Raw genomic sequence first — 557419 nt, 5'->3', positions numbered from 1 at the left:
CATCCATCCTTCCTCTCCCCTGTCACCATCTTCGAGATGCTGATTATTGAGGGGGAGGGAGTCCTCTGCGACCAGCGGCCGTTGTCATCGGCACGATGATAGTATCGGCGGCATTGCCGCTCGGACACGTACCGAGGGAAGATGCATTGCGACAGTCGCGGAAGCCCGATGACGATGCCGAGCTTCGCCGCGAGGACGTCTTTCTCTCCCTTCATGCTCGAGCCTAACTCACTTCCTTTCTCTTTCCGCTTCCTGCTTCCAGAGCATGACGCTCTCGCAGAAGAAGAAGACGGCACTTCACGACCTCTCCTCCTCCAGCATGGCTTTTACCAGTGCCGAGAGGGAGAGGTCCTCTCCCATCATTGCGACCAGAGCACCACGCTCGGCGTCTCACGCCGGATACTGTTCAAGAGTGTGTTGCGCGGTGTCTCGGACGGCAGTGCAGTGGTGACACTGCGCAGTCGGCTCCTTTTGGATCCGGCATAGGTATTCACCGAAGCAGCCTTGCCTATGTCATCCGGAATGATAATCCTCCATATTCCCTATCATTTGAGCAGACAGGGAAGGATGACCTGTACCACCCAGTCATTGGCAAGCTCTGGGTCCGCGTTCTCGCCGGCGTCAAACCCGGAGACTTGCTCTTTCTCTCATGGCATTTACGACGCACGGGGAAGAGAGGTCCGCGTTCTCCCGCGCACAAAACGCACGGATTCACCGATATGTCTCGGCGAGCCCGTAAGTACGGCAGCAAGTCCGCGAGTAAATCGGCAGTTCAAAGTAAGCTCCACCGGCCATCCAATGTGAAGCTCAGATACATGAGCGTCCTTGGATGGAGATAGTCCCACCCCGATCTGTGCCGGAGGGGATGCACCCTGAACCATGTTATGCAGAAACATGTTTCTCAACTCAGTCTTTTGAGGCGTCACCTCCAATCCCAGTCCTCTAATGGAAGCGACTACGTATTTCACAGCTATGTTAGCAGTATGGCAGTATGGCAGTCGTAACCCCTCAGTCATGCCACCCGGTGAGTATGAAGATGTTGTTTGCATAGCAGACGACATGATACTCTGACAAGAGGACAGTGCATAGAATAGCGTCATAGGCGATACCCCACAGCAGGAGGCCCTCTGCAAGACATCACATGACATTTCACTTCTACACTGAAGTCCGTCCTTATAACTCTAGCTATCTGTGTTGGAAGTAATTCTCGATAATAGCAATCAAGTAGAGGGACAAGTTCTGATAGGCGAGTGCCATCTGATCCCAAGGGAGGGTGTTGAAGGCGTTGATGATGACACCGCCACTCCTCCCTCTTCGTCACCACGAGCTCTGCAAGCGCCCGCAACTTCCGAATGGCATCGACGGTGGAGCGTTCTTCGCGGAATCTGTATTGCCTCGGTATGTCGGATCCCTTCCGGCATAGATGCTAGACGTCAAGCAATAATGAGTTCGAGCATCTTATCCACATCATTCAGCATATCGACCTGCGGTAAGCAGAAGGGCTCTTCGCTGGTCGACCCCCCCTTACGTAGGAGAATTACATTGGCCCTTTGCTGGGGGGAACTTTCCAAGCTGAGGTAGAAGATAAATAACCGCTTCAGGTAACCATTCAGCTCGCTAAATGCCAAAGCCCATTGGGCCCAGGGGCTTTCGGTTTAGCCCTGAGTTTTCGGTCATAGGTCATCTTGATCTCGGACCCTCAGTTCTTCGCACCAAACGGCGGGGGGGGGGGGAGGGGCTCGTATAGCTGCACTCTATTTCCTCTTGCGGAGAAGACCCAATGAGAAATAATAATGAAATCGATGTTGAATCGATGTCGATTGACATCGATTTCATTGTCATTTCTCACTGGGTCTTCCCCGCAAGGGGAAATCCTTGTCCAGTTCCTTGTCCAAGTCTCGCCAATAGCGTGCCTTCTTGATGACTACTCTCAAGACCCTCCGCACTGAGAGATTCCTGTATCGCCATCAAGACATTCTCTTCTTCGTGTCTCTAGATCGCGTAAGGCGCCGCCAATCTACTTTCACCACCAGCTTACGCAGGTCAGTAATCCAGTATTACCAGATAATAACTACAGACAATTTTTGAAAACGTAACTCCTTCTAATATTAGAAGATATTCCATTACAAATACGCAATCAAATTTGGTTCATGCATGATGAAGTTCCAGCACATTTTAACCGCACTTGAGAATTCCTGAATAATAATTACATCTATAGATGGATTGTTAGAGGAGGACCCATTGCTTAGACTGCACGTTCTCCTGATTTAAATCCTTTGGATTTTTATTCCTGGGGACATCTTAAGACTCTTGTGTATGATACTCCTGTTACTACTGTGGAAATACTTCGAAATCATATTATCGCTGCGTGTGAAAAAATATAAAATACTCCGAGAATTTTTGAATGTCTTCGACAATCCATATGATGTCGATGCATGTCGATGCGAAGCATGCATCGAAAGAAATCATTTCCAGCAATTTCTGTAATATAAATATAAGTATAAAATAAAAATATATACAAGTATAAAATAAAATATAGATATAAATATAAAATAAAATATAGATAAAAGTATAAAATAAAGAAATGTTTATAATTTGAAAAGGAAGCGTTTTCGAATATTTACTAGGTGGGATGAAAAGTAACTTCCCTGGGAATGAAAAAAATTTTTTTCTTATGCAGAATCTCGCCCAAAATATGGCGTGTTCGCTCAGTACTAATCTTTGTAGCATCTGCTAGCTCGCGCACCTTCACTTTCCGGTCAGCCAACACCATTTCATGTATTTTTTTGACATTTTCCTCGGTAACCGCATCGGAGGGCCTGCCGCTGCGGACTTCATCGGTAGTGGAGTTGCGGCCACCACGAAACTCTCGAAACCAATATTTGACGGTGTAATCTGACGGAGTATTAGCCACATAATATTTATCCAACTTTTCTTTTGTTTCCTTCGCCGTTTTGCCTCTCAAAAAATAATGTTTTATGAGAGAACGAAAATCGTTTTCGCAAACACGTCAACAACAATCAGCTCTCAAAACAAAACTAAGGGCAGTATCGCACTGCCACTTGGCATGTCTGCCTAAATATGAACGGACTACAAGGCACCATAAACTTTTTTGCAGTAGTGGCGCATTCTGGCGGTCAAGGAGGTTACCTTTCACCCCATCATATGACTTTTTTCCATCTTTACAATAAGTGGAATATACTCTTAAAGTTTGGCCAACTATTTCTGAAACACCCTAATTATATATTAGATATAATTATATATAAAATATCAACTTTTTATATAATTATAAGAATTATATACAGGGTAGGTCGTTTTAATCTTTCCCTGTTAATAACACGAAAAGGAAGCATTTTTCTAAAAAACCACAAAAGAGAAAAGTTATGATTTTAAGAGGGGAGGAAGTTAGTGATCTTAAATTTAACCTTAAAATTCAAAGTTATTTGAAGATGAATTTTGAAATTTCATGTGGAACCCTTTCTTTTATTGCATATTCTTGTAGCATACCTGGAGAACTTTCTAAAAGACTATAATAAAATATTTTTTCATGAAATACTTTTTGAGTTATAAGGCTTGAAAGTTACGGTATTGCCGTATATTTACATAAAAATGAATTTTCAGTGCAAAAATGACAATAAAAAAAACGATCTCCTATGACCTTGATCTTAACAAATGTTATCCCGGACATTATCCTAAACAACATTCAAGAGATTTTAGTCGTCAGTCGGATACCTTGCGTAATGCTAATATGTCGACGGTGCTGTAACTTTCAAGCATTATAACCCGAAAAGTATTTTATGAAAAATATTTTATTATAGTGTTTTGGAAAGCTCTCGCCATGTGCTACAAGAATATGCAATGAAAAAGAAAGAGTTCCATATGAAATTTCAAAATTACACAACTTTCCTCTTTTGTTTTTTTAGAAAAATGCTTTCTTTTCGCATTATCAACGTAGAAAGATTAAAATAGCCTGTATAATAATATACGAAACATTTTTTTCCCAGAAGATCATGGCAACGGATTGCTTTGAAACCTCTTATTCTTTGTTTAAACGTAAATAAAATATTTGAAATTAGAAAAATTAGAAAAATACATCTCCGACGGACACAAATGCATAAGCATATAATTTGAGTACAAGATCCGTATAACGCTAACTATCTCATCCTGATGTTAACTTTAAAAAAAAATTAAATTAAAAGTTAATATTTATCGATAAAATATAACTAAGTAAAGTTAAAAAGTTAAGAGCCAAAAATGTAACTAAATGAAGTTAAAATTAATTTATTTTTTAACTTTTAATTATTCAATGTTGAAAGTAATATTTTCATCAATTCTGTAAATCTCTTATGCCTTTAATATTATAATAATTTAAAGTTATATGTATATCAGAGAGAAATCTGAGATCAGCCATTCTTATCTGACCTTTTTTGTGTTTGAAAGTCCCAAGTATACTAGCAATATCGACATAGTTCTTATAATATGATGTGGACTATATATTATATAATTTTCCAACCTTTTTTGACTAATTGCCTCCTTTCTAAATTTTTTTTGTTCAGTGCCCTCTTTGCGAATAAATTGGTAAATCAGGTAACCGGTAAACTATCTCTAAATAAATAAACAAAAGAAAAATTACACAGAACAAACAAAGAAAAAATATTACTCACACTGCGGTGTGTTCCGCGCGCAACATGAAATCATGCATGAATATCCACAATCTATTAAGGTGTCATTTCATGCGACTCTAAAACGCTTAATGTTTGTTTTGTTCGTGTTCATTCTGTTACGTCCAAACTCTTGGAAATTTGATCAAGGAGACAATGAGGGAGAATGGAGAGGGTAGACGAACGGAAGGATGATTAGACTCAATCTCACAGGTATACGCAGAGGCAAACACCTGTGAGTCGTACGCACCTTTTCGATCTCGGAATATGGGTCAACGTCCGAAGGAACGCTGTGACACCTGTTCCGATGGACAGTGAGAACGTCGGTCCTACTTTTTGGCTCAAGGAATTTAATCCTTCTGACCGGGACTGGACCTCGTGCGATCTCAAGTATTAGAGGGAAGTGAATGCGAGAAGTAATTTCAATAAAAGACAGGGAAATATACTAAGTTACATTTATAATAAAAAGAAGGAATAATAAAAAAATTTTTACACATAATAAACTTCTCTCTTTTTTTTTACATAAGAATATACTTAATACATTATATATATATATGCGTGCGTGCGTGCGTGCGTGTGTGTGTGTGTGGCACGCGCGCACGCGTGCGAGGAGAGGAAAGGATTAATGGGTATGGGAGGCGAGGAAAATGTTGCAGGACCACATCGGGATGAGGTGCTTGTAAAGAACGATGTAAGGGGTGGGGTTTCCTGGAATGTAAACTGTGATTCTATCCCCTTCGTTGGAGGAGGACGAATATAACCTGAATAACTGATCCCAGTCGATTGGCTCGGGATTCGCTTGAAAAGGAGGGGTTGGGAGCTGATCCAAGGGAGGAGGGAGAGGAAATTCTTCTTCGAGAGAAAGAGGGAGAGGGAATCGTTCCTCGAGAGGAGGAGGCGAATAATTTAGGATTTCCCGAATAGCAGGATCAATAACAGGAGGAGAGGTGAGATCTAAGGGTTGTGTCGGTTCTAATGTTGCTGAGTAGGAGACCTTGCCAAATTGGTCGTCGGTCGGTTGTAGCGGTGTGATTATGGGTTGGCCAAGGGAATAGTTCCGCCTACTCCTCCGGACATAAGGAGTTCGTCCGCGTTTTTTAATGGTACTAGTACGCACTATGAATATATGTTAAAATAACATATGTGTAAGTTTCGTCGGAAATGCGCATAAATGTATATAGATGTGTTTCCATGCGGGGAGATAAGGGGATGAACCGGAAGGAATGGCGACTTACTGTTAGCTGGCTGTCCACAAGATATCGGATAGGTTTCGATAGGTGACTGAGGAGGTCCGTCGTCCGCGGAGAGCGTCAGAAGGGCAGTCACAGTGGCGTATGCCTGATAATTCCAGTTGCCCACAATTTCGAACTTATATGAAACCGCGAACTGGGGTGATTATCGCGAGTTTGAGTAATTTCCGCACTGCCCGCGACAATAATTTAATTCGTGAACTGCACTGACGTGAACCAGGTGGTTTAGAATTCCGTACTGACGCTCTGCGCTTTCGCGGGACCTCTATTTATACCCCGAAAAAAGGACATTGTGCCCTTTATCTAGGATGCAAAAATTATTTGCAATGTCACGTGAGATTTATGATTTTTATAGCATCCTATCATTGTTAATCTAAAGTACATCGTTAGAAGAGTTTCGAGAAGAAAAGAAGTGATTTACGTTTTTCTTTAAAGAGCCAAGATTGCTCCAGACGGATGACGAATTCTGTTATTCTCGCGGAAAATATGGCTAGATAAATAGATGGTTACCGTACACAACTAGTTTTGCGTGCAGGGCAACCATTGTCAGTCGCGAGTCTGATCTTAACGCTACTGTGGGAAGTTATCCCATGCGTTTTATGATTTTTTAAGCGCGACGTGACACCTGTTTTCCTAAGATGAAATTGTTGGTCAGTCTCGGACGACAAAGCTTAGATTTTTACTATTGCGTGACTTCGGTGCATTTATAATGTCTTTTGCAATCTTGTCTCTTTTCAGGCCTGCATTAAGGTTGTTATTCCTTCCGGGTTGATTGGCATTTATGAGTTTTCGCGGAGCCTGTCCGGTTCCTCTTTTCAGTTCTGTCAGATCGTTATCAGAAGACTCCGCTCGAGTCTCGCAGACCCCAACCATAGTCGCGACGTGGAGCCGAAGGAAAGAATCGTGGCGTATGTAGGACGTAACAACTCTATGTAATTTTATCTATGGTTGACGCTAAAAAGTTCGTTTCTATCCAACTTTCCAGCGTTGGCGGGCAATTCTTATAATATAAAATTTATTTTGTGCATTTTTAATTGAAAAATTTTACTTATTAAAGTTTCAACATGCAAAGCAAAGAAAGTGAGGTAAATTAATAAACATGAGATAATACTTCGAATATTTGTCTAATAATATAATATGAGAATATATTATGTGAAATTTTTTTTTTAATTTACACATTCTGTCATCTATGCATGATGTTTATAATTAAATATATTGAACTTTAAATTCAAAAATAAATAACACACAGTGATATACACGGCAGAAATCTATTGTCTCCTTGCTACAGATCACAAAGATTAGGTTTGATTTCTTGACTTTAGAAAACGAACGCTTCGCGCACAGCGTCGCATGAAAAAGCATCTTTAATGAATCTGACAAAATATGCACAGATGCATTTACTCCGATCATCCCGTACAAAAAACATTAACTGAAAAAAATGGCACATAATAAAAAAAAACAAACCTTACATATCATACAACTTAAATCAATATGTATGGTTGATTGACATATTTGATTGATATATTCTTATAAAAGGCATAACTGTAATATTTATATAATTAAATGAATGTTCAAGTGTTTGTTTAGGAAATATTAGGATTAAATTTAAATAGAGGATTATTAATAAATAGGGGATTAAATTTCTCTGGCATGTTCTTTTGCCCACTTCCTCAACGCTCCCTTACTGTCCTTACGATTAGCAACGCTCTCTTAGATCTCCTCAGCGCCCACGAAGAGGGTGATAACACTCATGTTAGGAATCTATGATGTATTACATTATCACTGCTGATCATAATGTCGAGAATTGATATCGAGTGAGTTACATTAGCAAATTGTGGATATAAAGATAATATGCACATATATATATGATTTTATATATGGTGTACACTTATATATATTAATTTCTCTTTTACTACAGCTTGAGTATTGACTTAACATTGGCATTAACAGAGTGAGTAAAAAAATCTCGAACCGATGAAATATTTCATCGTAAACAAAGTATTTTTGGGAAAAATGATTCAGACAAAAGTTGTAGGGTTTAAAAAGATTTATTTACAGATCACATCTGTTTAACTTTGAGTGACGTCGCCAAGGTCAGTTTCACATCGATTTTTTTTAAACGCTTAAATTGAACTGTATGGGATACCTTATTTTTTATTCCAGAGTCTAATAGTTATAATATCAAGAGCTTTTCAAAACACTATAATAATACATTTTTATCAAATATTTTTCGAATTGTAAAGGTAAGAACTCATGGGCGCATTATTTGATGCGCGTCATTGGGAAAATAACTAGATTATAAGAGCTAGATTGAGAAAAAATGTCAAGCGCTCCACTGGTGCCGGGACTTGATCCGAGGCCTCGAACTTGTCCATATTCCTAATTGATCGTCTCGCCACGAAGCCACACAGCTCGATAGGAGGAATTGTCTTCTTCATATAGCAACATCTTACAATAGTAACTTCTAGCACTATCGCGTTTGACGCGTTTACAGTTGAATTTATCCAACTTCAAATGGTATCATCACATTTGGCAACGTTTAGTCTTGTTTGATGCTGAAATTGAACTGTATTGGCCCAATAATGTTTCCATTTCTATTTAAATATCAAACATAACTAAACACTGCCGAACATGATGACACTATTTGAAATTGGATAAATTAAGATAGTTGCACAGGGGTGGCCTGTGAGAAGGGGAAGAGGGGCAATCGCCTGAAGCGCCAGCGCATTCGGGGGGGGGGAGGGAGGATTACTGTTCAAAAATTGCTACAGATCGCAATTTTTGAACAGTAATTTTTATTTTTCTACAGTAATTTTTATTTCCCCACTGTGCATCGGTATTTGAGAATGAGTTGATAAGTGAAATGGATATTAGTGAAGTAGTGCAGCAACTTTCTAAGGTTTTATAATTAATATTTGTCTTACCCCTCATTTTCTTTGGTTTAGGAGATTTATCTAATATATTATATTTATCTAATTCTAGTTTCTAATCTTTATCTAATCTAGTTATCTAATCTTTTAGTTTTTGAGCGAAAAGAAGAGCTAAACTGAGTAAGAAACGTAGTTAAAAAGAACTGATTATTAACTTGGAGTTTGGTCGAATCAGTATTCAGTCAGAAATAGTTCCTCGAAAAGACGTCGTTTCGACATCGTTATAATGGAAAAGTTGTCGATTTGAAACTTGCATCGAAATTTCAACATTTTCGAGTGATAAAAAATTACGTATGTAAAAAGTGCAATAAAAGTTTGATACATTTTCAATATTTTTAGTAAATATGTGATACGTAATCTTATATTTTCAATATTTTCATTCAAAGGTCAAATCGACATTTTTTTCGATTTCATTTCGACAATTGCAATATCGCTCTAATCATAAAAGCTTTCTCAAAATTTTTCAGAATTTATAAATAATTTTATAATAATCTTTTAGAAAATTGTGGAATTTTTTTTATACAAATCGAAACATTTTTTACAATTATCAATAAAGTCTACATCTTTTCTTCTAGTAATTTTTTGTATCTTATTTTATTGTTCTACTCCTGCTGAATAACATTACTTTTATTTGTACTTTGTAGTTTATTTAATATAATCTTATTACGTCTTTTTTGTATTGAGGTGTTGGAAACGCGCCCTCAGTACCGTTGACATAGAGGGCGAGACGCGTGTTACCGGCCGAGGAGTGACTTTAAGGAAGATGCCGGAAGTAGCCGCGTGTGAACGGAAGAAGACGAGATCGGATCGCGGGGAGAGAGAGTGTCCGCCATTATATTTTTTTCCCGCTTTTTATAGCCGTTCGACTCTTTTACTGCCATTGTTACTACGTTTAATCCGAGCCGTGTGCTCTCAATGTTCTGTAATAAAGTAGCGTGTTCGTGTAAAATAAGAAGAAGTGTCTAATATTATTGAGAACCTTACGATCCCGAAACCGCGGCTGCAACATTCTGGCGACCGTGACAGGACTGAGTAATTTCGTTGTAGCCGTTTCATAGCAAGCAGAGATCGTAAGAAAGTAATCCATAGACATGGAACAAGTAAAGTTAACGCTAAAAATAACACGATCCGCCTTTACGAGAGTGTACACTTCCTTCCGGACTGAGCAGTCGAAGGAATCGCCGGACATAACCTCATTGCAAGTCAGCTTCGCATTGCTACGAGAAAAAACAAGTGAGCTTAGTGAGCTAAATCAGAAGCTGCAGACCTTGATGATCGAAGCTGGAGAGTCTGAAGAAACTATTGGAAGAGAGGCACAACACGCAGATGAGTATGCCACGAAATACCATCAAGCAAAGGTCGGGCTAACCTGTCTTTTAGAGCGGAAGAATGAACTCGAAACGCCGACACCGGCTCCGTTACAACGGACTACCACGACAACACAGGAAAGTATACGCGCATTGAAATTGCCGAAAATTGAATTGAGAAAGTTTGGCGGTGATATCAAAGATTGGCTTCCGTTTTGGAGTACTTTTAAGAAAATTCATGAAGACGCGTCGCTGTCGAGGGAAGATAAATTCCAATATTTGGTACAGTCTATGGTAAAAGACTCGCGCGCGTTTGAAGTAGTGAATAGTTTTCCACTAACGGCCGGTAATTATGAGAAAGCCATACACAGCCTTGAGTCTCGATTCGGCAAAAAAGACTTATTGATTGAATATTATGTATGCGAACTTTTAAAGTTAGTCTTAAGTAAGAATAAAAACATGTCGCTCGCAATCACTTATGATAAATTAGAGACACATATACGAGCACTTGAAACTTTAGGCGTGACAACCGAAATGTGCGCAGCAATGTTGCTTCCTTTAGTAGAATCCTCACTGCCTGAAGAGATTTTACGTACATGGCAACGAACAAGGATTCAATTAATTCCTCATTCTGACGCGTCTGTTACTGTTGTAATTACTACTGCAAAAGATCGTCTTATTAGTCTAATGACTTTTCTAGGAAGAGAAGTCGAGAACGAGGAACATATTCAAATGGCAAAAACATGCTTCGAGAGCAACGATTTCCAGATGACAAAGGACAAAAATAAAAGGAAATCAAAGAGTGAACGAGATCCAGAGATAGCGACAGCATCTAGCTTACTATCGGCGAAAGAAGCAAAGCCACAGCAATGTATATTTTGTGGAGCTAATCATGACAGCTTGAGTTGTGAAACGGCCAGAAGTATGGATTTAGAGAAGAGAATCCAAGCTGTAAAAGACAAGCAGGGCTGTTTCAATTGTCTAAAAATAGGGCACAGCTATAAAAGATGCCGTAACAAAATAAAATGCCCTTGGTGCAGCAAAGGACATTGCCTGCTGATGTGTAGAAACCTGTCGAGCAAGAATGAGACCAAGCAAGCGGATGAGAAGAAACCGAAAGAACCAGCTTTTCACGAGGGAAACAGTTGTCTCGCTAATGTCTCTTCGAATACAAAAATGTTTCTGCCTACACTAAAAGTCAAGATGCGAGGTCCAAAAGGCTTGGTGAATGTTCGTGCCATCATAGATACTGGCTCGCATAGATCTTATGTTTTGGAAAAAGTAGCCCGAGAGCTTGGATACGAGACTGAGAGCGAACAGACGATGGTACACTTGTTGTTTGGAGGAACTAAAACCAAATCTCAGAGACACAAAACTTGTCGGATCTACATCGGCAACTTAGATGGAACATATAAATGCGACTTCGTAGCTTTGCAACAAAACATTATCTGCCAGGACGCCCCTTGTAATATCGATGATACTTGGATGGATGTACTTGAGAAAAAAAACATACGCTTGAGCGACACCGGTGAACGTCAAGAATCCATTTCACTATTGATTGGAGCTGATGTTGCTGGCAAAATATTCACAGGGAAAGTCCTACAGATAAATCAAGGAATAACAGCTTTAGAAACTAAGCTTGGATGGACAATCTTGGGTAGGAATATAGACGATGACAGTGGCACTGATACTACGTTGACGATTATGTCGATGTTCACTCAAGAAGCCAACATATCAGATTTATGGAGACTCGATGTCTTGGGCATCACGGATCCTATTGAGAGTGTTACTAAAGAGGCACGTCAAGCTGAAATAAAGACCTCATTTCAAGAGACAACGAAAATCGACAACGAAGGTCGATACGAAGTTCTTCTGCCATGGAAAGAGAATCATCCATCTCTACGAGATAATCGAGACGTAGCCGAGAAGAGACTAAAAGGCGTTACAAAGAGGTTGCAACAAGAAGATTTATTCGACGACTACCAGGCCGTCTTTGATAATTGGCTCGAAGAAGCGATTATTGAAAGGGTACCTGTACTTGAAGTCGACCAAGAGAGCTACTATCTTCCACACAGACCTGTAGTCAAGAAAGAAGGAACTACGAAGATACGCCCTGTTTTCGATGCGTCAGCAAAAGTCAAGGAATCGCCTTCGCTTAACCAATGCTTGGAGACTGGACCCAATCTCATAGAGTTTATTCCAGCATTGCTACATCGATTTCGAGAGAGGAAGATAGGAGTAACAGCTGATATCGCGAAAGCCTTCTTACAAATCAGCGTCTCTCCGTCGGATAGAGATGTTTTGAGATTCCTATGGTGGAACGTTGACGGAGAAATAGAGATTTATCGACATCGTCGAGTTGTTTTCGGATTAACAAGCAGCCCATTCCTTTTAGGGGCGGCGATTGAATTGCATATTAATAGAGCCTTAAACCCTACCATTTTGCCATATAAGAAAGCAGTTTATGAGAAACTGGCAAAATCCTTTTATGTCGATGACTGTGTTACTAGTGTCAATTCTTATTCTGATTTTGAAGTTTTCAGGAGAGAAGCCTGTTCCCTTTTGACTCAAGCCAGATTTGATTTAAGAGATTGGAAATACACTGGCAAGGACCCTGAGAGTCAATCAACGGTGCTTGGACTTATATGGGACACCAAGAGAGATATTTTAATGTTACCGGAATTTCCTGCACTGACGATCACGGAGAAAATAACGAAGAGAGTCATTTTGTCACAAGTACAGAAAGTTTATGACCCTCTCGGATTCGTCTGTCCCGTATTGTTAAAACCAAAATTACTATTGCAAGATCTGTGGAATAAAAACGTGGATTGGGACACGGAAATAAACGACGACATTAAACATGAATTTCTTAAATGGGTTCAACAGCTGGGTCTTCTACGCATATTGAAGTTTCCACGATGGATTTTTGGAGAGGAGAGGGGTTCCGACTCACTGTCCTTTCATGTTTTTGTCGACGCCAGTAAAGACGCATACGCGGCGGCAATCTTCGTACGAGTTGAGTCAAGCACAGGAGTCGAGATACATCTCGTAGAAGCGAAATCTAGAGTAGCACCCAAAGAGAAGAAGACCATACCTCGCCTTGAATTACTAGCAGCCTCCATTAGAGCTAGGATGATGCGATCTTTCATAAAGGCTATGGATTATCAAGATATCAAGACTTATTTCTGGAGCGACTCGATGACCATTCTAACATGGATTCGACAAACAAGACAATGGGCAGTCTTTGTATGGAATCGTGTTCTGGAAATAAGGAGCCTTACGGATATTAAATCTTGGAGATATGTCCCCGGAGTGATGAACCCAGCAGATTTACCCTCACGAGGTTGTGATGCTAAGAAATTCCTTGAACTGAAATGGTGGGAGGGACCGGAATGGTTGAAACTACCTCCCAAAGAGTGGCCCAAGGAGGAGGGAGAAATTGACGAGAACATAGTTAACTTAGAGTTACGCAAGACTCCCGGACGATGCAAAGAGAGAATATTCCCTGAGACTACTATTGAAGAAATCGCTATGCTAACCTCCGTAGAACAAGAGAGTGAAGAGACAGTCCCCTGGTATTTGCAGAGATTTTCGATGTATTCCAAAATTCTGTGTACTATCGCGTGGATATTAAGATTTGTGAATAATTGTCGAAGAATTCAAGTAAACAAAACTCAAGAGTTAACTGCCAAAGAAATAACTAAAGCAGAATTGTGTCTCTGTAGACTGGCACAGAAAGAATCATTCCTGGGAAGTAACGATTCACGATTACGAAGCTTAAATGTTTTCGAGGAGAATGGACTAATACGCACAAAGACAATGATCTCCAATCGTCAAGACACTTTTTCTTTCAGATGTCCTGTGGTGTTGGACTCAGCTCATTTATTGACGTTAAAGATCATCTTTCATATTCATCTGAAACTTAATCATGCTGGTATTGACATTGTGATGAATAGTTTACGCGAAAAGTTTTGGGTCCTACAATGTCGTCGTACGGTACGCTCAGTTATAAAAAAATGCGTCGTTTGTCGTCGGTATGCATCGAAGACAATGAAAGCACCACCTGGATTGTTACCTGAAGACAGAGTAAGAGATGCCGCAGCGTTTGAAGTGATAGGTATCGATTACGCTGGACCACTCTTTTTGAGCGGTGGACAAAAGGCATACATCTGTTTGTTTACTTGTGCAGTCTACCGTGCAGTCCACTTGGAGTTGGTTACATCTCTATCAACAGAAGAATTTCTGGAGGCCTTCAGAAGATTTATTGCACGTCGAGGAAGACCTACTATAGTATATAGCGACAATGGGAAAAATTTTGTAGGGGCCAGGAATCTACTACAGAAGATTAATTGGCGGAAAGTTTCCCAATATTGTGCACTCAATGAGATAACATGGCATTTTAATCCACCTTCAGCCGCCTGGTGGGGAGGATGGTGGGAGCGACTTATCCGCCTCCTTAAGGATCTATTGAAGAGGACATTAAAGAGAACTTCGTTGAGCTACGAAGAAATGAACACAATTTTATGCGATTGCGAGGCTACTATGAATTCAAGACCCCTTACCTACTTGACAGAGGAAAATACTGAAATCACAGCGCTGACTCCAGCGATGTTCATCAGTGACATTCGAGAAAATGGCGTTCCTGACTTGGATCAAATTTACAAGTCCCACTTTGCAAAGAGGATACGCTATCGTCAAAGATTAAAAGAAGAGTTCAGAAAACGTTTCCGTATACAGTACTTGGGCCAGTTATCTAGACGAACTAAACCCAGCAATAGTTCCGCGTCCGTGGCTGTCGGGGACGTCGTGCTTATTGAAAACAATTTACAAAAGCGATTAGACTGGCCGCTCGCCGTCATTAGAGAAGTCTATCCCGGAAAAGATGGTTACGTGCGGGTGGTAAAACTGAAAACGAGCAAAGGTGAACTGGTTCGACCCATTCAAAAACTAATTCCCTTGGAAGTTGAACACTCCAGTCCTGAAGCTGATAACTTTATCGAGTCTACCACTACGACGTCAGAGACTACTAAGGGAAAAGCAGCTAATACCCTCGAAGAGTCTGTAGCTGTCCCTAAAGAGGAACCGAAATCGTTGGAAGAAACGAGCTTAAAGACCCGAAGGGGTCGTATCATCAAGAAACCGGATCGGTTCAAATATTAGAAAATGTTTGTCATTTTATTTTCGTTTTCATTTTTTTTTAGATAGTTTGAGTTGCTCCTACCAAGAAGTCACAACTCAAGGTGGGAGAGATGTTGGAAACGCGCCCTCAGTACCGTTGACATAGAGGGCGAGACGCGTGTTACCGGCCGAGGAGTGACTTTAAGGAAGATGCCGGAAGTAGCCGCGTGTGAACGGAAGAAGACGAGATCGGATCGCGGGGAGAGAGAGTGTCCGCCATTATATTTTTTTCCCGCTTTTTATAGCCGTTTGACTCTTTTACTGCCATTGTTACTACGTTTAATCCGAGCCGTGTGCTCTCAATGTTCTGTAATAAAGTAGCGTGTTCGTGTAAAATAAGAAGAAGTGTCTAATATTATTGAGAACCTTACGATCCCGAAACCGCGGCTGCAACAGAGGAATTTCAGGAAATAATGTCTCTTAAAAAAATTAACACAATGTCATGGTTTATTTCAAGCTAATTAAATTAACTTAAAATTAATACAACGTTGAAACATCTGTTCAATTATATTAATTTTAAGTTAATTTAATTATAGCTCGAAATAAGCCATGACATTGTGTTAATTTTTTTAAGAAAATATACTAGCATTTTTACTTCATTTTTAATAATGTCTCTTACTATAAATGCTGACAATTTATTAGCTGTCTCTTACCATAAATGAGCACGAAATCAAGGAAAAATATCATCGATTTTAATTGTAGCTAGACTAATTCTAGCTCGAAACGATTTTGATTTTTAAATTAATGAAATTTAAATGGTCTATCATACAAGTTTTCAATATCGTTTGGAAGTATAAAAATACTACTAGTGTCACTGCTACTGCAGTAGTATTAGTATTACTGATATGCAATATGTGTCAATGCTATGCCAGTAGTGTTACTACTATAGTAACGACATATGACGTAACATAGAACTACTTCCAGTAATTATATTTGATATAAAAAATTTATTAGAGTAAAAAATATATATATAAATATATATATATATATATATATATAATATTAAGTGTAGTAAAAAGAAATCCATTATTTTTCCAATAGATGGCTTTAGTAATCTGTATCACGCGTAGATGAGATACAGATTATTAAAGCCATCTATTGGAAAAATAATGGATTTCTTTTTACTACACCTAATATATCATTAAAGCAATTAGTATTATTTCTAATAAAAATAATATTTTACAGTATTATTAAAAACAAGTTATTATCATAGTTGTCATCATTTGTACATTACTATTATATTTAACATCAATTATATTTTTTTTATGTGTTCCGCCTCTTTCACAACATCTTTGAACAGATATATTACAACTATACATCCATTAGTATCATAGGTGTTTTGATGATTCTTCGAAAGAATAGTTCTTATACGGTCACAGAAATGAAGGATGGTAAGTGGAGATTCAGATTTGGATGGGTGACCGCGCATGGGTGCATCATAATTAAATTAGTTCTCGAATTCATAAAATAAATTTTTTTTTATTATAATTTTGTCGTGTATCCTCTGAAATATGATGCTAATCAATAATACTTATTTTCACAATAAAAACAATAAAAATAAATTTCAATGAAACTTTAATGAAATTTTCTCCACCATTATTATACTATTAGTGACACTAGTAGTATATTTTTATGCTAATTAGACCAATTCATTTTTATTTCCAACTCAAAAATTAATCAAAATTGGAACTACAAATCCATCGAAATCAATAGAAATTTCGAAAACTTTCGACTTTTATTTTTGACATCGAAACGATATCTTTTCGAGAAATTATTTCTGACTGAGTAAATCGAATACGCTAATAGTCGGTTCTGGGGATCAATTCTGTACCTTGAAATGAGGTGAAAATTATAAAAGTGAGCGAATTTACTAGAATACTGATTACTTCATTGGTCAACACCTGAAAATATTTAATTAATTATAAACATGTTCCCGTACCTTATTCGATGCCACTCTTCATATTTTACATTTTTTAAATCAAAAGCTTCTCGAAATATTGCACGCTTTTTTTTTATTTTGCAGATATTTACTGTCATTTACCACTGCTTACTGTTCGTTCGGTTCAACATCAACGAGTTGTGACAAATTGTATTTTGCGCCGGAAGTGCGTCATCTCACGTAAAATTTTTAATCAATAGTAACGAATTGCTGCCACAACGTGCTGCGTATGAAAAGCATCTTTAAGAGTCTTTAGTTTTAGCAAAATCACACGAAAGAGAAAAGAATATGTGTCTCTTCCTATCCTTGATAGTAAATCGTGATAAGTCTTTTTAATCTTGAACATTAGTACTTAACTAATTACTATTAATTATTAGAAGATTATTAAAAATAATTGCAAAATGATTGAGTGTACAATCCCATTTTGCACTAATTCTACAGCTAAAGGCTACATAATGAAAATATTTCCAAGAGATGCTAAACGTCATACAGCAACAAATGTTGAAAAAAATTGGACAACAAAAATGCATATCTCTGCAAGGTTAAGTAACATATTTGTACAGCATCATTATAAGAAAATTAATAAAATATATTGTGTTTTATTAAAAATAATTATTATAAACTATTTTCTTTTATTAATTTTCTTACTTTATATACTTACTTTATATACGGTAATCATATGTTTTTTTATTTTACAGGCAGTATTGTATTTCAGTTAGCTATTCAGTTAGCTCCTTTGAAATTATTTGTTTTCTCGAAACTTAATTTTTACCATTACATATATATTACGCAAGAAATAATAATAACTTTAAAATGCTTAATCTTGTTTAGTTTGATTTTAATAATATTATAAATATATATAATTTGAATGGGCGATATTTGTATCGAAACACTAAAAATCGATTATACAAGGTGCGTCCCAAAATTTTCCGAACTTTTGAAATAAAACAACAACGGTTTACTTTTTTTTTCAAATTCAAATTGTTTATTCAAAGTAGTCCCCGTCGGACTCAATACAACGTTTGGCACGATCTAAAAGCATTTCAAATGAGTGTTTTATGTCGTTCAAAGGCACGTCCTTCAGAATAGTGGTACAAGCCCTTTGGATGTCTTCTACGTCCACATACCGCTTTCCTTTCATGGACAAATGCATTTTGCCGAATAGGTAGAAGTCACAAGGTGCCATATCAGGCGAATACGGGGAATGGTTGATTGTTAAAATGTGATTTTTAGTCAAAAAATCAGTGACAAGTGTCGAACGGTGAGATGGCGCATTATCGTGTAACAAGCGCCAACTTCCTCCTTCGCGATATTCTAGCCGAATACGACGAATGCGGTGCACCAAACGCTTCAAAACGCTTACATAGAATACAGCATTAACTGTTTGGCCTGCTGGAACGAATTCTTTGTGCACAATACCCTTGGAATCATAAAAACTTCGATGGAATTTTCGTTAATTGTCGATTTTGGGCGACCTGTATGTGCGTCGTCATTTATGTCCTCACGACCGTTCTTGAATCGCGTATACCACTCATAAACACTGGCACGGGCTACACAATTATCACCATAAACTTGTTTCATCAAATTATGGGTTTCGGTAAATGTTTTACCAAGTTTAAAACAAAACTTAATATTGGCTCTTTGTTCGAAGTTCATTCTCGTACCGATGTATACAACATACTGACACTTGAGACGCCATAACTTCGTTTCCACTGAACCAAATGTCATGAAATTTTTACTGGAAGTCAGCTAGGGATGTACCTTTCAAACGCGCAATCGAACACACGGATGGCGCCACCCGACCTATCCCTATTGAAAAAGTTCGGAAAATTTTGGGACGCACCTTGTATATTGATTCAAAGTAGACCTTGTTAAAAAAAGAAGCGTTTTTTTAATAAAAATATCGGTTTAAAATAGCTCCATTTTGGCTGGAAAAATTAATTTTTCGCAAAATAGGTTAGTTTGTAAATTAGCGTATTGATATGTGCATTGTCCATTCTTACAATACAGACATTCGAACATAAGCGGGAATTGCTGAAAAATGGCGAACCAATGAAAATTGGCAGTAGAGCGATTCTCATTAGAGGATCTCTAAAACCTTGTGTACACGATGCTAGAAATTGGTCTAAATTCTTGGATATAATTCTTGTACAGAATTTTTTTATCTTAAATGATTCTAAAATATCGATTTAAACAAATCACTGATCAACTATTCTTGTTACAATCGGCAGTGATTGATTTTTTACGGCTTTATATTTATTGAAGGTCCTTATACTAGTTATTGTCACAATTTTCTAACCTTTAAATAAATATTTATTTTAATAGAAGCGTAGTAAATTATTGATTTACGTAAAAGAATTTGTATAACGTGTAATATTTCTTCATTTACAGAAAGCAAGGTATAATAGAATATAAATTTCCAACGACTGTTCTAGTGGATTCTAGTGGATCATCTTTCTAGTAGATCTTTCTAGTGAATCATATTATATAATAATTACCGCCCGATACAGTCAAAAAAGCTGAATCTCAATGTCTAATAATATTTATGCCGTTATTTTCAGATATAAATGCAATCATGAACTTCAATCATATCTTTAGCATGAACTGATAAATGTAAATTTACATATAAATATCATTAGGTAGCGAGATCCAGTTTAGATCTTATCAAGCAGTGACTAAAATATAATTATTTAGTTTTTTATTTTTTAGATACATTTGATTATTATTAATTTTAATTATTAGGTGTTGGAATTAATTCGTAGCGTTTTTTAATGAAAGAATGTTATTTATTTCACATGAGCATTAAAAAATACATTAATGAAAGTACTTCCCATCACTTGTAAAACGCTACGAATTAATTCCAACACCTAATATTATTATACATCGTAAAAACAAATATGATTATAAATTTAACAAGTATAAAAGGAAGAGCATAAGAAATCACATCACAAGTTGTAGTTTGTGATATTTAATTATTATTACATTAATTAAAACATTAAACATTTCGGCCACAATCTGGCCATCTTCAGTAAATTCATAATATTCTTAAGACGCAGAGTTACATCTAGTTGACATTAAATTCAACCGTCGTATGTTGTAATTATATAAACGTGTTCATTTCTATGAGAAGATGCTTCGTACAATAATGTTACAACGCCAAAAGTCATATCACGAAAAGTGTAGAACGAGAATTTCCAGATTCTAATTTAAAACAAATTTGTATATCATTAATGTTTTCTAATCAGAATATAAAAGAATAAAATCGTTATCTGTTTTACAGCAAAAAAATAACGATGAATCTCAAGTACATTCTTTGCACTGATAGAAATCTGTCGTGACATTGTGTGTTATTATTAGTCATATCGTATATTTTACCACTATTTATATATATATATATATGAGTCAATAGTTTGGAAAGTTCTAGAATTATTTATTAAATGAGAGAGAGATCTTTCTTAAGAAGAGGAAGATAAACATCAGGCAAACCTTCCGTATCACTTTGCTTATTGATACCACTTATTTGGCCTTTTATATGTATCATTTTAGAAATTCTTCTTTTCATTAATGATTGTTCTGTATCTATAATTCTTATGTTATCCCAATCCAATTCATGCATCTCATTCAAACGGTGACGTGAAACCATTGATATCTCGGAAGTTTTCTTATGTCAGCCTTATGTTCTTTTATATGAGTTTTTATGTTGGCCAAACTAAAAGGAAATTAAAAACTCTTAACTCTCAAACAGGCTTAACTCTCAAACTCGGGCTTGCCCCCCCAAATAATTCAGACTCTCAAACAAGATTGATCATCATTCGGTGTTGACCCTGAGATTGGTCCTCAAGCGATATTAACTTCCAAACAATGAAATAGACGCTCAAATCCCTTACGAAAAAAACCCTCAATTTATTGTGTTAACTCTCAAATTTAGATGTTTACCACCAAAGTTGAGTGTTGACATTGGGTATCATTTAAGCGTTGAGCATCAATGTTGGGTGTCAGTTGGGTGTGACCATTAAATTCGGTGAATAATTTGTATACATACTATACACTGAATTTGATGGTAACACCCGATCGCGGTTTACTCATGACACTAAGTAGATGAGTGTAAATCTTAAATGGTTTAATAACCTTTGAGTGATTTTTAAAATTGAATGTAAGTGTCACTTGAATGTTAATTTTTCTGATTGAGAATTAACGAATGAATGTTGAAAATAGATGATTGAAATTGACAAACTTTATCTAGGCTGTGTTCGGAAATATCATCATGCCCCCATATATCGTTTTATTCTTGTTGTCCAATATGAAACAAGAATAATATAAAACAGGAGCATTCAGATAATGTTTCCAAACATAGCCTAGATAAAGTTTGTCAAAAAGATGTTTCACACAGTCCTAAAGATGTTGAAGTCCTATTGAGATATATCACAGTTATAATATATACTAACATTCAGTATTCTTGGATCATCGAAGCAGCTATTCCCATACGATTGGTCAAGCTCCATTGAATGACATGATATTGGATGGATGATCGTTTAGAAAAAAAAGGAAATTAATTCTCAAATGAGAGAGAAAGAGAGAGAGAGAGAGAGAGAGAGAGAGCGTTTTTTTAAATTATAATTTTGTCGTGTGTATTTCGGAAAATGCAAATTAATAATATTATTTTAGGAATAAAATAGATTTAATTAATTTTATATAATAAAGCCATTTATTTTGGTTTTTTTTTGGGTGTTAACCTTTAATTGGATATAACTTCAGTTGACGGTCAGAAATTATCCCAAATTTGAACATTCTTTTTGAGTGTTTAACATTCAAAATGGAGGGTATTTTTTCATAAGGGATGAAGCGTATCCAGCAAATGAGAATGCGTATTTTAAATAGCGAATACTTTTTTTGGATTTAATTAGACTCAATTGGATTGAAAAACTGCATTTCCTATTCAAAATTTTGAATTGAACAGTATTCACAATGCACAGAAAAAGCTAATATTATTTTTAGATTGAAAGGCATAGAGATATGCTCTTTGCAATTCCTACAAATAAATAAAATGCATTCAGGATTGAAAAGCATTCATTTTAACATTCGTGAATCAATATTTCTGAAAATTTGAATCCATTTCAATCCATTTTCGTTTGCTGGGTACGGCTACTGCAAACGTGAAGGTAATCCAAACCAAACCTCAAAAACTTCGTATTACATTGCGTTTGTGTATCAATCTCATGCTAATGGGAGCTACATAAATCTGAAGAGATAGATGAAAAGACATGATACACACTTTTTGATATCCCCTCATATAGATTAGCTTTATCCTATCACGCATGAGATTAATCACAAACGAAGTGTGAGCATCTATTATTCTTGAAGTTTGGACTACTTTTACATTTAGTATATATAGTACGCTTTATTTAGACGTCGATTCTGTTTAGTCAATATCGTTTGATCGATCAGTTCCTGTTTCAGAGTCTGCAAATATAAAAAACAAATTTAATATTAATGATAAATATTATATTAGGTGTTGGAATTAATTCGTAGCGTTTTACAAGTGATGGGAAGTACTTTCATTAATATATTTTTTAATGCTCATGTGAAATAAATAACATTCTTTCATTAAAAACGCTACGAATTAATTCCAACACCTAATAATTTCCATTATAATATTTATTTTAATAAATATATTAAAGTATTAATAAGTATTAAATGAAACATACATATTTTATTGATTTTAAAATTACATATGGTTTGCAAATAATCTAATATATACATATATAGTTAGAACATAAGTTAAAACATAAGTAGAACATATTAGTTATTAGGACATATTATAGAACATATTAGTTAGAACATAAGTTTATACATAGTTAAACAACATAACTGATAAAGAAAATTAAGGGTCGATAGGAGAGACTCGTGGAGACCTTTAGTCGAAGATGAACTTTTTTATAAATTACGATTAATATTAAAAATACTGGATGGATCGCGTTTTAATTATGATATTCGTAATCAGAAAAAGCTCCTGAAGATTCGTACAGAGCTATTTTTTTGTAAAAAAAGGCATAATAAAAATTTGTTCTGATATCTCACTCGATGTGTATAATGCAATTAAGGGGTATATAATTTTATTTTTAAAAATTTTCAAGAATCAATTTGCAAAATCCGACTTTGTACGAGTCTTCCTAGTAATATAAAAAAGAAATCCTAACAGGTTTCATAAAGAAATATTATTTTCTCGAGAAGAAAAATGAGCATAACCTGGGTCACCAGAACTGCACGTTCTGCTACAGCTGATTGTTAATCATAAAGGGAAATTCTTTACATTGAGTTGAACAAAGAAAGATAATAGGTTTCCTTGTCTTTCTTGATGCATTGACAACGATCGTCTTCGGCATGCCAAGAGTAGCCGAGATCGAATTAGACAGCATAAGACAACCTGTTGAAAAAATCTTCTTTGATTTGTCGCGCTTGGTGAAGAAACGACCGAAGACCGAAAATGCTTCCTCAGTGATCTCGGTCGCTCGGTGTATATCAATATAAGGACATTCGAGATAACATATTAGGTGTAGTAAAAAGAAATCCATTATTTTCCAATAGATGGCTTTAGTAATTTGTATCTCGTCTACGCGTGATACAGATTACTAAAGCCATCTATTGGAAAAATAATGGATTTCTTTTTACTACACCTAATATAAGTTTTAATAAATTTTAGTAATCATATACTTTTTCCATTAAGGGGATGCTGGAGTGTTTTATCATTAAATTTTAAAAACGCCTTTCTCGTAACTGTGTTTATGGATTGAAAAATCCTTTTCCACAATTAAAGTATCGACAACAACGCAAATCGCCAGCTACATTTGAATACGAAAAACGAAAGAAAATTAAAGACGTACAGTTTTGTTATCAGTTTCTGTAATCAACACATCACAATATGTGTTGCATATAAGAGTTTCAGATCTTGCACGTTCATGAAAAGTAGCTGGCGTATTGCGGAAAATCTAAACGAACAATCCCATGCTTTTAGAAACGCGGTAGGAGTTTTAGTATAGTAAGAGAAAGGTGCATCCGAAAATTTCGTTTGTATATTACGAGTGAAATGGACGTGAAGTCATGAAACTAAGCAGTATTTTAGTTCCGCCAGCGGAATTTTATTCCGACAGCGGCGCTGTCATGAAAAGTGCGTCGCTGAACCATAGAAATAATCTGAATTATCGACCTACTCAGGCCCATATCAATAAACGTGCCCTGGTCAAAGTTTTTTCTTTTGAGAGGAAAAATAATAAAATAAATATGATATTAGTTATTTCAATTTTGTTGAAATAATTTCTTCCTAAACAAGAAACATACCATATTATTTACATATGAATACAAATGAAGATAATTATTTTAATTACACTGTTCTGTCTTTTACATACATTTTATTTAGTAAATTATTGATGCATATATATAAAATAACACATATGTATATATATAAATATATGTATATGTATATGTATATGTATATGTATATGTATATGTATGCACGCATACATACGCACACGCGTGTGTATGTATGCTATTATATATATATATATACACACGTGTGTGTGTGTGTGTGTGTGTGTGTGTGTGTGTGTGTGTAATAGCATACATACACACGCGTGTGCGTATGATGCGTGCACGCGCGCGCGCGCGCGCGCGTGTGTGTGCGTGTATGTGTGTGTGTACATATATACAATACATGTCTAAACTTTATTTACTGAATTATTTACACATGCATATATCAAGATTCGGAACGCAATGTGTGTTTTGGTTCAGCTTCCATTCTGCTCGTATGTCGGAACGACAAGCGGCGATCTCGTAGCAGACGTAGCATATAAATGAAATTTTCGAATACTCATTGCTCTTATAATAAAGCTCGTAACTCGTTTCTGCAAGCATAATATTGTTCTTTGAGGTTTTTTGTAAATCGCCAGCTACTTATGCAACGTCTGAAATTATTGTATACAGCACATTTTTGACTCGACTCGGATGTCGAAATGTCGACTTAGTAAGAAGCGTTCCTCTTATCGCGCACAAGCGAAGTATCGCTATTTAATTACAGAAATGGATTGAATCATTGTATAAACCAGCAATATATTATCAGTTGGAAACGCTATAATAATAATATATTTTTATATATATATAAATATATATCAGGATCGTTGTTTAGAAAAGGAATCATGCGTCCTTGATGCCAGAATCGGTAGAAATCATATTCTTGAATTGCAGAACGAATTATTGAAACAGAAGTACGACAGAGTGAGACAGAACAAAAACAAAAAAGGATAGAAACTCCGATTGTAATCGGTGAGACTTCGCACGTCGAGCTGGGCTTGTCGAACGAAACAGCGAATCTATCCTTCAGAGTCTCTCTCTCTCTCTGTCTCTTTCTCTCTCTCCCCCCCCCCTCCCCACTCCCCCCCCTCTATATATATATATATATATGGTCGCTTATTTCTAAATGCTTTCTGGAAAATTTCGGCCGCTCAATGTGTATAATTAAGAGGAGAAGGAACATTATAGATAACATATAAGTTTTAATAAATTATGCTAATCTTATATCCCTCCAATTTATATATAATAGCAAAAATAATTTCAAAACACGATAATTTACGAGATATTGATATTTCTATCTAAATTGATTTTCCATGAGCGGTATATCATGTTCATAGAAATGATTTGCAAGATCTCGGCGTGGTCTCACGCGTAAGATGTGAGATCTGAATGTTAGAAATCTCATGATCAATTCCTTTTTTCTTTTTTCATAATTTTTTTTTTTTTAAATAAGTGACATTGTTAACAAACATATATTACAGGCTAAATATATTTTTATTTTTAATTATTGAAATTATATATGTATTTCTAAAAGTTTTAATTTACCTTTAGAAAAAATCCAAAAAAAAATTTTATACATATTTCTGTAATAATGTTACGTCGATCAGTACTTTCTGTGAAATGTTTTTTTTATAATTATTATCCGAATGAAAATTCTGATAATCAATCAAATCACAAAAGTGCGATTAATATAATATAATTATAAGGATGATTAATATAATTATAAGGATGAGGTCAATATAATTTTATAATTAACAAATCAAAAAGCCTTTATATGTGCCTTTATATGCAATAAAAAACAAATAATGTTTTATTTATCTATTAAAGTGATTCGGTATTCTTCCTATAGTTATTGGAATACATGTTAAATTTTGGATCGACTTTTGAAGCATCGCCTTCTTTCCCCCCGCCGCCGCCGCTCAATGCTCGACGGCTGAGCTGCACCGGATCGGGCACGGATGTGTATCTCAGGAGCGTTGCACTAAGAAATATGCTCCGTACCTTATAGCAAATTATTAATCCTTTACTTTCCTTAGTCTTCTGTGATGTCTTCTTTATTCAATGTGCCTTCTTTATTCGCATATTGAATAAAGAGGACATCACGGAGTTATTGAAGTTGAGTCATTTCAGTTTAAAATTACGCATTTCGTTCTGTATCGACTCTTATTAGTCTTAAATTGATATTATCAGTATTCTATATTAAAAGATATTACATTTTGTGGCACATAAGCGTGGTCAGTAGCTCTTTGAAAGAAAACCGAATGTATCAATGTAATGTATAAAAATAATAAAGTAAATATTTTAAAAGTATTATACATAATATTTAGTAAAATGTATATACTTATTAATGTTCAATCACTATTATTAAAAAAATAATAATTATGTAGGAAGGAAAATATTTTTATGATAATTTTCATGCTAAAATGTTGTCATGATAATTTTCATGTTGGAAGGTATGATAGCAGCATATTTCATATACTGTGACGCTCTCGAGATGCACGTCCGCGCGCGATCCAGCCGTCGATTGTTGAGCGGTTATAAAGGAAAAATAGGCAGCACTTCAGAAATTGGCTCGAAATGTGTAACTAGTTCTGAGCACACTGAAGTACACATATAATTTCTATAATTTTATAAAAATATATTTGGAGTAATATGTTCATTAATAACGTTATTTGTTTAAAAAAAAAATTAAGAAAAAAAGGAAAAAACAGGATTGAACATAAGATCCCCAACATTCTGATCTCGCATCTAACGCTCGAGACCACGTTGAGTTTTTTGCAGACCGCCTCTATGAACGTGGTACATAAAATACGGAAAATCCTAAACTATATCTCATTAACTATCACGTTTTGAAATCATTTTTGCTATTATATATTAATGAGAAAGGTATATGATTAACTCTTTCACTTATAATATCGTATGAGACTCGTGATAAAGAAATCAGGCCAAACATAAGTATCATTGATGAGAGCCGTGATACGTCTATCGGACCAAACATAAACAATATGTCCCAGGCTGTTAATTATGGCACGCGCCATCGTAACTTAAATCGTAGGGCAAAGGATTAATATAATTTAATAAAAATTATGTATTGTCTAGAATGTCTCTTTCCTCCTTATGATACATGCCAAGCGGCCGAGATCGTCGAGAAAATATTTTCGATCGCTAGAAACAAGCGACCACAGAGAGAAGGACAGAGACAGACTCATTGTTTTGCTAGACGAGCCCAATTCGGCGTGTCCGCGTGGAGATTCACCGATTACAATCGGAGCTTCTATCCGTTTGTTTTTTCTCTGTCTCGCTCTATCGAAATAACAGAAATTAAAAGAATTTTAAATCACGAACACGGTTGCCAGTTCTCCGTTTTTTTTTTAACAGACTTCGGCTTCTTGGACTAATATTCAATACTCCAGCAGATGTGAAAATCTCCAATTTTTGTCGTCTGCTGGAGTATTAAATATTAGTCCAAGTAACCGAAGTCTGACAAAAAAAAACGGAGAGCTGGCAACCGTGTTTGTGAATTAAAATTCTTTCATTTTCTTTTTATTAAATTATATTAATCATATATCTTTCTCATTAACGTAGCAAAAATGCAAATGCAAAAATGATTTCAAAACATAAACATTGATGAGATATACAATAGTTTAAGACTTTCCGTGCGCTATATGTACCGTGTTTGTCGAAATGATCCGCAAGAACTCAGCGTGGTCTCGGGCGTTGGGTGCAAGATCAGAATATTGAAGATCTTATGTTCGATCCTGCTTTTTCATTTTTTCATAATTTTTTTTTTAATAAATAACGTTATTAATAAACCTATTACTCCAAATATACTTTTTATAAAATTACAGAAATTATATACGTGTACTTCAATGTGCTCGAAATTAGTTGCGCATTTCGGGCCGATTTCTGAAATGTTGCCTATTTTTCCTTCACAACCGCTTGACGCTTGACAGCCGCTCACGCGCGGACGTGAATCTCAAGAACGTCACAGTATAAGGAACAGTATGCTGCGACCATACCTTCCAGCAAATTATCATGAAAATAAAATAAAATAAAATAAAATATTTTCCTTCCTACATAATATTATATTTTCTTAATAATGGTGATTGAACATTACAATAACTTAATGCATTTTACTGAATGTAATGTATTTTTAAAATGTTACTTTATTATTTTTATGATACATTCAGTTTCAAAGGGCTACTGATCATTTTTGCGCCACAGAATGTAATATAGAATTTTAGTTTACCGCGTCATATATCTGGCCATCTATTTGTATTTTTTTTTTAGTGGAATAAACCTGGAGAATGCACTTAAATAATGTATCAATAATAGAACTTCAAAGATAATAGAGAGTTTTTACAATAACGTAGATTTAGATACGATGAATGCCTTTTCTTAATTAGTCGCTAAGGAGAAGATAATGTGATCATGATATCGATTATGTATCTTTTTTCTTAGAGTGAAAAATAAAAATTTTTTGTATGTATGTATATATATATATATATACATATGTATTGGGTCATCTAAAAAGTATCCGCGGTTTTTTGCCACTAGATGTGTTGACCATCAACACCATCTAGTGACAAAAAACCGTGGATACTTTTTAGATGACCCAATATATCGTTTTGCGTGACGCTGTATGTGTCAGAAAACAACTTCGTTATACGAGTCAATCAGTTGTAACCAGTATTGACCCGCGTTCACAGGATCGTTGCCGCGCAACAGAACTGTCAATTCAGTGCAGTGTTTTACACACAACCATATATGTGTGTGTGTGTGTGTGTGTGTGTGTGTGTGTGTGTGTGTGTGTGTGTGTGTGTGTATTTATATAGTGTTTTGTGTCCACAAAATAGAAAAAAATGTAGTAGCAGAATATTGTCTGCCTTTGGTAAGAGAAGGTTATGGGTGCTTTCTAACAAGTGATTCAGTATAATACAGTATCTCATTCTTGTATTGGCGAACAAGATTGTAATGATGCACCGTGTCACACTGTGTCTCTTGTTGGAAGACACTCTAGAAGGTCAAAATTGCTTATTGTGATGTGTGTTTCTTGTTGGAAGGCACCCTATAAAGCCAGCATGGAAAAGGTTAGCATCTTTATGTCATTCGTGAAAATATCACTTTTATTTATCATACAAGTGATATAGTTATAACAATAATTTGTGCTTTGTTTAATTAGATCCAATGTCAGAGGCGTTCATCGTGGGCTGACTATTTTTAATTTACTGCCAGAAGCGTTAATCGTGCTTTGGCTAGTTATAGACAAATGTCAGAGGCGTTCATCGTGGGCTGACTATTTTTAATTTACTGTCAGAGGCGTTAATCGTGAGCTGGCTAGCTATAACAAAATGCCACAGCCGTAAATCGTGCTTTGGCTAGTTATAGACAAATGTCAGAGGCGTTTATCGTGGGCTGACTATTTTTAATTTACTGTCAGAGACGTTAATCGTGAGCTGGCTAGCTATAACAAAATGCTACAGCTGTAAATCGTGCTTTGGCTAATTATAAACAAATGTCAGAGACGTTCATCATGGGCTGACTATTTTTAATTTATTGTCAGAGGCGTTAATCGTGAGCTGGCTAGCTATAACAAAATGCCACAGCCATAAATCATGCTTTGGCTAGTTATAGATAAATGTCAGAGGCCTTCATCGTGGACTGACTATTTTTAATTTACTGGCAGAGGCATTCAATTATCAAATTTGGTGAAATATAATTACGGAATCAACTTGTAGAATTTTGCGTCTGCAATTAAAAAAATGTGAATAGCATTGTCATGATGGAATCAAAAGCTGATTGCTTGACATGATGAAAACATAGAAACTAATGAAGAAAAAAAAAGACTGAATATCAGTAAACAGCTTCTTTGAAACCTTATAACTTTTGTCTGAAACGTTTTTTCTAAAAACGTTATGTAATGGCCTTATAGCACAAGAATGGCCGTAATTCATAGAAGAGAACGTGAATCATAGGTCAACATATTATATTTTGGCGTACTATGCATGCCGATACAAGTATAATTCACATTTCTTTACGATTATAGTTATAGTCACCTTTATGTTCAGCTTCTAAATCCGGGGTCTTTTTGGACACCCTATATAATATATACGTTATACATATATATAACATACATTATACAGTCAATAGTCACATGCATAATTTTCGTACGATGCTGTACGTTTATGAAATGTATATAAGTATATCATATTCAAAGCAAAATGTTTTAGCAAATGTATACACTTATAAGTCAATGTGTACGTTGACTAACAGCAAGTTACAATAAGTATATTTTTACTAAATACAAATTCTGACTGTGACTTAGATATATCTTTTGGATCTTTGGAACCATGTATTTGAAATACATGTATATACGTATAATGTAATAGCACTTTTTCCTTTATTCTCAATACCATTTTAACTTAGGATGTAACATGTATTGTCAGTACGTAAATACATTGCACATACATATGTAGTTATTTCATCTCTTTTTATTATGTTTAATGGGCCTTTTACAATTATAAGCCATAAATCAGCCATAAATAAGAAGTCAGAAAAATTGATCAATTTTTAGCTTCTGACTTCTTATTTGTAACTAATGGCTTATTGTAGAAGGCCTATAAAAGAGAGATAGAAGTTGTATCATACTTAGCTCATACTTAGCTTTTTATGCAGATATAATATAGACACATTAATGAATAATAGAATTATATTTTATGTGCATTATGATGTACTCACATTACAAAACATAAAATATATTTCTAATTCATATTCACGTGTGTAGCTACTTCATCTCTTTTTGTTACGTATAACAAAAAGGTGTATTGATCTTCTTTTTTCTACATTGAAAAAATAAAAAGAGATATGTTTTTTTATGGTCAAATATACAGATATTAATGATATATGCTTTTATATTTCCAATATCAGAATATATATACAACTAACATAAATTAAAGCTAACGAGAATCAAACGCAGATGATCAGACGTAACATCTTAAAAAGATAATCAAATTACGAATTCTCTGATAAATTCTCATTTTATGTGTACAGATATACTCATTTTATATATATATATATATATATATATATATATATATATATATATATATATATGGATATTCATGAAAAAGAATTACATTATGTATGTGCAATGTCGTATTCATTTATTGATATTATATTATTATTACCTAAAATGACATTGGACGTAAGGAAAAAGTGCTACTACGGCTTCGTATCGATATAGCTATTAAACAAACAAGATACAAAAAGAGCATAAAGAACCACACCACAGGTTATAATTTGTGATATTTACTTATTATTATATAAATTAAAACATTAAACGTTTCGGCCACAATCTGGCCATCTTCAGTAATACAATAGTCTTCATAAACCGCAAAAATACATTTAGTTGAAATTAAATTCAACAGTCCATTATTGTAATAAAAATGACATGTTCTTTTTAGTGTGCAGATACTTCGTACAAAATGTTATAACGCCCATAGTCATATCAAGAAGTGTAGAACAAGAATTTCCAGATTCTAATTAAATTTAAATTTATATGTCATTAATTTCTCCTATTCGAATATAAAGAATTATAATCGTTACCTGTTTTACAGCCAAAAAACTGAGCGAAGAATATCAAATGACACTCTCACACAATAAGACTTTCTTCGTGACATTATGTGTTGTTGTTTGTTATATCGCGTATTATACCACTATTTATACGCCTGAGTCAAACAAATTAGAAATTTCTAGAGTTATTATTGAACAGAAAAAGAAATCTTACTTAAGAAAAGGAAAATAAATATCTGGCAGACTTTCCGTGTCACTTTGTTTATTGATACCTCTTATTTGTCTTTTTATGTGTATCATTTCGGAAATTCTTCTTTTTATTAAAGATTGTTCCTTGTCTAAAACTTTTATGTTTTCCCAATCTAACTCATGCATCTCGTTCAAACGGTGACGTGAAACCACTGAAATTTCGGAAGGTGATTTTCTTAAATCCGCTTTATGTTCTTTTATCCGAGTCTTTAATTTTCTTTTTGTTTGGCCTACATACGACGAATCACAATTTAAACAATCGATTTTGTAAACAACTCCACATTGGTCATCCCTGGACAAGGGATCTTTCCCCGTCTTAATAAATGCATTCATTTTATTCATGGGTTTGTACGCTATTTTAAAATCATGAACATGTGAGAGTTTTTTAAACTTTTCCGACACTTTGCTCAAATACGGCACCACAAGAATTTTCTTTGAATTAATATTAGAATCAATTTCTTTATTACATTTTTTACTTCTATTTTGTAATGTCTTAATTCTATTATTTATTGTTGCAAATATAAACTTTAAGGGATAACCGTTATTTAAAAGAATGCGAATTAGTTCCGTGATGTTTTTTTCCTGAAATTTAGGATGGGACAAAAATAGAATTCTGTCCAGTTGCCCAATAATAACTCCCCTTTTGTGTGTTAACGGATGATTGGAATAATAATTTAAATACCTCCCAGAATTGGTAGGTTTTTTGTACATATCAAAGATGATGTTTCCTTCTTGTTCAATTAATTTAACATCTAGGAAATTTATGCCATTTTTATCGCCACGGTCAACGGTGAATTTAAGCCTTTCGTGATATGAATTAAATAATTCTAAAATTTCCTCAACCTTTTCCTCATGTACCGCTAATACGATGTCATCCACGTAACGAAAGTAAAACGATGCCTTAATGTTATTCTTGGTAATAATTTCGTGTTCTAAATCTTGTAAAACAATATTTGCCAGTATCGGAGACAAAGGAGAACCCATGGGCAAGCCAAAAATTTGTTTAAAAATTTTTTTGTCAAAGATGAAAAATGTGGAATCAATAATGATTGTGATTGCCCTGATGAACTCTTGCAGAGGAATCGAAGTCTTGCATCCAATAAGTTCCCATCTACGCTCAATACTTTTTATAACTAATTCAGTCGGAATGTTCGTGTACATAGAGACTACATCAAAGGATACAATACTGAAATGAGCAAAGTGTCGGAAAAGTTTAAAAAACTCTCACATGTTCATGATTTTAAAATAGCGTACAAACCCATGAATAAAATGAATGCATTTATTAAGACGGGGAAAGATCCCTTGTCCAGGGATGACCAATGTGGAGTTGTTTACAAAATCGATTGTTTAAATTGTGATTCGTCGTATGTAGGCCAAACAAAAAGAAAATTAAAGACTCGGATAAAAGAACATAAAGCGGATTTAAGAAAATCACCTTCCGAAATTTCAGTGGTTTCACGTCACCGTTTGAACGAGATGCATGAGTTAGATTGGGAAAACATAAAAGTTTTAGACAAGGAACAATCTTTAATAAAAAGAAGAATTTCCGAAATGATACACATAAAAAGACAAATAAGAGGTATCAATAAACAAAGTGACACGGAAAGTCTGCCAGATATTTATTTTCCTTTTCTTAAGTAAGATTTCTTTTTCTGTTCAATAATAACTCTAGAAATTTCTAATTTGTTTGACTCAGGCGTATAAATAGTGGTATAATACGCGATATAACAAACAACAACACATAATGTCACGAAGAAAGTCTTATTGTGTGAGAGTGTCATTTGATATTCTTCGCTCAGTTTTTTGGCTGTAAAACAGGTAACGATTATAATTCTTTATATTCGAATAGGAGAAATTAATGACATATAAATTTAAATTTAATTAGAATCTGGAAATTCTTGTTCTACACTTCTTGATATGACTATGGGCGTTATAACATTTTGTACGAAGCATCTGCACACTAAAAAGAACATGTCATTTTTATTACAATAATGGACTGTTGAATTTAATTTCAACTAAATGTATTTTTGCGGTTTATGAAGACTATTGTATTACTGAAGATGGCCAGATTGTGGCCGAAACGTTTAATGTTTTAATTTATATAATAATAAGTAAATATCACAAATTATAACCTGTGGTGTGGTTCTTTATGCTCTTTTTGTATCTTGTTTGTTAAATTGATAACCACGTGAAAAAAATTTTTTAACTTATAGCTATTAAAGTTAAAAACTGTACTTTATGTATATTATAGATTTTTAATACTGATGATATATATTGGAACACGGCCTACACTGCATGTGTACATAATACAACTGTATTTTTAAGGTCCGATTCTACAAATATAAGATTAACTTCAATTTTGTTTATTTTTTTCTCAATTCTAAAATTGGAAAATTTTCCAAAATAAATCTTAATTTGTTTCCAAAATAAATCTTACATTTGTGTGTATAACCGACCCTAATACACGTCCCTGTTAAGATGGTAATGTAGGAAACAGAATAAAAATATTGATAATTAATCGATCGAATTTCCTACATGATCATATTAACTCAGAGGGCGTAAGCATCTTACATTGGAAATGAAAACTTGTAATATCGACCTTGATTAACTTCAGCCTTCGCTCCAGCATCCCCTTAATGTATAATAGCAAAAATGATTTCAAAACGCAATAGTTTATGAGATATTAATTATTTACGATTTTTTAGGAGAATTATATATTGCGTTTATAAGCACAGTCTGTAAAAATTTTATGTGGTCGTGTGCGTAAGATGCGAGATCAGTATGCTGGAAATTTCATATTTCTGATCCTACGTTTTTTTTCCTTTTTTTCACATATTTTTTTCTGAACAGTTATTAATAAACATATTAGGGCGAGCATATTTTTATATAATGATTGAATTTATTCGTGTATTTTTAAAAGTTTTAAACCAACAACCAAAATATAGTCAACTGTTAGAAAGAATATAAATAAAATTACTAAAACCATATCAGTGATTGGACACAAAATAAATTAATTAATTTATTAAATCTTCATTATGTGTCAGTGAGTAGTAAAAAGTTCAAATCGGACCTACACTTTGTTGAAAAGCGAGAAAAATTGGAATCATGAGTTAAAGTATTTATAATTACGTTATATGAAGTTAGATTATATGAAACTACTTTATTTTATCTCAACTACTTATTTTATCTCAACTACTTTATTTTATCTCTTTCCCGGCATGCTATTTTTGTTTTATAGCTAATAAACAGAAGATGGAATAACAGAAATAACGATAATGTCTTTCTGACCGCATTCGTCAATTTCAATTTCTATTTAAAAGTTGCTTTGTTTGTGAAAATAATTTCAATAATTGAAAACAAATTTCAATAATTTCAGTATCAGAAAAGTGGCTTTTTATCTCAACACATAAATAAAAGCACGTGTAGCGAGATAAAAAGCTAATATTTTACAATGAAAGCACAGCTTTCAAAACTAAATTAAACATTGAATTAATTAATCAACATTTGGGTATGTAATGTATGAAGAGAAATTATTGTTAAATTAGTAAATTATTAAAATAGGTTTTAATTAAAAATTTTTTTTATGCACAAAGATCCGGTTGCACCAATGTTACTTTAAACGAAACTTAAAACTCTCTCTATCTCGTTTTAAAACCGAAAAGAGATAGGAATAAAAGAAAATTTTAAAATTAACGTTGGTGCAACTGGAAGTAAAGAGTTTATTTAATCTTAAAATGTTATTACTTTATATAATATATTTATTTATATTTTTATATCAAAATTAAGAAGAAAACCATAGGAGAAAGAGAGACTAATTCTATTATTATTTTAATATTAATATTTATTTTAAAAGTTTATTCGACTAGTCCAGCCAGTACGAAGTATTTATAAAATATTAAATAAATATTTGGTGCTGTCGGAGAGAGTAAAGTTAATTAATTTTTACGTTTTCAATTCGTTATTTGTTACAAAATTAGTCATTGAAGAAAACACTTTTTATATTGCGCTTTCATTTATAAATTTCTAAAAAAGTGTTAGCGTATAATGGTCTCTCTTTAATTTTACTAATATAACTGTGTAAAATACAATAAATTATTATTACTATTATACATATACTGATTATGTAACATGTAGATTTGTAATTTCTTAAATGACTAATTGTAACAATTAATGTTTCTGTCTGGTAATCTGTCTGGTAAAAATTTTAATGCGACTAAAAAATTAATAATTCGATAATCATGTTAATTATACAAATTTTTTTACGATGTTTTATTAATTTTGTATATATACAAAATCATTAAGTTTTTTTGTAAAGATAAATAAAGAATATTTAAATTATCAATATTTTAATATAATATATTTTAAGATATTAATATTTTAATATATTCGGAATAGATCATGGCCATGAAAAAGTAATTTATTTGCTGTAGAAGGATCTGAAACGTTTATTTATTCTTTTAAAATGAACATTTAGTACTCTATAATTATAATTTCCTTTAAAGCTCGATTATATGCTATCGTATTTAATTGCTTGAAAATATTAATATTAGATCATATTGCTACTATTAATTTATTATAAGAAACATTAATTTGTTCATAGAATATTTTTTTTGTACATATGTACTTACAATGTATGCGTAGTTATAAAATAACATTTACATATACGCAAACATGTGCATGTACAAAAATTCACAATTTGCTGTGGCGCTTGTTAGCCTTGTTCCATATTATTTTCTGTTACAAAAGGCCAGAAAGGATTTTCATACCAAATCTTGAGTAGATACATGGTGTGACACAGTATATCATTACATTCTTGTTATTTGACAAGAATAACATAATCACTGTCTTCCACTGTGTCACTTATAGCAAGACACACGACGCTTTATTGTATACAATAAAAATCAAGACTAGAATTATTATATTGAAAAAAAACGAGCATTCCATCTGATGAATTTATTTTCATTGTAAAATTTGTATTCTCTCTCTCTCTCTATCTCTCTCTCTCTCTCTCTCTCTCTCTCTCTCTCTCTCTCTCTCTCTCTCTCTCTCTCTTCTACTTATTTTACTACTAAAACACTAAAATCCGATTGCATCAACGTTACTTTAACTTTAAGCGAGACTTAAAGCTCTATCTGTCTCGTTTTAAAGCGAAAGAGAGATAAAGAAAGTTTTAAGCCTTGCTTAAAGTCAAAGTAACATTGGTGCAACTAGGTCTAAGAGCTTTAAATTTGGTATTACTCTGACACAAGCAGTTTTACTGTTTGATCTATTTGAATATAATCTTTTCATAAAATCTGTTATTAAATTAAATTTTCTTAATTAATTTATTTTTTATATGTATACATAGATGTACTTCAGGACATTCAATTTTGGTTAAAGTACATCAATCATTTGACTTTATATAACGTAATTGTAAAAACTTTAACTCATGATTCCATTTTTTTTTGCATTTGAACAAAGGAATAATTTTAGTTTGAATTTTTTACTACTCACTGACACAATGAAGATTTAATTTATTTATAATATTTATAAATAAATTAAATCTTATATAAATACAACCATATAAAAAGATAGAGATATATTATCTGAAGTTGGCAGTTCTGAAGCCAGAACTTCAAGGTCCTACCATATGAAGTCTCCAAAATCAAATCGGACTTGGCCTGTCGATCATTAAGCTTAATTTTCTTTATCAAATAATTTCTTAGAGTTATTTAATGCACGGCGGATATTCTTATATTTATCAGTGACAGGTCTTTTGAAAATATAATATTTTCAGCATTTTCTTTTGGAAATTCATCAAGACATAATCTATATTGAAAACATGCAATTGCATTTAAGACACGTAATTTAAAGTGAATTGTTTATAATAAAAGAGCTTCTCCTATATAATAATGCTTTTAAGTTTATTATCTTTTATTGCCTACCTATTATGATCTTGAATAGATGTTTTGCGTTGTTCGGTTCCTTTAATTTTTTTTCCAGTTCGAGAGCAGTGCATCAATTCGTCGCATATAATGCATCCAGCGATCCACAAGTCATAGTATCAATTCTTAAGTCATTAATGTTTTTCAAGATATTAATTTCTATTAGAACTGTTAAACGACTCGATAAAAATTTTTCATACACAAATTACAGGGTGCGTCACCAAAATCCGGACAAATCGAACAATTTCTTTAAACAAAATGTTTTTAATGAAAAATTAAATATTACAAAAAACCCTTTTACATGGCACTTGGGGGACCTTTATAGAGCACAATTATTCGATATATTCCCCATTAGCTTGAATGACGGCCTTTATTCTCGCTTTGAAGCGTTCGCACGTTGTAATGTAGCGCTGTCCATGCCGACGAATACTGCCTCAATAGCGGTTCTTAATGACATCACATTGGGATGCGGAGACTGGTTTGTAACTCTTTCAACTACGCTCCATACGTAATAGTCCAAGGAATTTAAATTTGGACTGCTAGAGGCCAGAATGGGAGCCGAGGCGAACAACTCGGCTTGTCCTGGCAGGCTTAGAGAGCATCTGTCGTATCTTTAATGTGTACAATTTGTATTCGAAGATCCTCCTTGGCAATTCGACGCATTGTTGGCTCGCTTACACCAACAATCGATGCTAATTTTCGCAACAATTGCCCTGGGTCATCCGAAATCAGCGCTTAATCCCTTTCAATGACTGAGGGAGTCTTCGCGGTGCGTCCTTTCAAATGATTCTTCCTCGCTGGCATACTGGACATACAACCTTCGTTGGACTGTTCTAAAGTCGTATATTTTGCTACATCATAAACATCATAAACGTTAATCTCGAGTATCCAAAAAACCGAATTATTTCCGTTACTAAGCGCCCAGCGCGAAGACCTTCAATGATCGCGGCTCTTCGATTATACTCTGTACTTGGTTTCAACATCGCCATTTTGAGAATATGACTGTTTACTAGAAGCATCAGGCTTTCTCGAACGTCAACAACAACCTCTGGCGGAGGCACAATATAGCGGAAAATTTAAAATGAAATTTGAATTTTGGTAATGCACCCTGTATATATATATATATATATATATATATATATATATATATATATATACAGTAAGTCAAGTAAGATCATGGTCGGCCTTACTCAACTTCTTCTTCTTCTTGTTCAATATTAATTGGCCCTTGCCGCGGAGTAGCAGCAATTCCGACCAGAGTGAACCTAGTAGCTGAAACAAGTAACCAGGCAAGGGCGCCGCCTGGGAGAGGAGAGAAACAAAGTTCTCCACCCCTCCCTTAAAACAAAGACATGTTCATGGAAGTCAGATACTGAGGTTTAAAGATTTGAGATATGCAGTAATTAGACGACACAAGGTAGGAAGGAGGATTATTAATCATACAATGAATTAAGGGGATGAAGCGGGAAGTGTTTTTTTTAGATAATCACGAAATTTAGTCGATTTATGAATACAAAGTTTGCAATAAAAGAGAATATGATTAATATCCTGATTAGGGTCACCACAGGGACATGCAGGCGAATTGACAATATTTTTACGATGCAGGCTGTATGCTAGATTATAATGGTTAGATCTAATTCTGGAGATGGTCTCCTTTCTTTTAAGATTCTTATGATAGAACCAAGGCTTAGCTGAGTTACTTCTATGAAAATCATCATATAGCTGCCTTTTAAATGTTGCGCAATGATCTAAGTATGCTTGAAATTTAATGTTGAGGGATTGTTTGGAGATCATAAAAAAGTCTTGAAATAGTATTTTTAATTTAGGCCGGTGTCCACTAAGGGACACCTTTGCCTCGTTGGCAAGATAGTCTACAGTCTCGTTACCAATTATACCTTTATGACCAGGAGTCCAAATAAAATTAATTTTGAAACCATATTACGTTAAAAAGGACAGACGATCCTTAATATCTAATATAATATGGTTTGCATTTCTAGAATTGTAAGACAATATAGCCTGAAGAGCACTTAAAGAGTTAGAACAGATGGAAGCTTCGTCACAACATCGATCTTCGATAAGATTAATCGCCTGAAGGATAGCCCAAGACTCGGCTGAGAAAATTGAAGTCTCCGGGGGAAGCTTGAACTTGAGTGTAACGTTAAGATCTGGTGAATAGATTGCGGAGCCCACGCGATCCTCGCTAACGGATTTAGAATCATTGGTGTAAATAATGGGACCGCGATTGTGACGTATGTGGTTATAGTTTCTAGGAATCGGGCTTGGTGTATTCGCTTTCTTAGGAACATTGGTGAGGGAACTGTCAAATTGATGGATATAAGTATAGCTTTTATAACTGTGTTTATAAGCATGTTGGATCTGTGGATGATTTTAAGTGAGTATTTCTGCATTACATAGTACTTGAACGCAGGTACAGTAGCTAGGGCCCGCTGTCTTCTTGAGGGAGAGTATGCAACCTGTTCCAAGCTTTCAAAGCTGTGCAGCACTGGGGAGTTCTTCCTGGAGAAAGTCTTATAGATGAACTTCGAGGTCATATAGCCAAATCTAATGTTAAGAGAGGCTTCCTTTGCCATAATGACGCTGATAGGTGTAGATAGTCGGTATCCGAGAGCAAGACGCAGGTTTCGGTTGACTAACCTTTCCAATTGTAAAAATTAAGTCTTATTGCCCTTGAGCTTGAACACTTGACATCCGTATAGAGCGAAATGCAGCTCTATAAAGGGTAAGAAGTAGATTTGGATGAGCTCTATAAAGGGTAAGAAGTAGGTTTGGATGAGATCCCCATTTAGTGCCTGCGAGAACTGCTAGTATTTTTGTAAGATTGCGTCCCTTATTGACCAGGATCTTTAGGTGCTCTTTGCCGCTCAACTTGGGGTCGAGAGTGAAGCCCAGAAAGATGGCAGATTGTACTCTAGGAATTTCTACATTCCGAATATGTAGTTTAATGTCCGGATGTGATTGTCTCTTCCTTGTAAAGAGCATCCATTGGGTTTTTGAGGGGGAAACTTCCAAGCCCCTGTTTCTCAAGTAAATGTATATTGTTTAGTGAAAATTGAACCGACGATCTAGCATCTTCAGCGTCTCGATCTTTAGCGTTTTGATTTGAGAAGATAACGACGTCGTCCGCATATTGTAAGAGAAGGGTGTCTTCATGTAGACATTATTAATATCCGCACAGAGGTTGAAGAGCAAAGGGCTAAGGACCCTTGAGGAGGACCCTTTCAAAGCGATGTACGGACCTTTAAGCACGCCATCACAAATGAACGTAATTTGTCTGTTAGAAAGAAGATTACTTATGAATTTAATGATTTTGGGCGGGATCCCAAAATGTTGTAAATCTTTAATTAATATAGAAGGAATCATGTTGTCGAACGCTCCCTCGATGTCCAAAAATGCACATAGTAAGGGCATTATTAATAAAGGCGCCCTGAATATAATTTGTCAGAGCAACAAAATTGTCAGAGCAGGCACACTGGGAGCAGAAGCTTGTTTGGTTAAGCGGCAATATGGCATTGGATTCAATAAACCACCTCAACCTCAGATAGATAATTTTTTCCATAATCTTTAAGAGGTACGAGAGAAGAGAAATCGGTCCGACACCTTTTCCATTTGGTTTAGGGATAAGAACGACCATTGACTTATTCCATTTCGCAGGGAAAATTCCTTGACAAAAAAGATTGTTATAAATTTGTAATAGCACAGAAAGACTATCCGGTGTTAAGTTCTTAATTATGTAGTCAATCTGGTCGGCCCTTCAAGCTGATCTAGTTTTGACTGAATCAATAGCTAGGAATAACTCCTTCATAGTAAAAGGATTGTCCAAGAATTTAGCGCTTTCGCACTGTGTGGAGGTATCTTTAAAAAGGTTACACTGTGAGACGGTATCTCGAGGACTACAAGAGGGAGGACACATTTTATTAATCGCATTTTCCTGTGCAGTTGATAGCGACTGGCCAGATGACATAACGGAACGGAATACAGGGTTGGCCATATTCGACGGAAAGATCTGGCAAACACTGTAACTTTTGACAGAGATGTTAGATCGAGTAACGACGTTTCCCATGATTGAAAAAAAAAACATCTTTCCGTCGAATATGGCCAACCCTGTAAATGACTAAACGTCGGTTTTTAAAAGCTTTGACCAACCTTCAAATTTTAGCAGACGGAGCGTTAAAACTGTTGCATAGTTCTTTTCATTTTCTTCTCTTGGTTCTTCTGAGGACGCCCCTACATATCGAAGCAGTGCGCTTATAAGCATTATAGTTCTCTGAGCTTGATTGACGGTTCCAGAATCTCTTTGCCTCGTGTCTGGCGTCAACCGGCCTGGCATTCTTCAGTCTATCAAGGGGGGGGGGACGTTTCTCAACCATCGGTTTTGATTTCGGAGTACGTGATCCAGGAGGGAACAAAGTTCAAGATGCCTTTGATCTCTTTTACAAAATTATCATATTAAGAGGTAGTATCGTCTGTCGTTACTAAAATAGAGACAAAGTCAATACAAGTTAACTTGTGAATAAAGACCTTCATTTGAAGAGAATTAAACTTAATTTTATACTTAAATGTAGTTCTTAGGCAAGGGAGAATATTCAGGTTAATAACGATCTTCAAGGAAGTTTAAAAGATATCTGCCAAGGGAATCAGTAATCGAACAGTCCCAAGCTATGTTGTGCAAGTTGAAGTCGCCTAGGAGGACAGCATGGGATTGATTCGCAATATAATCAAGCAGGCCCTCAATAACCGTAAAAGGAGTTCGTGACGACGGATGTCGTGACGACGGATCTGTATATGTAATAATGACAAAGGAAGGACCTTGAGTGTAAAGCTTGATACTGATGAGCTCGATTGAGTAATGGCCCAGGTGAGTGATCAAGAAGATCATAGCGGAATGACCACTTTTTAATAGCAATAGTTACCCTGCGTTGACCGAGGCAGCGAATATCACCTCTAATAAAGTTAAAAATGTTAGAGTGTAAATAAATATTCTCGGTGACCATAGTCTCTTGGAGGCACCAGAGGTCGTATGTGTAATTATTAGCTCGAAATTCCGGAAGCTTCCCCTAAATCCTTACAATTCTAACTAGCAATAGAGATAGGTTTGTTAGAAGACATGAGTAATATTAGTATTAAAGTGAAATGTGAGATAGAGTAAAGTAACAGAAAAATTAGTAATAGTTGTAAGCGCGATCGTCAGAAAAAGCGAGGAGTATCAGCTTGATAACTATCATAATAAATGCGCGAGTCGTCATATTCAGTCGGCTACCGGTAGAAGCGAGGAGGGTGCGATTCTATGTATGAACTTATATGATCTAAGAATTGTTTAAGAATCATGGAAAGCATGGCCATATCTATGTGTCCAGTAGGAAGTCTATCATGTTCATGAAAGTAGTTATCACGTGAGTAATTGGCTCGATCATGATTAAGGAGAACATCGTCTCTCGATATGTTGAGAGATATGCCGTTAGGAGATATTAGATATTCCTTCCTAGCTTCTTCTAATGATGTGGAATTATTATTAGCATTGTTAGTATTGCGAGGGGAAGTGGCACAGGTATTGGAAAGGTCCTGCTTGTGTTTATCGTTGTTCCGCAGTAAAGATGGGAGAGGGGATATTAGACGGGAAGCACCCGTTCCCTGACGCAGGGATCGTGGATGTTCGGGTGAAGTACGAGGAGTAGAATTCTTAGCAGAAACTTTGGCGTACGATTAGAGGTATCTGCATTTTCAAGGGGGGAGAATTTATTATAACTGACGAACGAGTGAGGGGTGTTATCATTCTTTGGCGGAAGTAAAGGGAAATTATAATAATCATCATCTGCAAAGTGAACGCTACGCGTACTACCTAAGTCAGCACTGGATCTAAAGGTAGATCGAGAGTCCGTAGACGATAACCTATCCTAGCATCAAGAAAGATATTTTCGGTGGCTGCGATCGTCTGTACTTCTTTCTGTTTGATAAAAAGAGGGCAACTTGTCGATGTAGTGATATAGTCTCCAATTGATACATTTGGGAGGGGGAGGTTTTGCCTCTCACACGTCTCGTCTTCTTTGGGAACATCCTTACCACACAGCCTGCATCTCGGACGACTCTTACAAAACTTCCGAATGTGGCCAACTCTGAAGCAAGAAAAGCATGTTTTAACTCTAGGGACAAAAAGGACTTCGTAAGAATCATAGAAAAGAAATTGTCTAGGGAGAATCTGCCCAGCAAATTTAAGGTTAACTGAAGTGAAAGGGGTGTATTCGACACCGCTTTTCTTAACGACACGTCTGTTAAGTCTTTTAATTTCGATTACATAACAAGAAGATTTAAGATTTAATTTTAGTTCTTGATCCGTTACAGAAGTCGGAATGCCTCTTATTATACCTGAGCGCATTATCTTAAAAGTAGGAATAAAAATTGAGTATCCTGCCTTGATGAGGTCAGAGTTAGTCACAAGGTTATTGGCTGTTTCATAAGTGCGCATTTCAACCGAAATTTTACCACGCGAGACCTTTTTCATAGATACTATGTACAACCTATGTACAACGAGTGCACAACCTTAGCGACTTGTCTCTTCATTAAAACTTCGAACGCGTTTTTGGTTATGCAATCGCTGCTCACCTGCATATGGACAATAAAAGGTGCGCGATCAGTCGGACCACCTGTTGTCAGAGAGGTTGTGAGAAACCTGTTGAGCATGTGCCACACTGTCAGATAGAGGGACAAAGACAGAGACAGAAGTAGCTTTGTCCGGGCTCAGGCCCGGTCGTTACGGCGTTTGGCATATTCGTGTTGCTCAAGTACCAAGTTCTCGATTGGCTCTTTTGGCCGCGCGATCAATTGTAACGTCCATCTGCTCACGCGTATCGTTCGTTGCCCTAGCAAGTATTTCTTTAGCGAAGGCATCAAAATGTTCGACCGAAACACTAGTGAGGGTGACGCCGTTTGCAGAAACCAGGGGAGCGGGAGAGGGAGATCCACCCCGCCACGGGACCGCCTCCCATGGAAGGCGCACTCTCATAGTTTTTCAAAATACCGCTAAAAGTATAGGCAAGGAGAGTTAGGCGCAAATAGAAAGAAGATATAGTGAGAATGCGAGTCAAATAATGACTCAAAAAGACACAGGTCACTCTGAAAAGAGCGGATGATGCAACACACGACGCGACACTAAACGCAGACACGTCCGCACCGGTCAAAAACACGCGCCAAACTCCACAAGCCTTATTCAAAGCTAATAAAAGATATCGTCCTAAATCTATCATGAATCCATAGAGGGCACCTTTATCCTTGATGCACTATCAAGGAAGATTCAGTTGTCATTGAACTTTCTTAAGAGAATCACATTAAGCACCATGAGTATCAAATACGCGTCACACTATGAAGCTGTGTTCCTCTGCACTCACCCAAAAATATCACAATTAGCAGTTGCTAAATATATGAAAAAAAAAACGAAATCATTCGTATAGAAGTGGGTGCAGCGATATAATGTGGCAAAAAATGTCGATGATTTACCGTGGAACGTACAGAACGTAGCTCGAAAGTACAAAGTAGATGGACAAAAAAGACGATAAAAAAATAGTGAATCTGTTTTCGCGGAATCCTGGCTTAACACTGCGTCAAGGACAAGCAAAATTGAAGCAGAAAAGATATATCGTACGAAACTATTCGAACTTATCTCAAGGCTAATAACATGAAATGGTGCAACACTGATTAACCACGCTCTTACTTGACTTACTGTATACTATTATATATATATGTGTGTGTGTGTGTGTGTGTGTGTGTGTGTGTATAAACATATACATAAACATGTAAATATTCATAAACATATACATATATCCAATTATATATGAAATATATTTATAAATGTCCATACATGCTCCTTTTTTTTTTGTAAAATTACTTTTTAGTGTAACAAAATAAACAATAATAATAATAAAAAGACACGAAGAATAATTAAAAAGACAATTTTCGCATTAAAATTTTTATTTTAGAAGAAATCAAGTTTGTCAAATGTAAAAAAATATATAATTACATTTATAATTACATGTATAATTATGTAAGAATAATATTTTTTATATTTCTCTAAACTTAATTTTTTCTAAAACAAACAACACGAAAATTGTTCCTTTAAATTTTTTTTGGAGCTCTCTATGCGCTTCAGCCGCCGTTTTCTTCGAATGAAAGAAGAAAATCAATACTTCCCGCATATGACGATTATTTGGCACAAAATCAGACATTTTCACACAACCAAAAGAATATGACGTAAAAACAAAATCACTAATGTTTCAAAGCGGTTTGTTTACCATATGTCTAAGCTTGGTTCATGACGTTTAGGTTATGTCAGAATCGACCAGCACTTACTGCTGGAGCTATCTGTTGACAAACAGCGGGAACTTAGTTGCGCATCTAATATATATATATTAGGTGTTGGAATTAATTCGTAGCGTTTTTTTAATGAAAGAATGTTATTTATTTCACATGAGCATTAAAAAATACATTAATGAAAGTACTTCCCATCACTTTCTACTACTTTTGACCATCTTTCGGGCAGTGAATGAATACCGCGTCGGAAGAACTGTTCATCTTTAGATGAAATCCAGGAATCGAACCATTTTGTACAATCTTCGTAAGATGTGAACTTCTGCTCACACAAGCTATGAGCTAATGATCGAAACAAGTGGTAGTCGCTAGGTGCAATATCAGGAGAATACGGCGGGTGCGGTAGCACTTCCCATTTAAGTGTTTCCAGGTATGTTTTTACCGGTTTTGCAACGTGTGGGCGAGCATTGTCGTGCAGCAAGATGACTTTATCGTGTCTTTCGAAGTATTCCGACCGTTTTTGCTTCAATGCACGGCTCAAGCGCATCAGTTGCCGTCGGTAGAGATCTCCAGTAACGGTTTCATGCGGTTTTAGCAGTTCGTAGTATATGACACCCTTCTGATCCCACCAGAGCAGGAGCTTTGAGCCATGGATATTGGGCTTTGCCACTGATGTTGATGGTTCGCCGGGCTTAACCCATGACTTTCTGCGCTTTGGATTGTCATAATGGATCCACTTTCGTCACCGGTAACAATCCGATGCAAAAAACCTTTTCTTTTCTGCCGTTGAAGCAGCAGTTCGCACGTGAGAAAACGTCTCTCAATATCCCTTGGTTTCAATTCATATGGGACCCAATGTCCTTCCTTCTGGATCATGCCCAAACTTTTAAGACGTTTTCCTATTGTTGAGAAGTCAACTTCCAATGACGTAGATAATTCTTTAAGTGTTTGACATGAGTTTTCATTGAGCAGTGCCTGCAAATCGTTATCTTCAAATTTTTTCGGCTGACCAGGTCGCTCCTTGTCATCCAAGTCGAAATCACCAGCTTTAAAACGTGCAAACCACTTCCTACACGTTTGCTCAGCCAGAGCATGTTCACTATACACATCCACTAAAATACGATGAGCTTCAGCTGCACTTTTGTTCATATTAAAGTAATGAAGCAAAACTCCCCGCAAAAACACTTTATCTGGCACAAATTTTGACATATTCAATGAATTATACAGTATTGTTATGATTTCAAGAAAGGTTATGTACGGCAAATGACGTCCTATGATAGATGTTTACAATGTATACAGAACTATAGGTAACAACGAAATAGTGTACTGCTTGTGCCATCTCTTGTAAAACGCTACGAATTAATTCCAACACCTAATATATATATATATATATATATATATATATATATACAGGGTTGGCCATATTCGACGGAAAGATCTGGCAACACTGTAACTTTTGACAGAGATGTTAGATCGAGTAACGACGTTTCCCATGATTGAAAAAAAAAAACATCTTTCCGTCGAATATGGCCAACCCTGTATATATATATATATATATATATATATATATATATATATATATATATATATATATATATATATATATATATATATATATACACATAAAATGAGGATTTATCAGAGGATTCGTAATTTGATTATTTTTTTTAAGATGTTACGTCTGATCATCTGCATTTGACTATCGTTAACTTTGATTTATGTTTGTTGTATATTCTGATATTGAAAATATAAAAGTATATATCACTAATATTTGATCATAAAAAAACATATCTCTTTTTATTAAAAGTAGAAAAAAGAGGGCAACAGTACACCTTTTTGTTATACGTAACAAAAAGAGATGAAGTAGCTACACACGTATGTGAATTAGAAATATATTTTATAATGTGTGTACACATAATGCACATAAAATATAATTCTAATATTCTGTGTTCACTAATAGACTGTGTTTATATTATATCTGCATGAAAAGCTAAGTATGAGTAACTTCTATCTCTTTTTATTATGGGCCTTCTACAATAACACATTAGTTACAAATCAGAAGTCAGAAGCTAAAAATTGATCAATCACAGCCAATTTTTAGCGTTTGACTTCTTATTTATGGCTGATTTATGGCTTATAATTGTAAAAGGCCCATTAAACATAATAAAAAGAGATGGAATAGTTACATATGTATGTGCAATGTATTTACGTACTGACAATACATGTTACATCCTAAGTTAAAATGACATTGGGAATAAAGGAAAAAGTGCTATTACATTACACGTGTATACATGTATTTCAAATACATGGTTGCATCCGAAAATATATCTAAGTCACAGTCACAGTGTTCATTTAGTAAAAATATACTTATTGCAACTTGCTGTTAACCAACGTACATTGACCTGTAAGTGTATATATTTGCTAAAACACTTTGAATATGATATACTTACATACATTTCATAAACGTACAGCATCGTACAAAAATTATGCATGTGACTATTGACTGTGTAATGTATGTTGTATATATATATGTATACATATGTATATATATACATATATATATGTATAACATATATATTATATAGGGTGTCCAAAAAGACTCCGGATTTAGGAGCTGAAAAAATCTAGTAGAAGGAGAAGGGTCCGTTCCTTCTCTCTCTCACCCATTGCGTTCTCTCTTTAACTTATTGTCTTCTTTCTCCTACTCATTGTAGGATGCAGTTTTTTTCTCTTCCACCGTTGCAGTCCTATACTTATTACTTGTGCTCTCTCTTCCTCCCGTTGCGCTCTCTCCCACGTTGTCTTTTCTTCTTGCACGTGATTTAATTAAATAGATATGCTGTTTACGATTTTTAATGATACGATTTAGAAAATAATTATGATATTATTTTTATGAATTTGTAATAATATAACCTAGTAACGTCAATTATGATAATACTTTTTTTTAAATAATGTAGTACAAAAAATAATCAAGCGCGCTTTCTTATCGACTAATTCAATACTTATTGAATCGTATTACTGAACAGTTGTTAATTAATTCTTAACTATAGGGAAAGGGAAAAGAAATTAAAATATATTTAAAAAAATTCATGCTTTATTTTAAATTTGATACTTTTCTTTTTGGCGTTGCGATCATCAATCGTATATTTTAAATACATTTTGTAACGCACAATTCTTAACATGTTTTACACATAGCATAGTATTAATAACATTTAGATTATGTAAAGAATCTATATCTTCATAATCAGCATCCAAGCATCTCAATGGTCAAGTTGCTGTTATTGAGTATATCGGCTAGTCATTCGTGTTTTTTACGTCCTTTAACATATACAAGAACTTTATTGTCATCACTCTTTTCCGCACCAATTACAGCCATTGTAATCAGGCGTTTCGCCATACTATACGGGATCATCCCGTCTTCCCATTGCAATCCATGGTGATAAGCAGGAAGCGCATAATAATCAGTCAGGAAGCGCAATACCTTTTTGACTTTGTCAAGAAATTTCATGACATGGGACACGTAAAAATATAATGAGAAAGAATGGCTCCTTTTCTCAACATCGCCACTTCCTTCACGACAAATTTCTTTCCAACGATAAATCCTTGCAGATTCACAAACGTTGGTATAGTCGATGAACGACTTTTTGAGATTGTGCTCGATCTCAAATAATCTTGATTTTTATCTGAAAAGAGAAGGAGGGTATTTTTTTCAACAATGATAATTTACGTAATCTTGCGTATTACATTGGACATTAGGCTATATTCGATCACGCAGTCGTGTATGAGACAATAGACTGTAGTATTCGCGTAGTACATTTTCCATGAATTCAAATTCTAATTGCACATCCACGATACCGCTTGATGGATTCGTTTTGTCGCAAGCAGTCAATGATAACCGTAAAGAAAGATTTTTCATGTTCAATAATATTTCACGATAATATTTTTCCGAGGAATTTGGTAATAAGACGTACGAAAACGTACGTACATATCATATAAGACAACAGTTTTGTATTTGTCAAAATCTAGATTCAGATCATCGTATGGAAAAAATTTAGATAAATTTCATGTTGATTAATTTACAATGATCGAAGTAAGTTTTAGTTGCTTTCATGATGTTTTTTTTTTAGCAACTTGCAGAGCAAAGAGAATATATCTAGATTTCTCCAGCTGAGTCGCAGTCTTGATAGTCCACGAATGCTTTGTCGTGTTTTGCAATAAGGGATAGTCATACAAATCCCACGAACGGAAACTCATACTTAGTCATCGTAGATGAAGTAAAGTACAAAGGTACACCTGATACAAATTAATTTTTAAAAGAATTGCCGACGATACTATTTATACAGAGAATGATAAAGCATATAAAAGTATACTGTTGGCAATTAATATAATTATAGGCGCAGTCAAAAAGCGGATAATTCAATAGCGAGTAGCCAAGGGTACAAATATAAGAATATAATACCTTGGTGTCAAGTAAAATACAACATTGGAAACGGGTATGCTATGCACCAAGAAACTAAACAACAAGTTAGGTAAAACAGTAGGAAAAGGTGTAATATCATACACCATGATCCTAAATGATAATAAAATCGATTATGTTCATTGGGAATAATTACATTTCTAACAAGCTAATAGATCATCTTCGATTGCTTGAGGATTGTTCTTGCGTCAGGCAGGTCACAACGCCTACGATAACGAAATATTGTCTTTTATCTAGGAGTTTTGTGAAGCTTTATTATAAATTGAAACGAGATTCACATTTTAGTTAACATCAAAATGCCGATGAACAAACTTGAACTTTGCGTAAGAACTTTGTGATATTTTACGCATTATACAGCAATAATAATAACATAATGTAACATGTCTGAGAAGAAAAGTCTCGAAAAATGGCGACTGGTGAAAGAACTGTACGCTCCGATGAGACAAAATTTTCCAGGCAGACGTGTCATAGTTTATAGATATGATGATCTGTGGCAGACTGATGTGATCGAGATGCGCCCTTAAACACGATTCAACAAAAGTTACCACTACACAGTGCGACAAATATGTTCCCGGATAGGGCCTGAAAATCATAATTGAAACAACAATATCCATATTTTTTGGTTTTATTATTCAAAATATTCTCCTCTGGCTTCAATACACTTGTTACAGCGATTCAATAGTGATTCAAATGCATGTTCTAGCTCAGTTTGCGGAATTGCCTCTAGTGCCCGTGTAGAAGCTGATTGGATGGTCGGAATGTCATCAAAAAAGCGTCCTTTCAATTTCAATTTCAATTTTGGGAATAATGAGAAGTCGCAGGGGGCCAAATCAGGTGAATACGGTGGATGGTTTAACATAGAGACACGATTTCGAGCCAAACAATGAAGTGTGACTCGGTGCATTATCATGCAACAAAGATCAATTTTCTGGATCACGATATTCGGGGCGAATACGATGAATTCTGCTCATCAATCGCTTTAAAACTTCGAGATAATGTGCACCAGTAATTGTTTGGCCAGTTGGAACAAACTCTTTGTGGATAATACCTTTGCTATCAAAGAATGTGATGAGCATTGTCTTGATTTTTGATGGAACTTTTCGTACTTTTTTTGCTTGTGATGAATTTTTTGACTTCCATTCCGCATTTTGACGCTTAGTTTCTGAATCATATTGAAAGCACTATGTTTCATCACCCGTAACAATTGATTTTAGGAAGTTTGGATTATTTTCTGCGGCTGCAACGATGTCTCTGGAATAATTGATTCTCGCTGATTTTTGTGTGTGGAACAAACCTTCGCACAAACCTTCGTTTTACCCAAATCTTCATGTAATATGGTCGAATCGTTTCTCTACTGATATTTAAAGCCTCCGCCATCATTTTTAATGATGCATTGCGATCGTTTGCAACAAAATCATGTACTTTTTCGATCATTTCGGGTGTTCGAACCAAAATTGGTCGTCCTGATTTTTTGTCATCTTCAAGGATCTCTCTGCCTTCCAAAAAACGCTTATGCTACTCAAAAACAGCTGTACGACCTAAACATTGACTGCTACTTGTTGCATCGATCGAAATGTTTCTGATGCACTTTTACCAAGTTTTGCGTTAAATTTAATCACTGCTCTTTGTTCCATATTAAAATTTCTACCTCGACCAAAATCTTGTTTAACATGAACTGTCATATCTTCGTTATATGTCAACCAAAATGAATGAAACTTTGACAGATGATAGCAAAATGTTCAACCTTTAAAATGCATGTTTGAAAGCACAGATGTGACCATTGGTTGCTGAGATGTGGTTCGTGTCCGGGAACATATTTGTTGCATTGTGTACATTCTCATCGTTATCGATGTGTTGAGTAAGCACGCATGAGTCGTACCACTGAAAACCAAGAGTGGAAATGAGATGGCTATAGCGATCGCAAAGATAATTCGAGACGATAAAAGATGTCTGAAATTTGCAAACCGGGAAAAGAATTTTACAACGCAAAAACTCCTGAAAAAACATACGTAAATCATTATTCAGCATATTCCATAATGAAGGCATCTGTCGTTGAACAGTTTCAATCGTAACGTTGAAAAATGATATGTGGAAACAATTTACGCACAGTGGAAATTACAAATGGATCGACTTGTTTCCGCGTCTAGTGTCGGAATACGACGCGCGAAAGCATATCGAGCATGCGGCTCATCCGATGACTCCCACGAACGCTGACAAACTCTTAAACACGGTTTAGCGTAAAGACCATCACACTCCCGTGATTCAAAGTGAGTGACTCGGTACGTGTGACCAAATTCAAGACGATCTTTGAGAAAGGTTACACGCCAAATTAGACCACAGAGGTATTTAGAATTGTCAAAGTACAGAAAATTAATCTCGTGACGTATCTTCTGGAAAATTACCGCGGAAAACCGGTCATTGGAGGATTCTATGAGTATGAGCTGCATCGCGTCGCTAATCTCACGTATATCTAATTGAAAAGATATTGTCTAATAAAAAAGGAAACAAGATTTACATGAAATGGCTTGGATTTAATAATTTACACAATTCTTGGATACACAAGGATGTGTTATAAAAAATAAATTATTACAAAATTTATTACAAGTTGTATAATTCTTTTTTTCCCACATAAATATATTAAATATATTAGGTGTTGGAATTAATTCGTAGCGTTTTTTAATGAAAGAATGTTATTTATTTCACATGAGCATTAAAAAATACATTAATGAAAGTACTTCCCATCACTTGTAAAACGCTACGAATTAATTCCAACACCTAATAAATATATTATATTATACATATTATACATGATTATTATACATGCAGTATACATGTCCATACGTCGATATACACATATGTACATACATACGTATATACGAGGTCTGTTCAAAAAGTACCGCGAATTTTGAATTTCCGCGGGTTACGTATATTCGATTTTCGATTTTTTTGTGGCGTTATGTTGGTACTCATGTCTCTCACTTATGCCGACAAGTTCGGCCATTTTGAATGTTCAGTTAATTTTTGACAGCTGCTTTGCTTGCACGTGTTTTGGCTCGTCTTCGATTTTTGCCTATTCAAAAAATGGATCAAAGAATCTGTATCAAATTTTGTGTGAAAACAAATGTGCTCCAGAGGGTCATAACTGGTGACGAATCATGGGTTTATGGTTATGACGTGGAAACCAAAGCTCAATCATCCCAATGGAAGCTGCCGCACGAGCCAAGACCGAAAAAAGCGCGCCAAATTCGGTCGAATGTGAAGGTTTTGCTTACAGTTTTCTTCGATTGCAAGGGCGTGGTGCATCATGAGTTCTTGCCACAGGGTAGAACGGTCAATAAGGAATATTACCTGCAAGTTATGCGCAATTTGCGCGAAGCAATCCGCCAGAAACGCCCGGATTTGTGGAAGAACAAAAATTGGCTTTTGCACCATGATAACGCCCCTGCTCACACATCGTTGCTTGTGCGCGAATTTTTGGCCAAAAACAACACACTAATGATGCCGCAGTCACCGTATTCCCCAGATCTGGCCCCCTTTGACTTTTTCTTGTTCCCGAAACTGAAGAGGCCCATGAAAGGACGACGCTACGCTACGATTGAGGAGATAAAGACGGCATCGAAGGAGGAGTTGAATAAGATCACAAAAAATGATTTTTTGAAGTGCTTCGAGGATTGGAAAAAACGTTGGTACAAGTGTATAATATCTGATGGGGATTACTTTGAAGGGGATAATATAGATATTCATGAATAAATAAATAATTTTTGAAAAAACACAAAATTCGCGATAGTTTTTGAACAGACCTCGTACGTGCATGCGTACAAACATATATATATATATACATATATATATACATATGTACATACGTATATACGTACATACTATACTAGACATAATATTCATATTAAACATATTAAATATATTATACTGGGTCCGGCAAAATGATCTCCCACATTTTACACCGCCACTGTCCCCGAACCACTGAAGAGAGGGGGAGCTTAGCGTAGTCGGTTGGTAGCTCACGCCTTGCCATTTCAGTTGTCGTCATGAATTGGACGGGCGAGAACATTCGGATGTGTGGTTTCAACAGGATGGAGCTACGGCTCATATGGCAAGAAGGACAATGGACGTTTTAAGGGAAATGTTTCCAGGACGCGTAATCTCGTTTCGTGGAGACGTTGGGTGACCTGCGCGTTCACCCGATCTTGCCCCATGCGACTTTTTCCTTTGGGGCTACCTGAAAGCGAAGGTTTTTCAACACCACCCCCGAACCATTGACGAATTGAAAACAGCAATACGCCAAGAAATTACAGGAATATCGCCTCAAATTATTGCTCGAGTGATGGAAACTTTTAGAAATCAGCTTCGAATGTGTATCGAAAAAAATGGTCGCCACTTGGACTCTGTAATTTTCAAAACTCAATAAAAACAAATGGCATAGCATAAATTTTCAGTTAATAAAAATAAAATCTAAATAGCATTTACAATGGCGTTTTTATTAAAGATTAAAATGTGGGAGATCATTTTGTCTGACCCTGTACATCATTATACAAATATATTTTATTAAAAAAATACATAAATACGAAAAAAAAAAAGAAACGTAAATGCGCAAGGTGTACATTTTTGCTCTAAGCCCGACAAATCATAATCAGTCATGATCGCGCCATTGTTTTCGTCTTTCAGCAAACTTTTTTATTTACTAGCGAAATTTTTTTATTTACTAGCGGTATGTCGTAAGCATTGTCGATCGCGTAATCGCTCATATCGAATCTATTGATATCGCGTTTCATAATATCGTATATATCGTCGCATTTGATAAATGTATATTAAAAAATATATTCTTTTCATATAAAATTATTTTATCTCTAGTATCTTCTTCTTCATATCTTGGTAGTAGTATTGAATTAGTCGAAGAAAGCGCACTTGATCATTTTTTGTACTACATTATTTAAAAAAAAGTATTATCATAATTGACGTTACTAGGTTATATTATTACAAATTCATAAAAATAATATAATTATTTTCTAAATCGTATCATTAAAAATCGTATCATTAAATAGCATATCCATTTAATTAAATCACGTGCAAGAAGAAAAGACAACATGGGAGAGAGCGCAACGGGAGAAAGAGAGTGCAAGTAACGAGTATAGGACTGCAACAGGTAGAAGAGAGAGAACTGCAGCTTACAATGGATAGGAGAAAGAAGACAAGAGGTTAAAGAGAGAACGCAACGGGTGAGAGAGAGAAAGAACGAATCCTTCCCTCTCTATCATAGACCTCGGTGACGCGCTTCCCCCTTCCCAACATCTGTGAGGCACTTTTCCCTCCCTGACTTCCTCACACAACTCATACACATCATATATGTGTACACTAATACATAGTAAGTTAGAACCCGCCTAGCTATCCTATTATAAAATTTATAAACTTTTTAAATCTCTTTCTTTAATATTGTTATTATCATTGCTGTCATTGCTGTCCGATTTCAATTTATTTCCGTTGAGTTATATACATATAGTTATACGTAATTCTTTCGCTCTTAAATTTTCATTTCCTTTTTAAATTCTTTTTGTTGCGAGAAGCAGCCTGATACTGTATCAGGCTACTCGCTCTGATGAAGTGGACTACAAAGTTCACGAAACGTTGGCATTCCAAGAATGGATCTGAACACGGAGGGAACCCGCAAAAAACATAATCTTTATATAGGAAGTATTCGTGGAAGTATCAAAAATATATATATAATATTTCATTTTACATCACAAATTAGTATTATAGTTTCGATATTGTATAGATAACATGGAACGTTTCGACTATACTAAGTATTTCTCAAATTGAACAAAATTTTAAAATTAATACAAAATATTTAAATATTGAATGAACTCTAAGAACAAAATTATAAAGCATATATTCATGTCACAATAAATATTGTATAAATATTGTATATATATCGTCAATAGATATTAAAAAATTACCAAGTGAATGTCGTAAGAAAAATCATACAAATCATCTAAAGACAATCGTCAAGACTATTTCATCGTTGGACAACAAGAAAGCAGGGTTAATTAATAAATGTGTTGTCAAAAGTTGATTTAAATATGTTGCAATATGTATAAAAGATAAAATTAATTATATGTATGATAAAAATATATTAGGTGTACAAATAAGTTTCCGCCGTTTTTTTATAAAAAATTAAGCATTTATTGATGTGAAATTGCTTATTGAGTCGCTTTTAATGTAAGTGCAAATTCTTTTTGCGTTTGGCACGAATCTTCATTCAATAATGTTTCCAATTCCGCGTCTTCGTACACTTTCGGCCTTCCGCTACGTTCTTTGTCTTCGATGTCAAATTCACCGTTCTTAAATTTTTGAAACCATTCATGACAACTTGTCTCACTTAAGGCAGCCTCACCATATGCTTCTACAAGCAATCGATGAGCCTCAGCTGCAGATTTCTTCAAATTAAAGAAATAAATCAAAAGTTCCCGCAAATGACGCTTATTCGGCTCAAAACTCGGCATTTTCGTACAAAAAAAATATATGATGCTGATACAAAATCGCTAGTATTTCAAGATTATATTATTGACAGATGTCCAACTTTACGATATAATGTTTTACATCAGACAATTTTAACCATAGCTTGCTAATGGCGCCGTCTTTTGTCAAACGGCGGAAATTTATTTGTACACCTATGATTATATTATTATATATATATATATATATATATATATATATATATATATATATACACACACACACACATACACACCCTATACACTCATAATAATAAATTAATATAAAATAAATAAAATGTAATGTTCGTGTAATAGATATAAAAAATATTTATAAAAAATTATACATTTATATTATTATAATAATAATTATTATAGTTATATAATAATAATAATTACAGTTTTGTAATGTTTCTGGAATATTACATGCATATTACTGACACATTGCAGGCATTGTTAATTTACATTTCTGTAATATCTCTGCAATGTTACATTGTAATCTGCAACATTACAGCAATATTGCTTCAATCTTCTATGCTGTATGGGCTATCGCAAAAGTGCCGCAATCATCTACTCAAATTTATTCTCGAATATCTATTCTTGATTGTAATCAGAAGCAAACTTCATTAACTGTTGAAAGTTGGTCACGTTCAGCAAACTCAACTGTTGCGGAGCGAATTCGTGAGCGCTCGCAGCTATTGATGTATTCTTCTGGGATCTGCTCCGCAACAGTTGAATCTATTGAATGCGACCATGTACCTATGAAAAGCGACTTGTTGGATTTTATTAAAAAGACATATTGAAGGACTTCTTATTCCAAGTAATGGCAACTTTAATTCTCTGTAAAAAATTATTATTCTTTGAAAAAAGTGAGAATGTATTTAATGAAAAATTAAAACCTAGATGGTCTTAATCTTAATTAATCAAGTTAAATTCTATCAAATTAAAAAATAAAACACAAATGGTACTGTTTCTTATTATTTATACAAACTTACCTTTTTAAAATTTTGTAAAAAAAGCTCATACTTTTCATGAAGAATCATTTGGGCCGATTTCATCAACGCCAATTACTTATTAATTGTGTTTGTATTATATACAAAAAGCCGATGTCATCAATTCGATTAAGCCGAATGTTAATCGGTGATTAACTGTCAACCATAAATGGTCAATTCTACTAAACAATAAACACAAACACAATTAGTTAGTTCCACGGCCAATTAAGTAATCGTATCGGGCCATTTTCAATGTTAATAATAAATTAAAAAATATTACCAGTAACTACGCAAGATGTTCACAAATTAAAATATAAAAAGTGGATGTTGTACTCGCATGTTGGCAAGAGGAATTACGACATTTTTAAATTTATTATTTAACATTAAAAATAGGCTCGATAGGAGTCAAAACATCTGTACAAAATTTGGATTTTTGATAAAAATAATTTTACTCACATAACTAAAGTGGTTCATAGCTCTATATTATATTATTTAAGAAAATTTTTATCAGTTAACAGAACATTAAATTTCTATAAAATGTCACTTTATTGTGCAATACGCAAGCGGAAGCCAATCAAAACTCGTGGAAAGACAGAAGCAGACAAGCGAAATGTATCGCCTACTACTACTACTATTACTGCGAGTTTCAATTGGCTTTCGCTTTTCCGCTTTCCACTTTTCCGTTAAGATTAAACTCAGGGGCCCTATTCTTGAACAAATATCGCATCCAAAAATAGCAATTCCGTATACAATTGACCAATTATAATTGAGAAACTGTCATTTTCGTATGCGAAAATTATTTATATGTGCTCCCAAGAATAAAACCTCAGGGTGCGCTCCTAAGGGATGCGAAACTGCGGAACGTTCATGATTGGTCGTGGTTCCGCCGATTTCGTCATTTTTTGTTGTGCAAATTTATTGGCTGCAGCACAGCTTTTGCATAACGCATAATGCATAGCACATAAGGGAATCAACCAATCGAAATTCTTCTTTTCCATGGAATAGGAAGAAAAGAAAGATTCTGATTCGCTTCTGATGCACTATGCATTATGCGTCATGCAAAATGTGGCCTTATTTCTTTGGCAGATTCCACCGATGCTTTCGTTTACACGCACCGGCAGGAATGGTGTCCCTCAAAAAACAGAATTTTTCAATGATACGAAGCAAAATCCTGTTTTCTGATTGGTTGCAGTGCGTCGTACAACACACGTCGGATCCAATCAATTGATCCGAAGGAATTCATTTTCCTATGTCTTATTGAGTGGAACTTGCGAATGTAGAATCAATGCAAGCTATTCAGGTAGATCTAAACTAAATAAAGTAGAGGAATGAAAATTTTACTGCAGTGTATTCTTGCATCGTAATATTTCGGTGTGACTAACTTCTTAACCTGAATAGTCATCGATTTCAATGACTAATCATGGTTCATGAGGCAGAACATTTTTTTTTGTCAAACTTTTACTTATTTTTATGCGAAAACGCATCGATGTGCTCACAGTTTCTTAACGATCTCGATATTATTTGGATAACCTAGATATTTAATTACGCGAAAATACATCGACTAAAAGTATTTTTATCAATATTTGATTTGAGATAACCAGAAAACTCAATATTATATTAGGTGTAGTAAAAAGAAATCCATTATTTTTCTAATAGATGGTTTTAGTAATCTGTATCTCGTCTATGCGTGATACAGATTACTAAAGCCATCTATTGGAAAAATAATGGATTTCTTTTTATTACACCTAATATAATATTGAGTTTTTCGGTTATCTCAAATCAATAATATATAATATAGTTTTAGCCACACTCGCACTTATTCAACTCCCTCCGCAATTGCGTGACCGTATAATAACAATAACGTTAATAACTTCAACTTATAATTTCTGCAGAGTATAGAATGTGCAAAATATGCAGAACCGTCGCAGCGCTAGCAATGCTCGCTGACCATGTGTGATATGACCATGCAATGCGCCACATTTTGCTTCCAACAATTCCAAAAGAACATTACCTCCACTCCGTAGCGGCGATGACATTTCTTAATTTTTTCTTAATAAAAGTTTCAGATTCGTATTTTCCATCGCAATATCTTCGCTCGTAGAGCACGTAAAGAAAAAATAAAAACACTTTCATCCGAGCGGTTGCAAATTGAGCACAGCTTAGAACTTGATCGGTTCAGCCCTTATTGAGATCTCGATTTGGCGTAATTCGCCGGCTTGCGTAAAGTAGCCACGGTAGTGTCGCTGCACGATCTCCAGATAAGAAACATCTGTGTAAATATCTGAGCAAGAAAAATTTCTGTCTTTTTTTGTTAAACACTTTTTGTCAAGTACACTACATGTAGCTACACATGTACGTGCAATATACTAGCTTGATCAAAAAGTTTCCGGAATTCATTCAGAAAATTCAAAATACAAGTTTATTCATCAAAAGTGATATTGTCCCCTTCAAAGTACTCTCCAGCGACTGCAACGCACTTATGCCAGCGCTTGATCCAGCTCTCGAAACATTTCTGGAATTCTATTATTGGTATAGCCATCAGAGCCGTCTTCGATTTTTCCATTACCTCCTTTCGGCTGTTAAAACGCGTTCCCCGCAGTGGTTTTTTGACTCGATCAAACAGAAAAAAATCGCAGGGAGCCATATCGGATGAATTCGATGGCTGTTGGATGGTATTCGTTTTGTTCTTGACCAAAAATTCACGGATAATGATGGCACTGTGCGACGGTGCGTTATCATGGTGCAAAATCCACGAGTTGTTTACCCACAAATCCTTTTTTTTTTGGCGAATTGCTTCATGCAAACGTCTCATAACGCCCAAATAATACTCCTTATTAACTGTCTGACCTTCTGACAAAAATTCGTGATGTACAATACCGTTGTAATCCATGAAAACCGTGAGCATCGCTTTCTTTTACGACTGAAAACAACGTGGTTTTTTTGGTCTTGGCTCATTTGGAGCTCTCCATTCACTCGTCTGATGTCTGAATTGCGTGTCATACTCATAAATCCACGTCTCGTCTCCAGTAATGATGCGTTTGATGAATGTTGGGTCGGATTCAGTCTTAGAAATCATGTCTTTGGCGATGTCAACGCGGTCCCTTTTTTGCATGAAATTCAGTTCCTTCGGGACCAACTTTGCAGCAACACGGCGCAAACCCAAATCATTAACTACAATGTCCTGAACGGATCCATAAGCAATGTTTAAGTCCTCTGCCAGCTCTCTGATAGTTAATTTGCGGTTATTGGCCAACATTTCTCTCACTTTATTGATGTTTTCATCGGTTTTCGATGTCGACGGCCTGCCACTGCGTTCGTTATCCTCGACGGATTCACGACCACTTCTGAAGCGTTTATGTCACTCGTAAACGGTTGTTTTCTTTAGAACATCACTGCCGAAACAGTTTCCCAACATTTCCAAGGTTTTCGCACCATTGAATCCATTTTTAACGCAAAATTTAATACAAACTCGTTGTTGCAAATTCAACTCCATTTTTAAAACTGTAAAAAATCGAAAACACGCGCAGAGGTAGATGTACTCAAGACGGCGTAATTTTTACAAATGTCAAGCTATGGCGATAAAATTTGATGGAAATGTCAATGATAGATGTGGCAACCTAGCCAAAAAAAAGAACTCAAATCAGCTGACTCAGAGCATCACCTGGTGGTCTCTTCCGGAAACTTTTTGATCAAGCTGGTATGTGTCTATGTATTGAAAATGTATGTTACGTCCTGATAATGAAATTTTACGTAGGGAAAGATTACATTTACTATTACATTTACTGATGTATACCGTTAATAATGAAAATCCATAGTTTACGTTATGTATATTAGATTTTCGATACTGGCAGTACCCATCAAACGAGAATGGATTAAAATGAATTGAAATGGATTCAGATTTTCAGAAATATTGATTCACAAATGTTAAAATGAATGCTTTTCAATCCTGAATGCATTTTTATTCATTTATAGAAATTGCATAGAGCATATCTCTATGCCTTTCAATCTAAAAATAATATTAGCTTTTTCTATGCAGTGAATACTGTTCAAAATTTTGAATAAAAAATGCAGTTTTTCAATTCAATTGCATCCAATTGAATCTAATTGAATCCAATCGAATCCAATTAAATCCAAAAAAATATTCTCTATTTAAAATACGCATTTGAATAAAAAAAAATTTCAATTCATTTTAATCCATTCTCGTTTACTGGGAAGTTACAATAACAAATTAGACGAAAGAAAAAGTGTTATTTCGTTACACATGTACATACATGTATTTCAAATAAATGTTTCTCTATATCAGCCTGATTTCATCCATTGCTGGATATCGGCTTCTCCCAACTTTTTCCATTCTAGATGGTCTTTGAAAGGAGTATGGCATTGGGTGCATTCAGAACGACAACTGTTCACTGGGTGCTCAGTGAATGATCTTTTGAATGCACCTATTAAAATGCCACGCTTCCCAGCAAACGAAAATGGATTGAAATGAATTGGAAATTTTTAATCCGTTCGAATCCGTATTTTAAATCCATAAAAATGAATTGGATTCTATATAAAAAATTTATATACATAAAAGTTTAAATAAATTAAAGTAATAATTACATGAAAATTTATAGTTATATCTTAAAACTTTTATACAAAAAATATACGCTAGTGTACGAGAATGCACCGCGCGAAAAGATTCGAGTGAGAGACCGGCACACGGCTGGTATGATACACGACAGTAAAGAGAACTCTGGTTCTTTATAATTTAACAAAAGAATTTTCTTTAATATGCACAGTTACAAAGTCAGAAAATATAATTAATTAAATATTAGATTAACAGAATATTGAATGCGGTCACCTTTACCAAATTGTATTTGGAATCGCGGTGATGGAAAATCTCGGCAATTTTCTCGGCACTTCTCGAAAAGATTCGTTTTATAGCGGTTTTCATTAAGCGGTTGGCACGGCGATTTTACGAAGCGATATAGTAGCGAGACTATGACTCTAAGAACTTTTAGACTCTAAGAACTCTAAGAACTTTTAGAAGTAAGAAGGAGGACGGCGAGATCGAAACATTTATTGCTTTCGGTCTGGGCTTTCTTCTTGGGAAAAATCCAATAAAATTGTGCCACAATCGTAATTATTGCGTGGCATTAGGTGTACAAAATTGATTGGCGCTTTGGATTCTTTTCTAACGACGTTCAACGTAACAGTCATGCGCGACAGAAAATCCGTGCGTGGGATTGGTGACAGCGCGTGACGTATTCGTCAGAGCGCGGCGCTCGCGTGCGCGAATTGAATTGTTCTAGAACTTTCGATTGTCCGTTACCAGTGCCTGTTTGCGTGTAACGAATTGTTTTTTTAAAAAGAACAAAGAACGCCAAATCGATGATTTTAACGAGGATTAAGATCATGCTCGAGATGAAATCACGAGCTCAATTTATGTGTGCGTTCAATGACAATTAATGTCGGTCGACTGAAAGAATTCTTGCTTTTCTTTCGAATTACCGATCTCAAACAGCTAGCTTTACAATACAAGATACGTATTAATATAAAATATACATAAAAGCAATTAATTTATTAATTAAAAATAAGGGATTTACATATATAACATTTATTGTACATATTTACGTAGTTCTTTTTATGTTCCTTTTAATTATTAAATGAAGTAGAATTCATGATATATTTTTACGATACCACTTTTTGTTAACTCAGTTGAATTAAAATGAAAACTTTCTAATTCTGAATAAAATAGCATTCATGATGCATTTTTAAATGAAACAATGGATTTTCTATTCACAATTTTGAATAGTATTTTGAGAAAATAGGCCATTAAAAGAAAAACTTTATTTATTCAATTGGATTAAAAAACTGCATTTCCTATTTAGAATTTTGAATTTAACAGTATTCACAATGTACAGAAATGGCTGATATTATTTTTAGATTCAACTGGATTGAAAAACTACATTTCCTATTCAAAATTTTTAATTAAGCAGTATTTACAATGCACAAAAATGGTCGATATTATTTTTAGATTTAATTTGATTGAAAAACTGCATTTCCTATTCAAAATTTGTAATTAAGCAGTATTTACAATGCACAGAAATGGCCGATATTATTTTAGATTTAATTGGGTTGAAAAAAAAACTGCATTTCCTTCAGAATTTTAAATTAAGCAGTATTCATGATGCGCACAAAATATTATAATATTATTTTTAAATTGAAAAGCATAGAAGTATACTCCATGCCATTCCTACAAATGAATAGAAATGCATTCAAGATTGAAAAGGATTCATTTTAATATTCATGAATCCGTATTTTTGAAAATCTGAATTCATTTTAATCCATTTCAATCCATTCTCATTTGCTGGGTTGCCATGCATGTTAGCGAATATACATATATCCACTGATATAAGGGACCTACATTTTTTTACGCCGAATCCGAACAGCAAAGGCTGCGTTCAGCAGAAAAAGCAGCTTTGCAATTGTAAAATTCTCTAATATGATTGGTCTTGACCTTAGTCCTCATTGGATCTAAATGTATAAACCAATCATATTCAAAAATTTTACAATTGCAAAACTACTTTATCTGCTAAACATAGCCAAAGATACTCTCGAAAGTTTGCCATTGCTTTCCGAGAGGTGATAAAATTTGATGTTGTAGGTGGATTTGAATCCTGAATTTTGGCAGAGAGCAGTCACGTTACGCTCTGCATTACGATTACCAATATTATACATGTTTACATCCGAAAATATATTTATGTCAGAGTATTAACTTAGTAAAAAATACACTTATTGTAGCCTGTTGTAGTAAACATTGACTAATAAGTGTGTACATTTACTAAAATATTAATTAACACTTTGACTGTGATATATACACACACATAATAAACATACAGCGTCGTATGAAAATTATGCGTATAACTAATAGCCATATAATGTATGCTGTGTATATGTGTATGTATAACACATATGTACGAGGGCAAATCAATAAGTATCCATGTTTCAAGACAGGCGACGTTGCTGATGCAAATTGGCATTATCATCGTGTACTATCATCTTTCAAACAACGCCATACAACATTTCAGAGTGATTCATGCAATAGTCTTGATTTGACAGCAATTCATAGTGAGCGTGTTTGATATTTTCCGATACAATGGAAAAAGAGCAATATCGATTCGTTTCTTATTTTTGGATGTAAAAACGAGGAAATAAAAACAAAGTTGGATGCCTTTTATGGGAACTCTTCACCATCTATGACAACCATCAGATATTGATTCAATAAATTTAAACGTGATCGTTTGTCTGTTTTTGATGAGGAGCGCCCAGGCCGCCCGGCAGACGTAGTTACTGAGGAAATCGTTGAAAAAATCCACGACATGATTCTCGTTGATCGCCGAACGAAAGTACATGAAGTAGCAGAGACCGTAGGCGTGTCGTATGGAACAACATTCAATATTTTGCATGATAACTTGGGAATGAAAAAGCTGTCGGCCCGATGAGTGCCTCGATCAGGACAATGCACCGACTTACTCCTCTGCAGTCGCCACAGCCAAATTGGTCGAATTGCGTTACGAATTGCTGCCGCATCCATCGTACTCTCCGGATTCAGCTCCCTGTGATTTCTTCTGGTTTCCAAATTTGAAAAAATGGCTCGGTGGAAAGAAATTCACATCGAATGAGGAGGTCATCGCCGAAACAGAGGCCTATTTTGCAGAGTTCGACAAAATTCGTATTTTTCTGAGGGGTTAAAAAAATGGCAGAAAAGTGTGTCCTTCTAAAAGGGGATTACGTTGAAAAATATTATAAAAAAAATTTTTGTGAAAAGCTTGCGTCTTCATTAGTAACACTTATTGATTTGCCCTCGTATATCACAAACTATAGAAATTAAAGCCTGACACGGTCTAACTGGATCTTAAATGCTTATATGAATTAAATTCTTGCGTGAAAGTAGTATAATAGTAACGGTTCTAACCCAGGTCCTCTGAGGGGTACTCGTAGGCGCGGGGAAGGGAGGGGAGGCGCGGGAAGTCCCGGCGCTATTGATGTTTACTGATATGATGATACATACCGCCATATTGTGATGTCACGTATTGTTGGGACCGCCGCCACCCCACACCCCGCCGCAGGCGCCAGCGCCGCCGCCGCGGACCCTGTGTCCATCCTAAAGTTTCGAGCTGTCGCAGCGGATCCCGCGTCTATCCCAAAAATGCGTTGCGGTATTATAACGTGGACTTTTGTCTGGGAGATCGGTGGCACATCATCGATGTATCGACTGCTACACAAAGCGCCATCAATGAGGGGTAGATGATGAAATCATACTGCATTCTCACAGTTCTTTCTTTCAAGGTCAGAAGCGTCGATAATGATATTTATCTAGGAAGAGCTGTGAGATCGGGTGACACGTCGCGATGCATTAAAAGAGAGACACCGATAACGATATTTTTTTATAAGAAGAAATCGGTGACACGTCGCCGATGCTGCAACCCAATAAGGAGGATAGATAAAGGGACAAAGAAGTCGCAAATAGAATATATAATGGATCATAAACGCGCGGAATCTCATTTGGCGTTTTTAAAGATTACCGAATCGCAATAAGTGTAATGCGAAAAGTATGGCTGACGTCATGCAGACATTGAGGACATGAATGGTGTAAATGCAGACAAGTTATTTGAAGCAATGGCAATAGAATTTAAGGACATAATAGACGATGTAGAGTTCGAGAATATCGGTAACATTGAGGACAGAGTTGATGTAGCAGAATATATTAGAAATGTGGATGAGGAACAGTTCGCGAATATTAGAGATGAAGTGTTTGATGAAGTGGAAGTAGACTTTGAGAATATAATGGATCAAGAGTCGTCCGACGAAGAAATGCTATCCGACGATAGTGGACGTGCTAGTGATATGAGCGAGTATGACATAGATCGCGTAGAAAAATTCGTGTCGTCTCCAGAAATTCGTACACTGAATGCTCGTACTAAGCACTGTGTGATCCACAATTATTATACAACGGGTAGTTCTTTAACCGTATGCACATCATGCATGATTCGTATAGCTGACATTAATGATGGAGGAATGTATCATGTCAGGATGCATGAGACCGGTTCTTTCGGTAGGCTAGACGGCAGGTCGTGCACGAATTGCAGACTACCTTTGTACATTATATTCTTGTGCAGCATGTGCCCACTTTGCATACATTAAAAAAAACATGGAAAACCACGAGCGAGTGGAACGCGAACTGCTGGAACAGTGCGGCCAGGTCGCTACTCTGATGGAGTGTTTCTCGTGGCTGCAACGATGCAACGAATGCATCGAGCAGCTCGAAGAGCTTTGTCGTGCCAAGCGTCAGCGCCTCACCATTAGATATAGACAATCCGCGCGACTCGCGGGTACAAAGTTGGAATTGGAGCGACGTTTCATACACATTGATGGCGAGTATGCGAGTGGCGAATACGCGAGTGGCAACGAACGATCTCTTGTCTGGCGAGAGATCGACGCGTTTGAGAGTCGTATATTGACAAGTGCAGTGATAAACTCTAATTACATCAAGCCGTGGCGGTTTTTAGAAGACGCTGACGATATAGTGCTCGAGCGAGTGCAAGACGCTGTAGAAAAACACGGCAGTGTAAAAGTGAATACCGTATTCAATGGCGAGTTTGCGACGAAAGATAAACGTGCTAATAAGAGCATAATTACAAAGAACAGCGAGATATATCGTTGCACCGATATGCGCGAGTGGTACGAGCGACACGTCGTCGAGCCTATCCTAGCATCGCTCGAAGAATTCCAGGAACAGCGGGTGAGCATTGTCGCGAATCCTCAATTTGGTAGTGAATGTGAATAAGCATAATCCAATGCACGCGGGATGTCACATTGAAGTGTCGCGAGAAATAGCGACGAAACGAGCGATGACCAATGTTTATTCGACGGACAATGCATGTTTCGCGTGGTTGGTGATCGCCGCTCTGTACTCCGCAGAAAGACATGTAAATAGGGAATCATCATACCCGCATTACACTGCAGTAGTAAATTTCGCGGGAATCGAATTTCCAATGACATTAAAAGACATTCCGAAATTCGAACGGTTGAACGCGGTGTCAGCGTCGAAAATAGATAAGTCTTTCTTCTGCCGCTCACCAATGACAAGAAGGAGAAGCATGTCAATCTCCTGTACCTACAACATTCACGCAACGACAACATTAGACACTTTGCATGGATAAAAATCTATCTCGCCTTTAAGATCACAAATTACTGGGAACGAGAACAGAAAATATTTTTATGATCGGTAAGTATATTAAAAACAGTAAAAAGAAATAGAAAAAATGATTTCTTTATTATTTGCAGATGCCTTCATTATTTCAATTTGTGCGAAAAATTGCAGTCGCACGAAGTGGACTGCCAGAAGATCAACAACTGCGCCATCCGACTACCGAGCGAGGACGACAAATGGCTCGAATTCGACAACTATAACAATCGAACGAGAACGAGTGCTGTTCATCGTCTACGCCGATCTGGAATGCATCTTACACAAGACGAAATCCGACAAGGAAGACGCGTCGTACGCGTATCAAGAGCATGACGCGTTTAGCATAGGCTACTACGTGCGATGTACGATGACGCGTTATCGTCGTATCACTTCCGTCGCGATGGAGATTGTATAGCGTGATTCGCGCGACAACTCAACGATTTGGCGCATCGCATGAAAAATATCGTATCCACTAAAGTGCCCTTGGACGTTATCTAAACAGCAATGGGAGGCATACCGTAGCGCGACGCGTTGTCACATCTGCGAGAAATCATTCGCACCTGACGACATGCGGGTCCGTGATCATTGTCATCTTACCGGTAGATACCGTGATCCAGCGCATTCGAATTGTAATTTAAATTATAAAAATTCGTTTTATATTCCAATCATATTTCACAATTTATCAGGCTACGACGCGCATTTTATAATTAAGGAAATTGCTACCGCGTACAATGGACATGTAGATATACTACCGATAAAGAAAAATATATTTCATTCACTAAACATGTCGATAGCACCAAAGACAAAAATGAAAAAAATTTTCAGAAAAATTGCGTAAAATTAAAATTCATTGATTCTTTCAAATTTTTAAATGTAAAATTACCTTGATAAATTAGCGTCGTATCTCGATAAAGATAAATTAAAAATTGTACGTTCCGAATTTCCAACAGATTTTATCAGATGAAGAATTTGAATTACTCACACGAAAAGGTGTCTTTCCGTACAAATACATTGATTGCGTCGAAAAATTACAGGACACACGCTTATCACCGCGCGAATTATTTTTCAGTTCGTTGACAGGCGATACAATATCCGAGAGCGATTACGCTCACGCCGTGAACATCTGAAAGCGATTCTTCATCCGAACACTCGGCGAGTGATCTGTACTTGAAAACTGATGTCTTGTTATTAGCAGACATTTTCGAAAATTTCCGCTATAATTGCATCGCGAGTTACTATCTCGATCCCGTGCACTATTATACATTGCTAGGTTTCACGTGAGACGCCATGCTAAAATATACACGCGTAAGATTCGAGTTGCTCACCGACATTGATATGGTCATGTTCATCGCAGTATACGCGGCGATCAGTCAATGCTCCGGCAGATACGCGCAGGCTAATAACAAGTACATGTGTTCGTTCGATCCATCGAAACCGTCATCGTACTTGATGTACTACGATGTGAATAATCTGTACGGATGGACGATGTGTATACCGAATTTCGGTGGGTCGAAGTCGCTGCGAACTTTGACGTGAGTACGATCGCTCCGGATTCACCTACCGGTTATATTCTCGAGGTCGATCTCGAATATCCGCAGCATCTACACGACCGACACACTGACCTACCTTTCTACCTAACGCGCGATAAACCGGCTGGCAAGCGCGAAGATAAACTTCTAGCGACATTGTACGATAAGTAGCGTTACGTCATCCATTACCGCAACTTACAGCAATGTACTCGTCACGGTCTTCGCGTAATAAAGATCCATTGAGTGCTACAATTCACTCAATCTCCATGGCTCTGCGATTACATTGAACTCAATACACAATTTAGAACGCTCGCGAAAAACGATTTCGAAAAAAATATCTATAAATTAATGAACAACGCGGTATGTTAAGACCATGGAGAATGTGCGCAACCACGTTGATGTAAAATTAATAACAAAATGGGACGGACGGTACGGCGCGGAGGCAATGATCACGAAACCAAATTTTCACAGCAGCAGCGTTTTTGCGGAAAATTTGATCGCCGTCAAAATGCGCAAACTCGAGGTGAAGTTCAACAAGCCGATTTATGTGGGTATGTGCATACTTGATATATCGAAAGTCTGTTTGTACGAATTTCACTACGAGTACATGTCACCGATGTATCGCGACAAATACAAGATCATGTACACCAACACGGATAGTCTCATTTACTATATAGAATGCGACGAGACTATGAAATGCGATATCGCTAGATTCGACACGAGCGATTATCCGGCAGACAACGTATACGGTATGCCTCTCGCGAACAAAAAAGTATTCGGCCTGATGAAGGATGAGAACAACGGTGTATTAATGACCAAATTTGTTGGACTTAGAGCGAAGATGTATGCGGTGAGAGTGGATGGCAAGAAGGACATTAAAAAGGCGTAAAGAATAACATTGTAGCGCGAACGATAACGTTCGACGATTACACGCGGTGTTTGAACGAAGAGATTGAAATGACTCGCCGTCAATCGTGTATACGATCTAAATTACACGATATCTGAATCGAAAATCGCTCTGAGTCCATACAACGACAAACGATATGTTGTACTGGACTCGACGTGGTTACCATGGGGGCATTGGCGGATATCTTTGTAATACAATATATGTATTATATGAACGAAGATGATGATGATGAGAGTAATAAAAAAAAACGTTTATATACTTACATTTATATATTTTTATATGAGAAAAAAATACACGAAAAATTTTATCAAATGACATTGTTTTTGTGCATGAATTGTGCGATCACATGAATTGGCGCGATTACGTATTTGTACGAGGGTAGGTTGAAAAGTAATGCCTCCACCTCAACAAAATCTTCTAGAATGGATAAAAAATTACCAAAAAATTACAGTAGGTAGAAAAATCTTTATTTAAAAACATCCCATGATTATTTCTCGACATAGTCGCCATTAACATTAATACATTTATGTAACCGATGTATCCATTTGTCCATCCCGTCAACGAAAAATTGGGGCTCTTTATTCCGACACCAAGCATTCACAAATTCTTGAACTTCATTGTCCGAGTCGAAATGATGTCCCTTAAGGTCATCTTTTAGTAGTGGAAATTAGTCAAAATTTAGTAGTGGAAAGTAGTCAAAATTTCCTTGCACAAGTCTCTTCTTCTTCATTTCGTCTGTGAGCATCCTTGGGACCCATCTCGCGCAAATCTTTCGATACTCGAGCTCATTACTGATAATATGATTCACTCTTTCTTTAGAAATACCCACGATACGAGCAATTTTATGCTGCGTAATCCTTTTTTTTTCATGAATCGTCAATCTTTTGGACATTGCCATCTGTCACCGCAGTTTTCGGACGACCAGATCTCGATAAATCAGAAATTTTAAGCGAACCACTATTAACTTTTTTCGCATTCACAACCCATCTTCGAACATTGCTAATATCAATCGTTTCGTCACCGTAAACATTTTTTAAACGAGCATAAATCTCTTTAGGTTCGCACCCTTCTGCGACGAGGAACTCGATAACTGCGCGTTGCTTTAACCTAACCTCCATACTGCTTTTCGTTTCCATGATAATAAAATATGAACGCGTGCTCGTACCAACACGGAACTTGACATACTGATTCTAGATAGATGTCACAACGAGACGCAACGAACTATACCGGTTTCCCCCACCTCCTTTTTTTTTTAAAGCATTGGAGGCATTACTTTTCAACCTACCCTCGTACTTGTTACTCAATAATCGGTTCTGTGAATGATGCTTGTGTTTGTGCGCATTCGTCGCCAGCATGCTCTTGTACTTGTTCATATCGTCTTCCGTGTAAAGGAGATCATCGGGAATTCTCTTGAAAATTAACTCGTAAAGACCGGGTGAACGTATGTTCCGGCGTATCGTACGCCGTCGATAATTATGTTATCCGCATCATCCACGTCGAAACGTTTATTGCCAAACATCAATCCATCCTTATGTAGGTAAACACCGTATACATAATCTATACCACTCTTCTGTTTATCTCGCGCTCCCCTCAGGATAGCCTCAACGTACTTTTGATCCAGCAGACCCAAGCCGGCTTACAACGCCTCTCGACCTTCTGACGTTTGTAACCGATTTTGAACCTTTGTTGCTAGCGAATCGTCCGTCGTTTCGAAAACGTTATCCAATGATTCTATCGTTGGTACGATCATACGCGGAGTGAAGGTACAGGGTATACTGTACACGATCGTGCGATCGATCATCGAATTTATCCAGAGTCGCGGAACGCTCGAACGTCTTACTCGCTTTCTCTCCCTCTTTCTCCTCCTCCTTCTCCTTCTCCTCTTCTTCTTCCTTCCTCTTAGAGGCTGACGCTCCATCATCATCGCGCAATCGCGCACCGGGGTTGTAAACGATCTGTCGCAGCGGTTTGATAATAGCTTAAAATGTCTGTTCAATGCCATGTCCTCCTCGATTCTATCGATTTTCAGAGCGCGATGTTTCTTGCGGATCGACTCGCTCGTCTTCTCGATCTCCCTCGCGATTTTTTCACGCTCGCGTACATCAGCCATGTTCGTCTCTGGCGAAGTATCGACAACGACTAGTCATGCTACAGTATCGCGAACTCGTTAAATCCCTTTCTGTATCTCCCGTCTTTAAGCACACTTGTCTATTACTAAAAATCCATATTTTTTTTGCCAACAGTCACGACACAACGCGCAAAATTCGTCGTAGAACATGTCGGTGTTCACATGATCATTGTAAACGTGTTTTAAGTTGATACAATCCTGCATTTGAACAGGATCAGCAGATTCGCATTATCGCGTATCAGATGTTTAGGTATCCTCGCGTACGTCTGACAGAGATAGAACCAGTCAACATTCGCGTGGCGACTCATCGAAAAGTATTCTCTCACCGCATCCTGCTTGTCGCATGCCATGTCATCAAAGATAAAAATAGAATTTGGGCGCGCCTCGTTCGGTGGAACGACGTCGCTGTTGTTGGAAAACGTCAACACAATCTTTGCTGTACATATTAACGTATCGAGATCAACTGATCACTTCACAAATGCAAAGTCATTAAATCCTTTTCTGTATCATTATCGCCCATCGATAAGCGAACCGTGCGGACTTTCTATCAGGCTTATCAATTCTTGCCGCAATTTGACAGTCCGCAGACGACAGCACGTATAGATGCCAATAGCAAGTCGCAATGCTTTCGCGTCTTTTTATTGGTTTGCATTTTGTCCTCAAGATTCGTCACTTTGCTTGCCCGTGATTAGCACACGAACCACCTATTTTCTCTTTCCACAAAAAACGATATTGCGAGCAGATCTATTTATAGAGCTGTGTAGAGTAAAATCGATCAGTAATTCAAATGTTTTTCGTCGTGTCGGATAGTCTGCACAGTTTAATCTTAAAAGAACTGGAATACATACCAAAAATTATACTGCTGCGAGAGTTTGAAAATTGCATAGATCTGTTGTGGGATAGATTACCTGAACATATACGAGCAGATTCAGAGGTACGACGATACCGTCGGTGCCTGAAGCATTACAATTTACCGAGTCATTAAACGCATATCCACGGTCCGGCGCCTTTGATAAAGAATTGCAGCGAATGTCGTCGAGAGGCTTATTAAATCGTGCGATAAACGCACTTCCTTTCGAACTACATATTCCAGAATATCAGTTTTACAGTCCGGGAATGCGATTGAAGAAGCGATTGGCTTGAGGTGATCAAGGAATTAATTCATTAGATGCTACGTGTCACGAGCACGACAGCGTATTCGCATAGCAACGATCTCGCTGAACAACACGCGGCTGACAATATACTCGCCGAGAAAGCGCGGAAACGCATTACCGCGAGTAATTCCACTCTCAGAGAGAGAAAGAGCAGCCACAGCAGTTTGGACAGCTATGAAGGCCAAAAAGAAGATTGATATAGGTTTGAAAATAATTGGTATAGATTTGAAAAAGAAGATCAAGCGGATACTTCCGACAGCGAAACGCGGTGTCCTGCCATTTCTACCGCTACTCGGCATTCTCGGGTCATTGGTCCGTGGCGCGGCGGGAGTCGCCATGGCAGTAAACAATAACAAAGCGGCTTAACTGGAAGAACTGCAACGTCATAATCGTACCATGGAAGGCCGCAGCATTTATCTCACTGCCTATATATGCGGAAGGTATCGCGCATAGAAAAAAAAAACCATCAATTAAAAATGCCAAGGGTTGTAACTACCGATGTGCAATTGCAACAAATCGTATTGCTTGCAAATCGTATTCCATATTTTAGAGGCATCTTTATGCGTACATTATCGATCGAAGAAATACGTCAAAACGAGAGCAATATCATAAATTTGGATAATGCCGAGGAACTTGGTACGCATTGGGTAGCGTATGTACTTTGAAAGTTTCAGCAAGCTTCGACCGCCGAAGAAATTTGAATGGTATCTGGCAAACACTGTAATCGAGTACAATCGCATGCCTCATCAACGTTACAGTCAGACCAATTGCGGGCTACTTTGTCTATAGTTTCTACACGAAAGTTTATTCAGTTATTTCATGTATTACATGGGCTGAAAAGTCCCGGGATTTTTCAATAGGTGATGCCACTAGAAAATGAACATGATTCATTTCAAGAGATTCATCTGTCACTAGTTTATATATGAAGTTTCATGACATTTCGTTCATTCGTTTACAAGCTACAGTCGTTTAAGTGGCGTTACTTTCACCTTCGTAAAAAAAATGGAAAAACAGGAATATCGCATCTTGATCAAACATTGTTTTTTGATGGGAAAAACTTCTGAACAATCATTGAAATGGTTGCAGAAATGTTATCCCACATCTGCTCCTTCGAGAACAACAGTTTATCGATGGTTTAGTGAATTTAAAATGGGTCGTACAAGCACCGAAGACGCACCTCGCTCTGGAAGGCCAAAAGAGGCTACGAATGCGGAAATCGCAAAGCAAGTGCATCGAATCGTTTTGAGTGATCGTAAAATGAAGTTGCGCGAGTTAACTGAGGCCGTGGGCATCTCAAAAGAACGGGCGGGATACATTTTGCACGATGTTTTGGAGATGAAAAAGCTATCGGCACGATGGGTGCCGCGTTTGCTGACCATCGATCAAAAACAGCAGCGCGTTGATGATTCAACGATCGGTTTGGCGTTGTTGTAGCGTAATCGAGGACTTTTTTCGACGTTTTGTGATGATGGATGAAACATGGGTCCATTACCATACGCCTGAGTCCAATAGGCAGTCTGCAGAGTGGCTGAAAAGCCACGAAAGCCGACCAAAGCGGCCAAAAGACCAACGCTCGGCCGGGAAGGTTATGGTTTTCCGTTTTTTGGGATGCGCATGGCATAATCTTCATCGATTACCTGCAGAAGGGAAGAACAATTACGGGAGAGTATTATGCAGTGCTATTGGACAAACTGAACGACGAAATAAAGAAAAAAACGGCCCCATATGGCGAAGAAAAAAGTTCTGTACCATCACGATAACGCACCGTCACACACGTCCTTGAAAGCGATGGTCAAATTGGACCAATTACGATTCGAATTGATTGCTCACCCACCGTATTCTCCAGACTTGGCTCCCAGCAACTATTATCTGTTCACAAACCTCAAGCGGTGGATCCAGGGAAAGAGATTCACATCGAATGAGGAAGTCATCGCGGAAACCGAGGCGTATTTCGAAGGCTTGGATGTTTCGTACTACAGAAAGGACATCGAAATGTTGGAAAATCGCTATACCAAGTGTATCGCCCTCGAAGGCAACTATGTTGAGGAATAAATATAACTTTGCACAAGAAACGCTTGTTTTCATTAAAAATCCCGGGACTTTTCAGCCCATGTAGTATTGTTTCAGCCCTTATTATATGCGATTATTCATGCAGAAATAAAAATTTTTATTCTGTCGAATTATATTATTATTTTAGAGATTGCGATAATATAGTCGCGCGCGATGGTATCACGCGTAATAACGCGCGCGTAATACGATGTTGCGAAGAAGAAACGAATGATTAGATACAGAGATATTTTTTATTCTAGATATTTATGCCATACTTACTATTTATACTTACCGTATTTCCTTCACAGCTTCCTAATAATTCCTGTTTCGAATCATTTTCACAATTGATTAGACCTAAAGATCTTAAGTCTATCGCAGTAACATTATGATACGGTTGCGCGTGATGTGACATAATGCCACTGTGGTTAGAAGGAGAGATGGGAAAATAAATATTATATATATATATATATATATATATATAGATTAACACATATAAAAAATAAGAGCATAAAAAACCACAGCACAAGTTATAGTTTATGATATTTAATTATTATTACATTCATTAAAACATTAAACGTTTCGGCCACAATCTGGCCATCTTCAGTAATTCAATAATATTCTTAAAACGCAGAGTTACATCTAGTTGACATTAAATTCAACAGTCGAGAGTTGTAATTAAATAAACATGTTCTTTTGTATGTGAAGATGCTTCATGCAGTAATGTTACACGGTCAATTGTCATATCAAGAAAAGTGTAGAACAAGAATTTCCTGATTCTAAATGAAATTATATATATTAAAATCTTCTAGTCAGAATATAAAGAAAAAGAATCATTACCTGTTTTACAGCAAAAAAACCAAACGATGAATCTCGAATATTTCTTTTACACAGTTAGAATTTTGTCGTGACATTATGTGTTGTTATTTGTCCTATCATATATTTTACCACTGTTTATATATCTGAGTCAAAATTTTTAGAAAGTTCTAGAATTGTTTATTAACAGAAAGAGACATCCTTTTTTAGAAGAGGAAAATAAACCTCAGGCAAACCTTCCGTGTCACTTTGCTTATTGATACCACTTGATTGTTTTTTTATATGTATCATTTCCGAAATTCTTCTTTTCGCTAAAGATTGTTCTCTATCTAAAATTCTTATATTATCCCAATCTAATTCATGCATCTCATTCATACGGTGACGTGAGACCACAGAAATTTCGGAAGAAGGTTTTCTTATATCAGCCTTATGTTCTTTAATCCGAGTTTTTAATTTCCTTTTGGTTTGGCCAACATAAGAAGATTCACAGTTTAAGCAATTAATTTTATAAACTACTCCGCATTGGTCATCCTTAGGCAAAGCATCCTTTCCTGTCTTAATAAATGTATTCAATTTATTCATTGGTTTATAAGCTATATTAAAACCGTACATATGAGAAAGTTTTTTAAATTTTTCCGAAACTTTGCCCAAATATGGTAACGTGAAAAATTTTTTAGAAGTAACATTAGAGTCACATTCATTATTAATTTCTTTAAGATTTTTATCTAAATTAGTTCTGTTTTCCAACGTTTTAATTCTATTATTTATTGTAGAAAATATAAACTTTAAAGGATAACCATTACTCAGAAACGTGTGAATTAATTCAGAGATGTTTTTTTCATGAAATATAGGATGGGATAAGAATAGAATTCTATCAAATTGCTCAATAATAACTCCCCTTTTATGTTCTAACGGATGATTCGAAAAATAATTCAGATATCTCCCAGAATTGGTGGGTTTTTTATAAATATCGAAGATGATATTTCCTTCCTGTCTCATTAATTTAACATCTAGGAAATGTATGCCGTTATCATCGCCAAAGTCCACAGTAAATTTAAGCCTTTCGTGATATGAGTTAAACAATTCTAGAACTCCTTCAATTTTTTCTTTGTGTATAGCTAATAAAATATCGTTCACATAACGAAAATAAAACGATAAATTAATGTTATTCTTGGTAATGATTTCTTGTTCAAAATCTTGTAAAACAATGTTCGCCAGTATGGGGGACAAAGGAGAACCCATTGGCATGCCAAAAATCTGTTTAAATATTTTATTATCAAAACTAAAAAATGTAGAATTAATTATAATCATAATAGCTTTGATAAATTCATGTAAAGGAATCGAAGTCTTATTCTCCATAAGATTCCACCTGCGTTCAATGCTTTTTGATACTAATTCGGTCGGAATATTCGTGTACATGGAGACCACGTCAAATGATATAATACTAAAATTTGTATCAATTGCTTTTCCATTGAGTTTATTTACTAAATCAAAGCTGTTTTTAACGAAACTGAAATTTTTTATATTATTATTATCAATGATTTCCTTTAAGAAAGTCGCCAGTGGATAAAAAGCACTATTAATACAACTGACAATCAATCTCAAAGGGTGACCTTCTTTGTGAATTTTTGGCAAACCGTAAGATCTCGGAAGTTCGCCGTCCGAAACGTACACTTTTCTATATAAATTAGAATCAATGTACCCCTTATTTTTCCAATTTTTTAATAATTTACCAATTTCAACAGTTATTTTCTTCGTGGGATCTTTTTTGATTGACTCGTATGTAGTATGATCCTTAAGAATTTCATACATTTTTTCTTTATAGCTATCACGACTCATAATTACGGTGGTATTCCCTTTATCAGCTCTAGTAATCAAAATATCAGGATTCTCTGAGATGAATCGCTTAACCTCTCTTACACCTTCGTATAAAATTGAATTTTCACACGATTTACTATTACAATTCTTAATAGCTTTAAGAATTTGGACAGTTTCATTCCTAACATTTTTTCGCGTTTCATCATCAGCCCTGAAAAGATTATATTCCACGTGTTTGATGAACTCACGTGTGATACCATCCTTACTAACCACGTTATTAGGCAAATTAAACTGTTGACCTAATTGTAGTAAGGCTAAGGCTTTATCTGAAACTTTAGCATTGCTCAGATTTATCAGCCATTGTTTATTAATATTACTTATATCGAAATTGCTATTAAAACTTTCAGGAGTGATATTAATCTTGTATGATGAATGAATTTTGTCAGGATTCATGATTTTATTAGAAACTATATTCAATTTTAAAGGTGCACAAGAAGTATCACAATTCATCTCAGAGGTCACACATTTCGTAATATTATAATTAATACGTTTTATATTCGCAATTTCTTGGCGAATGTATTTAGCCCGCAAATTAGAGATTTTTTTACCGATTCTAACTTGTTCCTTTTGCCACATAATGTCAAAGTTAAATTCCTGTCTTCGAAAGAAAGAATAAGATATATTATTCGGTAGAATTTTTTCAATTTTTCTGCACATGTTGAATAATTCCGATTTTGTTTGCCCAAGATGTTTATAGGCGTCTTGTAATTCTACTCTTAAATATTTAAAAATAAAATTATATTTAAGTTTATCAATTCTTTCTTTCGAAGAATGGAATAGCTTATTACTATCATTTCGTGTAAATTTATACATATGAATGGGAACTAGACGTTCCTTTATACATGTTTTTAAGAATTGAATTTGTATTCTTGTATAAATATTAGCTCTATGAATTTTTACACATTTCTTCAGAAGCAAAAAGTTTGGATCACACGTATGTTTGCTTCTGAAGAAATGTGTAAAAATTCATAGAGCTAATATTTATACAAGAATACAAATTCAATTCTTAAAAACATGTATAAAGGAACGTCTAGTTCCCATTCATATGTATAAATTTACACGAAATGATAGTAATAAGCTATTCCATTCTTCGAAAGAAAGAATTGATAAACTTAAATATAATTTTATTTTTAAATATTTAAGAGTAGAATTACAAGACGCCTATAAACATCTTGGGCAAACAAAATCGGAATTATTCAACATGTGCAGAAAAATTGAAAAAATTCTACCGAATAATATATCTTATTCTTTCTTTCGAAGACAGGAATTTAACTTTGACATTATGTGGCAAAAGGAACAAGTTAGAATCGGTAAAAAAATCTCTAATTTGCGGGCTAAATACATTCGCCAAGAAATTGCGAATATAAAACGTATTAATTATAATATTACGAAATGTGTGACCTCTGAGATGAATTGTGATACTTCTTGTGCACCTTTAAAATTGAATATAGTTTCTAATAAAATCATGAATCCTGACAAAATTCATTCATCATACAAGATTAATATCACTCCTGAAAGTTTTAATAGCAATTTCGATATAAGTAATATTAATAAACAATGGCTGATAAATCTGAGCAATGCTAAAGTTTCAGATAAAGCCTTAGCCTTACTACAATTAGGTCAACAGTTTAATTTGCCTAATAACGTGGTTAGTAAGGATGGTATCACACGTGAGTTCATCAAACACGTGGAATATAATCTTTTCAGGGCTGATGATGAAACGCGAAAAAATGTTAGGAATGAAACTGTCCAAATTCTTAAAGCTATTAAGAATTGTAATAGTAAATCGTGTGAAAATTCAATTTTATACGAAGGTGTAAGAGAGGTTAAGCGATTCATCTCAGAGAATCCTGATATTTTGATTACTAGAGCTGATAAAGGGAATACCACCGTAATTATGAGTCGTGATAGCTATAAAGAAAAAATGTATGAAATTCTTAAGGATCATACTACATACGAGTCAATCAAAAAAGATCCCACGAAGAAAATAACTGTTGAAATTGGTAAATTATTAAAAAATTGGAAAAATAAGGGGTACATTGATTCTAATTTATATAAAAAATTGTACGTTTCGGACGGCGAACTTCCGAGATCTTACGGTTTGCCAAAAATTCACAAAGAAGGTCACCCTTTGAGATTGATTGTCAGTTGTATTAATAGTGCTTTTTATCCACTGGCGACTTTCTTAAAGGAAATCATTGATAATAATAATATAAAAAATTTCAGTTTCGTTAAAAACAGCTTTGATTTAGTAAATAAACTCAATGGAAAAGCAATTGATACAAATTTTAGTATTATATCATTTGACGTGGTCTCCATGTACACGAATATTCCGACCGAATTAGTATCAAAAAGCATTGAACGCAGGTGGAATCTTATGGAGAATAAGACTTCGATTCCTTTACATGAATTTATCAAAGCTATTATGATTATAATTAATTCTACATTTTTTAGTTTTGATAATAAAATATTTAAACAGATTTTTGGCATGCCAATGGGTTCTCCTTTGTCCCCCATACTGGCGAACATTGTTTTACAAGATTTTGAACAAGAAATCATTACCAAGAATAACATTAATTTATCGTTTTATTTTCGTTATGTGGACGATATTTTATTAGCTATACACAAAGAAAAAATTGAAGGAGTTCTAGAATTGTTTAACTCATATCACGAAAGGTTTAAATTTACTGTGGACTTTGGCGATGATAACGGCATACATTTCCTAGATGTTAAATTAATGAGACAGGAAGGAAATATCATCTCCGATATTTATAAAAAACCCACCAATTCTGGGAGATATCTGAATTATTTTTCGAATCATCCGTTAGAACATAAAAGGGGAGTTATTATTGGGCAATTTGATAGAATTCTATTCTTATCCCATCCTATATTTCATGAAAAAAACATCTCTGAATTAATTCACACGTTTCTGAGTAATGGTTATCCTTTAAAGTTTATATTTTCTACAATAAATAATAGAATTAAAACGTTGGAAAACAGAACTAATTTAGATAAAAATCTTAAAGAAATTAATAATGAATGTGACTCTAATGTTACTTCTAAAAAATTTTTCACGTTACCATATTTGGGCAAAGTTTCGGAAAAATTTAAAAAACTTTCTCATATGTACGGTTTTAATATAGCTTATAAACCAATGAATAAATTGAATACATTTATTAAGACAGGAAAGGATGCTTTGCCTAAGGATGACCAATGCGGAGTAGTTTATAAAATTAATTGCTTAAACTGTGAATCTTCTTATGTTGGCCAAACCAAAAGGAAATTAAAAACTCGGATTAAAGAACATAAGGCTGATATAAGAAAACCTTCTTCCGAAATTTCTGTGGTCTCACGTCACCGTATGAATGAGATGCATGAATTAGATTGGGATAATATAAGAATTTTAGATAGAGAACAATCTTTAGCGAAAAGAAGAATTTCGGAAATGATACATATAAAAAAACAATCAAGTGGTATCAATAAGCAAAGTGACACGGAAGGTTTGCCTGAGGTTTATTTTCCTCTTCTAAAAAAGGATGTCTCTTTCTGTTAATAAACAATTCTAGAACTTTCTAAAAATTTTGACTCAGATATATAAACAGTGGTAAAATATATGATAGGACAAATAACAACACATAATGTCACGACAAAATTCTAACTGTGTAAAAGAAATATTCGAGATTCATCGTTTGGTTTTTTTTGCTGTAAAACAGGTAATGATTCTTTTTCTTTATATTCTGACTAGAAGATTTTAATATATATAATTTCATTTAGAATCAGGAAATTCTTGTTCTACACTTTTCTTGATATGACAATTGACCGTGTAACATTACTGCATGAAGCATCTTCACATACAAAAGAACATGTTTATTTAATTACAACTCTCGACTGTTGAATTTAATGTCAACTAGATGTAACTCTGCGTTTTAAGAATATTATTGAATTACTGAAGATGGCCAGATTGTGGCCGAAACGTTTAATGTTTTAATGAATGTAATAATAATTAAATATCACAAACTATAACTTGTGCTGTGGTTTTTTATGCTCTTATTTTTTATATGTGTTAATATTAGAACCACGTTAGTTTTAAAATATATATAGATTAATTTACCTTAATATTTATTCTCGTGGCATTATGTCACATCGCGCGCAACCATATCATAATGTTACTACGATAGACTTAAGATCTTTAAGTCTAATCAATTGTGAAAATGATTCTAACCAGGAATTATTAGGAAGCTATAAAGCAAATACGATAAATATATATATATATATATATATATATATATATATATATATATGTATACATACATATATATATATATATATATGTATATACATACATATATATATACAAGTATATATTAGGTGTTGGAATTAATTCGTAGCGTTTTACAAGTGATGGGAAGTACTTTCATTAATGTATTTTTTAATGCTCATGTGAAATAAATAACATTCTTTCATTAAAAACGCTACGAATTAATTCCAACACCTAATATATAAGAGTATGTATATGTATATGTATATTTATTTTAATTTTTATCTGTATACATATATATATATATATATTGGATTGGAAGTAATTGCGTTTTTTTAACTCAAAGTTGCATGTACAATATCTTCATCAATAATGAATGAAATTTAAATTTAAAAAAAGATTTTAAAATTTGAAATCTCTACTTTTAAAAACTTATCATATTTTTTAAGTTTATATAAATTTGATAATTTTTACAAAAACTACGAGCTGAAAAATACGAAAAATTTTCTTCTCACTTCGTGAGTTTGTAACGTACTTAAAACAAATTTAAGAAAATTTTCGACCTATCGTGAAAGCTTGATACTTTTACTATAAAATCGTTTTTTTTTAATTTCTACGATTTTTGGTTACTGAATTATCGTGGATTAAATAAAAGGATCATTTTGACTTTAATTGCTCATAACTCCATTAAAAATTGTCGTATCGCAATTTAAAAAAGAGATTCTTAAAACTAAAACTTTACTTTATCAAGATATATTTATATTGGTTGATAAGAAAGTAATTGCAGTTTTGACTGATAGATGACTTTTAAAAAAACGCAAATATTTTCTTGCCAACCCAATATATGTACATGTATATATTATTGTATTTTTTCATCTATATATATATATATATATATATATATAAATTTTTATAATAATTTACGATGTTCGCTGTCGCTATCTCACAAAAGCGATATCATCATCGGGATCTTCATCCAGATTCCTTCTCCTTTTGAAGCTATTGTTAATATCGTTTATATTCCCCTCCAATCTGTGCGTCCTCTCCATTAAATCATCGAATAATCGGTTCATTCTAGTGATGATGTCAGCGGTGCTAAGTCTGGAAAAGAATAAAAATATAAAATTAACGTACTTATAGCGAGGCATGCGAAGTAACATCTCGGAACTGTTCTTATCGTTTAAAATAACTTTAGAAAATTAGCACCATATATATATATATATATATATATATATATATATATATATATATTTATATATTAATTTTTTTCTCCTCTCAAAATAAAGAATAAAAGCAAATTACTGAAATGAAACAAAATTTGATAATCAAGACGTGAAAAATTATATATGTAAATCCTATTAATATAATAATTACTTACGTTTCTCTTATCAACTCATCATCATCGCCAATATCCAACTCAATTCTTAACCCATCAGATTATTCGACGGTTCCGTCTGCTGTCTAGTACACCCTCATTAAAATTAGTCGTTTTCTCCGTCAACAAACATGCTTGCATTGTATCACCCCACTCAACAAAATTATTGATGTTGGCATCTTCATTATAAAAATCTTGCACAGATTAATAGACTGATCGATAGGTCAATCGACAAACAGACTGACAGACTGATTGACCGTGGGGGCTGAGCGAGAATTTATATAGTAAAGATGTTCATGGAACATGATACCATTCCGAGAAAAGAACAATGCCTTGATCAAAATTTACATTTCAGCCGAAAATTATATCACGCGATCGAACGATCTCATGAATAAATTTCAGCATTTTTATCAGTTATAATTAAATCAATGCGTTGTATCAGCAGATAAAAGTACAACGCTCCGGGCAAAAGTTTATACCTTAGCTGAAAAATATATCACGTGTTCGAACGATTCCATGAATAAACTACAGCATTTATCAGATACAATTAGATCATCAATTATTAGATTGCCATAATCAATATACCAGTGGCAAAAAATATACTGCCTCCAATAAAAACGTATGCTTCAACAAAAATATACGAAAAGACGTCGAAAGATTCCATCTCAGTCGCAGTCTTGCAGTACTTCGCATTAAAGTGCAATTAAATATGTATATATATCTATTGAATAGCTATCGGACTAATATTTACCAGCTATCAGACTGATATTGAACAGCTATCGGATTGATTTTTAACAGCTATAAATAGCTATCAGACTGATATCAGACTGTTATTAGTCCATTTTCAACTCCATCTGCTCTCTCTCTCTCTCTCTCTCTCTCTCTCTCTATATATATATATATATATATATATATATGCGAGGGTAAATAAATATCCGTGTTTCAAGACAGGCGACGTTGCTGATGCAAGTTGGCATTACCATCGTGTACTATCATCTTTCAAACGACGCCATACAAAATTTTAGAATGATTCATGCAATAGTGATTTGACAGCAATTCGTAATGAGCGTATTTGATTCTCGATAAGAGAAAAAAACCAATATCAATTCGTGATTCGTTTCTTATTTTTGGATGGAAAAACGTGCGAAGAAATAAAAACGAAGTTGGGTACCCTCTATGGGAACTCTTCACCATCTATGACAACTGTCAGATATTGATTCAACGAATTCAAACGTGGTCGTTCGTCTGTTTTTAATGAGGAGCGCCCAAGCCGCCCGGCAGACGTGGTTACTGACGAAATCGTTGAAAAAGTCTACGACATGATTCTCGCTAATCGCCGAACGAAAGTGCAGGAAGTAGCAGAGGCCGTAGGCGTGTCATACAGAACGGCATTCAATATTTTGCATGATAACTTGGAAATGCTGTCGGCCCGATGAGTGCCGCGATCAGGACAATGCACCGGCTCACTCCTCCGCAGTCGCCAAATTGGTCGAATTGTGCTACGAATTGTTGCCGCATCCACCGAACTCTCCGGATTTAGCTCCTTGTGACTTCTTCTTATTTCCAAACTTGAAAAAATGGCTCGGTAGAAAGAAATTCACGTCGAATGAGGAGGTCCTCACCGAAGAGGCTTGTTTGTCAGAATTCGACAAATCGTATTTTTCTGAGGAGTTAAAAAAATGGCAGAAGCATTGGGAAAAGTGTATCCTTCTAAAAGGAGATTACATTAAAAAATAAAAAAAATTTTTGTGAAAAACTTGCGTCTTCATTACTAACATAAGTACTTATTAATTTGGCCTCGTATATATATATATATATATATATATATATATATATACATATATATATATTTATTCACATGTCTACTGGTAGGGTAGCGGAAATAAAAACATATTAATGCGAGATAACATACATTTTATTTAAAAATCTTACAATTCTTCCTGGCGTCGCAACCACCAGTTAAATATTTTAAGTACATTTTGCAAAGCACTATTCTTTGCATGTTTTTCACATCGTATAGTATTACAATCCAGATTAGATAAAGATTCCATGTCTTCGTAAACTGCATCCAAGGTCTCGATGCGTTCTCGCTCATCGTCTAGAAGCAAGTTCTACAGTCACGTTTGTTCCTCATGTTCCTTGACGTACATGATAGCATTATCTTCAAATACCGCAGCCAGGCGTGATCAGGCGTTTCACCTCGCTGTACGGGATCATTCCGTCCTCCCATCACAATCCATGGTGATAAGTATTCAACCAGCAAACGCAAGATCTGTCAGATCTTATCGAAAATTTCCATGGACTCGTAAAAATATAATGTGTGAGAACGGTCCCCTGTTTCAGCAACACTACTTTTTAACGATAAATTTCTTGTTAACGAATCCTTGCAGATCCACAAACGTTGATATGACCATGACGAGAAATTCTTCAAGACTGTGTTACATCCCGGTTTTTCTCTCCCTTTTAAAGTTTTAAATACCTGCTGACCTTGCAATTTACATAAACTTACGAACTATGAACTCGATTACGTCCACAGTGGTGCTCTTGACGGATTCATTTTGTCGCGAGCAATCAATGACTGCAAAAGGCCCTTTCTCAATAAACGAGAGCAGCGTTTCGAAACAGTTGATTACATAATATGCTTTACGAAAACGTTCGCACATATCAAACAGGATGGCGTATTTCTTTTTGCCAAAATTCAGATTTAGATCGTCGTACAGATAAAATTGTGAATTTAGATATACCTTCACATTACTCAAATTACAATCGTCGAACACGCTAACATCTCGTGACATGACATTCTTTCGACCGGTCTGCAGAACAAAGATGATATATCGCGGCTTCTCAAGTTGAGTCGCCGTTTTGACAGTGAATGCTTGGTCGTATTCTGTGACACAGGATATTCGTATAGATTCCACGAGCGAAAATTCATGCTCAGATCACAACCGCTTTCCAATGTTCGCAGCATTGATAATTTATTGATCTCGTTTAACGCAACGTGAAGCATCCGCCACTGCACTTTGAATAATTCAATCTCAGGCTCCGTCACAGGATTTCCCACCAAGCAATTGTAATCGTTACACGATCATATCAAAATCAATTCATGGCAAGAGTTGATGATCACACGTTTATAATCCTCGCAAAAGCTCAAAATTTCTAATGAATTTTTTTGTCCGCGACACTATCTCCAGATGTTTTCAGATTGCAGCGCTCGCTGATCATATACATCACTAGCGCTCCTTGCGTAAAGAATGTCAGAAGGACACGAAAGGAATGTGTGAAATGCGATCGATGATGACGACGTATCTTAATCTGAAAAAGTTGAAATTTTGCGTCGCAATATCTCCACTTGGGTACGTAGAGAAAAAATAAAAATACTTATATTTCGAGCGGTTGCAATCGATTGAGCACATTTAGAACTTGATAGATTTAGTTTCCCTTATTGAGTTTCCGATAAGCTCGATCTGACGCAACTTGCCGATTCGCGTAAAGGAGGCATGTACGTGTCTCGCGCCATAGCTTAGTGCTTTCTTTTTCTTCTTTTTGATTAATGGCTCCCGCCTCCCGAAATAATAAACGGAGGTCAATACGGCCAGAATCACGTCCTAATGAGATATATAAAAGCAAAAAATGATGCAAAAATGATACAATGCCCGCGAAAATGGCGAAGCCCGCATGGACACCGGGCGCCTGCGTCTACAGCGTCGTCACGCCACACGGACGCGCATTAGGACGAACGAAGTCCCAAAATCACGGGACAGCTGCGAGAGGTTCAATGCTCAGTCAAAGTCGGCAATACTTTCAAAAATATGTAAACTTGTAACACTCGAGCTGAAACGCGTTCCCCACGGTCGAATGGTTCTTCGGAACTCATAGTCGAGTTAACGCCGAGACTACCAGTGTCTCCAGATACCGCGTTCATAAACTTCATTCGCAAGAATTCAGCGTAGTCAAATGCAAGATCAGAATGTTAGAGATCCACAATCAATTCTATATTTCTCTTTTTGTTCATAATTTCTTTTCTGAAATAAGTAACAGTTATGAATAAACATATAATTAAATATATAATTATTGAAATTATACGTGGACTTTTAAAAGTTTTAAACCAACAACTGTACGAAAAATATCGAATCAGTTTATTCAATTGACAAATAAGAAAAGAAAAAATTTCTGAATAAAAATTCTGATAATGAAAAATTCTGAAAGTGGAATAATCAGACAGTCGACATATCTAAAAAAATTTATTACAAACTTATTACAAACAAATAATACAAGTGCACATTACTTATATTTATATTTTGTTACTTTATATTTTGATGTCGCAATTTATTTCAAAATTAAAAAAAAAACAATTTTTTATCAAATATCATCGCGGACTCCTCGGTATCTTTAGGTTGAATAAATTAATAATCCAATGAGTGAATAAGAACATATGGTATTTATTACATTCTGAAAAATAAGAAAATTGTTAAAAGTGACATACGCCACATTTAATCAAATTTTATTTTGTTTTAAATAACATGTTAATATACAAATCTCTATATATATATATGGATATATATATATGTATATATAAGGATGTTTCAGACCACCTGTCCACTCTTTTTATCTCCACAGGATAAGATCTAATCAAAAATATGTTCAGACCAAAGTTGTGGGATTTAAATCTATTTATTTATAATTTGACCTTGGATGCCAAAGTCAGATCAAGGTCAAATTGATTTTTTTTAATGAAATACCCTATTTTTTATTCTAGAATCTAATAACCAATGTTAAGAGCTTTCCAAAACCCTATAATAAAGTATCTTTTGATTAAGTAAATCTCAAGTTATGAAGATTAAAAGTTACAGTACTGCCGATATTAACATTACCCAGGTGTATTGCGTGGAGATTGCGATCGGATTTACATCTTTTGTGTGTGTGTGTGTGTGTGTGTGTGTGTGTGTGTGTGTCCAGCGGCAGTTTCCGAGACTTTTTTCAAATTGTATTTGCAGATTTTAGGATATTTGGCATTTTTCAGAACTGTCCTGCGGCCAAAAATTTTATGTCCTGCGGCAGGTTCCTGGAATCTGCCATATGAATACAATGGCAGATTCCAGATCTGAACATTTAAATGTACATTCAAATGTATATACATTTGGTTGTACAAACTCGGAATGTGCCATACGCATATATTATGGCAGATTTCGGATCTGTACATCGAAATGTACATATAATACAATCGGTCACTAAAAAGTTTTAACACTTTTTCTTCGATGAATTTTGCAACCATTTTATGATTCGTCACGCTGATTGGATTAATCAGCGCGACGAATAATAAAACGGTTACAAAACTGTTGAACCCAACCATTTACTCGGTGAGCAATCGGAATTCCGAAATGCATCGAAGAAAAAATTACAACTTAAATTATACTAAAATTACATTTTAGTGACCGGTTAAATGTACATTTCGATGTACAGACCTGAAATCTGCCATAATACATTTGTATGGCAGATTCCAGAACATTTTGGAATTTTTTATACGCATATATATCTTGAGATATATACGGATAATGTCTAATAGCAAATTTTTACTCTGGAGGTTTTGCTAACGGCACATTGTAGGATTTTTTAATGGGATCCTTCACCCGGAGTCCTAATATACCACTAATATACCACTTATTTGCTATATGCATATTTTATAGCAAATTTCGGATCTGTACATTCAAATGTATATACATTGGGTTGCACAGATTCGGAATTTGCCATACGCATATATTTCGTACCTGTACATTGAAATGTACATACAACCAGTCACCAAAAGGTTTGTAACAATTTTTGTTCGATGGCAAGAAAATATTTTTACGTTCGGTTTGTCTGTTTCCCAGTAAGACATCGCATAAAAAACAACTTACAATCCTCGACTATGTACTATTACTCGACATCATATACTGGCTACTGTTTACCCTAAGACAATCAGTACGTTTTTTTTCTTTTTGTTATAAGAAAAAGAAAAATTTTGATTAATTGATTCTTTTATGTACTGTGCATTATATGTTATGTAAAAGTGTGTGCTATGATTAATAAGCTTATGGTTCATATTTATACTACGTTTACTAGACCCGATTATCAACGAAATTATACTATTGATATGTTAAAACCTATAATATAAGAAGTATTAAGAATAGCAATAAATATTAAGATTTCAACTTATCTGATACTACTTTACTGGAATACACGATTTCCAATGTAAGTTGAAATCTTGATATTTATTCCTGCTTCTAATATTGTGCACAGGTCTTTATAACTCATTAGAATAGGTGCATTCACTACGACGACCGCTCATTGAGAGCTCAGTAAGTTCTTGTATTGCTCGGCTTGGTTTTATATTTTTAGATGTAACGGAATATGCCAATCACGTGCAAGAGCTTATTCCGCGCTCAGTGAGTGATCATTGTAGTAAATGCACTGCATATATATATATATATATATATATATATATATATACATTCATCTAAATGTATATACATTTGGTGTTGAACAGATGCGAAATCTGCCATACGCATATATTATGGCAGATTTCGGATCTGTATATTCAAATGTATATACATTGGATTGTACAAACTCGGAATCTGCCATTCGTATATATTATGGTAGATTTCGGATCTATACATCGAAATGTACATACAACTGATCACTAAAAGGTTTTAACCCTTTTTCTTTGATGAATTTTGCAATCGTTTTATGATTCGTCAACAGATTTTACTTTATTGATTAATCCAATCATCGGAACGAATAATGAAACGGTCGCAAGACTGTTAAGTCTGTTGAACGCAATCATTTACTCGGTGAGTAACTGGAATTCCGAAATACATCGAAGAAAAACTATTATTATCTTTTAGTGACCGGTTGTATGTACATTTAGATGTACAGACCCGAAATCTGCCATAATATATGCGTATGGCAGATTTCGAGTCTGTACAATACCAAATGTACATTATTTGAATAAATGTATGTACATTATAATGTAGTTATAATGCACTCTGCGCACAATATTAGGAACAGGAATAAATATCGAGATTTCGATCTATATTAGAAACCATGTATTCCGAAGTAACTGGTATCAGATAAGTTGAAATCTTAATATTAATACTAATACTTCTTATATTGTGTATAGGCCTTAACATATCAATAGTATAACTTCGACAAAAATCAGGTCATGTAAACGAAGTGTAAGTACCATGAGTTTAAGTCGTAGCACAAACTTTCACCTAACATGTAATGCATAATGTATAAAAGAATCAATTGATCAAAATTTTTCTTTTCTTTATATAACTGAAGGAAAAAAGAATACTAATTGTAGGTAAACAATAGCCAATATGTTGTCACTAATATGATTGTGGACTGTAAATTGTTCTTTATTCGATGTCTTACTAGAAAACCGACAAATCCAAAGTGAAAATATTTTCTCACTTCTTGCTCAAAAATTGCTGATATAATTTTCGTGGAATGCTGATAACTTCTCGCATCGCGATTGGTATCTTCGATCGGTTCCGTCGTTTGGGTCTAATTGGAATACAACGAATCATAATAACAATCTTGTTGCGATCTTGTTGTCGATCGGCTGATGGATCAGCTGCTTGATACCAAGGACACATCGGTAGACGTGATGTTACTTTAGACAAAGCAATGCAAAGCTTATAACGCGGCTTTTAAACTTCGAAATATCGAGTTGTTGGAAATATATAAACTTATCTTACAATTGTTTATAAAATTTAAATCAACGGATAATTCCTTTTATTAATTTCATTGTTCTTTCCATATCAAAACTATTTTCGCATTTTAATGAAATATTTTTATTCTTTTTTCTTCTAAAGGAAATTCTAATTCTGCAGTTTTCAGAATTTTCACAGCGCTGTAAGTTCCAGGTCAGCATATTTTTCCAGATTATCGTCTAAAACATTTAATAAACAGCACATTTTCCAGGATACAGACTAGAATAATAGCTTTCAGGACAAAACATTTTTCAGGATACTGACAAGAACGGCAGCTTCCAAGACAGTACAAAATCTTTCCAGGACATCTTCGGCAAGAATGATTGTTTCAGGTGCATTTCGTTATTCACATATAATGCAGTACTTAAACCACTTGACTGTATATACAAAATGTTTTGTAATGGAATAGTAATTATTAATTCAAGATCCTTATGATTAGTATAAAACTTTATTATTCAAAGATGTCAGAACTGTCTGAAAAAAGAGGTTATATTAAATTAAATGTTATAACGTTGGTATCTTGATATTAGCCTCTCAAAATTGTCTCATGTGTTTATCCCATAGACCTAGTACAGATAGAGCATTGCCATATGTCAGACAAGGATATCGATCTCTGGCGCGAGTGAGAAGGAAGGAACACAATTGGATCCTTCGTTCTCTCTCTAACAGAAAAAAGTGGAGAGAAGGTGCATCGTGCACAATCATGCATTTGCTTCATAAACATAGAAAGTAGACATGATCATGATTCACTCTCCACTTTCTTCTGTTAGAGAGAGAGAATGAAAAATCCAATTGTGTTGCCTCCTTCTCGAATGTGACTGCCGTCTCGCGCTATATGCTCGGTCTATTTTTTGTGACTTATAATATCCTATATTTTTATCCACCAGATAATATCTTACATGGATGAAATTTCTCCTTTTTTAGAATTTTATTAACTGACATAGGATGTCGTGTTGTTGTGCAACTTTGTGAATTGAATTACGCGAATCTTCGATAAAAGACTGTAGAACATTCAATCTTTTATCAGGATTTGTCGCTATTGCTGGTCTACCTTGTCTATTACGGTCTTTTACAAAACCCATTTCTTCAAAACATTGTACAGTACGAATAACAATTTAGACATATCATTGTCCTCATTCCTAAAAGTTTGATTAAAAGGTTCTGTTACATGTGCGTAAGACCTCCTACGATCACCCCATCCTCGCATCATTAAAAGGAATATACGCTCCTGTTCAGTAAACATTATAAAATATTTTAAATAAATACTTCATAAATGAAGATAACTATGTGGCGATAAGCAATCTCAGAACGGAGTATCACGAAAAAATATATCTTCTCAATCACAGATAACAGAAAGAGTGAACTTGACAGAAGAGATCTCCAGCTTTGAAAGGGAAGGAGGGAGAAGGGATGGAAAAGGAAAGGGTAGGAGAGAGGAGGAGATAGAGATACAGATATCGCGGGCACATAACTCAACATAACTCATAAATCCAGTCGGGCAATTTCTACGTAATATCTTAGATAATGCTAATGCCGGCGGTTCCGTAACTTTCAATTCTCATAACTTGAAAAGTACTGATTAAAAATAGGATTAAAAATATAGTGTTTTGGAAAGCTCCCAACCTCAGATATTAAATTCTAAAATCAAAAATAGGGTGTTTCGTTTAAAAAAATCAATTTGACTTAACCTTGGTAGCGCCATCCAAGGTCAAATTGATGAAATCAGTCAATAGATCATTTTCAACCTTACAACTTTTGTCAATAGATCATTTTCAATCCTAAAACATTTTTCTCAAAACTGATTACTTTTCAAGATATTTAAGGAGTCCAGGACTTTTTCTACACCCTGTATATATACTTATATAAATATCAACGTCTATTGTCTAGCTTAAATCTGTATATCAATTCTATTATGTCGCATATTAATTAACGGAATTTTCCTTGTCCAAATTCGAACGGTTACCATTATTTCCTAATACCGGCTCATCTTTGTCGACAACTTGGCCGGTATCGGTATCGGTTGTCTTGATATGGCCATCTGCTATCCTTGGTTGTTTCGCTCTCTCTCCGCCGCCCGAAAATTTTTTTCCGTCGTAATTTTAATAGATAGGTTGGCTCTATTTTCCATGTTCGTCTGTAAATGTGTAACAATTAAAATAATTATTTCTCTTAACTCAAATTTATTTGGGCGGTTGCAAGATCGTGGCGTATTTCTACGTCGGACACGAAATTTCATTAAGTCCTGTCGCAGCGAGTTGCTTTACGGTTACGTTCTCCGAAGATCAGGTTTCACAAAGTTACATCGCGGCATGTTGTTTCGCCATCGTGACATATGGACACGAAATTTCGTAAATTTTCGATCGCGGCGAATTACTTCACCCTCGTGACCTCCAGACACGAATTTCGTTAAGTCCGTTCGTGGCGTGTTGCTTTGCGATTACGTCTTCCGAGGGTGAGATTTCACAAAGTTAGAACGCAATATTTTTGGTCGTCGTTCCCTTCGGACATGAAATTTCACTAAGTCCGATCCCGGCGTGTTGCTTCGTCGTCGTGACGGTCCTGAAATTATGAGGTAGGTCGCGGCGTATTGCTTCGCTGTCGTGATTTCTGGGCACGAAATTTTGCTAACTCCTCTCGCAGGGTATTAGTTTACCGTCGTGACCTCCGGATATGAAATTTCGCTAAGTCCGCTTATGGCGTGTTGCTTCGCCGTCGTTCCCTCCGGACACGAAATTTCGCTAATAGCGTATTTCACTGGCTGCACTGGTGCGCACTCGCCGCGGGCAATGTGTTTTTCTAGACATTTTAGTGCACAAAAAAACAGTGTGCGCTGTTTTACTAGGACTCCTAATGCCAAATTTTTTCACGTTAGTGCAAGAATTCGACACGAGCTACGAGTGGCTACGAGATCAGTGCAATATGGCGGGAAGTAAAGAATTTCAAAGTTCAATTTGAGTTTGAACTATTTGAATTGTTGTCTTCGTCATCATCTAATATCAGTGATGATGATAAATGTTTTAAAACTCCACGTAAAACTCGCAATATGGAAAACTTTATTGAATTGGTGCATGTGTATACAGATAAAGAGGTTATACACACTTTTTATTATTATTAATACATTTATTTTTATTTATTATTATTATTATTAATATTATTAATAGTGTTTATTATACAAAACAGATTTATTGTACATATATTCATATATGTGTATTATTGTTACAGTTTAAAAGTCATTTTCGTATTTCTAGAAATACAGTCTATAAAATAATTGATATTTATGTTGATTCACAATTCTGTCGGTCTGATAGAACTATCTAATTCGGTCTGATCGAACTCATGGAGATAGTGAACCTACCTCCGCTAAATTGGACATTTTGTCATTTTTATGCTATATTTCAGGTCTACTTGGTGCTACAAATACTTTGAACCGTTTGATTGATCAATCGAAAGAAAGAATTTTACTAATTGACCAATCAAAAAATGCTTCGAAGCATTCGTAGCATTAAATAGACCGTAGCCTCATACGTACATCAAAAGCTGTCATAAAACATTTATGCAAATAGTGATTTATCACTCTGTTTTGCTGAATAAAGTTTGTTTAAGAAATGTCTCTCAGAGATTTGGAGTATGCCCTCCTGTAACTGCGTTGAGAGCATAACTGAACGTAATGAATTTTTTAATTAACTTGATTCCGAATGTAATCAAATTTGGTGAAAAGAAACACACTGCAAATGAGTTCTTCGAAGTATGTTAATTTAAATATTACATTTAGAGTTTATGTTGAATAAATCAAATTTCTATTGATGTATTTATTTTTGCTTTCTTTTTGTTAATACATTATAAAAGTAAATGTAACATTTAGTTCTATAAAGTACTAGATGGGGTGAAAAGTAACCTCCTTGACCGCCAGAATGCGCCACTACTGCAAAAAAGTTTATGGTGCCTTGTAGTCCGTTCATATTTAGGCAGACATGCCAAGTGGCAGTGCGATACTGCCCTTAGTTTTGTTTTGAGAGCTGATTGTTGTTAACGTGTTTGCGAAAACGATTTTCGTTCTCTCATAAAACATTATTTTTTGAGAGGCAAAACGGCGAAGGAAACAAAAGAAAAGTTGGATAAATATTATGTGGCTAATACTCCGTCAGATTACACCGTCAAATATTGGTTTCGAGAGTTTCGTGGTGACCGCAACTCCACTACCGATGAAGTCCGCAGCGGCAGGCCCTCCGATGCGGTATTACCGAGGAAAATGTCAAAAAAATACATGAAATGGTGTTGGCTGACCGGAAAGTGAAGGTGCGCGAGCTAGCAGATGCTACAAAGATTAGTACTGAGCGAACACGCCATATTTTGGGCGAGATTCTGCATAAGAAAAAAATTTTTTTCATTCCCAAGGAGGTTACTTTTCACCCCACCTAGTATATATAATTTTAAGATTACAGGTTTTCCTCAGGTACTTGGCTGCATTGATTGTACATCGATCAAAGTACGTATTCCACAACATAAAATTAAATCGACCTATGTAAACAGGCACGATATTCCATCAATAACACTACAAGGTATATGCGATATCCGCAAAAGATTCGTCGATGTTTTTACTGGTATAGCGAAAATCCACGTGTCCTGAAGTTATCAGATATTAATGAAAATTTACCAGAAATATGCGAACAAGGAAAATTTCATATATTGGGAGATTCTATATTCCATAAGGGAATGATTAATAATTCCTTTTAGAGATTACAAAAATCTATCTGATAAGCAATGAAAATTCTATAAACGATTTTGTGCAACTTAAGTAAAGATAGAGAATGCATTCGGGCTTTTAAAAGCTCGTTTTTGACAACTAATCTAAATAGATCTACATACTATTAATAAAATATCAAAATTTATTATATCCTGCTATGTCTTACATAATTTATGCATAGACAACAACGATGATTTTGATATTAATATCGATATAGAAAACAATGAAGATTATAATAATGAAGACACAGATGAAAAAGTTTTATTAGGGGAAATAAAAAGAAACCAATTGATGAACGTATTTTTTCGGTGAAATGAAAAGTATAATGTGTATGAAATTATCAAACATTTATTTGCTCTGTGGTAAATAAGTACATATTAAATTTTTTAAGAAAAAACAAAATTCTTCTTATAACATATTTTTTTTATAACATACGTATTGATTACTTTTCAACATATATCCCTTATTTATTTCATAAACATGTAATCTTTTAATACTTTCTTGTAACTTCCTCGCAATGTTTGATTGTTAATTGTAATTTAAAATTATATAATACAGTGTTGATTGAGGAGGGATCGCGACGCAGGGAATACTTGAACTGTTCCTTGTCGAATCAAGCACGAGGAAGATGAACGTGCCGGTGGTAGAAGCACCATCTGTGGTCGGCGATAGCGTATCGTTAAAGCGATTTCCCAATACTTCCCTTCGATACGCGATCGAACCAAAAGAGATACTATTACTCATGTTTCGCCGAGGCCGATCAGACTCCGGCACTTGTCGTGCTTAAATCTCGGTAAACCTTTCGTTAGGACGTCTGCAGCCATTTCTTCCGTTGAGACGTGACGCAGCTGAAAGGATTCGTTATTTATAGTTTCACGAACAAAATGGTATGTCGATATGCTTTGTTCTAGCGTGAAAGACCGGATTCTCAGCTAGTTTCAGTGCTCCTTGATTGTCACTGAAAACGATGACCTCTGGCGGGTCCTCTGAATTGAGAAATTTCAGTAGTCCTTTTAAATGAATGGCCTCTTTAAAGGCTTCGGTGAGAGTCATATATTCGGCTTCTGTCGAGGATAAAGCCACTGTCCTTTGCTTCCTCGATTCCCAGAATACAGCACCTCCGTTGTATTAGGTGTTGGAATTAATTCGTAGCGTTTTACAAGTGATGGGAAGTACTTTCATTAATGTATTTTTTAATGGTCATGTGAAATAAATAACATTCTTTCATTTAAAAACGCTACGAATTAATTCCAACACCTAATACATGAATATGTATCCGATGTACGACCGTCTGTCTGTGAGGCAGTTTCCCCAGTCAGAATCCGAGAAACCGATGACTGAGTTTCCGCCATATCCGTAGGTAATCCCGATGTCCGGTGTCCCTCTCAAGTAACGCAAAACGCGTTTTGCAGCGGTCCAGTGTTCTTGTCTGTAGTTGGTTAGGAACTGGCTCAGAAAACTCACGGCATGTGCAATATCGGGCCTCGTTGCAGTGGCCAAATACATCAAAGCACCCACCAATTCACGGTAGGGCAACTCGGCATACTTCTTCTCCATGGCGCCCTCAGGGCGGGTCAGTTTAACCCCAATGTCCATAGGCGTTGACACAGATTTCGTGTCGGCCATCCCGAATTTTTTCAGAACGTCTAAGATGTAACCCTTCTGGCGAATCGAGATACCTCCGTTATCTCGATTGAACTCCAGTCCTATGCAGTACCCAATCTCACCTTGATCCTTGATGTCGAACTTCTGAGCAAAGAATTGTTTGAGGTTACGGATCTCCTTGATGCTGTCGGAGGCGATCACGATGTCGTCGACATATACGGCAATTAAAAGTGTGATTCCCCCTCGATTTACTCGGAATATGCAAGGATCGGCTTCGGTAGGAATGCCTCCTCCTTGATGCGTACTCCTTGATGGCTTCATTAATTTTATTGTTCCAGCTTCGTGCAGCTTGGCGCAGGCCGTAAAGGGATTTCCTTAGGCGGCACACCATGTCGCCAGTCCTGATCTGGTCTAGCATCTTCTTGACCTTATCCTCGATTCCTCTTGATACCATGCCAGATTGAGCCACTCGCTGCATGGTTTCTTCCAGAAATTCCGGTAGCTCCTTGAAGATTTCTTCGTCAATGTCTCCATTCAAATAGGCCGTCGTCACATCGATCTGATGCATCGACATCTGATGTTTCGCCGCCACCGCGGTTAGAGCACGAATCGAGCTCAAACGTGCTACTGACGCAAACGTTTCGTGAAAGTCCACTTCTGGCTTTTGTATCCGCATCAGAGCAATCCATGGCCTGACGTATGGGGATCTCCACCGAGAAGGCGTGTTCCATTTCTTCGCTGGCGATGCGAGCTTCATGATACCTTTTGGGGGGTCTTCCCCTCAGTCCAGTGCACACTATGATAGGCCTGCCTCGGCCCCTTTTTGCCTGCGAGTCTCTCTGTGCAACGACGTCCCGCTCATTCGCCGCCGATTGCCTGTCTTCGAAGTTTTCCTCTGTCTCGTCTTCTGGTACGGTTTCGTTAATTATTGGTGGGGGGGGGGGTTAGCTCGATGTCCACTTCATGTGGCCCGTCTATTGGATCGTCGGCCTGCTTTTCACTGAACGTTCCCGGCACAGATTCAATACGGGTAGAATCTTTTGCGTTATTCTCCATGAATCTGACATCTCTGGATATCACGACTTTCTTTTCCTCCGGTAGCCAAACTCTGTAGGCTCTTGACGTATCAGAGTAACCGATGAATACTCCTTTCGTAGATCGAGGCTCGAGCTTCCCCTTGCCGGGTGTCCTATCCAGGACATAGACTTCGCATCCGAAGTCTCTGAGATGGCTGACGTTCGGTGTGCGTCCTCTCCATTTTTCGTACGGTGTCCTCCCCTTCAGACTACGTGTGGGGCACCGATTTCGCAAATAGTTTGCCGTGGCGATGGCCTCGTCCCAAAATGATGTGGCTAATCCAGATTGCGTCAGAAGGCACCTTGCCATCTCCACTAACGTGCGATTTTTCCTTTCCACCGTTCCATTCTGTTCCGGGTTGTAGGGTGCAGTGAGTCGCCGCTGAATTCCGTTCACTTTCAGAAATTCATAGAATATAAATTCATAGTATTCACGTATTCCAGACCGTTATCCGTTTGAAGATATTTTATCTTCTTTCCAGTAGAATTTTCTGCGAAGGCCTTGAATTCTACGAAGCAATTGAATACGTCGTTCTTCCTTTTGATCATCCTCACGTGACACCACTTCGAATTGTCGTCTATGAAGGTCACGAAGTACCGGGCCCCGCCGTTCGTTTCCACGCGCATGGGCCTGCAAACGTCTGAATGAATGAGCTCCAACAATTCCGTTTTTCTATTTGAGTTCTTCGGGAAAGGAAGCCTAGTCATTTTTGCTCGGGTGCAGATTTCACATTCGAGCGGTCCATGGAATTTATCCAAGCGCAGTCCTCGCACTCTATTCTCGCGATCGCACTTCACTAAGTCTTTCAGATTCAGGTGTCCTAGGCGCCGATGCCATTTCACGATCTCAGAATCCGTTGATGTTCCGGTTTGGATCTTGCGGTGCAAAGTCAGTCTACACTCCGGTCGCGCATTTCCCTCGAGATAATAAAGTCCGTCGATACGTTTTGCGATGAATTTCGCATTTCCGCTGCGGTTCGCTACAGTCGCGCCTTCGGTGTCCCTCGGGAAACTTCGGACGCTGTCGCCGAGTGGCCCCGCTTGCGGCGGTCTGCACTCTCCGTCCTCAGCGATCGCTCGGGAAACTTCGCCTTCGGTTGTCTCCGCGAGTCTTCGGCGCGTCTCGTGCGCTTCGTCCGTTTCGGGCAGCAATGGCTTCGTCGCGAGCGTCGCAAAGAATCCTATATCTTTGGCCGTTTTGGCTAATTGTTTGTCTCGATGCCAGCAGTCGGCCGCCTTGTGTCCAGTTTTTCCGCCACTGGGACATTTAAGCTTAGACTTTTCCTTGTCCACCTCGTTTTTCGGTGCGGCCTTCTTTTTGTTCTTCCAATTTTTGTTTGCGTAAGGCTTGACCGCCATGGCGTTTTGCACAAGAGCGTTGTTGTCCTTTTTTCGAGCGTCGCTTTCTTCAATTATTTTAATTCGTAGTGCTTCCGGTGCAGGTAATTCATCGCGCGACTCGATGGCACATCGGAAGTTTTCATATTGCGATGGTAGGCTGTATAATAATAAAATCGCGAGCACATCGGGATTTATGATCACTTCCATTTCAGTTTATCCACTGCGTCGAAGAATGTGCGAATGTGTTCGCGCACGTCTTCCCCGTCCGCCATTTTTTGTAATGCGAGGCGTTTCAGCAGCGTTGCCTTTCGGGCGGGACCTTTGGATTGATATATCCCTTCCAATCTCCAACCAAATTTCTCGAGATGATGTGCAGCCTTTGATCTGCTTCAATTCGCTCGGGTGAATTGAAAGGATGAGATCCGACATCGCCTTGCTATCGTTGTCGTCCCATTCCGCACGAGCTTGGGCAGATATCCCGTCGTCGTCGGCAACTAGTTCCGTTTTCACGTTCGTTCCATTCACATACTTCCATGCGTTGTTTTTCACCAATATTGCTTGCATCTGCATTTTCCAGGTGTAGTTGTCTTTATTGAGCGTTTCAATGCGGCTCATAGCGGACACGTTCATCGTGAGTGTCGTTTTCTTTTATGCACTTGATCACCGAGAACCTCTCTCGCTTTGTCATTTTAACACGAACACTTATCGCGAATCTTTGCCTGGGCCCATAACCTGTTGAGGAGGGATCGCGACGTAGGGAATACTTGAACTGTTCCTTGTCGAATCAAGCACGCGGAAGATGAACGTGCCGGTGGTAGAAGCATCTGTGGTCGGCGATAGCGTATCGTTAAAGCGATTTCCCAATATATAGTAAGTTAACTTTCTATACTAGTTTGTACTTAATAGTCTAAGCAATTACATCAATTTTTCGAATAAAAAAAATAAAGTATAACACAAAAAAAAATAAAATATATACATACGAATGCACTAATATTAAAACAAAGACATATAAGTATTAAAGATACAAAATTATAAGAGATTAATATTAAAAACAAAGAATTACAATTACATATCACATCCAATATTTTAGTCAACATGTAGGAACTTTCAATATTAACATATGATTAAATTTTAATCTAAATAATGACAAATTCAGTTGGAAGCACTAGTGCATACTAGTGCATATTTCGAATTATAAAATACATATATTATCTAATAGTAGAATAAAATGTATTAAGTATTTTAGGATTTAATCGATTTCTATGTTTATGTATAAACATATCTTTACATTATTTTGTCTACGACGGTTTTAATGTACACCAGTGCGCATTAAATGCGTCCTATGGAATTCGCTAACATTTGTTCTTTCTTTGGTTCTTCCAATACTGTTTGTATTTTTGCATTATTTTACTTTATTTCTCGCTATTCTTGTTGTTTGGCGAACAATTCCCGTATTAGAATTAACTTTTCTTAGTGACGCCTTTCTTTTGCCGCTTCTTTCTTTTCCCAGTATTCCATTCTTTTATCAACAGAACTTGATTTCGACTTTTTTTGTCTTTGGCAATGAGCTTTCAGTAGAATGAGTAAGCACTATCATTACGGATTTCTTCCAACATTCTTGTATTCAGTTTAGGATATTTAACGCTCCTCCCACTTCGCAACTCCTCGGGCTCAATATCATCCCAATGAGCAATTTTATTTAATTCTTTGAATGGTATAGTCTGTCTAGAGCTGCCTGATTTAGAGTTGTTCTCAACTGTTTTTTTGGGGGGGAGGGATAGTTTTATACCGATTTTCAACTTGAAAAGGAGTTTTTGATACCAATATGTTCAACATCGTCATCATATATTTTGAAATTAGCGCCCACATCAATTTTTTAAATTTTTTCATGGGACCAATATTCCACATATATGTTTTGTATTTGTAAAAAAAAAACGATATTGCTAAATTGCTTCAATAATCTGAAAATCATATTGTTTAATGATTAATATACAATAGTCTACATTATAGCACTAGTAAATCTATTAATAGGTATTACAATTAATGTAAAAACCTTGTAAAGTGTTAAAGATAAAAATCTTTTTTGTTATACTTTTTATATATTTATTTATTATATATATTTAATTTAATATATTTATACGTATTCTATTATACCTATTAGATTTATTTTATTTGCTAATAATATAATTATATTTATTAAAATATCTCATTCTTTATTTCGTATCATATTAATTTTTTGCTAGAATATAACGAAGTATTTATAAGTTCTTATAGTACATTGTGCTGGTATAGTGCTATGAATAGTCGTAAATGCTTTATCAAAATATATTTACCGATATTCTTTTCTTTTTTTATTGTATTCCTGCGAGTGATTCATTCTGATCGTACTCCTGTTCGAAGGATTAAAACATGGTAGTGCTTCATTTTCTTTATTAAACTCTGATAGCTGATCTTGACTGCTGCAATTATCACTGTGGATATTCGCGTGGAATATCAACTGTTCTCTGTAATACAAAATATATTGACATTCTTATGCAGTCATATACAGTAAGTCAAATAAGAATGTGGTCGACCAGTGTGGTGTTGCATCATTTCATGTTATTAGCCTTGAGATAGATTTCGTACGATATATCTAAACCTTTCTGCTTCAATTTTTCTCGTCTTTGACGCAGTGTTAAGCCAGGAAACCGCGAAAACAGATTCACTATTTTTTTATCGTCTTTTTTGTCCACTTTGCATATCGAGCCACGTTCCGGTAAAACATCGACATTTTTTGCCACATTATCGCACCCACTTCTGTACGAATGATTTTGACTTTTTCATATATTTAGCAGCCACTAATTGTGATATTTTTAAGTAAGTGCATAGGAACATAGCTTCATAGCTGATGCGTATTTGATACTCATGGCGCTTAATGTGATTCTCTTAAGAAAGTTTAATGAATCTTCCTTGATAGTGCATCAAGGACAAAGGCCTTCTATGGATTCGTGATAAATTTAGGGCGATATTTTTTATTAGCTTTGAATAAGGTCGACCACGACCTTACTTGACATACTGTATATCTTTCTTTAATTTTTTTTTCTGTTGTATACAGCAAAAAAAACTGACGTATTTAAACTTTGTAGAATTCTAATTCTTTAAAAGAGTGATAAGAGAGAGAGAGAGAGAGAGAGAGAGAGAGAGAGAGAGAGAGAGAGAGAAAGAGAGAGAAAAGGATTGCAAATTAATTAACAGATATGTAAGAAACTGAAAAGATTCCGTTCACTTTAAAGAAAGCTTATTCATTTTTTAAAAATAAATTTATAAAATAAAATAATAATTATTGTGTAAAATAAACTTTGCTCTTAAGTTCTTAATATGCTGAAAACCAGAAGATAGATTGTTATACTATAAATGCATCTTACATAATTCAAAATTCTACTTACTCATCTTCAAGTATTCGAGATATTTTTTGAATTTTCTGATTTTGGCTTCCACTTAGGACAAACATTCCATTTTTAATCAGAAGTTTCATATATGCTGTAGATATCATTGTCTGAAATTAATTCGCATAGGAATCAGCTAATGTTCTTTTATATATATTTTTGAAATAAACTGTGTTTTATACTAAACTTAATTTCTGCGGCTTATATTTATTAGATGACGCTGGTTGTAAGTGTAATTTACTTTGACATCTGAAGCTGACTACATTTTAGAGGTTAGACATTTGTCAATAAAATTCAGTGCAAAAAGATTTAAGCGAACAGTATCATTTTCTTTATCATTAAACATGGAACGATAAGTTATTTTTTCGACATGTGCTGCTTCATTATTTGATTTGAAAAAAAACTGCAGCTGCAACTCATAAATTGCTTGTCGAAGCTTATGACAATTTGCTTTATCAGAAAGAATATGCCAAGAATGATTTCAATGATTTAAGAGTGGTGATTATGATGTGAATGATAAATAACGCTCAAATCAGCCAAAAAAGTTTGAAGACACCGAATTGCAAGCATTAATAAAAGAAAACCCAGCTCAAATTCTTTCCAAAAATTGTCGGCAGCATTAAATGTTACTCCGATGGATGTTTTCAAATGTCTACAATGGGAAAGATTCAAAAGGATGGAAAATGATTATCACACGAATTAATCGAAAATGCCATTGCAAATCGCTTAAACATTTCTATTTCTCTGCTCGCCAATCAGAAAAAACAAAGTTTTTTGTAGCGCATTGTGACTGGCAATGAAAAGTGGATCTATTTTAATAATTCCAAATGCAAAAAGTTATGGGTGACTAATCATCAACATCTACATCAAAGCGAAATATCCATGGTCACAAAGCAATCTTCTGCATTTAGTGGGATATACAAGGCATCATTTACTACGAGCTACTCAAACTGAATGAAAGTATCATGGGAGTAGTATAACAATGACGATCTTTCTGGGTCACAGATACAGTCATCTGAGCTGCCACCAGGCGGCGCTAGCGTCGCAGTTGAGAGGAGGGGAGGGGCTAAGCAAGGGGGATTACGTAACAAGGTGAGGCGAGGGGGATGACGTTACAAAACGTGACGTCTCTAGGCGAGAAGGATTATGTAACAGGGTGAAGAAGGGGGATGACGTAACAGAATGTGATGTCACTAGACGAGAGGGATGACGTCACAGAACGGAGGGGGAGGTGGATGACGTCACAAAAGGTGATGTCGCTAGGAAAAGAGATGACGTCACAGTAGTTAACGTCGCGGGGATGGCGGTGTGGGGGACGAAGATGTCCTGGGTGCGGGAAATTACGTAGCCGGAAATTACGTAGCGGAGGTAGTCGTCCGCATCGCAGTAAAGACGTGGCGCGGGATGAATGACCGCCGAGCGTAGTCTGCCGACCCCCGCCGCCGCCTGCGGACGCGGTCCGTCCAGTGATGCGAATTCCGGGCCGCTTGCAGCACGCGATTAGCGCCACCGTTCGGCAGCCTGGCGCAACCGGTAGCAATGCAAGCATGTCCCGTGTCCGTGTGACTTCGTTAGTTAGAAGCGTGCCGACTATTATCGTTCTGTCCTTTTTGCACTACGTTCTTATTGCTTGCCTTGTCGGCACACTGAGAACGAGAGAGAACATTGTTTCACTCAAGCGAGCGTCGAGCAACCGAAATATGCTTTCTCGGCCTCTCGGCTCTCGACGTCAGGCGTGTATCAGGAGACATGGAGGCATGGGAACATTCTAAATAACATAAGTTTTAATAAATTGTAATAAATTGTAATATACCCCTCCCAGAATATTATAAATCGTGTCAAAACGCAATAATTGACAGGAGATTAATTGTTTATGATTTTCCATTCGTATTATGTACTACGGTCATAAATTCGATCCGCAAGAAATTGGAGTGGTCGAGCGCGTAAGTTGTGAGATCGGAAATAAGTACTATAATTAGTAGTAAACATATGTATTAGATCAAGTATATTTTCATATAATTTTTGAAATTATTGCTCGTATGTGTAATTTTGAAGCAATAGTTGTAGGGAAAACCCGATTCGCTTTTCAATAGGCAAATAAAAAATTATTTTAAAATTACACAACATATGAAGGCTTTCAATTGTACACTACAAAATTATATTGGTATCACCTTTATTTATATTATTAATAATCTCGTTTTCAAAATTTTGTTCATTAACAGAATTTTAAATGCGGATGTGATGGTTAGAAAGAAACATTTTATACAAAATATTGATCGACACAAAGCGTATTTGTCATAAACGCAACATCATTAAACATGTTTTTTTTAACAATAGAAGTCAAAACGTGGTTAAACTTAAACAATGTGATTGAAAAGACATACACCACGAGCGCAAGATGTTAGTAGCGAAATATTTATATTTTAATAGATTACCATAGAATAAAAACAATACAATAAAATAGACCTCATATATCAGGCTATCTTCAGTATTACAAAATTAATGTGTGTTATAACTTTCATACATGTTGAAAACACCTAATTTCGAATAAATTTTATTCACGTTATAATAATGAGATAAAATATTTTTCACGCTCAATTACAATTATATTTTCGAAGAGCTTGACGCTCAGATTATAAATTTTTTTAGTCCATAAAATCATGTCAAATACTCCAGATGTCAATTGTCGTTTTTTTGTCACAACAGTTAGTCGAACTTATTGAAACACATAATTTCCAGATTCTATTAAATGTGAAATTTATTGATAATATTAATAGCGCTTCAATTAAAAAAATTAATATAACTGTGATATATATATATATATATAAATTATAATACCTGTGTTAACAATAAGTTCAGTTATGGAATCCAAGATTTGGAAAACTATATTGAACTGCTCAAGAGTCGAAAACAAAATATCTAACTCTAATCATGAAAGACGGTTTATATACAATTTTGTTTATTTATGAAGATTATTTCTGACGTTAGTCTCTTTTGAAAGAATGATTCTATATCTAATATCTGAATATCATCCCAATTAAATTTATGACAATATTCAAATTGATGTTGTGAGACCACATTGTGAGCGCTATTTAATTTTTTAATGTTAGTTTTATGTTTATTTATTCCAGCTTTAACTTTCCTTTTAGTTTGGTCCACGTAAGAGAGATGTTTTTTTTATATGAATCTTTCATCGATTAAATCGAACACCATACATGTCGAATCATTATTTTTCCTACAATTTTTGATTTTAAGGTACACGAATAATTGCACTTATTATATATAAATATAACAAGAAAATATATTGACCTTATACAGATGATTAATTAAACTACTTGTATCACGAAAATATATTAAGAGGAAAAAAGGAAAAAAGGGATTTTCGCGTGAGACTACCAGCGTACTGTCCGCGCATTTTATTTACTCAGCCACATCGATTAAATGAGTTTGACGTTTACTAGTGCAATATAGAATCCACACGATGAACGCTCTCGTGTTTTCGTATTCTTAAGAATCTCGAGTTTTCGATGCAACGTACGATATTATTATCATAATAATCACTCTCCTTCTCTACTTTCCTATACATTTTAAACATTAATCGGAATAAAGTGAGATGTATTAGATATTATTATAGTGCATACTTCTACGAATTACGCAACATTCAAATTTGTGAATGTGAAAGTATCCACTCTCGGCCAATATGTACGTCTTTTAATTTAAGATGTTATGTTATAATGAAATTAATTGTGACACTTTTAATTATACCATAACTTATAAAGTAAATTATTTTAAAAATATTGTAGTTTCATCTTATTTATTTTAAATAACGTACATATTGTTGCTCAACGGAAACCACGAGAAGGTGGTGGTCTCTTCCATCAGGAGGGAAATGTAAAAAATTGTCATTAAAAATAAATATAAAATTTATAAATAAATTGCGGTGTTGCGCGCGCGCGCGCGCGCGCGCGTGTGTGTGTGTGTGTGTGTGTGTGTGTGTGTGTGTGGAAGCAAAAACGAAACATTTTTTTAGCAACAATATGTACGTTATTTAAATAAGATGAAACTACAATATTTTTAAAATAATTTACTTTATAAGTTATGGTATAATTAAAAGTGTTACAATTAATTTCATTATAACATAACATCTTAAATTAAAAGACGTACATATTGGCTGAGAGTGGATACTTTCACATTCACAAATTTGAATGTTGCGTAATTCGTAGAAGTATGCACTATAATAATATCTAATACATCTCACTTTATTCCGATTAATGTTTAAAATGTATAGGAAAGTAGAGAAGGAGAGTAATTATTTTGATAATAATATCGCACGTTGCATCGAAAACTCGAGATTCTTAAGAATACGAAAACACGAGAGCGTTCATCGTGTGGATTCTATATTGCACTAGTAAACGTCAAACTCATTTAATCGATGTGGCTAAGTAAATAAAATGCGCGGACAGTACGCTGGTAGTCTCACGCGAAAATCCCTTTTTTCCTTTTTTCCTCTTAATATATTTTCGTGATACAAGTAGTTTAATTAATCATCTGTATAAGGTCAATATATTTTCTTGTTATATTTATATATAATAAGTGCAATTATTCGTGTACCTTAAAATCAAAAATTGTAGGAAAAATAATGATTCGACATGTATGGTGTTCGATTTAATCGATGAAAGATTCATATAAAAAAAACATCTCTCTTACGTGGACCAAACTAAAAGGAAAGTTAAAGCTGGAATAAATAAACATAAAACTAACATTAAAAAATTAAATAGCGCTCACAATGTGGTCTCACAACATCAATTTGAATATTGTCATAAATTTAATTGGGATGATATTCAGATATTAGATATAGAATCATTCTTTCAAAAGAGACTAACGTCAGAAATAATCTTCATAAATAAACAAAATTGTATATAAACCGTCTTTCATGATTAGAGTTAGATATTTTGTTTTCGACTCTTGAGCAGTTCAATATAGTTTTCCAAATCTTGGATTCCATAACTGAACTTATTGTTAACACAGGTATTATAATTTATATATATATATATATATATCACAGTTATATTAATTTTTTTAATTGAAGCGCTATTAATATTATCAATAAATTTCATATTTAATAGAATCTGGAAATTATGTGTTTCAATAAGTTCGACTAACTGTTGTGACAAAAAAACGACAATTGACATCTGGAGTATTTGACATGATTTTATGGACTAAAAAAATTTATAATCTGAGCGTCAAGCTCTTCGAAAATATAATTGTAATTGAGCGTGAAAAATATTTTATCTCATTATTATAACGTGAATAAAATTTATTCGAAATTAGGTGTTTTCAACATGTATGAAAGTTATAACACACATTAATTTTGTAATACTGAAGATAGCCTGATATATGAGGTCTATTTTATTGTATTGTTTTTATTCTATGGTAATCTATTAAAATATAAATATTTCGCTACTAACATCTTGCGCTCGTGGTGTATGTCTTTTCAATCACATTGTTTAAGTTTAACCACGTTTTGACTTCTATTGTTAAAAAAAACATGTTTAATGATGTTGCGTTTATGACAAATACGCTTTGTGTCGATCAATATTTTGTATAAAATGTTTCTTTCTAACCATCACATCCGCATTTAAAATTCTGTTAATGAACAAAATTTTGAAAACGAGATTATTAATAATATAAATAAAGGTGATACCAATATAATTTTGTAGTGTACAATTGAAAGCCTTCATATGTTGTGTAATTTTAAAATAATTTTTTATTTGCCTATTGAAAAGCGAATCGGGTTTTCCCTACAACTATTGCTTCAAAATTACACATACGAGCAATAATTTCAAAAATTATATGAAAATATACTTGATCTAATACATATGTTTACTACTAATTATAGTACTTATTTCCGATCTCACAACTTACGCGCTCGACCACTCCAATTTCTTGCGGATCGAATTTATGACCGTAGTACATAATACGAATGGAAAATCATAAACAATTAATCTCCTGTCAATTATCGCGTTTTGACACGATTTATAATATTCTGGGAGGGGTATATTACAATTTATTACAATTTATTAAAACTTATGTTATTTAGAATGTTCCCATGCCTCCATGTCTCCTGATACACGCCTGACGTCGAGAGCCGAGAGGCCGAGAAAGCATATTTCGGTTGCTCGACGCTCGCTTGAGTGAAACAATGTTCTCTCTCGTTCTCAGTGTGCCGACAAGGCAAGCAATAAGAACGTAGTGCAAAAAGGACAGAGCGATAATAGTCGGCACGCTTCTAACTAACGAAGTCACACGGACACGGGACATGCTTGCATTGCTACCGGTTGCGCCAGGCTGCCGAACGGTGGCGCTAATCGCGTGCTGCAAGCGGCCCGGAATTCGCATCACTGGGTCCGTCGCCGGTCCCCATCGCACATACTATACATGTACAGGGTTGGCCATATTCGACGGAAAGATCTGGCAACACTGTAACTTTTGACAGAGATGTTAGATCGAGTTACGACGTAGCGCGTTTGAAGCGTCAGTCGAAGGAAATTTTTGCCATGGAGCAGTACACGCCACGCGAACGCTCTCAGATTGTTGAAATTTACATTCAACAAAACAAGTCAACTATTAAAACTCAACGTGCATGGAGAAAAATAAATAAAGTGAAAAGTGCGCCTTCCGCGAACACATTGTATCGTTTGTATGAAAGATTTTCAACTGGTGAGGCACTTATTAATCCCAAGCGTCCAACTAAAATGCGACCAAGGCGATCGGATGATAATATCGCACTCGTACAGGCCAGTGTTCAGAGGTCTCCAACAACATCTCAAACACGTCGATCTGAGCAGTTGGGCATAAAACGAACCACTTTACGTCGCATATTGCATTATGATTTGCATTTGTTCCCATACAAAATTCAACTGACGCAAAAAACTGTTACCTGTCGTTCACCAGATTTAACGGCTCCAGACTTCTTTTTGTGGGGCTATTTGAAATCAAAGGTTTATGTCAACAAGCCAAGGACCCTAGACGAACTTAAGGCCAACATCCGACAGGAAATAGCCGCCATATCGGCCGAAACATTGGTCAAAACGATGGAAAACGCTGCAAAATGGGCACTACTCGCCATGCAGGCTCAAGGCGATCATTTAAGAGATATCATATTCAAAAAATGATGTACATAAATATCCTTGGACCTTATTAAATGATTTTTAAAATGAACAGCAAAAAATGTGTTTTTTTCCCATGATTGAAAAAAAAAACATCTTTCCGTCGAATATGGCCAACCCTGTATACTTATCATCTCTCAAGTGTCGCCATCTTTTTCTTACGTAATCTCTCCCTCAGCGTTTATGCGATTATTCATGCAGAAATATTTTTTATTCTGTCGAATTATGTTATTATTTTAAAGAGCGCGATGATACGGTTGCTCGCGATGGTATCGCACGTGATGACGCGCACGTAATATGATGCCGCGAAGAAGGAACGAATGATTACAGACACAGAGATATTTTTATTTTAGATATTTATATATGCCATATTTACTATTTATACTTATCGTATTTCCTTCATTTCTGATACGGATAGCTTCCTAATCATTCCTGATACGGATCATTTTCATAATTGATTAGACCTAAAGATCAAAAATCTTAAATCTATCGCAGTAACATTATACGAGCGATGTAACATAATGCCGGTTAAAAGGAGGGATGGGAGAAAATGAATAAATATTAAGATAAGTTAATATATATATATATATATATATATATATATATATGTGTATATGAATATGTATTTTTTTTCTATATATATTTATGTACATATATCTTAATATTTATCTATCTATCTATCTATGTATATATATATATATATATGTGTGTGTGTGTGTGCTGGGACAGTTTTCAGTTATTTTGCTTTATATCGGGTGTCTTTTAGTTTGAATTTTTATTTTAATTTTATTTGAGGCTATATTAATTTTCTAAGGTTGTAGGATCAATATGTTTAGTCTTGGTTTTCATGTGAGTTATTAAAATTGATTATAGAACAATTATTTGAGATTGTTTATATACTGAAGTTTTGAAAATAAATAATTGTTGAATAGATTTCTTTACGTAGTAATTTTTAATATATTGAATTCTTTTAAATTTTTTCGATTTTAGTTTTTTGCCATTATCTTCTTGCAATTATCTATTTGAAATTTGAAGAAAATATTTTAAACGGAATTTTATCATAGAGATGTATTCATTGGTTTAGTCAAATCAAATGGGTGGAGATATTCCTAATTGTTTATAATAATGTACATTAATAATTATTATTCCAATATTTGTTATTTTGAATATGATAACTTTTAGGTAGTTGTGGGAGTTTGTTTATACTGATTTTAGGGATCTGATCTCGTAACTGTAAGTTTTATTACATTTTACAATGTTTATAGTAATATTATATTATATTTTTTTTATAGAATTCTGAGTTTACTAAATATTTGACGCGATTTCTTAAAGCTAAGTAGACATACGATTTTCAAGCTGGTGCACTCTGATGAACATAACATTACGTTGACAACATAATGTCGCTATAATAAATGGAATATTGCCATGATTACGAAAATATATAACTAATTAATGTAACACAAGATCTACAATAATACAATAGTTATACTTCTATTATTTTTATTTTCTTTTCCTCAAATCGAAGGAAGCTAAGTAACAATAAATGAAACAAGAAAAAAGAGAACAAGTTAATAAATGTATCCTTTAACGCATTGCATAACAATGTTAAAGACTAAAATATAATAATTTCTAAATATTGAACGTTAACCCAATGATATTGCTCACAGAAATGTATTATACCAACATATAAATTTATATAATACCCTTTTTCTATAACAATACATTTCTATAATCTTGAGAGATCTAAGTGAATAAATAATTACCAAGTAATAATAAAATAATCAAATATATTCATCAAATATATTCATTGAATCTTTTTCTCTTAAGGAATCAACATAGACGACACAAAGGAGGCGTTCTTATCTCTAAGGGGAAGTAATTATCCCGAAGGAATTTGTAACATAATCTAATCGCAAGCTTATAGAAGCCTCTTTCGAAAATCAAAATTTAGAATCTCTCAAACTTTATGAAAATGAATTTCACTTTTTTTATTGCAGTTGCGACAACAATTGAAAATTTACCATAGTTATAATTATTCTTAGTATATACGTATATATTATACATCTCCTGTTTAAACTTTATATTATATATATATATATATATATATATATATATATTGGGTGTAGGAAAAAGTTCGTGGCGTTTTTCCCATTAGATGACATTAAATGCTTGGCACTCGGTAACTATTAATCGCATCGACAACACTAGATGTGCGTTTAAAAAGTGACATTTCAACCTTTGTTTTGAGCCGAAAAAGATTGAAATGAAGTAGATCAAAAATTTTTTTATTTAAAAAATGGAAATAAATAAGGAAAAAATTCGCTACATTTTGCAGTATTACTACGATAAAGGCAAGAACGCTGCACAGACTTGTGAAAAAATTTGTGCTATTTACGGTGAAGATACTCTATCAAAATCAACAGCACGGAAATGGTTCGTTCGTTTTACTGGAAATTGTAAAAGATGAACTTCGCTCCGGTCAACCAATCATTGAAAAGTTCGATGAAATCATGGAAAAAGTCGAGCATGATAAGCATGTGAGCACTGTGGAAATTGCCAGGGAACTAGTCATCGACCACAAAACAGTTTTAAATCATTTACACAAAGTTGGATACAAAAAGAAGCTCGATGTTTGGGTTCCTCACGAGTTAAATGTTAAGAACATGATGGACCGAATTAATCTTTGCGATACGCAACTGAAACGGAATGAAATTGAGCCATTTCTGAAGAGAATGATAACTGGTGATGAAAAATGGATCACATACGGACAATCGAACTCGCAAAAGATTGTGGATAAAGGAAGGAGAGAAGGCATAAGCAATCGCAAAATCTGGATTGACGACGAAGAAGGTGATGTGTGTGATGGGATTGAAAGGGAATCGTTCACTATGAGCTGTTATCGTCCAATCAAATAATTAATTCCGAACTCTAATAATTAATTCTGAACAATTGGAGAGAATACAACAAGCAATTGAGAGGAAGCGGCCAGAATTAATCAATAAGAGGGGCGTCTTCCATCACGACAACGCTCGACTATACACATCTTTGATAACTCGACAAAAATTGCGAGAGCTTGGCTGGAAAGTATTAATGCATCCACCGTATAGTCCTGACATAGCATTAGACTATCATTTGTTTAGATCTCTGCAGAACTCTCTTAATGGTGTAAAGCTGGCTTCATTAGAGGCCTGTGAAAATCATTTGAAGCAGTTTTTCGACCAGAAACCACAGAAGTTCTATCGCGATGGGATTATGGCTCTGCTCCCAAAATGGTAAAATATTATTGAAAATAATGGAGCATATTTAGTTTAAATAAATTGATTTTAATACTCTAAGAAAAACATTTGAATTTTACTAAAAAATCGCCACGAACTTTTTCCCATATCCAATATATATACATATATCCCGTTTAAATACTTTATACACAGTTTAATTCTAATGTTCTAGCTTACTACAGTTTAATCTGTATAACACCTAAATATATTATTACTCTAATAAACAACGAAACTATTACCTAGCGGTGAATTAAGCGTGAATGGAAAAGCACATATATTCTAATTTAAGTAACGGATCTAATTTACCGCTTTACAAATTAAAGAAAGAAATTAGAAGGACAAAATATCAAAATCTAAAGTTGCAGAATAATTATTTTATTGTTCATATAGAAGAATAGACGCTCGATTAACTATCGCAGTACTTTCTTTGTCTTATCCGAGATTCGAAGACGGTAATTCGTCGTCGCGAAGCACAGTTATCTTCGAGCACTCGTCACGTTAAGACGTCCTATTCCACTGTCTCAGCAGCGTGGGCATTTTTTAATGCATCGATGACCTCTGTCATTACGAAAGTCCACGATGCACGCTACGCAATATCCTTCGCGAGAACCGGCGGCGGCTTTTATATTTAATATAGGATTATAATGTTGCGAGCCCTCGTAATATATTATATTTAAATGACACGTGGGTTCGCAACCTAGGAAGTAATGCGCAGTCGTACATCGAATTCTTGCCTCGACCAAAAGTACGAAAATTATATATCATAATTGCAATATTTTCGAAAGCAAGAATCCGTTGGAATTGCTCGATTTCGCGAATTTCACAATCTTCCTTGGAAATCATGATACCAGCGGATTTCGTTAATTCTTCGGCCAACTTACGCTGTAAGTGAAGAACGCTGGATTCCCATCTTTCTTGCAGTTCCCACCGCAGTTGCCCATGCTCTTGATATACACGTGCCACTACGAGTGAATGGGGAAAACACAAATTGTCTGTGTTATTTATTTGCAAAATCGAGTGTTTGGCTACATCTTCGCGAGTTAATCAATTAGATTGACGCCCACGACCAGCAAGTATTGAGACTTTGAAAACACGTAATGTAAAATTTTCTGCGATATTGAATCCTCCAGCACTTTGCGCCAGCGAACTTACGAGTTGCCATATGTTCTGTGAGTTAAGTCGCGTGCTAGACGAAACGATAGACCAGCCGGACCACGCGCTAAATCCTCTGGCTCGAACGATAATCCTACGTAATCATTCGGTTCGCACGAATGTAGTGCATACGTCCGAATTTCACGGAACGCGCTTTCTATCCAACGAACGATATCAGTACCTTCGGGTAGCGGACGTATCGTGAAAGTTGCCTCCCTCCCTAGTATCACAAAATTCCTAAATCGACGCGAGTTTTCCGATCTTAACTCAATAAAAGAGAAGTTATTTCTAATCTCCTGCTGATGATGGCCGGTGATTATTTTCCTCCTGATGATGATGTATCTGTTGCCGTTGCTGCTGCTGCCGATGTTCATCGTCGATGGAGTCCTCGAAATTTTGCGAGAATTCTTCTTCCAAGGGAGCGTTTTCTTCCCTTGCGATGTCGCGATGTAGAACCGCGGAGGTAGGATGATCGGCACCACCGCCAGTTTGTACTGTAAAATAAAATTAAACAAACTTTATTAATCTGATAACATCACTATATATACAATATTAAGTCAGAAACTTATACTACTAGTCGTAACATTACAACATGGCAAGACATCTGTTTACATGATCGTACGTGAGAGGATACTGTTTTTTCTTTTTTGTAAATTTTAATATTCCAACGACATAAGCAGAACAGGGGAGTACGAAATATCTGATAAAAATATCTACTTAAATATCTCGAGCAACAAACAAATTTAAAGCAAAAAATAAAAATATTATCACCTTCATTTTCAAGAGGTGCGTAATATGTGTTTTCTTCTTCTTCCTCTATTACCTCCTGAGTTACTTTTACCTCGTCACATATTTCCTCCTCCTTCTCCTCATCATCACCGTTATCATCAATGCTATCCTCAACATTTGCTTTGTTCTGCTCCTCATTATCAACAGCATTATCATCGGCATCATTATTATCATCATCGTCGACATCATCATTGACATTGTTATCATCAATGTTCTCATTATCCTCCTCCTCTCCCCTTCCTCCTCCTCCTCCTTCTCTTCTTCCTCTTCCTCCTCCTCCTTTTCCTTCTCCTCCTCCTCCTCCTCCTCCTCCTCTCCAGACTTCACATTTTCTTCCAGCGTTAGTTCCTCCCGCTCTTGTTCGATTTCCTGCGCTAAAAAGTAATTTTTGTCACTATTATTATTTTTGAACTCTGTATAAAACTAACTCTCTATAACTTATTTAACTCTCGACTAACTTATTTTTTTTAAAAACTTACACGTTATGGAAATGGTGAAATCTGGAGAGACCAATATTCGAATCGAATCAGACGAACTCAAATCGCCATTCCTATCATTGTTGTCATCATCATCATCTAAAATAAAATTAATTTTGTTCTTTATCGCATTATATCTATATTATATGAACTAGATTTCTCGGTTATTTGTAAAATACTTACCAATTACGATGATAGGAACGTCACGCGGAGATGGAACATTATTTTTCGGTTCAATTCGTGCTCTTCCTAAAAAAAATAAAATATTTTAATAATCGAAATTTCTATAAACGTTTAGTTAATATTTATTTCCTAAAACTTACTCACTAATACTCCCTCCTCTTCTTCTCTCACAGGGTGACGTCGCTTTAAATTAAGTCGTCCTACTGGACGCTCCCTGTGATGCGGTATCGCTCGTCCTATAATACAATCGGTTTTATGAAATAAATATTATAATTTAATTACAAAGTAAAACTTTTAATGTTAATATGTGTTCAATTTTATTTTAGAAATTATTACTGCTTACCTCTTAGTCCAGTGCGTTGCTTTAAGTTAGCTATTGACCTCCTACGTCATCCTCCTCATACCAAAACACTCGCGTATTTCTAGACGAGCGATTATATTTTTTAATCTCTCATCACCACCGCAATGCCCCAGTTTGTGTGCATAATGCACTAATGTGCTGGAGCATTCACGAAATATTTCCGAAAATGGAATTTTTTCGCCATTATTTGACAATTTTTCAGATAATCAGCGGCAACTAATTTTTTATTTTAGTTGCTAGCAACGATGAAAAAATTGGTGAATAACTCGCGAAGTTCCATTTTTTAAATATAGAATTAAAAACGACTCACAAATAGTCAACATAAATCAATTTCTACAAAGTCTGAATGCGGGACTAAACTGTATGTACTTTGATCAGTGCATGCTATTTATGTTCGTAAAGACATTCATAAAATTTTTCTCCCCGAAAAGAATCGCTAAAAGTTTCTAGTCCCTTCATCGGCCGATAGGTTTTAACAATTTTAGTAATTGGTTGCTTCCTTTACTAGAAATGATTTTCTTGTAAAATTTAGAAAAGTAGGAGACGACAAAAACTTTCTAGTTATGACCAACCCCATATCTGATCTAGCTCCGTCTCTCCCCCATAAAAATTATCTCGAAAAGCATCGCTCGCTTCGTATTTATCCTAATAAATAATCTTTAGCTCTCGTTTTCATTATTATCCGGAAAGTTTTTGTCACACTATAAAATTTTTATTGTTATGGTAAATCTCACGTTTTAAATTTTTTCTTCTGTTTTTTTTTGTATCTTCTTACTTGAAAGGATTCTCATGCAATATTAATCTACGACTGATAAATAATAAATTTTTCAACAAAAGAAGAAATACATTTTTAATAGAAATTCCTATATCTCGCTTGATCAACAATATTACTTGATTTTTGTTAGTTTTTTCTCTTCTTCAGGATTTGCCTTATCATGAGGAAAAAATCATGGCGATCATTGAACATAATTCCCTTCGTTTAAAACTTTCCTCATGTTTATTAATTTAACTAATATTTAATAAAACAAACAAAAATAGGACTATGAGCCAAAAATTATTGTATAAAATAAAACATGATATAGAATATAAAAAAAAACAATAAAAAAACTAGAAATCTTTTAAGTTAAAAATTTAATATAGGAAAGTGTTTCGATCGCGATCGGATCATTTTCAAAATATTAAAAACATACATAATCATTACAGTCGGAAAAAACAAAAACATAATAAATTATCTATTCCGCTCTCTAAAACACACGTTAGTAACATGAAAACGAATATCTTAATGTTCACAATTGTAATGTATAAGGAAAAAAGAGCGTACGCATGATAATAGCTACTACATTGAAATGCTTATAATGTCAATTTTAGTAAAAAGAATGAATGTCCTTTGATTAAAAGTGAACGGAGAACGCAAATATGAATCTGATCCTGTAGAAAAATTATAATATAAGTGAAATTATAGTATAAGATTGAATTGATTAATATGATTGAATATAAATTATAATATAACTAAAATATAGTGCTAGATAACAATAAAAAAAAACCAGATAAACAATTAAAGACTAGCAATGTAATACAATGCAATGTAATATATGAGATGATACATAGCAAAATTAATGAAGGTTAAGATTGCAAAAAGAGAGAGAGAGTATATCTATATATTAACTGAACTTTATAATATAGTAACAGCTAAAAATAATATCTTTAATATAACATACCTTAAATCAAAAATTAAAAATAAAAAGAGATTCAGATACAAATAGTACATTAAAAATAGACAATGCGAAAAGAAATAAAACAATATCTTGTCTCCTCGGTGTTCTAAGACATGATGGAATCACAAAATTGACATTTAGAGAAGGAAGGAGAAGATTTGTTGGTTGGAAAGTGAAAGGAGGAAAGTAAGAGGAGATAGAAATGTAGATGAAAGCATGGAAGAAAAAATAAAGACTAAAAGGAATTAAGAAGAAGAAAGAGATTGACTATATTTAATTTTTGTATTCTATAAATTTCCATATACTGCACGTTATTTTTTTGGGAGTATACACAAACAGTCAGAAATAATTTCTCGAAAAGACATCGTTTCGTTGTCGAAAATAAAAGTCGAAAGTTTTCGAAATTTCTATTGATTTCGACGGATTTTTGGATCCAATTTTGATTAATTTTCGAGATTGTTGGGTTATGGGAAGGGTTTCGAGTACACTGTAGTATACGATAGATAATCAGATTTTTACTTGTGCGCTTTTCATTACATGAAGCCTCTTTTTTGGTAAGTATGTCGTGTGTGAGAGAACGAACGAACGAACGAACGCTTGCCTGAAAACAAGCAAGTAAGGCCATCTCTTGGCACATCAAAAACTCTCTAGAGTTGGAGCTTTGACAAACAAATTAAATAGATAGGCCTGAGGTACAAAAAAATAAAGAGATGAACTTATCACAAAGACAGTTATTGAAGAAATTGAATCCAATGAAAAAGATCAAAAGAAAAAACGATTAACATAAAAGGTTGAATTGCATTCTCCAAATAAAGAAATAAAATCTTGAATTGATCTAGTCAGCATAAAAATATACTACTAGTGTCACTAATGCAATAAGTAAATTCAACGTAGTGTCACTAATAGCACAATAGTAGTGGAGAAAATTTTATTAAAGTTTCATTGAAATTTTATTGTGAAAATAAGTATTATTGATTAGCATTATATTTCAGAAGATACACGACAAAATTATAACAAAAAAAAATTTATTTTATGAATTCGAGAACTAATTTTATGATGCAGCCATGCACTCACCCGAATCCTTCACCATGCTTTATTTCTGTGATCGCACCGGAATTGCTCCTTCGAAGAACTATAAACACCTATAATGCTAATGGATGTATTGTAACATATTTATTCAAAGATGTTGTGAAAGAGGCGGAACACATAAAAAAAAAATATAATTAATGTTAAATATAGTAGTAATATACATGATGACACCTACGATAATAACTTGTTTCTAATAATACTATAAAATTATTATATTTATTAGTTGAAATAATACTAATTGCTCTAATGATATATATGTGTATGTATATATATATATATATGTATATATATTGTATATCTTTTTATATATTATATTTTGTATATATTATATATCTTTATATATATATATAAATAAATTATTTATATATATATATATATATATATAAATTATGCATTTCGCGGGTTTCCTCCGTGTCCAGATCCATTCTTGGAATGCCAACGTTTCGTGAACCTTGCAGTCCACTTCATCAGGGCGAAGAGCAGCATGATACTGAACTGTTCCTCCGGGTCGTTCCTTTTTATATTATGCTACTTGTTGGAATGGGGAAAAGAAGAGAATTGGAAGGGGAAGGTAGGGGAATCGGTCAGTCTTCAATTACCGAGAGAATGATTTTCTATATTTTATTTATGTTGTAGCCATTATCTCTATTCAGATTGTTAGGGTGTTTTTGTATCTTTATGGCTTCTCATTATACTTTCTCATTATACTTTCTTGGAAAGTATAATGTTGGCTATTGTGGTCGTTTTATCAAATAGTATTTGATGTCCTGTTCGATGTTGTGTTCTGATAATGCTGATTGCATGACATGTTTTAGACATCACATTGGTATTCCTTTATCCATAGGTTGATCATTCTCCCAGTTTCTGCAATGTATACTTGCCCGCAGAAACAAGGTATTTTGTATACTCCTGCGGAGCTGAATAAAGGTCTCTGATTTTTAGGATTTCTTAGGATTTATCTTATCTTTTTGGGTGCTTTGAAAATAATTTGGATATTGTGTTTGTTTAATATCCTTCGATCTGTTATTCCTTTGACATATAGGAGAATGGATATCCTTTCGTCTGATTGTGTGTCAGATACCGTTGTCTTGTTTGCATGTTATTGATTGTTTTGATTATGTCTTTTTTGTCATGTTTTTCTGTAAGGCTAATTTTAAGTGATTGAGTTCTGTCTGTAGATGTTCTTTGTCAGAGATGGTGGAAGCTCTATGTACAAGTGAATTGATTGCAGACTGTTTTTGTACTAAGTTGTGGTGCTACTCGGCATGTATGTATCTATCTGTGTGTATTGATTTTCTATATACTTGATGGCCTAAGATATCGTCAGCTTTCTTAGAGACAAGAACATCTAGGAAGGGGAGTTTTCCGTTTTCCTCTATATCTATAGTGAAGTTTGGATGTTAAGGAAAATAAGGAATTTACGGAATTCGGCTCTGTCTCTATATCACGAATGTGTCGTCTATATAACGGAACCAACTTCTGGTTTTTTGAATGTTTTTCTGAGAATCTCTTCCTCAAAATGCTCCATGAAGATGTTGACGATTACAGGAGAAATAGGAGAGCCCATTGTCGCTCCTGAAGTTTGTTCATAAAATTAGTTGTTATAGGGGAGAAGTAAGTGGTTATTAAGCAGTGCTCTATTAGCAGGATGAGATCGGAGGGGACTTCATGTGAGGCCTTTATTATGTTTAATATGTCTTTTATTGGGACTGTGTGAAAAGGGATTCTATGTCGAAACTTACAAGCAGGCTGCTCCTCGCTCTGATGAAGTAGACTGCAAGGTTCACGAAACGTTGGCATTTCCAAAAATCTTGGAATGGATTTGGACACGGAGAAAACTCGCGAAACGCATAATCTTTATATAGAAAACATCCGTGGAAATCTCAAGAATATATGTATATGTGTGTGTGTGTGTGTGTGTGTGTGTGTGTGTGTGTGATGTGTGATGTGTGATGTGTGTGTGTGTGTGTGTGTGTGTGTGTGTGTGTGTGATGTATGTGTGTGTGTGTGTGTGTGTATTTTTTACTCTAATAAATTTTTTATATCAAATATTATAATACAATTACTGGAAGTAATTCTATGTTACGTCATATGTCATCATATACTACTACAGTAGTAACATTACTGGCTCAGCATTGACACTATTGCAGTATTAATATTACTGCAGTAACAATGACACTAGTAGTATTTTTATACTTCCAAATGATATTGGAAACTTGTATGATAGACCGACATTTAAATTTCATTAATTTAAAAATTTAGATCATTTCGATATCGATTCGAGCTAGAATTAGTCTAGCTAGAATTAGATAGAAACGATGATATTTTTCCTTGATTTCATGCTTATTTATGGTAAGAGACATTATTCCTTAAAATTCTTCAATACAAAAGTAACGTAATAAAGTTTTATTAAATAAACTACGAAGTACAAATAAAAGTAATGTTATTCAGCAGGAGTAGAACAATAAAATAAGATACAAAGAATTACTAGAAGAAAAAGTGTAGACTTTATCGACAGTTGTAAAAAATATTCCGATTTGTATAAAAAAATTCCACAATTTTCTAAAAAGTTATAAAATTATTTATAAATTCTGAAAAATTTTGAGAGAGCTTTTATGATTAGAGCGATATTGCAATTGTCGAAATGAAATCGAAAAAAATGTCGATTCGATCTTTGAATGAAAATATTCAAAATATAAGACGTATCACATATTACGTATCACATATTTATACCAAAAATATTAAAAATATATCGAACTCTCATTGCACTCTCTACATACGTTTTTTATCATTCGAAAATGTTGAAATTTCGAGTTGAAGTTTCGAATCGACAACTTTTCCATCGTAACGACATTGAAACGACGTCTTTTCGAGGAACTATTTCTGACTAGGAAGTTTCAGAAAAATGGAAAATGAATAAATTTTTTTGCATTACCATTTCCCAACTCAATTTAACATTTTTTTTCGTCTCTTGTACCTCTGTCTCTTTAAACATTAATGAATTTTTTAAAAAAGCAATAAATCCAATCGTAAATTTACTTTAAATCGAAGATGCTTCATAAATTTCTTCTTGTTTTTTTGAAAAAAACTCAATAGTTAATGTATTAATTCTTATTCGTTAGAAACTACCCACGAGGTAAACCAATTCTTTTTTCCTCATGGTTTATTGCGAAAAAATTTTCATTTTGAAAAATTTCTTCCACTGTTATAAAAAAAGCAGGAGAGGAGTCGTAAAACGTTTCTTTTCGTTTTTGTTCGTTCCTGTTCTTGTTTTATCTCATTCCTCTGCCCTCCTGACTTCTGTGGGATATAGATTATTTTAAATTTTTAAGAAAAATTTAGAGAAAATTTATGTTTTTTTTTTCATCTGCGCGCGCAAAATAATTTTATTACGTAGCGTCGGAGAAGGAGGCTATGTCATCGATACTATCGAAAATCCGTTTCATTCCGAGTCTCATCGTCCGCAGCTTCAGCTTCACGAGCAAACAAGTATTGTGTTTCTTGTGTTTTTGATTGCCATCTTGGTTCGTTTAAATTTAGTGGCGGCGTAAGAACAATGGTCAGTCTAAAAAACAATAATAATTCGGACATGGGAATGTAGGGAAAACCGGAGCTAATAGACTCATTTTTTAGTTTCGAATTTTTACAGACAAAATTAAGAGACTCGAAAAAATGAATTCTACACAGTTCTACACAACTTCCAGTTACTACAATATATACATTTGACTACATAATAATATTTTCATAATGAAGGGAAACTGATAACTAATATGAAAAAAATGCATTTTTCTAATGTATTCTATCTGATTCAATTAACTCCGGGACCAGGGGTACTCACGAGCTCGCCTTGTGCGTGCGTTCAACTAAGATTATTAAAATAAAAATTATTAAAATAAAAATTAATGTATTTTAAGATACATCTTTGACTATTAATAAAACTTTTATAAAAATATATTTTAAACACAAACATTCACTTCGCAGGGCAAAACAATACTTCTTTTTGCAAAATTTATTCATTTCGTGCAAAAACACGTCGAATAACCCTAGTTTTCGAGATTGGACATGAGAGAACTAAACTTATAACATTTACCACTGAGGAAAATCTCTTTAAAGGAATAAAATTTTGAGTACTATAAGAGTAGTATAATAGTGGCGGTTCTAACCCAGGTCCTCTGAGGAGGGCGCGGGGCGCGGGGATACTCATAGGCGCGGGGGAGTAGGCACGGGGAAGGGAGGGGAAGCGCGGGGAAGGGAGGGGAAGCGCGAGAAGTCCCGGCGCTATCGGTGTTTACTGATATGATGAGTCCCAGCGCTATCAGTTTATTGATATGATGATACGTATCGCCATGTTGTGATGTTACGTATTATTGGGACCGCCGCCACCCAACATCCCATCGCCGCAGACGCTGCCGCCACCGCCGCCACTCCACACCCCGCCGCAGGCATCAGTGCCACCACCGCCGCGTGGACCTCGCGTCCACCCTAAAATGCGTTTCGAACTGTCGAAAAAAAAATGCGTTGCGCCACCACCCAAACACCCATCCCAACACCCTAAAAAATGCGTCCATTATAACGTGGACTTTTGTCTAGAAGATCGGTGGCACATTATCGATGTATTGGCTGCTATACAAAGCGCCTTCAATGAGGGATAGATGATGAAATCATACTGCATTCTTACAGTTCTTTCTTTCAAGAAAGTCAGAAACGTTGATAATGATATTTATCTAGGAAGAACCGTGAGATCGGTGACACGTCGTCGATGCTGCAACTCAATAGGGAGGGTAGACAAAGGGATAAAGAAGTCGCAAATAGAATATATAATGGGTCATAAGCGCGCGGCATCTCAGTTGACGTTTTTAAAAATTACCGAATCGCAATAAGTGTAATGCGAAAAGTATGGCTGATATACAGACGTTGAGGACATGGATGATGTAAATGCAGACAAGTTATTTGAAGCATTAGAATTTGAGGACATAATGGACGATGTAGAGTTCGAGAATATCGGTAACATTGAGGAGAGAATCGACGTAGCAGAATATATTAGAAATGTGGATAAGGAACAGTTCGCGAATATTAGAGACGAAGTGTTTGATAAACTTTGAAAATATAATGAACCAAGAGTCGTCTGACGAAGAAATACTATCCGACGATAGTGGATGTGCTAGTGATATGAGCGAGTATGAAATGGATCGCATAGAAAAATTCGTGTCGTCTCCAGAAATTCGTACATTGAATGCCCGTACTAAGCATTGTGTGATCCACAATTATTATACAACGGATGGTTCTTTAACCGTATGCACATCATGCATGATTCGTATAGCTGACATTAACGATGGAGGAATGTATCACGTCAGGGTGCATGAGATCGGTTCTTTCGGTAGGCTAGACGGCAGGTCGTGCACAAATTGCAGACTACCTTTATACATTATATTCTCGTGCAGCATATATCCACTTTGCACACATTAAAAAAAACCACGAGCGAGTGGAACGTGAATTGCTGGAACAGTGCGACCAGGTCGCTACTTTGACATGTTTCTCAGTGTTTTTCATGGCAACAGTGCGACGAATACATCAAGCAGCTCGAAGAGCTGCCAAGTGTTTGTCGTGCCAAGGTCAGCGCCTCACCATTGGATACAGACAATCCGTGGTGGCGAGGATCGCGCGACTCGCGGGTGCAAAGTTAGAATTGGAGTGACGTTTCGTGCACATTGGTGGCGAGTACGCGAGTGGCAACGAAATCTCTTATCTGGTGAGAGATTGATGTCGCGTTTGAGAGCCGTATATTGACAGGTGCGGTGATAAACTCTAATCACATCGAGCCGCGACGGTTTTTAGAAGACGCTGGCGATGTAGTGCTCAAGCGAGTGCGAGACGCTGTAGAAAGACACGGCAGTCTAAAAGTGAACACCGCGTTCAATGGCGAGTTTGCGACGAAGGATAAACGTATTAATAAGAGCATAATTACAAAGAACAGCGAGATATATCGTTGCACCGATATGCGCGAGTGGTACGAGCGACACGTCGTCGAGCCTATCCTAGCATCGCTCGAAGAATTCCAGGAACGCGACAGCGGGTGGGCATTGTCGCGAATCCTCAATTTGATAGTGAATGTGAATAAGCATAATCCAATGCACGCGGAATGTCACATCGAAGTGCCATGAGAAATAGCGACGAAACGAGCGGTGGTCAGTGTTTATTCGACGGACAATGCATGTTTCGCGTGGTCAGTGGTCGCCGCTCTGTACCCCGCAGAAAGACATGTAAATCGGGAATCATCATACCCGCATTACACCGCAGTATTAAATCTCGCGGGTATTGAATTTCCAATGACATTAAAAGACATTCCGAAATTCGAACGGTTGAACGCGGTATCGATCAACGTCTACAGCATCGAAAATAGACAGGTCTTTCCTCTGCGGCTCACCAATGACAAGAAGGAGAAGCATGTCAATCTCCTGTACCTACAACATTCACGCAACGACAACATTAGACACTTTGCGTGGATAAAAAATCTATCCCGCCTTATAAGATCACAAATTACTAGGAACGAGAGCAGGAAATATATTTGTGATCGGTAAGTATAATAAAAAAATAGTCAATAAAAAAACAGTAAAAAAGAAATAGAAAAAATTTCTTTATTATTTGTAGGTGCCTTCATTACTTCAGTTCGTGCGAAAAATTGCAGTTGCACGAAGTGGACTGCCAGAAGATCAACAACTGCGCCATCCGACTGCCGAGCGAGGACGACAGATGGCTCGAATTCAACAACTATAACAATCGAGAACGGGTATCGTTCATCGTCTACGCCGATCTGGAATGTGTCTTACGCAAGATGAAATCCGACAAAGAAGACATGTCGTCGTACGCGTATCAACATGACGCGTTTAGCATAGGCTACTGCGATGTGCGTACGATGACGCGTTATCGTCGTATCACTTCCGTCGCGATGAAGACTGTATAGCGTGGTTCGCACAATTCAACGATTTGGCGCATCGCGTGAAAAATATCGTATCCACCAAAGTGGCCATGGAAACGTTATCTAAACAGCAATGGGAGGCATACCGTAGCGCGACGCGTTGTCAATCTGCGAGAAACCGTTCGCGCCGGACGACATGCGGGTTCGCGATCATTGTCATCTCACCGATAGATATCGTGGTCCAGCGCATTCGAATTGTAATTTAAATTATAAAAATTCGTTTTATATTCCAGTCGTATTTCACAATTTATCAGGCTACGACGCGCATTTTATAATTAAAGAATTGCTACCGCCTATGATGGATATGTAGATATACTACCGATAACTAAAGAAAAATATATTTCATTCACTAAACATGTCGATAGTACCAAAGACACAAATGAAAAGAATTTTCAGAAAAATTGCATAAAATTAGGATTTATTGATTCTTTCAAATTTTTAAATGCAAGCCTTGATAAATTGGCGTCGTATCTCGACAAAGATAAATTAAAAATTGTACGTTCCGAATTTTCAACATTATCAAATGAAGAATTTGAATTACTCACACGAAAAGGTGTCTTTCCGTACGAGTACATTGATTGCGTCGAAAAGTTGCAGGACACGCGCTTACCACCGCGCGAATTATTTTTCGTTGACAGGCGATACAATATCCGCGATTACGCTCACGCCGCGAACATCTGGAAGCGATTCTTCATTCGAACGCTCGGCGAGTACAGTGATCTGTACTTGAAAACTGATGTCTTGTTATTAGCATTTTCGAAAATTTCCGCAATAGTTGCATCGCGAGTTACTGTCTCGATCCCGCGCATTATTATACATTGCCAGGTTTCACGTGGGACGCCATGCTGAAATATACACGCATAAGATTCGAGTTGCTCACCGACATTGATATGGTCATGTTTATCGAGCGCGGTATACGCGGCGGCCTCAGTTAATGCTCCGGCAGATACGCGCAGGCTAATAACAAGTACATGTATTCGTTCGATCCATCGAAACCGTCGTCGTACTTGATCTACTACGATGTGAATAATCTGTACGGATGGGCGATGTGTCAACCTTTACCATACACCGAATTTCGGCGGTCGAAGACGCTGCGAACTTTGAGCGCAATCGCTCCGGATTTACCTACCGGTTATATTCTCGAAGTCGATCTCGAATATCCGCAGCATCTACACGACCGACACACTGACCTACCTTCCTGTCCAATGCGCGATAAACCGCCTGGCAAGCGCGAAGATAAACTTCTAGCGACATTGTACGATAAGCAGCGTTACGTCATCCATTATCGCAACCTGCAGCAATGTACACGATCTTCGCGTAATAAAGATCCATCGAGTGCTACAATTCGCTCAATCTCCATGGCTCTGCAATTACATTGAACTCAATACACAATTTAGAATGTTCGCGAAAAACGATTTTGAAAAAAATTTGTATAAGCTAATGAACAACGCAGTATTCGGTAAGACCATGGAGAATGTGCGCAATCACGTTGATGTAAAATTAATAACAAAATGGGACGGACGGTACGGCGCGGAGGCAATGATCGCGAAACCGAATTTTCACAGCCACAACGTCTTTGCGGAAAATTTGATTGCCGTCCAAATGCGCAAACTCGAGATGAAATTCAACAAGCCGATTTACGTGGGTATGTGCATACTTGACATATCGAAAGTCTGTTTGTACGAATTTCATCACGAGTACATGTCACCGATGTATCGCAACAAATGCAAGATCATGTACACCGACACGGATAGTCTCATTTACTATATAGAATGCGACAATGTTTACAAAACTATGAAACGCGATATCGCTAGATTCGACACGAGCGATTATCCGGCAGACAACGTGTACGATATGCCTCTCACGAACAAAAAAGTACTCGGCCTGATGAAGGATGAGAACAATGGTGTATTAATGACCGAATTTGTTGGACTTAGAGCGATGATGTACGCGGTGAGAGTGGATGGCAAGAAGGACATTAAAAAGGCGAAAGGCGTAAAGAATAACATCGTAGCGCGAACGATAACGTTCGACGATTACACGCGGTGTTTGAACGAAGAGATTGAAATGACTTGCCGTCAATCGTGTATATGATCTAAATTACACGAGGTGTACACGATATCCGAATCGAAAATCGCTCTGAGTCCATACGACGACAAACGATACGTCGTACCGGACTCGACGGAGACGTTACCATGGGGACATTGGCGGATACCTTTGTAATACAATGTATGTATTGTGTATATTATATAATATGTATTATGCTATTATGTATTACTATTGTATTTTACACTTTTTTTTACATAAATACAAGTATTATCTTTTTTTACATTTATACAAGTATTATTTTTTTTTATGTATTACGATTATTGTACTTTCATATAATACATATCACATGTTTTTAACATTTATATATGTATTATATACTAGTATTCTAATTTACTTTACTTACTTACTTTATGTGTCTCATTTTTTGTATACTCCAAATCGAAGATGATGATGAATGAGAAGTAATAAAAAACATTTATATTGATATATTTTATATACTTATATTGATATATTTTTATATGTAGAAAAAAATACACGAAAAAATTTTATCAAATGATTTGTGTATCCAATTATTTTTGTGTATCCATGAATTGTGCGATCTATCGAATCCCAACCACTTGACGTACACCTTGTCTCCCTTCCTGCGCAGTACTTTCTCCACGAGATACACGTCCGGATGAGTAGCGCGATGCAACTCGTGCTCATAGAACGCACCAGCGACGGATTTTCCGCGATAGTCTTCGAGTAGATAGGTTACAGGATTGGTACGCTGTACCTTAACGATCGTAAACACCTCGATGGTCCAATTTGACGTGTAACCCTTCTCAAAAATCGTCTTGTACTTGCTCACGCGTACCGAATCGCCCACTTTGAATTTTGCTGGACCAGCGATTTTTATCACGCTGTACACCGTGTCCAAGAATCTTTCGGCGATCGCGGGAGTTACGTTGGCGGGTCGTATGCCGATAGTGCGATTGCGCGCGTTGTAATCTGATACGAGGCGCGGCAGCTCGTCGATCCACTTGTAATTGCTGTTGAGTGTAAACATCTTCCACATGTCGCTTTTGAGCGTACGATTGAACCGCTCGATGCTTTCAACGTCGAATACGTGGAATAGTGATTAACGTTGTGTTTTTTCAAGATTTTCTGCACATCGACGTTGTAAAACTCCTTCCTCATATCCATTTGTAAATTTTTAGGACATCTTCCACTTGCTCGAATTATCTCAACAATAGCATCAGCCGTCTCGCTTCCACCCTTGCTCTTGAGCGATACGGCCCACGCGTACATGCTCAACACATCGATGACGGTGAGGATGTAGTGGTAGCCTCTGTTGAAGCTCGAGTACGGACGCATCTCGACGATATCAGCCTGCCATAAATCATCGTATCCTCGAACTATGACGCGTCTTCGTGGAAAATTTCTTCTCGCCGGAGCATGCAATTTCTCGACGAGTCGACATCTCTCGGAGCTAATTTTTCTCTTTTCGCTTGATTTCTTTTTCATGATTCGACGTGTAATACAAAGGACAAAAGTATTTTTTTTCTCGCTGACGCCACTCGACTGACTCATTTCGTCGATACGCGATTTAATTTATAATAAGACCAGCTTCGCGAAGTTCTTCGATAATCGACAGCATCTCGTTGTCGTGAGCGTTGTTGCCCGCTCGGTGCGAAGCGTCGAGCAATCATAGACGATCCACCAGCTCGTTGGAATCGTCCCAGTGCATGTAATCGATCGCGTTGTCATTTAATGTCATTGCGTGAGGTAATCCCTTTCCAGATTTCTTCTTCTGTTTCTGGGTGTGATCGACATCAACGGCGCGATTACGTATTTGTATTTGTATCCCTTGTTGCTCAATAATCGGTCCTGTGAATGATGCTTGTGTTTGTGCGCTTTTGTCGCCAGCAGCATGCTCTTGTACTTATTCATATCGTCTTCCGTGTAAAGGAGATCGTCGGGAATTCTCTTGAAAATTAACTCGTAAAGACCGGGTGAACCGGCATAATTATCGTACGCCGTCGATAATTATGTTGTCAGCATCATCCACGTCGAAACGCTTATTGCCAAACATCAATCCATCCTTTTGTAGGTAAACGCCGTATACATAATCTATACCACTCTTCTGTTTATCTCGCGCTCCCCTCAGGACAGCCTCGACGTACTTTTGACCCAGCGGACCCAAGCCGGCTTGCAACGCCTCTCGACCTTCCGACGTTTGCAACTGATTTTGAATCTTTGTTGCTAGCGAGTCGTCCGTCGTTTGGAAAACGTTATCCAACGATTCTATAGTCGGTACGATCATTGTACGCGGAGTGGAGGTTATCGGTTGTACACGATCGTGCGATCGATCATCGGATTTATCCGGAATCGCGGAACGCTCGAACGTCTCACTCTCTTTCTCTCCCTCCTTCTTCTCCTTCTCCTCTTCTTCTTCCTTCCTCTCGCGCTTGGAGGCAGACGCTGCGCCATCGTCGCGCGACTGTCTCTTTATCGCGTGCACTTTATCGGAGCTGTCAACGTCAATTTGTCGCAGCGGTTTGATAATAGGCTTAAAATGTCTGTCCAATGCCATGTCTTCCTCGATTCTACCGGTTTTCAGAGTGTGATGTTTCTTGCGGATCGACTCGCTCGTCTTCTCGATCTCTCTCGCGATTTTTTCACGCTCGCGCACATCAACCATGTTCGTCTCTGGCGAAGTATCAACAACGACTAGTCACGTTACAGTATTGCGAACTTGTTAAATCTCTTTCTGTATCTCCCGTCTTTAAGCGCACTATCCTTGTATTACTAAAAATCCATATTTTTTTTGCCAACAGTCGCGGCACAACGTGCAAAATTCGTTGTAGGACATGTCGGTGTTTACGTGATCATTATAAACGTGTTTCAAGTTGGTACAATCCTGTTTGAACAGGATCAGCAGGTTCGCATTGTCGCGTATCAGATGTTTAGGTATCCTCGCGTACGTCTGACAAAGATAGAAGCAGTCAATGTTCGCGTGGCGATCCATCGAAAAGTATTCTCTCACCGCATCCTGCTTGTCGCATGCCACGTCATCAAAGATAAAAATAGAATTTGAGCGCGCCTCGTTCGGTGGAATGATGTCGCTATTGTTGGAAATCGTAAAGTAGCCGATTTCATCGATAGATGTAAATAAATTTTCGAGGTATCGATACTTTGGCTGTTGCAGTGATTTCGAGTAGACGTATACGTTCTCGAAACGTACGCCATTTGGACTCTCAAGCAAACTTATGAGAACGTTGGTTTTACCACAATTCGACGGGCCGCAAATGATCGCGCGTATAGTACTCGGCAGCATTTCGCCGTGCTTCTCCGCACTGCCTCCCATCATTTGTAATTTCACGTCATAGTTTGTGACACGTATCATCAGCGGTTGCAGCACGAATTTCATGCTCACTCTAAAGACTACGCGCTCTCGAACGATTATTTAAAGGCGCCCGAATCCGCGCAGTAGCAAAATGTATCTCGCGCTGTGTCATCCTTCCGATATTCGAGATTTGAGCGCCGAGCAGTGACAATATATACCGAAGGTCGTACTCTTACGCGTGTACGGTGAATACATCGAACACCGGAATACATGAAGGCAGATTCAGAGGTTCGAACTTATCGTCGCTGCGACGAACACTACAATCAGCCGTGGCAGCGGACGCATATCGACGGCCCCACCGAAGATAAAGGATTGTAGCGAATGTCGGCGTCGCGCAACAGTCTGCTAAATCGAGCGATAAACGCGCTTCCTTTCGAGTACATATTCCGGGTTACCAGTTTTGCGGTCCGGGCACTCGACTTACGAAACGATTAACCAAAGGTGACGCAGGCATAAATCCGCTGGATGCGGCGTGCCGAGAACACGACATTGCGTATTCTCGAAGCAACGATCTCACCGATAGACACACGGCGGATAAGGTACTCGCCGATAAAGCGCTAGGACGCGTCGTCGCGAGATTCGGCTTTGAGCGAGAGAGCCGCCGCAGCTGCCGTCTGGGCAGCGATGAAAGCCAAGACCAAGATCGGCATGGGCATGAAACCGAAGAAGAAGACGATGAAGAAAAAGGTGACAAAAAAAGGATATTTCCGACGGCGAAACGAGACGGTGCGTTACCGTTTCTATCAATGTTGGGTGCACTTGGGTCCTTGATCGGCGGAGCAGCCAGCGTGGCGAAAGCGGTAAACGATAGCAAAACCGCGCGACATCAGCTCGAAGAGCTGCAACGTCACGATCGCGCGATGGAACAAGGTCGCGGACTGTATCTCGCTCCGTACAAATATGGACGTGGATTGTATCTCGGTCCATACAAACATGGACAGGGCGTAGCTGCAAAGAAAAAAAAAACGTCAAAAAGACGATAAAAATGCCGTCTGGCGCAATTACCAATGTACAATTGAACGAGCTCGCGAGACGTATGCGTGTACCATACTTTAGAGGCGTTTTCATGCGTAACCGACGAGCGGTGTGCGCCGGAACGAAAGCGGTATCGTGAATCTGGACGATGCGACGGGGCCTGGTACTCACTGAGTAGCGTACGCGAAGAGGAACAATCGCGTCGTGTATTTTGACAATCTTCGACCGCCTAAGGAACTGGTGCGATATTTCGAGAACAGTGCTACGACGATAGAGTACAATCGCACGTCCTATCAGACATACGATCAAAGTTTCTGCGGACAGATGTGTCTGCGGTTTCTACAAACGGTAGACGAGCGTGAATTTAAAAAGCTCGACGAGGTGCTGTGAAATCTTAGTATTAGTCGAACGCTTTTTTCCGTCATGTCGTTGACGCTTACGCTGAGCGGAAAGAGCACCGTCCTCGCGGCGAATTATTTCCCCGCCATAGATTTGAGTGACGGAGATTACGAGCTCGGTTTGGCGATTTTTGAGACTTATCACACGATACCGAACGTGAACGAATCGAACAACAAATTTTATTTCACCAAAGACGACGCGGAAATTACAATTCCCGAGGGTTCGTACGAAGTGCGAGATATAAATGAATTTCTGAAAAGTGCGATTTTACGAAAACGTCCGCACCGCGACGCACTTGAAACCGTTGATGTAGTGCGTAGTGACAATAACAATAACACTGATGATGATGATGATGATGATGATAATGATGAGGGTGGAGAATATCCAATTACGCTTCGCGCAAACTACAACACGATGAAATGTGAGATTAGATGTGCGTACAGAATAAACTTTGACAAGTCCAACAGCATTGGATCATTGCTGGGATTCTCGTCGAAGCGTATACTGCAGCCACGAAGGTGGCACGAATTGGACGTGTCGATCAACATAATGAATGTAAACGTTATCCGCGTAGAGTGTAACGTGACCGCGGGTGCATACAGCAACGGCAAAAGCGCGCACACGATACATGAATTTTCGCCGAGCGTGGCGCCAGGATATAAAAAATAGGAGAGGCCGACGCAAATCATTTACCTGCCGATCATCGCACGGAGCATTACAGATCTAACGATACGCATCGTCGATCAGAACGAACGATTGCTCGATTTTCGAGGAGAAGAGATCACCGTTAGATTGCACGTACGATGGCGACGGTTATAACGTCAGCGTGAGATGCTCGTACAGAACGGAACGGAGCGTACGCAGAGAGATAACGCATCCTTTACAAGGTCGGTGACGCCAGCTCGACAACACTCGCTCATCCAGCTGCATCAGGAAGAAGAAGAAACTCAGCGCGACGAACGTTGCATTTTTAAAGTCTTTGGGATTCGCGGTGCGCAACATTTGAGATGACTGATCTTAAACATTAAAGACAAGCCGATCTTCGACGATCGCATTGTCAAGATTGAGACTCACACGTTCAGTCCGTTCGCCAACACCACAGGTGTACAGCGACGAAATAAGAATACCCATACAGCAACAGGATCTGTACACACTGCCGTAAGAAAGCTTTCTATATGTCGAGGGAAAATTAACGAAGAACAAAGTGGTCCAGGGTGCTCATGTGGCATTGGGAAATAATTGCGTCGCGTTCATATTCGATGAGATTCGATATGAACTCAATGGTGTGGAGATTGACCGTAATAGAAATGTGGGTATAACTAGCATGCTCAAAAACTAGCAGTGTCATCCGACAGAAGCGTGATTCTACGGAATGCTGGCTGGGATGCGCAGACTACTGCAGCCGGATATTTTAATTTCTGTGTACCGTTCTACTTACTGCTGGGATTTTGCGAAGATTACAAACGCGTGGTGATCAACGCTCGTCACGAATTGATTTTAATACGAGCGTGCAACGACAACAATTGTCTGATGGGAGATCCGGCGATAGAGCCAACGCTCGAATTATTCAAAGTACAGTGGCGAATGCCGCATGTGTTATTGAGCGAGATAAATAAGCTGTCGATGCTGCGCGCTTTGGAGAGCGGACGATATCTGAGCATGGCTTTTCGCTCGTGGGATTTGTATGAATTTCCGCTCTTGCAGAGCACAACTAAGCATTCGTGGGCCATCAAGACGGCTACTCAGCTCGAGAAGCCGCGCTACGTTATTTTCGCTATGCAAACAGGTCGAAAAAATGTCATGTCCGAGGATGTAAGTCGATTCGACGACTGCAAATTAACCAATGCGAAACTTTACCTGAATTCGGAATGTTATCCGTACGATGATTTGAATCTGGATTTTGACAAAAACAGATGTGCGATTCTGTACGACTTGTACGCGCGTTTCTGCAAGGGCTACTACGGATACAAGATATCTCGAGCCGAGTCTCACCTTTACAACTTTTACGTAATGGTCCATTCGTGATCATCGATTGCTCTCGACAGAACGAATCAGTCAAGAGTGACACCGTGGACATGCGATTAGACTTTGAATGTAAAGAGAATGTACCCGCAAATACAACAGCCTATTCTCTCATCATACACGATCGCGAAGTTCAGTATAATCCATTGACCAATGTTGTGCGCAAAATCAACCTAAGATGCACCTCTAACATGATATAAGATCTACGATACGTCGCAATCGACCGCAGTCTTCTCGACAACATGCTCATGCCAACGTTCGTGGATCTGCAAGGATTCATCGTTAACAAGAAATTTATCGTGAAGGAAGTGGCGGTGCTAAAACAGGGGATCGTTCTCACACATTACATATTTACGAATTCCGTGCCATGGAAATTTTTGACAAGATCCGACAGGTCTTGCGCTTCCTGGTTGACTGCTTATCACCATGGATTGCGATGGGAGGACGGGATGGTCCCGTACAACGAGGCGAAACGTCTGATCAGCTGTATTTGAAGATGATGCTATCGTGTACGTTAAGGGACGCGAAAAACGAACGTGGCTATGGAACTTGCTTTTGGACGATGAACGAGAACGCATGTGCATCGAGACCTTGGATGTAGTTTACAGAAGACCTGGAATCTTTAACCAAGCTGGATGTTGCTAATACTATGCGATGTGGACAACATGTTCAGAATTGCGCGTTACGAAATGTATTGAAAATATATAACTGGTGGTTGCAAAAGAATTTTTTAAATAAAAATACGTTAACGTATTTATTATGTATTTCTTTTTTTCTCTTCTTTTGTAATACATGTACACGTATGAATGAACGTATATGTATGAATGTACAAGGTGCGTCCCAAAATTTTCCGAACTTTTTCAATAGGGATAGGTCGGGTGGCGCCATCCGTGTGTTCGATTGCGCGTTTGAAAGGTACATCCCTAGCTGACTTCCAGTAAAAATTTCATGACATTTGGTTCAGTGGAAACGAAGTTATGGCGTCTCAAGTGTCAGTATGTTGTATACATCGGTACGAGAATGAACTTCAAACAAAGAGCCAATATTAAGTTTTGTTTTAAACTTGGTAAAACATTTACCGAAATCCATAATTTGATGAAACAAGTTTATAGTGATAATTGTGTAGCCCGTGCCAGTGTTTATGAGTGGTATACGCGATTCAAGAACGGTCGTGAGGACATAAATGACGACGCACATACAGGTCGCCCAAAATCGACAATTAACGAAAATTCCATCGAAGTTGTGCGTAATTTCATCAAGCATGAGCCAAAATCTTCAGTGAGATACATGGAAATGGAATTGAACATCCCCAAATCAACGATTTATCGCATTTTGACCGAACATTTGGGCCTACAAAAAGTCTGTGCACGATTTGTTCCACACAAGTTGACTGACGACCAAAAAATGCATCGAATTCAACATTCAAAGGACATTATTAAGGAAGCAAAAAAGGACCAAAACTTCCTTTATAGCATTGTTACTGGTGACGAGACGTGGTGTTTTCAATACGATCCAGAAACCAAGCGTCAAAGCGCGGAATGGAAGGCGCGAAACGACCCAAAACCCAAAAAATCGCGTTTAGAGAAGTCAAAAGTGAAGACAATGCTCATTTGTTTTTATGATTCCAAGGGTATTGTGCACAAAGAATTCGTTCCAGCAGGTCAAACAGTTAATGCTGTATTCTATGTAAGCGTTTTGAAGCGTTTGGTGCACCGCATTCGTCGTATTCGGCCAGAATATCGCGAAGGAGGAAGTTGGCGCTTGTTACACGATAATGCGCCATCTCACCGTTCGACACTTGTCACTGATTTTTTGACTAAAAATCACATTTTAACAATCAACCATTCCCCGTATTCGCCTGATATGGCACCTTGTGACTTCTACCTATTCGGCAAAATGCATTTGTCCATGAAAGGAAAGCGGTATGTGGACGTAGAAGACATCCAAAGGGCTTGTACCACTATTCTGAAGGACGTGCCTTTGAACGACATAAAACACTCATTTGAAATGCTTTTAGATCGTGCCAAACGTTGTATTGAGTCCGACGGGGACTACTTTGAATAAACAATTTGAATTTGAAAAAAAAAGTAAACCGTTGTTGTTTTATTTCAAAAGTTGGGAAAATTTTGGGACGCACCTTGTATGTATCCAAAAACGCTTCTGTTAAACGTGTCGCGACATGTCCGATCTGACAGTACATCTGATAGTACATATAATGTACATAGGCAGTATATTAGATTTTTTTCATTCAATCATAAGCTTCAGTTACGAGCGTTAAGGCATGGATCGAATAAAAGAATATATACATCGAAAATCAATCGAGCGAAAGGGGTACTGTCCATTGTCGCCAAGTCCGCCAAGTCCCGCCTTCGAAGGAAAAAGCGAGATATTGAGAATATCCTGGAGAAAAGGCGTCAAAGTCGCCAACGTGCTCATCACCAACGTCATCGATGCCATCGAAATATAAATCATAAAGTATAAGCATTGATAAACTCGCAAACAAAAAATAAAAAAAATAAAAACACGTAGAAAGACTCGATAAAACATGTTGCGACAGGCAATTCTTAGAAAAAGAGGGGAGAGAATTATCTCCCTCTTCGATTCTAGAAGTTTTATATATATCACAATTTACGCGGGTGCAATTAGTCTTGCGATACTCGCTTGTACGAACGGTTGAAAAAAAAATAAAAATGTACTTCGCTGAAGACAGCAACACATCGTATGAAACGAAGAACTGCAATAACATGTAAATTTTAACATTCTATACACAAAAGAAACGTTTTTAACATTATGTATATACACAGCATGGAGCATCGCAAGATGCGTTTATTGGATAGACGTTACGATCTGATGACTACGGGCTATAAATTTTTGGAAATTGGAATCAACGTTGGTCCACCGAGTTACGTGGAGATCGCCCTGGGAGATCATCGCGGACATGAACTGCTGCTGTCTCTCGAAACGTGGAAAGGTTTCTACGAGCAGCGATGAATGTTTACAAGATGCTGCGAAACGAATATAAGAACAATTTTATAAGTGTTGGACCGTTAACCGTCAGCGTTTGCATGCTGAACGATGCTACGCTCGTACGTCTCAATTCTTCGTCCGTACGCATGATGATGACCGAAACGACGTTACGACGTATGTTTGAGTTTGACGAATGTATCGATGTAACGTTCGAACGATTAACCCGACTCGTCGATACGGTTGATGTCAAGTATACGCGATTTTCCAACATCGCGTCCAAAAACGCTATACGCGATAGTGATATCTTTAACAAACATCAACTCGTCGATTGCGAGCTATTGACTTTAGTTTTTAATACGTAAAAAAGAAATGATGTAATAATATGCGAATAAAAAAATTTTTTTTGTTCATATCATTAGATATGTACTTTCTTTACTTCCCATCCGTCTATCCATCCCATCCCATCCCATTCATTCATCCTATATATCTCGACGCGCTATAGCGATAACTTTTCGTGACGGCACTTTTGATCTAAAGTGTTTTATATACAACTGCCCCCCACCCCCTATAGATCCTAGGCAGGCTCGCTTCTCAACAGCGAAGATCGATTCTCAACGTCAGTCTTTGTCCTGCTTTGTCCGCGTGCAAGACGTGTTAAGACGTGAGTGATATTTTTTTTTCCCCAACGTGCAACAATATTCTACCATTTAGCGTTAATGATAGAATATTGTTGCACATTTTCTGCTATAACATGTAAAAAGAACAAAAAGTTGAGGAAACTGCCTCTTCCTCCTCCTCCTCCTTCTATTTCTTAGAGGAGATTCATGATAATATCATAATTGATCTCACTCGATTACGCGTAGATGAATTAGGACTGTTCTATCGCCTCATCGAGATTGCCGATGAGACGGACGATCTCAAGCATGTGAGCATTAATGGAATTGTCTCATCTACAATTTCGATGATGGTTTGGAGGAAGAGGAAGAGGAATAAGAATTCAGCGGAAGATGAGGAGGAGGAGGAAGAGGAGGAGGAAGAAGAGGAGGAAGAAGAGGAGGAAAAGGCGGTGGAGGAAGAAGAGAAGGAGGAGAAGACGGTGGAGAAGAGAAAGAGGAAGAGGACTAAGAATTCAGCGGAGGATGAGGAGGAGGAGGACGGAAAGGGAGAGGGTGTGAAGAAGGTAAGAATATTTTTTTTATTATATAGTTTTTTTTCTTTTTTCTTTAATATTTCTTGTTTGCGTTATTATTACGCATTTAGGGAGTGGATTCCGCAGTAGCTGTCTGAAAACACATTTTTTTTTTAAGGATAGACGCGAGGTCTACGGTGGTGGGGCCCGAAAACGCACTTTAGGATGGACGCGGGGTCTGCGGCGGCGGCGGAGGCGCTGGCGCCTACGGCGGGGTGTGGAGTGACGACGATGACGCCGACGCTGATAGAATTGCGTTCAACCATCTCATCGACAATCTCGATGAGGCTGTGGAGGAGGACGGAAAGGGAGAGGGTGTGGAGAAAGTAAGAATATTTTTTTATTATATAGATTTTTTTTTCTTTTTTTGTTTAATATTTCTTGTTCGCGTTATAATATTACCACGCATTTAGGGAGTGGACTCCGCAGTGACTGTCTGAAACGCATTTTTTGGGATAGACGCGAGGTCTGCGGTGATGGCCCGAAACGCACTTTAGGATGGACGCGGGGTCTGCGGCGGCGGCGGTCCCAATAATACGTAACACCACAACATGGCGATACGTATCAGTAAACACCGATAGCGCCGGGACTTCCCGCGCCTCCCCTCCCTTCCCCGCGTCTACCAGTACTCCCCGCGCCTACTCCCCCGTGCCTATGAGTATCCCCGCGCCCCGTGCCCCCCTCAGAGGACCTGGGTTTGAACCGCCACTATTATATTACTTATAAGAGTCGTCTAAATGAATACAGTTCCATGCTATGATTAGGTTACTATCCTCACCATTCATTTTTTAAAAACAATATACACATAAACAAAAAAAATCTGTTGGACTTTATTAAGTAAGAACTATACTTACTAAGTAGAAATCAAATATCTCAGACAATCATATACGATTGTAAAACAAAAACTTTAAGAATAAAAATATTTACTTAGGTGTATGATTTTTTAAAATTGTTGCAAAACTTCTATCATGGATGTATTTGTAACAAGATGTTACAGCAGACTTTTAGCGGCAGTCGCTGCTGCGTGCTCAGACACGTTTACGCGTGTCTCGCGTGTTTTGTTTTTAATGTAGCCTCGATTATTCTACTTACCCCACCCTATATTCAACTGTCTCCTCTATTCCATCCCTGATTCTTTCAAGATACGTAATGACGACGACGAGAGAAGAAACGCTCGATTTTTTATATTGCAATAACGTATATTACAATTCTTAACAATTCTCATACGAAGACGTACATAGTACACACAGACAGCGAGTGAAAAAAAGCCTTTTTCGGTGTTTTTTATTTTTTTTCTACTGATATTAATAGATTGATTTTAATGTTCCACGTCTCATTTTGTAGGTATTTCGAATACCTATAAACTTATAATATTGCATTGTCTAAATAATAAGAAATAAACGAAAGAATATTAATATGAACCTATATAATTTAATCTGAAAACGCATCTTCTATATGTTTGAATAAAACAGATATTATAGAAAAATTATCGTACTCAATCGTTGGCAATATAATGTGTCACTTAGATCACTGCATTATCTAATTTAATAAGAAATAAACGAAAAGATGTTATATAAACTTATACAATTTAATCCAAAAATGTTCCTATATGTTTGAATACAGACAGATGTTATAAAAAAATTATTGTATCCTATCGTTGACAATATAAAATGACATTCTTCAGATCATTGAACAATTATTATGCAGATTTCAGCATACATAATAAAGCTGTACAGTTAACATATCGTTTTATATCTTATCATATTAGGTGTACAAATAAGTTTCCGCCGTTTTTAATCAAAAATTAAGCATATTGTGAAAGAACGATACATAATGTTTTATTGAAAGTATTGTCCATCTGCTAGCCACTACTTTTTGCGTTTGGCATGAATCTTCATTCAATAATGCTTCCAATTCCGCGTCTTCGTACACTTTAGGCCTTCCGCTACGTTCTTTGTCTTCGACATCAAATTCGCCGTTCTTAAATTTTTGAAACCATTCACGACAACTTCTCTCACTTAAGCAGCCTCACCACATGCTTCTATAATACAAGCAATCGATGAGCCTCAGCTGCAGATTTCTTCAAATTAAAGAAGTAAATCAAAAGTTCCCGCAAATGACGCTTATTCGACTCAAAACTCATTTTCGCACAAAAAAAATATATGATGCTGATACAAAATCGCTAGTATTTCAAGATTATGTTGACAGATGTCCAACCTTACGATACAATGTTTTACATCAGACAATTTTAACCATAGCTTGCTAGTGGCGCCGTCTTTTGTCAAACGGCGGAAACTTATTTGTACACCTAATAGTTAAACGATAAAATAGGTAACTTGTATATACAAGCTTCTTTATCACATTCTTTAATTTAATATAAAATAAGTGACAGGATGATTTATGCGAATCTATACAATTTAATCTGAAAATGTCCCTATATATATATGTTTAAATAGGTAGATGTTGTAAAAAAATTATTCCACCGTTGTTATATAATTAATTATTCATTTAAGTCATTGAGTAATTAATTATTTAATAAACTAAATGTCACATTACGTTACCACCTATAGAATACGATAATTTTTCCATAAAATCTATCTTATTTTAACATATAGGGACATTCTGTTTTAATTTGTATAGTTTCTTATCTAAACATTATATCGTTTTTATTATATAGCTTAAATATCGTTTTTAATCGTAAATTTCAGATTACTTACCTGCTATATTAAATAAATTTTCTGCATTTGTCTATCGTCATATAGCTTACCGTTTTGAGTCTATTTCTATCTGGTCATGTTATATTAAAATTAAGGAAACCACAGTAAAAGTTTGAAAAAATCGAAAAAATTTTTTTTCGCTTATAAGGTGCTTTAGGGTCTTAAGAATAACATACCAAAAGATGGAGTGCCGCAAAAAGTTCGGAATACCCAAATTTTCCATTCTGCGGCAACGCCTCTCAGGTACCTACTATATACGCACAAATCACTAATGTCTGATATAGTTCATGAAGCAATTAAGCCAGTTTACGAACAACTCACTACGGATGATCTTCTCACTCGCTGCATCGGGGGTTTTACTCAAAACAGCAATGAAAGCTTCAATTCGACAGTGTGGGCGATGGCTCCGAAAACTATGAATTCCGGCAAAATAATCATCGACATTGCTACGAACATCGCTTCGTGTGTTTTTAATGACGGATTAATATCAATTTTACATATAATCCAGGTCATGGGCATAAAAATTGGTCCAAAAAGTCACGAACTATGGACTTGGATGAGAAACGCATACAGAAAGCGGAACGATCTTTGAGTGAGGGCGCAAAACAGGCTCGCATCGATCTGAAAACAATTCAAAAGGCCAAACAAGAGCAGGAGATAGATGAAGAAGGCCAATTGTATGGCGCAGGCATCGCAGATTAGAGATATATAAAAATATTATATGATTTTACAATACTTAAAACTTTAAACGCGTTTTTCTCGAAATCACTTTTTTTAAACTGGGCGGACACATAACTCGAATAAATCTTTACCGATCGGTTTCAAATTTTGACAGTATATTCAGAATACCTTTCTCTATGGAAGTGCGTAGAGTTTTTTTTATATTACATGTTTTTTTTTTATCAACAATTTTATGGCGTTTTTTTTTGTTAAATTTGCAAGTTTTCCTTAAAACGTGCACCATTTTGCGAAAAATTAATATATCGAAAAAATCCTACGTACTTCTATAGCTATTGATATATAAAACCTAAAAAACTGTCATTTTTTGTTCCAGGTCAAAAATTAAGGACTCTAGATGTCCGCCCATGGTCCCTCCTTCAAAAATAGGCGCCATCGGACAAGTGCGGCACAGCCGCCATTTTGTACCAAAAATGTATGAAAAAATTCTTATTTGTACTTCATTCATAATATTATAATGCTTATTTTACAAATTTTTGATTAATCATTTCATTGAGCCAAAAAAAATTCCCGAAAATATACTTACTTTTTCATGCTCTACTGTGGTTTCCCATCTTAATAATATGCTATCATGTTTTTGAATCGTAAATTTCAGATAACTCGTTTAAAGTACATATTTTCTTTATTTCTGTATCGTTTTTATTATACAACTTAAATGTCGGTTTTAATCAGTTATTTTAGTCGTGTGTTTTATCAAAATTAATAATATTCTATCATATCTTTAATTGTAAATTTCAGATTCTAAAATTTACAAAGCAAAAACATGAAAGAATATTATTAATTTTGATAGAACATAGTCCCTGTATGAGATGGATAGAAATCATAGATAGAAATTGATTGAAAACGATATCTGACGAAAATAATACAGAAATATAGAAACTTTATCAAATATTTTAGATAAAGTATTTTCATAAAACGTGATCAGATAGAAATTGTTTAAAAATGATAATTAAGCTATATGATGAAAATGATAGAAAAATATAGAAAATTTATATCAGGCAAATGATCTAAAATTTTAGATTACGATAAAAACGATACTTAAGGTATATGATAAACGTGATACAATATGTTTATAAGAATGTATGTAACTTAATCCAGAAATGTCTCTATAATAACATTGTCTCTACTATCACATGCTAAAATTCTCAGACAAGCATGCGATTATAGCTCAACGTTAGAATGCTAGATTATCATCCCGTAGGTTTTAAATTCGAATCCCATCGATTCCAATATGCGTTTTCAAAAATGGTAAATTTCCGATACATAATTGTAATTAATAAAAAAAATTGCATATAAAAATATAAATATATGACGAAAAGAATAGAGAAATATAAAAAGTCTATCAGATATTTCAGGTAAGTAATCTGATATTTACGAACCAAAAACACGATTCAATCAGATAGAGATTTTTCCTATCTGATTCTATCGGATTTTTTAAGCAGGGTAATGTGAGAAGGAGCTCGCTTTCTCGTTTACTCTTAGCGCGCCGCAGACAAAACCATGGACATGGGCTCGTGCTGGTATGTGTGTTACAGCACCACGATAAATAGTCAAACTTATAGGCGTGGAAATGGGATGTTTTGATGACAAAATTTATGTTGCGTGCTATTTCGTTATTATTTGCTTAATTGTGAAAATGTGACTTGTTTCATTATCAAAGTCGTAATTATCAATGAAAACTAAAGTTATCTTCAAACTTTATATGTAAAAGGGTATATTTTACTTCGTTTCAACAGCTGTCGGACCGTGTGTTTCTGTCCGAATATAGGCTCACTTTGCATGCCTTTTACGACCATTTACTGACTGTCAAGGGAGGAAAAGACAGATTTCATCGATTTTTATAAATGTTTTAAAGCGATCTCGTCATTTCGTTTCTTCCAAATTGTCTTTATTTAAAAATAGCAACATAAATTAACGTCATTCCTCGCTTCTGACGTCACGATTCCAAAATAGCGCCGCGACCAGTCAGAAGTCTTAAAAGAAAATTATCGACTATAACTGCACACGTTATAATCCAATTAAGTATATAGTGAATAATTTTCGCATAGAGTAAAAAGCTGGTTCAACGACTCTGATTCACCCTGTAGAGACGCACGCACGCACGCACGCACGCACGCACGCACACATATATATATATATACTGAAAATTTCAAAAATGATTGGTCAAATTTTAAAAGCATATTCCAGTCATTGTAGGGATGGAAAAAAATATAAACATGGTTTCGAAAACGCTTTCATTCTAAGTTATTATCATTTTTTATTTTATATTGTGTTATATTGTGTATAATACTCCTGTTTCTACTGTGGAAGTACTCTGAAATCGTATTATTGCTGCATGTAAAAAAATACAAAATACTCTGTGAATTTTTGAACGTCTTCGACAATCCATGCGACGTCGATGCGAAGCATGCATCGATGCGGAAGGATCATTCATTTCCAGCAATTTCTATAATGAAAATATTGATTAAAAGTATAAGAAAAAATAGATACAAGTATAAAATAAAATATAAATATAAGTATAAAAAAAATATAGATATAAATATAAAATAAAATATAAGTATAAAATAAAAAAATGTTTATAATTTGGAAAGGAAAAGTTTTCTAACCCATATATATATGACTTTGTTTATCCTTATGATGAGTAGAATATGCTCTTAAAGTTTAGAACTATATTTGAAACACCTTGTATATAACGTAGACATTTAAAGCTCGGCGCAATCATGTTAATTTTGCTAAAAACTATTACTATGCAGAATATGTACAATTATAATCTCTTGGGATGGGAGGGGAGAAGAAGAGGAAGAGGCTTCATGTAAATAAATTATTTAGAATGGAAGAATCTTTTTTGGAATTTGGAAAACTATAATCATATTTGTAAGTTATCATATTTTCAACAACTTTATCAATCATAGATAAATTACAGTTAAGCAGTGTTCGCATAGCAAGAAATTTTTATTAGAAATTTATAATCCTGTTATAATTGAAAAATTGCGTATTTATAATAAAATATTCAAAATTAAAGAAAAATAAAAATATTAACTTTTATATGATTAATTTTTTTTATTCGATCTAATTATTACCTATTAATATTTCAATATAAAAATGGACATATATTTTTCACAAATTTTGGAGCAATATTAAGAAAGTATTTTTACGAAAAATATTTCCAATATTTATATTATAAAGTCATTAAGAATAGAAGATATTACAAAGAGAACTTTTCAATCAATCCTTATATATCCTTTGTGAATCTAAACTAAACCGCGGCAGCATCGTCCATGTTTCGCAATAGCGCAGCCGCTTTCACGACATCACCACCACACTGGTTCAGTATCACTTTGCAATCCTCGAGACCGACAAAACTATTTTCCTTTTTCAATAATCCTTGAAGCCGCTCCAATTTAATTGCAGCTAGAACGTCCCATTCCGTGACATTCAATGCAGCAATGCAGGATTCTGGGGTTGACTGTTCATGCAACACCTTCAGCATGATTCGTACTTCATCAGATTGTTCTCCGTTTCGAGGTCCGCGAGTTCTTCGTGTATTTGGCCCATCACAAGCAAATTCTAATAAATCTTCGCAAGAAACATGGTCCGATTGTCGTAACAAATCACTCACGATGTCACAACTCGATGTTTTTTCGTTGGATAAACAGTATGCTTTTGGAATAGTAGTCAAATGAAAATTGTTGTTTGAGCCAATAGGTACCAAAGGTTCCTCACAATGAAAAGTTTTGTATTTGGAAGGGATTTCTTCTACATTTGTTTGTGAAGAATAATTTAGTGGTATCTGCTGTATTGTTGTAGATGGAATTTGAACTCTGATCGAGGAATTCATCTTGTTCCAGTCTTCTGATCTACAAGAACTAATTGTCATTGGATTCTGGCTTAGATCTCTTTCCGTGTTTTCTTGTACTTTAGATGCAAAGCTTTTTAAAGAGCATTTTGGTTCGGCGTTAATTTTCCTGCGTAACTTATCGGTCATTGTTGATGAATTATTCGATTGTTTCTCATTGTTTGTTTCCGAAACATTTTGACGTATATCTGGCATATCGTCGCAGTCGATTAAGTTATCCGAAAACTCCAGCAAATCCTCCGAGATCACGCTAAATCGTCGAAGTCGGCATTCTTCGATAGGTAATGAATCCAGTGCAGCTAGCTCCGAATCTATGCGTTGTTCGAATTCCTCTGGACTGAAAATTTTAAATATATATATTACAAAGTGCATCTAATTATTCACAAAGAGCTCGATGCAAGTAGAGCGAACTAAATTGACAAAGAAATCCATGGAAATGTTCCTTCCTGATTTTGATGAGCATTAAATGTTATTTTCTAGACAAAAATGAGGAACACATTTTTTTGTAAGGGTCCAATCGCATATTTAAGGGTACAATGTCACCTCTTTAAAAAAAAACGGTTTTTTTCATTTGAAGCGCATATCGTCGAAACTGTAAAGAATCACGATGCTTGATTTCTTGAATGATGTATACATACACGTAGTTATATCTACTCTGATGCATGCTAGAATACATTCATGCATTGAGCAGTGCATACTGACACGCATGATTTCTGTACATGATTTTTATACATGATTTCGTGCTTGTTTCCTTGCGTACACCAATCGAAAGATTGAAAATGATCACGCAGATAATAATCGAGCAGATGATCGAGAAGATGATCGACAGCATCTTCAGAAACAATTGTGCTAATTTCGTAGTTATCTACCAAATGTCAAATTTCGAGTTTGAAAATATCATGGAATAAAGACCAAATAATAGTATAAAGATTATGCGTTTCACGGGTTTCCTCCGTGTCCAGATCCATTCTTGGTATCAGGCTGCTCCTCGCCCTAATGGAGTGGACTGAAGATTCACGAAACGTTGACATTCTAAAAATGGATCTGGACACGGAGGAAACTCGCAAAACACATAATCTTTATATAGAAAGCCCATGGAAGTCTTAAAAATATTATCAAATAACAATATTAATGGAAACGTATAAAAGTGAAATTATATGCTATTAAAAATCCAAATTATATAAACATTTATGCAACGGAGCTCTAAAATGATTAAATAAGGAAATACAAAAAATATGTCCAAACACAAACATTAAGGATTATGTAAATAAATTATATTCCTTAAGAAATAGTTTCAATACCGAAAATAAAAAAAAAAGAATCCATGAAAGTCGAAAGCGGGACAGATGACGTAAATATTCTATTCTTAATTTAATCTTTTATAATTTCACTTTCGCACATTCTAATCTAATCTTACCCTTTCTATTTTAAATTTATAATTCAAAATATAATTTTTAGTATTTTGAGATGCTCACATTTTTAGAAGAACATTTTCTGTTTCACAAAAAAATATCTCCACAAGAATAAGTGGAAGCAAGAATACAAATCAAGTAATATAACAATCAGGCAAAATATTAACGTAAATATTAACATATTCAATGGTATAAGCTTCATGTTTATTCTTTATCATTCGTTTTAGAATGATGACTGTGTTTCAAGCATTTTGCTGGATAACACTTCAGAAATGATAAGTGAAAATATAGATGATGAAATTCTTGAAGATGTATTGACAAATCAGAATTCACAGAAATCTCTAAACGAAAATACACAATGGGAAAAAATGGAATCACAGTCTCAAAATTCGTCTGACAAATTTCCAGCCAAAACTTCATCGTTGTTATGGAATTTTGTCTCCAATACGAATTCCTCGAAATGTCGAAGGACTTTAATTGAAAATGATTGCTCTATTGAAAAAATAGTTCCGTCTTTAAATATAAGTCCGTAATTCTCTTATCTTCAGTGAAGGAACACAAAAAGGTTCCGATTGACTTGAACATGGAGTTTGTAGCGTCAATAATAAAACAAATTAAAAATAAAAAAGAATGAGACAAACAAATAACAGATACCATTTTAATGGCAGTATCAAGAAAAACATAATGTTTAAAATTAGAGAAGAAAAATGTGTTATTATTACATTTGTGAATATAATGCAGGCAAGGATAAGAGTGGAATGCGAGAGTGAAATTATAAAAGATTAAATTAAGAATAGAATATTTATATCATTTGTCTCGTTTCCGCTTTTCTTGAATTCCTTTCTTTTTTATTTTCGGTATTGAAACTATTTCTTAAGGAATACAATTTAATTATATTTTCCTCCATTTATTTATACATAATTTCTATGTTTAGATGTACTTTTTGTACTTCATTATTTATTCGTTTTAGAGCTTTGCGTAAACGCTTATTATGATAATTTAGATTTTAACAGTATAATGTAGCTTCGTTTTTATAAGCTTCTATTAGTTTTTTGTTTGTATCTTTATTCCATGATATTTTCTAACTTGAAATCTGACGTTTGATAGATAACTACGAAATTAGCACAATTGTTTCTATTCTGAAGATGCTGTCGATCGTCCAATTACGTAATCATTTTCAATTTTTTGATTGGTGCATGCAAAGAAATAAGCACGAATCATGCATAAAAATCATGTATAGAAATCATGCATATATACAGTATACACCGCTCAAAACATGAACATATTCTAGCATGCATCAGAGCAGGCATGATCGCATGCATGCTTATCATTCAAAAAATCGAACATGTGATTTCATCTTACGAAAAATCATTTTAGGAAAAAAAAGTTTTAAATGCTTAAAAAAACTAAATGATTTGAAAAGTACTTTATAGTAATAATTTCAAAAAACCTGTGTAAATAGAAAAATTTAGAAAAATATTTAGAAAAAATAAATATTGAAAAATTATTTAAATTATAATTATTATGGACTCTTAAAACCTTTCAATTTTTATTTCAAACATTTTTCTATTTTTTATAGTTTCGATGATATTTCTCTTGAAAAACAATGACCGATTTTCTTCAAAGGGATATTGCACTCACTAAAAATACGATTATAAAATACCATTATAAATACATCCATTATAATACGGACCATTATAAAAAAATTACGTGTCCTTTATTTTCATCATTCAAAGTTTATCAATATCAGACATTTCCTTGGATTTTGTTGTATGTCGAAAAAGTTATTACATAATGATTGTAAAAATGCATCATTACATAATATATTGCATTTAATTATATACTTGATGTAAATGTTTTATACAATATTAATCATCATATCATAAATATATATATTTAATATATACATTTAAACACATTACATCATATATAATAAATTTTATAATTACGTTAATGTAAACATTTTCATTCTTATAAATATTATAAATGTCATAAATAATTGTAAAATGTTTCAAAATTTTTAAACAATTAATTTTTACATATTGTGATAATTATTATATTAGGTGTAGTAAAAAGAAATTCATTATTTTTCCAATAGATGGCTTTAGTAATCCGTATCACGCGTAGACGCGTATTTGTGTGAGATTTATTTTGTCTATCTTACTTACTTATTTATTCTACTCTTTACTTTTGTTAATATGGTCGACACAATGTTCTGAATAAAGTCTTTATATATAATCTTGGTCTTCAGAATAATTTATAGAGCCTTAACAACTATATAATAAAATATTTTTTCATTGAATACTTTACAAATTATGGAGCTTGAAAATTAACAAGTCAACGCAATTCGACTCCATGATAATTTATCTGAACGTAAAATTTTCTGCTTTTTTCATTTCTGGAATCAAAAATAGAGGTTTCCATTTAAAATAATATCAGTTATAACAATTGCTTAGCGGATGATTAACATTAACATAGTCAAACGGAGCGTTTCCCATGTTGATTTATTAACTTTCAAGCCCCATAACTTGTAAAGTATTCAATGAAAAAATATTTTATTATATTAAGACTCTATAAATTACTCTGGAGACCAAGATTATATATAAAAACTTTATTCAGAACATTATGTCGACCAATGAAAAAATATTTTATTATAGTATTTTGAAAAGGCCTTGATGTTAGCTATATGAAATAAAAAATTATGATTTCAGTTTAAAAAATTTTAGGTAACTTTGACTTTAAGAACGTCTTCTCTAGATCAAAGTCATCACTTTTTTCCCCCTAGTAATTGAACAATTTTTGTTTAAAACATTTTTTTTATATTTTTTGAGATATTTCACTTAAAATGACTCACTCTGTACATATATATAATATAAGCAGGTTATGTGAAACTATTATACTGTTTTGATATTTACATATTATAATAAACAAACTTTTTAAAATTTTTAACCATCATACATCTGAAGATGGCTTAATCTTGTAGCCGAAACATGTTACGTGAATATTTATAAATTATGAAGCTTGTAATTTTTTTTCTTAACATTATAAGAAGAACGACCGTGTATGAATAAATCGAATAAAGTAAAGAACGTAAAACGCGATCAAAGTTAGATGTTACGAATATATTTAATCAATTTTTTGTTTATGATTGCGCGCCGATAATTATCGGACTTTCAACACAATCATTATGAAACATTTTAATAACTCCCTCTAAATAAAACCCCTAAACGGAAAGAAACTTATTGCGAAAAATATTATCTCAGCCAGAATTCGAACTTGGGACCTCTCAACTTGCCGGGAAGAGTGTCTTAGCCACTGAGGCTTCGGAAATATTCCTCGCAATAATCGATATGTATAGAGAGATTAAGCCGCGTTATTTAGGCCGTGTGTATAAACATTATAAGAAGAAGGTTCGAACCCTTGAGGTAATATTTTTCGCAATAAGTTTTTTTCCGTTTTTTAGGAGTTTTATATATTTCATACTCATCAGATTTAACCTCTAGTGATTTTTTGTGCCTGAATCTGAAGAAATGGCTCACTGGAAAAAGATACACTTCAAATACGGAAGTCATCACTGAGACAAACGCTTATTTTGAAAGGTTAGATAAATTGTATTATATTGAAAGTCCAAAGAAGTTGGAATATCGTTAAGTGTACTAACTTACAAGGGGACTATGTCAAAAAAAAAATTTGCCACAAATCATGTTTTCTTTGTCAGGCCGAGAACTTTTCGAACTACCCTCATACATGTAACTCTCTAATTATTTATTCTAAATTTTATACTTTTATTCGATTCTTATTGCTCTGTTAATCTAACAATTCTATTTAATAACAAGAGTCCTGTATTTACTTAATAAACAGTAACATAATTGCATTTGTTGCGTATATACATGTTGATATTAAATTGCTGTATAATTTTATTACAGAGAATTATATAGTTCTAATCTTGCAGCGTCACGAAGCTTTACGCTAGTCAAACTATCGAGTCAGGATCGTCCAACTCCCCTCTTAAAAAATGTTGAGCAGACGTGGCGCCTCTATAGACTGGAAACCCAGAAATGGAATTACTATGTCTGAGTCGATAACAATAAATGATTCTGATCTTACAAGAGGAGTGACCATCATTCAATGAAACTTGCAGAATTATAATGTTGCTCTGAATAAAAATCACCCCCTCCCTCCCATTTGGGCGTAGACGATTTACCGTTTCCGAAATATTTCAATATTGAAGTTGATAACGGCATTTATTAGAACATTCATACTCGAGTATTTGTAGCGTAGTGGATATACAATACCTCCTCGTACAGCACAAAATTTGCAGCAATATTGCTGCAAAATCTCTACAATTTTTGTGCAATATTGCACATTTTTTAAATTTAATTTAGAAGAATTATTAATATCTCAGACTGATTGTGTTGACGAAAATTTAAATCCGTTGCTATCCCCATCCTAATATTAAGTTGCTTAATAAAATAAAAAATATTTCACTGTACTATTTGTAAAATCTATCTTTGAGAGCTTTACGCCTATTGCTCTTGGCATACATCTTAAAACAGTATTCACCATACCTAACACTAATTTTATACACAGGGAGAAGGACCGATTAGATCATTTATCAAAACAAGATGTAGTTTATAAAATTGAATGTGAGGCTAGTAATGTTGGTCAGACAAAAAGGAGATTACAAACTAGAATAAATGGACATCGATCTGATGTTAACAAGAGAACAGGATCTCCATCAGTAATTTCTGACCATTGTACTAGTTTCAATCATGAATTAAAATGGGAAGAAGTCTAAATTTTAGACAACAAGCCTTACTACAAAAAAAGAATTATTTCTGAAATGATCCACATTAAAAAGTAAAAATATGATTTGAATAGACAGACGGATACGCTGCTTAACGTATATCTATACCCTTTTACAATCTCTTTCTACATCGTTGAATTTCCCTTCCTAGCATCCTTCCTATGTCATTTCTATTACCACTTCCCTTGTTAAATGATAGGATCGTTTTCAACTATCGAATGTTCTAATATCTCAAAGTTCGACAGTATTAAGATCTGTTTTATATTGCTGAATTTTATAATTACTTGTAGTACTCAATTTTTTCAATTTTTTGGACGATCTAACATTAATCAGCAGGTATTTACTATTTATTTTTTGTTGTAGCTTTTAATAATCGGCGTTCAATTTCTATAATGTAAAATATAATCGTATAATGACACATTATATTTTTTGGTATCATTAATTGCAATATAATGTTAATAGTAATAATAATAATTATGTTATATATTGTAATAATATTGTTGTAAAAGGAACATGAAGCATGTATACATCCATTTTACTGATTTCACTGTATCAACCCATTATAAATTTGAAAAGAAGTTCACGGTATAATAGACCTCATACGATTATGTAATTTCTGGAATCGACTAATATTAAGTTCCAATGTGAAGCTGCTTGAATTCAGACCGTATCTTGCCATTATTCTTCTTGCCAACATGCGCTTTTAACATTTTAATTTTTCAACATTTTGCGTAGTTGCACCAATAACATTTTTAAATTTATTTTTTAACATTAAAAATGACTCGATAGGGGTTGAAACGTCTGTACGAATTTTTAGATTGTTTATAATAATATTGTTACTCACATAATATCCAGAGTGGTTCTTAGCCTCATTTTACATTGTTCAATTGAAATAAATTGATTTAATATAAAAATATCCAAATGTTTCGGCGCGCAATCATATCTTAAATAAATTGATTCACAACAAAGAATATGTATATATATATATATATATATATATATATATATATATATACATATATATATATATATATATACAGGGTGGCATGAATATAAACGCGCGGGCAGCGAGGAACGGGGCTTATCGTCGCGAGCCTCTAAGCTCGAATGGCGTGGCGCGCCTGCTAGGCCATCTCCACTTCTCGCGGCCTGCGTGCCGTGCGCTCGGTGGGCTGTACCTTCGACAATAGTAGGTCAGGTGGACGCGCGTATTCGGCTATCTTTAAACGTTAATATCTCGTTAGTTATTGCGAGCATTGTAAAATGATAGATGATTTTTCTACTCAGTTTAGTCCACTTTACCTCGGGACGAGTGGAGCCGTATATTCATGCCACCCTGTATATATATTGTATATATGAGTATATATTCGAAACATCTAAATTTTGACTGTTCATTGGCGTTCTCTATCACATTTATGTATTCATATACACAGTCGTTCTTAATCTTAAAAATAAATAGTTTAACTCCGGTATATATGCCGCTGGGTGGTCCTTCTTTTCTGTCAATTGATTTTTCTTTTTAGGGCATCACCTAAACTTATTCCTAACTAAGTCAATATACGCATGGTGTTAATAAGAAATATAAATATTTTGTATAATTTTTAAGACAAAATTGTAATAAACTCGATGCTGTGAACACTTTGCACAAAATTGATAAAAATTCTATTATAAAATGTGAACTATAATATTATAATAATCTATGGTTTAGATTATATTGTACATACATGCTGCATTAAAAATAAATAAATGCATTATAAATAAATTTATATTAAAAATATATTCCTTTGAAAAATTATCTTTTCCCTAAAATTATCTTTTCATCATTCCTTTATCTTCGTGATATTATTACTTAATAATATTACTCAATAATAAGAAATCGCATTCGGCTGAGAGAGAGAGAGAGAGAGAGAGAGAGAGAGAGAGAGAAAGATTAACTTATACCGTCAAAATATTATTAAAATTGCTCATAGAGTGTGAATTAGTAATGTATGCCTCTGATGAATTGTATACACTGTAAATTGTAAACATTTTCCTTTTTAAAGTAAGAAATGAATTAATGTTTATAAAAAAAAATTTATAATACAATACTTAAATATATTACTCAATTTTTAAAACTATTTTCAATCTTCTTTTTTTTGCCTGCCTTCAGCGGTTTAAAATTATATATAATATTATAAGAAGGCGCGCGGTTATTCCTCCAAATAAGTTAATCAAATTTTATTTATATATATATATATACATATATATATATTAGGTGTTGGAATTAATTCGTAGCGTTTTTTAATGAAAGAATGTTATTTATTTCACATGAGCATTAAAAAATACATTAATGAAAGTACTTCCCATCACTTGTAAAACGCTACGAATTAATTCCAACACCTAATATATATATATATTAGATGTAGTAAAAAGAAATCCATTATTTTTCCAATAGATGGCTTTACTAATCTGTATCTCGTGTTCGCGATCTGCACATTCCTGTTTTCTTCTTATCGCGAAACGAGTCATTCCCTTTCTCTATATTTAAGAATGAATAATATGATAGCTGTTCAGCAATAGTAGTAATATGTAGTTCAATAAGAGAGCTATTCAATAATAATTTATAATGGTTTGGAACGTTTGTAATTAGGAACGCTTAGCTATTTGTACTCCATTACTAAAAATATTATAATTAATTGCTAAATTAAAATCATTACTAAGTCATATTATTTAAAAAAATTATAAAACAAATACCATATCCATTTAATAAAATCCCGTGAAAAAAGAAAAGAGAACGTGGGAGTTGGAGCGCAATGGATATGAGAAAGAGAGAGCGCGAATATTATGATAAGTATAGGACTACAACAAGTAGGAAAGAGAGTACAATGGATTAGAAAGAGAACGCAATAGGTAAGAGACGGAAGGAACAAAACTTCCCTTCCCCCTTTAAAACGAACCTTGGTGACACGTTTCTCTTAGCATCTCTGGATGCACTTTCCCCTCCCTGACCCTTCACACACACATACATACTGGATATACGTATACGCACTAACACATAGTGGTCTAGAATCGATGTAGTTTACCTATTACAATTTCGTCAAACCAACATTTATTTCTCAAAAAATCCTTAGACTATCGCCGCACTTCGTCAGCAACAGTTAATCATCAAATCTGTTGCTACTCTCTTTGTCAGCGTCAAGTTTTTAAATCAATAAATTCAGTTTTAATTTAAAAATGCTAATAAAAATCTCAAAGGTCATATCAACCAATCAATAATAAAAAATTAATTCACCTTTGATGAATATTTCCTTTGTTTAACTTCAAGTACCTCACAAATATTTTCCAATTTGTGTTAAGTTTGGACTGCGCAGAGTTGATCCGGAACAGAAAATTTTCAATTCAAGGACTCTTGATTTAAAGATTCTTTCAAAAACTTGGCACTTGACTAATTAAGTTTGTTCCTTCCGATACAAAGATCTGACACGACTAATTGTTCACTCCTTTTATTTTAGTGATAACAATCCCCCGCGCAGATTTCTTATTATCCCCCCTCCTACTACTAGGAATACTACTTAGGCTACGTAAAAAATAGGAGAAATGGGAGAAGATTCTTATCTATGTGAAATCAAATCTAAAGTCAATATTATTGTGTCTGTCCATGCCAACACCACCATTATCTCCCGATAAAAATAAGTTATTAGGCTATTAGGCTATTTATTATAGTAGTTAGGCTATTAAGCCTAATTATTGACTTCTCTTGTTTTTTTTTTAATTTCAGATCTAGTTATAAATTGTAAATTTATGTTATTAATTTGGAAAAGAATTACTTAAAGAAATATCGTCACATAACACCTTCCCCCTTAAGTCATGCGTGATACATTTTGTTACCACGTATGAACAAATATAAATGTTGTAATTATATTAAAAACGTTCGACTACTTGTAATTTTTTATCTCCAAAGTCGAATAACTGTTCTTCGCTCTCTAAAAATTCTTCTATACAAACTTTACATCTATAAGCTGGCTTTAAGTATAACAAGTATTTATCGTATCTATAACATTGTAACTTATATTTTAGCCAATATTGATCTAATATCCAAATCGTATTCCACGTTAGTTTTGATTCATAAAAGCCTTGACCGAGTTGACCGAACTCGAAATAACAATCGATTCATTCTCTCTTATGAAGATATTCTTTCTATCCAAAGATTACAGTAACATTATTATACATTACAAACTCCGCATTATTTCCTTGTGTTTATATTGTACTCAATATGTGTATTTCTTAAAATTTTATATCAACAATTACACAAATGCATTTTAAGCTTATAATAAAATTTATATTCGATTAATTAAAAATCTGGACTGCGAATCCCTCTTTTCTCGTAAGAACTTCTTTTGCCCCGTTTTTTCGGTGAGCTATGTCCAAGAAAAAAATCACAATTTTAACTGTTATTAACGTGTTTTTCAATACATATCTGTTCAATATGAATCCTTTCTTTAAATTTGACTACTGTTTTAATTTTGACGTTGTCAACCGGCAGAAATTTTTATAGTAAATATAAAATATAGGGGAGCACTCTTTTTGATGTCCTTGACATATGTGGTCAAGATCATGATTCCGGTGATTTTCAAAAGATTTTAGGTCGCGATCGTCCTTTGTAAAAAATTATTAACAAAAAAATTTCAAAAATAATATATTATTTCTATATACGGTCTGTTCAAAAAGTATCGCGAATTTTGAATTTCCGCGGGTTACGTATATTCGATTTTCGATTTTTTTTGTGGCGTTATGTTGGTACTCATGTCTCTCACTTATGCTGACAAGTTCGGCCATTTTGAATGTTCAGTTAATTTTTGACAGCTGCTTTGCTTGCACGTATTTTGGCTCGTCTTCGATTTTTGCCTATTCCAAAAAATGGATCAAAGAATCTGTATCAAATTTTGTGTGAAAAACAAAATTAAGTGCGCGGACGCATTCCGAATGTTGACTGTGGCATATGATGAAACTACCTTGGACCGAAGCAACGTTTATCGGTGGTACAAAATGTTCTCAGAGGGCCGAGAAGATGTGAACGACGAAGAGCGTGCCGGATGCCCGAGCATGTCAACAACAGACGAAAACATTGATGAAGTGAAGAAAATAGTATTGGCCAATCGTCGAATCACCGTTAGAGAAGTTGTTGAGGACCTAAATATCGATTGGCTCATGCCATTCGATTTTTACCAATGATTTGGGCATGTGACGGGTCGCCGCGAAATTCGTACCAAAATTGCTCAATTTCAACCAAAAACAGCATCGCATTAACATTGCTTGTGCGCAAATTTTTGGCCAAAAACAACACACTAATGATGCCGCAGCCACCGTATTCCCCAGATCTGGCCCCCTGTGACTTTTTCTTATTCCCGAAACTGAAGAGGCCCATGAAAGGACGACGCTACGCTACGATTGAGGAGATAAAGACGGCATCGAAGGAGGAGCTGAACAAGATCACAAAAAATGATTTTTTGAAGTGCTTCGAGGATTGGAAAAAACGTTGGCACAAGTGTATAATATCTGATGGGAATTACTTTGAAGGGGACAAAATAGATATTCATGAATAAATAAATAATTTTTGAAAAAACACAAAATTCGCGATAGTTTTTGAACAGACCTCGTATATATTAATAACATAGTTTTACAAGACTTAGAACAAGAAATTATTACTGCTAATATATTATCTCGTCTTTTTATTTCCGTTATGTGAATGACATTGTGTTAGCGGTGCATAAAGACAAGATTGAGAAAGTTCTGGAATTGTTAAACTTATATCATGAAAGGCTTAGACTTTGGTGATGAAAACGACATAAATTTTTTAGACGTAAAATTGACAAGAAGGAAGAATCATCTTCGATATTTACAAAAAACCTACTAATTCTGGGAGATACTTAAATTATTTTTCGAATCCGTTAGTACATAAAAGGGGCGTAATCATCGAGCAATTAGATAGAATTTTGCTTTTATCCTATCCAAAATTTCATGAAAAAAAAACATCTCTGATTTAATTCACATTCTTTTAATGAATGGTTATCCTCTTAAATTCATATTTTCAACAAAAAATAGAATAAAAATCTTGGAAAGTAAAACTAATTTAGATCAAAATCGTGAAGCCAATAATAACGAATGTGATTCTAATTCTAATTCAAAGAAAAAGTTTTTCACGATATCATATTTAAGCAAAGTATCTGAAAAATTTAAAAAACTTTCACATATACATGGCTTTAATATAGCTTACAAATCATGAATAAAATGAATACATTTATAAAAACTGGAAAAGATCCTTTGCTTAAGGATAATCATCGTGGAGTTTACAAAATAAATTGTTTAAATTGTGAATCTTCTTATGTTGGCCAAATAAAAAGGAAATTAAAAACTCGTATAAAAGAACATAAGGCTGACATAAGAAAATCCACTTCCGAGATGTCAGTAGTTTCACATCACCAGTTGAATGAGATCCATGAATTGGATTGGGATAACATAAGAATTTTAGATACAGAACAATCATTAATGAAAAGAAGAATTTCTGAAATGATATACATTAAAGGCCAAATAAGATCAATAAGCAAAGTGACACTGAAGGTTTGCCTGATGTTTATCTGCCTCTTCTTAAGAAAGATCTCTCTTACACTTAATAAATAATTCTAGAACTTTCTTTTGACTCATATATATAAATAGTGGTAAAGTATATGACATGACAAATAATAACACACAATGTCACGATTAATTTCCATCTGTGCAAAGGATGTATTTGAGATTCATCATTATATTTTTTTGTTGTAAAACAGGTAACAGATTCTATTCTTACACATCGATTAGAAGATGTTAATGATAGGTTAATTTGTTAAATTAGAATCTGGAAATTCTCGTTCTACACTTTTCGTGATATGACAATTGGCGGTGTAACATTAATGTACGAAGCACCTTCACATATGAAAGAACACGTTTATATACAATTATATCATACGACGGTTGAATTTAATATCAGCTATATGTAGCTCTGCGTTTTAAGAATATTGTGAATTTACTGAGGATGGCTAGATTGTGACCGAAACGTCTAAGTTTTAATTAATGTAATGATAATTAAATATCACAAACTATTAGGTGTTGGAATTAATTCGTAGCGTTTTTTAATGAAAGAATGTTATTTATTTCACATGAGCATTAAAAAATACATTAATGAAAGTACTTCCCATCACTTGTAAAACGCTACGAATTAATTCCAACACCTAATATAATTTGTGCGGTATTTTTTTATGCTCTTCTTTTCATACGTTTTATATTATTTCTGTTATACAATATTAAATACTATTCTACATAGGTTTCGACTTTCCACGTGAAGAGATTCTCACCTTCCTTCCCCCCCCCCACCCCCCCGCTTAAGGAGCACACGACTTCCATAATTGTATTGTTGCATGTGAATTTCAACGTTGTCCTGTTTAGAATCATCTAACTTTTGATACATTAATTAGCAACTTTGATTGTTAATAACTTTTTTTTAACAAAGGATGTGTGTGCGCGCGCGCGCGCGCGCGTGTGTGTGTGTGTGTTTTGTGTTTGTGATCGCGGGCTAAAACTTTTGAAAATTACTCGGGGTCATCTAGACCACATATGTCAAGATCAAGGTCATCGGAAAGTGCTCTCCTATATTACATATTTACCATTTTTTTCAAATTTTCGTATTATGCCACATAAAAGTATCAGTTTTTAATTTAAAAATACATTTTGTTCTAATATATACAAACTGGAAGGAGCTACGAGCCAAGTTGAATGTTTTGTTATAACATATATTTCAATACGTAAACTATAATATAAAGACGAACGTTTCAACCTCTGTCAAGTCATTATCCATGTTCAAATTTCAATCAGTACGGTGCATTAATATACAGAGTAAGTCTAATAAAAAGTCCACCACGTTTTTCTCGAAAATGGTTAGATAAAGGAAAAACTATCATAATCTAATATCTTATCATAATTGTATGATAAGTAGGAAAACATACTTTGATAACCTTGAATAACCTTAAATGTCCTTAGATTTCTTACTACAAATAAAACAATTTTTTTGGGAAGGAGTCTTTTATTCGTTCCATTGATGGTGTTCAATGAACTAAATAATTTTGTATTCAGAATATCTATTCGAAAATTCAACTATTGTCGGAATATAAATCAATATAAGTCAGACAAAATGTTTGAAACAAATTTTTTTATTATTGCAATAAATGTTCAAAATGTTCGCCATGTTGATCTAGACATGCCTGTAGTTTTCTTGAAAAGTTTACTTGCGACTGACCATTTAACTATTCTTCTCCATGATTAACACACTCCTCAAGAATGGTATCTATTGGATTTTATTTTTTCCATCATAAGAAATAGAATAAAATCACTTTCCTACACAGAAAATTTAGAAAGAAATTCAGAGCAAAATAATCAGAATGTATTAGAATCTACCATAGAAGAAAGGTTTTTTGTAGTTCCATATTTAAATAACATCTCAGAAAAATTTAAAACTGTAGCCAAAAAATTTAACATGAAGATTGCGCATAAACCAATGAATACGCTTAATATTAGGGATACAAATAAGTTCGTGCGGTTTTGAAAGAGATGGCGTAACTACTGTTTCATTCCACCGTTCCGTATTTCTAAGTATGCGTTGGATAGCTGTCATTAGTAGGTATTAAGTTCAGTATGTGTCATTTGTTCGAATTGTAAACAACAATATTTTTACTTCGTCAAATATGTCGAACTTTGTACCAAATAAAGTGTTTTTGCGGGGAGTTTTACTGCATTACTTCAATATGAAGAAAAGTGCTGCCGAAAGTCATCGTATTTTAGTGGAAGTTTATGGTGACCATGCTCTGAGCGAACGTGTCAGAAGTGGTTTGCACGGTTAAGAGTGGTGACTTTGACTTGGAAGACCAAGAGCGTGCCGGATGTCCAAGAAAGTTTGAAGCAGAATTAGAGGCATTACTCGATGAAGATCCATGTCAAACGCAAGAAGAGCTTGCATTATCATTGGAAGTGACTCTGATTACATTGTAACCGGTTTTTCACAATAAAGCCCCAAATTTCGAGAAAAAACCGCACGAACTTATTTGTACCCCTAATAATTTTATTAAAACAAAGAAAAACCGTTCGAAAAAAGAAGATCATGCCGATCATGCCGAAGAAAATCAATTGCTTAGCCTGCGAAGCCTCATATGTCGAGCAAACAAAAAGAAAATTGAATACGCGGATAAAAAAGCATAAGACATACATAAAATAACCAATGCTTTATCGGTCGTGTCTCAATACTGGCTAGATAATGAACATCATCTGGAATAACGTTAATATTTTCGACTCAGAACCTTCTTACTATAGAAGAATGATTTCCGAGATTTACATATTTATTAAAAAACAGAAATTAAGATTAAATAAATAAAATGACGGACCACTTTCCTATATTTACCGATTATTTAAGAATACTCCCTTCTCAACTAAAATAATTTTAATCTCCATTAAGTTCCCTTCCTCGTTCCATGATAGGTATATATATTTGGACACACTGAAAGTCATCCACAGATAAAACATTATTTTTACAAACAAAAATAATTCTGTCTCGTGTAATCGTTTATCTCACATAGAGAAGGACAATCTCAATATTAATAAAAAATAATTTAAGGATCGTTATAACAAACATAGATACGTTCATAAAATATAGATACATAAAAAAGAAAAGGTTTTGCTATTTTCAAATTTGGATTCTTTACTCTTATTAGAATCTGGAAATCAGATGTTTCTCACAAAATTTCAATATAAAAATTTCTCATTAAGACGAATGGGAAATCATAGTCTCGTTATCTCAAACAATGTCTTAAGATGCTAATATGATTCTCTGATTGGTTCATGCACTAACTTAAGAATCTTGAGAATAATAAAAAAAATATCTAATCAATATTTTATTCATAATTTTTTATTCGATATTTTTATATTGAGCAGCAAAAAATATCGAATATTTGATATTATCGAATAATGATAAATATCCCTAATATGGAGCTGCCTCGAGTAATAAAGTCTGTGGCTGTCATTCACTCGAATCGCTTCAATTACTGCATTGTATTATAATTTCATATAATGCTCGCCCTCTTGTCACAACCTTGTCGCCGTTTCGTTTTGTGCGTAATTGTGAATTAATTAGATTGCCAACTTATAGGATAAGTAGCAGTTTCGAATCGACTCTCTCTCTCTCTCTCTCTCTCTCTCTCTCTCTCTCTCTCTCTCTTTCTCTCTCCTTCTCCCTCTCCCTCTCTCCCTCTCCCTCCCCCTCCTCTCTCTGCTTCGACAGAACCACTTAGGTCATCGGATAATTCCATATAAAGCAATGAAAATCATTTATACAAGGATTCATAAAGAGGTCTCGACATACTGTATTATTTGTTCGATTGGCGAATTTATAACGATTCCTGTAATGATTATATGTCGCGTTATTAGCGTTCTTTTGTGTTACGCCTACGCAATGATTGCTGATACCAGCGAGCTCATATTATATCAGAAATATCGAAACGAATCATCGTTTGTTGTCGTGTATGAAATAATATAAATATTTCGACATAGGTAATCCTTCGTCTAGCATTAAATATATCTATCTTCTATCATTAATTGATGTATGATTCTAACATTTTCTCTCTCTCGTCTTCCGATTTATTCCCGCTTCGAATAACCTACCATTTCTGCTCATTTCGAGGCTGAACAGTTGGCTATCGTCCATCGCAATTGAGAAGTGTTGAGAATAATTACTGAAATAATTAATAGAAATACTGTTGATTGTATGCCGTTAGTCCCACTATATGTATATCACGTGTTCTTGTTTAATATTATATCTGTTACCTGACAGATGGCGTGAGCACCCTTCTCGTACTAACCTAACCTTTTGTTTTATTATTGTTCGCACGCGCCAGAAACCAAGCTCTGTATTTTTCATCTTATTCAGCAATAAAAATCCCAATAGGTTATGGGCCCAGGAGTGTGAACGGCTATAATAATAAAAAAAGGAGAGTGATAGTGTGTGCAAGGAAGACAGAGGTCCAAGTAACATCGCTTGAATCTGCAAGGATGGAAATAAACTTGAAGTCTGTTACGCAACTGAACTCAAGCAGTTACGTTCGTTGGCGTTTTAAAATTCAGGCTCATCTCGAAGCAAACGATGTGTTTGATGTGGCTGATGGATCGAGAGAGCAACCAACGGATGCCACACTGGCTGATTGGAAAAAGAAGGACGCCTTGGCGAGGTCTTTGTTAAGTAAATCTCTCGATGATGCACATTTTAATTTGGTGGTCGCCTGTAAATCATCCGCTGATATGTGGAAGACTCTCGTGGGACATTATGACGAGGTTTCAAACACGACGAAGCTAGCTGCATTGGAAGCATACAACGACTATCACTGGAAAGACGATATGACTGTGACGTCGTATATTTCAGGGCTTATGTTCATTGAAAATAAGCTCAAGGCGCAAAAATTAAACATCGAAAAGGAAATGATTATTACAAAAATTGTTCGTGGTCTATCGCAAAAGTTTGATAACTTCAAGCAAGTATGTCCTACGAAGGACATTACGGTGGAACAATTACAAGCAAAATTGTTAGATGTCGAACGTGACGTTAACGTGACGTCATCCGGAAATCATGGTGTAGCGTTATCTGGTCAGAAAGATCAGAAAGATCGAGAAGTTTTCAAAGGTAAGAAGAAAGCAGGCTGGAAAAAGGACCGAAAGAAGCTACAATGTCACAACTGCAAAGGTTTTGGACATTTTGCTCGTGGCTGCCCATCCGAGAAGAAAGACACGAACTCAGAAGGACGTTCGTCTAGCAATCGTGTGGCAATGCCAGCAAAACAACAATTAAGAGATATTGATGAGTGGATCGGTGATTCAGGTGCGTACAGCCATATTACTCGTAATAGTGATTGGTTTGTAGAATCAAAGGCATTGGATCCTCCGGAAGAAGTGAAAATAGGGGATGGCAGGATTCTAATGGCGGCTATTGGCAAAATAAATGTAACAGTCCATAACGGTAAAGAGTGGGTGCCGAGATGTCTCAAGGATGTAAGGTTAGTTCCTGATTTTGGACCATTCAATCTTTTTTCTATTGTAGCCACGACTGATCTTGGTTATGAAGCACTTTTTAGTAAGTCAGAGGTTGTTGTAAAGAATTCAAAAGGCGAGGTGATTGTCCGTGGTATTAAAAAAAGGACACTCGACGTATCGAATGCTGATCAAAGTCGAGAAACCAGCTAAGGTTTGCACGGCTCAAAAGGAGATCTCCGCATCATGGGAAACTTGGCACCGTCGACTTGGACATGTAGGAAAAAACAAGGTCAAAGCTCTATTAGAATCTAAAGGATATTGTGCAACTGGAAAAGAAGATTTCTTCTGCGAAGCCTGTATTTTTGGAAAAATGACCAAAGGACCATACAAGGAAATCGTTAATAAAGATTTCAAGCCAGGTGCAAAAATTCACTGCGACCTTAGTGGGAAGGTTTCAATTGAATCGGCAGGTGGTTGCAAATATTTTGCTGTTTTTGTTGACGAGAGCTCAGGATACAAGAAAATTGTCATGCTGAAAAAGAAGGAACTTGTCGAAGAATTCAAGAAAATGATTCAGGAAGTCAAGGAAGAGACGGGTCATCCAATTGAGATTTTGCGGACTGATCAAGGCACTGAATTCATTGGTATCATCATTTCAAGATCTTCTGAAGGAACATAAAATCAAGCATGAGATGAGTGTTGAGTATACACCACAGTCGAACGGTATGGCCGAAGGTGCCATTCGATCTCTTACAGAAAAGGCTCGATCTCTACTTGCAGATGCAAACTTGCCAAAGTTTATGTGGGCAGAGTGTGTCTCGACTGCTTGTTATCTGTCCAATCTCGTCGCCACTCGTGATCTAAAGAAGACATCGTATGAACTCTGGCAAGGAGCCGTCCATTGAACATCTGCGTGCATTCGGTTATGATGTTTTTGTGCACATCCCAAAACCGAAGCGAAATAAGTTCGACAAGAAAGCTCGAAAAGGTCAGCTGATAGGTTACGGACCGAGTACGAAGCTGTATCGAGTTTACTTTCAGGATCTTCAAGATGTTCGCATTGCACGTGATGTAAAATTCAATGAAGGAAAGCAAAATTCTTTCTATGTAGAAGACGAGATAAAATCATTATCCAATGACGAAACTTATGAAGTCAAAGAAAATGATTCTACTGAAATTGTAAATGAGATCGTTAAAGTATCTACTCATCCGAAGTCAACAAATGTACGCAAACCCAGTGGACCTTTAACCATGAAGCTCCGAAGTCGTAGCATCATCAGTGAGGATGTTCTTGACGAGAAGCAACAAGGAGGGCATGAAGTCCTGATGGCATTAAACATGGAAGAACCCAAGACAGCAAGAGAGGCTCTTGAGGGTAAGGACTCCACCGGATGGCAAATGGCTATGCAAGATGAACTCGATTCCTTCGCGAAAAATGATGTGGTTGAGACATGTGTCTTGCCATCAGGAAAGAATGTTATTGACACAGGCTGGGTATTGAAGATCAAACGATATCCAAATGGTGAAATCAACAAGCTAAAGGCTAGAATTGTTTGCCGTGGATACAGTCAAAAACGCGGGATTGATTTTACCGAGACATTCGCACCTGTAGTTCGTATGGATTCAATTAGAATTTTGTTAGCTATTGCAGCTCATGAGAAGCTGGTGATCAAGCAATGCGATGTCAAGTCGGCATTTCTCTACGGAGACATCGAGGAAGAAATTTATGTGCGACCTCCTGATGCAGTAGACATTGATGATGGAAAAGTTTGGAAATTAAAAAAATCGCTCTATGATCTGAAGCAGTCACCTCGGAATTGGAACAAGAAATTTAATAAGCTTGTCACAACTTTCGGTTCGATTCGTTCTATAGCTGATCCTTGCATATATTATGGAAATGGTCAGAAGGGGCGTTTGTTGTTGGCAATATATGTAGACGACATCCTCATTGCTGGACAACCAGAAAACATTGTGACTGAATTGTTAGATTTCATGAGGGCTGCGTTCGAGATAAAGATCGAAGAGCCAACCTGTTTCTTAGGTTTGGAACTAAATGTTGACCGAAGATCAGGACGTATTCGCGTAAATCAACAGGGATATATTCGTAATATGCTCGCCCGTTTTGGCATGGAAAATTGTAACAAAGCCCATACTCCGGGAGAAGTTCAAATTAGGAAACATCAACTAACGAATGATGAAACATTTGGAGTTCCATTCCCTTATCGATAGGCTATTGGATGTTTACTATATGCAGCGACGCATACGAGACCAGATATCTCATTTCAGGTTAATCATGCTGCTCGCGCTGTTGAAGCACCAACACCGTATAACGTGAAGGAAGTGAAAAGAATTTTCCGTTACTTAAAAGGCACAATGTCAGTAGGAATTCAGTTTGGTGAAGGTAAAAACGAAGTTGTTGGATATTGTGATTCAGACTATGCTAGATGTCCGGACACTGCTAAAAGTACTTATGGACATGTGTTCGTATTAAACGGTGGACCAATATCCTGGGAATCACGGAAGAGCACGATTGTCGCTGACTCCACAACTGTTGCTGAATTGCAGGCTGCTTATGAAGCATCGAAACAAGCCATATGGATTAAAGATCTCATGAAAGAACTCATGACGTCTTCTGAGAAACCAATAATAATCTATTGCGACAATGAAGCGGCTATTAAGCTGTCAAAATCCGAGGAAATAAAGAAGAAAACCAAGCACGTCAATGTTCGCTTTAATTTTCTACGACAGACTGTTGGAGACAACAACGTGGAAGTTAAATATACATATTGCGGGCACAGAGAACCCAGCGGACATGCTAACGAAGCCTCTACCCCATGCAAAGCTGCTCCATTGCTGTAACCTTCTTTTTATCGAGTGAGACTACGTCAAGAGGGGGTGTTGATTGTATGCCGTTAGTCCCACTATATGTATATCACGTGTTCTTGTTTAATATTATATCTGTTACCTGACAGATAGCGTGAGCACCCTTCTCGTAACCTAACCTTTTATTTTATTATTGCTCGCACGCGCCAGAAACCAAGCTCTGTATTTTTCATCTTATTCAGCAATAAAAATCCCAATAAATACAGAAGAGTCACGCTCACTGGTGCCTAGTGCTCAACTTGAGTTAAAGAAATTCCACGACAATTTGGCGCGTATTTTCCGATTTTCAGAGTATAAGGTAAGATGACTGGTTACAGAAACGCTAATAGTAAAAAACGCGACGAAATTGTGTCATCAGTCGCGACTACGGTCATAATCACGAAAACAAAATTATAAAATGTGTTCTGGAACTAAAAGTTGCTACTTTTTCGTGGTGTTAACGAAAGTGCGAAAAAAACTGCTACCGGTGCGTCATAAAAATTTTCAAAATTGTTTCTTTGTATCTTTGATATTATTTTTCTCAAAATTGACATCATAATAGAGAGAGTTTGCAATACCGTTTATCCAGATGACATTAAAATCAAGTTAATTTCTTTTTAATAACTAATGCAGAAAAGAATAATATGACTTTAGCGTTCATCGTATCTGGATTCATGTTATTGCAAAAACCCCATATTTGAAAAATAAATTCAGCATCTAATTAATCGCAGGCAATTAATATAAAAAGGAACATACAAAAATAATAAAAATAAAGACAAAAATTTATTTTTTTTTTAGGAAAAGTAAATATTAGGATTTAAAAAAAATTCCGTAAGTCAACAACAATTAAATAAAAAAGTAAAAAACGGGCAATTTGGAATCAGTTGTAAGAGAGTGTTGTGGTTGAATAATTAACAGACCTTAACGTCTAAAAAAATTATATTTCTTTTCACGCATATTTCGGTATGTTCTAACTATTTTCAGCGTAAAAAACAAATAAATTGTAATTTCATTGCATTAATTGCTACGTAGATTCCAGTGGTCAATTTCCAATTATACAAATAAATATTTTCCCATAACTAATTGGTACGCTTGATGATCTCATGGGATTAAAACGTCAGGAACAGCAGGTAGACAAATAAATTTCATATCCTAGAGAAAAATTACAATTCAGATAAAAAATTGATAAAATAATGTGTATACAATTTGAAAATGTTAAAATCACATTCAGTCACGATTCGTAACTACCCGTTTTTACTTTTTTATCTCTATTTTTGCTATACTGTTATTGCTTTATTGTTGCGCATGCGCTAAAAACCTGTCTCATCTAACAACACTGCCCTAGAGGGGGGGGGAGGCAAGGGCAGATCCAGAGAGTTATTCTGGGGGAAAAGGGGCGGTATGATGAAATGTAAATTATTTATTATTGATGTTATTTTTAATATTTTTTAATTATTATATTTTTATTACTTTATTGATTTATTATATTTACTATTATTATTACTACTAGTACTATTACTATTGAATTGGAGAAAAAATTTTGCGGAATTCTGTTAATTCAAAATTATGTATGGAATATATTTGTTGCAAAATTTTCAACTATCTAACGTAAAAGATTAAAGTTTTTCTTAAAAGTTCATTTTAAAAAATGTTCCTTTAGGGAATGCTTTTTCGACGACTGTTTGTTACTAAGTTATACGCAGGTTAAATAAAAGAGCATTCTGATTTTGATTGTTCATAACTCCGTTAAAAATCATTGTACCGTAATTAATAAAACAGATTCTTAAAGCTGAAAACGTCTATCAAGTGTAATTGCCAATTAAAAAAATAGAATATATGTATATTTCAGCTAAAAATGTGATATTATAATACTTTTTCTTTTTCCGTTGCGCAGTAGTTTTATAAGAATCATAAATCATATTTTTAGCTCAACTTTATATATATTTTATTATATATATATTTTATATCGAAAAAATTACCATATTATTTAATAGACCAACGTTTCAGTTTTAAGAATCTGTTTCTTATAATTGCAGTACGATGATTTTTAATAGAATTATGAGCAATCAAAATTAGAATGCTCCTTAATTCACGAATAACTCAAGAACAAAAAATCGTAGAAACATTTTTAAAAAACAATTTTGTAAGGAAAACTTCAAACTGTAACGATATAGAATCTATATCGTGAAAATTTTAGAGCTTGAAATCTTTCGATTGAATACTTCGAATGGTTACTATTGCATATTTTTGAATTTATGTGAGTTCTGTAATTTTTATATATAGAAAACTACCAGCTAAAAAAAGGAAAATTTTTCTTAAATTTAAATTTTGATCATTGTTAACGAAGATATTGTACATATATATAATTTTGAGCTAACAAAATACCGCAGAACTTTTCCTTCAATCCAATATCATGATCAAATATAAATTATACACGTCTGGTATTTAGCATATTATTAGACAGATATATTTTATACACTGCTTAAAAAAATTATGGCATAGAAAAATTGTAAACAAAAATTAGCCACTAACTATAATTTTGCGAAAAATTATCGTGGCATAATGTTTCTTAATTAAAGCATAAAATCTCTACTTTAAAATATTGTGGCCACCTTTTAAATTTAATACATCCCTATCACTGTAACTCTAAATATAAGGGTGTGTTCGTCGTAGTGAAAATTGCATAATGACGGAATACACGGTGTTGCAGCCGCGGTTTCGGGATCGTAAGGTTCTCAATAATATTAGACACTTCTTCTTATTTTTACATGAATACGCTACTTTATTATAAAACAGTGAGAGCATACAACTCGGATTAAACGTAGTAACAATGGCAGTAAAAAGAGGCGAACGGCTATAATGGCGGGAAATATATAATGGCGGGCACTCTCTCTGCTCGCGATCCGATCTCATCTTCTTCCGTTCACACGCGGCTACTTCCGGCATCTTCCTCAAAGTCACTCCTCGGCCGGTAACACGCGTCTCGCCCTCTATGTCAACGATACTGAGGGCGCGTTTCCAACATACGGATTTTGTAAAATTTTTTGGAGGAATGCGATGTTTTTTTTACAAAATTACAACACTTTAATGTCATTCCGGATTTGTACTAGATAATGGGTCATAGATTAAGAGATTTGTCAAGATAACTTGCCAATCTCAGAGACTTATAAGCTCTAGTAGGCAACACACGTTACTGAAATTTACACACAGAAACACAATGTCTACATATACACGGAAACACAATGTGCAAAATCTATCCAGCAACTTTGTCGTGATACATATCTGGTAATGCAGGTAATGTCGATAATATATATAAAAAATGCAAGGATAACTTTAAAGTGCAATAACTTTGTGAAAAATCGCAGCAATTCGTTTTTTTTTAATTAAAGGGGAAAGTTCGAATTTTACGCCTGCAAATGGCACTTCTCCAAAAAATTTTACAAAGTCCGTGTATTCCGTCAAACTTTGCAATTCTCAATATGACAAATATACTCTCATATTTTGAGAGTTAAATGGCAGGAGTGCATTAAAATTTGGCCATAGCATCTTAAAGTAGAGATTTGAAGCTTTAATTAAAAAAAAAACCATTATCTTACGACAATTTTTTGCAAAGTTATCGTTAGTCAAAGTAGACCAATTTTTGCCCACGATTGTTCTATGCCATAATTTTTTTTAGCAGTGTATATACATTAAAGAATATCATGATTAAAACTTTCTATATTTGAAATAACAATAATAAATAAATTTTTTTTCTCGCTGGCTCTCATTAGAGCCTTGAAATTTATTTATTATTATTATTTTATGCACATTAACATAATATGAAATGTTATTTAAAAACAAATTTTGTTATATAATAAATTCTAACTTTCTGTTTGGCCAACTCTGGAGGAGGGGGACCGTCCCTTCTGCCCTCCCCCCCTTTAGATCCGCCACTGAGGGGGATGAGTGGACCTCACTTTGCATGAAAAGTCATACTTCCCTAGTCCATCCCATATTTTCTCCCCCTCCCCCCCCCTACCTAGAATCATCCGATTTTCCATGCGGGGAAATAATTACGAACTATGATTGTTACCAAATAACTTTTTAATAAATAACGAGCGTCGGCTGAAACCTGTTGGAGGTCACATCGTGATCTTCATAACATATATCAAGATCGAGATCATCGAAGGAGTATCCCTTAAAGTGAACATTCACCAAAAATTCAAATGAGGATGGGCAATAAATATCATATAGAAGATTATAATCTTCAATAGTTCATATTGCATATTATGTCTCCATGCTTAAAATATTAAATATATTAAATTTAAACACAATGTATTAGGTTCCAACGAATAAAATTCAAACAATCAAATTATAAAAAGGTAAAGAAGACACGCTTGATATTCATGCTGCACAATTATATTTTTATAATAGAATAACAATTATGCAAACACACATATAACAGATGATTCGACCTTTTGATATCAGGTTTACTTCAGTGTGATAAAAATATGTTCAAGGATATCATTTTAAACTGCTATTACTATTAACATACACTCACAAGGAGAGGCGACGCTCTGCTTTTCACCGATTTTGATCAAATTTGCAGTAATGTTAGAGGAGCCTATCAAATAAAGCCGTTCTCGCTAATGAACCTTAGAAGTCGAATAATGAGCATTTAAAAATATATCAAAAAATCCGAAAGCAGTCTAGTGTCTCGGAAAGTATGCATTTTTTAGAAAAATATTTTAGACAAAAATGGTAGGGTTTAAGGGGGTATAACACCTTTTACGGCCAAAATCGATCTCATTTTCAAGATTTTTTTTTACATACAAAGAAGTGCGCAATTCAAAACCGGGTCTTTGGGTTTTTTTATTTACATATTAAAGACACTGAACATATTTTTTGTTTTTGAAAAATCATCATGGTTTATAAAATAAACGCCGTCAAAAGAGGCCGCTAGCGTCGCGTATGTCTTGCTGGTGTACACGATTGTGGTTGACTGGAGTGACCTAAAGCAAAAATACAAATTGGTTCTTAATCTGTGATAGTTTGGCTAAGGTAGTACCGGTGGATTTTAAAAAATATCAATTTTTGAGAAAATGGCGCGACTTTGAAAAAAAAAATCGAATTTTCGCCTAAAAATCTGACATAAAATCGATTGCTAAAAAAAATCTAGTGATTTAATTAAGTTAAGAACTTGCATAATTTCCAATACACTTTTTAGGCCATCGTTGAAATTGCAAACAGCAATATTTGCAGCAATATCAACGATCGCCTTGCTGCTGTGGACCCCTTTCGGCGCTATAGACCACAGCATAGAGTTGAAGCTCTCGTTGTTATTTTGAGTATACCCGCCAAGGCAGCGGGATAATAAATCGTCAGAACTTAATTCTTCGTAGATAGGCTTGACTGCTTTGAAAACTTCATCCTGAAATACTTGACAAACACAAGAGAAAGGCAGCGAGCTCGGTGAGCGGCCCGAGGCCCTCTCCCCGCGCTAGAGGTAACACACAAGCATAGCTGTTTTCGACGTAAAATAAATTCAAGATCGCTTAGGCGTTAATGGGATCATATTCTAGACATCTTAAAGTATCATTTAAGCCAATAAAAAATTTTTTTTATTTTTTGAAGCCGCAAAGGTGTTATACCCCCTTAAGGCTCTTGACTACTCAGCCAAGAACTCTTGACGATGGCGACACAGAATAAGATGGCGGTCTGGCGAAATGATAGCCACAGCACGAGCCCATATCCGTGTGCTCGCCTACGGCACGCTAAGAGTGAACGAGACAGCGAGCTCCTTCTCACACTAATCATTTGTTTCAAGCGACCGAAAATGCTTTCTCGGCAATCTCGGCCGCTCGGCGGCCCTAGGTATCAATAAGGGACGGGGGGCATTCTAAATAACATATAATTTAATATAAATTGTAGTAGTGTACTCCTCCCATTAATCCAGAATATTATAAATCATGTTAAAATGCAACAGATATTTCAGATTACGAGATATTTAATTGTTTACGATTTTTCATCATTATATAGTATACCTCTTCTTCATAAACTCGAGTAGTAAGAATAATTCAATAGAAATAAAATTTTACCGGAAAAAAATTATAACCAGCATTTCTCTTCACGAAAGTCTCGAAAGGCCAGAAAAAAATGCGTATATTCGAGACTCGAGATTTGTGAAGAAAATATGCGAAAAAAAATCAAATAGTTGCAAAAAGCACGTTTTTCGCTTATAAAACGAAAAATATTGATTGTATGGAAAAAAAATAAAAAATGTAGGTATTCGAAATATCTACAAAATAAGATATGGAATATTAAAATCTATCTATATAAGTTCAATAAAAAAAAATTAAAAAACATAGAAAAAGGCCTTTTTTCATTCGCTCTGTGTTCATTGAGATTTAAATGCAAAGCTTTGAAATTCTCGTAAAATGTAGCCTTCGTAATGACGAACAAATCTAGCCCTGAACAAGCCTGAAAATGTTCACTAATTTTTGCCAAAAGCCATTTGTTCACTAAAAGCCTGTCTGCGGAAACTAATTTCTTCATCTTTGAGCAGTCGCACAGCAATTTATAGGGACTTTACTTCTTCAAGAGTTGCACTATCACGTACGCTTAATAAAAGGATTTTTTGCAGTTAAACTATTATAAAATTTTAAAAAGTGGATATCTCTATTTTCATAAAAAATGAAAATAATTTCGTTAATATGCATCATATCAAATAGCCGTGTGAAGCATTCGAAATTTGACACTTTTTTATGAATTTAAAAAAAAAGATTACCTTCCGATTATTAGGAGCCGAGATAACAATTTTTTTTCAAAAAATCACTGTGGTTCTAAGTTTTAAGATTAAGAGTTCCATCTAGCACCAATTTGTCAAGGAAGAATTAAATTTGCTGTTAAAAAAATCTCGAATTGTAACTATGAAATTTTTAATTTAGAAAATTCTTTTTTCCTTGAATTTTTATTTTTTTTTGTTTATTATTAAAAAAATCACGTTTGAGTATGGAACGCATGTCTGATTAAGAAATTTAAATCACATGAGCTATGTTTCTTTATTTAATATGCTGTAAAAAGTGTCCAATTGGACAATTAAATGTACTGATAATTCAGACATGCGTTCGTTTTGACATACTCAAATGTGATTTTTTGATAATAAACCGAAAAAATAAAAATTCAAGAAACAAAAAACTAAAAATTTCATGATTACAGAAATTATTTTATGAAACATTTGGTTAAGTTATTTGTTTATATCTCGTCGAGTTACTCCAGATAAAAAAAAATCAGATTTCCATGTCAATTATTGCTAAGAAAATATAAATTTAGCAAATTTTTACACACGAAATCAAATATGCGCGAATCGCCGAGCGAACCAATCTTCTCCACTCGACTGCGCGTCGGCTTCCCTCTAGGGTTATTTTGTTTAAAACTTTTTTTTTAAACAAATGTTTAAAACATGTTTTAAACATCAGATTAAATTAAACATGCTTTTTTTTAAACAATTTAAAAAAAATGTTTAAAACGTTATTCTTTTTAAATGTGTTTTTAATACTATTTAGTAGAGGAGAAGGTGATACTCCAGTTACATTTTACACGGTAACTTGGTTTACTTGGTTATTAATGAATATTTAAATTTAAAACTTGATTACATTCATTAAAATGTTGTTGAATCGATTCTGAACTCAAAATTACTTATTAAATATTTATTACTTAGGATTTATTAATAAAAATATGACAACATTGCATAATGACGAATCGAAGAGAAACATGGATGATAATGTGACCTTCCATAAAAATAATCTTAAAAAGTTAGTTTTGTTTTTAGAAAACAGTTTGGTTATAAAATTAACAAAAAAATAAAGCAAAATATACGCATGTATACAAATGTATATACATGCACATATATACATATAACTTTATGTATACTGGGTATTTGGAAAATGATAAATCTTTCGCAGAGGGGCAGAATGAATTAAACTGAGGAGAAAATTTCCTGTATCATTTAGCTATCTTCGCAATAATTAACAAGATATTAATTGATAAAATTTACCGAAAATAGTTTTTTAATAATTTTTTACTCGAATACTTTACAAAAAAATTGCAAGAGACAATTGTTAATTTTTTTTTCATAAAGCTCTAAGAATTTTTTAAGAATTTTTTAATATCGTATTTTCTTATATTGAGAAAATGTACAGGGTGGGCCATCTATTGGTACGTTTTTGAATTTCGTCGTATGGCAACACCGAACGAGCTACAGACCCGAAATTTTGACAGTTTATTAGTCATACCGTCCGCGGCACGAAACAACATGTTTTCTCTTGAAGAGCGTTTTGAAATTTTAAAAACTTATTTTCAAAGTCAGTGCTGTGTCGCCGAAACTGTAGGAATTTTGAAAAGAAATATGGGTCGTGATAGAGCACCCACCGAAGGAGCTATACGCAAATTGGTGAGGAAAGTTCGTGAGAAAGGGATGTTAGTGGATGACATTATATTACGACTGTTTTGAGTGAAATTGGCGCCGAGGTAGTCCAAAATGTCATTAATAATTGGGGTGACCGAATGGCATACTGTAAGGCCAGTAGAGGGAGCCACATGAACGAAATCGTTTTTCATTCTTGACGCGGATACTTTTAGCTTCACAACAAAAAAAAAATTAATAAAAAATATCAATGTATGCTCATTTGATCGCATTTTTAAAAACGTACCAATAGATGGCCCACCCTGTAGTACTAAAAAGTTGATAAAAAATTCTGAAAAAATTCGTAGAATTCTATAAGAAGAAAATAAACAATTTTTTTCTTTTTCAGTTTTTCTGTAAAGTTGATAGCATTTGAGTAAAATTGTTGAAGGCCAATTTTCGTCAATTTTTAGCAATTAATATCTTGTTAACTATTAGGAAAATTACAAAATACTAGAGTACTTTTCTTCTTAGTTTACTCCATTCTGCCTCTATGTGAAAGATTTATCATTATTTTCCAAACACCCAGTATATAAACAGCTTGGCAGTCTATAAAAATCTATAGTAACGTAAATTAATATTAGAACTACAATTAGTTCAAGGAATAATTATTTTGAAATAAAAATCTCAAAAGAAGCCGTGAGTAATCAATCCGCATAAAGGACCACATTAGCAAAATGCCATGCTATTGTTTAAATTTGCATAACTTAAAATATATATAGTCAAATAAAATGTTAAATAGCAAACAACACATTCAAATATACATATATTTATGTATAATACGCTCAAATTTAAGAGAAATAAGGAAGTAGATATAATTAAATGTTAAAATGTACCTCAGAAACATTTCAAAATACAATAAAATACTTGAAAGTGAAAATGCGTTTTAATAAAATATAATAAATATATAATATTTAAAAAATGGTTTTTTTTTGTTTTAAACGCGATTTTTTCTGAAGCTGTTTAAAATATATATAAAACATTAAAAACAAATTTTAAACAAAAAAAACTGAATGTTTTATTTTTTTTGTTGAAACACGTTTTTTTATCAACCCTGCTTCCCTCATTCCGTCCGACGCACTGCCTCGCTTGCGTTTTTCAACTTTCTAATAATTTTAAATAAACTTTTTCGGTAGCAAAATATCAAGAATTTTTCAACAGCAAAAATTTAATTTCAATCGTTCATTCATTTTCGGTTGCTTGAAACAAACTACTAGTGGGAGAAGGGGCTTGCTGTCTCATTCACTCTCAGCGCGCAGCAGGCGAGCACACGGACATGGGTTCGTGTTTGTTTGTATGTTACAACGCCGCATCACGATAAATGATCGAACTTATAGGCGTGGAAAAGTGACGTTTTGACGGCGAAATTTATGTTACGTGCCATTTCGTTATTATTTGCCTAATTGTGAAAATGTGACTTGTCTTGTACTTAGGAAAGTCGTAATTATCGATGAAAATTAAAGTTATCTTGGAATTTTGTATCTAAAAGCTATATTTTACTTGTTTCAACACGAACCGTGTATTTCTGCTCGAATATAGGCTTTACGTGCCTTTTATGGCCATTTACTGACTGTTAAGGGAGGAAAGGACAGTTTTTATCGATTTTTATAAGTGTTTTAAAGTGATCTCGTTATTTCGTTTCATCCAAATTGTCTTTATTTAAAAATGATACGCAGCATAAATTATCATGTCATTTCTCGCTTATGACGTCACGATTCCATGGCCGCTGTGACTAGTCAGGAGCCTTAATTAGATGTATTTATTGGCTTTATTGGTTTGACCTTGGGAGGCATCGTCAACTTTGATTTAACCTTGGCGATGCCATTCAACGTCAAATCAATAAAACCAGTAAACACACCTTATTAAACCCTACCATTTTTTGTCTAAAACATCTCTTTCAAAAATGCATACTTTCCGAGATATTAAATTGTTTTCAGATTTTTATATTTTTAAATATTTATTACAAGGCTTCTAAGGCTCATTAACGGGAACGGCCTTACAGGTGTTCATTTGATAGGCTCTTCTGCAAGTTTGATCAAAATCGGTAAAGAGGAGAGTGTAGCCTTTCCTGGTAAGTTCTTCACAAAGGATTATGGATTAATTCAATTTGACATTTGTAAATGTGCGAAGCGTAAAAATCTCATTATAATTTCAATCTTAAGAAGAATTTGAAATGTAAAATAGTTGCGTTAAGTTTTATTATATTGAAGTGGAATTGATGTGAAAAGCTCGAAACATCTGTTGTATGTATGTTTGCATAATTATTATTCCATTATAAACACAAATATTGTACAGCATGAACATCAGCGTGGCTTCTTTGTCTTTTTATAATTTGATTGTGTGAATATTAAACTAATTCTTTTTTCATTTAATGTTTTTTAAATAAAAATAAAAACTTAGTAATTCGTGGAGAATCTTACCTATTAACAGAAGCTTCTGAAAGATAGTTGTCCTGTAGCAAAGTCTCACCAATTGCCGTATCAAAATTCTGTAACATGAAATGTCCGTCCACTTGATCTTCTACGGATGGCATGGTTATTGCCATCTTGGCTAGCGTTCTTGTGACACCACCTCCAGGTATGATCAAAGGATGCTTCCTTTGATGTCGTGGTAAACTAGATTTGGGCTGAAGTGTCTTTGAACGATCTCTAGGCGGCAGAGGAATTGGGTTCTCATCGATGTTACTCTGATTCTGATTATTCTCTATTTCCATAGAGTGATGTCTTTCAAGAATGCGTGATTGAGGCAGAGATAAAATTGCATGAGGCGAGGGAGGTGCTCGGACTTTGGGCAAAGTCATCGCGCCGCTATGGTGCATCTCGAAATGGAAGGCATGCTCACTAGATATGTCTTCTGATTGCGATAACACTGGGTAGCCCAGAGTGGCATGTTTGTTCCCACGAATTCTAGGCCTTACTATAGATAATCCGGAACGTAACATGCGTAACGGATTCGTATCTCCAGCACTTTCCAATGTTGGCGTCTCCACCAAACTGTTGTACACTTCCTTAGCTTCTTCCGACAGGGTGGCCTGAATATGTGTGGGAAGGGATACAAGGATAGAAGAAACAGAAATTAAACAAAAATAAGAAAACAGAAATTATAAATATGGAATTATAAATTTCGCTCTTTTTTTTTACTTTTGCATTTGTATTCTTTCTATGTTTTTCTATTTCCTTCTCCTTTTTCATTGTACATATAAATGTGCATGTTGATACGCATATATACACGCATGTTATTTTTGATATTGTACCAGAATTATCTTAAATAACTACTAACAAACAACAGAAATATCTGACTAAATACTAATTGTCGTATTCCGTGTACTGAAAAATTTTATGTGTCTTTTCATATTAATAAATATAATTTATTTCAGAATTCCCAAAACTTTTACATTACTAACTACACGTTTTAAATTTAATTTTGTATAAAAAAAATTATTTTTCGAAAAAAAGAAACATGTTTGCTAATTAAAGATGAATTATTATATTATTTTCAAATTTTAAAAACATTAAAATATAATAAAATTGTCTGAAAATAAAAAATAAAATAAATATATAAACACGCACGCACGCACGCACGCACGCACGCACATACACAGAGTGTGAGTTTGATAAAAAGTCCGCCACGTTTTTCTCGAAAAAGGTTAGATATAGGAGGAAGATATCTATTATCAAAATTATAGAATAAGTGGGGGGGGGGGACATACTTTGATGACTTTGAGTAACCTTAAATGTTCTTGGTTTTCATACTATCAATAAAAATTTTTTTTTAATAGAAAGGATATTTTTTACTCGTTCGATCGATAGTGCCCAATGAGCTAAATAATTTTACATTATTCTTTTAAAAGTTTAATTATTGTCAGGATATAAACCTCAAAAGTAGCCAGACGCTATGTTGATCTGAACATGCCTGTAGTCTTCATGAAAAGTTTGCTTGGACTTCTTCTAACTCTTGAATCGTTATTTTGCAAAAAATATTTTCTTTCTTTTATGTTTTCCGAAGTGATCGTTTTTCGAAGTGATAGAATATGTAAAGTAAACTAACTCCTTCACTCTTTCTCAAAGGTAATAGTCCAAACATTTTAAATCGAGTGGAATATACAAAGGGAATAACACAAGATTATCTCTACTAATCCATTTGTTTGAAAACATCCTGTTGAGTTCTCGCCTGGTATTTACAGCGAAGTGGGATGCACCACCTAACTAAAGTCAAATTCGAGCCCTATCTATCAGCGGAATATCTTCCACTAAATTTGGAAAACCTTTCTAAAAAAACGAACAAATTTTTCGGTTGTTAGAGATTTCTAAAAAAAGAATGGTCCAGTTAACTGAACGCCAATAATTCCTGCCCAAACATTAATACTCTACGTTGTTGACAGTTCACAGTTCTCATCCAGTGGGTGACTTCGCTCCAATAATGCAATTGATGCGTATTAATGATTTCATACTCTTAAATATTGCTTTATCTGTCACAATAGAAAAAAGTTAGGATCTTCTTGTAATTTATTTTGAACTCACGTACAGAACTGGATACTCATGCTAAAATTATTCTGCGAAAGTTCATGGAGTATCGATACAAGATATGGATGGAACTTATTTTTCCTGAGTATACGTGACACTGAGAATTGGCTAACATGTATTTCTATCGCGAACAATATCTCTTGTAGACACATGGATTTGTAATAATTGCAGCTAATATGTCAATAGACACATTTTCATTTGTAACACCAATATTTTGCTTTTGTTATCTTGACCTTAACAATTCCAATAGTACTTGATTCGTCAAACGTGTAAAAACTCCTCTTACACGAAATGACGACGGTTTGGAAAGCGTACAGCATACAAATCAGCCGCTTGCATAGCATTTTGTAAATACATTCATTGTAAATCATTAACATATCAAAAACTTCTTCATTAGAATATAACATTTTTTAAGAAACTTTACTCACAAAGTACTTGAATCTGTGTATTTGTCAATTCCAACTCAAATCTTAATAATAGAACGAAAATTTTTGAATAACTACAATGCAAGAACTCAATGTTTCCAAATTAATGGATCGGTAGAAATGATTTTGTATTATTCACCTTCTTTTACGATTCAAAAGTTAGAAACTTTCCAAAAAGACTGCAGGCATGTCTCAATCATCATATTTTAAAGTCTCACTTATTTTGACTTATATAATGTTAAATTTTCGAAAAGATATTCTAATACAAAATTATTCAGCTCATTAAGCATTATCGATAGAATAGAGTAAAAAAGACCGCTTCTCATTAAGAAAAAAATATTTTTATTGATAGTAAGAAAATTAAGGATATTTAAGGTTACTCAAGATCATCAAAGTACGTCCCCCTACTTATCCTACAATTTTGATAATAGGTGTCTTTCTCTAACCATTTTCAAGAAAAACGTGATGCACTTTTTTATCAGACTCACCTTATATACTATATATATATATATATATATATATATATATATATATATATATATACCGATAGAGTCCCGTAATTCACCCGATGCTGCCGTGGGCAGGTAGAGCAGACTAAACTGAGTCGAAAGGTCTCCTACATTTTGCAATTTGCAATAGTTAACAAGATTACTAAAAATTGAATATTGATCTTCAATAATTTATTCTAAAATATTATCAACTTTATAGAAAAACTGTAAAGGACAAAAATTGTATATTTTCTTCTCATAAAATTCTGAAAATTTTTTCTTTTAAAAAAAGGAAATTCTGAAAACTTATTAAAAAAGGAGCCACAGCATGAAACCACAACACTGGATGTTGTTTGTGAAATTTAATTATTCATTACATTAATCAAAAATCTTTAGACGTTTCGGCCACAATCTGGCCATCTTCAATAAAATTACAAATATTAGTAAAACGCAGAATTTACATATATCTGACATTGAATTCAGCCGTCATATAATATATGTATAAACGTGTTTTTTCATGTTAAGATGCATCGTACAACAATGTTACAGAGTCAATTATCATATTGCAAATATATAGAACAAGAATTTCCAATTTCTAATTTAAAATTAAATTATCATTAATAACTTCTAGTCAATTTTATGAGGATTGAATCATTACCTGTTTTACAGACAAAATGATGAATCTTAAGCACTTCTTTCACGCAGATGGAAATTTATCGTGACATTGTGTAATGTTATTCGTTATATCGTATGTGTTACCGCTATTTATACATATGTCAAAAGTTTAGATTGTTCTAGAATTATTTATTAAGTGTGAGAGAGATCGTTCTTTGGAAAAGGCAGATAAACATCAGGCAAACTTTCAGTGTTATTTTGCTTATTAATACTACTTATTTGGTTTTTTATGTATATCATTTCAGAAATTCTTCTTTTAAATAATGATTGTTCCATATTTAAACTTCTAATATTATCTCAATCCAATTCATGCCTCTCATTCAATTGGGGGCGTGAAACCACTGACATCTCAGAGGTGGATCTTCTTATATCAACCTTATGTTCTTTGATTCGAGTTTTTAATTTCCTTTTTGTTTGACCAACATAAGAAGAATCATAATCTAGACAATTTATCTTATAAATCACACAATTGTCCTCTTTATACAAACGATCTTTTCCAGTTTTAATAAATCTATTCAGTTTGTTTATAGGTTTGTTGTAAGTAATATTAAAGCTCTGACTATGTGATAATTTTTTAAATTTTTCCGATACTTTACTTAAATATGATATTATAAAAAACTTTTTCTTTAAATTGGAATTAGAATCGTTTTCATTATTATTACACTATTTTCTAAATTAATTCTATTTTCTAAAGTTTTTAATTCTGTTTTTTATTGTTGAAAAAAATGAATTCAAGAGGATAGCCATTCATTAACAGAGTATAAACTAAATCAGAAATGTTTTTTTCTTGAAATTTTGGATGGGATAAAAACATTTGAATAATAATTCAAATATCTCCCTGAATTAGTAGTATTTTTATAAATATTGAAGATAATTCTTCCTTCTTGTCTCATTAGTTTAACAGTTAAAAAATTAATGCCATTTTCGCCAAAGTCAACTGTAAACTTTAGGTTTTCATGATACGAATTAAATAATTCCAGAATATTCTTAACCTTGTCTTTATGCACAGACAATACAATGTCATCAACATAACAGAAATAAAAAGATGAAACAATATTATTAGTTGTAATAATTTTTTGTTCTAAATCTTATATTAGGTGTTGGAATTAATTCGTAGCGTTTTTAATGAAAGAATGTTATTTATTTCACATGAGCATTAAAAAATACATTAATGAAAGTACTTCCCATCACTTGTAAAACGCTACGAATTAATTCCAACACCTAATAGAACAATGTTCGCTAATGTAGAGGACAATGGAGAACACATTGGCATGCCAAAAATCTGTTTAAATATTTTTTTGTCAAATTTAAAAAATGTAGAGAATGGCTATCCTATTGAATTCATTTTTTCAACAATAAAAAACAGAATTAAAACTTTAGAAAATAGAACTAATTTAGATAAAAATAGTGAGTGTCATAATAATGAAAACGATTCTAATTCCAATTTAAAGAAAAAGTTTTTTATAATACCATACCATTTAAGTAAAGTATCGGAAAAATTTTAAAAATTATCACATAGTCAGGGCTTTAATATTGCTTACAACAAACCTATAAACAAACTGAATAGATTTATTAAAACTGGAAAAGATCGTTTGTATAAAGAGGACCATTATGGAGTGATTTATAAGATAAATTGTCTAGATTATGATTCTTCTTATGTTGTCCAAACAAAAAGGAAATTAAAAACTCGAATCAAAGAACATAAGGTTGATATAAAAAGATCCACCTCTGAGATGTCAGTGCCCCCATTTCACGCCCCCAATTGAATGAGATGCACGAATTGGATTGAGATAATATTAGAAGTTTAGATACGGAACAATCATTATTTAAAAGAAGAATTTCTGAAATGATATACATAAAAAGTCAAATAAGTAGTATTAATAAGCAAAGTGACACTGAAAATTTGCCTGATGTTTATCTGCCTTTTCCAAAGAACGATCTCTCTCACACTTAATAAATAATTCTAGAACAATCTAAACTTTGACATATATATAAATAGCGGTACAAACACATACGATATAACGAATAACATTACACAATGTCACGATAAATTTCCATCTGCGTGAAAGAAGTGCTTAAGATTCATCATTTTGTCTGTAAAACAGACAATGATTCAATCCTCATAAAATTGATTAGAAGTTATTAATGATAGTTCAATTTTTAAATTAGAATTTGGAAATTCTTGTTCTCTACATAACTTGCAACATGATAATTAGCGCTGTAACATTGTTGTATGATGCACCTTAACAAGATGAAACAACACGTTTATACATACTTATATTATATGACGGCTGAATTTAATGTCAGATATATATGTAAATTCTGCGTTTTACTAATATTTGTGATTTTACTGAAGATGGCGAGATTGTGGCCGAACGTCTAAAGATTTTTTATTAATATAATGAATAATTAAATTTCATAAACAAGTGCTGTGGTTTCACGCTCCTTTTTTTATGTTTGATTTATAAACTACGTTCGTTAGAATTATTTATTTTTTCAAAATTTTTTCAGAATTTTTTAATATCGTATTTTTATATTTTGGTAAAAATAAGAAAATGCAGTACTTAAAAATTAATAAAAAATTCTGAAAAAATTCTTAGAGTTTTATAAGAAAAAAATAAACAATTTTTGTCTGTTGCGATTATTTTATAAAGTTGATAATATTTGAGAAAAAGACCAATTATTAAAGACCAATATTCGGCAATTTTTAGTAATTAATATCTTGTTAACTATTGCGAAAATTGCAAAATGGTAGAGGACTTTTCGACTCAGTTCGCTCTACGAACGTTATCGGATGAATTACAGGGACAACCCTGTACGCGCGCGCGCGCGTGCGCGTGTTCGTGCGCATGAGCGCGCGCGTGCGCGTATGTGTGTACAGGATTGTCTCGTAATTCATATATACAGGGTGGTCCATTTAAATCGAATATCTTGAATATTTCGTTTATTTTTGATAATACGAAAAAATGTTTCAAATGAAAGTGGAATGGTGTCGAGAGGGTATGAGTAACGAGTTCATTTTGTGTTCGGATCCATTAATTGCTTTGTTTGAAGAGCACAAAGGCATTCCGCAAATGGTAGCAGACAGGCTACAAAGATGAGCATTGTTTTTAAGTGATTTTCGATATAAATTTGAGCATATTAAAGGCGCAAGTAATAGAGGAGCGAATGGCTTATCTAGGCTGCCTAGGATAGATAAAGTTGAAGAAGCGGAAGTGGAAGATTATTTTCATTTTATAAGCAAAACGTACACCCATAGACGCAGCACAGATTAGAAAAAAGTTAAGAAAAGACAAGACATTAAGTAAAGTATATTTGCAAGGGATGGATGGCCGAAAGAAACTAATAAGAATGTAAAAGAATTTGCGAATAAGGTGGATGAAATTAGCATTTGAAAATGAACTCCTTATGTGGAGATATAGGGTTATTGTGCCGTTTAAATTTAGAAAAGCTCTATTAGAAGAGATATACGGAGCTCATTTAGGAATAGCTAAAATGAAAGCAGTAGCAAGATAATATTTTTGATGGCCTAGAATTGATAAAGAAATAGAAAGTTAGTGTTAAGGATTGCGAAGTTTGTAGAATGCTTGTGATCAGTAATCCCCGTAAGTTACCGTTATTTAAGTTCCCAGAAACGGAATTTCCATTCGATAGAATTCGTATTAACTTTTTAAAAGTAAAACGTATTTAATTATTGCGTTTTACTACTAAGTGGCTGAAAATATTTGAAATGTTTAGCATGAATGTAGAAGAGACTATTTAAAGGCTAAAAGAGCGTTTCATTCGTTTTGGTCTTCCGTGAATGATATTTTCGGATAATGGTAGACAATTTGTGTCGGAGGAATTCATTAATTTTTGTAAGAACAATGGAATTAACCATAGAACGTCAACTCCTTATCATCCAGCCCACTAGTTTGGCGGAGAATGCGGTAGGGAATTTTAAGCATAGGCTATTAAAAGCGTTAGCGGATAAGCGAAATGCATCAATGAGTACAACCACATTAATTAATAGATATCTAGCATCGAATAGGAATGCAAATGTAGGAGAAAATCCAGCTAAATTAATATTAGGTCGCGAAATGAGAACTAGATTGAGTTTGTTGATCAGATCGGAAAGAGAGAAGGCTAGAGAGAAGCAGGTGAAATATTTTAAAGAAAATAAAGAAACTGAGTTTAAGTTAGGAGATTTGGTATATGTGAAAGATTATAAAAAGAGATCCGGGTTCGACTCCCGGCCGAGGCAATATTTTTTCGCAATAAGTTTATTGCAGTTTTTTAAGATTAATTTGGGGAATTTTGAGGGGATTATTACATTTCAGATTAATTGCGTTAATGTCGACAACCATATCGACACGTAATTATTATTTCTGAAATTAATTAATTCGTTTGAATAATATATATATTAGTTCAACATCTTAATACTTAGACCGTAGTGGCGCTTCGGATTGTAATATTATGAAAGATTATAAGTGTCCAGCGAAGCCAACATGGCATAAGGCGATTATTAAGGATAAGTTGAACGTTAGAACGTATATAACGTAGAATGTATTTATATAAAACGTGGATGAGGAAGGATTAGTATGGAAAAGACATACAAATTGTTAAGTTGAGAAAATTTTATAGTGAGGAAGAGACTTATTTGAAATGAAAGAACAAAACAAAGAAAAAAAATTTGAAAGAGTTAGAAATTGTTAAAGAACACGGAAGTGAAGGTAAGCGAGATGTAGCTCAGGAAGAAGAAAAGGCTGAGATTAGCGTTATTAATGTTAAACCTAAAAGAAGGATTAAACCGGTCGAGAAATTTAATTTATAGCTTAAGATAAAGGCATTAATCTAAGTATTTTTTAAGGCATTAATTTAAGTATTTTTTAATTTTGTTGAGAAGGATATGTGATATCGCTAGTTATTCTAGTAATTTAGTTATGTTAGGTGGCGCCATATTAATATGATTTGTATTAATTTTTTCTCTCTAGGTAAGAACCCTTCAAGGTTTTCCGTTATTTCTGGATTATTGTATTCCTTCATACGCTCTTGTATTGCTAAATATTATAATTAATAAATATACATACAGGATGGACCATCTATTGGTACGTTTTTGAATTTCGTCGTATGGCAACACCGAACGAGCTACAGACCCGAAATTTTGACAGTTTATTAGTCATACCGTCCGCGACACGAAACAACATGTTTTCTCTTGAAGAGCGTTTTGAAATTTTAAAAACTTATTTTCAAAGTCAGTGCTGTGTCGCCGAAACTGTACGAATTTTGAAAAGAAATATGGGTCGTGATAGAGCACCCATCGAAGGAGCTATACGCAAATTGGTGAGGAAAGTTCGTGAGAAAGGGATGTTAGTGGATGACAGAAGTGGTCCCAGAGCTCGGACAGTGCGCACACCCGAGAATATTGAGGCTGTGGCCCAAAGTGTGAGACAGAATCCGACGACTTCAACTCGACGCCGATCGCAGCAACTGAGCATTAGTCGCACCAGCCTGAGGAGAATACTGCACAAAGACCTCGGATTATTCGCCTACAAGATCCAGATGACTCAGGAGTGGAAAGCAAATGACCATCCGCTTCGATATCAGTTTGCTGTGTGGGCTATAAACCAGCTCAATAATGACGTCGATTTTGGTCGAAAAATCATCTTTTCGGACGAAGCTCATTTCCATCTCGGCGGATATGTGAACAAGCAAAATTGCCGGATTTGGGGCTCGGAACAGCCACACACAATCGTAGAGAGACCAATGCATCCTCCAAGAGTCACAGTTTGGTGTGGATTTTGGAGTGGTGGCATAATTGGCCCATTTTTCTTCGAAAATGATGCTGGAAACGCCGTTACCGTCAATGGCGAACGCTACAGAGCCATGTTGACCAACTTTTTATGGCCTCAAATCGACACTATGAATGTGGACGACCTTTGGTTTCAACAAGATGGCGCCACATGCCATACAAGCCGACTTACCATCGACCTTCTGCGCACCAAGTTCAACAACCGCATAATCAGCCGTTCAGGAGATGTCAATTGGCCTGCGCGTAGCTGCGATTTGACACCGCTGGACTTTTTCCTGTGGGGTGCCGTTAAAGACCGATGTTATGCGGATAATCCAGAGACAATTCCAGCTTTGAAAAACAATATTACGACTGTTTTGAGTGAAATTGGCGCCGAGGTAGTCCAAAATGTCATTAATAATTGGGGTGACCGAATGGCATACTGTAAGGCCAGTAGAGGGAGCCACATGAACGAAATCGTTTTTCATTCTTGACGCGGATACTTTTAGCTTCACAACAAAAAAAAAATTAATAAAAAATATCAATGTATGCTCATTTGATCGCATTTTTAAAAACGTACCAATAGATGGCCCACCCTGTATATTCATCGTTAATTTATCATCTTTATCTTAAATTCCACCGGATCATTTCACATTCGAACTAAAAACACTCAAGCCAGATTCATCGATACGGTCGATGTCAAATAACGTAATTTTCCAATATCGCATCCGAGAACATTATACGCGATAGCGACATCTTTAATAAGCATCAGCTCATTGCAAGCTATTAGCTTTAGTTTTTAATACGTATGAAAAAAATAATCTATAATAAAATGTGAATAAACATTTTTTTCTTCACATCACTATACATGTACTTTCTCCATTCGTTTAATCCTATGCCTCAGCGCGTTATCGTACTCTGTTTAAGTAAACAGCAACTGACGCTTTTCTTACCATATCGCGAATCACGTATATACGTATGTATATACGCATGTACGCGTACGTACTTATCTGCGTAAGAAAAAAAGAGCGTATAATAAGTGAAAGTGAACACGCGCGCGGACTTCCAGTAATTCAAGATTAAAATTGATCTTTCATTTTATTATGTGCACTACTTGGCAACGTCGCAATTGTATCAAAATTACATTTATGATGTCATAACATGTTAAATTTTTGTGTGCAAGAAGAAAAAGAAGGGAGATAGGAGAAGCCGAGAGAAAGATGGCGATGCATAAAAGGAAAAGAGATAGTAAGTATACGAGGTAGTGCGGAGGCCGTATGGGAGAGGGGGGGGGGAAGCAGTCCGCGATGGCGACTGTAAAGCTCAAGACCTCCTCCCCGAAGGGAACATGATACATGTCGTCACAACATGGTGGCATATATTAATGATATCGTTGTTTGTATAAACATTTATGTAAACACCGTTACCATTGACTCTGAGACCTTTCCCAACGAATATCCTCTGCGCCCCGTCCCCCCGCGCAATAAATGATTTAGAAAAAAAATCCGCCCTATAATACTACTAAAATTATATAAACATTTTTTTCCAAAGTCTGTATTACGAATTTATAGCATGGCAGACTATTCATGAAGAAATTTCTTACATATTAGAATTACAATAAATGATAATATTCAAGATCTTTGAAAAAAAAATTTATTCTTATGAAAAAATAAAATTTGTGAAATTTAGACACTTGCTTATGTAGATTGTGTCTTTCTCTTTCCATCTATAGACAGAAATAATAGTATTGAATTTGTTTTCATATTTTCTATGATCTTATAAAAAGAAAATCGTGGTTCTATTTAAAAAACTTAAAAATATTTTAAATTTTTATTAAACAGAAAAAATTTAGATGTTTTCTTAATCACGAATTGTAACTTGCATAAAATATGAACAAATTAATGCTTTGCTTTTTTACCAATCTTAACATTAGAATATCAATTTAGAATATTTATCGGTTTCTTTGTGGCTCTTAAATGCTGATTAGGGATATGCTGATTAGCGATTCGGATCGATTTTTTGAAAAATCGATCATTTTGACTTAAAAATCGATTTTTTAAATCTTCTTGTTTTGATTAAATTTGCAGATCGATTTTTTAGAAAAATCGAATTTATTACAAGCACCTAATCATTGTATCATTTATAATTAATTGTCCTTATTCTTTTTAAAGACGAGTCATGATTTACAAATTTGTTTTGCGAATTCCGAGACAGAAGCGCAATGTCAGCATTGTGCAGTATGTCGCGCAAGCGCGCAATCGCGCTCGCTGCTATGTTATTTTGCCTTTATATACATGATCCATATCATCTAGTTGAATAATTTGAATATGATCTTGCTGCTGCTCGCCGTGCGTTGCCGTTATCTGATTGTGAGTTATCAATTCGTTTTTGTTAACGGTACGCTTTCTGCATCCTCTTTATTAAAGAATATTGTATGTGTTCCGCTATAAGCTTTGTAATTAAAATGTTCTAATAATAAATTTGTATAACTTTGTTCGTATATTTATTTAATAATCCCAAATTTAATCCCATTCTCGCAAGCGATGGGTTTATCTGGTTTAGTTTGGATGGAAGGTTAGATCGAAAGATTAATTTTTTGAAAATCGATTCTTTATCGCTCGATTTTTTCATGAATCGGTCTTCGCAGTTATGATTCAGACCGATCTAAAAAAATCGATCTTTTTGATTGAATTGCACATCCCTAATGCTGATAGGATAACTCCAGTATATACGTTGCTATCGAAAACATAATTTATTAAGTATTAAAAATTATGCGTTTCGCGGGTTTCCTTCGTGTCAAATCCATTCTTGGAATTCCAACGTTTCGTGAACCTTGCAATCCACTTCATCAGGACGAGGAACAGCCTGATACTGAGCTGTTCCTCCGGGTTGTTCCTTTTTATATTACGCTACTTGTTGGAGTAGTAAGGGGAAAAGAAGAGAATTATGGAGGGGAGGGTGGGGAAAATGGTCAGTCTTCAATAATCAAGAAGAATGGTTTTTCATATTTTATTTATGTTGTAGCCATTATCTCTATTTAGATTGTTTTAGGGTGTTTTTGTATCTCTATGGCTTCTCTATACTTTCTTGGAAAGTATGATGTAATGTTGGCTATTGTGGTCCCATAAAATATTTAAACTCCACATGCTCCTATCCACATTGCGGCATGATATCTGGCAAACTCTAGATCGTATTACATACGAACAAGCCACAAAGACCCACATACAATCCTCTGAAAGACAGAAACAGAAATACATAAACCTTGTCCCTCACAAAAATCCTCCCTTAACGTCAAGAACCTATCCAACAAAGACCTGTCTCAAGACACTATATCTGCGTTTGCCAAAGGCCCTAACTTCGCAGTGGCACCTAAAAAGATTCCAAAGGAAGAGATTATCAGCTAAATAGAGTCAACTATCTACTGACTCCATCAGAACAAACAGATAATATCCACAGACAGGTAACCAATATCCTTTCTAAAGCCAAACTCCCTCCAAACATCACTAGACAAGAGCGTTTGGCCCTCCAAGACCTGAACAGGGACACAGATATCATCGTGCTTCCAACCGACAAAGGCAACACGACAGTAGTCATAAACACATCAGATTGTAAGAAAAAGATAAAGAATCTTCTTTCGGACAAAACATATAAAAAGCTTGACAAAGATCCAACTAATACAATCGCGCAGAACATCAAGATCCTGGTGGAAAAAAACAACATTCCCAGTAAAATCAAATCAACATTAAAACCTACAAATCCTCTCCCATCAAGACTATACGGACTACCAAAAGTACACAAACCAAACATCCCCCTCAGACCGATTGTTAGCGCCATACTTCCCGACGTACAACTTATCCCGCTTCCTAGCAAAAACACTACAACCCCTCACTGGAAAATCCGAATCACACATAACTAACTCAACGGATTTCATACAAAACATCCAAAAAAATCCGACTACGTTCCACAGACCTGCTTGTAAGTTTCGACGTAGAATCCCTTTTCACACAAGTCCCAATAAAAGACATATTAAACATAATAAAGGCCTCATGAAGTCCCCTCCGACCTCATCCCGCTAATAGAGCACTGCTTCACAACCACTTACTTCTCCTATGACAATCAATTTTATGAACAAACTTTAGGAGCAGCAATGGGCTCTCCTATTTCTCCTGTAATCGCCAACATTTTCATGGAGCATTTTGAGAAAGAGATTCTCAAAAAAACATTCAAAAAATTAGAAGTTTGATTCCGTTATGTAGACGATACATTCGTGATATAAGGAGACACGGTAGAGCCGAACTCCGTAAATTCCTAATTTTCCTCAACAATCAACATCCAAATATCCACTATAGACATAAAGGAAAACGGAAAACTCCCTTTCCTAGATATTCTTGTTTCTAAGAAAGCTGACGGTACTTTAGGCCATGAAGTATAGAAAATCAGCACACACAGATAGATACTTACATGCCGAGTCGCACCACTATCCAGTACAAAAACAGTCTGCAATCAATTCACTTATACATAGAGCTTTTACCATCTCTGACAAAGAACATCTACAGACAGAATCACTTAAAATTAGCCTTACAGAAAAACACAAAAAAGATATAATCAAAACAATCAATAAACATACAAAAAAAAGAACGGTCTCTGACACACAATCAGACGAAAGAATCCTATTCATTCTCCCATATGTCAAAGGAACAATAGATCGGATTGGCAGAATATTAAACAAATACAATATCCGAACTATCTTCAAACCATCTAAAAAGATAGGACAAATCCTAAGAAATCCTAAAGATCAAAGACTTTCACTCAGCTCCGCAGGAGTATACAAAATACTTTGTTCCTGCGGGCAAGTATATATTGGAGAAATTGGAAGAATGGTCAACCTACGGATAAAGGAACACCAATGTGATGTCAGACTAAAACACGTCATGCAATCAGCATTATCAGAACACAACATCGAAACAGGACATCAAATACTGTTTGACAAAACAATCACAATAGTTAACATTACGTCATACTTTCCAAGAAAGTATAGAGAAGCCATAGAGATATAAAAATACCCTAACAATCTAAATAGATATAATGGCTACAACATAAATAAAATATGAAAAACCATTCTCCCGGTTGAAGACTGACCGATTCTCTCACCTTCCCCGCCCCTCCCCCACCCCACAATTTTCTTCTTTTCCCCTTACCACTCCAACATGTAGCATAATATAAAAAGGAACGATCCGGAAGAACAGATCAGTATCAGGCTGCTCCTCGCCCTGATGAAGTGGACTATAAGATTCACGAAACGTTGGGATTCCAAGAATGGATCTGGACACGAAGGAAATCCACGAAACGCATAATCTTTATATAGAAAGCACCCGTGGAAGTTTCAGGAATATTTATTAAATATTATTTATTATATTTAAAATAAACGAATAAACTATTCAGTAAGAACTTTGTACTGTGTACTATTATGAAAAAAATATTAAAAATCGAAAATTTTTCGTATTAAAAAATGAATTTTTTTAAATCCTTGCATTTTTGTTGTATATCCTATAGGGGTAGCATATATGGCTACTCATAGGGGGAAAGAGGGTATGTATCGCACATGAAAAATTTACAAATAACGCATATAAATAAAATGTGAAATGACACAATAACTTATGAAGTTTATAAAGTTTTATTAAGGAATAAGAATGATAAATATGTATATAAAGTAATAAATAATAATTACAATTTTCCCATATGTATTATAATTGTTATGACATGAGGTATATATTTCATGTAATGCATTTATTGTATTTAGTGCATTGAATTCAATCTGCGCACTTTGGGCATAAATCCCGTCTGTTAAAAATGCAATATATCCCAAACAGATGGGCAACAAACTAAACAAAGAATATAAAAGCAAAATACTTGTATACAACATTACTTTACTATTCCTCTACACTCATGTATTACGAAATAATCACTAAATCTTTTGCACATCCTACAGTAATCATTTTATGTAGATTATAATTTATGATGGCGCTACTTAACATAGTGACAAATTGATTTAACTCACAATTTCATTAATATTATTATAATAGTAAGAAACTGAAATCATAACAATAATATAATATAAAGGCATATAATAGAGTAGTTTCGGGAAAATTACCCCCACTCCTTCTATTTTTTTGTGCGGCGTAAATCCCAGCACAATGTGTTTGTCGGAGTTACCTTATGTACCTTTTCAAACACTATTTGAATTAATGGAGCGGACAATATAACTTCTATAGACAGTTGTGTATATGATGGTCTCTGATAAAAAGCATATTCGGCACTGCATTCTTCTTCGCGATATCTTTTTCACGAAGTTACTTGTATCAATTTTTACAAGTCACATGAATCATTGCACCTTCACCAAGAACACAAAAACCATTTGAATGGCTTCAGCAGCTTCCTTTTTCAGCTCAAACGTAGAAAAAATGCAATGTCTCTACTAATCCATATGTTTTAAAAACGTAGATTAGCACTTAAATACCACAAAAAGATTGTATAAGTATTCTAATTTAAAATGATTTTCAAGATCGGCGACAAAAGCAAGGAATTAATTTGTATACCTAATATCCATATAGCACAGAACGTTGAAAGAATGTTGCTGAAATGTTGCAATGTTAAATGTTGAATCTATATTGAATCAATGTTTATCAATATTGATTCTTGTACATTAATTGTTAATATTGCTGCAACAATATTTGAAACAATATTGAACAAATTGAACCACAAATTGAATCTTTATCGATTTTTCCATATCGATTATTAATATTGCTACAACTTTGGAACAATATTGAATAAGTTATATATCAGAATCTATTTTATTTTGTAAAAAATGAACAAAAATAGAATGAATTTTAAGCACGATCGTACATGTGAGGATCCTGGCGGAGGTAATATTTTTCGCAATAAATTTCTTATTTTCTTCCTTTCTAATTTAATTTAGGGGAGATTATTAGTTTCAGAATGATTGTGTTGAAACCGAATGTTATCGGTTCGCAATTATATCTGGAATAAATTGATTTAATAAAAGAATATATAATGTATTAATGTAACATCCAACATTTGACCGATCTTGGCGTTCTTTATAATATTTAAAAATAGAATGTCATGTAAATAGAAAACTTATTTCTAAACATATGTATACGCGGAAATATCCGCGTACGGAATGCTCGTGCATAGTAGTAGTATTGTTTGTGTGTGACCGGTCTGATGCGCAATGTCGACTTGTCTTTCTACATAGCTATATCACAATTATACATTCACTAACATACAGTGTTCGTGGATCATTAAAGTAGCAATTCACGTAATTGCAGAGATTCAGAATCGTTGGATGGAATACAAGATTAGATGGGTGACTGCTTAGGAAAATAAAGAAATTAATACTCAAATAAGGGGAAAAGCGTTTTTTTTTTCAATTATGATTTTGTTGTTTGTATTTCGAAATATGATGTTCATCAATAATACTTATTTTAATAATGACACTGAATTAATTATTATGAAAATTTATACGAAAACATTTGTATTCCCAGGGGAATAAATAAAGTCTACATTGAATTAATATTGAATCAATATTGAATTGTAACGTCTCACAAACATTGCAATTCAACGGACATTAGACGTTCTTGCAACGTCTTTTTAACGTTGAATCTACATTTCGGAATGTTGCAATGTTCGCAATACGGCAATTCAACGTTTCTGAGACATTGATTCAACGTTAGTGTGCTGTATGGAATAGATAAGTTTATCTAAAATCTTTTTTCTCAGATTATTACAAATGCCTCTAAAATCGATTACAATAAACGGTCTATACAGTGTTATTCTTTTTGAATTTATAAAATGCAAAATAAAACAATAAAAGATAATTTTTCTTCTGAACAAAAATCTGCTATATCTAATCAAAAAAAGATTTGAAAAAGCTGTACTAAATTTTTATATATTTACGAAAGGTAGTTTACAAAGGCCTCTTGATTCTGAAAATTAATATAAATGTAAGCGAACATCTGTATAGTTCACAACTTACTGATTCTGGAAATTAACAGAGTAGAGAGTTGGGTAAATTAACTTTTTTTTAAACTAAATAAGTTAAAGTTAACAACCTTGAAAATTTAACTTAGTTAAGATACAATTAATTTATAATGAAATTATTGAATTAAAAGTTAAGTTAATAAAAAAAAATAATTAAAAAATTAAAAATTAAATTTGTTTTTTTATTTTTTTAATTCATGATTCCAGTCTTACAAATAGCGAAAATGACAAATATACAGGGTGCGTCACCAAAATCTGGACAAATTTCAATTCAAATTTTCCGCTATACTGCGCCAGAGATTGTTATTGGCGTTCAAGAAAGCCTGATGCTTCTAGTAAACAGTCATATTCTCAAAATGGCCGTGATGTTGAAACCAAGTGCGGAGTATAATCGAAGAGCCGCGATCATCGAAGACCTTCGCGCCGGGCGCTCAGCAACGGAAATAATTCGGTTCTTTGGATACCCGAGATCCACTGTTTATGACGTTGTGGCAAAATATACGGCTTTAGAACAGTCCAACGAAGGTTCCAGTATGCCAGCGAGGAAGAGTCACTCGAAAGAACGCACCGCGAGGATCCCTGCAGTCGTTGAAAGGGCTCAAACGCTGATTTCGGATGACCCAAGGCAATCGTTGCGAAAATTAGCATCGATTGTTGGTGTAAGCGAGCCAACAATGTCGAATTGCCGAGGAGGACCTTTGATACAAATCGTACACATTAAAGAGGCTCTCTGAGGCTGCCACGACAAGGAATTGTTCGATTTGTCCGGATTTTGGTGACGCACCCTGTATACTTCATTTAGAAAATACTCTATATTTTATTTATATGTTTGTTTATATATACTGTTTAATGTATAAGATTTGACTATGAATACTAGCCTGTGGTATGACTAAAGCTTCAAATATTAGGTGTTGGAATTAATTCGTAGCGTTTTTATGAAAGAATGTTATTTATTTCACATGAGCATTAAAAAATACATTAATGAAAGTACTTCCCATCACTTGTAAAACGCTACGAATTAATTCCAACACCTAATACAATACGAGGGAGTAACGATAATAATAAGGAATAATAAATTTCCACCTAAAGAAACCAAATACATCGAAATACACGGTTTCTGACAGATTGAAATCTGGGAGTCAATTGTGTAATTTGAAATGTGAAAATTACAAAAGTGAGCAAATTCATTAGAATATTTATAATTTCATTGGTCAACCTAGTAAATTTGCTCACTTTTGCAATTTTCACCTTATTTTAAATTATCGCTATTGCGTTATGTCTGAGACTTAACTTTAAAGAATTAAATAAAAAATTAATAGTTACAGATAAAATGTAACTAAATAAAGTTAAAAAGTTAAGAATCTAAAATGTAACTAAATTAAGTTAAAATTAATTAACTTTTTAACTTTTTAACTTAACTTTTATCTTTTTAACTTAACACTACCCAACCCTGGAGATTAATACAAATGCAACCGAATATCCGTATACTTTCCTCTATCTTCCTTATTTTTTATTTTCTCTTGCAATGTTTTCATTACATATTATTTCGTATAGTTGTTATTTGAGCATCAATTTATGATGTTCGTGCGCACAATGTTTTTATGTACATGTGTAGTAATTCAACAGTAAGAAGATAAAAAACTAGGAAATATAGAAAGAAAAAAAAATTGAAACTTGTACGGAAGTTTGATTACATATTATCTTAAAGATTATAAATATCGTTCAATATACCATAATCACTTTTCCCTAACCTTTTTCTAGTAGCAAATTCTCATTGTCAGATTATTAATTTTGTAATAATAAAATTTTTGCACTAAAAATTCATTTTTAAATAAAAATGAAAATAAGAGGAACAATGACCTTGATCTCGACAAATGTTATTCAAGACATGATTCTAAACAACATTCAAAAAGTTTTAGCCGTCGGTCAGACACCTTGCGTAATGCTAATGCGACGATACTGTAACATTTGAACCTTATAATTGAGAAGTACTTAATGACAAAATATTTTATTATACAATAATATTTTGGAAAGCTCTCGAGATAAACTACAAGATTGAGAATCTTTAAGCTACAAGAATATGCAATGAAAAATAGGGATTTAAGAAAAATTGAAGGTGACCTTTAAATTTAACTTTCAAACGACTATCAAACCAACGGTACTCTCTTATGTCCTCCTCTATACAACTTTCGTCTGAAACATTTTTTTCTAAGATTAAAAATAAAAAAGTTATTTGGTATGGAACATTAAAATGGGAACACCCTGTATAATTACATCTAATGATTTATATATAATTATAGATAAGCAATTTTTTTTTAATTTTTCCAAACTTGCTTTTTTTTAAAGAAACAATGCAAAAATTATCCTTTTAATTTTTGTTTTCTCTTATTATTATTATTATTTTTCTTACACTAAACAGCAACTTTACAAAAGAAAGAAGAATTTAAAATATATGGATACATTTCATATATTATAATTATACGAATATGAAAAATTTTTTCACGAGTATATATCTATATAAAGGTATCTGATAATTAACGATAAAAAAACTTTCGCAGAGGCAGAATGGATTAAACTAAGAAAAAAAGTCTATTGCATTTTTTGCATGAGTTATTATAATAATTTATCAGAATAACCAAATTCGCTCGGCCTACCGCTAAAATGCAAGCGTGCGACGAGATAAGACCGCTCAGATAAGGCGCGCATTCGCCGTCACTAGGCACGTTAATGTTAATATCGTTTTTAAACAACGTGCTTAGCGACAAAGAATATGTCTCTTTGGGCATGCGACACACTTGCATTTGGCGGTAGGTTGGACGAATTTGAAAATTTTTATAAATTAATAATTCGTCAATTAATGCGAAAAATGCAAAATGGTACAGGATTTTTCTACTCAATTTAATCCATTCTGCCCCTATGCGAGAGTTTTATCATTAATTATCAACCCTATATATATTACTTAAATTATTACTATAATTATATTACTTTAATTAAATATATCACTTAAATATAAAAAGTAGCATGCATTCGTAATATAACACTCACTAATTACTTTACGACATTTGTTTAGATTCGACATACAAAAAAGATTTCATCTAGATTCAGGTTAAATTAAATTTCAGGATTGAAACTAAATTTGCTTTTGAAATTTTAGGATTGAAACTAAATTTGCTTTTAAGAAGCAGAAGAAGGAGGAAATATCAACATGTCGGTTGTGAATTCGGGATACTCGGAGCTTGTGTCTGAATCAAAATCAGAATTACTAGTAAATGTCAAGTTAGAGCTCGGTACATTTTCTGACCAAGAAAGAAAATTATTCTTGGAAGAGAATGGTGGTGATAGCGAGTTCAATAAACTCGTCGATGGCGGCGGTGACTTTCCGCAATGCTCAACCGCAGATAATCCTTTGACAGAATCAGGATTTAAAAATGAGATTCTATTTTTGAAGTTCAAGCATAAACTATGCGGAACTTTCTTGTGCCTACGTTTATAACGCAAATGGCTTCTGATATTTGCCTCTGAATGCGAAATCGAGTCCGAGTCATCACTAGAATCATTTCTAGGATGAAAAGATCTACGTTTATTTTTTATTGAAAGTTTTTTACTCTCCGATAAGGATGTTCTATACTGGTAAACGGCGGCATCAGAAAATTTCTCTGCAAGCATATCCAATTTCGATAATTCCTTTTTAGCAGGATCGTCCTGATATAATTTTGGCGATTCCAAAATGTGTTGATGTAAAGTTGGACTTGTTGGCGGGTTTGATTTTTTAATCAAGTTTAATTTTGCGTTAATCGATGATTGATTTTGTAATGGAATATTCAAGTCCAAAAGCTTAGGTTTTTGAATCGGTATATTTAAGCTTTGCAGAGATGTTTGAGATGGCGCAGATAAATCCAGATTCCTTATGTTGGAGACCAATAACTTTGGCAAAGCTGTTTCTAAATTTTTCGAATTTTGCGTAATATTCTTGCCCAATTGTACCATGTTCTGTGTCAATTTACTGAAACCTAAGTTTAAACTATGAGCTTTTTTAGAATCTAAATAATTTTTTACACTTTCAAAACCAGAAATTTTACGTTGATATTTTTCAGCTAAAATCTTACTATTAAGTTCTACCTGATTAGCTTCGGCATCAGATTTCCGCCTAAGACGCTGAAAATTTGCTCGCAAACTTTCAGAGCTGCTATATATGGAAGATTCTTTCTTCTCTATTTCAGTAATAAATATAGGATTGTTAAATATTATATACGGAAAGCCTTCGTGATCGTTCTGGTTTTGTTCAAACTTGCGAAAACTTTGTATATTTATTTTTATCATCTCTTTATTACTCCTCGAACTATCCGAACCACTCGTCTTCATGTTAGTCTTAATATTGTCTGATAAACCAAAGACAGTGTTCATGTCTTGATTGGATTTCCTGGGCATAAAAGACATTTTAGCGGCTCTAGATTTCGACATGTTAATTTTCTTGGTAAAATTTGTGATGTTTACTTTTGTGGTGTCAGAAATTTTCGGTCGTATATCAAGATCTAAGTTAGTCTTGTCCCTTGCTACATCAAACTTGTCCGGTTTATTACAAGGAGATACAAAGTTTGTCATTTTTTCTTTCAAAATATCAACATTTTCATCATACCGCGATTCAAAAGGCATAATATTACAATCGTTCAGTCCACAATTATTTAATTTATTTTGTAATGCTTGATTAGACTTAACACTGACCGACAAATTTTGTTCTTGAATATTCGAAGAATAAGTCAATTTAGGTTGTTCCAAACTATTAATTTTAACATATTTGTCCAATTTCTTTTCCCTGAAATATATCCTCTCGCTGTTTGCGCTGGTGCATTCGAGAGTAGTTTCATCATTACAATATTTCGGCTGTTCAAAACGTTCAACATAACTGGTAGATACTCTTTTCATCTCGCGTGAAAAACCGTACTTCAAATCTTCCATATTGAATTTTTTATCGTGCTGATGATGGACATTAATTTTTTTGTCTACATCAGAGACGCCTTCGCATTTGAGGTGATTCCTTCTATTTCCGTTCTCCCAAAATTTAGTTGAATTTGTTAAATTCTGCTTCGTTGCAACATTATCCAACATATGTTCATTCAAATCAATATTCATGTACGAAGCCCAGACACTTGACTTTGTCAATAGCTCTCGCGATTTCGCAAAACAAAATTCTGCAGATGCCTTGTCCCATAGAGGAAGTTTTAAAGTTGATGGAGCACCAAGGGATTCTATACTAGATACCGTAGATGAAAGGGATTGCAGGCTTGAATATAACCACTTTATGCAACAATGAAAATTTGATGAGAATAGCATGCAAGGAAATGAGTGAAATCAATGATAATTTTGATGGCAATTTTGATACATTTTGATATAAATCAAGCATAGTACATGCAAGTGTATCGCGTAAAGCAAAATACATAACATATACATATAAATTTTACAATTTATAAAAATGTTAGAGTTTACATTTTTTTATCGTCAAATAAATAAAATTTTATTCATGATTTAATTAAAAATTTAATGTCAAATTATAAATAAAAACGATACAAAAATAAACAATAAATAATGAGAGGAAAGGGTCAGAGAAAAATTAATATTAATTAGTTGATGATGTGAGTGAATAAGCATTAGATTAAAAAACTTAAGATATAATACCGTACAACAAAAATAATTTTTTTTCTTCACACATAGAAAACTCAAAATTGTCCGCAAAATTAGAGATAAAATATAATACAGGCGTAAAATGTAATACATCATATCATTCTGCGATATCAAATCATTTACGTTTCTTATTCATATTTGAAATTTTATACATATTTGAACAAGTAATTTCGGTGCAAGATGAAATTTTGCGATTGTCTGAAAATCATATATTTTATATATAGTATAAAATTAGTCACTAAATGAGAAAATGATAAAATTAAAGCAATTGAAGCAAAGCAAATTGGTGAAAATTGATCAAAATTTTCAGCCTTTTTATAAAAGCATTTCATATCACATTTCCCTTGAAGTTAGTTTCGTATCTCATATAAAAATATACTACTAGTGTCACTAATGCAATAAGTAAATTCAACAAGTAATGTCACTCGTAGTGTAATAGTGGTGGAGAAAATTTCATTAAAATTTCACTAAAGTTTTATTATGAAAATAAATATTATTGAGCATTATATTTTAGAGGACACGACAGAATTATAATAAAAAAAAGTTTCCTTTATGAATTCGAGAACTAATTTCATGATGTTCCAATGCGGTCACCTATCTGAATCCTCCATAGTTTGATTGGTCCAACTATGTTTGATTTCTGCGATTGTACAGAAAGTACTCTTCGAAGAATTATGGACTTATAATGCTAATGGATGTATAATTGTAATATATCTGGTTAAAGATGTTGTGAAAGAGACGGAACACGTATAGACAAAATAATTAATGTTAAATATAATTGTAATGTAGGGGAGACCAGGGTCAGTTGAATATAGGGATAAGTAGAATAATCGAGGCTACATTAAAAACAAAACACGCAAGACATGTGTAAACGTGTCTGAGCACGTAGCAACGACTGCCACTAAGTCTGCTGTAACATTCTTGTTACGAACACATTTATGATAGAAGTTATGCCACAATTTTAAAAAATCGTACATCTAAATAAATATTTTTATCCTTAAGTTTTTATTTTACTATCGTATATGATTGTCTGAGATATTTGATTTCTACTTAGATAGTAAGTATAGTTCTTACTTAATAAAGTCCAACAGATTTTTTTTTATTTATGTGTCTCTATTCATATATTGTTTTTAAAAAATGAACGGATATAGTAGACTAAGCACAGCATGGAACTGTATGACTCATTTAGTGACGACTCTTATAATACTTACTTAAAATTTTATTCTTTTAAAGAGATTTTCCTCAGTGGATAAATGTTATAAGTTTAGTTCCCTCATGTCCAATCTCGAAAACTAGGCTTATTCGACGTGTTTTTGCACGAAATGAACAAATTTTGCAAAAAGAAATATATTTGTCCTGCGAAGCGAATGTTTGTGTTTAAAATATATTTTAAAAAAGTTTTATTAATATGTAGCCAACCAAAGCTGTAGCTTAAAATACATTAATTTATTTTAATAATCTTAGTCGAATTACCTCGATCCCGGGGCTAGTTGAATCAGATGGAATGCATTAGAAAAATGCATTTTTTTCATATTAGTTATTAATTTCCCCTTATTATTAAAATATTATTAGGTAGTCAAATGTATGTAGTAACTGGTGTAGAATTTCATTTTTTCGATAAGTCTCTTAATTTTGTCTGTAAAAATTCGAAACTGAAAAATGAGTATTAGGCTCGGTCTCCCCTGCAAATAATGATACCTATAATAATAACTTGTTTTTAATAATACTGTAAAATATTATTTCTACTAACTGAAATAATACTAACTGTATTCTAATGATACATATGTATTTTTTATTTAAATAAATTTTTTATACCAAATATTACAATTACTGAAAATAGTTCATGTCATGTCATATGTCGTCATATACTATTATAGCAGTAACGCTACTGGCTCAACAGTGATACTATTGTATATCAATAGTGATTGAATATCTAACTATTGAATATCAGTAATACTACTGAAGTGACACTAGTATATTTTTATACGGGATAATTTGTTTTTTTGTACATTTAATTAACAAATTTTTTAACTTTAAAATAATTTAACTTTAATAACTTTAAATTTACCTTTATTTTGTTAGAAAAACGAATAATAAATATTGCTTTTAGATAAAGTCATGCAGAATAAATATTTTGATTAATATTCACAAAGAAAATAAGAATCACAGATTCATTAAAATCATCATAGAAAGATTGAAAGAAAGAGAAATTTGTACAATTAATGTGCATTTTTTCGATTAATATGCATTTTTTCATCTACTCCATTACTCATTTTGGTCTACTCCAATTGTTTTATTTTGATCGTTTTCTCATTCAGCGATCAATTTCACATAGAAATACGTAATTTTCAAACAATCGCAAAATTTTATCTTATGCCGCAGACGAAATGACCTCCTCTAAACTTCAAACATACGCAAATGATTTGATATGATCATACGAAACGCATACTGATAGATTTCATCTCTATTTTCATGGACAATTTAATTTTTTCATGTGTGAAAAATACTGTCGCATGATAATCAATCGATCTCGAAGTATATATAGGCTGAGACACATGAAATAAAATGTCGAAATACATCCATTGCTCTTAAATAAGAAAATCAATATCGAATATATTTCATCAATAAATCGAATATATTCATCAATGAATTGTTTCATCAATTCAAAAACTATTCATATTCAACCTAAATAAATAAGCATTATATCTAATAATGAATAGGTTCTTGATCAAATTCGATGTATACCAATGTAATGCATTCATTCAAGGCGAATATAAATAGTTTTTGAATTGATGAAGTATATTCATTATTTGCATTTCTATTCCGACATCCCAATTACTCTTATACATAAAATATCACAATAATTAAATTAAAGTTACATGGTTTATGGAGGAAAATTTCGATCTCTTACTTCAAAAGATACAATCAAGAAATGTGATTTTCGAATTATTATCATAAATGAATTAACTTCATAAAAAAATCAAAAAGTTTTTATATAAAAAGTTATAAAACAAAAATATCAAAATGACATTTAAGAAAATGTGAAAAACTATTTTTGACTTGACAGGAAATTATTGATTAATCAAATAATATCAATAAAAAAAATACATCCCAATCAGCAGATAATGCTTTCTAAATGTTTGTTAAACATTTTTCTTATTAATTTTACATTTTTCACGATTCGTTTTCAAAATTCATTAATTTAATGTTTATTAAATGTTTATTTTACATTATAATTTTTTATTTAAAATAAATGATTGAAAAAACATGTTTTAAACATTTATTTAATGTTTATGAAATGTTTATTTTACATTAATTATTCGTTTAAAATAAAGATTTTTAAAAAATTTTTAAACGTTTGTTTAACGTTTATAAAATGTTCATTTTATATTATTTATGCATTTAAAATGTGAGAAAAAAACATTTATTTTATATTAATTATTTGAAATAATAATTTTAAAAAACATTTATTTAATGTATATTAAATGTTTTTTTAAAATGTTGTTTATTTGTAAATTTTTACAAGAACGAAGGACTCTTAATTTAAAAAAACAATATCGTGAGTATAGAGGGTACATAAGAGTCAAATATAACGAATTATTTTAAAACATAAAAACTTAAACGAAAAGTATATATAATTTAATACCAGGGAATGAAAGTAACTCAATGGAAGTTCTTGTAATAAAGTTACAGTTACAAATTACTTTTTTGGTAACTTTATTATTAATTGCGTTATTTTTTTTTTCTTTGATAACTGTAACGGTAACAAAGTTACTTTTTTTTTGGTAACAAATTTTACCAATTACTTTTATCGTTACTTTGCATGATTGGATACGATACGATACAAGCCACTGCAAAAAAATTTTGTAAATTTACACATTTACATAATATAAAATAGATTACATAAACGTAAAATAGATTACATGATTAATCCTGTAAATATAAAAAAATCTTGCAATTTTACAGAAATTATGTAATTCCATAAAAATTATCTGCTTTTATTGTATAAATATATCTTATTTTATATTGAAAATTATGTAAATAGGAGGACATTTTGAATATTTTCTAGAATTATCCAAATTTTAGTAATATTACGTAATATAACAGAAATATTTTGCGTATTGTTATTAAATGTATAATAATATATAGAGCGAAATGTATTGTCATATTATTATTCCTGTACACATACATATACATTATAATTGTACTTCCACAATCTGCTTAGTTACAAATCAAGAAATTATTTTTATTTGCATATTGCAAATTTACAAACGTGGACGTTTACAAGTATTATAGTGGGTCTCAAAATTATCCAGTATAATAGTTATAATTTTAAACAACAATTTTTTACAATGCAGAGCGCTGAGACTAGAGAAACTCCTAGACTCATCCGCTATGATCGTCGATTTAAAAAAAATAACAGAAAAGTAACGAAAAAGTTACTTTTCAAGTAACGATAACTAGTAACGGTAACTTGTTACTTTTCCTACTTGGTTACTTTTAAAAAGTAACTTTCCATTCCCTGTATAATACTTTATAATTAATTAAAAATTGTATTTATATGTTACATGTTTCGGTCTCACGATTGAGCCTTCTTCAGATATGCGAGTCTATATACGACTTGCATACTTGAAGAAGGATCAATCGTAAGACCGAAACATGCAATATATATATATTAATATGTAATTTTATATATATATATATATATATATAATTGTATATATAATTTTATATATATATATATATATAATTTTTAATTAGTTATAGAGTATTATATTATATATACTTTTTGTTTGAGTTTTTATGTTTTAAAATATTTCGTTATATATGACTCTTATGTGTCCTGTATACTCTCGATATTGTTTATTTGTAATTTTAAGTTTCATTCATTTTCAAAAATATGTAATAATATTCTTTAAACATTTGTATAACGTTTATTAAATGTTTGTTTTTCGTTATTTATTTAGATATGATTAAAAACATTTTTTTAAACATTTATCTGACATTTATTATAAATATGTAAAAACTGCTATTACATATTTTCTAAAACTTGAATTAATTAAAAACGCGTCAGAATAATAAAATAATCACGGAAGAGAGTTAACACAATATAATAGCGTATAATATTAAGTATATGGATAATAAGAACTGTATGCATCGATAAATATAGGTAACGTGACGAATAAAATGAAACTCATAATCCTGAGGTTCGAGGAAGGAAGCCAGCTTGAACGGACACGTTGACAATTCAAAACCCGATCTAACTCTAATGACCCGTGTCTCCTTGGCAACCACTTATCAATCCTTCTCGCTCGTGATTCAGCGCGCAGAGAATCGAAATAGCGAATATAACACTGCTTCCCCTTTCCTTTGGATTGTCGTCCCAATAATCATAACTTCAAAGGCCAACCAACATTTCCAGACGGCTTTACGTTCTACTCTGCGCACAGATTACCGAGCCCCTGTCTCATGATCAACGCCTATGGGAGCTTTCCGGGCTCCTTTTGACTGCTTCACTAGAGTTCTCTGGACTCCTCTTGACTCTTCACTTGAAGTTTTGAGACCTTACTTCTTTTTTTTTCGGACAGGGCAGGGAGGGGAAAATTTAGCTTTTACCGCGATACCTCTGCCCTCAGTTCCCGCCTCGACATTTGTTCTCCGTCCCACGGGAAAACCACAGCTTAAAAACCGCGGGCGAGCGGGCTTCTTAAAAAAAACATCTTTCCCAAAGTTGTTTTCTTTTTTTCATTTATTTTTCTTTTAAACCAGTCCCAACCGTTCCTCTATTGCTGCCAGAATCGCAGAATACCCCCCTCTCTCCCCTTCCCACTCTTTTCCCCTCTCCCCTCTCTCCACTATATGCGAACAAGCTCGAATCTTACATCAGTACTGAACTCTGTAACTGAAAAAGAATAAACGCAGTAATTGGTTTCTACATAAATAGCTTATCTAATTCTTAAATATTTTGAACAATTTTTTTATTACGGGCTCCGAAAGACCTAATCTTTCTTCTAATTGTCTCTCTGCATAAGGAGCCAATCTATCGGCATGAATCACCTTTCTCCTATGCCTAGGAGATATCCCTTAGATATCCTACGAATATCGAAGACTACGTCACTCAGCTTGTCGATTATTGTGAAAGGTCCTTCCCAGTTACTCTGTAGCTTTCCTAGGATTCCTATCCTTTTTCCTATGAAGATTAAAATGCCAAACTTTCTGTCCTTCACAAAACTGTACTTATTTAGCCTTCTGATCGTACCAGACCTTCATGCGTTCAGATCTAATTTTCATCTGATCACGAACTTGACAAAGTTTCTCCCTCAATTTTCCAATATACTCCCTTACCTTTTTCCTCTATCTCCAGCGGATTTCTTTTTAACAAATCTACGGGTAACCTGAGGTCTTAATTGAAACATACCACCAGGGAACACACCGGCTGTCTCGAAGACTTATACTCCAATAAAAGACTCCATTGAGACGCCATTGAGATTCAACGATCCCAATTTTGTTAATTTTCGAAAACGAACTTCGCTAAATAGCCATAATCATCTGGTGCTGGCGCTTTATCTGTCCGTCGAAGATGCAGGGCCATTGTTCTCGTCTTCTTTTTCCAAGCGCCAACTACACAAATATTCTAGTTCAAAATTCCTCCCCTAATCAGTATAAGTCTCCAAAGGAACGCTATACCTTGAAATAACTTGACAAGAGTTTCACTGACTTAGCTCTTATATTTTTAAGTGGGAAAGTTTTCACCCATTTGCTAAAACAATCTACGATGACAAGCAAATATTTATTTCCTAAAAAAGAAAAGGACCCAGTACATCCATTTCTATTCTCTCGAATGGGGACCCAGTGTTAGAAATCTGAAGGGAAGAGATTTCTCCTTCCTTGAAGGCTCCTTCTTCGCAAATCTTGCAAGATCTTTCATCAATTTTCTATATTCTGTTTGCAGTGACTCAGTAAAATTTCTTTCAAATCTTCTCCAAAGTTTTATTTACCCCGAAATGTCCGCCAAAAAGAGAGTCATAAGCTTCTTCTAGAATTGTCTTGCATATTTTCGAAGTACATTAATTATAGAATATTTTCCTTCAAATTAAGAACTTCTCATTTCTTATACAAAACACCGTTCTTTAAGAGAGCATCCCAATAAGATCAATAAATTCGACAAGCAGTGTCTTGAGCGGCTATCTCTTCCCGGAGCAGGCGCACTTTCACTTCTTTGCCATGATGACCAAAATGGTTTCCCCTCTGATCCCTACGCCGTTCTCATTTTGAATGTTTCTAACTTCCACTTTGGCATAATAATTACAACCTATTACCTTACATTCCCTTCTGGATAATCCATCCGCATTTTTATGAATCAATCTTTTCAGGAGCGGCGCTCTGTATGTGGAATGGTGGCGGACTTTACACACGTGAATTTGACATGTGTGGAATTTCCACACATGTCGAGCTACAGCTAACCTAAATTTTTAACGAGTAAAAGTTTTACGAGCCGCTCAAAATTCACCATTTCTGCAATTCATGAAGATGTACTTTAATTCATTGGATTATTTTTATTGACGATATCTCAATAAATAATTCTGCGCGTTCTGATTGGTTTTTGGTGCCTGGTGAAATTCTTTTTTCTTCTAAGCGACCAATCAAATGTGGCAACTAACAAAGACCCATTGACCATATTTGATATGAGCCGGACAAATGTATACGTACATATGTGAATTCTAACTTGCTCGATGTGTACATACCACACAATAACACAATGGATAAGTTTCTTACTGCGAAGCTTAGAAGGCCCAAAAGAAGCATAGAAGAAGAGCAACAAAACGACGACGACCGTTAAATCACATAAATTACATTTACAATCTCGTGTGGGAAGAGATACCGAAAACAACTTCCACTTCTTCATCAACATTAGATCAAAATATTTAAAAAAGTCAGCAACGAAATAGTGAGATTATTTGTATTTTTCAAAATATAAATTTTGAAGATATTTGTTCCATGAGAGAAAGTTCCATGAGAGAAATTTTTTAGATATATATCAATATATAATCGAGTTTCGAAATAGTATAAAATAAAATATATATATAAATTAAAAATATTTTGAAGTATAATTTTAAATAAATGTTTTACATAAAATTTTGAAACTATATATACTTTATATGTGCATTTTATATTTACGAAGCGTTTATTCTCACTTAAGATTTACACGAGACATTTCATTGAAATTTGCATAATTTTTTAAGATTTTCAAAGTGTAATGGTTCCAAATTATTTTTAACATCAATCTTCCTATATCTGACTAAAACTTCAATCAAATAAAGCGTTTTTTTTCCGTTTGTGTTGAAGTAAGTGAAAAATAATTAATATAGATAAAAAGAAGAAATACTCAAAATTTTCAAAATGCTTTTATTAAAAACGAATTTAATACTTGGAAAAACGCCTCTATGAGATTGAAGAATCACGACAATAATGAATTTCATAAAGAATCTGTAGTAGCATTAGTCTTAATTAGTACTCGTACTATAAAACAATAGTTATTTGTAATTTAAAATTATACTGTATTAAACTGTTTCAGATGGTGCATGAGAGTGAAATAATTGAAAACTCTCCGATTGAGTAATAATTATTTGGCTGCGCTAGAATATTTTGATCAAACAACATCGAACAAAGAAGTTGATACCAGTACATCAACAAAAACAAGGAGATTTTTACTTTATATGGAATTATAAAAAAACGAGCATCATTGAGCACATAAGCAATCAAAAAAGATTGCCGGAGAGTAACTTTTGCAGAATCTTTTCCATCAACCGTTCGGAAGTCGAAGAGGCGTTGCACAGTCCAAACGGCATTTTGAATTGCCAAAGCTCTTTGGGAATGAAGAAAGCCATCTTTTCTCTATCCTCTGGGATTTTGATCTGCCAGTATCCGCTTTAAGTCTATCGTGGAGGAATTGCCTGATAATTGTTCGATGATATCATCTATCCATGGAAGTGGATAGGAATCCTTTTTCGTGACTGTATTCAATTTCCTGTAATCTATGCAAAATCTTAGGGTCCCATTTTTTTTCTTTACCAGAACCGCTGGAGAAATTCATGGGCTTTACGATTCTTCAATTACTCCCTGTTCCTTCATATCCTCTATAATTCTATCAACCTCCTCCCACATTTTATATAAGAGATCCGTCGCGGCATCTGCTTTATAGTAGAATCTTAAAATTAAATTAATATCGTGCTCAACACTTTCACAGTTTCCAGCCATAATCCCAATAGCGAAAATATCTTCGAACTTCGCCAGAAGATCGGCGAAAAATTTTTTCCTGTACCTTATCTAAATTCTCCGCAAGAAGTTCTCCAAGAATATCAGGAGTTTTTTCGATGTCTATTTTTCCCGGGGCTTTTTCCCAAGAAATCCTGAATTCAAGAACATCCCGAAACTATTTCCCTACTCACTCCTTGGGAGCCGAACACAGATTCGAAAACGTTTTCTAAGTTCTGTTTACAAGAAATCTGTCCCTAATATAGAATTCTCTATAATTTCTGCCACAAACATAGGAAGTTCTGTAGAGCATTTCCCTAGTTCCATTTTAGCGAGAATCTAAATTTGATCGGGACCCTCTCCCCAGTGAGGCACCTCAAATTATAGTTCCCTACTTTTAATCTTTTCTCGTTCTAAGACAAATCTCTTACTTAGAATCGAAACGTCGAAGTCCGTATCGATTTTAAAAGGACAAACCTTATTATCTACCGTACCGAAATAATAAAAATAATTCGAATTATTTTCGATTCTATTTATTTTTAACTCTTTACAATTCTTTCTAATTGAGGCCTTTTTCTTTCTAATTAAACTCGTCCCGCTAAGCTCAACTAACTTGAATTTTCCTTCTTTCCTGGACACTCATAACGGAAGTGCCCCACTTTCCCGCACAGCCAGCACTTCTGTGAATTTACTTTAAAATAGCTTTGTTTTTTCCTTTTCTTCTCATCTCTTTTCCTCCTTTTTCCCTTCCTTCCCTCTTTCTCTCTCCTTAAAACGTCCCGCGAACCGATTACTTTTTCCTTCTTTCCTATGGCTCTTTCTCTGGATAAGTTTTATAGTTTTTGCCCTTTCTATTACCAATCGCAACTAAGTAATTCCTTCGAGTTGCAACGTTCTCTTTACAAAGCTGTCCGACGCCGAAACAAACTGCGCGGTAGGCGATTTTGTTCCGAATCGCGTATATACACTCCGGATATGCCAAACGTGATAGCCTCTCTATTTCAGTACCGAGAGTGGCGATCTTCCCCAATTTTTTGTTTCCGATTCGTAAATTGAGAATATGCCATTTGTGACAAATAACCCTGAAACGCAACTCTAATTTATCTTTTAACTCCGCGTACTCTAAATTGTCTATATCCTGCACGCATTCCAGGATGGCGTCTGCTTTTCCCCTCAAACAAGTAGCCAACGCGTTCGTCTTTGACGTTTCGCTCCAACAATTTGCTCGTGCAATTAATTCTAATTAAGAGGAGGAACTCGCGCAACGGCATCCCCCCTCCCCCCCGTCAAACGTATCAAGCTTTAATTTATAACCAAGTTCATTACGAGAACACGTTTCCACATACGCAAAGTTCTATCGTGTTCCATCACGCTCACCACTACCGAAATTTACCGGGACATTATTACTAAAGAAACTTAGTTGAATGTTTTGTTGGCTCCGACAATTTCCTTCGAAGCTGTGCCATCTCCTCGTCTTATCACCGCAACATCGCTAACAGCTCCGCTTCTCGTGATCGCTGCTCTTCCCGAAGCTGTTATATCTCCGACAACGCCGCTTGCAAGGCTGTCGTTTCCGGTGTCTGCTTCGGTGATTCTAGTCGTACGGCTCAGAGGGTCATTTCGGATATTCTTTTCGGACCTTCCAACTGCACTGACATTCCCATCCTTTTGGAGTCCATTTTTTGGAGCTCTTTTTCTTGTCATAAGCGCGAACAAAGCATTCCCGTCCAGATTCTCCGGATCGGACGAGCCTCCAAAATATTACACTCGCCGTGCGTTATCTGCTATACACAACCGAATCACCAGCCCGAGTGAACGTGCATGCTCGAATCACGGAAATAATAACACGTAAATTATAAAAAGGCACTAGACTCTTTATTAACATTCGCACAGAGGCAATGGCATATAAATAACAGCAAGTAATGTTTCTGAAGGAAGCGAGCTAGAACGGATGCGTTGACAGTTCAAAACCTGATCCAACTTTAACGGTCCACGTTTCCTTGACAACCGCCTGTCAATTCTTTTCGTTCGTGATACGATTCAGCGCGCAAAGAATCGAAGCAGCGCGAATATAACAATATAATTAAAAATTAGAATTAATTAAAATTAGTTGTCTAAGATTTAAGCACAGTTGATAAAAAAAATTAATTTAAAAAAAGATTCTACATTGTAACTTTTTTCTAAATCTATTCAAATAATTTTAACATTGAAAAAAGTTTTTTAACGTTAAAAAAAATGTTTCTTACATTACAATAAAATTTTTTTTAATTAAAAAAAGGAGACTTAACATTATTTTTAACATTTTTAAAAACATTGTCTTCTGATTGGGATGTTGAATAAGTAACGATAAAACTTTCGCATAGAGATAGAGTGGACTAAACTGAATCGAAAAGAATCTTATCTCTCTATCATTATGTCTCCATCATTTTACAATTTTCATAATAATTAATAAGATATTAATTACTAAAAATCGCCGAATATTGATTTTCAATAATTTTTTACTCAAGTACTATCAATTTTACAGAAAAACAGCAAGTGACAAAAATTATTTATTTTCTTCTCATAGAGTTCTGAGAATTTTTTTAGAATTTTTTAGTACCGCATTTTCTCATCTTGGTAAAAATTATTTGACAATAAGAAAATATGTATTAAAAAGTTGACAAAAAATTCTGAAAAAATTCTCAAAAACTATGAGAAAAAAATAAACAATTTTTGTTTCTTGCTGCTTTTCTATAAAGTTGATAGTACTTGAATGAAATATTAAAAATTGATATTCGATGATTTTTATTTGTTAACTATTGCGAAAATTGAAAAATGATAGAGGACTTTTCGACTTATTAGTTAGTTTAGTCCGCTTTACCTCTATGCAAGAGTTTTATTATTATAGTTATTTATCAAACACCCTGTATGTTTTTGACAGCATAAAATTAAATCAAATTAACGAGAATGTTTTAAAGATGTAAAAACAATTAGAAATTAATATTTTGTTACATACCAATAAAATCCCCTTATTCTTTATAGAATAATATATTCGTCATAGGTATACAATTTATACTTTACTTTATCTTATCGCTAGATTTCTCTATTTTATCCTTATTTCGAAACTGGAAATTCCGTTTCTCTTTTATATTCAGTTTCTTTATTTAAACATTCAAACTCTAACAGATAGATCACGTTATGTACTTTTATGCGTCATAAAAATTATCTATAGAATATTCTAAAAAGAATGTCTAAGAATATCACACGATCTTTCTCAAAGAAGCCCTCCTATAAAATAACAAATATAAAAGCGTATTATACATTAACATTAATAATAACGTATATTATATTAGCGTTTAACGATTAAGTAATTAGCAGTAAAATAGAAACCTTCCTGAATGCGAGAACGAATATCTTTTTCTTTTTTTTTCCCTTTTTCTTTTTCTAATAAAGTTAAATTAATCTTAAATATATGAATGTAGTGAATTCGCCTCGCATAAAGGATATTAAGGAAAACCAAATTTTTATAACAAATTGTTAAAATTCAACTATTACTTATTAAGAATAAACTTGTAGAGTGGGGAGTAGGGCTTACGCGGAGCCTTGCTGCCTTATCTCAAAGAAAGCGCGAGTATAGGTTCTACCAAATTTTGGGAAGTGTCGATTGGTTCTGAAAGGACACTCCCATACTCATTTTCAGTATATAAAGGGAGCTGTCGAAGACAGAAACACACACTTATTCGCAAACTCTTAAACTTACCCTCAAACTCTTAAACTCACTCTCAGACTCAGACTCTTAGACTTAGACTTAGACTTAGACTCACTTTCAGACTCGCACTGCTTCGATCAATCAGCCAGTCAGTCAGTTACAGTCAAGGTGAGAACTATCCTCGCGCTTCATCAGAACCTCGTTTTCGCATTTATCTTTTTTTTAATAAACGATAATATCAAATCGAATCTATCGACGGAACATCTAAATCTCTAATCTCTAATTCTTCATACAAATATACACATATATATGAATATCTGAGGAGTTGCGACTGTCGCTGCCAATAGCGTGGCCCCCGTTGTCGGCACTTCCTCGGACCAAAGGCGGACGAAGATAAAAGGAAAAGAGATTGAAGTTCCAAGTTAAATCGGCCCTTATTTCGAATCAAGATCCTTTCCCCTATTTCCAAAAACTTGCGCAATTGCTAGACCAAGACAAACCGGTAGACTCACCCCGCGAACCTGTCTATACTCTAAATAAATTGGAGGTCAACCTCACGTTTCCTAGTTACAAAACCATTCCAAAACACGATCCACGTAGATTCGCCTATAAACTTCGCGATCTTTTTGGCACCGGATTCAAGGTTACCCTTCCTTTAAATTATCCATACTTCCCAGTGAATTGCATCCTTAACTACACAACTTAATCTCCGGTCCCCGAGTAAATTGTTTAAATACATTGACTCAAAAACGGAAAAAAAATCTCAATAACAACATTGAGACGTAATAATTTATAAAAGTCATCCAGAAAAAATCTAATTTTCCTGAGCTATATATTTATGTAATAAATTAAAAAAAAAATACGAACATGGTTCTAAAAACCAGATTATCGAGCCGAAACTCGAATCAAACTTATTTAGCCATAAGTATTTTGATTATTTTTCATTGTTTTTTACCGAGCCGCATAACAAACGTTTACCGAAATGCTCGCGACTCGAGTTTTGACTTCGGTTCGAGTTTCGGCTTGACAATCTGGACATTTAGAACTATGCACTAGATGTTCGTGTTTTTTTTAAATTTATTACTATTTTTTAATTTATATTTATGAATATATAGCTCAAAAAAATTAGATTCTTGGAGGCAAAATTGCCAAAAAATTTGTTTGCAGAAAGTTGTTCGAAGTGACGTATTATACAACATACTAAAAATTCTGACTGTCAACGGACTTAGAAAACTTTCCAGCTTCAAAAAACTGATAAAAAATGCGATTTTTCAAAAATATCTCAGAAAATATTCATTTTATTGAAATAAAGATCATTATCGAAAAAAAAGTTGATAAAATTACGAATAATTTTTTGAACCTTAGTATGTCATTTAACAGATAGAAGGACTCTTCAAATAAAAATTAAATAATTTATTTATTAAATGACAATAAGTAAAGGGCAAAGTAAGAGTCAAACACATTGAAAATTTAATACAATTAGATAGAATAAAATATAAATAAAGAAAAATAAAAATAAAGGAAACAGTCTAAATTCAAATATAAAACATATAATTAATTAGAAAATTAAACAGCAGGAAAATTAAACAACCATAAATATTACAAATTTCGGCTACTGGATTGAGTCCTCTTCAGACATTAACTTATCGCAAAGATCAATGTACAAAATTATTTATCGAAAATACACGCATATTCCTTATAATACCAGCTCAAGTAAGTCTTGAGAGGTCTCTCATGTAGAGCTCGATATTGTTCGCATATGATTGAACAGTCAAATGTGTTCAATGTTTCTTGAAAAAAGATCTAATCAATAAAATAAATAAGATAAAAAAATTCTTCTTACGAAATATTAAAACATTAAATAAAGTAAACATAACGAAATTCTAATAACTTTATCACCTGTAATTGCAGACCTGATAATGAGGAGATTGGAGACGGTATCCTTGATGTCATTAAATGTGTGGACATTCTATTTTTTTATAGATATGTGGATGACGTTTGATTTATACTACAGTCTCTCCCTCAAAAATTGATATTCTTCTACAATACGTTTTAATTCATTTCATTCACGTCTTCAATTTACTATGGAAATAAGGGGAGAAAAATTGAATTTTTTGAATACTACAATATTTATTAGTAATAATCGGTTTGTTTTTGATTGGTATCGTAAGTCTACTTTTTCAGAGAGATTTTTAAATTTCCACTCAAATCATCCAATTGCACAAAAGAAAAGCACAACCTTCTTTAACTGACAGAGCTTTTTTACTTTCTTTAGTTGACAGAGCTTTTTTACTTTCTGACTTAACATTTCACAAAAAATTTAACATTTATTATTAATATTTTATTAAATAATGATTACCCATTGACTTTTATTTTTGACAATTAATCAACGTATAAAAAAATTTATTTAAAAATAAACGTATAGTACATAAAGATTTGGTTGACAATGTCTGTACAAATGAATCTACATCTTGGCTTACGATACCATTTATTTCTTTTCACACAGAGAAATTTCAACAAAAACGACATCAGAGTATTATTTCATAGTCCTAATAAAATGGGTAAATATATAAAAGTACAAAAGGATATTTGTCCCTATATATTTAAGAGCAATGTAATTTATAAGATTTCGTGTAATAATTGTGCGTCGTACGTTGGACAGACAACGGGTAGACAATTGAAAACCAGAATTACAGAACACACACATCGTAATCATATTAGACATAACCGTTCTGTCATAACTGAACATAGGTTGCAGTATGATCATGATTTCCAATAGGACAATGTCAAAATTTGAAATTTTGGAAGAGCCTTGCTATAAAAAACGTTTAATTTCTGAGATGCTTGTAACGATGCGCCCCCGAGAAACCGCATCGTTCCCAGCCGAATATCAATCGGATGCCGCTGTATGATATACCTATATGCGATGCGGGCGCCCGAATAACTTTAAAAAATCGCAAACATCGTTTCGCAGATTCCGCGAGCATGACCGAACGCTACCGAGCGTTACTCACGACAGATTTCGTGTTAGATGTACTATCATACTACATGGGCTGAAAAGTCCCGGGATTTTTAATGAAAACAAGCGTTTTTTGCAAAGTTATATTTATTCCTCAACATAGTTGCCTTCGAGGGCGATACACTTGGTATAGCGATTTTCCAACATTTCGATGCCCTTTCTGTAGTACGAAACGTCCAAGCCTTCGAAATACGCCTCGGTTTCCGCGATGACTTCCTCATTCGATGAATCTCTTTCCCTGGAGCCACCGCTTGAGGTTTGGGAACAGATAATAGTTGCTGGGGGCCAAGTCTGGAGAATACGATGGGTGAGCAACCAATTCGAATCGTAATTGGTCCAATTTGACCATCGCTTTCAAGAACGGTGCGTTATCGTGATGGTACAGAACTTTTTTCTTCGCCATATGGGGCCGTTTTTTTCTTTATTTCGTCGTTCAGTTTGTCCAATAACGCTGCATAATATTCTCCCGTAATTGTTCTTCCCTTCTGCAGGTAATCGATGAAGATTATGCCATGCGCATCCCAAAAAACGGAGACCATAACCTTCCCGGCCGAGCGTTGGTCTTTTGGCCGCTTTGGTCGGCTTTCGTGGCTTTTCAGTCACTCTGCAGACTGCCTATTGGACTCAGGCGTATGGTAATGGACTCACGTTTCATCCATCGTCACAAAACGTCGAAAAAAGTCCGCTCGATTACGCTGCAACAACGCCAAACCGATCGTTGAATCATCAACGCGCTGCTGTTTTTGGTCGATGGTCAGCAAACGCGGCACCCATCGTGCCGATAGCTTTTTCATCTCCAAAATATCGTGCAAAATGTATCCCGCCCGTTCTTTTGAGATGCCCACGGCCTCAGTTAACTCGTGCAACTTCACTTTACGATCACTCAAAACGATTCGATGCACTTGCTTTGCGATTTCCGCATTCGTAGCCTCTTTTGGCCTTCCAGAGCGAGGTGCGTCTTCGATGCTTGTACGACCCATTTTAAATTCACTAAACCACCGATAAACTGTTGTTCTCGAAGGAGCAGATGTGGGATAACATTTCTGCAACCATTTCAATGATTGTTCAGAAGTTTTTCCCATCAAAAAACAATGTTTGATCAAGATGCGATATTCCTGTTTTTCCATTTTTTTTACGAAGGTGAAAGTAACGCCACTTAAACGACTATAGCTTGTAAACGAATGAACGAAATGTCATGAAATTTCATACATAAACTAGTGACAGATGAATCTCTCGAAATGAATCATGTTCATTTTCTAGTGGCACCACCTATCGAAAAATCCCGGGACTTTTCAGCCCATGTAGTACATGTAGGAGTACTGCTCAGCGAGAATATATGAACCGAATCGAGCTTCGCCGAATCCATGGTGCTGCCAAAAATCGGTCATATAAAAGGCCGATTTTTACAGAGAGACTTTTTGCTCCGATTCCTATCCAACGACCAGATCCTATCGACTCGAAAGCAATCCCGATCCGCTACGAGCAGTTTCCTGCTGCGAGATTTCGGCCGACATTGCGTTCAGAGGGGTGAAGCAGACTTCGCCTCTGCTGGACGTTCTTAGCACTTTTGGAAGCCGATTCTCGCTGTATTCGCCGAATAGACGCGACAAGACGGTAAGGAGTACTCTGCCTCCGTTAGGCGTTCCCAATAGTCAAAAGGCCTATCCGAAATCTTATACCCGACGCGATCGAAACGTACGGTTCTCGCGGAAGGAGAGGCAGCCACGGACATGATTGATGGTTAAGCTGGCCCAGATTAATGTTAATCGGTCGAGATCCTCGCAGAACCTAATCGCTAGGGTTTGCGAGGAGTTTGAACTGGGGCTAGTCGCGATATCGGAGCCGAATCGCGTTCCTTGCGACGATCGATGGTTGGCCTCCACGGACATTCCTCCCTTGGTCGCTGTCACTTGGCAGTGGAATCGCTCGGGGATGCCGTGCTCTCCCCGTTGGAGAGACACGCGGCGGTGGACTGGGGGGATATGATCGTAATATCATGCTACTTTCCTTCCACTCTCAGTGACGCGGAATTCCTGCGCGATTTACGCGAGTTGGAAGTGAGGATGCGGGAAGCGAGTGGACGCCCGATTATTGTACTGGGTGATTTTAATGCCCCCGCTTGGGATCCTGGACAGCCGAATAGAAGCGGAAAACTTTTGTTGGAATGACTGTGTCTCCTAGACCTACAAATTCTTAATGTGTTTCGGAACCGACATGCGTGCATCCGCGCGGTGTGTCGTGCGTCGAGCCTTACGCTGACGTCGTTCTCTGCGTCCAGGAGGATCACCTCTTGGCGCGTGGGATCGGAGGTGGAGTTACTCTCAGATCACAAATACATAATGTTTGAAGTGCTTCTTTGGCTGGGCCCGCTACCGGAAGAACTGCCCTTAAGGCCTTTCCCAGGTGGGTTGCCGGAAAGATCAATCGGGACCTCATGGAGCGGCGATTTTTTTTGGCATGGAGCGGCATTCCGGATGACGCTGTCTTGGGAGCTGAATGGACCGAATACTCCGTGATATCTCGGACGTTTCCATGCCCAGAAGAGGGTTGCTTAGGAGACCCACCATCTATGGTGGAATCAAGAAATCGCTGATCTTCGCCGTATCTGCAATTTGTGCAGACGACGTGCGTGTGCGAGGAGGAGAGTCTCTAGAAAATCCCTGCGAGAGCTTTGGGAAGCCTTACGAGAGGCTAGACGCAATCTCAGGAAGGCGATTATTCGCTCCAAAGCTAAATTGTGGGCCGAGTTGGTGAGCGACCTTGACAGGGACTCTTGGGGAATGCCCTATCGGGTCGTTCTCAAGAAATTGCGTGCGGGCGGCGCCTCGATCGTGGAGATGTTTCCCCCTGAGACCGTGGGAGATATAGTCGGGACTCTCTTCCCGACGGATCGTTCACCATTGGGCACTGAGGTGCCATTTGTTTGGCAGGACGATCTCGCGGTTACGGTTGAGGAGATTCTGGAGGCTGGACTCAGGATCAAGTCCGGGAAAGCTCCTGGCCCGGATGGTGTCGCGGGTTTTATAATCAAACACACAATGAAGTATCTTGCTCCGTCGTGGGCTGGATGCTTCACCGGTTGTCTCAGGGAGGGGGGACACTTCCCGCGTGATTGGAGGGGGGCCAGACTGGTTCTCATTAGGAAGCCGGGTAAACCGGACCTTTCCTCGTCCTCGTACAGGCCTATTTGTCTGCTAAGCAAGGCGGGGAAACTTTTCGAGAGGGTGATGGTCCGCAGACTGCATGCCTTTTTAGATGCATCGGGGGGTATCGCGGATGGCCAGTTTGGCTTCCGCCAACATCGCTCCACGATCGATGCGATATGGAGTCTGAGGGAGCGCGTAGATGACGGCCTACGGGATGGTGGCTGTGTCTTTGGATATAGCGTTCAACTTCCTTCCGTGGTCGATTATCAGGGATGCCTCGGAGGAGAAGGGGTACCGGAGTACCTTAGACGCGTCATTGATAGTTACCTGTCAGGCCGCGATCTGTCGTACGTCGACAAGAGGGATCGACTGACGCGTGCGCCAATCTCGTGCGGGGTTCCACAGGGTTCGGTGTTGAGACCGACCCTGTGGAACATCGGATACAATTCGATCTTGAGACTCCGGTTGCCGGTGGGATGTTCGATGATGTGCTATGCGGACGACACTCTACTGGTGGCACGTGCCAATACGTTTGAGGAAGCGCGTATTAGAGCGGAGGTGGGGACCACCTTCTTGATCCGCTCTATAGAGCGTCTTGGGCTGAGGGTCTCGGTTGCCAAGACTGAGGCCGTGGCCTTTTCGGAGGGGGAGACGCCGATAGACACTACTATCCGGGTCGGGGGGGGGGGGCGGTGGTTCCGATTGAGTCCGCCGTGAAATACCTGGATTTGACTCTGGATTCGCGGTGTACCTTCCGGGACCACTTCCGCCTTCTCCTGCCCAAAGCCTGGGGAATGGCGATGGCTTTGGCGCGTCTGACTGCCAACATCGGCGGTCCTGGCGAGCGACGGCGGCGGTTGTATGCGACGGTGGTAATGTCGGTCGTCCTGTACGGTGCGCCGATTTGGGCGCAGACTGTGGCGACCGAGGGATCCTGAGGGATGTGCGTAGGCTGCAGCGGCAGCTCGCCCTCAGGATCATTCGTGGGTATCGAACTATCTCTCACGATGCGGCGGCAATACTCTCAGGGATGGTTCCCTTTGATTTAATGGCGAATAGGCTAAGGAAGTCTTACCTTCGTCGGCGAGAAATCGTGACCCGGGACGGAGTCATTGCGCCTCGGGTGAGCCTGATAATAAGCGAAATTGAGCGTCGCCGCTCTGTCTCGAGGTGACAGGAGTGCCTCATGGAGTTGCCTGCGAGCGATCCCGGTGCAATTGTGCGGAGCGCCTTCGTGGAGGACCTGGGGGCATGGGTGGGGAGGGCGCATGGTGCCCTCACTTACCGCGTAACCCAGGTATTGACGGGGCACGGGGTTTTCAAGTCCTATCTATTTAAGATAGGACGGCGGGACTCACCGATCTGCCTCTTTTGCAGAGCGGCGGTAGACACGGCGACCCACACTCTTTTGTTCTGTCCAGCCTGGGCGGAGCAGAGGAGTGGGTTATGTAGGGGAGGGTTATGCTGTAGGGGTAGTATGTAGGGGTCGAAAGGACCTTCCGGCCGATGGGGGCTATCGTGCGTTCTCGCGAAATATGGTCCGCTTTTGCAGAATTTTGCGAGGTTGTTGTACGGCGGAAGGAGGAGGATGAGCGGGCTCGTGAGCGTGGACTTGATCCACGTTGGGGTGCGCTGGTCTCTCCTCCGAATCTGCATAGCTCTGATGATGAGCCGTAGTGGCTCAACGCCGCTTGCACGTTTGTGCATGCGATGTACATATATTCATGTAATTAAATAATTATGTATGTATATAGATGCGTTTCGAGCGATTAAGTGTAATTTTTTTTATTTAGGTTAAAGTTTTGTACATATTTGGTGTGATTCGACACCTAACTCTGTACACTTGCGGAAAGGCTTGCACTGCGCTGTCGTTATTATTATAATACTGTATGGCGATAGAGGGCCTATTAGCTCTGTAGATTGGGGGGGGGGGATACCCTGAAGATATGCAAGTATGCGGTTCCGGGGTACCCTTCTTTTGTCTGTGCGGTAGTACGCAAAAGGGGGGAGTTTTTAATCGGTAGGCGGCCGCTCCGGTGTATCCTTCGCGATCACGGGGCGGTCGAATCCGGCACACCCAATGGTGCGGACCTGGGCATCTTCCCTCCCCGATGGATGTCCCTTCGGGGTCCCCCTCGGGTGAGGACTAGCGAAGATTTTCTCCTCCCTCGTAAAACAAAAAAAAAACAAAAAAAAATTTTTAACAGTGAATGTAAAAATAACTAAGAACAAAACGTGGATCCCTAAAATCAAACCCCAGGCATTCCTGCTACGGGCTGTACAACCAATAGTTTCCGAGATACAATTTAAAAAATGTTTCTTATTATTTTTTACCAAAACTTTTTTTTAAAGTTTTATGTAAATAGCTCAAATTCAACTACTCCTATGTAAAAAGTATATATTATCAAATCAAAAGGTTTTTAAATTCTTTATAAAATCGTTTTTTATTGAACGTCATACGATGAATAATTACCGAGATAAAAATAACTATTCTCAAATTGTAATACGTTTTAATGAATAACTTGCTTGTGATTTATCGCACATAAAAAATGTACATAAATAATCGTATAGCTTATAAAATTAGCTTAAAAAATTAGCTAGAAAATGGTTTTAAACATCATGTAATTAATATTTTCCGAGCGTTTCAAAGATATTATGAAACCCTCAATTTATGTTAAAGTGAGTTTATCCAGTGTTGGAACGTATCTAGATAAAAGTATTTAGATACAATATCTAGATACAGTATCTAAATACTTTAGCTGTACCTGAATGCATTATCTAGATCCTTATAGGCAGAGATACCTGTATCCATCTAGTTATTTTTTGATATAGTATCTTTTAAGTTTCAGATATATAGATATAAAGTATTTATACATAAATACTATCGCCATTAATGGCTCCTGCAGAGACAGGACATAGCAACGCTTGCCGCGCGGCGAAGGTTGGCGCGATAGCCAATCAATGTCTCGTCAATCAATTGTCGATAATGTCAGCGTTCTTCGATTACTTCCGGGCCCTATCTATGAGGATGAAAATTTGCCCAGGGTTGACGGTCTTTAATAGTATCTCGTCGGTACCTAAAGAGACTATGCCACGTAATCAGTTTGCCATTCTATTCCTACGAAACTCTTAAATGATAACACTGATCGCGAGTGGTGCGAAGCTCGAGTGACGTGAGCCGCGAAGCACGACAATTCTCTGTTTGATAACAATTGCAGTTTGCGACGATCAGTTACGATTTTGCGAATAATGGTTATCCTAGACCTTTACTTTTACTTATATTGTGTGTTAAGACAATTCATTTTTTTTTTTTTGCGTATTTAAACTTATCAGTCCAAGTTAATTAGTAATACAGATATAAACGAATAAATACAAAATGTCCTCAAATTATGATGTAAATACTAATGTCATTGCTATCGTCGATGACGTCGCTGATGACTTTCCATTAATTTGTAATGGAAAATTTTTTACACTCGTACAAAACAAGAGCCACAAGAAAGATTCTATTAGATTCTAAAGATATTAACAATACAACTGAAGCGAGTAAAGTCGTTGCAAAATGCATGTTATACCCTAAACATACATTGATAAGTGGCTCAAAAACATCAACTGGCAATTTTCATAAGCATTAAAAGGTAAGGTATTGATATATTTAAATATTTAATTATGGATGCGTTCCACTTTCAAGCAATTCTACATGTGCTCTTTGTTTTCTGTTTCTTGCCTTTTTCCTTTTTTGCGATCGTTTTCGATCGACAATTGCATTTCTTACTACGTGTTTTTTTGTTTTTTTCGAAATTCGTTAAAGCTTATTCTACAATGTGCTTTTCGTTTCTTGTTTCTTGCTTTTTACTATTGGGAGTACAATTTAGTTAGGTCCGTTTTCCAAAAGATGGCTCCGGCTGTTGTGAATGGTTCATAGTAACAGCTGATTTTGACGTTTTCAGAGAGGTTAGACATCTGCTAATAATATTTAGTTTATATCGCTTTAAGTTTCATACAAAAACTTTGATTTTTACTGTGTTTGAAATGTCGAAATTTGTGTTAACCAAGCAGCATTTGCGAGAGATTCTAATTTTCTGCTTTAATTGGAAGAAAAGTGCAGCTGAAGCTCATCGAATGCTTGTCGAAGTTTATGGTGACACTGCTCCAACTGATAAATCATGTAGGGAATGGTTTCGATGTTTCGAGGATGGAGATTTCAGCGTTAAAGACAAGCCTCGCTCTGGACAGCCAAAAAATTCGAAGACAAAGAATTAGAGGCATTACTCGAAGAAGATCAGAGTCAAACACAAGAGGAGCTTGCAGAATCATTGGGAGTAACTCAACAAGCCGTTTCTGCACGATTGAGAGCCATGGGAATAATTCAAAAACAAGGAAATTGGATGCCTTATGAGCTGAAACCGATAGACGTTGAAAGGCGATTTTTCAGTTGCGAACAGCTCAGCTTCAAAGAAAACAAAGAAAAGGTTTTTTGCATCGGATTGTGACTGGAGATGAAAAGTAGATATTCTACGACAATCCCAAAAAGAAAAAATATTACGCTAAGCTCGGTCAATCGTTGCCATCGACCTCAACATCAACACCAAAGCCGAACATTCATGATTCGAAGATCATGCTCTGTATCTGGTGGGACCAAAAGGGTGTTGTTTACTATGAGCTGCTGAAACCTGGCGATTCCATTACGGGCGATCGGTATCGGCTACAATTGATTCGTTTGAACCGTGCATTGCGAGAAAAACGGAATACGAGCAAAGATATGACAAAGTTATTTTTCTTCATGACAACGCTCGGCCTCATGTCGTAAAAGTCGTAAAAAAATATTTGGGAACGCTCAAATGGGATGTTTTATCGCACTCGCCATATTCTCCGGACATTGCTCCTTCTGATTATTGGTTGTTCCGAAGGATGCAGCACGTTACCGGTTGACTTCTTTCGCAGAAATCGAAAATTGGCTCCAAAATTAGATCGCCTCCAAAGACGAGTCATTTTTTCGAGATGGAATTCGAAAATTGCCTGAGAAATGGGAAAAAGTAGTAGCCATTACTTTAATTAATCTGTTCATTCATTTTGTTTTGAAATAAATGCATTTTTGAACATAAAAAAACGGACCGAACTAATTTGTACTTCCAATATTTTTTGTATCTTGTCTTTTTGCTTCTTATCTCGTTTTTCGTTTTCTGTTGCTCAAGATAAACGTTAACGAATTTCAGAAGAAATAGAAAATACATATCAAGAAATATAATTCTTGTCGATAAAACGATCACAAAACAGAAAAAAGCAAAGGTAAAAAGCAAGAAACAGGAAACAAAGAGCATATTATAGAACAATCGTAACTTTTATCTTGAGTAACAGGAAACGAAAAACAGGATAAGAAGCAAAAACAAGGTAAAAAATGGTAAAAAATGATAAAAAGAGCAAAAAACAAGAAACAAAAAGAAGATTAGCTTTTAACGTTCGCAATGCTCGCAAACGTCATTTCATCCTTGTTGTCATTAAATGTTAAACAAGAATAAAAATAATGCTTGCGAGCGTTACGAACATTAAGTAAAATATACACATAACTATTAAATTACATAACTGAAAAAATAGGTAACTTAATCCTAATTTGTTGCTTACTTAATATATTAATAAACGCAAAAAATTATCAAAATTGTCTCTAAAGCATTGGCCTCTAAAGCATGAGAGATTGATTTAAAAATTATAATTCAATTTATTTTATATTGTGTACAAACATGCAAACATTTCGATTTACTTCATCAGTGCTCAGTACAAATATTAATTAATTCCATCTTATTATAACAAATATTCAGACTAGAAATTAATTCCCTGTTGCAATGATAACATAAATTCACTCTAAAATTTAAATTTTGATCTTTCGCTTTGAACTACGCAAATTTTGTTCTGACAAAAGTCATATACAATTCTGAGCTTATTTATTGATAAATTATTTATTATAAATTTTTAGTCTGAATTTTGTTATAATAAGCAGAATTAATATCTGTATTGAGCTGGAAACTCAGTAAATCGAAACGTTTGTATTGTGCACATTGTACAATATGAAATAAATTGGACTGAATTTTTAAATCAATCTTTAATACTCGTTATAGATAACGATTTTGATTATTTTTGCGTTGCACATTCATGAATCAAATTGTCAATTAATCCTAATAAACTATAGGAATAATTAGTAATACCTGACATATCTGATTGTAATAGTGATTTAAAGTATTATGTAAAGATTAGAGTAATGGATCTTTAATACGATTAATATGATTTTTTATTATGTTAGAGGAAACATCCTGAGGCAGCTGCACAGTATAACACATTAAAATTGAGAAAGATCCCATGCCAAAAAGTATCTTTGAAACGTAGCAACTCAACTGATAGACATGCTGGTTCTTCCAAAGTACTTGTAACACCATTTGAAAAATGTAAAAGATATAGCAAACTCCCAACTAGTGTGGTATGTAATTTTTATTTGTACTTCAATATTTTAGAAATGGATTTTAATTTTTAGAACTAAAATTTTAGAACTAAGATCTGCTTTGACCGAATATAGGAATTCTCTTATGTAAACAATATTAAGGCTCCTGAGTCGCTGCGATCTGCGGTAATACTGAATCGTGACATCAAAAGCGAGAAACAATATCAATTTTTATTACGTGTCATTTGTAAATAATGATAATCTGGATAAAACTGGAAATGATCACTTTAAAACACTTGTAAAAATGAAAGCTATCCTTATCTGACTTGGTAGTCAATAAAGTTATAAAACTAATAAAAAAGGCATATGAAGTTCATTTACTCAACGTGTATGCATAGCCTATTTTCACTTTATGTGCATTTTATAACTATTTGTGCTGCCATGGCAGGTAAGGATAGCTTTCGTCTATTTTTACGTGTTTTTAAGTGTTTTAACCTCGCAAACACAATAGGTGTAGTAAGACTTAAAAAATTAATAGTAATAAGCCTTAAGCAATCACGGTCGAATGTAAGAAGAATAATCGATTATGATTGGTCTCAAATCCTTGAGACTTACTACTCTATTGCGTTTACAGAATAAAACGATCTCATCATTTCATTTTATCTAAATTATCTTTATTTACAAATGACACGTAACAAAAATTGACGTGTCATTCTGATATTATTCAATATGGCTGCGGAGACCGAGAGGTCAACCATTATTAAAAAATGTACAGTGATTGCTAATTATGGCAATACAACACTTTATTGCTAGTATTGCTATTGTATTGTTAGTATTGTTTTCATATTGCCAGTAATGCTGCTTATTCCTAATATTTTTATTTTATTGTCAGTATTGCCAGAATTTCCAGTATTAAATAGGTATTTCTAATGTATTCTCAAACAACACAGTCTAAAATTGTGCCATAAGGCGTCTTTAAATCGTTTTTTAGATGCAAAAAATGTCTTATGACTCCATGATCCGATTTTAGATACCCGATTTTGTTATCTGGGTTATTTCTTTTTTTCTATTTTTTTTATTATTGTTAATAGTGTCAGTATAATTTAAAAAACACGTTTTTGAAAGTATACTTACTTTGTTTATTTAAGAACTATATTCCAATAATAAGTTACTAAAAATTGAAAATTAGTAAAAATCATCAATGAATTTAATTGAAGGAACAAAATAAATTTATTATTTTTTTTAAAATTAGAAAACAAGGAACATAAAAAACCACAGCACAGGTTGTCGGTTGTGATAATCAAACTTACATCAATGAAAAAAATTTTTTAAGCGTTTATCAATACAACATATCAATCAATAAATAATTAAACGTTTCGGCCACAATCTGGCCATCTTCAGTAATTAAAAATCTTCTTAAGACGCAAATTTACATTTAGTTGAGTTAAATACAACAGTCGGTTGTTAAAATAAAATAAAAGTGTTTTTATTTGTGTGAAAATGCATCGTACGGTAATCTTACAACGCCAGTTTTCATATCCGGACAATGTAGAACAAGAATTTCCAGATTCTAATCAGAACAAAATTGTATATCGTTAATCTCTTATACTCGAAACATAAAGCATAGACGCGTTACCTGTTTTACAGCCAAAAAACTAAGCGGTGAATCTCAAATATCACTTTCGCACACTTAAAATTTAATCGTGATATTGTGTGTTGTTACTAGTCATAACATGTATTTTACCACTATTTATATACTGAGTCAAAACTCTCGAAAGTTCCAGAACAATTATTGAAAGAAAAGGAGAACCTACCTAAGAAAAGGAAGATAAATATCAGGCAAATCTTCCGTGTCACTTTGCTTATTGATACCTCTTGTTTGTTTTTTTTATATGTATCATTTCCGAAATTCTTCTTTTAATCAAAGATTGTTCTGTTCTAAAATTTCTATATTCTTCCAATCCAAGTCATGCATTCCGCTAAGACGATGACGCGAAACAACAGAGATCTCAGAAGACGGTTTCCTTACATCCGCTTTATGTTCCCTTATCCAAGTTTTTAACTTTCGTTTTTTTTTTGGCCCACGTATGATGATCCGCAGTTTTGACAGTTTATTTTGTAGACTAATCCGCTTTTTTCATACTTGGAAAGAGAATCTTTTCCCGTCTTAATAAATTTGTTCATTGTATTCATAGGTTTATAGGCTATATTAAACCCATGAATATGTGAAAGTTTTTTGAACTTTTCAGATACACCACCAAGATATGGTATCGTGAAAAATTTTTTTAAAACAAGATTCGAATTGTTTTCTACACGTTTCTCTTCCAAGTTAATTTTATTCGCTAATGTTTTAATTCTGTTGTTTATGGTGGAGAAAACAAATTTCAACGGATAACCGTTACACAAGAATACATTAATTAGTTCAACAATGTTTTTTTCATGGAATTTAGGATGAGACAAAAATATAATTCTATCAAGTTGACCGATGATAACACCTCTTTTATGTATTAATGGATGATTTGAAAAAAAGTTTAAATATCTTCCCGAATTAGTAGGTTTTTTATAGATATCAAAGATTTTCTTTCTTTCTTGTTTCATTAATTTGACGTCTAAGAAATTTATACCATTTTCGTCACCATAATCAACATAAATTTTAGTCTTTCGTGATAAGTGTTGAACAATTTCAGAAATTCATCAACGCTCTCTTTATGCGCGGCTAATAAGATGTCATCCACATAACGAAAATAAAAAGATAAAACAATATTATTCTTGGTAATAATTTCTTCTTCCAAATCTTGTAAAACCATATTAGCGAGTATCGGAGACAAAGGAGAACCCATTGGCAAGCCGAAAATCTGTTTAAATATTTTATTGTCAAACGCGAAAAATGTGGAGTCAATTATGATCGTAACCGCTTTGATAAATTCGTGCAAAGGAATTGAAGTCACATTACCAATGTCATTCCACCTATCAATTCAATACTTCTTATAATTCAGTCGGAATATTCGTGTGCATGGAAACAACATCGAAGGATACAATACTAAAATCCATGTCCATAGCTTTGCCATTAAGTTTATACACTAAGTCTAAGCTGTTCTTTACATAGCCAAAATTATTAACCATATTCTTCTCCAATATGGTTTTTAGAAAGGTCGCTAAAGGATAAAAAGCGCTGTTAATGCAACTAGCAATTATTTTTAGAGGGTGACCTTCCTTATGAATTTTTGGCAGTCCATATATCCTGGGAAGTTCGCCGTCAGAAACGTACAATTTTTTATATACATTTGAATCAATATAACCTTTGCTTTTCCAATATTTCAATGAATTTCCGATTTCTGCGGTAATTTTATTTGTAGGATCTTTTTTTATTAAAATGTATGTGGAATGATCATTAAGAATGTCATACATTTTTTCCTTATAACTATCACGGCTCAAAACCACAGTGGTATTGCTTTTATCAGCTCTAGTGATTAAGATATCTGTATTGTCTGAGATCAGTCTCTTCACCTCCGCTACACCTTCACTCAAGACAGTGTTTTCAAACGATTTGATGTTACATTTATTAATAGATTTTAAAATCTGAACCGTTTCATTTCTAATATTTTTGCTTGTGTCATCATCAGCTTTGAAAAGGTTACATTCCACATATTTGATAAACTCACATGTAACCACCTCCTTATTCACCAAATTGTTAGATAAATTAAATTGCTGACCTAGCTGTAATACTATAATGGCTTTATCAGAGATGTTAAAATTGCTTAAATTTATTAGCCAATGTTCGTTAATGTTACGTATATCAAACGACTCGTTAAATATATCCGGAGTGATGTTAATATTGTAACCTGAATAAATTTTATTCAAATTCGTAACCTTAGTCAAAACTATATTAAATTTTGAAGGCGGAACGGAAGCAACAACATCCACCTCAGACTCCACCTTTCGTGAAATGTTGTAATTAATGCTGTTAATTTTTAAAATTTCTTGTCTAGTATGTTTGGCCCGCAAATTCGAGATTTTTTTGGCAATTCTAATCTGTTCTTTTTTCCACAAAATGTTGAAATTAATCTCCTGTCTTCGAAAGAATGAAAACGCTATGTTATGAAGTAAATTATTTTCAATTCTTCTGCACATACTGAGTAATTCAAATTTAGTTTGACCTAGATGTTGTCTTAAATTGCTTCTGAAGAAATGCGTGCGAACTTACAGAGCGAATTTATATACTAGATTACAAATACAATTTCTTAAATCGTGCATAAAAGAACAATTAATTCCTATTCATATGTATAAGCTTATATGTAAAGATAACAACAAATTATTTCGGTTTTCGAGTGAAAGAATTGACAGAATTAAACACATATTTATATTTAAATATTTACGTGTAGAACTACAAGACGCCTACAAACATCTATTAACATCACTCCGGATATATTTAACGAGTCGTTTGATATACGTAACATTAACGAACATTGGCTAATAAATTTAAGCAATTTTAACATCTCTGATAAAGCCATTATAGTATTACAACTAGGTCAGCAATTTAATTTATCTAACAATTTGGTGAATAAGGAGGTGATTACATGTGAGTTTATCAAATATGTGGAATGTAACCTTTTCAAAGCTGATGATGACACAAGCAAAAATATTAGAAATGAAACGGTTCAGATTTTAAAATCTATTAATAAATGTAACATCAAATCGTTTGAAAACACTGTCTTGAGTGAAGGTGTAGCGGAGGTGAAGAGACTGATCTCAGACAATACAGATATCTTAATCACTAGAGCTGATAAAAGCAATACCACTGTGGTTTTGAGCCGTGATAGTTATAAGGAAAAAATGTATGACATTCTTAATGATCATTCCACATACATTTTAATAAAAAAAGATCCTACAAATAAAATTACCGCAGAAATCGGAAATTCATTGAAATATTGGAAAAGCAAAGGTTATATTGATTCAAATGTATATAAAAAATTGTATGTTTCTGACGGCGAACTTCCCAGGATATATGGACTGCCAAAAATTCATAAGGAAGGTCACCCTCTAAAAATAATTGCTAGTTGCATTAACAGCGCTTTTTATCCTTTAGCGACCTTTCTAAAAACCATATTGGAGAAGAATATGATTAATAATTTTGGCTATGTAAAGAACAGCTTAGACTTAGTGTATAAACTTAATGGCAAAGCTATGGACATGGATTTTAGTATTGTATCCTTCGATGTTGTTTCCATGCACACGAATATTCCGACTGAATTATAAGAAGTATTGAATTGATAGGTGGAATGACATTGGTAATGTGACTTCAATTCCTTTGCACGAATTTATCAAAGCGGTTACGATCATAATTGACTCCACATTTTTCGCGTTTGACAATAAAATATTTAAACAGATTTTCGGCTTGCCAATGGGTTCTCCTTTGTCTCCGATACTCGCTAATATGGTTTTACAAGATTTGGAAGAAGAAATTATTACCAAGAATAATATTGTTTTATCTTTTTATTTTCGTTATGTGGATGACATCTTATTAGCCGCGCATAAAGAGAGTGTTGATGAATTTCTGGAATTGTTCAACACTTATCACGAAAGACTAAAATTTACTGTTGATTATGGTGACGAAAATGGTATAAATTTCTTAGACGCCAAATTAATGAAACAAGAAAGAAAGAAAATCTTTGATATCTATAAAAAACCTACTAATTCGGGAAGATATTTAAACTTTTTTTCAAATCATCCATTAATACATAAAAGAGGTGTTATCATCGGTCAACTTGATAGAATTATATTTTTGTCTCATCCTAAATTCCATGAAAAAAACATTGTTGAACTAATTAATGTATTCTTGTGTAACGGTTATCCGTTGAAATTTGTTTTCTCCACCATAAACAACAGAATTAAAACATTAGCGAATAAAATTAACTTGGAAGAGAAACGTGTAGAAAACAATTCGAATCTTGTTTTAAAAAAATTTTTCACGATACCATATCTTGGTGGTGTATCTGAAAAGTTCAAAAAACTTTCACATATTCATGGGTTTAATATAGCCTATAAACCTATGAATACAATGAACAAATTTATTAAGACGGGAAAAGATTCTCTTTCCAAGTATGAAAAAAGCGGATTAGTCTACAAAATAAACTGTCAAAACTGCGGATCATCATACGTGGGCCAAAAAAAACAAAAGTTAAAAACTCGGATAAGGGAACATAAAGCGGATGTAAGGAAACCGTCTTCTGAGATCTCTGTTGTTTCGCGTCATCGTCTTAGCAGAATGCATGACTTGGATTGGAAGAATATAGAAATTTTAGACACAGAACAATCTTTGATTAAAAGAAGAATTTCGGAAATGATACATATAAAAAAAAACAAACAAGAGGTATCAATAAGCAAAGTGACACGGAAGGTTTGCCTGATATTTATCTTCCTTTTCTTAGGTAGATTCTCCTTTTCTTTCAATAATTGTTCTGGAACTTTCGAGAGTTTTGACTCGGTATATAAATAGTGGTAAAATACATGTTATGACTAGTAACAACACACAATATCACGATTAAATTTTAAGTGTGCGAAAGTGATATTTGAGATTCACCGCTTAGTTTTTTGGCTGTAAAACAGGTAACGCGTCTATGCTTTATGTTTCGAGTATAAGAGATTAACGATATACAATTTTGTTCTGATTAGAATCTGGAAATTCTTGTTCTACATTGTCCGGATATGAAAACTGGCGTTGTAAGATTACCGTACGATGCATTTTCACACAAATAAAAACACTTTTATTTTATTTTAACCGACTGTTGTATTTAACTCAACTAAATGTAAATTTGCGTCTTAAGAAGATTTTTAATTACTGAAGATGGCCAGATTGTGGCCGAAACGTTTAATTGTTTATTGATTGATATGTTGTATTGATAAACGCTTAAAAAATTTTTTTCATTGATGTAAGTTTGATTATCACAACCGACAACCTGTGCTGTGGTTTTTTATGTTCCTTCTTTTCTAATTTTTAAAATTATAACCACTTTTATTTAAGATATATATTATTTTTTTATTTTACATAATTCGAGACGTAATAGACAGTGATTCCCTTAGTGGTTGATTCTTCGGCAGAGACTACTCAAGAGTCTTAAACAAAGTGTCTTTAGAATTGTAAATGTGATTATATAACAAATATGATATAAATGTTTATACGGAGCAAGCGCTGGATCTTAATTGCTTAAATAATTTTATTTTTTGCAATAATTTTATTTACTGATTTTATTGTAATATGTTATATTTACCAACATTATTAAAATCTTTTAATAAAGATGCTTACGAGCAAATTATTAAAATGCTAGGTAATTTAATTTGTGATTTTACTATTCAGTTATGTTTCAAGATCGAAAAATCAATTCGGCGCGCAGTTTAAATGATTACATAGGTAGTATATAAATTTCACATAGAATTATTTAAGCAACTAAGATCTTGTTTGTCCGATATAGACATTTATCTTATTTAATTTGATTTATTCTCATTGTTCTAAAATATATATTGTATATAGGTATACTCTCTAAATCTCTTGAACGAAAGTAGCAAATTTTCATTCTTTTAAAGTAAGATTTCATTGTTTAGGAGTGAGATTCACTCTAAAGAAGTGGAATCTTACTCCTTTTTTTGGAGTGAGGCTTCGTTTCTTGAAGTAACTTTCACTCCAACAAAGTAAAATCTTACTGCAAAAGAATGAAATCTCACTTCTAAAGACTCTTTAAGAGTGAGATTTCATTCTTTTGCAGTAAGATTTCACGAGTGAAAATATTTTCATTTGTTTTCAGGATTGGCTCAATTTTCAGTCTTTTGCGAGATTCCACTCCAAAAGATTTAGAGAGTAATATTAATTTGATTATTAATATACAGAAAAATAGAAATGACAAATATTTGTATAAAGTATTGTTTATTGCAGATTAACGAATTAATTTGTAACTACACAGTGGAAGAAATGCTGCCAATTTCTACGGTAGAAAATCAATCATTCCAGAATATTATTTCTGATTTGTTTGGAGAAATTCACCGTGTCGTCAAACACTTAAATTGAAGCGTCAAACGCTTTAATTGACAAGCAAAAAGAGGAATACATAGAATCTTTTAAAAATAAACTTCGAACAATTCGTTATGTGTGCACTACGGCTGACATTTGGAGCACTAACAATAAAAATTACATGGGAGTAACTTGTCACTATTTGGATGAGCAAAAAGACATTCAACGATTCTAGCAAACAAAAATTCTAGTAAACAAATGAAATATTGTCACACACATTTGCAAATTGTTAAAACTCTGTCAGAGCTTTGTACAACATTAAACTGGAACAAATTGTAGGAAGTGTCATTGACAATGCAAAAAATTTTGGAAAATCTTTTCAAGTATATATGCTGTATCCGAAAACAATAATGACGAGTTAGATTTTTTAAATGATGAAAATATTTCACTTGACGTACATGATATTTCTAATTTTTCAAATATTACAGAAGATTTGAACTTCCAAGCTGAAGATGACGATATAACGCTTCCACATCATTACCGATGTGCTTCACATACTTTAAATCTAATAGCAACTAAAGATTCAGAAAAAGCATTGCAAAATACTGCTTACAAAAGAATGTATCATGTAACACTTGCCAAACTTACTGCCTTGTGGAATTTCACTCATCGTTCTACTTTAGCTTCCGATGAAATAAAAGCCATTTGCAATATGAAACTAATTGCCTTGCCCCACAAAGTGGAATTCGTTCTATGATAATATTAACAGAGTGCTATTATTAAGAAATCATCTATCAGTAATTTGCGAGAAACTCCAGAAACCTAAAAGCATTGAAATCGAGTTTCTAATTGAATATGTCACCGTAATAGGACTGATCGCAAAGTCTTTAGATTTTCTACAAAGTGAAGACATTTGCTATTTATATATAGGCTACATAATTCCTACCTTACTTCAAATTAAAAAAAACTTTAAATTCACTAAGTCATCTAATTTAATGTATACCGCTCAAAAATGCTATTCTTGGTATACATACAAAATAGTATACATACAAGATATAAGAATATTTTGAACTTGAACAACAAACCCTACATTTTGGCAATGATTTTACATCCAAAATTTAAATTGAGATGGCTGAATAGTAGCGATAAATACAACTTAGTAAACTTTATTTTTATGCGAATGTGAAAAGTTGGATAGGAAGTAAACACAAATGAGGAGAAAAACTTTTCAACGAATGATGATGAAAATTTCTGTCATGATTTCATCAAGAATTCCAATACAAATAATTCAATAGAAAAGCAAAACGTTATACAAATGGAATATTTACGCTACTTTGAAGATAAAAACAAGACTGTTGAATCGTTACTAAATTATAATTTAATTCAAAAAGTATTTAGACAGTATAATACTATTCTGCTGTCTTCAACACCCATTGAAAGGCTGTTCAGTGCAGGTAGCCAAATTTTAACTCCAAGAAGAAACTGATTATCCGACACAATATTTGAAACTTTATTAATGTTAAAAAAACAGAAATAGCGATGTACAACATTACAAAGTTATGTTTTGTAATCTCCATGTTTTTTGAAGATATTAGAGAGATCTCTATGTCTTTTTAATACGTTTGAGACATTTTTTTATATACATATTAAGATAAACAAATAAAGATAAAATGTGATATTTAATTTACATTGCTTATTACTCTCTCCTGTTTTCCCCCTCAATTTTCCTTTTTTTTTTGGTTGAAAGTACCTAAGAAGTATCTAAATTTTCAGATACTTTTTATTTATATCTATCTAGGTATTTATATTTATCTAGGTATAATTGTGAAAAAATGTATCTATACTTATAATAATATCTAAATACTTTTCCCATACAATACCTATATCTATATTTAGATACCTTTCAAACGATATCTGTTCCAATACTGAGTTTATCAATACAGGTACGCAATTGAAATGGACAAAATAATATTTGTATTTTTTTCAAAATTTATATGTATTTATATACGATCCTAGTTGTGTATCACTTTCCCAAATTTATCTTTGGAAAAACAGCTTCGAGAAATGTTATTTTTTTCAACATTTTCTAAAAAAACGTGTTCATCATTATTTTTTTTTTATAATAAATATCAGTTTTAACTGGGATTTAATTTAATAAGAAATAAGATATATCACACAAATTGAAGCTTAAAAAAATTTTCTATAAAATGCTTTTCCTTCTTCTCTATCCGTTAATTTTTGTGTAAGAGATAATTTGAAGGAAGAGTTTTCTGCAATGACTTTTTGACTAAAAATTATAATTCATAACTTGTACTCAAACGTTATATTTGGAAAAATGTTATGATAACGATACTTTCTGACCACTTAATAGATAATATTTCCTTGAATTTGGTGTTTATTATATTCATATTTTGGTGTTTATATTCATATTTTTAGAATCAATAGTTTCGAAGATATAACTACGACAAATATGGTTTCATTCAGACCGCTAACTCTGATAGTGACTGGCTGGTGCTGCAGAAGCTAACAAGTAAATCTATCCAAGTATTACACTGCGATTTTAATAAGCTTTGAATATGTTGTAGTCAAACACGTATTTTTTTTTTACGTGCGGCCGTTAAGAGTGTCTCGAAATGCCTCTCGCCTCCTCGATTTTTGAAAATTTTCAAATTTGTCTTATAGCAAAACTTTATTATAGCATGTTTAACAAATACAACCATGTATGATAAAGTTATTTTGCGAAGACGCATTTTTCAGAAATAAGCCAAATACACCTTCATATCGCCATTCGCGTACCCCATCCGTGTTGGCTGCATAGCGCCTATTGCTATGCTTATTTTCTTTTTTATAAATATATTCTAAATGTTATGATTCTTGCTTCTTATACATATATTTTTCTAATATTAAATTTTTTAACATTTTTAAGTTTTATTAACTATAACATTTTTTTAATATTATTATATACATATTATTATATTTTATAACCTTTTGTGGGTTTAATTTTATCACTATTGACAATTTGTATAATAATCTGAAAAAACGTCCAGAATTTTTGAAATCAAAGAAATGCTGCATGCATTTTGATTTTGTGCACCAAGCACATCTAAAAGTTGCTATATCATGATGAGAGTCACAAATAGACTCACAATATAAAAAAAAAACTTTAATAATTTTTTTCAACAGATTCCGCAGGAATCGTCAAAATATTTACTTCTTTTCCATATTTACCAATGGGGCTAAATGTGGGACGAAAATAAATATTTTAACTTCTGTTGGAACGATCGATATGGTTCAACCATTGGACGTTTAGGCATAGAAGAATTTTTTAAAACATTTTTTAGATATAATTATATTATATAATTATAATATAAATTATAATTATAATATAAATTTACATTTAAGAAATAATATTTTAAAAATTCAATCGTTTATTCATAATAAATTTTCATCTCCCAGATTTGTAAATCTTTTTAGTTATGCGTGGTATAAAAATAGTAACATTGAAGACAAACTAATGCGAGACATCTGTAAATTTTTGTTTTGAAAATTGTGTGTCCGTAATTCCTATTACGACATAGCAATTTTTAGATGTGCTTGATGCACAAAATGCATACAGTAGGGCAGACCGGGGCTAGTAGACTCATTTTTTAGTTTTGAATTTTTTCAAATGAAATTAAGAGACTTATCGATAAAATGAATTCTACATCAGTTACTACATACATTTAACTATCTAATATTTTAAAAAAGGAAAACTCACATGAAAAAAAATGCATTTTTCTAATGCATTTCACCTGAGTCAACTGAGACCGGGATAAGATGACTAATGGTATGGGTAATTTGACTAATAAAGTTAAAGACGAATGAAATTAAAATAAAGATTAATACATTTTAAGCTACATCTTTGACTACATATTAATAAAACTTTTATAAAAATATATTTTAAACACAAATTTGTGCTTTGCAAGGCAGAATAATGCTTCTTTTTGCTAAATTCGTTTCTCGCAAAAACACATCGAATGAGTTTTATCGAGATTGGACGTGAAAAAACTATTATAACATTTACCATTGAAGTAAATCTCTTTAAGGGAATGCAATATTGAATAGGTACTATAAGAGTCATCACTAGATGAGTCATACGTATAGTCCCGTGCTATGTGATTAACCTACTATCCCCCCATCCGTTAATTTTTTTAAACATTAACAATAAACGATAACAAAGATAAACAAAAAAAATCTATTGGACTTTATTAAATATGAACTACGCTTACTATCTAAATAAAAATCAAATACCTTAGATAATCATATACGATTATAAAACAAAAACTTTAAGAATAAAAATATAATACTTACGAGTACATTTTCTTAAATTGCGTAATTTCCATCGTAGATGTATTTGCAACGAGATGTTACAGCAGACTAAGCAGCAGTCGCTGCTGACAAATTTACGCGTGTCTCGCGTCTTTTGTTTTTAACGTAGCCTCGATTATTTTACTTACCCCTATAATCTATTAACCCTGATCTCCCCTATTTCATTGACCCCCAAAAATTCTCGTCCTCCATTATTGTACAAATTTTCACAATGAAAAATTCAATAAAATTAAACTGACAAAAGGTTATAAAAAAATATAATAAAATTAAAAAATGTTATTTAATATATAAATAACATTATTTTATATTATTTAAATGTATATTTAATAAAATTTGAAAACATTAAAAGAATTAATGTTAGGAAAATATATGTATAAAAAGCAAGAATAGAACATAACATTTAGAATATATTTATATAAAACATTTTTAAAAAGCAAGCAATAAGCGCCATTCAACGGATGTAGCACATAAAACGCTATGAGCGATATATTTAGCTTATTTCTGAAAAATGCGTCTTCACAAAATAACTTTATCATATACGGTTGTATTTGTTAAATATGCTATAATAAAGTTTTGCTATAAAATATATTTTAAAATTTTCAAAATCGAGGGAGCAAGAGGTTTAAAAAAGACATTTTCGAAAAATCTGAGTGAATGTTATAAAGTACATTAAAAATCATAAAACTTATATTTGAGACATTTTTTAAATATTTTACCGCTCCAATCGTATTAGCTCAGAAAGATAAAAATCGATTTTGTTTAAAAAGATGTTTCACCCCTTAAGGGGTAAGGGGCCGTAAGGACATGTACAGAAAAATACGTATCTCTTACTTTGATCTAGACTACTACTATTCAAACCTTATTAAAATCGGAATGTAACATTTGGATAGGTTAATATCACTACTTACCTGGATAGGTAGTACTTGTAAGTAGTGATATATATTTCTTTTTTGATTCTCCCATACCTTAATCATGAAAATGTAAACATAACTCTTAGGACACAATCCAAAGATATGTGCATACACAACGGATATTTCTAACCTGACATTTTCTTTTGCTTATCTCGGGTTGTAATGTATTAATTTTAATTAGTTTTTTTAAAACTAATTTTCAAACTAATCGTTTGAAGATTGAACAAGAATTTTTGTGCAAGAAGGTAAAAAAAATCGCAGTACAAAAGATATTTTGCAATAAGTAAAAAAGTATCGAATAAAAACATGCAACTTTCAATATTGTTCTATTGTATACAAGGTGATCATTAAAATCCGGACAAATTTCAATTTAAATTTTCCGCTATATTGTGCCTCCGCCAAAGGTTGTTGGCGTCTGAGGAAGTCTGATGCTTCTAGTAAATAAACAGTCATATTCTCAAAATGGCTGCGATGTTGAAACCAAGTGCGGAGTATAATCGAAGAGCCGCGATCATCGAAGGCCTTCGCTCAGCAACGAAATACTTCGGAAATAATTCGGTTTTTTGGATATCCAAGATCAATCATTTAAGACAAAATCATACGACTTTAGAACAGATCAGCGAAGGTTCCAGTATGCCAGCGAGGAAGAGTCACTCGAAAGAACGCACCGCGAGGAAGTCGCCTCACAGTCATTGAAAGGGTTCAAGCGCTGATTTCGGATGACTCAGGGCAATCGTTGCGAAAATTAGCATCGATTGTTGGTGTAAGCGAGCCAATAATGCATCGAATTGCCGAAGAGAATCTTCGATACAAATCGTACATATTAAAGATACGACAGATGCTCTTTGAAGCTGGCAGGACAAGCCGAGTTGCTCGCCTCAGTTCCCATTCTGGCTTCCCAACAGTTCAGATTTAAATCCCTTGGACTACTACGTATGGAGCGTAGTTGACTTTCATGAACAAGTCTCAGCGTCCCAATGTGACGTCATTAAGGATCGCTATTGAGGCAGCATTCGTCAGCATGGATAGTGCTACATTACAGCGTGCGTGCGAACGCTTCAGACTGAGAATAGAGTCATTCAAGCTAATGAGAGATACATCGAATAATTGTGCTCTACAGGGATTTTTCAAGTGAGATGTAAAAGAATTTTTTGTAATATTTAATTTTTCATTAAAAACATTTTATTTAAAAAATATTAATTGTTCAATTTGTCCGGATTTTGGTGATGCACCCTGTATATACTATAACCCTGTATATAAGGATTAAAATTGTTAGGGTCAAATACAACGTAAAAAATTCAAAACGGTCTTTGATCCAAAATAATCCATTTGTAATACTTATTAAGAAAGTTTTTCTATAAAGGCTCGTCTACACGACAAGGCATAAAAACGCGACGCAAACATAGGCACAAGCTCAAGCGTAGATGCAAGAAGTCTGTGTCATGCTCTTCTACATGTGAACACGCGAAGCAAGCGCGTACGAACGTTTAAATATTGAAGTCGTGATACAAATAGATGATGAAAAATAAACTGCTGCGATTTTTTATATCTACTAGCAGTATTAGCAGTAGTGTAAACATAAATTTAGTAGCTAATATGGAACCTGATAAGAAAATAAATATATATATTTCATATTCTGTTCATATGTTGTTCTCTATTGATTCATTATTACTTTCGTCACAATTATCAGGAGATAATAGTGCCATTGTAATAATTTTCTTTATCCATGTTTTCAATGATCCAAACCGTGTAACTAACTAGATTAAGATTAAAATTTCGACAAGTAAATCTATTTTTCGTGACTCGCCGAATTTAATGAAACATGGTATATTTGTAGAGCAGACGAAAATAATAGACATGTATTTTTTTATATCGCCAACAGTGCAGATTTTAGGATACAAACTATCCTTATAGTGATAAGCACAAGTACTTAATTTTTAGCATTTTAACTCACTCTGTTACAGCTACTTCTAAATTTTAAAGATAAGAAACTTTTATTTCCTGAAAGAAAATCCAGTATAAAAAATATAGAATATAAAATGGCAGACAAAATATGGCGACCTGCTGAAAGAGATACATCTTATCTCATTCTTTGCCGATTCCAGGAATAATCAGTGAGAAGATGGCAAGAATTCCCATTTCTTTTTTTGTTTTTATTTATTATTATTGGGAGTACAAATTAGTTCGGTCCGTTTTTTTGTGTTCAAAAATGCATTTATTTCAAAACAAAATGAATGAACACATTAATTAAAGTATTGGCTATTACTTTTTACCATCTCTCAGGCAATTTTCGAATTCCATCTCGAAAAAATGACTCGTCTTTGGAGGCGATCCAATTTTGGAGCCAATTTTCGATTTCTGCGAAAGAAGTCAACCGGTGACGTGTTGCATCCTTCGGAACAATCAATAATCAGAAGGAGCAATGTCCGGAGAATATGACGGGTGCAATAAAACATCCCATTTGAGCGTTTCCAAATATTTTTTTACGACTTTTGCGACATGAGGCCGAGCGTTGTCATGAAGAAAAATAACTTTATCATGTCTTTGCTCGTATTCCGGCCGTTTTTCTTGCAATGCACAGCTCAAACAAATCAATTGTAGCCGATCACCCATAATGAAATTGTCAGGTTTCAGCAGCTCATAGTAAACAACACTCTTTTGGTCCAACAGATACAGAGCATGATCTTCGAACCATGAATGTTCAGCTTTGATGTTGATGTTGAGGTCGATGGCAACGATTGACTGGGCTTAGCGTAGTATTTTTTTTTTAGGGTTGTAGAATATCCACTTCTCATCTCCAGTCACAATCCGATGCAAAAAATCTTTTCTTTGTTGTCTTTGAATTAGCTGTTTGCAAGTGAAAAATCGCCTTTCAACGTCTCTCGGTTTCAGTTCATAAGACACCCAATTTTCTTGTTTTTGAATTATTCCCATGGCTCTCAATCGTGCAGAAATGGCTTGTTGAGTTACTCCCAATGATTCTGCAAGCTCCTCTTGCGTTTGACTTTGATCTTCTTCGAGTAATGCCTCTAATTCTTTGTCTTCGAATTTTTTTGGCTGTCCAGAGCGAGGCTTGTCTTCAACGCTGAAATCTCCATCCTTGAAACGTCGAAATCATTCCCCATGATTTATCAGTTGGAGCAGTATCACCATAAACTTCGACAAGCATTCGATGGGCTTCAGCTGCACTTTTCTTCCAATTAAAGCAGAAAATTATAACCTCCCGCAAATGCTGCTTGGTTAACACAAAATTCAACATTTCAAATATAGTAAAAATCAAGGTTTTTATATGAAACTCAAAGCGATATAAACTGAATATTATTAGCAGATGTCTAACCTCTCTGAAAACGCCAAAATCAACTATCACTATGAACCATTTGTGGCGTTGCGAGCGTTAGTTGCGGCGCTGCGAACGTTAGCTGCGGCGCTGCGCGCGTCCGTCGCGACGCTGATACGGTCGTTCTTTCCATGATTCTTCCCATTCTCTTTCCGGCGTCATGGCGTGCCGCGTGCAGACCTCGTGTAAGTCTCTGCGATAGTCAATAAGTTAGAACTCGGACGTTAAAGCTCCGAATTACTTTGTGTATTCCGCGAGGCCGATACCGATCATTATTCATGTCCGCGATAATTATTAGCGTCGTCAGATAAATTCTTAGAGTGTATTTTCATAGTTCTAGTATTGTAACTCCGCGACACGATGCCGGTATCCGAGCCGACCTTACACGCGCAATCACGTCTCTACCTTCTAATCAACATTTGTATTCAGTATTTAGTTAATTAGGCATTAAGTGTGTATTAAAACGCCTCATGGCATAAAATCAGAAGCAGTGCGTAGCGCTCATTCTCAACCTAACTTTTTCCCGCCATACGTCCTTCGCCGTGGTTGGTAACCACCGGCGCCATATTGCGTAGCACGCGATCCAATAGCCACAAACTGGTGACCCCGACGTGATCGCGCGGTGTTTTTGCTGTTGTTTGCGCGTGTGTGACTTCGTGTGTTCGACCTTACGCGCGCATCTAAATAAACCGCCGACATGCCTGGTGGCTCTAGCGATTCCCCGGCGTGCAATCCGGACGGCGGCGCACCATCGCGTATTATCGAGATACCCGCGCTTTCACGAGTCGGTATTAGGTCCATACCGTTCTGGAAAAAAAAACCAGATCTTTAGTTCGTGCAAATGGAAGCTCAATTCCTCACCGCAGGCATAACGGTAGACGACACGCGGTATAATTACGTAATACAATGTCTCGACGACGATTCCTTGACCGAAGCTAGTGATATCATACTTAATCCGCCCGCGATGGACAGATACGCCGTGCTAAAAGACAGGTTATTGAGAAGCTTCGCGGACAGCGCCGATAAAAAATTGCGCAAATTGTTAAACGAAGTCGACCTAGGCGACCGTCGCCCGTCTCAATTGCTCCGCCGCATGCGGGATCTCGCGCAAAATGGCGCATCGGAAGAAGTATTGAAATCGTTGTGGCTGCAGCGCTTGCCGCAACAGGTACAGGCGATATTAGCGTCCAGCAAGCACGAGCTGGAGGAACCAGCGCAATTAGCGGACCGAATCACGGACGTGCTTAGCCCCAGCGCCATGGCCGTCGCAACGGTTGCGCCGACGAACAGTAACACTAAAGACGCACAAATATCCGCGCTTACTGAACAAGTAACTAAACTAGTAGCTCATTTATCGCGCGACAGGTCGCGGCCCTCACATAATTCGCGTCGTAGAAGCCGCTCCAAGTCCCAGCCCACGAGCAAGCCGTGCTGGTATCACCAACGCTTCGGCGGCAGAGCGCTCAAATGTACGCAACCGTGCAGCTGGAAGCCGACGTCAACGGAGAAGGAAAACTAACAGCCGAACTATCCCCGACGGCAGGAAGTTCGGCGGCGGTGAACCGTTTAATGGTGCGTGACCGTGTCACCGGCACCAATTTCCTGGTAGACACGGGCGCCGACGTCTCGACCGTACCCGCCTCAAGGCGCGACCTTGCGCACTTAGATAAGCAGGTACTCTACGCTGCGAATGGTACGATCATCTCGACGTACGGGCAGAAGCTACTCCGGCTTGACCTCGGATTCCGCCGAGTGTTCCAGTGGCCCTTCATCATCGCAGAAGTGGACACCTGCATAATCGGCTCGGACTTCCTGGCGCGCTACAATTTGCTGCCTGACATCCGGCATAAGAGGCTTATCGATGGCGACACGCTCTTCAAGATTAACGCACAGCTCGTCTATAAGACAGTACCAAAGCTGACAGCCTTCGCCGACGACTGCCCTTTTAAAGAATTACTAAGAGAGTTTCCAGAGATCACTCGAACATCGGGTACGCACAAGCCAGCCGCACATGCGGTAGAACACGTCATCGAAACAAAAGGGCCCCCGGTGTCAAGCAAAGCCAGACGACTCTGCCCGGAGAAATTTAAGGCAGCCAAGCAAGAGTTCGAATATATGATTCAACAGGGCTTATGCAGGCCTTCCAAGAGCCCTTGGGCCAGCCCACTGCACCTGGTCAAGAAGAAGAATAGCGATTGGCGTCCGTGCGGGGATTACCGCAAGCTCAACGAGGTAACCGTCCCGGACCGTTACTCAATTCCGTTTCTTCAAGACAGCACACACTTTCTTCATGGTAAAACAGTTTTTTCCACGATCGATCTAGTACGCGCATATCAGCAGATTCCAGTTCGCGAATCGGATATTCCGAAAACTGCCATCATCACATTCGGGCTTTTCGAATTTCCGTATATGACCTTCGGACTTCGTAACGCAGCTCAAACCTTTCAACGATTCATGGATCGAGTAACCATAGGACTCGATTTTTGCTTTACTTATATTGACGATATTCTAATCGCTTCGCAAAACGAAACTCAGCACAAAGAGCACCTAAGGATTCTGTTCGGTAGACTGCAACAGCATGGAATAGCGATCAACCCGAATAAATGCGTGTTCAGGCAGAAGAGTGTCAACTTCCTTGGACATATGATCAGCGCCAAAGGCATCAAGCCCTTGCCCGAAAAGGTTCAAGCAATTGTTGATTTCCAGGAACCAACCACTGAAAAAGGACTTCGACGATTCCTGGGAATGCTCAATTTTTACAACCGGTTTTTAAAGGATATCGCAAGTATACAGGCGCCATTGTTAAAAGTAATTTCTGGGTGTAAACGCAACAACAATGCGAAAATCGAGTGGACTCCTGAGCTCAAGCAATCCTTTCGACGAGTCAAGGAACATCTTGCTCAAGCCACCTCGCTCGCATTTCCGGACAGCAATGCAACACTCTCGTTGCAAACAGACGCCTCAGATAAAGCAATCGGCGCAGTATTGCAACAGCACAGCAACGGATTTCTCCAACCTACTCAGCTTTTTTTCAAGGAAACTCACGCCTACACAAACTAAGTATAGTGCATACGATAGAGAACTATTAGCTATCTATGCGGCTATCAAACATTTTCGATATATGTTAGAGGGACGAAATTTTCACGTTATCACGGATCATAAACCTCTCATTTACGCATTCAAGAAGAAGTCAGATCAAATGTCGCCAAGACAAACTCGTCATCTACTCTTCATTTCAGAATTCACAACTGATGTACGTCACGTTTCAGGCGCCGATAACATCGTAGCAGATGCATTATCTCGCGCCGACACTATCGTGATGCCAACTAGTCTCGATATGCAGGAGATTGCAGAAGCTCAAGCCTCGGATGATGAATTGCAGCAATTGAAGCAGTCCACATCAACGTCTTTGAAGCTCAAAAAGTTTACCTTATCGGAAACAGCATCCAGCATTTACTGCGACACTTCAGAACAAGAGATCAGACCTTACATTCCTGGACCACTACGAAGGCGAGTTTTCGACATGGTGCATCAAATGTCGCATCCAAGCGGCAGAGCAACTCACCGGCAAATTGCACAAAAATTTGTGTGGCCTTCCATGTCTAAGGACATTAAAGAGTGGGCCCGCACTTGTCTAGCATGCCAACAATCCAAAATTCATCGTCATAACCACACCACACCCTCCAAAATATCAATACCAGATTCTCGTTTCGAGCATGTACATATCGACATCGTCGGTCCTCTACCTCCATCCAAAAGTTTCAGGTATTTATTAACAATGATTGACCGATTTACTCGTTGGCCGGAAGCTATTCCATTACAGGATTGTACAGCAAACACGGTAGCAAAGATGTTTTTTACTCACTGGGTAGCCAGATTCGGAGCTCCACGCTTGATCACGACCGATCAAGGCTCGCAATTTGAAGCGCAGCTGTTCGACACATTAACTAAGCTCATTGGCTCTAAACGTTGTCGGACAACTGCATACCACCCGGAGTCTAATGGCATCATCGAGCGATGGCATCGCTCTCTAAAAATAGCATTAATGTGTCACGGCGAAACTCAATGGACTGACACACTGCCAATAGTATTACTAGGATTGAGAACTTGTCTCAAAGAAGATCTAGGCGCTTCGGTAGCGGAATTAGTGTACGGCACTACGCTCAAGGTACCAGGCGAATTTTTCTCCTCTGAAGAGATGCCGAGCGACCCACGAATCTTCGTCGAAGATTTCCGCGTAATTATGCAAAAGTTGCGGCCTAGACCAACTTCTCATCACATTAGACCTAAGCTATTTTTCCACAAAGAATTATATAATTGCTCGCACGTTTTCTGCAGAGTTGAAGGCAACAGACGTCTTCTGGATCAACCATATACCGGACCGCATAAAGTACTAGAGCGCATCTCGGACCAAGTCTTCGCCATTGAAATCGACGGCAAACCCATCAATGTCACGGTCGACAGACTTAAGCCCGCGTATGTACTAATCCAAGACTCGGAAACTCTTCCGTCCACTGCATCTTCGTCTTCAACTGACATTCCAGTGCAAGGTGAACCAAAGACATATCCTAGTCCAGCAGCAAAGCGAAAGACTGTTAGATTTAAGATGTAATTCGCGCAACATTACGCTAAGCAAACCAATATGTACAACTTTTGTTTGTTTCATCTATTCTTATGTTTGTTATTCCCATTCTAGCGATATCTTAGCCAGTATTTCTTTCTTTAACGTTTACACTAGGATGGGAGTACTGTGGCGTTGCGAGCGTTAGTTGCGGCGCTGCGAACGTTAGCTGCGGCGCTGCGCGCGTCCGTCGCGACGCTGATACGGTCGTTCTTTCCATGACTCTTCCCATTCTCTCTCCGGCGTCATGACGTGCCGCGTGCAGACCTCGTGTAAGTCTCTGCGATAGTCAGTAAGTTAGAACTCGGACGTTAAAGCTCCGAATTACTTTGTGTATTCCGCGAGGCCGATACCGATCATTATTCATGTCCGCGATAATTATTAGCGTCGTCAGATAAATTCTTAGAGTGTATTTTCATAGTTCTAGTATTGTAACTCCGCGACACGATGCCGGTATCCGAGCCGACCTTACACGCGCAATCACGTCTCTACCTTCTAATCAACATTTGTATTCAGTATTTAGTTAATTAGGCATTAAGTGTGTATTAAAACGCCTCATGGCATAAAATCAGAAGCAGTGCGTAGCGCTCATTCTCAACCTAATTTTTTCCCGCCATACGTCCTTCGCCGTGGTTGGTAACCACCGGCGCCATATTGCGTAGCACGCGATCCAATAGCCACACATTCACAACAGCCGGAGCCATCTTTTGGAAAACGGACCGAACTAATTTGTACTCCCAATATTTAAAAAAATTTTTTTATTTTTATAATTTTTTTTATATTTTTCCATTTTCTGTTTACAGTTACGCCAACAATTTTTCCATTTTTTGTTGTTAGTTATTCCTGAGTTCGGCAAAAAACGAGATAAGATTGTTTCTTTTTTAGCAGGTCGCCATTGGATCTGCCATTTTAAATTCATTTTTTACACTGGATTTGCTTTCAGAAAACATGAAAGCCTCTTATCAACTTTAAAATAGAATGAGATAAAATACAAAAAATTAAGTATTTTTTTTTTACGATTTATTTTAAGTATTTGTGCTTATTATTATAAGGATAATTTGCACCCTTAAACCTGCACCATTGCTGACATAAAAAAATATGTGTCTATTATTTTCATCTGCTCTATAAATGTACCAAGTTTCATTAAATTCAGTGAGTCATGATAGATTTACTTGTGAGATCGCGTCAATCGTAGTTAATTCTCCCTACTACGCCACTCTCCCACCGTGACTGTGTAGTTACTCGCCACAACTTCATGGTGGAAGGGATAACATGGGTACTGAATCTTTCCTTATTTAACATACACAGTATCAATTTCACGACGCGGTATTCATAGTCGATTGTTACATTTAAGACGGTCTTAAGTACAATCTTAAGATGTCCTAAATCAATCCGAGGACTGTTTTAGCATTCTTAAAACATTATTTAAAACAGTTTTAAAATAAAAACGGACTATGAATACCGTCCCATTTAGCGTTTCACGGTTGGTAGCTCGATTCCCACGAACGTCCATAGACAGAGAGGGCGAAGATTTAGAGAGATACTTGCAAACCGAGCACACCATGTTATCCCTTTTACTATGACAATGCGGAGAATCATGAGGACGCTACAACTCGAATCGGTCGGTGGTTAATCCAGGCTTTATAAATAACCATGATAAAACCAGCGAAAACAGCTTATAACGTGGGTGCAGGCATTGGAAATAAAATTAATTTATTTCCACTGCGTCGTTATGCCACGTCGCTACGACCAGGAACAATTTTCTGCACCTGCATCTGCGCTCTTATACAGTGTAACGTCATGTAAATGAGCCTTAACGTACAATCAAATAACTATGACCATGATTCATATTTAGCAGTAATTCATAGTGATTTGATCATAAAACTTAAATTTTTTTGTACAATATATTGTTCGAATATTGTGCTATAAATTCTATGATACATAATTTTTTACCAAATACAAAAAAGTGATAATTCTAAATATAAAACAGTAAAATATTTTTTTGCGTGACAATAATTATTTTCATTATTAAAAAAAAATATTATTAATTATTATTGAGGTCATTATATTGTTGCAGCCTCAACTACAACTAGCATTTAAAATAGCATTTAATCATGTAATAATCCAAATTGCGTTAATATTTCGGAATATCGACCCAATTCAAATAATGTAAAAAAATGCTTAATTCGCGATTGTGAATGAGTACGTTTTAGTAGAACAGTTGCGACAACCACGCATGAATTCCATATGGTATCGCATAATTACAAGAGATTCCCAAATGCGATCGGTCAGTACCGATCGCACTTAACAATGGAAGCAGGGAAAGCCCAATTAAACTGATCAGCTCAGCATCTTAAAATAAGATATATACCCATTTCTTGGACCGAGAAAGAGGGAAGTCAAGTAAACGCGGATACAATATGTCGCGTATGTTTAGTCGTAATCAAAAAGTACCACTTTATAAGTGGGAATGGCCGTGCACGATATCTCTCGGTAATATCACACCCGAGCCGGAATAAAGTCGTTGACCGTACGATAAATTGATCAACAAGCAAATTGTGTATTATTAATAAGTAAACGTTTGTAAAAAAAACTATTGATTCTGAGATTCTTCTAACCTCATGCCCTGAATCCTCATTACTATCTCTACGGAGGGGTATAACAATACGTATAATAAGAATTTATAATTTACTTGTTTATATCATCAAAATACATTACTAGACGCGAATAATGTACAAATAAACAAGAAACACACAATATTATTTTTTTTAAACTATTTCACGCAAATAAACTTTTCTTGAACGTATCTCTCAAAAAATATTGGTCGTACAAAGATAAATAAAAAGCGACTTTGTAGAGAATTTAATAATCTTCAATTTTTTAAGACTCATTTTTGTAAAAGTAGTCAAATCTGAAATATTTACGAAAAAAAATTCAAATTTTCAAAATGATTAATGTTACGTCCTACCGACGACTCGATTCTTTTCTTCGGCTCCACGTCATGACTATGGTTGGCGTCTGCGAGACTCGAGCGGAGCCTTCTGATAACGGTCTGACAGAACTGAAAAGAGGGACAGGCTCCGCGAAAACTCGTAAACGCCAATCAACCCGGGAGGAATAACAACCTTAATACAGGCCCGAAAAGAGACAAGATTGCAAAAAACATTATAAATACACCGAAGTCACGCAATAGTAAAAATCTAAGCTTTGTCGTCCGAGACGGACCAACAATTTCATCTTAAGAAAACAGGCGCCACGTCGCGCTTAAAAAATCATAAAACGCATAACTTCTCACGATAGCATTATCTAAGATCAGACTCGCGACAATGGTTGCCCTGCACGCAAAACTAGTTGTGCACGGTAACCATCTGTTTACCTAGCCATATTTTCCGTGAGAATAACAGAATTCGTCATCCGTCTGGAGCAATCTTGGCTCTTTAAAGAAAAACGTAAATCACTTTTCTTCTCGAAACTCCTCTAACGATGTACTTTAGATTAACAACGATAGGACTATAAAAATCTCGCGTGACATTGCAACTAACTTTTGCATCCTAGACAAAGAGCACCTTTTTTATAAATAGAGATCCCGCGGAACCGCAGAGTGTCAGTACAAAACTCGAAACCACCCGATTCACGTTAATAAAATTCGCGATCTAAACTATTGCCGAGTGCGGAAATCTCATCAGAACGCAATAATCACGCCACTTCGCGGTTTCATACGAGTGTGAAATTGTGGACAAATCATCACCGGAATCATCAGCCATACGCCACTGCGACTGCCCTTCTGACGCTCTTCGCGGACAACCTCGGTCACATACCAATCGAAAGCTACCCGAGATCTCCTGGACAGTCAGCTAACCAGTAAGTCGCCATTCTTTCCGATTCATCCCTTCGTCTCCCAGCATGAAAACACATTTATATACTTATGCGCGTTCCGACGAAACATACACATATTTTATTTTAACCCTTCGGATCGTAATGCGTCCTAGTACATCCATTAAAAAACGGGAACGAACTCCTTACGTCCAGAGGAGTAGCCGAAACCGTTCCCGTGGCCATCCCACAACTGACCGACGATCAATTTTACGAGGTCTCCTACTCACCAATATTAGAACAGACACAACTCTTAGACCTCACCTCTCCTCCTGTCATCGATCCTGCTATCCGGGAAATCCTAAATTATTCCCCTCCTCCTCTCGAGGAACGATTCCCTCCCCCTCCTCCTCTCGAGGAACGATTCCCTCCCCCTCCTCCTCTCGAGAGACGATTCCGTCTCCCTCCTTTTCTCGAAAAAGGATTTCCTCTCCCTCCTTTCTTGGATCAGTTCCCAACTCCTCCTTCTCAATCGAATCCCGAGCCGATTGATTGGGATCGGCTATTTAGACTATATTCGTCCCCCTCCACTGAAGAATAATCACAGTTTATATCCCAGAAAATCTCACCCCTTACACCATCCTTTACAAGCACACCCCAATGTGCTTCTGCACCACTTTCCTCGCCTCCATATATCCCATAACCCTTTCTTCTTTTCCCACACACACACACACACACACACACACACACACACACACACAGCGCGCGCGCGCACACACACCACCATACGTATTGAAATATGTATATGCAATTTTTTATTCTTATGTAAAAAAAAGGGGTTTATTACGTATAAAAATTTTTAATATTCTTTTTATTATTAATAAATGTAAATTAATATATTTCCTAGCTGACATTTATTGAAATCATCTCTCGCATTCACTTCCTTTTAAACACCTGAGATCGCACGAGGTCCAGTCCAGATCGAAAGAATTAAGTTCCTACCCAAAAAGTAGGACCGATATTCGCACTGTCCCTCGGAACAGGTGTCATAGCATCCCTTCGGGACGTTGATCCATATTCCGGGACCGAAAAGGTGTGTGCAATTTACAGGTATTCGCCTCTGTACATATGAGATTGAGTATAGCCGTCCTTCCATACCCTTTCCATTCTCCCTCACTGTCTTCACCGAATTCTTAAGGGTTTAGACGTAACAGACCAAATGAATTTTTGGAGACTCGTCCGGGATTCAAGTGCGATCTTAAGAGACGGGAATGAATACGAGAAATTCTGGCAATAAATCCAAAGTAGAAAGCTTTTATAAAACTGCTATAGAAAATTTGAATAAGTCAAAGTCGAGTACACAAAACACATTACACACCTCCCCTCAAATCCTCCGAATTTGAATCTGAAGCGGCAGGTTTCTCTTTGAATGAATCATAGATCTCAGATAATTCTAAAACTCTTGTGTTTGACGATTCCGCCGACTCAAAGGACATTATCATTCAACCCGCGCGTGAATTCAGTGGTATCATGTCTGAAAGTAAACGTAGAACAATTGTAACTATCAAGGGAACCTGACGAAACCATGACGCATCAAAATTTATTTGCTACCTTAAAATACACTATCGAAGCCATACCCTTTTTCAACGGCAAAAACATCCCTTTAAACTATTTTATCGAAGGATACGAGGAAGCAAAATGTTACCGGATGAAGCTGAATCGCAATTTACAAAAATCATAAAGACAAGAATGTGGGTGAAGCGCGCCGCACTATACAAGATCAGGACTTTAACAGTGTGACACAATTAACCAAATATTTAAAACAAGTTTATGGCGCTTCAAAAAATATATATCAACTGCAAGATGAGTTAGGCCGTATTTATCAACAGAATGAGGAAGACGTAATCACATACGCGAATCGGATAAAGATTTTAGGAAAACAAATAATGGAAGCTCATAAAATTGCGAGAAATGCCCTTTCCAATCAAAATATTAAAACATCTTTAGAAAAAGACATATGTAAGACATATGTTTTATTAGAAGATTGAAACCAGAAATTGAGCAAAGAATAACAAGGAATTTAAGCGTTCAAGAAACGGTAACCGACGCGTTACGAATAGAAAGAGAACTTCATTCGATGACAGATTTGCGACAGAATCAAGAAGGTACATCGAGTAAAGCGCTGAATACGAATAAATTACGAGAAACCTGTCAGATTTGTTATAAAGAAGAACATTTATAGTTTCAAAACTGTAGAAAATTAACCAATTTTGGAACAGAGATTTTAATATGTCAAATGCAAGAAACGCGAACACAGCGCTAACAAATGTCGACTTCGCGATCCTCAAGCACGACAATCCGTTAACATTTTACAGGGAAATAATATTATTTATCAAATATATTTGTTAGCGCGTTGACTATCTATGTTATCAATTCATCGATCTAAGCGCTCCATGCCCGCGCGTGTTAGTTGATAAGTCCCATCATGATAAGGCCCGTTACCGAGAGAAGGAGTTGCCTCGTGTACACGGGCATTGGCGCGACGGTAGCGAGTGTGGTGACGCTGGGTCACTTCCATGCGAGACAACAATCCGTGCAGAAGTCCGCGATTGCCATTAAATATAAAGCCAGAAAAGTGCATTGTGCAAAAGTATCGAGTCAATTATCCATACCACATACATAACATTTTTGGTCCTTCGAGCCGGATTCTAAAGCAACGTCAGAACGTCAACATTCGAAAGGCATCATGCACCGTAATTCCGACCAAATTATCGAGTCACTAAGGAGACGATTTCAAAAATGGCGGATCTTCATCGAGTACTTCACCGAGGCTACATCAAGGCGAGAATAACGAGACTGCGAACGCGAGTGACGCAAGCCAACGGCATTGGCGGGGAACAAGCGGAAGCAAGGCTGGAGAAACTGGAAGACACATACAATGATTTTGAGTCCATACAACAGCAATTACTAGAAAAAGAGGACGAATTCAACGACGCACTAGAACAAGAATGTTTCGAAGAAAGGTATTTTGAGGTAAAATTTTTGTTAAAACGATGCATGAAGCTATCGTCGGCGTCGGACGCTATACCGCGAGAAACAGACGCGGTCATTCGGTTGTTGCAACAGCAAACCGAGCTCATGGAACAAATACATCGCGATGCTCAGCACGAAGGCGCGGATGCCATGACATCGCGTAATAACAAGACGTTGTCGGCCATTATTGCGCGACAAACCGACATACTTGACCGCGTGGCAAACAATGCAGGCACGATTAACGCAGATACTAGAGTAAAGTTGCCTACCATCAAACTATCGAGGTTTGAAAATCGAGGATTGGAAAGCTTTTTGTGACAGCTTTCGATCAATCATACATGTCAGACCGCAACTGTCTGATATCGAAAAGTTTCAATATTTAGTTTCGCCAATCTCAGGGGACGCCGCTAAAATTATTGAGTCAATTGAGCTAATGGGTCAAAATTATTCGACGGCTTGGGAATTACTGCTAAGTAGATATGATAATCCTAGGTCGCTCAAGAAAAAACATATTAAATGTTTGTTCACAATGTCCGTAGCAAAAGAGTCAGCGAAGGCTCTTCGCGAGTTAATCGATTATACTTCCACGCACGTTAAAGATTTTAGGATTACCTACCGAGTCTTGGGATGATCTGATCATGCACATGATGGAAGACAAATTCGATGTGAAAACTCTTCGAGCATGGGAAGAGGAAACAAAATCTAGCGAAACAGTGACGTTAAACGACATACTGGAATTTTTAAAAAATAGAAGCCTCATTTTAGAGCGTATCGAGTCACGATCGAATGACACAACAATGTTTTAGATCAGGGCGCCAAAAATTGTCGAATAATAACAATAGTCAGAACAAATCTTCTATAATCTCAGTCAGTGATAAGCCAGGTCATTCGGCTAATAATTGCTGGAAAAAACAGAATGAGCAATATAACGCAGTTAATAAAATAAAACTTGTCTGTCAAATCTGTAACAATTTTGGGCATAATGCTAAAAATTATCGATAAGATAGGACAAAACGCCGCATCTTCAGACTCATTATTCTGCTTATAAAGGGCAAGGGCATCTCCTCGAAATTTGTGAATTACGAATTGCAAGCAATAACCGAAAAAAGATAAACGAACAGGAAAACTCCGACGACTCCTCGAAAACGAGTGTGACAGGAGTTCGAACGAGTCTCACACCCGTCGACATCGAAAAAGGGCCATTAGGCAAAACGCGTTAGAAATACGTCCCGTAACTGTGAACCTCGACAAGCATAGTCGCATGCCTACCATTCAGGTAAACTTTCGCGAGTCAACACCACCCATAGCTTTTATGTTAGATACCGATTCCGGGCCAAACATAATCAAGGAAAATTTTGTACCTAAGGACAGTATTGTTAATTATACAATATATTCTAAAATTAAATGGATATATTCGCATAAACGAATATCCCGTTTATACGCTGGAAGAAATAAATTTATCCCTCTTTGGAGAAAAGATTACATTTCATATTGTATCAGGTATTTTTTCAATCTTACAATCCGGAATATTAGGAAACGATTTCTTCAAACAGATTTCCTCGAAAATTGACTACGCGAAGGAATATTTAGATGTATCAGGAATTAATATACCTTTCTTTTCACCAAAAACCATCATCGCACCACCACGATCAGAATTTTTATTTTATGTGAGAATAGGAAATCTGAAGATAAAAATAGGATATGTACCGAAATTAAAAATAGTACATGAAATTTATCTAAGAGATACAATAGTAGAAAACGTTTCTGGAAAAGCATATTTAAACGTCATAAGCACTTTAGACGAAAAAGTTGAGGTACAAGTACCAATCTTGTGCCTCAAACCCCTGACTGAATTATTCGACAACGATAGTTCAAGCATTGAAATGTGTGGTAATCAAAACGAAATTGCAAATGCACAAAATTGTCTAACCCATCCAAGGGATATCTAAATCCATTTCGAAGACTTTAATAACGATGCCAGTTCAAATAATGACGGAATTACGAACGGAGACGTAGTCGATCGACAAGAGTAACAGAAAAACAAATGAAAGTTTTGAGGTATTTGATGAGAATAAATTAATGAGAGGAATTGAAAAATCAAGAAAAAATTCTATTTCAAATATTCATCGAGAGGGAAATATTTCTACATCTCCTCTGAACCCGAAATCCTTGGAGAGGGAAGTTATCAAACCTCTCCTGAAAATTTAAATAATTCAAAAAATCTTGGAGAGGGAAGTTACCAAACCTCTTCTAAAAATTTAAATGGTTCAAAAAATTTTGGAGAGGGAAGTTACCAAATCTCTCCTGAAAATTTAAATAATTCAGAAAATTTTGGAAAGGGAAGTTACCAAACCTCTTCTGAAGAATTAAATAATTCTGGAATTGCAGAGGAAAGTTTCCATACTTCCCTGTTAAATTCTATTCTTGTCGATTGCAAGGAAGTAAATAACCAAATCTCGCTATGCAATGCGACTCAATTCTGTCAAAGAGAACCAAAGGAAAAGACTCCACTCTAGAAAAAATTAAATTACCAAGGATTGGAACTCCCGCAAAAAATGATAATCAAAATGATTCCTCTCATATTACTATCGATGAACTTCTAGAAAGAATGCAATCATGTAATCCTTATATAAATGTTCGTAATTCGAAGGGAAATATACCATCTTCAAAAATTCTGGCATCTACACAAAATTAATCTCAAGAAATGATAGACAAATTCATGCGCAAACGTAAGTCAAAACACAAGGAACTGAACAGGAACGTCGAAACGAACCTATGAAAAATATTCCACGCGAATGCTTAGTTGTATAGGAAAAGATCAGAAAGGATAGACTCACAGAAATTATAGAACTATTACGTTTGGAGTATTTAAGTTTCCAGGAAAAAACAAGTGTAATGAAACTTATAACTGACAGCCAGGACAGATTTCACATCCCTAGAGAGAAGTTGTCAGTAACGAATATATTACAATACCAAATATCTACAACGGATGATCGACCTATAAATACGCGACAATACAGATTCCCGCAAATTCATAAAGAAGAAATAAATAAACAGGTAGAAGAACTGTTAGAAAGAGGCATCGTAAAACCTTCTCAGTCACCGTATAGTACGCCTATAATTCTCAAAAAAGAAGACACAAAAGGAAATAAACGATGGAGAATGGTATTAGATTTCCGAGCTTTAAACGAAAAAACTGTCGGGGACACATATCCGTTACCTAACATTATCGACATTTTGAATCAATTAGGCGGAGTGCAATATTTCTCGGTATGCGACTTAGAATCTGGATTTCATCAAATAAAGATGGATCCTGCTGACAGTCATAAAACTGCGTTTACAACTCCTTTCGGTCATTATGAATTTAACCGAATGCCTTTCGGATTAAAGAATGCACCTGTTACCTTTCAATGATTAATGTTTAGCCATAGCTTGCGGCTCTGCTGACTCTTCTGTCTCCTTTCGTGTAAGAGATGTTGAATTCGTACCCTCTTCAGGTGGATAATCGTCTAGTAATAAGTCTTCAAATGGTTCGTCATCAGTCAAATATAATTTAAAATCCTCGTCCTCTTCATCCTCTGATTCCTCTAGCATTTTAGAAATCGTTTCTGCATCTTTTGGATCATTAAGGTTCAAAGGCTTGTGGTGATTAATTATATTGCAGTTCGCTTCTTCAAGGTCTATCGGATTTCCGTGATAATGCATCGGCATTTACGTTAATTTTATCGACTTTATATACCACATCGTAATCGTATTCAAAATCAAGAAAAAGAAGAATTTGAAGAAGGATATAAAGAAAGACATAAAATTCAGAAATTAAAAAGAAAAACAGGGCCTATTATTGTTAATGATCAAATAATCAAAAACAATATTCTCGATTTTCGCGAGCTATTATTTTTGCGAAAGAATAACGTTGTATATTTTGTCGATACCAATGGGAGACCGTTGGACTCAGGTTCATAAAAAAAACTATTTGAAAGAAATAAGATCCCTCGCTTAGGAGATCTCGCTCTAGGTATAATAAAGCCAAAGTCATAAAATACAAAAAACACTACCATTTAGCCTTGCCTATCAGCGAAGGGCAATGCGAGGGATCGACGATGACCCTCACCCAGATTTCTGTCGTAATAAAAGATTTACGGTTTGTCACTGAAAAATTAAAATTAAAGACTGTTAGCATTGCTAAAACCGATTATTATATATAAGTTAACAACATGCCATGGGACAATATCAAAACATTGCAATTAGTTTTTGTAGATTTAACAATCAAATTAATTATATGCAATAGTTAAATACCCGCCTAAAGATCTTCGATCTACGATAATCGGAGAAATGCATTGTTTACCTACGGGAGGACACCGAGGTGTCACAAAGACAACAGAATAAAACATAAATACCATTGGGAAAATCTAAAGTCAATGTTCAATGTTCGATGATACATACAACAATGTTTACAATATCAGTTAAAAAAAAACTAGTTCGAGTAAAAACCAAACAACCTATGATAATCACCGATACACCAGGATCGTCTTTTGACAAAGTAGCCATGGACATCATAGGCTCTTTACCTAAAAAATAATATGTCTTAACTTTGCAAGACCAATTAACTAAATTTTGCATGGGAATACCCTTATCGGATCAGAGACAATAGCAGAAGCCTTTATCGACAGATTTATTTGCGTATTAGGAACGTCTAAAGCTATATTAACCGATCAAGGGAGAAATTTTATCAGTGAATTAATGAAAAAAATAGCAAAAATATTCAGAATATGTAAATTCTGTACAACTGCATTTCACTCTCAGTCAAATGGATCCCTAGAACGATCACACCACGCATTAGCAGAATACTTGAAACAATACGCAAACGAGCAGAAATAATGGGACAGATGGATCGACTTAGCCATGTTTAATTACAACACTAGCGTCCATGAGGCTACGAAACATACTCTATACAAATTAGTGTTCAGTAAAATAGCAAGAATATCGTCAAATAAATTCTTAAACCCTAAAGACAAATTAGCTAATTACAATAATTACCTAATAAATTTAGTTACACAACTCCATGCAATCCAAACAAATGCTTGTGAAAACGTCATAGAAGCTAAAGTTAAATCAAAAAAACATTACGACAAGAAAATTAATCCACAGAAATTCAAGCCTGGAGATCATGTATTTTTATTAAAGAGATCAAAACCTGGAAAATTTAAAGTATACAGGACATCATGAAGTCTTGGAAATTTTAAACAAAAATAATATTAAAATTAAGATAAAGAAAAATAGTCACATTGTTCATCCTAACCGCTTGCGAATTTCTCACATTAAATCAGTTCATAATAATTAAACAAATCAAATCAACATTTCAGATGATGGATTGTTGCATCAAAGGAGAAACCGTCATAATTATATTAATAATGTGGACTCAAAGAACTTACGAAATAATAGGATACGACTGTGGCTCCGCAGCAGCGAATTTAACTACATTATCATTATTAAACGTTGAAGAATGTGATATTCCCCCACAGAATGTAAACTCTAGCAAAATCTATATACAAGTATTCAACTCAACGACTTTAAATCTGTGAAAGTAATACAATGTAAAATCGAAATAGATCGTACAGTAAAAAGATGCGGAATGTTTTCTCATACGATGAATGTATATAACGTAAATACATAGCCAATGTATCTCGAGATGTATGTCGATGCATGCATACCTACGGAAGCTTCGAAATAGCCGGAACTCACATAATAGGTCTGCTATCTAATCAGACTGCATTACGTCCAATAATTTTGGCCGGGCATGTTGACAATAATGGCGCATGTACCGGCAGTGCTTATTCTGAGCCTTATGAAAATTGAGGAAATGTCATTGTATTAGGCAGCCTCAAAATTACTTTACAAGATTACATCGCTGACATTCGGATAAACACAAACCGTGTACACTTCAGGTCAGGAGTAACCTATGAACTGAGTTCCACTCATTGCACTGACATAGAGGGAGGGGATACCTTTGAGATCTCGTACCTGTCAATCATTGCAGAGGTTCCGATCATGGCGTACTATACAATGGATACGCTAATTAAATACTTGATGAGCGATCTCAAACGGTCTACTCAATAACCACGACCAATATGATTCTCTCTTTAACTAGCACTGGAACATATACCTCTGGACATACACTTACCAGAACCGAACAACCGAAATTAATAATTTTCGAAACGATGTTTGGTGCTGAAGTTTTTAAAAGTTCTGGCTTTATAGCAGTAAACATCGATATCTTCACATACGTAAATTCAAAATTCGTATACGTAGAAAGACACGTTCGCACTCAAATTAATCAATTATACAGAAATATATCTTGAAAATTAACGTGGTTCTAATATTAAAACATATAAAAAATAAGAGCATAAAAAACCACAGCACAAGTTCTAGTTTGTGATATTTAATTGTTATTACATTAATTAAAACATTAAACGTTTCGGCCACAATCTGGCCATCTTCAGTAATTCAATAATATTTTTAAAACGCAGAGTTACATCTAGTTGACATTAAATTCAACAGTCGAGAGTTGTAATTAAATAAACATGTTCTTTTATATGTGAAGATGCTTCATACAGTAATGTTACAACGCCAGTTGTCATATCAAGAAAAGTGTAGAACAAGAATTTCCAGATTCTGTTTTACAGCAAAAAACTAAACGATGAATCTCAAGTAATTCTTTTATTTTAATAAAATAACAACACATAATGTCACGAAAAAATTCTAATTGTGTAAAAGAATTACTAGCCGCTAGATTGCCTGACGTTTTCACGTATCATTTTATGAAGGAACCTGGATATGTGACACTTTTGGCTGAAGAAGTAATAAAATGAAACATATTTTCTGACTCCGCAAACGCATGTATTAACACGTCACGGAACTCAGATTACTGTAATTCTTTTGCATCTGTTTTTTGGGAAACTCATGATATAAAATTATGCTTAAATCGGTGGAGACATTACCACCTACCATTATGAAGCCTTCAACTAAACCGTCATGGAAATACATCAGTCCAGGAGCACTAACGACCAGTGGAATATATTCACAAAACGATCTAGAAGAACTCAAGGATCACATAATGTTCCCCGCGGAGCGACCTGCAATCCCATGGCAAGAGGTATATTAGGGCGCTTAACCTTAATACTAAAAATATATTTTTTTTAAAATTCTATCACGGAAAGAATTGATCGTAAAATCTTAACAAAAAAAAACAAAATTATTCGTAATTTTATCAACTTTCTTTTTGATAATAACCTTTATTTTGATAAAATGAATACTTTCTGAGATATTTTTAAAAAACTGCACTTTTGAAGCTGAAAAATTTTCCAAGTCCGCTAGCGGTCAGGACTTTTAATATGTTATATATGTCATTTTGAATAATTTCTTTCAAACAAATCTTTTATAGTAATTTTGCCTCCACAACGCAAGAAAGAATTTAATTTTCCTGGACTAATATAACATATACATAAATATACATATATACATATATACATATATACATATATATATATATATATATATATATATATATATATATATATATATAATATATATATATATAAGGTAGGATTGAGTATTATGAGCACTGTAGGTAACATGAGCATCCTTTATATTTCTGTAATGATTGGTACTAGTAGTGCCAACTATTGTAAAAAGATGCATCTGTCTTTGCAACACTCCAATATGCTGCAAAGTTTGATCTAAATTTATATACTTCGAAAATTTATCGTATTAAATAAATAGATACGTAATTTTTTTATTTCTTACGTTTTTTCCTCTAACTTCTATAGATCTCCAATCTACATTGAGATAAAATATTTTATTCTGCATGTTAATATTTATAAAATAAACAATATTGAGCCATTCTAACTTCATAAAGTCTCGAGATCATTATTGATTTATTAGACACGGGAGTTTTTCGGATAGGTGGTCGTATATTATGAGCATCTCCATTATTTCTTATCATACATTGAAAAAAGAGTTTGGCGAGAGATCAATCGCTATGGCAATCAGTGAACATTTCTTTAGAAATATATATATTGCAACAGTACAGTAATAAAATAGATAAGCAGTAAGTAGCAATGGTAGCAATACATAGTAGTACATAGCAATACATTAACAACACTTAGCAATATTGTGGTATTACATAGGATAACAATATTAATAATAGCAATAAAATATATTGTATTGCCATAATTAGCAATCTCTGCAATGTACATTAGTAAGAGGGCAAGTCAATAAGTTTTTAGAAAAACATAGTAAATACATTTTTTTGATCGATTTATTTTTATTTCTCAACATAATCTCCTTTCAGCTCGATACAACGATTCTTCAACTTATTCATCCAAATAATATGATTTGTCTAACCCTTCAAAATAAGTCTCTGTTTCGGCGATGAGCTGCTCTCTGATGGTGAATCTCTTTCCTCCGAACCATTTCTTCAGGTTTGAAAACAGGAAATAGTCGCAGGAGGCTAAATCTGGCGAATATGCTGGATGGGAAAGCAATTTGTTGAATTTAGTCATCGGTGCCGGACACGTGTGAACCCATACATTGTCTTGATGGAAGAGCACTTTTTTCTTCGCCAAATAGAGACATTTTTTCTTTAAAATATTGTTGAAACGGTCCAATAAGGCTGCGTAGTAATCGCCATTGATCGTTTACTTCGACGGAAGATAATCGATATGAATTATACCGCATCCCAAAAAACTGTGGTCATCATCTTTCCGGCTGACTTCACAGTCTTCGCCTTCTTCGGAGCTGGTTCACTCAGTGAAGTCCATTGTTTTGACTGTTCCTTCATCTCGGGTGTGAAGTAATGGATCCATGTTTCATCCACAGTAATGAATCGACGCAGAAATTCATCTGGATTACATTGAAACATCTCCAAATATTGTTTTGAAATCGTCACACGGTCGCGCTTATGGATCACAGTGAGTAAACGCGGCATCCATCCTGCCGATAGCTTTTTCATATCCAATTGTTCGTACAAAATTGAAATCATTGTGCCATGTGATATGCCTGTAGCCTCAACAAGCTCGCGCACTTTCACTCGTCGATCATTCAAAACAATATCGTGAACTTTATCGATGATTTCTGGCGTAGCAGCATCAATTGGACGTCCCGAACGAGGTGCATCACATGTGTGGATGTACGACCACGTTTAAATTCATTCACCCAATTGTATGCAGTCACAAACGCTAGTGCAGATGTGCTATGAACATTATCCAACTGAGCTTTGATTTCTTTCGGAGTTAAACCTTTCATATGTAAATGTTTGATCACTGCACAAAACTCGTTTTTTTCCATTTTGCAAAAAATACAAAGGTTGTTCGCTTTAATCATCTACAGAAATGAAACCGATGAATTCCGCTCAAAATTTGACAGTAATCAGCTGAAAGATGCTACTTGTCAAAAAGTAATGTGACATGACACTGCGAGTGCCCTCTGACAGATTTTCTAAGAATTTATTGACTTACCCTTGTATCATTAGTGTATATTTTTTTAGTAGTGATTGACTCCCTTAGAGTTTGGTAATAGCTATTAAATATATGGTAAAATAATGCCAATCAAATGTGTTAATATAACCAAAAATAATGTTACTTTTACAAATATTTAATAAACATTACCAAACTGTTACTATTTGGTAATACTTACTAAATATTTGTAAATGTAACATTATTTTTTGATTATATTGAACACACATTTGATTGGCATTTGTTCTAATAAAATTTTTCATATATGTATATATTTCAATGTTTCATTTCTGCATATTTTGTTACAAAAATTTCCTGTGCTCATATTACTCCTAAGGATGCTAATATTACCCAGAGGGTATATGACCACTGGAAGGGTAATAAGAAAATAAGCACCATTTCAATGTTTATCTTAAAATAATCAATTACAATACTAAGATACATAAAACCTCAACAAATCTATCAAATAGTATATGCATAAGATCTTTTATTCTTCAATGTACTAGATATATCAAAATGTTTCCAAGGTGCTCATAATATCCGATCCTATCCTATGTACGTACAGAGTAAATCAGAGTTGTCGAACTTTTTACCCTTTAAGAAAATAATTCACTGCACATATTATAATTCAATGAGGTATGAAGTCGATAATTTTCTCATAAAAAGTTAGTTCAACAACTTTTTATGAGAAAATTATCGACTTCATACCTCATTGAATTATGTTTGTGTGTGTGTGTGTGTGTGTGTGTGTGTGTGTGTGTGTGTGTGTGTGTGTGTGTGTGCGCGTGTACATGTACTATTAATTATGCGCTGTAATTTTATTTTGTCAAACCGAACTAATAGCCAAGATGTCCCATTTTAATATTGACACTGAAATATTTCGAAAATTATAAAAGATACAAAAAAATTTTTCCGACAAAAGTTATAAAATTTAAAAAGATATGTTTACTGATAATATCTTTGACATTGAATGGCGTTGCTAAGGTCAGGACGAGATAAGGTCAAGACGAACATATCTCTTAACATATCTCATAAATCTCGATAACTTCAAAACAGCTGATCCAAAGTGACTTAAAGTATAATGTTTTGGGAAAGTCTCAGGAAGGACTATAATAATAAAACTAAAATAAGAAGTTCCATTTAAAAAATTCAAAGTCACCTCGTCCTAACTTTGGCAACGCCACCCAATGTCAAATGAATATGTCATCAGTAACTAGATCAGTAAACAAATCTTTTTAAAATCTTACAATCTTTGTCTGAAATATTTTTCCATATTTTTTATAAATTTCGAGATATTTCGGTGTCAAAGTTAAAATGGGAACCACTTGTATAATCTTGCAGTATCTATAAATGGTTTGATTATTAAAACAATTTTTTGCAGGATTTTGTGTATTGAAATATAAAAAAAGTACAATAATATGTGCACATAACGTGTCATACTGCTTTAATATTTAGTTCTAAGAGCAAAAGAAGTATTATTTTTTTAATACTCCACGATTTGGGAAAAGAACTTATCAATTCATATCAAATAATAAAGCTAAATAAAAAGCTTGTATAAGACTTTCTAAATGATTTAGAAATTTCTTCCTTTTCTAATTACTTTTGTTGTAAAATTTTCGTTTCTTAGCTTTTTGTTTAATATTTTAAAATTACCAAATAATTTTGCAAAATTTGCAATAATAATAAAAAATTATAATAAATATATACAAGTATTTTGACATCGCTAGTATGAAATAAATGAGAATATGTAATGAAAATATCTTTTTAATGTTTGTGCTTTCTTTTCTTGCAAGTATGTATGAATTTAATGTGCTGTGATTAAATAAAAATTGTTTTATGTACCTGTATATCAGGTATACTGGCAGCTTCTTCGGAAAAGTGTCGTCTGTCCGGCTTAGGGCTGTGTTGATGTGGCAACTTAAAAGAGAATTTCCTACGTCTTGAAGGACTGGCAGGAGTACGAGGAGACTCCGGAGGATGTTCAAGATCTGTCATGGAACGTGCTGTCAATTCTTGTGCCATAGCAATAGCTGAGTAGAGAGTTTTCTGATCGGCAGCTGAGATAGGCTTCACCTAGACAAGACAAACATTTACCATCTTCGTAAATTAACATTTCAATGTGATTATTCAGTCTTTTATTACATTTTCTTACAAATATTAACTATATAACACAAGTTTATTATATTGTTATGCCCATGGCGACACCCGTGATGTGTCGTGATATGAAGATCGCGTCGAGCAGCAACAAAGACAAGAGAAATTCGCGGCATCACTGCGACAGCGTGGAGATCACGCAGCAACAACGGAGACAGGAGGAATTTGTGACAACATTACGGCGGCGAGACGCAGAGGTTCAGCTGCGGGAGAAATTGCGTGAGATCTCTATGACTCAAACGCAGCTAAGTCTCTCCAATAACATTATGAAATAACTTGTATTCACCTGTAACGAAAATGCTTTTGCCGCAAGTGTTGCCGATCGTGCTGCTTCTGCCGCGAGTGCTACAAATCGTGATTGATTCGATCGTGTTTAATTGTATCGAATGTATCGATTCCCCCGTGAGTGTTGCCAAAATGCTGCGTTTCGAATCTGTCGCGAGAACGTCAAATTATTAACGTTTTATTAATTCTGCTACAAGTATGGCCAATATATTCGATTTAATCTCACTAAATTCGGTCGGGAATGCCGCTAATCTTTTTACGAGTATAAAATTAAAATACCGGATACATTTGACGGGAGCACACCTTTGCGGGAATTCTTTGCACAATTTGACTTAATTGCTTATGCGTTGGGAAGGAAGAATAAAAACTGCTGTTTTGGTATCATGTCTAAGAGAAAAAGCGCGCGTAATACTGAAAAGCATACAGAATCTAGAGAATTTGGATTTCGCGGAATTGAAAATTAAAATTATGTTTTGGAGAAGCTCAATCGCTACAAAATTATTTCAATTTGCGAACAGAAAACAAAAATTCGGAGAAAATGTAGCTTCTTCAGCTCGGATATTAAAAGGCTGACATAATCAAGCATCGCAACGCCAAGTGCATAAAAATATATTATAAAACGGGTCGCTTGATGGATCATTTGACCGCTTGATGTGTGAATGTCATTATATGTTCGTACTATTGCCAAATTCGTGACGCTACTACTAGATTTATTTGGAGTTTTGACATCAATGAACTTTAGATTAAAATTACTCAGAAACTAAAATCGCAATCAAAAATCTAAAAATATTATTATTATATAATGTCACCGATATCTTTCAATTGCAATCATTCCGAATAAAATTGGTGCAACCAATATCGAAATCTAGAGATAGTGTCCTGAAAAGGAATCATTTCAACTTTTCAAATTTTTTCAGTCGTACGTATGACACATACATACAGGGTTGGCCATATTCGACGGAAAGATGTTTTTTTTTTCAATCATGGGAAACGTCGTTACTCGATCTAACATCTCTGTCAAAAGTTACAGTGTTGCCCAGATCTTTCCGTCGAATATGGCCAACCCTGTATAAAGCGTTTTATCTATTAAGCTGCTGTTCACAATGCCTTCATACAATTTTAATTTTAATACAAAGTTAAAATAAAATCAGCAATGAAAGTGAACCTTAATGTGCATACGAGTATAAATGTACATGAAACACATAAACAGGGAGAGGGCGAGAGAGAGCGAGAGGGGGGGGAAAGTGAGAAAGAGAGAAGGAGGAAGAAAAGCATTTATTATCTCTCTGAGACAAGTCCCCTCAAGCGCTAAGATCAATACAAAATAGAATCAATTGAGTATACATCAAAAAACATCTCAATATTAAAAAAACAATATAAATAAAATTAATAAGTAAAACTATATAAGTAAAATATGATACAAGCATATTCTATAAAAATAAGAGTTTGCGTGAGTGAAAAGCACACATGCAAAAAAACTGAGATATCTAATTGACATTCATAATATTAAAATACAGATAAACATATAGAAAGATGAAATATCTTAAGGAATACGCATTTTTATCAAAAACCAAGCACTTATAAGCAAATATTATTATGACTTAGTGAGCAGATGCGCACAGAATTTCTGCCTAAAAATATAAATCGAGCGTATATCTTATGGGAGATTATTCCACCAATTAGCTGCAGTAGAATAAAAAAACTTTTTATAAAATTCTGTACGACACTGCGGCAGTATCAGCAAATTACCAGGCAATCTGATTTGTCTGCACGATACCTCGGTACAGAACACGAAATTGGAGAGGAATGACCGAGGCCGCTCAATCTTAAGAATATTGAACAACAGATAAAATACTGCCTTCTAGCGTTAATCTGCAACCAGCGTGCACGCATAAGGTGTGGTCATCCCACTTCATCCTATAGACGAACTTAAGGCATGCATTTGATCCTTCTCAGCTTGATATCCTGTTCCAAAGTCATATCTGTGAAGGTAGCGCAACAATAGTCTAAGTGTGAGGGGATCAGAACGACAACAAGCCTCATTCTGAAAGACTCCGGCAATAAGTGTCTACATATCTTTAGTTTAAGTTGGTATAGCACCACTCTTATTTTCTTCGTCACGCTATTGGCCTGTTTGTCCCACGACAGGTTGCTGAATATCAATCCCAAGATATTTAATCTCCATCACGAATCGAGCAAGGATCTCCGCAAACATAATTCCCGGCATCAAAATTAATAAAGTTGATGTAAGTACCAACAATGATAGTGCATTTTAGCCTCGTTTAATAAAAGTTGATTGGCCAGTCAACTATGGAATCTATGTCTATTAATCTTCATTGGACATTAGTCTGGACAATTCGCAGTCCAAATAAATATAATAATTAAATCGTCGGCATAAAAATTATATCTGCAATAACTGGGGATGCTCGCAAAAGCAAACAGATATAAACTGAAGAGCACAGGCCCAAGAACCTGAACTCCGACAGCAGGAATGGACTAGAATCATTCCACCAGTCCCTGACCATCTGTGTCCTGCCCGTGAGATACAATACAACCCATGATAACACCGAGTGAGAGAAGTGCATACCTTTGAGTTTTTTTATTAAAATATCATGATTCACTCTGTTAAAGGCCTTCGAAAAGTCAAACAAAATACAGACAGTGACTCTCCTCTGGTCTGCGGATCAGATCTGATATCATCAGTGTACTGATAAGACATGTTTGTCCAGTATACAGAACAGATTTGTCCGCATACAATTCTTTCCAGTATCTTCGACAGTGCAGGGAGAATTGAAATGGATCGATAATCATTAACTATTGTAGGATTTCTAATCTTCAGGATAGGACACACATAGACTTTCACTGAGCAAGAAAGACCCCATGCATTATTGAGTAGTTAAAATTGAGTATGTTCAATAGACAACGTAAGGCGCAACAAGTTTCAGCAGTTTAGGAGAAATATCAACCGCACAAGATCTCATCAAACCAAATGCTTTATTGATGTCCATCGGAGTAACATAATTCCAGTAAAATTTGTTATCGTCAAATTTGTCATCTCATACGAAGTCAATAGTACTTCGTCCGTCGGTCTGAGCAAAATGAGCATTTAGTTCATCCACTGAATGTTGAAACTGTGAACCATTACTTTTGGTCTTGACGAGACAAAGATACCTTAACCTGCTCCAGACTTTCCCAGTGAATTGAGAGATCTGAATTCCTGATTGCTTATGTGAGGTTCGAATCTGCGTCTAGTCTTCTGCTTGAGATGGTATACAGACCTCTTAACATTGGGTACCTGCATGAATTTCTAAATCTTTAAATCTTTTAAAAATTAATTATGGGCACTCAATAATATTTTTGGCGACTTCAATAGTGACATGCTTATCGACATATATGATAGTATGCAGTTGAATAACTTCGTCGACTCTAATTCATATTGTATAGCGTATCAGGCTCACTCTAGAGATTCAAGTACTCTGCTTGATCTCTGTATTGTTGGTGATAATACGAAGATCATTAGTTTTGGCCAGCATGGCATGGCCACTGAAGACTGACAAATAATAGTCACTTTTGGTCTTTTTCACCGCGATTTGCACTCTATTTCTGAGCAGCTTAAAGCTCTGATAGCTATTTCTATTATCCCTGCTGCACTCCTTCTGGCAAGGTCACGCTCTCGCATAGCTATCTTAAGCTCAGGAGTGATCCATGGGGCTGGAGCACTTTTATAATAAATCCTCCGCAACGGTGTATATCAGTTATAGCAAGTATGTTTTGAATTTAAAATGTCTACCTCCCGATCAATAGACTTTTCTTTAATCAACGTTGATCAGTCAAGGCTTTGTATTCCTAAAAGAAAGACTTCTTCGTTAAAAAATTTAAAATTTCGACACATGACAAATCGATCCGAGTATCCTGATACTATACCTGATGTATATAAGGTTGTGCGCCGAAAGAAATGCCATACCATGCTGGCCAAAACTAATGATCTTCGTATTATCATCAACAATACAGAAATCAAGCAGAGTACTTAAATCTCTAGAGTGATATAAATTTTCTATTATATATTCCTCATATTCATCATTTTCATCATATAACTTAATTATCGTTTTATATTTATCATTTTCATCATATAGCTTAATTATCGTTTTTAAACAACTTCTATCTGGTCACGTTATATGAAAATTAATAGACATTAATATTAGGTGTTGGAATTAATTCGTAGCATTTTACAAGTGATGGGAAGTACTTTCATTAATGTATTTTTTAATGCTCATGTGAAATAAATAACATTCTTTCATTAAAAAACGCTACGAATTAATTCCAACACCTAATAACATCCTATCATGTTTTTTAATTGTAAATTTCAGATTACTTTTATCTAAAATATTTAATAGAGTTTCTATACTTCTGTATCATTTTCGTCAGCTCAGATATCGTTTCCAATCAATTTCTATCTGACCATGTTCTATCAAAATTAATAATATTCTTTCGTGTTTTTGCTTTATAAATTTTAGAATCTGAAATTTAATCTTAAATTTTAGAATCTGAAATTTACGATTAAAAATTTACGATTAAATTTAAAGATATGATAGAATATTCATCATAAAAACGAACGTAGTTTATAAATCAAAATGTATGAAAGGAAGAGCATAAAAAACCACCGCACAAGATATAGTTTGTAATATTTAATTATCATTAATAAAAACATTAGACGTTTCGGCCATCTTCAGTAAATTCACAATATTCTTAAAACGCAGAGTTACATATAGCTGACATTAAATTCAACCGTCGTATGATATAATTATATATAAACGTGTTTTTTCAAAAGAAAATTAAAAACTCGAATAAAAGAACATAAGGCTGACATAAGAAGATCCACCTCTGAGATGTCAATGGTTTCACGTCACCAGTTGAATGAGATGCATGAATTGGATTGAGATAACATAAGAATTTTAGACACAGAACAATCATTAATGAAAAGAAGAATTTCTGAAATGATATACATTAAAGGCCAAATAAGTGGTATCAATAAGCAAAGTGACTCTGAAGGTTTGCCTGATGTTTATCTGCCTCTTCTTAAGAAAGATCTCTCTCACACTTAATAAATAATTCTAGAACTTTTTAAACTTTTGACTTATATATATAAATAGTGGTAACATATATGATATGACAAATAATAACACACAATGTCACGACAAATTTCCATCTATGTAAAGGATGTACTTGAGATTCATTATTTTTTTGCTGTAAAACAGGTAACGATTCTATTCTCACACATTTCGATTAGAAGATATTAATGATAGGTTAATTTGTTAAATTATAATCTGGAAATTCTTGTTCTATACTTTTCGTGATATGACAATTGGCGGTATAACATTGTTGTACGAGGTACCTTCATATGATGAAAGAACATGTTTATATATAATTATATCATACGACGGTTGAATTTAATGTCAACTATATGTAACTCTGCGTTTTAAGAATATTGTGAATTTACTGAAAATGGCCAGATTGTGGCCGAAACGTCTAATGTTTTTATTAATGTAATGATAATTCAATATCACAAACTATATCTTGTGCGATGGTTTTTTATGCTCTTCTTTTCATACGTTTTGATAGAATATTATTAATTTTATTATAACAAAAACACACGAATAAAATAACTGATTAAAACCGACATTTAAGTTGTATAACAAAAACGATACAGAAATAAAGAAAATATGTCACGTACTTTAAACGAGTTATCTGAAATTCAAAAATATGATAACATATTATTAATTTTAATACAACCAGATAGAAATAGATTCAAAACGGTATCTAAGCTATATGACGAAAACGATAGACAAATATAATAAAGTTATTTAACATAGCAGGTAAGTAATCTGAAATTTATGATTAAAAATATTATTTAAGCTATATAATAAAAACGATATAATGTTTATAAGAAACTAAATAATAAATAATATAATAAACTATATCTAATCCAGAATGTTTCTATATGTTAGAATAAGATAGATTTTATAGAAAAATTATCGTATTTTCTATAGTTGGCAACATAATGTGACATTTAAGTTATTAAATAATTAATTACTCAATGACTTAAATGAATAATTAATTATATAAAAACGGTGAAATATTTTTTTATAATCTACCTATTTAAACATATAGAGACATTTTCGGATTAAATTGTATAGATTCGCATAAATCATCCTGTCACTTATTTTATATTAAATCAAAAAATGTGATAAAGGAGCTTGTGTATACAGTTACTTATTCTATCGTTTAAATAAGATAAGATATAAAACGATATATTAACTGTACAGCTTTATTATGTATGTTGAAATCTGCAAAATAATTATTCAATGATCTGAAGAATGTCATTTTATATTGCCAACGATAGGATATAATAATTTTTCTATAACATCTATCTTATTCAAACATATAGGAAAATTTTTGGATTAAATTGTATAAGTTCATATAAACATCTTTTCGTTTATTTCTTATTAAATTAGATAATGCAGAGATCTAAGTGACACATTATATTGCCAACGATTGAGTACGATAATTTTTCTGTAATATCTGTCTTATTCAAACATGTAGAAGAAGCGTTTTCAGACTGAATTATAGATTCATATAAATATTCTTTCGTTTATTTCTTATTATTTCAGACAATGCAATGACCTATGTGACACATTATATCATTAACGATTCATAATAATGTTCTTTCAAGTAAAAAACCCTTTATTCTTAATTTTAATACAAAATCCACTTTATTAACACTAAAATTCAAAAATAATTTTTAGATGCGACTGGTCTTGTAGGACTCAATGGACTGACTCGCTTGGTCCAAGAGTTCTCTATTTAAGGCGTCGGAAAATCTTCTAGAAAATTCGAGAAATTTCGTCATATACCTTATCTTATTTCTAGAGTCTTTCTATTTTTATCCTAAGGGGCTTTTGTCCATAGATAAATGAACAAGAGTTACAAGAAGTGAAACATAAAGAAAAGAAAGAAAAAGATTATTTCTAACACTTCATTATCTTAAGGTTGAATTTTAAGGTAGATATATGGACAATGATTACACGATAGAATACGATAATTTTTCTATAATATCTGTCAAAATATATAGGAGTCTATTAGGATTAAATTGTATTGGTTCATATAAATATTCTTTCGTTATTTCTTATTAAATTAATGATAGGATCATATAGAGAAGCTTGTGATCTTCGATAAGTATTCTATCATTTATTTAATATAAGATATAAAACGATAGAAATTTAACTTTTCCATCTGTCGTGATTTTAATGTCCGATAGATACGATAGATTCTGATAAAAATTATATAGAATTTCTATCAGATTTCTATAAATTTCTATCGTATTTTATAAAATTTTTTAAGCAGGGAGCAATTTTTTATCTGATCCCATGCGTGTGTGCGTGCGTGCTTGCGTGCATGTGTGTGGCTGTGTGTGCGTGTGTATGCACGTGCGTATGACTAAAGTCTACAATGCTTTTCAGTTTATTTGCTTTTGTCTCTCATAAGAATTCAATCGATTAATTAAGATGATATAATGAATGTACCAAAAATAATAAAAGATGAAGTGTTAGGTACACTGAAAGAAAGAAATGACTGAATATAGCATTTTTAATTGGTTGCAGCAGTGTATTCCTGTGAATACATTATCATGGTCATCATATTTTCCTGCTCTCAGTATTACCCACAATCAACGCTGAGAACAGAAAAATATATTTCAACATTTTACCTCTTCTGGAGTCATACTATGAACCTTCAGATACAATGACTTTAGAAAGTATATAATTATGATTATAATTATAACAATAATCATAAATGTAATTATAATTAAAATTATATTTATTATAATTATTATTATATATTATAATAATTATTATATTTATTGTAAATAATATATATCATTATAACTATTTAAGTCAAATATATCAAAAACAAAGCCCTAAGGATAATAATGCGTATGTAGTGTACATCGTATTTTCGACGGAGGACATTTGACCGCTTATATCTTTGAAACTAGCCATACGATCAAGTTGTACCTATTAAGACATTTGTTTAGAATGACTAGAACTATAACATATCAAAAATTCAACCAATTCGACCGAAAGCACTTTTCATATAATTTGTGCGGGGTCTTTTGTGAAAATGTTTTCTTTAGCAAAGTCATTATATGCATTGAAAACCAAACTAAATTTGTTTGGAAAGAGAAGCATCAAAATTCGTTTGATACTTTAAAATAGATTTTGACTTCTTCGGTACTTGCGTTTCTTAAAACAGAGGGAGAATTTTTCCTTGATATGCATCAAATCAAAGAATTGGGGCGGTTCTTTCATAGAAACAGGACGATATGAAAAGGATCATTGCGTATTTCAGTCGAGTGTAAATAAAGCCGAAAGAAATTATTACGTCACGCGACGCGAACTTTTGGCTATAGTACAATCGGTAAAGACTTTTCACCATTATCCGTATAGATAAAAGTTTCTCATACGTACAGATCATGTTTCACTTAAATGGTTAATGTCTTTTAAAGATTTAAAATGTCAATTAGCGCGTTGAGTAAAAAGGTTACAGCAATTTTGAAGTGATTCATCATAAGGAATTATCCCATAAAAATGCTGATAAAAATGGGCTGTCAAGATGTCTGCGCAAAGGATCATTGTCATTATTGCGCTAATGTGAAGCTGAAGAACACTGAAAAACAAGAGAACTCTGTTGGACGGATAGTTTTAGTCGAAAAAAATTTTAAAGATGGGCAAAGAGAACAAATGGAAGATCCATGCATTTCTTTGTCTCTATCCAGAAAGGAGACGGGGAAGGAGCGTCCTTTGTGGCAAGAAATGTTGACTAAAGTTTATTAGTCCTACTGGGATTCTCTCAGTTAAAGATCCTTTTCAAGAGATAGGACTTTCCTAACTTGAAAAAAGTGGTTTTACAATTAATCGTACCTAAAATGCGCATTAGTCAAATCCTCGAAAAGGTGCATAATTCTCCTACTGGGAGACATTTTGGTACCAATAAGACCTTAGATAATGTACGAAGCAGTTTTACTGGACAACGTATAAGACGTAGAGAAGTGATATAAAACTTGCAAGTTATGTGTAGCAAATAGGGATCCGCCCGGAAAAGGGAAATCTCCTTTGCAGATATATAACATTAGTGCTCCATTCTTCGAAAGACTTCAGATGGACATACACCTCTACCAGAGACTTCTTTCAGAAATAAGTAATTACTAATTGTTGTTGATTGTTTTACTAAATGGGTAGAAGCTTTTCTTTTAAAGAATGTTAGATCCAAAACCATTGCGGAAATGTTCTTAAGTCAAATTATTTCCAAACATAGAGTTCCTCTAGAGATTCATACTGATCAAAAAAGAAACTTTGAGTCGAGAATCTTCCGCGAACTGTTGCGCATACTAGGAATTAAGAAGACAAGAACAATTGTTCTGCATCCACAATCAGATAGACAGGTGAAACGTCAACTTCGTACGATTTTAAATTATTTAGCAAAATTCTCTGAAAATCAAAAAGATTGGGACCGATGGATCTCACTGTACTTGTTGGCATATAAATCTTCCAAACACGAAAACACTGGGATGATCCCAGTAGAACTCTACTTTGCCCAGGATATTAGATTACCGATAGATTCGCTACATGGTAGTCCACCCAAAGCTGAGGAAACAGACTTTCTCGAAGGCTACTTAGACAAAAGCAAAAAGGAAACTAGAGGAGATTCACGAAAATGTAAAGAAACGGACAGACATTAAATCTTCTCAAACAAAGACCTGATACGATCAAAAGACCAGGTAGATCCATTTTGAAATCGTTCGGAAAATTAAGATCTTATGTTATAAAGTATAACCGTTAAACCGGCGTTAGAAAACTATCATCGTTAACGCCCGCGGAAGTAGATCATATCAGATCCGATTTACGGAACGAAACTCCAGATACTGATTATAAATCAGCTTCACTAAATACAATTGTTATCTATTTTATTATTAATTTGTGTGTGGTTCTTGCCACTTATCTTTCTCGTCCTCCGACAATTTCCCCGACATTTTTCCGACCCACCCCTGTTACCGTCGCGAATTAATTGTGAGCAACTACTTTAGCGCAGACAAAAATTATCGAAAGAGTAGCACGCTCTCTCATACCTAGCGCCCAACTTGTGGAAAGCTCTTATAGTTGTGAAAATATATCTAGCTGTCGCAAATTGATTCTTGATTTTTTATTAATAAGATCACATACACCTCAACTGCATTATAGTACACATCGAGTGAGATATCAGAACAATTTTTATTTTTCTCTTTTTATAAAAAACTCGCTCTGTACGAGCCTTCAGGAGCCTTTCCTGATTACGAATATCGCAATTAAAACGTGATCCATCCAGTATTTTTAGCCGTAATTTCGGTAAAAAATTCATCTTCGACTAAAGGTCTCCACGGGTCTCTCCTGTCGACCGAAAATTAACCTTTGCTGTGTGTAATAAACGCCTCTCTTTCTTTATTCAGTATACCACGCCTCATAAAATCAACATCTAACTAAAACTTATCCTACATAAATGAGCATTTTTTCAATGAATGTATGGACTTTCAAAATGACAACTGCATAGATTTTAAAGATGATCATTCAGAGTCAATTTTGGCCATTTTTACACTTCCTCTTTTTTTATGTGAAAAAAAGTACTATAAATAATATAAATATAAATTAATTTTCTATTATATTGCGCTCATAGAAATCACATCAAGGTTTATGTAATACATTAAATAAATATAAGATAATCGCACTAATACTGCGTTGATTCCCACAGTCATTATTATTTTTTATTGATAAAAATATAAACATTTAATTTGGCGCTTTGCTATGATGTTATGATTTTGTACATCCTAGTGGCTGTAATTCTTGCCGGAAACAAAAAATATTTTTAATTTTTATAAAATATCATCTTGAATAAACATAAAAAATAAAAAAAATATATATATATTAAAATTTTGTGCGACTTTGAAAAAAAAAGTTATGATTTTCACTAGGTAACAACCATTTGTTTATGCGAAAAAAATAGTTAATGTTGATTTTTATAATCATAATGGGGATTAAACCAGACGAAGTACAACGTTGTTGATGGTACATAAATGAAGATTTTATTCCTTTTTTCACTTTTTATTCCACAAAAACTTGAACATTTCGACTCATTTTGGAGACTTCCTCAGCAAATATATATTAGATATTCGTCACTCCTTTGTGTGTAAGGAATGAATCAGACAACAAATTGACAGATTTGATGTATTAAATCAGTTAAAATTAACTTTATCATAATTAGTGGATTTAACAAAATATATGTGATTTGATGTGATTCTGTTAATCAGAGCTCTTACATTTTGTTTATTTCTTTTTATCGTTTTATCGATCTTTTACATTTGTGACTCGTGATTATCTAGTGATATATTGTTTAGCTCAGCCCTCTCTTTTACATGTACATCCGCACTCGAGCTCAGCGCCGTTAGAGAGCCTACAATCAGAGTGACGCCATACGGATATCACTTGTGATTGGTCCGTTACATTTTAGCCATTCCCTTCAGTTTTTTAAACGAATTATTTTCTAAATTTTGAATTCATACTAAAAATGCTCAAAAATTGTGACAAATTAAAAAATGATAATAAATAAATATTGTATATAAAATAATAAAACTTTTACATATATTATTTATTATAAAATTTCATTTATTTTGTACTATTGCAATATTGTACATTTTGTAATATTGTACATTACTTTATACAAAACATTATTTATTGCACATTATTTGCGCTATTAAATGCGCCAGTTTATTATCCATTCTCTGTTCCTACATTTTAGGAGCAAAATGCATCTGTAATAATATAAAAGAAATCAAAAATTCAGAAAAATATTATATATATATATATATATATATATATATATATATATATACCATTTCATAAAATACTATATATTAAATATCGTAATTATCATATTATTTGATTTAGACTCACAATGCAATAATATATAATTGAAAAGATTACGACAAAAAAAGAAAGAATTAAATTCGAAACCAATGTGATAACTATACATATACTTAGTTAGTGTCAAGACATTACCGTGTCTTCAGATATTATGATTAATTTATGTATATTTTATGTTATATTTTTATTTTAATATTTTAAATACATTATTTATAAAGAATACATTATTTTACCTCACATACAGATGAATTTTCTGACGGTGTCAGAATTCAGTCAATTTTTATATTTGCCATTTATACTCTTTAACCAATTCATTCGGCGTTCTGTGTCTTTTGGAATTATTTTCATAACATATCCTTTTTTTAATGAATTGTTACAAAATGGTATTGTACATCCCTATTTCTAAAATAATTTCGATAATTTTATTTTTATCAATGTACCTTTACGTTCAATGCTGTTACACTTAACCCTAAAATTGATAGTCTGTTGGATAGACTGAGACCGTATATCTTTTTCTCGCAGAATTTCACTAAAATATGACGTTATCTCTCGTACAGGCGCCACTCTGATTACAGGCTCTCTAAGCGCCGTCATTTAACAGCGCCCTCTTTTTTCTTTTTCATTTTCGGCGATAGATATCTCATTGTTGTTCCCTTCCCTTTTTTTCACACTCACTTCCCGTTATAACCACAGCTACGCGTGTGATCTATAAATTCTCTCAGAAAAGAATCACTTTTTTATCTCTCGTTTTATCACTCTTTTATCTTCGCCTGATCACATATATTCCCAACAGGTTCTGGGTCCACTATGTGATCGGTAAACGAAAGTGTCTGTGAGAAAAGAAAATTTCCTTTTTCGACATCTCGATTAGCTCGAGATACAAAGCGTAGCAATGCCATTGCTTGCTTCCCGACGCTTCCCACGCCATTGAAACACAACTCTTTTTTCAGTGTACGTCTGTGTGTGAAAATTTGGATCACGATGACAGACATAATCGATTTAAGAAGTGTGACAAAATTTGACGGCATAAATTTTCAACTGTGGAAGTTTTAAATAAAGACCATTCTGATGGCAAGCGGCCTCAAGGACATCGTGGACGGAAAAATGCCGAAACTCGAAGTCACAGCAGAAAACTACACACCATGGAATGCCAAAAATGCTAAGACGATATGCATTTTATCATCCGCAGTAGAATATTCGCAACTCGAATATTTAACCTGTGAGAGTGCGATCAAGATGTGGACCAAATTAAGCTCCATTCATGAGCAGAGAAGTACTGCCAATAAATTAACTTTAATGACAAAATTTCATGGATACAAGATGGACTCGAGTGATTCAGTCGCACAACACGTCGCGAAAATCGAAAATTTGGCCAGATATTTAAAAGGCATTGGCGAAGAACTCTCTGACATCATGATCATAGCAAAAATGCTTGGAATTTTACCGTCAAAATTCAATCCACTCATCACCACAGCGTCAACGAGGCTGACCAAACAAAAGATAATCTAATTTAGCGCCTTATCACAGAAGAATATCGTTTGATCAACTTTGAAGAAACTTCGAACGCAACATTAGCCGCAGATTAAGATTGACAAAAAGGATGGCGGCACGAATGCTAGAAAATCGATAAAGAAGGAACAAAAACAGCAAAGCGCGATAGGTGAGAAACCATTTGCAATTATTGCCACAAAAGAGGTCCGTCGAGAAACGATGCTACAAGAAACGAGACGCCATACGAAACAAGAAAGAAGCCAACAGTTCGACAAAAGAAAATGACTCGGAAGACTTTGGTGCTTTTGTGATATCCAAGTATAAACCTGCGTCACGTATATTAAAGAGCGATCTAAATGAGATATGGATTTTAGATAGTGGTGCTTCAAAGTACATGTGTTTCCGTCGCGAATGGTTTAGAGATCGAGACGTCGCGAATCTGTAAGTATTGGAGACAATTCAACGTGCGAGGTAAAAGGACGCGGCATAATTGATATTAAAATGTATGTTTGCGGCAAATGGCTCGACGATCGACTAGATGACGTATTGTTCGTTTTTGCGTAAGAACCTCTTTTCAACCGTCTACACTTCGAAAGATTACGCCCTAAAATTTGAGCGAAATAACATAAACATTTATCGCGGTAACTCGGTGATGGCCTGCGGGATCAGACAAAGCAATAATCTATTTCGATTACTAATCAAAATCAAAGAAGTTGATGAGGCAAACGCGGCCTCAGTCAATAATTTAAAAACGTGGCATGAACATCTAGGACGCATAAATTGTCAATCTCTTTACAAAATAACAAAAAAGAATATAGTTAACAGCGTTTCACTGTCCAATAACGATAAATTTTTCTGCAAAAGCTATCAGTTCGGAAAACAGCATCGTTTGTCTTTTAAATCTAAAGGAAAAATCGAATGCGATAGAAAAATAGACGAATTTATTCACACTGTGCGGTCCAATGTCCAAAGAATCCGTTGGAGGTTCAAAATATTTCTTACTTGTTAAGGATAAATCTAATTTCTGTTGCGTATATTTTCTAAAGTATAAAAGCGAGACCTTCGAAAAATTTAAAGAATTTGAAAATTTGGTTTTTAATAAGTTTGGCACACGGATAAAAACAGTCAGAGCCGATAATGGGACTGAATTCTATTATAAATAAAACACCAGTGTTCAGTGTTCAGGAAAATCACATATTTTAACAAGCACTCCAGAAAAGAATAAAATAGAGGAAACAGAACGACAGAAACATTTGTAAAAATTAGGATTGCACTTTAATAAGAAGCGGGCAACATCATCGAAGGAAAGTAAAAAGGCTTCCATATCTAAAAGTTTTGAAAATTTAAGTTTAAAATTAAATTAATCAAATGAGTATTCTTTTTTAGTAAATGACGTCTGTAATTTACATTTCACCGATGAAGATCAACAAATGTTTTTAACATCAAATAATGAATTAAACTAGAGAATTTAAATCCAGGTGATTTCGTATTAGTGAAACATTCATCACAAAAGACAAATTCGTCCTATACAGTGAGAAGAATCGAAAACAAACGTTCTCACTTTTTTACTGTCAACTTTCTTAAAAACAAACGAAATTTAACAAATTTTTCTTTCCTAAAAACTAACTAAGAAAAAATAAGTGGTCTGTCAATAAAATTGATATAATCGCCAAGTTATCATCACAATTAAAATTGGAAAACTTCGAGAACTACATCAATGCGTTTGATTTCGATTTTTCACATTTTCAGTTACATTAGCGGATACATTAATTTTTTCAAGAATTTTTGATTGATTGTTCTTTCAACTTAATTTATTTTATTGCTTTTTTATAAGAGTTTTTTTCTAAGAAAGAGTTATAAGAGTTAAGAGAGATAATGTATTTAATAAAACCTAAATTTTTATAATTTAAGAGTTTATTAATATTGTTTCGAATTTTATTTTGATTAACATAATCATTAAACTTTTTTTAAGAGTTTTTAACTTTTATTTTTGTACCTTTATATTTAAAAAAAAATGTACTCTTATTTGTATAAATAAATTAGTATATAAGAAACGTCTAATTTTTCATTTTTATAACGCGTTCAAAACTGTCCCAGAGTAATTCAAAACTGCCCCCTTCCTTTCCCCTCCCCAAGGAAGTACTTTTGAACATAGTGTGCTTTTTTAAAATATAAATAAAATACATATTGTCATGATTTGTTTCAATGTGATTTATTATTGTACCTCAATATCTGTAGTAACTACTATTACAATAAAAATCCAAATAATTTCATTATATAATTTTTGAGCCTAAGAAGAAAAACTGTTCGAAGCTACGTCTCCCCTATCAGATTTGGTTCTTGAATACGTATAATGCTCGAAGCTAATCTATTATTTTAAGGACATACAATAATCCTTCAGCTTCCTAGTGGAATTCATTTTGAGTAGTTTGAGCCAAGCTATTCAGGTCTCTCTCGTACTACTAACAAGAGAACCGATTCTCATCGATTTTAATGAGTTTTGAATATATTGTAGATCACAAAAAAGTATTGGACCCTTATTTTTTTGTTTGTGCTTATTTCGAAGTTTAGGGGGTGAAATACTCCCTCAAAGAAAAATCGTTTTTTTTTTCTTTCGAATATCATCGAAACTATAAAAAATAGAAAAAAAATTTCCAAAATGAAAACTGAATGACTTTAAAACTACAATTAAAAAAAATTTTTTTTATTATTTATTATGCACGCCGTATATACACATAAGTACCTGTATATATAAGCGCTGAATTTATATTAAAAGATTTCGAATTTCGCTCTAAAATTTTAAAAACATATTTTCTCGACGAATTGTACTATCAATTTATGAAAAAAAAAATTAATTTTTTTTTACCCTCTAATGTAGGAGATCCCCTTAAAGAAGAAAATACCATAAGATTTATTGAAACTGAGATCTAAGAATATACGTGGACGTGTCAATGGACATATATCGCTCCAGATTCAGCTGATTAAACCTACTGCTAAATGTCTTCATCCGGGATACGCAATTGGGAGTTAAAAATTTTTTTTATTTCTTACGTTTTTTTCCCCTAACTTCATAAGGTATCTAATCTACATTGTGATAAGCTATTTTATTCTGTGTATTAATATTTGCAAAGTAAACAATTTCAAGCCATTCACTCTAGCAATATGTTAACAATACAAAGCAGTGAATGTTTGAGATCGGTAATTCGAAAGGAAAGCAAGAATTCTTTCAGTCGATCGACATTAATTGTCATTGAACGCATGCACAAATTGAGCTCGTGATTTCATCTCAAACATGATTTTAATCCTCGTTAAAATCATCAAATTCGTCGTTCTTTGTTCTTTTTAAAAACAATTCGTTACACGCAAACAAGTTGTCGTTACCGGCAACGGACAATCGAAGGTTCTAGAACAATTCAATTCGCGCACGCGAGCGCCGCGCTCCGACGAATACGTCACGCGCTGTCACCAATCCCACGCACGGATTTTCTGTCGCGCATGACTGTTACGTTGAACGTCGCTAGAAAAGAATCCAAAGCGCCAATCAATTTTGTACACCTAATGCCACGTAATAATTACGATTGTGGCAAATTTTTATTGGATTTTTCCCAAAAGGGAAAGCTCAGGCCGAAAGCAATAAATGCTTCGATCTCGCCGTCCTCCTTCTTACTTCCAAAAAGTTCTTAGAGTTCTTAGAGTCGTAATCTCGCTTCGTAAAATCGCCGTGCTAACCGTTTAGTGAAATCGCTATAAACCGAAACTTTCGAGAAGTGTCGAGAAAAATCGCCGAGATTTTCCATCACCGCGATTCCAAACTCAATTTGGAAAAGGTGACCGCTTTTAATATTCTGTTAATCTAATCTTTAATTAATTATATCTTTTGACTTTGTAACTGAATATATTAAAGAAATTCTTTTGTTAAATTACAAAGAAACTGAGTTGATTTTACTGTCGTGCATCATACCAGCCGTGCGCCGAACTCTCACTCGAATTTTTCCGCGCGGTGCGCTCTCGCACAATATAGCAATACATTAACATTTGCCAATATTGTACGCAATAGGTTGTTACCATCCCGATAAAATCTTCTTATTCTTTATCATAGATATACGATTTATACCTTACTTTTTATCTTATCGCTAGGTTAATATTTCCCAATTTTATCTTTATTTCAAAACTGAAAATTCCTTTTCTCTTTTATAAGAGGGTACATTCAATTTCTGTATTTAAACATTCAAACTAGCAGATAGATCACGTTATATACTTTTATGCGTTATACAAATTATCTACAGATTATTCTAAAGAATGTCTAAGAATATCACATCTTTCTCAAAGAAGCCCTCCTATAAAATAACAAATATAAAAGCGTACATTAACATTAATAATATGTATAATATTATATTAGCGTTTAATGATTAAGTAATTAGCAGTAAAATAGAAATCTTCCTGAATGCGAGAACGAGTATCTTTTTTTTCCTTTTTCTTTTTCTAATAAAGTTAAATTAATTTTAAACATATGAATGTAGTGGATTCGCCACGCATAAAGGATATTAAGGAAAACCGAATTTTTATTACTACAAATTGTTAAAACTCAACTATTACTTATTAAGAATAAACTGTAGAGTGGGGAGTAGGGCTTACGCGGAGCCTTGCTGCCTTATCTCAAGGAAAGCGCGAGTATAGGTTCTACTAAATTTTGAGGAGTGTCGATTGGTTCTGAAAGAACATTCCCACACTCATTTTCAGAATATAAAAGGAGCTGTCAAAGACAGAAACGTTCGTTCGTCAGTCCATCAGTCAGTCGGTCAGTCAGTTACTTACTCTCTCTTACAGTCAGTTAGTTACAGTTACAGTTATACAATCAAGGTGAGAACTATCTTCATGCTTCATCAGAACCTCACTTTTCTTTTTCGTATTGTTTTACTTATAGCATTTACTTATTTTAATAAACGAAAATATTGAATCGAATCTATCAACGGAATCTCTAAATCTCTAATCTTCGGTTACATACAAGTACATATACATATATGAATATCTGAGGAATTGTTGCGACTGTCGCTGCCAATAGCGTGGCCCCCGTTTATGACGGTTCTTCGGAATTATTATTATAATTCCTTTTTTGCATTACCTCCATGCCTACCAAAGGCGGACGAAGACAAAGAGAAAAGAGATTAAGGTTCCAAATTAAATCAGCCCTTATTTCAAATCAAGATCCTGTCCCCTATTTCCAAAAACTTGCGCAATTGCTAGATCAAGACAAACTGGTAGACTCATCCCGCGAATCTGTCTACACTCTAAGTAAATTGGAGATCAACTTCATGTTTCCTAATTACAAAAATATTCTAAAGTCCGATCCACGTAGATTCGCCTATAAACTTCGCGATCTTTTTGGCACCGGATTCAAGATTACCCTTCCTATAAATTATTCGGTACTTCCCAGTGTACCGCATCCTTAACCGCACAACTTAATCTCCGATCCCCGAGTAAATTATTTAAACAATGACAACATTGACTCAAAAAACAGAGAAAATCTCAACATTAGTCTTAACAAGGTAATACATAGGAAAACAATACAATAGCAATGCCAACAATAAAGTATGTTGTATTGCCATAATTAGCAATCACTGTACATTTTTTTAGTAATGATTGACCTTTCGGAGTCTGATAATAGCTAATAAATGTATGATAAAATAATGCCAATCAAATGTTTGGTTAATATAACCAAAAATAATGTCGTTTTTACAAATATTTAATAAGTATTACCAAACTGTTATCATTTGGTATTACTTACTAAATATTTGTAAAATTACTTCTAATAAAATGTTTCATATATTATATATATATTTCAATATTTTATTTCTGCATAATTTCTTATAAAAAAATTCTTATGTTTATATTACTTTCAAGGATGCTCATATTATTCTACCCAGAGGATAATATGAGCACCAACATTAAAAGAATCAACTAAAATACGTAAAATATCAACAAATCTATCAAATATGCACTTTTAATTTTTTAATGTCAAAATGTTTCCTTAAAGTGCTCACAATACTTTATCCTATATTAATTATTTTTTATGTCAAAATCGGAATCAGTGATTCAAAAAAAGCTCTTTGCAATCAACTATTATGCGTATTAGACAATTTTAAAATTCAAATCTGCCATTTTTAAATTCTTAATTCTGAGATCAGAATCATATTCAGCCTAAAAAATTTATAAATTCAGGTTTTCGTAATGATATTATCTTTCACTTTTGGCCACTTTTTCAGCGATCGATCCCACTGTGAACTGATTTGATAATAAAGAAAAAAGTTTGAAAATTTGTTTGTTTTAGATTTAACACTCTGTATCTTCTAAACGAATTAACTAAATTTGAAAAATAAAACATAGGAAATAAAAATACTAAATAAACATAGAAATGTAGAAAATTGAAAACTTTCCTAATGATGTATCATTCGATCCCTCTTCCCATTTGAAATCTTTTAGGGATTGGCGCCCCCATTTATATATATGGGGTAAGTTTTGGTTTGACTTTGAAGTTGAAGGTAAGAATTATACGTCAAAAGATGTCCCCTTTTCAATATATATATCGACTTATTTTTGCGTTTTTTCAAAAAATCATTTTTATAACAGTTATTCAGTCTGTTTCGTTTTCGATGGGTCAACCTGTATGTGTATAATATTTCAATTATAAATTGTCTATCAAGATTTTATTCTTCATCTTTCAATTCTTTCTAACAACATATTAACATAAAGGGAAGGATTAAAAAGTATCGCAAATAATAAGAAGAATAACATTAGATAAACTTATTGTCATAAATAATAAAAAATTACTGTACATTTATTGGACTCACGGTGGCTTGCTTCTTTTTATTGCACTGTTTTGCTTGAATTTCCCTCAATTCGTTTCTTGCGTTGCTTGATTCATGTTCTATGGACAAAGAATGACCAGAAGGGGAAGAACCTACAAAAAAATGTAATATCAGAAACATAATACAAAATGATCCATCATGATTACTTGAAATATTATCTTGAATAATAATTACTTTTTCGAAAATAATTGTCTAGTTTTTAAAAGACTGACAAAATAATATTAAAAAAGGCCTTTAAATCTGTTTTTTGGAAGTAGATTTCATAAGTTTTTTTTTTCTTTTTACGGCTCTTGCCTACAGTTATTGCAGCTGTTTTGGATTGTGACATCAGAAGCAAGAAAAATACATTTAGAAAATTCTTACAAACCATATTAAAATGTATTTTTTAATAAAACAACATTTATAATCAAAAATAGATTTATCAAATACGTATTCGAAAACTCTCTTTGTGTTTCAGTAATCAATAAATAACCATACAGGTGACTAGGGGGAGTGCAAGATAGCAAAGTGACACGTGTAATTGAAAAATCTTAGATTAGACAGAAAAAGACATAGAATATCAAAGGGCCAAAGGATAGACATGTGAAAACAGAAAAAATGAGAAGCCAAGAAGAATAAAGATGTAAAAAGCAAGAAGGAAATTAAAGGAAAAGAGGTTAAGTAAAACACAGTATAAAAAAATAAGGTTAAGTCGGAATTTTACCAAATGCGAAGATAAAAAGGTAGAGACGAAAAAAGAAGGATCGCAAGATGTTCGGAATTATCATTAATATCTACTGATAAAGCAAAATCGATAAGACAGGAATTAACTGATCGATACACACTGGAAAATTAATGGATAATCTAGAAAATGATAAATGTAATGTGAATAGAAGAATATAGAGGAAGAAGGAGAAAAAAGAAGTAAAAAAGATAAAATAATCTTGAATCTTTTAATTGCAAAGTTAGAAGCGAGGGAACATCAAGGAAGAAATGAAGTTGAAGATAGAATAGAAATAGAAAGTGAATTCTTAGGAAAATTTGGAAGTCACAAAGAAGATCACCTATAAAAAGAGGAAAATCCTACAAGGAAAAAGAAGCATCATCAAAAGAGAATATAAAAACATGACACGAAATTGATAAGAGATTATAAGAGATGTAAAAGAAGAGTTGAGAAATACAAAAGAAGAAACAAAGAACTCAAAGTCGACTAAAGAATGAAAAAGGAGTGAAGGGAAGAATTACGGAGGTGGAGAAAATAAAAAATTTGTTGATGAAGATGGAATAGAGAAAAAATTATGGGAAAAAATAAAAAATTAGAAACAGCAGAAGAGAGAAAAAAGAAAAAAAGAACATTATAATAAAAAGCTAAGAAATAACAAAAAGAAATACGCTGGAGACGGCAGTGGAAGATGAACGAATGTGGAGATGACCATAAAAAAACGTTCTGGATGAGAAGAAGAACAAAATAATAACAACAAAAACAGCAAAGCTTGAAAATAAGGAGCAAGAGAGAGAGAGGAATAATAATAAAGAAAAAGAACTTGAAAGGTAAAAACGTATTTATGGATAACAATCTAACCTGGAAAGAGAGACAAACATAGAAAGAGATATTACACATGATAACGAAAGTTGAAAAAAGCAAAAGAATTGAGATGAAGATTGATTACAAAAAAACTGCAAGTTAATAAGAGGAAATTCGGCAGAGAGAGAAAAGCTTAAAAAAACAAAATTTTTAGAGCAAACACAGCTCTATAAGCCCAAAAGAGCTTACAGAACGAAAGTAAAGTAGAAAAAACAAAGACGGAAAGAGTAAAAGTAAGGAGAGTAATCATAGGAAAAAACAAATTAAATAGTAATACCAGGTGTACAAGTATGAAGTGCGGATTTGAGACAACAGATGGTGCACCAATGTAGTGTGTAGTATAAAAATTTAACGTATGCCATTTGGTTGTGCCATCAACAAGTGTCAAACGCGCATAAGTGATAAATTAAAAAAGTGTTTGCATAATATTATTGTTTTGCTGTGTTCAATATGTCGAAATTTGTGCCAAATAAAGAGCATTCGCGGACAGCATTAATTTTTTGTTTTCATTTGAAGAAAACTGCTGCTGAATCATATCGATTACTTCGAGAAGCTTATGATGAACATGCTCCATCGTAAGATACGTGTGAACGATGGTTTCGGCGTTTCAAAAGTGGTGATTTCGATGTTGCAGACAAGGAAAACGGAAAACCGTCAAAAAGATACGAAGATGTAGAATTGCGAGCATTGTTGGACGAAGACGATTCACAAACACAAAAACAACTCGCAGAGCAATTAAGCGTTAGTCAACAAGCTGTTTCCAATCGCCTACGAGAGATGGGAAAGATTCAGAAGGTCGGCAGATGGATACCACATGAGTTGAACGAGAGGCAGATGGAGAGGCGCAAAAACACATGTGAAATTTTGCTCGAACGATACAAAAGAAAGTCGTTCTTGCATCATATCGTTACTGGGGATGAAAAGTGAATATATTTTGAGAATCCCAAGCGCAAAAAATCATGGGTAGACCCCAGGCGCACCATCAATCGCAAGACCGAATCCCTTTGGCAGGAAGACGATGCTCTGTGTTTGATGGGACCAGAAGGGTGTGGTCTATTATGAGCTGCTAAAACCTGCTGAAACGGTTAATACCAAACGCTACAAACAACAATTGGTCGATTTGAACTGTTCGCTACTCGAAAAACGACCAGAATATCGAAAAAGGCAACACAAGATCATTTTTTGCCATGACAATGCTCTATCACATACGGCAAAACCGGTTCGCGACACGTTGGAAGCACTCAGCTGGGAAGTGCTAGCCTATGCGGCTTATTCACCAGAGCTTGGCTCCTTCCGATTACCACTTGTTTGCATCGATGGGTCACGCACTTGCTAAGCAGCGCTTTGGTTCGTACGAAAATGAAAAAATGGCTCGATGAATGGTTCGCGGCAAAAGGGGAAAATTTTTACTAGCGTGGTATCCACAAATTACCCGAAAGATGGGAAAAATGTATAACTAGCAATGGAGCATACTTTGAATAAACCACTTTTTATCATTATTTCGAATTTAACGTATTTTTTTTGAAAAAAATCCGCATTTCATACTTGTACACCTGGTATTAGGTGTACAATTTTGTTTCCGCCGTTTTTTTTCCGAAATTCGAAACTTTATTGTAACTGGTTATACATTTAGGATTCAAATTATTGTCCATCGCTGGCCACTACTTTCTCCCATCTTTCGAGTAGCGTACGAATCCCGCATCGAAAAAACTGGTCATCTTTTGAGGCGATCCACGAACCGATCCAATTTTTTACTTCTTCATAAGACCGGAAGTGCTGGTCAGCCAGACCATGTGCCATTGATCGAAACAAGTGATAGAGGGAGCAACGTCTGGAGAATACGGTGGGTGGGATAGGACTTCCCATTTCAATTTTCCAAGTATGTCTTGACTACTTTCGCAACATGGGGTCGAGCATTGTCATGCTGCAAAATCACTTTATCGTGTCTCTTGTTATATTGCGGCCGTTTGTCTTTCAATGCTCGGCTCAAACGCATCAATTGCGTTCGATGCTGATCGTCTGTGATTGTTTCAGTCAGTTAACAGCTCATAATACACTACGCCGAGCTGGTCCCACCAAATACAGAGCATGACCTCGGAGCCGTGAATATTCGGTTTGGCCGTTGACGTAGAAGCATGGCCGGGAAATCTCCCTATGATTTTCTGCGCTTGGGGTTATCGTAATGAACCCATTTTTCATCCCCAGTCACAATGCGATGCAGAAATCCCTTCCGTCTTTGCCTTTCAAGCAGCTGTTCACAAGCAAACAAACGCCGTTCAACATCTCTCGGTTTCAACTCGTACGGCACCCAATTTCCTTGCTTCTGAATCATTCCCATGACTTTGAGGCGTTTTGAAATAGCTTGTTGAGTCACTCTCAATAATCGTACCAATTCTTTTTGATTTTGACACGAGTTTTAATCAAGTAATGCCTCCAATTCTGCATCTTCGAAAAATCTTCTTTCTTCCACCGCTATGCCGGTCTTCGACGTCAAAATCACCGTTCTTGAAGCGTTGAAACCGCTCACGACACGTTCTTTCACTAATAGCGACCTCACCATAAGTATTTGAGAGCATTCGATGAGCCTCAGCCGCAGATTTCTTCATATTGAAGCAGAAAATTAAAACCTCCCGCAAATGACGAGAATTTGGCTCGTAAACTGACATTTTCAATCGAGAATAACTTTATGATGCAGATACAAATCAACTAATATTTCTATGGGGTTATGTTGACAGATGTCCAAGTTTATTGTATGACGTCTACGATTTATTTCGACCATCATTTACCGCTAAAGCCATCTATAGAAAAACGGTGGAAGCAAAGTTGTACACCTAATAATATACAATAAATAACAATATACAATAAGCAAGGAATAGCTAAAATTGTAAAAGAGATTAAGGGGATGCTGGAGTGAAGGCCGAAGTTAATCAAGGTCGATATTACAGGTTTTCATTTCCAATGTATAAGATGCTTACGCCCTCTGAGTTAATATGATCATGCAGGAAATTCGATCGATTAATTATCGATATTTTTATTCCGTTTCCTACATTACCATCTTAGCAGGGACGTGTATTAGGGTCGGTTTCCACAAATGTCAAATTTATTTTGAAAAATTTTCCAATTTTAAAATTGAGAAAAAAATAAACCGTAATTGAAGTTAATCTTATATTTATATATATGAAACATTATATATATTATATATATATATATATATATATATATATATATATATGAAACACGTGTCCATATATTGATAATAATATATGTTACATCTTGACTAAATCCTAAAATGATATTGATCATAGGAAAAAGTGATACTACGACTGTGTATCGATATTAACTGCGAGTACTGAAAATACGTAACTATAGCTTTTCAGTATCGACAGTGTACATTGACGCATGGCCCTAATAGCATTTTTCCTATTGTACAATGTCATTTTGTCAAGTCATAATGTGATATGTATTAGCTATACATAGATATATTACACATATAATATAACACATATAGCTATACCATATTTTGCTACGTTAATAAAAAGATATAGAATCATATTAAAATATTAGTGGTGTGTGTACTTAAATATAATACATATAGGCAATATTATACAATATTGCATATATGTATATTATAATGTGTGAATATACATACGTTGCAGATAGAAGTTACCAATGCTAAGCTATTTATGCATTCCTTATGTTTAAATATGCAATATTAAAATTGTATACATATACCAGGTGTATGCATAAGTTTTTCCCGGTTTTTTGGTAAAAAAAAACACGTAATTTTCAAGGGAAATTAATTTTTTTTTATTCAAAATATTGGCCATCGGCTTCTACACATTTCGCCCATCTTTCAGGTAATTTATGAATACCATGCCAGAAAAACTGCTTGTCTTTTGCGGCAAACCATTCGTCGAGTCATTTTCCAACTTCCTCGAAATTGCTGAAGTGCTGCTCTGCGAGCGCGTGCCCCATTGATGCGAAGAGATGATAGTCAGATGGCGCCAGGTCTGGGGAGTACGGCGGGTGCGGAAGGATGTCCCATCCAAGCGATTTCAAGGTGTCTTTCACTGGTTTTGCTGTGTGAGACGGCGCATTGTCGTGTAACAAAATCACTTTGCCATGTCTTCTGGCCCATTCCGGTCGTCTTTCGATTAATGCGTGGTTTAAATTAATCATTTGTTGGCGATAGCGTTGTGTATTAACGGTTTCGCCGGGCTTCAAGAGTTCATAATACACAATACCGCTCTGGTCCCACCAGACACAGAGCATGGTCTTCTTGCCGAAGCGATTTGGCCTTGGTATTGATGGACCGGCTTCGTCAGGTGAAAGCCACGATTTTTTCCGCTTCGGATTTTCAAAATAAATCCATTTTTCACCCGTCACAATTCGATGCAAAAATGATTTCCTTTCGTAGCGTTGAAGCAGCATTTCACAAGTGACTTTGGGATTTTCCATTTGACGTTCATTCAAATTGTGTGGGACCCATTTACCGAGTTTATTGATCTTTCCCATTGCTCGTAAACATCTGCTGATTGTTTCTTGTGATACATGTAATGCTTCTGCTAATTGCCGTTGAGTTTGAGTTGGGTCTTCATCCAATAACTCCTGCAATTGCTCGTCTTCGCATTTTTGTGGTCTACCAGAGCGCTCACTATCTTTCACATTGAAATCACCATTTTTAAATTGTCGAAACCATGTCTCACATGTTCTAATCGATGGAGCGTGTTCACCATATGTTTCTATCAGCAAACGATGACTTTCAACAGCCTTTTACTTTTGATTAAATAAAAAAAGCAATGCGTGCCGCAAATGTTCTTTTTCAGGCACAAAACTCGACATGATCACTGAACGATAAAACAAAGACGCTAGTTTTTGGCGGACTCAACTTGTGTGTGTTTGTAGTTAAATGTCAGACGAACAAAATGGCGTATGTGTGAAATTAATACGCTGCGTACTTTTCGCTGGCGCCATCTCTTAGTTAAACCGGAAAAAACTTATGCATACACCTGGTATAATATATATATATATATATATATATATATATATATATACACAACACACATATGTATATATATATATATATAATGCGTACATATGTACACATAAAATGAGGATTTATCAGAGAATTCGTAATTTGATCATTTTTTTTAAGATGTTACGTCTGATCATCTGCGTTTGACTCTCGTTAGCTTTGATTTATATTAGTTGTATGTATATTCTGATATTGAAAATATAAAAGCATATATCACTAATATCTGTATATTTGATCATAAAAAAACATATCTCTTTTTATTAAACGTAAAAAAAAGAGGACATCAGTACACCTTTTTCTTACATGTAACAAAAAGAGATGAAGCAGCTACATACGTATGTGAATATGAATTAGAAATATATTTTATGTAATGTGTGTACATCATAATACACATAAAATATAATTTTAATATTCACTAACTGTGTCTATATTATATCTGCATGAAAAGCTGAGTAACTTCTATCTCTCTTTTATGGGCCTTCTACAATAAGCCATTAGTTACAAATCAGAAGTCAGAAGCTAAAAATTGATCAATCACAGTCAATTTTTCTGACTTCTTATTTATGGCTGATTTATGGCTTATAATTGTAAAAGGCCCATTAAACATAATAAAAAGAGATGGAATAGCTACATATGTATATACAATGTTTATGTACTGACAATACATGTTACATTCTAAGTTAAAATGATATGAGAATAAAGGAAAAAGTGCTATTACATTACACATGTATACAACCATGTATTTCAAATACATGGTTACATCCGAAGATATATCTAAGTCGCAGTCAGAATGTATTTAGTAAAAATATATTTATTGTAACTTGCTGTTAGTCAACGAACACATTTGCTAAAACATTTTACTTTGAATATGATATACTTATATACATATCATAAACGTACAGCATCATACGAAAATTATGCATATGATTATTGACTGTGTAATGTATGTTATATATATATATATATATATATATATATATATATATATATATATAGGGTGTCCAAAAAGACCCCGGATTTAGGAGCTAAACATAAAGGTGACTATAACTATAATCGTAAAGGAATGTAAATTATACTTGTATCGGCATGCATAGTACGCCAAAATATACGTTGATCTATGATTCACGTTCTCTTCTCTGATTGAATTACGGCCATTCTTGTGCTATAAAGCCATTACATAACGTTTTTAGAAAAAACATTTCAGACAAAAGTTGTAAGGCTTCAAAAAAACTGTTTATTGATATTCAATTTTTTTTCTTCATTAGTTTCTTTGTTTCGATCATGTCAAGCAATCAGCTTTTGATTCCATCATGACAATACATCTATTCATATTTCTTTAATTGCAGACGCAAAATTCTACAAATTGAGTCCATAATTGTATTTCACCAAATTTGATAATCGAATGCCTCTGCCAATAAATTAAAAATAGTCAGTCCACGATAAACGCCTCTGACATTTATCTGTAACTAGCCAAAGCACGATTTACGGCTGCGGCATTTTGTTATAGCTAGCCAGCTCACAATTTACGCCTCTGACAGTAAATTAAATATAGTCAGCCCACGATGAACGCCTCTGACATTTGTCTATAACTAGTCAAAGCACGATTTACGGCTGTGACATTTTGTTATAGCTAGCCAGCTCACGATTAACGCCTCTGGCAGTAAATTAAAAATAGTCAGCCCACGATGAACGCCTCTGACATTGGATCATAATAATTAGGCAAAGCGCAATTTATTGTTATAACATTTAATCATATCACTTGTATAATAAATAAAAGTGATATTTTCACGAATAACATAAAGATGCTAACCTTTCTCATTCTGGCTTTATAGGGTTCCTTCCAACAAGAAACACACATCACAATAATCAATTTTGGCCTTCTAGAGTGCCTTCCAACAAGAGACACAGTGTGACACGGTGCATCATTACATCTTGTTCGCTAATACAAGGATGAGATATTGTACTGTATTGTACTTAGTGAGTCGCTTGTTAGAAAGCACCCATAACCTTCTCTTATCAAAGGCAAACAATATTCTGCTACTACATTTTTTTTATTTTGTAGACACAAAACACTATATAAATATAAATATATACACACACACACACACACGCACACGCACACGCACACGCACACGCACACGCACACGCACACGCACACGCACACGCACACGCACACACATGGTTGTGTGTAGAACACTACTGCACTACACTACATTGACAGTACTGTTGCGCGGCAACGATACTGTGAACGCGGGTCATACTGGTTACAGCTGATTGACTCGTATAACGCCGTTGTTTTCTACACATTACAGCGTCACGCAAAACGATATATGTATGCATATACAGGGTTGGCCATATTCGACGGAAAGATGTTTTTTTTTCAATCATGGAAAAGAGATGTTAGATCGAGTAACGACGTTTCTCATGATTGAAAAAAAAAACATCTTTCCGTCGAATATGGCCAACCCTGTATATATATATATATATATACATACAAAAAATTTTTCACTCTAAGAAAAAAGATACATAATCGATATCATGGTCACATTATCTTTTCCTTAGCGACTAATTAAGAAAATTACGTTCACCGTATCTAAATCCACATTATTGTAAAAAAACTCTCTATTATCTTTGAAGTTCTATTATTGATACGACATTTAAGTGTATTCTCCAGGTTTATTCCATTAAAAAAAAATATAAATAGGTGACCAGATATATGACGCGGTAAAGTAAAATTTTATATTACATTCTGTGACACATAAACGTGATCAGTAACTCTTTGAAACTGAATGTATCATAAAAATAATAAAGTAATATTTTAAAAGTACATTACATTTAGTAAAATGCATTAAGTTATTAATATGATGTTCAATCATCATTATTAAGAAAATGCAATATTATGTAGGAAGGAAAATATTTTCATGACAATTTGCTGGAAGATATGGAAGGTATCGCAGCATATTTCTTATACTATAACGCTCTTGAGATACACGTCCACGCGTGAGCGGTTCGGTCGTCAAGCGTCTAGCGGTTGTGAAGGAAAAGGCAGCATTTCAGAAATCGGCTCGAAATGCGCAACTAATTTCGAGCACATTGAAGTACACGTATATAATTTCTGAAATTTTATAAAAAGTATATTTGGAGTAATATGTTTATTAATAATGTTATTTATTAAATAAAAATTATGAAAAAAGGAAAAACCAGGATCGAACATCTTCAATATTCTGATCTTGCACTCAATGCCCGAGACCACACTGAGTTCTTGCAAATCACTTCGACGAACGCAGGGGGTACATATAGTGCACGGAAAGTCGTAAACTATTGTGTATCTCATCAATGTTTACATTTTGAAATCATTTTTGCTATTATACGTTAATGAGAAAGATATATGATTAATATAATTTAATAAAAAAAAAATGAAAGAATTTTAATTCACAAATACGATTGCCAGTTCTCCGTTTTTTTTTTGCCAGACTTCGGTTGCTTGGACTAATATTTAATACTCCAGCAGACGACAAAAATTGGAGATTTTCACATCTGCTGGACTATTGAATATTAGTCCAAGAAACCGAAGTCTGTCAAAAAAAAAACGGAGAACTGGCAACCGTGTTTATGATTTAAAATTCTTTCAATTTCTGTTGTTTCGATAGAGCGAGACAGAAAAAAAACAAAAACGAATAGAAGCTCCGATTGTAATCGGTGAGTCTCCGCGCGGACACGCCGAACTTGGCTCGTCTAGCAAAACAATGTCTTTCTCTCTGTGATCGCTTGTTTCTAGCGACCGAAAATATTTTCTCGGCGATCTCGGCCGCTTGGCGTGTATCATAAGGGGGAAAAAGGTATTCTAGATAATTCATAATTTTTATTAAATTATATTAACCCTTTGCCCTACGATTCAAGTTTCGATGGCGCGTGCCATAATTAACAGCCTGGAACGTGTTGTGTATGTTTGGCTCGATAGACGTACCACGGCTCTTATCAATGATACTTATGTTTGGCCCGATTTCTTTACCACGAATCTCACATGATATTGTAAGTGAAAGAGTTAATCATATACCTTTCTCATTAATGTATAATAGCAAAAATGATTTCAAATCATTTTTGCTAGTGATAGTTGACGAGATATAGTTTACGATTTTCCGTGTACTTTATGTACCGCGTTCATAGAGGTGATCCGCAAAAATTCAACGTGGTCTTGGGAGTTAGGTGCGAGATCAGAATGTTGAGGATCCTGTGTTCGATCTTGCTTTTTCCTTTTTTTCATAATTTTTTTTTTAAATAAATAACGTTATTAATGAACATATTACTTCAAATATATTTTTATAAAATTATAGAAATTATATGTGTACTTCAGTGTGCTCGGAACTAGTTACACATTTCAAGTCAATTTCTGAAATGCTGCCTATTTTTCCTTTACAACCGCTCAACAGTCGAGGGCTGAACCGCTGGATCGCGCGCGGACGTGCATCTCAGGAGCGTCATAGTATAAGAAATATGCTGCTATGATACCTTCTAACATGAAAATTAACATGACAACATTTTAGCATGAAAATTATCATGAAAATATTTTCCTTCTTGCATAATTGTTATTTTCTTAATAATAATGATTGAACATCATATTAATAAGTAAATACATTTTATTGAATATTATTTTATTAAAATATTACTTTATTATTTTTATGATACATTCGGTTTTCTTTCAAAGAGCTGCTGACCACGCTTATGTGCCACAAAATGTAATATCTTTTAATATAGAATACTGATAATATCAATTTAAAGTTAAAGAATAAGAGTCGATACAGAACGAGATGCGTAATTTTAAACTGGAATGACTTAATTCCAATAATTCCGCGATGTCTTCTTTATTCAACATGTGAATAAAGAAGGCATGTTGAATAAAGAAGACATCATATAAGACTAAGGAAAGTAAAAGATTGATAATTTGCTAGAAGGTAGCAGCATATTTCTTAGTGCAATGCTCCTGAGATACACATCCGCGCGTGATCCGGTACGGCTCAGCCATCGAGCATTGAGCGGCGGGGAGAAAGAAAGCGACACTTCAAAAGTCGATCCAAAATTTAACATGCACTCCAATAACTATAAGAAGAATACTGAATCACTTCAATAGATAAATAAAAAATTATTTGTATATTGGATATAAAGACACATATAAAGGTTTTTTGATTTGTTAATTATAAAATTATATTGACATCATCTTTATAATTATATTAATCATCGCACTTTTGCGATTTGATTGATTATCAGAATTTTCATTTGGATGATGGTTATAAAAAAAACATTTCACAGAAAGTACTGATCGACATCAACGTAACATTATTACAGAAACATGATTTCTTTTCGGATTTTTTCTAAAGGTAAACAGATCTTACATATATTTTTATATATAAAAATACTGATTTTCTATCTATTCAACGCATACTACGTCGAATTATTTTTTGCAACAATTGTCAGTTTAAAACTTTTAGAAATACACATATAACTTCAATAATTAAATAAAAATATATTAGGTGTTGGAATTAATTCGTAGCGTTTTTTAATGAAAGAATGTTATTTATTTCACATGAGCATTAAAAAATACATTAATGAAAGTACTTCCCATCACTTGTAAAACGCTACGAATTAATTCCAACACCTAATATTTAGCCTGTAATATGTGTTTATTAACAATGTCACTTATTAAAAAAAAAAAATTATGAAAAAAGAAAAAAGGAATTGATCATGAGATCTCTAACATTCAGATCTCGCATCATACGCGTGAGACCACGCCGAGGTCATGCAAATCACTTCTATGAACGTTGTATATCAATATAACCCTCATGGAAAATCATGGAAATATCAATATCTCGTAAATTATCGTGTTTTGAAATTATTTTTGCTATTATACATAAATTGGAGGGATATAAGATTAGCATAATTTATTAAAATTTATATGTTATCTATAATGTTCCTTCTCCTCTTAATTATACATGTTGAGCGGCTGAAATTTTCCAGAAAGCATTTTCAGTCGCTAGAAACAAGCAACCCTAGAGAGATGGGGGAGGGGAGGGGGAGGGAGGGAGAGAGAGAGAGAGAGAGAGAGAGAGAGAGAGAGAGAGAGAGAGAGAGACTCTGAAGGATAGACTCGCTGTTTCGTTCGACGACCCCAGCTCAACATGCGGAGTCTCACCGATTACAATCGGAGTTTCTATCCTTTTTTGTTTTTTCTCTGTCTCACTCTGTCGTACTTCTGTTTCAATAATTCGTTCTGCTATTCAAGAATGTGATTTCTATCGATTCTGGCATCATCGTCGATGCAGCAAGGACGCACGATTCCTTCTCTAAACAACGATCCTGATATATATTTCTATATATACAAAAATATATTATTATAGTGTTTTTTTGGCTGATAATATTATATATTGCTGGTTTATTTACAATGGTTCAATCCATTTCTATAGTTGAATAGCGGTACTACTTCGTTTGCGCGCGACCGATAGGAGGAATGGCGCTTCTTACTAAGACTCGACATCCGAGTCGAGTCAAAAATGTGCTATATATACAATAATTTCAGACCTTGCATAAGTAGCTGGCGATTTACAGAAAACCTCAAAGAACAATATTATACTTGCAGAAATGAGTTGCGAGTTTTAGTATAAGAGCAAAGAGTATTCGAAAATTTCATTTATATGCTACGTCTGCTATGAGATTGCCGCTTGTTTCGACATCCGAGCAGAAAGGAAGCTCAACCGAACACACACCGCGTTCCGAACCTTGATATATGCATGTGTAAATAATTCAGTAAATAAAGTTTAGACATGTGTTGTATATATGTACACACACACACACACGCGCGCGCATACATACGCACACATGTGTGTATGTATGCTATTATATATGCATATATATATATATATATATACACATACATATACATACATATATATATATATATATATATATATATATGTTATTTTATATATATGCATCAATAATTTACTAAATAAAATGTATGTAAAAGACAGAATAGTGTAATTAAAATAATTATCTTCATTTGTATTCATATGTAAATAATATGGTATGTTTCTTGTTTAGGAAGAAATTATTTCAACAAAATTGAAATAACTAATATTTATAATCATAATTATTTTATTATTATTTTCCCTCTCAAAAGAAAAAACTTTGACCAGGGCACGTTTATTGATATGGGCCTGAGTAGGTCGATAATTCAGATCATTTCTATGATTCAGCGACGCATTTTTCATGACAGCGCCGCTGTCGGAATATCGCAGAACTAAAATACTGCTTAGTTTCATGGCTTCACGTCAATTTCACTCGTAATATACAAACGAAATTTTCGGATACACTTTTCTCTTATACTAAAACTCCTACCGCGTTTCTAAAAGCATAGAATTGTTCGTTTAGGTTTTCCGCAATTCGCCAGCTACTTTTTATGAACGTGCAAGATCTGAAACTCTTATATGCAATACATATTGTGATGTGTTGACTACAGAAACCGATAACAAAACTGTAAGTCTTTAATTTTTTTTCGTTTTTCGTATTCAAATGTAGCTGAAATTGCGTTGTTGTCGATACTTTAATTGTGGAGAAGGATTTTTCAATCCATGAACACAGTTACGAGAAAGGTGTTTTTAATATTTAATGATAAAACAGGACACTCCAGCATCCCCTTAAAACTTTAATAGGAGGATGATAAAAAAATCTTTTAATGAGGAGGGGAAGAGATTTTAATGCTAGGATAGGGAATAAAAGGACAATTATATGGAAGAAATGATGGGGATGAGATAAGCAGAAAGTCAAAGGATAAGACAATAAACACAGAGAGCAACAAATAGCTGGAAGAAGTAGAAAAGGAAGAATGGGATAGTTTGAAATACAACTGGAAGTGAGAACACAGAATTTATGTATATAAGAGCAAGGGAGAATTCAGTAATTATGCAATAAGAAATATAAAAGTAAGAGAGCAGATTAATAGGTTAATTGTAGAAGAAAGAACAGAATCGGATCATCTACCAATTTGTGTTTATTATATATTTAAACAGAAGAAGATATAGAAGAAAATATAGAGGAAAATATTAAGGACAAAAATCTTAAACAACAAATATGGATAAAGAGAGGGATCAAATTTTAAAATCATGTAATTTAGAGAAACAAGATTGAAGGACTCATGGAGTTAAAAAAAGGGATAAAGATGTAACTACCTAACTTTTGCACGGATATAGGTCGTCGAATTAGTCGAAATGCAAAAAAGGTTCATACCGGAAGCGAGATGCAAATTAAATGGACTAGGCATTTATTATAATAACAAAAATGCAGTTTAATATTGATAGATATATACAATGTGTTTGTAACGTTTAATGTTCGCTGTGATGTTTAGTCACATAAGTTGGTCTAAATACATGAGGTGCGTATCATGGCACACGCGGAACGAATATGTGTTATGTGTCTGTACATGTATGTGTGACGGTAAATGTATATGTGTATGTGTTAAATGCGATTCGTGGAATGCAGTCTGTCACGGCGAATACCGCAGACGGCTTTTTCTGCACGCGTAATATTCGTGTGTTGAACGGAGCGCAGGGCGCGGGCAATCAGCTGCGCAATGCGTCGCATGGCTGATTGGTTTACACGAACGCAAGTACACAGGCGCGAATCGTGGTTTTCGTGGCGAATCGTGATATAGTACATCGGCAGATATCCCCAATGCAATGAGAAATACGTGTAGAATTTATGCGGCGTTTGATGGCCACGAACCCTCGGCGGAGGCGGAGAAATCTCCATCCCTTACTATCGAGACCAATGCTGTCGCAGCGTTAGCTGCCACCAACTGAGAAAACTCGACGGAGACAAAATACTCTATATTCCTTAATTCTTGTCGGTGCGACAAGTGTGAATTAGCGAAGGCTGGTCGGCCGAAAACGCTTGGGATAGAATACACTCTACCCCGAAATTCTCGTCGGCGCAGCAAAATATAGGAGAGCTGATTGTTCGTTGTCGACAACACTCGACAGTGACAAAGTATATACTCTCTACTACTTTTTCATGCTATTAAGCCGTTGTTAGGATTCGGAACATGTCAGAGCTGATCAGGAACAGGAACAGAATAACCGTCGTTGCTAGCAATTCGCGGCTAATAAACGGATTGTTGGTCCCGCTCGTATTGTTCCAAAGACGCTTGGCAATTAACAATACGAGCGGGAGAAACGTCGGTAATCGGTTTCGGAAATCTTTGACGAAACGGCTGTCATCCGTATTGTTCTTCATTTATTCATTAATTTTTGTTGGTAATTTATGATAAAATTTCCATGTGTATGTGTGGCAGCACTGTTATGTATTTTTTGTAGCTCTACTTTCCGTTTGTAAAAAGAAAAGTTTTTGTCTTTTTTTTCACTTCTTTTATGTTGGCCTTTTATAAGTTTCAGAATAAAGGTGTTGCTAAATTCTATCTCTCTAAATTAATTTAAGCGCTCACGAAACCATAATTCTAACAAGTTATGGGCCAGAGACGCGGTAAGCGTAAGAAATAGAAAATGTGTCAAAAATTCTTGAAATTATTTCAAAGAGACTGTTGCTAGAGCAATTAATAATATATGTAAGTTTTTAAATAATTGATGAGATGAATCAAATTGCAATACCAGTTATCGAACTGAATGGAAAAAACTGGATAATTTAGAAGTTCCAAACCTCAATTCTGAAAGGATGATATTTATACGACATAGTGAATGGCCAAAAGCCAAAACCGTCTGAAGCAAATGAACAGGCAGATTGAGATAGAAAGGACGCAAAAGCTCAAGAAATATTGGTGACGAGAATAGAACAAGGACCATTAACTATTTGCTGTCATGAACCACGTCAAAAGAAATGTGATCAAAGTTGAAATCAGTATATAACAAGAAATCCATTGTAAGTATTCACTTATTTCAATAGACATTTAACAAAGATTTTTCATGCTAAAGTTTGGAGAGACGATGTCAACATACATATCACAGTTGGAAGAGATAAGGAATAAGCTAAAACAAGCAAATGAAGAGTTATCCGAATAAATGATGATGACAAAAATAATAATGTCGCTACCTGAACCATATAAGCATTTTAAGTCAGCTTGGGAATCTGTACCTATTAATAATTAAAATCTTGAGGAATTAACAGCAAGAGTACTGGTAGAAGAAAAAAGAATGAAGTCACTATAAAGTACAAATGCGTTAGCAAATACTAGTAGTCAAAGAAACTTTAGGCACAATAAAGATGGTAAAAATTTTAAGAAAATAAGATATTTTATATGTCAGAAGCATATAGCTAAACGGTCTAAAAAATTGAAGACTCAAGAATGAATATGAAGAACTGCACCTATTGTAAAAAGATTGTCCATGTAAGTGAGAACTGTTGGTTTCGAAAATTAAAGAAAAAGGATAAAGAAATAAAAAAAGATAAAGAGACAGAAAACAAATCTGAAGTTAATGCATTCATAAGAGCAAACGGATCAATTAATTTCGGTATATGGAAAGCTGGAGCAAGCGAACACATGTGCAACGACAGGAAAATGTTCAAGACAATGAGTGAAAGACAGGTAATCAGAAGAATTAAAATAGGTGATGGAATCCTACTAAAAAAGTTAAAAGAATAAGAACTATTATTTTGTATGCTTGGACTGCATCAGACTTCATAAAAAAAATCATTTTGTCAGAGTCCTGTACGTGCCAGAGCTAAAATTTAATTTGTTCTCTCTCTTAGACATACAATGAAAAAAATATTATTAGTTAATTATTATAAATAGTAAATATTGCGAGATTTTAGATAAAAATAATAAAGTTAGAGCCATAAGCAGAACGATTTAATAAACTCTACAGAATGAATTTTAGAGAAGAAAATGAGATATCAGGATCAAGGAACAACGATGTTAGTTTGCTGTGTGAAACAAGATTATTCTGATCAAGTTACTATCTGGTTGATAAAGTAGAGAGTCATTCGCATACCAAAATATGGATGGCATCGTTGATTCGCATACCAAAACATGGATCAAGTATAGAAAGTTTTAACAAAAAGTGATATAAAGTACATAGGAGGCGACGCAAGTAAGATATGCGAAGAATGCATATCTTATGCAGCAAGAAAGCAACACAAAAAATCTTTTTACACAAGCAATTCAAGAGCGAAGCGAGCTTTAGAATTGGTTCATGCAGATGTCTGTGGTCCAGAAGACTTCTTTAGGCGTTATGCAGAAGACCTCTTAGAGCTAAATATTTTCTACTTATAAAAGACGATTTTTCATCATATCGATATGTGTACTTTATGAAATGTAAGTCAGAAGTGAAATTAAATCTTTAGAATTTATTAAGTCAGAATGAGAACCTGGCTATAAAATAAAAGCTCTAAGAACGGACAACGGTTTAGAGTTTGTCAATTCAAAAGTTAGAAGAATACTGGAATCCGATATCAAAAATCTGTAACTTACTTTCCAACAAAACAGTCGGGCTGAATGGGACATTGAGCGTTGGTTGAAGCCACTCGTACAATGATATATAGTATAGATGTAAAGTTTTGAGCAGAGATCATAAATTTTGCAGCTTATATCTCAAATAGAACAGGTACTAATCTAAATGAAGGAAAAATCCCATACGAAACTTTCTTTGGAAAATCAATAAATCTCTATAAGTTTAAAGCTTTTGATTCAAGAGTAACAATACATCCAAATATTCCAAAAGAGAAACGCCTAAAGTGGAACTCGAAGAAAAGAAAAGGACAGCTCTGGTCGGTTATAGCGAGGATGTAAAAGGTTATTGAATATACTTTTCGAGTACAAATAAAGCAGAGATCATAAAGATGTTATCTTTTTATCTGATAAAAAAGGGAATATAGAAGATGTTCAAAAAATACAGTTTTCTGCAGATGAAACTTACAAATATGAAACGGCGTTTATAAAAGTAAAGTTAATCCTATTGAAAACAGCAATCCTGAAACTAATCCTGGAAATAAAAGTGAATATTCTGAAAACTCTAATGGATCAGAAGGAGAGAAAAATAGTTATGTTTCTTGCGACGAAAATGAAAAACCCAAACTATAATCCAAGAGATAAGACTACTCGCAGAAGGCAAAGCTTGAAGATTATTGTCTGAATTTCTTGATTATTGGAAGAAGAAGAACTAAAAACGTACGATGAAGTTATATCGAATAACGAATCAGATAAATGGAAGAAGGCAACATAAGAAGAAATCAGGACTTTAGAAAAAAATAAAACTTGGAAATGTATTAAAAAACCGGAAGATTGTAACACAATAGAATGCTGATAGGTTTTTAGACGTAAAAAAAATGAATATGGTAAGTTAATATCCTATAAGATTAGTTGCTAGGAATTTCCAACAAACAAATGTAGAATTTTTAAATGCTTATTCTGTAGCAAAATTACCGTCTGCAAGAATATTTTTAGCAATGAATATAATATGCAAATTTTTCAATTAGGTGTATGTAGCGCATTTTTATGTAGAAAAATTCGAGAAAATGTGTATATTACTTTATCAGAAGGTTTTAATCAACCAAAAGGATTTGTTTATAAACTTGAAAAATCATTATATAGACTAAAAAGCTCACCCAAGAATTGGAATTGAAAGTTTAATAGTTTGATGCTGTCGTTAGAATTTGTTAATTCGGAGTACGAATATGTTTTTATATTAAAACGATTAAAGAATATAAGATTTTTATATTACTGTATGTAGATGACTTATTATTAGCCGGTATTAATGTTAAAGAGATTGAAAATACAAAGGAATTATTAAAGAAAAAATTTAAAATGAAGAATTTAGGGAAAGTAAAATAGTTTTTAGGTATGTCTATTGTATAGAGCGTCTTAAAAGAAGAAATTGCAATAAATCAATCAACATATTTGAAAAACATTTTAGAAAAATGCAAGATTATAACCAGCAATTAATATCCACATCTATGAATATTAATTTTCGACATGATTTGTTAAAAAGGAATTCTGAAATTGAGCGTAAGTTAAGAAAATTAATAGAATCTCTTATGTATGCAATGTTCAAGACCAGATCTATGCCTCTCAATAAGCATATTAAGCAGGTATCAAACATGTATCAGTCAGGATTTATGGAATGCATTAAAAAGAGTTCTGCGATATATAAAAGGCACAATGAATATGAGTCTAATGTTTAAGGAACGCGATAAAAGAGAAGAATATATCTATGAATATGTTAACTCAGATTGGGCTGGCGACGAAGTTGTGATCGTAAGTCGACTATAGGATCTATATTCAAAATGTTTGGGTGTATAATTTTGTGGGGATTACGCAAATAGTCTGCAGTCGCCTTATCTTCAACTGAGCTGAGTATGTAGCTCTTAATTCAGCTTAACAGCTGCTAGCAAAGCGTGCTGGTTACGATATGTGTTTAATGATTTAAAACTTGAAAACAATACGTGTCAGTTAAATTTTATGAAGATAAGCTATAAAAATATGTAATAATCCTGAGTCTCAACAAAAATTAAAACACATTGATATTCGAGTTCATTTGGTCCGAAAAGTAAAAGAGAATGTTGTTGCTACAGATTATATTAGTACAAACGAGTAAGTGATATATACCAAGCCGTTAGGTAAACAATCATTTCAAAAATTTCGCACGATTTTAGATATAGAATAAGTTGTAAAATGAAAAAGATTAAAGGAACTTTGTCATTAAGGAGGAGTGTTGGTAATCAATGATATCAATTTCCGTGTGTATGTGTGCGTATGTGCGTGCATGCGTGCGTGTCAGCACTATTTCGATGGCATCTTTTGTAGCTCTACTTTTCGTTTGTAAAAAGAAAAGCTTATACTTTTTTCACTTCTTTTGTGTTGACCTTTTATTTTCAGAATAAAGATGTTGCTAAATTATCTCTCTGAATTAATTTAAGCACTTACGAAACCGCAAGTCCAACAATTTTACGCATACTGCAGCCCGGAGATAGCGTTATCCTTGCTAGTAATGATGTACTGTAGAGTGCATCGTTACAAAGATAACAATATAAGAAAAAGCACTATTTATAAAAAACAGAATTTTAAGAGAAAAAAGTGGAGAAACAACAAGAAAATGAGAGAACTCAGGAGATTTCTTAAAGGGCCAAAACTTATTGAAGGAATACAAAAACTTAAGGTATCAGTGTCAAAATTTCTGTAATAACAATAAAAAGAAGAATACAGAAAGGAAGAAGAAAAAAATATAAAAAATCAGAACAGAAGCGAAGATATCGAAATACATAAATATGGAGAAAAGAAAAAGAGACAACATCTGAAACCGAATCACGAAAGAGGAGTGGAGAAAATATTTCATAGAACTGTTCCAGGCAACAGAAAAAAAAATGATACTAGGAAAAAAAGAATAAACAATAGATGTTAAGAAAGAGATCACTCTAACGGAAATGAAAAATGAAATATAAAAAAAGAAAAAAAAGTTGCAGGAGAAGATGGAATAAAAAATGAGGCTTGGTTATACTGCACAGATGAAGTTAAACGCAGGTTTAGTTACTAGACATCATCACCGAAATATGATGCTACTAGAAAGAAGTGCTGATGCTAGTTTCACGATTCAATAAAGAGAGTATACTTAGCTATGACTGCACATGTGCAATACATGCGCAATTATAGTTGAAGTTAGAAAAGGATAAAGCCATTCATACCATTTGAAACGTTCTCTCTCACTTTCAACAAAGACAGCATAGGGCTGCGCTCGTTCCACTAGTAGTATATTTCATTGGAAATTACACACAAGTTTGGAGAAAAGAAGACTTCCCACAAAAAACTAGAGAAACGTGATGATACCCATAAACAAGAAAATAAAGACATAACAACAAAATATTGTAGTAACACGTTTTTCGATATACAAAATCTATGATAATAAAACCTATGATAGAAAAAGTTTAGAAAGAAGACAGAAAAAAAAAGATCCTGCCAAACACTCAAGCAAGATTTAAGAAAAATAAAAGCACGGTAATATGTGTACAATGGACAATGTGTATAATACATACCTATACTACTAAACTACATCATCAAGAAACAAAAAAAAAGGAGGAGGATATACGCATTTTTTACTTGAAAGAGGCATTCGACATTATAATATATATAGAGAGAAACTAATGGACAATAATGAAAAAGAAAAGAATAAACAAGCGCACTTGATAAGAAACCTATAAGAAATATACGGCGAAGAAACAGAATGTAGTCTTAATAATGGAACGTATACTAAAGAAATTTTGGACAAATGCAGGAATAAAAGATGACCTTTGAATTCAACATTATTTGCAATGTACACAGTGGATATAAAAGAGGGATTATAAAATAGACAAGGAGGTCTTAGTGGAAGGCAGGGAAAAAATGTGGAGTCTAATGCGAATAATATCATATTATTGACAAAGAATGCAAACGACATGAGGGAAGTCCTGTAAAGATTCACAAATTTCCTAGAAAAAAACAGAATCCATTGTTAGCGTAGAAAAATCTAAAATAATGACTTCCAAAAAAAGGAGAGACAGGAAGAAAAAAGAATAATGGTTATAGAACGGGTTAGAAACAGAAGGAATAGATCATTTCAAATATTTAGGTTATCCATTGCAAAGAAGTAATGATCCGAATAGACTCATTAAAAATTAAGAAAGCTATTTTCTTAACAAGTGCAATGAAAAAAAATTTATGAAAATTAATTTAAATTTTAATAAATATTTTTTTGAATAGTCCTAACGAAATATTTAGTAAATGTAAACACATTTATTATTTATACAATTAAAAAAAACAGCATACAACCACAATGTCAGATATTGTTAGCGAATATCATTTATTATTTATTCATTTGATGTAAGAATCATTAGTAATTTAACAATTATTTTCTCATTTATCCAAATATTTCTTTATCATAAGTAAATATTCCACTATTCAAAAAAATATTTATTAAAATTGACTAAATTTTTTTTCAGTGTATGTGGAATATAAGATAAAGCACTAGACATTTCAAAAAAATATGAATGTTCGACCACTTAGTAAAGAGAGTATCATAACATATGGAGCAAAGAAGTAGGAAAAAATCCGAACTGGTACCAAGGTTGGATGTGGGGTGGATTTTATATTATTTTCATATCTATTTCTTTATGCCAATGGATTCTAGATTATATGAAGTTGGCTTCATATCAGCTGTGCGCTGCAGCGTTGCCAAGTCTGTAACTAATGCGATCCGTGAGGTAAACTTTAATGAAGCGTGATAATGAAGCTTTAAATCTATATGGCAAAATCCGATTTTTCTTTTTTGTACACAATTGTTGATATTTCATCTGTCAAATCCAAGATTATCAAAATCCTAAGTTGACTGAATATGTATTAAGTCGGTGATTATCTACTTCGGAACAACCGTCTTCCAAGGCGATATGATTAAAATAATCAATTTCAGAATACTATTACAAGAAAACTATATGGTCAATATTACTCAAATTGTAGGATTATTTATATACAATATTTATTTACATTATATAAATCGTTGTGTTATTAAGTGTACGTGATAGTGCAAGTCTTGAAGAAAATCATCTCTGTAAATTGCTGTGCAACTGTTCAAAGATGAAGAAATTAAGTTTTCCGTAGACAGGTTTTTAGTGAACAAATGGTTTTTTGCAAAAATTAATGAACAGGCTTGTTCAGGGCTAGATTTGTTTGTTATGAGGGCTACATTTTATAAGAATTTCAAAGCGTTTAAATTTCAATGAATAGAGAGCGAGTGAAAAAAAGACCTTTTTCATCAAAAGGTATTTGTTATTTTTTTCTATTAAACTAATAGATCGATTTTAATGTTCCACGTCTCATTTTGTAGTTATTTTGAATATGTACATTTTTTTATAGCGATTTTTTTTCATACAATCAATATCTCGTTTTATAAATGAAAAACATGCTTTTTGCAACGATTCGATTTTTTTCGCATATTTTCTTCACAAGTCTTGACTCTCGAACATACGTACTTCTTTTCTGATCCTTTCGAGACTTTCGTGAAAAGAAATGCTGGTCTATAATTTTTTTCCGGTAAAATTCTATTTACATTGAACTATTCTTGCTATTCAAGTTTATGAAGAAGGTATACTATATAATGCGCATGAAAAATCGTAAACAATAAAATATCTCGTAAATTGTTGCGTTTTAACATGATTTATACTATGGATTAAGGGAAATACACTATTATTATACTACAATTTATTAGGTACAAATAAATTTCCGCTGTTTTTTATCAAAAATTAAACATTTATTGTGAAAGAATGATACTTATTGTTTTATTGAAAGTATTGTCCATTGCTAGCCACTACTTTTTCCCATCTTTCTGGTAGCATACGGATACCGTGTTGGAAGAACGCTTCATCTTTTGAGGCTATCCAATTATCGATCCAATTTTTGATATCTTCATATGATGTGAAGTGTTGCTCAGACAGGCCATGCGCCATCGATCGAAATAGATGGTAATCGGAAGGGGCAATGTCTGGTGAATACGGCGGATGGGGTAGAACTTCCCAATTGAGTGTTTCCGTGTAGGTTTTGACCGGCATCGCAACATGTGGTCGAGCATTATCATGCAGGAGAATAATTTTGTCATGCCTGGAGTAGTAGTGGGCGCGTTTTTCCTTGAGTGCTCGGCTCAATCTCATCAATTGTATTCGGTAGAGAGCCCCAGTAACGGTTTCGTTCGGTTTGAGCAACTCATAATACACGATACCAAGCTGATCCCACCAAATACACAACATGAGTTTTTTTCCATGAATATTCGGCTTGGCTGTCGATGTTGAAGCATGGCCAGGTGATCCCCATGATTTCCTCTTCTTTGGGTTATCGTAATGAATCCATTTTTCATCACCAGTGACTATACGATGTAAAAAACTCCTTTCGTTTATGACAAGCAGCATTTCACATATGGAAAATCAGCGTTTAATGTTTCTTGGCTTCAATTCATATGGAACCCAATTCCTTTGCTTTTGAATCATTCCCAATGATTTCAAACGATGTGAAATTGCTTGTTGAGTCGCTCCTAATGTAAGTGCAAGTTCTTTTTGCGTTTGGCACGAATCTTCATTCAATAATGCTTCCAATTCCGCGTCTTCGTACACTTTCGGCCTTCCGCTACATTCTTTGTCTTCGACGTCAAATTCACCGTTCTTAAATTTTTGAAACATTCACGACAACTTCTCTCACTTAAGGCAGCCTCACCATATGCTTCTACAAGCAATCGATGAGCCTCAGCTGCAGATTTCTTCAAATTAAAGAAGTAAATCAAAAGTTCCCGCAAATGACGCTTATTCGGCTCAAAACTGGGCATTTTCGCACAAAAAAATATATGATGCTGATATAAAATCGCTAGTATTCAAGATTATGTTGTTAACAGATGTCCAACCTTACGATATAATGTTTTACATCAGACAATTTTAACCATAGTTTGCTAGTGGCGCCGTCTTTTGTCAAACGGCGGAAACTTATTTGTACACCTAATATTAAAACTTATATGTTAATTAGAATGCCGAGCGGCCGAGATTACCAAGAATGCATTTTCGGTCACTTGAAACAAGGACTAGTGTGAGAAGGAGTTCGCTGTTTCGTTCACTCTCGGCGCGCCGCAGGCGAGTACACGGACATGGGCTCGTGTTTGTGTGTTACAGCGCCACGCCACGATAAATAGCCAAACTTATAGGCATGGAAAAGTGACGTTTTAACGACGAAATTTATGTTGTGTGCTATTCCATTATTATTTATTTAATTGTGAAAATGTGACTTGTCTCGTACTTATCAAAGTCGTAATTATCGATGAAAACTAAGGTTATCTTGGAATTTTATATGTAAAAGCGTATATTTTACTCGTTTCAACAGCTGTCGGATCGTGTGTTTCTGCCCGAATATAGGCTCACTTTACGTGCCTTTTTACGACGATTTATTAACTGTCAAGAGAGGAAAGGACAGTTTTCATTGATTTTTACAAGTGTTTTAAAGTAATCTCGTTATTTCGTTTCATCCAAATTGTCTTTATTTAAAAATGGCACGCAACATATTGTAAATTAACGTGTCATTTCTCGCTTCTGACGTCACGATTCCAACACGGCCGCCGCGACTAGGCAGGAGCCTCAATATGATTTTTTACACAATATGATTTCTATAATTATTCTGCATATAATAATATTTAGATAGTTATCGAAAAATCAATAATTTAGCAGATATTTAATATTTTATACTAGCATATTTTGACATGTAATATTAAATATCTCGTAAACTATTAATTTTTTCATAATAGTACTTCAATTTCATAATAGTACTTTTATGAATAGAATAATAAGATGAATCAATTGATATAAAGAAAACACATAGTTGCTTATTTAAAAAAGTCCATTTGGTCTACAGTAGGTAATTATGGTGATGAGGGGAACCAGCCCCGATGATCTTGATCTTGATATATGTTGTCAAGGTCATGATCCTGAGCAGGGGGGGAGAGGGTGAGAGTTGAAGGTGAGAGTCGTGCGACCCTGAAGCAGGGAGGAGGGGGGTGAGAACCGAAGTTGAGAATTGTGCGCCCCTTTACGGGGGAGGGAGGAGGTGAGAGAGTCGAAAGTGAAAGCCACTTAAAACTTGGAGGTTTTTCAGGGTCGTGACCTTGACGACATATGTCAAAGTCGCAGTCGTCGGCACGACATCCCCTATAGTGCACAACTATTCTAAAGCAGGGAATTTTCTATAATTGATTTTTTCATAAGTTTATTTTAATACTTTTATATATGCAGAATAATTAATGGATCATTGTGTAAAAAGAAACATAATATAAGAAATATAAACTGAGTTAATGTAATTACATAATATAGTAAAGAGCGCCTAAAGATCGGAAAAAGTCAAAGTTGTCAAAGTTGAAATAATATAATATTCTAAGTTCATGAATTTAATTAATCTCAAATGTGATTGTACGTCGAAACATTCGGATATTAAAACACAATCAACAAGATGCTAATAATCGCGAGCCGAAACGTTCGGACAATCGCGAGTATATATAATCCCTTTATTTCAAATAAGAAACTTTTATTGCGAAAAATATTACCTCATATTATTCGTAACTTCCAACTTTGATCGATCCTTAGGCGCTCTCTACTATATTATGTTGTTACATATTAACTCGGACGATTTATATTTCTTAAAATACGCCGCCTGGTTACGCATTCTCTCACTATACATGTCAGTTATTGTGAAAAATGTTTCCGAAGCCTCAGCTTCGAGTTGAAACACTCGCCCCAGCAAATTGAAAGATTCCAGGTTCGAAGAATCTTGGCTGATATAATATTTTTCGCAATAAAAGTTTCTTATTTGAAATAAAGGGGAGATTATATATACTTGCGATTATCCGAACGTTTCAGCTCGCGATTATTAGCATCTCAAATTGATGGAGTTTTAACACGACCATCTTTATTTCCAGGTCGCGACAGCATAAATTTGACAACGTTGCATGCCGGCTGGCCAAGAGAAATCGCTCAGTTTACATTAGTTGCTAAAAATTTCTTATATGTAGTGTTTTTAACAAAAGCGAATACAGGAATTTGGAGTAAAAGTTATTATGTCTTATATTTATTAGGTGTTGGAATTAATTCGTAGCGTTTTTTAATGAAAGAATGTTATTTATTTCACATGAGTATTAAAAAATACATTAATGAAAGTACTTCCCATCACTTGTAAAACGCTACGAATTAATTCCAACACCTAATAGTATTTACATTTAGTATTTTAAATAAAAAAAATTATTTAGAAAGGTACTTTTTTATGTGAGTTTTTTACCTCAAGCTAAATGGCACGTGGCACTATAAAAATTATTATTTTATATGCTTATTTCTTATTTATTTTCTTATTTATCTTCTTGTTTATCTTCTTTCTCTAAGTATAAAATGCTTGTGTTAGATTAATGCTGTATTCCGGGTTGTAAAAGTAATTACGCATCGAGGGGAAAAAAATGTCTTTTCTGTCTTTAAGTTTAAAAGAAGAGGAATTACGACAAAGTGGTTAAAAAATATTTCTGGAAAAGATTGGGTGCCAGGAAAATGAGTGAAAGACATTTCGAACGGATATATATTTCGAAAAAAAGATATTATAAAGATGAAAAAGATATACAAAGATCTTTTGTTAGAAAGAAACCTATATTACTTCCTCATGCAGTTCCTATGTTATTTCTAAACTTGCCAAAATATTTATCTAAATTGTCAACAATAACTCGGCAAGATCCTGAAAGAAGATCCTGAAGAAGATAAGCTTTAATTAAACAACAGAAAGAAAAAACCGAGGAATGGTTACAAAATGATATTATTTTAAATTATGAAACGTTCTGTGTCAATTCTTTAAGAATAAAATTAATATAACAAACTGAGAGGAAATATGAAATGATCATGAAATGGTGTTATATAAAATAGATTTCACTAATTTACCTAACATACAAGTATGTGTTAAAATTAGTAATGATTTATCGGTTAAAATGTTTAAAATCAATAGATTCATGGATCCTAAAGATTTGAATTAAATTCTAGATAATGATAAAAATTAAATAGATGGTCACAAATATAGAGAATATTTTGTCAAAATATGGAACTGAATTAGATAATACATGTTTGTTTTCATTAATAACTGCTGTTAATATCCATTTGGAAAGACTTCAATCATTTGTCAGTAATAATGATAATGAAAACGAAAATAGTGGTGAAGAAGTAAGTAAATTAAATTTTATTATTGATCAATTTAAATTATTATTTATGAAAAAACACACAGTACGATATTCAATTTACATGACTGTGTGCTTTCTTAATATATACGCAATCTTCTAATTGTTATTCTGCTTTAAGAAAAAATGCAATTCTTATATTACTTCATCCTAGAACACTTCTTCTTCAATGCACGTTTCTATTGATAAACCTAATGAAAATAAACATTTTCTAACTTCTTTAGCTAATAAATTGAATGAAAGAGAAAAATATGTAATTCTACAAATTGATGAAATTTATATTTATAAAACAAAATAGAATATAAAAATGGTTCTCTCAGTAGATTTGCTCATAATGATACATCTGCAGCTAAAACTATTATGGTTTTCATGATATCTTCAGCATTTGAATCATTCAAGGAAATTGTGTCATTGATACCAGTTAATAAGATGAAAGGTAATGAATTAACGTCTTATACAGAAGAAATATATAAGTTGGTTGCAACTTGCAATTTTAAAAATTATTACAATTATTATTGATAATAATAGTGAATCGTGTAATGTTTAAAGAGTTGTCAAATTTTGATAATAATTTCACTTATCATTTTTCAAATACTTTAAAAACATTTTTAACATATGATAGTGTACATATATTTAAGAATATAAGAAATAATTGGCTTTGCCAAAAAGATGCTGAAAATTTTTTTATATTTCCCTCATTCTATGAATATGATAAAATATTAGTTGCAAAAAATTTGAGACATTTATATCGTAAAGAATATAATTAATTAATTAAGTTGACACTCAAATTAAATTTTAGAACTGTTTTTCCAAGTACATTAGATCGACAAAAAGTGAATTTAGTAAATAATGTTTTTCATGAAAGTACACTTGCTGCAGTCAATCATGAATACGGTTTTGAATCGGGAATAGCACAATTTTTAGAAATTATATTAAAATGGTGGACAACAGTCAACATTAAAAATTCTGTAAAATCAATTTTACACAAAAATCTTTTAGAAGCAATTTTTACTAGTGAAAATGATGATCACATTATTTTTCTTAATGATTTTTTATCATGATTAACTAGTTGGAAAGCTTTGAATTTAATCATGGCATTTTAACTACACATACCTTTAATGCACTTTATCAGAATGTGAGTATAATGATAAATTTTATTAAATATTCATTAAATGTGCTGGAAAATTACAAACTGACAACCTAGAAAATAGATTCGTTTTTATCGTTATCGACAACTTTCTGATGGCAATTATCATATATTATATATTCAAATTATTGAATCGGAAAAAAAATTAAGAACTAAAAGTATTTTGAGACTTCATTCAGCGAAATAGTCAAGTTGTATTCTCATTTGAATCTTCTCAAGTAGTATTCTTGCTTTAACAATAGCTGCAGATGATGTTAATAATTTTAATAATTCTATAACAGATGTTTACATTGATTTTTTAAAAATTGTTGATTATAATTTTATGAATATTATTGATATTGATGATCCTGCTACATTTGTGGATATGCTGCATTTAAAATTAAACATCGATTATAATGTAATTTATGCTGCAAATTTGTTGAATCAAAGAATTATGATATCACTAACACATACTTTTTAGATTTAAACAGGGATAATCTAACAATTCCATCTGACACAATAATTTTAATTAGCTAACATATATACGGTATTATGCAATATTTAATTTCAAACGAGTATAAAAATGCTTTTGTAAGTGTTACTCATCAGCAGCAGTTATTAATTAAGTTACAAAAAAAATTTGAATAATAATGATTTAACTGCCAACATACTCAATGATACATGTACTTGTGATTATACTCACGCACAAATTATACTGGATATTTTAAAATGTATGGCAAATATATTGTTAAACAATTACAGGAAATTAAGAACCAATTATTATTTACAAAATACGAATGTAAAAAGGAGGAAGCTCGAAATATTAATATAATTTAAGACATTTCTAAAACATTTTAAAATATTCAAAGATGAAAAAATTTCTAACATCTGTGCAATTACTTTATATTAAATATATGTTCCATAAATTTTATATTAAACGTATTAGAGAGAGAGAGAGAGAGAGAGAGAGAGAGAGAGAAATATGTTACAAAATGAATAAAATTTTATGTTTTGTAGTTCATAAGATTATTATGTTTTATGTATGAAAAGTTTTCTGTTTGTATATTTTTAATATATCACAGAAGTATTATTTAAAGCACACACAAATAATGTTTACATCTTACAATAAAATTATAATGAAGTTATGTTTCATGTTATATGGACGAAAACGAATTGATTTTAATATTTGTATGCAATATTAAGTAGTAATAAAATAATAAAAAATGACTTACAAAAATTAAACAATTTATTTTATAATACAAACTTTTTTATTCTTTAAATATATTAGGGTTTGCATTAAAAGCCGCTGTTTTTTCTTTATATTTGAGCACTTATTTCAATAACAAAATATATGAATACCTCAATCAAAGTATTTTCCCTCGGAAGCTATGACTTTTTGCCACTTTTCAGACAGAAGTTGAATTCCACGACGAAAGAATAGTCTGTCTTTTGAGTCAATCCATTCAGCAACCCAATTTTCGATTTCGCTATAATTATGGAAGTGTGTATCTTCTAGAGCATGTTGCATCGATCGGAACAGATGATAATCGCTTGGTGCTAAGTCCGGAGAATACGCTGGGTGCGGGAGAACCTCCCATTCGAGATCTATCAGTGTTTGTTTCACGGCTATAGCAACATGCGGCCGAGCGTTATCATGGAGTAAAATCACCTTTCGACGATTTGATGCAATTGATGGTCGTTTTTGCATCAAATTATCATTCAAACGTTCCAATTGTTGTTGATAACGCTCGCTGGTGATTGTTTCGTTCGGTTTAAGCAGCTCATAATACACGACACCTTCCATATCTCACCAAATACAGAGCATTGCTTTGTGACCGTGGATATTTCGCTTTGGAGTCGATATTGATGGTTGGCCAGGATCAATCCATGATTCTTTGCATTTTGGGTTGTTGAAAAAGATCCATTTTTCATCGCCGGTCACGATACGCCACAAGAAACTCTTCTTGTTATGCTTTGCAAGCAAAGAAATTGAGATGTTTAAACGGTTGGCAATGGCATTTTCGGTCAATTTATGTGGCTGCCATTTTCCTTCTTTCTGAATCTTTCCCATAGCTTGTAAACGTCGAAAAATAGTTGATTTATCGACTTTCAGTTGTTGAGACAATTCTTTGAGTGTTTGAGCTGGATTTTCTTCCAATAGAGCTTGCAGTTGTTCATCTTCGAATTTTTTCGGTTGACCTGTTCGTTGTTTGTCGTGAACGTCACAATCATCACTTTTGAATCGTCGAAATCAGTCTCTACATACTGTTTCCGATGGAGCAGATTCACCATAAATTTCCGCAAGCAATCGATGAGTTTCAGCTGCACTTTTTTTCAATCAAAATAGTGTAAAAGTACACATCGGAAAAACAACTTATCACGTTCCATTTTAATTCAGTTATATAATAGAAAAGCACATGTAAACAAGGATGACGTCTGTTGACTGAATTTTAGTAGGAAATGTTCACATTTAAAAATGATATAAGTAGCAGATGTCTCTGACCATAGCATACGCAGTTACTGCCATCTAAACGTGAACAGTGGCTTTTAATGCAAACCCCTAATATTAATTAAAAGGATACCAATCATGTAATCTTTTTTTTAAGACGGAAAAATTAACCCTAGTAAAAATTTTTACTCTTAGGTTTCCAACTTAAGGAAAAAATTACATGATTATTATTTTGTTATTGAATCAACTTTTAAGAAATGGTAAGTTTAAAGACTTCGAGTAGGTTAGAGTAGCTAGGTCGATTATTATCAGCTGATGCGACGTTGCCACATTGGGTAGCGCGGCCTAGAAATAAAGATGATTTTAATGTCCGAACGTTTCGATGTACAGTCACATATGAGATTAATTAAATTCATGAAGAAGAATCATCTTAGAATATTATATTATTCGTAACTTCCAACTTTGACTGATTCTTAGGCGTTCTCAAAAATAATATAATTCCATTTAAAAAATGGAGATGACCTTTATATCTTTTTGGTCTCTTCATCTCGAAAAAGATAACAAAATTAAACTCCCACTCAAAACCATTTCACTTTCTTCTGAAATATATTTTCTTATGTATTTTTCTTTTCAAGATATTTGATGGGAATAATTAAAAAGGAACACTGCATAAGTATAATATAAATATTGTAAGTATATACAAATATATTATATATACAATATATATTAATATATATATATATATATATATATATATATATATATACACTAGATTGACAAGAAAAAAAAATTTTTTTTTTAATCGGCCTTTTTCAGCTCAAAAGCTTCCATTTCATACCAAAAGAACACGTCTAAAATTTTATTTAAAAATATTAAGATTTAGAGATTGCTAGTAGATAGCGATTTTTAAATCAAAGTTTCGATTTTCTTTAATAAATGATTGATTTGATGCAAAAAAAGGACTTAATCCGGATTTTAAATGTCATACTGTATGTGAACTTTTTGATCGCTGAACACGATGCAATAATTTATTTAGCTCTACGATATACGCCTTAAGAAATATTATTCGATTAATGTAAAAAAATTATCAAATTTCGAGTTCAAAGTTGATTTTAGCAAGATTCCAAGTGTTTAAATGGATTGTTACTCCCCTTAAATTGTAAGATCTTGTTCTGTTCACCCAGAACAAGATCCAGTTGGAATTTTCCCAGAACTTCTTACAGAGTCTTTAAAAGTTTCATATAACTGGATTATTAATACGTTTTTAATGATAGAAAACATTTTTTTACAAGTTCTAAAGTATATCGCTTTGTGGTCTTGACATCCTCAAATGAAATACCTCAATTTGACAACAAAAAATTGTTTATTAGAAAATGAAATGAGATAGTTTATTTCAATTAATTAAATCATATTTTTGTTATTATGTACTCATTTCATTTTCTAATAAACAATTTTTTGTTGTCAAATTGAGGCATTTCATTTGAAGATGTCAAAACCACAAAGCGATATACTTTAGAACTTGTAAAAAAATATTTTTTATCCTTAAAAATGTATTAATCCAGTTATATGAAAGACCCTAGGAAGTTCCGGGAAAATTCCAACTGGATCTTGTTCTGGATGAATAGAAATGCATTCTCCATGAAATGCATTTTTTTTTACTAAAATTATTATTCAAGATAATAGTTTAAATAAATATAATATATTAATTACTTTATATACTCCTTCATTCTGTATATCAAATGTTCCTTAACTTAGGAAGTATTACAGATTCAAGACAAAAAGATTCATATGTCTGACGAACTTTGGATCCATTTTAATATTATACTACAATTTGGAAACATTTGATTGACAATTAAAAGAAAAAATTTTACTAATTAACCGATCACAGAATGTTTCATTTTCAACACCATAATTTTGGCCGTGAATAATTAACTCTTAATCCACACAAATATAGAAATTGAATTTTTGTCGAATTAGATGAAAAGACTCCGCACAAAATAATAATGTGAATCAATTGATGTAAAGAAAGTATACAGATGATTGAAAAAATTTGTAATCTGCAAGTATATATATTGCAAAGTACATAATATTTTTAAAAAAACAGTTATGAATTTTTTTTAAATCGAGAGTCATCTCATTATTCTACTATGCTTAAAAGTATTAAAATATAATTACCAAAAAATGAACAATAAATAAAATACTTTCAGTCCGATTAAAATCAAAATAGCATTTTTCAAATAATATTACAGCAAAATTTATTCATTTTTTATGATTTTACTTCAAAAAGAAACCTTTTGATTAGTATTTCCTTTCAATCATAATCTACAAAATATTAATTTCAATCAATTTGACCGTTATTTTCATATAATTAATGCGGTATGATCTTAGTATATTAATTTTTTCATACTGATTAAAAATGTCAAGGACAATTCGAAAAAATAAACAGTTTTTAATTACAGTTTTGTAAAGTTTTTGTCCTAATATTCTTTTCGTATGAAAATATGTAATATTACGAAAATAATACAAAATGATTGAATATAAGGGCAATAAGAGTCAAGCATAATAATTCTTGTGCAAATCAATACGGTTAACAAAACAACTTTATTAATAATTAATCTGCTTACATATTTCGGGTCACTTTTGAGCCATTCTCAGAAGCAATATGATGTTATAATTACAAAAAATTTTTTTACAAACTAATTCATTTTATTGAGTCACCTGCATCTATTAACGAAAACTATAATATAAAAATGAACTCTAATAATAATCTAAAATGTATTAAAATTATTAAAAGGTAAATTTGTTGAAAGTAAAAACGATTTATTGTAAAATAATAGAAGGTAACTCGCTAAAACAAAAATTCACCATATTGCAAACACTTAAATTCTATCAAGTTAGTCAAAAATCAGTCTTTGACCATTCAACGAATCAGTCAATTATGTTGAAATTAATGAATAAATTTTAATACGTTAATCGTAAAGAAAAGGAAAAAAAAGGGGAAAAAATTCTGATATTAATTATAGTCCAGATGGACATTAAAATCAAAACTGATTCAGTTTTGTTATATCCAATCATTTTGTATCATTAAGGAATCTTTAAGAATTAATTTATATTACGAAAATAATATTAAAGCACACATTTATTTATATATGTATACAGGATGTAATTTAAAAAGCGCCTACGAATCATATAGCACTATTCCTGATCAAAAATTAAGTTAAAAAGTCTTGAGTTTTTTCTATAATGCTCAATGAAGCAGTTATTACCGAGTAAAGTTAATCCAATCGGCGTCGTTCGTTAGACGCACGTCAGTGAGCCTGATAGTGTGCGTGAGCATACATTGATTGCATTCAGTAGACTTAACTATTACGAAGCGGATCCGTGAGCGCTCGTTGCTTTAGATGATCTATACGCAAATAGCAGCGCTTACGGATCCACTCCATAATGCCTGCTGCACACCGGATGCGACAAGCGATATCCAATAAGAATCCTACTTTTTCTCGTCACGTCAAAAAGCATTCTCACGCATTCCTTGGATATCGCTCGTTACTGATCGCTCACCGCGTTAGGCATAACAGTTGAGTCTGCTAAACGCGAGCATTACTATACTCTGTTCAACGAGAATGAATTCGGTTTGCGCATAGCAGGTAATGCTGTACAACGCTATGAAGACCTGCACAAAACGGACAAGTTTTCATTCGATCCGAAATCATTCTCTCGTTGAACGGAGTATAAGCGTGCGCCGCCTATTTGCATTTGATGGTAGGCCGGGCGAATTTGGCTAACTTCATAAAGTAATACCTCATTAATCATTTCAAAAATTGCAAAACGATAGAGGAATTTTCGACTCAGTTTAGTCCGCTCTTACACAAGAGCGTTTTGTCAAAAATTGCAGGGCATCTTGTATATACAGAGGATCCCTAAATTTTGGGACCATAATGAATAGATAAAACGGACTGAATTGAATCGAAAACTTTTACCATTTTGCAATTTTCGCAATATTTAACGAGATATTAATGTTAAAATTAAAGATAGCCGATATACACGTCCGCCCGGCCTACTATTGCCAAATGTAAGCACATCATTTGGCGTGCGAGTCGTGGGAAGCGGATGGCCTGGCAAGCGCGCCGGTCGAGTTATAGTCCTATAAAATTAAGGTTTTTTTCGTGAAAAAATTGTAAGTTGACATTTCTTTCGATGAAAATTTTCGGAAGGTCATCAGAAAAGAAATGCATATGTTTGAGACTCTCAGCTCGTGTGGGAAATATGCGAAAAAAATTCGGATAATTGCAAAAAGTAGGTTTTTCGCTTATAAAATAAAAAATGTCGATTGTATGAAAAAAGTTAAATATGAAAAAAATGTAGGTATTCAAAATATCTACAAAATGAAACGTTAAACGTTAAAATGAGTCCATTAGTTAAATTGAAAAAAATAAAGATCACCGAAAGAAGCTTTTTTTTACTCGCTCTCAGTTCATCGAGATTTGAACGCAAAGCAATTGAAATTCTCGCGAAATGTAATCTTTATTATGACGAACAAATCCAGCCCTGAAAAAGCCTGAAATGTTTATTAGTTTTTGCAAAAAATTATTTGTTTACTAAAAACTTGTCTGGGGAAAATTTAATTTCTTTATCTTCGAGCAGTCGTACAGCAAACTTCAGGGGTGCTTTTTGTTCTTCAAGATTTGCACTATCACATATACTTAGTAACAAAACGATTTTTTGCTATTAAACGATTTCAAAAAGTGGGTATCTATTTTTCTAATTAAAAAATAGAATAATTCTGTTATTAATATGCATCGTATTAAATAGCAATAACAGCTGCTATTTTTCTATGAATTTATAAAAAAAAAGTTGCCTTCCGATTATTAGGAGTTGGAATAACAATTTTTTTTCAAAAAATCACAGTCATTTTAATTTTTAAAATTAAGAGTTCCGTCTGGCATCAATTTGTCAAGGAAGAATTGAATTTGCTGTTAAAAAATCTCGAATTTTTTGCTGCCAAAAAAGTTTGTTTAAAACTATTGGAAAATTGATCATGAGGCAGCGCACTGGAAGAAGTTTTGGGAAAGCCGGAGCAAGGTAAAATGGGAATGACCGGATCGCTCGGCGACTCGCGCATGCCTGATTATTTATCAGGCAAATTACTTATTAATTATTTATTTACATATATCATATTTGCATCTGTCAATAAATTCATAAACACAATATTATACTGATAATTCCATATATTTAAGTGTCCAATTGGATATTTAATATGCTGCAAAAAGTGTCCAATGAATACTTTTACAGCATATTAAATGAAGAAACATGTGACTTAAATTTGTGAATCAAACTTCATACTTAAACGTGATTTTTTAGCAATAAACCGAAAAAATAAAAATTAAAAAAAATGAGAAACTAAAAATTTTATGGTTTCAATTTCTTTGCGAAACATTTGGTTAAGCTATTAGTGTACAAATAAGTTTCCGCCGTTTTTTATCAAAAATTAGCATTTATTGTGAAAGAACGATACATAATGTTTTATTGAAAGTATTGTCCATCGCTAGCCACTACTTTTTCCCATCTTTCTGGTAGCATATGGATATCGCGTTGGAAGAACGCTTCATCTTTTGAGGCTATCCAATTATCAATCCAATTTTTTATATCTTTATATGATGTGAAGTGCTGCTCAGACAGACCATGCGCCATCGATCGAAATAGATGGTAATCGGAAGGGGTAATGTCTGGTGAATACGGCGGGTGGGGTAGAACTTCCCAATTGAGTGTTTCCATGTAGGTTTTGACCGGCGCCGCAATATGTGGTCAAGCATTACCATGCAGGAGAATAATTTTGTCATGCCTGGAGTAGTAGTGGGCGCGTTTCTCCTTAAGTGCTCGGCTCAATCTCATCAATTGTGTTGGGTAGAGAGCCCCAGTAACGGTTTTGTTCGGTTTGAGCAACTCATAATACACGACACCAAGCTGATCCCACCAAATACACAACATGAGTTTTTTTCCATGAATATTTGGCTTGGCTGTCGATGTTGAAGCATAGTCAGATGATTCCCATGATTTCCTCTTCTTTGGGTTATCGTAGTGGATCCATTTTTCATCACCAGTGACTATACGATGTAAAAAAACCCTTTCGTTTATGCCTGACAAGCAGCATTTCACATATGGAAAAATCGGCGTTCAAAAATCGACGTTTCTCGGCTTCAGTTCATATGGAACCCAATTCCCTTGCTTTTGAATCATTCCCAATGATTTCAAACGATGTGAAATTGCTTGTTGAGTCGCTCCTAATGTAAGTGAAAGTTTTTTTTGCGTTTGGCACGAATCTTCATTCAATAATGCTTCCATTTCCGCGTCTTCATACACTTTCGGCCTTCCGCTACGTTCTTTGTCTTCGACGTCAAATTCACCGTTTTTAAATTTTTGAAACCATTCACGACAACTTCTCTCACTTAAGGCAGCCTCACCATATGCTTCTATAAGCAATCGATGAGCCTCAGCTGCAAATTTCTTCAAATTAAAGAAGTAAATCAAAAGTTCCCGCAAATGACGCTTATTCGGCTCAAAACTCGCATTTTCGCACAAAAAAATATATGATGCTGATATAAAATCGCTAGTATTCAAGATTATGTTGTTGATAGATGTCCAACCTTACGATATAATGTTTTACATCAGACAATTTTAACCATAACTTGCTAGTGGCGCCGTCTTTTGTCAAACGGCGGAAACTTATTTGTACACCTATTATTTGTTTATATCTCGTCGAGCTACTTCAGATTTATAAAAAATCATGTTTCTACGTAAATTTATTGTGCTGAGAAAGTGTAAATTTAGCAAATTTAAACACACGAAATCAGACACGCGCGAGTCGCCAAGCGATCCGATCATTCCCATTTTATCTTGCGCCGACTTTCCAGTTTTCGGAAAACTTCGTCCAGTGCGCTGCCTCACAATCAATTTTCCAATAGTTTTAAACAAACTTTTTCGGCAATAAAAAATTCGAGATTTTTTAACAGCAAATTCAATTCTTCCTTGACAAATTGGTGCCAGACGGAATTGTTAATCTTAAAAATTAAAGCCACTGTGATTTAAAAAAAAATCTGATATCTCGGCTCCTAATAATCAAAAGATAATTTTTTTTTAAATTAGAAAAATAGCAGCTCATCGAATATGGCTATTTAATTTTTTTAATACGATGTATATTAATGGAATTATTCCATTTCTTAATGAGAAATATAGATACTCACTTTTCGAAATCGTTTTAAAATAATTATAATAATTTAATTGAAAAAAATCGTTTTGTTACTAAGTATGTGATAGTGCAAGTCTTGAAGAAAAAGTATCCTCGAAGTTTGCTGTACGATTGCTCAAAGACGACAAAATTAAGTTTTCACCAGACAAGTTTTTAATGAAAAAATAACTTTTTCCAAAAACTAATAAACATTTCAGGCTCATTCAAGATTGAATTTGTTCGTCATAACAAAGACTACATTTCGACACGAAAATTTCAAAGCCTTGCGTTCAAATTTCAATGAACAGAAGCAAATAAAAAATGATCTTTTTCGGTGATCTTTATTTCTTTTCAACTTAATTAATGGATCTATCTTTGACATCTCATTTTTAATATTTCGAATACCTAAATTTTTCATACTAAACTTTTTTCCATACAAAATGGTTGGATATAACTGGATAGGACTCAAGCACGGTAATTCTTGTGCAAACCAATACTAATTTCTAGGAATTATTGTTTACTGAAAGATGAATTTATTAAAGCTGTTGAATATGTTTTAAACTCCACGATTTTCACCTTTAATAATGTTATATATAAGCAAAACTATGGCATTCCCATGGGGTCTCTGTTGTCTCCCGTCGTTGCTGATCTGGTCATGCGAAATTTGGAAAGTAGAGCCTTGTTTTTTATTCAATCACTGCTGCCCTTTTATTAGATATGTAGACGATATAATTATGGCGGTACCTATCACTTTGATTAATTCGGTTCTGGACATTTTTAACTCTCAGCATCCGAGGATTCAGTTTACCATAGAAGTCGGTGACGATAGATTAAACTTTTTGGATGTTACTTTAATTATTAATAATAATAAAATCGAATTTGATTGATACCATAAATTAACGTTTTCAGGGAGATACTTGAATTTCTTGTCTCATCACCCGATTTCTCAAATAAGAGCACAATTGCCGGTTTGGTAAATAGAATGATTTTACTTTCGAATTTCTAAATTTCATTCTTGATAATTTTTGTTTTGTAATTAAAATCTTGTTGGAGAATGATTATCCGATAGAATTCATTTTTGATAGTATTAATAACCGATTGAAAAACATTATTAATTTGAAGAGAAACGGGATAGTGATAATATCGAAAGCGCGGAGCCTTCATGGTTTACTGTTCTTTACGTTCCAATGTTTTCCGAGAAATTCAATAGATTAAACAGCGAGCACATTAGAATATCATTTTATAATGTTAATAAATTGCGCGAATTCATCAAGGTACATAAGGATCCCCTTCCGCATGAAAAAAAAATCTAATATAGTGTACAAGATCTGTTGCAAAGATTGCGATGCGAGCTACATGGGACAAACAGGAAGACAACTGAAGACGAGAATAGCTAAGCAATTATATTCGGTAGAACACAACCACACATTCGGTCATAACTAATGGTCATAAATAACACCGATTGGAAGAGAATCACAAGTTCGATTGGAAAAATATTGCAATTTTGGATGAGGAACCCCAGTACAAAAAGAGATTGGGGTCAGAGATGCCACACATCAGAAGATAGACACGTGGCCTCAACCTGCAGACTTGGAAGGACTTTCCAAGGCCTACTTTTCAATTGTAGACGGACTATAAATATCGGAGCGTTGGTATTGCCAGCTAATCAATGTACATTCTTCGTTACATTAAGATTAAATTATTAAAGATTTAATTTTAGTTTTGATGTCCATCTAGACTATAATTAATATCAAAGTTTTTTTTTCTTTTTCTTTGTGATTAACGTTAAGTATATTAAGAGTTATTCATTAATTTCAACATAATTGACATTATTTCGCTGAATGGTCAAAGATTGGTTTTTTACTAAAGCTATAGAATTTAAGCGATATGGTGAATTTTTATTTTAGTGAGCTACCCTCTATTGTTTTACAATAAATCGTTTTTGCTTCCAAAAAAATTTAATTTTTAATAATTTTAGCACATTTTAGATTGTTATTAGAATTCGTTTTTATATTATAGTTTCCGTTAATAGGTCGAAGTGACTCACTGAAATGAATTTGTTTATAAAAAAAATTTTTTGTAATTATATCATATTGTCTCTGAGAGTAGTTCAAAAGTGCGCCGAAACATGTAAGCGGATTAATTATTTATAAAGTTGTTTTGTTAATCAGTATTGATTTGCACAAGAATTATCGTGCTTGACTCTTATTGCCCAAATATATCCAATCATTTTGTATCATTAAGGAGTCTTTAGGAATTAATTTATATTTTTTTCATACAATCAACATCTTTCGTTTTATAAGCGAAAAACCTGTTTTTTGCAATTATCCGAATTTCTTTCACATATTTCCCATACAAGTTGCGAGTCTCAACATATGCATTTCTAAAAAACAATAAAAAAAAGATTACGAGCCAAAAATTAATTTATAAAATTAAGGGGATCCTAGCGAAGCTCGAACTCCGACGAAGTCACCAGAGGTCGCGCCGCGCGCCGCACATCGACATGTTTTTATATACTACCATATCAATATCTCACGCAACCTATGATACACGCAATCGCACATTCGTGTCAATTTTCGTATAACAAATTCGTCGCGATAAAGCGTCTAAGTTTAATTCTAAGAACTCGACATTATTTGTTCGTGTAAACTACGTGTTTAGGAATCACTATTTCGTACGTACAGGTTGCAAAGCATTCATTTCAAGCAAATGTTGTCACAACTTGACAGCTGAGACACCATATTTCATTAAATGATAAAAAATATATCAATTTTGAAATTTTGATCGTTCTAGGCATAGACTCCACTTCCCAGACACGTATTAATGCATATACTTTAATCCTGGAAAAGGATTTTCGAATCGGTGAAAGAGAAAAAAAATATTTGTTGTACAAAAATTACATGATTTAATCAATAGAACAGGAAGCTTTAGGATTCCCTTAAATATCGTAAATATAAATTTAGAATATGAGACGTTTGATACGGTTCGAATCAAGTTCACATGAGAGTCACATTGGGCGCTGCGGTCGAGCAGAAAATTTTTCTGAAGCAGCTTTTTTATATAAAATCTATGTACCTTCCGTTACCTTTTCTTTCAACAACTTGCAGATGTACAATATATACTTCTAACTTTTCTTTACAAACAGAAGTAACTGTGAGCTTGTTGTCGCTTTCTTTTTCTCAAATAGTACTGAATTCCTACAGATTATGGACTCAGTTGTAAATCTATGGCGTAACCAAGATACTAAAAACTATCGTATTTCAAAGATGCGTCATAAAGTAAGTCAAGTTAATTGTTGTCAACGATGGCTCAGGACAGCGTAAAGTTCAATGTCTCTTTGTTGAATGGAGGAAATTATGTCTTCTGGAAAGTACGAGCAATATTAATGTGAGATGATCGATAAATTGTAAGTAAGTCGAAGCCGTAGAAGTTAAGAATAACTGGAAAAAAGCTAATAGCAAAGCTATTGCGTTTATAACGCTGAATGTGGAAGACAATCAATTAATATATTTTGCGCATTTCAATAATGCCTATGATATATGATGCCTATGATATATGATTAATGCTATCAAGAAAGTACGAACGTTCTACGTTTGGAAGTAAATATCTACGCAGAAAGTTATATAGTATTCATTATAGAAGTGGAGCAGCCATATAGATGCAATCATGGAGGTAGTTGGATTACTGCGAGAAAAACCTCTCGAGAATGAAGAAGCAGTCGCAATACTGCTAGTGAGTCTTCCAGAATCTTACTCAGGTTCGGTCATAGCACTTGAAGGAAGAGACGAAGCAAATCTAACCAGAAGGCGTAACCGGAAAAATATTGAACGAGTACCAGATACATACCGAGAGCGGTATTAGAGCGGTATCCGAGAGAGTTAAATGAAAATATTCGGAAATGGCACTTAAGTCATCTGTAGCAGTTACGAGCACCACTAGTAAGAATCAGGGTACCAAATATAATAAAGACAAAAAAGGAAAGAGAATCAACAAGAAAGATAGCAAGGAGACAAGGACATGCTTTGTTTGTAACAAACCTAGTCATTTAAAGGTGGATTGTTTCCACTATAAAAAGTCACAGAAGAATGCAAGTGCAGAATCCAGTAAGTCATCTGAAACAGCAAAAATTGGAATTCAGAAGGATCATGTTACTTTTAGTGAACGAGAAAAAGATCAAATTGTTGACTCAAGTAGTATATTGACTCGGGTGCCACAAATCACATGAATAAAATAACGAATGAATGGGCATTCTTTTCTGAGTTGGATAAAATTAAAGTTATGATTTTCCTTGCGGACGATTCCTCAGCAAAGGGATCGGAAAAGGCAGTCTTATGTGTAGGATCTCAGATAACCGTATGATATAGTGAGATGATACATCTTGAGAACGTGTTATATGTACCACAATTCGATGGCGGATTACTTTCAGTAAAAAGAATCATAGAACAAGGATGTAGAGCGGTATTTGAGAAGAATACTTGCACAATTTTCAAAGAAAAAAGAGTTGTTGCAAAAACTAACCACGAAATCTACAATATTTAAATTGAAGATGGAAAAGATGGAAGCATTGTCCCGAATTGTAAAGAAGACAGTGTGTATCCACCAAGGGCATCGTCGGTTGGGTCATAGAGATTCAACTGCTATAAAGCGCTTGATGAATGAAGGTTTAGCAACTAGAATCAAAATGACAGAGTGTGGTGACGAGATAGTTTGTGAACACTGTATTGTATTAAAGACAAGCTGGTTCAGACGAAATTTCCTGTAAGTAAACGAAGAGAAAGAGAGCCTATGAGATTGATGTACTCGGATTTATGCGGACCCATGCAGACAGCTATTCCTAATGGGAATAAATATTTTTTAACTCTAATTGACAACTATTCCCGTTTCACTGTGGTACGATTATTGAAATCTAAAGAGGTCCCGAACGCCATAAAAGAATATGTTGCCGCGATGTCAGTAAGGTTTGGCAAGAAACCTATGGTTATACAGATACGTACAGATAACGACAGAAAATATATTTCACCCGAATTAAAGAATTACTTTAGAAAAGAAGATATACACCATCAACTCACCGTGATATACACGCCACAGCAGAATAGTATAGCAGAGCGGAAGAATAAATCTCTAAATGAGTCCGTGAAGTGTACGCTGCTGGAATTGATAACCGTTTTTGGAGAAAAGCGATTCTAACTGCAACATATCTACAGAACAGAATGACCAGTCGTAGTGTCAGTAAAATTCCTATTGAGTTGTTTATCGGAGAAAAACCGAATATTAGTCATATTAGAATATTCGGATCAAAGATGTATTCATTTATTCACAAGCAACGACGAAAGAAATGGGATAATAAAGCTGATAAGGACGTACTCATTGGGTACAACGGAAATTTTAAAGCCTATCGAATTTTAAATCCGAGCACGAATCGAGTATGGATCAGCCATTCTGTAAAGATCGTCAAAAACGAAACTCAGCGATCAGGTGTACATCAGGTATTATTCAACGAAGAAACTACAGACAGCAATGAGGTGCAAATTACATATCACGAGGATCAAGAAATTGTGAGCAAGAATGAAATAAGCATGGATTTAGAGGGTTATATAATACATCTGACGACGGATATACAATGCCTCCAAATGATGAGCTTGAAATTCAAGAGAGACGCGTGTCGAAACATGAAAACAAAAGCGTTTGTCGAAACATGAAAACAAAAGTCGTGAAAACAAAAAACATCTCAAAAATTCCCTTTGAAATTTGCTTACCAAGTGCAGCATGGTCCAAGAACCAGAATCTTGGACAAAAATATTTGAACTACCAATACGAGAACGGAAAAAGTGGATTTCAGCTGCAAAAGAAGAGATGAAGTCTGTTAATGGCCACCAAGTATGGGTAGCTGACCTCCCGCCTGGTAAAAAGGCAATTTCTTGTAAGTGAGTCTTCAAAACTAGATTGATGGCCAAAGGATTCTCACAACCATACGGAGAAGACTATGATGGAACTTTCGCGCGTGATCAAGTACGATTCTATTCGCGCTTTGCTCTGTGTAGCAGCTCACAAGAGCCTGAACGTGCGCTATTTAGATGTAAAAAGCGTATTTAAATGGAGAACTTTACTTGGAATAATCGCCAAGTTTTCAGAAGCGATATGAATCCAAGGTTTTGAAGCTGCGAAAAAATTTATATGGTCTTAAACAATCGCGCATGGAATAAGAAGGCTGAGGCTCTTGTACATATAGGTACGAGGGCAAGTCAATAAGTTCTTAGAAAATCTGTCAGAGGGCACTCGCAATGTTATATTACATTACTTTTTGACAAGTAGCATCTTTTAGCTGATTACTGTCAAATTTTGAGCGGAATTCATCGCGTGGTTTCATTTCTGTAGACGATTAAAGTGAACAACCTTTGTATTTTTTGCAAAATGGAAAAAAACGAGTTTTGCACAATTTCAAACATCTACATACGAAAGGTTTTTAACGCCGAAAGAAATAAAAGCCGAGTTGAATAATATTCATAGCACATTTGCACCAGCGTTTGTGACTGTATACAATTAGGTGAATGAATTTAAACGTGGTCGTACATCCACATACACCTCGTTCGGGACGTCCAATTGAGGCTGCTAGAAATTATCGATAAAGTCCACGATATTTTGACGATTGTTTTGACTGATCGACGAGTGAAAATGCGCGAGCTTGTTAAGGCCACATGCATATCACATGGACAGTGATTTCAATTTTGCACAAACAATTGGATATGAAAAAGCTATCGGCAAGATGAATGTCGCGTTTGCTCACTGTGGACCATAAGCGCGACTGTGTGACGATTTCAAAACAATTTGGAGATGTTTCAATGTAATCCAGATTTCTGCGTCGATTCATTATTGTGGACGAAACATGAATCCATTACTTCACATCTGAGACGAAGGAACAGTCAAAACAATAGACTTCACCGAGTGAACTTCGAAGAAGGCGAAGATCATGAAATCGGCCAGAAAGGTGATGGCCACAGTTTTTTGGGACACGGTATAATTCATATTAACTATCTTCTGTCGAAGCAAATGATCAATGGCGATTACTAGCCTTATTGGACTCTTTCAACAACATTTTAAAGAAAAAACGTCCCAATTTGGCGAAGAAGAAAGTGCTCTTCCATCAAGACAATGCACGGGTTCACACATGCCCGGCACCGATGGTCAAATTCAACGAATTCCGCTACAAATTACTTCCCCATCCAGCATATTCGCCAGATTTAGCCCCCTGCGACTATTTCCTGTTTCCAAACCTGAAGAAATGGTTTGGAGAAAAGCGATTCACCACCAGAGAGCAGCTCATCGCCGAAACAGAGGCTTATTTTGAAGGGTTGGACAAATCATATTATTCAGACGATTTGAAAAAGTTGGAGAATCATTGGATCAAGTGTATCGAGTTGAAAGGAGACTATGTTGAGGAATAAAAATGAATCGATCAAAAAAAATGTGTTTTACTATGTTTTTCTAAAAACTTATTGCCCTCGTATCCAACCAAGAAAGGCTGATCAATGCCTATATATCAGAAAAGGAAAAGACGACGTTACTACCTATGTTTTGCTCTATGCTGACAATCTCTTAGTGGCTGGAGGTTCAAAAGAGATTACTAGGAAAAATACATATCGATCTCTAGAAATTCTTTAGCGTTAAGGATTTGGAGGAAGTCAACTATTATCTTGATATCTAGATAGAATGCGAAGATGAATCATTCTTATTAAGCTGGAAAGGGAAGATTGTTAAAATGTTCGAAGAATGTGGTCTACTGGAGTCGAAACCAGCATCTACTCCGATGGAAACAAGTTTCACAAGTTCCAATGCAAATGAAAGTGAGAGATTGCCAAATAATTCTAAGTACCGCAGAATTATTGGACTTATATATTGCTACTATATTCAGGCCAAATATCGCGTTGGCGGTAGGAATTTTAAGCCGACGTGTAAAGAAACGTACCAAGCGAGACTAGGAACCAGTTAAACGTGTTATGCGTTACTTCGCGTCTATAATAAATAAGAAATTGCGTTTATCCTCGACTGAGAAGTTAAGCAATATGCTATATGGACGCGAATTGGGTTGAAGACAAAGCAGACAGGAAGTTGACCAGCGGCTATATTTTGTGTTTGGAAGAAAAAATAGTAGCATGGTCCAGTCGTAAGCAAACATCAGTAGTTACATTGTCAACGGAAGCTGAGTATGTTGTCGCATCACAAGCAAGGATGTATTTTCGTTTCAACTGCTAAAAGATTTGAATGTCTTGATGGAAAGTCCAACGTTAATAAAAGAAGATAATCAAGTGTACACTAAACTGATAGAGTCAGATAAGTGCGGAGCACGTACTAAACACATTGAGATCTGTCATCATCTAATCAGAGACTTGCGAGAGAAAAAGATAATCGATATTCAGTACTGCTCATCGGAGGACATGTTAGCCATAACGACGAAGCCTTTAGCCAAGTTTTCTGGAACTGACTGATCATCTGAAAATTTGCTGATTCAAATCTCCCAAAGCGAGAAGGAGTGTTGGAATGTGAGATATTTGGTATACGGTTTGAATCAAGTTCACATGAGAGTCACATTGGGCGCTGCGGTCGAGCGGCAGGAAATTTTTTTGAGGCAGCATTTTCTATATAAAATCTGTGTATCTACCGTTATCTTTTCTTTCAACAACTTGTAAATGTACAATACAATATATACTTTTAACTTTTCTTTACAAACAGAAGTAACTATGAGTTTGTTGTCGCTTTCTTTTCCTCAAATAGTGCTGAATTCCTACAAAACCAAAATTTCTTCGGTCAAAAAATAAAAAGTGTTTCTGGCGTAGAAAGTCGGATGAAATTAGAGACAATGTGATAAGAAGTAAAACAATGTATTGTCTCTTCGGTATTATGAGGCATAATGAAATAAAAAATTAACATTCAGAGAAGGAAGGAAAATATTATGTTGGAAAGTAGTGGAAAATGAGAACTAAGAGGGGATAGAAGTGTAGATGAAGGCGGATAGAGGGAGTGGATATGCATAAAGAAAAGGAGAAATTATGAGGGGGAGAGGGATTAGATAATCTGTAGATAGAATTCAAGCAAAGATTCTGTATCGTTTCGTTTATTTAAGCCCTGCTTTTGTCTTTTTATGAATCATTTTAGATATTAATCTATTACAGGCAGATTCACTGTTTAAAATCTTCACTTCATTCTATCTGAAATTATGATTGAAATTGATATGGTGGTTGGATATGACAGATGGAGAACCCGTTTTTTGTTGATATCTGAAATATGTTCACGTATTCTCGTATTCAATTTTCTTTTTGTTTGGCCAACACAACTAGCCTCGCAATCATCACATGAGATTTAATATATCACATTTTGATTGGAAAGTAATTTTTGTCCTTTCTTCTCTTTATAAAATTTTTTAAAGTGTTGATAATGGAGAATGCTAATTTACAGTGAAACATGTTGGATATAGATGAGAAACTTTCGGAGATAAACTTAACGTAAGGAATTATGATAAATTTTTCTTTGATTTGTGGATTGTGTGTAGTATGTTTATTATGTATGTAAAATTTTAATCGTTTTTCTATTGTACAAAAAATAAAAGAGAGAAGATAGCCATTATTTAAAAAAATATAAATTGTGTTAGATTATTATGTTGAAACTGAGAGTGATTGAACCATTTTATTTACAAAACTGATAATTGTGTCTCTTTTGTGACAAGAAGGATGATTGGAATGGAAATTAAAAAACCTTCTCGAAAATGTTGCTTTATGTATCAAAAATAATTCTCTGACTATTAATAATTAAAGTTGTGTCAAGAAAATTCAATTTATTGTCAATGCCAACCTCCATAGTAAATTTAAACCGTGTATGTAAAAATTAAAAGTATTAAGTGTGTCATTGATCTTATCAGATGGAAATGCAAGAATGATGTCATCCACATATCATCATCTATAGTAAAATAATGGTTATATTTGTAATTTCGTGATGGCAACGTCTTCTAAATCCTGCATTACAATGTCAGCAATGATAGGAGATAGCAGTGAACCCATTGAAGTACAAAAACTTGTTTATAAAACTTATTATTAAATACAAAAAAAGTAGAATTTAAAACAAATTTAACAGCAATAATAAATTCATCCTTTAGAATGTTTGTTTTTGTAGACATATGGTCCTATCTTTTCTCAATACTATTTAATGCCAAATCTGCAGGTGAATTAGCAAAGAAGAACACAACATCCAAAGAAGCCAAAACATAATTAGAATCGAAAACCATAATTAGAATCGAATACCATTTAATTTTTTTACTAGATAGAAGCTGTCTTTCTATATAGCTAGGAGTTTGTGGTGCATGCTCTTAATGATAAGTAAAGAGAAAAGTAGTACAATAGTTTATTTATAGATGATACAATTACTCTCAATGGATTACCAGCTAAATTTTAGTCAATCCACACTCTAGGAATATTGCCATCCGATGTTAGTAATATTTTATAAGTGAATTCATCGATGAAACCATTACCCTTCCATCTCGTAGGTAATACACGTAAATCTTGAATCATCTTTGTTTTGGAACTCTGTTAATAATAGGTGTCAACATCCGAAAGAATCTCCTCCATCTTTATGTATATAAGAGTCTTTATCAAGAATAACAGTGACATTTCCTTTATTGGCATTAGTGATAAGTAAATTAGGATGATCGTTGATAAAATTTTATGTAAGATATAACCATTCAGAAATTTATTTGTCAGTGAAATTTAGAGAAGAAAAATTGTTATAAAATCCATTGAGAATTGGAATAGAGTTATTTCTGACAAAATTTACAATATTATTTAGACGACCAGTTATACTATTTTCAATTTGTTTAATAAATTCAACCAGGATTTTTTCTTTATTATCTTTATTGATAGAAAGATTAAATTTTTCACCTAGTTGTAATAAGTATTGAACTTCTAAAGGAATATCAATGCTGCTCAAATTCACGAACCATTTGTCATGTAATGTATCCAAAGGAGATGCTGCGCTAAAATCTTCTAGATGGATGTAAATTCTTTCAGTGTCAGATTAATGATCAGTACTTGTGTTATGTGAGTCGCCAAAAACCATGAGCAGATTCTTACCATTCAAATTGTTATATGGATTATTTGAAATTGAGCAAACATATGAAATCGATCTGATTTTTTAATTAGTTGATATAGATTTTTTAGTTACCAACCAATCAATTTTTTTATGTATTTATATGTTTGAAAAAATAAGAATCGCTAATATGATTTAAATATTTGAAAAATATTTCCTATAGAAATTGGCAAAACAACTATTCTCTCTTTTATTTTTTTTACAATAGAAAAACGATTAAAATTTCACATACATAATAAACAAACTACACACAATCCTCGAATTAAAGAAAAATTGTTCACAATTCTTTACGTTAAGTCGTCCATCTCTGAAAGTTTCTCCCCTATCCAATATGTTTCATTGTAAATTAGCATTCTCCATTACCAATACTTTAAAAAGTTTTATAAAGAGAAGAAAAGACAAGTTGAATTGCTTTCCAATCAAAATGAGATATATAAAATCTCATGTGATGATTGCGAGGCTAGCTATGTTGGCCAAACAAAAAGAAAATTGAATACGAGAATACGTGAACATATTTCAGATATCAACAAAAAAATGGATTTTCCATCTGTCATATCCGACCACCGTATCAATTTCAACCACAATTTCAGATGGAATAAAGTGAAAATTTTAAACAGTCTTCCCATAATAAGAGATTGATATCTGAAATGATTCATAAAAAGGCAAAAGCAGAGCTTAAATAAATAAAACGATACAGAATCTTTGCCTGAATTCTATCTACAGATTATCTAATCCCTCCCCCCTCATAATTCCTTTTCTTTATGCACATCCACTTCCTTTACGCTTTCATCTACAATTCTATCCCCTCTTAGTTCCCATTATTTTCCAACATAATCTTTTCCTTCCTTCTCTGAATATCAATTTTTTATTTCATTATGTCTCATAATACTCATGAAGAGACAATATATTATTTTATTTCTTATCACATTGTCTCTAATTTCAACCGACGTTCTACGTCAGAAACACTTTTTATTTTTTGACTGAAAAAATTTTGGTTTTTTACATCAAAGATATTTATTTGTATTAATTTTAGCTGTTAAATTATAAACTCATATAATATATAGATATATACATTTTATAAATTTAATTTTTTTTATTTTTGTAATGTATCATCTCAATATATTATTATATATTATCTGGTTTTCTATTCATAGCAATTTCTTCTTTTTACTGTAATAATAATTTTGCGCTGACATAATTTTTGTATATTATGTTTTACCTACAGAATTAAATTCATTTTTATATGTTATATTCTCTGATTATATCAAAAGACATTATTCAAGGTAATCAATGATTGACTACAATTATCTGACATTATTCAAGTAATTCAATGACTACACTATGACTGCAATTAGATATCATTAATCATGCGACGACTTTTTCCAAACTACATTGTGAACAGTATGATAATCGTTTTTATGTTATCAGCGTTTGTTAGAGAGAGCGAATTTATATTATGTTTTGTTTGTTAATTTATATTGTTTTAATATTATATGTTTTTAACATTGATAATGATCCGATCGCGATCAAAACGTTTGTTTGTTTATTATTAGCACATTGTATTAAATCTTAACTAAAGGATATAATTGTTTCTTTTACCTATGTTCAAACTTCTATATTAACGATGTTTAATTTTATAAAATAATTTTTGGCTTGTAGCACTTTTTCTTTATTGTTTTTTAAATTTTATGAGCCTTATTACTAGACATATGCATTTCTTTTCTGATGGCCTTCCGAAAATTTTCATCGAAAGAAATGTCAATATTTTAACAAAAAAAAATCCTAATTCTACTGGTCTATTTAGCTACTGTCGCGCCTATTGCGTACACTTGTTGCTCCTATTCTCTACTATGTATCTTATTATTCATCTACTGCTTGTAAACAGTTGCATCAATAAAATTATTATTATTATTATTATTATTATTATTTGGATCTCTTACAATGTTTTCTATTATGCGCGCATTTTCAACTATTTCGGACCAATATGTGTCATCGTTATTGGGAGTTTTCCAGCAAGAGACACAAATTGGTACAAGAGTCATTCTGTCCTTGTTCAATAATCAATAAGAAACAAAGACAGAATAACTTTTGTGTCGATTTGTGCCTCTGCTGAAAAACTCCCATTATCGTCGGCACTATTACGAGATACTATTAGATACTTTCCATTTGGTAACACAAGTCGACACAAATATCGTTTTATCATTTTAACTTACTAAATGTAAAGAAAGATGGACTGATGTTTGTGTTCACTTGTATCACTAAATGAAAAACATCCATTAAAGACCGTCAACTCTAGGCAAATTTGCGTGACTATCAATGGGACTTCGGAGACCCGGGAATAATTAAAAAATGTAATGACATTATCGACAATTAATAAAAATTTACAGTTATTAACATAAATATTTCGATAATTTATTACAAAATTCGTGATTTTTTATTAATACAATAAATGTTGTATAAATAAGTACATATACTTTTAATGCTAAAATATCTTATACAGAGTATAAGATAGCCACGTAACTGTGATCACGATTTTTTTCCTGCATTCTTCTAATAATCTGACAAAAATATTATTTTGAATAAAAATTAATCAGTTTTCAATCGGTTACACATTGCAATATTAAAAATTTGCCAAAAAATCTTTTTTAGGTAAAAACTCAAGTTTATTGATCCTACACGTCTAAATTTAAGATCATTTAAAAGTGATAGTGTAGCAGATAATTGAATTCATTTTGAGATCAGATACAATATTATGAAGTCACATAATGCCATTAAAAAAAAATTAAGATGACCTTGACTTTTTAGCTAAAAAAGAATTTTATTCAAATTTTTAATATTGTCAATCAAAAATATGTTCAGACCAAAGTTGTGGGATTTAAAAAGATCTATTTATTGATCACATCAGTTAGACCTTGGATGGGTTTGCCAAGGTCAGATCAAGGACACATCGATTTTTTTAAATGATACGTACTACTTTTTATTCTAGAATCTAATAGCCAATGTCAAGAGCTTTCCAAAATCCTATAATAAAGTATCTTTTGATTAAGTAAATCTCGAATTATAAAGATTAAAAGTTACAGTACCACCGGCATTATAGGGTGTATCACGTGGAGGTTGCCTTAAAAAGATTGTGGCATTTTCCTATTCGGACTCCTTACTCGCGGAAAGTTTTTTCACATACACACTTAGACAAACAGCAAAGAGGATTTAAAGTCGAAAAATACTACGGGCGTGACGAACCGTGGGATCCTTATCTCTGCACGCACGCACGCACGCACGCACGCACGCACGCACGCACGCACGCACGCACGCACGCACATTCACGCACGCACAAGATGTAAATCCGAGCAATCTCCACGCGATACACCTTAGGTAATGCTAATGCCGGCAGTACTGTTTTTAATCTTTATAACTCGAGAATCATTTAATCAAAAGATACTTTATTATAGGATTTTGAAAAGTTCTTGACATCGGCTAGATTCTAAAATAAAAAGTAGGATGTTTCATTTAAACAAATTGATGTAACCTTGATCTGACCTTGGCAAAACCAAGGTCAAACTGATATGATTAATAAATAGATCTTTTTATACTATAGTAGTAATAAGGCTCAATAAATTTAAAAAACAGAAAGACAAAGGACTACAAGCCTAAGATTAATCGTTATAAAATTAAAATTTGAAACCGTTAATAAATAAACATGTCATTTAAGTTAAAGTATAAAACTTTAATTTGCCGATAACAAACAAAACAAAATCAAACGTTTCGATCCCTGTTGAATCATGATCAAAACAAAAATAACAGTGGAAATATTACATAGATAAGATATACTTATCATATCCACAGTTCCAACAAAAAAATTTAATAGATGCTATTCATATTTCTTAAATAACTGTTATCCTCTCTCGTTCATCTTCTCTACAATTGAACAAAGATTAAAGTTCTATATACATAATAAACATATTACACGTAATTTACGGTTTTATTTTGACTGTTACAAATTAAAGTTTTATATTTTAACTAGATGACATGTTTATTTATTAATGGTTTCAAATTAAATGGTTTATAATTTTATTAATTTTAGGCTCGTGGCTCTTTGTCTTTCTGTTTTTTAAATTCCACAACTTTGGTCTGAACATATTTTTGACTAAATCTTATCCTGCGGAGATAAAAAGGGTGAACGAGTGATCACCCTGTATACATGTCTACGAAACTAATAAATCAGGAAATTAATACCGTATTATCAGTTTCTTACTCTTAATCACTTAAATTTTAACAGTCACGCGAACTTCCATAAACAGCGGCTGTCTTTAATAATATCTCGTTGGTGTCGTCGGACATTCCGCGCATTCCTTTAGTGTCTCCTTTCGACATTCTTTGCGCAAATAGTATACATGATTAACAAGCGCTACGATCTGTACGGAAGAATCCTTCGATCAGTTCAAAACAAAGGTAAAGACCATCTGCTTTCCTTTTAGGAAACACAATCGACACATGTTGCTTTTCATTTACAATTTTGTTCAAACTCAACCAGCACACTTCGATAGAGAGAAGAATCAAAGTATCAAGTGCGATTTTGACGAATTTAACGATATTAAAATACATACGCGAACTAGTTCCTATCATTTCGTTCTATTCTTTGACCATCATTGACTAAAATATTTTAAAAGATTAGATATTAAAAGTTTGCACACATATCACGTTCCATTTAAATATAGCAAACTGTTTGAGTGTGTTAAATTGTGTCAATTTGTGTCTCCTAAAAGGAAAGCAGCCTAATGCCGGGTTTTTCATTACCTGGTTAACTTATGGTTAGACTTATTTGACGTTTTATCCAATGGGTTTCATCTGTAATGATGTTATGAATAAAATTCGTTGGGTAAAACATCAGATTAAGCTTAATCATAAGTCACCAGATAATGAAAAATCGGGTCTAAGTGTCTCGCAATGTCTAGGTAATAATAAATCGATAATTGTTGAGTTTAGTCTCCTCATCTCCAATGTCGATAAAATTATGCTCATTCGACGCGTTTTTGCACGAAATGAATGAATTTAACAAAAAAATATCGCTCTGCCTTGTGGACTGAGATATTATATTAGGTGTTGGAATTAATTCGTAGCGTTTTACAAGTGATGGGAAGTACTTTCATTAATGTATTTTTTAATGCTCATGTGAAATAAATAACATTCTTTCATTAAAAAACGCTACGAATTAATTCCAACACCTAATATAATCGTTAAGGACTATTCAGGTTAAGATATTTATCACATAAAGGGACATATAAATGAGACTAGAATAAGTATTTTCTGTTTCAATTACACAAATTCTTTACTTTAAAACACTTTCTTTACTTCAAGAATATAAATTATTTTCTATATTTTTTTGTTCTTATAGCCTATATGTAGGTATAAGTTATGTAGGACCGATATAATGTGATTTAGTACTATCAACTAAGTACGAGATTGTCAAAGTTAGATGTATGTTAGAGTAATACATCAATATATATTTTAAATACAATTATCTCAAAACTATGATTGCGCGCCAATTACTTTCGGACTTGTAACTCAATTAATTTGAAATGCTAATAAAATTCTCCGAAATTAAATTAAAAATTATAAAACTCAAGTGATACTATCTTTATTGTATCAAATAAGAAATAAAACCAAAGTGTGCAGTACCATTTTTATTATTTTAAAATCCAAGTAGTATTATTTTTATTATTTTTTTAACCCTAATATGTATCATATGTAGGGATGCACCGGATCATAAAATTACTGGATACCGGGCATCAGGTATCCGATAGCCGAGAAAGCAATTTCTTCGAGTCGAATATCCGACATTTTCCGAATATCCAAGAAATACTGGATTCCGAGAAAGTGTATTCTAAAAAAAAAGAAAAAGAAAAGGCCTATAGGGAAAAAAATTAAGTAATTTTGCAACAATGTATATGATATCATAGCATCATGAATGTGCATACTTATTTCTAGAACATTTCTATAAGAAAAAAATCAACAATTTAATGATTTCAACCGAATACCTTCCCAGATAATAATGATATTCGGCTATTAGGTCGGATAATAAAAAAGTACCGCATAATATCAGATATCAGATACTTTCCGGATATTCTGTGCATCCCTAATCATATATACAAAAAAGATTTGATATCAACAATTGATACCAAGTTAAATTCAAATTAAAAGGTAAAATCTGAACAATACTATTTTTATTATTTACTTAATTCTAATGACATGTATCGTTAGTAAAAATATTTGATATCAACAACTGAAAGTTAAATCTCACACTTTTTCTTCCAATCAAAGTAATAGTAATCATTTATTTCTCTTTCAAAATATTATTATATCACAAAATTGCGACTTCACTCAATTCAAGTGTTACCATAAGGAATTAAAAAAGTTACAGTATAAAATAAAAAAATTTGGTAAATATGTAGTTTAGGAAATCCCCTCCCTCAATGGACCTTAACCTTGATATATGTTGTCAAGGTCAATACCCTGAGTGACCTTGAGAAAATTTTAATCGTCAGAGTTTTAACGTCACTCGTTAAAACTCTGATGATTAAAATTTTCTCGTTAAAAAGTTATAAACAAAAGAAGTTTAAGAAATAACATCATATTTCTGCTATATAAAATGAAAATTTTGACTCCTACCCCACCTTCCCTCTCTGCTTGGAGGTACATGATTTTCACCTGAAGCGACTCCCACCCCACTTCCCCCTCGCTTGAGGGTACTTGACTATCACCTGAAGCGACTTCCATCTCACTTCTCCTCCTGCTTAGGGGCACACGACTTTCATCTGAAGCGACTCCCACTTCATCTCTATCTGTTTAAGAGCGCGACTTCGTAAGATAAATCGTTTTAGATGAAAGTCGTGTGTCTCTAAGTAGGGGAAGGATGATGAAGTGGAAATCGCTTCAGGTGAAAGTCGAGCACCCCAAGCAGAGAGGGAAGGTGGGGTAGGAGTCAAAATGTTCAAAAAAAAGTGGAAAGTTGTAAAATATTTATAATTTTAACGCAGAAAATTTCTGTTTTATATGGTAAAAAAAGAGATATCATATATGTTATTTCTTAAACTTATTTCGTTTGAAACTTTTTAACGAGTAACGTCGTCCGACGGTTAAAACTTTCTCAAGATCACTCAGGGTCATAACTTTGACAACACATATCAAGGTCAAAGTCATTAGGGATGGCTCCTCTAAACTACATATTTATCAAAAATTTAATTTTAACAGAAAATTTTTTATGTAAAACACTTGACGCTGCTAGATATCGAGATAATACAATACCTTATAAAAAAAAAATATTAAGGTATTAGATCAGTGTGACTAGCCGTAAAAATAGATAATTTTTAAGCGTGGATTGCCAAAGTAATAAAAAAGCTGCAAACTTGTGATTTAGTATCTTATTCAAATACATATTGAAAGTATAAAATATACTTGTATAAAATAAAAGGAAAAATAATAATCTTAACACTATTTATTAAATTAGGGCACTTTTGTCTTAGAATTCAGATTCCCAAACCACTACTTATCGCTAGGCTCCGCCCACTCACCCAGTTACCCAGTAATCATCCATCCGATGAGGAATCTGAACACAGCCTAGAGTGGATATGAAGAGAGTGACATCAATGCATGTGCCTAATACTGATTGATTCCGCCATTAAATATCCTTACTGTTACTTAGAAAGAAAACAACATTAAAGAAAGAAGATATTAAGACGAATTGCGTCATGTAGATACCTTAGATATAGAACATAAAATGGCAACTTCCGGCTAATTGGCGTCATTCTCTTTATACTCAAACGACACGTCCTCGCAGTTTGCATAGTGAGTCGTACCAGTTTTACATGAAGAATGTGTTTTAGTGACAATTTACGTCTTCCTGTTACTGTCAAAACATAATATCAAAAAATAACATCTTTATTCTATGGATATGACCCAAAAGATATGAACGTTACTTCCACTTTTTTAAATGGAATTATATGATTTTTTTACACAATATGATTCCTCTAATTATTCTGCATATAAAAGTATTACGGTAATGATATCCAATAGTTTAAAAGATATTTTCCACCTTATTCTGGCACATAAAATAACTCGCGAATTTTTTAATAATCATACTTAATACTTTTATGAACAGAATAATAAGATAAATCAATTGGTATAAAAAAAACACAATTTTAAAAAAATATGTATGCAAAATGAATAATTTTTTAAACAATATAAAAGATAAATATAATAGACTAATGAAAGTCAGCAACGATAAACGGCGCAATTATTTAATGAACAATCAATATTCAGATATTGGATTGATGTCTTCTTTATTTTGAACGTTTCGACTCTCTTTGGAATCCTCCTCAGCAAGATACAAGTATAATCAGTTCACATGTCCATAATGTCTAATTCACTCGCAAATTGATAAAGATGCAACGTTGTTAATCATCATAGAATATGAAGCATTGCACTGAAGCTTTGTTGAACATATTAAAATTTAAAAAGTAGAATTGTTAAAATCAAATATAAAGATCACACAAAAAAATGTGATCCAAAGAGAGTCGAAACGTTTAAAATAAAAAAGATATTAATCCAATATCTGAGTATTGATTGTTCATTAAATAATTGCGCCATTTATCGTTGCTGACCCTCAACTTATTATATTTATCTTTTTGTATTGTTTAAAATTTGAGAGTCCTAATATAATTATTGTTATTGATAATTTTTTAAATAAGTTATGTTTTCTTTCCACCAACTGATTCATCTCATTATTTTGTTCATAAAAATATTAGAATAAAAATATTAAAATATAAGGTATGATTATAAAAGCATTAATAGTTTATAAATTATTTAATATTTTATGTTAATATGGGGCATTCCATGCCAAGTCAGCCATCCATTTTGCGAAGTTTCAATTCGTTTATATTGCTTGAGCTTGAACAATTTAATGAATAAAGACTCTATGTCGAATAATAGACCCGTAGGCTAACTGGTTGCCAAACTATAGGGCTATCAATTTTTGGGCTTTCTCGTCGCAGCACTCTTTTCGCTTGTCGTTAGTAGACATGAAAGGGAAATTTGAAAATGAAATATTGACATTTTCTTATAGAAAATTTAACACTCTTTTACATGAAAATACTCTCTTTTTTTCGATTAGACCGTTTTCGACAATTTTTGTCTGTTTTAATTTTCAAAATGGTGGCACGACTAAAAGGCCTCGATTTTTTTTAAATATAACTCAAAATGTTACCTCAGTCTCTACCTTGTTACTCTAAAAGGACATAATGGGACACGCATTCGTTTGGGAGCTCGGAAAGTGAAGCAATGTCGCCCTGTCGGCATGCCACGTTCGGTCGCCCAGTCGCCCGACACAAAAATAACAAAAAACTAATAAAAACAACAAAAAGAATAAAAACTAAAAAATTAAAAAAATTAAAAAAATTGTAATGCGGGTATTAAAGTATTCCTTAAAGACAGTCTCAATTCTGTTAAACGCAGACAACAATTGGTTTTAAACTCATGTGCAGAATATCATCAGGGCCTAACAGTGACCCATGCGGGGCGACTGGACTGAGCGTGATGGCGTGCCGGCAGGATGATGAAACGACATTTTCTCACTTTCCGAGCTCTTACTCCCAAACGAATGCGTATCTCATTATAACCTTTTAGAATAACAAAATAGAGACCCAGGGCTACATTTTGAGCTATATTAAAAGAAAATCGAGACTCGCCTTTTAATCGCGCCGCCATTTTAAAAATTTAAAAACGGACATAAATCGAAAATAGTCTAATCAAAAAAAGAGTTTTCACGTGAAAGAGCATTAATTTTCTATAAGAAAATGTCAATATTTCATTTTCAAACTTGCCTTTCATGTTCACTAACGACAAGCGAAAAGAGCGCTACGGCGAAAAAGTCGAAAAATTGACGACCCTACAGTTCAGCAATCAGTTAACCTATGGATCTATTATTCGGTAGCCTTTATTCATCTATCTCAAGTTCAATATGAACAAAATTCATGAAACTTCACAAAATGGTTGGCTGATTTGGCATAGAATGCCCCATATGCTAGAATAAAGTGTAAAATATCTCGTTAACTATATCACTGCCTTAATACATTTATATGCAAAATAGAACCATATTGTGTAAAAAAAAATCATACAATTCCATTTAAAAAAGTGGAAGTAACCTTCGCATCTTTTTGGCGGCTCCACCTAGAAAAGAACAACGTGACCAAAATACGTCCCCGTTCTACTTTCATTTGAAAAACATTTTTTTATATAAAAGTAATAATAATAGATTCAAGAGATTAAATAATATATATAATATGAGTCAAAGTATTAGTGTGTGATATAATCAAAACTTTATTAAGCAATTGCGACATACGTTTTGATCCTCGGGTGAGTGATGACGCATGAATTAATGATGCAAAAACAATTAGTTATTAGTAAGATCGCATTATGACGACTGTGATCAAACTTAATGGAAAGTTGTACATCAAATTAACAGATTTGCTATAAAATACAAATAAAATATTTTATTATTGTGACAGAGTCCTGTCTTAAAGTAACTTAAGTCACTTACATGTAACATTGAATCGGAAAAACATGGAATTATCAACCTACTCCGTTATTGAATTAAAATTTTACTGTATGTAAACAAAATTAATTAAATATTAATTATTAAATACTAGTCACTATTAAAGTTATTAAGAAAAATTATTAAGAACAATTACAACTTACATAGCGAATGTGAAAAACGATGTTAACAATTCAAATGGTCAACGGATAATGAGACATTAAAACATATACAGTCACATTTGGAAAACAAAGTATGCAATCGAAAACAAAGATTGACGATAATAAAATTAAGGTTGAATTTTCATGTAATAAGGAGGAAGTACTATGTCTTTTAAATTCTCATATAGCGGGTCAAAAGATAAAGTGTCATTTTATAAATATATATGTATATATATTAGGTTGGTGCATATAAAATGTCGGATTTTTTTTACATATGAACGTTTGTCTCTCTGTTTTCATTATGCTTTTGTTTTTGGCATAACCTCGTTTATAGTCGTATTGTCCATTGCCAGAGTCACATTTCAACAAAAAAGATTTTCTCAAAAGTATTCCATTTTGTTATTTGTTTTGAATTTCGTAAGGATATGAATTCAACCGATATTCATGTAATTTTTTTATATGAGTATAAACTTGGTAATAATACTGCAAACGCAATATAAACCAGGCATTTGGGGAGAATATTGTTAATGATCGAAAAGTGCAGCATTGGTTTGAAAAATTTCGGTCTGGTGATTTTTCCCTACAAAATGAATCGCGTAGAAGACGTCTGTGAAAAATGAGGCTCTGAAAGCATTGGTGGAAACGAATCCAACTGTATCTACAAGGGAACTTGCTACCAGAATGAAAGTTGACCATACAACGATATTGCGACACCTTTCTGAAATTGGCAAGATGAAAAAAATGGATAAATGGGTACCGCACGAACTAACCAAGCGAAATAAGCTGGATCGATTGAACGTATGCTCATCATTATTAACCCGATTTCATCGAGAATTTTTCGATCGGATCATTATTTATGATGAAAAATTCTTTACACAATAGGAAAAGGTGTGCTCGGTGACTTGATAGGAATGAGGCTTGTGCTCATACTCCAAGGCCATCACTTCATCCATGGAAAATTTTAATAATAGTTTGGTGGAATGTGACTGGAGTAATTCATTACTCATTCCTTCGAACTGGGGAGACAGTTACAGCCGAAAAGTACTGCCAGTACATTGATGAAATGCATGAAAAATTGAAAATTATACGTCCATCACTTGTTAATCGGCATGGCCCAATACTTCTCCATGACAACGTTCGGCCGCATACATCGTACAAAACAATTGCGAAATTAAATGAATTAAAATATGAAATTTTGCAGCACCCAGCTTATTCACCGAATCTTTCGCCAACTGACTTTCATTTTTTTAAACATTTAGAATAGTTTTTATGGGCTAAACAGTATGAAAATGAAGACAGAAAATGAAGACTGAAAAATTCCATATCAGAGTTTATTGATTCTAAAGATCAGAATTTCTTTAAGAAGGCATCTATGCATTAAAATCTCGTTGGGAAAAGTGTATTGAAACAAATGGAGCATATTTTGATTAAATAAACAGCTTTTGAAAAAAGATATGCAGTTTTATATATTCACTTAAAAATCCGACATTTTATATGCACCAACCTAATACCATGTTTTTATTTTTTTATGTAAATTTCTTTATGTAAATTTCTTTATGTAAACGGATGGAAGGATAGATTTTTTACGATATCTTTTATTCCGTCCGTTTCCGAAACAATTAAAAACTTTATTAACATCTCCGGCGGGCAGTATACAGGTATTAACAAACTAAATAAATTCATTAAAGTTCTGAAGGATCTGCTGCCTGCATCATCGAATTCTAATGTAGTTTATAGAATAGACTGCAGAAACTGTGATGCCTTATATGTCGACCAGACTGGTAGATGTCTAAAAATGCGAATGATGGAACATAGACATTATATTAACAGAAATACGATTCAGACTTTTGTTGTTACGAAATTCAGAATAGAAACATCTCATGATTTTGATTGGGATGACATTAAAATATTGGACAAAGAAAAAAATCTTAAATAAAAAACTATTGTCACAAATGATTTACATAAAGAAACAAAAATATGGTAAATTTACGAAATGACACTTTATCTCTTGACTCGCTATGAGAATTTATTTAAAAAGTATACCACGTACAATGCTTCCTCCTTCTTATTACATAAATTGTGTCCTTTGTTTTTCAATTGTGACTTTATATGTAACGTCTCATTATCGAGTGTTTGAATTGTTAACATCGTTTTTCATACTCGTTATGTAAATTCTAATTCTTCTTAGTACTTTTTTTAATAACTTTAATAGACTAGCAATTAATATTTAATTAATTTTATTCACATACAGTAAAATTTTAATTCAATAACGGAATATGTTGGTAATCCCATGTTTTTCTGATTCAATGTTACATGTAAGTGACTTATTACCTTAAGACAGGATTCTCTGCCAAAATAATAAAATATTGTATTTTATTTGTATTCTATAGATTCTTCTGTTAAGATTGAACACAATCGTCATAATACGATCTTACTAATAACTAATTCAAGTAAAGAAATGTACAAAATTTATAGACTCCTTAAATTATTACAATAAAAAAATAACGGCAAAATACAAATAGGCGTTAGGAGTTAGCGTTGAATATTATATTGCACAATGCTAACTAACTTATTAATATGTTACAAATTTAATTTACGTTTCGGCTCACTATTTGAGTCATCCTCGGCAATAAAAATTACCGCTTATCGCTATAAAATCTGTCGAACTGCATCTCGCACAATCGTAATTCCGACCTTCAATAATGCAGTCGCAATGGAAATGTGGTGAGAGACAACTATCTTCGACTCATATTGTGCCACCCAGTTACTTAGCTGAGTGGAGCAGATAGTGAAACTCAAGCTAATAATTGCAACAAGATATTTTTGAATAAATATTAATTTGCGTAATTAATGTATGCTAGCCAGAAACTCATCTCATCTCCAACAACGATCGCATGTGTATCCAAGCATCGTCAATCCATTACAACAAGTTTAATCACGATGTCAAAGTTTGATTGAAAAATAATTTAAGTAAAAGAGAGTCATTTTCATTCTGATTTAGTCACATCTTGCATGATTAAATCGGCAATAATAGGTGACAATGGCGAACCCAAAGATCTGTTTATAAATTTGATTACCGAAAGTAAAATAAGTAGAATCCAAAATTAAATGCGCCTTCGAAAAAAAAATTCATTTTTCGGTATCTTATAATTTTTTTCAATGTAACTCCATCTGCTAGAAAGAGCATCCATCGCTAAGTCTATAGGGACATTTGTAAATAAAGATACTACATCTAGTGACACCAAGCTAAAATCTGATTTAAATTGTATATTGTTCAATTTTATGATCAAGTCATAATTGTTATTCACATTTTGGAGCTTTTGGTATACTATCGATAATCAAACCATGTACAAACGTAGCCAAATTATATACTGTCCACTGCCAAGATAATAATTCTAAACGAATAATTTGGCTTGTGAATTTTTGAAGATCCATAAGCTCTATTCTTGGTTTGTTACTAGGATCTTTTTAAATGTGCCTTCTCATCCATTAGCATAACATTGATTTTCTCAGTGTAAGAGTTTTTTTCTAATACTACCGTTATGTTGCCTTTGTCAGCCTTTGTAAAAATAATATTTCGAATCTTTTTGAGAAATTGTTTCATACATTATATTAATTTAGTTAACCTATGATGTATCGAATTATTTTTAGATTTGAAAGACAGTAAGTTATTGATGATTGCTAACGAATGATTTTTCATATTATAATGCACAGAACTCTATAGCTTCCTAATATTATTTTCTATATTTTTCATTAATTCCATGACGCTTTCTTCGCGCGACACATCTCTTTTTGCATTCAACGGATAATATGTGACAAAAAGCCGAAACGTACAAATTAAATTTGTTACATATTAATAATTAGCATTGCGCAATGTAGCATCCTGCGCTGACTCCTAACTCCCATTTGTATTTTGCTGTTATATTTCATTGGGTTTATTTTTCAATAATTTTACATTTCACGACTCGTTTTCAAGATTTATTTAACGTTTATTAAATGTTTTCTAAACATTTATTCGTAATGAATTTTGATTCATTTTCAAAATAAGATTTTTTTAACGTTTATTTAACATTTATTAAATGTTTGTTTTATATTAATTTTTCGTTTGAAATAATGATTCGAAGGAAAATTCTTAGACGTTTATTTAATGTTTCTTAAATGTCTGTTTTACATTAATTTTTCGTTTGAAATAATGTTTCGATAAAACATTTTTTTTATGTTTATTTGGCGTTTAATAAAAGTTTGTTTTACGTTATTTACTTAAAATATTATTAAAGAAACATTTATTTATCTGACGTTTATTATAAATGTTAAAAAAATTTTATTGTTTCCTAAAATTCAAATTAATAAAAAACGGGTTAGAATAAAAAAATAATCACGGAAGAAAAATTAATCCAATATAATTGCATTAAATATATCATATGGACAATTAGAACTGTGTACATCGACAATTATAAGTAGCATAATAAGGTATGAGACTCATAATCTTGAGGTCCAAGTTCCAAACCCGGTAAGTAAAAAAGATAAAAATATAATAAAAAATTACAATTAATTAATAAAAAACGTTTTTTAAAATATTTTTTTGGGTATGCTCTAAAAACATAAACTCTCTGCTAAAGTAATGAATTTGTATTTTGAAAGCAGTAAATTTGTGTTTTTAAAGCAATGAACTACTATTATGACAGATTTCCTAACCGGAATAGTCGTCAACTTTGAAGATTAATATCTCGGTTCGCGGAGCAGAGTGACACTTTTTCTTGTAAATTTTTATTTTTATGCAAAAACGCATCAAGTCGGAATATTTTTGAGATAAGCAGAATCTTCTTAATATTTATCTTTATCACTAATCATATTATATAACCAATCAATCAAGTACTAAAATGGTGAATGAGAATACCTACATTTCTAATGGCTTAGTATACACTAGTTCAGCCACAGAAAACAGACAAATAATGCAAATGTTTACGAGATAAAACGATAAAAATATATAAATGATAGTAGATCTATATAGAAAAATATTTTGTACTATCATTATCTTCAATGAAGAATATTTTTAACGGTGAAATTGCATTACTTCAGCATCGTTACAGAAATCTAATACTTCCATATAAATTTAGGATGCCATTTTTATTTTGCACTAGAACGTTTTCTTATTCCTTGCTTGCACGCTTACACTCGTCAATTCTGGATTGCACTATATCAGTTTAATTCTAGTGCAATCCTCATGCAGGAACAGAAAACAAACCTATTAATTATTTCAAGAGGGCGGTTATTTTATTTTATATAATTATATTATATATAAACTGTAAACTTTTTGTATTTGGCAAATATTGTCAAGTGACAGCTCTACGCATAAATTAAAGAGTAATATTTTTTTGTTTTTTATATAAAATTGAATGTCTTCCCTTTCATTTTTTTATGTTTAATCATAAAAACCAAAATTTTATACATTTCTGAAAAGCCAATTCAAAGATATAAAATAAAAAACAATATTCATTGACTTCATTTTAGGATCTCTTTAATTAGAGGCTAAAACAGATTTAATTAACTTTAAAGAAGTTCGAAAAAGTACTTCCTTCATTGAGAAACATCCGATATACAACATAGGATATCTTTCAATCTTGCCTTTACCTAATGATCTGAACATTTGATCCATTTCTGCCAAAAGACTTGGGCCAAAATCAAAATTTAATGTCTTATCAAATTTTAACGGACTATCTTGATTTTCTTCATCACTGATTTCGTGGTATTCATGGTCAGCTCCAAGAGTATCAGTATTACTACCTATATTGGATGTCATAGCTTGCTTGTTTGCGTTGTTGCCGGTAGTGTGGCATATCTCCGAATTTATATCAGACCATAGGCTCTCTAAATAAACATATAATATAATACTATATTTTCAAAGTAATACAAAATTGACTAAAATTAAATATAACTAATATTTGACCAATATTCTGTTCTTTATTTTAAAATCATTTGCTTATTCATATAAATTATATCTATATAAATTATATTTAATAAAATTAATCATACTACTTACTTTTATAAATAAATCTATACGTACACACAGAATATCCGATAAAGACCGTAGCAATGATTAAGAATAAATTCTTGAGACCATTTTGAGATGAAAATTCTAATATCAAAATTTTGAAATGAAAATTCTAATATCAAAATTTTGAGATTATAATAGTTTTTAAATCATAAGCATTTAAAGTTAACGAGTTCAATTGCCATTTGAAGTTCATGCGAAGATGTGGGCTCTGTTCCAAAATTTACTGGCAGTATTGAAGACTTACGTTACACGTGACATAAACTATAGATTTTCAGTACTGGCAGTAAATTTTGGGACTCAGACGTGGTATAACGTAAAATAGTAAATACAACTAAACGTGCGAATTTTAGACGAACTTATTCGCTACCTTTAAATGCCTATAATTTAAAAACTGTTGTAGCCTCATTTTGTATTTGAATTTTCATCTCAAAATGACCTCAAGAATCTACTTTTAAGTGTTATTATGGTCTTTCCGAGACATCCTGTATATGCAATCATATAAAATAAAGGTGGACGAGTAAAAATCGTTGATTTTTGCTTCCAATCGGGAAGTGAAATGTGTATATTTTTTTAATAATTTTTGGGTTGCAGAATTAAAACAATTAGTTTTTCATAAACATGAAAGAAGTGAAAATGTGAATAAAGTAAGTAAATAAACATACAATTTTTGCTATAAAAATGAGACACATAATGATCGTTTTTGATGTTTGAACTTTCAAAAACCATCAAATCACATTTTGTTGTAAAATTAAAATAGAAAGAAGAACACAGACATGCGAATATTCGAAGGATGTAAGACGAAAATCAGATACACGCGTTTTGCATCTTCCCGCCTTCTTAAACTCGAGGCTCTTAGACCACCAGCGTTACATTAATTTTAAGCGAGGCTTAAAACTCTCTTTGTCCCTATCTCTTTTCGGTTTTAAAACGATATAAAGAGAGTTTTAAGTTTCGCTTAAAATCAAAGTAACGTTGGTGCAACCGGGCCTTATTCATAAACTTCTAAATTTCTGACTAAATCTTAGATTAAAAAATCAGATATTTTAATCTCATACGCTTAAAATGTAGACATATAAATCCCATTCATTAATGATAACTTAATTTTCAATTTAAATGCGGTTACAGTTGATCTTCGATGTCAATTTCACTCATAGAACACACAAATGATCGTAGTTCTTGAAATATAAATTAGAATCCGTTCTTTTTTTAAGGCTGAATGATGTGCAATATCCAACCTTCCCGCTGTGCACATCGGACAACGTTGATGCCAATGGTGGAAATTGACATATGATCGATATATGAGATTGAAGTGTCTGGGTTTTCAGTCTAAAATTTATGAGTCTGAGGTTTAGAAGTTCACGGACACGCTTTAAGAGCCTAAGAGAGTTTAAAAAGGCGAGAAGATGCAAAATGCGTATGTGTGATTCTCGTCTTACATCTTTTAAGTCTTCGTACGTCTGTGTTTTTCTCTATTTCAATTCTATTATAACAAAATATTATATATTTGATGGTTTTTTAAGAGTTAAAACATTAAAAACGATTATTACTTCATTTTTGTGGCAAAAATCTTATGCTTTTTTACTCATTTTAGTCACATTTTTATATACATATATTCCTTTCATGTTTATGGAAAACTAATTGCTCTATGTAATTCTACTGCCCAAAAACTATAAAAAAACATATACATTTTATTTTCCGGGGCAAAAATTGACAACATTTACTCGTTCTTCTTTCATAATTATTTACAATAAGGCCTTTTCAAAATTTGTTAAGTTTTTTCTTAGCAATCTCTTGATAAAAATCTTTGTTGCGACTCTAATAATGATAATCAATCATGGGAAGTCGAAAAATGTGTAACCTACCTATTTTTTGTAACTATTCACGATAAAACTGAAAATAAGAGGAATCTCCTCCTGACCTTGACCTTGACATACATTGTCAAGGTCATGACCAAAAGAAGTTTAGAATACAATTCTTATTTCTGCTACAAACAATAAGCATCCCCTTCTTATTTCTGTTACATCCCGCCATCCCTTTTCTTACTTAGGTGAGGACTTTCCTAGCGAAATGAGATCCACTCTATCTCCCCTCTCTTTCCCCTGTCTAGGGACATACGATTTTCCACGCAAAGCGAGGTCTACTCCACGTCTCCTAGGTAAAGTGAAACATAGAATGAATCTCACTTCGAATAAAAAATCGTTACAAAGTCATACAAAATCCTAGAACATTTTTTATAGAAATGAGTTCCCTGTCAAATTGGTTGAAATATTGATATGCTGTAGATTTTAGCTTACTGACTAAAAATCTCAATGATCACCAGGCCAAGCAATCAAAAGTTTTGAAATTACGACTCAAATATTCAAAATTAATTCCATTATCAGGTATGACGTATGTTAGGCGCACGAGAAATTTAATTTAATGTGTTTTATCCCTTTAAAGGGAGAGAGAGAGAGAGAGAGAGAGAGAGAGAGAGAGAGAGAGAGAGAAACTTTGGAGTGACCAAATTGTCGAGATACTGCAGATCAATATAAATCTCCAAATTTACTGAACGAAATAAAAAATTCTTTTACAGGATCAAAGTAAACGCAAAATTGGGAATAACTACAATGGACTTTATGCTTAAGTTGAAAAAAGTTAAAAACTTATATTTTTTTAACACGTAGAGCCATTATCTGACGTAAATGTTTCCTTAATACAAAAGTTTTATAACTCGTATGGATAAAACAACAGTTCAGCACCTAGTATTTTACGTGCACAAACAATACTGAGTTTGTAAAACTAACAATAAGATTAAAAAGAAAGATTTATATTATCTGCAAATTATGTGTATGTTATGTGCAAATGCTGAGCAAAAACTCGAAATGGTAAACAAAGCAGTAATTGTCTAGCAGTAAATGCGATCTTGCAAGAGACGTTGCAATATATTGGATAAGGACAGATGTATATGTTTAAACGCGAACAGAAGGCTAATGTAAGAAATGAATTAAAGATGTCACTATTATCGATTTTTATTTGGAATTTAAAAAATCTGTACTATCAATTAAGTTCGGTCAACTCCAGCATCCTCTTAAGAATTTTTCACTTTTATTTTTATATATACACACTTACATGCACGCAAGCACACACGCTCACTGTTCAGAGTTTCTTTGTAAGGTCGGCCACATACGTTCAAGTAAACTTATGAAGTATACTTGCACAAGCCACTTGTGCAATTTTACTTAAAGTGTGTGGCCGATCTAATAGAGGCAAGATTTCTTGACGATCCAGCCAATAAAGGCGAAGGATGATCCATGCTATATTACTACGTTTACATCCGATGTTATAACTACTGATTACGATGACTACTGTATACGACTATATTATAATTACTGATGTTAGATGCCGCGTAAATGCTATTTTATGAAGAAGTTACTACATCGATGTAATAATATAATTACAGATGTCCAAGGACGTACTTGAGAATGAAATCGATGATTACTAGAATCCGGATTATTCGCCCATCGTATCGATTCGAGTCAACCGTTCTTTATGATTCTCTCCACTGCCACTCGCCCGAAGCCGTGGGGGATGTGGTGTGATAGGGAGAGCTAGCTAGGTTGATGCAATCTTAGAACTTTAATCCCGGCTCTAATAATTACACTTATAAAAGATTATTAAATATCGATGGTAACCTACCCACAGCCTACTGTCGAAGGTGCATAAACCAGATGGGACACCATTAAGAATAATTGTTTCTTTGATTAACAGCCCACTTTATAATTTCACTTTATAATACTTACACAAGAACATAAATAACCAGCATACTTGAAGTATACATAGTCACGTGAAAAAGTTTCCATTTAGTAGAAAAACTAAATGGAACTAATTTTGAGTCGAATTCTAAATTGGCTTCTTTAGTCTCGTTACATACTAATGTTCCTACGGAATTAGTTATTAAAAGCAAAATGTTGGAGTTACATTTCTAATAACACTCGCTTAACTGAAGATGAATTTTTAACAGCTATTTGATTCATTCTGGAATCTACGTATTTTGTGTTCAACAAGATTTATTACAAACAAATTGTCGATATGCCAATGAGTTCCTTCCTTTCTTCAATTATTGCTAACATCGTAATCGAAGATTTACAAGAAATCACAATAGAACGACTTCCCTGCCAACTATCTTTTTATTACAGATGATGTTGGAAGCGCGCTCTCAATACCGTTAACATAGAGAGCGAGACGCGTGTTACCAGCCGAGGAGTGAGTTAGAGGAAGGTACCGGAAGGGCCGCGTGTGAACCGAAGAAAACGAGATCGCGAGCAGAGAGAGTGCGGTCCGTTTCCCGCCAATATTCCCGCCAATATTCCCGCCATTATAACTTTTGCCTTTTTACTGCCATTGTTACTACGTATAATCCGAGCCGTATGCTCTCAATGTTTTGCAGTAAAGTAGCGTGTTCGTGTAAAATAAGAAGAAGTATCTATTATAATATTATTGAGAACCTTACGATCCCGAAACCGCGGCTGCAACATTCTGGCGACCGTGACAGGACTGAGTAATTTCATTGTAGCCGTTTTATAGCAAGCAGAGATCGTAAGAAAATAATCCATAAACATGGAACAAGTAAAGTTAACGCTAAAAATAACACGATCCGCCTTTACGAGAGTGTACACTTCCTTCCGGACTGAGTCGAAGGAATCGCCGGACATAACCTCATTGCAAGTCAGCTTCGCGTTGCTACGAGACAAAACGAGTGAGCTTAATGAGCTAAATCAGAAGCTGCAGACCTTGATGATTGAAGCTGGAGGGTCTGAAGAAACCATTGGAAGACAGGCACAACACGCAGATGAATATGCCACGAAATACCATCAAGCAAAGGTCGGGCTAACCTGTCTTTTAGAGCGGAAGAATGAACTCAAAACGCCGACATCGGTTCAACGGACTGCCACACACAATACAGGAAAGTATACGCGCATTGAAATTGCCGAAAATTGAATTAAGAAAGTTTGGCGGTGATATCAAAGATTGGCTTCCGTTTTGGAGTACTTTTAAGAAAATTCATGAAGAACGCGACGTTATCGAGGGAAGATAAATTCCAATATTTGGTACAGTCTATGGAACTAATAAAAGACTTGCGCGCGTTTGAAGTAGTGAATAGTTTTCCACTAACGGCCGATAATTATGAAAAAGCCATACACAGCCTCGAGTCTCGATTCGGCAAAAAAGACTTATTGATTGAATATTATGTACGCGAACTTTTAAAGTTAGTCTTAAGTAAGAATAAAAACATGTCGCTCACAATCACTTATGATAAATTAGAGACACATATACGAGCACTTGAAACTTTAGGTGACAATAGAAATGTGCGCAGCAATGTTGCTTCCTTTAGTAGAATCCTCACTGCCTGAAGAGACCTTACGTACATGGCAACGAATAAGGACTCAATTAATTCCTCATTCTGACGCGTCTGTTGTAAATGTTACTGCAAAAGATCATCTTATTAGTCTAATGACTTTTCTAGGAAGAGAGGTCGAGAGCGAGGAACGTATTCAAATGGCAAAAACATGCTTCGAGAGCAACGATTTCCAGATGACAAAGGACAAAAATAAAAGGAAATCAAAGAATGAACGAGATCCAGAGATAGCGACAGCATCTAGCTTACTATCGGCGAAAGAAGCAAAGCCACAGCAATGTATATTTTGTGGAGCTAATCATGACAGCTTGAGTTGTGAAACGGCTAGAAGCATGGACTTAGAGAAGAGAATCCAAGCTGTAAAAGACAAGCAGGGCTGTTTTAATTGTTTAAAAGTAGGGCACAGCTATAAAAGTGCTGTAACAAAATAAAATGCCCTTGGTGCAGCAAAGGACATTGCCTGCTGATGTAGAAACCTGTCGAGCAAGGATGAGACCAAGCAAGCGGATGAGAAGAAACCGAAAGAACCAGCTTTTCACGAGGGAAATAGTTGTCTCGCTAATGTCTCTTCGAATACAAAAATGTTTCTGCTTACACTAAAAGTCAAGATGCGAGGTCCAAAACGCTTGGTGAATGTTCGCGCCGTCATAGATACTGGCTCGCATAGATCCTATGTTTTGGAAAAAATAGCCAGAGAGCTTGGATATGAGACTGAGAGCGAACAGACGATGGTACACTTGTTGTTTGGAGGAACTAAAACCAAACCTCAGAGACACAAAACTTGTCGGATCTACATCAGCAACTTAGATGGAACATATAAATGCGACTTCGTAGCTTTGCAACAAAACATTATCTGCCAGGACGCCCCTTGTAAGATCGATGATACTTGGATGAATATATTTGAGAAAAAAGACATACGCTTGAGCGACATCGATGAACGTCAAGAATCCATTTTACTATTGATTGGAGTTGATGTTGCTGGCAAAATATTCACAGGAAAAGTCCTACAGATAAATCAAGGAATAACAGCTTTAGAAACTAAGTTTGGATGGACAATCTTGGGTAGGAACATAGACGATGACAGTGGCACCGATACTACGTTGACGATTATGTCAATGTTCACTCAAGAAGCCAACATATCAGATTTATGGAGATGTCTTGGGCATCACGGATCCTATTGAGAGTGTTACTAAAGAGGCACATCAAGCTGAAATAAAGACCTCATTTCAAGAGACAACGAAAATCGACAACGAAGGTCGATATGAAATTCTTCTGCCGTGGAAAGAGAATCATCCACCTTTACAAGATAATCGAGACGTAGCCGAGAAGAGACTAAAAGGCGTCACAAAGAGATTGCGACAAGAAGATTTATTCGACGACTACCAAGCTGTCTTTAATAATTGGCTCAAAGAAGCGATTATTGAAAGTGTACCTGTACTTGAAGTCGACCAAGAGAGCTACTATCTTCCACACAGACCTGTAGTCAAGAAAGAAAGAATTACGAAGATACGCCCTGTTTTCGATGCGTCAGCAAAAGTCAAGGAATCGCCTTCGCTTAACCAATGCTTGGAGACTGGACCCAATCTTATAGTTTATTCTAGCATTGCTACATCGATTTCGAGAGAGGAAGATAGGGGTAACAGCTGATATTACAAAAGCATTCTTACAAATCAGCATCTCTCCGTCGGATAGAGATGTTTTGAGATTCCTGTGGTGGAACGTTGACGGAGAAATAGAGATTTATCGACATCGTCGAGTTGTTTTCGAATTGACAAGCAGCCCATTCCTTTTAGGGGCGACGATTGAATTGCATATTAATAGAGCATTAAACTCTACCATCTTGCCATATAAAAAAGCAGTTTACGAGAAACTGGCAAAATCCTTTTATGTCGATGACTGTGTTACTAGTGTCAATTCTTATTCTGATTTTGAAGTTTTCAGGAGAGAAGCCTGTTTCCTTTTGACTCAAGCCAGATTTGATTTAAGAGATTGGAAATACACTGGCAAGGATCCTGAGAGTCAATCAACGGTGCTTGGACTTATATGGGACACCAAAAGGGATATTTTAATGTTATCGGAATTCCTGCACCGACGATCACGGAGAAAATAACGAAGAGAGTCATCTTGTCACAAGTACAAAAAGTTTATGACCCTCTCGGATTCGTCTGTCCCGTACTGTTAAAACCAAAATTACTATTGCAAGATCTGTGGAATAAAAACGTGGATTGGGACACAGAAATAAACAGCGACATTAAACATGAATTTCTTAAATGGGTTCAGCAACTAGGTCTCCTACGCATATTGAAGTTTCCACGATAGATTTTTGGAGAGGAAAGAGGTCCCGACTCACTGTCCTTTCATGTTTTTGTCAACGCCAGTAAAGACGCATACGCGGCGGTAATCTTCGTACGAGTTGAGTCAAGCACAGGAGTCGAGATACATCTCGTAGAAGCTAAATCTAGAGTAGCACCCAAAGAGAAGAAGACCATATCTCGCCTTGAATTACTAGCAGCCTCCATTGGAGCTAGAATGATGCGATCTTTCGTAAAGGCTATGGATTATCAAGATATCAAGACCTATTTCTGGAGCAACTCGATGACCATTCTAACATGGATTCGACAAACAAGACAATGGGCAGTCTTTGTATGGAATCGTGTTCTGGAAATAAGGAGTCTTACGGATATTGAATCTTGGAGATATGTTCCTGGAGTGATGAACCCAGCAGATTTACCCTCACGAAGTTGTGATGCTAAGAAATTCCTTGAACTGAAATGGTGGGAGGGACCGGAGTGGTTGAAACTACTTCCCAAAGAGTGGCCCAAAGAGGAAGGAAAAATTGACGAGAACATATTAGGTGTTGGAATTAATTCGTAGCATTTTACAAGAGATGGCACAAGCAGTACACTATTTCGTTGTTACCTATAGTTCTGTATACATTGTAAACATCTATCATAGGACGTCATTTGCCGTACATAACCTTTCTTGAAATCATAAATAACAATACTGTATAATTCATTGAATATGTCAAAATTTGTGCCAGATAAAGTGTTTTTGCGGGGAGTTTTGCTTCATTACTTTAATATGAACAAAAGTGCAGCTGAAGCTCATCGTATTTTAGTGGATGTGTATAGTGAACATGCTCTGGCTGAGCAAACGTGTAAGAAGTGGTTTGCACGTTTTAAAGCTGGTGATTTCGACTTGGATGACAAGGAGCGACCTGGTCAGCCGAAAAAATTTGAAGATAACGATTTGCAGGCACTGCTCAATGAAAACTCATGTCAAACACTTAAAGAATTATCTACGTCATTGGAAGTTGACTTCTCAACAATAGGAAAACGTCTTAAAAGTTTGGGCATGATCCAGAAGGAAGGATATTGGGTCCCATATGAATTGAAACCAAGGGATATTGAGAGACGTTTTCTCACGTGCGAACTGCTGCTTCAACGGCAGAAAAGAAAAGGTTTTTTGCATCGGATTGTTACCGGTGACGAAAAGTGGATCCATTATGACAATCCAAAGCGCAGAAAGTCATGGGTTAAGCCCGGCGAACCATCAACATCAGTGGCAAAGCCCAATATCCATGGCTCAAAGCTCCTGCTCTGTATTTGGTGGGATCAGAAGGGTGTCATATACTACGAACTGCTAAAACCGCATGAAACCGTTACTGGAGATCTCTACCGACGGCAACTGATGCGCTTGAGCCGTGCATTGAAGCAAAAACGGTCGGAATACTTCGAAAGACACGATAAAGTCATCTTGCTGCACGACAATGCTCGCCCACACGTTGCAAAACCGGTAAAAACATACCTGGAAACACTTAAATGGGAAGTGCTACCGCACCCGCCGTATTCTCCTGATATTGCACCTAGCGACTACCACTTGTTTCGATCATTAGCTCATAGCTTGTGCGAGCAGAAGTTCACATCTTACGAAGATTGTACAAAATGGTTCGATTCCTGGATTTCATCTAAAGATGAACAGTTCTTCCGACGCGGTATTCATTCACTGCCCGAAAGATGGTCAAAAGTAGTAGAAAGTGATGGGAAGTACTTTCATTAATGTATTTTTTAATGCTCATGTGAAATAAATAACATTCTTTCATTTAAAAAACGCTACGAATTAATTCCAATAGTTAACTTAGAGTTACGCAAGACTCCCGGACGATGCAAAGAGAGAATATTCCCTGAGATTACTGTTAAAGAAATCGCTATGCTAACCTCCGTAGAACAAGCGAGTGAAGAGACAGTCCGCTGGTATTTGCAGAGACTTTCGATGTATTCCAAAATTCTGTGTACTATCGCGTGGATATTAAGATTTGCGAATAATTGTCGAAGAATTCAAGTAAACAAAACTCAAGAGTTAACTGCCAAAGAAATTACTAAAGCAGAATTGCGTCTCTGTAGACTGGCACAGAAAGAATCATTCCTGGGAAGTAACGATTCACGATTACGAAGCTTAAATGTTTTCGAGGAGAATGGACTAATACGCACAAAGACAATGATCTCCAATCGTCAAGACACTTTTTCTTTCAGATGTCCCGTGGTGTTGGACTCAGCTCATTTATTGACGTTGAAAATTATCTTTCATATTCATCTGAAACTTAATCATGCTAGTATTGACATTGTGATGAATAGTTTACGCGAAAAGTTTTGGATCCTGCAATGTCGTCGTACGGTACGCTCAGTCATAAGAAAATGCGTCGTTTATCGTCGGTATGCATCGAAAACAATGAAAGCACCACCTGGATTGTTACCTGAAGACAGAGTGAGAGATGCCGCAGCGTTTGAAGTGATAATCTACCGTGCAGTCCACTTGGAGTTGGTTACATCTCTATCAGAGGAATTTCTGGAGGCCTTCAGAAGATTCATTGCACGTCGAGGAAGACCTACTGTAGTATATAGCGACAATGGGAAAAATTTTGTAGGGACCAGGAATCTACTACAGAAGATTAATTATCGGTAAGTTTCCCAATATTGTGCACTCAATGAGATAACATGGCATTTTAATCCACCTTCAGCTGCCTGGTGGGGAGGATGGTGGGAGCCTCCTTAAAGATCTATTGAAGAGGACATTAAAGAGAACTTCATTGAGCTACGAAGAAATGAACACTGTTCTATGCGATTGCGAAGCTACTATGAATTCAAGACTCCTTACCTACTTGACAGAGGAAAATACTGAAATCACAGCGCTGACTCCAGCGATGTTCATCAGTGACATTCGAAAATGGCATTCCAGACTTGGATCAAGTTTACAAGTCCCACTTTGCAAAGAGGATACACTATCGTCAAAGATTGAAAGAAGAGTTCAGAAAACGTTTCCGTATACAGTACTTGGGTCAGTTATCTAGACGAACTAAATCCAGCAATAGTTCCGCGTCCGTGACTGTCGGGGACGTCGTGCTTATTGAAAACAATTTACAAAAGCGATTAGACTGGCCGCTCGCCGTCATTAGAGAAGTCTATCCCGGAAAAGATGGTTACGTGCGGGTAGTAAAACTGAAAACGAGTAAAGGTGAACTGGTTCGACCCATTCAAAAACTAATTCCCTTGGAAGTTAAACACTCCAGTCCTGAAGCTGATAACTTTATTGAGTCTACCACTACGACGTCAGAGACTACTAAAGGAAATGCAGCTAACACCCTCGAAGAGTCTGTAGCTGTCCCTAAAGAGGAACCGAAATCGTTGGAAGAAACGAGCTTAAAGACCCGAAGGGGTCGTCATCAAGAAACCGGATCGATTCAAATATTAGAAATGTTTGTCATTTTATTTTCATTTTCATTTTTTTTAGATAGGTTGAGTTGCTCCTACTAAGAAGTCACAACTCAAGGTGGGAGAGATGTTGAAAGCGCGCTCTCAATACTGTTGACATAGAGGGCGAGACGCGTGTTACCGGCCGAGGAGTGAGTTAGAGGAAGGTGTCGGAAGGACCGCATGTGAACCGAAGAAGACGAGATCGGATCGCGAGCAGAGAGAGTGCGGTCCGTTTCCCGTCAATATTCCCGCCATTATAACTTTTGCCTTTTTACTGCCATTGTTACTACGTATAATCCGAGCCGTATGCTCTCAATGTTTTGCAATAAAGTAGCGTGTTTGTGTAATAAGAAGAAGTGTCTAATATTATTGAGAACCTTACGAACCCGAAACCGCGGCAACAGATGATGACATCTTGTTGGCAGCGCCAGAATTTTTTAATAATAACAATTGCTTTAATTCATTACATGAAGAATTACAGTTCACTTTCGAAGAAAACAAAAACGATAGAATAAATTTCTTAGACATCATCGTTATTGATTAAAAACTAAAAGATCATCTTTAACCGATATGACAAATCTACATGCTCCGGAAGATATCTTAGTTTCTACTCACATCATCCTCCGTACCACAAAAAAGGTGTAGTGATACATAATATCTTACTACTGTCTTATCCACGTTTCCAACAAAAAATCTTGAAGAAGCTATTTTATCTTGCTAGACAGTTATTTCTGTTTATTTTTCATTGATACAATACATAATAGACTTAAATATCATATATACTTTAATCAGGATCATGAATACAAACCTTGATAGAAATAAATATTTTGCCACATATTACATCTATTTCTGAATCATTTGCTCCAATCGCATCGAAATTAAATTTAAAGACGGCTTACACTATCCTCATTACTCTCACTAAGTTCATCGTGGCAAAGATAAATTAAATTTGATGGCGTACACAAAACGTAATATACAAAATATCTTATCATGATTGTGATGTTGCATACGTGGGTCAAACAAAAAAAAGTTAAAAACCAGAGTTATCGAATATCACGCGAACATAAATAATTCTCGATCATTTCCAACCATCAAATCATCCACGAATTCAATTAGAATAATATAAAAATTTTAGGTTGCGAAGCTTCTTACAATAAAAGAATCATTTTAAAAAATGGTGCCTATTAAAAAGCAGCAACATGAACTGAACAAAGAAAACGAACACGGAATCCTTTAGATTCATGCTTTCCCATATTACAATAGATAGTTTCCATTTGCACACAAATGAAACTGAGTCTGAAATAAGCTGAATATTTCATACTCAGATTAATAACATCATTATTTGCTTACTTTTTATAAAAAATTATCACATGACAACACAGATTCAAACCTCACTTTTAGTGAGTTTACGAGACTCACTAAAGCACACGATCTCGATCTTGTGCAGATTATAGGCAAACACTCAGTTAAATCTCACTTGTCAGAACGCAAAAGGATTCAACTGAATTATAACGTCAGAAGTAAGAATTATCTGAGAATCGATGTAAATGGAAAGCAACTTATTACCCCCTTCCTAAAATCTTTCAATGTCCTTTCTTTTACTTTGTCATTGGTTCATCTTCCTCTTCCTTTTTCCTTCCTTTCGAGCTCTACTTCTGGATTTTGTCACTTGTCATTTCAAAATAACAACTCCGCTACAATTTATTACTCACAAGGGAACCGTCGGAACTGACTTTCAGCGATTTTAATGAGCTTTGGATATATTGTAGAGCATGAAAATATATTAGATTCATTTTTTTTGTGCTTATCTCGAGATTTAAGAGGTAAACACCTTTTGAAAATAATGGATTGTATCATCGTTTTTCTTAAATATCTTTTAAATTATATCAAAAAATGTTTTATATAAAAGTTGTACAGTTTCTTATGCTCTGTATAACGGTATAAAAAACATGTTGCAAAAATCAATTTTGCAACAAAATTGTTATAAAGAAATTATTAAAAATAGATTAAGAAACTCTGATTACAATCGATTGTACGAGGAAAATTACTCAAGAAGCATGCTTAAATTTTATGTTTATGGAAAAAAATAAATTATAAAAAGTCTATCCATGCCTAGATCACAGTATATACAGTAGCGCAACTCTTCTGATTTTATGTTGGCCAAAATGAAGTGCATGCGTGAAATAAGTAAGTTGCTCCATCTCTTTCTCCTTTTTTCATTCCTCTCTCTCTTCCTCCCTCCACCCTTCCCCCCTCTCTCTCTAAATAAATATTTCAATGCCCTACTTAAACATTTGTCTTTTAAGCATACATGGTACAAAGTAAAAATTTAGAGGGAAATATTACGTACATTGTCCATTTGGTGAAATGTTGTGTGAGAAATCTCGAGAGATTAGTCTAATTTTTGTAAAAAAGTGATAAAAAGTGAAAAAGTGAAAAAGTGAACAAAAGAACATAGAAAACCGAACAAGAAAAATTTCTTTTTATTTATTGTATTTAGAACTTATTTTTTGGACATATATGTATATAAATTTCTTTCATATCAACTTTCATAATATTTTCATAGATATATAATTATATAATATTTCTTTATACAAATATACATTTTTAAGTTAATTTAATTTTTTTCCGAATTTTTCTATTATATATTTTTTTCTTTATTTTTCGATATATCAATTAAAACGGATCTTTGAATATACATTAAATCGTTTCAATGAAGCACTTGAAAAAGGAATAATTATACATAACATAAACATTCGATAAGCTTCTCGGGTACAAGAAAAAGAAAACATTCCAGGATTTAAAGTTTCAGAAACTTGGGTAAAAAGATTTAAAATTAAACACAATACAATATCTCGAAAAATAACAAAACTTGTGACAAGAAAAGAGTATGTTATCAAAAAAAAATATGGAAAATAAATGCGATACATTTATAAAAAATGTTAAATACTGCATTGGTCGTTACGAAAGACAAGAAAATACATATAATTCGGATCAGAATGGCTTTCAATTTGAACTTCATTCTCTGGTCGTACGTTAACATATTAGGGTGTAAAAAAGGTAGAAACTGTAGTACAATCTCGACGACATCAGCAACGACACTGTACAGCCAACTATTTCCTCTGATGGTAGATTATTGTCGCCTCTGTTTATAATATGTATTATAAAAGTTACAGAAACATTTGGTCCGAAAGTTCAAAAAAATGTATTCAAAGCAACTAATATTTTTGTAATAACTTCCAATTCAGATAAATTAATATCAAATCATGTAAAACTTAGTTGAAAGAAATTCTTCCCGAATGATGACCACAATCTGTATTGTACTTCATTCATGGAGTGGACATTGTCTTAACGTTATTTCTGAAACTAGATTAGATTCTGCAACAAACATTGTTTTCCTAACAATTTCAGTCGGTACAACGGGAAAATACAACCATTAGATGTTTATGACTTCAAATTATGGAAAAATTTTTCAAATATTTTTCTCATATCGTTATGTTGTTACATCTTGTAATTGAACTTCATATTAGAAATAATATATTAAATTACAATCATTAACTCACTATCAATTCTCGTCGCCTAGGTTTCAAAATTTGTTTAATGGTTAAAAGCGGATATATGCAGAATAAATCGGCATAGTTTATTGTCCAAACATTTAGGCAAGTTTAGTATTCGAACACAAATTGAATTTTGTTTCCAAAGTGATTTCAAAGTAATTTGTGGCGCAACCGCTATCATTATTTGTTCTTGGTACAAAAAGTCACTTTGTATTATACACTCTTTTCATCACCTTTGCAATATCAACATATTATAAATAAAATAAGTATATTATTTATTTATGTAAAAATTATTTGAATTTTTTTATGTATAAATTCTGTATTGTTTTTATGTCTTTTATATTGTGTCATTATATATTATTCTTTTGCATATTACTTTATATTATATTTTTTCAGATAATTATCGAAATTTATACTTATTATATTTTATTAAGTACATATCCACCCGTGTGTAAATACAATATGCAGAAATATAATAAGTATAAATGTAAATAATCACAATTCCACGATTAAATTTTTCAGAAAAAGAGATGATAACATCGTGCATTTTCGATAATACACGAGTTATAAACAAATTATTACAAATTGATTGTCGAGAAAAAGTGACTATACCAATCAATTGTACGAGAAAAATTATTAAAGAAACATGTATAACTCTTTCTTAAATTGTTCTTTGTTTATGTAAAAATTATTTGTTTATAACAATTAATTGCAAAATTGATGTTTGCAACATGTCTTTCTTAACAGATAAAGATTAAATGCAGTTCCTGCAAAGAAATTTTATACAATATTATAAATTCTTAATTTTTATAAAGAGATATAATACTTAGCTCACAAAATATTAGCGACTCACATCTAGATGTACGCTCTGATTGAATTAAAGACAAATATTATAATTTTAACTTCAATTTGACAGACACCATAAATTTAAATTTAGAAACAATGAGTCAGTCCCATCAACATTGACAAATATGCATTCAACGATCTTTTATGTCATTATATAGAGCATAAAAAACTATACAACTTTTATATAAACACTTTTGGATATATTATACCTCATAGTTTAAAATATTTAAGAAAAACGATACAATCCATTATTTTCGAAGGAGGTGTTTCACCCCCTAAACCTTGAGATAAGTACCAAAAAGTATGGATCTATTATTTTTTTCATGCTCTACTACACATCCAAAGCTTATTAAAAATCAGTGAGAATCAGTTCCTACGGTTCCTTTGTCAATACACTGCAAAACGATTCAACTTTGATAATCTTGTAAAAGAATTTCTTAACAGATAAAGATTAAGTGCAGTTCCTGCCGAGAAATTTTATACAATATTATAAATTCTTAATTTTTATAAAGTGATATAATACTTAGCTCATAAAATATTAGCGACTCACATCTAGATGTACGCTCTGATTGAATTAAAGACAAATATTATAATTTTAACTTCAATTTGACAGACACCATAAGTTTAAATTTAGGAACAATGAATCGGTCCCATCAAAACATTGACAAATATGCATTCAATGGTAGGACGTTTCTTGTCACACATATCTGACATATACATATCACATTTAGTCATTTGACTAAATTTGATTACAATAATACTAAGTTTCAGAATATATCTAAATAATGCAGTATTTTTAAGAAGAAATTGTACACAGTTATCCCAAGTCTAATTTAAGAGTTTTACACATTTTAAAATAAATATGCATCTTTAAGATTAGAATCTTTTATTTTAGACTGCATATATGAGAAACACAATCAATACTAGAAATTTAAAATGTCTATTACGGTCGAAGCTGGATTTTTATTGCTTTAGTAAAATAGTAATTCAATCTTGATACACTATATATGTACTTGCATATATACTATATTGTAGTCTTTTGAATTGTCATTATTGCGAAGAATATTACTAAGGCTTCAGTGATCTAATGGCTTAGAACGCTCGTACGGAATACAAGAGATCCGGATCCAAGTCCCGGCCGAGGTAATATTTTTCGCAATAAATTTATTAACAGTTTCAACATATTAACATCTTTATAATATTAGGTGTAGTAAAAAGAAATCCATTATTTTTCCAATAGATGGCTTTAGTAATCTGTATCTCGTCTACACGATATGATACGATATCTACGTGATACAGATTACTAAAGCCATCTATTGGAAAAATAATGGATTTCTTTTTACTACACCTAATATTAAAATTGCTTGTCAATTTATTTCGCGATTATTAGAGTAGTTTTAATTGCGTTTATAAGTCCGATTCGACGCGCAATTCGAAAAGATTACAATATGGTATATATGTAAGTACATATATAGTGTATATTAGTAATTTAAGATTGAATTATTTAAAGCAATGAAGATCCAGCTTCAACCGTAATCAGCATTTTAAATTTCTAGTTTAAGATTAGATATGCAAGTTCTAAGATTAAAAAAAATTTATTATTAATGACATTGATAATGACTTCGTGTTAGATCGAAACTGTTGTTTATAGATTGCATGTAAATTTATTTGATTCATAACTCCTTTTTGTACTCTTGAATTTTAATCCTGGAAATGTCTCAACATTTTGAGAACAAAAATATCTCTGGGATAAAGTATGCTATATGAAAACTTCGTCATAAAAAAAAAACAGTTTATATCTAATATCAATAATTATAATATCGGATGTTATGACTTCGGCTTAAATCAAGTCGTGTAAACGTTGTCAATGAAGGCGGGATAATCGTGATACGCCGCGGCACACCAAGATCTGGACTTGGTGATTACTGAATAGTCTCACGTGTATGATTGTATCCAAATGTACATTGGATGCTTTTCATTTGATGGCACAAATCGACATAAGCATTGTTCTATCCTTGTTGACATTCAGAGAGTGACAAAGATATATCATCAAATGAAAAACATCCATTATTTTTCTTTCAAAAAATTCTACCTCCTCCCCCTCTCCCTCCCTCCCTTTCTGTGCGTGCGTGCGTATTGTGTAAATGCAAGTGTGTGTATTGTGACGTAACAATTTTTGTCCATCACTCCTGCGATAATTCTTTGGGAATCTTGTATCCTCCCAGCTCAGAAGGCGGGCGCGCGTGCGATCACACACGCGAGCATGCACTAATCATGCGCTTAGTTTATTTATTTGTTGAGAATTTATTTTTTTGAAGTTAGTCTCGCTTTTAGATCTAGTGTCATTAATGGACCGTGCTCGGTAGCTGAATTTTTGTTTTTGTAATCTTGTCTCATTCATCATCAAAAGAAGGAAGATTACACAGAGAAAGACGGAAATGTAATACATGGAAGAGATTGATGGTGTGCTCAGTTTGGGCAAATCACGCCCCTTTTGCGTGTCAAAGTATCGTTCATTGACCCAGGCCTGCCAACTGCGAAAAAACAAACGATGTTGCTACAATTGATCTCTATGCATCTTCGTCAGATTCTGCTATGTAATTTCTTTTCTCTCTTTGTTTCGAAGCGTGGAATAACATCACTGTCAAACGTGATTTCAAGAGTTTATTAGAGTATTACGAAATTATTCGAAATGGATTCCTATTGGAATTATTCAATTATTCTTTAGATTTCTATTGTGTTTTCTAGGAAAAACGAAATAATTCCGTGCCCTGAGGATTCCGCTGAGCTATATGTTGGTATAAGTATTATTAGTATAAATTATACTTATTTATTTATATTATTTATATTATTCAAAAAAATTTTATTTTTAAAATTTCTGTATCATTTTATAACTGTTTAAGAAATATCTCAAATTTATTTTATATGAATCTCATGTACAATATTTCAGAATTCATATATATATATATATATATGAAAAATTCTATTAAAAAATATATATTTTAAGATATATATATTTGTGAAATGTGTTTCAATTCCTATTATAGATCCTACTTATTCCAACGCATTAAAGTGAATAGAAATTAAGATAAGAGCATGCGACGCGAACATATGTTGGTATATAGTACTAGATACTAGTAATAAAAAGAGAATTTATATGATGTGCAACGAAGATAACAACTAAGGTTAGCTAAACTGGGACTATGAACGATTACCGAACAAGCGAGAGAGCAGAAAATTAGAGAGAGACATTTGCAAACTGAACATACCATATAATCTTTCTATCATGCCATAATAGGTTGCTTTATTCGGACACGCATGTCATATGTTTCGTATATTTTGTAATGCGCTGCCGTTTTGAACTATATCGCACGCAAATTATAGAAAAGAACTATGGAAGGAGAAAGCTTCAGATATGCCGGGTGACTGAGGAGGATATTAGTCGGAGATAGGAATACCCCGACACGGAGCAGGTAGCGGAGCTGTCCAGGGCTTTCCGAGCCAACCCGAATAGCTAGGAGGTTGCAGATGATATATCCTTTCAAATTTATGTTACGCGCCTTAAAGTACAAGGATTTGCGACCCGCAAAACTTTATGCGATTCCCGCATGACATGGCCCCAATTAAAGGAGGGCCAAACCCGCTTGAATTCGCGGAAAATTCCCGGTCGGCACTCCTTTGGTCAAAAAACTGTGAGAGAATGCACGATCTTTCAGGATTATTATTTATTGAGAACAAAAAGCCTGAAATGATCGTTTCGAAGATATTGGAAGATAGGAGGAGTCATTGGGCAAGACGAACATTGCTGTATTTGTAAATACAACAACTGCCGATCATGGAGTTTATGGCGTCGGATTGCGCGTGAAAACTCGAGAAATTTCGAACAACCGATTTAATGGCTGCCGTGTAAGTTAGCAAGTTACGAGCTACATGTCATCTGCCCGAACGTCCTTTCTTTTCGAGAGAAAATACTAATTACCAATTAGCACTCAATCCCTTGCCACAGTCGAGTCATTTCATATTATTTCATTTGTATATTGATCAGTACAGACTTTCGTTGATTGCGACATCACAATAACTGTAAAATCCGTGCTAGAGATCCATTCTGCGCCGACGTAATCTATTCTGATAACTTCATTACTTTTATCAGTGTGCGATCTCTTTATGTACCAGCGATAAACTTTATTCCGCGTTTGGTTAACGGAAAATATTCGCCTTTCTTTTGTGATCTTTCGGAGAGTAAAGATTTATCGAAATCTAATGCGATTGCCTAATTGACATTAATATCGACTATATTGTTGTTTTTCCAAGATTAGACCAATCGAACTAACTTATGAAAGTCAATTGTAAATTAGCGTCTCGAAATACACTTGATATTTATTTTCTTATTAATCTCTGTATTATTCTTGTAGCCTATCTCTCTCGCCCTCCGACAATTTTCCTGTCTACATATAACGACCCTTGTTGCGAATTGCAATTGTGCGTAAAGTAAGCGGAAATTAACGGAATGATGGCACGCTCTCTCGTGCCTGGCATCCAACTTGTTTTGAGAAAAGCTCTGATATTGCGAAAATTCTGTCTGGTTATTGAGTCGTCCTGAAGGGAATTCATTTGTTTAAGAAATATAATAGAGCGATAAAGTTGTACCGTCACTCGTGAGTACGGTCACAGTTCATAAAAATAAAAGTGTAAATAAAAACTTTTAAAGAGATGAAACAGATTAAATTAAATCTCACGTACGTAGTAAATTAAATCTCACTACTAACATGACGTTATACTACCTAATGATGGAGATCAATTTTGGATCTTTTAGCCATAACTTCAAAATTTTTGATTATTTGTTTTGGTGACAATTGAGATTTTTGATTAGTTAGTGAGCGAGAACGTACAATCACATCAAAATTTCAACAAATTTGACCGGGACTTCATTTCCATAAAAAGTGTTCTGTTCCTTTCTACTTAAGAACAAATTTTCTGCTTTAAAAACAAATTCTTGTTTTTAGAACAGAAAATTTGTTTTAAAACAGAGAATTTATTCTTTTAAATATTTATTATTCATTTCACTAAAACCATATTTTTCAAAACTAATTTTTTAAATAACTTTAACGAATAATGACCGACAGTTAAAACTTTTTCAAGATCATTCAGGGTCATGATCTTGACAACATATGTCAAGGTCACGGTCACTGAGGAAAGCTCTCCTCATTTTTATCTGAAAATAAATAGTTAAAAGAATAGATAAATTACACATTTTTCAAACGCTCCCGGTTGATCGGCACTGCAATAGTTTATCACTGTTGAAGTCGTAACAAAGATTTTGTAACAATGCACATCGTTATTAGCCGATCGGCCTTTGTCCACAAGTGCACGATGCGCTCGCTATCCCTTCACGCATAACATAAATAGGAGATTCATGAACTCGGCCGAATACCGCCGAGTTCGACATCTCTCCGCTCAAGGTCGCCATTGAAACATTCGGCGTTGTTTCTCATTGCAGCGAGGAAACGCCCTATTAGAATAATGCGCAAAACGTGCCTGGCAAGTATCCTCGCTCCCGCGAATCAATCAGCGATGCTACGCGTAGCACAACTAACTGGAGTCCCGCACCCCACACGTCTCGCGTTTATCAGCAAGGTACGCCGTCTAAAAGATGTTGCGTTAGACCGCGTACCCAAATTTGATGTAAACACGCACACATTGTAATCGTGAGCTCCGCCAGACACACAGATACACACATGCGCGCGCGCGCGCATATACAGGTATATTGCGCTTGTACCACATCCTTTTCTCCAATAAACTTTATTTATCTAATTAAATCCGAGTTTTTCGAATTGCATCTCCTCTCTAGCCTGAACCTCTTTTTGCTTCCCGAACCGAAATTACTGACGAGCTAAGTCCGTGCAAAAAAGTTAGGTCATTTCTATTTTTATTAAAATTGTAAGAAAAGGATATTACAATTCAGAAAAGGCCCTATTGTAAATAATTATCTAAATTTTATTTTATAAAATAATTCTGCTTTATAAAAAGATTATTGTAATAAAAGATAAATATACCATGTTTACTTTCAGTTTCTTGTTGTATGCTTCTATTTTCTCTTATCGATTCCCTATTTATGTCTATGCTTCTTGCATTCTGAGTTGAAATTTTACTAAAATTATCGGTTGCATCCTCTTGCGGTTTGTACGGCGTCACAACTTGACGAGGCAAATGCGGATACTTTCCAAGAAAGCTAATGTCACCAAAATATGCTCCATCTAAACCTACGTGACCAGTATGCTTGAGATCGCCTTGTGGAGAAGATATCATATCCGTTCGAATTTTTCTACGTTGTGAAGAGAAAGCATTTTTACCATCTCCCCGTGTAAATTCGCCGAGTTTATTACTAGGTAGATTGGATCCAAGATATGCGATTGTGTAAGCCGGATTGAAGAATCCTGTTTTGCCATTATTTAGGACGCCTTTCCACAAAGTATTACTGCTACCTTTGTCCAAAACTGTGATTATATCACTCTGTCTGTAAACGAGTTGACCTGGCTCGATGCTATCTTGAACTGCTTGCACTTGCTCAGGTTTCAGATCGGGTAGTACATTAATCAATTCGGAGAATTTGGGCCTCTTTGAGGGTTCATGTTGCCAACATTGTTGCATCAAAGTAAAATAATCTTTTGGACAGCACTCAGGTTGTTCTAATCTTTGAAAATTAGGTTCGTCTATTGCTTCAAGAATTTGATGGCCGGTCAGTGCTGCCCAAGGCTGAAATCCGTAACTAAACATCTCATATAATGTTACTCCATATGCCCAAACGTCACTCGCTGACGTAAACTTCAAATATGATATGCATTCAGGTGCGCACCACGCAATAGGCAGTTTCAAATTAACATTGAAATTCGTTTGATAATAATCTTTACCCACCCCTAAAGCGCGTGATAATCCGAAATCCGATATTTTTACCTTATTCTTGGAAAACACAAGGATGTTTCTGGCAGCAAGATCACGATGTATCAATCTTTTCGCTTCCAGATATTGCATTCCGTCAGCAATTTGCACAGCGAAATCACACAGCGATAAGACAGGAAAACTTGCGCGCAAACTGGGTTCCTTAAGGCATTCTAGTAATGAGCGCAGTGGAGCCAATTCTGTAACAAGCATCAGCGAGTTCGTATCGAGCACGACGCCATATAGTCTCACAATATGCTCATGATCAATTGCGTGCATTATCGCGGCCTCCTTTAAAAATTCTATGGGATTGTTCTGCATCCTCTCGCGTGACAGACATTTAATGGCAACTTGTATTCTTTCACCATCATTAGTCCATACTCCTTGCTGTACGACTCCAAATTCACCAGTCCCAAGTTCTTTATTTACAATAATTGCATCAGCCGGAATCATGTGTTTATTAGGAACACGTATTACTGATGGTTTGTTATGTCTTTCTTCTGGTAGCATACCCACAACATCAGAAGGCTGTTCTTCGCGTTTTGGTAGTAGCATTTTCTTAAATTTGGATAAATAATTTTGAGGAAAATGTTTCTGAAAGTATTTCTTTAGACGACGTATCTCTGGCTTGCTCATTCCTATCGCACTCAAATCTTCTTCTGTCACATATTTCAATTGCGCTGTTGTTTGCACCTTCAAGTCCCCTAATTAAAAATGTTTTTGTTATTAAATATATTTTGATAGATATTCAAAAAAGTAATTATAAATACAAATATTTGAATTAGTATGCAATACTATAAATAAAACTATATATAAATTACTTAATATTTTATTTTTTAAAGGAAACCAACGTTTCCTTTAATCCCTTAAGTCTTTATTACGTATAGACTAAGAAGGCTCCGAACATCTACAACGTCTACAGATGTCATGAAATTAATCACCTTCTTTTAAAAATACTATTAAAAATTGTTTGGAAATATAATTTTTTATTAATAATAATAAAGGACTCTTGATATTTCAATAAAATATAATAAAAGAGTATGTAAGAGTCTAATATACAAATTTTATGTTAATAAACCGAGACATTACAAAATAGAAATCATTATTTCGATTACTAATCGATTTACAATTTTTTATAAGTATTTAAAATTAAAATTTTTGATTTTTCTAAACCAAAATTTGCAAATTCAAAATAATGGTTTTAACATAAAACTTTCAGCATTTTATAGAACAAATAGAAAATTCTTTTAATAGCCGTATACGCAGGAATTTGAGGAATAAATGAATTAAATTAAAATTAAAATTTCTAAAATTTACTTTTAAAAATCCAACGAATTTTTATAAGCTTTTTTAAACATTAGAAATAAAATTTTTATATACAATAAATAAATCTTCTATAGTATAAATTATACATTTTCCTTTAAAATTCTAAACACAATATATTTTATTATAAAATGTTTGGTTATATTTTTAAAATAATATTTGACGTAATTATAAAACATCAAATTCGAAATCCGCAGCGATTTCAAAAATTATAATACAATATATGAAAATATATGACAAAATGTAATAATATACACTGATATATTACGAATTTTGTAAAATTTTCCACCACATATGTAGTTATCACCTTAAAATTGATTTATTACGTTAACATCAAATTTATATTTAACAATTTCAAATACATAATTAAACAAAGACTGACGATTAAAGCACGAAATAAGATCAATACGTTACAATTTTTGTACCCTATTGCCATTTTGAACGATGAAGTTCTAATATCAAATTTGTATTCAGTCTTGAAAACCCACATAAATTTTCATTTAAATCAATACACAAAAATATCTTGGATAAAATATCTTGGGACCGTTTTTACATTTTGAAGTCTGACACTCAAAAGATTAACATAATTTTAATATAAAATTTACGCTATAAAATAAATTTTTAAACTGTTATATATAAATTTCGTATATTATTATATTTTGATTAACTTCCTTTGAAATAAATTAATAAATAATAATAAGACTCTGTAAATATAAAACAATGTAGTCAAAGAGCCAGTAACGTAGCAAAGAACTTTAATTTAAATTAAATCATAAAATTCGTATAACAATTATAATTGATAAAAACAAACGTTTCCGCTCAAGTCATTTTCAATGTTTTCGTAATATTTAAAAAAAATTAAAAATCGCTATAAACCAACAATATATATGATATTGCAAACTCATTATAATTTATAATCCCATATTCTTTATTTCGTGCAGAATCATTTATAATCATTACGTTGCGAATCATTTATACCGAAAATCAAAGTAATCAGAAAACAATTCTAGAAAAGTAACTGTGAACAAAAAAATTAATACTTAATACACAAATTAATATAATAATATACCTTGTCAGTAATATCAATAAATGTGTTGAGAGTCCATTAAAAAAAAGAGAGAAAAAACGCAGATAAATGGTATCCATATCGTGGTACAATATGTTGGTTTTTTTAATTGAAATAAATTTGCAAAAGAAACGAATATTTCCACGACGTCAGATAACGCAATATCGAGAAGGAAAACAGTTATCGAGAACGGAAAACAGGAGGGAAAGAAAAGAAAATATTAGGAAGGAGAAAGAGAATGTATAATGTTAGAATACAATTCTGGCAAAGACTCTGTGTCATTTTGTCTTTATTCCATGTTTCTGTTTTTTAATATGAACCATTTCAGATATTAATTTTTTATTGTATGAAAGCTCTAATATGTCCATTTTATCCCATTTAAAGTTGTGACGATAGATATTGAATGAATCTTTCAGATATTGTATTGACATATGGAATAGTAAAAAATCTTTCTGTATCATCCTTGTTATTATTTAAACTAATTAATATTATTAACATGAAATTTAATTCTATTATGAATAATAGTCGAGAAAATAAAATGTAGAGGATATCCATTCTGTAAAAAAATATTGAGCGTCAATTAAATTATTTTGTTGGAACTTCGGATGACAAACGAAAAATCTTATTCACTACTCCGTAAATTACATCTCTTTTATGACAAAGCGGATGGTGTGAATAGAAATTAAGGAATCTACCGGAAAAGTTTGCTTTGCAATATACATCGAAAATAAGGTTCTGTTCTTCAATAATCAATCTATCCAAAAAACTTATTTTTCCATCAATGCCAACCTCCATAGGGAACTACAGTCTAGTATGTAACGAATTAAAGATACTCAAAATATCTCCAATACTCTCAGACGGAGCAGACAAAATAATGTCGTCAACATATCGATAATAAAATAACAACCGAACAGGCAACATTCCAATTTCTTCAAAGTCTTGCATAATTATATTTGCAACGACTGGTAACAAGGCTGATCCCATAGGGGTCCCAAATATTTGTTTTGTATATTTTTTTACTAAAGATAAAAACCGTAGAATTCAAAACCATCCGAAAAGTAATCAAAAATTCATCTAAAGAAATTTTTGTTTTCTTAGATATAGAATCCCACCTTCTAACAACACTATCAGATGTCAAATCTGTAGGTATATTAGTAAATAGGGATACCATATCCAAGGAAACCAACAGACCTAGAATCTGGTTCTAGTTTGACATCTTTTAATTTATTAATGAGATCAGTACTATTCTTTATAAAACTAGGAGCTTCCGGTATGGAGTCGTTAATGATATTATGTAGAAATAATGATAAATTATATAGTGGACTATTTATATTAGGTGTTAGAATTAATTCGTAGCGTTTTTTAATGAAAGAATGTTATTTATTTCACATGAGCATTAAAAAATACATTAATGAAAGTACTTCCCATCATTTGTAAAACGCTACGAATTAATTCCAACACCTAATAGATGAAACAATGATTCTAAGAGGATAGTTTTGTTTATGAATTTTCATTAAACCGTATGTGTGTGCTCTAGAAATAATCCTGTCAGTCGTACTCAACCTCCGATATGCCAAGTCATCTATAAACCCTTTTACTTTCCATGTACTAAGTATGCTACGCAAATCGCTCGTCAGTTTTTTTGTAGAATCTTTAGTTATCATCTCATATGTATTGTTGTCTGAAATCATCGATTTCATCTTGAATAAGTAATCTAGTTTATTTTGAGCAACGGTGACATTTCCTTTATCTGCTTTAGAGATTAATATTTCAAGATGATCTTTAACAAATTTCTTTGTTGTTTTAATCCAATTACATGATAATTTATTATTAGAACTTGTCCTGGGAAACTCATTCTGAAACCTCTCAAGAATCGAAACCGTATTATTTCTAACAAAATTAATTATGTTATTCCGGCGACCAATAATTGTTTTCAACATTTTTAATGAATGCAATTAATGTTCTATCAATATTGTGTTTATTAATAGAAAGGCCAAAGCCTTCCTCTAACTGTAGCAGATACCGGACTTCTATAGGAATATCGATATTACTCAAATTAAGAAACCATTTTTTATTTAAAGAATCTAGAGGAGCCGCTTCACCAAATAATTCAGCCGAAATATGTATTTTTTCTATGAACTGTAATGATTTTTCATTAAGACTTTCTCAGATATAATTTTATTTTTTAAACGCATAAACATAAGAAATTTTAATATTTAATCTTTTATTTTTCAAGTCTTTTTTTCTCAACCATTGAATCTTCTTATCTATTCTCATTGTATGTTGAAAAAAATTAAAACTATTAATGTTGTCTAAATATTTAAAAAATTCGCAAACTATGGAAGCTGGCAAGACACTGTGAATTTTAGATGAGAAATCAAAGATTTTCACTCTATACAATGTAAGTAATGATATGAGTCCTTCAATTGCAATCGCAAAATTGTTTTTACATTATTTAATTGTATTCTCTCAAATCTTTTATAAAAATACCTATTGTACAATGCTAAATTACTTGTATAATGCTAATTACTATTTGTGTATTTTTTTAAATGTGGAATTAAATTAAAATTAATGCAAGATTTCAGAAATCTAATACGTGCTCTAACATTAACGCTTAATTTCATAAAGTTACAAAAAATTGTTTCAATACCAAATTGATTCCGAATATAAGAAAATTAATTTTGTTAGAAATAATACGGTTTCGATTCTTGAGAGGTTTCAGAATGAGTTTCCCAGAACAAGTTCTAATAATAAATTATTATGTAATTGGATTAAGACAACAAAGAAATTTGTTAAAGATCATCTTGAAATATTAATTTCTAAAGCAGATAAAGGAAATGTCACTGTTGCTCAAAATAAACTAATCTAGGTGTACAAATAAGTTTTAAAGCGTTTTTAATGAAATTTAATATTTATTTATTTAGAAACGAAAACACACTTAATTATCAAAATAATCTCCATCATTATATATGACCTTTAGCCATCTTTCGAGCAGCTTGCGAATTCCAGAAGCGAGGAAGGTTTCGTCTTTCGATGCGATAAAATTATCCACCCATTTTCGCACTTCTTCAAATGCTCGAAAGTGTACACCGGACAAGGCGTTTTGCATTGACCGGAATAAATGATAATCAGAAGGGGCTATGTCTGGGCTATACGCCGGGTGCGGCAGAACTTTCCAACCAAGAGCTAGCAACGTTTCCTTTATAGGTTTACCAACATGAGGCCTAGCGTTGTCATGAAGCAACTTCACAGGACGTTTTCCTTTGCCAGTAAATGGACGATTTCGTTCGATTTCTTGATTTAAACGGATCAATTGTTAACTGTAGCGATAACTGTTAACCGTTTCATTCGGATGGAGCAGTTCATAATATAGCACACCCTTCATGTCCCACCAGATGCATAGCATAACTTTGCTGCTGTAGATGTTGCGCTTTGGCGTTAATATAGTGGGTTGTCCTGGATCCACATAATGTTTTCTCTTTTTAGAATTATCGTAAAAAATCCATCACCAGTCACGATTTTCCACAAGAAAAATTTTCTATGCTGTTTATTGTACAGATTCAAACACTTCTCAAGACGATCATTTTTGTTTTTTTCACTTAATGCATGCGGCACCCACTTTCCTTCCTTCAGAATCTTTCCCATCTGCCGTAAACGAATTGAAATATCTTGTTGAGTTACTCCAAGTTACAATGCAAGTTCGTTTGGTGTTTGACATGAGTTTTGATCGAGTAATGCTTGCAATTCATTGTTTGTAACATTCTGAGGAGCACCACTACGTTCTCTATCGCTAACATCAAAATCATCCTCTTTAAATCGCCTAAATCAAAACTCACACGTACTTTTGGATACAATATTGACTCCAAGAACAGAACAAATTGATTCGCATGCTTTAGCAGTGCTTTTTCCTTGATGAAATTCGTATCGAATGCAGTGTCGAATAAATTGCTTGTCGCTCGCCATTTTAAAACCATTTAATTTTGAGGTTAAGTTTCCAATTTTGTGAAGTCAATTATGTTTTTTAATAGTACACATTCAGCGCCACTATATATCAAAAGAGCGCGAAAATATTTGAATTCTAAGTTTAAATTATATGTTACACAAAAAAACGCTTTAAAACTTATTTGTACACCTAGATTACATATTCAAGATGAAATCGATGATTTCAGACAATAATACATATGAAATGATAACTAAAGATTCTACAAAAAAACTGACGAGCGATTTGCGTACTTAGTACGTGGAAAGTAAAAGGATTTATAGATGACTTGGCATATCGGAGGTTGAGTACGACTGACAGGATTATTTCTAGAGCACACATACGGTTTAATGAAAATTCATAAACAAAACTATCCTCTTAGAATCATTGTTTCATCTATAAATAGTCCACTATATAATTTATCATTATTTCTACATAATATCATTAACGACTCCATACCGGAAGCTCCTAGTTTTATAAAGAATAGTACTGATCTCATTAATAAATTAAAAGATGTCAAACTAGAACCAGATTCTAGGTCTGTTGGTCTAGGTCTAGGTTTCCTTGGATATGGTATCCCTATTTACTAATATACCTACAGATTTGACATCTGATAATGTTGTTAGAAGGTGGGATTCTATATCTAAGAAAACAAAAATTTCTTTAGATGAATTTTTGATTACTTTTCGGATGGTTTTGAATTCTATGGTTTTTATCTTTAGTAAAAAAATATACAAAACAAATATTTGGGACCCCTATGGGATCAGCCTTGTTACCAGTCGTTGCAAATATAATTATGCAAGACTTTGAAGAAATTGGAATGTTGCCTGTTCGGTTGTTATTTTATTATCGATATGTTGACGACATTATTTTGTCTGCTCCGTTTGAGAGTATTGGAGATATTTTGAGTATCTTTAATTCGTTACATACTAGACTGTAGTTCCCTATGGAGGTTGGCATTGATGGAAAAATAAGTTTTTTGGATAGATTGATTATTGAAGAACAGAACCTTATTTTCGATGTATATTGCAAAGCAAACTTTTCCGGTAGATTCCTTAATTTCTATTCACACCATCCGCTTTGTCATAAAAGAGATTTAATTTACGGAGTAGTGAATAAGATTTTTCGTTTGTCATCCGAAGTTCCAACAAAATAATTTAATTGACGCTCAATATTTTTTTACAGAATGGATATCCTCTACATTTTATTTTCTCGACTATTCATAATAGAATTAAATTTCATGTTAATAATATTAATTAATTTAAATAATAACAAGGATGACACAGAAAGATTTTTTACTATTCCATATGTCAATACAATATCTGAAAGATTCATTCAATATCTATCGTCACAACTTTAAATGGGATAAAATGGACATATTAGAGCTTTCATACAATAAAAAATTAATATCTGAAATGGTTCATTAAAAAAGAAACATGGAATAAAGACAAAATGACACAGAGTCTTTGCCAGAATTGTATTCTAACATTATACATTCTCTTTCTCCTTCCTAATATTTTCTTTTCTTTCCCTCCTGTTTTCCGTTCTCGATAACTGTTTTCCTTCTCAACATTGCGTTATCTGACGTCGTGGAAATATTCGTTTCTTTTGCAAATTTACTTCAATTAAAAAAACCAACATATTGTACCACGATATGGATACCATTTATCTGCGTTTTTTTCTCTCTTTTTTTTAATGGACTCTCAACACATTTATTGATATTACTGACAAGGTATATTATTATATTACTAATTTGTGTATATTAAGTATTAATTTTTTTGTTCACGGTTACTTTTCTAGAATTGTTTTCTGATTGTTTTTTGATTTTCGTATAAATGACTCGCAGCGTACTACACGAAATAAAAAATACGGGATTATGAATTATAATGAGTTTTACAATATCATGTATATTGTTGGTTTATAGCGATGTTTAAATATTATGAAAACATTGGAAATGACTCGAGCGAAGTCGAAGCGTTTGTTTTTGTCAGTTATAATTATTATATGAATTTTATGATTTAATTTAAATTAAGTTCTTGCTACGTTACTGGCTCTTTGCCCTTCTTTTGATTACATTATTTTATACTTACAAAGCCTATATTGCGGATTCTTTTCAATATTAACAAAACTTTAAGTACAAAAAAATTAATGAAATGATTTTTATAAATAAATAATTATATGGACTCAATATTAAAAATGACACGGAATCTCTTGATTCTTTATATTTTAATTTATTTACAAGGATTTGGTGCTTCTTTCTTTGTTGTCAATGTTTATATACAGCTTAACTTTTGGTCATGTCTTTCACATGAGCTCGTACGATTGAACGGTTGCGTTGACTAAAAAATTCGTCTAAATGACTATTATTTAAATTAAAAAACATTTGTAATTTATCATCTGTTATTGGTTTTAATTTTTTTAATTTCTCTTAGTTCATTTGGAAATTAGATAAAAATACGTTTGGGCAAATAAGACTAGTTATATAATGACAATTTCCCTGATGAAAATGTAAAGTTTGTCGATGCATCAAAGAAGTGTGTACAAAGAATTTTAACGCTTCTTAAGTACTTCTTTCGAAAAAGGCAGAAGCGCTTAATTGATTATGATCAAAGAATGTTTATAGCATAAGAATTTTTATAGCATTTTTGCGTGATGCTATTTCTCGTTGATTTTTAAGCAAAGTAGGAGCATTTTGTAATTTTTTAATAAAAATTTTTACCTGGTGATAAAAGTAAACATCATTTTCAAATATTTCATCATGCAAACTGTAATCTGTTTGTCCTTCGCACGAATCAATGATTAACATAAATTTTTAAATTGAGAAAACTGATTCTCTTGAAGGCTATTTAGGAAAGATAAAAAGGAAGCTGGGAGAGATAAAAGGAAATGAGTAAATATCTAATCTTCACAAACGAAAACTTGGTACGACCAAAAGGCCAAACAAATCTATTTCGAGGAGAGGCAGAAAATATAATCTGACTGTATAATCCTCCTAAAGAAATAAAAGAAAAACTCCGAAGTTGCAGAATAATTGGGAAGGCCCGTATTGCGTAGTAAAGAATTTAAGCGACGTCGTGTATTGTATTTGCAAATCGAACTAATGTAAAAATAAAGTATACTCAAATAGGTTAGCACCTTATATTGAGAAGTGTTTAGAGGAAATGAACGAATAGATAGATAAATAATATGTAGTAAATCGGATCTGATATGACTTGGTGGGAAATAAAGTCTATACTTAGTTGTGCAGTATAAGCTGCACGTTAATTGCTTTTAGTTACAGAATTCGAGTGAGTCACAATGTGAGCTCGTGTGACATGGAAAAAGGAGGATAGGAGGATTCAACGACATTGAAGAAAAATTCGTCGGCGACCTAAAATGTAAGAGATCTCGACGGTGGCTTCGCAACGAAGGCGAAATCGGAACAAGATTTAGGGTTCTTTTTTTAAAAAAAACCGCCTCGCCCGCGGTTTTTAAGCTATGGTTTTTCCATCGGATGGAGAGCAAATCCGAAATGGAGATTGGGGGTAGAAATACCCCCAATGATGAAGTCAAACTCCCCCTCACCTTTCCGAAAAAAAATCAAGAGCGCAAGACTTCAAGAGAAGAGATAAGAAGATCCTAAAATTCCCTTCGCGAAGATGAGAGGATACCCGTGCGAATTTTTCCAGAGGATTAGCTACCCTCTGGGGAGAAACTGGAGAGAGGTTTGCTCAGAAAAAAAGAAGACTCAAAATGTTTCAAATACGAAGGATTAGGTCTTAAGAGGACCTCCCCATACACACACAGAGCTCCGGAAAATTGTGGCGGTAGCGCAATAGGGAGCAGGAAACTGGTCGGGAGTCCGGGATTCCTTTGAAAGTCATGTTTTCGAAGAAGCCATGATTGTCGGGATGACAATCTACAAGAGGGAGGACAGAATTATGCCTTGCCGATATTCGCGGTGTATAAAAGTGAGCGCGTTGCCGAAGCGATTAGCCGTTCAACTGTCAAACAAGTCTTCATATTCGGACGTGTGTTTCCATGCTGTGTCTTTCCTGCTCTATCATTTATCGTTCGCTGTGTTCTGTGTTCTCTTATTAATAAACGTTTTTAATTCCTTTTTTATTAAAGAACTCGTGTTCTTTATTTCAGCGGTCCAGGAATGTGTGTACGCGTTCACGAAAGTGACTAGGCTCGCAAATCGGCCGCACGAGCCCAACAATGTATACAGGGTGTCTCAAAACTCGCGTATCAATTATAATCTTATTTTCCATGAAATTCTAAGACGAAAAAGCTCTTTATCAAAAAGCGATATGATGAGTAGAATTTGAATGATGAAATATTGAAGTTGACGAATGGGCACGCATGGAATTCGCGCGATCAAGATTGGTACAACCAAAACTGGCGCGAAGCACTTCTGACATTTGCATTATGACAAAGTATGTTTTTCATTACTCTTTGCATTTAATTTAATTTTGCATCTAATTAGTAAAAAATTGTTTAATATACATCAATTTGTTTTATTTGAAAATTGTTTAAAGCATCTACAAATTATTTAAAAACAATAAAAATTGTTTATAAAACGTTAAATTATTTATAAACATAAATAAACGTATTATTTGAATATTAAAAAGATTTAACAAATATCAAAATTATGTAAGCAACGTTACAATTATTTAAAAAGTTTATTATTGCTTTATTATAATAAAACGATTTTGATATTTAATAAACAATTTTTAGTATTTTTTAACAATAAATTGCAGATTTTAATAATTTAAAACTTTTAAAGCAATTTTGAGGTATTTTGTAGAATTTTTCAATTTTTAAAGCAATAAAAAGAATTTACAGAATTTCATAATAATTTTTAACTTTTGTAAACTATTTTAAGATATTTTAAATAATTTTTAGTTTTTAAAAGTATTTGTATGTTATTATTTTAATTTTTAGGTTTTTGTTGTAGCAATGATAAGATTTTTTTAAACAATTTTTTTAAGATTTGTTCGGGCACACCTGAATGATAAATGCGTTTAAAATAAGAAAGACCGCGCTTCGAGTGTTTTCGTCACTCTTCTACACATCTCCATGGCGCATGCCTCTCTCAGAACTCCCTTGTTTTCTCTCTCTAAAGAAGAAACGCGCGCTCGGGCGAATCCGTCATCTTGATAAGTGAGCTGAAACAGCGTACATTTGAAGGAACGGCTCGGCATATTATTTAAGAATAGAAAGAAGCTACGACAATTAAGATTGCGAGAACCGCATTCATTCCTCGAAAGAGAACTTATTTTCCCTTGCTGACTTGCTCAGGTAAGAAAAGGTCGAGGCGTCTCTGAGCGATTAGCGACGCAGCGTTAATCTGCATATGCGTCTGCCAAAACAATCGGGCCTTTGACCCGCTTTGCAATCTGATGTCGTCTCAGGCCATGGGTTGCACATGGGCGTCCGATGATTTGGCTCGCACAACTTGCTCTGGATAGTCGCGCGACCACTCGCAGTGTGTCATTTCCTCTTTCTTTATCGTTCAAACCTAACGCGAACGGTCTCAGACGGTGTCTCGCAAATCACCAAACGTGGCGCCCAATGACGGCTCGGGCTTCATCCATCTACTCAGGATATATCCGGCCCGGGGATGACTCGAGATGTACCGCGTATCAGCTATATGCCATCGGAAAATACTCGAGGCTCGATAACGTCCCGCGGAACGATGGGGGGGCTTTACAACCTCCACTCCCCCCTCCCCATATTGTTACCATGTAGCTTGGTTTAACGTGTCGTATATCTACTAGAACCGTGTAATATTCCGAATGTATCGTTACATGCTCGATGAATGTCTGTATAAATGGTTTAAATACATAATGTTACATCAAAATGATCACTTTCGATTTGCCTTTCGAGGCGCATCCCTTTCAACCAGATCCTAACATTCATGTGTTTAATCGAACAAGATTGTACTGAATATTTTTTGAGATTTTTAAAACAAATTACAGAATTTTGAAACATTTTTTACATCCTTATAAATTATTTAACCAATTATGAATTATTTAAATTTTTTTTCATTTTTACAGTAATAATAAACTTTTTTAAATAATTGTAACATTGCTAACATAATTTTGATATTTGTTAAATCTTTTTAATATTCGTTAAACAATATTAATGTTTTATAAATAATTTTTGTTTTTAAATAATTTGGATGTTTTAAACAATTTTCAAATTTTTAAAACAAAAATACAATAATTGGTGTATTTTAAATAATTTTTAACTAATTAGTTAAATTAAATGCAAAGAGTAATGAGAAACGCTTTGACATGATCCAATCCAAATGTTTGAAATATTTCGCTCCAGTCCCGGTTGTGCCGATACTGGCTGTGCGAATTCCACGCGCGCTCATTCGTCAACTTTAATATCTCACCACTTAAATTTTACTCAGCGTATCGCTTTTTGGTAGGATGCTTTTCATCTTAGAATTTTACAGAAAATGTTAGTAACTGGCAGTATGCGAGTTCTGAGACACCCTGTACATATATGTGGGGATCTTGCAGACGATAACGCTTGTCAATGGCTTAACACAGTTTATTGATACACGAGATACAAAAGATATATATATATTCTCAATCACACGCTATCGTCACGCTTCGTTGACGACCGAATCGAATCTAATCTTACCCGTCGCAACGACCATCGAGCTGTCCTTTTGGGACTGACGCAACGACCGTTGGTAAACGCCGCGCCCCGATTCATTATAACGCGCCTAGGATTACTAAAGATCTGCTGCATCGCTGTAAGCTTATCTATTATCTCTTTGGTATTCGTAGTTTTAGTGGGGAACAATCGCACAAACTTTGAGAAGCCGTTCCATTATAACTAATAAGTACTTATAAAACTTAGATGTACTAGTCATTGGATCTAAATGACCAAGGTGATATGTATTTAACGATACATCGCCCTTGGGAATCGGTTTCAATTCACCTTCCTTTTTTTTTCAGATAATATACACGGTACGCAACATTCGATAAAGCTTTCGGTTTTTTCTTTTAATTTTAGAATATAATATTCTTCTTGAAGCATCTCTACTATTATACTTTTTTAACACCAAAATGCCCGTTTTCGTGCGCTTTTTTTATAATATCATGCATACTCGACAACAACGCTACTACTATTTTATCGTCTATTTTTCTCATTACTAGTCCCTTTTTCTATTAAATAGTTTTTGTAAGATTCTTAACTAACAATCGCTTAATAGTATATAATCGCTCTTCTTTATCTTGCTCATTCTTAATCAACATCCTCAATAAGCATCACGGGGAATCTCAATGCGTCGACGTGTTTTTTTTTATACATTTACCTGCCCGATGTTCGATTTCATTAAAATGATTTCATCGATTGAATCGAAATCTTCCAATATGAGTGTCCATCTTAGGAGGTAGATTTTCTTTACTAAGTGTCTTTTGAAACGCTTGGCAGTCAGATATGATTTTAAACCTAATTCCTAACAAATAGGTATGGAACTTCCTTATCGCTTTGATTATCACCATAATTTCAAGTTCATAGGAATTTCTTTTCGGCATCGATGGTCTTACTGCTCATATAATAAACCGAATGGAAATCTTTTTCATTGGCTTTTCTTTGTAGAAAGAAACGCTCCATATCCCTGCTTACTCGCGTCGGTGTGTAATTCAGTGACCGTATATACGAAGAACTGGCTCTCTCGACAATGCATCTTTCAATCTATTGAATGCAGCTTGTTGCACCAACTCGAAACAGAAATGTTGTTCTCCTTTCACCTCATACAACGGATATGCTATCTGGGCGTAGTCTTTCACGAATTTCCTAAAATAGCTCGTGAAACCCAAAAAGCTCTGCAGCTGTTTCAACGACTTCGGTTGCGGGAAATTCTGGACTGCAAGGATTTTATAATAGTTGAGAATGGTTTGACGCAACCATTTCCAATAATATGTCCTAGGAATTCTATTTCTATAAAAACTTACATTTTTTCCAATTAATGCTTAAATCATGATTAGCGGCAACAGTTAACACGGATAATTTACAAAACACATCTTCTTTGTTCGTAACCCGAAATAATTAAATCGTCCATATATGTGAGAATCACGGATCTCCGGATGAGATCACGGAATACTTCGTCAATAAATCGTAAGAAGCTAATCGGACTATTGCATAATCCGAAAGATGCCTTCATGAACTCATATTGGTCGCTTGGCGTAACAAAAGCTGTATACTTTTGGCTTTTTGCTTCTACTGGCACATGAAAGAACCCATTCTTTAAATCGATGAGAACACTTGAAAGTTAACTAATGCATCTATTCTATCGTCTATCAATGGCATCGGATATTTATCGCGAACTATTTTCTTATTTAAGGACCGATAATCTAACAAACGACTGGAGTCATCTTTTTTGCGTACAATAACTACAGGACTAGCATACTCGCTGCGACTGAATTTAATTATGCCGGCTTCTAACTATTCGTCTATTTGCCTAAAATGTTCTTTTCCTTCGGAGCAAGCCTACGTGGACGCAAGTGAACGGCGTTCGATCCTTCAGTAATCTTGGTCTCTATTATGATCTTCACATTATTCTTTGGATGATACTCTCTAATTAACGTTTTGACTCTGCTCCGGTACGACTCTGCAATTTCGATTTCTTCGACGGTGACATAATTTATAGACGGTGGCTAATTCTTCGAATCTATTTAGCTGGTCCTTATCGATGGCTTCTGTCTTAAGGGTGATGGTATCTTCAGTCAAAGATCATTTGACTTCAATTCTTCCTTTCTTTATAGTAACTTTGATATCTTCCAGGAAATCGCATCCGAGAATCAACTCGGTCACGCTGAGGAACTACGTATGCCTGAATTTCGTAAGCATCTCCTTGAATAGAGAACTTCAGGCGAAAGGTATCTATCGGCAGACATTCCCCAGCCCTGTAAAGAGTCGTATTGTTTAAATTGAGCTTGCCGATCTTCTCATACACGTCATGACGCACCAGGCTCACGTCATTGCTCGTGTCGATTAAGGCACCGTATGCCAAATCGGCAATCTCTATTGAGACGAATTTGTCACTGGTATTGTTGATGTAGTTTACTGCAAACATCGATGCTTCTGGTTGTTGTAATTGTGTACGCTTTGAAGCGATGTGCCCATATTCGTTGCTTTTGAAACACTTCGGCCCTTTGTCGGCATTCGTACAACTTTTAACATCATGTTCTGTGGAATCGCAATTGAAGCAATGCTTTTTGCCAGCTGGCTATGTATTTGATCTGGTTTGCACTTTCGCCGCGTCTTTTGGGCTATCTTTAACACTGTTCTTCTTAATAGTTGTTTTTTTCCGCTGTGCTTTTTCTTTGATGCGATCGTACACTTTGAAACATTTCTTTAATTCGCGTATCGTTTTCGCGTTATACGACACCATCTTATTGCATTCTTCGTCTTGTATGCCGCCTTTGATGTGTTGGACGAGGGCATATTCCTCTATGTGACCTTGATCGGCGATCTCTTGCATCGCGTAGATGTACTGCCGGGTACTTTCAGTTGATTGCTGTTTACGCCTGTATAGTTGACTGTGTATCGTCGCACTGTTCAATTCAATTTTAAATTCTCTCTTCAGCCGGCATTTAATCGTATTTCAAGAGATGATCCCTTTTTCGAACGACACGAATCGTATTTTAGCCTTTAGCATGCACTTGCCATAAACTAACTTCGGTAAGTGATTCCACTTGAGTAGGGTGCTCATGTCTTCGAACTCTGAAATCCAATTGCTGATCGGTAACCTATCATTGCCCGTAAAATGCGGTAAGCTCCTCTACGTCCTTGATCGTGAAGTTATTTTCCTGCGACCGGCGGTTGGCTGATTCCGATACACCTTGTTTTCGTCCAACATCGATGTCCAATACATCGGTGTCCGATATGGCGTCTCGATCTCTCAGTCGTCTTCTTCGTTCGCGCTCGCCATTCCGCCACTGACTTCGTGCTCTGCATTTTATCGGTCGACATCTTCTGTCTGCGTATTCTGCTTCTCTTCGTCATCCGTCGAATCGCTGCTGTCTAACTCGTCTTCGTCGCCCATTGTATTATCCTCCTTATCATTCGCGGTATCTTCAGCTCTTCGCAGTCTTTCTTTGAATTGGCTTTTTTATTGCCGGTCGACGATATACCTCGCTTCCGCAATTAGTCTTTGAGATCGGTTAATTTCATTTCATCAATAGCTAATGTGAATTCTTCGTCTGTCTTTTTTGTGGCGCTTCCTCTCTTCCCATTGTCTCTATCGAGCCCATTTTGTCCTGATGGGCCGCCTTTCCCGCCATCTGACAACTGTTCAACAACTGTTCCAACAACTTTATGACTCGCAACTGCGCAGCCGTGAATTCGGAATCGATGTACGATCACTAATACTTGTCGCGGCCCACTTACCACGCTCGACTTACAAGCAGTTATCTCGCCGATCTCGGACGAGCCCCCATGAAAAGATATGTGGGGATCTTGCAGACGATAGAGCTTGCCGATGGCTTAACACAATTTATTGATATACAAGATACAAAAGATATATATTCTCAATCGCACGATGTCATCACGCTTCGTTAAAGACCTTCTTTTTCTTCTTTATTTACGGCTCCTATCACCTAATGGATGTGGAGGTCAATACAGTCAATACGGTCAATACGGAGAGCAAAAAACGAGCATGTGAACTGGACGTGAAGTAGAGCATAGATATTGACGAAAGTGGAAACTGGCGCGTGAACGAAGAAGGCAAATGTACGCCTTCAGAAACTCGGGCCATAGCGATGACTCCGAGAGAGCGCAGCTGTTTGAAAAAGCGGCGCAAGGCCGCTGAGGATGGAAGGGGAAGGGAGGGATACCGAGAGTATCCCTGTGCTTGCGTGTCAGTTGCGCGGCAGCACGTGCCATAAACGAAAGTTAAAATTGCAGATTGGATGCTTTGCTGAAACTGTATAAAAGGCGGCAGAGTTTAGACAAAGGATTCTGCAGACCTTGAACAGAGATCATTCAAATTAAAATTAATAATGTTCGACAAAGCAGAGCGTACACATTTGGCGTGACCAGTGTAAACCGGGCATCGAAATAAGACATGGTCCGTATCCTGGACAGGATGTCTACAATCGCATGACAGGTCCTCAATAAAGTTTTTCCTAAAGAAACTATGCTTTAGGTTATAATGATTAACTCTAAGACACGTAACCATGACAATACTCTCCCTACGGAGCGGGAGTCGGTAGTACCATGGTTTTTTTTGTTTTTTTATAGATATGCTGAAAGTAATGGGCTCTCTTGGTATTCGAGGATTCAGTAAGTACGCGCTCGATTTTATCGTCAAACTGTTCTTTCAGCGAGGAAAAGTCAGAATAGGGGACTCTAAAATGGCATCATGAGCCTCTCGAGATAGTTAATCTCGCGTAAGCATCCGCCTTCTCGTTACTCGCAACGCCCGTATGAGAGAAGATCCAAACGAACTTGATATCCATATTGAGCTCGGCCGCCTCGACGAGAATAGATTTGATACGAAGAATTATGTAGTTATTATTATTATCGAAGCTACAAAGAGCATTGAAAACACTCTGGGAGTTAGTGATAATGCGGATTTTAGACTGAGACTAATGGTAGTTAGAATAGCGTTGTAGATATATGGCCCAGGCCTCCGCAGAGAAGACCGATGTGTCAGCGGGGAGCTTGTGTAGGAGAGGGGACTTGAAGTTGCGGTGAGTATACTGCCGATCCGATAATGGTTATTGTCATTTTTAGAGCCATTGGTATAGAATACAGTAGAACCCTCAGTAATCAGAGAAAGAGCTATTCGTCAAACACGCGAGCAGCATTCAGGTCGGAAGGTTTCTTTTTGAGAACCAATAGGGAGGAAGAAGAGGTCTGGACAAGGATAGGTGTGAGATGAGTGGAGGAGAATGAGTGCCTGTATGCGGGAAGAGTGTAAGATCGATACGCATGCAAGAATTAGCCACTTCCTTGAAAAGAAGGGGAGCAAAGATGTGAGTTAACAGATAGGAAGAGAGACTGGTATCGTTAGAAACATGGCATCTGCCAGTCTGAATAAAGATATTGCTGTTGGGTGATCGATAACCGAAAGAATTTTGATAAAATATTTAACATAAGAAATTGGAAGCGGAGGTGGAGAGGAGATTCTTTGACTTCTGTAAAGAGAGTGTTAATTGAGGTGGAAATATACGACAACCCAGACAGGTGCGAATCGCGTGATTCTAAATAACTTCCAGTTTTCGGAATGTACGAGATCGCGATAAATCAAATACAAGACTATCATATTCAATGGAGACTCTGAGCATGGAACAGTAGACCATAAGGAGAAGTTGAGAGTGAGCGCCCCACCATGTGGTCCTGATTGCGGACAGAAGAATTTTTGAGAAACTTGGAGAATTTTTTTGCTTTGATTGCTGTACTCTCGAGATGGGGGCGGCTCGTGAGGCCGGAGTCCAGAATAATACCGAGGAAGCGATGGGTTGGGACGGAAGAGAGCGTGTGTGCGCCTGACACAATTTGTCACTCGGGGAAGGGAGGAATAAGGCGTTTGAAGAAAACCATCATTTGCGTTTTAGATAGTGAGATGTCAAGTTCGCGGTCTTATAAGTATTCGGTAATACGATTCAGCCAGTTCTCAACCGATTGGAGAACAGAGCGTGTGTTCGGAGATGTGGAATAGATCACAAGATCGTCAGCGAATTGGAGAATCTTGGTCTGAGGATGAATCTGGTCTTCCAACTTGCGAAGGTAGAAATTAAAAAGAGTGGGGCTAAAAACCGAACCTTGGAGGATACCTTTGTGAGAGATTTTCGGTGTCGTGAGAGACCCGTGGACAAATTGAATATGTCTACATGAAATGAGGTTTTCGATCAATTTAATAATTTTATTAGGTGTACAACTTTGCTTCCGCCGTTTTCCTATAGATGGCTTTAGCGGTAAGTGGTGGTCGAAATAAATAGATCATATACATCATACAATAAACTTGGGCATCTGTCAACATAACCCCACAGAAACATTAGTCAATTCGTGTCTGCATCATAAAATTATTCTCGATTGAAAATGTCAGTTTACGAGCCAAATTCTCGTCATTTGCGGGAGGTTTTAATTTTCTGCTTCAATATGAAGAAATCTGTGACTGAAGCTCATCGAATGCTCTCAAATACTTATGATGAGGCCGCTATTAGTGAAAGAACGTGTCGTGAGTGGTTTCAACGCTTCAAGAACGGTGATTTTGATGTCGAAAACCGGCATAGCGGTGGAAAAGAGAAGGTTTTCGAAGATGCAGAATTGGAGGCATTACTTGATCAAGATTCGTGTCAAAATCAAGAAGAATTGGCACGATCATTGGGAGTGACTCAACAAGTCATTTCAAAACGTCTCAAAGTCATGGGAATGATTCAGAAGCAAGGAAATTGGGTGCCGTACGAGTTGAACCCGAGAGATGTTGAACGGCGGGTTTGTTTGCTTGTGAACAGCTGCTTGAAAGGCAAATACGGAAGGGATTTCTGCATCGCATTGTGACTGGGGACAAAAAATGGGTTGATTACGATAACCCCAAGCGCAGAAAATCATGGGGAGTTCCCGGCCATACTTCCACGTCGACGGCCAAACCGAATATTCACGGCTCCAAAGTCATGCTCTGTATTTGATGGGACCAGCTCGGCGTAGTGTATTATGAGCTGTTAAAACTGACTGAAACAATCACAGGCGATCAGTATCGAACACAATTGATGCGTTTGAGCCGAGCATTGAAAGACAAACGGCCGTAATACAACGAGAGTCACGATAAAGTGATTTTGCAGCATGACAATGCTCGACCCCATGTTGCGAAAGTGATCAAGACATACTTGGAAACATTGAAATGGGAAGTCCTACCCGCCGTATTCTCCAGACGTTGCTCCCTCTGACTATCATGTTGTTTCTATCAATGGCACACGGCCTGGCTGATCAGCACTTCCGGTCTTATGAAGAAGTAAAAAATTGGATCGATTCGTGCATTGCCTCAAAAGATGACCAGTTTTTCGACGCGGGATTCGTACGTTGCCCGAAAGATGGGAGAAAGTAGTGGCCAGCGATGGACAATACTTTGAATCATAAATGTATAACCAGTTTTTTACAATAAAGCCTCGAATTTCGGAAAAAAACGGCGGAAGCAAAGTTGTACACTAATAGGATGGAGTTGAAGTGCCAGTAGATCATCCATTAGGATCTGAGGCAAAATGTTGTCAAATGCAGATTTGATACCAAACTGCAATCGTAGACGAACCCGAGGCAAAGCCTTCGTGTATTGCGACTGTTAATATAGTGAGATTGTCCTGGCACGACCTGGATTTTTCTAAAACCGAATTAAGAATTGGAAAGAATAGGATGGAGAGAAGATTCTATTAGACAATAAAGACGGTTAAGGATTAATTTCTCAAGAGTTTTAAGAAAGCAAGAAGTGAAAGAGATGGGGCGCACATCCCTTCCATGAGGTTTATTGATAAGGTGGATAAGCGAGTGTGACTGAAAAGGGAAGAGAGAATAGATTGGAAGAGATTATTAAAAATATACAGGAGACATTCAGGAGACAAGAAACTCAGACGGAAATGCCTTCAAGATTTTGTAATCTATGCGATCCAGTCCAGGATTAAAGGAGGATCTGACTGAGGCGAGAACAGCTCGAAGTTCACTAAATTCGAAAGGAGAATCCAACCATGAATATGGACTTAGCCTCAAAGAGTCAGCCGGGAGATTGCAAGGAGAGGGCAAGCAAGAAGGAGGACAGATTTTGTCAATGACTTCAAGAATGGTGGCCGGATTGTCACAGAATCTATTATCATTGTTTTTAGTACTTGATAGTTTACGATTGCGAAACCGTTTGAACATATGCCAGACAGTCGGTGTCTTGCTATCCAGATTTACAGAACTCGCGCCAGGATCTTACGACATTCGCGGACCTCACTCTTATAGAGTTCGTAGTTTTCCAAAGTCGAGACCGAACGATATTCCTTGCAAAATTCCAAGCGACGACGAGTTGCTTGAGTGCACTCAGGAGTCCACCAAGAGGCGGAATGGGGGGCCCGCTTAGAGGGAATGTTGCGAGTATTGTTGTTGTTGTTAGTGTCTGAGGAATAAGAGTGTGAGGGGGATGAAGAAAGATGAGGGGGGTGAGAAGATGTCAAGAACATTAGAGTAAAATTGGTTGTATTGGGAAATTGGATCGTTGACAGGGAGATTCATGACGGATTCAACAATATGAAGAGAGACTTTAGAGATTTCAATATACGCTTGATTCCATTGGTCTTTGGTAAACCTAAGTTTATTAGAGAAAAAAGAAGCACGATGATGTGATGTAACAGTCAATTTGGACAAGAATCGAGCAATGATCGCTGCCACGTGCATCCTCGAGTACTGTACATTCACACAGTGACGCCAAGGAAAACGAGGCGACCAAGTCAATGAGAGAGAAATTTCTGATAGGATGGGAATAAAAAGTAGGTAAACTAGAATTAAGAATAACGCAGTTATGTCGATCGACCGCCTCGCTGATGATGCGACCCGCTCTGTTCGGTCGAGAGGCACCACAGAAAGGATGATGTGCATTAAAGTCACCGATCAAGAGAGTCAAATCTTGAGTCATCGTAAGAGCGATAAAATTGTCGAGGCTTGCTTGAGAAGTTGAATTAGGGTGACGGTACATGCCTACAACATTAAGAGCTTGAGTTACATTAAAGCTGTAAGCCAATAGCTTCAACAGAGGCATCAAATTTATTTGAGAGATCAAGCATAGAGTATATAATAAGATTTTTAATCAGAATGGCTGTGCCTCGAGTTGCGGGAGAAGTGCTATTGGCACGTACACAATCGAAACCCCGAATACGAAACTCACGGTCAGGAGAGAGACACGTTTCACAGAGAACTATGATATCATAAGCTTCTATTAATTTCTCAATATCTCCTTTATTATTTAGAGCACTTCTACACTTCCAATGAACGATGCGTAGTCCTCTAGAGACAGTGTTATTAATTGGGTTATGAGAGAGACTAGTGCGTTGAGAAAAGTGGTCTCATCCATGAGATTGCGAGTCAATTAAGCGAGGTTGAGAGAGAGAAATAGAAGGGTGAAATGAATTGTAGTGGGGGTTGGGGGTGGGTGGGTAATAGGAGGTAATGAAGAGGGGGGGAGGAGATTAGAAGTTGTGAGAGGATCATGGGGACTCTCATCAGCCAAGATGAGAACAGATCTTCCATTGGGGCGAAGAGGAATGAGTTGTGCAAATTTCGAATTTCGTTCCAAGAGGGAGATGGGGCCGTAATCCGGTCAGTGGCGGTTCGCTGCCGAGGTAAATTGCTACCCGTTTTGGGGTTAGTATTGAAACGGACATGCAAAAATGATACCGAGATAAACTTGGACTAGCGAATTTAACCAGGATACTGCGAGAAGGTACATTCCTAGTTTCGTCCCCCTCTTTGATTCTTCGAATCATTTAGCAGAAATAATTTTATATGGCGATTCAAAGTTATTCAGAATCTCTTCGTCGGAAATGTCCGCAAGGACATTTTTAATCAGGCCCGTTCTCATGACTCGGAATGCAGAAATAAATGCTGTAAAATTATTTTCTTTCAGGATAGGATGGGTGGTAATCGCGTTAGCTGATTCTGCTTTTTTAAAAGAAAACCGCCGCAACGGTGCGCTGTTCATGGCTCTTGACTTCTAAAATCTCATGGTTGAAAGCTTTATGTAAAACGCGACTAACGTTTAGTGCATTGATTCTTTCCCGGGATCTCCGAAGTGTGGCAGAAATGAACAAGGAGGTGAGGAGTAAGGAGGTGAATTGATATATTGATATTTGATATATTGATATATTGACAGGGAAGCTGCTCGAAGTGCTGTTAGAGGGAGGGGAGGGGGCCTGTATTTTGTTAGAGGAAGCATTGGGGGCTTCCTTATCAGCATGTCTCTTAGAGATTTTTTGAAACCGCTAGGACCCGAGACATTGATCTTGTCGGATGGGACATCGATTTTCATAATTTCCATATGAGGAGAAGGACGTGACGGATCGGAAGAGTATTTGTCGGTATTATGCTAACACAGCGAAGCGATTAGTAGGTGTAATAGCCGAAGGATGCAGACGCGTATTTGTCTTTTATGCAAAGAGATTCCAGGGAATGTGATCGGAATAAAGCTATGTCTGAACTGTGTGTGAGCATTCGAGGCGGCCGAGCCATTATTTACACACGTGTTCGCACGTAACGACGAGCGAGGACGCGAGTAAGGAGAAGACTTGTTCGTCTTTATTCTTGCAGAAAATCATCAGAATTCAGGATGGGAATAACGTATTGTCACTGACAGTAACAATATACTCGATTTGGTCCACAGATCCTTCACTGACATTAGAAATAGTGTCCACTGTATTAGGGTCCGTTAGAACGCGATCAAAAAACGCTGTTAGATCATAGAGCGACACTGAAGAACAAGGGGGACAGGGGTTTTCGTCCATACGCATACAAACCCCGATGCACAGAAATAAAAGCCATCAAAATATGTAGGGGAAAGAATGAAATGATGGAAAAGAGCGTAATTATCTATAAAATCACAAAAGAATATGCGAAGCACTATATAATGCACATACACGCAAGCGCAATCTCGGAAGGATAGGGAACGTCCGTCCAATACGAAAGATCGCACGAGAATATCGTTAACGATCGAATCGAATCTAATCTTACCCGACGTAACGACCGTCGTGTTGTCCTCCGACTATTGGACCGCCTGCAGCGACTGCACATCGATCGAAGCTTGTTACTGATGGGAAATATGATTCCCACATAATATATATATATATATATATATATCTTAATTAGTTTGCTTGCTATTATATACATATAGCATGTATTTTCCTATCATTATGTTTATATCAAGTAATCGCATTCTGTAATATCTAATATAACTTATTCGTAATGTAATTTATTCTGTAATATCTAATGTAACTTATTATCTATTTATGGTAATTACATGATAAATTCAATAGAACACTAATAAATTGTATAAATTATTGGTCTGTCTCTATTGCTTCAGTTACTTATTGCTCAATTTATTCACTCTACATTGTCGGTAAAGTAAAATGTAAAACGGTCGTAATGTAATATTTCGTAAATAAATAACTGCTTTTTATGATTACCAAGGGATGATTATTAATTCCCATAAAAAAAATTTTATTGCAAATCTGTATATACTCGTATATTTTATGATTGTACTTATATTTTCATCATAATGTTTTATTTATAATCAAAGATGTGACGGTTTACTCGCCAAAATTTGCTCGTCGGAGTTCAAGAAAAGCATAAGGCATCAAATCGTTTTACAAGAAAATATCTTTATTGATATCACACTCATTTATTGACAAATAATTGTTACACAAGATCTAAGTATCTGTAGCCGTTTGCGGGGATGCGCGTGAGATATGTGCGGATCGCAGTGCGCGTAAGTATGTGTGGCGGCTACTGCAACGAATGCGTACACATCGAGTGTGTTGTACAATTTTGTACAATACAATATATACATGAAGAGTTAAGCGGACAGGCAGGTGTATACAATCGTGTACAGGCAGGTCGCGAAGTACTGACTGTTACAAGCAGATCGCGGATATTTAGGCGGGTAACAAACAAGTCGCGGATTATCTGGAACCCAACGGGCCGGATCGGGAGCACTCGATACGGAGATGGTGAAAAAATGGGTGCCAGTCGGGAGCGTCCGACTGGCGAATTGTACACCGGGAATATTCATCTGGAACGCCCATACATGGTACGAAAAATCAGGAGGATCCGATCAGAAGTCAGGGTCGACCGGGAGCGCCCAGTCGTGGAGCTCGTATACTGGGAACGCCCAGTTGTAAACAGGAGCACCCGTTCGCGAAATGACGACGACAGATTCTCAGGAGCGCCCGAGCTACAAGGAGCTCTAAGTGCGATTTTGACAGGCTCGAGGATCTGAATCAGGACTGCTTTCTGAGAATTGCTCCGAAAGCAGGAATTTATACCTCCAGCCAGTAGGCGCTTGATGGGGCAGTAGAAGGGGACAATCACGCGTAATTGTGCGTATGCATACGCAAATTGGATTGTGGCGCAAAGCGCCTGGTATTATGATAGAAGGGATTGACATGATGTGCTCAGTTTGGGCAAACTACTCCTTTTACGAGTCGAAGTACCGTTGAAGTTCATTGACCCAAGCCTGCCAATTGCGAAGAAATAATGATGTTGCAACAACTAATCTCTATGCGTCTTCGTTAAATCCCGCTATGTCCCTCCTTTTTTTCTCTTTGTTTCAAAGCGTGGAGTAATATTAACTATTAAACAAATATCAAACATGATTTCAAGAGTTTATTAGAGCACGCATAACGAAATTATTCAAATTCCTATTGGAATTATTCAATTATTCTATAAATGTCTATTGTGTTTTCTAGAAAAAATGGAATAATTCCATAAATGCCCTGAGAATTCCACTGAATTATACATTGGTATAAGTATTGTTGGTATAAATTGTACTTATTTATTTATTTATATTTTGTATTGATTTATTCATTTATTCGGGAAAAAATGTTTTACATAATTATGTGTGTATATATATATATATATATATATATATATACAATATATTGACATCACGATTTAATTTAATTGTATATAAAATATGTCCATATATATATTGGGAGTACAAATTAGTTCGATCCGTTTTTTTGTGTTCAAAAATGCATTTATTTCAAAACAAAATGAATGAACAGATTAATTAAAGTATTGTCCATCGCTAGCTATTACTGTTTCCCATCTCTCAAGCAATTTTCGAATTCCATCTCGAAAAAATGACTCGTCTTTGGAGGCGATCCAATTTTGGAGAAGTGAACCGATGACTTGCCAAATCGTGCTGCATCCTTTGGAACAACCAGTAATCAGAAGGAGCAATGTCCGGAGAATACGGCGGGTGCGGTAAGACATCCCATTTGAGCGTTTCCAAATATTTTTTTACGACTTTTGCGACTGAGGCCGAGCGTTATCATGAAGAAAAATAACTTTATCGTGTCTTTGCTCGTATTCCAGCCGTTCTTCTCGCAATGCACGGCTCAAACGAATCAATTGTACCCGATCGCCCGTAATGGAATCGTCAGGTTTCAGCAGCTCATAGTAAACAACACTCTTTTGGTCCCACCAGATACAGAGCATGATTTTCGAACCATGAATGTTCGGCTTTGGTGTTGATGTTGAGGTCAATGGTAACGATTGACCGGGCTTAGCGTAGTATTTTTTCTTCTTGGGGTTGTTGTAGAATATCCACTTCTCATCTCCAGTCACAATCGATGCAAAAAACCTTTTCTTTATTGTCTTTGAATCAGCTGTTCGCAAGTGAAAAATAGCCTTTCAACGTCTCTCGGTTTCAGTTCATAAGACATCCAATTTCCTTCTTTTCAATCATGCAGAAACGGCTTGTTGAGTTACTCCCAATGATTCTGCAAGCTCCTCTTGCGTTTGACTCTGATCTTCTTCGAGCAATGCCTCTAATTCTTTGTCTTCGAATTTTTTTGGCTGTCCAGAGCGAGGCTTGTCTTCAACGCTGAAATCTCCATCCTTGAAACATCGAAACCATTCCTTACATGATTTATCAATTGGAGCAGTGTCACCATAAACTTCGACAAGCATTCGATGGGCTTCAGCGGATTTTCTTCCAATTAAAGCAGAAAATTAGAATCTCCCGCAAATGCTGCTTGGTTAACACAAAATTCGACATTTCAAACAGTAAAAATCAAGGTTTTCGTATGAAACTCAAAGCGATATAAACTAAATATTATTAGCAGATGTCTAACCTCTCTGAAAACGCCAAAATCAGCTGTCACTATGAACCATTCACAACAGCCGGAGCCATCTTTTGGAAAACGGACCGAACTAATTTGTACTCCCAATATAATTATAGAAAATTATACCAATCTTACAATATTTTATAATTCACACATAGAAAAATTTCTGAATTTTTAGAATTTCTGTATAATGCTATAACTGTTTAGAAAATATCTTAAATTTTTTTATACAAATAAATATTTCAATATTCATATATATATATATGTATATATATATATATATATATATATATATATATATATATATATATATAAGACTTAGACATAGTTACTTAGATATAGTTACTTAGATATAGAAATAATATATGAATATCATGAATATCACATGTAATATTATTTATAATGATACATGTAATGTACAGCTTTATGTCAGCAAGTTTAAATATATTTTTATATCAATAATATTGTATATTACTGCAGTATAATATAAATGTTTTTTTTTTAGATCTCTGGATGTATATACAAAATGGATGCAATAATGATAAAAATTGACACTAATTTCTATCTTAAAATGGTCGTATTATCTGCCCTGAAGCCTCTTTTTATTGAGGTTGTTAGAGTACTTCCGGTGAAATGAAATATTAAAGAGTTTTCAGAGTCGCTGATTTCGAATTTGGACCGAATTTGATTAACGAATAATAAAAAATACATGAAAAGCATGTATGTAATATTCAATTTTGAACTAATCTTGAGCAATTTGCAGAATTGTGTTCGGAGAAATGTTATTAGAGCTATTTATGTTATTCTATTCATGTTGTGTATTACATGTAAAACAAGGATAAAAAGACATTAAAAACGCTAGTAGCATCTCTTCATTGCCTTAACGGCTGAAAGAATAAATTCAACGTATCTATAATAGGTATTTTATACATATTAATCGTATAATATTTGTTAAATTGCTGAAAGTCATATTTATGTTATGTATTTTGAGGTACACGTGTATTAGATTACATTTTTAAGTAATTGTTATGATTATATGTATAATACAACGAAGAAATATATCTTTGTTCTTCTAAAATACTCTCAAAATTATGTGACTTACATATAGTCTCCGTAACTATTAAATAAATATATTATATTATTCTTTTTATTAGGTGTAGCACGCGTAGACGAAATTTAATACTGACGGTTGGCACTCCATTTTTCCTATAGTTTTACTACTTTCTATAGATTTTGATCAGAGTTCTTGTCTTTAAGTATTTTTAAACAATTTTTCAATCAGAGCGCTTGGCACCCCATTACAAGAATGAAGTACCACGTGACAGCCAGTTCTCATCGATTTTTTGCCATTTTTCGATATATAGTTCTCCAATAGTTCCAACGCTAGGTTTTATTCAAAATTTTTGCTTTTAAGTATTTTTAAACAATTTCCCAATTAAAGCGCTAGCTGACACCGCACTACAAGAGTAAAATACTACGTAAGCCAGTTCTTAGTCAACTTTTTACTATTTTTCTATAGTTCTGTAATAATTCAAAAGCTTCCTATAGGTTTTTATCACAGTTCCTATTTTTAAAATAGGAACTATGCGGGAACTATCAAGGATTACTATAAAGCGATAGGAACTGTCCGCATCACATACTTATCAAAAATGTGCTGCCAGTAGTCAGATTAAAAAATTATTTAATAATATTTAAAAGCAAAATCTTTGAGTAAGACCAAAGGCGTTGGAACTATTGCAGAACTATAAGAAAATAGCAAAAAATCAACAGCAACTGGCTATTACGTGATACTTTATTCTTGTAGTCGAGCGCTCACATTAAAAATTGTTTAAAAATAGAGACCGAAACTTTGATCATAACTTATAGAAAGCATTAGAATTATTGTAGAACTACAAAGGCAAATCAATAAGTACCCGTGTTAGTAATGAAGACGCAAGCTTTTCATAAAAATTTTTTTTATTTTTCAACATAATCCCCTTTTAGGAGGATACACTTTTCTCAACGCTTCTGCCATTTTTTTAACTCCTCAGAAAAATACGATTTGTCGAACTTTGCAAAATAGGCTCTGTTTCGGCGATGACCTCCTCATTCGACGTGAATTTCTTTCTACTGAGCCATTTTTTCAAGTTTGGAAACAAGAAGAAGTCACAGGGAGCTAAATCCGGAGAGTACGGTGGATGCGGCAGCAATTTGTAGCGCAATTCGACCAATTTGGCTGTAGCGACTGCGGAGGAGTGAGCCGGTGCAATGTGAGTAATCGCGGCATCCATCAGGCCGACAGCTTTTCCATTCCCAAGTTATCATGCAAAATATTGAATGCCGTTCCGTATGCCGACACGCCTACGGCCTCTGCTATTTCATGCACTTTCGTTCGACAATCAGCGAGAATCATATCGTGGATTTTTTCAACGATTTCCTCAGTAACCACGTCTGCCGGGCGGCCTGGGCGCTCCTCATCAAAAACAGACGAACGACCACGTTTAAATTCGTTGAACCAATATCTGACGGTTGTCATAGATGGTGAAGAGTTCCCATAGACAGCATCCAACTTCATTTTTATTTCTTCGTACGTTTTTCCATCCAAAAATAAGAAACGAATCACGGATTGATTATTGCTCTTTTTCCATTGTATCGAAAAACATCAAATACATTCACTACGAATTGCTATCAAATCAAGACTTGCATGAATCACTCTGAAATTTTATATGGCATCGTTTGAAAAATGGTAGTACATGATAATGCTAACTTGCATCAGCAACGTTGCCTGTCTTGAAACACGGGTACTTATTAATTTGCCCTCGTATAGAAAAATAGCAAAAAGTCCTCATTAAAAAAAATTTTTTGTTAACTAAATCAGCAGAACTATTATTAAAGCCTAACTGGAACTGTAGAATTATTATGTTATTAAACGGAACTGTGTATAAAATATCGGATTTTTCAAAATTGTGTCAATTTCACACCGGCTAAATAGATCAACTATCTGAGGGAAAGTAATGATGTAAGCAAATAAAAAATTTCTAATTTAAGAATTTTTTTTCTAGAATAATAGTCTTTCCAATTTATAAATAACTTTGTAATGATTAAAGTGCATGTATTTCATAAATATGTTTATATGAAAGATGCAATGGAAAACCATTGTTTATATATTTCAAAAAATATACCTGCGATATGACTGTTAGAAATTTATAATTGACATTAATCCAACATTTTGAAGTTAAGATCACGTGTTCACTAAAGGATTCGTAAATAAAGTCAAAATAATAATGATAAAATTTAATTTTTTTACATTTTTTGTTAAAATGAAAGGTTAATAGAACGTATTATATGACCAGCATATAAAATAAAATTAAAAATGTGTTTCTAGTTCAAAATTGCAATAGCAAATAATCAATTAATAGAAAGGACAAAACACGAGCGAGAGAATATAGAAAGTCAGGCTCATTACATCAAATTTATGACTCGATGTCAACTAATTTGACATAATTTAATTGCCTACATATTTGTTATCATTTTATAAATTATTTTATGTTTTCTTGTATCTAACATTGTTTTTCCACAATTTGATCTTGTCAATTTTAAATTGCTCGTTAGGCATACTTGATATTCCGGACAATATAGTTGGAGTTTAAATAGTTTTTTCTTAACAAGTTGTAAAAATTCAGTCATATATTGAAAAATATTACTTTGTGAATTTTAACATTATTCCAAAGCTACATGATATATTTGGCGTCAAGGTGAGTTGCTCTTTGTTCACGCAGAAGAATTTAAGATTTTCGTAATGTTTTCGAATTAGAATCGACTTCAGTTTTCTTCAGGCAATCTGTAAATGACTCAATCTTAGCTTTGCTAAACTAATATTGATTAGAATATATATCCTGCATATCAAATAGAATAAAATAAATTTTCTGATTTAACAATTTGCGCACCTCTTCTCCTGACTCTTATTAGTTTTGAATGTTTTTGTTATTATTATTTTAAACATCAAGAGTCCCTTCTAAGCATACATATTCCTTTTTAAACTAATTAATGATATAAAATAAATGAAAACAAATAATACCTCGAATACCGGGATAATACTGTTGCAACTCAGCTTCCATAAGAAACTCGTAAAGACCAGGTCCATTGCGAGACATTCCTCCTTGTATATCTAGAAGTAAAATGAATGTAAATATAATAAATGTAAATAATAAAAAACAATAAGAATCACGGACCGTATATTTGAAAACTCAACAATAAAAAATATGAAGTACTGGACATACATAACAGTCAAACCTAGATCTTTTATTGCTCAAATAATTCAAATCACAATATAATTGCTCAAATTCTAAATCACTATATGTACAGAGTGTCCCACATAACTGTGATCACGATTTTTCCGGCACTTCCGATGACCTGATAAAAATTATTTTGAATAAAAGTTAATCAATTTTCAATCAGTTACAAATTGCAATAAAAATTTGCAAAATATTTTTTTTTAGGAAAAAGGTTAAAATGGCCCTAATTTTTTTAAATAGTACAGCTTATTTTTTACTTCATAATATTGCAACTAATCAAGACGAGTTAAATGACTTGCTATACTATGACCTTGAGATGACCTTAAAGACATGTGAGATCAATGAACGGAAATGTTTTCGTGAATTATTTTATTTGTATTAAATTTTATATGGACATATTCTACAACAGAAAAAGATCTTTGTATTAGCAGCATATCAACTTTCTCATTATAGGAATACATTTTCGATAAATTGAGACTGAACTACGATTTGCTCTAATGACAAACTAAAATTGAACACAAAAACTATGTTACTATCGTAACAGTGATCGCCACGCTACAAATACTACAAGTTATGTTGACTTTTTTTCCATACATACTACATAAATACACGTGTGTAATAAATTGTGAACTACATTCGGGAATATCATGAATTCAGAAATGACTACGTCGATTTCTCAATTTGTCTATAGGTGCATTTTTCCTATTGAACAATGTAATAAAAAATATGTAAAGTTTAATATAAAATAATATTTCATTGAATGAAAATGTTTCCATTCATTGATTGCATATGTCTGACTTTAAGGTCATAGTATAGCAGATCACTGAACTCGTGTTAACAATAGTTATAATATTATGAAATAAAAAATATGTAATGCCATTTAAAAAAATTAAGATTACTTTGACTTTTTTCATAAAAAATAATATTTTGCAAATTTTTAATATTGCAATTTCTAACCAATTAAAACCTGATTAACTTTTATTTAAAATAATTTTTGTCAGATCGGAAGTGCCAGAAAAATCGTGATCACAGTTACGCAGGAGACCCTGTATACTATATTTGTAATCACTCGAACTGCGCGCCGAATTTCTCGGATTTAAACGCAATTAATATTGTGCCAATATCATGAATTAAATTGACAAGCAATTTTAATAATTTGATCTCATTTGATTTCAATCAGGCATCAAGTTAAATTAATTTTTTATTTTGTAATTAAACAGATTGTAAAAATACATTTACAATATGTATGTAAAGCTATAGGAACGATAATGTGACAATACATTTTGCAATTATACATAATTGTACATAATGTATAATTATACATTCAAATATTAAATAAATATAATACATAATCATTTATTACATTAACTTTGAGTATTTACATAGTATTATGTAAATTTGATATTCAAATTGTATAATAATACAATTGCAAAAAGCATTGTTACATTATTGTTCCGATAGCTTTACATACATATGTAATTCTATTTCTACAATCTGCTTAATTACAAATTAAGAAATTAAAGTTACTTGCATATTGCAAATTTATTAACGCATAGAAGTTTACAATATTATAATAGGTCTCAACATTTTTTTTTTATTTTTTAGACTTATAAACGCAATCAATACTGTAATAATAATATCATGAATTAAATTGACAAGCTTCAATGTGATGCCTGGTATGATGCCTAATATGATCTGATCGAGCATCAAATTATTAAAAATTGCTTATCAATTTAATTTGTGATATTATTACAATAGTTTAATTACGTTTATAAGCCCAAAAAACTAATTCGACGCGCAGTTCGAATGACTACAAATATGATACATATATGTATATGCAATATACGCATGTACATATATAGTATGTATGAATAATACAATTATTTAAGTATTAAATTATTTAAGTATTAAAGATCCAGCTTCGATCGTTATAGGCTTTAAATTCTTACTTATTGCGTATGCACACATACGGTCTTAATAAATCATTTGTTATTGTTTAATAATTTGATTCGGCGCGCAGTTCGAATGACTATAAAAATAGTATATATGCATGTATATACTATTTTATATATAATATATATAATATATATATAGATATTAATTCAGATTGAATTATTTGAGCATTAAAAGATCTAGCTTTGACCGTTATAGTCAGTACTTCCTAATGTTAAGTACAATAGATGTATTTTTATGATTTATCCTACAAATGTGCACATTCACAACGTGAGTACTTAACATACATTTATACAAAGTGGAATAGTAAAGAAAATTTAAATGATACGCAGTCTAATTTTTGAAATTGAGTAAGGTATGAAACTATTATTTTCCAATATTAATCTCCACTACTACTTAGCCAAGAACTTTGCCTTGACAATGGCGACACAGAATCACGGCGGTCTGGCGAAACCGATAGCCATGCGCTTAAGCGCGAGCCCATGTCCATGTGCTCGCCTGCGGCGCACCGAGAGTGAACGAGACAACGAGCTTCTTTTCACACTAATTGCTTGTTTCAAGCGACCGAAAATGCTTTCTCGACAATCTCGACCGCTAGGCATCAATAAGCTAGGCGGGGGCATTCTAAATAATATGTAAGTTTTAAATAAATTTTAATAAATTGAAGTAATAGTGTATCCCACTCATTAATCCATAATAGTATAAATTATGTTAAACGCAAAGAGATATACGAGATATTTAATTGTTTATTGCGATTTTTCATACGCGTTGTACAATATACCCCTCCTTCACTTGAGTAGCAAGAATAGTTCAATAGAAATAAAATTTTACCGGATAAAAATTATAAAGCAGCATTTCTTTTCACGAAATTTTTTTTTCTACTGAATTAATAGATCGATTTTAATGTTCCATCTCGTTTTGTAGGCATTTCGAATACCTACATTTTTTATACCGAACTTTTTTCTAAACAATCAATACCTTTCGTTTTAAACGAAAAACATTCTTTTTACAATTATTCAATTTTTTTTCGCATATTTTTTTCACACGTCTCAAGTCTCAAACATATTTCTTTTTTGATGGCCTTTCGAAACTTTCGTGAAAAGAAATGCTAGTTTATAATTTTTTCCCGATAAAATTGTATTTTTACTTCTACTGAACTATTCTTACTACTTGAATTTATAAAAAAAGAATATATTATATAACGCGCATGAAAAATCGTAAACAATTAAATATCTCGTAAACTGTTTTGCGTTTTAATATAATTCATATTATTCTGGATTAATGGGTAGGGTATATTATTATTACAATGTATTAAAACTTGTGTTATTTAGAATGCCTCCCGCCTCTTATTGATGCCTAGAACAGCCGAGCGACCGAGATTGCCGAGAAAGCATTTTCGATCGTTTGAAACAGCGACTAATGTGAGAAGAACCTCGCTGTCTCGTTCACTCTCGGCGCGCCGCAGACGAACACACGAACATGGGCTCGTGCTTGAATGTGTGATATATACAGCGTCGCACCACGATAAATGGCCGAACTTATAGGCGTGAAAAAGTGACGTTTTGACGACGAAATTTATGTGCATGCCATTTTGTTATTATTTGCTTAATTGTGAAAATGTGATTTGTCTCGTACTTATCAAAGTCGTAATTATTGATGAAAACTAAAATTATCTTGGAATTTTATATGTAAAAGCGTATATTTTACTGGTTTCAATAGCTGTCAGACCATGTATTTCTGCTCAAATATAGACTTATTTTACGTGCCTTTTACGACCATTTATTGACTGTCAAAGGAGGAAAAGACAGTTTTCATCGATTTTTACAAGTGTTTTAAAACGATCTCGTCATTTCGCTTCAAATTATCTTTATTTAAAAATAGCATGCAACATAAATTAACGTGTCATTCCTCGCTTCTGACGTCCAACATAGTCGCCGCGACTAATCAGGAGCCTTAAATATTAAATAGAACCATATGAGAATACAACCAATAGGAAATAAATGCTTTTAACAGTCTAGCTGGATCTTAAGTAATCATATAATTAAAGTAATCAAGTAATCATATAATTCTGTGCAAATTTGTATACTATGTACGTAATCCTTTCAACTACGCGCCGAAATGATTTTTCGGATTTAAAACGCAAACTCTAGTGAAATACCGCAGTAATATCACGAATTAAATTGACTAACAATTCGATGCTGTTATGCATCTTAGAATTATCTTAATAATGCTGAATGACACATTAAAATTTATGAATAATTAACTCTTATTGCAAAAAATATTACTTCGATTGGGAATCGAATCCGGATCTCTAGCATTCCGTGAGAGCGTCCTAATCCTTTAAATTACCGAGGTCTTAGTAATATTCAATATAATATATAGGACCGTACAGATAATAACACAAATTATAGCAATCAAAATCTTAAAGAGTCTAGCTAGATCTTAAATGCTTCTATGATTCTGTGGGAATTTATATACTACTGTAATCAAAAATCCGAAACTTATCCGAACTTCATTTATTTTGAATTGCGGAAAAACTGTAAATCAAATCCATTTGCTTTGTTAAGTTGGTATACATATCTTTCACATTTGGTTAAAAAATCATAAATTTTCTTCAAGCCATTTGAGAATGAGTTGTTTATGTCAGTGAAGATTTTGTGCGCAGCGATTTTTATCGAGTAAGAATTTGTTTAAAATTTTGCGTTATGAACGAAATTTCGTTCACAAACTCATTCAAAATGTTGCAAAAGGCTTATGGCGATGATCAAATTCTTGCTCAATAAAAATCGCTGCGCACAAAAATCTTCACTGACATAAATAACTGTCATTCTCAACGGCTTAAAGGAACGTCATAATTTTTTTAAACGTGAAGGACATGTGTACCAATCAATAATTGCCCGTTTCAAAGGATTACATACGTAGTATATAAATTCACAGAATCATTTAAGAAGCATTTAAGATCCAGCTAAACTTAAAGTTTTGATTGCTATAGTTTGTGTTATCACATGTACGGTCGTAGCATTTTTTGATTGGTCAATTAGTAAAATTCTTCCAATATATTATATTGTTTACTTACGTCGCTTAAATAGATGTTGTTTCTTCATATGCCAATTATTGCGAGAAATATTACTAAGGTCTAAGTGCCAATTTTGGTAAATATTGGCTCTAGAGCACATAATTAGCACATAAAAAGCACGAAAACAATGGACCTACCTTGACTTTGACGTATATTATCAAGATCATGATCCTCCAATAAGTTTTAGCCGGTAGTCGCTATTCGTTAAAAAGTTATAAACAAAAAAAGTTGGCAATATAAATATGTATTTAATTGCATAGCTTAAATTATAATTATGACGAATAACTCAATGTCTTTAATGATTTGAATTTTTTTTGTACAATATGGGTTTATGTTCGATTCATTTGTAGTAAGTTTTAAAAGAATAAATACGACATGTAATGACATACATAAATATGAGAGAGAACGCCAATAATCGGTCAAAGTTAGATGTTATGAATACAATATATATATATATTCTAAATTTTTAAATTTAATTATTTCAGATATGACTGCGCCGAAACATTTGGACATTAATTGATTTGAGACGCTAATAATATAAATATGATAAGGTTAAATAATATAAATATAATAATAATATAAATATAAAATAATATAAATATTTTCCGCAATAAATTCTTTACTAAATTAATTTAAAGATGATTATTTCACATATAGTAATGTCCGAATGTTTCGGCGCCTTATCATATTTATATTATTAGCGTCTCATATCGATTGTGGTTAATGTTCGAATATTTTGGCGCACAGTCACAGTCTGAGATAATTAAATTTAAAAATCAAGAATATATATTGTATTCATAATATTTAACTTTGACCGATTATGATGTTTTCTCTCATATTTATGTATACCATTTATAGTATATAAATATAAAACTCATAAGTTTACAATTTTTTTTTAAAGCAGATCTGTTATGAAGCAGGGAAGGTGGAGTGGACTTTGTTTTATGTGATACGTTGAACGTTTCTAAGTAGCAAGAGATGTAAAATAATATTTAATATTGCAGCAAAAATATGAACAGCAGAAATGTGACTCTATTAAATTTTTTTTGTTCAACTTTTTAACAAATAGCGAAACTTGTTGGAGGTCACTCAGGGTCATAACCTTAATAATATATGGTCAAGACTTGAAAGTGGATCCATTGTTTTCAATATTTACTCCAATTTGTGCTCGAACGGTTTAGAAGAAAATCACGATTAAAAGTGGGGATGCTAACTTAACGATAAGTTAGCACAGCCTTCATTAAATTATGTACGAAATAAAAAAATTAGTTTAGTAAAATTAAGTGTTTATGTGCTTTCAAAATAACAAATCAAAATTAATGTAACTGTAACGGTTTAAAAGATATATTATAAAATTTGATACATATTGTATAAAACCATTATAAGAGTTAAATACTAGTTAAAATACATGTAGCAAATTGATTGTATACTCAAATTGTTCCTCTATATTTGTGCTTTCAAAATATGCACAAGATTTTGGTACTCATTCCCTTTAATTGATAAATCATCCCCGAAATGATCATCTATCGCTTTCCTACAAGAAGAAAATGCCAGTAAAAATGCAGATACCAAATTGATTGTAGACTCAAATTGTTCCTTCTTTTATGTATTTTCAAAAAATACACAAAATTTTGGTGCTCATCTTTTATGCAAGAAAATCACCCCCAAAGTGATCATCCATCGTCTTCTTACAAGAGTAAAGTACCAGTTAAAATGCAGGTAGCGAATTAATTATATGCTTAAATTGTTCCTCCATTTATATACTCTCAAAATAAGCACAACGAAATTTTGGTGCTCATCCCCTTTGACCAGAAAATCATGCTCGAAGTGATCACCCATCGCCTCTCTACAAGAATAAAGTATTTAGCAGAATTCACGGAGACACATGTAACGTATGAAATTGAGGAATATGAGTTGCAAATTAGTAGCTATGAATGTATTACAGAGAATTCTAAGTCTAATAGAACAGGTGAAGTATTATTATGTAACTACCTAACTTTTGCACGGATTAGCTCGTCGGCGTAAGTATATCAATCGGAACACAAAGGAAGTTCGAACGGAAGATGAGATGTAGGTGAAGAATATACGGTTTTTGCTGAGAATAGCTATGCGTTTATTGTATTCTGTATGATGTCTTACAATTTCTGTATGTGTGTGTAAAGATTAAAATATATTCTACTCTATAACAGAGGAATATTCTAAATAATTAGAGGAACATTATATTAGAGGGAAATCCTCTAATTTTTATAATATATAGTTGGCACTTATTTTAGTAGAAAACATTCTGTAGTTTAGTCAGATATATTGGACTCTATAATAAAATTTTTTTGATGCAGTTTTGTAGTTTCGGGCACTCGGGCTAAAGAAGCGATTGGTCAGAGGTGACACGAGCATAAATCCACTGAACACGGCGTGCCGCAAACACGACATTGCATATTCTCAGAGCAACGATCTCACCAACAGACACAGCGGACAAGGTACTCGTCGATAAAGCAGAACGCGTCATGGCGAGAGATTCGGCTTTGAGCGAGAGAGTCGTTTGGGCAATGATGAAAGCCAAAACAAAAATCATGAGCATGAAACCGAAGATGACAAGAAAAAAGACAACGAAAAAGAGGATACTTCCAACGGCGAAACGAGGCGGCGCGTTACCAATTCTGCCAATTTTGGGCGCGCTCCTTGATCGACGCAGTGTGGTGAAAGTAATAAACAACATCAAAGTCGCGACGTCAGCTCGAGGAGCTGCAATCGCGCGATAGAACATGGTCGCGGGTTATATCTCGCTCTATACAAATACCGACGCGGACTGTATCTCGATCCATACAAACACGGATAAAGCATAGTAACGAAAAAAAAACGTCAAAAAACCGATAAAAATGGCCGCAGGCGCAATCAACGTGCAATCATCAGCAACGTGCAGGATCAGCTTGTGAGGTGTATGGGCGTATCGTACTTTATAGGTATTTTCATGCGTAACATTTTACCGACGAACGGCGCGTGCCAAAACAAAAGCAATATCGTAAATCTGGACGATGTTACGAGTTTCAATATTTGTAACGTACGCGAGGATGAACGATCGCATTGTGTGATCGCACTTTGAGTTTTGATAATCTTTGACCGCCCAAGGAACTGATGAGATATTTCGGGAATAGTGTTCCTATCACACGTACGATCAAAGCTTTTGCGGACAAATGTGTCTGCGGTTTTTAAAGACGGTCGACACGTGTGAATTTAAAAAGCTCGACGAGGTGTCATGAAATCTCAGTATAAATCGAACGCTTTTTCTATCATGTCGCTGACATTTACGCTGAGCCGGAAGAATTGCGCTCTTGCGGCAAACTACTTTCCCGCCATAGATTTGAGAGATGATGATTACGAGCTTGGCCTGACGATTTTTGTGACTTATCATACGATATCAAACGTGAACGAATTGAACATGTTTTATTTCGGTAAAGACGACGTAAAAATTACAAGGATTCGTATGAACTGTAAGCATAAATGAATAATATCCAAACATAGATGAAATTCTTAACCACCTGGGCAACGCACGTTATTTCTCCGCCTTTGACTTAGCATCCGGATTCTATCAAATAGGCATGAATCCTAAAGATATTTCAAAAACAGCTTCCTCCACTCCGAATGGTCATTATGAATACATTCGCATGCCTTTTGGTCTGAAGAATGCATCTTCGACTTTTCAAAGAATGATGAATAAGGGATTAAAGGGATTAATAGAAAACAATTGCTTTGTTTATATTGACGATATAATAGTTTATGGAAAAACTATTGAAGAACATAATAGAAATCTGAGGTTATTATTTGAAAGACTCAAGTAGAGCTAAAACTTCAACCGGACAAATGTGAATATCTGATATCCTGAATATTTGGGACATGTGATATCTCGGGACGAAATATACAGCCTAATCCGAATCGTGTAGAAAAAGTTAAAAATTATCCAGTCCCATGGGATTCTAAAGGAATCAAACAATTTCTGGGATTAGTTGGGTATTATCGAAAGTTTATTTTAAGATAGAAAGACTTTTCTAAGATAGCAAAACCATTAACACGGCTCCTTCAAAAGTCTTCAACTTTTGAATGGAAAAATGAACAGCAGAATTCGTTCTACTCTTTAAAAACTAAATTAATGACTCAACCTGTATTGTCATACCCGGACTAGAACAAACTTTTCATATTAGCCATAGATGCATTCAATAAAGCGATAGGCGCTATCTTGTCTCAAGGGACAATAAGCAAGGACTATTGGCTTTTGCTTCCAGAACTTTAAATAAAGCCGAAACACGATACAGCACGACTGAAAAAGAATTATTAACTATTGTATGGAACAATCAAATATTTCAGACAATACTTATATGGAAAAGAATTCAAAATTGTAATTGATCATAAACCTCTAATTTGGCTGATGAATGTAAAAGATCCGAATTCAAGATTAATGAGATGGAGATTAAAATTAGAAGAGTTCGAATACGAGATAGTTACAAGTCGGGAAAAACAAATACAAACGCTGATGCTCTTTCACGAATTTCGATTAACGCGATCGACTCATATGTTACAAATGAAGACATTCAACATGCTTTCGGATTTAGTCAAAACAAAACTTATTAAAATTTAAGCCTTTAAAGATTCGATCTTAGGAAAAATATAGATCTAAAATCTGTTTCCCTGGAAAATCTTTTAATTTTGATCCTATCAATTCTCCAAAACTTAAATGCTAATCCTGATAAATGGATCCTGATTGAATTTTGTTGGACGTTTTAACAAAAAAATTCAAGACTCCATTGACACTTTTATTTTTATACATGACTTACAGTCAAAAACAAAAATTATTATCGAAAAGCGACCCTCACAATGATTTCAAGAAATAAATCCAGCAACTAAGCCTCTCCCTAATCCACTGGAGGAATCTCTCTCTAGATCCAAACCTAAAATACAAAGATAAATAATAATTAAAAATCAAGTTGGACGACAGTTTAACAAAACAATCCTTTTTATTGAAAAACTCTCCCTGAAATTACAAGGGATAATGAGATTTATATTTCTTCTCATGCTATCCACAGACAACTTAGCATTCAATTATACGATTTTCTAACGGAAAATGACATAAATGTACACAATCAAAAAGAGATTACCAAATTAATTTCGATTATTGATGAATACTATCTCAGAGAAAAACTATATATATATGTCTAAATATTTTTCCGAAATATTAAATAAAAAGATTATTTCAAACGCGCATTCTGGAATCTTAGGCGAACATTATTCAGTAGAGAAAACACTTCAACGAATTAGACAAAAATACAATTGGCAAATTATAATTGTTGATGTTAAAGAATTTATTAGTAAATATGAATCATATCAATTCAACAAATCAGGTACCCAAAAACCTCATATATATATTCCTCTCCAGATATCCCTCGAGCTCCTAACAAAAAGATATCTATAGATATTATGGGGCCATTTGAGTTGACAAAAAGTGGAAATCATTATACACATATTTTGGTTGTACAAGATTATCTTACACAATACATATTAATAGAACTTATTATAGATAAATCGATCGCATCAATTATTAGAGCACTCTGGTATTCTTGGCTTAGATATTTTAACAAGAAGAATTCCTATCAGACAAAACACTCTGGAATTCACTTCGAATGAATTCAAAACACTTTGCGATCAATTACATGCCAAACGTACGCTCACGTCAGTTTACCATTCACAATCAAACGAAAGGTCACACATTATTCTTATATAAGGCAGAATATATAAGACATTATATGAAAAAGCAAGAGCAATGGGACATGATACTGCTCCAGGCAATGCTCACATATAATTGTACGGTAAATAATAACACAGGATACACACTCTACGAGTACACTTACAATTTGGCAAGGAATTACATCTTCAGTGAAGAAGATGATAGATTATCTCTCCAAAAGTAAATAGACGATCTGCATATACAGCATGAAAATAAATTAGAAGAGGCACGTAAGAGAAACATACATGATTATCAGGATTTAAACTTTCCTACTAAATCCTATATTCCAATAGAAAATAATGATTTGGTAAAGAACTTCAATGCTAAATCATTCGAAGGTGGAAGGGCCTGTGATTCGACATGATAAATTCATAACTTATTATGTTCGCGAAAACACAGAGACTAAACAGTATCACAGGAGTAACATTAAGCCTTTTATTACAGATGAACAAGATGAACTCGAAACGAGTTATTCCAATTCTTCTTCTATTGATTCTCGAGGGTCACTAGTAAAGGGATAGAAAAATATATTATATCATTATGCAATTCGATGACAACGAAATCATTTACCTTGAAACGTTAAACAAAATTAACTATTATTTACTGTACTACTGTACATGAACAGTGAAAGATAGTGATAGGTTATGATTCAACGAATTTAGAGAAAAATTATGATATGCTTAGTGCGTATACGAATTTATATCAAAGATGTTTTCTTAAGTTGCTTAATGAAGAAAATTGGACTTGTTCTTCTAAACATCGTTTTGTTTGGTAATTGAAGCGACTCACCGAAATAACCGGCGATTTAGACAACATGTTACATTTAGCGGGACTTCAAAGAAGGACAAAAATTAAACGTGGATTATTCGACTTTGTAGGAGAAATAAGTAAAACATTATTTGGAACACGGATGCGAGTTATTACAATAATATATTAGATAAATTGTATGCCGAATCAAAAAAATATTATTCAGTATGTAAAGAATCAAACTAGTATTATACTTAAAACCTTAACCGGCAGTGGAAAAGCTATCGAAATTACTTCAGCCACGATAAGAAATTTGAACGAACAGTTTAATCGTATTAGAGATTTGTTTAAAGAGATTTTGCCAACGAAGCTAATATTCAGATAGATGAGGCATTATTAAATTTGGACGATGAATTGCAAAAACTAACGGATGATATTAGAAAAATAGAAGAACTTATCGTTAATGGAAGACATGGAACCATATGTTTTTACCTAAGAAATTATTTAACATTTTCAGAGAGCATAAACACATAGACAATTTCCCTGTATCGATAGATAAAATACATTATACCACTCTTATAGATATAAGTAATATATCAATAGTTTTAACACAAAAACGATTGTTTATTCAATTTTTAATTCTCTTAATAAAAGATAAAAATTTAGAATTAACTAGAGTAATTTTACTTCCCAGACACGGTTGGTTAAGACAATCAATTATAGATACAACTCAAAATCTTATTTTATTAGACCCTTTTAGAACCACGTTTATGCCGATTAGCGAGTTAGAATTAAATAAAACTAAAAGACTTGGGCAATATCAGTTATTAAAGCGAACGTATCCAGACTATAAAATAGGAATAAAAGATAATTGCCTTATAGAAATAATTACAAAGCGTGATATCGAAAAATATGCACGACTAAATATGCAGATACAAAACACTCTGGATACAACTTCATATGAATCAAGACTGGATTGGAATTGCGCCAAGAGAAAAACTTATACATATACTTTGTTCTGACAAAATACCACGTCACGCGCGAATCCATCAAAATTTTATACTTAACCTAGAATCGGATTGTATAGCAATTTCCGATATTGCAATCCTGACATTCGAAAATTTGCTCAAAGACAATATTGAAGTTCATAAAACTATTCGCTTAATAGATCAAAAAACTATTAATCAAAAGACTAATGAGACATTTAATAAAGCACAAGCTAACCGACATACCATTAGATCAATAACAGAAGTTCATATTAATCCTGAACACTTACAGACCTTAGAAAAAAGTTTAAATGAATTAAACAATTTAGTAGATCGAATTGCAGAACATAAAAAAACTACTACCTGGATGGAGAGATTTATGTACAATACTATCTCACATGGTAGGATATATAGCCCTTGGCTCTATTTTGTTTATATTTCTTTATAAGATCGGTCTTTTCTCAAGTATAATTAATTTACTTAAGCAATTATTCAGAAATTGTTATAATCAATGTAGTTTTAGAAATCCAACACAACATTATACTGCTCGCAACCCAGCTACTAGCCATGAGTTAGACATGTTAGATTCAGAAATACTAAGGCGTTTAGTTAGTAATAAAATTTGAATATACATCAAATTTTTGTATAAGGAGGGAGGTGTAACTATTGTCCATGTATCTATCTTAAAATTCACCAACCTTAGGATAATGAAGCGTTAGAAATACGACCTTTTTCTTTCTTTACTTTATGTTTCATTTCTTGTAATCCTTGTCCATTTATCTATGGACAAAGACTCCTTAGGATAAAAATAGAAATAAGACTTTCTAAAAACCGAAGGCATCTGTTTAACAACTCAATAACTCGAATTTTCTAGAAGTATTTCTGAGCTTTAAAATAGAGAGCGCTTGGACTAAGTGAGCAGTTTATTGAGTCCTGCGAGACCAGTTGTATCTAAAAATGAAAATTGTAATAAAGTAAATTTTGTACAAGATCAAAAATAAAGAGTTTTTATTTAAAAGAACATTATTGCGAATTTTATTAGGTGTTGGAATTAATTCGTAGCGTTTTTTTAATGAAAGAATGTTATTTATTTCACATGAGCATTAAAAAATACATTAATGAAAGTACTTCCCATTACTTTCTACTACTTTTGACCATCTTTCGGGCAGTGAATGAATACCGCGTCGGAAGAACTGTTCATCTTTAGATGAAATCCAGGAATCGAACCATTTTGTACAATCTTCGTAAGATGTGAACTTCTGCTCGCACAAGCTATGAGCTAATGATCGAAACAAGTGGTAGTCGCTAGGTGCAATATCAGGAGAATACGGCGGGTGCGGTAGCACTTCCCATTTAAGTGTTTCCAGGTATGTTTTTACCGGTTTTGCAACGTGTGGGCGAGCATTGTCGTGCAGCAAGATGACTTTATCGTGTCTTTCGAAGTATTCCGACCGTTTTTGCTTCAATGCACGGCTCAAGCGCATCAGTTGCCGTCGGTAGAGATCTCCAGTAACGGTTTCATGCGGTTTTAGCAGTTCGTAGTATATGACACCCTTCTGATCCCACCAAATACAGAGCAGGAGCTTTGAGCCATGGATATTGGGCTTTGTCACTGATGTTGATGGTTCGCCGGGCTTAACCCATGACTTTCTGCGCTTTGGATTGTCATAATGGATCCACTTTTCGTCACCGGTAACAATCCGATGCAAAAAACCTTTTCTTTTCTGCCGTTGAAGCAGCAGTTCGCACGTGAGAAAACATCTCTCAATATCCCTTGGTTTCAATTCATATGGGACCCAATGTCCTTCCTTCTGGATCATGCCCAAACTTTTAAGACGTTTTCCTATTGTTGAGAAGTCAACTTCCAATGACGTAGATAATTCTTTAAGTGTTTGACATGAGTTTTCATTGAGCAGTGCCTGCAAATCGTTATCTTCAAATTTTTTCGGCTGACCAGGTCGCTCCTTGTCATCCAAGTCGAAATCACCAGCTTTAAAACGTGCAAACCACTTCCTACACGTTTGCTCAGCCAGAGCATGTTCACTATACACACCCACTAAAATACGATGAGCTTCAGCTGCACTTTTGTTCATATTAAAGTAATGAAGCAAAACTCCCCGCAAAAACACTTTATCTGGCACAAATTTTGACATATTCAATGAATTATACAGTATTGTTATTTATGATTTCAAGAAAGGTTATGTACGGCAAATGACGTCCTATGATAGATGTTTACAATGTATACAGAACTATAGGTAACAACGAAATAGTGTACTGCTTGTGCCATCTCTTGTAAAACGCTACGAATTAATTCCAACACCTAATACATCTCCGTGCTTTCGATCCTCTCTCTTACAGATACACTTTACACACATGCGCGAAACGAGAGAGAACGCACCTGCCAACCTGCTCACCTAAATGAGTGCGACCTTTTCTACATGAGGACTACCCTCACTCTTCGAATGCTTGGTCTCCTATGTCTATGGGTAGCCCTCACTTCGCGTGGAAAATCGTGCGATCCCAAGCAGGAGGGAGGATAGAAGCATGTTGGAAGAATTATATGTGTGCTCAGTTTGCAAGCGTCTCTGTCTAATTCTTTGCTCTCTCGCTTGTTCGTTGACCGCTCACAGTCAATCTTAGTTGTTTATTACCTTCGTTGCACGCACGTCATTTAGATTCGGTCTTTTTTTATTATATACTACTCAGACTACCAATGTTTGTTCATATGGTCCAACATGTTGTATCGTAATTCCTATTCATTTTAGCACGTTCGTTAGAGTGAATAGGAGCTATAATAGGAGCATGCGACACGAGCAAACTTACTCATCGTATAACTATAGTCAAATTTATTCTGGATTCAACAAAAAATTAAAAAGGGATTATGCCGATAAATGAAATAATTTTGAAAAAAAATCTAAAATAAAATTTGGATGTGGTGTTATTACAATTTATAAATAAAAGATGATAATAATAATACAATAATAATAATAATAAAAGAAATTAAGTGAAAAAGGGCAAATAAAAATCAGACGCGAAATAATATACAAATATAACGCAAAACTCTTTATTAAATTAACGCGCTTACACATGTTTCGGCTCATTTTTGAGCCTTCTTTAAAGACATAAATTGCTATTATAAATACAATTATAAATATAGTATATCCCAAAAAGATCGGACACCTGAATGGCTCGGAAAATATAGGTTATATTAAATATAGTTACGAAAAAATGTTTCAGACAAAAGTTATAGGATTCAAAAAGATCTATTTACTGATCTTATCAGTTTGACCTTGGGTAAAACGGAACATCCTACTTTTGATTTCAGAATATAATAACTGGCGACAAGAGCTTTTTTCAAAATACTACAATAAAGTTATTTTTCATATAGTACTTTACGAGTTAACCCTTACATAATCTTTACGGAAATGGACTATTAAAGTAAAACTATTTAATTATTCGTAGTTTTTTCGCGAACTATTGAGAAGAGTTACTATTAGATTATTCGGAAACTTATTCAGATAATTATTGTAAAAATTAATTAATTCAGTATTTTATTGTTATATAATATAAAATAAATATTAATGTTTAGCATTATCATATTCCATATTATCATATTCCATTTAGCATTATCATAATACACATGACAAAAATATAATAAAAATATAATAAATAAATTTCCTTCTAAATTCGGGATCTAATTTCACGATGCTCTCAAGCTGTCACTTATCCAAATCTGTATCTCATGCTGCTTAATCTCTGGGCCTTTATTTTTGAAAAAAATGTTTACGAAAAGCTAGGGAAATACTACAATATTCATCATGTATATAGTGTGCCTAATGAATACAAAAAATTGCAATTGAGTTCCAAATTGTATTTATTCAAAATTTTCACATAAAAAAAGTGTAATTATATATTCATTCAAAATTTTGGATTTTCAAAAAATATTTATTTACAAAAAAATTATGAATATTTAATGAGTATTCATATTTATTCAAATAAAATATAAACTGAAAAAAACTCCAATAAACAATCATTACTCTTAACTATAACCAGCACTTTGATGACTTTAAGTAAAAAAAAAAATGAATTTTATTTATTTTTGTCAATATTCAATATTTATGTAATATTCAAATTTTATGAAGGAAACTTAGAAATTTTGAAAAATATTTTAGAAAGTAATACATTTTTAATTTATAAATATCTATTTGATAGAACGCCATATATATTCCGATATAATTCCAATTACGTCACAGTAATATTATAAACATGTTATAAGATATTTTGGGCGCGTCGTTCATTATGGTCTGTGGACATTAAATTCTTAGATATATTATTTATTTCCAATAAAAATATCTTTGTTTAACCTATAGGTTATTAATCCTAGGTTAAACAAGAACGCCTATTATATAGATGACGGACTAAGCACGCGATGTAATCCTAGCCATTGTTTTTATAGATTTTTATTTTCTCTTGTAGGCTTGCAAGCTAGAATGTGCAGATAATACAGAATAAAAGTGAATACAAAACGAAAATATTCGTAATCATATTCAAAAAATTTTTAATGGAATGAAAAAGTATTTATTCTTTTGTTTCTTGACGAATAAAAAAGAAATATATTCGAATGAATATTTTTATTCATTTTTTATTCATTTATTCGAATATTAAGTGTATTCATCAGATATACTAAACGTATATTTTCTTAATTTTTCGTATACGTTTCTTTTGAAAATAAAAATAGGGGCGACAGTTACAGTACTGCCGGCATTAGCATCACACAAGATGTCTAACTAACAGATAAAACCTTTTAAATATTGTTCAGGATTACATTTGTTGTCCTGGATAACATTTGTTAAAATCAAGATCATTAGAGATTGTTTCTCTAATTTTTATTTTTGCACTGAAAATTCATTTTTATGTAAAAACGAAAATAAGAGAAACGATCTCTAATGACTTTGATTTAACGAATGTTATCTACGACGCAATCCTGAACAGTATTGAAACTTTCAAGTCTTAAAACTCGAAAAATATAATACTTTATGAAAAATAATTTTATTGTAGTGTTTTGAAAAGTTCTCGATACCAGCTATTAGATTCTGGAATCAAAAGTAAAATGTCTCACTTCAAAAATTGATATGACTTTGACCTTGGCAATGCCACTCAAGATCAAACTGATAAGATCGGTAAATAAATCTTTTTGAACTCTATAACTTTTGTCTGAAACACTTTTCTGTTAAACTTATATTTTCCGAGATGTTCCCTTCTTGAATATCCTGTATACGATGATTAACTTGTCATAGTAAGCTCTCTCTCCAACTTACTAAAAGAACCTCGATATTGGGATGAAACACAGATCAATGTTTAAAAATTATGATAAAAAATTTTTATCAGAGATGAATTATGGAAAAAACAACTTTAAAGAATTTAAATCACAGTAAAAAGAAGGAAGCTCCACGACAACAATTAACCATATCGCAAATTAAGCACAAATTATTTAGTCAAAAATTAGTTCTTGACTAGTTGGCCAGTCAGTGTCAAATTTGTCTTAAAACGATTAAAAATAAACGATAAAACGAGAATATTTTTTAAAAAATAGATATAATTTTAAATTTCAAGTTAGATCGTTTATAATCAAAAAGGAAATCGAATAACAACCAACAATCAAAGATAGAAAGACTCGGTTACAATGAACGAAAAACCCTGATTTGACAATAAGTCAAATCGAATATCTTCAGGTTTAAAATTATTGTAATCTGAAGATGTCAAAAAACGGCCACTTTTGCACTTTTATTATAGATTATATAGAATATTTCAAAATCCTGACGTGCTAAACAATTTCTATGGTCAGATTTGGACGCAGCGCAAAAAAATTACGTCGGAAATCTTCTACATATCAATGGACTTTTCAAAGTCGTATTTTTGCCTGCGTTTAAAGAAACTAAATCATTCAATTTAAATGCAAGGAGTAAAAAATGATAAAGGATCTGTAACAGATGATGGGCATGAATCATTGAATCATTCAAAGATTAAAATGGGGGAGATAAGAAATGGTTTTATAATAGAAAATAATAAAGAGAGGCAATATTAACTCAAATCAGTACAAAACTTAATAAAATAATAAATAACGAATTACTATTTTTCTATAACGAATGATCATTCAAACTCGTTGTAAATAATGAATGAGTGATTTTCCTGATGTTACAGTTAAAAATCTTTATTAAAAAATGTACTAAAGTATTAGGTGTACAACTTTGCTTCCGCCGTTTTTTTCCGAAATTCGAGGCTTTATTGTAAAAAACTGATTATACATTTATGATTCAAAGTATTGTCCATCGCTGGCCACTACTTTCTCCCATCTTTCGGGCAGCGTACGAATCCCGCGTCGAAAACTCATCTTTTGAGGCGATCCACGAATCGATCCAATTTTTTACTTCTTCATAAGACCGGAAGTGCTGGTCAGCCAGGCCGTATGCCATTGATCGAAACAAGTGATAGTCAGAGGGAGCAACGTCTGGAGAATACGGTGGGTGAGGTAGGACTTCCCATTTCAACGTTTCCAAGTATGTCTTGACCACTTTCGCAACATGGGGTCGAGCATTGTCATGCTGCAAAATCACTTTATCGTGTCTCTCGTTGTATTGCGGCCGTTTGTCTTTCAATGCTCGACTCAAACGCATCAATTGCGTTCGATACTGATCGCCTGTGATTGTTTCAGTCGGTTTTAACAGCTCATAATACACTACGCCGAGCTGGTCCCACCAAATACAGAGCATGACCTTGGAGCCGTAAATATTCGGTTTGGCCGTCGACGTGGAAGTATGGCCGCGAACTCCCCATGATTTTCTGCGCTTGGGGTTATCGTAATGAACCCATTTTTCGTCCCCAGTCACAATGCGATGCAGAAATCCCTTCCGTCTTTGCCTTTCAAGCAGCTATTCACAAGCAAACAAACGCCGTCATCTCTCGGCTTCAACTCGTACGGCACCTAATTTCCTTACTTCTAAATCATTCCCATGACTTTGAGGCATTTGTTAAGTCACTCCCAACGATCGTGCCAATTCTTCTTGACTTTGACACGAGTCTTGATCAAGTAATGCCTCCAATTCTACATCTTCGAAAACCTTCTCTCTTCCACCGCTATGCAGGTTTTCATCAAAATCACCATTCTTGAAGCGTTGAAACCACTCACGACACGTTCTTTCACTAATTCTCTCACCATAAGTATTTGAGAACATTCGATGAGCCTCAGCCGCAGATTTCTTCATATTGAAGCAGAAAATTAAAATCTCCCGCAAATGATGAAAATTTGGCTCATAAACTGACATTTTCAATCGAGAATAACTTGATGCAGACACAAATCGACTAATGTTTCTATAGAGTTATGTTGACAGATGCCCAAGTTTATTGTGTGACGTCTATGATCTATTTATTTCGACCATCACTTATCACTAAAGCCATCTATAGGAAAATGGCGGAAGCAAAGTTGTACACCTAATAATTAATTTATATACTATTCTGATATTATTTTTTAGGCTTCCACGGGTGCTTTCTATATAAAGATTATGCGTTTTGGGGGTTTTCTCCGTGTCCAGATCCATTCTTCGAATGCCTACGTTTCGTGAACCTTGCAGTCTATCAGGGCGGCCTGATATTAAATCTGGACATGGAGAAAACCCGCGAAACGCATAATCTTTATATAATTTATATACTATTTATATAGAAAGACGTTAAAAACTATAAATGCCATGATATTAGTATATAAATTTATCTTTTTATAAGAGATATGAAGGCGGTAGAAATATATGTTTCGCGAGAAAAAAATTTACTAAATTAAAAAATGAATTTATAAGGAAACATTAAACACTACAAAATATATGACATTAGTACAAAACTTATTTTTTTAAAAAGGGTAAAAAAAGGTCCTAAGAGTGCGTATTCTTTGGTTCTTCGGAAAAAAAGTGTGTACTAAATTGATTAATTCATATACTGTTTATAAAAAAACGTTAAACACTACAGAATGATGTATGAGACATCAGTATTCATTTATCTTTTTAAAAAAAGGTAAAAAATGTTGTGGATACGTGCTCTGCAAAAAAAAATTGTATTGAATTAAATTATTTGATGAAAAAAAAAAATTATTAAATAAATTATAAATAAATTATTTGATCACCTAAGTGATACATATTTTTGTATCTATTAAAGTCCTATAAATAAAAATTCTACTTAATTTAAACGATATGTGTATCAGGTATATAAAAGATTTGATATCAATAATGGGCGCTTAATTATAATCTTTAAAAATTGTTACCTCACTCAATCCAAATCATATACAAACCTTAATTAAGAATTACAACTTAAATGATATATCTAATTTAAAAAAGTAAATCTATTTTTGTATATTTGCCACCAAGTTAAAATTCCATAAATAAAAATTATACTTAATTTTAATGAAGTATTGTATATAAACGTATAAGGTATATAAAAGATATGATATCAATAATTGGCATGCTAAATTATAATTTTTAAAAATTGTTACCTCGCTCAATTTAAATCATATATGAACCTTGAACAAAACTCTGTTGTACAAAATGAAAAAATGAAATCCAAATTGCGTTACAATTCCAAATTGCATGCACACACGTAATTATATTCCGCGTTTCAGTTCCGCTTTTTCTGACCGGTTGCTCGAATTTCGCGATACTTAGTGTTCACGGAAAAAAGACTTGCTTGTATCTTTACATTTTACAATAAATGTATATTTATTTAATATCAGCCACCCGCACCTTCCCTCAAAATGCAGTACTATTGTATACAGAATGTAACAGAGTTACCGAGCGACCAAGATTACCAAGCTAATTTCTTGAAAAATATGCTATTTTCTTAAAAAATATTTCAGGTGAAAGTTTTTCGACTTTAAGGGGAGACATAATATACTATTAGGTGTTGGAATTAATTCGTAGCGTTTTTTTAATGAAAGAATGTTATTTATTTCACATGAGCATTAAAAAATACATTAATGAAAGTACTTCCCATCACTTTCTACTACTTTTGACCATCTTTCGGGCAGTGAATGAATACCGCGTCGGAAGAACTGTTCATCTTTAGATGAAATCCAGGAATCGAACCATTTTGTACAATCTTCGTAAGATGTGAACTTCTGCTCGCACAAGCTATGAGCTAATGATCGAAACAAGTGGTAGTCGCTAGGTGCAATATCAGGAGAATACGGCGGGTGCGGTAGCACTTCCCATTTAAGTGTTTCCAGGTATGTTTTTATCGGTTTTGCAACGTGTGGGCGAGCATTGTCGTGCAGCAAGATGACTTTATCGTGTCTTTCGAAGTATTCCGACCGTTTTTGCTTCAATGCACGGCTCAAGCGCATCAGTTGCCGTCGGTAGAGATCTCCAGTAACGGTTTCATGCGGTTTTAGCAGTTCGTAGTATATGACACCCTTCTGATCCCACCAAATACAGAGCAGGAGCTTTGAGCCATGGATATTGGGCTTTGCCACTGATGTTGATGGTTCGCCGGGCTTAACCCATGACTTTCTGCGCTTTGGATTGTCATAATGGATCCACTTTTCGTCACCGGTAACAATCCGATGCAAAAAACCTTTTCTTTTCTGCCGTTGAAGCAGCAGTTCGCACGTGAGAAAACGTCTCTCAATATCCCTTGGTTTCAATTCATATGGGACCCAATGTCCTTCCTTCTGGATCATGCCCAAACTTTTAAGACGTTTTCCTATTGTTGAGAAGTCAACTTCCAATGACGTAGATAATTCTTTAAGTGTTTGACATGAGTTTTCATTGAGCAGTGCCTGCAAATCGTTATCTTCAAATTTTTTCGGCTGACCAGGTCGCTCCTTGTCATCCAAGTCGAAATCACCAGCTTTAAAACGTGCAAACCACTTCCTACACGTTTGCTCAGCCAGAGCATGTTCACTATACACATCCACTAAAATACGATGAGCTTCAGCTGCACTTTTGTTCATATTAAAGTAATGAAGCAAAACTCCCCGCAAAAATACTTTATCTGGCACAAATTTTGACATATTCAATGAATTATACAGTATTGTTATTTATGATTTCAAGAAAGGTTATGTACGGCAAATGACGTCCTATGATAGATGTTTACAATGTATACAGAACTATAGGTAACAACGAAATAGTGTACTGCTTGTGCCATCTCTTGTAAAACGCTACGAATTAATTCCAACACCTAATATTATTGGTTAGACCTTAGATGGCAAGATCAAGTCACGTTGAATTTTTTAAATGAGAACTCCCATTTTTTATTAAATATTCTTGTAGCTAACTTTAAGAGGTTCTTAATAATTGTAATAAAATATTTTTTCATAAAGCACATTTCGAGTTATAAGACTTGAAGATTACAATTCCGCCGGCATTAGAGCATTACAAGGTAACCGACCGACTAAAAAAATATTTGAATATTGTTTAGGATCATGTCTTGGATAACATTTGTTAAGATCAAGGCCATTGGAGATTATTCCTCTTATTTCCATTTTTGGATTAAAAATTCATTTTTACGTAACAATGAAAATAAGAGATACAACATTCAATGGCTTGAAACAATGATATTTAGCTTAATGATATTTAGAACATGATCCTAAGCAACATTCAAGATCAGATCGTCCGTGATGTTTAAGATATTAGTTATCTCGAAAGTTGCGTACCCAAAGATTTAAAAAATTTTGTGTCGACGGGATGAACTTCTTCCTGATGAGCGAATGTTATCGGTATCGAACAGTGACGTCACCGGCCTTGTAAAGATGTTACTCTCTGCATGCGCTCTACTCCGTTCAGCACGAGCATCTCACGATTGCGTTATCACTGTAGCCGTCGCACGTATAATCTGACGATAATCTCTTCTCGAAAATCGAGCAATCGTCCGTTCTGGTCGACAATGCATATCATTAGATCCGTACGATAATGCTCCATGCGATGATCGGCAGGTAAATGATCTGCGCCGGTCTTTCTGATATCTTATATCCCGACAGCACGCTCAGCAAAAATTCGTGTATCGTGTGTGCATTTTTACCATTGCTCTACGTGCTCGCGGACACGTTACACTCTACGTGGATAATGTTTATATTCATTATGTTGATCGACACGTTAGATTCGTGCCATTTTCGCGGTTTCAATATACGTTTTGACGAGAATCTCAGCAGCGATCCAATGCTGTTAGGCTTGCCAAAGTTTATTCTGTGGACACATCTAATCTCGCATTTCATCGTGTAGTTTGCGCGTAGCGTTCTCGTATTCTCCATTCTCATCATCGCCGTTGCTGTTGTTGTTGTCGTCATGCATCACTGGCATTAGACACGCGGACGTTTCCGTAAAATCGCATGTTTCAAAAATTCATTTATGGTTATTTATGGAATATAATCCCGGGATATAATCCCGAAATTCGATGAACTCAACGTTGAATCTTTTATTGGGCACATTCAAGTCGCAGTGAAGCGATTGGGAGTCAATCAACACGAACTACTTCTTTGCGGCATCATCGCGCAGAAACTTACAGGAAGAGCGAAAGGCACAGTAAGAATCGACGCTACGCCAAATTTTCCACGGCTTTTCGAAAAATTGAGATACCTATTTGGAAAAGCTCAAACCCTCACTACACTGGAAGTACAAAGAGACACGTCCAACGATATAATGAAAATATTAACGAATTCATAAATCGTTTCCTCCGAATGACATTATTACCACAATTAATTCGCAAAGCAATGGATCATCTGTATCCAAGAAGAACTTTGTCAATGGAAGTCCATCGAGATTTTCCGCCGTAATGTAAAATCAGAAATTGGAGAGCACCTCTCCAATTGTTTTCTAGCTGGACACTCTAAATCAAGCGTTTTTGAAAGCGAGAGCTTTCGAAGGAGAACTTAAGAAGAGAAGTTAAGAAGATTACGCATACAACGCAATGAAGTCTCAAGGAAACTTATTCAAAAGTCTCAGTCTCAATATCAAAAATATGGCTATAAGAAGCGAGGACATGAGGAAAAAGAATGCAAAATTTTCACGAGCGTCATCTCAATTGATCACCGGACCAAGCATCGTGCCCTTCACATGCAATCGATCGAGTCCCGGAGCAACACATCAATGAGAGATTTATCAGGGACTTGGCCCTGGAACTTACACCAGAGCATTCAGAGTTATCTTGAAAATACCAGATTTTAAGCAAACAATTTTTTTAGTAAACATGGACTCGGATATATTTTCAATTCATGAAATGTTAATTGAAAATAAAAATTTATCCAAGGTAGATTCGATAATAGTATCCGGCGTCACGACACATTCTTTGAAAACTAAGTACGGAATAATTAAAGTAGAAATGTTCGAAAAAAAACATATATTTCACATATTAGACGATTATTCGCTAGTTAAACATCAAGGCATAATAGACATCGATTTTCTTACGAGGAACAATTTCAATTTTTCAAATAAAAGTTTAATTCTTGAGGGAAAGGAATTTAAAAGATGTGACAAACTATATCCTAATGACATAAAAAAAAAGATCAGACATATTAGCCATATTCAGGGATGACACTGAAGTAATTAAAAGAATGACTGTAAAAACCTATTTTATTGAAACATTTGTATGCTGAAATTAAAAGTATTGAAGATTTTCACGATGTACCAATATATTCTATTGCAAAGGAAACTTTGGATAATACAAAGTATTTGTCTCCTACTTTTGAAAGCATTCTAGCGAAATCTGAAATATAATATTAGACTACTACACACGATATTTCACTTTGCCAGGAGATCTCACTCATTGATCTAATCCAACATGAAATTAAAACCTCAGATGAAAATCCTATTCAAACAAAACAATGTCGTTATTCTTCCATACCAGGAAGAAAAAGCAAATAAAAGAAATATTAGCTGAGGATACAATAAGAGAACCGGATTCTCCTTATAATTCGCCACTTTGGATAGTACTTAAAAAGCAAGATGCTTCAGGTAAAACTAAATGGCGATTAGTAATTGACTTTAGAAATTTTAACGAAAAAACTATTCAAGATGCCTAACCATAAATGAGATAAGATTAGATGCATTGCTTTGTCATATGTATTTATTAAAATCTCGGGATTCTTTGATTGAATAGTCGCCGACATTGCTTCCGGAAATCGCTCTCCGGATGGATTTATTTGCAAATTGTTTGATCTCTAAGCGTTTGCACAGCGTCTGTAACTTTTAACAATTGTTCTGCTAATATATTTAAAGTAAACGTTTGTTCGCGAGACGGGCTTTGTGCGCGCGACATTGGAGAAGATTTTTGATTCTAATATATTAATGCTTGCACTTGAGTCGGAAGAGGTATCGGAAGGAATTGATCTTACTCTTCTAATTTATTTACGCCTGAATATTATTCAGTCCAGATATTGAGTTCGGTAGAGCGAGATAATCTTCGAGTCTTCCTCAAAAGTAACAAGTGTAATTAATATTTGTCGTCTCGAAGTTAAAGTATTTCAAACTTTACTGTTTTTATACACTTATTATCTTGTATCTCTACCACCAATTATAAGATTCGCAATAATGTTCTATCAAATAAAAATTCTTTATTCTTGATTTTGTACAAAATTTTTATTAATAATTGTAAGATTCGCAATAATGTTCTTTCAAATAAAAACTCTTTATTCTTGATCTTGTACAAAATTCACTTTATTACAATTTTCATTCTTAGATGCGACCGGTTTCGTAGGATTTCAATGGACTGCTCACTTAATCCAAGCGCTCTCTATTTTAAGGCTCGGAAATACTTCTAGAAAATTCGAGTTATTGAGTTGTTAAGTAGATACCTTAGGTTTTCAGAAAGTCTTATTTCTATTTTTATCTTAAGAGACCTTCGTCCAGGTAAATAGATAAGGGTTATTAAAAGCAAAACATAAAGAAAAGAAAGAAAAGATCGTATTTCTAACGCTTTCTTATCCTAAGATTATATTCTAAAATAGATATATGAACAATGGTCACAAAGAAGCTCGGTAAGCTAACCTGGCTTCCCGCAATTGGGATTATTTCCGATGCGATCCAACATCCCCGGGCGCATCTCGATATGATTCCACTACAGGTATAGCGAACCCGCGGTGCCTAAACTCTCGTAATCTCTTCTCTTGCACCATTGGAAGAGACCGAGCGTCCGAGATTGCACCCGATTTCTCGAACGACGAGGTGGGCCCTCTATAAAAGATCCCCCTGTTCCATGGTGCGCGACCACAGGTGGATAGACCGCCCAATGGGCGGTGGGTGAACCGTCCAATAGTGGTCAAGGGGGAGGGAGTACTGGGTTATCCCAGTAAGTGTGGCTTAGGGATGAGAGGGTTGGTGGCGGTGTATTTCCTGCTTGGTTCTCCCCACTGTTATGCTTTGTGGAGCGACATTAATCTTCGTGCTTCTGGTATTTGGAGCGTCGTTGGTCTTGCAGTCTCTCTTCGCGTGCGGTGCTTGGTGTTGTGCGCGGACTGTGGCGGAGGTTATCGACGTCTTCCGTCGGTGTGTGGGTAAGCTTCCCTTTAGTGGGAAGTTTTGCTTTGTTGTTCCCTCCACATCGACGTGGCGGATCATCAACTCGACGCCGTGAAGAACTAGAGACGAACCGGGGAATTGGTCGGCGTACTCCTCGGCCGTACTACTACCGGCAATCTAGCATCATGGAATAGACACGGAAAATGAAAAAAATCGCCTGAGATTCGGAACTCAGGACCGGCTGACTGGGGATCTGTTGTCCCTGCCCTCGGTATGTCGTCATCAAGCGATGGGCTGACTGCAGGGTTGCCGACGGACCCTGCAGTTGAATCTGCTGGATGGAAGGTTCGGAAGGTGTCTTGGGTGCGAATGATGTCGTACCTTCTGCGTCGACTGAGCAGGTGGAGCCTGTTGCTGCGTCGCCGTCTCCGTTGCCGCAGAGGAAGAAGGAGCTACGGCTGTGCCTGGATCGTAGGGAGGTTGACATGGTTGCGAGCGCTTCGACTGAGGACTCGGTGGCTCCGGAGTTTGCCTTTACAGGTAGAGTGTGATCTAAGAGAGGACCGAAATGAAAAGGTATCTTAAAGAGATGCGTATAAGAGTAGTGATGGAAGAGAGGTTCGGCTGGCACGTCGATTCTTGGCAGTTTTGACTTGATAAAGAATCCGGGTGTGGTGGACCCGGTAGTCCTATTCTTCCTGCAGTGATGGATGTGAACCGTGTGGGCTCACAGAGCGGTAGCGTCTCGCTTGGGTCTACTCCGGTAGAGGTGTTGAGGAGCTCTCGTCCTCCTTTGAGCAGGTCCCGTACAAGGGGAAGAAGAGGGGACGTAAACCGAAGGGCAGCAATGCCCCCGGCTCTCACGCCTTGGCAAAGATATCATCGAAGCGGATGGATGACAAGTGGGACAGGAAGGATTTCCTCAGGATCTCGAAGAGAGGGCTCACGGACTAAAGAAGAGAAGAGGCCTTGTCGAATGTAATCTGGACGACAGACTCTCCTCCAGTCAGAAGACCGCTGTTGAGGAGGTCACAGGTTTTTTCCCTCAGATGTCGCCGAAGTCGGTGGTGGCTGAAATGCTGTGTGTCTTTGACATCGCTGATAAGGCTGAGAGGAGGACCCAGAAGATGAATGGTGCTCTTCGTCGGCAGATCAAGGTTGATGTTAACGTGGCAAAAATTGCGATGCAGCGTCTGGTATCGGACATTGCTAAGTGTTCAGAGCCATCGGATGAGATCAGGGCCAATAACTTTGCCTTGGAGAGGCAGGTTATCAGACTCCGTCGCAAAATGGACATGCTGCGTCGTGAGAGGATCTCCTTGAGGGATCAGGTTCCTTGAGTTCCTCCGGCGAACGGTTCAAGCCTTGAGGGATAATGATCGTTGTAGGGATCGCACTCCTTCCTCGGTCGGGACCGTGCTTATGTGCGAGTCTCCCGTTTCGCGCCGCTCCCGGGATTGCGGGAGACGCAATCTCTTCGCGACGTCAGGACTTGGCCACGGATGATGTGACGCGTAAGACTGGGGTTGGAAACCTGTCTCCTGTATATAGGCCACTTCTCGGTAGGGTTCGCAAGAGGTTGGACGATGTGCCTCCTCTGCTTACCAGAGTTGACAGATCTGGCCGCGTTATTGTGGACTCGTCGCGGATCGCTTCTGACGATCGCCCCGATTCGCGTGTGGACAAGCCGAGAACGGGGACTGTGCGTGGTGGGAGTGGGATGGCAGCTGCGGACGCTCTGCGTGTGGACGTACCCTGTGGACGGTGAGCCATGGACGGAGGTGGGCTCCAAATGTGCGCGCAAGAGAGAAAAAGAAGGGGAAGAAAGTTAAGGTTCCTGGTGTCATCTCGAAGGCTGACTTAGATGCTGTACCTCCCCCCTCTACTGGGGATGGGGCTGTTAGTGCGCGTCGCGCTTAGGTAGTGTACCGAAGGCTGTCCGTACCTCGTATACCGCTGATGTGAGTGGTGTACCCGGGAGTGGTAAGTGCGCTGATGTGTCCCGCCCTTCGACATAGGGTTCGAGGGTCGTGTCGCGCCGTCCTGCTGTGAGGGAATCCTGGTTCTGCGCTCCGAAGACTGCGGTGGTTTTGCTAAGATGTGCGGAGACAGAGGACAAATCCGGAATGTTGTGAAATTGGCAAGAGGGAAAATCTCTCTGAAGGAGCTAAACATCGTCAACACAAGGATTCGGAAGGCGCAGACTGGGGGTCTCCTTATCGAGATCCCCGGAGATGATGAGACGGGTGCCAAAGCGGAGACGCTCCTTGACCGCCTTAAGGCTGTGTTGGCGGAAAGCGATTATAAGGATAAGGTGAATGTCATGCGTCCGGTTCGCCGTGCGGAGGCTGATGGACGTCGATCAGTCTGTCTGCCAGAGCATTGTGGATCGCTCTACTTGGTGTTTCCAATGTGGCGGGAGCGACGGGCTGCTGGCTGCCGGCTGCCCCCGCATTACCCGGTCTATGCATCTAGAGGACTTGCGGCGAGGCATCGTGCTGGCGCGCCGGAATGCGTGCCCCTTAACGGACGCGGACAAGTGCCGGTAAACGAAGACTTACACGTGGACAATGTGGTGGGTACATCCGCTGGGATCGATCGGGGGGCCCCGGTTCTCGCGGACGAGGGGACTGAGATAGACACGGGTGATGGTTAGATTGGCCCAGATAAATGTCAATCGATCGAGATTCTCGCAGGACCTAATCGTTGTGATCTGAGATTAGTCGCGGTCTCGGAGCTAAATCATGTTCCGGATAGCGACCGTTGGTTGGCCTCCACGAACATTCCTCCCTCGACCGCTGTCACCTGGCAGTGGAGTCGTTCGAGGGTGCCGTGCTCCCCTCGTTGGAGGGGTACGCGATTCGCAGCGGTGGATTGGGGGATTGACGTGATCGTGGTGTCATGTTACTTTTCTCACAGTCTCTGCGACGTTGAATTTTTGCGGGACTTACGTGAGCTGGAGGTGAAATTGACTGGCGTGAAGTGAACTCGGTGATTATGATAGGTGACTTCAACGTACGTGCGTCTGCTTAGAACCCCGAACAATCTAATAGGAGGGGAAGACTATTAGTGAATTGGTTAGGTCTTCTAGACTACAACTGCTTAATGTGATGTCAGAACCGACGTGTGTGCATCCTCGTGATGTATCGTGCGTCGATCTTACGCTCGCATCGTCTTCCGCGGCTAGAAGGATCACTCTTGGCGTGTGGGGTCCGAAGTGGAGTCTCTCTCGGATCACAGATACGTTTTTTTCGAAGTTGATGCTTCTTTGGGCCCGCTGTTGGAGGAACTGCCCTTAAGGCCTTTCTTAGGTGGATTGTCAGTAAAGTCAACCCAGACCTTATGCCCCGCAAGGGGTGGGATTATCTCGGATGGGATCCGGCATCACCGGACGCATCTTGATATGATTCCACTATGGGTTTAACGAACCTGCGGTACCTGAGCTCTCGTAATCTTTTCCTTTGCACCACTGGAAGAGACCGAGCGTCCGAGATTGCACCCGACCTCTCGGACGACGAGTTGGGCCCTCTATAAAAGGTCCCTCTGTCCCATGGTAGTGGTACGCGGCCACGGGATGAATGGCTGGTGGGTGAACCACCCAACAGCGGCCAAGTGGGAGGGAACTAGGCTTTATCCCGATAAAGTGAGATCCAGGATGGGTGAGATATTGTTGTGTGGCGCATTGACTCTCCTCCACCCTGCTGTGTTTTGTGGAGCGATTGTGACCTTGCGCTCTTTGTACTTGAAGTGTCGCTGGTTTGCGGCCCCTGTTCGCGCGCGATGCTGGGATTTGTGCGTGGACAGTGGTGTGGGTTATTGACACTCCTCTATCGGTGTGTGGGTGAGCTTCCCTCTAGTGGGAAGTTTTTTCCCTACATCGATGAGGCGGATCACCAACTTGACGCCGGGAAGCCTGGAAGACGAACCGGGGAGTTGGTCGGCGTGCTCCTCGGTCGTATCATTACGCCGGCAAACAAGGAGGAGCTGCGGTTGTGTCTGAACCAGGGAGGCTGATGTGGTCGCTACGACTGAAGACTCGGTGGCTTCTGAGTCTGCCTCTGTTGGAAGAATATTGCGATCTAAGAGGGGACCGAGGACAGTGGAAGTGAAAAAGTATCCTAAGGAAATGATTAGAGTGGCGGGTGAGATTGTGAACTCTCCTGTCGCTGATAGCGGGTCGGCTGGCACGTACCCGGCGGCATTGGCCTGATCAAGGATGCGAGAGTGGTAGATCTCACTTTGCCTGCATCCAGTGACGAGGGGATGGATGTGGATCACGCGGGTAGTGTGGTAGCGTCTCATTGGGGTCTCCTCCGGTGGAGAATTATGGGGAGCTTTCGTTCTCATTCGAACAGGTCCCATATAAGGTGAAAAAGAGGAGACGTAAACCGAAAGGCAGTAATGCCCCTGGATCTCGCTATGGCGAAAATATCATCGAAGCGGCTGGAGCTTGAAGACGATGAGTGGGACAGGGAGAACTTTTTTAAGATCTCGAAGAAGGGGACACAAGGTCTGAAGAAGAGAAGAGGCTTGGTCGAGTGTAATCTGTACGATAGGTCACGGGCCTTTTCCCTCAGATGTCGCCGAAGTCTGTTGTAGCCGAGACGCTGCGTGTCCTGGACATTGCCGGTGAGGCCGAGAGGAGGACTCAGACAATGAATGGTGCTCTCCGTCGGCAGATAAAGGTAGGTGTGAACGTAGCAAAAATCGCTGTGCAGTGCTTTGTATCAGACATTACTAAGAGCTCGGGGCCGTCAGACGAGATCAGGGCCAATAACCTTGCCCTGGAGAGGGAGGTTGTGAGACTCCGCTGTGAGATGGATGTATTGTCACGAGAGAGGGATGTCTCCTTGAGGGATCAAGTCGAATCTCTCAGGCGTACGGTGCAGATATTGAGGGGTGAGGATCGCGGTAGAGATCGTACTCCTTCCTCGGGCGGGGCCGTCCCTGTGTGTGATTCTCCTATTTCGTGTCACTCTCGGAGACGCTCTTCGCGGCATCGGGATCTTGCTGTGGTCGAGGCGATGTATGAGGCTGGGCCTTCAAACATGCCTCCAATATAGGCCATCTCTTGGTGGGACTCGTAAAAAGTTGGAGGATGTGCCTCTTCGGCCCACTAAAGTTAATAGGTCAGGACGTATTATTATGGTGGACTCGTCGCGGATCGCTTCGGACGTGTTTGTTGTGTTGATTCACGAGTGAACAAGAGGACTGCGCGCGGGAGAAGTGAAGCTGTGTCAGCGGGCGCTCAGCGAGTAGAGCTTCCACCGCCTCTGCCGACGTACCCTATGAATGGGGAGCCATGGACGGTAGTAGGTTTTAAGCGTGCTCGCAAAGAGAGCTAGAAAGAAGAAAGGGAAGAAAGAGGATGTTCCCGGAGTGAGAACCGGAAAGATGGCGGACTTAGGTGCTGTACCTCCCCTTCGACTAGGGCTATTGGTGCGCGTCGCGTTGTTGCCGGTGGCGATGCTCCGAAAACTATTCATGCTTCGTATGCCGCTGCTGCGGGTAGCGTACCCGGGAGCGGAAAGTACGCAGTTGCGTCTCGCCCTACGGTACAGAGTTCGAAGGTTGAGTCGTCGTCCTGTCACGAAGGAATCTTGCTTTCGGACTCCAAAGACTGCGACTGTGTTATTGAAATGCTTGGAGACAGAGGGTAATTGTGGGCCGTCGTATGCGTGGTGAGATTAGATGTCGTGCGTCGATCTCACATTGGCGTCATCCTCTGCTGCTAGGAGGATTACCTCTTGGCGCGTGGGATCGGAGGAGTTCCTTTCGGACCATAAATATGTCTCTTTGAAGTTGATATCTCTTTGACTGGACTCACTATTGGAAGGACTGCCCTTAAGGCCTTTTCTAGATGGGTTGTCGGAAGGGTCAATCCGGATCTAATGGAGGCGGCGGCGGTCTTTTCGGCTTGGAGCGGCATTTCCGAGGACGCTGTTCTTAGAGCTGAATGGATGGACCGGATAATCTGGGATATCTCGGACGTCTCCATGCCTAGGAGGGGACTATCGAGGAGACCCACCACTTATTGGTGGAACCAGGAGATTGCGGATCTTCGCCGTATCTGCAACGTGTGTAGAAGGCGTCTCACGCGTCCGAGGAAGAGAACCTCTCGGGAATCCCTACGGGAGCTTTAGGATGCCTTATGGGAGGCTAGATGCAGCTTCAGGAGAGCGATCATCCGTTCTAAGATAAAGCTATGGGCCGAGTTGGTTAACGATTTAAACAGGGACCCTTGGGGAATGCCCTACTGGGTCGTCCTTAAAAAGTTGCGTGCGGGCGGCGCCTCGATCGTGGAAGTGCTCTCCCCTGAGACTATAGGAGATATCATCTCTCTTCCCAATGGATCGTTCTCCACAGGCCACACTGATGTGCCATTCATGTAGCAGGACGATCTCGCGGTTACGGTTGAGGAGGTCCTGGAGGCCGGACTTAAGATTAAGTCCGGGAAGGCTCCTGGCCCGGAAGGTGTTGTGGGAGTCGTCATTAGAGACACAATGAGGTATCTGGCTCCTTCGTGGATTAGATGCTTCACGGGTTGTCTCAAAGAGGGGCACTTCCCGCGCGATTGGAGGGGGATCAGATTGATTCTGATCAAGAAACCGGGTAAGCCAGACCTTTCTCTGTCTTCGTACAGGCCTATATGCCTGTTAAGCGAGGCGGGGAAACTTTTCGAGAGGGTTGTGGTCAGTAGTCTGCATGCCTTCATAGAGGTATCGAGAGATGTCGCGGACGGCCAGTTTGGCATTCGTCAGCATCGCTCCACGACTGATGCGATCTGGAGTCTGAGGGAGCGCGTCGACGAGGGTATACGGGACGGAGGTGGCTGTGTCGTTAGACATAGCCAACGCATTCAACTCCCTTCCGTGGCTGGTCATTAGGGAGGCTTTGGAGGAGAAGGGAATTCCGGGATATCTGAGATGCATCCTCGGTAGTTACTTGTCCGATCGTGTTCTATCTTACGTCGATAGGAGGGATCGACTGATGCGTGCGCCTATTACGTCCGGAGTTCCGCAGGATTCGATGTTGGAACTGACCCTGGAACATCGGGTATGATATACTCCATTCTGAAGCTTCGATTACCAGTCGGATGCTCGATAATATATTACGCGGACGATACCCTTTTGATGGCATGTGCCGATTCGTTCGGAGAGGCGCGTATGAGGGTTGAGGTGGGGGCCACTTTCTTGGTCCGTTCTTATAGAGCATCTTGGGCTAAGGGTCTAAGACCGAGGCTGTGGCTTTCTCGGCTGAGGCGGTGCCGGTCGGTGCTACTATTCGGGTTGGGGAGGCGGTGGTTTCGATTGGGTCTGCCGTGAAGTACCTGGGTTTAACTCTGGATTCGCGGTGGACCTTTCGGGATCACTTCCGCCTCCTTCTGTCCAAGACTTGGGGCATGGCGATGGCCCTGGCGCGTCTCACCGCCAACATCGGTGGCCCTGGCGAGCGACGGAGGCGTTTATACGCAACGGTGGTGATGTCGGTTGTCTTATATGGTGCTCCGATTTGAGCGCAGACTGTGGCCAACGACCGAGAGATCCATGGATATCGCACCATTTCTCACGAGGCTGCGGCTATCCTCTCGGGGATGGTCCCATTCGATATTGCTGCGAATCGACTGAGAAGGTCTTACCTTCGTCGGCGGGACATTATAGCCCGGAACGGGGTTATTGCACCTCGGGTGAGCCTGGTCGAGATGGAACAGCGTCACTCTCTCTCTGTTTTGAGGTGGCGTGAGCGTCTCATGGAGTTGATTTCGAGCGGTCTTGAGGCGGCTGTGCGGGACGATTTCGTGAAGGACTTAGAGATATGGATGGGCAGAGCGTATGGTGTCCTCACCTACCGTGTCACTCAGGTTTTAACGGGGCACGGGGTCTTTGAGTCCTACCTATTCAGAATAGGACGGCGAGATTCCCCGATTTGTCTATTTTGCAGAGCGGCGGTCGACATGACGGCCTACACTTTTCTGTTTTGTCCTGCTTGGGCGGAGCAGAGGAGTGGATTGCTGGAGTTCGTGGAGGTGGAAAAGCCTTCCAGGCGGTGGTGGAGATCATCATGTGTTCTTCCGAGGCGTGGTGCGTCTTTGCGGATTTTTGAAGATTTTCTCCTCCCTCGTAAAACAAAAAAGAACTCAGACCTTATGGAGGCTGATTCTTTCGGCTTGGAGCGGCATCCCTGAGAACGCTGTCGTCGGGGCTGAGCGGATGGACCAATTACTACGGGATATCTCGGATGTCTCCATGGTCAGGAGGCTTTAACGAAGAGACCCACCACATATTGATGGAATCAAGAGATTGCGGACCTTCGCATCTGCAACGCGTGCAGAAGGCGTATTACGCGTGCACGTGCGAGGGGGAGAGCCTCTCGCGATTCCTTGCGTGAACTCTGGGATGCCTTACGAGAGGTTAGACGTTTTAGGAGGGCAATTATTCGCTCGAAGGTTAAATTGTGGACTGAATTAATTAATGATCTTGACAGAGACCTTTGGGGGATGCCCTATCCAGTCGTCTTCAAGAAGCTGCGTGCGGACGGTGCTTCTATCATGGAGGTGCTTCCTCCTGAGACCGGGAGACATCGTCAGGACTCTCTTCCCGATGGATCGTTCTCCACTGGGCACTGATGTGCAATTTGTTTGGCAGGACGATCTCGCGGTCACGGTCGAGGAGGTTTTGGAGGCCGGACTTAAGATTAAGTTTGGGAAGGCTCCTGGCCCGGATGGCCATTGTTATTAAAAGCACAATGAGGTATCTTGCCCTGTTGTAGACTAGATGTTTCACGAGTTGTCTCGAGGAGGGGAGGGCACTTCCCGCGCGATTGGAGGAGGGCCAGATTGGTCCTAATCAAGAAACTGGGTAAATCAGACCTTTCTCCGTCCTCGTATAGGCCTATATGTCTGTTAAGCGAGACGAGGAAACTTTTCGAGAGAGTAGTGGTCCTTAGACTGCATGCCTTTTTGGATGCATCTGGGAATGTCGCGGACGGCCAGTTTGGCTTTCGCCAACATCGCTCTACGATCGACGCGATCTGGAGTTTGAGGGAGCGGGGCGACGAGGGCCTGCGGGACGGAGGTGTGGTGATGGCTGTGTCGCTAGACATAGCCAACGCGTTCAACTCCCTTCTATAGCCAGTCATTAAGGATGGAGGAGAAGGGAGAGCCGGGATACCTTCGATGCGTCCTCAGTAGTTATTTGTCCAGCCGCGATCTATCTTTCATTGATAGAAGGGATCAACTGACGCGCGTGCTGATTTCGTGCGGAGTTCCGCAGGGTTCAATGTTGTGGAATATTAGGTATGTTCCACTCTGAGGCTCCATTCTGAGGCTCCGTTTGCCGATTGGATGTTTCGGTAATCTGTTACGCGGATGATACCCTCTTGGTGGCATGTGTCGGTGCATTTGAGGAGGCGCGTGTGAGGGCTGAGGTGGGGGCCACTTTTTTGGTCCGCTCTATCGAGCGTCTTGCTCAGGGTTGCCAAGACTGAGGCTGTGGCCTTCTCAGCTGAGAAGACGCTGGTTGACGCTACTATTCAGGTCGGGGGGGGGAGATAGTCTCGATTAGGTCCGCCGTGAAATACCTGAGTTTAACTCTGGATTCGCGATGGACCTTCCGGGATCATTTCCGCCTTCTTTTGCCCAAAGCCTGGGGCATGGCGATGTCCTTGGCTCGTTTTAACATCGCTAACATCGGTGGTCCTGGCTAGCGACGGCGGCGTTTATACGCGACGATTGTCGGTTCTGTATGGCGCTTCGATCTGGGCGCAGATTGTTGCCGGCGCCCGCGAGATCCTGAGGGATGTGCGTAGGTTGCAGCGGCAGCTTGCCCTTAGGATTATCCGCGGATACTGTACCATCTCTCACGAGGCTGCGGCTGTCCTTTTGGGGATGGTCCCTTTCGATTTAATCGCTGATATATTTAGAAGATCTTATCTTCATCGGCAGGACATCATTGCTCGGGATTATTGCGCTTCGGGCGAGTTTAATGTTATTCGAAGTGGAGCGTCGTCGCTCTGTCTCAAGATGGCGCGAGCGTCTGGCCTCCGAGCGGCCCCTCGGAATTTGGAGGTTTGGATTGGGAGGGCGCACGGTGCCCTCATTTACCGAATTACTCAGGTTCTGATGGGGCACAGGGTCTTTGAGTCCTATCTATACTAGAATACTAGAATAGGACGACGGGAATCCCCGATATGTCTGTTTTGTAGAGCGGTCGACAGCGACGCACCTCTTCTGTTCTACATGGGCGGAGCAGAGGGATGGATTGCTGAATAGTGGGGATGGATAGGACCTACCGGGCGATGGTGAGGGCCATCATGCGTTCTCCCGAAGCGTAGTCCGTTTTTGCGAATTTTTGCGAGGCGGTTATGCGGCGGAAGGAGGAGGATGAGCGGGCTCGCGAACGTGGACTTGCTCCACCTGGGGGTGCGATGGTCTCTCCTTCGACTCTGCATAGCTCCGACGAGGAGTCGTAGCTTGGTGCCGCTTGTATATTTTTGTATATATTTTTGTACATAACTTACGCGCGATGAGCGTGTCGCCCATACGCTATGTGTTTATGCATTTATTGTTATACGCGGTTATTTTATTGTCTACTTTGCGAGCAGGCAGTGCTTTACTGCTTCTTTGTATTTAGATAACCCAATCGGTGATAGAGAGTCTAGTAGTTCTAAGGACTGAGGGGTATCCTGATGATACGCAAGAATGCGGTTCCGGAGTGCCCTTCTTTGGTCTGTGTTGTAGTACGCATGGGGGGGGGGGGGAGTTTTTAATCGATAGGCGGCCGTTTCGATGTATCCCTCGTGATCACGGGGCGGTTGAATCCGGCACACCCAGTGGTGCGGGTCACTGGGCGTCTTCCCTTCCCGATGGGTGTCCCTTCTGGGCCCTCCTCGGGTTGTGAAGATTTTCTCCTCCCTCGTAAAACAAAAAAAAAGCTAATCTGGCTAACAAAAATTTGGGATGACGCAACACCCAACCCTAGACGAAACATGTCCGTCCCGGTTCGCGCTCGTTGTGACTCTCACAGAACATATACGAGACTCTCTTCGCCGATCTGTAACATTTCAATTCCTCGTTCTCTCTTTCGATCTCCTCTCTCAGTGATACACTTGATACGTATGCGCGAAATAAGAAAGAACCTGCACCAAGTGAGTGCGTTCCATAGACATAGTACTTCTAGACTGAGCATTCAAAGAAGCATTCGTGGGAGTAGCCCTCATTTAGAAAAAGACGCACTCACTTGATGCTGTGTGTTTTCTCTCGTTATGCACATGTGTGTATAGTGTATCTGTAAAAGAAGGAATCAAAAGCACGAAGAAGCTCGGCGGGCTAACAAAAATTCCGAGACAAAATACGTCCGTCCCGGTTCGCGATCGTCGTAAGACTCTCACAGAACATATATGAGACTCTTTTCGCTGATCTGACTATAAGCTGTTACATTTCAGTTCCTCGTTCTCTCTTTCCATTTTCTCTCTCTCAAAAGTACACTTTACGCATGCGCGAAACGAGAACGTCTGCACCAAATGCGTGCGACCTTTTCTAAATGAGAGCCATCCCTACTCCCAAAATTTCTGACAATGCTCGGTCTAGAGATACTATATCTATAAATAAGATTGGTGGTCATATCTTGTCAAGGTCAATGTCTTAAATAATCCCCAGAACATTTTAATCGACAATTGTTTATTAAATTGTTATTATCAAATTAATAAAACTGAATTATAATTAATAAGAGATAAGATCCGACCGTGTAAATGTACAATATATATATATATATTAGAGAGCTCTAATAATCAGTCAAAATTGTTATGAATACAATATAGATTCTTAATTTAAATTTAATTATCTCAGATGTGACTGTGCACCGAAACATTGGAACATTAATCACAATCAATCTGAGACGCTAATAATATAAATATAATGAGGAGTTAAAACATTCAGATATTTCTATATATGAAATAATTTCCCTTAAATTAATTATAATCAAATAAATTATGATTATCGAATTAAATATTGATTATAGAATTTTTTTACTATTTTTCTTGTGTTTCTTACTAAAAATACTTTCAAAAATAACTTTTAACGGATCACAGTTATCGTAATCGTCCCAATAAACAAGTTTTTAAAATGTTTTCTATTTTGTCATATTCACCGCATAACTATTTCTTATGGGGCCATTAACTTAGCTAGAGTATTGGATTACATGCATCCGAGCTATATATAACAGCGCTAAGCATTTAGCACAGTAAGAGTGGAATGGAAATAAATAGGAGTTACAAAAATTTTTTATCTCCGTTATTAATCCTCCACTATTTTATTATAGTGGATATACAACCCGTAAACTAAAAAAGAAAATATCCTCTGATCTACTCGTTTGAAACGTGATACACCGGATTATTAAGGGGTGTCACTGAATAACCCTCGATCATGTCATCTTCATATTGATCAAACATATTGCTGATTGTCCTTAGTCTGGACAGATTGCAAAAATCCTAGAAATTATATAAAAAAAAACATGATTTGATCCCTCCACATTTGTATATTTCTGAAACATGATCTTTCTATACAATTGTTTTTATAAGCAACTGAATACGATCCAACACAGTGATATATTGGGAGTACAAATTAGTTCGGTTCGTTTTTTTGTGTTCAAAAATGTATTTATTTCAAAACAAAATGAATGAACAGATTAATTAAAGTATTGTTGTAAGAATCTCTGGCTACTACTTTTTCCCATCTCTCAGGCAATTTTCGAATTCCATCTCGAAAAAATGACTCGTCTTTGGAGGCGATCCAATTTTGGAGCCAATTTTTGATTTCTGCGAAAGAAGTGAACCGGTGACTTGCCAAATCGTGTTGCATCCATCGGAACAACCAGTAATCAGAAGGAGCAATGTCCGGAGAATACGGTGGGTGCGGTAAAACATTCCACTTGAACATTTCCAAATATTTTTTTACGATTTTTGCGATATGAGGCCGAGCGTTGTCATGAAGAAAAATAACTTTATCATGTTTTTGCTCGTATTCCAGCCGTTCTTCTCGCAATGACTCAAACGAATCAATTGTAGCCGATACCGATCAATCGCGCAGAAATGGCTTGTTGAGTTACTCCCAATGATTCTGCAAACTCCTCTTGCGTTTGACTCTGATCTTCTTCGAGTAATGCCTCTAATTCTTTGTCTTCGAATTTTTTTGACTGTCCAGAGTGAAGCTTGTCTTCAACGCTGAAATCTCCATCCTTGAAACATCGAAACCATTCCCTACATGATTTATCAGTTGGAGCAGTGTCACCATAAACTTCGACAAGCATTCGATGGGCTTCAGTTGCACTTTTCTTCCAATTAAAGCAGAAAATTAGAACCTCCCGCAAATGCTGCTTGATTAACACAAAATTCGACATTTCAAACACAGTAAAAATCAAGGTTTTTGTATGAAACTTAAAGCGATATAAACTGAATATTATTAGCAGATGTCTAACCTTTCTGAAAACGCCAAAATCAGCTGTCACTATGAACCATTCACAACAGCCGGAGCCATCTTTTGGAAAACGAACTGAACTAATTTGTACTCCCAATAAAAGCAACATTGCGATTAGAGTTAAAGGAAGCCTATTGTCATTTACATTGCACCAGAAGTAATATTTTTAAGATGATCAGTCATGTATTTGTCATTGTGCCTGAACTTGTTTCTTATAGTTTTTTATTTATCTGGACAAATTAAATGACCGTTATTTTTTAGAGCAAACATCTAGGATTGATAATAAAATTAAATGGTTACAATCTAAACAAATTAATTACAATAAATCTTATAATATATATAATATAATTACAATAACTCTTAATTAATTACAATTAGACCAGTGTCTCACATATACTCTGTATCTAACAATAATTCGTCAAATTTTAACATTAACAATTTGGATCCTAAAGATTTTAGTATTTCTACTCAATCTGAGAATGTTTTAATTAATAAACCGTTAATTTCTAACATTAATACTTTGGTTCTACAGATAATAGTCAATCTATTTATTTTAGGAATGATTTGAATAATAACACATCTCAAATTCTAATTCCAACAGCTCTTAATCATATTATTCAATTTGAGAATATTTATACTTCTCCTAATATGTTCAATGAAGCATCTCCTCATGATTTAATACATGAAAATTTATTAATCTGAGTAATATTGCTATTTCAAGGGAAGTTCAACTACTTTTACAGCTAAGAGAGGGCTTTGGTTTACCTATTAGTAAATATAATATTGATAAAACTATGATAGAGTTCTATGAAGAGTGTGAAGAATAATATCTGGTCGTTCTAATAACATTGTAAATTTTATCAGAAATAATACGATTTCTATTCTCAATAAATTTCCTAATGATTTCCATTGTCCTACCGTAATGATAAATAATTATTTAATTGGTTGAACATTACTAATCAGTTTATAAAAAATCATGATGATTTACTTATTACACGAACTGACAAGGATAACGTCACAGTTGTTTTGAATAGGGCGGATTACATTAGCGAAATAAAGATTATCCTCTCTGACAGGAATACTTATCATAGTATTACTAGGGATCCTGCGAGAAAGTTGACTAGTAATCTTCGTTGCCTCCTTGTCAGATGGAAAAATAAAAGCTTTATAGATAAGTCCACCGAAAATTACTCATCACGGATGGTAATACACTCAAAGCTTATGGCTTACCGAAAGTCCATAAAACCAGGTAATCCGTAAGAATCATTGTTTCTTCTATTAACAATCCTCTATATTATTTATTTTTATTTTTATCTTTATTTATCTTTATCTTAATTTAATATTATATTAATAATAGCATTTCTGAGGCATCTAGCCAAGTGAAAAATATAATAGTTTTCATTTTCTTAACAAATTAAATAATATGTTTTTTAAGTTTGACTATGTTATGGTTTCCTTAGACATTATTTACCTTTTTACTAATGTTATCACAGAATTGCCAGCTGAGAGCATTAGAAAAAGGATTTATATTTCTTGTAAAACCACTATACCATTAAAAAAATTTTGAATTGCGCTTAGTTTTAAACTCCATTTATTTTTCTTTCAAATTCAATTTTATAAACAGATTTTTGATACCTATGGGTTCACCTCTGTCTCTTATTATATCCGAAATTATGATGCAGGAAGAAACTTTAGCAATTGAGAGATTACCTACACGACTATTATTTTATTTTCGGTATGTGGACGACTAGAGATAAAAAAACGGTATTTTTGATTTTGGAGAAAAGTATCAAGTAAAAAACTGGTTTTTTAATTGTAAAAAACGGTATTTTGGAACCAAATTATATAAAATTCATGAAAAACGTATAGAATTCATATTATTATAAATATATAGAAGAAGAAATAGAATTCATTTTGCTTGTTATTTCGATACTTTTTAATACTTTTGTCTTTATAATTTTATATCGAAACAGAAATATTATATATTGTATTATTGGCTATTGAAATTCTTAATGGATAGGTTAATGAATAGGTCTGTTTGTATTGCTTGCAAAGCAAAGCACTCTTCAGCATCTGCTTTTTTCAACGCCTAAATCTATTTTTCTAATTATATCACTTTAAGTGCAAAAATTTTGAAAGATTTCAAGCAATGTAATCAGACTTAAATGAACTAGGGGTCGATTGTGTATCTTGATTTTGAGAGTTAAGAACTGGAATGAGTATAAAAAGAGTGATGCCAATTAGCCGGAAGTCGCCATTTTGTCCTATATCTGGGGTGTCTATATGACGCAATTTCTCATCTTAATTTCTTCTTTGTTTAACGTTATCTTCTTTCTAACTAACAGTAAGGACACTTGATTGGCGGAGCCAATCAGTATTAGGCACATGTATTGGTGCCACTTTCTTTATACCTACTTTATTGAGAACAAGTCTGCGGCGTTATCTGTGGTATCTTGCCGGAGATATAAGTCTTATCTCATATATCATATATCTTCGAAGATCTTGGAAAGATCAAGGGAGTAACATGCGTGGTCAACTTCCATATAACAGTTTGGCGCGTGTTTTCGACTGGTGCGGACGTATCTGCGTTTAGTGTCGCGTCGTGTGTTGCATCATCCGCTCTTTTCAGAGCGCCCTGTGCTTTTCTGAGTCATTATTTACATTCCTTCTTTATCTCCTTTCTATTTGCGCCTAACTCTCCTTGCCTATATATTTTTAGCGGTATTTTGAAAAACTGTGAGTGTGCCTCCCACGGAGGGGATCCCGGCGGGCCCTCCTCTCCCCCTTCCCTGGTTTCTGCGAATGGCGTCACCTTCACTGGTGTTTCAGTTGAACATTTTGATGCCTTCGCCAAGGAAATATTTGCCAGGACGACGAACGATTCACGCGAACAGATGGACGTTACAATGGATCGCGTGGCCAAAAGAGCCAATGAGAACTCGGTGCTCGAGCATGAGCATGAGTACGCCAAGCGTCGCAATGGACCGGGCCTAAGCCCGGACAAAGCTGCTTCTGTCTCTATTTCTATCTCTACCTGACAATGCGACTCGTGCTCATCAGGTTTCTCATAACCTCTCTGATAACAGGTATGGCCCGACTGATCGCGCGCCTTTTATTGTCCATATGCAAGTGAACAGTGATTGTATAACCGAGAGCGCATTCGAAGTTTTAATGAAGACACAAGTTGCTAGTGCACTCAGATATAATATCTATGAAAAAGGTCTCACATAGTAAAATTTCGGTTGAAATGCGCACTTACGAAACAGCTAACAACCTTGTGACTAACCCAGACCTCATCAAGGCAGGGTACTCTATTTTTATTCCTACTTTTAAGATAATGCGCTCAGGTATAGTAAGGGGCATTCCGACCTCTGTAACGGATCAAGAACTCAAATTAAATCTTAAGTCTTCTTATCCCGTAATCGAAATTAAAAGACTTAACAGGCGCGTTGTTAAGGAAGGCGGTGTTGAATACACCATCTCGGTTAACATTAAATTTGCTGGGCAGATCCTCCCCAGGTAAGTATTTCTTTTCTACGATTCTCACGAGGTTTTACCTTTTGTCCCTAGAGACAAAACGTGCTTTTCTTACTTCAGGATTGGCACATCCGAAAGTTTTGTAAGAGTCGACCGAGATGCAGGCTGTGTGGTAAGGATGCTCACAGAGAGGACGAGACATGTGAGAGGCAAAATCTCTCCCCTGTATCAATTGCTCTGGAGATCATATCATTACGTCGACAAATTGCCCTCTCTTTATTAAACAGAAAAAAGTAGAGACGATCGCAGCCACCGAAAATATCTCCCTAGCGTATGAGGGAGAAGGAGCTTAGAAGGTACTGTAATGTTTGTGCGCGGTACTTTCTAGTAAGTAGAGAACAGATCTCTGTTAGCTCTCTCGTGAGCAGGTACAGACAAACTTTGTAAATAAAGAAAACGTTATACTTATCAGCTACTAAGTGATCAAGTTTCTCATCTCGTACGATCTACACCAAAAAGGTGGTGGATTCACGCAAAATAGGCGTTAACCGCCTAAGAATCCCACAGGGGTCGCTTCAATCGTGGATTCCAGCACGAGATCTCATAAAGTGCCTTATATAAACTCGAAACCGAACACACACGATGCTTGATTTCTTGAATCATACGATAAGCATACATACATGCTGCTATGCTTGCTTTGATGTATAGTCTGACGTTTGATAAATAACTATGAAATTAGCAATTATTTAATAAGATTGCAAACGAGATTGTTTATGTTAATTAACTTTAAATATGAAGCGCTACTACGGTCTGAATATTAAAATGTTGAACTATTATACATATTCATATAAATGAATTAATTTCAGAAATGATAATTGCATGCTAATATGGTTGTCGGACTTCCAACGCAATCAATCTGAAATATTAATAATCCCCCCCAAATTTCCCAAATTAATCTTAAAAAACTGTAATAAACTTATTGCGAAAAATATTGCCTCGGCCGGGAGTCGAGCTCGGATCCCTTGCATTTCGTGCGAGCGTCCTAAGCTTTTAGACTACCGAAATCTTAGCAATATTCTTCGCAATAATCGATATGTATAGAGAGTTGCGCATTGTAGACGAGCGTGTATAAACAATAGGATTGAAAACAAGATCGTTAAATAACATTACTTTATGTTAAATAACATTACGCAATCAATCTGAAATATTAATAATCCCTCAAATTTCCCAAATTAATCTTAAAAAACTGTAATAAACTTATTTGGGGGATTATTGACTGCGTTGAAAGTCCGACAACCATATCGGCACGCAGCGTATCAATCGCGCAGCAACCATATCATTTCTGAAATTCATTTATATGAATATACGAGGGCAAATCAATAAGTACCCGATAGGTGGCTATATTAAGTATTATAGTTTGTCCAAATATGGTGAAAAAACAAAATCTTTAAAATTTATATAAAACTAATTTAAGTATTAATAAATGTCTGTATGAAGTTTGAGATCGATTTATCGTGTAGTTATTGAGTATAATAGGTCAGAAAATTACTTTTTCACTCGATGTTTAACATTGTGCTTATGGCGGCCGAGATGCATTTGCACATCTATATATCGAAAGCTAAAATATAAGACAGATTGATTCCAAAATTTGAGAAAAGTTAATTTACCATCTGCTTAATTGTATGCCGCAAAGGTAATGCTATCGACCGTATGATATTGAAATGCGATCGAATAAAAAAATGTAATTTGACTGTTTTTTGCTTTATATCCGAACTTGTAGACATAGCAACGTTGCTCTTCAAACATTAGTGGTTCTAACGTTATAAGTTATAAAATCATGTAATAATTTCTTCCAAATAGTATGTAATAGAATGTATGTGTATATATATATAGGTGTAATAAAAAGAAATCCATTATTTTTCCAATAGATGGCTTCAGTAATCTATATCTCGTCTACACGTGATACAGATTACTAAAACCATCTATTGAAAAAATAATGGATTTCTTTTTACTATACCTAATATATATATAAAATATATACGAGGGCAAGTCAATAAGTTTTTAGAAAAAACTGTTTTTTCTGTACATTAAGTAATGTAGTATTAAGTAATGTCCTGCGACTATATACCATGATGGAGGTTGATAGGCTAGCCTCAATTTTGAAAAATGTAAGCCAATGTTTATTTTCCAAAATAGAAAAAGGCATTCAACCAGAAATAATAGTTCTTACAAACATTTCATCTTTTCTTGCTCACTTGAGGTTATCTTATCAGTAAACATATTGTATATAGAGAGAACTCTGATCTCATTTTTTTTCTGAGCTTTCTTTGATATAATCTCATGGGACATTTGAGACACTAACGAAGACGAATGAGGCTCAGAGACAGCAGATAGATCATCAGCATCTATATTGTCTTTCTCCTCCAAAATAATTTCATTTACTGTCTTATTCTCAACATAAGCTGATATTCTCTCTTTGATACTATTCGGAATATGTCTACAACTCTTTAGCAAGTGTATTCTCATTATAGTATTCGCATTACAAAAAGACCAGGTACTTTTGCAATAAAGGCTCAACAGGTGATACGTTTCTTATCCTTTGAATGCTCTTTAGTAATCTTAAAATGAGACTGTAAGTTACGATCGATAGAATCATTCTTATCTAGATTACTGTAAAAAGTCAAAATGAGGTTATCCTCTCAATCTAAAAAAACAGCACTGATATATTTTTTAAGCAAAATCTTATTAAATCTTGGGATAAAATATTCCTTTCTAATACATTAATTATTATAAAACAGAAAAATTGAAGCATGATATTACTTATTAAATTTCTAATTGAAAACAACAAAACCATAGAAAAATTGTATTACTCCCCACAGATTATATAAGAAAATAGATAACCAACTCCCATACTTTACTTTGGAATAGTGTTTTGAACGCCAGCTAGGCGAATATATAATATATAAATAAATACTAATATTCAATATGACTTCTAATAGAGAATAAGGATGCAGACACAATAGAAGAAATAAGGAATTAGGAACGATTTCAATCTACATTCAGGGTGATTCAAAATGAATATATTATCCTTGAAATGTCATATTCCTGACTTAATTCTAAGACGATTTTTCCTTTGTCAAAATTTTGTCAAAAGGTAGTTTTTAAATTATAATAAGAAATAATTAGGGAATTACATGGTGCGTAGAGAACATAGCCAGGAGTAGCGGCGTTTCTCACTGTCCGATGCAGACCGTACGGGGGACCCTCGTTACGATCAGACGACCGCTACACACACACGCATATGCGATCGCATTCTCTCTCTCTCGCACGCACGCACGCACGCACGCACGCACGCACGCACGCACGCACGCACGCACGCACGCACGCACGCACGCACGCACGCACGCACGCACGCACGCACGCACGCACGCACGCACGCACGCACGCACGCACGCACGCACGCACGCACGCACGCACGCACGCACGCACGCACGCACGCACGCACGCACGCACGCACGCACGCACGCACGCACGCACGCACGCACGCACGCACGCACGCACGCACGCACGCACGCACGCACGCACGCACGCACGCACGCACGCACGCACGCACGCACGCACGCACGCACGCACGCACGCACGCACGCACGCACGCACGCACGCACGCACGCACGCACGCACGCACGCACGCACGCACGCACGCCCGCACGCACGCACGCACGCACGCACGCACGCACGCACGCACGCACGCACGCACGCACGCACGCACGCACGCACGCACGCACGCACGCACGCACGCACGCACGCACGCACGCACGCACGCACGCACGCACGCACGCACGCACGCACGCACGCACGCACGCACGCACGCACGCACGCACGCACGCACGCACGCACGCACGCACGCACGCACGCACGCACGCACGCACGCACGCACGCACGCACGCACGCACGCACGCACGCACGCACGCACGCACGCACGCACGCACGCACGCACGCACGCACGCACGCACGCACGCACGCACGCACGCACGCACGCACGCACGCACGCACGCACGCACGCACGCACGCACGCACGCACGCACGCACGCACGCACGCACGCACGCACGCACGCACGCACGCACGCACGCACGCACGCACGCACGCACGCACGCACGCACGCACGCACGCGCGCACGCACGCACGCACGCACGCACGCACGCACGCACGCACGCACGCACGCGCGCACGCGCGCACGCACGCACGCACCCACGCACGCACGCACGCACGCNCGCACGCAAGCANGCACGCACGCACACACGCACGCACGCACGCACGCACGCACGCACGCACACACGCACGCACGCACGCACGCACGCACGCACGCACGCACGCACGCACGCACGCACGCACGCACGCACGCACGCACGCACGCACGCACGCACGCACGCACGCACGCACGCACGCACGCACGCACGCACGCACGCACGCACGCACGCACGCACGCACGCACGCACGCACGCACGCACGCACGCACGCACGCACGCACGCACGCACGCACGCACGCACGCACGCACGCACGCACGCACGCACGCACGCACGCACGCACGCACGCACGCACGCACGCACGCACGCACGCACGCACGCACGCACGCACGCACGCACGCACGCACGCACGCACGCACGCACGCACGCACGCACGCACGCACGCACGCACACACGCACGCACGCACGCACGCACGCACGCACGCACGCACGCACGCACGCACGCACGCACGCACGCACGCACGCACGCACGCACGCACGCACGCACGCACGCACGCACGCACGCACGCACGCACGCACGCACGCACGCACGCACGCACGCACGCACGCACGCACGCACGCACGCACGCACGCACGCACGCACGCACGCACGCACGCACGCACGCACGCACGCACGCACGCACGCACGCACGCACGCACGCACGCACGCACGCACGCACGCACGCACGCACGCACGCACGCACGCACGCACGCACGCACGCACGCACGCACGCACGCACGCACGCACGCACGCACGCACGCACGCACGCACGCACGCACGCACGCACGCACGCACGCACGCACGCACGCTCGCACGCACGCACGCACGCACGCACGCACGCACGCACGCACGCACGCACGCACGCACGCACGCACGCACGCACGCACGCACGCACGCACGCACGCACGCACGCACGCACGCACGCACGCACGCACGCACGCACGCACGCACGCACGCACGCACGCACGCACGCACGCACGCACGCACGCACGCACGCACGCACGCACGCACGCACGCACGCACGCACGCACGCACGCACGCACGCACGCACGCACGCACGCACGCACGCACGCACGCAATCTTTGGGTGTTCTTTGCCGCTCAATTTGGGATTGAGAGTGAAGCCCAGAAAGATGGCAGATTGTACTCTAGGAATTTCTACGTTCTGAATGTGTAGTTTAATGTCCGGATGTGACTGTCTCTTCCTTGTAAAGAGCATCCCCATTGGATTTTTGAGGGGGAAACTTCCAAGCCCCTGTTTCTCAAGTAAGCATGTATATTGTTTAGTGAAGATTGGACCGATGATCTAACATCTTCAGCGTTTTAGTTTGATGAGAAGATAACAACGTCGTTCGCATATTGTAAGAGGAGAGTCCTCGTATAGACATTTATTAATATTCGCACAGTAGAGATTGAAGAGCAAAGGATTAAGGATGGACCCTTGAGGGGTACCTTTCAAAGCATGTATGGACCTTTAAGCTCGCCATCACAAATGAACGTGATTTGTCTGTTAGAAAGAAGATTACTTATGAATTTAACAGTTTTGGGAAGAATCCCAAGACATTGTAAATCTTAAATTAAAATGGAAGGAATTATGTTGTCGAACGCTCCCTCGATGTCCAAAAATGCACATATAGTAAGGGCGTTATTAATGAAGGCGCCCTGAATATAATTTATCAGAGCAATAAGATTGTCAGAGCAGGCAGGAGGCGGAAACCTGTTTGGTTAAGCGGCAGTATGGCATTAGATTCAGTAAACCACCTCAACCTCAGATAGATAATTTTTTCCATAATCTTTAAGAGACACGAGAGAAAAGAGATCGGTCTGATACCTTTTCCATTTGATTTAGGGATAAGGACGACCATTGACTTATTCCATTCCGCAGGGAAAATTCCTTGACAAAAAATATTGTTATAGATTTGTAATAGCACGGAAAGACTATCCGGTGTTAAGTTCTTAATGATGTTATAGTCAATCTGGAGCTGATCTAGTCGGCCCCTGGAGCTGATCTAGTTTTGGCTGAATCAATAGCTAAGAGTAACTCCTTCATAGTAAAAGGATTGTCCAAGAATTTAGCGCTTTCCCACTGTGTGGGGGTATTTTCTTCAAGAAGGATATACTCTGAGACGGTATCTCGAGAACTACAAGAGGTAGGACAGATTTTATTAATTGCATTTTCCTGTGCAGCCGACAGCGACTGGCCAGATGATATAACGAAAGCTAAGCGTCGGTTTTTAAAAGACCAACCTCCAAATTTTAGCAGACGGAGTATGAGCGTTAAAATTGTTGTTAAAATAGTTCCTTCCATTTCCTTCTCTTGGTTCTTCTGAAGACGCATCTACATGCCGAAGCAGTGCGCTTATAAGCGTTATAATTTTCTGAACTTGACTGGCGGTTCCAGAGTCTCTTTGCCTCGCATCTGGCATCAACCGCGGCCTGACATTCTTCAGTCCACCAAAGGGGGGGGGGAGACGTTTCTCAATCATCGGTTTTGATTTCGGAGTACGTGATCCAGGAGGGAACAGAGAGTTTAGAATGCCTTTGAGTTCTTTTACAAAACTATCATACTGAGAGGTAGCATCGTCTGTGATTATAATACTAAAATAGAGGCAAAGTCAATACAAGTTAACTTGTGAATAAAGACCTTTATTTGAAGAATTAAGTTTAATTTTATACTTGAATGTAGTTCTTAGGCAAGGGAGAATATTCAGGTTAATAACAACAGGAAAGTGATCACTAGAAATGGAGTCGAGTTCTGTATAACAGTTACTAAGAGTCAGGACAGGTGGCGTTACGACAATAAGATCGATGACTGATATTTGCGAGTTGGGAGGGGTCAAAAGGGTAAGTTTACGATCGTTGCAGATAACGATCTAATAAGATTACGATCTTCGAGGAAGTTTAAAAGGCATCTGCCAAGAGAATTAGTAATCGAACAGCCCCAAGCTACGTTACGCAAGTTGAAATCGCCTAGGAGAATGGTATGGGATTCGCAATATAATCAAGCAGGCCCTCAATAACCGTAGGAGGAGTTCGTGACGACGGATGTCTATATATGTTAATAATGATAAAGGAGGGACCTTGAGTGTAAAGCTTGATACCGATAAGCTCGATTGAATGATGGCCAAGAATAAGGTCAAGAAGATCGAAACGGAGAGACTTATTTTTGAATAGCAATAGCTATCCCGCTTTGGCCGGGGCGGCAGATGTCACCTCTAACAAAATTAAAGATGTTAGAATGTAAGTAAGTATTTTCGATGACCATAGTCTCTTGGAGACACCAGAGATCGTATATGTAATCATTAGCCTGAATTTCCGGAAGCTTCCCCCATAAACCTCTACAATTCCAATTAGCGATAGAAACAGGCTTGTTAGGAGACATAAGTGAAATTAGGTTATGAAAGTGGAAGGTGATTTAAAATAAAGTAACAGAAAAATTAATAATTGTAAGCGCGATCGTTAGAAAAAGCGGGAGAGTCAGTTTGATGATTATCATAATAAGTGTGCGGATCGTCAATCGGCTGTAGGTAGAAGCGAGAGGAGTGCGGTTCTATATATGAACTTATATGGTTTAAAAATTGCTTAAAGAGCACAGAGAACATGGCCACATCTATGTATCCGGCAGGAAGGGCATCATGTTCATAATGATAGTTATCTCGTGGATGATTAGCTCGATCATGATTAAGAAGGACGCCGTCTCTCGATATATTGGGAGATCTGCCGTTCGGAGATATTAGATATTCTCTCCTTCCAATGATTTAGAGTTATTATTAGTATTATTAGTATTACGAGAGGGAATGACTTGGATATCGGGGAGGTCCTGTACGAGTTTATAGTTATTTCGCGACGGAGATGGTAGAGGGGAAGATTGTGGTCGGGAGACATCTGCTCTCTGACATAGGGACTGAGGATGTTCGGATGAAGTGCGAGGAGTAGAACTTTTAGCAGAGGCTTTGGCGTACGATAATCTAGAGATGTCTGCATTTTCTAGAGGGAACAACTTATTATAACTGGCGAACGAATGAGGACTACCGTTCTTTGATGGAAGTAAAGGGAAATTATGATAATCATCATCCGCAAAGTGAACACTACGGGTACTACCTAAGTCAGCGCTAGATCTAAAAGTAAATCAGAGTCAATAGACGATAGCACAAAAGAGATATTTTCGGTGGCTGCGATTAGGCGGTTAACGCCTATTTTGCGTGAATCCATCACCTTTTTGGTGTAGATCGTACGATATGAGAAACTTGATCACTTAGTAGCTGATAAGTATAACGTTTTCTTTATTTACAAAGTTTGTTTGTACCTGCTCACGAGAGAGCTAACAGAGATCTGTTCTCTACTTACTAGAAAGTACCGCGCACAAACATTACAGTATCTTCTAAGCCCCTTCTCCCTCTCATACGCTAGGGAGATTTGATATCGCTATCCCTCCTTCCCTCCCCCCCCCCCCTCCTCGAGTGACAACGAATATGACATGGTACTTAACAAAGTTTACAATTAATATTGCTTACAATTAATATTGCAGGGAGAGTTATGTCTAACTTAAGAGGCGAAAGTGACTTTCTTGGGACGTACATTTTGAGTGTTGATTGCTTGACAAGTTGAATGGTCTAATTCTGTAGTAGCTTAAATCGTCGCGAACAAAATACACTGATTTTAAATTCTCTACCGATACGCTGCGTTTCTCGCCATTTACATTAATGTCGAACACGCGGTCAGATACTCGCTTAATAATTTTATGAGGACTCGTGTATGGACGTTCTAAAGATTTCTTTACGCCTCCAATGCGTAGGATCGCGTGGGTGTAAATCTTTAAAAAGAAATGCACGTTTTTTATGTCGACGGGGACCGGTTTGACGTTACGCATGTACTCGCGAAATTTCTCGATGAATATATGATTTGAAGAAAAATCATCTGGCAATATGAATTCTCCTGGGACGCGTAGAGTCGTTCCGTATACAAATTCCGTGAGTGATGCGGCGGTGTTGAGATGGACGTGAGCAAACCTAGTAAATATGATTGAAAACACACGTGTCCAATCTGCGTTCACGTGACACATGATTGCAGTTTTAAAATTTCTATGCCATCGCTCAATTATGCTGTTTGAGGCAGGATGGTGCGAATGCGCTGACAGCCAATCAGTTGTAACAGCGTGGCAAAGAATAGAGATTCAAATTGACTGCCTTGGTCGATTGTCAAGGTTTTGAGTGCGCCAATTTGTGATCCAATTGTCGTAGAATGCACGCGCAACTGTTGCTGCTTCAATGTCTTTGACTGAGATGGTTACCGGCCAGCGGGAAAATCGGTCGATGAAAGTTATACAGTATTTGTATCCGTTTGATTCAGGCAAGGGGCCTATGTCCATATGCATATGTTCGAAACGCTCGTCGGGCACTACAAACTTTTCCGGCTGTACATGGCGCGATACTTTTGATTGTTGACAGTCCACGCAGTTCTTACTCCATTTCGCTATGTTGCGGTGCATGTTGGGCCGTATATGACATTGGCGTATAACACGATCCATGACCTTTGAATCGGGATGTGCTGCGTCGTGGAATATATGGAAGACTCGACGCAGATATGTAAGGACGGATTGCCTCATCTCGGTCATCTCACAATAGAGCGTGGTATTCGTCGGGCCCATTGCGTTTCATGGTTAATGGAAAGGAGTTTCGAAGATGGCTTGAAGCTCTTCGTCATTCTCCTGTTGCTCTGCCAGCTCATTTAATTCAATTTCGACTAATAAAGGAATGGCTTCAACGCATGACAACGAGCCTGCCACGACTGCATTGTTACTGCCCGAGAGGTGCTCGATACAAGTTGTGAGATAAACGAGAGTTGTCTTTGTTGACACGGTGATGCTTTGTCTGAATGTTGCATAAATGCATATATGAGAGGCTTATGATCCGTTATAATTTTCAATTTACGCCCTTCTAAGAAATATCGGAAATGCTTTGTCGCTTCAAAGATTGCAGTTAGCTCACGGTCATATACGCTATAGTTATGTTGCAATAGAGTGAATTTGCGCGAGAAGAACGCGAGCGGTTTCTAAATTTTATCAAGGCGCTGTTCGAGAAACAGCTCCCATGGCGAAATCGGACGCGTCACATACGCACTAGACGTGTTTCGGTAGTGTCGGAGGCATGAGAGAGCATTGTTGCATTAGCTAGATCGTTTTTATATTTATCAAATGCTTCCTCAACCACTGACATCCAGCAATTGGCCGCTTATCGTTTTTGCGAATCGCGAAGGTATTCATTCAACAGCGCTTGTACGGTGGCAGTGTTAGCCAACAGCTTGCGATAAAAATTCATGAGGCCAAGGAAACAGCGTAGTTTGGCGTGTTCGGCTTAAGAAATTTAAGGATCGCTTGTACTTTGTCGGACGTAGGTTTGCATCTTTCACTATTGATAAGAAATCTAAGAAATTCTAATTCATGTTTGCCAAACTGACATTTATCAAGATTAAGCCGCAGTTTAAATTCTTTCAATCTCACTGGAGAACGATGCGCAGGTGCATCTCATGCTCTTCGGAAGTAATCGAAACTATGAGGATGTCAATAAATGCGAACACAAATTCCAAGTCGCCGAGTGCGCGGAAGATTTGACGTTGAAAAGTTGGCTAGCATTTCTAAGGCCGTAAGTCATGTATTTATACTCAAAGAATCCGAAAGGCATTATAATCGCCGTGTTCGATATGTCTTCTTGCGCGATTGAAATTTGGTTATATGCTTGATGTAAGTCAAGCTTGGAAAATATAATTTTCCCTCGAAGATTGGAGGAGCAATCGTGCAAGTGAGGAAACTTTATCTGGCACTGGGAACTTGTCTGGCACTGTAATTGCGTTGGCGACGGTAATCGCCGCAGATCCTCCATGAATCATCCTTCTTTTGCACTATATGGATGAAACTCGCCCATGGACTGCTCGACGATCTACAAATATCAATTTCGACTAGTCTATTGAATTCTGCTTTAACAGCTTTTAATTTACCCGGGCTCAATCTTCTCGGACGCTCTGCTACGAGAGGACCCGTAGTAATGATATGATGGCATACGTTACTGTTATTAATGCAAGTTACTGGCGCGAGGCCATTAATATCTGGAAATTCGACAAGAATGTGCGCAAACTTCATGAGTTAATCGTGCTGACGGCCAGAGGTGGTACTTACTATGCCTGAGGTGAACGCATTATTTCGAGAGTCAATGAGTTTGCGATCCGAAAGTAGACCGTAGTGCGATATCAGATCTGCCCTGATTATCGGGTAAGAGACTGATGCTACGCAAAAATTCCATGTGATTGGCCGTATACCCAGGTGCAAGGTACGAAACGATTCTTCGTATGTATCTATCTGGGTATTGTTTGCCACGTATAATTTAAAAGTATTCGGCGTTTTATCTTCATTTTTCCACAAGAGAGTAATGAGATTTCCGCGCTCGTGTCTATTAAGAATAATTCCCCGGTGACACGATCGCGAACATGGAGGCGAGCCGAAGTATCAGGGTCTGCCAACACCGCTTCCGCTATGGCAGACGATTCTATTCCCCCGTCTTACTCTCAGTGATGGCCTTGGGCTTTGGCCAGGAACACGGGGATTCTTGGGTACGCTTACAAGCGCGTGCCTGATCACCGAATTTTTATAACTGCCTCGTCACAACGAGGGATTTAAATTCCGTAGTCTATTGAGGATCTGCGAGTTTTCCCGACGTCAGTACTTGGCTCTTAATTAATTGACGAAGTTGGCTCTCCGCCGACGCAGAGAAACTTTCTATTATACGTTATTTTAATTTGATGTATGGCTCATTCAAATCGGCTTGCATGATCAAATCCCTGCAACAAGCGACCGCCTCGGTGTCAAGTGACATGATTACGCGATGCGCTCTCGTTTTTTTGATCGGTGATACGCGCCGCTTCGAACGTCGCCTCAACCTGGATGAACCATATCACTGGGTCCTTTATCAAAAATGGTGGAATTTTGGGAACTCTGTATGAGTCAATGCGCGCGACTCTCTCTCATACGAAAGAGAGGCGATGATTTGATGTCGCTATTCCTCACATCCCCTAATAGTTTTGTTTTACCGCCACTAATGCTTAGTTACTACTGTTAAATCAAGATGGTTAAATTGTAAGAAACTGCATGCAAGGTAGTTTTTCATCATATATTAATAAAGTATTAGATGTACAACTTTGCTTCCGCCGTTTTTTTCCGAAATTCGAGGCTTTATTGTAAAAAACTGGTTATACATTTATGATTCAAAGTATTGTCCATTGCTGGCCACTACTTTCTCCCATCTTTCGGGCAGTGTATGAATCCCGCGTCAAAAAAACTGGTCATCTTTTGAGGCGATCCACGAATCGATCCAATTTTTTACTTCTTCATAAGACCGGAAGTGTTGGTCAGCCAGGCCGTGTGCCATTGATCGAAACAAGTAAGTCAGAGGGAGCAACGTCTGGAGAATACGGTGGGGTAGGTTCCCATTTCATGTCCACTCTTGACCACTTTCGCAACATGGGGTTGAGCATTGTCATGCTGCAAAATCACTTTATCATGTCTCTCGTTGCGGCCGTTGTCTTTCAATACTCGGCTCAAACGCATCAATTGAATTCGATACTGATCGCCTATGATTGTTTCAGTCGGTTTTAATAACTCATATACATTATGCCGAGCTGGTCCCACCAAATACAGAGCATGACCTTGGAGCCGTAAATATTCGGTTTGGCCGTCGACGTGGAAGTATGGCCGCGAACTCCCCATGATTTTCTGCGCTTGGGGTTATCGTAATGAACCCATTTTTCGTCCCCAGTCACAATGCGATGCAGAAATCCCTTCTGTCTTTGCCTTTCGAGCACTGTTCACAAGCAAACAAACGCCGTTTAACATCTCTCGACTTCAACTACGGCCAATTTCCTTGCTTTTGAATCATTCCCATGACTTTGAGGCGTTTTGAAATGGCTTGTTGAGTCACTCCCAATGATCGTGCCAATTCTTCTTGATTTTGACACGAATCTTGATCAGTCAAGTAATGCCTCCAATTCTGCATCTTCGAAAACTTTCTCTCTTTCACCGCTGCCGGTCTTCGATGTCAAAATCACCATTCTTGAAGCGTTGAAACCATTCACGACACGTTCTTTCACTAATAGCGACCTCATCATAAGTATTTGAGAGCATTCGATGAACCTCAGCCGCAGATTTCTTCATATTGAAGCAGAAAATTAAAACCTCCCGCAAATGACGAGAATTTGGCTTGTAAATTGACATTTTCAATCGAGAATAACTTTATGATGCAGACACAAATCGACTAATGTTTCTATGGGATTATGTTAACAGATGCCCAAGTTTATTGTATGACGTCTATGATCTATTTATTTCGACCACCACTTACTAAAGCCATCTATAGGAAAACGGCAGAAGCAAAGTTGTATACCTAATAGTATTCTTCTATATAGTGAAGATACGCCGCGAGTTGCTTATTTAATTAATCCTCGCATGACACTAAACTTGGTCCTTCGAGGATACAGGGATCCAGGCACTAATAAGAAACGTTAAACAAAGGCATTCGTGACACGTATGAGTTTTGGAGAGCATTCGAGTACAAAGCTATCAGAGCATTCTGAAAGGTGAGTCTGAGGTGAAATCAGATCGTTGACCAACAAGGCACATCCAAGAAGCAGTAAAAGAGTCGATATTTTCTCGCAACGTTAGTTTCAAAGAACATTCATCAAGAAGATACGCCATAGAGAAAGACTTTCATTCACAGAGGTCGTAAGTCATATGTCGGTAAGTCTGTAAGTCCCAAAATTTGTGCAGTTACCTACAGCACCTATTCCCTTTGCATTTTCATAATTATCTGTCGAGTCATGGAGGATAGATTGAAAAGATTAAAAATACGTAGAGATAAATTGAAGACTTTGTGTAAAAGGACTCATAATACACTTACTTCGAATGTCATTAATGAGTTCGCCACAACACAATTATTAGAGCGTAAGGCCAAAGTTACCACATAGTCGCAATTTGACGGTTGCAATCCGAAATTGAAGCATTACAAGATTCGGATATGATCGAGATTTATGAATTTGACAGAAATGAACACGAGAAGACATACTGTGACATTACGTCAAAGTTTCAAGATTTAATTATTTCTCGCGATGCAGTAGGCGTTCCGGAAACCAAAGCACATCCCGAAATTACCAATCGTAATTAAGCGTTAGGTGGTAATTTAAAACTTCCGAAAATTGATTTGCCTTTTCAGGATTTTACGATGAATGGTACCCGTTCCACGACACGTTTCAGTCATTTATCCATAAGGATCGCTCAATCACCAAAATTGAAAAATTTCATTATTTGAAGACAGCACTCAATAAGGGAAAGGCTGCTGAATTAATCCAGTCACTCGAAATGTCCGCTGACAATTATGATAGGCCTAACAAATGTTGACGAGACGGTATGATAATAAACATCTCATCATCCAAAACATCTTAGAGCACTATTTGAGTTGCCACCCATGTCTAAGGAAAATTTTACCGCTCTTCGTCAATTAGATGGAATTCTCAAGCACACATGATGAGGGTTTTAAGAGATATGGGCTGTCCGACCGATTCATGGAACGATCTCATATATTTGGTAACCGGAAAATTGGTTCACAATAAGGAATGGGAAGACAGTATCATAGGGTATCATAGGTCTGATATATCCATCCTGCAGCGTTGAACAGAATTTTTAGAGCATCGATGTATTTTAAAAGCTATCAATAGAAAGACTTCCTCGTTACAATCGCAAACTAAGATAAGCCAAGCAAAGATTTCTACTCTCGTTAGTGCCAAGGCAGCATCATGTCCAAAATCCAAGGAATCATCAGATTTATGCCAGCAAGCATTTTTGGAGCTCTCGCCAGAGGATCGAAAGTTCATTAAGGACACAATACTATGTTGGAATTGCTTGAAGGTTTTTTCGCATATGGCAAAGAATTGCAAATTTGGCACTTGTAGATTATACGGGAAACAGCATAATTCACTACTTCATATTTCCCGGAGATAAGTCAGGAACTAAAGCTTCCGGATCTTCAACTCAAATAACAGAACAAGGAAATTCATCCACTGGTGTTGCGCACATAACGTCAAACGTGACGTCGCAAGTCTTTTTATCAATAGCATTGGTGAACGTCCACGACCGCCAAGGAAACATAAATTTATCTTGCTTGATTCAGGATCCCAGTCAAACTTCATAACTGAGGATCTAGTATAATGTTTGGGGCTTACGAAAACCAACTGATATCTCGATCGTCAGAGTTAATCACGCTTGTAGTCAAGACAAAAAAATGATACAAATACAAAAAAATTCAAGATGCTATGCATACAACATCATTATCAATTGCTTGATTTTGAACAGAATCACCGAACAATTGTCAATTTCACGATAGACATAGTTTCAAGCTGCCATCAAACCTACCCATCGCAGACTCTGATTTTAATCGATCAACAGATATCGATATATTGTTAGAGGCACTCTTTGTGTCGGACAAATTAAGGAAAGCGGAGCATCCGTTACTTCAAAAAACCCTCTTTGGATGGGTGCTGAGTGGAAGATATCCAAACACTACGCTCATGAAAACAAGTCAGTGCAATTTAGTGACAAGTCACTTTAACCTGGAACAGGCCATTGAGAGATTTTGACAGACGGAGCAGATCTCTACCAAGCTGATACTCACAGCTGAAGAGAGAAAGTGCGAAACTCATTACAAGGAAAATTATCGTCGAACTGATGAGGGTCGTTTTATAGTAAAGTTGCCTATCAAGAAAAATGGACTACAGGCACTAGAACAATCTTATGATATCGCTTTGAAACGTTTTCATACTTTGGAAAACAGGTTAAATCGTCATCCCGAAATAAAGGCGGCATACGTACAATTCATGCAAGAATATGTAGACCTCGAACACATGAATTCAATCGCAGTAAATCCTCAAGAAACAGTTGCATCATATTATATCCCATATCACGCGGTTTTCAAGAGTACTAGCACCATCACAAAGACTTGTTTCGTTTTCGATATTTCATGCAAGATAGACACTGGAATGTCACTCAATGATATTCTCATGGATCAACTTTACAACCAGATCTTTTTTTTATTTTAGTCAAATTTCACATGAAAATACGTTCTTTCCGGGAACATAACGAAAATGTATCGTCAAGTCCTAATTGACGAATCCCAACGAAAATTGCAGAGAATTTTGTGGCGAAGCAATAGCATAGAAGAGGTGCGGAATTAGTTCGAATTAGCCACCATGACATATGGCACAACATCCGCGTCATTCCTTGCAATATGATCTTTGCAGAAAATAGCGAGGCTGGAGCAAGACAACGCGCCTTGGGTGCCTCGAGGATCCTATCTGACTTTTACATAGATAATCTCCTGACGGGCGCTAATTCCATTAAAGATCATCGAAATACGAGATCAAGTGAATATAATACTGAGCAAGATGAGTCCCTCTAATGGGCATCCAATGAGCAGAGAGTTCTTGATGGTATTTCTGCAGCGCCTGCAGATTTTATTCTAAACATCAATGAAGACACAAATTTACATATGCTGGGCCTACAATGGAATTCTCAAGGCGACATGCTGCATTTTGACATCACCGCGTCAGCAATCCAAAATCACAAACAAGAATATTGTCTACTATCGCTCGCATTTTCGATCCGTTGGAGATTCTGGGATCTATTATCACTACAACGAAGATTTTTATGCAATGAATTCAAGGATTGGGACGAAACATTACCTAACGATATTCAGACGCAGTGGGTTCGCTACGAAGCAGAACTTCCCACTCTAAATCAATTTCAAATTTCACGAAGGATTTGTTCCGACAATACAGAATTAGAGTTATGTGGTTTCGCTGACACCAGCAAAAAGGCATATGAAGCGTTTACGTGAGGAGCAAGCTTTCTGAAATTATAAGACAAATTTATTGTGTGCAAGGTCTCGCGTCGCTCACTTGAAGAATCTGTCTTTGCCACGCCTTGAGTTGATATATGCAGCATTGTTAGCACAGTTAATGCAAAATTTTAGAGTCTATAAACTATATAATATAAATCCTAATGTCGATAATGAGAAAGTCACCAGAAAACCCGCCCCTTACCTCTCCATTTAGAAGGAGTCAAAGGAAACGAACGAGGCGAACACCAGTGGACAAAATAGTAGAAAAGGTTCTAGAAAGGATCAAATCTCCAAATAAAGAAGAGAAGATAACTAAAAAACTGGCAGTAAGACAAATGACCTCAATCGATACATTGGATAAAACGGTGAATCAGAGCCCCCTAAAACAGGCAATAATCAATTTTGAGAGAATTGCCACAGGGGTTACTCCTCAACCGTTAAGAAATACTGTAGATAAAGTACGGTAGACTTGGTGTTGAATCAAGGATTGACTCCAAGAAAAAGGAGAAATAGGAAAGAAATCATTGGTCGGCGCTCCTTGATGGAGAAGAGACAGAGGGGCCTCCTCTTCTGAGAATGCACATTTTGTCTCCATTGAGTGTACAAGAGGGCTGATCTATCAGGGAAGGGGTTTCCCTTGGGAAATTTTGCCTGGTGTACGAAATGCAGTCGGCACAGACACTGCTGAAAATGATGACAAGGGCGACTCTGTACGGAAATATCTCCGGGTTATGTGTCCTCCAAGAAGTCCTTGAAGAAGAAAAGAGAACAGTGGAAACATCGGTCACAAATCGCGCCAAAAGGAAGCGACAAACGGCGATCGTCGTGTCTAGTGATTCAGACGATGGTTATAACATCCTGTCGTATAACCAAAAACAATTGCACTCCAATACGGAGGGAATAGAGAAGAGGGACACGCCAGGAATCGGAGCCGAAATCCTTGCTTGGTTCACGGATGTTGATAAGACCAGGGCAATTTCCAAAAATCTACAGGTATTAAAGAAGGTATTAAAGAAAGTATTGAAGACCAAGATTCATATGGCAAAACAGGCAGTGAAGATTCTCATTGACAGAGCGGCTGGTGGAGAAACATTGTATTGGCGAGAAGTCGCTCTAGAACAAAGAATTGAGATAGATGCACTCAAATCAGAGGTTGATAAATTTAAAATCTTAGTGACGGAATTAAAGAAAACAAAGAAATCCGCGGGGGATTCCCCCGTGAGGAAAAAGAGACTGATAAATCATAAAGTTGGACGAATTGTTAAAGATGTCGTGACATTAAATAAAGGGTACAAGATAATCAGGCCAAATCTATTAAGGATAAACATATAGATTATGACGCGATAAGGAACACAGATGGATAGAATTCCATAATTGAAAGAAGAAACCGATACACGACATAGAAGAACATTACACGACAAAGAGTGGACATGCCCACTGGGGAGACATGTCTATGGGGAGAGGATGGGAGCAGCCCACATATCCGGCGGCCCGCGGTGTACGGGAATTTCTCGAGATAAGAACAAGAATAAGAAGGCGAGTACAGTTTTCTATAATAGAAATAGAACTAATTATGGAAAAGGTCAATCTATAGGAGAGAATTTACGTTATTATGCACGAACAATCGAAGAGATAGGGACAAGTCTTAGAGACACTTATGTCCCGACTAGAAAGACGAATGGATGGCGAGATCTAAATACCAGACAGGAGGACTAATGCCTACCAGAGGTAAGACCAGAGATAAGACCCCCCAGATCCTCGGTTGTGACGATGGTTCGTGGAGAGAACTTTACATATTCGGAGGCCATGGCAATGGCGAAGAAAATCTCCCTTGAAGAGTTTGGCATCGATAATATGAGGATCCGCAGAGCGGCAACAGGACTCATCTTTGAAATCCCTGGAAAAAACCAGATTATAAAGGCGGACGGTCTGGCAAATCGACTCCAACAGACTTTTGTTAGCAAAAATGTAACTATAAAGAGGCTAACTAAGAAAACAGAGTGCATTATCTCCGGTCTAGATGACTCTGTCACACACGGCAAGATATTGAGTATATACTTGCGCTGAATGATGATAGTTATAATAACATTAAAATGGGTGATATTAGAGTAGCAAGAAATGGACTGGTCTCTGTGTGGGTTCAGTACCACAGTAGCTGCTAGAGTTTCCACGGATAATAAAGTTAGAATAGGCTGGACATGGGCCAGGAAATGCCATTGACATGGCCATTGAAATACTTAAAAAACACCCATTAAAATGTTATAAATGCATGGCGACTGGGAAAGGCATAGATGCCCAAGTAACGCGGATAGAAGTGGCTCATGTTTCAATTGTGATGAAATGGGTCATCAATCGAGAGACTGTCGCAACAGACCCTGCTGCCCGTGTGCAAAGAAAGTATATCCCTATACACACAGAGCAGGCAGCGACACATGTAGACCAGTGCTACCGGCTCTGTCAAGAGAAGAGATGACTTGGAGGACCACCGAGTGAGCTCTCACGGCAGAGAGATCCCGAAACTAAAGCAAGAAATGGCTACCTTTAAAATGTGGCAGATAAACTTGAACCACACTAAAGTGGCTCAAGATCATCTTTTGCATTGCATTAGGGAGAGACGGATCGAGGTATGTATGTCTCGGAACCATATTCCGTACAGCAGGGGGTGGGTTGGTTCGGCTCTGCTGAGAACCTACGCGGAGCAACTATTTACTGCGCTAGTGATTTATTCGAGAGTAGGCTCCTTTACAGGGGACATGGCTTCATCATGGTGCAGTATAGAAACTTTGTACTTTGCAGTATATATCTGAGGCCTAGCCTCTCCGACGGGGAGTATTCCGGCAGACGTTGTTAGAATCAGCCCTATGTCCCTACATGGTTGGAAAATTGCTTGTGATAGAAAATTTCAATACCCGTTCGCAGGTTTGGGACAGAGGAACTCCCAATGGAAGAGGGGAGTTCTTCTTATTGAGTTTGCGGCTTCGATGTTAGATTGTTGAATGTCGGTTTCGGAACCACTTTTGTCAACGGGGAGAGTCAGTGGTGGACCTATCGTGGTCTTCGACTGCCGTTCTCTCATCGATCATACGATGGAGGATACTAGAAGATGCCATAACATTATCGGATCATAAACTGATACAAATAACCATGGGGTCCAGGGTTGGACATGAAACGGTTATTAGATGCAGGAATAAACATTTTCCATGCTGGTCCATTCAAAAAGTGGAATGAGATATTTTTCGAGCAAGATTAATTGCCTTTACATGAATATACACACCTGGGGAGGATGCAGATCCTGAAAGTATATCGGTTAAAATAGAGAAGATGTATAGAGTGACCTGGCGATGCCCAAGGGAGGTGGGGGATCCACTTATTGATGGACGAAAGAACTTGCCACCCTTCGGTCAGAGTGTATTAAATGTCGCAGAAAATATATAAGGGCAAAGGGTAGAAATAACAATACGTGAATTTCAGCTCTAAAGAGAAAACTAGAATACTCGTTGAGTAGGTACAAACGCAAAATAGCCAAAGCTAAGAAGAGCGCATGGAAGGAACTAATAAAATTGGTCGACACGGACGTATGGGGACTTCCCTACAAGCTGGTGATGGGTAAGCTTAGGCCCGTAACAGTGCCTCTTACCGAGGCGCTCAAAAGTGGTTTTGTCTCTGGCATAGTTGGAGAGTTTTTTCCTCCCGGTTCATCTAGAGAACCAGTTAGGTCAGAAGTTACTTGGCGGGAGGACTGAAACGTCACCGCACGGGAGGTACAGATCGCGGTTAAAAGGATGGGAGGCAAAAACAAGACCCCAGACCCGGACGGTATTTGTAAGAGCCTTGTTTATAAATGTATAGATAACGAGCGAAATTTAGATAAGATGTTTCCAGACGTGTCTTAAGATGGGAAGTTTTTCCTCTTGTTAGAAAATCTCAAAACTAGTTCTTCTTAGGAAGCCGGGTAAACCGGAAGACGTTGCATCATCATATAGGCTGACTTGTCTTTTTAATGAAAGTGGTAAACTTTTCGAGCGTTTGTTGGCCAATCGGATATACGGCTTTTTGGAGACTAATGAGAGACTGTCCCCGAGTCAATTTGGTTTCAGGGCGAAAAGATCGACAATAGACGCGAAATTGTTGACCAGGGCATTAGTTCCGAAAGCACGATGACGGCTGTTAACCTCGAAAAAATACTTTTAATTCTATTCCTTGGGAGGTTATAATGTCGTCGCTTATCGCTAAAAATGTTCTGTACTATCTCGTCAATGTCATATCGAGTTATCTCCATAACAGATGGATCACTTATATTAACGATAGGCAGGAGTTAGTTAGACCCTTATAAGAGGGGATCCAGGATCGAGCCTTGTGGTACCCCTCTGTTCCGTGAACAAGACTTGGTCCTGGGTCCCCTCTTATGGAACATGGTATTCAACAGTATTCTTAACGTGGAGATCTCTGACCATGTTATGTTATTTGCTATACCGATGATACTTTGGTGGTTGCCGTGAGAGACAGCGTTGCAAAGGCTGTTACTTGCGCAGAAATCGCGGTAATCGCCAGGGAAATTGGGCGCATCGATCTCACATTGGTCGTAAACAAAACGAAGGCTATGATTTTTGTATCCAAAAGGATCTTTCGTCCACTCTCGATTATGATTGCCTTGCCGAGTCGAAGATTATATTAAATACTTAGGTTTATATATAGATAGTAAATGGATGTTTTCACAACATTTGAATACATTAGTTACGAAAGTAGACGCGGTTACTTTCTCACTTGCGAAGGTTATGCCAAACCTAAGGAGTCCATATGAGGAAAAGAGGCGAATCTTCGCATGGGTTCTGATGTCCATGCTGATATACGAAGCACCCGTGTGGGCTGAAGATATATCACGAAACAGGGACGTCCAAGGATGTCTTCGAAGAACACAGAAAAGAATAGTCGACAGAGTGTCCTGTGCATATAAAACTGTGACCTTTGAGACTGCGGTCATCCTGTCAAGGATGATTCCCGTCGACATACTAGCTCAGAAATACAAAAATCTATATCATAGGATCAAAGATCTTCAGAGCCAAAACGTGGAACTCACTCAAAGAACCAAGGATATACTTAAAATACAAGCGACTGAGCACGCCTTGCTGTTGTGGAAAGACAAATGCCGAAGAGCGAGTGGCTTCGGCAAGAGAGTCAGGGAACCGATATCCTCATACCTCGAAGAGTGATACAGGAGAAAGCACGGAAGAATATCATTCCACATGACGCAAATCCTTACTGGTCACGGATGCTTCGGCGACTATCTTCACAGGATTAAGAAAATAAATTCCAAAAGATGCGCCCATTGCCAGAGTAATATAAACAGAATAATATGCACAACATATTTTGACGGTGTGTCCGGCGTGAGATACCGAAAGGCAAGAACTGGTCAGCTCGATCGGTCCGAACTTGATGCTGTCCAGCGTAGTGGAGAAAGTCCTGGCCAGTGGAGAGAAATGGGATGCGTTCTCCAAATTCTGCAATAGTGTAATGACAGCGAAGGAGGAGGCGCAGAGGGTTCGACAGGCGGCGGATCGAGCTCCTCTCCTCCCCCCCCCCCTACAAGCGAAAATTAGTTCGAACCTTGCGATATAGACTTGATCTCAATAGATCACATACTTGTATTAACATATGTAGTCATAGTATACAAATGAGTGCGAGAGATGGTGAGCCCGACAGGCGGCGGATCGGGCCTCACTCCTCCTTTTCTTTTGCGACAAGAGATTAGTCCTACTGTTTTAGAGTAGTAACAGAGAGACACGAGCTACAATTTCATTGCCATTACGAATTGAGTCTTAAACTCTATTAGGAGTGAGAGAGAGGAGGGTTAGTAAACCCATGGGGCCGCCGGATGCCTGAAGTTATACTTCGGTAGTTCCGGGCATCCGGCGACAGGCTTTCCGCGGTAGCGGAACGGAGGGAGTTTTTAGTTGATAGGCGGACCTGGTTGGGTGGCGGCAAATAATGGCATTGGTCCCGTAGAGTAGTCGTTCTAGAGTGAAAGTAGGGCCTTTCTCTTCGGGAATTGGACCCCATGCGAATAGTCTTCTGACGAAATTCGAGTCTAGCCTGAGCTTCACCCACCAGACGAAGTTTAAATCCAACATGCGCGGTAATGGGTTCAAACTCCTTCGGATTGCCTAACCGGGATATAAGATTTTTCCTCCTACACAAAATAAAAAAAAAATAATCAGAATTAATGAGTAACATTTCTTTGCGAACTTAGCGATTTCCCGCTAATCTTCCTTCGCATTAGTTAGCCTTCGCCAGCGCCCGGACACGTTCGGCGCCACATTGGGCACAGCAGCCACAACATAACCACATACATTCGGCCGTAGTCTCTCTCTATGATTCACTAGAAGAGGCTTGAAAAATTATCATTCTTTTCCTTATCGATTAATGTATTTAAATTATTACGATGGTCTTTAATCGCTTTAACAATAGTAATAAAAAAATCAGGAAGACGACAAAGCAAATTGAGTTTCTTGAATAAGTCGACTTTAACTCATTGGAACTCAGATAATAATTTTTTTAATTAATATTGTTACATTTACTGTAAAGTGGCATATTTTGTGAACAATATGAAGCAAATTTAGAACTCTGTGATTGTAAACATAATCTACAATTATTGTTTTTATTAAAATACTTGTTTTTGTAGATGACTTGGTACATTACAAAATTTAAAAAAATGACTACAACATATAAACGGAAGCCAGGCAAACGAAAATACAAAGACTTTGATGAGAAAACTCTTAATGACACATTAGAGGATGTTGCTGAAGGACGCAAATCCTTACATAAATCTCAGCTGCTGAAGCTTATGGCGTTTCAAAGTCAACTTTATACAGCAAATTTAAAGATCTAAATTTTTATTCTCCAGAAGGCCAGATAACAAAAGTCGACGAGGACAATATCGTACACGGATTACTCATTGCAGCTAAGTGGGATTTTCCACTTACTCCAACAGACTTAAAACACGTAGTCAAGCAGTATCTCGACCAAAAATATTAAAGTAAAAATATTTCATGACAATATACTTGATCGTTTTTGGTTATAAGAATTTATAAAATGACATAAAAACTATCCAAGCGTTTCCTTTGTGAAAACATTAAGCGATCTCGTTTGTATGTTTCCTTTGTGAAAACATTAAGCGATCTCGCGCAATGGTGGTCTTTAGGGATATAATCAATCATTATTTTAATAATTTAGAAATAACTTTTGCTTATATAAGTCCAGGCAACTTAATCAACTTGATGAAATCAACATGTGCGAGTCAAGGCAAAAAAAATACTAGTTTGTAAAGGTATAAAATGTCCGGAAATAATTGATACAATAAAAAGTAGTACATCTATTATGTTTGTTATTGCTAATGATGGACAGTTATTAGCGCCCTATGTCATTTATAAAGCTAAACATGTTTATGATGTATAGAAGGAGGTCCAGAGGGAACTGCTTACAATTGCAGTTCCAATGGTTAATTTGATAGCTCCCTGTTTGAAGACTGGTTCACAAAAGTTGCACTAACATATTTACGTAAACGAGAAAGAATCAAAGCAATAATTGACGATAATCTTGAGAGTCACATATCTTTATCTACGATAGAACAATGTGAGAGACACGACATATGTTTCATCTTACTGCCATCCAATAGTACGCACTTAACTCAGCCTTTAGACATGTCATCATTCTTCCATCCTTTGAAGAGAGCATAGAAATTTACTTTATTTGATTGGAAAAATAAAAATCGAGGAACAATATCAAAGATACTTTTTCCTGCATTATTGAAAACAACTCTAGATTTAATCAAAAATGTAAAGCAGAATGCATCTGATCTGTAAGCTAATATCCTATTATAGAAATCAAGTTTTAAAAAGACTATCAGAGGAAAACAATAGAAATATTTGGGCCAAAGCGTTTGAAGATAGCTTAAAACAAGCTCGTGAAAATCAACCCCTTCGTTAGCGCAAAAAAAAAAACAATGTGCCTCCAAGTCTATCATGGACATGTTTAAATGAACATTCAATACAATTAGAATATACAAAACGTAGAAGGATTTTTGAATCGATGGAAAATAATTCAAATTGCGGTAATTATAATAATAAAAATATGAGAAAAATTTGCAATAAAAAATCTAAAAAAATTTTAAAATTTTTTGTTACTATAATATTAAGTATTACTGTTGAGTAAGTATTACAGTTTATATTTAATGTTTTTTGTTACAGAAAAATTATTTATATTTAGAATTCAAACAAATGTGCAATTCAAATAACAATAAATCATTATTCTGACAGATTTATTATTTCCTTTGCCTTTTATGGTACTTTCCTTAGTCATCTTATTGTTTGGTGCGTTCTAAAATTCAGCGAACACATTTAGATATCCATAAAACATATTCTGTCGCAAATCGCCTTCATGAAGGTAAATGACGATTCGTGCAAAGAATTATACATAAAGAGTCAAAATAATTGTGTTAAATAATTTAAAACGCTAGAAGTTACAGTCGAAATATAGCAAAACTTATCTTAAATCACCCTTATCTATAGTATGTTATGCATACAATAAAAAATATACATATATTTATAATATATATAAGAAATATATCACAAAAGATAATCAAGCGGTGGATATAACAAAATAAAGAGCATTTTGAAAACTTATAAATAATGTATTTGTCAGTAACATATTTGTTTTAAAATCCGTTAATTATAAAAAATGATTTATTAATTAACTACGCTGGGACTCAACAAATTATTAGGCTTGATAGATTCGGGATAAAACGCTTAACCTGAAGTGTATCTCATTACGGATTGGATAAATCTGTATATCTACTGTACATCGCAAATGACATGATCAGTCAGCCTCTTAACTCTTGCAGGCAGACTTTTATCAGTTAACACTTTTAATAAATTGCTTTTAATAAACAGATTCACATCTGTCCTAAATCATCCACGCAATCTATCCTAAATCAAAATAAAAAATCAGTATTATGAGCTAATTACTATTGAGCTTCTATTCTAAGTAGTCATTAGAAATTGCAAGATATAAAGGCAATTTAATAAATTTCTCACCCATTCTATGCTGCTTCAGAGAGATACGAGATTTTTCTTCCTTTTGATATGAGATACAATGGGCCACTGCTGTTCTCCTATAGGGATACACACATTCATTTCATTTTTCTTTTCAATACATTATTTTCCTTTAAATCATTATCAGTATATTTATAATATTATTATAATATTATTCATAATATTATTTTCATATATTATGACTGATGTAGATCTGACACCTAATTTTAACAAAAATGAAAATGAGTAGTGTATGTGTGAACATCTTCACATATATGGTCCTATAATATTGTATATTGTTTATTTACGTCGCCTAAATAGACATTGTTTCTTCATATGCTAATTATTGCGAAGAATATTACTAAAGCCTCGGTGGTCTAAAGGCTTAGGACGCTCGCCTGGAAAGCAAGAGATCCGGATTCGACTTCCGGCCGAGGGGATATTTTTCACAATAAGAATTAATTATTTACAGATTTTAATATGTTACTTAGCATTATTAACCATCCAGCGGGAGCGCCAGTGTACAGAAGACACTGTAGAATAAGATTGAAAATTCAAAAGGTTAAAGCACAATATTGTCAAATAAGCATGTCAATTATGCGATAAAAGTTTATGATGTTTAAATGGTTATTGAGCGTTTATTTTAAAAAATAAGTATCACATTATATTAGAAATTACATTATATTGAAATACAAGTTTTATTCGCTTTCAGTCGTATTACAATTATTGCAAATAATTATTGCAGTTGTCGTTGAATGTTTTTTGCAAGTAAAATGAAAACATTTGTTGCATTTGAAAGTGATGATTGTATTTTTGCACAATCTTGCACTTCCCTCGCTTTTCATCGGCATTGAACGATTTCTGTGTACACAATACGGAAACTCAAACCCTTAAAAATCGATTCTACGTAAACAACGCACGCTAATAGAACGTGACTTAAGCGAATCGACGACCCAAAAGACACTGAAGGAATATCTTGGGAAGCCGAGACTCAGACAATAGATTTTACTTGTATCCCCTCCATAAAAACCGGCGCGCGTGTACGGAGAATGTGCGCGCCCGCTGGAAGATTAAGATCGTTCGAAAATACGAAAAAGCATCAAATTGTTAAATTGCTAATCAATTCGTGATATTATTGCAGTAGTTTAGTAGAGTTAGCGTTTCAAGATCGAAAAATCATTTCGGCGTGCGTTTCAAAGGACTGCATACGTAGTACATAAATTTACAGAATCATACAAGCATTTAAGATCCAGCTAGACGATTTAAGGCAGTGTTCGCAAAGATTTCCACATTTCGGCGAGCGACCTCCGAGTTGAACTGCCGAGCGCTCACGTGACGTTTTGGCTCAGGAACGTCCCTATACCAGAAATATACTGGGAGCGCACCTTCCGCCAAATTATTATTGAAACATTTTTTATTAAATAATTTATTTTTATTAACATAAAAATTAAAAAAAACATCTTACAATAGTATCTCACGGTGATGTGGAAAACTATTGTCGAAATGTACATTATCATAATTATGTAATAAATTACGTTAAGATATAAATATATCATTAAAGAACAATAATAAATTAACAATAGAAAATTTTATGTTAATAGAAATAAATTATTTAATAAAAAACATGTTACAATATAATAATTTGGCGGAAGATGCGCTCCCAGTATATTTCTGGTATAGGAACGCTCCTGAGCCAGAACGTCACGTGAGCGTTGGCTCGACCACCGAGCCTCGAGCGGTGGTGAGGATTGCTCACCAGAATTAGCTCGAAATGTGCAAATCTTTGCGAGCACTGATTTAAGGCATTGATTTCTATAAAATGGATACTGTTCGTTTATACTGCGTTTGTACCTGTTTGTATCATTGTTATTTTGTTTATTCTTCAACGACTAACAAAATTTCTAAATTTCTAAAAATTCGGTTAACAAAATCAATAACAACTTGAAAAAATTACTTACAGAAAAAATGTGGATACATTTCTGAAGATATACAAACGATTATATTGTAGCAATGACAATTTACATAGAGTTTACAGCCTACAAACTATCACCCCTTAGAATAATAGTTGTGTCAATCAAATTACCCCCTACTTCCAAAATAAATTGCAATTCTTTGATGAAAAGAATTAAATCTGACAAGAATGCAATTCACTTCAGAGGAAGGTAAACTTAAGATATTAGGTGTTGGAATTAATTCGTAGCGTTTTTTAATGAAAGAATGTTATTTATTTCACATGAGCATTAAAAAATACATTAATGAAAGTACTTCCCATCACTTGTAAAACGCTACGAATTAATTCCAACACCTAATAATTTCATCAACGTACCTGTAATAAAAAGATACTGGGAAATTAATGGAGCTCATCACAATGTTTTCTAAGTGCATAACTAGATCCGCAATAATTAGCAATAATCCATCGAGATGCCAAACATCTGTTTATAGAATTGACCATCAAAGATAAAAAAAATGGAATCTAAGACCAATCGCACTGCTATTAAAAATTCCTCTTTAGGGATATTGTAATTCTTACAAATAGAATTCCATCTGTTTGAAAGAGCGTCAATAGCCAAGTCCATCGGTATGTTAGTGAATAGCGATATCACGTCAAGAGACACTAAACTGTAACCCGAGTCAATTTTAATATTTTTCAGTCTTTTTACCAAGTCAAAGCTATTATTAATATGGCTAGGACCTTTCGGAATACTCTTAATGATCAAACAACGCTAAGTTATCAATCAGAAGGCTATCAATAGAGCTATCAATAGAAAAAATAGACTATAAGTATGGACAATTCGGCTTATGTACCTTTGATAGGTCATAAACTGTAAGTAAATTGTCATCACTACTGTATAATTGTTTGTATATCTGTTCAGAAATGTATTCAGATTTTTTCCATCCTGTAAATAATTTTTTTAAGTTGTTGTTAATTTTGTTAATCGGATTTTTAAAAATTTTAAGATAAGTATCCTCGTCAAGGAGCATTGCATTGATTTTTTTTCTGTAAGTTTCTTTATCTAGCGTCATAAAATTGCCTTTATCTGCTTTAGTAAAATTAATATTTTGTTTGTTCTTTATGAATTGTTTAGTATAAAGCGAGATAGTTTTAATAATGGCTGTGAATCCCATTCTTTTTGTGGTTGAAATTTAATAACCTATTAATGATCGGTAACGAATGAATTCTTACTGTATTATGCACAGAAGCTTAAAATTTCTTAATATTGTTTTCAATATTTTTAATGAATTACATAATCAAATACTTGCCTTTGTAAATTGAAAGCGAGAAATTTTACCTAACTGTAAAAGATGTTGGATGTTTTTGAGAATGGAAATTGATGAAAAATTACGGAACCATTTTTGTCTAACAACCATTTCTGTTCATTTCTGCCCAACATAACTGCTCTTTTATTCTTTAACTTTAATTTTAATTTGTAATGATTTTGATTGATTCGCATTAATTTGACGATATATGATGTACGGTTACGGCGGCTATGTGATAAGCACTATTATGATTTTTTCCAAATTCTCCATCCATTATAATATGTTGCCACGTTAAAATCTTTCTTAATATTCTTTAGCTTGATACTGGCTATCATTTCCACTCAGCTATGCAACTATTTGGTACAACATTCAAGATGTCGATGATGGAACTCCTCATCACATTATGGTCATAATCACGTAACGGGAATGCGTTTTCACGATATTGTATTTTAATTTATTGTTATTTATCAAATTTGTGCTGAAGATAACTCAAAACAAAGCTAAAATATACTCAAAATTTTCGGTATTTCTATAAGTTTTTTGCGCAATTGATTTCTAGTGCTGACTCCTAATGTCCATCGATTTTCGCATATATTTTTAAGATTTTACCAATAATTTAAAATAAGATACTTATAAGATAGTGGTTGCATTTAAATTTCGGAAAAAGTTATGTATAAAAGTAACACAAAATAATTACGTTAAGTATATCATATAGACAGTAAAAAAATTAGTACATTGATATTTCTAAATGACGCAACGACTGAGATATGAAACTCACAATCCTAAGATCCCAAATTAAAATCCCAGTAAGTAAAAAAATAAAATAAAATTGTAATAAAAAATTACAATCAATTGATCAAAGTTACGAGGGTACGTCAATAAGTTCTTAGAAAATCTGTCAGATGGCACTCGCAGTGTCATGTCACATTACTTTTTGACAAGTAGTATCTTTCAGCTGATTACTGTCAAATTTTGAGCGGAATTTATCGCATGGCTTCATTTCTGTAGACGATTAAAGCGAATAACCTTTGTATTTTTTGCAAAATGGAAAAAAACGAGTTTCGTGCAGTGATCAAACATCTACATATGAAAAGTTTAGCGCCGAAAGAAATCAAAGTCGAGTTGGATAATGTTCATAGCACATCTGCACCAGCGTTTGCGATTGTATACAATTGGGTGAATGAATTTAAACGTAGTCGTACATCCATATGTGATGCACCTCATTCGGGACGTCCAATTAAGGTTGCTACGCCAAAAATCATTGATAAAGTCCACGATATTGTTTTGACTAATCGACGAGTGAAAGTGCGCGAACTTGTTGAGGCCACAGGCATATCACATGGCACAGTGATTTCAATTTTGCACGAACAATTGGGTATGAAAAAGCTATCGGCAAGATAGGTGCCGCGTTTGCTCATTGTGCAGCGCGACCGTGTGACGATTTCAAAACAATGTTTGGAGATGTTTCAACGTAATCCAGATAAATTTCTGCCGATTCATTACTGTGGACGAAACATGGATCCATTACTTCACATCCGAGACGGAGGAACAGTCAAAACAATAGACTTCACCGAGTGAACTAGCTCCGAAGAAGGCGAAGATCGTGAAGTCGGCCGGAAAGGTGATGGCCACAGTTTGTTGGGATGCACGCGATATAATTCATATCGATTATCTTCTGTCGAAGCAAGCGATCAATAGCGATTACTACGCAACCTTATTGGACCGTTTCAACAACATTTTAAAGAAAAAACGTCCTCATTTGGTGAAGAAGAAAGTGCTCTTCCATCAAGACAATGCACAGGTGCCGGCATACGTGCCCGGCACCAATGGCCAAATTCAACGAATTTCGCTACGAATTGCTTCCCCATATTCGCCAGATTTAGTCCCCTGTGACGATTTCCTGTTTCCAAACCTGAAGAAATGGTTCGGAGGAAAGAGATTCATCACCAGAGAACAGCTCATCGCCGAAACAGAGATTTATTTTGAAGGGTTGGACAAATCATATTATTCGGATTGAAAATGTTGGAGAATCGTTGGATCAAGTATATAGCTGAAATACGCTATATCTCTGGACTAAATACGTATTTTTTAGTTCAAAACGTGTGAAATTTATTATCTCGAAGTCAGATAAAAACAGATAAATATGAAGCAAATAAAAAAAATTTTATTTTCAATTAATTACAATGCTTCAAAGAATTTATTGAAAAAATTCGCAAAAAATGACTACTTTGGATAAAAAAATTCTTAAATTTTTAAATTTAATATCCAAGCAAAAATCCGTAAGATTTTTTTAGTTGACCCTTTGGACTTAATAAAAAAAATAGTACAATATGAATCGCTCAAAAAAGTATAATTATTTGAACTATAAATCGACATTTTCGAGGAATCTACATATTTTAAGGTTACAATTAATAAATAAATAAATTTTATTATTTGAACAATATAAAAAAGTAAGAATTAGAGATAATTAATAAAAGATTTAGATAGAATTTTGCTTTTATCCCATCCAAAATTTCATGGAAAAAACATCTCTGATTTAATTCATACTCTTTTAATGAATGGTTATTCTCTTAAATTCACATTTTCAACAATAAAAAATAGAATAAAAAACTTTGGAAAGTAGAACCAATTTAGATCAAAATCGTGAGGACAATAATAACGAATGTGACTCTAATTCTAATTCAAAGAAAAAGTTTTTCACGATACCATATTTAAGCAAAGTATCTGAAAAATTTAAAAAAAACTTTCACATATACATGGCTTTAATATAGCTTATAAACCCATGAATAAAATGAATACATTTATAAAAACTGGAAAAGATCCTTTGCTTAGGGATGACCATCGTGGAATAGTCTACAAAATAAATTGTTTAAATTGTGAATCTTCTTATGTTGGCCAAACAAAAAGGAAATTAAAAACTCGTATAAAAGAACATAAGGCTGACATAAGAAAATCCACTTCCGAGATGTCAGTGGTTTCACGTCACCAGTTAAATGAGATGCATGAATTGGATTGGGATAACATAAGAATTTTAGACACAGAATAATCATTGATGAAAAGAAGAATTTCTGAACTGATATACATTAAAGGCCAAATAAGTGATATCAATAAGCAAAGTGACACTGAAGGTTTGCCTGATGTTTATCTTCCTCTTCTTAGGAAAGATCTCTCTCACACTTAATAAATAATTCTAGAACTTTCTAAACTTTTGACTCATATATATAAATACTGGTAAAATATATGATATGACAAATAATAACACACAATGTTACGACAAATTTCCATCTGTGCAAACGATGTACTTGAGATTCATCATTATATTTTTTTGCTGTAAAACAGGTAACGATTCTATTCTCACACATTAGAAGATATTAATACAAATTTGTTAAATTAGAACCTGGAAATTCTCGTTCTACACTTTTCATGATATGACAATTGGCGGTGTAACATTATTGTACGAGGCACCTTCACGTATGAAAGAATACGTTTATATATAATTATATCATACGACGGTTGAATTTAATGTCAGCTATATGTAACTCTTTTAAGAATATTGTGAATTTACTGGAGGATGGCCAGATTGTGGCCGAAACGTCTAATGTTTTAATTAATGTAATGATAATTAAATATCACAAATTATAACTTATGCGGTGGTTTTTTATGCTCTTCTTTTCATACGTTTTGAATTAAACTATGTTCGTTTTTATGATGTATTAAAAGAGTAAGTATAAATAAATAAAGGATTGTACATGTATGAATATTATTATAGTATGTATAATTAAGTTTATTAGGATTTAGTTTAGAAGATGTAACACTCGCTCTAAAGCAATAAATCCGCCCCAGCCGAGCAATCTCCGAAAACTAACAGAAATTATAAAATTTCTATTATTTATTACATTGAAATATAATTCTTTTTAGTTCTACACTTTCATGTACTTATTTTTATACTATCCGAAACTCAATAAACGTATATTTAATAAAAAATAAAGGAGTACCCAGAACGTCAAAAACTTACAGATCACATATAGGTCTCAAGTACCCTCTTTGAACTTTTCGTGCATTCTCACATCGAGAATAACGCAAAAAAAAAACTCTTGCAGGCTTATCATGTCTATAGACAGTTAGTTTTTTTTTCAGCCTCAATCCAGGTCTTTAAATAATGTTATAAAAAAATGACAGCAATAAAAAATCGCGTAGGGTACTAAGAGAGAAATATATACACATATGTCAAAAACTCAAAATTAGCCAGTACACTAATACAAGATATCTGTGCGTAAAACATTAATAATTTAAGTACAAATAAATTAGACTTTCGACTCTGTTTTGAGTTGTCTTCAATTGAGTACAATAAAAAAGATGAATAAATATTTCTTTTACAGTAACAGCATATTGTTTAACCCTTCATCGTCCTTCTGGGTCAAAATGACTAAATAACCCGAGCATTCTTTCACACTAGATTTCAGAACGTTCCTGGCATCGGGAAGATGCGTACCTGCCATTGACTAGAGGCAGTTTAAAGCTTCACCTATCGAGATGCTTAGCTTTTTAATCGGACCGTTAGTACACGTCTAGCAGCCATTCGCGCAAAAAGCGTTTTTTTTTCTCGAGTCAAAGTGTGTCGAGTCAAGTTCTATCAGCAAGTGTCGACCAACGTGTCGTTTTTGTTAACAAATTTATGAATTATATTTTTGCATTAAATTACAAAATGTAGATTGTGTTCTTCAAATAAGGATAAAAAAAATGATGGGGAAAGAATGTTCATTGTGTCTACGATCCATGTGTGATAAACACTCTCTAAATCTAAAAGTGGCATATTTGGTACTGAATTATCAGCATATCATATTAACACATTTGGCACTGGATAATCAGTGAAATTCAATTATAAAAGAAAAGAAGTTTGAGTATTATATAGTTAAAATATCGATTTGCACGTTCTAGCACATTATAATTCTAATTTTACAATACCAAATATACAATACCAATCTAATTTTAACATATATGGTATTTTACAATACCATATATGTTAAATGCGCTACACTTATACACTGAAGCAAGGTTCGCTATAGGTTAGGGATACCACATTTCATTCATTAATTAACAATGGCATATTTAGTACTGAATCAGTGTTATCTACTGATTGAGATTTAGAGAACAGACTCTATTTGTGTACTGAAATTGCTGAAGCAAAGAGTAATGTTTTCTATATATTTTTTGTATTTTACGTTTTTCACTTATATGTCTTCAATATTAATAACAATAATAATAATTTTTACATTAACAATAACTTAAATCAAAAATAAATAGTCTTTTATCCAAATTTAACATCTTTTTTACATGTAAAAGACCATCTTCTACCTTCAAAATAAATACCTTTTTTCAAACAATAGTATGGAGTATAACCATACTATTTTTTTTAAATACATCATCTCAAGAGTATTAGACTAAAATTGCATTTGAAATATTATAAATTTAAAAAGTTATGATTTTTTTTATAATAAAAAAGCATATTTTTCCACGTTTGATTTTTTTTGTGTTAAAATTAAATTTTTCACTAAAGCGTCATTGTTCCATTTTCTCAAAGAATAAAATTATATATTGTAATTTTTTGAAATTGGACTTAAGACTATTGATTCAATAATATTATAAAGATGGCTCGAGTCATTTTAATCCAGAGTAACCATTGACTTTATTTAAGTGTCACCATGAAAGTTAAATGATTGCTTGAGAGACATCATGAAACTAATGTCCCCAAAAAATGTATACAAATTTCGTAATTCTACTTTAATTTATGGACAAATTATGTCAACAAATAAAAAAAAGAAATAAATAAAAAGAAATATGATAAATTTAAACTACAAACATCTTCAGTATTTGACAGAACACTTGAATCCAAACACGTGTATCCAGAACATGTGTATCCAAATAAAACTAAAATACATAGAGTCAAAAAAATAATTTAAAAGTATCAATTAGAATTAAAACTTACAATGGTAATAGAATTATGATGAAAATCCAGATAAAGTCCAAAATAAATTTAGTGTAACATGGCGAGATCAGTATAACAAAAGTGATAAGTGAGAGAAATAAATAAACTGTTTAACTTTCGGTAATTCTAAAAAAGATGACTTCTTTTAATTGCACCTCTCTAAATTTTTATATTTGCAATATTAAACAAATTATATATATAAGAAAAATATATACCAAAATAAGCAAAAAGTGACAGTAGAAGAATATAGAAAATGAATAGATTACAGAATTCGAATTCGAAATTAGCATCGCTTATTCATCAATGTTATAGCTTACAATTTTGTCGAAATTTTCAAATCACGAGAAAGATTCCTCTCTTGTTCATAAATTACTATCTTCCTTTTTTCTTGGCTCTGAAGATTCGATGCAACAGCTGTCACTTTTTTCACTTTTTTAAATTTTCGTTTCGTTCTACCTCGATTAATTTTAACGAAAATAACGAGATCTGGTTTGACTACAGCTTTAAAGCTTCATAATCTTCATTCTGCACATTAATCATTGCATAAATAAACAATAGATACTTATAATAGAAAACAGTAGTAGAAAACTACACTGCGTATTCGCTACGTATTACAAAAATCGACACAGAACTACAGTCAACTACCGTACAACATACAACGTTGTCAGAGAGAAACCTAAGAGGAGCCATGTCGAACTTTTTTCTATTACTGTCGAAATTGCCTGTACACTACTGCCAGTACATCCATTTCTGGTTTGGGAACTATGTGACTACATCCATTTTCTGATACTGTCGATAAAAATCATAACCACCGATGAGATATGGCTGCTACATATGAACGCGAAAACGCTTGACGCGCGGCAAAATGAGACGCGGTAACAATGAACATATTAGGAACTGTAAACTTTTATTGGCTACCGCATCACATTTTGCCGCGCGGCAAGCGTTTCCGCATCCAGTGTGCAGGAGCCATAAGTATTATAATACATATAGTATAAACACTGAACTTTTTATGTCCCCATTTTTAGTACGCATGTGTCGATTTCCAACCAGGAATGTGGCTACCTTCAGCAAGTTGAAATTGTAAGTTAGATTAGGTTAACTAGATCTCTTTCCTATAATAAAATATAATTAACCCTTTTGCCTACAATATATTGTATGAGACTCGTGGTAAGGAAATCGGGCCAAATATGAGTATCACGAGTGAAAGCCGTGGTACGTCGTTCGTACAAAGCTTAATTTTTTTTTAATTTGTGAGAGAAAAGTATGGCAAAGGGTTTAATAAAATTAAATTTTTCTAAAAAATTAAATCAAATTTTTTCAGAGACGCTATATTGTGTAGACTGTTATATTTGTATACAATAAAGTATTCTCGTAATGAAGTATGCATGTGCGCGCGCGCGCGCGCGCGCGTGTGTGTGTGTGTGTGTGTGTGTGTGTGTGTGTGTGTGTGTGTGTGTGTGTGTGTGTGTGTGTGTGTGTGTGTGTGTGTGTACTATTAAATTACAACTTCACATTTAATTACAATTTTCATGCAATATATTGGGTCATCTAAAAAGTATCCGCGGTTTTTTGTCACTAGATGTGTGTTGATGGTCATATATCTAGTGACAAAGCGGATACTTTTTAGATGACCCAATATTATTTTTTCGTAATTATTCAATTACAATTTTCGTATATTATTTAATCAATTATTATTTTTAATTTACTTATTACTGTTTAATATTATTATTATTATTATTAATGTGAATATTATTTTTATATAATGAGTTCGATAACATTATACAGTAGAGTCTCTCTAAATTTGACTTCTGTAATCTTTACATTCCTCACACATACTTTTACAAACACTAATGTCATGTCCCTTCCATGCTACAGTAGGTTGGACATGTGTTGCGCGCGCATCTGCATCTAATTGTACTAGGTTCTCACAGTGTAATGTAATTCCATAGGTAGATTATGTATAACTGATTATATATTTGTGTATTCTTTTGTGATACATATGTACATACTAGACTTGTTCTGTTAAGGTTATGTACACTGTAATGCACTTTGCAGGTTAGCATGCACAACTGCGTTCACGCAAGTACGCAATGATTGATAGACTCGTGCTATAAAGAGAGTTCTCTATAATTTTGGCATTCCACTTATCGCTCAATGGGCCAAATTTAAAAAGACTCTACTGTATTATTCTGCTGTATATAATTCTGATTTAAAAATATACTCGCTATAAACAATTTTCATAATACAACCGAATTATGTCTTTTTTCATAAATTTATAAGCACCTTTCCAACACGGCGGCGAGTCATGTGACCACTAGAACATCAGAAGTGTCAACGCTCAGTGTTCATATTGTATATACTTATATTATGACTGTGGTCAAACTTTCGCTACAAATGCTTTGAAGCATTTGATAAATCAATTAGAAGAAAGAATTTTACAAACTGATCAGTTAAAAAATGCTTCAAAGCGTTTGCAGCATCGTATTGACCGTACCCTATGCCAATAATATTATAGCGCGGTCCCATAGTGCAGAATTGGTGCAATGCGGAATTGGAGGAACGTTCGTGATTGATTGTGGCTTCCGCTAAAATGTGTTTTCCTATGTCTTATTGAGCAAAATTTGCGGAATGCGCAATTAGCTCTGATCAATCGTAAGTCTTTCCGTAGATCACTTTATATCTAACAGAATAGCGTTTGTGATTGGCTCGCATTGATTGCGCATCCACAATTTCCGCTCAATGGGACATAGAAAAATGAATTCCTGCAAATCGGAAATCACACATACATACAGAGCAGAGCATTGATTTCATTTTATGTACCCATTTTGATTTTGATTTACATTTTCGCCTTTCTCTATACCATTTATACAACATTCGTATTCTAACCATATTGACCTCTGTATTTATCTGGAGACTTAATTAATTATCTTTAGGATTATGTTCAGGGTGCCGTCCCATCGAACGGAAATTGACAACGGAACGGAACTCGCGGTATCAACGACGAATCACAATCGTTCCGCTATTTTCGCTATAATTTCGCTGCATTCTGTTTCACGCATGATGCGTATAATGTATCATTTATTCTTGTTATTTACCAAATAAACAAGGATAAATGATGCATTATGTATATCATGCGTCAAACGGAACGCAGCCACTGTTACAATTTGCAAAATGGACGAAAGTTGCACATAACCTCAATATTATATGCTGTCGATGTGTATTACAACCATTGTCCATATAATGCGATTGGTTACATACAGTTTTTGTCTTTATTAATATGGACACAGTAACAGAATGTTAATGATTCGATGATTACAGTAAATATAAATGTAGATATTAATCAGCCGCCTACGATTCCGTTTATTTTCTTTCCTCTTATCCATTGAGCGATAAACGCGGAAGCGGAATCAAGTTTCAGCCAATTATGAGATAGTTTTACGGTTATGTTAAAAACATTTTACTGCTAAAGAAGTTCTAATCCAGATAGCACACAGGTCATTTTGACGTCAAATTCTGGTCATATTGATATGACATCATGTGATCAAAAATTGACCAACCGATGTTTTCGCACGTCATTATGACATCATATTTTGGTCTCGCTTAATTTTCAGTTAGCAAATACATAATTTTGATTTTATATAGCTTTGATTTCTCATTGATTTATACCGATGCACATCAAAATATCACTTGTAATAATAGTTTCGTTTTTATGCCAATCATTCATAATTTTAATTAATACATAAGGTATTTAAAGCTTATGCCTCTGTTGACAGCTTAATATTACTAATATTTGAAGAAATTACATGAAATAATACGTTAATATTATTAACTTAATTAGAAAATGATAATGACAAAGATACTGTCCTCAATCTCGAGAAATCGTTCGATCCATGGTGAAAAGAATGTAAGGTGAAACATTGCGTATAATGTTAATAAAAAATAATAAAAACCTTCGGTGGAAACTAGGTCTGTGACAGATTTTCTAACCTGAATAGTCTTAAGATCAATATATCAGATTCACAAAGCAGAATGATGCTTCTTCCTGCCAGATTCCTTCGTTTTTTGAAAAACACATCGAGCAAGCCTAATTTTATCGATTTCTCGTGTAAAAAATGAAGGTTTGACAAGAAAAAAAAGATAATAATTTAGTTTCACCACTGCCATTTCAAAAATAAATGAAGTTTACTTGATGTAGTTTTGCATAAACCAAAGGAATCAGGCAAAAAAAAGCGTTACTCTGCCCAGCAAGTCTGAGATATCAATCGTTAAAGTTTACGACTATTCAGGTTAGAAAATCCGTCACAGCCACAAAATACTGCGATGCGAATAAGCGCTGCGGTCACATTTTCATATGAGGCGCGAGCCTATGTCTGACATGTTAGACTATTTAATAAATTTTGTTGCGAATGCTAAGCTATTTTCCATAACAGGTCCACATCGGGCACAAAACTAGACTTTTTATGGACCATGTCAGATTTTTTTAAGTTATGGCGTAGCAAAGTAGTGGCCAAGTATCGTGGCGCTGGCCAGTATCGTGGCATTCGTGACACTGACGAGGAAATGTCTATCAGGGCACACACATGCAATTTATTTGTAACTATTAAAATCCTTCAATAAATTTCGGCTGTAAATTATTATTTACTATATTTGTCTTAATTAATATGTCATAATCACAGATAATAAGCCGATGGCGTTTATTATTTTTATGTTAAAATGATAACTAATAATGTCAGCATTGTTAGCTATATGAGTCTCAACACAATGATAGGTCGTAACTAAGTCATAAAACACCAGTTATAATCGTAGCACAATATTTTGGGATTGTGCACTGACCCACAACTACGTTTCACGATTGAGCATGTGAATGAGATCCTATGCTGAGATCCTATATAATACTGCTTGAAAACGTCCTAACATGACGTCAAATGATGTTCCCGCGATGATGCAATAGTCTGCGATATTCGACCATCATTAAAATGTCATTAAGATGTCATCTAATGACGTCATCTATGATCAGTAAATGACCAACATGACGTCAAAATGACGTGTGTTTGCTACTTGGGAATGTTTACTAAGTTATTATATACATTATATATACATTATATATACATTATTATATTTACATTAATTGTAAACTATTTTTATTATTACAAGTATTGTAAATAATATAAAAAATATGATTTCATATTATTCCGCGTGTTCTGTTTCCGCTTATTCCGTTCAATGGGACATAAAGGACTTATGGCTCCTGCATATAGAACGCGGCAACACTTGCCACGCGACGGAAGTTGACACAACAGTCAATCAACGTCTCACTTGCTCGGAAATAATAGATAATTTCCACCGCGCGACAAAAGTTAAACTCAATCCAACTTCTGCCACGCGACGGAAGTAATATTACATCATTTCTAGAAATTTTGCATAGTAAGGCAGACTTAAGACATAGAATTATTGGTTAGTGCGATAACTTCCGCCGCGCAGCAAGCGTTTTCTCGTTTAGTGTGCAGAAGCCATTAGGGTGCCGTCCCATTAGTGGAAATTTACAACGGAACGGAACAGCGAGACCAATCACAATCGCAGAAAAGAAAGGAGAGTGATGACTGATGACTCATTTTTTTTCCGTATTTATCTAGAGACTTAATTAATTATCTTCAGGATTATGTTCAGATTCCCACCAGAGTGCTACCCAAGTATCACTCTATTCTTGTTATTTACCGAATGTTAAACAAGGATGACATAACATTCGAAGAACATCTAGGTGGGAATCCGAACATGTCTCAGCATATTGATTAATCATGTACTTGAAGAAGACAGTTTTCTCCGTTTAAACCAGCTTAACGAGGTTAATTTTTATAAGAATATACACACGCAGATTGACGGAATCAGCAAAAGAAATAAATTTGCGCAACAGAAAACGGCAAAATCGGTAGAATAAAGTCACGATCAATCATGAACGTTCTACCAATTCTGCATTGCACCAATCCCCACCATGGGATCACATTATGAAATCACACGATACTGAAAACGATTGCGGAATAAAAAATGCGTTATAGAAACAACCAATCAGTGTTATTCTACATTATTCCGAATATAACGCTAATTGGTTATTTGAATGACTCATTCTCTATTTCGCAGCCCTTTTCCGCACCGTGCGATTTCACCCTAAGGTTTGTTCGCGTCGCATGCTCCAAATTAAAACGGGGAGCATAAACTCTTACGTAACGCATAAAATATAAGGCATAAGAAAGTCAACCAATCAGAATTCTTTATTTCACCGAAAGGAAGGAAATAAAGCACTTTGATTGGTTTATTTTCTTATGTCTCATGTGTTATGCATTATGCAAGAGTCTGTACTCCCCGCTTAATCCAGGGAGTACTTAGATCATAGGTAAGATGGCGGTTGGAACAGTTGAATTCATGTGCCCCAATATTCAATGATACGAACGGATTTAGTACAAGTAAGCATGTTACTTAACCTAACCTAATCCGTAAGATCATTCGAGCGGGTCGAACATGTGCCTCATTTCGTTTTGGGTGTTTTGTGTTACCTGGATTTTTTAAAAAACGTTTTTATACAAAATAAATGCATTTTTAATAAATAAATATAAAGGTTATATTATATTTTTATATTATATTATATTTTAGTATATTTATATTTTATTTTATTTTATTTGTTATTTTATTTTATTTTATTTTATTTTATTTTATTATATACATTACTTTAAATACGAAGCGCCACGATCTGAATGTTAAAATGTTGAACTATTGGGTCATCTAAAAAGTATCCGCGGTACTTTGTCACTAGATATATGACCATCAACACACATCTAGTGACAAAAAACCGCGGATACTTTTTAGATGACCCAATATTATATTCATTTAAATGAATTAATTTCAGAAATTAATAATTGCGTTTCGATATGGTTGTCGGACTTTCAACGCAATCAATCTGAAATCTCATGGCCCGCGTGCCATGTGCATGGTGAGTCGTACCTTTGACAATAGTAAGTCGAGCGGACGCGCGTATTCGGCTATCTTTAAACGTTAATATCTCGTTAATTATTGCGAGCATTACAAAATGGTAGAGGACTTTTCTACTCAATTTAGTCCACTCTACCTGCTCGGGACGAGTGAGGCCGTATATTCATGACATCCTGTATATTATATTTTTATATATTTAAAATTTTTTCAAAAATGCATTTATTAAATGCGTTTTCAAATAAAATAAATTAATCTGAAATATTTTTTTCGATACAGTACGTTTTCAATCATTACGCATGCGTACGTAACATGCCCCAACCGCAGTGTTTAGAGGTTCGTTCGCGTCGCATACTCCAATTTAATCCAGAGGGCACTTGGATCACAGATAAGGTGGCGGTTGGAGCCGTTGCATTCATGTGCTCCAATGTCCAGTGACACAAACGGACAAATGAATCTGTCACCTAACCTAATTCGTGAGACTACTTAAACGGATCGGACATGTGTCTTGTTTCGTTTCGGGTATTTTGTGTTACTTCGATTATTTGAAAAGCGCTTTTACAAAATAAATGCGTTTTTAATAAATAAAAGTTATATTATATTTTTATATTATATTATATTATATTTTATTGTATTAATATTATTTTGTGTTATTTTTCTAATTTTTCTAATTTTATTTATTTTATTTATTTATTTTATTTTATACATTTATTTATTTCAAGAATTAATTATTTACAGATTTTAATATGTCATTCAACATTATTAAGATCGTTTCGAAGATGGGAATAAGTATCAAAAATTTGTTAAATTGCTAGTCAATTTAACTCGTAATATTACTGCGGTAGTTTAGTGAAGTTAGCGTTTCAAGATCAAAAAATCATTTCGGTGCACGTTTCTAAGAACTACATATATAGTACAATATATAAATTCACACAAGAATCATACAAGCATTTAGGGTAAAATCACACAGTGCGGAATAGGACTGCAGAATAGAAAATGCATTATTGAAACAACCACTCAGCGCTATTCTGCATTTGATATTACGGAATAGCGAGTGCATCATTATTCTTGTAATAAACCGTCGTATTTTGAAAGGTTAAAATAATTTGATGCTGACTGATATGATAGAATTGCATAATATCGAGATGAATGAAGTAAAATGATACAATAAAATCTGAGTGCATAAATATAGATACCAAGATAAAAAAAAATAATGATGCATTACGTGCGATTTCAGTGTGCCCTTTTCCGTACTTTTCTATCATTTTCACGAGGTGAAAAAATGATAGTAAATGCATTAAAATAGTTCAAAAAATTGTTATGAGATTATAAATATTAATTGTAAAACATTAAATACTATAACAGTGATAATTGCTTTTACAATTTGAAAAATTATATTTCGTTTTAATAAGCAAATTATTAACGTGAAGTTAGTAGTATTTAAATTATATTCACGCTGGATACATCTTTGACGCATCATGTGAACATAGCACACAAAACTTGCATGATGGAAAAGTGCGGAATAGCGCTGATTATTAGTTGCTTTAATGACGCATTCTGTATTCCGCAGTCCTATTCCGGTCTGATTTCACCTTTAAGATCCAGCTAGACCGTTTAAGATTTTGATTTCTATAGTGTGATTGTGTTATTTATTTTATTTTATTTTTTATTTTATTTTATTTTATTATTTTATTTTATTATAATAATATTATATTATATTGGTATATTATATATTTTTATATTTTTATATTATATATTTTTTATATTTTTATCAAAAATTTATTAAATGCGTTTTTATACAAAATAAATCCGAAATACTCTTTTTTCGATACAGTACATTTTCAATTACGCATGCGTGCATAACATGCTCCAATCGTATTACTTTCTGAGGCGAGGCAAATAGAGCGTACTCGATCACCTTGCAACTAATGTAGAATCGGCTTTAGAGACAGTAAAAATCCATTTGGAATTCGAAATGTGAGAGTAGTATTTCTAGAGCATGAAAATGTCATGAAAACGCGACCGCAGCGCATGCTCGCATCGCAGTATTTCGTGACTATGATAGATTTTCTAACCTAAATAGTCATCAACTTTAATGATAAATATCTTCGCGGGACTAGACACAACATTTACCTGCCAGATTCTTTGATTTTATGCAAAAATGCATCAAATGAGCATAATTTCATTGAAATTGAAGGTGAGGAGCATCTTCTGAATAATTACCAAATTCCGTTAGACGCAATTGGTAGTCTAGCATTTCGGTATTTCTGGTTCTTTTCCTATCATACCATTCATAACAAGAATATTTCTGTTCAATAGGAAAAGTAGTTGTTGAGGTTAGAAAATCTGTTATGTAGAAGTAGACAGTGTGTATAGATTATAGACTGGTACTTATTGGTTCAGGGCGGCTACGTCGCCCCAAACAAAAAAAAAACATCCTATCCGCTTGGGGCTAACCGTCGAGAAGTTGCAGCGTAAGACAATGTCTGTTTGGAATATTTCTAACCCACCAAAACAGTGGGGTGTGAGAAAAGCTCTTTTTAGAGCGGTCTTTTTAGAGCTGTAGGCAACTTCTAGGAAGTTAGGTCCCAAGCGGATAGGATATATTGTATTATTGTTTTCTTTTATTCAGAGTAGCGTAGCCCTAGTTTATATATCCCACCACTGACGAGATACTATTAAAAACCGACATCCTTACAGGAGTTTGCGTCCTTGTGAATATTGAAGTGATTAAGAGTTAAAAACTAATAATATTGTATTAATTTTATGCTTTATTAGTTTAGACGTATTTATACATTTATAACTCAATAATGTTCGATTGTTCTTTAAAATTGTGATTTTAGTGCTATCATCAAAGTTTGATTATCAACAGAGATGATAAAACAGAAAAAATTATAATTTTTCTGCAATATATAGAATGTTATTGTTTTACAAGTATGCATATTTATTTATAGAATACATTTATGTAATATAAAATCATGAATTTAATTAATGTATGGGCCAAATATTTATGATAATAATAGCAAATTTGTATCAATAAAATTTGTATTGTTAATAATGTCAGCGTTTTTCAATTATCTCCAGGCCCTTTGGGCCTTTTTTATACTGCCGAAAATTTGCCCAAGGTTGACAATTTTTAATAGTATCCCGTTGATGACCCCATTCTGTCCATGACAGATTTTCTAACCTCAACAATTATTTTTCCTACTAAACGGAGCAATTTTGTTATGAATGATGTGATCGGAAAAGAACTAGGAGTACCGAAATACTAGAGAGATACTATCGATCGCATCTAACGGAATTTCCGTGACCGTAGTGCCTGAATCTATATTTTTGTCAAATATATGACATTTAAATATTTAACTAAAAGTGTCTGGAAGACTCACAAATATTTTTAATGGTACTTCATAACTCTACATACGAAATACAAACAATTCTATGTGTGAACATTGTTATCCGGCTGATTATTTCGGTCAAATACATGGTCTAAAAAAGATACATTAATTATAATTAACAGAATGAGTGATTACATGTAACGCGGTACGTGATACGCAGTACGGAAATTAACTAAGTAATTATAGGAATCGCCCAAACCTTGCTTCTTTTCGCCTCTATTATATGTAGCACGGTAAGCGGCAGTGACAAATAAACTTTAATATGAATTTTTTAAAATATATTAACTTATTTTTACATACATTTCATCAACACTCTTACTTTTTCAACGAACTTTTATTTAATAATTGTATTTAAATCAATTAATTCTATTAAAAAGTACTTCCCAGAAACGAGAATGGATTAAAATGGATTAAAATTTTTTAATACATATTTTAAATCCATGAAAATAAATTGAATGGATTGAAATAGATTGGATCCGAGCTGACATTAGTTTAATATTCGAAAAAAGAAACATTCATATGTAAGGGTTACAAATTTTATTCCTAAGACATTTATAATAATTATAAACCTGAAATTAACTACTTCAAAAAAAAATTGGTTTCTACTTAAAAAATGCACCTTAGTGGGATTTGAACCTGGGATCTCTGGATTATGAATCTTCTACGTTACCCACTTCTACGTACACCACTTTTTCAATTGATAAACGTGTTATTCATTCTCGATTTCAACCAGCTAAACCAGTGCACGAAATTATATAGATATGATAAAAATATCATTATTTAACAGATATAATCAATTTACATTACTATAAGACAGCATTGAGTAAGTGTCGGATAATCTATAAATCTCGTTTAGCTGATGTCGCGCGCCGTGATCAGCGTAATATTCGGGCTGTCTTCGACTTGATTTGCGAGTATTCACATTGATCATTCATTTTATTTCTAATCAAAGCGAAACAAAAGAATATAGCTCAATCATTACGTTACAACTTTTTTGAACTTAATTGAATTAAAACGAAAAATTTCCTATTTATAATTTTAAATAATTTAAGTAGCATTTATGATTCATTTTAAAAGAAATACTTTTTTTTCAATTGAAATAAAAAACTGCATTTCCTATTCAAAATTTTGAATTAAGCAGTATTCATGGTGCACAGAAATGATTGACATTTTTAAATTCAACTGAATTGAAAAACTGCATTTCGTATTCACAATTTTGAATTGAGTAGCATTCATAATGCATAAAAAAATACTATAATACTATTTTTAGATTGAAAGGCATAGAGATATGCTCTATGCAATTTCTGTAAATGAATAAAAATACATTCAGGATTAAAAAGGATTTATTTTAACATTCATAAATCCCTATTTCTGAAAATCTGAATCCATTTTAATCCATTCTCGTTTGCTGGGGCACGAACCGCTCCATGGGACATTAAGGACACAATTATCGTGTACGTAATGTATAATCTACAATGAGCAGTAGCAGTAGTGGATTAAGGAATAAGCGTAGAAATCAACCAATCATTGATTATCCTCCTCACATTTGACTATGATTGATTGATTTCTACGCCTATTCTTTAATCCACTACTGCTACTGCTTATTGTAGATCATGCATAAAACGACGGATCATCAAATCTTTCGATACGTGTACCGAATACATACGGCGATACGCGTTATGGAACGGCATCCTTACATGTAATGCGATAAATGGCACGGGCCAGTGACAAATTCACATCATTAAGCACTTTTTAATAGAATTAATTGATTTAAATACAATTATTAAGTAAATTCGGTGAAAAAATATAAGTGTTAATGAAATGTGGGCATAAAAATAAATTAATATATTTTAAAAAATTCATATTAAAGTTTATTTGTCACTAGTGCTGCTTACCGCGCTACAGTAAAAGAGGAGAAAAGAAGCAAGCGACACGATTTCCTATAGTTACCTAGATTATGTTCCAAAACTTCTTCTCTGAGGAAAATTTTATTCGAAATATATTATATTGGGTCATCTAAAAAGTATCCGCGGTACTTTGTCACTAGATATATGACCATCAACACACATCTAGTGACAAAAAACCGCGGATACTTTTTAGATGACCTAATATAATACGTAATGTATATACTACAGCATATAGAGTAAAATCTAGTTGGTTTTTGTAGCGCGTATCGCGCTACATGTAATCGCATCCTGACTCACAAACCTTTTCAATGCACTTCCAAACTTTTCATACGAAATACAAACGATTTAAAATAGTAATTTTTACAACTGAAGGGTTTGTCTGATCATGTACATTCGAATCGACTTATGTCGACTTGTGTTATCGTGTGGGAAGTACCCATAGTGTTTAAGACTTAACGAGATGCGAACATATAATTGCTATATAGCTTTTGCACACTGAAAAACGCGCGGCAAAATGTAATGTGATAGCTAATAAGCTTACAGCTTCTAATGTGTTCATTGGTTACCGCGTCTCATTTGTCGCGCGGCAAGCGTTTCCGTGTCCAATGTGCAGGAGCCAATACTGATTCCGGACCAGTATTGGATGCGAACGTATTGGAGCGCGTTGGGTATGTAATGCAAACAAACCTAAGGCCCATATCCCATGCAACGAATCGCGCGTAAACGTATTCGCGTACGGCTATACGCATCATGGGACAGCACCTTTAAACACATAGGCTGTATTCCAAAATTCATTGCCAGCAAATTCACTGAAAATCTATAGTTTACGTTACGTCTATTATACATTTTCAGTACTGGCAGTGAATTTTGGAACACAGCTATTATTATTGCGCAATTGCGTGTGCTCTGACCTTTGATATTTGACGCTGCCATGTAAGGTATCTTGACATCGAAGGTACCGACAGAGAGTACGTTTCGATAATCACTGCAGTATTGAAAATTTATAGTACACAAATCTATAGTAATGTATTGTACAATATATATACAATGTATTGTATATATATAATGTATATATAATGTATTGTACAATATATAGTTTCAGCATTGGCAGTGAATAACGCACCCAGAGAGTTGCACTATTTGGGTATGGGCAATGCGATGTTGCAAACGCTTTGAAGCGTCAGTTAGTTCTTTCTTCTAATTGGTCGATCAAACGCTTCAAAGTTTGTAGTGAGACTTCAACAGTTCGACCACAACCTTTGTATATACTGCGATATATGTCATCGACAAGATACTCGTTACCCGTTGGCCCATCGGTGCTTACATTTAAGATCCTGATGCACGGGTGAGAAGGCGTGCGATTCCTTCGTTACAAGGAGGATCGGACTTCATTGAACGAAAAAAACATTGAACGAATAAAAGGTCGATAAGATGCGTCACATCGAATGCGTCGCTGCCAGTCCGTGAATCGTTCGACGTTCGCAGTTCGCTCTAACCTTCCGCGTTTTTAACGGATTGCTTCGACGCTCGCAAAGATCCCGACTTCGAATCTCTTCACCCTACGACTCCGCGGTAGACAGACCTTCTCGTCGCATTTTTTTTTCATGAATCGCAACGAAATCGGAAATATGTCTGATCAGTTAGCCGAATCTGTGGAGGACGACAGCTCCGTCACAATGCTTGATGTTCTCCAGGTAGAAAATCAGCTTGAAGAGGATGCATATGCCGTTCTAGGCGCATCCGACGACCAGAATTGTACTTACAGTAAGGTAGCAATGCTTTTGATCTTTTGCCTGTGACAGTTTGCATTTTACAGTTTTGTTCTCCATTTAACTAATTAGTTTGTTTATTTACAACTGTTTGTAGGGATATATAAGACAGGCGTTGTACGCGTGTAAAACATGTTGCTTAGACAAAATTCGAGCTGCCGTCTGTTTGGCATGTAGCTTTCACTGTCATGAAGGCCATGAACTTGTAGAACTGTATACAAAGCGACATTTCAGATGCGACTGTGGAAATACTAAGTTTGATGGCAAACAATGTAATCTAGAGAAAGTAATGGATCTTTTACTTATATACTTTTATATGTTTTATATAAAATTATGTTGCATTGATTGACTATTGCTTATTGTGCTTTCTAGCTAAAATCTGCTATCAATACTGAAAATAAATACAATCAGAATTTTGATGGTGTTTATTGCATCTGTGCAAGACCATATCCTGATCCAGAAGGTGATGAAGATGACATGCTACAATGTATAATATGTGAAGATTGGTATCATTTGAAGGTAAATTACAAAATCTGTATATACTTGTATGTATATTAACATCTTTTGGACTTCATATTAATTGTCTAAAGAATTTATATATAAATAAACTTTAGAAAAGTCAAAGTGAGAGTATCCACAGTATCCACAAGATAAAAGATAAAAAAAAATAATAAAAACAAAAAGTAAAGTGTTGTTGATTGGGTTAACTTCTAAAAGATTTATTCTATGTATATATGTCTTTAATGAAGATAAACTTTAAAGGACTAAAAAGGATTTTTTTTAGCATTTGGAATGTGATAACAATGCACCAGCAGATAATGCTTATGATGAAATGATATGTGCAGGCTGTATGAAGAAACACAACTTTCTGTGGAAATATGCAACGAAACATGCAGGTTATTTGGACTCTTGTGATACCTACACAAACTGAATCGTAAATTATTATTTTTAATGTATTTAATTATAAGCTTATGAATGTGTTATTTTGCTACAAGTAGTCCTAAAGAAAGCAGATGTGAAATTGGATGTATCTGAAAAAAATGAAGAAATAAACATCAGTGAGTTGTCCAAAGGATGTCAAATGCCAAAATTTAGCTGTGCAGATACTAAAGGAAGCTGTTTTTGGATAGAAGGTTGGAGAACCGCACTGTGCACTTGCGACGAATGCAAATCAGTGAGATATTGACTTTTTTCGTATACTTTTGTTATTATTAACATATTATATTTGTTAAAAGATTTATGCGTCCTTTTATGACAATCTTTTATTATATTTTTTATCGTTATTGCAGTTATATAATGCAAAAGGCATTGCATTTTTACTTGATCCAAAAGACAGTGTACAAGCATATGAGGAAGCAGGAAAAATGAATAAGCAGGAATCTCAATACGAAAAAGGCATGAAAGCTCTTGCTAGCATGGGACATGTACAAAAGCTGACAGCGATTGAAGGTAAAACTCTGAGATTAAAAATATTCTATGAAATAATAATAAATTTTTTTCAAATTAAATTTTTCAGAAAATGTGTATTCACTAATGTTTAAGCTAATTAACTGTTCATAATTGTTTACAGAATATAACAATATGAAAGAACGGCTAATGCAATACCTACAGAAGTTTGCTGAAAACAAGAAAGTTGTACGTGAAGAAGATATTAAAGAATTCTTTTCGGAAATGGAATCCAAAAAACGCCCTAAAGTGACAGTGCCAACATATTGTCGTTAAAAACTTATATTTATACAAGGTGTCCCACAATTTTTGGCAAAGCGCTTTTGTGTTGCTAGAGCGAACTAAACTGAGTCAAAAAGTTCTATACTGTTTTGCAATTTTTGAAATAGTTAATGAAAATTTAAGAAAGTAATCAAATTCGTTCGGTTTACCACCAAATATAAGCAGACTGCGAGATAAGCCCAACGAGGCGCGCTGTCACTAGGTATGTTAATGCCAATGTCGCTTATAAACAATATGCCTAGCGATGAAGAACATGGGTGCGTTCCGAGTTATGCATAAAGCACATAATGCATCATTGGTCCTTATTGTTTACCAAATAAAGAAAGATAAAACGATTCATGTTCTTTATGTGTAACTCGGAATGCATTCCATATATCTCTGCAGTGGTGCCAGATTCTAGTTTGCCAGTGATGGAAATTTGGCTCCGCGTGACAGAGAATCAGCCCCTTCACTTTTGCTCCACCAAATGCCATCGTGCTTCAGACAAAAAGGAAGGCGAAAAAGATAGCATGCTATTGCTGCTTTGCTCGTTCAGCGCCGAAGCTGGTCGAGCGCGACATCACTTATTAGAGCAAAAGTGAAGAGGCTGATTCTCTGTGTTGTGCGGAGTCAAATTTTCATCACAGGCTTGCGCTACCATTTGATAATATGTGGGGGGAAGAGTGGAGGCAGTTGCCGATAGCTATAACTTCATAGCAATTACTATGGCGACTGCTCCAATTCTTCTTCTATCACGCATTACCAAGTGATAACGTAAACCAGAATCTGGCACAACTCTCTGGGCGGTCCTATTTCGCCGCGCGCTTGCATTTGGCAGTAGACCGGGTGAATTTGGCTATTTTTATAAATTCATATCTCGTTAACCATTTTGAAAATTGCAAAATGGTAAAGAACTTCTCGACTCAGTTTAGTTTGCTCTATCTATACAAAAACGCTTTGCATAAAATTACGTGACATCCTGTACAGCCAATCACAGAAAGGTTGCACTTTTTTCGGGTTTCGGAATGTCTATTTAACCCAACGATTGGTTCTTATTTGTGGATCTATGAATCGTTTGGTGAGCAAGCTGCATTCTGCAACTTTTCTATGACCGGCTATATATACCTCCATAGTTAACGATGATCTAAACAAAAATAGACATTTTATTGTTTTTAGCAGGATATCTTGAGTTTTGAGAATTTTATATCTAATATTTAATTGGTACATGTCACTACATTGAAAAATCCCTATATATATCTTGAATCCATATATATATATATTGAAAAATTTCCATATATAATTACAGGAAAAGATGAAAAGAAATGTGAAGAAACGTAATTTGCAAATATATATATAAATAATGTCAAAAAAAGGTATTAATTAAGAGAAAAGATTCGCGATTTCTTTGCATGTATATTATAACATTTAATCTTTAATTCGAATTAATTACAAATAAATTTTTTATTGAAAAATATAACGAGCAAGTTCTCGATTTCTTGTCATTTCCTTATCATTTCTTTTTTTGCTCCCATACTTTCACATTTGCATCCACACAAAACTGTTCATTGATGGAGCGAGAAATCTTGCCTTTTTTATACTTATTAGATTTTTTTACAAAGTAAAAAATTTTTATGGAAACTCATTTTATCGATACATATTTAATATTATTTTTTGAGATTAAGAATACTTCTCAATACACAAGAACTCTGCGTTGATGATGGCGACAGAATCAGACAGAGCCACACACATGCACGAGCCCATGTCCGTGTGCTCGCCTTCGGCGCGCTGTGAACGAATGAGACAGCGTCTTTTTCGCTCTGGTCGCTTGTTTCAAGTGATAAAAAATGCTTTCTCGGCAACCTTAGTCGCTCGGCATATATCAATAAGAAGCGAGAGGCATTCTAAATAATAAGTTTTAATAAATTGTAATAGTATACCTCTCCCATCAATCCAGAATAATATAAATAAATCATGTCAAAACGCAATAATTTACGAGATATTTAATTATTTATGATTTTTTTATGAGCGTTATATTAGGTGTAGTAAAAAGAAATCCATTATTTTTCCAATAGATGGCTTTAGTAACTTGTATCTCGCGTTGTGAGATACAGATGTAGTCGAGCTCGTAAGATATGAGATCGAAATGCTAGAGATCTCAAAATCGAATCCTGCTTTTTTTTCTTTTTTTCATAGTTTTTTTTTCGAAATAAGTAATAATAAACGTATATTAGATCAAATATATTTTCATATAATTTTTAAAATAATTCATGTATGGGAGTTTTAAAGTAACAATTGAAGAAAAGAAACCCATTTCGTTTTCCAAAATACCATTAACAGATAAAAAATTATATTTTTATAATATTGAATTATTTGTAATATTATTGGTGCATTTTATATTACATTATATTACACTTCGGATTTAATTTTTACTATTTGACACTACAAATTTTATTAGTGGATTGTACTTTTACACATTGCAATTATTAAGGTACCCATTTTTACTTTTATTTATTGAGTCGTCTAAAAAGTATCCGCGGTTTTTTGTCACTAGATGTGTGTTGATGGTCATATATCTAGTGACAAAGTACCGCGGATACTTTTTAGATGCCCCAATATATGAATCTATCAATCTTTTATTTATATGAAACTATTAATGGTTTCATTTATACTTTTAAAAAATTTTTTCATAATCTATTTTCATATAGTTATATATTGAGTCATCTAAAAAGTATTCGCGGTTTTTTGTCACTAGATATGTTGACCATCAACACCATCTAGTGACAAAAAACCGCGGATACTTTTTAGATGACCCAATATTTAGTTACTAAAATTCCATTGCGTTCCAGCGACATAAGACGGTAGAGAACATTTTTGAACGGAATGGAATGGCATGTTTAGCTGAGTTGGTTGAATTTAAAAATTGAAACGAATATATTCAGAAATTTTTTTTATATCCATCTACAATGATGGATGAAAAAATAGTGTTATTACTAATGTTAAAATTATTGCGAAAGGCAAGAAATGTGCCAAGTTGGCGTGCTATTCCGATATTTAAGAGTGTGCGAAAATTTTATTTCGCTTATAACGTTTTATTGCAATAAAGAAATATTAGAAGAAATATTAGAAGAAATATTAGGTCATCTAAAAAGTATGGTGAACACATCTAGTGACAAAAAACCGCGGATACTTTTTAGATGACCCAATATATAAGAAAACGAAAATTCTACAGTTAATGTTTACACAAAGAATGAGGCGTCTCCAAGGCGCAAGTGACAATTTAAATGAAATGCAAACGATCGTGAGAAATTCTTCAATTATTTCAGAATGACATTGGAATTATTTAAAGAATTGCTGGCATTATATTGGGTCATCTAAAAAGTATCCGCGGTACTTTGTCACTAGATATATGACCATCAACACACATCTAGTGACAAAAAACCGCGGATATTTTTTAGATGACCCAATATATAAAATAAGATTAAAAGTAATATAAAAGGCTCTGTAGTAATAAGCAAAAGGTAGTATAAAAGAAGGGCAAAGAGCCAATGACGTATATAAAAAATTATAATTCAGATAAGAAAACTTAATACAAAAACAATTAACATACAATAAAATAAAACAAACGTTTCAACTCCAATTGAGTCATTTTCAATGCCATCATACGATAATATAAATGTCGTTCTAAATTAAAAATTAATACATAATTTTACAATATTCTTAAAATTCCTTAACAAAAAATTCTTTCCTCTTTCTGTGTAATACGCTGTGAGTCATTTTTATCAAGAATTAACAAAGTCATAAGAAAGTTCTGGAAAAATAACCGTAAACAAAAAGAATTAATATTAATCACATAAAAATTAAAAATATGATGATATACCTTAGTAAATCTGTTAAAAGTCCCATAATACACAACGAGAAAAAAATGTAAAATGTAGTCCATTTTGTGGTACAGTAAAGTCTTTTTAATTTAATAGGTTATTAAAGCAAATTCGCAAAGGTAACGAGCATCTGACTTAAACGATGTCACAAAACGAAATGTCAAACAGAAAAACATTATCGAGAACGGAAAACGGAAAAATAGGAGGAAAAGGATAGAAGATGTTAGAAAGGAGAAAGAGAATGTCAGAATACAAATCCGGCAAAGACTCCGTGTCATTTTGTCTATTAATCCCATGCTTCTGTTTTTTAATATGAACCATTTCTGATATCAACCTTTTGTTGTATGAAGGCTCTATATCCAATATTTCTACTTTATCCCATTTAAAGTTATGATTCTCCACCATACGATGGTTGGAAATCACTGATGGAGATTTTGAACTTATATTGATATCAGAAACATGTTCATGCAATCTTGTCTTTAATTGTCTTTTAGTTTGGCCAACATAACTGGCATCACAATCCTCGCAGGATATTCTATAAACCATATTTTGACTCTGAACGTGTTCCAAATCATTCTTTCCTCTCCTTATAAAACTTCTCAATGTGTTAGGAATAGTAAAAGCCAATTTACAATTAAGCATATTGACAATTGGTATAAATCTTTCGGATATCGTATTAACATATGGAATCGTAAAGAACCTTCTCCCAGTGTCATCCTTATTCTTATTTAAATTATTAAACTTATTAATGTGATATTTTATTCTATTATGAATGGTCGAAAAAATAAAACTTAACGGATATCCATTCTGTAAAAAAATCTTAATAGCGTCAATCAAATTATTTTGTTGGAATTTCGGATGACACAAACAAAATATCTTATCCACGACTCCATAAATCACACCTCTTTTATGACAAAGTGGGTGGTGTGAATGGAAATTAAGAAATCTGCCGGAAAAAGTTGCTTTACGATATACATCAAAAATGAGATTCCGTTCATCGATAATTACCATCGTATCTAAATAACTTATTCTTCCATCACCTATCTCCATAATGAACTGTAATCTAGTATGTAATGAATTGAAAACATCCAAAATATCATAAATACTTTCAGAAGGAGCGGCTAAGATAATATCATCGACGTATCGGTAGTAAAACAACAGACGACAAGGCAGCATTCCAATAGCCATCTTTTCGAAACCCTGCATAACAATACTTGCAACAACCGGTGACAAAGGTGAACCCATGGGGGTCCCAAAAATCTGTTTATATATTTTTTTATTAAAAATGAAAAATGTCGAATTCAGAACCATACGAAAGGCTATCAGAAACTCGTCCAAAGGAATCTTAGTTTTCTTAGATATAGCATCCCACCTCACAACCACACTATCAGATGCCAAATCTATAGGTATGTTAGTGAAAAGGGATACTACATCCAAGGAAACCAAAACGGAATCTGATTCCAGTTTCACATTCTTAAGTTTATTAATCAAATCATAGCTGTTTTTTATGAAACTGGGCGTCTCCGGTATAGAATCTGCAATAATGCTATGCAAAAATAATGCCAAATTATATAACGGGTTATTTAACGATGAGACAATAATTCTCAACGGATAGTTATGTTTGTGTATCTTAGTCACACCATAAGCCCTAGGAATGACCCCATCAGTCGTCCGCAACCTCCGATACATCAAATCATCTATTACTCCCTTTCCTTTCCACCTACCAAGCAAGTTACGTAAATCCCCCGTAAGTTTCTTAGTAGGATCTTTCGTTATTAATTTATAAGTATTTTTATCCGAAAGCATCAATTCCATCTTGGATATGTACTCTAATTTATTCTGAGCAACGGTGACATTCCCCTTATCAGCTTTGGAAATTAAAATTTCGGGATGATCTTTTACAAATAATTTCGTTGTCCTTACCCAATCGCACAACAACTTGTCATTCGAGTCGTTCTTAGGAAAATCATTCCGAAATTTATCCATAATTAAAACACTATTATTTCTAACAAAATTAATTAAATTCTTCCGACGGCCAATAATATTATTCTCAATATTTTTAATAAATTCTATCAATGTTCTATCCAAATTGTGTTTGTTAATAGGAAGACCAAAGTCTTCCCCCAACTGAAGCAAACATTGGACCTTTAAAGAAATGTCAACATTGCTCAAATTAAACAAAATTGCTCAATTTAAAAAAACAAAAAAAAAATTAAAAAACAAATATTAAACCGATATCTTACTGTTGTGCTTCGAATAATGAATTGCTTAATAAAATTACACCTAACAAGGTTAATAATTGCACTGATGTACAAAATGTAGAAAAGATTCACATTTCGGCAGAATTGTTCGGAGATGCGGCTCCTCTAGATGTTTTAAATGATAAATGGTTTCTGAATTTGAGCAATGTTGACATTCTTTTAGAGGTCCAATGTTTGCTTCAGTTGGGGGAAGGCTTTGGTCTTCCTATTAACAAACACAATTTGGATAGAACATTGATAGAATTTATTAAAAATATTGAGAATAATATTATTGGCCGTCGGAAGAATTTAATTAACTTTGTTAGAAATAATAGTGTTTTAATTATGGATAAATTTCGGAATGATTTTCCTAAGAACGACTCGAATGATAAGTTGTTGTGCGATTGGGTAAGGACAACGAAATTATTTGTAAAAGATCATCCCGAAATTTTAATTTCCAAAGCTGATAAGGGGAATGTCACCGTTGCTCAGAATAAATTAGAGTACATATCCAAGATGGAATTGATGCTTTCGGATAAAAATACTTATAAATTAATAACGAAAGATCCTACTAAGAAACTTACGGGGGATTTACGTAACTTGCTTGGTAGGTGGAAAGGAAAGGGAATAATAGATGATTTGACGTATCGGAGGTTGCGGACGACTGATGGGGTCATTCCTAGGGCTTATGGTGTGACTAAGATACACAAACATAACTATCCGTTGAGAATTATTGTCTCATCGTTAAATAGCCCGTTATATAATTTGGCATTATTTTTGCATAGCATTATTGCAGATTCTATACCGGAGACGCCCAGTTTCATAAAAAACAGCTATGATTTGATTAATAAACTTAAGAATGTGAAACTGGAATCAGATTCCGTTTTGGTTTCCTTGGATGTAGTATCCCTTTTCACTAACATACCTATAGATGGGGTGAAAAGTAACCTCCTTGACCGCCAGAATGCGCCACTACTGCAAAAAAGTTTATGGTGCCTTGTAGTCCGTTCATATTTAGGCAGACATGCCAAGTGGCAGTGCGATACTGCCCTTAGTTTTGTTTTGAGAGCTGATTGTTGTTGACGTGTTTGCGAAAACGATTTTCGTTCTCTCATAAAACATTATTTTTTGAGAGGCAAAACGGCGAAGGAAACAAAAGAAAAGTTGGATAAATATTATGTGGCTAATACTCCGTCAGATTACACCGTCAAATATTGGTTTCGAGAGTTTCGTGGTGGCCGCAACTCCTCTACCGATGAAGTCCGCAGCGGCAGGCCCTCCGATGCGGTTACCGAGGAAAATGTCAAAAAAATACATGAAATGGTGTTGGCTGACCGGAAAGTGAAGGTGCGCGAGCTAGCAGATGCTACAAAGATTAGTACTGAGCGAACACGCCATATTTTGGGCGAGATTCTGCATAAGAAAAAAATTTTTTTCATTCCCAAGGAGGTTACTTTTCACCCCACCTAGTAGATTTGGCATCTGATAGTGTGGTTGTGAGGTGGGATGCTATATCTAAGAAAACTAAGATTCCTTTGGACGAGTTTCTGATAGCCTTTCGTATGGTTCTGAATTCGACATTTTTCATTTTTAATAAAAAAATATATAAATAGATTTTTGGGTTCACCTTTATCACCGGTTGTTGCAAGTATTGTTATGCAGGGTTTCGAAAAGATGGCTATTGGAATGCTGCCTTGTCGTCTGTTGTTTTACTACCGATACGTCGATGATATTATCTTAGCCGCTCCTTCTGAAAGTATTTATGATATTTTGGATGTTTTCAATTCATTACATACTAGATTACAGTTCATTATGGAGATAGGTGATGGAAGAATAAGTTATTTAGATACGATGGTAATTATCGATGAACGGAATCTCATTTTTGATGTATATCGTAAAGCAACTTTTTCCGGCAGATTTCTTAATTTCCATTCACACCACCCACTTTGTCATAAAAGAGGTGTGATTTATGGAGTCGTGGATAAGATATTTTGTTTGTGTCATCCGAAATTCCAACAAAATAATTTGATTGACGCTATTAAGATTTTTTTACAGAATGGATATCCGTTAAGTTTTATTTTTTCGACCATTCATAATAGAATAAAATATCACATTAATAAGTTTAATAATTTAAATAAGAATAAGGATGACACTGGGAGAAGGTTCTTTACGATTCCATATGTTAATACGATATCCGAAAGATTTATACCAATTGTCAATATGCTTAATTGTAAATTGGCTTTTACTATTCCTAACATTGAGAAGTTTTATAAGGAGAGGAAAGAATGATTTGGAACACGTTCAGAGTCAAAATGTGGTTTATAGAATATCCTGCGAGGATTGTGATGCCAGTTATGTTGGCCAAACTAAAAGATAATTAAAGACCAGATTGCATGAACATGTTTCTGATATCAATATAAGTTCAAAATCTCCATCAGTGATTTCCAACCATCGTATGGTGGAGAATCATAACTTTAAATGGGATAAAGTAGAAATATTGGATATAGAGCCTTCATACAACAAAAGGTTGATATCAGAAATGGTTCATATTAAAAAACAGAAGCATGGGATTAATAGACAAAATGACACGGAGTCTTTGCCGGATTTGTATTCTGACATTCTCTTTCTCCTTTCTAACATCTTCTATCCTTTTCCTCCTATTTTTCCGTTTTCCGTTCTCGATAATGTTTTTCTGTTTGACATTTCGTTTTGTGACATCGTTTAAGTCAGATGCTCGTTACCTTTGCGAATTTGCTTTAATAATCTATTAAATTAAAAAGACTTTTTACTGTACCACAAAATGGACTACATTTTACATTTTTTTCTCGTTGTGTATTATGGGACTTTTAACAGATTTACTAAGGTATATCATCATATTTTTAATTTTTATGTGATTAATATTAATTTTTTTTGTTTACGGTTACTTTTCCAGAACTTTCTTATGACTTTGTTAATTCTTGATAAAAATGACTCACAGCGTATTACACAGAAAGAGGAAAGAATTTTTTGTTAAGGAATTTTAAGAATATTGTAAGATTATGTATTAATTTTTAATTTAGAACGACATTTATATTATCGTATGATGGCATTGAAAATGACTCAATTGGAGTTGAAACGTTTGTTTTATTTTATTGTATGTTAATTGTTTTTGTATTAAGTTTTCTTATCTGAATTATAATTTTTTATATACGTCATTGGCTCTTTGCCCTTCTTTTATACTACCTTTTGCTTATAAAATAAGAATATATCGTATTGAAAAATAAGAATTATTATTAATTTTCTTCTTTGAAGTTATCAAATTCTCAACCATCAACAATAGCCAAATCGATATAGCCTGCAATCGATATTCTGTTGATTCTATATCGTTTCTGTACTGTTCCGGCCATGAATCGATGGTTCCGATATAGTAGAGAAACATCTTACGGAATGGAGCCGTATTGAATTCATTTCTAGTAAGAAATCCGTTCCGTCGTTCCGATTATTCGTATGTACGTGGCCAGACAAAACTTCCGGTTGTAAAAATTATCATTTTAAATCGTTTATATTTCATATGAATAGTTTTGAAATGCAAATAAAAAGGTTTGTGAGTCATTCTATTAATTACAATTAATCATTCTTTTTTGGACCATGTACTTGACCGAAATAATTAACCGGATCTAAATTCAACAAAGTTTATATATGGAATTGTTTGTATTTCGTATGAAGAGTTATGAAGTACCATTAAGAACATTTGTGAGTCATCCAGACATTTTTAATTAAATATTAAAATATCATGTATTTGACCGAAATATAGATATAGACGCTACGGAAATTCCATTAGACACGATAGGTAGTCTATCTAGCATTTTGATATTCCAGGACGTCTTATGGAATTGCTTGGAATGAGTTCCGATCGGAATTATTTAGCTTTCCTAAACAATTTCTTTTAAAAAACACAATAGAAATGTAGGAAATAATTTAATTATTTTGATCGGAATCCATTCCGAATAATTCCATTACATTTTCTAGTTGTATTACTTTCCGAAGCGCCACTACAGTCTAAGTATTAAGATGTTGAACTAATATATATATTTTTTAAACGAATGAATTAATTTCAGAAATGATAATTACGTGTCGATATGGTTGTCGACATTAACGCAATTAATCTGAAAATGTTAATAATCCCCCCAAAATTTCCCAAATTAATCTTAAAAAACTGTAATAAACTTATTGCGAAAAAATATTGCCTCGGCCGGGAGTCAAACCCGGATCTCTTGCATTCCGTGCGAGCGTCCTGAGCCTTTAGACTACCGAGACCTTAGCAATAATTTTTCGCAATAACTTATTATTTTCTAGTTGTTATTCGATCAACAAGATGGATGAGTAACTAACATTGTAAGACAAAATTCTTTGCATCATTCTCTGTAATAGACTTCAAATGTTATTGTTATAGGATTTAATTATATCAGGTTTTGAAACATAATATAAAAATTAGAAATTGTTTTATTTGTAGGTTTTAACCATCACTACTTCAAAGTATTGTGAAGTGTCTGAACATAAGTTTAATTTTATATATTGGGTCATCTAAAAAGTATCCGCGGTTTTTTGTCACTAGATGGTGTTAATGGTCAACACATCTAGTGACAAAAAACCGCGGATACTTTTTAGATGATCCAATATATAAAATTAAACTTATGTTCAGACACTTCACAATACTTTGAAGTAGTGATGGTTAAAACCTACAAATAAAACAATTTCTAATTTTTATATTATGTTTCAAAACCTGATATAATTAAATCCTATAACAATAACATTTGAGGTCTATTACAGAGAATGATGCAAAGAATTTTGTCCCAATATAATTTAATAAAACTGACATCAGATAAAGAAGATATCATCAAGTATGATTATGAGATGATACGTATGCAACTATTCATTAATCTCCATTAATTAAAAAATGCAATAACCAAGATGACTATGCAATATGTGTAATAAAAAACAATACAGAAATAGGAACAGGTAATGCTGTACAGTTTCAATTATATTTTTATATATTAAAGTATATTAGCGTAAGTCTGATAAAGTAATTAATTTTTTTATATAAACAGGAAGATTTCCTCCAAAATTAGATAATGAACAAAGGAGAATTTTATTTAATTTTACTGATGATTGTCTACATGGAATCGATCATATAGTGACAGTTATGCATTGTGATTATGATGCAGAGACTAATTCATATCCTGAATTATTTTTGCATGTGAGTAGTTTTTAAAAAATATATTTATACCAAGTGATATATGAATAAAAATATTTTAAGATGATCAATAATGTAACTTATTTATAGTATAGAAGATTGTGTTAGCTTGTGTACTAGAACTCAATAAACAAAATTCTTTAAATTATCTAAAATACATGTCTGGCAGTCTATACTATTTTATGGTATCATGTATCCAATCTGGAGCATGCTTAGACGATCCTAAAAAATCTAATAGATAGGTATCGACAAGCAGATTTATATTATATTAAAATTAATTATAATGTAAATATTGTATAATATCTATATTAGACATATTGCATAGTCATCTTGGTTATTGTATTTTTTAATTAATGGAGAACATAATTGCATACGTATCATCTTGTAATCATGCTTGATGATATCTTCTTTATCTGATGTCAGTTTTGTTAAATTATATATAAAATTAAACTTAACTTACGTTCAGACACTTCACAATACTTTGAAGGAGTGACGGTTAAAACCTACAAATAAAACAATTTCTAATTTTTGTATTATGTTTCAAAATCTGATACAATTAAATCCTATAACAATAGCATTTAGGTCTATTACAGAGGTTTATTACAGAGAATGATACAAAGAATTTTGTCTTAGTGTTACTTATCTTGTTGATCGAATAACAACTAGAAAATGTAATGGAATTATTCGAATGGATTCCGATCAAAATAATTAAATTATTTCCTACATTTCTATTGTGTTTTTTTAAAGAAATTGTTTGGAAAGCTAAATAATTCCGATCGGAACTCATTCCAAGCAATTCCATAAGACGTCCTGGAATATCAAAATGCTAGAGAGACTACCTATCGTGTCTAATGGAATTTCCGTCTATATCTATATTTCGGTCAAATACATGATATTTTAATATTTAATTAAAAATGTCTGGATGACTCACAAATATTCTTAATGGTACTTCATAACTCTTCATACGAAATACAAACGATTCCATACATAAACTTTGTTGAATTTAGATCTGGTTAATTATTTCGGTCAAGTAATGGTCCAAAAAAGAATGATTAATTGTAATTAACAGAATGACTCACAAATCTTTTTATTTACACTTCAAAACTCTCTCGTACGAAATATAAACGATTTAAAATGATAATCTTTACAACCGGAGGTTTTGTTCGATCGCGTATATACGAATGTTCCATTTCTGTGCACATGGCGGGCACCTTTAGGGTGCAATTACATGTAATGCTGTACGCGGTACAGAACTAAGTAACTATAGGAACTGCGCAAACCGTGTCGTTTGTTTCTTTTCTTCTTTACCTTACCGCGCTACATGTAATAGAAGGAAAAAGAAGCAAGCGGTACGGTTGCGATGTTCCTATAGTTATCTAGTAAGGGTGCGACTACATGTAGCGCGGTACGCGGTACAGAAACTAAGTAACTATAAGAATCGCACAAACCGTTTGTTTCTTTTCTCCTTTATTACGTATAACGCGGTAAGCGGCATGGGTCAGTGACAAATTCACATTATTAAGCACTTTTTAATAGAATTAATTGATTTAAATGCAATTATTAAGTAAATTCGTTGAAAAAATAAGCGTTGATAACATGTGCATAAAAATAAATTAATATATTGGATCATCTAAAAAGTATCCGCGGTACTTTGTCACTAGATATATGACCATCAACACACATCTAGTGACAAAAAACCGCGGATACTTTTTAGATGACCCAATATTTAAAAAAATTCATATTAAAGTTTTTTGTTACTAGCCTGTGCTACTTACATGTAATAGAGGAGAAAAAAAGCAAGCGGCATGGTTTGCGCGGTTCTTATAGCAGAGAAAAACCTGAGAGAGGTCATGCCGGCCCAAAACCTGTAACCGCAAAATGCTGCCGCACATTACTGTTCCCTGACAAAGTGGATGTAAACTACATAGCTCTGAGGGTCCATTTTTCTGAGGGTAATACGTTCACTTTTCAACTCCAGATGATAAATCGATACTTGGTTCATAATCGTGCTACATTCGTGCTACAAATTGTGCATCACAAATATTCATCTCTGCAATCTTACATGCGCGTAATGTTCATTTCGCTTAAATTATTAACATTAAGATCATATCATATTTTTACAAATATTTGTGTTAATATTTATATTTTAAATAAACTATATACATATGAATTAAATTGTATTTCAAACATTTTATTTTTATTAAACACATTTTTATAATTTATTTACTTTATTTGTTATTATTTTCTTATAATACTAAAATTTGAAAAGCATATAATGACAAAATTAATCTAAACATTTTTTTTGTATAAATTCTTTAAGTACTTAAAATGCAATTATAAGTTTTATTGCGACGCAAAAATTAGATGTTTAATAATATAAGGAAACAATATATTTTGTTAACAATAACATAAATTAAAAGAAGAGCTGATGAGCAAAGCTGGTTAATTATATGTATGCTTGTAATTATAAATTTTTATACACAAAAATTTAAACAATATTGAGAGTTTCAATCCGAAATATTTTTGTTCTAGATACAGCTAACACAGACAGTTTTTGCAGATTTGGCGTACGTGTAACATGCGGATCGGAAGCTTTTAGAAGGATTCCAAGCGTCTTTAGAAGTTTCCAAAACACAAACTTGGCCATCACCTCATCAATAAAGTCGAAAAGCATAAGCTAAGCCGCATGTCGTATGTACACAAATCTCAACCGCTTTAACGGCGAACCAACTCGGATCGGTCGCAGCGCACGCTCGATCGCATGACGCAAAACGCGTAATATGCGTACATCCCAATCAAGAATCCAGATTTGGCGGGCGCGCATGACAATAGCGTACCGCTTAGCCATCGCGCTCGAAAATTGCCAATCGCTGCCCGAAACAGGGAGTCACCTCAAATTTTTCAATTTTGCGAGCATCTCATAGGCGACTATAAAGGGAAGCCTTTGTTCTTCAGAGAGGATAAAAGGTAAAATCGAGCAGCAATGCTCCTTCTTCGCTATTCTTGGTTAGAGTCAACGCTTCGCTACAAGTAACCGCTTAGGAGACGCTTAGGAGACGCGTTTGATTCGCAATCGAGAATTCGCGTAAATCGAAATTCAACCAAAACACCGTCTCATTCAAAATTTTCTCGCTATCACTTTCGCTCTAACTCGCTCTGGAACAATTTTGTTTATTTATGAAACAATATAATCATGCAATTTTTGCGTCTAAAGCTGAAATGTCGCTCTATCGAGTGATATAAATGTCAATTAAAAAAAAAAAATAGAATATAATGTATTTCAGTTAAAATAATATTACTTTCCTTCTATAACTATTGCATCAATGAAACTTTACATAATATATTTTGAATATTTAAAGAATTCGTATAAAAAAAGTTAAGATTTTTGCAATTATCTTATTATATATTAGGTGTAGTAAAAAGAAATCCATTATTTTTCCAATAGATGGCTTTAGTAATCTGTATCTCGTCTACGCGTGGTACAGATTACTAAAACCATCTATTGGAAAAATAATGGATTTCTTTTTACTATACCTAATATATATAAATATATATGTGTGTGTACATATATATATATATATATATATATATATATATATATATATAATATATTTCTATCATCTCCATTGAAACACAGACAAAAAATACTGTTTCTTAATAAAATTATTTTTTATACACATTCTAAATCATCGATACATTTTTTAATTTTTATATTTTATATATATGTGAGCTAAACGTAAGCTATAATTACACGTATTATATGTATATTTACGTTTACGCAATTTTTCTTTTATTGTAACTAGCTGCTAAAGTCTAGATAGAGTATTAACATTTGATCTTGATATGCGTGTGTTTGTGCGTGTATATATACAAGATGTCTTAGCATATATTAAGTTGTTCGGAAAATTCGTTTCAAATTTGATTAGCTCAAAATTGTATGTATATCTTTGTTAAAAATAAACGAAATTTAAATTTAGAAAAAGGGTTTTGAAGCTCGAAATTTCTACTTTCAAAGCTTACTATATTTCTTGAGTTCATGTGAGTTTTGTAATTTTGACATATACAAAACTACGAATTGAAAAAAATGAAAAAAATATTTCTCACTTTGTAGGTCTGTCACGTGTCCAAAATAAATTTGTGAAAATTTTCCACTATCTATCGGGCAAATTTGAAGTTTTCCCTACAAAATTGTTTTTTTTTAAATATTTTTTAAAAATATTCCTACAATTTTTTAATTTTAAATAAAAAAAATTAAATAAAAAGAAGAAATCTGACTTTGATTGCTCATTACTCCGGCAAAAATCATTATATCACAATTAAAAAATTAGATTTAAAGCTGAAATGTTGCTCTATCGAGTGATATAAAAGCCAATTCTTTTAAAAAATAGAATATATTTGCATTTGAGCTAAAAATATAATATTACTTTCTTTCTATAACTATATTGCGCAATGATTACAATAAAAGTATAGTCATATTTTTAACTCAAATTTATATATATTCTATTTTTTTTTAAATAAAATTATACCATTCGATAGAGACAAATTTTAGCATTAGAAATCTGTATCTTTAATAGCGGTATGACGATTTGTAACGCAGTTATGAGTCGGAATGTTTCTTTTTACTTAAGTTTACGCGAGTAATTCAGAACAAAAAATCGAAGACACTTTTTACAAACGAATTTTAAGGAATATTTTGAGCTTTCACGATAGATAGATCGAATGTATTTGTCTCGTGTGAATATTAATACTTATGATGTTACTTATTATCTTTAAATGATTCAGTATCATTTCGATCTGTATGTAAATATATATGATATTCGTTCTAATATGATATTCAGCTTTAAAACAACTGCACTCAAAAAGATTATATTATAGCTGTTTCTATTGTCGTAAAATAACTGCCGTCAAAATATTTTAATCACATGCAAAAAAACCTGATCATTAAGTTTTTTTCACAAATTTTTAATATATTCAAATAGCAATAATTCATTGAAAAATCATCGTAGTGAGACGTTTAAAAAAGCTTTTGAAGCTTGAAATCTCTACTTTCAAAATCGGTCTCTACTTTTAATCTGACTGATCAATTTTTTATGGACACAATGGATATTCGTCAAATATGAAAATTTTGTGCAAATTTTACAAAGATCTGAAGTGAAATTCACACAAAAATGCGGTTTACAGCAATCGAAAGAGTGAATATTTAATTTGCTTTTTTATTGAGCGTTGTACGATCTTTTTTCACTGAGTTATTGAATGTTGAAGCAAAATGATCACTTTTGCTTCAATGTTAAAAAAAAAGCAAATTAAAGATATAGACTTATAATAAAGTTTTTGCATACAAAAAATGATTTGAAGCATTCGAAAGTTAGCTTTAAGCTTTAAAATTTATTTCAAACATTGTTTTATAATCATTTTTCGCAGAGATACGTAGACCTTGATCTTGACCTTTTTAAAGCTTATGAAAAGAAGAGCATAAAAAACCACCGCACAAGTTATAGTTTGTGATATTTAATTATCATTACATTAATTAAAACATTAGACGTTTCGGCCACAATCTGGTCATCCTCAGTAAATTCAATATTCTTAAAACGCAGAGTTACATATAGCTGACATTAAATTCAACCGTCGTATGATATAATTATATATAAATGTGTTCTTTCATACGTGAAGGTGCCTCGTACAATAATGTTACATCGTCAATTGTCATATCACGAAAAATGTAGAACGAGAATTTTCAGATTCTAATTTAACAAATTTGCGTATCATTAATATCTTCTAATGTGTGAGAATAGAATCGTTACCTGTTTTACAGCAAAAAAATATAATGATGAATCTCAAGTACATCGTTTGCACAGATGGAAATTTGTCGTAACATTGTGTGTTATTATTTGTCATATCATATATTTTACCAGTATTTATATTAGGTGTTGGAATTAATTCGTAGCGTTTTTTAATGAAAGAATGTTATTTATTTCACATGAGCATTAAAAAATACATTAATGAAAGTACTTCCCATCACTTGTAAAACGCTACGAATTAATTCCAACACCTAATATATATGAGTCAAAAGTTTAGAAAGTTCTAGAATTATTTATTAAGTGTGAGAGAGATCTTTCCTAAGAAGAGGAAGATAAACATCAGGCAAACCTTCAGTGTCACTTTGCTTATTGATATCACTTATTTGGCCTTTAATGTATATCATTTCAGAAATTCTTCTTTTCATCAATGATTGTTCTGTGTCTAAAATTCTTATGTTATCCCAATCCAATTCATGCATCTCATTTAACTGGTGACGTGAAACCACTGACATCTCGGAAGTGGATTTTCTTATGTCAGCCTTATGTTCTTTTATACGAGTTTTTAATTTCCTTTTTGTTTGGCCAACATAAGAAGATTCACAATTTAAACAATTTATTTTGTAGACTATTCCACGATGGTCATCCCTAAACAAAGGATCTTTTCCAGTTTTTATAAATGTATTCATTTTATTCATGGGTTTATAAGCTATATTAAAGCCATGTATATGTGAAAGTTTTTTTTAAATTTTTCAGATACTTTGCTTAAATATGGTATCGTGAAAAACTTTTTCTTTGAATTAGAATTAGAGTCACATTCGTTATTGTCCTTACGATTTTAATCTAAATTAGTTCTACTTTCCAAGATTTTTATTCTATTTTTTATTGTTGAAAATATGAATTTAAGAGGATAACCATTCATTAAAAGAGTATGAATTAAATCAGAGATGTTTTTTTCATGAAATTTTGGATGGGATAAAAGCAAAATTCTATCTAATTGCCCAATGATAACGCCCCTTTTATGTACTAACGGATGATTAAAAAAATAATTTAAATATCTCCCAGAATTAGTAAATTTTTTGTAAATATCGAAGATGATTCTTCCTTCTTGTCTCATTAATTTTACGTCTAAAAAATTTATGCCGTTTTCATCGCCAAAGTTAACAGTGAATCTAAGCCTTTCATGATATGAGTTAAACAATTCCAGAACTTCTTCAACCTTGTCTTTATGCACCGCTAATACAATGTCATCCACATAACAGAAATAAAAAGGCGAGATAATATTATTAGCAGTAATAATTTTTTGTTCTAAGTCTTGTAGAATTATGTTCGCTAATATAGGGGACAAAGGAGAGCCCATTGGCATGCCGAAAATCTGTCTAAATATTTTTTTGTCGAATTTAAAAAATGTAGAGTTAATTATAATCATAATTGCTTTAATAAACTCATGTACAGGAATCGAAGTCTTATTTTCAATCAAATTCCACCTACGTTCAATGCTTTTTAATACTAAATCGGTCGGAATGTTCGTGTACATGGAGACCACGTCGAATGATATAATACTAAAATTTTTATCGATTACCTTCCCATTGAGTTTATTTATTTACAATATCAAAACTATTTTTTACATAGCTAAAATTCTTTTTATTGCTTTTATCTATAATTTCTTTTAAGAAGGTCGCCAGTGGATAAAAAGCACTGTTAATGCAGCTAACTATCAATCTTAGAGGATGACCTTCCTTGTAAATTTTTGGCAGTCCATAAGAATTCGGAAGTTCGCCGTCTGATACATACAATTTTTTGTATAAGTTTAGATTGATGTACCCTTTGATTTTCTAATTTTTTAGTAAATTACCGATTTCAAATGTTGTATTTTGTTAGTGGGATCTCTATTTATTACATTGTATGTGGTCTGATCGTTGAGAATCTCATACATTTTCTCTCTGTAACTTCCCCGATTCATGATTACTGTAATATTACCTTTATCGGCTCTAGTGATTATCAGGATTCTCTGAGATGAATCGCTTCATTTCCTTTATACCTTCATATATGATCTTATTCTCGGACGAATCAATGTCACAATATTTTATTGACTTGAGTATTTGAATTGTGTGTTTGAAACTTTTTAAAGCTAATTCAAAAATAATACTTTAACTTCAAGATAGAATAACTTCGTCCAAAATGATCGTAACGAAATTAAAAAAAAAATTTTAAAGGTTGAAGTCTTAACTTTTTAAATTGGTAATTGGTATTTGTTCGAGACACAGCCGAAACAGACAGTTTTTTTGCAGATTCAGTGTACGTGCGACATGTTGATCGGAAGCTTCTAGAAAAACTCCAAGCGTTTTTAGAGGTTTCCAAAATATTTGGCCATCACCTCGTCAATAAAGTCGAAAAACATAAGCTAAGCCGCATGTCATACGTACACAAATTTCAACCGCTAAAACGGCAAGCTAACTCAGATTGGTCGCAGCGCACGCGCGCTCGCGTGACGCGAAACGCGTAACATACGTACACCTCAATCAGGATTCCTGATTTAGCGGACGTGTATGGCAATAGCGTACTGCTTGGCTATCGCGCTCGAAAATTGCTAATCGCTGCTTGAAACAGGGAGGGTCACCTCAAATTTTTCAATTTTGCGAGAATCTCATAGGCGATTATAAAAGGAAGCTTTTGTTCTTCAAAGAGGATAAAGGCAAAGTCGAGCAGCAATGCTCTCTCTTCGCTGTTCTCGGTCAGAGTCAACTTTCGCTACAAGTGCAATCGCCTGGGAGATGCTCCGCCGCCAGAAAACTGCCGCGTTCGATTCGTGATTGAGAATTCGCGTTAGTCGAACTTCAGCTAAAACGCCGTCTCACTTAAAATTTTCTCGCTGTCGTTCTCGCTTTGACTCGCTCTCGAACAGTATTTCAATCCGACTGATTGTTTATGGAGCTATATAAATGAATACCCGTCAAAAGTGAAAATTTTATATAAATTTTACAAATATCTCTGGCGTGAAGTGAAGATCACACAAAGAGAGAGAGAGAGAGAGAGAGAGAGAGAGAGAGAGAGAGAGAGAGAGAGAGAGAGAAAGAGAGAGAGAGAGAGAGAGTCGATTTAATTTAATTAATGTTAAACAAAAACGATATTTCGTGCTGGAATAATTCGACATAAACACACCATAAGAATAATTTTTTGACATCAATGAAAAATGTGTCTTTTAAGAAAACTTGCATTTTTTCCTAAAACCAGAACTACAAGTGTCTAGAGGATTCTTTTCAAATATGGATACACAAGTTTGTTTTAGTTTTCTAAATGCTTTTGAACTCTTTTTCATGCAATTTGATCAAATTTGAATAAAAATTGTAATTATATTTTATACTTTTTCTACAAAATCCTTAGAATATTCCTTATATTTAATGTCATAATCGAAAAATATCCCTTAAATGCAATCAAATTGCGCGTATTTATTAGAGAATACAATATAAATGTTTCACATATATTTATTTAAAAACTTCGGTACATAAAGTTTACTATAGTTTTTATTTGAATTGATTTTTTGTAATTAACATAATACATCAACTTTTTATTTGCTTGGATACAGTATCTTATCCAAACGAGAAAAAAATTAGTTATTATAGTAGAATAAACAAGAGAATAGAAAATAGTGTACAATATGGAATGGCAGTCTTATTAAAAATCAAGTATCACTATTATCTCAAATTATGGAAATTGATTTCACTGTAGTCATATCGAATATGCATATAATCATGAGACATACGAAAAAGAAATAAATTTTTATATATTTATAGTTATAGTGATAGAGTCTTAACAATTTTAGAAAAGTCAGGTTGCTAAAATAATTATCAATTTATTCTAATTATATTATACAGTTTAATGCTTGTTACGGAATTTTACGTTATATGGACGAAGATATGCGGATACACCGGCAAGCAGCAATTGAGTTGCCACGCAACACGCAAAAGATTGAGTTCATATCCGTGTGCGATCGTGCTTCAGCCAGCAAGACCTGTTTTAGGCGGTAGAAGAGAGTTAGATCTGACTCTCTCGCACTACGTTCTCGCTGTCTCCTTGACTCTCGGTGCACCGAAGGCGACTAATTCTAACACAGCCATCCTTCTCGCTCCCGTCTCTTTATTCAAGCGTGAAGCGCTTAGTTAAATAAACGTATTCAATAAACACAGAATATAAAGTGCATAAAAAATCACAAACATTTAATATGTCGTAAATTATCGCATTTCGACATAATTTATATTATTCTGGATTAATAGGAAGGGTATGCTACATTTTATTAAAAGTTAAATATCTTGCCAACTTTCATGGAATTTGAATTTTTTAAATATCTAGACAATTTAAACAATTTTTATTTTTTTGAACAAACATATAAAATTGACAAGAAAATTGATTGATTAAGATCAGAAGATTTAAGATTAAAATGTCTCAAATAAAACCGATTTCTTATGTTTGTTTCTATTTCTATCAATGATTGTCAAAATAATATGCTTAGCATATTGTTCGAGATGCATCCGAAAAACAGTTTTCGCAGATTCGGTGTACGTGTGGATTGGAATTTTCTAGAACAATTTCAAACGTTTCTAGAAGTTTCCAAAAAACTTGATATTCACATCTAGTTGATAAAGTCAAAAAATATAATCAAAGCCACATGTCGCATATACGTACACAAAAAACCAACTGCTAAAACGGCAATCAAATTCGGATTGTCACAACGCGCGCTCGCGTGACGTGAAACATACTGACACCCTAATCAGAATTCCTGATTTGGCGGGCGCGCATGGCAATAGCATATCGTTTGGCCATCGCAATCGAGAATTGCTAATTGCTACCCGAATCATGGGGTCACCTCAACTTTTATAATTTTTCAAGAATTTCATAGGCGATTGAAAAAGGAAGCCTTTGTTCTATAAAATATGATAAATAAAAGGCCGAATCGAGCAGTGATCCTCCTTCTTCGCCTTTTTGGTCAAAGTTAACGCTCCGCAATACAGTGCAATCGCCTTTGATACGCTCCGCCACAAGAAAACCGCCGCGTTCGACTTGTGATTGATTACGAAGATTCGCGTAAATCGAACTTTAGCTCAAAACGCCTTCTCGCTCAAATTCTCTCTCTAACGCTTTCGCTTTGTCTCGCTCTCGAACACATATCTAATATTAATTCTGACAATGGGGAGTTAAGTCACAATACAGAAATAATAGATATTTTCCCTGAGGGGCTGCTTCTCTTGATACTTTAAATGAAAAATGGTTCGTTAATCTGAGCGACGTTGACATTCTTATCGAGGTACAATATTTACTGCAATTAGGGATTTGGATTCCCTGTTATTAAAAATAACATGGATAGAATAGTAGTTGAATTCATAAAATATATTGAAAATAATATACATATATGATCGTCCTGATAAGATTACCAATTTTGTTAGAAATAATTTAATTACTATTCTTGAAAAATTTTATAAGGAATTTCCTATTAATAAAACTAATCATAAATTAATTTGGGCTCTATCAGAGGTGCCCTTATGTAAAAGTTACGTGGTATGACCACGAGAGGGTCGCCCTTTCTATAAAGTTGTCCTAATCTTCGTTCATTCATGAAGCATTTTAGGAACCCCGTGAGGACATGATGCGAATATTCTAGGGACTCATTAGACTGTGGATGGAAGGCTATGGTGCGGAGTTGCTTGATTCGGAATTTTTTTATAAATTATAAAAATTATCATTATAAAATAATCATTAGTCGACTGGTGAAATTCCTACCTTGGTCAGTTAATATGCTTCTAGAACATCCGAATCTGCATATAAAATTGTTTACAAACCTGATTGCGGTGGTTTCAGTGATGGCATCTAGCAGGGGGATATAGATGGAATACTTCGTGAGAAGATCTTGTATAGTGAGAACGTACACATTCCCTCAAGTTGTCCTATTAAGGGGGATTACTAGTCTAGCGCGATCTTGTCGAAGGGCCTACTGGGTGTGTTCGTCAGCGTTATAGGTTGCCTAGTCTTTCTTCTTATTAGTTTCTGTAGATGGCATGTACGACAGCGTCTAATAAATTCTTGAATTTGAGTTTTCAGATTGTTCCAATATTTTTGTTTGATATGAAGGTAGGTCTTTGTTACACTCTTGTGTAACTCTGAATTCGTGATTCTCTTGTATAATGCGGAGTCTATCTACTACTGGAGGGATAATAATGTTGTTTTTGCATATCGAGATTACTACGGGAAATTCCGTGAAGGCTTTTTGGAAGCAAGAGAGTATATGATTCCAGGTGATGCTATCAACTTTCTCTGTTTTACACACTAAAAGAGTGTAGGGATAGTTCGTTAGTGACAATAGGGATGCGAAACACTCATCTAGTATTTCACTATCAATTCTGATGTTCAGTTTCTCTTTCACAATTAACGCGATTATGTATCGGCCTGCATTAGTGGACGGTAGCACGCGGACTCGTCTTAAAGTGATGTTATCGAGGTAGTTTAGTGTTTCTTTGGAGCTCGGAGGCTCCGTTATCTACGAGCTGCTGATTTCCGGTTACGAAAATTATAAGTTGTCCTTACGGTTGGTAAGCGGCAAGTCAATTTCTTTGAGAATGTAATCGATGTTAGAAGAGGAGTTTAATTCGTTTTCGTTTTCGGATTCAATGTCAGAGAGTTCGGTGTCGATATCACTCTGAAGTTCGTCGTCAATTGATGGAACAGGCGCAACGTTCTCTCCGTCTTTAGGCGTAAGACCTCTACGAGGCCTATGGAATCGCAACGATCCACGTTCGGTAAGTTTCGTCGGAGTGTCAAGATTACACGCGTGCGGATTATTCTCTATTAATTCGTTTATCTATCATTTCTTATATCCTGCACCTCGGATCCCTGAAGGGGATTCTGGTAATGGGACGGCAGTTGCGAGAGGAGGAAGCGAGAGAAGAGAGGAAGATCCTTCAGACCTTGTCTCTTCGGAGATCATTAGTGTCCTTGGAGGACTCTTGCCTTTTATTCTGTTAGATTGTCGAATGCCTAGCTTCCAAGAGGGTTCATCATCTGAATCAGTAAGGTCTTTGATACGGAAGGACATGTCAGATTTCCGGTGAGATCTTTTGCCTAGGATAAATATGGCAACATAATGGCAGTCTGAAGTATGAGTAGGATTCTGCGAAAGAGCGTCCGCGTTACTTTATTGCATGTTCCAGGTTTGTACACGATTTTGTAATTGTATTCTTCTAGCTTTAGGCGCCATTTGAGGTTGGGTCCTTTACTTGATGCAGCCATATTAATGGTTAGTGATCAGTGACTATTGAACGCGCGTCCGTACAGGTAAGGCCTAAAATGATTAATGCAATATATGATGGCCAAAAGCTCCTTCTCTATCATGGAATAATTTTTTTCAGCAGTATTTAATATTTTAGACGCGTTCCGATGAGGAGGTCCGATAATCCCTTGGCTTAATATTCTGCCGATAACGCAATCTGACGCGTCGGTAGTAAGTATGAACTCGTGATCGAAATCGGGATACTATAAAATAGGTTCGTTACAAAGCGCTTCTCATAATGTGTCAAAGGCTAATTATGTTTCTTGATTCCATTCGAATGATATTCCCTTTTTTAACAAATTCGATAGCGAGTTAGCGATTTTGAAGAATTCGGATATGAAACGCCTATAATATCCCGCGAGGCCAAGGAATTGGCACGTTTTTCGCGTTTCGCGTTTCCGGAAAACTTCTCACTGCCGTGACCTTCTGAGGGTCAGGCCGAACCCTGTCTTCTCCTATTATATGCCCTAGGTAAGCCACCTCGTGGCGCAGAAATTTGCATTTGTCTGGTTGCAGTGTTAAATTACCATCGCATAGTCTCTGCATTAGCTTTGTCATTTTAATCTCGTGTTCCCTCAAAGAACTCGCGTATATTACTATATCATGTATGTAAACAAACATCTTGTAACTTGGCTAATGTTTGGTCCATAAGCCTTTGGAAGGTAGCAAGCTCATCGAATGCTCTCAAATACTTATGGTGAAGCCGCTATTAGTGAAAGAACGTGTCGTGAGTGATTTCAACGCTTCAAGAATGGTGATTTTGACGTCGAAGACCGGTATAGCGGTGGAAGAGAGAAGGTTTTTGAAGATGCAAAATTGGAGGCATTACTTGATCAAGACTCGTGTCAAAATCAAGAAGAATTGGCACGATCATTGGGAGTGAGTTCAACAAGCCATTTCAAAACGCCTCAAAGTCATAGGAATGATTCAGAAGCAAGGAAATTGGGTGCCGTACGAGTTGAAGCCGAGAGATGTTGAACGGCGTTTCTTTGCTTGTGAATAGCTGCTTGGAAGGCAAAGACGGAAAGGATTTCTGCATCGCATTGTGACTGGGGATGAAAAATGGATTCATTACGATAACCCCAAGCGCAGAAAATCATGGGGAGTTCCCGGCCATGTTTCCACGTCGACGGCCAAACCGAATATTCACGGTTCCAAGGTCATGCTCTGTATTTGGTGGGACCAGCTCGGCGTAGTGTATTATGAGCTATTAAAACCGACTGAAACAATCACAGGCGATTAGTATCGAACGCAATTAATGCGTTTGAACCGAGCATTGAAAGACAAACGGCCGCAATATAACGAGAGACACAATAAAGTGATTTTGCAGCATGATGCTCGACCCCATGTTGCGAAAGTGGTCAAGGCATACTTGGAAACGTTGAAATGGGAAGTCCTACTCCACTCGCCGTATTCTCCAGACGTTGCTCCCTCTAACTATCACTTATTTCGATCAATGGCACACGGCCTGACTGACCAGCACTTCCGGTCTTATGAAGAAGTAAAAAATTGGATCGATTCGTGGATTGCCTCAAAAGATGACCAGTTTTTTCGCGGGATTCGTACGCTGCCTAAAAGATGGGAGAAAGTAGTGGTCAGCGATAAACAATACTTTGAATCATAAATGTATAACCAGTTTTTTACAATAAAGCCTCGAATTTCGGAAAAAAAATTTCGGAAGCAAAGTTGCACACCTAATAAAAATTCCTAAAAAAGAATTTTTTATAGCTATTAAATTAATATTAAAATCCACCTATTTTTTCTTTAATAAGAAATTTTATAGACAGGTTCTCCTATGGGCTCTCCTTTGTCACCGATCATAGCAAACATAGTTATGGAAGATTTAGAAGAAAAAGCATTCCAATTATTGCCATATTGTTTATTTTAGATATGTAGAGATATATTACTTGCTGCTCCGCCAGACAGTTCAAATACTAGAACTCGTTCCATGGACGCCTTCAATGCTTGAAGTGAGCAAGGATAATAACCTGAATTTTTTGAATGTGAATCTTATTGTTGACGAGCATAGAATTATATTTGACAACTACAAAAAAAATTTACATTTTCTGAAAGATATCTTAATTTTCACTTGCAACATCCCATCCGTCATAAAAGAGCTGTAATTTTTAGTTTATTTGACAAAATTTTTCTTTTATCTTATACCCGAAATTTCATTATAAGAATATTATTTATATGATACAAGTTTTGTTAAGAAATGGATATCCTCTTCCTTTTATATTCTCTCCAATTTAGATGAAAATTAAATTCCATTCTTATAATAGAAGTCCATCAGAATTCAAAAAGATTTTATAATAAGCACTTAACTATATCCTTTCGTAAGGACCATCTTGGAATCTTTTTCCAACATAGCCAGAAGTATCAATTTAAAGCCAGCATTTACGATTCCGAGTACTGTGAAAAAATACATCACAACTGGATATTCTTGAAACAGCAGTACATCATGATATTGTCTATAGGATTTCGTGCAATGATTGTGATACATTATACATTGGTCAGACAAAAAGGCAAACAAGAATCGCAGAGCATTTGTCGGATATTAATAAAAAATCGGGCTCACCAAGTATCATATCTAATCACCGGATCTCACTTGATCATAATTGGGACAAAGTTAGAATTTTAGATAGAGAATCATCTTATAACAAAAGACATTCTTCCGAGATGATTTTTATAAAAAGACAAAAGAATGGACTTAATTTACAAAGTGACACAGAGTCTTTACCAGAAATATCTCTAATATATTTTCTGTTATATAAATACTTTCCCCTTCCTGAATGTTTTTCGTTATCTTTTCCCTTTCCTTCTAACTTTTCACCACTCACAATTGACGATTTTTTCGTTACTATGGTTGGATCAGTTTAAAATAAGTTGTCAAGAGGCACGGAAGAACATGGCATATTTTTTACCTTTGGAGTTCTGGTCTGAACACTGCTTGTTTTACATACTATTATGCGCTGTAATTCTGATCATCTTTGTTGGTAGTAATACAGGTATTAATACAAATTTTGCGACATTTTAATTTGTGTAAATTCTCAATAGTTTGAATTATTACTTTACATAGCAATATATATCATCACGATTTTATGGATAAGTTGTGTCGTTAAGCGTTTAAGAAGAAATCCAATAACCATATACCATGATAAATTATTATTGCTAACTGATACTGTATAATAAGATTCACTCCTGAACATGGACAGGTGTAAGAGAAGATTCTGTAACTTCTTGCGATCAAGATTGTCGGACACTCACGTTATTGTTAGAATATTGAGGTTTTTATATTGTATGCGTTAGAATTTTCTGAAATTTTTATGTCATTGTTTTAATGTAGACGGTGGTTTTATCATTGAAAATGACCTGATGTAAGGTCGAAACATTTGCATTTTGATTAGTTAAATATAATGTTTTGTAATTTATAACAATAGCGAAGTACATCTTGTTTGTGCTCTGAGCCCTTTAACGGATTATTTTTAATTGTTTTCGTTCTGAAGATATTTTTCTAATTGTGTAACATGTTCAAATGTTGTTACTGGTAGACTGCAAAGCAATTTTGATAATTGATTAGTTTTCAATGTACTTTCAATAGAGTTATTAGTAGCTCTCAAATTCTGCAATATTAGATCGTTTTGCTTAAAGATATCCGTGTTTTACTGTTTAGTAAACGCAAGTGCAGCGTTTATTTCGATGATATTTTCATTTATGTCTTTATTTGGTCTAATATTTTGAATATATATATTGAAGTTTCATGTATAGGATTTCTTTCTATGTATGATTCATTATTAGCAGATTGTATCAATTGATTACATATTAGTATTATGCTTTGAATTCATTGATTGTAATGATACATTATCTGAAACATAACAAAAACTTTATAGGAGATATAATTGATATATATAAATTAATATATAATATGACAAAATATTATTACTGAATGTTGCTTCTCTCTGACTGTAACTTGCAGAAATAGCCTAGGAGGAGGTTTCAGTTTCTCGGTACTTCATCTTCTTCATCCGATGAGTTTGTTATTGTATATCTATTTAGTTATTAGCTTATTCCGCTCTTTTTTCTGGAAGTTGCTCAATTTCGGAAGCAATATCCGATGAATATTGACACTATTTTAATTACTTTTCAGCTTTCTTAAGATCGTTTGCAAACAGAAATTCATAATGTGATAAATTTGTATGCACATATATTGAGGTCGTGTTGCTTACCAGTCTCAAAAAACAGCTTTTTTTATTGAACATAACATCTATCATCATTTGTTAGCATCTCCATTCGTTTTAATATTTTTGTTTTTCATATTTTTCTTGTGTTTTGATTAGTGATCAATATATTTTTTTTCTTGTATGATCAGTGAACTTGTTACTTACAATTTCTACTTCCTTTTCATCATTTGTTGAATTACTCTTGAATTCCATAACAACAAATGCTTTAAATAAAAATACGAAAGATGAAATTTAAATAAAGTAATAAATATATATTAGATGTGTGTATATATAATGTCGTAAGTTCTGTGACAAATTATATAGTTTTCTTTTAGCAGAATCCTGCTTATGCACGCACCTAGGTAGGAAATAAGGAGCTATAAAAAAGTAATGCGAATAATATGCGAATAACCGTTATCATTTATTATTCGTTACTTGTAATTTCCCATTCCTGTCTAATAGTACATAGTAAGAGAAATTGTTCAACATAATCTTAACATCAGAATGTTCTTTATACATGCGCAGTATATATAGTAATACCTGAATATCCTCCAATAACTTCTCAAATATCTTCCCTCAAAATAAATATTCACTACACTACACTAATTATTATTTTTCAAATTATAAAGTTTCTAAAGTCGAGTACGTGTCCGGTAGTTATGCCTATTGCACATAGAACGCTTGCAGCGCGGCAATCAATTTTTCCATAAAAGAGCGAAAGATTGATTGGCTATCGTGTCGTATCTTTTGCCGCGCGATAAGCGTTTCCGCGCCTGTGTGCAAGAGCCACATATTACATTATACTGGTTATACGGAAATCGTAACCGTTATCTTATATATGGGAATTGATAAAATTCAATACATTTCAATATTGAAAATATTGATTAACAAGAATAATATATGCCCTATCATTTCCTATATCAATTTAAAACGTATCACTGGAAATTATACGTATATGTTTTGTCAAATTAACGTCACGCAAATTTCGTCACTACATGATATTAAAAGATGATACATAGTAATATTGAAGCGTAATTAGACGATATTAGAATCATGTATAAAAGACGTACATTGTAAGTCACTTGATGTCAGTGGTCATGAAATTATGTATTTTTAACATCATTAATGCGTCACCATGTTTGCTGGATAGCATTCGATAAGATTAATAATCACTCTGTGTTCACTACGAGATCGACATCGGTTACTGCTCATGTCATTAGGTAATTGCTCGCGTCGTCAGATAAATGTAGACTTATATTGTAGATGTTTGAGTTTCATATTCTAATCTATTAATGCGATACCGATATCCGAGCCGTCATATATACGCATGCAATCACGTCTCTACTCTTTTAATCTGTACGTTCTAAATATTCATTTGAGTTTATATTAAACCATCTTATGAGTCAGAAACAATGAATAACATTTCTTTGTGAACTTGATGATTTCCCGCCAATTTTCTTTCGCCATTAGTTAGCCATCGCTGGCATTCAGACACGCTCGGCACAGCCACAACATAGCAAAAAGCATTTTGCGATTACAGGTTTTGGATTGATTACGTTCAGCAAGCACAACTTGTTTCCAACATGTTGCGAACCGTTGAGTGAGCGGTTACCAATTGTTGAACGATTCTATTCTCTTAAGCCACGTGATTTATATCATCTGTTTATCGTGGTATGACTTTATTTAGGTTAATTTGTCATTTTCGTTGTTCGTATTGTTTATTCGATGAACATGGATTTATTACATTTGATATTAATTGCTGCCGACGATGCGAATGATGTGAGAGGTATAGAATTACACAGAAATGTGCAATCATAAACTTTATATAGCAAATGAATTGGACGAACCATTGCGAAATAATTTGTTAAAGTGAATGTAGAATACGATCAAAGAATAAAAATTATTATGAAGTAATTGTACAGTACAACGATTATGCATTTAAAGAACATTTTAGAATGTCTAGATTCACGTTTGAGGTATAAAAAAATCCAAATATTATACTGTATCAATTATCATATATTTATTAAAAAGTTAATAATATACTAATTTTTGCTTTACTCATTTTGAATAGAATTTAGTGCACATAATTGGACATGCAATGCACTCAATCCTGTAGATTTAAGAAAAAAAGTAATATTTACTATATGGATTCTGGCAAAGCAAAAAAGTTATCTGTCTGCTGGAGATCGGTTTAATTTAGCAAAAAGTACTGCTCACGGTATAGTGAAAGAAATTACAAATATTAGTTGACTTATTATGTGACAAATTATGTGAAATGGCCGGATGCAGAAGAATGTGCGAAGTAATTTCAACGGTAAGTTGTTTGTACACATACATTAAATTGTTTTAATATATGTATATTGAATTATCTAAAATTATCACAGGTATTTAAGAGACGTTCTCGTGGTATCCCAGGGATAGTAGGGATTATTGATGGATGTCATATACCATGCAAAACTTTTATAGATAATCCTAATGATTTCAATCGAAAAGATTTTCACTTTATTATCCTACAAGGTATTATTTTTTATTAAGATTTAATTTTTGTAATTCAATTTTGTTTTTATAATATATAATAATATTTTACAATATTACTATGATTTTGCTTTCTTTTTAAAACAGGTGTATGTGATCATAAAGGACGCTTTATAGACATATTTGTAGGATTACCGGGACGCATGCACGTGTATTTAGACAGAGTGAAATTTTTCAAAGATTAAAACATTACTTGTTACCACCTGATCGTCATATTATTGACGATGCAGCGTATCCATTACTAGTGAACTTATTAATACCTTATTGGGACACAGGCCATCTTACTAGAACTCAAATAATATTATATATAATACTAATCTGGCTACTACTAGCTACTATAAGATCAACGAGAATATTCTTTTTTAAAGAGTAAATTTCGCAGATTAAAATATTTAGATATTGCTGATTTTGATTTTGGAAATAAAATGATCGCAACAGCTTGTGTTCTACATAACTTTTTAATAGATCATAATGAAACTAATTATGAAAATGATGAAGAACTGTTAGAGGAAGAGCAAGAAGAGATAGCAGGGAAAGAGAAGTAGTAAATAATAATGAAGCTATAATAAAAAGAGAATAGCGGAATCATTAATACAAAATAATTAACTGTACGAATCTGCACTTAATGTACAAACTCTTTTATTGTAAAACTTATATTTATCTTTATATTACATGTTGTATATCATATGTTGTATTGTACTATATTGCATCCAACGAAAAACTAAATTAACATATTAATACAGAGATAAAAATATATTTTTTTAATATCTTATAACATCAAAATGTTTTATAGGTATAAAGCAACATATCAATAGCAATTAATATGATGAACTTTTGTGCGAGAGCGAACCAGAGCGAGAGCGCTGACGTGAAATTTTTAAAGTGATGCGGCGTTTGTCTTACTGTCTTTCTCGCTAGTTCAAATCCGGCTCGAAGGACCAGAAAATGTGCGAGAATGCACCGCGCGGAAAGGTTCGAGTGAGAGAACGGCACAAGGTTGATATGAGGCACGACAGTAAAGAGAGCTCCGTTTCTTTTAATTTAACAAAAGAATTTTCTTTAATATAATCAGTTACAAAGTCAAAAAAATATAATTAATTAAATATTAGATTAACAATATATCAAATGCGGTCACCTTTTCCAAAATTGTATTTGGAATCGCGGTGATGGAAAATCTCGGCGATTTTCTCGGAAAGATTCGTTTTATCGCGATTTCACTAAGCGGTTAGCACGGCGATTTTACGAAGCGGTATAGTGGCGAGACTGTGATTTTAAGAACTCGAAGAACTTTTAGAAGTAAGAACTCTAAGAAGTCTAAGAACTCTAAGCGGTGTAAATGGTATAAGCGGTGTAAACTATTTAAGCAATCTGCTCAATCTGCCCTGAGGACCGGCGAGATCGAAGCATTTATTGCTTCCGGTCCGGGCTTTCTTCTTGGGAGAAATCCAATTAAATTTTGCCACAATCGTAATTATCACGTGGCATTGGTTGTACAAAATTGATTGGCGCTTTCGATTCTTTTCTAGCGACGTTCAACGTAACAGTCATGCGCGACAGAAAATCCGTACGCAGGATTGGTGACAGCGCGTGACGTATTCGTCGGAACGCGGCGCTCGCGTGCGCGAATCGAATTGTTCTAGAACTTTCGATGTTCCGTTGCCGGTGCCTGTTTGCGTGTACCGAATTGTTTTGAAAAGACTAAAGAACAATGAATCTCTGACTTTGACGAGGCTTAATGTCAGGCTCGAGATGAGATCACGAGCTCGCCTTGTGCGTGCGTTCAATAACAATTACTGTCGGTCGACCGAAAGAATTCTTACCTTTTTTTTTCGAATTACCGATCTCGAACAACTTTTCTTATATTACTTATGTTTCATATAAAAAGGAATATATTTAATAAAGCCTTTTGTTCTTAAAGTGTATTATAATTTTCTTCTTGTAAAATATGCAGTAATCAGAAATAAATCAGGTACAAATCAGACAATATTTTTTAGTATACTCTTAACACGGAACTAAAAGAATATTTTTAGAAATTAAATTAACATTTCAATAATAAAGATATAAAAACATTTTTAGTATCTGCATAATAAATCAATTATGTTTTAATATATTGGGAGTACAAATTAATTCGGTCCGTTTTTTTGTATTCAAAAATGTTTTTTTTTCAAAACAAAATGAACAGATTGAACAGAATGAACAGATTAATTAAAGTATTGGCTACTTTTTCCCATCTCTCAGGCAATTTTCGAATTCCATCTCGAATAAAATGACTCGTCTTTGGAGGCGATCTAATTTTGGAGCCAATTTTCGATTTCTGTGAAAGAAGTCAATCGGTGACGTGCTGCATCCTTCGGAACAATAGTCAGAAGGAGCAATGTCTGGAGAATACGGCGGATGCGGTAAAACATCCCATTTGAGCGTTTCCAAATATTTTTTTACGACTTTTGCGACACGAGGCCGAGCGTTGTCATGAAGAAAAATAATTTATTATATCTTTGCTCGTATTCCGGTCGTTTTTCTCGCAATGCACGGCTCAAACGAATCAATTGTAGCCGATACCGATCGTCCGTAATGGAATCGCCAGATTTCAACAGCTCATAGTAAACAACACCCTTTTGATCCCACCAGATACAGAACATGATCTTCGAATCATGAATGTTCGGCTTTGGTGTTGATGTTGAGGTCGATGACAACGATTGACTGGGCTTAGCGTAGTATTTTTTCTTCTTGGGGTTGTCGTAGAATATCCACTTCTCATCTCCAGTCACAATCCGATGCAAAAAACCTTTTCTTTGTTGTCTTTGAATCAGTTGTTCGCAAGTGAAAAATCGCCTTTCAACGTTTCTCGGTTTCAATTTATAAGGCACCCAATTTCCTTGTTTTTGAATTATTCCCATGGCTCTCAATCGTGCAGAAACGATTGTTGAGTTACTCCCAATGATTCTGCAAGGTCCTCTTGCGTTTTACTCTGATCTTTTTCGAGTAATGCCTCTAATTGTGTTACGTCCAAACCCTTGAAAATTTGGTCAAGGAGACAATGAGGGAGAATGGAGAGCGTATGGAAGGACGGTCAGACTCAATCTCACAGGTATACGCGCGGAGGCGAACATCTGTGAGTCATACGCACCTTTTAAGTCCCGGAATGTGGGTCAACGTCCGAAGGGACGCTATGACACCTGTTCCGCTGGACAGTGCGTCAGTCCTATTTTTTCGGTCAAGGAACTTAATCCCTTTGTCCCGGGACTGGACCTCGTGCGGGACTGGATCTCAGATATTCGAGGGAAGTGAATGCGAGAGGTGATGTTAATATAAGACAGAAGAATACCTTAAGTTACATTTATTAATAAAATAATAAACAAAGGGTTTTGTACATTATAACATTTTTACATAAAAAATATATATTATCTATAGAAAAAATATGTACTATCTTGTGGATGAATGCGTGTATGTGTATGTGTGTGTGTGTGTGTGTGTGTGTGTGTGTGTATGTGTGTGTGTGTGTACAATGAATGTGTTTTTCCATGGGAAACGCGAGGTGGATTGTAAATAATTATGACTTACTTAGTAGCTGTCCCCAAGATATCGAGTAAGTTCTAAGCGAAGGCCAAGGAGATCCGTCGTCAGCGAAGAGCGTCTGAAGGGCAGTCGCCGTGGCGTACGGCTAACTTCAGTTGCGATTTGATTATAAGTTCGCCCTCGGACGGGATCACGAACTGGCGTGATTAGCGCGGGTTATAATAATTTTCGTACTATCCGAGACAATAAGTAACTGAGCGCTCCACTGACGTGGACTGAATGGTTTAAAATTCTGTACTGACGTGAACCGGGTGCTTCAAGATTTCATACTGACGCTCTGTGCTTCCGCGGGACCTCTATTTATACCCTGAAAAAAGAGTGTTGAGTCCTTTGTCTAAGATGTTAAGTTAGTTGCAATGTCACTCGGGATTTACGATTTTTATGACGTTCTATCGTTGTTGATCTAAAGTACATAGAGTAGTTTCGAGAAGAAGAGAAAGTGATTTATGATTTTCCTTAAAGAGCCAAGATTGCTCCGAGAAGGATGACGAATTCTGTTATTCTCACGGTAAATATGGCTAGATAAGCAGATGATTACCATGCTACCATTGTCAGTTGCGAGTCTGGTTTCAGATAACGCTCCTGTTGGAAGTTATTCTATGCGTTTACGTTTTTTTAAGTGGCGCCTGTTTTCTAAGATAAAATTGTTAGTTAGTCTCGGATGATAAAGCTTAGATTTTTACTATTGCATGACTTCGGTACATTTATAATGTCTTTGCAATCTTGTCTCTTTTCGGGCCTACATTAAGGTTATTATTCTTTTCAGGTTGATTGAGTTTTCGCGGCACCTGTTTTTCCGGTTCCTTTTTTAATTCTGTCAATCCGTTATCAGAAGGCGCCGCTCGGGTCTCGTAGACGCCAACCATAATCGCGGCGAAGAAAAAAAATCGTGACGTCTGTAAGACATAACACTTTGTCTTCGAATTTTTTTGGCTGTCCAGTGTGAGGCTTGTCTTCAACGCTGAAATCTCCATCCTTGAAATGTCGAAACCATTCCCTACATGATTTATTATTTTCAGTTGGAGCAGTGTCACCATAAACCATTCGACAAGCATTCAATGGACTTCAGCTGTACTTTTCTTCTAATTAAAGCAGAAAATTAGAACCTCCCGCAAATGCTGCTTGGTTAATACAAAATTCGACATTTCAAACACAGTAAAAATCAAGGTTTTTGTATGAAACTCAAAGCGATATAAATTGAATATTATTAGCAGAATATCTAACCTCTCTGAAAACGCCAAAATCAGCTGTCACTATGAACCATTCACAACAGCCAGAGCCATCTTTTGGAAAACGAACCGAACTAATTTGTACTTCCAATACTTAAAAAAAGCAATATATCAATAGTAAAACTTGATATTTAATCAGTCATGATACTAGTATCAATCATTCTTCTTTTTCTTTCTTCTTTTCATTTCCAAAAGAATATCTTTTAATAAATCATTTTGTTCTTTAAGTATACTGTTACTTTCTTTTTGTAATTTATTACTATTATCCATCGCCTCTTTTAGTCTTTTTATTTCTTCTATTTTACTGTTTTCTGCATCAAGTTGTTTCTTTTGCATTAACGATAGCGTCTTCATCTTCTTTTATTTTCTTTATCGGAACTTGGCGATCGTGACTCCAATAACTGCAGATGACATTTTATTTTGTGTTGGATTTATTATCTGAAACATGAAAACCGCTTCTATTTATTTCATTGCTAGTTTTGAAACATAGACCCGTATTCAGAAGCGCTTATAATGATGTTAGCGCTCTAATATGCCATAGTTTACGTTATATAGGTTACGCATACTATAGAATTTCAGAGGCGCGCTTTTATCAATAAAAACGTTCTGAATACGGACTATAGTGATTATAATAAAGGGTTATCTGATCATTAGTTTCAAAAAACTTGATTTGTTCATTTGATATGAATGACATTGACTTTTCATCTATTGACGTGAACGGCATTGAATTTGCATCTGTTGACGTGGATGACATTGAATTTGCATCTGTTGATATGAATGGCACTGAATTTGTAATTCTTGATGTGGATGGCACTGAATTTGTAATTTTTGACGTGGATGGCACTGAATTTGTAACTCTTGACGTGGATGGAATTGATTTTGCATTTATTGATGGCATTGAAGATAATGTTGGTCCATGATTTATAGTCATTTCTAAATATTAGGTGTAGTAAAAAGAAATCCATTATTTTTCCAATAGATGGCTTTAGTAATCTGTATCTCGCGAACGCGAATTTCATTGCTTGCTTTGTCCATGTAAATATTGAAACTAGAAATAAAAATAAATAAAATATTTTAAAATCTCTTAACAGACCTCTTAACTAATATTATATAAATAAAATTAATAAATAAAGGGATTAAATAAATATATGTAATATATTTAAAAAGCTGATTAAAAAACTGATTATAAAAATATATTTTTTATAATCAGTTGTAAATATTATACCTTTTTCTGAAACGCATATTGCTTCTTGTGAGGGCATATTTTCAATAAAATATGTCGTAAAAAAGTTTGGATCTGTAAACAATAAAACATTATAATAAAATAATTTGGATTTATGAAAAAAACATTGCATGATAAATATGCCGAATAAGAGAGCATTCTGCGATGATTTTGATCTTAACATATCTTGTCAAGGTCATGATCCTGACTTCCATCAAGTTTTAGCCATCGCTCATTATTCGTTAATGCTCCCCTATTCGGTATATTTACCCATTGTATAATTTACAAATTTATATTTTACAAGCAAAAGATAGAAAATTTTATATACCGTTCTGTAAACTGTTGTGCACATCTCTTGTTGCAAAGACTTTATATATGATATTATTATAAATATATTCCTTTTCCAATTCGTCCATGTTTTGTCGATGTGTCAAAAACACATCGGCAGATTCCTTCTGGTCTTTTAAATAGAAAAAACGTCTATTTAGGTTATGTCATATTGTTTATAAACCGACAACACGTTGAGCTCAGATAGCGGTCTTAAAATATGATGGAAAAAATGGCGTCCGCTCAGTAAACACGTTGCGTATCGGGCACTAACAATAGCGCGTTCAGCAGCTTTTCAATGCCGTGCAACGGTTCAGTTACGCTTGCTAAACTATTGTCATATCCTCTTTCAGGTTTCTCTCTGATACCGCTTATCACGCTACATGTAATCGCACCCTTATGGCTCCAGCACACCAATGATGTTAGTCGCGTACGACAAGCGATATCTAATGACAGTATATCTTTAGAATATCGGTAAAGCTGTACACTCATTGGATATTTGGATATATTGGCGTGTTTCGCGCGATGAACATCGCACTATGGTGTGCCTGAGGCATTAGGTTGCGATTAGGAAGCGCGGTACACAGTACGCGGTATAGTAACTAATAGGCAACTAGGAAACCGCGTACACCGCCTATTTCTTTCGCTGATATTACATGGAACGCGGTTTGCGGCACGGGTTAGTGACAAACTCACATTACTATACACTGCTATGCACTTTTTAATGGAATTAAGGGTCGACAGACCCGTGGAGACCTCTAGTCGAAGATGAATTTTTTTATACTGAAATTACGGCTAAAAATACTGGATGGATCGCATTTTAATTGCGATATTCATAATCAGAAAAGGCTTCTGAAGACTCGTATAGAGATTTTTTTGTAAGAAGAGAAAAATAAAAATTTATTCTGATATCTCACTCGATGTATACTACAGTGCAGTTGATATGATCTTATTAATAAAAATTTTCAAGAATCAATTTGCAAAATCTGGCTCTGTACGAACCTTCCCAGCAATATAACAAAGAAATCCCAACAGGTTTCATAAGGAAATATTATTTCTTCGAGAAGAAAAATTAGCATAACTGACCTAGATCTGCACTTATAAAATGCATACTTTTATGCCGAAATTATGATTAAAATATAACATGAATCACATTTTAATATGTGATTAATATTCGTAATCAGAAAAAGCTCCTGAAGACTCGTACAGAGCTATTTTTTTGTAAAAAAGGCATAATAAAAACATGTTCTGACATCTCACCCGATATGTACTATAGTGCAATTATAGTGTACACAATTTTATTTTAAAAAATTTTCAAAAATCAATTTGCAAAATCGGCTCTGTACGAGCCTTCCTAGTAATATAAAAAAAAATCCTAACAGGTTTCATAAAGAAATAATATTTCTTCGAGAAGAAAAATGAGCATAACCTACGTCACCAAAACTGCACGTTCTGCTGCAACTGATTGCTAATCATAGGGAAATTCTTCACATTGAGTTGAACAAAGAAAGGTAGGTTTCCTTGTCTTTCTTGATGGCTATGACAATTCTCGTCTTCGGCGAGAGTGGCTGAGAACGACCCAGCAAATGAGAATGGATTAAAATAGATTGAAATTTTTTTCTATCCGAATGCGTATTTTAAATACTTTTTTTTTTGTTTAATTGGATTTAATTAGATTCAATTGGATGCAATTGGATTGAAAAACTGCATTTCCTATTGAAAATTTTGAATTGAACAGTATTCAATTGTGTGTTTTTGCACAAAAAAAGTTAATATTATTTTTAGATTAGAAAGACATAGAGATATGCTCCATGCAATTCTTATAAATGAATAAAAATGCATTCAAGATTGAAAAGCATTTATTTTAACATTCGTGAATCAATATTTCTGAAAATCTGGATCTATTTCAATTCATTTTAATCCATTTTTGTTTGCTGGGGAACTAGACAGCATGAAACAACCTGTTGAAAAAAACCCTCTTTCGATCTGTCGCGTTTAATAGAAACGACTGAAGATCGAAAATACTTTTTCAGCGATCTCGGCCGCTCGGTATATATCAGTATAATTCGAGATAACATATAATTTATTATAACATATGAGTTTTAATAAATTGTAGTAATCATATACCTTTCCCATTAATGTATAATAGCAAAAATGATTTCAAAACGCAATAATTTATGAGATATTAATTATTTACGATTTTTTATGGGAGTTATGTACTGCGTTTATAAATGCAGTCATAGTAAATGATGCGCATGCGCAGTTTCGTTTTCTACCAGATAACGTGACTTTAGCGTTCACCGTATCTAGATGAACGGTATTGCAAAAACTCCCTAATAACTTTACGTCGACGTGATTTTGAATGTTTTTCATAGTTTTATCTAGGGTATATATATATATATAAGAGATTGGGTATTTGTAGCGCCTATGATCGGTTCTGCTTAAGCAGTCTAACATGGCTTTTCGCGCCTTTTATGTAATAAAAGGCTATATATTGTGCAAAAGTTTTATATCTTATCTTAGAATTAACGTTCAACTATTAAGAGGACGCTGGAGTCGTCTATATTATCGATAAAACTAGCATTAATTTTTTATTGTTTTAATAATACCCAAGTTGCGAGATATTCGAGAGCGAGACAAAGCGAGAGCGAGAGAGAGATAGAGAGAGAGAGAGAGAGAGAGAGTTTGAGCGAGAAGGCAGTTTTGAGCGAAAGTTCGATCTACGCGAATCTTCACGTAACCGATCACAAGTCGAACGCGGCGGTTTTCTTGTGGCGGAGCGTCTCAAAAGCGATTGCACTGAATTGCGGAGCGTTAACTGTGACTGAAAAATCGAAGAAGAAGAAAGATCACTGCTCGATTCGATTTTATTTATTTGGTAGAACAAAGGCTTCTTTCTTCAATCGCCTATGAGAGTCTTGAAAAATTATAAAATTTGTGATGACCCCATGATTCGGCCAGCGATTGGCAATTTTCGATTACGATGGCCAAGCGATACGCTATTGCCATGCGCGTCCGCCAAATCAGTAGTTCTGATTAGGATGTTAATGAGTTTACGCGTTTTGCGTCACGCGAGCGCGCGTATGCTGTGATCGATCCGAATTTTGATTGCCGTTTTAATAGTTGGTTTTTTGTGTATGTATGACATGTGGCTTTGATCATATTTTTTGACTTTACCAACGAGAGGTGATTGTCAAGTTTATTTTTGGAAAGTTCTAGAAATCTTTGAAATTGTTCTAGAAATTTCCAATCCATATGTCGCACATACACCGATTCCGTGAAAACGGTTTTTCGGATACATCTTAAACACAAGGTGATGTCTGAACAATGCCTTTTTTAGTCAAGATTTCATTTAACATCATGTTACTACTTAAGTATATATTTATTATATATAAAATGCTATTAATATATAAAATATTTATTAATGTACAAAAAAATGTAGCAGATGAGATGGAGTAAGATGAGAATTGAACACGCAAGTAGATTAATTCACACACGAACAATTTTTCATTCCACTTCACAACTATGAATACAAATACAATATAACACAGACAGTTGTAATAAAATTACTGTTTATCAGATTACTTAAGTTTTTTTGTCATCAACTTAAAAAATTTTACACTTTAATGTGTAACTCTGAATTTCACGTTTCAGATTTTGCGAATTTAAACGGTAAGAATTCGAGTCCGAGCGTGAGCGAACACGGAAGAAAAGCATCGAGTATTGAACGTTCTCACACTGATAACTTTTTCGAAAAAAAAGCACAAAGAGGCTGTCTCCTCTCTTTTTATACTCGTGTGCTTCTGAAAAATTGTTCTCGAAAATGCTAGATTTAATTTGAAAGAAATGACGCCACAAAAGGAACAATCCATCGAGATTTTATTTTAACAATTTAATTTTCATAATCGATTATAGTGTGAGTTGGGCGTGCTCAATTGGCCGTCTTCCTAAGGCGCCTCTTGCGATTGGCAACTTTCGTGGGGAATGTGACGCATAAAGCTGCCGTTGGATGCGACGCCTCGCGATAATTTACATCACGCGTGACGTTATCGCGCGCGAAGCGCCACACAACTTCGATCTTGATACAAATTATTGTCGCGATAGAAAAATAAGCTGCGCTTCGCTCCAAACGTTCCGCCCGCCTCGTAGGTGAAACCGATGATCAACGTTATGGTGGTAGATAAAGAAGGCACATGTCGTATGTCACTCATTTACGCGTCCAGAGTGGCGCGACGATCCAATTGTTTATCTCTCGTGATTATGGAGCAGTGATTCACGCGATGAAAGTAATTGTGGGATGTTATGATCTATGTGAGTGAAAATTACGGGAAATGCGACTTTGAACGACAAGTTATTTGTGAATTTTACATCGCATGAATGAATAAAGCAAGAATCGAATATTACAAAGATCTAATTAGGAAGAAGCAATTACATCGCACGCACGTTTTATAAGGAAAGTATTGATATAATTTTTTTCTGTCTCGAGCTTCCTCGAAATCGATGTGTATTGGAATGAGCAATCGCGAATAGTATCACATTAGAGCTACAGAAATCGCTATTCTATTATAATATAATAATATAATGCATGCCTCTTTGTCAAGACATGATGTTATACTACTATAATGATCATATTGAAGTATTTGTGATTATGAGTTCAGTATTAGCACATTTTAATAAAGATGTAAAGAGTAAAATGGATTTATAAATATAAGTTTGCTAAAGAGAAGATTTTGTGCTGAAAAGTGATTTAAAGTGGTACTTATATCAGAGCGCGTCGAGGAAGCTCGCGAGAGATATATGTTAAATTAAACATGACAAGAGATGTGATGTCTAATATGATGCAAAGAGTTCATGAAGGGTATGAACTCTTCTAAGACGAGGTTAACTCATCCTGTGTTGGTAGTGGCTCGTTGTCTGAAAACAGGACAATCTTCACCAATGATCTCGTAAACTTGGAGGAGGCCGTCTTCACAGTGATGATGCGCACATGTCTGTCCTGATCAGGATGAAGAGCCGTAATGCGTGCAAGTGGCCACTTGATAGCCGGTGTGACATCGTTTCGTAGGAGACACAGCTGCCCAACTCGAGGCACTGAAATACCCTGTCGCCACTAGATATGTCGATAGATCAGGAACGTACTTTTTGGCTCAACGCTCCTAGAAGTGACTTCTTATTTGTTAGATACATATGTTGTCAACGTGCTCCACACCGTACTGATTCGTTCATCCGTGATGATTCAGGAACTGTCAGAAGAGACGATCCAATGAGGAAATGCTCTGGTGTTAGTGCTGCTAGGTCATCGGGATCGTCGCTCATTGGTCGCAGTGGCCGAGAGTTGAGGCATGCTTCCTGAGTGAGGAATGTCGCCATTTCTTCATAGATAAGAGTGGTGTCTCCGATGACATGTCTCAAGTAGTGTTTGATTGACTTGGCGGTTGCCTCTCACAATCCTCCAAAGTGTGCTGCAGGTGGTTGAATCGCGAGCGAATCTGTTTCTCTGTCTCAGGACCCATCCAATGTGTCGCGACTCAGTAGTGCCCGCCTGAAACATACTCCTAAGAGTGGAGTCGGCACCAACAAAGTTGATACCACAATCTGAATAGTTTGGCACACGCCTCGTCGAGATATGAATCGAAGAGCGATCAGGAATGCATCTGTTGTGCAATCAAACACAACCTCGAGATGCACGGCTCTGGTGCTGACGCATACGAAAACAGCTATGTAAGCTTTATGTGCCTTGTGACGTCGACCGCAGCATCACAGGTCTAGCGTAATCTACTTCAGTATGTGAAAACGGCTTTGATGGTGTCGCGAGATTCTGGAAGATAGCTCAAGTTGTGGTGTCGCCGCTCGTCATCGAACACACCGATGACATCGATGTATGTGACTCTTCACCAACCGTCCGTCCACAAGGCACCCAGAATCTTTGTCTGAGCAGGGCAAGCGTCTGCTGCACACTTCCATGCAGTATCTTTGAGTAACAGGAGGCCACGATGAACCTAATAAGTGTTGACCTCTTTGGCAGAATGATAGGATGTTTCTCGTTATAGGCTAATAACGCATGCTTTATTCGTTCTCTCATTCGAAGGACACTCTCTTCATGCACTATTCGGATCCATGTCAGGAGTGCAAATTCTACCTCTTCTGTAGTCAGTGTTCTTGAATCCATTATTGTCTTGCCTCGAATGTCAGGTCGTGAACGTCGCCAACGATGACACTAAGCCGTTACTCGCAGGAATTTCTGCAATGATGAATACTGTGTCAAGAGATCCACTTCCTCGTTCAATAGGCATCTATGATATGGTGGATATTGCTCCTTTGTTCTGGAAGTCCGATCAGTTTCTCGATCAGGCAAGAGTACATTCAACCATTGAGACGAATCGCCAGACAGCCATGAGAGCCCTTGCCACAGGTCATGTTGTGCAAGATTCCTGGAGATAGTTCACGTGAAGCACAATCTGGATTTTCCCGACCCGACGTGGTGTTATCGTGCTTCCGGGAGGGCCGTTTGTATCTTTGACACTCGATTGGCCATGAATGTCTTTCATCATGAAGGATGACGAATCCATCCTAATGTCACCGTAGAGTCTGTCCACTGTACATAGGCCTTTCAGATTTGCGCAAAATATCGCACGTGTAGGCCATCAGCCGCGAAAGGAGGCGGCGCACAATTCCAGCCAAGGTAACAATATCTGTTTTTTAATGGAGCCTTTGTCTTTGCGATTATTAATCTCATATGTCACTCACTGTATTCCCTTTTTCGCAGATACACCGCTGCTCCGTATGCCTTTTTAGAGGCATCCGCGAATCCATGGATCTCCAAGACGTCGAGCTCAGTAGTCATCAGCCAGCGAGGCATTTGATGTCTGTTACGCGGGGAAGGTCGTCCAGAAAGTTCTGCCACCTGTCTGCATCGGCGTCATTTACTGGAGTGTCCCAGTCCAGTCCCTGCAGCCAGATGCTCTGGATGAAGATCTTGACCCGCACCACAGGAGCTAGTAAACCCAATGAGTCAAACAGCTGTGTAGCCTGCGACATTGATCTCTTAGTGACAATGCTTTGCTCCAATGGATGATCCGAAAATGTGAAGCAATCATCGATAGGTTTACACTGTAATCCTAGCGTGGAATGAACCTTCACTTTGTTGCTAGGCTCGGGGGTCTGGTTGAGCGCGATGTTTGTCCGGAATGTCGGCGAATAACTTGTCATGGTTAGCGGCCCATTTCTTCAATGGGAAGCCGCTCGCCGTGCAGATTCTCAGGAGTTCATTTTGAATTTCCAGGGCTCCCAATGTTGCTGCTCCGATGAGGACATCATCTACATACACATCCTCGCAATGCAACTGCGCCTCTGGGATATCGCGAATCTTCGTCGTCGGCAAGTTGATGCAAGGTAAGGAGCACAAGCCAGTCTGTATGTGACCGTGTTAAGTTGATATTCCTGGAGTAATTCATTTTTTCCAGGTCTCCATACGATCTGCTGCAAATCATCTGGATGCACTAAAATCTGCGGACTGTTCAATGTCCGCCACGAAGACATACAAGGTGCGTCCCAAAATTTTCCGAACTTTTGAAATAAAACAACAACGATTTACTTTTTTTTTCAAATTCAAATTGTTTATTCAAAGTAGTCCCCGTCGGACTCAATACAACGTTTGGCACGATCTAAAAGCATTTCAAATGAGTGTTTTATGTCGTTCAAAGGCACGTCCTTCAGAATAGTGGTACAAGCCCTTTGGATGTCTTCTACGTCCACATACCGCTTTCCTTTCATGGACAAATGCATTTTGCCGAATAGGTAGAAGTCACAAGGTGCCATATCAGGCGAATACGGGGAATGGTTGATTGTTAAAATGTGATTTTTAGTCAAAAAATCAGTGACAAGTGTCGAACGGTGAGATGGCGCATTATCGTGTAACAAGCGCCAACTTCCTCCTTCGCGATATTCTGGCCGAATACGACGAATGCGGTGCACCAAACGCTTCAAAACGCTTACATAGAATACAGCATTAATTGTTTGGCCTGCTGGAACGAATTCTTTGTGCACAATACCCTTGGAATCATAAAAACAAATGAGCATTGTCTTCTCTTTTGACTTCTCTAAACGCGATTTTTTGGGTTTTGGGTCGTTTCGCGCCTTCCATTCCGCGCTTTGACGCTTGGTTTCTGGATCGTATTGAAAACACCACGTCTCGTCACCAGTAACAATGCTATAAAGGAAGTTTTGGTCCTTTTTTGCTTCCTTAATAATGTCCTTTGAATGTTGAATTCGATGCATTTTTTGGTCGTCAGTCAACTTGTGTGGAACAAATCGTGCACAGACTTTTTGTAGGCCCAAATGTTCGGTCAAAATGCGATAAATCGTTGATTTGGGGATGTTCAATTCCATTTCCATGTATCTCACTGAAGATTTTGGCTCATGCTTGATGAAATTACGCACAACTTCGATGGAATTTTCGTTAATTGTCGATTTTGGGCGACCTGTATGTGCGTCGTCATTTATGTCCTCACGACCGTTCTTGAATCGCGTATACCACTCATAAACACTGGCACGGGCTACACAATTATCACCATAAACTTGTTTCATCAAATTATGGGTTTCGGTAAATGTTTTACCAAGTTTAAAACAAAACTTAATATTGGCTCTTTGTTCGAAGTTCATTCTCGTACCGATGTATACAACATACTGACACTTGAGACGCCATAACTTCGTTTCCACTGAACCAAATGTCATGAAATTTTTACTGGAAGTCAGCTAGGGATGTACCTTTCAAACGCGCAATCGAACACACGGATGGCGCCACCCGACCTATCCCTATTGAAAAAGTTCGGAAAATTTTGGGACGCACCTTGTATCTATGGCAACACTATCGCAACAGTCAGTGAGTTGCAGTAATAAATTTGGACCAATCAGCAAGTGCGCGTTCAGGGAAGTCCTTTCTCCGATGTTGAGTCGTTGAATACCACACGCAGCTTCGTCGTGCTGCTAGATTTCTTGAAGATTTCGTGATGTAGTAAACAACACACTCCCGTGGTTTTGATAGACGTGCTTCATGGGAGTCATATGTCCGAGTTCTTCATATTGTTGCATGAAGGTCGCGTATGACTCATGAAATGAAGGATCCTTCACGAACTGACCTTCCATGCGCTTGAGCATACGACAATCCTCCCTCCGCGTCGTGAAGAGATTCGGAAACGGGTGCCTTGATGGCAAGCTAATCTGTGCACCGACCATCCTGACCACGGAGGAGGACTGTTTGTATATGCACAAACAAGTCCTCACAGCTCTGTTCCTCTGACATTCATAGAATTAACAGTTGTTGAACTTCTTCCTGTTCCCAGAAGCGGCGCATGGTAGCCAACGGATCGCTCAACGTGCACTAATGTAAGGCTAATGCGGACAGTCAGATGCTTTCGAATGCTTTCGTTCGACCGCAAACAGAAATTTTTCGACTGAAAGTCGGCACGCGTCGTGCAACGTAGTGTGATGCCATTCCTCACATACCGTACACGAACGTTTGTTCACGTATTCACTCACCTTGTGTTTTCCTAGGCAATTCAAATACAAATGAGCACCGTCAGATGAGCTGCCACTTTATCCACAGTTTCTGATACGATACAACCCAAAGACATCCACTGGGCTATCGGCTCATGAGTTCCTTTCCTGATGCCGGGACTGATGGCAGCGTGGACATCAGCGCCGAGCAGGAGATCGATAGTGTCAGACGTGCAGAAATCCTGATCAGACAGTTTAAGGTCTCGCAGGTGTGGCCATTCTTGCAGCACAGTGCTGACAATGCCCGCGTATATGGTGAGATGAGGTAACACGATAGCTGTCACCTTCAAGGTTTGCGACCCAGTACGCGACGAAATTGACAGCGAGATTTGTCCGCGCGCAACCTCTGTCTACTGCCTCCGACGCCATATACGGCGATGGATACACGTCGTCGAGGCAGTCTCAGCTTCTGTGCCAATGTCTCAGAAATGATGGATATCTTGGATCCCTAATCAATGATCGCGCGAGCGGGATACGCGGACCGATCTGCGACGTTCACACGCACGGTTGCGAGCAGAACAGCGAACTGTCTCTCAGCTGGCTGCTGAGAGACGTGAGTTATCTTTGCCGGCTTGGACGCCTAATGCTTTCGTTCGACCGCAAACAGAAATTTTTCGACTGAAAGTCGGCACGCGTCGTGCAACGTAGTGTGATGCCATTCCTCACATACCGTACACGAACGTTTGTTCACGTATTCACTCACCTTGTGTTTTCCTAGGCAATTCAAATACAAATGAGCACCGTCGACGAACTGCTTTCGGTGCGCACTGCTTTTCCTTTTGAACGCCTCGCATATCATCAGAAAGTGATCTTTGCGACACAACGAGCAGCGCTCCTTCCCCTTCTCAGTGTGATGTGCACGAGTGGATTTTATAGCGTTTGACTTACTTGGATTTACCTCAATTCTGCTCTTGTGAATCCAGTTGTTTCCAATGTCGTCGTTCCAGAAATTCCTGCAGTTTCTCAAATGTACTACCACCCATGTGTTCTTCCCAGTGAGCTTGAATGTATCTTACAGTTCCACGATCCAGCACACATACATATTTTCGCTGTTCTGTATGGGCCGTCCGATGTTCGCGAGTGTTCCGGCCGTGTTCCTGGCACAACTTGCGCAGATCGGAGGCTGACTCGGACTTCAATTTTGGCAGAAACGTGGAATAAAATGAGCGAACTAACAGTCTCGTGTTCTCGTAGTGATCGGCAAGAGACTTCCATGCAAGAGCGAAGTTATCGCCCGTTGAAGGTAGATTCTTAATAATTAATTCTGCTTCTCCTTTCAGACTTGTCTTCAGATAATGTATCCGTGTGACATTGGAGATAGTAGTGTTCTTCACAATTAGTGATGTGAAGAGATCTCGAAAGGCTGGCCATTCTTCATATTCTTCTAAAAAATGAGGAATCTGGAGTCGCGGCAACATGGTACTTGCTGCAGTAGGATATCCTCCCGTTCGGTTTCGCTTTTTCCTTGAGTATCCCTTGAACCAGCGACTCCTCCATTTTAACGAGAATGGCTCGTTGTTGAGCATAAATGTCTTCCGTTTGGCCTAGGAAATCTTTGAGGTGATAATCGTGATTTTTGACGTCATCGCGGTACGTAACAAGACGATTATGTTTCTCCTCGAACTTCTGTCACTTGGAGTCTAAGCGTGATTAAAATGAACGTCTTCGTTAACTTGGTTGTACCCGCTTTTCTCAAGTTGTGTGCGCGCGATGCGTCCGTAAAGCTCTACTTGGGCTTCTATTAATGCCTCCATATTTTCTAAATTGCGCAAAGGAACGCTCGAAGCTGCACGATGCTGAGATGGAGTAAAACGAGAATTGAACACGCAAGTAGATTATAGTGTGTGTATATTAATTCACACACGAACAATTTTTTATTCCACTTCACAACTAGGAATACAAATATAACACAGACAGTTGTAATAAAATTACTGTTTATCAAATTACTTGAGTTTTTTCGTCTAGAGTCTTCCTAAGAAGACTTAGCAACTTTGTAAGAATTTTACACTTTAGCGCGTAACTCTGAATTTCACATTTCAGATTTTGCGAATTTAAGCGGTAAGAATTCGAGTCCGAGCGTGAGCGAACACAGAGGAAAAGCACCGATTATTGAACGTTCTCACACTGATAACTTTTTCGAAAAAAAAGCACAAAGAGGCTGTCTCCTCTCTTTTTATACTTGTGTGCTTCTGGATTATTCTCGAAAATACTGAATTTAATTTGAAAGAAATAACGCCACGAAAGGAATCCAGAAGCATCGAGATTTTATTTTAACAATTTAGTTTTAATAATCGGTTATAGTGTGAGTTGTGCGTGCTCAATTGGCCGTCTTTCACTAAGGCACTTCTCGCGATTGATGACTTTCGTGGGGAGTGCGGCTCGTAAAGCGTGGCTCCCGTTGGATGTGACGCCTCGCAATAATTTGCGTCACGCATGACGTTATCGCGCGAAGCGATAACACAACTTCGATCTCGATACAAATTATTGTCGTGATTGGAAAATAAACTGCGCCTCGAAACAAATATATATGTATTATATAATATGTGTATGCATGCATTAATATGTAATTCATTGCATATTAAAGTAAAAGTGTCATTTTGAAGAGCAGTGGGAGAGGGACAGGTCAGATGGAATATGAAAGCTTAAAGGGATGCTGGAGCGAAGGCCGAAGTTGATCAAGGTCGATATTACAGGTTTTCATTTCCAATGTATAAGCTGCTTACGCCCTCTGAAGTTAATATGATCATGCAGGAAAGTCAATCGATTAATTATCGATATTTTTATTCCGTTTCCTACATTACCATCTTAACAGAGACGTGTATTAGGGTCGGTTCCACAATGTAAGATTTATTTTGGAAAATTTTCCAATTTTAGAATTGAAAAAAAATAAACATAATTGAAGTTAATCTTATATTTGTAGAATCGGACCTTAGAAATTTAGTTGCATTATATATATATTTAGTTGTATTATATAAACATGCAATGTAGGTCGTGTTCTAATATATATCACCAGTACTAAAAGTCTGTAATATACATAAAATACAGATTTTTAATTAATAGATATATCGATACGAAACCGTAATAGCACTTTTTTCTTACATCCAATGCCATTTTAGGTTACGATAATATATTATCATGCATGAATATCATAATATATATATATATATATATATATATATATATATATATATATATGGATATTCATGCAGATATTCTCTATGTCCATTTTTATGCAATATTAAAATTTTATATTATAATGTGTATAATGATACATAAAATGTAATTCTAACGTTGTATATAAAAAGACATTGAATACGAATTACAATTACATTTTATGTGTATTATAATATATGTGTATATACACAATAACACAAAAAATATTATACTATTATTGACATATTAGTGAAGACATGTTAGTGAATTAATGATATATGCAATATTAAAATTATATTTTGGGTACATTATTGTGTATATGTACATTATAATACACATGAAATATAATTACAATTTATATTCACTAATAATGTTTTGCTATATGTTACAACAATGTTAGAATTATCATAATGTACATACAATTTTCTATATTAGATATATAATCGACATATTAGTAATGTATAAGTACTATAAGTATCTATCTCTTTTTATTAGACAGAGTAAAAAGAGTTACATTATGTATGTGCAATGTCGTATTCATTTATATATATATATATATATATATATATATATATATATATATATATGAAACACGTTCCATATGTATATTGACAATAATATATGTTACATCTTGAGTAAACCCTAAATGATATTGATCATAGGAAAAAGTGATACTACAACTGTATTTTGATATTCACTGCGAGTACTGAAAATACGTAACTATAGATTTTCAGTATTGATAGTACATTGACACATGGGCCTATATAATAGCATTTTTCCTGTCGTACGATGTCATTTTAGGTCAGGATGTGATATGTATTAGCTATATAGATATATTACACATATAATATACATAGCTATACCATTTTTTGCTATGTTTAATAAAAATATGTAGTAGTTAATAGAAGATATACTTGGCGGGTTCTAACCCAGAGGCTAGAGGGGAATGCGGGGTGCGGGGAAGTACTTGTAGGCGCGGGGGATATCTAACGCGGGGGAAAGAGGGGGAAAAGTCTAGGCTCCTACACAATAGGGCTCCTACACAATAGGGCTCCTTTTTTTGTTATCAAAATTTGACTATGTTTTTCTTTAAAAATGCATTGATAATAAAGGTTTGAATTTGACCATGATATATTTTTCTTTTCTTTAAAAATGTATCGATAATAAAGGCTTGCATGTTAGAGAAAGATAGAGCGCGCGTGCTATGAGCGAAGAAAGGATGGAAGAATTAATAGAGTACGAGTTTCTTTTGTATGATACAGTTTTTTCAATTTTTATGGTTTTTCCTGGCGCGTCGA

The 557419-nt window shown here is 35.1% G+C and overlaps 12 protein-coding genes, 7 long non-coding RNA genes, 1 other non-coding gene and 6 pseudogenes across 31 annotated transcripts in view; 13 read left to right on the top strand and 13 right to left on the bottom strand.

Moving 5' to 3' along the window:
* The first annotated feature begins 9932 nt into the window (after positions 1-9932).
* Positions 9933-15308, top strand: LOC147908949 (uncharacterized). The gene has a single exon (XM_087407817.1). It carries the CDS (start codon positions 9933-9935, stop codon positions 15306-15308), a length of 5376 nt encoding a protein of 1791 aa, XP_087263943.1.
* A 10418-nt stretch (positions 15309-25726) lies between these two features.
* LOC147908948 (uncharacterized) lies at positions 25727-38815 on the top strand. Its single transcript, XR_015545652.1, has 2 exons — positions 25727-30626; positions 34682-38815. It is a non-coding gene; the product is annotated as an uncharacterized LOC147908948 (long non-coding RNA).
* Positions 38816-39523: 708 nt separating this feature from the next.
* LOC147908947 (uncharacterized) lies at positions 39524-46661 on the bottom strand (annotated as a pseudogene).
* Positions 46662-77331: 30670 nt separating this feature from the next.
* On the bottom strand, positions 77332-77862 carry LOC147908946 (uncharacterized). Its single transcript, XR_015545665.1, has 2 exons — positions 77481-77862; positions 77332-77419 (listed from the first exon to the last, which is right to left on the bottom strand). It is a non-coding gene; the product is annotated as an uncharacterized LOC147908946 (long non-coding RNA).
* A 14937-nt stretch (positions 77863-92799) lies between these two features.
* Positions 92800-96181, bottom strand: LOC147908945 (uncharacterized). Its single transcript, XR_015545587.1, has 2 exons — positions 95375-96181; positions 92800-94855 (listed from the first exon to the last, which is right to left on the bottom strand). It is a non-coding gene; the product is annotated as an uncharacterized LOC147908945 (long non-coding RNA).
* Positions 96182-99991: 3810 nt separating this feature from the next.
* On the bottom strand, positions 99992-102117 carry LOC147908944 (uncharacterized). The gene is made up of 3 exons (XM_087407816.1): positions 101840-102117; positions 100582-101644; positions 99992-100528 (listed from the first exon to the last, which is right to left on the bottom strand). The coding sequence occupies exons 1-3, from the start codon at positions 102115-102117 to the stop codon at positions 99992-99994; spliced, it is 1878 nt and encodes a 625-aa protein (XP_087263942.1).
* A 792-nt stretch (positions 102118-102909) lies between these two features.
* Positions 102910-105019, bottom strand: LOC105147881 (uncharacterized). The gene is made up of 2 exons (XR_015545680.1): positions 104913-105019; positions 102910-103438 (listed from the first exon to the last, which is right to left on the bottom strand). It is a non-coding gene; the product is annotated as an uncharacterized LOC105147881 (transcript).
* Positions 105020-109375: 4356 nt separating this feature from the next.
* Positions 109376-112143, top strand: LOC147908943 (uncharacterized). Its single transcript, XR_015545584.1, has 2 exons — positions 109376-111632; positions 111867-112143. It is a non-coding gene; the product is annotated as an uncharacterized LOC147908943 (long non-coding RNA).
* A 2201-nt stretch (positions 112144-114344) lies between these two features.
* On the top strand, positions 114345-115357 carry LOC147908942 (histone-lysine N-methyltransferase SETMAR-like). Its single transcript, XM_087407814.1, has 3 exons — positions 114345-114349; positions 114417-114936; positions 115037-115357. Exons 1-3 carry the CDS (start codon positions 114345-114347, stop codon positions 115355-115357), a joined length of 846 nt encoding a protein of 281 aa, XP_087263940.1.
* A 10686-nt stretch (positions 115358-126043) lies between these two features.
* LOC147908940 (uncharacterized) lies at positions 126044-130194 on the top strand. The gene is given in 4 exon segments (XM_087407813.1): positions 126044-126125; positions 126241-126498; positions 126628-126800; positions 126896-130194. Coding segments are annotated over 4 exon segments (1317 nt in total). The 3' UTR covers positions 127700-130194.
* LOC147908941 (uncharacterized) lies at positions 129496-130191 on the top strand. The gene has a single exon (XM_087407585.1). It carries the CDS (start codon positions 129496-129498, stop codon positions 130189-130191), a length of 696 nt encoding a protein of 231 aa, XP_087263711.1.
* A 359-nt stretch (positions 130195-130553) lies between the features above and the next one.
* LOC147908939 (uncharacterized) lies at positions 130554-131203 on the bottom strand. Its single transcript, XM_087407588.1, has one exon. The coding sequence runs from the start codon at positions 131201-131203 to the stop codon at positions 130661-130663; it is 543 nt and encodes a 180-aa protein (XP_087263714.1). The 3' UTR covers positions 130554-130660.
* Positions 131204-131621: 418 nt separating this feature from the next.
* LOC105147883 (uncharacterized) lies at positions 131622-132829 on the bottom strand (annotated as a pseudogene).
* Positions 132830-134932: 2103 nt separating this feature from the next.
* On the top strand, positions 134933-137130 carry LOC147908938 (uncharacterized; annotated as a pseudogene).
* Positions 137131-147474: 10344 nt separating this feature from the next.
* Ack-like (activated Cdc42 kinase-like) lies at positions 147475-490781 on the bottom strand. Of its 11 annotated transcripts, none has more exons than XM_087407584.1 (10): positions 490399-490781; positions 480841-480917; positions 437971-438141; positions 410352-410441; positions 378225-379811; positions 356200-356436; positions 289515-289639; positions 268589-268819; positions 180417-180484; positions 147475-148734 (listed from the first exon to the last, which is right to left on the bottom strand). In XM_087407584.1, the coding sequence occupies exons 2-10, from the start codon at positions 480842-480844 to the stop codon at positions 147798-147800; spliced, it is 3450 nt and encodes a 1149-aa protein (XP_087263710.1). In that variant the 5' UTR covers positions 480845-480917; positions 490399-490781; the 3' UTR covers positions 147475-147797. The 11 variants fall into 11 exon arrangements, with proteins under 11 accessions (XP_087263710.1, XP_087263709.1, XP_087263701.1 ...); XM_087407583.1 differs by having other exon boundaries at positions 180417-181027; positions 490399-490533; XM_087407575.1 differs by lacking the exons at positions 147475-148734; positions 180417-180484 and adding exons at positions 197725-203230; positions 490082-490207 and having other exon boundaries at positions 490399-490531.
* Positions 209184-214112, bottom strand: LOC147908937 (uncharacterized; annotated as a pseudogene).
* LOC147908935 (uncharacterized) lies at positions 209184-264231 on the bottom strand. Its single transcript, XR_015545583.1, has 2 exons — positions 260639-264231; positions 209184-209516 (listed from the first exon to the last, which is right to left on the bottom strand). It is a non-coding gene; the product is annotated as an uncharacterized LOC147908935 (long non-coding RNA).
* LOC147908936 (uncharacterized) lies at positions 242060-247361 on the top strand. The gene has a single exon (XM_087407587.1). The coding sequence runs from the start codon at positions 246609-246611 to the stop codon at positions 247284-247286; it is 678 nt and encodes a 225-aa protein (XP_087263713.1). The 5' UTR covers positions 242060-246608; the 3' UTR covers positions 247287-247361.
* Positions 415555-424142, top strand: LOC147908934 (uncharacterized; annotated as a pseudogene).
* Positions 490782-491007: 226 nt separating the features above from the next.
* On the top strand, positions 491008-492332 carry LOC147908933 (uncharacterized). The gene is made up of 2 exons (XR_015545585.1): positions 491008-491164; positions 492140-492332. It is a non-coding gene; the product is annotated as an uncharacterized LOC147908933 (long non-coding RNA).
* Positions 492333-496811: 4479 nt separating this feature from the next.
* Positions 496812-520404, top strand: LOC147908931 (uncharacterized). The gene is made up of 2 exons (XR_015545637.1): positions 496812-499259; positions 519724-520404. It is a non-coding gene; the product is annotated as an uncharacterized LOC147908931 (long non-coding RNA).
* LOC105143992 (putative E3 ubiquitin-protein ligase UBR7) lies at positions 503285-507317 on the top strand. Of its 2 annotated transcripts, none has more exons than XM_011052621.2 (7): positions 503285-504133; positions 504231-504419; positions 504506-504652; positions 504918-505029; positions 505129-505307; positions 505423-505582; positions 505704-507317. In XM_011052621.2, the coding sequence occupies exons 1-7, from the start codon at positions 503969-503971 to the stop codon at positions 505853-505855; spliced, it is 1104 nt and encodes a 367-aa protein (XP_011050923.1). In that variant the 5' UTR covers positions 503285-503968; the 3' UTR covers positions 505856-507317. The 2 variants fall into 2 exon arrangements, with proteins under 2 accessions (XP_011050923.1, XP_011050924.1); XM_011052622.2 differs by having other exon boundaries at positions 503286-504133; positions 505132-505307.
* Positions 507673-511876, bottom strand: LOC147908932 (uncharacterized). Its single transcript, XM_087407681.1, has 2 exons — positions 509718-511876; positions 507673-509648 (listed from the first exon to the last, which is right to left on the bottom strand). The coding sequence occupies exon 1, from the start codon at positions 511702-511704 to the stop codon at positions 509854-509856; it is 1851 nt and encodes a 616-aa protein (XP_087263807.1). The 5' UTR covers positions 511705-511876; the 3' UTR covers positions 507673-509648; positions 509718-509853.
* A 12553-nt stretch (positions 520405-532957) lies between the features above and the next one.
* LOC147908930 (uncharacterized) lies at positions 532958-534737 on the bottom strand (annotated as a pseudogene).
* A 1518-nt stretch (positions 534738-536255) lies between these two features.
* Positions 536256-538872, top strand: LOC147908929 (uncharacterized). The gene is made up of 4 exons (XM_087407812.1): positions 536256-536310; positions 536391-536500; positions 536596-536636; positions 537165-538872. The coding sequence occupies exons 1-4, from the start codon at positions 536256-536258 to the stop codon at positions 537430-537432; spliced, it is 474 nt and encodes a 157-aa protein (XP_087263938.1). The 3' UTR covers positions 537433-538872.
* Positions 538873-557093: 18221 nt separating this feature from the next.
* The window catches only part of LOC147908928 (uncharacterized), a 6315-nt gene continuing 5989 nt past the window's right edge, over positions 557094-557419 (bottom strand). The window contains exon 2 of the mRNA XM_087407896.1: positions 557094-557419. This exon is cut by the window's right edge and continues 942 nt beyond it. The gene's annotated coding sequence lies outside the window, so the exon portion shown is untranslated.

The sequence above is a fragment of the Acromyrmex echinatior genome, chromosome 7 (assembly GCF_024713525.1).
Source record: "Acromyrmex echinatior isolate Ae372 chromosome 7, ASM2471352v2, whole genome shotgun sequence".
NCBI classification, from domain to species: Eukaryota; Metazoa; Arthropoda; class Insecta; order Hymenoptera; family Formicidae; genus Acromyrmex; species Acromyrmex echinatior.
Note: the sequence above shows the minus strand (reverse complement) of the source record. Positions and strands in the feature narration are given on the sequence as shown.

Bases quoted from the DNA above. Each gene is read 5' to 3' on its own strand.
- LOC147908949 (XM_087407817.1), top strand. From the start codon at position 9,933: ATGGAACAAGTAAAGTTAACGCTAAAAATAACACGATCCGCCTTTACG.
- LOC147908941 (XM_087407585.1), top strand. From the start codon at position 129,496: ATGTTCGCGAAAAACGATTTTGAAAAAAATTTGTATAAGCTAATGAAC.
- LOC147908939 (XM_087407588.1), bottom strand. From the start codon at position 131,203: ATGTGGAAGATGTTTACACTCAACAGCAATTACAAGTGGATCGACGAG.
- LOC147908942 (XM_087407814.1), top strand. The intron at 114,937-115,036 runs GTGTGTGATGGG...GAACAATTGGAG, and splicing joins TTGACGACGAAGAAGGTGAT to AGAATACAACAAGCAATTGA.
- LOC147908932 (XM_087407681.1), bottom strand. From the start codon at position 511,704: ATGGATAAATTTCGGAATGATTTTCCTAAGAACGACTCGAATGACAAG.
- LOC147908929 (XM_087407812.1), top strand. From the start codon at position 536,256: ATGGATTTATTACATTTGATATTAATTGCTGCCGACGATGCGAATGAT. The intron at 536,501-536,595 runs GTATAAAAAAAT...CATTTTGAATAG, and splicing joins TGTCTAGATTCACGTTTGAG to AATTTAGTGCACATAATTGG. The intron at 536,637-537,164 runs GTAGATTTAAGA...GTGATCATAAAG, and splicing joins CATGCAATGCACTCAATCCT to GACGCTTTATAGACATATTT.
- LOC147908936 (XM_087407587.1), top strand. From the start codon at position 246,609: ATGGAAGCTCAATTCCTCACCGCAGGCATAACGGTAGACGACACGCGG.
- LOC105143992 (XM_011052621.2), top strand. From the start codon at position 503,969: ATGAATCGCAACGAAATCGGAAATATGTCTGATCAGTTAGCCGAATCT. The intron at 504,420-504,505 runs GTAATGGATCTT...TGTGCTTTCTAG, and splicing joins AACAATGTAATCTAGAGAAA to CTAAAATCTGCTATCAATAC. The intron at 505,308-505,422 runs GTGAGATATTGA...TCGTTATTGCAG, and splicing joins CTTGCGACGAATGCAAATCA to TTATATAATGCAAAAGGCAT.
- LOC147908944 (XM_087407816.1), bottom strand. From the start codon at position 102,117: ATGAACGTGTCCGCTATGAGCCGCATTGAAACGCTCAATAAAGACAAC. The intron at 101,645-101,839 runs GTTGGAGATTGG...ATTATTATACAG, and splicing joins ACATCATCTCGAGAAATTTG to CCTACCATCGCAATATGAAA. The intron at 100,529-100,581 runs GTGAATACTATG...AACGGAATTCAG, and splicing joins CGGATAACGGTCTGGAATAC to CGGCGACTCACTGCACCCTA.
- Ack-like (XM_087407574.1), bottom strand. The intron at 289,640-356,199 runs GTAAAGGCAAGA...ATTTTTTTGTAG, and splicing joins TCAAATGTTCAGATCATTAG to GTTCTTCCCCTTCTGGTCAT. The intron at 268,820-289,514 runs GTACAGTAATTT...TGTCTTGTCTAG, and splicing joins CCACCGTGAGTCCAATAAAT to GTGAAGCCTATCTCAGCTGC.